The sequence below is a fragment of the Ambystoma mexicanum genome, chromosome 11, assembly GCF_040938575.1.
Source record: "Ambystoma mexicanum isolate Mex_15411 chromosome 11, UKY_AmexF1_1, whole genome shotgun sequence".
In the NCBI taxonomy this organism is placed as follows: domain Eukaryota; kingdom Metazoa; phylum Chordata; class Amphibia; order Caudata; family Ambystomatidae; genus Ambystoma; species Ambystoma mexicanum.
This window is the reverse complement of record NC_090934.1, coordinates 650,491,963-651,068,678: the sequence shown is the minus strand read 5'-3', so window position 1 is coordinate 651,068,678 and position 576,716 is coordinate 650,491,963. Positions and strand designations below refer to the sequence as shown.

The 576,716-nt window shown below is 44.9% G+C and overlaps 1 protein-coding gene across 2 annotated transcripts; it reads left to right on the top strand.

Annotated features, from left to right (window-relative positions):
* Positions 1-139,367: 139,367 nt before the first annotated feature.
* Positions 139,368-561,651, top strand: LGR4 (leucine rich repeat containing G protein-coupled receptor 4). Of its 2 annotated transcripts, XM_069623508.1 has the most exons (18): positions 139,368-141,046; positions 322,309-322,380; positions 444,436-444,507; positions 449,229-449,300; positions 481,037-481,252; positions 510,846-510,917; positions 526,350-526,418; positions 528,739-528,810; positions 528,923-528,994; positions 530,696-530,764; positions 531,884-531,955; positions 532,650-532,715; positions 539,145-539,216; positions 544,976-545,047; positions 550,886-551,011; positions 553,369-553,490; positions 555,926-556,006; positions 558,666-561,651. In XM_069623508.1, exons 1-18 carry the CDS (start codon positions 140,847-140,849, stop codon positions 559,940-559,942), a joined length of 2,874 nt encoding a protein of 957 aa, XP_069479609.1. In that variant the 5' UTR covers positions 139,368-140,846; the 3' UTR covers positions 559,943-561,651. The 2 variants fall into 2 exon arrangements, with proteins under 2 accessions (XP_069479609.1, XP_069479610.1); XM_069623509.1 differs by lacking the exon at positions 449,229-449,300.
* The last annotated feature ends 15,065 nt before the right edge of the window (positions 561,652-576,716 follow it).

Genomic DNA, 576,716 nt, shown 5'->3' with positions numbered 1-576,716 from the left:
GGAATACCGCTCAGTCGCACAATACACAGCCTATGAAAAGTACAGGCAGAACATGCTAAGGTTAGAGGAAGAAAGGAGAGTGCACGAAAGGAAAGTAAAAAAGCAGGAAGATGAGGAAAGTAGAAGGGCAAAGGAACGTAGAAATGAACGGATGAGGGAAGTAGATAAGGCTAGAGAAGAAGCGAAGAAGCGAAAGTTAATAGCTGAGGAAATGGAACGTAAGCGCAGACAGAGGGCACGAGATCTTGAATATTTGGAGCAGGAAGTGATTAAACCCAATCCTACAGTAGAATGGGAAAACGTAGAAGAATTTTTTCCTGCAAGCGATGCGGTACCAGGTACAAGCGGGACAAATATTGAAGATAACTTTGACACCAGAAGCATCGAGGAAACGATTGATAAAATATATGACGAGATGGGGCTGGAACTAATTTCCCAAGGGGGAAGGGAAGATGAGCGCTTAGAGAGCACTCAGCTATATGACAGAGAGGATGTCACCAGAAGTAGTGGGAGCAGGGGACTGTCCCTAGACAGGCTGGAGATTGGGCAGAACGAAGAAGATGCAAGCAGTTGTGTAAACTGGGAGTATTCAGGATCTGACTCTGGTGGGGAAATGGAGGATGTGGCACATGAAGTAGGGAGACGGTGCGAAAAACGGCTCCCAGGGACAGAGGGGTACGATGGTTAGACGCTAGTGAGTCCGTAACGAGGACACCAAAGTCTGCTGGACAGTCCAGCCGACACGAAGAAACACCCCATGGTCAGAGGGGGGCGTCAGCACCAACCTATACAGACAGACTAAGGGCATTGCCAGGTAGACGGCAAGGCGGAAATGCCACCCCGGCGATAGACCGGAGAGCTATGGGGAAAGAGAAGGAGGACTGTGCATTCCAATTCCCGTTGCTAGAAAAGGGGGGATCAAGACCACAATATATTCCATTGCCACACATGGACCGAGAGAACCTTAAAAATAAGCTTCCAATGCTGACATCGGGAGCCGTGGATACATGAGTTAGAGAAAATGACGGGGGGAGTCACCTTAACCATAGGGGACATTAAGGGCCTCCTAATTGCCATACTTGGTGAAAGAGCAGATGATGTATGGAAACGGGCAGGCTATCCTATCCTAACCCTAACTAACACCTCCCATGTTGGAGCGCCATTTAATAACTTTAGGGCAGCAGTGTGGAAAGCGCTGCGAATGCTATATCCAGACACTTCTGATATGGGGGCTATAATGACTCGGAAAATGAATGAGTCAGAGGATCCGTTGATTTATATCCAGAATTTTCAAGACGTGTGGGTGCTCAAAACGCATGAGTCTTGGACGAAATCTATCCCTGTATTCTACCACATATTATGCCAGGGGTTGCCTGAACCGGTGCAGAAGCAGCTCAAACAATTGGTAGGAATAAAAGCAAAACAATGGGCTGAAATACAGTTGACAATTGCACATTACTGTAGATTGTTGCAAGAACAGAATCAGAAAAAGGAGGCAACTCATAAGGGCGAGGAGGTGAAGCTGGTGCAAAAGAAGCTCTCGAAGTATCCTCTCGAGGGAGCCATGCTCACCAGCCCAGCCGAACCAAGTGCACAACAAGCGACCAACCCATCACAAAATAATCATGGTAACGCAGGATTTTACCCAAGAGGAGGAGGTTTTGGAGGAAGAGGATGGCAGAGTAGTCAAGGAGGGTTTCGAGGTAACCAAGGAGGTTTTCAGAATATTCAAGGTGGCTTTCAGAACACGCAGATGGACAGTCCAGCTACGCTAGATGGATAGATAGCCCGACCACCGCCAGTGTGTTGGCTGTGTGGAATGACAGGACATGAGGCGCGCATGTGCAGAAGCCAAGGCATGTGGCAAAATAGCCAAGTGATGGGGGCAGGCATGTGAATCAGCCTGCCGTCCCACAACAGGGCGGTGCACAAAATTACACCGTACAGCAGCAGGCATCAGGCGTGCAACAAGGTGCACAGCAAGTGGTTCAACCACCTAACATGGGAAACTTGCCACAGGGACAATCCCAGCAGGCACCACCGCAAATGTCACAGGGTACTAGCTCCCGAGGGCGAGTTAACCCTGGGGCTGGGGGAAATCAACAAGTGTACAGAGGTTCAAACTTATATATGAAATAGGACAGCTCACGGGGGACTCTGATGTGCTCTATCCTTCAGTGACACCAGACCCTAACAGGGAACATAGGGTGAATGTCGTCATAGGGGATAAAGAATATTCCTACTTAGTTGACACGGGTGCAATGCACTCGTGCATACGAGAGGGCACATTTTCCTTGTCCGGCGAGGCTATAGATACTCAGAGTTTCACCGGAGCTCATAGTAGAGTTCCCTTTACAGACGCACTCCCAGTCTCATTGGGAGAGCGCGAAATGAATGTACCCCTATTATATTCACGTCAGACCCCAGTAAATATTCTGGACCGAGACCTGATGACTAAATTAAACATGACCATCTCGTTTACCGAGAATGGTATAGTGTACTCCACTCCAGGAATGCATTATTCAAACGTGTGCGAAATGATCAGAGCATACTCAGGATATATAGCCATGAGAACTATACCACTAGAGCCAGAAGTCTTCGCATATGGCGCGCGGGTGCTTATGACGGGGCTGCCAGGCCTCACAGACAAAACTATGAGAACCCCTGATGAGTTTTTGTTCAGACCAAGAATACCCATGCACGAAGAGGAGGGACAAGTATTTCCCTTAATGATACAATCTGCCGCAGTGCGAGGGAAAGTGGTATTGGTCGAAGGATATGATGATGAAGCCAGACAATGGTGTGCGATTATCGCCGTCGAAGAAGGGTATCGAGTGACTGACGTCACCGATGACGATCTGTTCGAAGAGCACCCTGACCTAGAGGAGACAAGAGTGGAAGTAAGTCTCACATTTTGGGTCAAAATGATCAAACGGGAGGTGCCACAGAGAATGATGTTGGCGCTGGTACGTCCAGAATTTCATGACGACATGGCCCAAGTGCCTGCCGCAGTATGGACTACAGGGCCCTATGACGTAGGTCTCCTGAAGGGGGCAGGTGAAGTAAAAATTAAACTGAAACCAGGAGCAATTTTACCATGAGCGTGACAATATCCCATGTCCAGAGAGGCAGATGAAGGGATCACGAAGACAATTTCCACCATGATGGAGCAGAACATCCTAGTAACATCAGAATCACCCTGTAATACAGTGATTTACCCTGTCAAAAAATCAAAGGGAGGGTCCTGGCGTTTAATCCAAGATTTAAGAGCATTAAACGATGTTGTTGAAGCCGAGTTCCCTCTAGTCCTTAATCCATCCACAATACTGTGTAACATACCCACTGAGGCAAAATATTTCACGGTGATCGATTTGAAAAACGTGTTTTTCTCAATTCCACTGCACCGTGACTCACAAGACCTGACGTCATTCACTTTCAGACAAATGCGCCTGAAAATTACGAGGTTGCCACAGGGGTATTGCGAGTCCCCGTCTATTTTCAACAGAGTCCTGCAAATGGACCTGAGCAATATTGCGTTGGACAGTGTTGTTTTGCAGTATGTAGATGACATTCTGATCTGCAGCACCACTGAAGAGCAATGCAGGTGCAACTCTGTCCAGCTATTGACTATACTGGCTGAGAAGGGATACAAGGTTGATAAGGAAAAGTTGCAGTACTGTCAACAGGAGGTGTTGTACATAGGGCAACTAATCTCTCATGAGGGAAAAAAGGTAACCCCAGAAAGGGCTGAAGCTATCATGAACACGGCCAAGCCGCGCACGATAAAACAAATGCAGAGCTTCTTAGGCCTGTGCAATTATGTCAGAGCGTGGGTCTTTGACTACAGCTCGTATACCAAGCCCTTGCTTCAGGCTTTGAAGAAAGCCCAGGCAACAAAATGAGAAATTGAATGAACTGAGGCAATGGAGAAAGGGTTTGCAGAACTCAAGGGGGCAATTTGTAAGGCCTCAGTTCTCGGGATTCCTAATTATGCAGAGGACTTCTACCTGTTCTCACATACCGATGGCAATTTTATGACGGCAGTGCTCGCGCAGCGAACCTCGCTGGGGTACAAGCCCCAAGCATATTACAGCGAGAGTCTGGACCCGGGTCATGAATGGCCACTTCCCATGCGAACAGAATCTAGCTGCTGCCGCATTCGCTATCGAAAAAGCGTCAACCATCGTGATGGGGTGCTCCATGACATTGTATGTTGAACATTCGCTCTTCGCCATACTAGAGAAGCCAAAGGGCACACTGACATCTCAGAGAGCATCCGCCTATGAGGTGATTATCTCTAACCCATCGATCAAAATAGTTTGATGTAAAGCTGTAAACCCTGCTACATTCATAGCTGAGCCAGTCGCAGAAGGAGAACCTATACATGACTGTGCGAATTATGAGGAATTCTATGATGAAATCCCCAGGGTAAAGGAAAATGCCCTGGCAGGTGGCGAAATCGAGTTCATTGACGGTTCTTCGAGAATCAACCAAGAAGACGGACAAAGGTATACAGGCATGGCCGTGGTAAAGCACCTAGCGAATGGAGAGTTTTGAGTACTCGTCAGTGCACGAATACCCTCTCACTATTCTGCGCAAGCTGCAGAACTACTGGCACTGATACTCGCCATTGAGAATCATGCAGACCAGGAAGTAACTGTGTACAGTGACTCAGCCTATGTGACGTCCACAGTACATGCAGGTCTAGCACGCTGGTAAAGGAGAGGCTACCTCCGAACAGACGGCACGCCAGTGCAACATGCAGCCTTAATGGACAGGCTGATAAAAGCACTACAGCTCCCAGAGGGCATAGCGGTCGTGAAATGCGCCGCTTATACCAAGGGGACGGATTTCTTGGCACGTGGAAATCATGAAGCAGACACAGAAGCCAAGTGCATGGCATCCAAGAATGAAACAATCATGGACGTGGAGGTGGCACGTACCCATGAGCGGATGATGGTAGCGCAAGCCACACCAGAGGCAATATAGCAATATGGGCAGACTCAGCTAATGGAGCTCCAGGGTGAGGCACCTCAGGAGGAGAAATAATTGTGGAAGCGTTGAGGGTGCTCTTTAAACCCCTCTGATGGGTTGTGGAGGCAAGACAGCACTGATAAACCAGTAATGCCTATTGCCCTTCTAAAAGTAGCATTAGAGCAACTGCACTACCCTATTCACATGTCAAAAGAAAACCTGGCTGCAACTCTCGCAGAAGACTGGTTCACAACGAATTTAGCGGAGCATGTTGCATTTTTTATGGTGAACTGCATAATCTGCCAGCAATTCACCGCTGGGCACACATTAAAAGTAGTGAGAGAGACCATCCACTGACCGAATGGGCCATTCCAGCACTTGCATATCGACTACGTCGACACAATTCAAGTGTGCAACGGGTACAGGTATTTAATTGTGGTGGTGTGTCCATTCTCTAGATGGATAGAAGCAGGTCCCTGTACACACCCAGACGCTACCTGTGCTGCCAAGTTCCTAGTGAGGGAAGTGTTCCCTAGATGGGGTGTGTGCGAAGTAATGAGATCAGATAACGGGGCTCACTTTGTAAATTCAGTTTTCAAACAGATTAGCATGTTGCTTGGTATAAAGAACAAGTTCTCGTCGGCGTATCATCCTGAGGGGAATGGGATATGTGAACGGATCAACGGCTTGCTTAAGGAGGGATAGACCAGTTGAAGCTCACATTAAAGAATGGATGGCTGCACTGTCTACCATTGGCATTGTATGCACTTTGGGACCAACTCGGCTCCGACCATCCTCTCACGCCCACAAGATAGTTACAGGCAGAAGGATGAGGACCCCTCTTACCACTGAGAAAGAGCTAGATGTGATGCCCAGCCAACTAGGGAAGTTCCGGGAACAGAGATGCAGGACTACCTAAGCTGTATGACATCCAGTGCCTCTGTCATTACAGGCCAGCTGCAGCAACGGCGAAAAGGGGACGGCGCAGCACGAGACACAGCAGGAAGTGCTGAAACAGACACCGAGCAAGGTGTACATGCGCCCCTCGTCTTCCCTGGTGTCAGCGTGCTTGTGAAGAACTTTACCAGGAAGAGGTGGGACGAGCCAAGATTTAATGGCCCTTTCATCGTAGAGGACTGCACCCCCTCCGCCGCCAAGCTCCAGGGAAGAAGGGCATGGATCTTCATAAATGACATTAAACCGTATGTAGGGGAGAGCCCTCCTGCTGCATCCAACTGCAAAGAAAACACAGACGTCGGGGAAGAACCTCAGCACGTGCAGACAAGATCCATGGCGAGGAAGAAGGACGCATGAACAGGAAAACCAAGACAAAGAACCCGGATGAAAGTTGTGGCATAAAACTGGACAGGTTCCGCAAGCAAAGGGGGATAAGGACATAATGAACACTCTGTACATCCCAGTTGCAGGGTAAAGAAAAGCACATCCAAAGCCACAACAACATTGATAAAATAAACTTGTGAAAGCACGTCATGCCCAAGTAGTACAAAGAATCAAGACTCTGATAGACTGCAAATAAGACATTGCCTGAGAGTGTAACACAGTATCATGAAGCAATCTGTATCGAGACTTTGTTCACAGAATTTATGGTACATTCCAGCAGAAGTCTCAAGTGGGATGTGTTAACCTATTTCCAACTCGTGGTGTTATCATACCCATCACTCATAGGGAGAGGAGCCAGTGTCACAGACTTTATTCAAGATCCAGCTAACAAAAAATTAATCAGGATGCGGCTGACCGTCATCGCAGAGGTCTTCGCTGAGTTACCAGAGCATAGTGATAAGGACACAAATGCTTCCACCGCCAATAGACATTAATGAACTCACATTTAATTTGTTCTTCCAAATAATCGAGAAATGCCCAGGGCTCGTCGGGAGAACAACTGATACACACACTTATATCAGAGATCCAAGAAACCTAGCTCAACTGAGCCAGCGATGGACTAAATTAAATCATTTGGTGGTAATCCACGCAACGGGAAGGTGCAAAGACTGTGCAAATCAAAAGAAAAGCTTGTGATCAGGACACAGCCAAACAGGGCAAATGTCCCTATCACCCGAGGACATCCACTGGCATAGAACGTCCTGTTTAGATTAGTCACAGACTATCCAGAAATGGTAGGAAGGCCTGCAGATGTTGACGTCATCACCTTCCTTAGAGATCCGGCCAACGCCCCACACATGGGCACACTTCTCCATGGTATAATGCTCCAGGTGGAGCTGTGCAACTTCCAGTGAGAATTCCTAAGGAGATTCCAGTGAGACTTTCCGCCGGGGACAAATCAAGGAGACAAAGACACAGTTCTTAATTCTTCCGCCGAGGACAGATCGAGAAGAGCAGAAACGAGGATTGTTCCTAGTTTATTTTTATTTTTTCTTCTATTTTTCTTATTCTCCTTTTCGTCATCCTTCCGCCGTGGAGCAGATCGAGGAGAGAGACACTGTTCTTCAACTTGTCGCCGAGAGACCGAGTGAAAGGAGCGGGCACAAGAACTTCACTGTCTTATTTTTCCTTTTTCTTCATTTTTCTCATTTTTTCCTATTTTTTCACATGTTCACTTTTATTTTTATTTTATTTTGTTTTTATTTTTACAAACATTCTATTTTGCGTGATTTTTAGCAGTTCCATCTTTTCATTCTTTCGCATTGAGCAGGTTTCAGCATGTCCTCAGGACCAAAGCAAATTCGAGGAGAGCACTGGGACCTCACCTATTATAGATATGCATAATGAATGTGATGTACCAAAGTTGCTAGCCTACCCCTTTTCCAAAGTCTAGCACAGGAACTGTTCTGAATACCCAGAGACTACCATCATCACTCACATGAGGGGGGACATTTGGAGAAGCACTCGTCACTTTAATAGTAATGAACTCCCGAACTACGAGACCAGAGCAAGAGAAGGAATAAATAACTGACTATGAACTCATTCGAAATGGGAGCCCAGAGCAGTAACTTGATTTTGCCCCCAACAGAAGAGCGCCCCCACTTCCCTGGAAGAAAATGCTGCAAATTGTCGTTCTGAATGATTATGTGTATATGTATAGTTATTATTATTGTTTTTCTGTCATTAACAATCAGAACTGCTTTCTTTATTGGTGCACGAGGTGTCCCAAGCTCAGTGCACCCACCAGATAATGAACATCTGGGGCCTACGAAAGCACCCAGACCCTATATAGTCACTCCAGTCGCAAGAAAACTTGATGAAAAAATAACGAACTAAATTTAAATGTAATGAGCAATGATTTAGACACATTTGAGGTAACAAATGAAGAGAAAAGCTGGCGACAGGGTCAGCACGGAATGAATGAAAACGCTGCACTGACCACTGCACGCACCCACACACAGGATGCACACAGACAAGGGCAAGTGTCAATGGCTACAGGGCCTCCAACGAAGGCAGCAGAGAAGGGGAGACTGCCTGCCGAACAATCAGTTCCAGAAAACAGTGGAAGTACCCAAGAGGAGCCAAGTGAAACACTAGAGAGAGAGGGCATAACAAAATCCCTCAAAAGAACAGAAGTGGCCACGGAGGAATTCACAGAGAAAACACAAATGCTGACAGACTATTTGTTCCCTTTCATAGTCAGAGCAAAGAAACTGCACGAGGAGCTGAAAGGCAGGACTATAGAGACTATAAGAGCAAGCACACCTGCTCCAACGCAAGGAATAAGCCTCAGGCCTACAACATGAGCACGCGTGGGGAGGCTGGGGAGCCAATGGCAGTTAGAGGAAGTCTATGACAAAATACAAAAGGGAAAGAAAAGAAACACAAAACCTTCTCCTACCACAGCGATGCGGTCGAGGCAGCCTGCTCCACTGAGATACACAGAGAGGAAAAGCAGCACAGACGCATTTAGAGACATTGTCGTAGCAAACAACAGAAGAACGCTGAGACTCAAGAGAAGCCCACACGAAGATAAAAATGAACTCAACGATTACCTGGACAGCACAGCCCATCTCGGAAACAGCATATCGTACCAGCACATGAAGGAAGTAGGAAGGCAATCAGAAGGAGAATGCTTCGTCTGTGCTCGCCTACCACACAGCATGGGAAAATCCAAGATCTTCGTGGTTGTAGAAATTGATGTCCCTACAGCACACTGTGTGTCACACGTAGCAATGTGCAACACTAGAGGACAATTTATGGGAAGAGACGCGTCACTGATATGGGCCACTGAAAAGGACTACCCTGACGAAGATGGCTACGTCCAGGACATTAGAACAAGAAACAGGGCGCACACCAGGAATCACGTGATCCGATACGAGAATCCTGGTGTCAAAGGAGAAGGGACACGATGGGTAACAAACCCGAGACTGAATATTCATGGACAAACTGCAGAAGAGGCACAAGAACAGAGGCCAAATGCAGATCTGGGGAACAGTGGTTTCCCCAAATAGATGGGAAGAAGGAGTAGTGATCTGCCCAGCGTAGATGGTCCTTGGAGCCTGCAAAGAAGCAATAGAGAATTTGCAGAGGTTATGCAAACCTCTGTGGCCAAGGTTGGTAAAACTGCTAACATGGGTCGAAGATAGAGGAGGACCCCTGCAAATAGTACTACTGGAAAGCCCGAAACTATGCTTCAGAAGTGATGGCACAAGGAAGATGGGAGAGAATGTAAAATGCAGAAGAATCTTTGAAGCCCCAGGAATGACACAAGGTACCACAGTTATCATGGACCATTACTGGGCGTGTGGATCCAAGGCATACATAAGGCTGCCGAAAAACTGGGGAGGCATATGCACACTAGTGAACGTCCACGTTCCTGCGCTAGTGATCCCTAAGAATGACCTGAAGTTGGACAGATTCCCGAAAGCAGGTGCTCATCTAAGAAGAAGGAGATCTGTGGAACTGGTATCCAGGATGAAGAGGGAAAATTACTTTTCTCCCAAATCAGAAGAGGCATTCCATGCAATCCCGTACAAATTTATTATTTATTTTTATTTTTTATTTTTTTTACATTTATAAAGCGCTCACACAGCCCGCAGGCATCGAGGCGCTGTTACAGGAATTGTTGGTTTTTCTTAGTTGTGTAATTGTGTTTTTTCTTTGTCTTAGTTACGTATTTATAACGCGCTTAAACACTCAGAGGTTTCTAAGCGCGGACCCGGGGATCGAACCTGTTGTTGCTTTGTGTCGTCTTGCTTCCAAGACGCGCACGCTGCCGCTGTGCTATCCTCCCGGGACAAACACAAGCTGTTCAGCCTCACCTCAACAGTATTCACAACACTACTCTTGCCCCACATCCAAGTTGGTGTGAATGCTAAATGGTTGCAGATAACCAGATGGGAGTTATTGTAGACCATCAATACCACTATAAAAGGATTCAATGCGATCAAAGAAGAGCTGAGAGCAATCAGACTGATGACCCTTCAAAACAGATATGTGCTTGACATGATCACTGCAATGGATGGAGGTGTTTGTGCAAAAATCAGAGAATCATGTTGCACATTTGTACCGTCACACGATGAAGAAATCAGAACCCTAACAGAGGCCATAAGCATGTTGACAAACCTGAAAAACCAGATGATCGATGAAAGTGATGACGTGGACGATGACAACTGGTTTGTAGACCTATTCTTGTGGGTCCCACAATGGATGGCAGATATATTCAAGTTTCTGGGAACTCTACCAGCAATGGTATTGCTAGGATTCTGTGTTATCAAGATAATCATTACACAGTGCCAGAAAACTGCGAAGAAAGCCATAGGGATGAAAATAATGGTTGATGTCTAGCCAGGGTGGAAGCCCAGAGACCTGACTAATGAAGAAATAAGAGACTTTGTGAAAGCCAGCAAATTTGCACCAGAAGGAACAAGGTTCACATACCCTAAGAAACGAAGAACGTATGAAGGAAAATGGATCTACTGCAGCCCAAAATGGACAATGTCAGCTAATGACATGGAACAAAGACGAACATGTGAAAACAACAGGGAGTTTGAAGGGAGTGATAAAAATATGGAATCCAAAGGCTCACACATTCACACCATCATGTACGAACCCTGAAGACCATGAACATGACACCGAAGAATCAAAAGAAATTAATGCAAAGGAGGTTGCAGAAGTGGTCGATGAACCGACCAGAGGGGGGAGTGTAGAGGAGGTCCCAGACATGGCCTGCACCCCTTCCCCTTATTTCGAGGTATCAGGAGCGTACTCGCCAAGGTATGTGACGTATGAAGAACAAATGAACCTACAAAGAGCTGCACTGGGACTCTGCCCAGTATACATCAGAAGATCCATACCTGTTGAAGCACCCATAACCAGACAACCCTGGGTAGCACGGTACCCTATCAGACAGCCATACCAGCCGCTGATTCAAAATGAGGAGTACCTACATACGGTCCACAAAGAGACCCCAAATGCCTTAATGGAAGGCCAGTGGAAATGACACAAGGGCCTGAACAGACTCGTGAATGAACAAAAGCAGCTATCAAAGATAACACGCCAGTGCAAGGAACTACGAAAATAAATGTAATGGACACAGAGAAGAGACAATGTTAAAACGTAAGGAAACGGTGCTACGAGACAAGATGGAAGCAACCAACCTGTTAAACGTGTGTAAATAGGCTTGAAACGCAAGATGCTAAGAAACGATACTGCTTGCAATGCTTAGTAGAAGATAGAGCGGCACGCGCCAACCATATATCTACCTCAATAAGGCACATTATACAAGTGCGACTCCATTTTGTAATATCAGAAATGTACCCAGGCTGCCAGAGGCCTGACAGGCCAAATTTCATAACCCAGCCAAAGGCAAGAGAAGGAGCGGAATCGAAACTCAACAAAGAGCGGCTCATGCCTAGGAAATCGAGGTCAACCAGAGAAAGGGAGGAGAGCGTCAGCTAACAAGACTCAAACTTCAGAGCATACTAGCCTGCCTCATGAAGGTCAAGATAAGGGGGGCCGTGCAGGTGGCGAGGCTGAAACAGAATAAAATGCACTAAAAGCTGGTAACTGAAGCAGATTCATGGTGAATTAACACGTGACCAGCCAGGCGCGAAGAAGTACCACCGCCTTATGTCATCCAGGACCCGAGGATGCCATAACTTTTCTCTATAAGAGACTACAGTTTCGAGGCCATCCTTTACCAACTAATTGACACATCGCCCTAAAACACTGATTGATGGAAGGGAGGCAGGATGAAACTTGGGACACCAGGCACATGGGTGTCCATTCTGCATGCTGCTAATTAAAACAAGGATTTATTTCTAAGGATATAATCTGCCCATCACTATGGACCAAGTTATCTGGAGTCCTATAGATACTGCAACCAATAAGACGTCGTAGTTGTAGGGACGTCTATCACGCGTGATGTAGAGGGATGGGCGTAGACGCCCACCCGATAAGAGTTATCCAATCCGCATGCCCTATTATCATATTCAGATATAACACCTATACTTAAGTTACCTTTCCTAACTAATTATATTGCATGATAATTTTTTATATAATTAGACGTCAGTGATGACGAGTTTTGCCTATAACAATGACTGTTCGACTGAAGTTTGAGGAAGTCGGAGCGAGACAGGTGATCGCAATGCTGCTGATTTCCATTTGTTTCTCTGTTTGATGTACTTGTCATTAAACAGACTTCCCTTTGCCAACTTACTTTGTCCTCATTATTGAGTCGTGTTGGAGTAAGTGAATCCTGCACCCCCTGTCCTCTCAAGGTGCAACTATCTTGTCTTACAAGTTCTAGAGGGTGAGCGCTGACCTATGGGCCCGTCAGTGAATTCCTCCCCTCCGCAACACCCCCACTCCCCGAAGACCACTCACTCAGGTGATCCTCTCACACTAGTCCACCCCCAGGATCCGGATCCAAAGGTGATGGCTCTGTCCTGGCCCCCTGAGAGAGAGATCCCCAGGGACTAGCGGGTGAGACGCCCTTTGGTTTCTCACATACCCTTCCCATATGTGATGTAGTCGCATGTGTTTCACAGGGAAACCGGGAAATGAAATCTATGATACCCTGTTATTTACCTTTTCAGTGTTGCACAGTGAAACAGTAGGGTTGCAGGTCTAAGAACCATTGCATGACTCAAGGGTTCAAATCTTTTGTTGACTTATCCATACTAAAGGTGAGTGGTCGGTGACAAGTGTGAACTTTCTCCCTAGAAGGTATTACCTTAAATGGACAATTGACCATTTGATGGCAAGGGCCTCTAATTCCAACACAGAGTAGTTCTTCTCACGTGGGAAGAGTTTATGACTAGTGAATAGGATGGGGTGTTCTAATCCATCACATATGTGTGATGAAACTGCTCCTAACCCTGTGAGAGAGGCATCAGTTTGTAACACAAATTCTTTTGAAAAGTCTACTACTTTTAGGATTGAGTTCTGACACAAGGTTTGTTTTAGGTTGTTTTAACATGCATCGTCCTCATCAGTCCAATAAATCTTCTGGGATTCAGCATTTCTTAGGTTGTCTTGTAATCTAGCTGTTCAATCTTAAAAATATGGGATAAACCTACAGTAATAACCAATCAATTGTAGGAATGCCCTGAGGTCTCTCTTGGTCTTGGGTGTAGGGGCATCCGGGACGGCTTTCACTTATTCTTGCCGGGGTTGGACACTGCCATTCCCTAAAAAGAGGCCTAGGTATTTTACAGCTGATTCATCCAGCTTACATTTGGATGCATTGGCAGTTAAGCTGGCCTCTCTGAGGATTCTCATAATAGTAGAAAGATGAAAAAGATGGTCTTCCAAGGTTTTACTATAAATGACTAAATCGTCAATATGGGCCCCACAGAAATCGGAGTAAAGTTGTAATATCCTGTCCATAAGTCGTTGGAAAGTGGCTGTGGCCCCATTCAGTCCAAAAGGCAGGACTTTGAATTGGAATAGTCCCAGAGGAGTCGAGAAAGCTGTCTTTTCCTTATCAGGTCCATGTACTGGGACCTGCCAATTTCCCTTGGTTAAATGTAGCGTTTATCTATTAACTCATCAATGCGTGGCATAGGATAGGCATCAAAGGTGGAGATGAAGTTAACCTGTCTGAAGTCTATGCAAAACCTCTGAGAATAATCAGGTTTAGTTACCAACACAATAGGGGAGGACCATGGACTTGAATATTGTTCAATAATGTTTGCTTTTAGCATTTTTGTAACTTCCTCAACTATTATTTGTTTTCGTGCTTCTGGCAGTCTATCAGGTTTCAAATGGACCACTTTCCCTTCAGTTCTAATATAATGATAGGTACCATGTACTCTCCTGGTTTCTCGCAGAGCACATTGTGGAATGCCATAATAAGCTGGTTCAAATCTTCTTGTTTCTCTTTAGATAGATATTGGGGAATAGGTTCAGAGTTGTCTATCTTCTCAGGTACCAAGGTAAGAAAATGTAGATGGATCCAAAGGCGATGGCTGTGCCCTGGCCACCTGGGAGAGAGATCCCTGGCGACTAGCTGGTGAGACACCCTCTGGTTTCTCACAATGGGTGCTGCCAGCGTAAACATGTTTTTATACTGACATACAGTGTGGGTAAAGGCATCATGAAAATGCATTTTGGAAAAGCGCCTGTGATCTGTTGGTGAGTTGCATCTATTGGATTTTTGGATTAGAGTTACCCTATAAATCAATTGCAGACTGTCTGGCATTTTACTCAATTTCTCACAGAAAATGTGTTGTATAATGCATCATTTAACTAATTATTCAAAAGAAATTCTCAGGGGGAAGGAGGTGGTGGTGGAGGTAGGCAAGCCCCACTCCCTGCCGAACACCCTTTGGTTGGTTTGGTCTTCCTCCCTCAGTCACTCTGGTATATATTTGGGAAATGCTTACACCCCTCCAAATAATAAATGAAACTGCCGCCACAGGATTAGTGGCTGGTGAGGGAATGGGTATGAATGTATGCATGCATGGCTGGGGCCCAAGCAAGGGGCATTGGAGCATGGGTGGTTCCTTACATGTTTTACTGCTATTTTGGGGTAAAACCAACATGATGAATGCTTTGGTTAGATTAAAACCTTTACACTATTGAACATCAGAATATTAAATTTGATGAAATCATACAAAGATTAATATAATCAAAACAATACATCACATAAAAGATTCATACCTATCATTTACATACTAAAAACACAAAAATATTGATACAAAGTGAGCTTTCAACTCATTAATAAATATAGAACCAATACCTGGTCAGATCAATAGTCAAGTATGCACACTACAGCATCCTAAGACTGCGAGCACTATCTAATTGATATTCAGTGTGATGTTCAAAAGCTTAAGAACATGTTTCCAAACCAAATATACTGCATTCAGAGTGACCTTTGATTGGACCGACATTATTCTGGCCCGAAACTGATTGGCAGATATATTGGGTACATTGGGTAATGTAAGGGTGTTGAAGAAGGAAGCTGACACAAAGGAGGAATGTTTGTGGTTAAAGACTTTATCAATGTAAAATAAACCCTCACTATCAGTATTTCTAAGGAAGGGTTTCCTGCCTCAAACAAAATCTCAAGGAACTGTCAGAATGTCCATCCAAATGAAAATCCACCGTCCTATGCCAGAACCTACGTCTAATCCTTACACTACAACTAAAACTAATATTCTCCAGCAGAACTTTTTTTCTTCAGGAGAAGGTCTCCCTTCTCCTGGTGTGTGGGTAGCATTCCCTCAATGTTCTCTTGCAAAGACAATACAAGGGGGAATGACTCCCTTCCCGTGGTCTGCAGCCACATCACAGAAAGTTCTCACGAGGAGAATGACTGCCTTCTCCTGGTGTATGTATGATGTTCCCAAAAATGTCCTCTTGAACACAAATGCCAGGGGCAATGACTCCCTTCTCATGGCTGGTAACTCCAGCACTTTGTACAATCAACTTTTTATACCAGGAGAATGGCTCCATTCTCCTGCTATCGATCAGCACTCTCCAATAGCAGGAGGAATTACTCCCTTCCACTAGTGCCTCTTCAGCATACTTGACTGGCTTTGATTTGCCCACCAGGAGAATTACTCCCTTCTCCTGGTGTTTGAGAGTTATTTTCCCACTTGGGTTTTGCCTTGGCACTTTTTCATAGAATTAACAGAGTTCCAAGTCTTACTTATCTAGGGGTACCAGACCCTTCTGTGGTGGTCTGTGGGCTTACTTCTGCCACTGATACAAGGAAGATGCCCTTGGATGCACTCTTCTCTTTCGTTGGCGTCCCAGACCCTTTGTTGCTCGTTAGTGGATTTATCCCTGCCACTGGTATGAAGACATTTCCTTGGATGCACGCTTCACTTTTATTCAGGTCCCAGACCCTTCTCTGGTGGTCAGTGGTCTTAACCATATCTCTGGTAAGGGGAAGATTCCCGCAAAGGCACTCTTTACTTTTGTTCGGGTCCCAGACCCATGTCTGGTGGTCAGTGGTCTTATCTCAATTCCCTCAGAGGCCCTTTTTACTTTTGTTCAGATCCCTGACCCCTGAAGGAGCACTGCCCTGAAGCTGGGACCTAATAACTTCCCTCTGTACCTGCCGGTCTGCCCGTGCTTTCTGTTACCTTCTGGGACTTTCTCGCACAGTGCCGGTCTCTCAAGGGTCGGTCTCCTTCCCGCTTACTGCAGCTGTCGGCTTCTTCTCTGCTTCTGCAGAATCTCCACATGTTAAGGCTTCTTGCAGTCTCAGCACCATTCAGGGGCCGTGTGGTCCACCTCTTCCTGGAGGTCTTACCACTGCCTAACCTATTTGTATCTGACCTCAGAACTGCTGACACAGGACCCGTCACAGACTCTCAGCTTCCAACTGGCGCCCTCTGCAGAAGCCTTCCCTCGGGTCCACCACGTACTTCGAAACTGCCAGGTTCTATGTCCAGGGAGTAAGTCGAAGACCTCGAGTCCTTCTTCGCTTTCCTTCTTCTGGGGCTTGCTGCACCCCAGCGTAACATCAACACCTGTTGTCAATGGCTCATTGATATTCTTCATACCTCCTGTGAGCCATCTCGTCTCAGTACCTGGAAAGTGAGTAATCCTTATGCTTTCTATGTTCTTTTTCAGGCCTAGTACTTTCTTTCTTAGTTTTATTCCAGGCACTAAAGAAATGCATGTATTTACTTTCAATACAGTGGTTGGCAATTGAGTGGGGGGGATAAGGCATGTCAGGGAGTGATGTTATGTACTGTTGTACCCAAGGTGTTCGTCCTTATCCCCAGAGGGGGAGTCCCTCCCCATGAGTTCCTCTGCCATTATACCACCCCTTGGGGGACTATTGGGTAGCAGCTGCACCTCCCTAGCCTTATGGGAATGGGCTTTCTCTTGGGGAGAAGTGGTGATACCTAGCAAATCGTCACAGTAAGTAAATGCCTAGTGGTCCCCAAATCAGTAAAACAAAGTCTGCATTTTCTTTCCGACTCTGGAATAGATTCCCTGGCAGCAACCACCATGTGGGACAGTAACAGATTAATACGGAATAACATAATACATCTTCTCAGAGTCTGATCTATTGTGTGTAGAATATACTCCATGGGAATCAGATAAGGAAAAAAGAGTGTGGATTAATTAACCAAGGTCTTCATACTAGATAAATAGTCAATGTTATAAACCCTGTCCCAGTAATATGGTTTATTTATCGATTCACACTTAGCGGTTTGGAATTCTATATAGGTGTACATATCCCACCTAATCTTCCATGACTTCCATATGTTCATTAAGGAATGGGGCAAAGAATCGGGCTTTTTGAGCACATCGGCATGCCAACTCAAGAGTGAAACACATGCACAAGCTTCTTTTAATCTTAAGCATGGTATGTAGTGACAACAAACCCAGCTCCATGCAAATGGCTTCAATGGGCAGAGATCGTGGGATGCCCAATTTGCATCTACACACCTTACCCTCCATTTTTTTCAACCAACTAAGTTCTTTATCAGTAAAGATTTCTAATCCATATATGGTTTCAGGGACAATACACAGTTTTTAGATGTCTAGCATGCCTTCCTCAGAAATGCCCCCTTTCACCTGAACAAATTATTTAATTATACCAAATTTGCTCAAGGCTTTGGGGGTGATGTCATATTTGAGTGTCAGGGTAGAAAGAGTGGAAGTAATTAGTATACCAAGATAGCTATATGAGTCCACCACTTGTATGGGCATCCCCTCAACCTTCGAAGTCAAGTTCTGGGAAGGGCGTCTATTACCAACCACTATTATCTTAGTTTTAGCTGGGTGAATGATATTACTTGAAAGAGGGTTTGGGGTAAGGCTTTATAGCATAATGGGGCAGGCAGACTGGACAATTCATTTCTGTGGCATGGCATTTTTTGCTCACATAAGAGGCAAGGCCAATATGCTGAATGTTCTTACATGGAGAGGTTGGGGGCACTTGTGCAGTAAGCAAGTAAATGTTTTCTTACTGTGTCATTCAATGTTTTACTGGTGTTAAGGGCAACGTTAACATGATAAGTGTTCTTACATGGTGGGTGGAGACATTTGTGCAGTCAAACAGAGAAATGTTCCCTTACTGCAGCCTTGCATGTTTAACTGTCCACATGTGCAGCAGCAATTGCATATATGTTTCCTGTGGCAGGACATTTTTTAAACGTTCTTTATGAAAACGTGGTAGCAGATTTTTACTGGCATTGAGGGCAAAACCAATAAGAGAATGTTCGTCCCTTGGCTCAATGCAAACTTTTCCTCCACGGGTAGGCACGATACTCTATCGATCGCACCATGATCGGCCTACAGCATCGATTACTGCCCCCATCTCTTAGTGGGTGCTAAACCACCGAACCGTACATAAATTTAGAATCAAAGTGCTGATAATTGGGGAATAAGCGCAATCAGACCTGTAAGTTTGTGTGGAAAATGGTGGTTGACAACTATGTTTACTTGGGTTTTCTGATCAAATCTAACCCAGAAAAATACTTTTATGATGAATACATCACAGCAGAAATGTGGAAGAGATGGGTGGTAATTAAAAAATGTATCACACAAAAAGGGGCTAATAATATCAAGGGCCTGCTGTCTATATATGGCAGCAGTGTTGTGGCCTTATATGGCCTTGAGAGTTTATCCGAGACATGAGCAATGGCTGGAATGGGTAGAGGGAAACTTTTTGAGCTCAATCTTGGGAGTATCTAAATCAGTCCCGGTAGAGGGAGCCAGAAGCGAGCTGGGAGTATTATCCATCTGCTCTCGCTGGCTTATGCAGCGGTGTAAACTGTTTGGCCAGCTTGTTGCTGTTCCTCTGGGGGATTGATCATTAATGGGACTATTGGCCAGGTGTATTGGGGAGTCCTCCAATGAATTCCCTATGGAGCTTAGGGAATCCGCCACTTTTTCTTGCGACCAACTGCTGTCCCACCCCAATGCTTGGTTTGTTTTGAAAAAGAAAATCGTTGTATTCGGATGTGGTTGGGAACGCACCCAAACTTCAGGGGAAAAAGTGGTACGGCCAATATAGACTACAGAGCTTTCAGCTTGGAATTCCATTTTCGTACCTCACTAAGTTCTGTGATGGGAAATTGAGATGGTTTATAACTGCTCTGTCTCAACATTTTGCACACCAGAGACTACATGGGTAGATGGGTAAAAACGAACACAGCGCAGGGATGCTGTAGACCTTGAAATTGTGCCGAGGAAACATGCTACAGCGTGCCCTGCACTACAATCTACCTACATGAAGGGATACCGGAATATTTTAATAAATATTGATTTTTATCACTTCTGACCAATTTTGGAGCTCCATTTATTCGGCTTCATCTTTGGTCATTACAGCCGCGGCTTTTTACATATGGGACGTATTCTTGGTTTTACCTGTGGTATACTAACAATGCATTGATGACATTTGTAAAATGTGGCATTTATACATTTGCTTTTATGATCATTTTTATTGTATGTTAAAATGTATCTCTTGATATCACTGTATTATTAGGGTGTATGTATTGTGTTATGTTTTCTTCTTTGTGCGTAAGGTTATGATTAACCAGTGCACGGAATAAAACAAATTAAAAAATACATATATATATTTTTCCTGTGGCAGGAGATTTTTTTTGTATTAAAACGTGGTAGCAGATTTTTACTACCATTGAGGGCAAAGCCAGTAAGAGAATATTCGTACATGGGTATACTGGCATATGCTGACAGCGCCAGCATGAACATGTTTTCTGGTGGTATCATTACTGTGCAATATTGCTGGCCATGCACAGAGTTGCCTAGTGCATTTGGGTGTCAGGACTCAGAAGCCAGGCACAGCACCCTTGTTTCTGCACTCGGTGAAAGATTCAAAGTTTGATTAAAACACTTGCATCTTTCACAACGTGCATAATCATAATGAACATTTTGCATGCGCGGTGGTCCCGGCTGGCATGGAGTGTGGCATGCCCCTTGCTTGTGTTGCCGAGTTTGGGGGAATCCCCTTAACCCCTCAGCATGGCTCGCAAGGGGACACACATATTTTGTGCTACACCACTGAGTGAGATTTGAATATGCCATATTTCACTTAAGCAAGAAGAAAAAAATATAAACGAATTACATGGCCACAGTAGTGGCCATGAAGTTATGGTTAAGTTGCTGTTTCCATAGGAAGAGCACTTTTTGGGCAGCATATAACTTCGCTCCCCCTCGACGAATCCTCACCAAAGGGGGGCAAAGTTATAGGGGGGGGTCCCAAAACTTTTTTTTCCCCATAGACTGAATGGGAAAAAAAATGTGCTCGCGCCTACAGCCCAAACCGCTGGACGGATTTTCACCAAATTTGGACCAGGAGCAGCGGCTTGGTCCCGAAAGTGAGCTTTTGCAAATTTGGTGAAAATCCATCCAGTAGTTTTTTTTTTTAAATGACCAAAAAGTAGGTAAAAAAAATTAGTGATATCTGTGTTCGGTCCGCGGACACACTTCCCTGTTCGCTCCGCGGACAGTGTCCTGATTGGCCAATCTGCTTGCGTGATGTCCGCGGACATGCGACGTGTTCGCTGATTGGACGGTGTTAAGCGTGAAGCGCGTCAGATTTTCGGTAGCGCCTGCCATCTTGGATTCACGGACGTCCGCAGACAGCGCGGTGAAAGTTTGTTGTAAATGTGTATTTAGTAGAGTGTGTTGGTGTGTAGGAGTGTTTGGGGAGGATGTAAGGGTATTAGATAGGTTAAATGTTGTGCTTTTTTATGTGGTCGACGTTCTTTTTGTGTTCGATTTGTTTGCGGACATCACGGGTATTCTGAAATGTTCTAAATAAACTGGGGGGTGTTCTGAGGACTCAATATGTGTCCGTTTTGTTCGCAATTAAGCTGAAACTGTTCTAAGAACACTCGCGGTGTCCTGAAATGTTCGCAAATAAACAAAATGGGGGTGTTCTGAGGACGCTGTCCGTATTGTTCTGTGGCAAGTTGAATGTGTTCTAAGAACACTCGGGGAGTCCTGAAATGTTCGTAGGGGGTGTCCTGAAGACGCTGTCCATATTGTTCGATGGCAAGTTGAAAGTGTTCTAAGAACTGTCTCGGTGTCCTGAAATGTTCGTAAATAAACAAAATAGGGGTGTGTTCTAAGAACTCACGCGTTGTCCTGAAATGTTCGTAGGGGTTGTCCTGAAGACGCTGTCCGTATTGTTCGATGGCAAGTTGAAAGTGTTCTAAGAACTGTTTTGGTGTCCTGAAATGTTCGCAACTAAACAAAATGGGGGTGTGTTCTAAGAACACACGCGTTGTCCTGAAATGTTCATAGGGGGTGTCCTGAGGACGCTGTCCGTATTGTTCGTTGTCGAGTTGAAAGTGTTCTAAGAACTCTCGTGGTGTCCTGAAATGTTCGCAGGGGGTGTACTGAAGATGCTGTCCGTATTGTTCGATGGCAAGTTGAAAGTGTTCTAAGAACACTCGGGGTGTCCTGAAATGTTCGCAAATAAACAAAATGGGGGTGTTCTGAGGACGCTGTCCGTATTGTTCGTTGTCAATTTAAAAGTGTTCTAAGAACTCTCGCGTTGTCCTGAAATGTTCGCACATAAACAAAATGGGGGTGTGTTCTAAGAACACACACGTTGTCCTGAAATGTTGGTAGGGGGTGTCCTGAGGACGCTGTCCGTATTGTTCGTTGTCGAGTTGAAAGTGTTCTAAGAACTTTCGTGTTGTCCTGAAATGTTCGTAGGGGGTGTTCTGAAGACGCTGTCCGTATTGTTCGCTGGCAAATTGAAAGTGTTCTAAGAACACTGGTAATGTCCGCGGACATTAAAAGTTTCCATAGGCCATAGTTGAAATGTTTTACTCTATGGGTGTGATATGCTGCGGTGGTTGTGGCCAGGGCATAGAGTGTTGGGTGCATGGCCATTTGGCCATTTGGCCATGCACCCAACACTCTATGCCCTGGTCACAACCACCGCAGCATATCACATTTATAGTTGCTTATAACTTTGGGTCAAAAACAAATTTATAAGGAACAAAGTTATAAGATGCTATGGGTGTGATATGCTGAATTTCATAGGTTTTTAGTAGCACAACTTAACCATAACATCCCTTTAACAAAGTTTTTTCACTGAATTTCATAGGTTTTTAGTAGCGCAACTTAACCATAACGTCCCTTTAACAAAGCTTTTTCACTGAATATAATATATAAAGGAATGCGTTAGCTATCGCAGAGGTATATGACGTTAAGAACACAAATACCAGTGTATCTTTACAATGAATTTGGGTTCTGGTTTATCTAATGGCGGGTGAGGCAATCTGAAAAACAGGTTGGACACGGTTTACTGGCTTTTGTTTAAGATGGCTGATTGAGCTTCCAAACACTAACAAATCTTGATAGTAAATGATTAATTGTATAGCATGTATATCACTGAAATGCCTGCTTCATCGAATGAAGCATGACTGGTGTATTACCTTTGAAATATGCCGTTAGCATAAGAGTGACTACCCACTCGTGTTATGATTGATAAGAACCACTGTAGCAAAGTGACAGCTTGCAACTTGTTCGCACATTAATTATTTTTCATTTTTATTTGAAAGCATGTTAACTTTCGAATCCTGAAAAGGGGAAAGGAAAAAAGTTCAAGTGACAGAGAAAATTCGCATTCACAAAACTTAGAATCTGGATCGTTAAGCCTTTTATTAAAAGTAAATATTTAAATGTGTGTCGTGATGTTTTCTTTGGAACCTGGCGACCTGGTTTCTAATTTTGACCTACGCTCTTGACCAGAAGTGTAATTCACAGCAGATTACTATATTCGCCATTGGCTCAAACTATGTTTACTGTAAATTTATGAAAATAGATGTAGTGTGCTGTCCATCATTGCCCTAATCAGTGACACCCGGTGATCTTTTTAACTGGGGAAGGGGCGTAGAAATATTTCCAGTAAGCAGTGTGAGCAAAGGAGCCTGAAGCAAAAGGGGTCTCGAGTTTAGAGGGCAGGGACTTTATTTTTGGATTGCCAGGGGTTGCAGCTGCGACCCCCCAAGGTCTCCCTTGCTACACCTGTGGTCTCACTTGCTACCCCTGAAACAAAAGCAACAAAAAACACTTCTTTTTAAAAAAAAAAATACAAGCTCCTGGGCTGTGGCCAGCGCATGTGGCTCTTTGTTTCTGGAGTGGCTCGCTTTCTTGTCCAGGCCTCTTTAAAAAAAAATAGGGGGTTCCACAGGTGTAACACTTTGAGCAGTGGGTCTAAATAAGAAAAAATAGGAATAACACATACTTTGTCCTGCAGGAATTCTATACAATAATTGCTGGAATCATTAAGGGTTTATTTCAGTCACACTTCAGGGGGTGAGTCATTGATTTAGTCTGTCCTTAAACACCTGAAATTCACAATGCATACAAAAACTTCCGAAAAGCATTTAGAATAGAATAAGCATCCATCCGGGATGCTGTGTGATTGCACTGCTTTCACTGTGCTACCCTAAATTCTTTAATACACAGTTATGAACCATCCAAATGGTATGCATTTTGCCAACCACTGAAGCCGGAAAAGTAGATCCATGTAGGTTTAACATGTGGCCAATTGTTGCACCAGACCTGCAGATGAACTGGCCTGCTGTTAATCTCAGTTACCAGTTTAATGGTATCCACTACAGAGTGTAATCTGCTTTCTGACTTGGAGAACATTCACATATATAATTGCTAATTTTACTATAGTCAGTAAGAGAGATATAGTCGGTAGGATAGCTCAGTGGGTTTAGCACTCGCTGCTGTAATGTGTGTGTGATCTGCAGGTTTGAATTCCGGCAAGGCCAACTCAGCCTTTCATCCTTCTGAGGTCGATAAGTGAGAATCAACACAGGTTGTGTGATATTGCATGTATATCTTTTCTATATAAAGCGCTTACGCGTATGTGCTATATAATAACACATCATTCTCATTTGGCCTTGGACGTCTGCTTGCATTCACAGTGATTTGCTAATATGGGCTTATACACACTGATATTAATGATACATATGGTGAGCAATGTTTGGCTGAAATGTATATGATAACCATATTTTTCGTAGTGTACTTGGGGAACAATGCTATGTGATGCCACTTCTTGTTTTTTCAAGGGGAAAGGTTGTGTTCCATCACTTCCTGTGATGTCACTTTGGGGAAGGGTCAAATTACATAACTTCCTGTGATGTCATCAGAGGCCAAGGGTCGTGTGGTGTCACTTCTGCTACCCCTGGCATTTTGGTGAAATTATGTCCTTGGGAGAGGGGGCTGCTGCAAATGTTTTCCCATTATAATGCTAGGTCTACAAATCCTAGAAGTTCAAACAAAAAACAGAAGTGGAGAAACATCTCCTATATAGAATATGGCACAAAGGCACCGATGCAATCATTGTTGAGTGGCTGCCAAATATGCCTTCTTTACAGAATACAACTGGAACACCACGGTATTTACTCTGTTCTTTTCCTCTAAGCACTTTTTAGATAAACTCTTTCCTACCTTTAGGAAACATTATTCCAGGTTGCACACCATAGGAGTTGGATTCCCGACAGAGGCTTTTTCTGGGGGCGAGGTCAAGAATACTTGATCAAATGCCCCATCCCAGTTTGGATATGGTCATCCAGTCCTGGAGTTTCCTTTGCATTCTGGGGGGACTTGTGGACTGGCTTTGTAATGAATAAAGTAAAAATACAAGCCCCATAATGCATTAGAAATTCTCACATGAAATAGGGCATGTTAGCATGTATAGAATAGGCTGCCCCGTGCTCTTACGGCTAGCTGTATTTTTGTCCCTCCTTGTTACAGGGGCTAGCCTTGGGAATGGGCACTCTGTGCTGTCTGCATGGTCCCGTGTCGGTGGGGTGCCTGCAGACAGTAACTGCTGATTCTATATTAATTGGTCTCCTGAATGGTTCCTGCTACAAGGCTCTTCTTCTGCCAGCAAGCCCTTGCAGACTCCCCCACCCCTTTTATTAGCCACATGCTGCCTTGCATTCTGGTATTAGTGGTGTGTGTGGGGTACATTTACCAGCCCTAACAGAAATCACCTTCACCACAAACCGCATTTCAACATTTAACCCAAAAACGGCTGTGTTGTGTTCTCCCTGGCACGTGTGTGGCGAGCTTTGAACACTGCCACTCCAGCAAATGGATGCATTTGTTTTGCTTCAAATCAAGCCCAAGAAAATTACCTGCATTCAAGATGGCATTGCAATGTGTTCCTCCTTTCATTTTAAAACACCAAAAAGTTTGGTTCCATTAAACACAGCCCTGTTGTGTATTCCATCTGACTGCCATGAAGTAAGGCAATACAGTCCAGAACGACATTGTTTTCTAAAGTCAACACGTCTATGATTTCCTTTTGAACTAGACCAGCACCCTTAAATGAATGCAAAGGAAAGCATTAGTGCAGCTCTCTCTCTGGTCTCATGTCAATTACAAAGAAACTCTTTGCAGCATCTCTTCGTCCATGGACCTACATTCTATTGAAAAAGACCTCCAGAAGGTAAATCAAAAAGAAACTGTGTGGGGCAGAAACCACATTTTTAACTTGACATCAAAAAAAGAAAAATTGACCTACATGTAAAACAGTGCTTTGTCAATCAGGAGAATGACGTTTGAAAATGAAATGCAATTACAGCCTGCTGTGCGCACACAAACATGGGATTGAATATGTGGGGATCGGGGTTTTGCTATAAAATGTGTATGATATTTATTCCCAAAATGACTTGGTTCCTGTTGAAAGAAAGAAAAAAAACTTTACTATTGGATTTGCGATTGATGTAAAAGGGGGAAAACCAGCAACAGGGGAGGCCGGCACCATGTGGGTGCTCACTCAGGAAACTCTGGCCAATTACCCGATAATTGAAACTACTGAAACCAGAAGGCCTTGGGAAAGGTGAGAAGAGGGGTCAAAGTGGTCATACAGGGGTCTTAAAAAATCCTCTGTACAGTTGAAAGTCTTTGACTGACAGATGATTGTGAAGCTAAGAGAAGTGAGTCCCTGCATCGTGAGAGTTGAATGAGAAAAGGTGCGATTGACAGATTGGCAAATGCGAACGAGGGGTGCCGATAAAGAGGAAACAAAGTCTAAAGTCACAAAATACAGTGTGTTGACAAGAGTGAACCCGGCCAAGGAATGCCCTCAGTGAACTGTACAAAAAAGACATTAAGATTTGCGCAAGTCACCAGATAACTTGCATTGAAAGCCATAGTGAACCCGATCGAGAGAGGTGAACAGTCGAGTTAGATCTGAGCCCGGAAGATGGGGGTCCAAGGGTGAAAAGCCAACACCCACCGACCCGTGAGTGCAACAAATCAAAATATAGAGGAAAAGCCTTTTTGAATGCATGACCTGCCAGAGGGAACCCGACAAAGTGAAGTGATATTCGAGAAGGATCTGAACCTGAAAGAGGGGTAACCCAGGGTTGAAGAACTATTAACTGAATAAAGAGAAGAACTTTTTGTTCAACTTTTGTTATGATACTTTGAACCCGACAGGTCCTCGAAAGCAAGAAAACAGAACTATGCGGGGTCCTGGTATCATTAAGCAACCTTCTTGGGATATACACCCGGAAGAAGGGGACCTAGTTGTGAAAAGCCTCACCCAATGTATATGTGAGAAGGAAATCTTCGTTTGTTATTTTGATACATCAGACCCACAGTGGCAAGAGACTTTTTTCTAGAAAAGAGACTTAACCACTGAAAGCCCTGATTGCTGAACGTGGAACGTGTGCTGGGAAAGCTCAAGCGTGTGCTGTGCTCCAAAGTACCACCTTGTCCAGTGCTGAAAATGTGGGGAAGGAAGACTTCAAGTACCACATCCTGACTTATTATTTGTGAACACTTCCTTCTTTCTTAAGAACATTATCCCACACTTGGCCTGCCTTATTAATATTTGATGGTCGAAGCTTGCTCCCATCTTAGATTTAGGTTTAGATTAGGATTTTTTCCAACCTACCTTTGCAGTTTAATAAACACCCTTGAACTGTGATCACTTGTGCCTGTCTTTACTGTTGCCACCATGAGTTCCTTACACGGGCCATGAGCACAGGACAACATTAAACATAAATACACATGAGGTAATTTCCATTTCCCTCATCTTGCCGCTCTGTTTCCCTACTTAAGGAGTCCTCCAGCTTCTTTTCCTTTGCAGATGGGGAGCAGGTGCAAGTGGATCTAGTTCACCTGGCCTAAGCCCTGCCCACCTGGTGCCTTCCTGCCTGCCGCTCTTTTTCACCACTTAGCAAGCCCCGCCCACCTGGTGCCTTCCTGCTTCCCACTCTTTTTCACCACTTAGCAAGCCACGCCCACCTGGTGCCTACCTGCTTGCCGCTCTGTTTCCCTACTTAAGGAGCCCTCCAGCTTCTTTTCCTTTGCAGATGGGGAGCAGGTGCAAGTGGATCTAGATCATCTGGCCTAAGCCCCGCCCACCTGATGCCTTCCTGCCTCCCGCTCTTTTTCACCACTTAGCAAGCCCCGCCCAACTGGTGTCTTCCTGCTTGCTGCTATTTTTCACCACTTAGCAAGCGCCGCCCACCTTGTGCCTTCCTGCTTCCTTTCACCACTTAGCAAGCCACGCCCACCTGGTGCCTTCATGCTTGCCGCTCTGTTGCCCTATTTAAGGAGCCCTCCAGCTTCTTTTCCTTTGCAGATGGGGAGCAGGTGCAAGTGGATCTAGGTCACCTGGTCTAAGCCCCGCCCACCAGGTATTTTCCTACCTGCTGATCTTTTTCACCACTTAGCAAGCCCCGCCCACCTGGTGCCTTCCTTCACCATCACTGTCTTGTGGCCAATGCTGGATTTGACTTTTATGGACTTCATTCATTCACGGTGCGTCACTCTTTCTCAACTCTCATGCTGGACTTCCTTTGCATCTTGTACTCATGGTGGCCCTGAATCATGCTGTTCCCATCTTCATCTTGTATCCTGGCTTGCAACATTATGTGTTACTACTGACTTCTGCAATTGTATTCGCTCTCCACTCTTGCTTCTCCACTCTTTTTGACTGCTTACTCTCTTTTCTCTCCTCCTTTCCCTTCTCCCTTTTCCTATCTCCTCCCCTTACTTTCTTCTATGCACTTACTCTATCAGAAATGTCCCTGGACCTAATATGGTAGCAACCTCGTCTGTTTCCTCCACCCACCCATTACTATTTTTTTCCTCCCCACTACCTCTCCAGCACTATCTGAAATGTCGTCAGGCTTAGTATGATAGTCACTTGTTTTGTTCCTGCCCTCCCTTTCTGCACCCCTCTCCCTCACCTTTTGTTTTTCTCCGGCTCTACCAGAAATGTCGTCAGGCCTAGTACGGTAGTCGCCTGTCTGTTTCCATTTCCTTCCCACTCTCCCCCTCCCTTCCTTATCTATGTCTTAGCTCTTGCACTATCTGAAATGTCGTCAGGCCGAGTACGATAGTTAATTTCACATCCTTTCTGTTCATGGCCTGTAAGAATGTGGTTGTATTTTCCCTTGTTCCCTCCCCTCCCTTGCCTTGAAGCGCTTTGAAACACATTGTGTATAGGCGCTATATAAATAAACGATCATATCATACGATCATATCTAGCCAATAACCATCTACATATTTCCCAGTCTGTTTTGTAAGGAATGCATGGTATCAAACAGCGAAGACAGACACAAGTGATCACAGTTCAAAGGTGTTTATTGAACTTCAGTGGGTTGGTTGAATGCCTATCTAATCGTAAATCTAAGGATGTGAGTAATCTACAACCATCAAATAATAATAACACAGTCCTAGTGGAGTCTCTGTCAAAATAAAAAGGGCCTATACTAATAGACCTATTGCCAATCCTTACTTCAAAATACAAAAGGTGTGGGACAACAATGTAGACAAAAGAAAAGTGTTCAAGCAATAATATGTGAGGATAGTTGAGCAGTTGGCTTCCCTTCCCCACGTTTTTAGCACGGGACAAGGTGGCACATTGGAGCTTCACACGCACTCTGGCTTCTTGGCCACAAGGAAACAGTTCAAAGCATAGGTATCAGCGCCTACTGCCAAAGTTTCTCTAGAAATGACAGTATATTATTGCAGAGGTCCTGACGTAACAAACAAACACCAAAGTTTCTTTATCAGGATTTTCACATTCACAGGTTGACAATTGGTCTCCCTTGTTTGGGCTTGGACCACGGACCCCCCTCCTTTGGGATCAGTTCTCTTTGTATCAAAAACTGATTACTTTAGCAATAGGTTTTGCTTAAACCATCACAGGACCACTTCGATTCACACCAATTCTTATTCTTTATCTTTTACTTTCGCTTCTGCCACTTCTCTGCTGAATATCTTACAGAGACCTTTGATTGAGCACACTTGCGGTGCCGTACACTCTGTCATGAAAATTGTATCTTCTTTGCTACAGTTCAAACATTCATCACCCGTTAGGCTGTCCTTGCATCTTTCTTAACATGGGTTCAGCAATCTCTATCCTTGCTCTTTGTATACAATGTTGCCGCTTGCAACCTTCACTTCAACACAGATCGGTCTTGCATTGGTTTCCCCAACTCACCGGCAGTGTTGATCTTTCTTTGATCTTGGAGCCAAGGATTGTACCACAGCGGCTGCTGCTTCTCTCCGACTCGATCAGCTGTGCAGGAGGGCCCCGGGTATCTGACACACAATACAGGATTCTTCCCACTGGGATCTTGGCCTTATGCTCTGCAATCCGAAGGTGTCTAGAAAGTAACAGCTTTCTGCCAGAAAGGTGAAGGGAATCTCCCTCCTTGTGCACCCTTCGTGGTTTGCCGTCTTTCTTCCCTCGTTCAGCTGCCGTCTCGGACCTGCTGTTCCTTCGCATGCTTTGCCTCGTGCTCTGCCTTTTAACCAGCTGTTTTCTCCCAGAGCGGGTGTCCCTGTGAAAGTGTTTGTGGAGGAAAAGGGCGCAGGGTTAGAGGTTCCAAATATCCTACTGGGTAGGATGGGGTAAAAGGTGTTACCGGGAAGAGAGGGATACTGCATCTTGCCATCAGGTGTCCCACTCTCACTCCCCAAAGACCCTCACCCAGGCGATCCTCCCGCACTGGTCCACCCCCAGGAACTGGATCCAAAAGCAATTGGCATGTCCTGGCCACCTGGATGACAAATCCCTGAGGACTAACAGGTGAGACACCTTCTGGTTTCTTACAGTTTCCATTCCTGAACCTCTTGCTCAGTGGCCTCAGCCTGAATAGCTTGCACTGTCTCACAAGTATTTATCAAAAATGTTATCTTCTGGCTGCATCATGTGTTTAATGTACATAACAGATACAGGGGACTGTGCAGTTGCCTTTGCAATTTGGTCAGGATAAGCATTACCTTTCCCATGTCATTTATGATGGCCTTGCGTGCACTGTATTTGATGACGGACTTTTTTTTTTTTAAGAGACAATGCATACAATAATTTCAAAATCATGGTACCATGCTGTATTTGTATCCCATCTGAAGTTAAACATCCTCCCTCAGCCCATAAGCGGACAAAGTTGTAAGCTACTCCAAATGTTTATTGGCTGTCAGTAAAATATAAACTACAAGACCAGAACTTAACTCACAAACTCTGGTAAGGGCAATATGTTCAGCTGCTTGGGCTGAATGCTGAGATATCCTACAAGCCTCAACAATGGTTTTCGAACATTGTATGACAATATTTGGAGCCAATAATGTCAGCTCATATCTAGTCTACCTGTTATTTGTCAGGTGCTGCGTTTTAGTTTTATTAAAAAAAAATATCAATTACATGTGGCACAGACAATGTAACTTGGTGTCCCAGTATTATGGAATCGGCTTGCTTCATAGAAATGGCTGTAGCTGCTACACCCCTTAAACAATTTGAAAGTGTTTTTACACCCTTTAAACAATTTGGAAGTGCTTTTTCCCCACTGGGCAAACTGTCTGTTTTCCCCCCTGTTTCATTGAGTTAGTACAGATAACACACAGCCTTGCTTTTTATGCACAAACAACATAAATCAGGCGTGCCTAAAAGCAGGTGAATTACATAAAGCAAATTTTAAAACATCAAAACTCTCTTGCAGAGCAGCATTCCATGGCAAGGGAACTAGGGTGCTAACAATGTATAGGTGCATGCACATGGTTTAACAAATCCATTCCCAACAGATTTAAAGCACATTTATCAGTGACAACAAGATGAGCCATGCAAGATATAGGGCCTATACTGAACTGTAAAGGATCAGATATTGGACTTTGGACAAGCCTTATGATGAGCAGTCTATTGTGCTATAGTTATCTTCATAGTGATTCCTAGCTGAATATTGCTGGCCTTGTCTAGGGTCAAAATAATTATGCTGCTGCTCATTATTCTCTTCTGATGTCCCAGTATTTGTTACTATACTATTCCCCCAGCCGCAGTTCTAAGAAAAGAAATTCCACCTTGTCATTCCTCGCCGATAAGAGCATCCACACCCTTTCTGGCATAAAGGACACTCCCTTATGCAGTGGTCCTCTGCCTTACAAAAATGATACCTAGTGTCTATCATACCTGCTCCATTATTTGGTGGGGCGCTACCACTTCTTAGTCCTCTATACATTCTTCTTTGTCTATACATATTACATCTGCCTCTTTTCTGCAAAAGCCTGTTACATTATTGTTCTGGTTTTTAATTCATTCATTTTCTTTTCCTTCTCCCCTTTATCTTTGGCATGGCGATTGGCATAATACCTAGCCATGGTCAAAATCTGGGCAGCAGATTGAGTCGGCTACGTAGACTCATACGTTTGTATATCATTCTTTAGGTGAGGCAAGAACCCCTCTACAAAGTGTGAACCAAGGGCTTTCTGTCACTCTGGGATAGCCATGTCCATTCCACTAAACGAGGTAAAAGCTTCTTCCTTTCGTGCAAAATATTTTTCAACTGACTCCCCTTCTCCCTGACTGCAAACGGTCAATTAATCCCAATTCATTTTCTTGTGGGGAACCACTTGCTGGATACATGTTATCAGCAGTGCTGGAAGAGCTATTATTTCTTTGGACAATTCCCCAGTCTTCCCCCTTTCATTTGCTGCCTCTGTCAGCACATCCCACTTTAATGACAGGTTCTAAACTGTCTTGCATTCTGATTGGCGCCATATATCTGCTAGCAGAATGCATTAAAACAACTGATCTATATCTCCCAAAGTAAGTGGACTTGTTTTAAGTACCCGGTCTGTCTAGGTGTACCACTGTTCTCGATTTTGTCCAATGTCTGGATAATCTTTAGTAAAAGAGTAATTCTATCCTAGTCCAGGGAATATGAACCTGGTGCATTGGATTATCTGTGTCAAACCCAGACTCCTGTCTCATTGGAAACGCTTCAGTTAACATAGACTTTGATGGGGCATTTATAATCCAAAATAAAAATGGTGACACTATTTCAGGACAGAAGTTTGCATGAAGTTTGTAATCCTTAACTGCTTGCTCTCTGTCCTCATAAACATCTGGCAAGGGATACACATCATCCTTAGAGTTTACCTTTTTATGCAACTCCCACATTTGGTTGAATAGCCTTTGTACTACTGCAAATATAAGCCTATCTCGTTGCTGGGGCACATACAATTTAGCTCTTTTCCACTCCTTCCACCCCATTTTTGATCCATTCCAATACTACCTTTTCTGTGGTTTCTGTGTTGTGGGCTGTTATCCTGCGGACACCAGGTTGCAAGGAGACCATCTTATCACTAGGTACCTGATAGGGGTATGGGGGAGGGCTTTTAACCATTTAACATTCCAATAATGGATCTGCCTCCTCTTCTAAGGTCATTTTTGATTCGGGTATCGGGCTGAGGGGTAAGCCTTGGCTGCAAAGTGTGAGAAACATGAAGGTGTGTCTCACCCACTAGTCCCCGGGGATCTGTCATCCAGGTGGCCAGGGCATGGCCATCGCTATTGGATCTAGTTCCTGGGGGTGGACCAGTGCTGGAGGATCACCTGGATGGGGGGGTCTTTGGGGAGCGGAAGTCGGACACTGATGGGTGAAATGTGGTACGCCCTTCCTTATAACACCTTTCCGCCATCCTACCGTGTAGGATATGTAAAAGCTATAATCCCCCCCCTTTTCCTACATGAACACTTTTTCATACCGTGAAAGACAAAGGACTGACACTAGAGCCGTTTACCTGACATTTCCCAACACCAGGGTCTATCAGAGTCAGGCAATTGCTGATAACTACGCACACCTGCCGTCTCTTTCCCTTCCCCACAGGGATAAAAGGCGGAGCACGAGAGCACACTTGGAGCAAGGCCGAAAACTCCAGGATGGCAGTTCAAATGAAGGAGAAAGGAGTAGGAAACCAAAAGGATGACAAGGAGGCAATTGCCCTTGCCCTTTACAACCCAGACTCGCGAAGCCTTTAATAAAGGAACAGTAAGACTGGGAATTGCAGCTGATGATTGGTGTGGCAGTTGTAAATGGTATGAAGAGGGAAAGTCAGAATATGCCTCCCGTCCCGAAAGACCCTCCAACAGGAGGAAGCACCAGAGACAATATGGCCACCGTTTATATGAACTCAGACCAATTCCCACTGCTCCTATGACGGCACGATAGGTACCCTGTCAGCAGGCCCTACAAACCTGCAGCAGTACGGACCTTACAAAGAGTGGCCGAAGAAGCACAAGACGGAGCTGGAGACAGTTACATGGACAGTATAACTAAAGCACCAAAACACCATTCTGCGAGTCGTTAGAGACATCACAACGACATAGCCTCGTTAGACATGAAGCACATGTGCTACCCTCACACTCTGGACACTCACACACTCAGGACAGTGACATAAACATACTGTCTGCACGTTTATTATTTTGCCATTAGGCTTGCTACAGCATCGCAGTAACGAAAGAAGCAAGAAGGGCGTGTGTAAATGCTTGCAGATGCTTGCATGCAAATAACCCCATGGTACGACAGGAGCACTCAAGGGACCTGTCAGCTATGACGCACTAACCTATGGGCACTATGGAAGACGCATATAGTAGAAGCCAAGCTATGGCTTAAGAACTCTAGTAGGCCACGATGGACCCAGAGAGACCTAGAGCCTCACTGAATGCTATGCAAGCAGAACTACTGTGGCAGGAACTAAGCCACTGCCAAGGTTGCAATGTTTCAAACGATATTCCTCACATTGAATCAAAGTAATACTGGCTGCAGCAGAGGCGCACTCTCCGACAAAATACAGAATAATTCAGAGACCCGAGCTCATAAACGTGGTCTCCAAGCAGGTGATCTGGCCGGGCTGAGGAGCTGCCAAGATTTGGTGGCTGAGAAGAGCAACCTGTCTCACCAATCAGACAATGGCTGCAACAAAGTTGATACATGCACGTCACAGTTCTGCGTTGGCAAACGGAACGCTCTGATGGCAGCTATGGCTCACACACAGTTATGATGCTGGCACATAGTTGCACCTTGCAGACACATAATTACAGATGTACCATTCACAGGTGGCCAGCGGGCTAGGAACAGCAGTTGTCCCAGGCTTGGGGGCTCGTGGTTCAGCCAATCAAACCAAGGACCCCAGGGGTGGATGACGGGGTCACTGGCCAATCATGGGGCCTGCTCACTATAACATTTTCTAAGTAACAGTTTACGGAGCCCCCCCCCCCTAACAAGTTGGAGGCACTGCTGAGATGGTTTGTGATGTTAGCCCAGCCAGAAGCTGCCTCCTTAGCCATCGGACCCAGAAGGCTGCAGGACCCTCATGGGAATTGTGAGCTAAACAGACGGCGCAACCGGAGGTAAGCCGTCTGGAGCCGCCTTGAGAAATCTATCCCGCCCGCAGTCAGCGAGGTGTCGACACAGTGCAGAGGGGCGAGAAGAGCAGTTAACAGGGAGCCAGCAGCAGTGCAGCATTGACAGACGCAGAAGAACATAAGTTGTGGTCCACATAACAGGCAATGTGTTGTGTGCGTGGGTTTAATGTGTACCGGAGGAGGGAGGTGTAATTTGTGATCCATATCGGTATTGAAGTTGTGTTAGCACGCGCACAGTGGCAGGGATGGGAGTGGAGGTATAAGTCCCTTCTCTATGTCTAGAAAGCGTTTGAGTTGCGAGGCATAGGCCTCTGGTGATAAGTAGGGACCATAGACTCAATAGACTTGGACTGTGAGAATATGTATATATGTGGTATTCCCATGAGTTGGACGTTCTAATTCAGAGCATAGATGACGAATTTCCGTAAGGGCTAGCAGGAGCTATCCTAGATTCTGGAAGTGTTTAGCTGGTTAAGCCTCCTGGAGAGAGGTGTATCTCACATCAGGCGATGCGGCGGGAGCAGTTAATCACAAGAATAAGGCGTTTACTCCACTTGGAGAGGTGGGAAGACAGCTGTGGGGATTTTGGATATGTGGGGTTTGGTGTGGGGTTGAAGCAGTGGGTCATTGTTTTGTGCACACAAATTGTCTATTCAACTGTTTGAACTTTAGCTTGGTGACGTCACCCATAGGTTGGGGCATAGGATGGTGTGATGTAACGGTGAGGAGCTAGCATTGTGGAAGTGGGATTGGAGGCAAGGTGAACAAGTGGCAGTGTATGGAAGGTGCCTGCGCAAATTTGAGGTGGTGTGCCAGACAACGGCAGCGCTGGTGCAGGCGAGGCTGTGTGCAAAGCCACTGTGTAGGGTGCAGAGCCGCAGAGGCTCGTTATGAAAGTATAGTGACATAGGATTGTATGAACCTCTTTTCCCTTGACAGCAGAATATCGAAAGCCTCAATTAGAGGTCAGGTAACAGATAAACGTTGCTATGTATTCATACGGCAGGACGGGATCATGTCAAGAGAGTGAACAGACATTGTAGAGAGAGAGAGACAAAGGAGGACAGACAACGGGTGGAGATGGAGAAGTAGAAGGAGGAAATAGAGAAGATGGGAGAAGAGGAAAGGGAGAAATTGTTATTGGAGGCATCACGTACGTATGAAGAAAAGCAGCTGAAGCAGTTGAGGTTGGAAAGATGGAGAAGGGAACAATATTTGGACGGTGAAGAGGCGAAGGCATTGAAACAGGTAAGTGATGCAATAAAAGTGGAATTGGAAAGAAAAAGGTGAGATGAGGAGACACAAAGAGAAAAGAGCGCAGGTGCGCACAAGGGAACGGTACTAGGACAAGGTGCGGCATGCCTGGGAGTATGGGAGAGGAGAATACATGCACATTAACAGACATTGAACTTAATGCATCACATAAACGCAACTTAAGCACATGGAAACTAAGCTTTTCAAATGGGTTCTGTAGTGACATGGACGACGACTCTGATCATGGCGATGGCAATAGTGACAAGGAAAGGGAGGGGCCCAGCAAACTCTACCTACCAAGGTCTGGTGAAGGGACCCCCTAGGAGTGCAGGACATATGAGCAGAGGGTTGGGGGGCACAACGAAAACGAACCAACACAACACCCGGCAGAGGGGGTAGTCCCCCAGACGCCATACAATAGCTGGCTTAGGTAACTGCCAGTGTGCAGGAGGGATGGGGCAGCAATTGCACAATCGAGGGAGCAACTCTTAGGGGCAAAGAACACACCATCACAGACTCACGCAATAGTGCCAATAGACATAGGTGCAGACATTGAAGATGAGAGATGGCCCATTGTCATGGCCACCCAGTCAGGGTCAGCAATGCCCATCCGCCCCTATTCAGGGGACTCCTTGGGGGATTCCAGAATTTCCCATGGAATGCATCATTGAGCCAGGTGGGTGTTGTCCTGGCTCCTCTGAGGCACCAGGCTCATAAGACAGGCCAAACCATGTGGAGTTCTGAGCCTGTTTAACTGCCAAGCTCATGCTGCACGTGCATCGTGCATAGGGTGTGGCAGAGTGTGTCCAGCATCTTCCATCGGGTGTGGCTGGGCGTGTACAGTCAGGCTACCTAAGGGTGGGGCTAAGCAGCTCAAGGCTATTTAAACCCCGCCCTCACATTGATCTGTGCTTCATGTTACTTTACTTGTAACGTAACGATCACTGTGATCCATCTGCAGAAGAAACATCCTCATCCAATAACTCTCACCGTGATCCAGTCTGCAGAAGAAACATCCTCATCCAGTAACTCTCGCCGTGATCCAGTCTCCAGAAGAAACATCCTCATCCACGCAAGAATCTGGCAAACAGCAACTTACCCTTGGAAGCAGAGTCAACCTTACCTGTAGGAGCACAGAATAAACCTGGAACCTGCAAATACTTACCGTTGGACCTGATGCCTCACCGCGACCGCGGCACTGTAAAGAGAAGAAGAGGAGAAAAGTTAGCACATTGAAAACACGTGCAACGCCCAAGTCACCCGCGCTCATGCTTGAATTTACATACCTTCTGCTCATGTCTGCTGCATCCCGCGGCGGGCACATCTGCATACAGCGGTTCCCCTTCTTCTTCACGGCCGCTCCCGCTTACCATGCTACGATCTCAGAGCCGCATCAACACCTGGGGAGATAAAGAAAAACATGCAAGGACAACAATCATTTTAATGAATAACACAAGAGCCGCCACAAAACTTAAAAGAAGGAAAAGGGACCACGTCAACACACGGACAGTAAGAACTGACAACGAACAACACAGAGGAAGACAAGGAGGACATAAATGGGTAAAGACAGATAACGGACTGCTGGAGAAAAGATAAGCGTGAGAATAAAAAATGGGTTGCCCCAAAAAGTGGTATAACTATGGCGGGGGACGAATATAATAAAACATGAAATCCAAAAAGCTGTATAGAATTGCATTCAAGGGGGCGTGGCCAGCATGCGAGCAGGCAGGACGTGAGTCCGTGGAGCTCCAGCGGCCGCTGACAAAATCCTGTTTAAACATCCTTTTCGATGGAACAATTCTGGCTCCAAACGCATCTGTGGCGAAGAGGATAAGGTGCGGCACAGGCACATGGAGCTGGATCGCAGAAAGCCAGCCTTTTACCGAGATATTCGACGATAACGAAACCTGAACGGGCGTGAAGGCATGAAACCAAGATGGCTGCCGCGACTTAGTGGAGCCGCGGGAGAGAGTTGTGGCGTCCACGAAAGGGCTGGGGACATGGCTGTGTTGTCGCCCGGTTAGGGTGCCCAACACCGACAGGCAACCTGTGCGGAGCTACGGTGCAGGACGGAGGGAGAGACGCAGGGAGCAGCGGAAGTAGCAGGTGATAAGCGGAGCGGACGGCACAGTGCTGTGTGTCCCCCCCAGAAAGAAGGTAGGAAGGAACGCTGTTCCGAGAGGGAGCGGACGGATCCCCCCTTATTGGAGTAACAGCTCGCTGTTGGATTGGCGGTGCGGCTAGGACTTCGCTCTGGGGACGGGGCAAGAAACTCAAGTTGGCGTGAAGCGGCCTCCCCCCGTGAGTTTCACTGGCTTTGCGGCTCACGACCGATCCTATCCTCACCTCCCGCCCCCGTGGGGAGAACTGGAGGAAATCTGCTTTCCACAGACTGGGCAGAGAGGCAACAGTAGATCCGGAACCTGCGCCTGCAGGGACACTCCTGAAAGCACTTAAACACAACTCCTACCCCGGCAGTTACGACTGCCACCTTCTACGCTACAAAATGGGGAAAGACAAACCACGGAAATCGAGCATACAAAACAGAATGGACCAATATGATTTCGCCACGACATCTCAACCGACGGATCAAGCACCGCTGGCAAACTCTCCAGACGCGGAGGACACCCTTTCCTTGAAAGATGTAATGGCGGCCATTGCGAGTTCCCGCATCTCCATGGAAATGAAAATGGACAGCATAGCGGCGGATGTGTCCTTCCTCCGCCACGACCTGCAAAAACTCACTTCTCGCATGGGGGAAGCAGAACAACGCATCTCAGGTACAGAGGACAACATTAGCAATATCAACCAACAATTGTCACAGACACTCCACTGGTTGAAGACCCTGGAGGCCAGAGTGGATGAAGGCGAGGGCAGGTCTCACCGCAACAACATGCGTATCCTCGGAATTCCTGCAGGAACGGAGGGACCGAGCATGGAACTGTTCTTGGAACAGTGGCTAGCAGACATCTATGACCCTCATTCCTTTTCCAAATTTTTCTCAATAGAACGCGCTCACAGGATATCTTCTGGCAAGCCCATCCCAGGAATGCCACCCAGGACTGTAATTGCTAAACTCCTTAACTATCGTGATAGGGATGCGCTGCTCCAGATGGCCCGTGCGAAGGGAACGATCACTTATAATGGCTCTCGGATAGCCTTCTTCCCTGATTACACGAAAGAAGTGCAACGTGCAAGACAATCATTCGAACCACTGAAGCGGCAGCTGTCCCTCATGAAAGTGAAATTCGGACTGCTATTTCCAGCTCAGCTAAAGATATATCATAAAGGTACGTCCACACACTTCACTGACCCTCAGGAGGCCTGGAAATGGGCGGAGACCCACATTGAGAGCGACTGGTCGGCGCGACCAACGAGACAGGAAGATAGACGCCGGCCTCGTCCGGACCGCGCCCCCCAGGGGAGACCTCCGATGAACATGGAACCAGTGGCTCTAGAAAAAGCAGTGGAACCCGCCGAGCACCAACCAGGATGATGCACTCTTACTCCGAACCACAAATAACATTACGGAAACAACATAGCAACGGCGGCCGCCCGAGGCCACCTCCCAGGAACTTGAACTTAAATTTAGACTGTGACCACGAACAGTCAGTTTGGCAACAGAACAACCAAAGTAAGACAGTTGGAGATTGGTTGAAGCAGAAGCACAGAGACTTGGGTAATGGTTATTAGTTACATGTCCGTTTGACAGGGTATTTGATAGTTGTATGGGTGCGACAGATGCTTCAGGTTGGATGGAGTATAGGGTGGGGGTGGGAGGGTGTGACTTGTTGTGTTAAAAGTTATACCAAGTTCAAGAAGTATATGCCAATAACTCCCTCGCGTTTGACCCGCACGGAACGAAAGAGCAAACGAGTCCCGACACTGAACCAACAGATGCACGATCCAGCTCAATCCTGATCCGGGTTGGTGGCTCATGTAACACTCTTAGCTATACAATACACTGACACCACACATGCACAAGTCACATGGCGCAGAACACCAACGTAGATAAAAGCAGAGCCATCCGGGTGATGACATGGAACGTTAACTGGCTCGGAAATAGTATTAAAAGACACCTAGTCCTGCAAGCACTGAACCGTCACTTACCGGATGTGGCCTTCTTAACAGAGACACATCTGGCGGGCACAAGATGCACACTGTTTAGTCGCACAAACTACCGACAAGCCTTTCATGCTGGATTCACCATGGGATCATGTGGGGTATTGATCCTAGTACAAAAAAGACTCCCCTATAGCCCCACTGCAGTCACCCAGGACCAGGGAGGTAGATATGTACACACGATAGGAACCCTGTGGGAGCGCACCATCTCTATGATCGCTGTATATGCACCGCCTAACCTCCTAACCCCCCTGAATAACGATATTACACCCCTAATTGTTGACAACACTGAAGGCCTCATGTTGATTGGAGGTGACTTTAACAAAGTCATGAACACAGAGTTGGATAGGACACATGTATGATCCAGAAACCCAGATATATGCACTAAACTTGCCACATTTACCAATGCACTGGGGTTACATGATGCATGGAGATCCCTACATCCCAATACAAGAGAATACTCGTACCACTCCGGTGCACATGCTTCGTTATCCAGGTTGGATTACTTCTTCCTACCAATGTGTAACATTCATGAGGCGTGTGACGCAAAATTGCTCCCAAGAGGTATTTCAGATCATTCCCCACTCATGTTAGCGATTAAGACCAGCAGACCACTCCCCCCGCCGAGTTGTAGACTGAATGGTTATTACCTGGGGTTTCCTGAACTGGTGGAACACATACAAAAAGTTACTGAAACATACTTTGAAATAAATACTGACTCTGTGGACAGCCCAACAACGCTATGGGAGGCACTAAAAGCAGTATTGAGGGGTGAAATCATAGCCTGGACTGCAGCCCACAAGAAAAAACACCTTGAAGCGATACGTGCAGCTGAAGCCAGGGTACGGAATGCAGAATCTGCTCACCTGGTCCATGACCTCCCCGAGACACAAAGCGCACTGCAGTTAGCACAGAAACAGCTACAGCATATAGCCTTGGACAATGCAAAACAAGCACATGCAGCAATGCGAGCGAAAATATATGAAACTGGGGACAAGGCGGGGAAAATTCTAGCGTGGTTGGAGTGCAGGGACTTAGGCCTCACTCAAGTTAGGAAACTAACGACAGAAGAGCCAGACCCACTAGTAACAGACCAGGACATAGCGGAGGGATTCGCTAAATATTACGCTGGACTGTACAGTGCTCCACTTGAACTGCCACCGACCGCTATATTAGAAGAAATCAACCTTCCTAGCCTAGACGAACAACAGGCGGCCCTACTAGAACAAGAAATTACAGAGTAAGAAGAAACCTGTGCAATGTCAGAACTTCAGTTTCCCTGTCGAAATATGGAAGAAAATAGGCGCAAACGTAATCTCTCCACAACTATTGCGCCTCTTTCAACACTCACGCTCGCAGGGTTGCCTCCCCCCAGACCTCAGAAAAGCTACAATAATAGTTTTGCCCAAAGCAGATAAGCCACCGACAAGTGCAGTTCCTATAGGCCCATCTCTCTTATAAACTGCGAGGTCAAAATACTGACGAAAGTACTGGCCAATCGGCTGCAGCGTGTCGTACACACACTAGCGTACCCGGACCAATGCAGCTTTATGCCACAAAGATCCACCAGGCAAAATATATATAGATTACACACAGCACTAGAAAAAACACCTAAGCTACCAAACCCCCTAGCCCTACTGTCCATAGATTTCGAGAAGGCTTTCGACTCTGTGCACTGGGAGGCAATTTGGGAAATTATGCGACGTATAGGCATAGGCCCTTACTTCATGAGTTGGGTTAAACTATTATACCACCTTCCAGTGGCAGTAACAAGAGTGAATGGGTATACTTTCGAACCCTTCCAGCTAGGTAGGGGAACACGACAAGGCTTCCCCCTGTCAGCTTTGATTTTTGCGTTAGCAATCAAACCTTTAGCAATCCTGTTAAGATCCATGCAGACATGGAGTGGCTTCAGGTGGGCGGACGGCTGGGAAGACAGAGTGTCTTTATACGCGGATGATCTGTTAATTTATCTGGCACTGGGATGTGATACTCATTTATTTTAATGAGCGCCATTTGTTCCTACAAAGAGGATTATGCGGTGGTCATAGACATTAGTGACACCAGTACTTAAAACATGGTCTGACGTTACCCCACCTGGTGGCAACTTATGATGTCAATGACTACATGAATGTGGTAACGCACCACACCGAGAAGGTCACGCTTCTGTGTCAAGATGGCCACCGGGAAGACATTGCCTTCGACCTCATTGGGGCCCCTCAGTTCCAGATGATCTTGGGAATGCCCTAGTTGGAGATCGACAACCCTAGAATCAACTGGCGAACAAGAGTTCTGACCTTCTCTAAGCACTGTGCTGACACTTGCTACAACGTGGAATCTCCTTCGGGTGAATCAGGAAAGACAATTCAGAAAGAAAGGATCATGTTAGGTTTAACTGGCTCACTGCCACCGGATTACATGGACTACCTGAATGTTTTCCAGAAGGAACAGGCTAACACGCTGCCCCCACACAGACCGTATGACTGCCAAATTGACCTAGTACCCAGAGCCCAAATCCCCTGTAGTCGAATCTACGCCTTGACTGAGCAAGAGAATCTCCATTTACGAACATACCTCGATCAATATCTGGGAAATGGGTTTATTCGTCCATCCAAGTCACCTGCAGCCTCACCCCTCTTCTTCGTGCCCAAGAAGGAGGGGGATCTAAGGACTTGCATCGACTATCGTTCTCTTAACCAGATAACAGTAATAAATGATATACTTTACCACTCATCCCGGAACTTCTAGACCAAGTTAAGGATGCACCGATCTATACAAAATTGGACCTAAGGGGGCTTATCACCTAGTAAGAGTTAAAAAAGGTGACAAGTGGAAAACTGCTTTTTGCACAAAGTATGGCCTCTTCGAGTACCAGGTCATGCCCTTTGGGCTTTGCAACGCCCCTGCGTCATTTCAGTTCTTCATGAACAACGTCCTCCGAGAACTGCTAGACGTCTGTGCTCTAGTGTATAGTGACGACATCTTGATATATTCAGCCACCAAAAAGGAAGATGTTGCCCATGTCCACGCCATTTTGGAAAAACTTCGGCAACACCCATTATATGCCAAACTGGAAAAATGTTTTTTCCACCTAAAGGAAGTGGCATTCTTAGGTTTTATCCATACGATACAAGGAGTTCGAATGGACACACACAAGGTGGAGGCCATCCTTAACTGGCATTCACCAACATCAGTCAAAGGGGTTCAGAGCATGCTGGGATTTGCTAACTTCTACCATCGATTCATCCCAGGATTCTCCCAAATTGTCGAGCCAATAACGTCTTTATTGTGGAAAACAAGCGATTTAACTGGTCCACCAAAGCAGAAGAAGCCTTTCAGAAGTTAAAATAAGAATTCACCATGGCGCTGATACTACAACACCCCAGGCCAGACCTTCCATATGTGGTTGAAACCGATGCCTCAAACATCGCGATGGGAGCAGTTTTCTCACAAAGCGACCCAGCCACAGGACAATAGGACCCAGTCGCTTTCTGGTCACGTGAGTTCACCCCACCAGAATTGAATTACGCAGTCACCGACAAAGAACTGTTGGCAATCAAGGCAGCATTCAAGGCCTGGAGACACTATTTACTAGGAGCCCGTCATATGGTGACCGTGATAACTGATCATTGCAACCTACAGTACTTAAAAACCGCCAAGGCACAATAATCTCGTCAACTCAGGTGTGCGCTCTTCTTTGCTGAATATGATTTTGTGATCATGTATAGACCAGGGGTGCGTAATGGTAAAGCCAACGACCTATCTCGTATGGGTGAAGAAGAAGATGCTTTCACTACACAAGATCCTGTAGCTATCATCCCAGAGGAAAAAGTTTCAGGAACGATAGCAGCTCCTTCAGCCTTGGACTATCTGAAGAACAAACTTGAAGGTCGTATGAGCAAGGAGATGCAACTACAGTGGATAACAAAAGGAAAGTATCACACCGTTATCGAGGGGTTACCCTATTATCAACAGCGCCTTTACATCCCAAAAAAGCATCTGCAAACTCAAATAATTACCATTCACCACGATTCCCTGGTGGAAGGGCATCCCAGTATATCTAAAACCCTAGCCAAGATAAAGAAAGGGTTCTGGTGGCCGACGACGCAGAGACGTCGTTCAGTTTATCTCAACCTGTGGAGTTTATGCACAGAACAAATCTCTAAAACAAAAACCTCTGGGCCTCCTACACCCGCTAGCAGTACCCCCAACTCCATGGCACACTCTATCGTTAGACTTCATCGCGGATCCCCCATCCTTTAACGGCTACAATACTATGGTAGTAGTGGATCTGTTCTCAAAAGTGGCCCATTTTATTCCACTGAAGGGCGTACCAACTGCCTCCACCCAGGCCAAGGTATTTCTTGAACAAGTCATCAAGTTACATGGATTCCTGTCAGTCCTAGTATCAGATAGAGGGAGAAGTTGCAAACTTGCTAAAATTGACCTACGGCTATCCACAAGTCACCATCCACAAACTGACGGGCAAACTGAAGGAACTAATCAGACACTGGAGCAATACTTGCGATGTATGCTATACCAAACCGAAGACACCTGGAAAGATGTGCTGTGGTTAGCCGAATATGCATATAATAATTCCACCCATACCAGCACCGGACAGAGTCCTTTCTATCTGGTATACAGGAGACACCCATGCACATCTGTTTTTGATTCACTGGAAGCATTAGAAATGCCAGCAGTAGCTAATCTGCTCATGACCATCGCTCGAGTTCTTAAAGAAGCCACAGAACATCTTGCTAAAGCCAAAAACAGACACAAGAAATTGCAGACCAACATCGAAAGGAAGCACCTTCATACAAGATCGGAGATGCAGTATGGTTGGCATCCAAACACGTCCCTATAAAAGGACCCCGAACACTCTGTCCAAGGTACTTAGGTCCATACACCATCAAGGGTGTAGTCAATCCGGTTGACATGAAATTAGACCTACCACCCAATATGCAGATCCATCCAGTGTTCCACGTCTCCCTTCTTAAACCAGTCCGATCCGGCACATGGATTAACATACCACCAAGACCAGTAATCGTAAACAATGAACCAGAATTCAAGGTCAAGGACATTCTTGATTGAAAAGTCATCCGGTCTAAACTATTTTACCTTGTGTACTGGAAGTGGTACGGACTGGGTTAGTCAAGCGATTCCACCACAATCATCCAACCAAACCAGGACCAGAGAAAAGACTACCCTTGAGAGGTGCCTTAAAGGGGAGTGCTGTCATGGCCACCCAGTCAGGGGCAGCAATGCCCATCCGCCCCTATTCAGGAACCTCCTTGGGGGAATCCAGAATTCCCCATGGAGTGCATCATGGAGCCAGGTGGGTGTTGTCCTGGCGCCTCTGGGGCGACAGGCTCATGAGAAAGGCCAAACCATGTGGAGTTCTGAGCCTGTTTAACTGCCAGGCTCGTGATGCACGTGCATCGTGCATAGGATGTGGTAGAGAGTGTCCAGCATCTTCCATCGGGTGTGGCTGGGTGTGTACAGCCATGCTACCTAAGGGCGGGGCTGAGCAGCTCAAGGCTATTTAAACCACGCCCTCGCATTGGTCGGTGCTGAGCGTTGCTTTGCTTGCAACGTAACGCTCACAGTGATCTGTCTGCAGAAGAAACATCCTCATCCAGTAACTCTCACCGTGATCCAGTCTGCAGAAGAAACATCCTCACCCAGTAACTCTCGCTGTAATCCAGTCTCCAGAAGAAACATCCTCATCCACTGAAGGACCTGGCAAACAGCAACTTACCTTTGGATGCAGAGTTGACCGTACCTGTAGGAGCAGAGAACAAACCTGGAACCTGCAAATACTTACCGTTGGACCTGACGCCTCACCGCTGCGCTGTAAAGAGAAGAGGAGGAGAAAGGTTAGCACATTGAAAACATGTGCAGCGCCCAAGTCACTCGCGATTCAGTTTACATACCTTCTACTCGTGTCTGCTGCATCCCGCGGCGGGCACATCTGCATACATCGGTTCCCCTTCTCCTTCACGGCCGCTCCCGCTTACCGTGCTACGATCTCGGAGCCGCATAAACACCTGGGGAGATAAAGAAAAATAGCGTTAATGCAAGAACAACAAGCATTTTAACGAATAACACAAGAGCCGCCACAACACCTAAAAGAAGAAAAAGGGACCACATCAACACGCGGACAGTACGAACTGACAATTAACAACACAGAGGAAGACAAGGAAGACATAAAGGGGAAAAGACAGATAGCGAACTGCTGGAGAAAAGATAAGCAGCAACAGACAGGACTACCACAGCAGGCCTGGGTCAGTCTTCATCGGGAATCAGTGAAGTAACTGGTTCTAGGAAGAATAGCGCCCCTGCAAGAATGGCAGAACGGAGAGTCCATCATTACAAAATATCAGGTGAGCCACCTGGCCTAACCAACCATATTGGTTACGAACTGGAGAGGGGGAAAGGGGGGCTACCACAATCCAAGGGTTGCCCACAACTCATCACCCCTTCGCTATTTTCCATAGGAGCAGATCCCAAGGAGTTTGTCCCAAGCTATCCCGACCAGTGAACCAGGGGAAGATTGTCTATCGCCAAACAGTGCCCTATGCCCCTGCAGAGACCAGGTGAGCGTAACACCCATCCAGATCAGGCAGTACAGAAGGACACCGGAGGAAAGGGCTCTGTATTCACAGATGCCGTTATTGGAAAGGGGAGGGACGAGACCACAGTACGTTCCATTGAAACATACAGATAAGGATAGCATTAAGTGTAGGTTACCCTCACTAAGTGGAGGAGCTGGGAAATGGATTTATGAGATGAAAAAATGAACTGCGGGGCACAGGCTGGCAGTGGATGACGTCAAGGGTTTGCTGGTCTCCATACTGAGTGACGTAGCTGATGACATCTGGAAGAAGGCATGGTTCCCAGGGGTGACTACTCAAAACACAACACACGATGGGTCACCATTTGCAAATTGCACTGCGGACACAATATCCTGACACATCAGACATAGGAGCTATTACGTCACGCAAGATGCGTGACGATGAGGATCCCATCAATTATATTCAAGACATTCAACAGCTCTGGTGCCTTGAAACCTGAGAGCAGCGGGACAAAACAATAGCAATATTTGATCACATTTTGGTGCAAGGGTTGCCCGAGCCAGTACAGAAAAAATTGAAAAACTAGTAGGGATGAAGGCAAAGGCCTGCCCAGAAATACAGCTCAACATAGTGCATCATTGCAGGTTATGGCAAGAGAAGATGAAACAAAAGGTGCAAGAGAGGAAAGCAGATGAAGCAAAGTTAGTTCAAAGGAAACTGACAAAGTACGCACTAGAAGGAGCACTATTAACAAGCCCTGGCCCACAGACACAGACAGTGACTTCTCAGCCTCAGGCCCAACCAAAACAGCAATACAATACTATGTCATCATATACACCACACATGGGAGGAGGATGCATGGGGAGGGGTGGCTACCAGCAGAATTTCTGGGGAAAAGGGGGCTTCCAAAGGGGTGGGGTTTGGGCCACTATCGCACCAACACACAGGGAGATTTTGGGGATACACACAGCAAATGTCACAGGGACCAGGTGAAAGAGCAGGATACCCGTGGCAAGCAAGGGAGCCATCAGAATGCTGGACCTGCGGGCAGCTAGGACATATTTCCTGTGTATGTACGAACAGGGGGGTGCAACAAGGGTGGGGGGAACAGGGGTACCAGGGAGGGCAGAACAACTACTACACTCCAGACATGCAACAAAATGGCCATATGCAGAACACTCAGCAACAGATATCACTGCCCCAACAAGCACTACCTACGACAGTGCCACCCCAAACGACAGTGCCTCAGATGGCAGCACCACTGCCCCAATATGCACCAGCAGCACAACAGCTAATACAAATACCCGCCCAATCCCCAGAACCCATGGATACGACAGCAACAGTACCAGTACAGAGGATGGGACGAGTTACCATAGTGGGGAACAACCCTTACATGGGGAACGGGTTATCCCTGTTTCCCCAATAGGACAGCCCACAAACAAACTTGCTGTGTCCCATCCTATCAGTCACACCTAATCCTGCGGAGGACCCTCGCATAAGGGTGGTGATAGGTGGCAAAACGTTTTCCTTTCTTGTTGACACTGGGCCGACTAGGTCATGCATCCGGGAAGGGACTTTTGCGTTGTCAGGTGATGCCATGAACACTCAAGGATTCTCTGGGACTCAAGAAGTGGTCTCCTTTACTGATAACATCTCCTTATCTATAGGAGATCACAACTTATCTCTACCTCTACTTTACTCTAAACAAGCACCTGTGAACAAATTGGGACGTGACATCATGAGCAAACTGAACATGACCATCTCATTCACAGACAAGGGTATAGTATGCTCCACACCAGGAATATATATGCTCACTGTAAGATAAATTGTTCAGGCATATTGCGGGAAAACAGTACAGAGGGGGGAGCCAACTGACCCAGAGTTGTTCCAGCATGGGACAGACATGTCAGCGATTGTAGGGTAGGTATGGAGGAGACCAGGTGAGTACTTATTCAGACCGGAGACACCATCATATGAGGAAGAAGGAACGGTTGTATAAAGGGGTTGTGGCAAGACAGGATTGGATTGCAGTACATGCAATAAATGACCAAGGGAAAGCATGGAGGGCAATAATTGCAGTAGCAGAAGGGTGCAGATTAACACACGTGACAGATGAGGAACAATTTTACGAAGACAGAGGCTAGGCAGAAATGATGTTGGAAATGAGTGTGCGCTTCTGGCTACACATCACATACAGGGAGGTTGCACAGAAAATGGCAATGGCACTAGAAGCGCCACTGACATTCTGGGAGGAGGACCTGGCCAAGGTACCCGACAATTTATGGACCACAAGTCCCTATAATGTGGGGTGCATAAAAAGCATAGGGGGAGTGAAGATAAAACTGAAACCTGGTGCAATACTACCTTGGGTGAAACAATACCCAGTGACGAAAGAGGCAGATGAGGGCATTTATGAGACAATCCGCGCCCTCATTGAAAGAGGCATTTTGGTACCGTCAGAATCTCCATGCGACACTGCAGTGTACCCTGTACGCAAGGCAGATGGGGGGTCATGGCGTTTTATCCAAGATCTACGCCCTCTTAACCACATTGTTGAAGCAGAATATCCTGTAGCAGCAAACCCCACAACTATCCTATGTGGCATCGCAGCAGAAGCAACTCGTTTCAATGTTATCAACCTCAAAAATGCCTTTTTCTCAGTGCCATTACACCCGTACTCGACCTGCTTCATGTATTGTAACCAGAAATGGAAACACACTAGGTTATTATAAGGGTACTGTGAGTCATCATCCATTTTTAACAGAGTGATACAGATGGACCTAGAAATGTCCAGACAGAGAGCACATCCTTGCAATATGTGGATGACATACTCATCTGTAGTGAGATAGAGGAAGAATGCAGAGAAGATTCAGTGCACATACTCACAGTACTATCAGAAAAAGGGTACACAGTAGACAAGAATACACTCCAGTACTGTCAAAAGGAAGTACTATGCATTGGTCAGTTAATATCAAATGATGGGGGACACATAGCCCCAAAAAGAGCACAGACAATACAGAACACTCCACAGCCAAATAAAGTAAGGGAACTGCAGCAATTCCTCAGATTATGTAATTACTGCAGAGCATGGGTTTCTGACTACAGCTCTTACACATGTCTACTTCTAACAGCTCTTAAGGTAGCACAACAGGGTGCAAACCCACTGGGTTGGATTAGAGAAATGACTGATGCATTCAATGAGCTGAAGGAAGCAATAGGCACAGCCCCAGTGTTAGCAACCCTAGACTGCAAAAAGGAATTCTTCCGGTTTTCACACACCAATGGCGTGGTGATGAATGCAGTACTGATTCAAAAGAAAAGCATGGGCCATAAGCCACTTGCTTATTACAGTGGACAACTTGACACAGTAATGAATGGACACTTTCTGTGCAAACAACACACTTGGCTGCTGCAGCCTTTTCAGTAGGAAGGGCTGCATACATAACAATGGGGTACACAGCAACTCTTTATGTGGAACATTCCCTCTTTGCAATACTGCATAAGCCAAAGAGCACACTGACAACAGAAAGAGCATCAGGGTATGAGATTGTATTATCCAGACCAGAATTAAAGTTAGTAAGATGTGAAAATGTTAACCCAGTACAATTCATAGCAGATGTTCACCAAGCGGGAGAATGGGCTCATAACTGTACAGAAAACATTGAGTTCTTCACTGAAACCCGCAAGGTAGAGGAAGATGTACTTGAGGGGTGATAGGTACTGTACATTGACGGGTCGTCAACTATCGATCAAACTGATGGGACTAGGAGAACTGGAGCAGCTTTAGTAAGATTGAAGGAAGATTGGACAAGTGACATAGTACAAAGTGCTCGGTTACCTCCTCGGTTACCTCCTCATTATTCAGCATAAGCTGCAGAACTAGTGGCACTAATAATGGCACTACAAAATAGTGTAGGGAAGAGGGTGACAATTTACTCAATTAGTGCTTATGTCACCTCCACAGTACATTCGGTGTTGGCAAGATGGCTCAGAAGGGGGTTCAGGAGAGCAAACGGGACCCCAGTGCAGCATGCTCTGCTGCTAGGAGAACTAATAGAAGTAATAACATACCTAAAAGACTTAGCGTTGGTGAAGTGCCAAGCACATACAAATGGGGAAGACCCAATCTCAAGGGGTAATGAGCCGCAGATTATCAGGCAAAAGGTGCATCATATTTTGGAGAATTATGGGACTTGAAGGAGAAGCAAAAGCAAAAGGGAGGGCTGAGACATATGTTGTTAAAGGATGGATACACTCATCTACCATAAACACAGATAATGGAGCTACAGGCAGCTGCACCAAAAGATGAAAAGCAAATTTGGATCAAGAGGGGATGTTCAATGTTCCCTACCAACACCCTATGGCGGCAAAACAATACAGAGAAAGTGGTCATGCCACTTGCGTTACTGAAAACAGCGCTAGAGCAATTGCATTACCACACACACACAGGGAAAGAGGTCATTGCAGCATGCATTGGAGAATCATGGTTCTTTCCCGACCTGAACGCCCAAGTAGCATACTTTATTAGCAACTGTTTGACATGCCAGCGGTTTACTGCTGGCCAAACATTGAGAGTAGTGGCAGGAACCATACCAAGACCTCAAGGCCCATTTCTACACCTCAATATTGACTATGTGGACATGATCCAGGTATGTCAAGGCTACCGCTACATGATTGTAGTGGTATGTCCCTTCTCGAGATGGATAGAGGCTGGACCATGTTCCCATGCTGATGCCCTCTGAGCTGCGAAATTCCTGGTCTGACAAGTATTCCCAAGGTGGGGCATTTATGAGGTCCTGCGGTCTGACAACAGGCCTCACTTTGACAATTAAATGTTCCAGCACATTACTGCCCGGTTATGAATAAAACACAAATGTGCCTGTGTGTACCACCTGCAAGCAAATGGGGTGTGTAAACGCCACAATGGCCTCATGAAGGAGTGCATTACCAAAACTCGGCAGAGCACCAAGAAGAATTGGCTCCACTGCCTGCCCTTTGCCTTGTTCAATTTGCGCAACAAACCTGGGTCTGACCACCATTTAATGCCCAACGAGGTGGTGACTGGACGATGAATGCACCTTCCATTGGCTCCACTCACAAGGGCTTTGGGCGATTGCGAGAACGCAGCAGATGTGTTAGGACAGGAAATGTATGACTACGTACCTTCACTTGTTTGTAGTGCTTCTTTTATCTCTCGCCAAATAGTGCAGACAAAGGGGAGGCCGGAAGACCAAGCACAAGAAGACACCAGCAATCAGGAGGCACTCAAGGAACCACTAATTCAAATAGGGTATTACGTGCTATTGAAACATTTTACTCTGTGCTGGAACGCATCTCATTTTACCGGCCCTCACCTTGTGGAGGCCGTACAGTGAAGCTGCAAGGCAAGTGTGTCTGGAACCACCAGCAGAACGCCAAGCCCTATAAAGCATCGGCCTAACCCCAATGCGCGGCTGCAGAAATCGACAGAGCCAACGTTACATCAACAAGCGATCAACAAGACAGCACAAATGTCCCAAACCCCAATGAACTAGAGACTACTGGCCATCCTATGGTCAGACGCTCCCAAGTCCCTGAAATTCTCACAGCAACACTGGTGCAACTATATCAGTGAAAAATAATTGCCCCTATCCTGCCCTGCCCAAATCACCTCCCCGGATCTGAATCAGTGGATTGTAGCAATATGATTTAACTTGCCACTTGTACTACCGACTACAAGTAACACTGTCTTAACATTTTTACCCTTTTTCGCACATGCATGTTTCTGCGACTGTTGGTGTAAATTGTTAGGAAAAGTGCAAGTGGTAGAGATTCCTTGATGTTGCCCCCAGTTGATCACCCTGGAGAACTCTCCAACCAATGTGTCCATGCTATAAGAAGACCCTATCATTTTAGTGCTCGGTCACCAGAAATGTACTACCTCGGGTTCATAGAATGCATAGCCCAAGTATACCCACAACTTGAGCAGAGTGCATAGCCTATCCTGCGCACACTCTGACATCCCTCTATACAGAAAATTTGGGAACAAATATTTGCCTGGGAACTCAATGATTATTTAGTACGTGGAGCTTGATAATACTTACAAATACTAACAATTTTCAGACAGGCAACTTCATCATCTCATCAGCTGCACAACGGCAGCGTAAGTGCTAATGGCGAACGTAATAGAAATAGAATGTCTACTGTGTGGTTACTGCTATCTACTGGACTCTTAGCCACTGCCCTCTGGCAGCTATGTCTTGCTTTGCATGTCTCCACTGTATCCCACATTAGCACTTCCCCGACCCAAGCTGCACAGACTACTGTGTCAGGTTGTACATATGACACTGCTGAAAAGGTAAGAAGAGGTAAGTGCAGTGTTGGCACAGACATGAAGGGGGTAGCAACATATCTTACAGACACTGCATACATAACAAACCACATCTGGTATAAGCACATGTACAAAATTGGTAGTGACACAACCAGGGAGAGCTGCTATGTCAGCTCATTGATCCCTTATGCCATGAGTGCTTCCAGGACCTTTGTAGCAACAGAAATTCCCACAGCAACAGTTCAATGCCTGATGTATCTAGCAATGTTCCAAACACAGCGAAGATTCCAAGGGAAATCTGCGACCTTAGGATAGATGTCTAAAACAACCTTCCCGTATGAAGACAATTATATTAAAACATTGCCCATGATGAACAACTACTGGCAACTCGCAGAGGGGCTGCTGTACATAACTGAAGGACCTCAGAAAGGAGAAACTAAAACAATAACTTTACAATACCTACCTACCATGCAAGTGGAGAGCAAGAGAAGTTGGAGGAGAACCAGGATGCTGGGAAAGACCACAAATATTGATCTATGGACAAGTATATACAGATGATGGCTGGGTAGATGGAGTAGTGGGAAGCAAAGCAGTAACATTAGCAAAAGCAGCAGTGAATAGGGTACAAGAGGAAAATGACAAATGCCTCAAGGAGTGGGACGGGACAGAAGCGTAAAACTTGGGACATGGGTAGATAACGAAACTGGCCTGCGAGCCAGGGTTCTCTGATAAATACATGACATTTCCTTCATGCATGTGATCCCTGTGGTTTACTGGCTATAATAAACCTCAGTAGTACCTTGCCTCTTGTGTGGATCTGGCGTTCTTGATTGGGCTAAGGGAAGGAGTTAGGCCTTCTATGAGTTCACGCCTGCGGGTTCCCAGCACGGCTCGGCCTGCCTCGGGGGCCCCCCTAACAGGTACACGGGACCCTCCTGCACTGATAGCCAGGGTGGGAAAAAAAACTTGCTGCCGTGGTACCCTCCTTGACTTCAGCTGAAGAAAAGCAAACAAGCTCAACACAGCCGGTGAGTAAGACGAAACTGATGGTAAACCGGACTGTGTTAAGGTCATGGTTGCAGTACCAACATTTGCATAAAGAAAAGAAGATAATAGACAAAGGTCTTTTGTGAACAACAGAGGTATCAGGGTTAGAGTGGTATGGCGCAGCGTGGGAGCTCATTCCAAAGACTCAAACAAATTCTCCACTCCTGAACGAGGAGGATGTGTTGAACTGAGGAAACTACAAGAATCAAGAGGCCAAGGGGAGGCTAGCGAAAGATGTCAAAGTGGTCATGCAAGGCTCGAGTCAAACCCCTTGTACAGTTGAAAGTCTTTGACAGGTAAATTGAAAGCTAAAGTGAACTGCATTGTGGTAATGAATGTGAACCCGACTGACGGATGTCCATCGTGAGTTGTTGGTCTGAGCCCGATTGAGGGAGGCTGACATTGTGAAAGGGATTGGAGCCCGGGTGAGGGGAATCCTCGGGTGAAGAGAAAGTGCCCAACGTGAAAATTAATAGAAGGAACTTTTGTTTGTTGTTTGTGATGCATCAGGCCATCTGAAGCAAGAGACTTTGCATAAAGAGACTTTGGCACAGAAGGCCCTGAACTGTTAAAAAGGAACTGTAAACACAGGCCGGAGAAGCCCAGAAGTGTGCTGTGCTCAAGAGTCCCGCCTTGTCTGTGCTTCAAACGTGGGGAAGGGAGACCCCATCTACAACATCCTGAACTATCATTTGAGAACACTTCTTTCTTTGTGAACATTATCCCACACTATTTTGTATTTAGATTTAAGGATTGGCAATAGTTATTTTTTTAGAATAGGCCCTTTTTATTTGACTAGACCCCACTAGGAGTGTATTATTATTATTTGATGGCTGTAGCTTGCTCCCATCTTCGATTTAGGTCAGATTATGCATTAATCTCACCCATTTTTACAGTTTAATATAAACCCTTGAGCTGGTATCACTTGTATCTGTCTTGCTTTGATACCATGCCTTCCTTACAATACACACCCTTAATCCTCATTGTATCTTCGTGGTTTCCCTCACCACAATCTTTAATTTGTTCATTATAATCATATGTGCGTGCTTTATCCCTCTCAGCTTGTGGTTTTTGTTTTTTATCTGTGCTTCTCTCATAGATTTTTGTATTGCATAATTTCCCCATTGTTTATATGCTTCCCATTGCAGGGGTCTAATGGCCTTATCACCCATATCCGCTAATATTTTCCTTAAATATCCTATGTTTTCTAGGTCGAAAGACCCATTTCCTGGGAATTGTAAATCAAGGTTGTTGGCAGCGTATTCATGCCATTTTTAGAAAAAAAGCCTGTAGTGCGTGTGCGGAAATTGAGCTAAACAAAATGGTGCTGGTGCGCAGCGACTTTGGACATTCACTCACATCACTGCTATGAAAGCCTACGTTTTCGTAGGCTCAGTAAGTAAACATGAATTTTGCAAACGTTTGCAAGCTCAGGATGATCTCAGATGAGCTAGCGGGAAGGAATACTTGTTGTCTCGTCCACTGAAGCATGAGCTGAGGAGGGAGTGGGGCTCTGCAGGTGCAGCGATAAGGGGTGCTGGGAACTTTTATCTGGATTTTTCCTCTCTGTGCTCCCAATGCTTGCTGTCTGCTCTTCGGCCAAGGGCAGATGCAACCATGAGTCTTAGCAGTGCACGGTGGTGGCGCGAGTTATGGTTGCTTAGCTTACCATAACTGGCGAATTTCAAGGGTTTTTCGGTTTTACTTGGAACATAACGTCCCTTTGCCAAAGTTTTTTCACTGAGTTTCATAGGTTTTTAGTAGCGCAACTTAACAATAACGTCCCTTTAACAAAGATTTTTCACTGAATTTCATAGGTTTTTAGGAGCGCAACTTAACCATAACGTCCCTTTAACAAAGTTTTTTCATTGAATTTCGTAGGTTTTTAGTAGTGCAACTTAACAATAATGACTTTCACTTTATATACGTACCATATGGAACTGGCTGAATCTCTTCTACTGTACTTGATGTCCGCAAACTCATTTAATGTTCGCGGACATGTTCGAAGAACAGTACCACTACCTAAAAAAACCCTGGGGGGTATGTTTGATTGTTATATCATAACATAGGAACATTTAACAAATTAAAAAAAAAGCACACAAACACATTATATTTACTAATACATAAGAAATGTAACCCATATATACAACACACTAACCATTCATTTAAATGCACTATGTTCTAAAATGGAATATACCACAAGAAAATAAATTGGCTTCCAACATAATTACCTCACAAACACAACAGAACTGACAACAAGAGCAGACCCACTGAGTACATAGGACATATCTTACCTGAAATAGTAAGTGTACTTAATTGTATTCATATATTTACAAACTTTCTGTATTAGATAAAAAAAATATATTATCTTTTTTTTTTCTCTCACAGAAATGTCTAGTACTCTGGAATGGCTAGAGGAACATTTCCCACATGAAGAAATGTCACAAGATAGTGAAACTAATGATAAACACTTTATAATATAAACCATTTAATTATTATTATTTTGTATACATTTAACATATATATATTTTTTTGTACAGAGCATAACAAAATAGAAACTATCTCTGAAGAAGCTGTTATGGAAAACACGCTTGACAGCATAAAAGAAAAAATTGATGTATTGTTGACCAATTTTAATAATTTGAAAACTTTTGTTGAAGATCATTTTAAAACAAAAACGTCATACCATTGCCCCACATGTACTTGTCCCCCCTCACCATATCCCAGTCAATTATCCCCAAACCCTCTCCATAACCCAAAACGTTTTGATGAGACTTCCATCCCTTCTTCACCTAATAACAATCATGATGAAACCCCTAATTCTCCTGTTTTTGTTTCTGTTTCTGCTTCTGTTTTCTTATTAATATATGTTAAATAAAGTTTAATTTTTATATTGTGTTGTAAATAGTTTCGTTTTTTTTTTTTTTTAAACAATGTAGGTGTCCGCAGACAGTGCAGGTGTTCTAAAATGTTCGTAAATAAACGAAAATGGAGGTGTCCTGAAGAACACTATACCTGTTCGTACTGTTCGCTAGCAAGTTCAAACTGTTCTAAGAAAACATGCGTGTCCTGAATTGTTCGTAATTAAACGAAAATGGAGGTGTCTTAAAGAACACTATACCTGTCCGTACTGTTCGCTAGCAACTTGAAAATGTTCTAAGAACACAATTGGTGTCCTGAAATGTTCGTACATAAACGAAATTGAACGTGTCCTGAAGAACAGTATATCTGTCCTTACTGTTCGCTAGCAAATTTAAACTCTTCTAAGAACACACGCAATGTCCTGAAATATTTGTTTCACGTGTGACACAATTTTAATTAGTTCAATACCCGAACAGTGTCCGTAGAACATCAACGCGCATGCGCTAGCCAATCTCCGTGCATTTGGTGTCCTGCGGACATGCGCTTCCTTCGTGGATTTGTTCGCGAACGGATCATATGACCGCGCCCACGCTGATCGCGTGTTCCGAATGAGGACACTGTTCGGGTCCCCGAACAAATTAAAAGTACATTTTCAATTAATCCATAATATTTTTCAATAAAATCTCACCATGGTACAAGTCCCACATAGTAATCCTGAGTTTCTACATACCTTTTGAAACTTTTCAAACTTTTTTTTGTGTTCGATCTGTCCGCGGACAGCGCGAATGTCCGCGAACTGCGCACAAGCACCCCTATAAAAGACCACGCCCTAGAGCTTATTCTAATTGTGTTTCTGGCTATTCTTCAGAGCACAGCTATTTCTCCAGCAACTTGCTGATTACACCATCGAGATGGCATCCCTGGCTGCAGAACTGCCACCTGGTGCTGCACCTGCTTCAGCACCACCCCCACCCCCTCCACCACCACCACCTCCCCAAGGGCCTGAAGAGGGGAACAGGAGTGAGGATGCGGAGGAGGAAGAAGAGGATGATGAGAATGAGGTAGAGGAAAACCCTACTACCCGCACTAGGCATGAGTCTTGGGTGTGGCGGTTATTTACCATTCATGGTAATGTTCCTAAGGCTCGTGCAAACCGTGTTACCTGCAATGAGTGCAAAATGATACTTAGTCGTGGGAAGCACGGCAAGTAAAGCTTTGGGACCACTACTATGAAGTGACACCTGAGGTCATTTCACTCTGGGGCTATTTGCAGGGTTGTACCTTGCGAAGAACGTAGCAGGTTGATTTCCTCTACTTCATCCTCTGTTTCTGATCCTGTCACCACAAGGACCACCTCAGCATCTTCCTCAAGCTGCCTCACAGGCCATACAGAATGCTGATGACCCTTACCTTTTGAGGGTCACAGTTGTATGTATGTACTGTGACACAGTACTCTGCAGGGGGGAGTGACTTTGTAGTGCTTTTGAGACTATCGTCTCAGAGCACGAGAAAATCTGCTCACTACCCAAATAAAACCCACTCTACATCTTCCTCTTTCAGCTCGCCCTTTCTTATCCCTGTGGGTGGTGTCCCCCCCTTTACCTTCCTTTCCCCTCCTCTCCTAGTGTGTCGTGTATAAAAAACCAAAAAAAAATACAAAATATCAAAAATAAAAAAAAAATAAGTCTCTTTTCAGAGCCGCCTTTCACAGTTAAAAAATAGAAGTGAAAATAAATGAAGCATTGCCCTTTGTATTTTTTAGAAGTCCGCGGACAGTTCGCGAACATTTAAAAAATTGGGTTGCTACCCCATCACAAACATTACAATTTTCTCTGGGAAGAAGTGGTGGCTCTGAAAAGAACCTTTGGGTGGTGTTTGTAAGTCAAAAATTATAAATGCTTAACACCTACATCAAAATGGTTGTTGTAATTCCAAAAAAGGTCGCAATGCATTTTGTACATTTCTCAGAAAAATCTGATTTCCAGCATAAGTAAGATGGACTCCATCTCTGCGAAAAATGTATGTACTACGAAACATAATATTTTCATTGTGAAAAGAGGACATGCCAAAATCTCTTAGAAAGACACAAACAGCCTTATTAACATTGCGCCTTGCTTTTTCCATTTGTGGACCAAATGAAGAAGAACGAAGCCACATTTGTCTCTGCGCAATCCGTGAAAATATCACTTGAGAATTAGGAAACATGTCCATAACCTTCCCAAGTCCTTCTTTCATAGCAAATTGCAAAAAAATTCCAGTCACATGTCCTAAACTGTTCCCTCCACAATGAATTACAATTATGTCTGGATGTTGCTCTGTCTCCAAAGTAGCACAGAGAGGTAGCAAGTCCAAACACTTCATTCCACGTACTCCATGCCAGTGTACTTCCACATGTGGGAATCCAAGATCTACAGCTACTCCACAGCTTTCTGCATGCACCTTCAACCAATGTATCCATGAATCTCCCAAAATCCAAACAATCTGTTTTCTGAAACACACAGCCATAGCTATCTTTTGTTCTCTCAGCAAAAAGAGTATCTGAGAAACACTTTCCTGCCACAACACACCCACTAAACTTTCCTGACCAATCCCTTTCAGTGCTTATTCTCATTTGCATGACTTCTGAACCCAAAAATCCCCAGATGTAACTCCCGATGTCCGCGAACTACCGCCATGTCCGCGGACATATCGTAACATGAACAGCCTTTCAACCATTTCCACTTCACTCTCTCTGCCATTCCCTCATTGGATGTAGCTAAAAAATCACATGACCATGCACCAATCACATTCAAGACCTCTAGATCTAACTGCATCATCATAGATCAGCAATGCAAATGTACTGTGAATCTCTCTGAGTACAAGTGTCATATCATTGGCAAGCTCCATCTACCAGAAATACTGTACAAGTCTCCAAGATTTCTACTTGCAGCTCCATGCATATCCATATGCATGAATACAAACTTCAGGTGTGCATATTTTCTGTACAGTAGATGAACACATTTTCAAACAGACTTTTAGCTTGTGTAATCTGTAAAATGAATTTACTGTATTTTTTTCAATATCCTAAAATCAACTATCACTTATAAACCTTTATACTATTTACTTTCTTTATACACACACACTCAAATCATGTTAAACTAACATTTTTTAAATGAAATATATAGACTACATATATTCAAACAAAATTGCATGCAAGCACAATCTATGTTTAAATCTTTAAAAAAATACTTATACAATTTCATATTTTTTTGTTTTTATTCATTTATTTACTTAATTACTTTAATTTAGACATGACATTGAGGCGCTATTACCTAGAACAGCTTACTTACAGAAATAGTGGTATTCACTGGTATATTATAAATTTCACAAGACATAGTAAAGATATTTTTTTTGCTACAGTTAGTCATTCAGTACGATTTGTTCATTAAGAACGTATCATATGTACTGAACTGATGCAATGTATCTTATGTAAATAAATTAGTTTAATGGTTTTAAAGAAGGCACTGAGGATTTCAATTAAAAAAATCAATATCTAAATTAAAAACAGCGCTATATACAAAGTTACTAATTTGAAGCTTTTACAATTGCAGTGAAGACCAGTCTACTGAAAAGAAGCAGCCAAATTCGAAGAACAAAGAAGAACTAAGAAGTCACCTGTTAATTTAAGAAAAAAAGTAAGTAGAATATCACCATAATGTTTGTATTATTAATCAAACATACTATAACATTAATACAAGCTATTTTGGTGCCTAAAAATAGAGATTGTGTACCATTTTGTCCAAAAATCTCCATGTCTTAAACAGCGATTTACAGCCAGAATGGCCCACAAATTCCTATTTTTGGACACACAAATTACCCAACTGAACCGCTACAATTTTCATATTATAGAACAAACAACTGTTCTAATTGTATACATTAGATTTACTATGTGTACTTTTCTACACCACTAGCTTACTTTTTTTGTCATCTGAACCCCAGTTTAGTAACACATAAATTCAAGAATACCTATCCCTACTAGTTGTAGTTCCCAATGCACAATCACACACCATTACATACATCTTCATCATCTTACTCAAACACTCATGCACACAGCACACATACATTCCAGAACACCCCAACCCATATCTTCTTTATTTTTTTCAACAGACCCTAAAGAATGCCTACCAAAAGTCAAGTCCGTAGAAAGCAACGCAAAAGTAGAGCAAATGAAAATAAAAGTGTCCAACATAAGCATCCATCTCTAGCAGAATATGTAAAAAATGTTGAAACAAAACAGCTAGTACAGTCATTTAGTGAAACACAAGAAGTTTCAAGTACAAAAACTTTGCCTCCTCTATCAAAATGTAAAACAAACCAAAAAACAATTAACAGAAAATCAGCTATCACTACAGATAAAACTACTTCTTCAAATTTTAATATAGTGCAAAGTAAGCATACCAAGAAAAATATTTTAGCCAAAATGTACCGTCACAAAGTCTTTCAAAATCTTATAAAAACAGGAGAGAAATCAGGTTCAATGCTTAAAACCTATTGTAGGAAATTAATCCTAGAAGCGTTGATGGACAGTGTAATTCTTCTGAAAAGAAAGTTATTTATTTTACTGTTAAACAAAATGAAACCACTAACAAAACTAATAACTAAATTACAAAAAAGACTTCTCAATAAGCGAAATGTCAACAGAAAGAACTTCTTATGTATCTGCGGAGGTGAATGGAATCACACTATGAGCACAGAACCATATTTTAATGAAGAAGCGTACAAACAAAAGCAAACAAATACAATTGCCATACATAGCAGTGGTCGAGGTTATGAAAAACTGAATAATACCATAATGGAACAAGAAGTACTCCTTACAAAAATATGCCCTGAAAACTTAGAGTTACCCCTCCATTCAACTGAATCAGAACATCTAGTGTACAAATGGCCATGCACATCAATGTGTAACATTCCCAAACAATGTTTCTAATCTTTACACCAATTCCTGAATAAATATGTAAAAAGCAAAGACAAAATCAAAATTAAATTACTGCAAAATTTGGATACCTGTCCAGTGCGCAAGTACACAGGACTACAAGGACATTCATCGGCCTGCATTACAGGACCTACTTGTAAAACCACTTTCCATAATATCAAAAGGATATCAACACATCATTCAACTATAAGAAATCTAGTCTATAAACTCTACTATGCTAAAAGTCCTGCTTTAGCACTAGCAAAGTTAAATAACATCCTTCTACATGGTACAGCAAAAGACCTACTTGAAGAAATTCACTATATCCAGAAAAAATATTTTGGAAGTGAAAGCCATTTACAGAATGAAATAGCTTTAAACCAATTAAGCAACAATTCTACACATGGCAACTTTTTGCTAAACACATACAAAAAAGAAATACTAAAATTTAAAAGTACATCAGCTGAAGTACCAAACCATGTATGTGTATGATGCCGTAGAACTTTTTATAAAAGTAACACAAAAACTGTAGACCTATCATATAAAATAGAAGACAATGAAGATTCTAAATGGTTTGAATTAGCTCTCTACCTTGTAGCAGAAAACAAATACGAAATAACTGAGCCCTTAATACTTATTATATTGCACTACAAAACCTGACAACAACCAAACTCCTTCACGTGCTATCACAAATAATTTGGAATTATACCCAGTACCAAAACCCTACAACAACTTAATTTATATGAGAGCATCATAATTCAAACAGTACACCCATTTCAAGCAATAATACACCTTCAACCAAAAACAGCAAAATTACCTCCTTCTGAATTGGCAAAAGGCATTTGTGGAAAAGTAGTTTATTTACCATTAGATCTAAAAGAAAATGTGCATACTCTAGAAGTGCAACGTCCAATGCAGCAATCTTTAATTATCTTAGTAAATGGAGTACCTATAAAAGCCAAAAAAATATGGCAACAGCTGGTAGATTTATATAAAGTTAGACAAGCCTTCCAATATCTTAAGGAGAATAATGAATATTACAAAGAAATTAATATTGAAGAAAACTTGAAAGATACAACTGAAATAGTTCAAGAGACACACGAAGCTGGTCAATTTGAGCTACTAGATCCTGCTACAATATCAAATATTTTAGACCATTATACAATTCATCCTTTGCACTGTAATGACACTGTAGAAGATGTACTGGAAATTTACCAAATGCGTCAAACAAAAGGATCGCCAATCAGCATATGGGAAAAAAGTATAGAAGCACATGCTTTCCTCTACTCTTTCCTACTGACAAAGGAGGAAGGTATGATGATAGACCTATTCAAATATCAGCTTCAGAATACCGCTCATTACGGATGTATTCTGAAGATCCCAGATTTAGACAAAATGTGGAATACATATTCCACCTACTCTTTGAAAGTGAACTAGCAACTTTATGTTACAGAGTTGCACACATATTAAAATCAGGATCACACTTTCAAAATATGACAGCTACACAATTATTACAAAAAGTGCAACAAAAGGATGAGGTTTTACAATCAAATATTACAAATCTATTAGCAAATACGCGTGGTACTAAAGAGTACTGGTTTCAATGTCATGGAGATGTACGTTGTATGATCAGAAACCTTGGCCCACCCACTTGGTTTGTTACATTAAGTTGTGCAGAATATGCATGGGAAGATTTACATGATTTCCTACGCATATCAAATAAAAACAAAACAAACATAGATATACTAACACCTGGAGAACTTTGTTCTTTGGATCCTGTTAATGTTTCAAGATATTTTCACCATCGCTTCATTGCTATGCTACATTTTATTTGTAATAAAACTGTTCATCCCCTTGGAGAAGTGCAACACTTCTTTTGGAGAAAAGAATACCAAGCCAGAGGAGCACCACATATCCACATGCTTTTATGGATTAAAGATGCTCCTAAATTTGGTCAAGACAGTGATGCCACTGTTTTACAGTTTATTGAAAAATATGTCACTTGTGAAATTCCATCAGAAGCCACAAATAGTGATCTTCATGCACAAATTTTACAATTTCAAAGACACAAATGTGGAAAATATTGTCATCGCAAATACAAAAACAAAGGGAAATACTACACCAAATGCCGATTTGGTTTCCCTAGACCAGTTACAAATGCAGGTCAAGTGAACAACCTCATGTCTTCAGTTAGACATAGTGTTAAAGGTAAGTCACCTAAAGATACATATTTCATAAAAAGAAAAGAAGAAGAAAAATATATCAATGATTATAATGCAATCATTGCCCACTTATGGAATGCAAACATATATGTGCAGTACATTGCAGACAATTCTACTGCAGTTGCACGATATGTCACAGCATACTTAACTAAAGCAGAAAAGACAGAGCTCCAAGACCTCTGGAATGACCTGTCATCAGATAAAACAGTATCTCAGAAATTATACAGCTTGGGCATAAAAATGCTCACCCATAGAGAATGTGGATCATATGAAGCAGCTGATCGTTTAACTGGTACTGCATTGTATGGTAAATCTGAAAATATAGTATGGCTAAGTCTTGGTCCAGCTGAATCTAGGAAAAGAGTTCTAAAATCATATGAAGATATAGAAACAATGGCCAAACATAATCCCAACAGCCAAGACATTTAAAAAAACAATTTATTGGACACATACTACCCAAACAGAAGTAATACTTTGGAAAACATGTGTCTATACCACATAGCCCAAAACTACACATACAAAAATAATATGAAACCTGATGAAAAAAAAGTAAATATAGAGTAACAAACTGTGAAGGCAGCTTAGTTAAACTCACTAAACCAAATTTAATTAATCATATCAAATTGTCATTAAAGACTCCTCAACATAAAGAAGTATATTACATGTCCCTGCTACAACTCTTCAAACCATGGAGAAAAGTAGAACAATTACTAGATAACTATGACTCATATGAGGATGCTTTCAAAGCAAATGAAAGCACTATAACTGATGTAAACTTTACACAGTACAAAACAATGTTGCACAATGAACAGCAACACGAAGAAGAACTCCAAGCCCAACTAGATAAGGACACTCCTGACAGTAGTCAACCTTCTGTAACAGGAAGCCAAGAACCAATGGGGGAACCGCAATTAATAAATGAGGCAGAATTAGCTATGATAGAAGTAGGAAACATCATGTGTCAGTATGAAGATAAGGAAGACTTAACTATACTACAATCAAAACTAAACAATGAGCAAAGTAGCATTTTTCAAAAAGTAACAAAACAAATTGCACATGGTGTAAAATATGAAAATAAAGAATGTTCCTGCCATAATTATAAACCTATACTACTGTACGTCAGTGGTGAAGCTGGTTCTGGCAAAACATTCCTAATCAAAATCATTAGTAAGTTCCTTCAACAATTGACAAACAACAAACTGTCAGCTATTGTCACTGCCCCCACATGTTTAGCTGCCTACAACATAAGTGGTGTTACATTACACCGATTACCACTATTACCAGTAGAACACCAGAACAAATTAGACTATTACATACTTTCTGCAGAAGCTGCAATGGAATTACACAGAGTATTGAAACAAATGAAAATGCTACTAATAGATGAAGTGAGCATGGTCTCCAACCTGATGTTAGCTTTGATTCACCTCAGATTACAAGAAGTACTCAAAACAGACTATGAAGAGCTCTTTGCAGGAAAACACATTATTGTTTTTGGAGATCTGCTTCAATTAACACCAGTAAAAGGTGAGCCTATTTTTAAAACATTAGGACACAAACTCTGCCGTAAAACTGTTGGCAGCATTGGAAATGTCAACTTTTGGCAACATTTCCAATGCAGAGAATTAACAGAAAACATGCGGAAATCTGCAGATCTTACTTATGCCAACATTTTAAAAAGTATCAGAGTTGGTATACTTTCTAAAGAAGCAGAAGCAATATTGAAAACCCGGCACATTAATGCACTTTATGGCGATAATGCATGTGCTACAGATGTTATGGAACAATTAGCCCACAAAAATGTCAATTGTATGGCCTTAATGCCAACTCTTGCAAGCTGTTTCAAATTCAATGAAATCATGCTAAGTAAAGAAATGCAACCAATCATGGAAATTAGCGCCACAGACAAACTAGATGTACATGGTATGACACTACCCATGTGTGACCAAGCCGCAACAAGACTAAATAGTTTACAAAAATCAATCTCTAACACAGCAGGCTTAGAAAAGATATTAAAATTATCCTTAAATTGCAGAGTAATGCTTAAACATAACCTTGACGTGGACCAAGGACTAGTTAATGGAGCACTGGGTACAGTTGTTGGCTTTCAAACATACCCACGCGACAACAAAATTCAGTTTGTCAATATACTCTTTGACAAACTTTCAGAAGTAAAAAGGATAGGATGCTCAACAGCTAGATTCCTTCTCTTCAAAGATATGTATGTACGCAGAGAAACATTTTCTCTAACTCTTGCATACGCAGTCACGATTCATAAATCACAAGGTTTTACCCTAGACAAAGCAATGATAGATATTGGTAACACAGTCTTTAAAGAAGGCATGAGCTATGTAGCACTATCACGCTTACGTACACTTGACGGTCTATTTCTAATCAACTTTGATGCAAGTAAAATAAACGCTGATATTCCTTGCATTTTAGAATACAATAGACTTCGCTAACTATACACCCCACACCTAAACACATATTCTGTTCCACAAAAAGTAAAACGTTATAAAAGAAAAATAAATCAAACAGAAATGCAACAGGATGTCACTGCAAATCCTCCAAAGAGAGTAAAAGAAACTGATACTTCATCCAGTACCACAAGCAAAAAAGAATCAATTAGGGAAAGTAAACCAAGTACTTCTTTAAAGAAGGAAGACAAACTCCAAAAAAGCAGTTAAATACAGAACTACTGGACCATTTAAATTCTCAAATATAGTTGGTGTAAGTTGCTACGCAAATGTAGCAATGAATATTCTATTTCAATTACCACCAATTGTTGACAACATTTACTTACACAGTACAGACCCATTGTGTTTGCAAATGTTAGTACTTCACAGAAATGCAGCAAACAATCCTGACAACACGTATAGTGTTTTTGGAATAAGACAACAATTGGACTACTATGCTGGAATGGTGAAATTCACTATAAATTCACAGGAAGATCCACAAGAATTTCTAATGTACTTACTACAAGTACTGGAAAACAAAAACATACCTATAAATGAAATCTTTCAGATTTCATACATGTGGAAACATACATGCACTCTCTGCAACAATGTGACACAAGAAGAAATCCCCAATGAACGCTTCATATATATATCAATACCAAATTGTGAATCCATTCCATTTCAGCGACTTGTACAAAATGCAAACCATGGTAGATTATGCTCTACCTGCAATTCAGATAATCGCTCCACGTTAGTAATACAAACACATAGTAAATACAAAATACTAATGCTTCAACGTTACAATGCAGATGGTACCAAAAACAACTGCAAGCTGACTGGATTCACACATGGTCAAATATCACTTGGTAAGAAAACCTTCACAACAATAGGTATAATCTACCACGCAGGAGCCACAACCAATTCAGGGCACTACACTGCATATATAAAAAAGAAATGTGGATGGTTTGAATGTAATGATAGTACCATTACTCTAAAGCAGAGATTACCAGGAAATCTTACAAACGCTTATTTGATGTTCTTAAAACCAAAATTTGATAACTAAACTGCATTAAACCCTAAGTAAACTTGTGTTAAAAAATTATAAACTGTTAGAATACTCCAAAAGCTATCTAACTGCTCAAAGATTCTACAACAACTAATCAGATAAATGAATACCACTAGATTAGACCACAAAATACACATTTAGAATACGCCAATTGGTATCCAACTGTCCCAAAATTTAACAATATCCAAATAAATAAATCAATACCACTAAAATATATCAAAAAAATAGACAGTTAGAATACGCCAGTTGGTATCTAACTGCTCCAAAATTTTATAATATCAAAACAAATAAATAATATGTTACTGCTCCAAAAAAATACAACAAGCCAAAGTATAAAGCATTAACTGTAGCATAACAGAAAAAGGTTTTTTTAATCCAACATGGATTTTTTTTTCTCCCACAGACCCAATGATTTTAGCAACAAATACAGAAACTGAGCAAATTGCACAGTACTCTGATTTGTAATCTACTAAATATGAGGGTCCAAAAAAAAAAAAAGTATATTGATTATACAATGTAATAAGTCATTACAAAATACTAATACTAACATGCTATTTTCTTTTATCACAGAAATTAACAAGAAAAACATGGACTCCCGTTACTAGACCAAACAGTAAGTATATAATAATAAGGAGAACCATAACAGCATAATAAATCCATAGTATCTAATACCTTTGTTCCTTATACATTTGTTTTTCACCCAAAGTTATAAGCAAATATGAATGTGATATGCTGCAGTGGTTGTTGCCAGGGCATACAGTCTTGGGTGCATGGCCAAATGGCCTACTGGACGGATTTTCACCAAATTTGCAAAAGCACGCTTTCCGGACCAAGCCTCTGCTCCTGGTCCAAAAATCCGTCCAGTAGTTTGGGCTGTAGACGCAAGCAAAATTTTTTTCCCATTCAGTCTATGGGAAAAAAAAAGTTTTGGGACCCCCCCTATAACTTTGCCCCCCCTGGACGAATCCTCACCAAACTTTGCAAAAAAAACAGAATGACCCAAATACTTTTTTTGCAAAGTTTGGTGAGGATCCGTCCAGGGAGAGCGAAGTTATAAGCCGCCCAAAAAGTGCTCTTCCTATGGAAACAGCAACTTAACCATAACTACATGGCCACTACCGTGGCCATGTAATATATATATATATATATATATATAAAAACAAAAGAAGGTGTGTGAGGGTTAGGGGGTGTCACCGTAGAGAAAGGCCATGGCCATTTGGCCATGCACCCAAGACTGTATGCCCTGGCAACAACCACTGCAGCATATCACATCCATAGAGTCAAACATTTCAACTATGGTCTATGGAAACTTTTAATGTCCGCGGACATTATGAGTGTTCTTAGAACACTTTCAACTTGCCAGCGAACAATAGGGACAGCGTTTTCAGGACACCCCTTACGAACATTTCAGAACAACGTGATAGTTCTTAGAACACTTTCAACTTGACAACGAACAATACGGACAGTGTCCTCAGGACACCCCCATTTTGTTTATTTGCGAACATTTCAGGACACTGCGAGTGTTCTTAGAACACATTCAACTTGCCAGCGAACAATACGGACTACGCCTTCAGGACACCCCCTACGAACATTCCAGGACACCGCAAGTGTTCTTAGAAACGTCTTCAGAACACCCCCATTTTGTTTATTTGCGAACATTTCAGGACACCGCGAGTGTTCTTAGAACCCATTCAACTTGACAACGAACAATACGGACAGTGTCCTCAGAACACCCCCATTTCGTTTATTTGCGAACATTTCAGGACACCATGAGTGTTCTAAGAACACATTCAACTTGACAGAGAACAATACGGACAGCGTCCTCAGGACACCCCCATTTTGTTTATTTGCGAACATTTCAGGACACTGCGAGTGTTCTTAGAATACATTCAACTTGCCAGCGAACAATACGGACTATGCCTTCAGGACATCCCCTACGAACATTCCAGGACACCGGGAGTGTTCTCAGAAACGTCTTCAGAACACCTCCATTTTGTTTATTTGCGAACATTTCAGGACACCGCGAGTGTTCTTAGGACACATTCAACTTGACAGAGAACAATACGGACAGCGTCCTCAGGACACCCCCTACGAACATTCCCCGGACACCGCAAGTGTTCTTAGAAGCGTCTTCAGAACACCACCATCTTGTTTATTTGCGAACATTTCAGGACACCGTGAGTGTTCTTAAAACACATTCAACTTGACAACGAACAATACGGACAGTGTCCTCAGAACACCCCCATTTCGTTTATTTGCAACATTTCAGGACACCATGAGTGTTCTAAGAACACATTCAACTTGACAGAGAACAATACGGACAGCGTCTTCAGAACACCCCCATTTTGCGTATTTCCGAACAATTCAGGACACCGCAAGTGTTCTTAGAACATATTCAACTTGACAACAAACAATATGGACAGCGTCCTCAGGACACCCCCATTTTTGTTTATTTGTGAACATTTCAGGACACTGCGAGTGTTCTTAGAACAGTTTCAGTTTGCTTGCGAACAAAACGGACACATATTGAGTCCTCAGAACACCCCCCATTCAGTTTATTTAGAACATTTCAGAACACCCGTGATGTCCGCAGATAAATCGAACACAAAAAGAACGTCTAACACATAAAAAACACAACTTTCATCCTATCTCATACACTCCCACCCTCCCTAAACACTCCTACACACCAACACACTCTACTAAATACAAATTTTGAACAAAGTTTCACCGCGCTGTCCGCGGACGACCGCGAATCCAAGATGGCGGGCGCTACCGAAAATCTGACGCGCTTCACGCTCCACGCCGTCCAATCAGCGAACATGTTGCATGTCCGCGAACATCACACAAGCCGATTGGCCAATCAGGACACTGTCCGCGGAGCGAACAGGGAAGTCTGTCCGCGGACCGAACACAGATATCACAAAAAAAATTTGACCTACTTTTTGGTCATTTTAAAAAAAACTACTGGACGGATTTTCACCAAATTTGCAAAAGCACGCTTTCCGGACCAAGCCTCTGCTCCTGGTCCAAAAATCCGTCCAGTAGTTTGGGCTGTAGACGCAAGCAAAATTTTTTTCCCATTCAGTCTATGGGAAAAAAAAAGTTTTGGGACCCCCCCTATAACTTTGCCCCCCCTGGACGAATCCTCACCAAACTTTGCAAAAAAAACAGAATGACCCAAATACTTTTTTTGCAAAGTTTGGTGAGGATCCGTCCAGGGAGAGCGAAGTTATAAGCCGCCCAAAAAGTGCTCTTCCTATGGAAACAGCAACTTAACCATAACTACATGGCCACTACCGTGGCCATGTAATATATATATATATATATATATATATATATATATATATATATATATATATATATATATAAAAACAAAAGAAGGTGTGTGAGGGTTAGGGGGTGTCACCGTAGAGAAAGGCGAAGGGCCAGGCAGGGAGGGTAAATGCTATGCGTGTATGTTGAAGTATGATGAATGTCTGTCGTGTGTTGTGCACATTGTGTGTTTATGGTTTTTTGCATTGATTGTCTCTATACATTAATACTGATTTAAGTGATTTCCTGGTGGTGTCGTCAATGTAAGTGTGACCTGGTAAGATTTGACAAAGAAATGTCTTTGGTTGAGTAAAAGTATAAGTTGATCATTAGAAACTGACAGTGAGTAGAGCCCCACATATACAGCTACACACATATAGTGATAGAGGAGATTGACTCAGGTGAATAGAGTAACACAGGTTTAACAATGGGGGCAGAGACACCCTTAGCACACATTTGTAAAGGTTTACCAGGACACGAGGAAAGAATAACTAAATACCATGACCAGTGGGTCACGGAACTGAAGGGGGAGAGTCTCCCCCAGGACTGGCCACAAGGAGGGTCCTTTGATAAGAGCGTTCTGGATATGGTGGCCACCTGCATATTCCTAAAATATAAAGGAAAACATTTTCATAACAGGAGAGAGATACTAGATCTGTGGCGATTATTCGAGGAAATACCCCCACCGAAGAAAATAGACACCACACTCGATCAACCTCGATGTACCCACTCTTGAATAAGCCTCCACCTGCTGAAGGGTATAGTGATCCCACATACGTGCCCAACAGCACCCCTGCCCCCACTGCACAACCAACAGCACCACCACCATATGATTGCCCCCGAACAAGCGGGCAGGTGAGTGCGCCATCAGTGAACATATGTAAACTAACAGAAGACTTAGATACACGACACTCAATAGCTAGAGAAGAGATATCAAGGATACAAAGCATATGTGAACAAAGTGAGCCAGGCACGACAAGATCAGAGCGAGTGTCCTGTTCAAACGCCCTAGATAAATCAAATGAGGAGGGGTGGAAAAAGGGGGAGATACTGTTCAGGATACAGGAGGAGCCCACAAGGATAGCAGAACTGGGAGCACACAACCTTGGAGGGAGTGAAGATGGGGAAGAAGTGGCAGACGAAGGGAGAGAAGAGCTTTGGTGTGATATAGAAGAAGACGAGCAAGAAGCTGGGTGATTAGGGATGGTCACAGGAGGTGATTTAGTGGAGTTTGGGGAGACACCATTAGGAAGAGCAATGGAACAAGAATGGACAGGGAGATTAAGGAACAGGGTAGGAAGGATGGCCCTGGTGGGAAAGAAAGGGACAAAGGTGAGTATTGGGAAAGGAAGCAAGGGACGCTTACAACTCCCACTGATACACCAGGGGGGGGGCGGAAAGACCAAATGACATACCCTGGGCACAAATGGATAAGGCTAATTTATTAAAATCATTGCCCCCCCTATCCGGAGGAGCCAGTAAGTGGATATATGCCTTCGAGAAGCAAACCGCGGGGGTACCCCTGGCCATAGGAGATGTCAAGAGTTTACTTGTGTCAGCAGTAGGTGACCAATCAGACCGGATATGGGCAAAGGCAGGTTTCCCGGGAATAACATTGGACAGTGACAAACATGACGTCGCTGCTTTCAATACAGTGCGAGCGCGAGTTTGGGACGTGTTGGGGGGAAACCTTCCCGGACACGCCAGATTTACAGTCAGTGATGCAATGCACCAGGAATGATGGGGAAGAGGCCATGGATTACATTTTCAGAGTGCAGGAGATGTGGAGAGCTGAAACGGGTACGCCGTATGACCAATCAACATCCTTATTTTACTTCATAATAAAAAGGGGGCTCTCGAAAGAAGTCCAAAAAGAGCTTCATAAAATAGCAGGAATCGAGGCGAAGCGATGGCCAGAAATACAGAGCATAATAGTTCACCATTGCAAAAGAATCAAAAGAGGTAGAAGGAGGTGATACAAAAAAGGCTGGCAGATGAAGCTAAACTAATACAAACGAAACTAGTAACAGCACTTCCCCACGACAGAGACGCAGAAGAGGAGGAGGGATTGGTAGCGATACAGGGGAGGATGGCTGCAAATTGGGCAGACAACGGGCAAAGACAGTGGAATGGACAGGAGGAATACGGAGGGCAGCAGTGGCAAGTGTGGCACCCCAGCAACAGGGGAGGTGGGTACAGGGGGCGCCGGGGAGGTGGGCAGGGATATGGAGGTAATGGCGGAAATGGGGGACCAGGTCCCAGAGGAGGCCAAGGAAACTGTTGGAATTGCGGGAGGTGGGGACATTTCTCACGCGAGTGTAGAAGCAGACCAAACACAGCTTACCAAGATGATCAGTATTGCGGGCACCCCCATCCAGGGAGCCACTACGGATTGCCCCGGGACGGTGGAAGAGAACAGCAAGAATACAGGGGGCAAGAGCAAAATAGGGAACGACCACATAATGTTCAACAACACCCACAAAGTAGCGAACACCTCCCCTACACACAAAATAACCCCTTCACCACGACACCAAATGGCGCACCCGGCCCATATGGAGGAGTAGCGGTAGTGGCAGGTAATGTCTTCAGTCAAGGGGGAACGACAAGACACCCAGCATAGGACAGCCCACGCGTGTAATGCTAGTGATATATTCGCGAGCAACATGCCCAGAGGTGCGCGGCAAACCGGTGGACCCAGATATGTCCATCCATGGGTTAAAAACATTGGCCCAGGTGGTCGCAGAGTTAAAAAACCTGGAGTGGAGGGTGCCAGCAGAATTTGTTTTCCGTCCAATAGCCAGCCCAGTGATAGTGCCAGGGACAGTCATGACACTGCACATACATGCAGTACAAATCTCAGCCAAGAGAATAGCTGTAATTGCAATGGACATACATGGGTGCGAGTGGCGTACAGTGTTATGCATAAACGCCGACATTGCACTCCAAGATCTGTCAGATGAGGAACTTTTTTCAGATTCAGAGAGTGATGGAGTAATCATAATGGAGATAGCGATCCCTTGTGAAATAATGATACAGCAAAGGCAGGTGCCAGTACAGCTCATGGCGGTAGTGGGGGCCCCACTGTCGTTTTTTAATGACAACATGCAATCAGTCCCCTTCCAGTTATGGACATCAGGGCCCCATGACGTAGGGCTACTACACAGGGTCACTCCAGTGAAAATTAACCTTAAGCCTGGAGCCATACTGCCCCGAGTAAAACAATAGCCCCTGTCCCGGGAAGCAGAAGAAGGGATAAAAGAAACGATCAACGCACTATTGACACAGGGGATAATAGTACCCTCAAACTCCCCATGTAACACATGCATTTACCCCATCAAAAAAGCGAAAGGAGGGGCATGGAGGATGATCCAAGATCTACGCCCACTTGCAGAAATACAAGAACACTGGTTCGTACCTGGGTTGCAAGAACAACTTTCAAAATTGGCGATGGAATGTACAACATGCTAGATATACAATTCAGGCATGACTCTAAGAACATTAAGAGGGACAATACCCAAGCCAATAGGCCCATTCAGAGAGCTGCATATTGACTATGCAGACATGGGGGAAAGGTGCAATGGAGCTAGGTACATGATAGTGGTAGTGTGCCCATTCTCAAGGTGGGTCGAGGCAGGACCATGTGCACGTCCTGATGCGAAGTGCACTGCAAAGTTTCTGGTGAGAGGTATTCCCCCACTGGGGAATTTGCGACATAATTCGCTCAGACAACGGCACTCACTTTGTTAATGACCTCTTTAAAGAAGTGACATTGATGTTGGGCATTAAGCACAAACTGTGCTCGATTTGTCACCTGCAAAGCAACGGCGTGGTGGAAAAAATAAATAGCCTACTTAAAGGAAGACTCTCAAAGCTTTGCTTCACTCTTAAGAAAAATTGGGTGCACTGTCACCCCTTGGCCCTATTCGAGCTGAGAAATCAGCCCAGCAAGGACCACCATCTGTCACCCCATGAGATTGTGAAAGGAAGACGAATGCACACAGCAAACTCACCCCTTCGCAGACATTCCGACGCCCACAGGATCGCAACCATGCTGGGAAAGGAATTTAATGAGTATCTGACAAAACTCACTAAAGCAGCCCACATGATAGCAAGGCAGCTCGCACCGCTATTCACAGGCGAGGGAGAAGCAGACGCATCAAATACAGAAAAAGAAACACCAACAGGGCAGCTAGAGCCAGGAGAAATGGTGTATGTCAGAAGCTTTGTAAGTAGGTGGTATGCCCCAAGATTTCATGGCCCATATGAGGTCATTTATTGCACCCCCACGGCTGTAAAAGCGAAGGGCCTGAGATATTGGATACATTTAACAGACGTAAGGAAAGATTATGACAGTGTGAACACAACTAACAGCAATGAAACGGGTCAGGACACACAAGAGTAGGAGGCCAAAGGCATAACTGCACTAAAGTTCACCAAATAACTGTGTACATAAAAATGAATGCCGATATACGATGACGAAGGTACAAGTGAAAAAAAAAATAGTTGAAAAGAAAATCATAAACAAATATAATGTATAAATATTCTATGTGTGCCAATCATTAATAAGAAAGTGTAAATAAGTGAAATCTCTCTCTCTCTCCCCCTCTCACTCTCTTTCTCTCTCTCTCTCTCTCTCTCTCTCTGCCTATCGTTCACTTCCTACTCACAATGTTGAAAAGTTGAGAAATGTAAGTTTTCTTTATGACAAAATGCTTAATACCCCTTTATGTTTCAATATGTTGGAGAATCCATGGCAACCAACAGGCAGCCTGCTGTCACGCCACTTACCTGGACACTGGGGTTCTCTGCACCTGCTCGCTCTCCTCCCTCTTGGCGGATCTACCCGCGCTTTCGCTTGCGGGGATCCGCCATGGGGAGAGCTTCTAGAGATCCCATCAGGAGTCCTCTGCGCATGCGCGGGGGACCACGGTCTCGGTTCCGCGCATGCGCAGTAGATTGGGCCCTCTCCACGGCGAGAGCTTGCACCTCAAGCCTCGCTTTGGATGCGCCGGCACCAGGGAACGAGACGGTTTGCGTTTCAAGCCTCTCGGGTGCCGGCCATCCCATAAGACGAGCTTCGATCAGGGGCAAGTCGCGTCTGAACGCGGTTGTGCCCTGATCGTGTTCTTCGCTCGTTTGTTGCTCTCCTGTTCCTGCCCTGCTTTTTCGCCCGCTCCAGCCTGAATTCTACCCTGGGTTCTCACCCCTCCTGTGGCTTCTGGTCCTTCCCTGCTTTGGAGTTGCTTGGAGGTCCTTTTGGGTCCCGGGGTTCCCTTTCCTGGGGTTCTGTTCCCTCTCTCCAGGGTTCCCGTTTTCTGTTCCTGCCCAGTCCTGTTCCTGGGTTGGTTTCCCAGTCTAGTTCCTGGGGTTGGTTCCACTGTCCAGTTCCTGGGTTTGGTTCCCACACTCCTGCCTGAGCTGCTACCTGTTTCCTTTGGAACTTTTGAGACTACCAGCTGCTCACCAGTCGGACCATCTACCTGCCTGTCGTTTTTGTCTCACCAGTGGTTTGCGGGTGCCTGGCTCAACCACCTACTTCAGTCTCCCTGTACTCGCTCAGCAGCTATACCAGCATCTCCTCAACGCTCCTCATTACAAGGTCCTTGGGACCTCTTCCTGGAAAGAACTCGGACTCTACAGTCAAAGGACATTCAACATCTGCCTCTCCTGTCAGTGCTTGCACTGTCCTGACGCCACTCTAATCAGGAGAGTGTGTCCCGTGGCGTTGGGAGTCGGTCCATCTTCCACCCTGTTTCAACCTTGGGTGGCGGAGAGGCCGGTACCCTGCGTCATTTACTCATCAGAAGACAGTCGTCAGTCTGGCTGCCACGTCAAGATCTTCTTCCAACTCTACAGGTACGCTTCACTCTCGTGATACTCACCTTAACACCTGCAACGACTAGAGATAGGGAATTTAGGAATGGACATGTAACATTCAATCTGTGTACTTATTCATACAAGTGTGGCTTGAATGTTTGTGCAATTATATTTTTCACACTGATGTTCGGGCTTGTCATTTACTGGGCCGTTGCATTTATCTCCATTGAGATAAATGAGGGGGAGGTAATGGAACCATTATGGAGAATGCAACAAAACCATTTAAGGAGGGCAATTATTTGATATGGGATGGTTTCCAGCTGGTATGGGGGTACGGCCCTCACCCCGACCAGGCTAAGCAGCAAAATGTTACCAGTGACAGCCCAACTACGCTCCCAAAGCCCCAACTCAATTAAAAAATGTTTAGTGTATATGATTTAAATTATCGCAATCCCTCTGCTATATCATGGCTATATGACACCACTGCTACCCTGCCCACCCCAGCAACCAGTCAACCAACCAAACATTTTTACATCACAGATAGAATGAAAGAAAATGCAGAAATGACTAATAACTTCATGACCCTGTATGACGAGTGGGAAAGGGGGGCGGGCGGGGGAAAGGGGATACACTACTACGAGCAGCCAGGAATGTGAAAAAATTCCTTAAAAGCACTAGAAGGAGGAGAGAAGTGGGGAGGAAAAGGTATGATGAATACTCCGGCCTAGGGCTAGATACAATAGAGGACCCCAGACACCCACACCAGTCTAATAAATGGTATGCAGACATGAGCTCCACAGCAAAGCAAACAACAAATGAGAGTTGCTATGTGTGCTCATTGATCCCCCATGCCTCAGGTACACCTAAGGTCTTGCTGCCACAAGAATTGCCTCTCACAGACGCCCAATGTCTCCTTCATCTTACCCTGTGCAGAATTAAGAACACCTTCCAGGCACACACGGTATATTTCGAAATGATGCAAAATGAGAAAACATGCTACTCCAGAGCAAAAGGAGTGGTGTGCATGAAGGAACCTTTTTCATCATAAAAGCAACATTGTTTTCTGAAAACAAATGGAAGGATGACGTGATAACATGCAAGGCAGAAGCGCTGCAAGGATTGCCAACAGAAAAATTACTGTGGATCGAGAAAACATGCACCCCGGTCTGGACCGAACATATCTCTAAGCTAACATGGGTGAGCGCAATTGAAAAACCATTCAAACTGCAAAAAGAATTGAACTATGAACTGTGCTTCCAAGGGGAAGGAAAAATGGACATGGGAAGAAACAAAAACTGCAGTGAAATGCTCACGATTCCTGATATGAGGAAGGGAACGGCAGCACTCATGGACACTTACTGGGTGTGCAGCAAACGAGCATACCTCCACCTCCCGCCATCTTGGAGGGGCACATGCTCTCTTGCAATGCTGCACTCTGCTCTAATGGTAATACCAGAAAGCCACATCGGAGAAGGGCGAATACCAGCAGCTCGAGACACGGAGAGTGTACGGCCAACCGAAGAGCCACCACTGTATGCCCTGTCGAAGGACAACATCCAAGGGGTCGTATCCAGGAAACGAAGGTCGACTAACTACATATCCAAGGCTTCATCCGAGCTACTGGCACGAATCCTAGACCGCTACAGACTGTTCAGCTCTGCCGAAACTTTCTTTACATCCCTTGTCCCAAGCATCCAGGCACGAACAAATGCAAAGTGGCTCCAAATCACACTTTGGGGGCTGATCCAACTAGCCAACGACACTGAAGAAGGGTTCAACGTGATCAAGGTGGAATTAAGGGCTCTGAGGCTAATGACAATGCAGAACAGGTATGTCCTAGATCTGTTGACGGCGATGGATGGAGGTGTTTGCCGAAAAATCGGGAGCGCATATTGCACATTTGTGCCTTCTGAAGTCGCAGATAATGGGACACTATCACATGTTATCACCGCAGTGCACAACTTGAGGGAATGCATGAAGAAAGAAGGCGGCGCGGAGGCAAGCACATGGTTCGACAACATCTTTTCATGGGTGCCTTCCTGGATGGGACTCGCTGTCAAAATGCTGATGCCCCTCATCGTGTTTTTTCTCTTGATTTTTTGTGTGTGCCAGCTGGGTCTTCGCTGCTGCGCAGACGCAGTCCCCAATGGAGCAATGATGATGGTGACAATGGGCAACGCTAGACGAGTGGCACGACTGCAACAGGAGGCACACGTGCAGACTGGTGAGAACTCTGAGCCAAAGTTTAGAATGGTCCCGATGTACTATGATGGAGATATAGTGGATAGGTTAAATCACACTACGATAAAGGAGCCTTTGGAACTAGAATGGTACACGGAGGTATGGGTAGACTTGGAGGGAACAGGGGACTGTATATATATATGACCTGCACGCCAGATGAATACGCTGGAAGGGGGGAAAGCCTCCGGGGAGTCTGCAGAGCCTGGATGCCTATAAAAGGAACACCAGCATGGGAGGAGGCAGTGTTAGATGAGAAGGAACGTGAACTGTTGGGGGAGCTGCGTTATTCATTACTTAAGGAATGAAAGGGGGAGATGTAGGGGAGGATAGGTCATTAGGACCCCCCTCACATACATCTCCGACCCAGGTGGAGACTCATGACTCGTCGGCAGCCCTCTCGCCCTAAGGGCCCAGGAGGCGGGGGGCTGCGGATCGGCACGTGAGGCTGCACGACTACAGTATAAGACATAGCATGGACCCCATTTTGTATTAAGACAACTCCATTTTGTGGAAAAAGGCGATAAAATCCAGTCCATGCAAAGATGCTCGCACACTCACACACACAGAAAGATGCAACCAGACACGAACAAAAAACAAAATAAACACTGTATCACTTGGCCTTCCGCAGTACATCATTTGCCCCAGCCGTGACCGGGCTTGTTAGAAGATAACTGAAACCAGCCCAATCCTGCATGCCCTGACCCTGTACCAAGCCCTTTAAGTTGGACTGTGTGGCGCCCCTCACCCCCACCAACCCCCGAGGCACCTTGCATAACGAAATAAGCATTTGTGTAATATATGTCGTCTTGACTAACGTTTGCTGCTATTCTAGAGACGTGTGATTTAAGAGTAATATGTGATCGCTCCTGTGAATGATGTAACAAAGCGCATTTGTAATGCACGATGATCAGCCAAGACAGTGGAGCCAGATTGTACTGTGATGTAATATGCAGTGCTCTCTCTCTCTTACACACAACCCAACCTAATGCTACCTCATGTTCATATGTCAACTACTGATGTGAAATACTGTGCTACATGGCAAAACCCTCTCCAGCCTGTGTCCCCATATTAATGTAAACATATGTGTATAATACCAGAAGCTCCAAGTGTTGCCACCGACCCTTGCCAATAGTACGGGGAGCTGCCCTGTGCAGGGAAACAGGCCCAGAGCTGCAAGGTCATCTCCCCCATCCTCAATCCCAGGCCCGCCAGGGATAGCTGGTGTTCGAACAGCACAGCCTCGCCTCCCCTCCCAATCTTGCTGGACCCGCTTCAAGCATCCACCTTCCCATGTCAAGAGGCCGCTACAGCCTGACTCTATGAATTACAAGCACCTGTCCTTAATCCCACCATCTCCTGGGCACCGATTACATGCCCCCCACGGCCCATTGGTATCCCCGTTCACCCCAAGTTAATGGCCCTCGAAGGGGGGCGCCCACCCTTGTACTAACAGATCGTAATACCGTCCTTCATTATGGCCACCAGGACAGGGTGATCAAATAACCCCCCCCCCTCTGTACCCCTGGCCCTGCACATGGACTCATGGGACTACCATACTTGAACCCAAATGTCATTACAACAGATGGATAGGAATACCCCCTATCACATATCCATGTCCCTGTCTCCTCCTTGAGCTAAGGTCAATGTATCACAGGATTTACCAGACACCTGACATTGTAGAATGTGAAGAATGATTGCGAATGTGTGGCCACAAAGGCAAGTGTTAGAGCAGCCACCAATCATCAATACAAGTTATGTCCGGCCGGCAGCTCCACCCCGAAGAGCCCAGCTGACCCGTCTACCCTGCGTGGCACGGGACGGAAGTCCGCCAATCCTGGAACAGCAACTGTATACAATGTATATCACCTAGCCTTCACCACCCAATCTCTAAGACTATGTGCCCCCTATAGCTTGTGTCATGCATGACGTTAGTTCTGTAATAAGTAGGACTGTCTTTGCTATTGTCAGACAGAGCGCTCTCGGAGTTTGCAGAGTCCTTTGCATGCCCTATATTGATTTAGATAAACCCTTTTTTGATCTCACCCGCACTTGGTCCTGGTTTCATTCCCCTCCTGAGGTGTATCCTTTATTGCCTCTCACCAAGGGGGGTGCGTTTCTGGGGGACACTCACATTGAATGCATATCCCATGCCTCGTTTAGATGACTTGATAGACAAGCTGGGAAATGCAGTTTTCTTTTCAATATTAGACTTAACAAAGAGATACTGGCAGGTTCCTTTACATGGCCTAGACAAATAAAAAATAGCCTTTTCAACACTGATATAAGGTCCTACCCTTTGGTTTACACAGTGCACCAGCGACTTTCCAAAGATTAATGGATGGGATTTTACAGCCCTATTCTGATTTATGCGGGCGTATATTGATGATATTATTATTTATAGCCCAACATGGCTATAATCATCTCTATACCATTATGAGAGCCCTACAAAAAACCAGTCTGACAGCTAACATTAAAAAATGTAGATAAGCTCAATCGGCTGTAAAATATCTAGGTTTTTTTGTAGGAAATGAAAGTACACAGCCTCAGCAAGAAAAACGTTAAAGCTGTTCTAAATGCACCAACACCTAAGACCAAACGAGACCTTAGAGAATGTTGGGATTTAATTGGATACTATCGCAGATTTGTCCCTAATTGCTCAGAAAATACATCTCGGCTTACTGACAAACTAAAAAACACTGAACCACAAAAGGTTTGTTGGACTGACAAGGATGAAGTCTGTTATAATAACTTAAAACACACTTTATGTCAGAAACCCATATTGAAAGTGGCAGATTTCTCAAAAGACTTTCTACTTCAGACTGATGCTTCTCTGACTGGATTGGGGGCTGCATTATCCCAAGAACAAGACAGCTTAGAACACCCTATATTATTTGCCAGTCGCAAGCTTTTTCCCAAAGAGAGGAACTATTCAGTGTTAGAATTAGACGGGTTAGCTATAAAATGGGATCCCTTTACCTTAAATATAACCTCTTGGGAAGAAAATGTATTCTGGTTACTGATCATTCTCCCCTTGTCTGGGCAAGTCTGAAAATAATCTAACCCCATGTGTTATGCAATGGTTTCTGGACTTACAGCCATACTGTTTCACATTGGAACATCGTAAAGGCAAAGAACAGAGCAATATGGATTTCCTTACACAGTTCCCTGTGAAACAGATTTGTGCACATCAAAAAGGGCAAGGTTATGTGAAAAACCAGAAGGTGTCCCTTACTCAGGTGACCTGGGAAAGGCCATTGCTTTTGGATTCTGACCCTGGGGTTGGACAAGTGAGGGAGAATAACCTGGCTAGGGGATACTGGGGGAGTGAGGAAGAAGCACCCAATGGGGAGACATGGCATCCCCCTTTTTCCATAATCCATCTAACACCTATCACGGCTTATTTTATGAGAAAGTACAACTCCCATAATTCCTCCCCACTTTACCCTGACAAAAGTACTGCACCAAAGTAGATGAGGAATGAGTACTCCACCAAATCAGATGAGGAATGAGGTTAGAACAATTAACTTCCCTGCCTTGCATTGGGCCTACCCTGTAATGAGGCCAGGCAGCGGCAGGCATGTAGCTCTAACAATGTACACCTGCCACTTATTAATACTCCCTGTGAAGAAAAAAGTTGGCGCGCACAGGCACACTTTTAGCGAGGCTGAGAACAAGAAGAAACAGCTCTTCTGAGGCTGATGCGAACCAGGCTGTGGAAGGCCAACAGGCTGATCAACAGTTTAGAGGATAAAGAAAAAGCCAGGCAAGATTGCCATGCTTTTGGGAGGCCATGAGCATTCAAAGAGCAAAGCCGAGCGAGCTGAGGAAAGAAACCTTCAAGTTGCCAGAAAGAGGCACGCAACCCTGCTGGGTGAATGGCAGAGTTGGGGAGGAGCAGAAGAGGCGTTAGTAATGATCTTGAGCTGCAGGAAAGAGATGAAAGAAATCCAATTAACATAGCCGGTGTGCTATTGAGGGAAGCAAAAGTCTGGTTGATGTTAAAGGGAAAGTGACTGCAATTTGAAATTGATAGTTATGCGTGTGCCGATAAAACACGAATAAAGAGAACAATTGTTGAAAGACAAAGATGCAAAATAGCAGAGTGGTCCTGCGAGATGTAGTCACACATTTGAAAGTCTCTGTGAAATGTTATGAATTTTGAAAGGTATTACATGCAGATATCAAAGGAAACCACGATAAGGAAAGAAAGTTGAATAAGAGCAAAGTCACATTTGTGAACTGTGAAATATGCCAAGAGCGCAAAAGTAAAATATAAGAACTTTTGAAAAAGCCCAAGAAGGCAAGTGAAAGAGAAAAAGAACTACAAGTACCAAGAGGGATTGGTGCTGTAAAAGAAGATTGTGAATTGAAGGATTGGTGAAAGAGAGATCGAAGTGGTCATGCAGAGGTCTATGTAAATTCCTTGCAGATTCGAAAGTCTTTGACAGTAAAAAGATCTATGAGATAAAACATAAAAACATGGGGAAGGGAACCCCCAGGACAGAGAGACAGGCTCGAGCATGGCACAGGGAAGCCTGTGCAGAACTGTGAGAAATTGAAAATATAAGAACTGAGTTTTGATGGCAAGTCAGGCGAAGCCTACAAAAGTGATTGAACTACCAGAATTTAAAAGCCTAAGATTGAACTGTTGAATTGTACCAGTAAGCCAAAGCGTGCAAAACTGATAGAACTGTGCCATCCACCCATCCTTTGTTTTTTTAGACACTCTCTCGACCCCGTGGGGTTGAACCTTGGAAAGGGAGTTGGCCTGGAGCCATTCTGACATTTCCTTTTGAGACACAATTTTCCTTTTGTAGTCCCTTAACACATTTGTTATTCTAAGAAGGAGGGCAAGGTTAGGTTTTCGTAGTATAGGTTTTTTTTTATTTTGACCATACTAACTGGGACACATTTGTTAATGTTTAATGGTCAAGGTTACTCCCATTTTAGAGTTAGGGTCATTTAGGAATTCTACCATCCCAACCAAAAATGCAAATAAATGTTTTCAAAATGTATGTCCATTGTGCCTGTGTCTACTGCTTGATCACAGGGCACTTAATAGATTCTAAAAATGTGCTATTTCCTACTGTTATTTAAAATAATAAAAGTTTGTGACAAAAGCGTAAGCCTCCATACTATTCTGTATCATGATCCAAGTGAATGTGTCACCTTTTGCCAGGGTTAACTCAAGTCCAAGGCCCTCTAACTCCAGCTTAAGGAAGCAACTTATTCAACTGGATGATAGACTAGAGACAGTAAAATCAGCATCCACATATAAAAATTACAAAGGCAGCAGTAAGCTACAAAAAGGCACGTAACGAATGATACAAATGCTGACACCTGGAGTATGACTTGGTAGGAGATCCAAATAGCCCTGACACACTTTTGCATTACACAAAATGCTTGCAAAGTAATGTACAAGATTCCATGTGAATACAACGAAAACATTTTTCCAACCCTAAAATAATGAAAAAGACTGTTTTTTTTTAAATTGGGGTCACTCCCCCTCCTGAGTCCCCTGTTTCCTTAGGTCCATAACCCCAACCCAATACCCTGCTGACTCATTTTATTACCATAGCCCACACCCGATATATATTTTAAATAAAATACATTTTATTTTTCGTTATTTTGGGGTCGTTAAAAAGTTGTTTGTTATTCCAAATGAGTTATTATCACCATATACCATGTAAAGTGGTCTTATATAGCGCCATTCTGCCAATAATGTTGGCCTTGCTGCGCATGGTTCTGTAAGAAAGAAGGTGTGACAATTCACAGGATCTCGTTACTTCTCAGAGGGGAACCCTTTCTTGTGAGGCTAGGGAGGTGAGCCCTACACAACACTCCCCATAGGGGTGGTAGTAAGAGGGACCTCCCAGGGAGAGACTCCCCTCTTGGCGACAAGGACTCCAGTTCCGTGAAAGAACTCCATGACACACTTTCCTATGAGCCCCTAGGACAATCAGTACCTCAGAAAACCCAACTTGAACAGACACAGAACTTCCAATACTCAAACAAAACTCAAATCCACTGAGAAGAAGAAGATTGAAGAAAGCATGAAGAGTGCTAAAAGGGTACATACCAAGCTGTTAGTTGAAACAGGTATTCACAGGAACTGCAGGCGCAGAAGCAGGCTGTAAACAAAGAGACAGAGAAAAAGCAAAGACAAGAAGTACACTGGGCAGCACGGATTGATCAGAAATAAGGGTGCACTGGAATATAATATGGGGTCTCCAGGGATTAAGGAAAGCCCTTGGGATCAGTACCAGCAAATTACTCTTAACAACAATCATACAGCAGCGTCATGACTTAGGCGTGCCGAGGAAACTGTTGTACTCAGTGCAAGGGTAAAACTGAAGAGCATATACTGAGGCAGGTACGGCTTCAACGGACTATGCGAAGGCAACAGAAGTCTTTCCCTTATCTGATCTGAACGGAGACCAACCCAGGGTCACACTGTAAAACAGATTCAAGTGGAGGCACCACAGTGGACAAAGATGTAATACAAGTAGAAAGCAGCGTTGAAAGAAATAACCAGGTATAGGACAGGATAGGATACAGACACTAGAACTAAGGACAGAAGTCGGGAAATATCGTAGGTGACAACAAACAGGAAAACTTCAACAGACTGAGTTTGAACAAGGAAGAGAGTAAAGCAAGACAGAAAGATATCAGAAGCTAGAACAGGCGGGTTGCAAGGCAAGGAGCCTGGAGGAACAGGGCAGAAGGCGGAGCAGTGGGGCAGGACTGCCAGGTGGGAGGCCCAGAGGAGCAGGGTGGAAGGCAAGGAAGTGAGGCAGAGCCATCAGGCGGGCGCCCAGAGGAGAAGGGCGGAAGGCAGCAAAGTGCGGAAGAGCCGTCAGGCGGGAGCCCAGAGAAGCAGGGCAGAAGGCAGCAGCAGACTGAAGAGGGGGCGGCAAGAAACAACAGCAATAGGATTCAAAGGCCAAAAGAGGATTTCCAGGAAAGGTCAAAAACTGGTAACAGGAGTACAAGAACAAACTCCCAGGGGAAGCAGTTGAGTGGCAACTGCTTCTGTTCAAAGTGAGCTTATAAAGACCTTCCCAGCCAGCAGGGTGGAGCTGATTGCAGACTCTGGCAGCTGTGTTCAATTAGGCTCAGCCCTGGCTTCAGTAGCCTACAGCATTGGTTTCTAATTAAGGGCTCTCCTCTCCTGCTCTCTGCAGCCTAGCCCGCAGAAGCTTGGAACAGGTGAATGCAATCAGGTCCTCTCCTGCTCTTAGTAGCTTGCTGCAAACACATGTATTTTCTGGTGTGCAGTCAAAATATCGAGAAAAAAAATGTCGAAAGACAAAAAAGTTGAAACAAAAAAGTCGGAAAAAAAAGTTGAATAATTAATTTTTTTATTTATATTGGCTCTCGTATGTAAAACAAATGGTAAAAACAAAAACAAATGAAAAAGGGGGTTGGGGGGAACCCCCACATTTCGATTAAAAAACGTTATTAAAAAATGCGACTTTTTTTCCGACCTTTTTTTTCTCGATATTTTGACTTTTGACCTTTTCTTTTTTGATGTTTTGACTATGAACCGTATTTAGTATGCCTCCTCCAGCCCTCTGCCTTTTGGACAGCATACATGTCCCATAATGCATCTGCTGGTTTAACCCAAAAACCGGAATGGAACATGCAATTAGAATGGTCCAAAACTGCAGCAGTAAAACAAGTAAATAAATGCAGAGGCAGTTTGCAGGTTTTAACTTTGCAAGTGAGTCTCTGAATGTGTGCATGTAGCGGTGTTGGGTGGCAGATGAGTAGGATTGTGACAGTTGATCACTCCTCCATGGAATGTAGACTGTACTGTGAAAAGTGTGAACCAGGGAGTAATAACGAATACTTTGTGGAAAGTGAGGAAGTTCAATGATCCTCCACTGTGAAGGACCCAGCTCAACAACATAAAAGATAAAGAGGTTCTTGCATTAGAGAGTCATCACTGAGAAGGTGCAGCCTGGGAAGTTCAAACCTGGTAGAGAGATGCCAGGAGAATTTGAGTGGTCCTCTGTCGACAGGACATGGAGAACCAAGGAGAAAATCACTCCAGGATCCATCAGGGAGCCAACTTGCATGTATGTAAAGCATTCCAAGGTGGTGGCATGACCTCAAGGAGGTTGACCGTGCAGTCCGCAAAGGGCTCTGCGGAGCTCCACAGAGCGAGAAAGAGCAGATGAAGGAAACGCTAGTCCCAGTAATTGTGAAGTCGGTAAACTAAATAATGAATACCACGGAACTCATCAAACTCATCCCAGTATTTGTGAAACCTGCAAAGATGGTAAAGAATATCAAGAGACTTCTTATACCCATCTCAGTGGTTGGGATTACCAGAAAGCAAGTAAAGAGGGGCATAAGAATTTTCATGTTGGTCCCCATAAGTAGAAGAGCTTATAAGAAAAAGAAGTGGTGAAAGGGACCCGGGATACTGGTCCCAATGGAACGAGAGATTGTTAGAAACACGACAGATGTATTGACGCTAAGGAATGGTTTGAAGTAAAGTCAGCTTTTGAAAGGGAGGAAACGACATTACAAAACACCGAGAGGAGAAGAAGCCAAGAACCTCACATAGGAAAACAAGCAACTGTAAATACAGGGGATACCTAAGGGAATCTGGAAGAGTCCCCTTGAGGAATTAAAGGAAGTGATGAACCATATCACAAGGAACTATCTCAAGATTGACTATTAATGATGAGAAAGCCTGTCCAGGAGAAGGGAGTTATTCCCCTGCAACCCTTTTCGGGTTGGTAAGTACAACACCATTTTGGATTAGTGATAGGGTCAGTGCAGGGTAGTCTTTGGACAGAGGATGGACTATTTGATTTGGACTACATCACTGATGAAGAGCACCATAGTTAGATTTATGTTAAGTAGGGCGAACCCTGTTTTGATAGGGATAGATAGGCCTTTTATTTAATATTTCAATAAATTCATTGTCAAGAATGCCACCACTTTGTCTGCCTCCTTCGAACCTACCAAAGAGGGCAGGGTTAGTTAGTCAGATTGTGGAAAGTGTAAGGGTTCAGTAATGCGAGGCAGACAACTGTTTGATGATTTATCAAAACATGCCATTTTATTCTAAAAGTAAATGTAACAAAATGCCTCACCATCCCTACTCTGATGAGGATTTCCCTGCCTAACCAAAGTAAGTGAAAATACTCTAACACAGGATGAAAATATATGGCAACACAAGATAAAATGAACAACATTTGCAGTTTCTTAATAACCTTCTAATGTCCTGAGTAAATTCCCATCCCCATGATCCAAGGTTCAAACAAAGAAAGAAATGTCTCAATTCAGTTCTTGATGTTTCAAAGTAAAGTTTATTAACCAACGTTCCAATCATGGCAAATCTCTTCTCTTTGGTGAAATATCCACTTTCCACTTCCACCAAATAGCACCAATGGTAACCCCAACCATGATGATGTGTCACCTCTTCAAAAAGATTTGTCAAAGTTCAAAAGAAATGCAATATCCACAACGATCATTGATACACAGTTCTAGGTGAACAATTAGTATTTCCTTAGTTACAGTTTTAGAGTTCACAATTGTAAGTGGCTTCAACCCAGCATTCCACCTAAATCAATGCCTAGTATGGGATGCCCAATGGCAACCCTTATTTATATATTTTTATGTCAAAAGTTCTTTTATTTCTGGATGATGTACCCTTATATAAAACCCCTCTCTTTGAATCCCCTGGTCTCACTGAACCAAGAAGAAGGTTTGTTTTGCAAATTAAAAGGTTTATTTGAGGAATTGAACAATATATATATATCACACTTTTATAAATATGAACAATATCTAAAATCACACTATTATGCATATGAACAATGATCCGCAATGTGTAATATTACAATATCAACAATCTCTTTAATCAATTATGAGTAGGAATAGGAAGAATAATGTAGCAGAGAATAAACTTTGTATGGTTCAAGGAAATGCAATGATAGGAAAGAATGCAACACAGAAATAAGACTTGATATGACTTCAATCAAAATACAATATGATCACTCTTTCTCCCTGTCACTACTCACTCCCCCCAATATGCAATATGCAGATATGGAATGAGGGCACACAGGTTTCAGGAATAACAATCAACAATTGCAATTTCAATCCCGACCCCCCCAGCAAGCTTAGAGAGAACAGTAATGATTTTAAACAGGTCAATTGTTTTGAATTGTGGTTTGAAAATAATGGTAAAATGCTAAAAATTATTTTTAATTTGCTAAATGTGATTCAGAACTAGGGAGAGTTGCTTGGGATTGGTTCAGGGAAACACTAGCAATGATTGTTGAATGATTGGCAGATGGAAAACGAAATTCAGAAGTTGAAAGCAAGAAATAGCTGTTTTTACATGTGGTGAAATTGAGCCAAATGCAAAATCACAGCAACTTTTTTCCGCGTGCAAGAAACGCGATTACTGAACAACTATAAGGAATTGGAATGTTGTTTTGGGTTCGTTTGAAAGCTGAGGATGTTACCTTCAAAATGACATTAAAATTGTCTAGGACGTACGGTTCAAATGTTACAGAGGTTTTAGTGAAGGTCGATTTTTCTCAAAAAGGGTCAAGATTTTACAAATGGGATTGCGCTTTTGAAGATTTACAAACAAGAATGGGCTTATACTAAGGGGCTATGAAGATGCAAGATACTCAACAGCCAGCCACCAGAGCAGCGGTGCCTCCGCTTCGATTTCTGTCCGCCAGGACCCTTGACTTTCTTCAGAAAATATATTTAGCACAAGGATGATTTATCGCTACAGTTATCACAAGACTATATAATGAGAAGGATTCAGGATGGACACAGATTCTATAATGCAGTCTGGATAGGTTGAAATGGATTGAATAGGATTACTTTAAATCAAGAGATGACTATGGACAGTTCTATACTAAATACTCACTACTATGGCTTTGGAATGGAATGGGCCCGTCAAAGATCTGGTCAAGGGTTTGGCTGGGATTCGCTCGCCACCGGACAGGTCTCAGGCGCTTGGTTCTGCTCTCAGCAAGGCACTCTGGTCTGCACGGCCTCTTGGACTGGATCTGACAGGTTCTGGGTTACAGCACTGCTCTACCAATTTGGATCTCTGGGTTCTAGCATGGGTTCTTGGCCAGAAGGAAGCAGCAAAACAGCATAGCCAGGCTGTTGGATTTTGTGGTGCCCCTTGAAAGTTTGGGGTTAGAATCAGGTTGCAAAATATTCTAAAGGTCAGCTGAGAAGGGTTCAGCTTTTTGGATTGGCATTTCTGCTTCAGAGTTCCGGGTTCTGGATTCTGGAGTCTGGTTCTGGAATCTGGATCTAGGTTCTGGAGTCTAGATCTTCCTGCAGGGTGCTTCGCCAGTGGATCAGTTGATGAATGAATGTGTGTCCCCTTTCTGGGTCCTCAACAGTCCCTATTTATCCATCTTCCAAAGGGGTGGGTAGGCTGATTATACAATGCCCAACCCTCTAAGGCTCTGATAGGTCAGACAATTTCCCCTCTCCTGATTTGAGAAGGGAACAGTGTGTCATGATGTGTCATGATGTGTCAGAGTGACATTGTGTTTATGGTCCAAAGAAAAAAAACTCCCCTTTGTGTCTAACCAGAAAATCTACTTTTCATAAAAAAACATATTTCCAATATCACAAACTTGTTGATAATGCATATTTACATTACAGATTACTTAAGGTATGCTTCTGTCACAGTCTCATATTCCTACGAGTTTGGGTTCACGAATGACAATTTTTCACGCTTTGGTTGGTTACACATTTTCGGATCTGTACAATTTTTACACATACATGCACATAACATCTGGGCATACTTCTGTAAATGTTCATCTTCATAGCATAATCACAATAGCTACAATATTAAACTGTTCATAGTTCAGTCTCAGAACATCACACAGATTCCAGATTAGCTTTAAACGTTGAGCGATCTTTTCATTTTAATAACCTCTAAATTCCATATTTTTACCAGTTCAGTACAATTTGTTATAAGTCTTTTCCTTAAACATATATTTACTCCAGTTTCAAATCTACATTTTCAGTCTGGCCCGCCTCCAAGGTCTTGGCTGGGCTAGAGAGTCACATGGGCTTGTCTTCCTGCCAGGGCTGGTTTCTGTTCACACCCGAATTAGCATTCCCATTCAGTTCAAGGAACCCATTGTCTCTTTCCCTGAGCAGCAGAGCAAATCTCCTCCCCTTTTCATTAGCATCCAGCTGAGAGATCCTCTCCTTTTGGCGGGAAGGAACAAGATGGTGTGTTCTCAGTGGGGGAAAACCTCTTTGAAGTTTAGCTGAATCAGGTTACCTACAGTACATTGTGACATTGTTCCTTGTGAAAACCTTAAGTTACAAATTCAAAAATAAGCAAACATATCTTCAATTCCAGTCTTTTCCAACATGAAAATCAATGTGTTGCACCCTATATTGCATTTGATGCAAATCCCTTCTTTGGCATATTTAGCTTTTGAGACACAAGTTTCACCTGACAGATTTAGAGATCGCTAGCGTCTGACAGAGGCGAGTAACGGTATTGCACCCATTTTTTACATATTTCTTTCCAGCAAGCATCTTAAAGGTGGATTTTGTTCTGATAAAATATACTTCTGCTGACATTATATTTATGTGGATTCTTGAAGTAGAATGATGTTGAACACCCCACAAGGAGGTTGGATCTTTTGAGTGGTTTGTGAGCCATGATTTTTGCAAATTTGACAACCAAGAAAAACGGATTTTCAATTAGCTCTGTGTTTCTCTTTGCAATCATTTTGCTCTGTGCGTAGCCAAATGATGGGTTTTGGCAGTGGTCTCCTGTGTTAACACTGACATAGGAAAAAATGTATGGTGGCCTATTTTTCAGACTTTTCCTGTGCACTTCTGGGTGATTTTTAGTGAGCAGAATGCTCTCAGGCAGCCATTCTGATGTTCCTGATGCAAGCAGCACACAGCAATGTTTGTTGCAGGGCCTGGACTAGTGGTGTAAAAACATCCCACAAGCCCCCCTCTTGCGATTTGGCATTGATTGACCATCAATGGGAATTTGCAAGACTGGGATGTCAGTCTTATCGATTTTGGTTCCAAAAATGGCACAGTTCATCATCTTTTCCTCCATCATGGGTGGATCAATCGGTTTTCCTCGCCAGTCCTGATGTGAGTATTGAGTGATACTCCGAGCCCTTCGGATCTTTCCTCCCTGTCCCCAGGTAGTCCTACTTGGTTATGTTCTCGATGGTTTCCAATCAACTATAGGTTATCCTAGGATGACAAAGCAAAAACATATTTGTAGACATTTCCCCACCACTATTAATGTAGTGGGGCGGACACATACATTTTGATAAATCAGGATACATTTTTATATGGTAATCATGCACTATATATGGAGTATTTTATAGTTGGAATTTTATGGCGCTGGAGTGACCCCCCTGGGGTTCCAGAAGACTCCTCCAGTTGCTGCTGAGTGTGCCTAGGATGGCAACACTTTAGTTGCCCTAACTGCCTTCTGGGGATACAGATTTTGTAGGTGACTGGTGAGATTTTGTCTACAATTTCAAAAGGACCCCTCCAGGTTGACAAAAATGTGCGCTGTTTGGCCTGGTTCCTTTGGAAATTGTATAAGTAGACCGTTCTCCTAGATTATATTCTTTTCTGGTAGTCTTCAAGTCATAGTGGGTCTTCATGCTGTCTGCAGATCTCTCTAGATTTCGCTGAGCATAAGCAAAAGCATGTTGAAGGTGTTTTCTTAGATTTTCAACATACTCATGAGTTGTGGAGGCATTGATCAATGTCTGCTCTTGGGTTCTGTAGAGCAGATGCTGGGGAAGCACCATCCTGCATCCAGTCATCAGCTGAAACAGTGACATTTTAGTTGTAGATGAAGGGGTAGATCTGATGGCCATTAGGACAAGAGGTAATCGAATATCCCAACTTGGTCCAGAATCTGCCACAAACTTTTTTAATATGCTCACAATTGTTCTATTATATCTATCTACTGCACCACTAGAAGCTGGCCAGTAAGCAATGTGTAGCTTCCTTTTGACCCCAAGTATCTCCCACATCTTTGTCATTACTTCGCTGGTGAAATGGCTACCTCTGTCTGACTCAATCCTTTAGGGTAGTCCAAAGCACGAAAAGATGTGGTTGATCATCAGGGCAGCTGCTGTTTCTGCCTTGCAGTTTGGGGCCGGGAGACATTCCACCCATTTAGTAAACAAGCATGTCACGGTCAACATGTACTTGTTTCCCTAGAGGAGCGAATCATGGGCCCAATGAAATCGACTTGTAAATCTGACCATGGCAGTGTCATCCCCCTCTTTTGGAGAGGCGCACAGTGTGCGAGGGATGTTTGCTGAAATTGTGCACACACAAGACACCCCTTCAAGTATTGGTCGAGGTCCTGCCCCATGTGTGGCCAGTATGTAAACTCTCTTAAGATTTCAAGTGTTGTATGAAACCCCCTATGACTGGCTGTGGCCACATCATGGGTGTGACTTAACATCAGGCTTCGGAATGAGGTAGGGACCACCCACTGATCATGGCCAGCTAGGGATCTCCTCACCAACAAACTGTCTTGGATTCGGAACATTTTTGGACATTTCATCAACACTCTGAGGTCCTCTTTCCCTATGTAATCGGGATCCGTCAGGGGAAAGTTTTCAGGGTCCTCAATGTGTTGATAAAACTTACCAATTATTGGATCCCCTTTCTGAGCCATAATCAAATCAGCATCTGGGGTCTCCTTACCGCACTGCCTTGAACTTCCATCAACTGTGTTCTAGACAAATTATTAAATCCTTCGTTTACAATCATAATCGTGACAATTTTTTCCTTTACATTTGGAGTATCAAAACTAGAAATATCTGTAGAATATGCAATCCTTTTGGCCTCTACGTCTGTGCTTCATTCCCGCATGAGATAAAATTAGTTCTCTTAGTATGCGCTGTGCATTTAACTATTGTGATGGCTACTGGGAGTTGTAGTGCTTTAATAAGCCTGTCCAATAATGCACCATGTTGCACAGGATTGCTGTCCCTCCTTTTCCAATGTGCTAGCCCTGTGTGCACAGTTGATGTCACATAGGCGGAGTCACTGTACACTGTCACTTCCTGTCCTTCATGTTTCTCGAGCCTTCTATGACGCATTTTGACAATTTCTTCTGTACTAACTCAGCCTCCCCAGGTTTCCTAGCATCCTCCTTCTTATTATTCTCTTGCTGCAGTCAGCAATGATGCACGATAGTCAACTGTATCTCTGCCCATGGCTTTGCTTACATTCCCGCTAGTTTCTTGAGCTTTCTCTGTACTTTTTCTGGCAATCCCTGACGCAGAATGTGGTTAAAATACTGTCACTGATTGCCCCCACCGCTCCCTCGTTTCCAAGGTCCACCATTCCTGAAAACTTTAAATGTAAGCAAGCAGATCTTCGTCATCTTTCATCTTATATGCCATAATTGCACCCATACCTGATGTATCAGGATACTGTACCCTGAGCGCTTTCCAAACAGCCGTCCTACCATCATTAAATGGTGCTCTGCCATGCACTGTGTTCTGTGCCATGACACTTGAATGACCTGCTCTCGTCCAAATGTCATCAGCCCTTTCCCGAAGAATGCCTGCTAGGAGACCCTTAATGTCCCCTATGGCTAAAGTATTTCCTCCTGTCATCTTTCCTAGCTCATAAATCAATTTTCCTGCACCCACTGTTAAATTAGGGAGTTTACATCTTAAATTATCCCTCTCCATCTGAGGCCAAGGGATATACTGTGGTCTGTCCCATCCTTTCTCCAATAAGGGAAACTGCGTGAACCCAAATCCGCAATCGGCTCCCATCGTCTGCCTATCCATAGTGGGGACAATGGTTCCTGATTGCCTTGTACCTGGCAATGACCTCAGCCTGTTCAAATATGGTGGTGATTCCCCTCTCTCACTATGCAATCTCCCTTTAGGTCACTCTGGGTACGCCATGGGGTCTGGCGTCCTATCATTGGGTTGGTCTAAATCCTACCATCTCACTTCCTTGTCTGTCTGCAAACAACTGCATGCACTCTCTCCCTCCTCTCCACAGAAGGTTTCTCTATCTTTGTCTGACATATCTAGTCCCCAACTAGTATGGATTTCATTGTTCTCATCCCTATTTAAAGTCAACCTGTCTAAAGACAAGGCTCTGCTTGAGGCTAAACAGGCTTCCTTCTTTGCTCGTGACTGGGCAACTATATATCGATCTTTTCCCATTCTTCCAGATTCACCTTTTGCCCTCATCGCCTGATAAGCTTATTGATCCTATCTCCGATTCTTCCTATCACAAAATTCTCATCGCGATTTACCCTAGACGGTCCTAGCATTACTCCTTGTGATGGGAGATACTCCTCTATGTCGCCCCATAATATTACTGGGCTTGGTTCCATCAGCTCTTTCTGAAGGCGATCAATGTTCCATGCTCTCTATCTCCTTTTTTGCTCCATTTATTCATCTAATTCCCTCTGCTTATTTGCTTCCCATGTAACTCTTTCTTCCTCCTGTCTTTTCTCTTCCCTTCTTTCGTTTGTCCTACGCACCTCCTTGCTCTTTGTCTTTGCATTCTTTTAACTCGTAATTTCTGTTCTTCTTCCTCTTCTCTCTTTTTTTCTAGCCTGTCTCGTTCTTTGATTGCTCTCTGCCTGTTGTCATACTTCCGTTGCTCCTCTGCTCTTTCTTCCTTTTTTAGCTCCTCTTCCTGATATATTTATTCTTGCCTTTGTCTATCTTTCCTTTTATGTTCATCCTCTTTCAATCGCTTCCCTCGTCCCTGTCTTTTCTGTCTTGGTTGTCTTGATCGCCCCCTTGCCTTACTTCCTCGATACTCTACCCATCGAGTTTGAGCAATATCTGTCCACCCATCCATTCGTTGTGTATGAGCATAACCTCGTCAGCTTTATCCTTTTCTCCTTTCCATCTCTTAATCTCTCATTCTATATATAAGGATATGTTCGGGCATTCACTTTTCTCCTCTTTGTTTTCTAAGACCTTAAAGATCACCTCCTTTCCTTTAGTCCTTTCTGCGCTCTCATCACTGCTATAAGCAGGCGGTTCATGTATCAGATTACTATATCCTGTCGCTGATTTCAGTTCCTTTAATGGATACAATCATTCATCTATTGTACTATCCCCATTTACTTTGGGCGCGGTAGGGGGAGCAGAAGGCTCAATACCTTCGTTCCTACACCGATTAAGCATCCAATCCTCAGGAGGCGGATCTTCTTGTTCCTCCTGGTACATTTTTCAGAGCTCTAAACTTGCTAACCTGTTTTCTCATGTCTTTCTTGTGTACGCAGCGTGCATGTGTTGCAAAACCACATTTGACAGCGATCCCCTTTTGGCCATGGCATGAACATTTTATCTGTGGTACCCTTAACCCATTCCACACCATACTGTTTTAGATTGGGTGCATGTTTTGGCAGTTGCTTGCAAAGATGCATCAGTGGAGTGACATCCCTCATTGTGACGAGTCTCAATTGACGGTCGATACAGTTGATTTACACAAAATACGTTTCAGAAAAATAACAAAAATGAGCGCGCACCAACAGTCGCCACTCAAAGCCTCTACTTCTCAGTTTACCTCTACTTCTCAGTTTACTACAATCTACCTATTTCAGTCAGCGCTGACAATGACTAAAAAGATAGATATTAGCTTTTAATCTCTATACAACACAGCCTATCATTGTCACTCTTCGACACTTAATTATTTCAATACACAAAATACACAAACTAGTCGACTTCAACATATACCTCTTCAGCGCTCTTCGCTGCTATCTCTTGCCCCTAAAATACCCTGATAGGAGTTTGAATCATTCCCTCTCACAGAACTTGTCCGTTTACCACCCAAGTGCCCACTTTGGGTTTTAAAATGACTCCTTCTAGAAGCTCCATGAGCTTAGGATTTTGGGCTCCATATAGATGCTCCTTGTTTAGACGCTCCTCATCATATATTAACCAACCAACCCCCCATTAACTTATACTTTTACAACAATCCCCATTCCCATATTTTGTCATTCCCTCAATCTACTCACCATTCGCCTTTCGGCTCCTGACACTCGGTATCATCTCCTCCTCTAATCGGCCACCATCGCCTTCGGGCCAATCAGCACCTGTGGAAACCAGGAGGGATTTTGTGAAAGAGGGACCTGTCCCACCTGTATCAGTCTTCTTGCAAGATTTTTGTATCGGCCGCTCTCCACAGGAAGCATTGCGATCCTTCAGCTAAATGGCAGAGGACGCCTGATATTCCAAAATTTGAAAAGCCTACTAATCGATGGGTCTTTGAAACCACCCTCTCTCTGCTACAAAGTGAACCTAAGTGGGTCCTTTAAGACAAGGTAACAGCATCCGTGATTGATGGGGATGCAGATCTTACTCATACATTAATAATCAGACTGATTCAGGAAGTTGGCAAACATTATCTGTTTTAATAACAATTTTTTAAAACATGGAGTACAATGGACATCTACGGACGCTGCACAGCTCGCTCAATGAGTTCTCGAAAACATTTCATAAAAAATACAACTTTATAGTAAGATTTTGTCATAAGTGACGTCATACCACGTGGCAAAATCAGAAGACATACTAGGGGATATTATAGGCTTAATAGGAACATCTACATATCCTTTGTATGGGGCATGGGGTTGTGATTGGGTCTCTAAAGTCAGGTGGACAACTAAGCCCACCCCAAGTGCAGGTCATCTTCCGTGTTCGGTTAATACTCAATGTTCAATTGGTTTCACAAACGATCAGGCTCCTTGCTATGTGGCCCTCTACAATTGGTTGGCACGCTTGTACCCTTCTGGAATATTTCACTCGCTAGCAGCACGCAAGCTGGTACCCCAGGTTCTGGAGGGGTTGGCCTGGTCATGCCTCCCCACCCAATTAGCCCAACATACATCATCACTCCTGCGGTCTGCCATTCAATTAATATGTTTGAACTTGTCCTTATGAAGCCTCAATGTGCCTGAGAATAAAAGGTGGTGAAGGCATGACCTTATCTTCTGGTCTCGGTGTAGCTTGCCCCAAAGTCTATTTTTATCTGACCATGTGACTAGAGACCACAGTTTGAGCTCCTTCATTGTATTTAATACTATTAAATGAAAAAACCCTGGCACTTCTAGTGTTTTTCCATTTACACCTCAAACTTAAGCTCAGCTCACGTCTCACGTTATTGTATCTTCTCGAGTAGATAACCAGGCTCTCAGTGGCACCCACGCTTGACACTGAGCCAGGCAAGCCTTCTTGAATCTTCCATCTCCGTCATCTATTCTATTTTGCTGCGCCACACTTCCAGCCCTTTCATTCACGGTGTCCAAGTTGGCTAAAATGCGTTGTGGAACATCCAGATATATACACATTGGTGCATCGCCAGCAATCTATTCACTATGTAGCCAGCCTGATTACTTCATCTACTTGCGTTACTGCGTCTGTACATTTGTAAAATGGATTTGCATTTTCTTCAGTACTTCTCCACATGTTAAATCTTTGTTTCGCTCCCGAAATGTTGCTTAATTCGCGACTTCGTCATCAGATTTTATAAGGTCTATATTCTTCATTGCCATCTCTTCTGGGTGTGTCATTTCTACTTCATGTGACGTCACCAGTCTTCTCTTTCATTCACTTTCACACTTCTTCCAGAACTTCCTCAAGAAGAAGCAGATACATATAGGGTTTTCTGAATGGATACCTTGTTTCAAGGACTCTCTGTGGTATAGGTACCCTTACTGTCCTCGCGCATGTCGCAATTTCTGCCAACCTATAGGCAGTATGAGGGCGGGACTTCCAGTAGGGGCACTTGGCTTCTCCTCTACAGTAATTTTAGACTGGCTTCGACAAGATACACTAAAGTACTTAAACACCTTCAAGTAGGTAAGGCACTTTTCCTCTGAATCTCTCTCTCTTAAAAAAGGGACAGCCGCTTTTCCTCTATTGTCTGTCTGCCACAATAACAATCTGGGCTTGCCTTTAAAACTTACTTCTCTTTGTCTTCCAGAGTCTTTGGCACTATAGGTTGTGTCAACTTCAAAATAGTGTTGGCAAGCAGCCAGTTTCTCTTCCCCAACTTTACCTTCACCTTTCTGCCAGCTATCAGTGCAAGTGATTAGTCATGAGCCTTGGTGCCACTCTCTTAGCTTCAGATTTATTTTAGGGCAGTTAAATTATTCACTTCACAGTAATCATCAGATTGCTTTTTAACACTGAGAAAGGGTGGTTTAACTTTTAAAAAAGGTAGTCTGTTGCGTGGGCAATGCTTGTTCTCTTCTTCAATAGTAGATACACTTCAACTTCTTATATATGAAAAGGTATGCCACATTAAAGTAAAGAATAGAGTTCAGTTTTTCTTTAGGAATCACAATTAGGGACACGCAACCACTTCTTATGGTTATTTTCAAAGGTTAAAGACTTGTTTTGAATTGTATTCCTGTGTGAAAGCAAAGGGTAGAGTTCTGTCTTCCTTTGGGAATCACAATTAGGCACATGTGACCACTCTTTGATATAGTTTTCACAAGTTAAAGACATCAGCATTTTTTTTATCAAGGTTAGGTATTCGGTAATGCCATTCGGAACGTTCACTCCTCTTAATTAGTGACACGCGACCACTCCTTCAGGTAGATACAGTCTGTTAAGTGTTTAACAATGAGTTTAAGCAGTGTTTGCTCTTCACGCGAGTAAAAGGACTTTCCTAATATATGTGAGTGCTACCTTTCCATTGTTCATGTATTATAACTTCAAGGAACAACTTCAGCCCGCTTTTAATCACACACGGGTGAATAGGGAACGTGATACTGTTGCTGGCAATGCTTGCTTAAGGTATTAGAACACCAGGCTTCATTAACACTTGCTCTGTGGGTCGCACTGCTTCCATGACTTCTAACACAACTTCTACTACTTCTGGCTTCTTAGGGACCAACATCCTTTTTCTCTGAAGGTGTCTGTGATCTTGCCACATGTTTATGGAGGCCCTCTCACTCCTGAGACCCACGGTTCGACAATTGCTCCTTGCCTCGGTCTCCAGAATGTTTGCTGCAGGGCAACCACTGCAATCAGGGTCACATGGGAAAAGACAGCTCTTCCTCATGCCTTCCGCTGCACTGCCTCTGCACTTTAGAGTTGGGAACAGGACCCTCTCAGAACAAGCAGGTGAAATTGGTTGTCTCCACGTTCCGGTGTCCTCTTGTTCTCCCACTTCTGCTTGGTTTGCCAGCCTTGTGCTTTCTTCGATCTGCTACTACTGCTACAGCTCACATTCCAGTCACAGTTCCAGCTCCTTCAAATTGCCTGCTCCTGAGGGGGCCTGTTATGCTTGCTAGGTTCTTTCAGGTGTGGGCTGTTAGGCTTAGTTGCCTGAATATTGCTAGAGCATGCCTCTTCAGCTCTCTTACTCATCCAGTACTCATGGGATTATGGGACTTGTCCCCTTCAACAAAGTTCATTCTTTTAACAATTGAGTTAATTTTAAGGGGTGATTTATTTCCCTTAAACTCATTAAAAGATTGACTCTTAGAATTTGTGGTTACAGAGGAAGATATCGGACTTAAGGCATTTTTCCAGATCCCTTTACCTTATACTTTGGGGTGTAAGAAGGGTGTTCATCCTCAAACGCCTTAAAATATCTTTCTGTTAAAAAGGCTTCCTCAGATTTATCAGAACTTGTACCCCACGTCACAGATCTTATATGTGGGTCAGAGACATTAAAATGACAATATGCCATTACCTGTTTTGGCAAGCCAGAAAGGCACTTCCTTTCTAAGGAAAAATACTGTTTCTCATCCGTTGGGATCTCCTCACCACCCTGGGCCCTGTCTCCTCCAAGGTGATCCTCCTGCAGTACACCACCCCCAAGGTCAGGATCAAGAAGTGCCTGCCTTTCCTGGGCCACCTGGGAGGAGACTTTAGGCAGGGTTTCAGTGAATGATCCATAAGATTGTTCACAGAAGTGAGATGGAGAACCCTTTGGTGTTGATGGATGCAGGTCCAAAGTACCTGTTACCTATGTGTCGATATGAACATTCCTAGGTTGTTTGTGGTTGGGGCTCATAAAGCAGGTTAGCCATATGGGCAGCCGCCGGATTGTGACATGCAATCATTAACAGCATGGTTGCTGAAAGTAGATGGATAGGGTCTGAATCTGTTAAGTACACTACAAGTAGGAGGTCATCTGAAGGAGTTTGGGAGGTGTAAGAATGCACGATTTTAGTAGTGAGGAGTTAGTTGATGAATGAGCTCAATTATATGCACCTAGAAGGATTTGATCTACAAGTATCAGACTCAGCAGAATCCTTAGGCTTCACCATTGACAGCAGCCTGTCCTTCCAGAAACACATAGCCAGGAAGGGCCAAATAGCATGGCTCACAATCTCTATGCTTCGAAAGAAATCAAACCTTTCATCCTGCTGCAAGACTTCTGGACAGTAGTGAAGATCCTGGTGGTTTTGCATATCGATGGGTGAAATGCTCTCTTGACAGGGCTCCCAGCTGTTCACTTGGCTCCCCTGGAAGCAGAACCCCACGCTGCAGCGCCTCTTATTACAGGAGCATGGATATTTGACCGAATCCTCCCCATCCTACGCAAACTACAACGGCTTCCACTCCAAGCTCGGATACTGTTCAAGACTGCATGTATCAACTATAAAGCAGTCACGAGTAGCAGGCGGCTAAGATCCACATATCTGTTGGCACAGGCTCCTGATGTAGAAAATCGCCTACCGGCTTGAATCACAACTCGTCCACAAAGAGAGGACCCACAAACAATCCTTCTCTTGTCATGTACCCACCCTATGAAATTCGATCCCGCTGTCAGCTCACAATGCACCCACAATTCACCAATTTCGGTAATCTCTCAGGACATGGCTCTTTCAACAACACCTGACTAAGCACTCATTCCAATGAACGCACATACCAACGCACAGACCTCACAGTACTGCACTACTGTTAAAAGATGCCAATCCAAATGCTGGCTACCCACACTCTGTACATCACTCTGCTGCTCTCGAGCTAGGTCTGCACTTTAAACAATAACATTAAATTAAAATAAATAAAAAAACAAATGAGGGTGTGAATGTGTTGCCAAGTCCCGGTCATGGCTGTAGATTCCACTGAGATTAAGGTGCAGGCGAGTCTCACAGCAGAGGTTCCAAGACTCAAATTGGTTTCCCACAGATGGGAGTTTCAAAAGATTACTTGTTGTAAATTAGCCCAACTTTCTGGTCCAAAGTTTTAGTTGGTTACTATTATTTTCATTTCGTTCAAAGTGGTTGAAAAGCCAAGTCTTGAGCTGTTTCCTAAATGTCAGTTGGTTCTCCTCCAGGCTGAGAGGATTTCGGTACAGGGATAAACGGTTTAATGGCCAGAACTGAAAATGAGGGTACTACTTGCAATGTCTTGTTAGGTTTGTGACTAGTACTAGTGCAGAATTGCTGGTCCTAAGTGTTCTGTAAGGAGTGTAGTGTTGAAACTTACTTCTGAAGGAGGAAGGGTCCCCTCTGTGGTACGAATGGTGGGCGATGCCCAAGGTTTTGAAATGTATTTATTAATAGAGCGCCCAAACCCGGAGGTATCACGACACTTGAACAGAATAAGTTGATGAAGTAACTCTTTTTTTGATGGATAGCATGTGGAGAGTATGTACATGCCAAACCTTACATATCATTTTAGATAAGGTGGACATAAACAAGTCAGTGAAGGAAGGGTCTTTCCCCCACTGGATGGCAGAAGCAAACAACAAATCAACAGGTTCTTGGTCACAACAGTCACCCACTCTGAAACATCTCCATCACAAGGGGGTCAAAACGTGTCCAAGTACACTGAGCATACGTTAGGCCTTGTGGAAAACACACAGGAATCAGAGCATTGCTTGTCAGAGCTGTGCACAGCAGAACCAGTGATCGCAAAAGTGGCCTCACAAAAATATCAGAGAAGAAATATCTGGGATCTAATCAGTGACAAGAGAACATGGAGATTGTGTATTGGGGAAAACCATCATTGGCTGAACCTTACAGAGCTCTAAAAGGCAAGGTATTGGCATAGTCAATATACATGCAGGGCCTGGCAATGGCTAGGTCAACAGAGCTGAAATGACGGAAACAAATCCATGTACAGGAATGGCCATCCTCATAAGACTGTATTGTATGAGGTAGTGTCAGTAGCAAACTGCTGCAAACAGTGTACCTCAACAAAGCCCTGATGAATACCTCTCCTGTAAGAAGGAGGGATTGTGGGGGGAACACCCAAGTGTTTCCCTCCGGGGGGTTTTGGGTGCTGCACATGCTCCCTGGGATATATAGGGGACAGGGAAGGTTCGGGTGTGAACGACGGTTAGGACGTAGCATTTGTCTGGTCACTGCTCCCGAGCCTGCTTTGCTTTGGGCCTGTGTCTGGAGGCATTGGTTATTGGTAGGGGGCTGAGGGTTTGTGGGTGAGGGCACTGGGTTATTGGCTGGGTGGGGGTTTAAAAGAAAGAAATTATATACAGGTTTATTTGTGGTTGCTGTAAATAAAGCACCACTCTTACCTGATAGGAGGGTTGTTGCTGCACCGAGGGGGCGCTCTTCCCCTTTCCCTCCGTTTCCCATTTCCTTGGGGCCTTTTTTGTGCCTGCTCCTACGGGCCTTGTTTTCCAGCTGTCATATCTTGTGGTGTGGGGATTGGGGGGGAGGTGTGGACGCATAGTGCAGCTCTTGCTTCTTCTTGGGTGGCATCCGGGGTTAATTCTGTTGCAGTGGGTCTGGGGGCAGGTTAGAGAAGGGCATCAGGCTGTTGGCCGGTGTAAAGTTCTTCATATGCAGTTAGACTCTGGTGCCAGTTGTGGCCAAAGAGGGCAATGTGGTGCTCACCTATTTGTTTATATGTCCCTATAGCCTAAAGGGAGCATTTTGGCCACTAGGTGGCAGTGCAGCACAGTCGCTTTGATCTTTCTGTCATTTAAGAAAGATTGGGCGCTGCATCACGGGGTCTAAATATATTAATAATAAAGACAAACATTTGAGAAAAAACACATACATTTTTGGGCAAGTGATAATAAGGATTTTGAGGAATAACTCCCTGTTAGGGAGCAATTTTTGTGACAGGATAGTTGTGGTGATAAGGTAGGGGTTTAATAAATACATTTTAAAATTGTTTTAAAAGGAAAGAAAAGTGGGGAGTTTTTTATCAGTGTGAGTGAAGGGTTTTTATTGACAGTGGGTCCAGTTGGGAATGCAGCTGGCAGTCAGGTACAAGGGGTTGTTAAGGATCCCATTGGGGGCACTTATAGGGATAGGGGACACAGATTGTGTAATATATCGAGGTACTGGCTAGTTAATAATATATAGTACATAATCCCAGAGCAGGCAGATCTAGGTATCCTGGTATTTAAGAAAGAAATTTGGGGGGGTGGGGGGGTTTGGTTGAAGGGGTTTCAGTGGCATTAGAGGATCTAGTTTTACGGTGGGCAGGATGACAAGACAGGGTTCTGGGTCAGGGGGTTTGGTGGATGCTCAGTCTTTGTGGGAGGCGCTAAGCATTATTAGCAGGGCATCAAAAGCCTCTCTGGTCGGGTCAGTACTGGACGTTATGGGATAGAAGGGCCCTGGGGAGGGGAGGCCACATCGCACAGCAGCTTCGGACGGGGCCCTCGCAACAGTGGTGGCTTGCAGCCCGTCAGCGGGGAGGAGAGAGGTATGGGACAAAAGGGCCAGAATGAGTAGGAGGGATATATCCAGGAGGGCAAGCAGGAGCGGGGGAGCAGAAGGCGGGGGATAGGTAGCGGGCCGTTGATGGGCCGGGCAAAGCTGCTAATTGAGGAGGAATAGGGGCAGAAGTGGGCGCAGGACAAGTTAGTGAGGATGTTAGGACCGAATTGTACACAAGAGGAATGGCGGTGTAGAGCGGTGGAGGAGGGAAATGCCTGCAGAAGAGTGCAGGTGGGAGGAGGAGGACTCTATCCCTGTTAGATAGTGAGTCAAGGGGAAGGTATGGAGCGACCTCCCTGCAGAATAGGGTTTTACGCAGAGGGAATGGCACGACCCCCATGGTCACAGAGGATGTGGAAGGAGAGGGTTTGAGAGCTGCCCCTCTGGCAGGTGGAAGAAGACAGCCTAGAGGGTGCAGTACGGCTCATATCATGGCAGAGCACAGGGTGGAGGAGGGAACCCCTCACCCGAGAAGAGATGAGCAAGAAGTGGTTGACGCGACCCCGCCGAGCAAACGCCACAGGAGAAGCGGGGTGGACACCCTGTGCTCGCCTGAAGAGGATCTGCCCGACCCGAGCATACGGTCACAACATGAATGGTATTTAACAGGGGAGGATCAAGTGGAGGAGGAGAATGGTGTGCTTTGGGGATAAGGAGCTAGGAGAGTTGCTGGCGGGAGAAAAGGTGTAAAGAGGTCTAAGGTTTGAGGGGGAAGATGGAGCAGTGGGTAGCGGGAGTGCAAGAGGACGGCGGGGAAATTGACCTGTAGTCTCTGCTGATGTTTTTTGTCCATGCAGCATGAGCCCGGTGAGGAAAGAGAGGAGGAATGTTGGTGTGGAGGCCAGGATGACACATATAGGTGACGGCGGGGCAGAAAGAGGAGAGCAAGAAAGGTTGTGGTCGGGGGCATGGGTCAGGCTGGGAATTGGTGGGGTACACACAGTGGAGGGGTTGGGGGCGGGGGAGATGGAGAAGGTGTCTGCAAGGGCATTGGTGAAGGCGAGAGGAAGAAGTGGAAGTACAAATGGACATGGTTGCGGGGCTCGTGGCCCAAGGGATGGTAGAAGTTCCTACCGAGAGGACAGTTGAGAGTACGGAGAAGGCCAAGAAGATGCTTTATATGGGCATTACAAAGTCACTGGGCGCGCATCTAATGGTGGTGACAAAGACAGAATATGGGCAGGGGAGTTTGTGGATGTGTTTAAACTCTTGCACAGGGAGGTGAGAGCGAAAGAAGGGTCCAAGGAGGAAGAGCAGGAGTAGGCCGCAAGACCAAGGGTACCGGTGACAATTGAAAATTGGACATCAGCAATTATTATATATGCAAGTGTTTATTGCAAAAAGTTCCCCGAGAGGTGTGTAGCATTGCTAAAATGCATGGACATATAAAGAAAAGCCTTTACAAGTATTAGGGGATTTGCATGGGTGAGCCACGATGAAGAATTTAGGGCAAGGATGGGTGAGCACAACTAAGCGGTATGGGGAGAGATCGGCATGGACCTATGGCTACAGTGGATGGCGCCTCCGCGTCCAGCACCAACGCTGCATACAGCAAGTGGCTTACCCGTGCCTTACCTTGCCTTTCATAGTCGCCCCGCCTCAGAGGGGGTGGAGGGAGGAGGTAGGGGTCAGTCATCAGCAGGATGCTGGGCATTCAATAAGGAAAGCTGCATGAGAACGGTGTGCAAATTTAGGCATGAGTGTAGCCGATGTGCAGGACGGCATCCGGTTACACAATGTTTTCAAACAGGTGACAGAGGGAGGGGGCATGGGGCAGGGCGAGGGGTTGTGGAAAAAGGCCTATACTCCAGTTAAAGTTGCGGTTCTGGAAGTGTGGCTCCGGTTTTACCCGGATAGATCAAGGTTATTGAGGGAAGGTTTTCGCTGAGGTTTTATGTTGGGTTAATGTTTAAAGATGTAAAGGCAGGCACTCTGTTACCAGTCTTTAGCTTCTCCTCCTAACGCACGTTTTCATGACTTCATCAATCTTCAGGGAGGCTGAGTTTCTTAGTTATTTCAGGTAGGTCTGCATTTCTTTTTCAGGTGTGGCAAGTTAATTAGCTCTGAGGATTCTGGAACTTGCATTTTACGCATTTGATTTTGCTGGCAGGTGACTGCAAACAACTCCCTCTATAGCACAAATCTTCCCCTTGATGAGGGAAGGGGGAAAGCCATGGTTGTGGCTCTCTCTTTTATGTTGGGTTACCAGGGACCGAGGATGCGGCAGTGGGCGGATATTTGAAGTCTGCTCAGGAGAATTTGGAAGTGGTGAGAATGACGCTGCACAAGGAGGTGGCAGCGGGGAGAGCGGTAGGGCCATTTGTGGATTTGTCGAGTGACTTGGTGGTGTCCCCTTTTTGGGTCATGCCTAAGAAGGCAACGTGAGAATTCAGACTAATTCACCATCTATCATGGCTGGAGGGCATGTCAGTGAATTACTTAATTGCAACGGAAGACTGTGGGGTGTCCTATGCCAGTGTAGGCTTAGTGAGGAAAGAAGGTTGTGGGGCGTTCATGGCCAAGTGCGATAACAAGGCAGCGTTTCGTTTGTTACCGTGCATTAGGAAGATTTTTGTCTGCTCGGGATGCAGTTTGAAGGCCAAATTTATGTTGGCAAAGCATTGCTTATGGGCTGTGCAACTTCATGTGCATTGTTTAAGCATTTTAGCTCTTTTTTTGGAGTGGGTTTTTACTTACAGTTCAGTTTGTGAGGCAATGTTGTATTATTTGGAAGATTTTCTTTTCATCAGTGTGGCAGGCAGAGAAGAGGAATGTCAGAGGATGCAAGAGGTCTTTCAGACATTGATGCAGGAACTGGGAGTTAAAACTGAACTGGGAGGATAAAACTGAAGGGCCGGCGGTGGTGTTGACCTGTTAGGGATACCGCTAGATTCTGTGGCCATGACCTCACCCTTGCCACACAACAAGATGAGCAGGCTTGTATGGTTGCTTGAGAAGGCGAAAATGACACTGGTGGGCATGCAGAGGTTAGTGGGGCATCTCAATTTCACGTGTCGGGTAGTGGCCTCGGGTCGCACTTTTTGAAGAAACATGCACGTTATATGGCGGGTGCTAAATACCCACATCGCATGGTGAGGTTGTCAGGAGAGGTCAGGGAGGATTGAAACACTTGGCCAAGATTTCTGGAAGAATTTAATGGGGTGTCAATGTGGCTGTACGGGGGCCGAGTTTCGTGGGAAGTTCAGGCAGGTTCAGGAGGTTTTGGAGTGCCGAAAAGCGGCCTGAGCATTGGCAGAGAGGAGGAAGGAGCACAGTCTTTTTGGAGTTTTTCCCATTATTAGTGGAAATGGAGTTGTGGAGCGGAGAGTTGCAGAATAAGAAAGTACATTTTAACATCGACAAAGTGGTCAATATTGTGAACAGGCAGTCAGCTAGGGACTAGAGGGTAGCCAGGTTAATGAGAGAATTTGTACTGCATTGTATGAAGTTGAATGTGGTGTTTAGAGCAACGCACGTGCCAGGGAAGGATAATGGCATCGCTGATGCATTATCTCGTTTTCAGTGGCAGAGATTCTGTGGAATGGCATCAGAAGCGGACATTGGATCCTGGCGATGCTGTGGCAGCTAGGAAACTGAGAGCCCTGTGCTTAGTAGAGGGTTCGCTAGCCCCGGTGTCTAGGACTGCATACAGGAGGGCATGGTTGGACTTTATAAAAGTGGGAGCACGCAGTAGCAAGGGCATGGAGGATGCAGAGGAGAGAAGAAGGGATGATGTAGTTGATTTTATACTGGGGGGTGTATGGACAAAGGTTGGTCCAGGGCAATGATAGAAGGGAAATTGGTGGGGTTTGCTTTTTACAGGAAATGGTTTTGCGGCATTCAGCCAAGTGGTGGTGAAATGGCACTTAGGCTGTTGGAAGGATGGGCAAGGGAAAAAAGAAAGTGTAAAGCTAGCAGGAGACCAGTTTCAGCTGCCCTGTTATTGAGGTTGTCCAGGGTTTTGCGGGGGTGTGCTGGTCATTAGAGAGGCACTTGTTTTCGACCTGTTTTATTTTGTTCTTTGGGGCATTTAGGGTGCCTAAACTGCTAGCGGGGAGAGGTAGTTGAAGGAGGTCTACGGTGGGAAGATGTTCACTTATTAGAAATAGCCGTAGATATAAAGATCTGCAATCAAAACCGGATCAGAAAGGAAAGGGTGTGTGGGTGCTTCTGGATAGATGTAGTAAAGAGTTGTGTCCAGGGAGGGTGGGAGTATTGTGGTGGGAAACAAGTAAGGGAAGATGGGTTTGGTTTTCCAGCATGAAAATGGGTCTGAGGTGACGGCAGCTCAAGTTCTGGAGGTCATGAGGAGGGCTCTGTTGGCTTTGGGGGAAGATTTTGGTACTCATTCTTTTAGGATGGGGGCAGCATATGAAGAGAAAGTTAAGAATTTGGGGTGATGGAAATTGGCAAAATACAAGCGATACATTAGAGATCTGAGTGATGAAGCTGGTTAGTAAAGGAAAGAGATAAGGGGGCGGGGGTAATGCAGTTGGTAGAGAGAAGACTCACAACATTTTCTTTCTTTTTCAGATGTGGCACAGCGGAGTGGTGAGTTGCCGCAGAACTGGATATGTGGACACTCCATAGTGAAATGTGCAGGGAGAAATGCAGCAAAAATAATTTTCGGGACCCAATTGGGATGTAGCAATAACATTACTTTAGTGAGATCGTTGAGGGTAGGGGGGCTTAGGTGGGACCAACTGCTGCCTATGCTAGCGGGTTTGAGGGAGCATCATGGGGTTCCGGCGGCAATCATTTTACATGCAGGGGAGAACGATCTAGTTAAGGATACGGGGGTTTCACTGCAAAAAAAGATGAAAAGGGACCTGAGTTGGTTAAAGGAGATATGGCCTAAGGTGGGGTTGATTTGGACCAAGTTATTGCCAAGAAGAGTATGGAGGGTGGCTTTGAAGGAATGTGCAGTAGAAAGAACGAGGAAAAAGATTAACAGGCAAATGGTGAAGATTTGCGGATCCTGGTGGGTGCAAACGCTGGTGTACCAAGAGATAATTTATGGGGATTTTGCATTATTTCGGGAGGATGAGTTGCATTTGTCGTTATTGAGGAACATGTATTACCTGGATGATGTTAGGTTGGCTGTGGAGGATATTGTAAAGAGTTGGTGGTAGAGGAGAAGTGGGGTAGGGAAGAAAAAACACCTGAGGGGAGGGTTTTTCTGGTGACATTGACATGGCCCTTTGGAGGAGGGGTGAGGGAAGCACAATGGTGTACTAGCGAGGTAAGGGAGGGGGGTGGTGCTGTTTGCACAAACGGGCTACCCTGGGGGTACAAAGAGGGGGAAGAGGTATTGAAGAAGGAGGGGCATGGCCTCGGGGAGAAGATGGGAGAAAGAGGGAATGTGTTACGCTCACCTGGTATCCACAGGGACGCCACCCAGCCGGGTTACTCGCTGGTATGCTTCTCAGCTTGCCCTGATGTGGTCTGCGGGGAAGGTTCTGCCTTGTGATAGAATTAGGTGTGCTCTCCGCCCTGTCTTATTTGCAGGGGTGCGTTGTCTTTCATGGGCGAGTGCGGTCCAGTTACTTCACTGACGCCGGCCCGTTTGATATTGTTCAGGTAGGTCTTATTGCTGTTCTTTAGTTTTATTGCTATCCTGCATGCCTTTCTTTGTTTCAAATGTCTCTTTTGGGGGACTGCGCATGTGCGCCCGACGTATGCCGAGCTAATCGCACTGGCTCCCAGTGGCCGCTACATATATCCTGATATATCTTCCCCTTTCGCTGAATAAAGGCACCCCAGTGGCGTGTGGGTGGTGGAGGACGTGGCAGGGAGGCACTCGCAGCATCCCCGAAGTGAATCAGAGCCGGGGACACGAAGATCGGGCTGAACCTGCAGGCAGGTGATCCGCGACCATTGTGGAGTGTGTGACGTGACCGCCCACGCCTCTCTCCCCTCCGCAGCACGGCGAACGCTGGGGATCTGAAAAAAAAAAGAGACGAGCTGCAAACACGCTGCCGGGCTGACTGCAAATCCCGGCAGTGACTTACTGACACAACCGCCGAACCAACACCAGAGAAATCTGCAGAGGGCAAAACTCGAGACAGCCGCAACCGCCGCCATCAGCAACGCCACCCTTCTCCGCCCCGACAGTGCTGCAAATAAGCGGGGCCCTGAAGCAAGGAAAGGTGGCGGGTAAAACAACACATCATACTCCCTCTACGAACTTGGACGCCATGCTGCATATTTGCCTGTGGCCGGGGCCCACATTATCTGCCTTCCCCCCCTGGAAATCTCCTCCCCCCATCAGCGAGACTGCAACGCTCGGGGTTGAGCAGCAGCACGACAAGGAGAACCGCGTGCAGCGCTTCCCTGCTGGTGGATGATATGCCGCAAATGGACCCTACAATAACAAGGTACGTGTGTGTGTGAGGTGGGGGACTCTCGCCCTATACCTGCCCCCCACGGCCCCTTATACAACTGGACAGCAGCAAAGCCCACGGAGCCCGCGAAGGCCACTGTATACACAGGGGATGGACATAGAACAGTAATATGGTCCTCCCGACGTGGCATATGCGCAGTGGACCGGAACTGGAAGCGCGGTGGCGGGAGGTACCTCTCCTCACAAGCAACTGAACCAACCCCTGTCCACGGTGGACCCCCAGACTCTCTTCTCCCCTGCGGGCAGCAACCCCCACGGGGCACCACTACCACAGAGGCGAGTTCTTCCCTGCCCGCGCTGCATACTCCCCCCACACGTCAGGCGTCCCTTTCGAGGAGAGGCCCATACCCATAGAGTCTACGCTCCTCTGTCTTTGGCGCAGCCCCCGCACAAACACACAACAGGTACCCTGTGCAGCTTCTACACAGTCATCCGACCTACACAAGATTTCACCCAATCCCACATTCACCCACCTGGGGTGACTACGTGAAGCACTCGGACCTCCCGCCATACCTGGCGGATCAATCGCGACATGGGAAAAGAAAAATCCAAACGGCAAACTCTACAAAGTAAGATGAACCTCTACACAATGGGGGCTCCTCCCCGTCGAGGGACCCAATTTCCAGAAGAGGAAGGGGCCAGAGTAGAGCCCCACGACCCCCCGGTCTCTTTAACAGACCTCATGAAAGCGATTGGGGACTCAAGGACATCATTGGAACTTAAAATAGGAGGCCTATCCACCGAGGTGTCCCTCATATGCCAGGATCTACGCAACCTCTCGGCTAGGGTTGGTGAGGCGGAACAGAGGGTGTCTGCCACAGAAGACATTGTCCATCGGCTGGAACTACAACTTACCACAATCTCCCAAAAAGTTGCCCAATTGGAATATCGCGCTGAGGATAGCGAGGGGAGAGCGCGACGCCACAACCTTAGGATCCTTGGGATACAGGAGAAAGAGGAAGGCCCCAGCGCTGAACTCTTCCTTGAAGATTGGCTTGCTCATGTCTTTGCTCCCAAAAAACTATCCAAATTCTTCTCCATAGAAAGGGCACATAGGGTACCCACAGGCCAACCCACCCCGGGTGCCCCGCCTAGAACAATAATTGCACGACTATTCAACTATCACGACCGCGATGCGATCCTACAAATGGCGAGGGCCTCTGGCCCATTCACATACAATGGATACAGGATCGGGTTCTACCCTGATTACACCAAGGATGTCCAAAAAGTCCACCAGTCATTTGACTCTGTCAAGAGGAAGCTCCAATCGTTATCTGTCAAATATGCCCTGTTCTTCCCGGCACTGCTTAAAGTCCTCTACGAGGGCACCATGCACCTATTGTACAACCCCAAAGATGCATGGGACTGGCTCGAAACACAAGTCCTCACGGACCCTAGAGCACGTCGCACATCGGCTGACCCGCCTACACTGAAACGCTGGTCCGGGCGGCCCTTGCCCTCTCGATCTCCGACCAACACAGATGGTGACACTACGCAACACCTGGCAACGAGCCCCACGGAAAAGGGATAGGACTCCCAAAAAGTGAGGTTTGTTTCCAGTACAGTAACACGGGAAAGTCCACTTAGCGGCTGCCGCCCCTCATGGGGCGCGGGCGTTACCCCAGTCTGGGTCATCCCGAGGGAGTTTACCAAGTTATAAGTTTAAGGAAGTTTACTAAATTCCCCTGCGGAAAAGGGATAAGGTCCACGCAATATGGAGACTAAACTGCAACACAATAACATGGGAGCGCTCACCTAGCGGCCGCCGCCCCTAATGCGGCGCGGGCACTATCACAGTCCGGGTTATCCTGAGGAAGTTTACCAAGTTATAAGTTTAATGTTTGGGCGACAGGTGCTCCCAGTTGGGGTGGGGGGGGGGAGTACAGGGTGGCGGGAGTTTTAGGAATGTAAGGAAACAGAATCACAGGACAAGAAGGCACGATATGGACAACCGCTGGAAAGGAAATCAAGCACTGTCTAGGGGCAAGACCATTGACACAATTATCATCCAGTCAGCAGGCACACCACTGCGAGGCGACCCCTAGACATCTCCCCCGAAAGAACATCGCTGCACACCTCTGGAAAATACGCAACTCCCACTGATCCTTCCAGATGCCCTGATAAGAGACTCACGCAGATAGAATGAACTCCAACAAGGTAACCATACTGTCCTGGAACGTTAACGGCCTCGGCTCCAGCATAAAGCGAATATTGGTGCTACAGTACCTTAACTGGTACTCGCCAGACATTGCTCTCCTAAATGAAACACATTTGATAGGCACGAGCAACAACTTTTTCTAAAGATCCAACTACTTGCACACCTACCATGCCGGATTCATGAAAGGTGCCAGGGGCACGATGATACTCGTCCACAAGCGAGTCCCCCTGCAGGTTAGGAAGGTCAAAACTGACCCCCGGGGCCATTACGTAATGATACTTGCTGACATCTGGGGCAAGAAATGGGGCCTCGCAGCAATCTATGCCCCCCCACACTTACGAAAGAACTGCTCTCTGAACTACGGAGCTTGCTCCTGGAAGAAGAGGCCGATATATGGGTGATTGGTGGGGACTTCAACGAAGTTGATAGGTCTCATAGGAGATCTGGAAACCGCCCGCCTCCACACCAGTCGCCATGTTCGCCGAAGCCCTGGGATTGACAGACGCATGGCGTTCACTTCATAACGACGAGGCTGCCTTTTCTTTTTTTTCTGGCGTCCACAAGTCGCTCTCCAGGATAGATTATGCCTTCATCCCCCGCAGCATAAATCACAGACTCCTTGATGCTGAATTCCTCGCAAGGGGAATTTCAGACCACTCTCCGCTCCTTCTAACTATGAAGAATTCCTGCCGATGTCCGGATCGTAACTGGCACCTGAATACGTACCATCTACGTCTCCCTGAAATTGCGGAGGAACTGGAAAAAAAGACAACAGAATATTTTGAAATCAACGAAGGCTCAGTGGGCTGCCCAATCTCGATCTGGGAGCGTACAAGACCGTCCTCCGGGGGGGAAGTAATCTCGACGGTTTCTGCCCACCAACAACGACAAGTCCAAAGGATCAGAGAAGCAGAAACAGGACTCTTGGGGTGTGAACGGCAAATCCTAGAACACAGCAACCAAGAGGCAAAAGAGGCTCTGTTCATGGCACAAGACGCCCTTAGCAACCTGTCTCTAGATAATGCACGAACAACCCATCAACTAGTCCAGAGCCAAATTTATGAACGGGGCGACAAAGCAAATAAGACCCTGGCCTGGTTGGAGAGACGCGAACAAAGCAGGGGACATGTACGGGCCATTAAATCTCCGGATGGAACATTGCTGACAGATGACTCTGACATTGTTGAAACATTTGCCGCCTACTACAAGAACCACCTTTATACCCCACCCACCGGGAGCTCGCCATCCGAACCCTCATGCTACCTCGACCGGATTGAGATCCTGAAACTCTCACAGCGCCAATCAGAGCTCCTGAATGCTGAAATCACTGACACCGAGGTGCAAGAGGCGTTTGCACAGCTCCAACCCGGGAAAACTCCAGGTCCCAACGGGTTCCCTACAGAGACATGGGAATGCCTCGGAGGTACACTATCTACCCACATGCACCGCATGTTCCTACGCAGCAAAGAACTAGGAGCACTCCCCCCGGACCTCAGGAAGGCATGCATAGTAGTCATACATAAGCCTGGGAAACCCCCGGAGACATGTGCCTCCTATCGTCCCATATCCCTGATCAACGGCGAAGCCAAGGTCCTCGCCAGAACACTTGCTAACAGACTACTGCAGGTGATAGAGACCCTCGTCCACCCAGACCAATGTGGATTCATTCCCAATAAATCCACTCGCATGAACCTACGTAGAGTCCAACTGATGCTGAGTAGAGCCAAAGAAATACCAGCCCCACTAGCCCTCCTGGCGGTGGACTTTGAAAAGGCATTCGACTCTGTGGGGTGGGATGCTCTGTGGGCAATCATGGCTCGGATGAACCTGGGGCAAACATTTATATCATGGGTTAAACTTCTCTATGCATCCCCGGAGGGCACGGTAAAGGTGAACGGCAGGTCCTCTAAATCATTTCCCTTGGGTCGAGGCACGAGGCAGGGATGCCCGCTGTCCCCACTTCTTTTCCTCCTGGCCATCGAACCACTCGCAATTGAGCTTAGAGCTAACACCAACTGGACCAGTTTCGTTTGGCCGGGAAGGGGAGAGGACCGCCTATCACTCTACGGGGATGACCTCCTCATAAACCTCAGTAACCCGAGCACTTCATGCCCAGCTGTCTCCCTCATTCTTAGGGAGTATCAGAACTTTGCGGTCCTAAAGGTCAATGAAGCCAAAACCATTTACTTCCCGATCCAGGGTGGCGAGTCTGCGATCCCTGAGACCTGCCCATACCATGTCTCCATTAGGGAATTTAAATACCTGGGCATACAGCTCGATCCGACACTCGAAGGGTTCCTCCAACTTAACCTACAACCAATAATTGAGCAGTTCAATAGAGATACCTCCCACTGGCAATCACTCCCCCTATCGCTAATGGGTAGAGCCGCGCTATTCAAGATGATGACCCTCCCCAGACTGTTGTATGTTCTCCAAAACACCCCATTTCTCATCCCCCGAGAAACCTTTGCACTTATTGACAGAAACCTTTGCACACTGTTATGGGGTGGGAAACAATCCAGGATTACCCTTGATACGCTCCAGAGATCAGTATGGGAGGGTGGCATTGATTTACCCTGCATACGCACCTAGTACCTTGAGACACAGATCGGGGTAGTAAACGACTGGATACACACAGACTCCACACTACCACACATCCGTATTGAACTAGAGAGCATGGCCCGTTAACTCCGCTGCAGATCCTGTACGCCACTCACAACCAGCTCCTGACGTTGCCCAAAATGACGCACCATATCCGTTGTGCCTGGCGGGATGCACACAAACTAATCGGCTGGAAAGGAAAGCCAACACTATCCCAACCCATATGGCACAACGCGCTCCTCCCGGAAATAGTAAAAATGGGCTCTTTTGGTCACTGGCGCACAAAATGGATACATACACTAGCACATGTGATACAAGGGGGTTACCTCCTGGACTTTGAGACCATGCAAGAGCAATTTGCCCTGGCACCCATGGACTGGTTTCAACATGCACAGCTGGCCCACGCCATCCGCACCCAATTCCCTGACACAACAAACATACCCCCCTGCTCTCCCATTGAGACCAATATCCTCCCGCAATGCATCTCCTCTAAGGTCACCTCCACTCTCTATCAGGCCCTTAACTCCTTCGGGGCTACATAGCTTGATCGGCTCAAAGCAAAATGGGAAAGAGATGTAGGTCAACTGGAACCAGAGGACTGGGTTGATGCATTAATGTCCCCTAGAGAAATTGGTATAGAATCTAAACTCAGACTAATACAATTGAGAATCCTTCACGGCTCATACCACTCACATACTGAAATGGCCAGAGGGGGGGATTAGAAGACGGAACATGCATTAGATTAAAATAGAGCCTGCCACCTTCTACCATATGATATGGGACTGCAGGGTGTTACAGGTATTCTGGGAGAACTGTATTAACACGATCTCTGCTACCCTGGTGACACCAATCCCTAGGGATACCAAAATGGTACTCTTAGGCATCGGGGTGAAGTAGACCTGTCAAAATATGAAAAAATGTTTCTGGCGATCACGTTGGGGGCAGGCAAAAAACTTATTGCGGTTAAATGGGGCTCTGCCGACCCACTGTGCCTGAACCGCAGGAGTAATGAGCTGGACCGAAGGGCAGCCTCAGACGCCGGATCTATAACGCACGGGGCTGCCCCCGCAAATTCGAAAAAATATGGGGCAAATGGCTTGATACACACTGAAATCTGCTGGTGGAAGTAGATCAGTACCACTGCTGTATTGGTCACCTGCCCTGTCTCATAACTGTCTTACAGTCCTCGGCCCCGCGGGGCCCCTCTCGCTTTTGATACTGCCATGTTGTCTTCATCTGATGTATGCCTATGATTCATGTTTGTTTTTACGTTGTGTTGTTAAAACTAAATAAACAGAGTTGTAAAAAAATATTAAAAAATGTCTCTTTTTTCTCCCTTAGGTATGCAGAGCTTCAGCGCAGCGAACTGGCTTGGTTGAGCCCCGCTGGTAAATGATGGCGCATTAAGAGCGCTATGATGCGGTAAGTAAACGCTATGCGCAGCGCTGCGAAGTCTTGCCTTTGCTAACATGTGTTTTCCTTCCTTGTAGGTCGCGGTGTTCTTCAGCGCGAGCGGAATGTCTGGAGTGATTGCAGCCGAGAGGCGACCAGCCAGGTAAGCCTTTTGAGCAGTTCGTAATTTGTAAATGTCTCTACAGCTTTCTTTAATGTTGCCTCTATCTTCTTCTTTCAAGTCGTTCAGTCCGGGAGGCGTGCAGATTCGAGGAAGCCGTTCTCAGTAGCTGCGAGTGTTTAAAGATGAAGACTGCAGGTAAGATGCTGCTGCTAATGATGTTCCTTTTGTCTCCTTGAAGGTTCTGCTTCTCCGAGGTTCGAGGGAATAGCTGGACACGGTGAGCGTCACGTTGCAAGCTGCAAAATAATGCGAAGCGTGTTGTCTTGCTCTGGTGTGGTTTAAATAGTCCCAACAAAATAGTCTAGGTAAAGTAGTCCCTAGGCTACCACACCCAAAACACTAGACCGCATAGCTTGGTTCTTAGGAACCAAGCTATGTGGATGCCTCCATGTTGGCTGACAATACAATAAAGTAGTTCCTAAGCACATTGTTTTTCATGGTGTATGAGCCTGGCGCCATAGGCGCCAAGACTGGCCCCATGAGGGCTTTTGAAGAGGATGCCAGGCTCTAGAGGCCCGAGTCCTGACTCCACCTGGCCAATGGGTTTGCCAGAGGGGGTTTTGGACAAGGGTCGTGACAGAATGAAGGTTGAGTGGAATTTATGAGGAGGCGAGGGAGCAAGGGACAGGAAGATAGGAATGTAAATTCTTTATTTATTTGTCGGGGAAGAGAAATTGTTTGTTTATTTATTTGTTTGGCAATTGTTAGTCTGTAAAACCATGAAGCCAGGTTAGCAGTTTTGTGAGCTGTGGCCTGTCACATTGAAGTGACCTTTTCCACTGAAAAGCGAGTCTGGGTAATGTTCTGCAGTAATCCCAAAATGACTTTGGGCCTTCCCACAAAGAGCTCTCTGACAAAAAGAAAAGCGAAGTCAGTGGAGTTGCCTCACACCCGAGCCCTCCCAGATATAAGGTCCAAATCAGTCAAGGGAGTAAGACCACCTAAGAACACAAACAGTGATGACATCACTGAAGGGGGACAAACAGAAATGAAAAGATACACCCCGCAAGTAACTTAATGTCAAGGGATCCGAAAATGCTACCTTACTTAATCAATGTGCACCCGCACAAACGGAAACTGCTCGTACACACCAAAGAGAGAAATAAATACAAAGGCTACGTTCTTTTATTACCATCTTCTCTACGCCCAAGCAATCTATCAGGACCATCGATGCACACTGCGTTATGCAACTTGTAACGCTTTTTCCATTTTTTTCTTGGGAATGTATTTAATTATTTTCTGTGCTTAATTTAATCTATTATTATTATTTTATGTTTTTAGAAAATATGCATTTTTATTTTTCTATGACGTATAAGGCGTGTTAACCAGCAGTGATTGAACAAACTAAACTAAAATCTTAGAACTGACCAGATTGAAAACAATTGTTCACAAGCCTTAGTGCTGTGCTTCTCGGTTTTAGAATTACCTTTAGAAATGACCATGTTTTCTAGCCCAGACTAATGATTGTGTGATCCTGCCTCTCATGGTTTTCTATGGTTTATAGCAAACTTGTATTTTAATTTTCTAATATATGTGTTTTGCAGGGTGTTTTACACTGTGAGCACACTTTTCTTAGGTTAATTATAGACAGCACTGCGGAGGGGGCCCTAAGCAACGGGGGCCAGTAACCTAGGGGGGAAAAAAGGACAAGAGGGGAGAGGGGCAGATCACAGGCTGGCAAGCCAGCAGCCTGTGGCTCAGGGGAAGCACAACACCTCTCCCCTTCCCCTCCCAGAGACATAGGGCCTCATTACGACCCTGGCGGTAAGGGGTTAGCGCCAGCGTTAGCTGCGCCGACCCCTTACCGCCAATTACGAGTTCCCTTTCCGCCATGGCGGTTTTTACACCTGCTTTTAGCGGGTGTAAAAAACCATGGCGGTAAGGGAACTTGGTGTTAATTACGCCACCGTAATTTACGGTGGCGTAATTAACGCCTTCCCCACTCCCATTATGCCCTATGGGGCAAAAATGGGAATGGGGAAGGGTAAATGGGGATTGGGGATTTACCGCCCCGCCAAGGTCGGAATGGGGCGGTAAATCCCCTTACCGCCATGGTGTTAACGTAGTTAGCACCATGGCGGTAAAGTCACGGCCCTGGCGGTAACTTACCGCCAGGGTCGTAATGAGGCCCATACAGTGCCAGGGAGGACGAGGGACACAATAGGGTACTACAGAACAAGAAAAGATGGCAAGCACCAAAATCAGGAAGCAGGAAACACCCAGGTAGGGAACAAAAGAGCACCACAAGGTATTAAGTGCTTGGCAAAGGCTTGGCAAAGCCCCCACACAAACAGACATAGCCTGGAGCTAGTCATCCCCAATATAAGGTACAATCCTGTTTGGGACTCAGCACGGAGCACCAAACAAGTAGTCTGCCTACGCAGAATACTTTTTCTTTGGAAACATCGACCTGTTTCTACACCGTGAGCTTTGCCTTGCTACGGTGCAACTGCAGGCAATTTTTCAAGACGGCTCAGGAAGTTCACATTGAATGATTCAACCGTCCTATAGCCTGCGAAGGAAGTCAGGAGCTCTGCCTTGTGCAATTCGCCATAGCCCAGGGGCTATACCATTCCTGACGAAAGATGCGGGAAAGAAGCAATGACAGCACCACCAGAGGAAGGGTGCTAGCAGCGGAAGGAGGCAGCCAAGGTACGTGATCAAAAGCAACTCACCTGAGGTTTCCAACAAAGCGATGGATTGCTCCGTGTCCAGCAGAAGCAGAGGAGTCGACCAGGATACTCCGACAAAGATAGAAGCAAGCAGGCTCGCTGTTAGTGTCCTCCAGGCTTCGGGGAAGGGGCCGGAGAGTAGGAAAGGAACCGGCGAGGGGTGCCACAGCAACCGGAAGGCAAAACTGACACGGCTTTCCGACAATCTACACAGCACTTGCAGGGTGCATGTTGTGGCCTAAATAGATGACAGGACGCTGTAGGGTTTCTAACCGTCTTTATTGACTGACAAAAGGGAGAAAGGCTCTAACGTGGCCTGATGGCGCTGGGCGCTTACTTACAGTTCATTGCAATCAAGTCCTGTGCTTTCCCAGTTGATTCACTGTGGAAAGGTTGTGCTCACCGGTGGCACGCTGTAAACTTCTAGGGCCCCCATGTAGCCTCCTGTGGCTGTGGTGTTACGCCCTAGAAGCTGTGGTGTGAGTCCTGTAGCTCACTGCTTCTTCTCTTGTAATCAAGAGCAGCACTCCTCTGTGACCGCTTCAGCTGGCCGAGCGCCAACTCTGAAGCGGGAACGTTTTCCTGCGGAGCGTGGGCTCGCGAGATCCCGTCTCACGAGATCTCGCGAGAACACGCTCCTGCGATCATGTGATGTCCCCACAGTGCAGAAGGGGCATTTTTGTTGATTTTTTTTTAAAGCCCCAATACCACCTAGAGCCAGAATGAAATGCCAGGGCCCAGCATTACAGGGCCTGTGACAGTAAACCCAGGGTTGGAAGGTAGAGTCCCAGCACCCAATAACAGTAGCACGGGCACTGCAGCAACAACTCCACAAGCCCAAAGCAAAGTGGTCACAAACACACTTCTAGTAGAGAAGCTGAAAGCACTACAGAGCGATATTTTGAACTGGTTCAAGAGGTCCTTGGCATGGAACATTGAGCAAGTGGTCAAATAAATTATTTGGAAAAGGGGATATATGGAAATATTTTAATTACTCGAAGCACAGTGAAAGGGATATGATGCTTTTAAGGACCCAAAAAAGATTGAAGGAAAATCCATAATGGCTCCAGTAATCTTGGAAAAAACACCAAGTGAGGGGTGAAAATTAATTGCTTATATGGATGAAATCAGTGAAGTCAAGGAAGCTTTTGGGGGGGATACATGGCTCACCTATGATGAAAGATTTGGGAGAGCCATTTCTGAACACTTGCAGATAGAATGGGACAAAGTCCAGAATTATTTGTATGTGCTAAACTGAAAGGAACCATGTAGCGGGAGAAGAGCCCAGCACAGGTTAAAACAGCACAGATAAGCAGCAATAAAAGTAGCGAGCAGGAAAACAAAAACAAGGACGAACAGCCCTTTTGGAAAAAAACAGCCAAAGGGGGGCTAGGTCCAATACCCGCAGCCAGAGCAACAGCAAGGCACAACATTACCTGTTGGAAATTCGAGAAGGGGTACTGCTCATGTGGCAGGGAGTACAGGTACAAGCACGCATGTACAAAATGTGGGGGAGAACACGCCAGCAGTGGGTGCACCTGATTACTTAACAGGGGGCCCAAGAAAGAGGAGCAATAAGTGTTTAAAAGCCAACGTCAGACTAGCGCCAGGGAAAACGTCACCCTGGCACCAGGGAAAACTCCAATTAACGTTAGAGAATTTGTGTCAATATTGGGAGTTAACCCAGACAAGAACATCAGGCAGAGCATAGAGAAAGGTTTTCTAGAGGGTTTCAGCATCCCATTAGGAGGCAAGGGATCCCGGAAAATACCTACAAATCTAAACTCAGCAAACAAAAACCTAGAGATATTCGGGGGAAAAGATTCTAAAAGAACTACCAATTGGCAGAATTGAGAGACCCTGGAAGGAAATGCCTTTTAGGGAATACATATGTTCCCCACTAGGCCTGGTACCCAAAATTGAAGCAGGGCAAATGAGAATAATACATCATTTATCCTACCCCCAAGGGCAGTCACTAAATGACAGGATTCCTGAAACAGAAACAACGGCGACCTATACCCATTTCCAATAGGCACTCAGAATTGTGAAATGTGGGGAGGGGCATTAATGGTGAAACTAGATATCGAGTCAACTTTTAGACTCCAGCCAGTAAACCCAAAGTCGCAACCCTGGCTGGGTTTCACAGTTGAGGAAAAGTTTTATGTGGACTGATGCCTGCCAATGGGATGCACAATATCATGTGCCCTGTTTGAGCAATTCAGCTCCTTTTTTCAATGGGTAGTCTTACAACAGTTACCAGAGGTACAGGTAGTGCACTACCTGGATGATTTAATGATAGGAGGTCACCCAGGGACAGGGAAATGCCAAAGCACATTGACAAAAATTATCGAAATGGCAGCAGAGTGGGGCATAACATTGGCAAAATAAAATACTAATACTAGATAGATGCAAGAGCAGGGGGATGCAGGATACCAGGCAAAAAGGTAGAAGAGTTACTGCAAAAAATCAGAACCTTGAGGAAAGAACAAAGGCACAGTCAGGGAAATAAAGTCACTAGCAGGGAGCCTACATTTAGCAGCTAGGGTACTCCCACAGGGCAAAACATTTGCAAGAAGTTTGGAACTAAGGACAAAGGGGTTTCAAAAACCCCATTTACATTTAAGACTAAGAGAAGAGGTTAAAAAAGATTTACTGTTATGGGAGGAATTCCTTACAAATTTCAACGGTACAACAATATGGCGCACACCGTTAAACACGGTCAATAAAAGGGTACTTTTCACCGATGCTGCAGACAGTAAAGGCTTTGGGGCAATTATGGGTACGGCATGGTTCACTGATGAATGGCCGGACACTTGGCATGCAGCAGGGTGGACCAGGGATATTACACTACTTGAGATCATATCAATCTGGCTGGCACTACACATCTGGGGTGACCAGCTGCAAAACACAGAGTTAATCGCCTGGTCAGATAACATGGCAGTAGTGGGGATTATTAACAGAAGGACAACCAATCGCCAACTGGTGTTAAAAGTTTTAAGAGCAATGACCAGGATTACTCTGAACAGAAACATAGTGGTAAGATCGAAACACCTTGCCGGGACAGATAATAACATTGTAGATGCATTATCTCGTTTTCAGTGGAGCAAATTTCGCCAAATAGCCCTAAATGCCCAGAGAGATATGATGGAAGTTCCAAAGGACTGTTGGGAAATCCTGGCAGACAGATAAATGCTGCATCAAAACCAACGCTGAACGGCCGGGGCGGGATGCACAGCCAACAACAGCACACACCTCAGACACGGGTGGCAGCAGGTTTTCTCTACCAGCTAAAATCACAGACGCTGCAACGGGGTTGCACTGGACCTGGCCAAGAAGGCATTAGAACCAACACCATCGCCCAATATAGTAAGTGTCTGAAAATGGTACAAAATGTTACAGGTTTAACACATGTGGAGTTATTATCGACAAAAGATATAAACAATTTCCTAGAATGGGCACACAGACAAGGCGTAAAAAAGGAATGGATAAAAAGGCATCTGACAGCAGTAGCATATTTTTCAAAGATCCAGGGTGGAACAGACCCAGCCCACAGCGCATTAATTTCATACGCATTAAAGGGTTGGGGGAAAGTTGAAGGGCCACAAAAAGATAAGAGGTGCCCTTAGGATTTCCAAAAACGAACAACCATAACAAAAACCATAACACAGCTATTAGATGCAATATGCCCCCTCCCATATGAGGCCCAATTGTTTAAAACTGCATTTACTTTAGCATATTTCAGGGCTTTCAGGGTGAGCAAGCTCATAGCGTCAAAAAGCCAGTGATAGTTTAGGGATATTGGATCTAAGGGTAAGAGTGGATAGCATCACCATTGAATTTCAAGAATCCAAGACATGATACAAAAGGGAGATAAATATATTATTGCATAAAAGACGTTACCAACTGCCCGGTGTGCATCACCAACCAATACAACAGCCAACGTCCACTAGTCAGGGTTGTTGCCTGATTCATAGGGACACATCCGCTTTAAGCCAGTTCCAATGTATAGCAGTGCTCATGAAGGCTATAGGGAAGGCCGGGTGGGACACAAAGGAATTTGGCAACCACTCGTTCAGAATAGGTGCAGCAACCTCAGCCTGGCAAGGGGGACTAGGGGCGCAACAATTAGAGGCAATAGGGGGAGGGAAATCAGAATGTTACGAACGGTACATAAGACCAGAGCTAATTTAATTTTTCTCCACGCACCGATCGCAACACCCCCCTCAAATCAGCATGGATAATAGGACACTCTTTTGTGTTCAGCACAGCGAGAGGGTTGGAGGAAACAGAAAAAAAGGACAGCTTTTCAAAACACCATCACATCGTGGTGGGGGTACAGAGGCTTAAATTGGCCACACAGTCACGACAGGCTAGCTGACCTGGTGGCCTTTAGGGGCCCGTGGAATTTCGAATTTTAGATCTGGGGGGGCAATGATTTAGTGGTTATGGGGAGAAAACAACTATTGGCAGAGGTATGCACCTCGCTAGCGGGCGTACCCATAACTGATGAACCCATATGCATGCATCGTTGTAAGCCGAACCACCGACCCTGACACCAAATGATTAGTCTCACAACATTTTGTAAAGTGTTGGCAATAAAAGGCTGTAGGATTTTATTGTACAGATATGGTTATGCAGATAAACAAATAATCACATATCATAATAATATTATACTTTTGGGCACCGGGTCCTGAGGTTACCCCCTCTGGCCCGTGCCACCTTCTCATGTCCCACAACTCGTTGTGGATATCGTACAGTGCCCTGTACTTCTTCCCTTTGTTCTTCTCCCTTATTTGTAGGGTGGGAGGGTTTTGTAGTAAAGAAGCAAAGTGTGGAAGACGCTGAGTGAACAGCGAACCTCCTGTCAGTTTGGGTACCCGTTCAGGATCCACAAACAGATTGTGTTTTCTTAGAGCATTCTGCTCTTATTTATCAGACCCAGGGAAGCCCTGGGTCTTTGATGTGTATAGTGGTGGGGCTGTATGCCAGCCCCCGGCCGGATAGCCGACATGTCTGGCCCCCTGAGGAGGGGACAGGTCTTTGAACCTGGGCCCTGCGTGCCTGTTGGTTTTCCGTCAGTGCTTAGCACCTGGTTGTTTGGAGGAAGGGTGAGGCGTTTGTTCACACCTCACCCTTCCTCGGCTATGTGTGACAGAGACTGCGTGTCTCTGCGCTTGTGGAGGAGAGGAGCAGGCGTGGGGGCGGGAGCTGCCCCTCACCTAGCCTGCCGGATGGTAACATCATTTACTCTGCCTCGCCTTGGGCAGCCCTGCGGCATTGCCCATAACTGATGAACCCATATGCATGCATCGTTGTAAGCCAAACCCCGACCCTCACCCGAAATGATTAGTCTCACAACATTTTGGCAATAAAAGGCCATAGGATTTTATTGTACAGATATGGTTATGCAGATAAACAAATAATCACATATCATAATAATATCATACTTTTGGGCACCGGGTCCTGAGGTTACCCCCTTTGGCCCGTGCCGCCACACACGGGCAGGTTACCGGCTGGCCGTGTTCCCCCGAAAGTATCTCCTAATAACAGTCCCTAGATGCGAGAGTTGCCGAAACTTCCCGAAAGAAATGTTCCATGCCTTGGATTGATAAGTGGGTGCCGTCTTTTTGAAAAAGATCTGGATCACCCAGGGTAATGGCCGGGTGTTTTATGAAACCCAGCCTCTTGCTGCACAGAATTTCTCTATTTCCCTGTTGGATTTTCTTCTAGCAATGTCTACGGATTTGTAACAGTGGGCCCCCAGCCATTTCTTTCTGGGAAGGATGGCTGAAAAATATATTTCCGTTTCCCTCCAGTTGTGGGAAATGCCTGCCAAGGAGGAGCAGATTTCCTCAAATAAGTTTCTTCTTCCTGAGTTCACCAGGTCGTTGCCCCCCAAGTGTATTATGAGAAATTCAGGCGGGTCTCTGTATGCGATCAGCTCTGCTAGTGTTTCGTGGATGTCGGCCCACCGTAGGCCCCTGTAACCCCACCATGAAGTGATGGTACTTTTAAACGGCGAACCTTCTTTGGTCTCTTCCGCCCATCGGCCTGTCCTGAAGACGAATGAGTGGCCAACAATCCATGCTGAGTTGAGCGAGGTCTTCCCGTCGCCTGTGGTTCTGCAGGGGGTGGGGGGAACGAAACGGGGATGACTATATTAGCTTTGGTCTGATGGATCTTTTGTAGCAATCTGACTTCCATCCTCCTATGTTTTTTAGATATGCTAGTGCCAGGCCTCCCTGCCACGCCGAGGTGGCGGCACCTATTCTGAAGGAGTGGGTACCAAAGTCCTTTGGGTCCCATCCCGCATTGCCGATCACTTTCATCAGCACCCCTTTAAATTGGTAGCGGCTTAGTGCGGAGGCATCTCGGTGGATTAAAAACCTCCCCCCAACCTGGGGCCTTTGTGCATATTAAAGGTTGGTGATACATACTGGGCAGTTTGTTGCATCGTCGATACAACAAATGTTAATGGTTCTTTTGGCCCCAGTTTTTGTTTTATGGATTTCTATGTTGACGCTGTGTTGTCTGACCCTGACTTCCATGACGCCTAAACCGTTTGAGGCCTTGGTGCTGGAGGCGATGAGCTCTCCCACCCGGAAGGCCCCGAAGTAGGCCAGAAAAAATGCTGTTTTGAATAGTACGATCTCATATGGGTGCCAGCATATGGCTTCCAACTGGTTTGCTATTTGTACCAGTTTGTGGAAATTGAGGGGGGGGCGGGTGTCTATCTGGAGCCCTTCCACTCTGGCCCATCCTTTCATAGCGTAGGAAATGAGGGCGTTCTGGGTGGGATCTGAGTCACCACGTAATTTTGAGAAATATGATATTGCTACTAGGTGTCTTTTTGCCCAGTCTCTCTTAAAGCCCTGCTCATGCGCCCATTTTAAGAATATTTCCATGTCTTTAATCGTTATTAACTCAACATGGTTTAAACCTGTGGCTCTAAATACCGTTTGTAAGCACTTACTGTACTGAGTTGCAGTAGTGCTTGCTAGTGCTCTCTCTGCCATCTCCATTAAGAAACCTGGGCCAGGATTCAGACTTTCTATGGGTAGGGGATTGTTGGCACCAGTTTTAGAGGTGCCTGTATCATGTTGGACATCCCGGCCTGGGCTCACTGGCGCTGGCGTTGATGTCGGTATTTTGTTGGCACCCGTTTTTGAGATGCCTATTTCTATATGAGCATCCCACCCATTGCTCTTTGGCGCTGGTGTTGACACCCTAATTTTTGAGGTACCTGCTTTATGTTGAGCACCCTGGCCATTGCTCTTTGGTTCCGGCGTAGATGCCCTTATTTTGTTGACACCCATTTTTGAGGTGCCTGATTCTTGATCGGCAACCCGGCCATTGCTCTTTGGCGCTGGCGTTGATGCCGTTATTTTGTTGCCATCCGTTTTTGAGGTGCCTGGTTCTTTTTGAGCACCCCGGCCATTGCTCTTTGGCCCTGGCGTTGATGCCATTATTTTTTTGTTCACATTATTGCCCAGCATTCTGCTGGTATTGGCGTCATCTGTTCCTGGGCGTGTGGCGCTAGCTCCTGGAATCTTGGCCACTGAAAGCGAGATAAAGCATCTGCAATATTATTGTCTGCTCCTGCATGTGCTTTGCTTTGACCACAATGTTTTCTTGAAGTGTGACCGCTGTAATGGATCGTAGGACTTTCAGCACTAAAGGGCATTTAGTGGATCTTTTGTTTATGGAGCCTACCATGGCCATGTTGTCGCACCAGACCAAGAGTTCAGTGTTCGCTAGCTGCCTGCCCCAGATGTGTAAAGTGAGCCAGATGGGAAATATTTCTAGGAGGGTGATGTTTCTTGTCCACCCTGACGATTGCCATGTTATGGGCCAGTGTCCTGCCACCCATTCTGTGTCTAGTATGGCTCCAAACCCCTTGCTCCCGGCTGCATCATTGAAAAGGACCCTTTTTGTCGATGTGTTCAAAGGTGTACGCCAAAGTGTTGTCCCGTTAAAATCTTTAAGGAAATTTCCCCAAATTTCCAGATCTTGTTTCACCTCTACGCCTAGTCGGATGTGTAGGTGGGGTTTGGTGCAAGATTTGATTTTTAGTTCCAGACTTCTGGAGAATACCCTCCCCTGAGGGATAATTCGGGCTGCGAACTTGAGGCTTCCAGCTAGGGACTGGATTTCTTTCACTGTGCCTTTGTCTTTTGTTGTTAAGCTTTGTATTTTTTCCAGAAGTTCTGCTATTTTTGTTTCTGGAATTTTGCATAGGCCCTTTACGGAGTCTATTTCAATGCCTAGAAAGATTTTTTTTTTATTGTGATTTTTTTAGTTTATACAAACTTTTATCACCAAATCTCCATATGTTCACATTCATCTTTACAAAACATATATTTCTACGTTGCCTTTATCAAAGGCTTGCATTCTGTCTATTAAGAGTCATTTAGCATTGCATCTAGAAAGTCAATTGTCGCGCAAGTTATTTTGATATTTTGACCTGAGATCACGCGGGACCCCCATTCCTCAACATTACCGTTTAATGGGAAACAGAACCCCAAAAAAAAGGTCCTTTCGGGTAGGATTGCCCCGCATCCTGTAATCAGGTGATGCAATGATTCTGTCTCTTTTTTACAGTGTCTGCATAAGTTGTTTTGTATATCCGGGTCATTTCTTATCCATCTCATCTCTTTTGTTTGTAGCGCATTTAGCCAGAGCCGAAAAAATTGATCCCGATGATGCCGTGAAGGGCATTTTAAGAGGTATTTCGGTTGTGCATTTAATTTGTTTGTTGTCAACCCTAATGGAAGAGCATTTTTAAAGCGAGTTCTTTTTTTGCTATTCAAGATCCACTCCCACCGTTGGAGACGTTTTTTAACCAGTTGTGGATGGTCTTTGCAAAGAATGTGTATCGATGTCTGCCGCCTCCATAATTTGATCTACTTTCTGTGCCCAGTCATTCATAATGTGAGGAGTTAACTCAGGTTTGTTCTCTTTAAATATTTTGTAGGCTGGTTCGCCAGGATGTTCTCTTATTTTGCGCAACAGTGCACAGGCTTTCCATACTGTATAACTGTATAGAGAGTTAAGTGCGAGTTCATGACGCAACATTGTCATTGGCACATATCGGGGTAATCTTAAGGCTTTGCGCCAAAACAACCCTTCCAATATGTCCCATACTTTATAGTCAAGGTTCCAAGCGCCCTCGGCCCCGAATGAGATGGCAGGTATTACTTTGTTCAGATAGATTGTTAGTAGTCGACGAAATGAGAATTTTCCATATTCGTTATGTAGTTTTAGTCCTTGTAGAGCATATGTTAACATTCTACTTCGCAGGTTTTGATACCAGGGCCATTCGCGAATTGAAGTGCTGAAAATGACTCTGAGGTATCGAATTGATGTCGTTAATTCGAATTCCTCATTTGCCACGTACCATTTGAATTTCTTGTTTTTTTGTTTATTCATATTCGTCATTGATAGTATCTTAGTTTTAGCTGTGTTGATTTCGAGCTTATTCTTCGTTAGATAAATATTTAACTTATTCAGCAAGCGCTGTAGACCTATTGCTGTTTGCTCAACTAGGACAATGTCATCTGCATAGATAATGCAGTTTACGGCTTGGCCATTTATTCTCGGAGGGAAGCATCTTACTTCTTTTAGCTCAGTGCGGCCAATGGGCAACCTTGTTTGACTCCTTTGGAGGTGGGGATTGAATTTGTCAAATCACCAAGCCGGTTAGTGCGAATTAGCACTGAAGTGTCTTCGTGTAGGACTCTGATTGGATCCAATAATTCTGGCGGACAATTCCACTTTATTAGTTTTTGCCAAAGGAGTTTTCGATTTATTTTGTCAAAAGCTTGCTTCATATCCACAAAGGCGAAAAAGAGAGGTTTTCGACCTTTCAGCGAGGCTAATTTCAAGAGATTTAATAGTAATAGGTTTACTTCGGTGCCTATACCTTTTGTAAGGCCTGTTTGATGTCAATCACTAATTCCCGCCTTTGTTACCCAAGCTGACAATTTTTTTTGTAAAAATTAGGCGAATATTTTGCCAATTGTGTCAAGCAAAGCTATGGGACGGTAGTTACCCGGGTCGGATCTTGAGCCCTTTTTGTGGATTGGCACTATTACAGCTGTTCGCCAAGTGGAAGGAATTTGTTGATGAATTGCTATTTTTCTAAATAGCAGTACAATAAACTGTGTCCACCGTTCTACCTCCTTTTTGAGCATCACGTTTGAGATGTTGTCGGGTCCTGCAGCTCTCGAATTTTTCAAATGCTTGATTGCATTCCTAATATCATCGCTAGATTCTACCACCTTCCATTGTTCGGCTGGTATCCTTTGATTAAGCACTTTTTGATCTTCGCTGTCATTAAATAGATTGGAGAAATAGACTTCCCACACTTGCGGTGAAATTTCGTTACTCAGTAGTTCATTACTTTTAGTGTTACCAGTATTCAAGATCGACCAGATTTCTCTCGAGTTATGTTTTTGGAATAACTCTAGCATCGTTTCTGCCTGTTCTTGATTTCGTTGAATCTTAAAAGATTTGACCCAATTTCGATAACGTTGTCGGCGATGACGAACCAGTTCATCTTGATTTCTCATGTTTGATTTCTGAATTATCCTTACATCTTGCAAAAGGCATTTTTTTTTCTATCTTCAGTTGACTACTATATTTATGCTGATGTAGGTGACCTGCTGAGCCTTTTGTGTTTGTCCTCACCAAGAATTTGCTCAACAATGGCATATAGTTTAGATCTTTTGGGACTGTGGTCTGATCGAGTGTGTTGGTTAACTCAGAGATCTGACTCCCGTTAATACGCAGACGATTTCCAGTTGCATTTGAGCAAACAGCATTTATGTATTTTGATGGAGACCTCTGCTTGATCGCCTGCCAGGTTAGCTTCAGTGGGAAATGATCGCTATTAGGCGCAGTTTTCACCTTTAGTTTTGTGACCTTTATGAATAGATTATATGACATCCAAATATAATCTAGCGTTTTCTTGGTCTGATTTTGCTGCCAGGTTATGTTAGCTGGTATATCCCCTTGAACCTGTCCATTCGCCATTACGCAGTTTCGGCTCCTCATTGCCGTTTGCCACAATTTTTCTTCTACTGACAGTTTGTCGAACAATATGGCCTTGTGATTAATTTTGGTATTATCGAGCTCGTACCAGTTACTGTTGAAATCTCCACATATCATAATTTCAATATTTTCACTTAGTGTTAAGTAAGTGTCCATCATTGTTGTTACTGATGTGACAAATTTGTCAGAGGTGATCATTGCCGAGTTCCAATAAATATTTATTAGCAGTATCCAAGATTTTCCAAATGTTAAGTCGCATCGCTGCTCCAAAAGGACTCCTTGTACAAATAAATTTGGAGATAGGACTTCTTTCACTTGCCAGTAAAGAGAGTGTTTTATCATCGCCAATAGGCCTGAGAAAAGCCGTCCATTTTGATTTTTTCCTGCAGGATTCAATAGGATTGTGTAGCCATCTTTTATCGGGCATTCACGCAGCCACGTTTCTTGTAAACATATGGCAAAATTTGCATCAAGATTTACTGGGAAGTTATTAAACAGATGTACGAATCCTCGAGTATTCCAAGAGATTAGATTCTACGCTTGCACTTCCCATTTGGTCCGTGGCTAATTCCTAGTGATATTATGAAATCGCCGCCCTGATACCTGGGATTGTGAAGACATCATCGGTTTGTTTTGCATTAAGCCCGATGAGTTGGGCCTCAGATGTACCCTTCTTTGTTCTAATCGTTTCGTTGGGACAAACTGACCTTTAGGAGCATGATCGTTATTGATTGTTTCCTGTGGTTCAAGAGACAGGTCAAAGCCATATAATAGGAGGTCGTCTTTCGCATCAAACAGTGTTCTCCTAACAGCCATTGAGTTGATGTGCAATAACACTTGATCAGAAGATCATTCAGTGGCATACTCTACGATCTTTATATCCTCAGAAGTTACTGCACGTAACGCTGGAATACACTTAAATAGTTTCATGATGTTTCTTCTGTTCAAATGAACATCAGTGTCGTCTGAGTGAATATTTTGTAGTCAGAGTTTTATTTGTTTCTGCTCGTTGTTTGACTCTCCCTTTTGCAGCGGTTTTGGACTTTTAGTCAATTCTTTCCGTTGTTGCGACTGTGTGAATTTAGGATTCAGTTTGCAAGATCCAAAAGCTTTTTCTTTTGTTCTGTAGCCCACTTTTTGTGACTTCTGGCACAGCAGACCGGCCTGAAACAGTGTCTCTTTGTCCGGGTTTTCTGTCTGTCATCACATTACATATGCTATCTTTTTGAGACAGAATGATTGATGTTTCTGATAGGTATGTTACTTCAGCAATCTGATCGTCAGAATACGTTGATAGGTCACACAATTCAAGTGACAGACCAGCTGACAATGCTGATTGATCTTCAGATTCAACTCTCTGACGTTTATTTGAGTTTTCATTTTTAGATTCCGTTAAATCACCAAGGGTCTTTTCTGGAATGACAATCACTTCTTTGGAACCAACTAGTTTTAATTGTGGTTTCGTGCGATCGAAAAGCGCCAACTTACTTAGAGTCGTCAGATTCCGAATAAAGCTTTTTGCTGTCTGATGCAGAGGTTTTCTGGCGCGAGTTTTGTGCACAGTCGGAGCGATCTTCTTTTTAGAGTTTATAAGCAGGCTCCAGTTTTCTGCTTTGGCCATCCCTGAAAACATTCCAAAAGTAGATACATAATTGGTTTTATCTTTTTCCATTGAAACAGCGTTATCGTTGAGTTTTAACTTCGTTGTTCGGTCTTCCTTAGGTCCAATGTTGTCTCCTTCTGTTTGTGTTTGTAAGGATTTGTCTTGCAAGGGATCGCACAAACCTTTTACGATACGTTGAGTGACGGCTGCTTCCATTGAGCCGGTTGTGTTACTTACTTTAGTTTGTAGTCTGTCATTATTTGCACAGTGTGAGATGTGATTCGTGGTTTTCGCTACAATGGTGACAGCCGGAAATAGGCCTGTTGGCGTACTCTGTATTACATCGTCATTTGCATATATGGCTGTGTCACTTTTTACAGATAAGTAGTGACCTCTGCTGACGCTACTGTAATTCTGACCTGCCTCTTGATTGTCCTTCTTTGCCTCGTTTTGCTGCATCCATTTTATGGATTCAAGTAACGCAGCCATTAGGTCATCTTTAGAGGCTTGATCTTTTGTTAACTGCTCTTTTTGTATATGCTGCCACCGGGTTGTTTGTTCTGCTTCGTAGGCAATCTTCGATTGTAGAAATTTTGTGAAGTCTTCAAGAGTTGTTATTTTCAAGAGCAGATTTGTCATCATGGACGTTTGATTGACTATGGTCTCATTAAGTGACTGATATAAATTGATAAACGGACATAGCGCGGTCGATGAAGCCGCTAACACGCTATTATAAATTTGTATTGCCGCTGCCATTGATATATTTGGTTTAGCTCCAGGCTCCTGAGTAACACTGCTTTCATTATCATGCTTTTTGAATTTCTATTGAGGATAGTTTGGTTCGTCTTCATTTCTCTCAGGCTTCACCTTCGGGACCATCGAAGGAGAGTTTAGCGCCGAATCCCAATGGTCGATGGCTTTTGTCACAGTGTTTTTCGTATCATATGATTTTGATACTGGGGTACTGGTAATGTTTTGATGTCTAGCTTCCAGGCAGTAGGACTTTTTTGTCAGAGCGAGCAGCCTTTTTGCTTCGATCTTTTTTTCTAATTCCGGTTGAAAGCTTGCTGTTAGTTTGGCTTCAACCACAGAGTAGTCAGCCTTTAGTTTTTCGGTCAGGCGGCTCGCTCGAACCTCCAGGATCTTCTGGCTCTGGGGAGATATTTTATTTGTGAGTTCTCCTTTCGTAGTTACCTGGATGGGAGAGCTAAGGCTTTTAGGCTCATGAACAATTTGAGTTTTGGCATGCGTTGCCAAACCATCATCAATATTTAAGTCATTAGTAAGGGGACCCCCAGTTTTTGCTTTATTTTTTGTGCAAGTTTCTGCTCCGAGAACTTGTTCTTCTGAACTCGTTTTGCTGCTTGTGGGTTCGAAACGCATAGTTTTAATGGCAGCTTGCACGTTGTTGATGTTAGAATTAATTTCATTTATCTTGCTAGTTTGACTAGTCACAGACAACAATTCCAAATCAGTGACTTCAAATGGAGATTGGAAAAATATCGCATTGATTTCTACTGTATCTACATTCAGCGGCGAGTCTAGTGTTATGCCGCCGACAGGCATTATTTTTCCAATCTGCGTAGGTAACGTCAGTAGTTTACATCCTTGTTTTATGGCAACTTTATCTGAACGCTTCACCATTTCCTCACGGAGCCCCGAGGCTTTAACTGCTAAGGTGTACAGGGTAGGAACCTGCATATTCGCATTTGGGGGTGAACCGTTAGCAGGATATTCATCAACTTGGGGTACAGTGTAATGTATATCATTGTATATATGATTATCAGGCTCAACCTTGGGTGGCTGGCTTTCCTTTGCTTGACGTCCAAAAGATTTTGCCAGCATCCAGGGATTCAAGAGACGTCTTTGTTGTAATGTCTTTCCTATTGTTTGTGGGCCCAGTTCAGGTAGCTCCAGCACCTGAGGACATGCAAGCTGTCGTGGCTTCATTTTGGAAGAATCAGGCGGCGTCTCACGATGCACAGCAAACAGCCAACAGTCTTTAACTCGCGCCCTTTACTGACGCGGGCTTCACACCACAAGGGCTTCGGGGAGCGAGTTTTGTTGTCTGCCCTGCAAGGGGGCGTGTCCACCTTCAGCGTCGGCTTCCAGTAGGCGAGGCGAGTATTCAGCTGTGATCAGCTGTAGTAACGCTGGCGTGTGATTTCTTCAGAGCACGACGGGGTTTCACAGCGCTCGCTTTCACACGATAAGGCAGGAAGTGAGGCTGCAATCAGTAGAGAGAAAGAACGTTTGTTTATCACCGCACAGCCACAGCCAACAGTCTTTAACTCGCGCCCTTTACTGACGCGGGCTTCACGCCACAAAGGCGTCTGGGATCGAGTTTTGTTGTGTGCCCTGCAAGGGGGCATGTCCACCTTCAGCGCCGGCTTCCAGTAGGCGAGGCGAGTATTCAGCTGTGATCAGCTGTAGTAACGCTGGCGTGTGATTTCTTCAGAGCACGCCGGGGTGTCACAGCGCTCGCTTTCACACGATAAGGCAGGAAGTGAGGCTGCAATCAGTGGAGAGAAAGAACGTTTGTTTATCACCGCACAGCCACAGCCAACAGTCTTTAACTCGCGCCCTTTACTGACGCGGGCTTCACCAGAAAGATTTTGTTGGTGGCTGGTTTGGTCGTTTTTTCGGCTGTCAGGAGGATGCCCCATTGCACAGCCATTTCTTCTAATGTTGCCAGGGCTCTGCTGCATTCTTCAGAGTTTGCTGGCCCCATTACCATGAAATCATTGAAGTAGTGTATTATCATGGACCCTGGTCTCTGTATTTGAAAAGCCCATTGAAAAAAGGAACTGAATTGTTCAAATAATGTGAAAGACACTGCGCATCCCATGGGGAGGCACCTGTCTACATAACATTTGTTTTTAAAAGTGAAACCTAGCCATCGCTGTGAGTCTGGATGAACTAACAGTAATCTGAAAGCGGATTCGATGTCCAGTTTGGCCATCAGGGCATTTGTGCCGCATTCCTGCATGAGTCTTACCGCTTCTTGAAAGTGTGTGTACGATACCACGGATTCCGTGTGCGGAATGCCGTCATTTAGTGATTGACCTTTGGGGTAAAATAGGTGATGAATTAGCCTCATTTTCCCAGGTTCTTTTTTGGGGACCAGACCGAGAGGCGATATTATGTACTCTTTGAGAGGCATGCGGTCCCAGGGACCTGCAATCTTGCCTAGTAGTAATTCCTTCTCGATTTTTCTTTCGACAATTTGTGGGTTATCCCTGGCTGACTTCAGGTTGTTTGGAACATTCGAGGACCCGATGCCCTTGAACGGGATGACAAATCCCTGGGTGAAACCTTGTCGGATTGTTTCGCTGGTTTCTCTATCTGGATAATTCCTGAGGGCCTCTCTAAAATTGTCTGGATTGATGGGTGAGCAGCCTGGGGTTAGACATGGGGTTCGCAGGATGCATCTGATGCTATTCTTTTGTATTTTTAGGTGGTAGTCTGGTGCAGTTACTTGCTGCGTGGTCACTGTTGCAGTTTGTGCACGTGTGTTTGTACCAGCATTCTTTTCCCCATGTGCATTGGTTTTTCCCAAAGTTTTTACAAGGGGTGTTAGCTTTCTGAGAATGTTTTTTGTTCTGCCTGTGGGTATTAGATTTAGCCCCCCATGGCTGGTTCTTCCAAAAGGGCTGCTCCCCTTTTTGTGGTTTTCATTGTCGGAGGGTCTGTGGCCCTGTGAGTTTTTGTTATTTTTGAGGGTTATCTGCGTGGTATCTTCTTCTGAAGGAGGCTCTGCGTTTAACATGTATAAGTCATTTGGACCTTGTCCCATTCTATGGCTGGCCTCTCTGACATGCTTCTCCTGAATCTAATTGGGTATGCTAGCCAGGTTTTTCCTTTCTGAGCGATTTTTACTTCCCTGATTTTGTCCACGTATGCCCATAATTTTTTGCCATCGTGGGGGAATTTTTCTTCATAAATGGTTGCCAAGATGGTGAAAACCTGGAGCCAGTTGTCCCAATTCTGTTCTACCTGGGCATTTCTGGCTATGGCTTTCTCTTCTATATTTTTTGGGTCTCTAAAAGCATCCTTTCCTTTTCGTTGGGCTTCTATCAGTGAAAAGATTTCAATTAACTCTTTTGCCCATATGGCTTCTTTGATTGTTATATCAATGTTCCATGCTAAACACCTTTTGTATCTGTTCAATAGTTCTGCTTGAAAAGATTTAAGTTTTTGGTCTAATTGGGAACTACTAATCATTACTGTGTCTGTAGGGTTGCTGTTGCTCGCTCCTGACTGTCCTGGGGTATTCGTATTGGGGACTGACCATTCTTTTAAAGCCCCCGTTGTGTCAGGAGCTCCCGTTATTGCCGTAGTTACAATTGTGATGGCTGATGTTGGTGTTGTTGGCACCTGTGTTATTGGTGTTGCTGGAACTGGTGCTGCTGTAGTTGTTGCTGCTGGGTGGGGGGGGGGCGGTAACTGTGATGTCCGGTACTAGTGGTAAGGTGGGGTCTGCCTGCCTGGACTCGGCTGTGGGAAGGGTTTGTTTGCCCCTAATTTCTAGCAATAATTGCTGCATCTCACTCATGTTCTCGTACAATTTAGACCGTTTTTTGTTACCTTTTCCCATGCCTTCTACAGACTTCCTTCTCTTTGCTGGTGTTGTCTCGTCCTCATGACTGGTTGGTATGGGGACCCCTTACTTTGGTAAGCCGTACATATTTTCTCTGACCCAGGCCCAGTCGTAGTGCTCTGCTGCCTCCATGGCTGCCAGCAAGTGGGGTGATTTCGGTTTCTGGGATGGTGCTGGAGGTTCCCGTGATTTTCGCTTGGGACCCATGTCTTTGAATGTCTGTCAAGCTGAAATAGACACGGGTGCCTGCGTCGGGCGCTTTGTTTGTTTTTCCTCCACGCTCGTTCGTGCCAGCTTTGGATCTTGCTTCTACACGTGTTCCCCCCGGGGGTGTCTTCTGTTTCAGCGCGGTTTCTCGCTGCTCGCCTGTACTTTGAAGTTTTCCTGAACAGTACAATGTTCAAAGCAGGGGAGAAAAGACGCTGCATAAGCAGTGAACTTTTAAAAGACTGCTAAAGAAGCAAAGTGTGGAAGACGCTGAGTGAACAGTGAACTTCCTGTCAGTTTGGGTCCCAGTTCAGGGTCCACAAACAGATTGTATTCTCTTAGAGTATGCTGCTCTTATTTATAAGACCCAGGGAAGCCCTGGGTCTTTGATGTGTATAGTGGTGGGGGCTGTGCGCCAGCCCCCGGCCGGATAGCCAACATGTCTGGCCCCCTGAGGAGGGGGCAGGTCTTTGAACCTGGGCCCTGGATGCCTGTTGGTCTTCCGTTGGTGCTTATCACCTTGTTGTTTGGAGGAAGGGTGAGGCATTTGTTCGCACCTCACCCTTCCTTGGCTTTGTGTGACAGAGACTGCGTGTCTCTGCGATTGTGGGGGAGAGGAGCAGGCGTGGGGGCGGCAGCTGCCCCTCTCCTAGCCTGCCAGATGGTAACATCATTTACTCTGCCTCGCATTGGGCAGCCCTGCGGCATTGCCCACAACTGGAAGGAGACAGAACTTTTTTATTCAACAATATTGCCCAGAAAAACATGGTTGGGGGCTAACTCATATAAAGTCATTGATGTAACGAGAAAGTAGTTGAACAGAGGGATAGAGAAATTCTGCGAAACCAGCGGGATAGATTTCATTAACCATAGCGCAATATCTTTAGCAAACCCGGAACTTTTCCACAAAGATGGAACCCATCTGTCCGAAAAAGGGATGGAACATGTTTACAGAGAAATAACGTATAACCTGGCGGAAAGAGTATGTATGTAGCATTTTTTGCGGGGGAGGGAGGAGGACCTGGAAGGCCGGCAACCCCTCCAGGTGTGGCAGCACAGGCCGCAATCCTGGACCCCATGCCCAACAGTGTACGTTATGTATTATTATGACTATGATAATTGTGTATTATTACGAGATGTGCAATAAAAACCACAGCCTTTTATTGCCAACACTTACACAATGTTTTTTGGTGGTCTCCGAGGGAATGTTGGGGGACAGTCACTAACCTTTTGGTTACACAGGTTATTGGGTATCTAGCTTGTTTACAGTTTCCTGTCTGTCCGTGAATCCATTCATAACAACAGAGATGAGTTAGCTTCGGGTCATTGATAAAAACTACAAGTGTATTTTTTCATTGTAAATACTTCAAATGCTGGGATTAACCGGGTCGGCTGTAAATAATATTTCGGTTGGGTAGTACCGGGATACGTGCTATTCAGAAAGCAGATGATAATAAAGCATTCTGTTAGCATCATGCGTTGTTGTGTGGACTATTTTCTTGTCTAGCCCATCCGCCTCGTTCGCGGGGGGGCCGGGCTTCGAGCAGGCCTTTCTCTCACAACCTTCGGGCTTTTTTTTCACAGCAGGACTTGGCAACCCTGGCAGTGACTCCCGGACTGGAATGGCTGCGGGTTTCAGTACCCTGCTGCCCCTGAGAGGTGCCCGCCGCTGGCTGGCTGGTCTGGTCCCGGGAGACGAGTAGTATTCCCGGAGCTGGGTAGGCGGCGTCTGCCTGAAGGAAGTCGAGTTTTCCCAGGGTGCAAGCTCTGGCGAATCCCGTCGGACAGGAGAAGAGGCAAAGGGGCTCTGCAGGGCAACGAGGGAGGCGGCGGCTGCTGCTGCTAGCACCGCTGCAGGGTGAGTCCCTCCTACTGTGGAGCGCCCTCGCTACTGGGGCTGTGTCTCCGGCATACCCATGCAGCTGGGTGAGCAGTAAACAGTCTGAGGCTGGAGCAGAAAGACCGGGGAGCCCGAGGCAGGTCAGGCTAGCAGCAGCTGATGTAACAGTATCGCCGGCTTCTGGGGGGGTATCTGAGGGCAGAGGGTTGGGGTCCGAGCCGGACTGCCAAAGTGACCACCTGAATAAGGGCAAAGGGAGCCACTTCTCACCGCACACCCGTGCAGCTGAGCCACTAAGGCTGCGCGCGGCTTCTGTCAGGAAATTAGGTGCAGTGCCGGACGCCCTTGTTGTGTTGGGGAAAGGCGGTGTGCGCCCCGGCGTTGCTGCAGAGAACGGCGCTTGGAAAGGGGGCATTGGAGAAGACCGGGCGGTGCTGCTGGAAAAGAGGAGGCGAGGACTCGGCGGCTCTGCGGTGAAATAATGTGCAGGAGAGTGGCGGGTGCCGCCGCCGCCGCCGCAGGTCCCAGGTCAAGCTTCTAGAAGTCAGTACACTCGGCGCATTCTCGGTGAAAATGACTGTGGCCAAGGCTCAGCCCAGCTGTAAAAACAACCCGGGGCCCCAAATCTGACAACGACTGTTATTTCAGCGCTATATGCGCGGCGTGAGTCTTGCAGGAGCTACTTTGAATCTGAAATAATCGCAAGGGCCGGTTTATCAGGGTAACATTACCCTAGGGGAAAGTGGCGTGCTTGTTCAGTGCCTCCCAGGGATAAAGGGCCATGTGAACTCTTCTGACCCTTGGTTACCTGGCTGCCAGCTGTAGCTGAACGGGTTTCCACAAAACCTACTATTGCTCCCCAGTGGCGCAGCTCTGTTCATTACGAGCGGATCGGACTCTTCGGTACCAAAGGAGAAAGGGGGTGGATTTTGCAAAGTGTTGTACAAGACTAATTCCAATCCGTTTAGAAAGAGGTGACCCCGCCACTGCACTATATTGGAGAAGCCAAGACGGCACAGGGTTGGTGTGTACAGCATCTAAGGAGCCAGAGGCGCCCCCCTGAACGGTACTGTGTACCATGAGGAAAGGACTGCGCGGGTTCAAGGGCGCCTGGGGTGGCCTGTACTGCATCTGAGGAGGCAAGCACCACGACCAAACGCCCTCGGGTGTCTCTGGAGCAGACCTTCGACTGTTGCGCTTTCTCACCTCTGACATGCCCGCTCTGCGATGCTGGCTGCCGCGGTGGCTCGTCACCGTGGCCCTGGTGGCTGCGGTCTGTGCGGCAGGGCCTGGTGGCTCCGCGGCGTCCCTCTGTCCGCTTCCCTGCCGCTGCGACGGGGACGGCGGCGTGGACTGTTCCGGGAGAGGCCTGACGACGGTTCCCGAGGGGCTCGGCGGCTTCACACAAGCTCTGTGAGTTGGGGCACGGGGAAGAGTGAATGTCTGTGTGGGATGTACACTACTAGGTGATTTGCCAATGCGTGCCGTCTCTTCAGTGATGTATCGCTTGCTTGCCCGTTGTTGTGCTGTGGAAGTGCCTAATACGCACACTCGCGACAATGGATGCAAAATGTCTAGCGAGTGCCTGGTGTGATTACACTTAATGATGTTGCAGGTGATTGTGAAACGGAGGAGTACAACTTCAAAATAAGACCATCTGTTTTTGTGGCTAGCGGGAGCAGAACAACAAGAGTACTTATAATGGTGGGGGAGGAGGGAGGGGACTTGTTAACGATTTAACAATAACATGTACTCATTTTAAAAGTGTAATCTGATAATTGTTTGCTTGCATTTACATTCTCCTTCATATCCCATGGGCGGGGGGCAGGGAGAGTGGGCTGCTTGCGCCACATCCGAGAAACGGACCCTCTAACGCAGTAAGTGTTAATGGCATACATGCCTTCTTTCAATAATGTATGTGATAGCGCGCGGGCCATTGGAAGCATGGTGTCGAACGTGCCACCGCACTGGGTAACATTGCACACGAGTGCTGCTGTTGCATCGCCACCACGTGCGGCTCTTATGCGTTCGTGCAGTGCACTGCAACGCGCCGCTTCAGGAGCCCACGGTCTGGTGTCTCGGTGCCACCCACCGAACTGCATGCACCCCATCCCGGAATACTGATCAGCTTGAAACTGAACTGAATTTTAATTTGCTGTGCCTGAAGTCCCCGATAAATGTGTGCCGGGTATCCTCGTGCTGGTGAAACGTGTTATTGTGGGGATTGTAATTGTGTGTTAACGTGTGATGTGTTGCTTGTTCCGGCATGATGAGGATGTTGGCCTGTGCCTATTATTTAGTCGTTTCTTTGTAAAGCACTTCAGACAGAACTTAATTGCTGTTTGGGCTTCCATGTAGCCATCGCTTCTGAACCTAGTACAATGATGGTGACACGTTGTCTGCGTTGAAAGATGTTCCCCTTGTATTGTCATATTTGTGTGAATGTTTTACCCAGGAAAAGCAGGATGGTGAAATCGTGTGCCTACATTATTATATTACAATGATAATTATGTGTGTCTTTCATTGGCAATATTTAGATATTTGTATCACCTATTGTGGCAATGATCATTTGTGCCTGGCTATTTTTTCTATGGTACCATCGCAAAGGTGGCGTTTAGCTCCTGCCAGAACCAGAAGGCTTTTTTGTTATTTGGTGCGTGGTGTCGTTAGACTGCCGATATTACTGGCATCCTCGTGACATGTTCCTGGTATCGTTGCACCTTTTGTCACCAGGGAACCCACCAGATGAACACCCCATAATTCCATACTTCACTGATGTTCCTCTTTCATAAGAGGATGGGTGATGCAGATTTTGGGACCTAGGGCCTCTTGATGAGCTTGCAAAACGGTAGATCTGTCAGTCTATGTTCCCAACCCTTGCACTCTCGCCACATCTCTTACCCAAGACTGAAATCACGCTCTCCGGGGCATTTCCATGATAGAGCAATTCTTCTTTTTGCCAGAACAGAGATTATACAATTTTTCTCCTTGACTAATTCCTTTTCTATCCCTGTAATAACCCCCGAAGGCATACCTCGGGTGTACGTTCATACAACCCATATACCAAAGAATTTATTTTAGTTGGTACCTCTTGCCAGTAAATTTATAATCCTGGGACATTCCTGTATCTTATGTGGGAACCCTGCTGAGGCCCCACCACACCTGGGACAAAAATGTGTTGTTACCTGTTGATTGTGCAACCATGTCGGGGTCATGTATACCCTGTGTACGTAACTGAATTGGATCAAACAAAACCTTGCATTTCTTGATACTTTTTGACCTGTTCCCATATGCGGGTGCATTTCTTCTGATATCTCGAATCCTACATCCCTTTCCCATTTGGCTTTGATGCCCAAATCTCTCTTCTGTTTTTGTCCCTCGGTTCCCATATGCAGTCTTGAAATAGCCTCCTTCCAGCATCAATCTCATCTGCCGTAACGTAATGGGTTTATTTCCGGTTCCTCTGGGATCTCTCCCCATATGTCAGCCAACTTTTTCACTATCCGTGCACGTACTAGGAAGGAACCCTGCTGCATATCGTACTTCCTGCTCCACTGTTCAAAAGCCAATCATTTCCCATCTATGAAGGTCTCCTTTCTTTAAACAGTGTTTATTTTGTAGTTTTCCCAGGTCTAAGCTCTTTAGTATTTCTCTAAGAACGTAATCAAATCCTACCGGATGTTCTGGACTATATATTTCTGCCATATGGAGCTTCCGTGGGAATAGATCTAGGATTCGGGTGCTGCTTTGTGGCTCCATGGGAGAAATTATGGCACTACGCCCTAAGCTTATATTAAGGTCTGGGTCTATTTGACGTAAAACATTTGACCTTATCACATTTGATCGAACATTTATTTGACCTTTTTTTCAGTCTATAATGTGGGGGGAGACCCCCACTTCCCCTGAACCAAATCTATACCCTTACCATATATATGTATATTTAAATTTGACAGAAAAAAAGTGAAAACATTCGGTCAAATGTTTTTTAGGTCGATTATGCGAATACCTATATTAATGGGCCATAAGGGAAAATATTCTCCTCATATTGGTTGCTCACGCTACCTTATGCTGGAATCAACTGGTGCCATACACTATCTGCACAGAACCCTGGATAGCATCTCGCTTTTCATTCAATTTTTGTATTATTTTTAATAGTAGGAACAGACATTTGCTTATACCTTTCTAGTGTGCCAAAAAAGTGTGCCTCCACTTTTTTCACGTGGCAGCACCTTTGCAAGGCAATGTATGTATCACATGGTTGTACAAGTAGTTTATATGTGAGCAAAAAAGACAACTGAACAATCTTGAGATAGCATTTTCACGCTGAGAGTTATTTTCTTGTTTGCATACAGACCAGTGAAAATGAACTTACCCATATCTGCTCATAAGACCGATGTCACCAGCTTGCATGAAATCACACACGCCCTCTGCGTGGCAGCGTTCCCCATTCCTTTTGCAAGTGTTTTATAAAAGCATCGTTCATTAAGCCCAAAGCTGCCTGACGGAGCACACGTTGTACAGATGCTCCCTTGTTAAAGTCTGCACTAGTGTCACGCGCTTTGTCATTTGTATTGGAATGTTATGATATCGAGATGTTTTTTATGCTATGCACACTAGAAATACATCAGCAAATGCCTGTTAAAAACCATGCTGAACTGCGCGAAAGAGAAGAGCTTGTTATCATGTAAAATGCTATGTTTCTATATCGGGTTCCCCTACCTAGAAATGTAGGCCACCCGTCTGCGTGCAGTGAAGGTGAGAGGTCAGAGCGGGCCCCTAACATTAGGCGCCTCACTATGAGCATGCTTGCAAAAGTAACATAAAATGTGGTATTTGAAATGCCTTCCTTTTGTAATACCATGCAGCTATGGTTTTAGGAACACACAGGTTGCTTACTACCTGAGGAAAATATGGCACCATTCACATTAGCGATGCTTTTGATGTACTGACTACGCCATTGGCCTGAAACCTGCATCTTTCCAGATGTTTTATACAATGACCCATCCCCATTGACTATGCTGGGTGGGGCTGACGAGTTGCATTCCCACACAGCTGCATATGTAAAATACCACATTTTTACCATCGCCACCATACTCCTAATGGTGGGGTAACAGGATTGACTTTTTTTTGTATTCGCCTTTCTGCCTCTTGGATGAATTCTATTTCTGGTTAGCGCAAGCTGGAAGGTCTCCCTCCTTTCAAAGGCAAAAGGGCCGCTCTATAATATTCTAGTGGGCGGGGAAACGATATGGGGTGCATACACTATTGTTATGAAGCAAGTGACCTTCAGCGTTAGAACAGTAAGCCCTGCAAGCACGAGGAGTTTCAATGAAAAATGATACCTGTGCAAAAGTAAAGAAACAAGGACGTCTTGTCTTGACCTGTTTCCCCATGACCTGCTGCCGTAAAGAATCGCTTCATAAGCGGTTAGCTGTAGGCACAACAAGCTCCTTCTATTGTTTTAAGAGTCGGGGTGTACTTTGTTTACACTCAGGCTGCTGCTGACTCCCACAGAACGTGACCCTGTTCATCCCCGTTTAACAGCGGTGGAAAACATTGCGTGAACTGTACCACTAACACCAGTGATGTGATCCTCCGTTTCGTTCTAAAAGGAAGTACAACGCACATTGCATGCAATCGCCCGATCCTAGGTGGGTGCTAGTTTTCTATCTTCTTTTAAGTAATACAAATGTAACCTTGGAAGGGTGATACAGTTAATACGCTAACTCATATTGATGTCGTATACAAATAAGACTAATTTGGAGGGCGAACTGAACAGTCTGCCTACCCCCTCAGTTTCTGTAGAAAACGTGAAAACGGGGACAGGGAAAGCCATATTTACTCGGATGTGTGTGTGCAGTTTCCTGCTAAGAAACTTAATGTTGTGCAAATACAAGATTGTTTTCTTGTGGTTTATGCCTGATTCACCCTGCTTCTGTAATGGATGTTATAATTCAATAGTGATTACATTTATCAACCCCAGGGCTGAGTTGGCTCTGCCGGGATTTGAACATGCCCCATGTTGGAGACGAGCATTTAATTCTGGAGCTTTGCACCCGGCTGATGTCCTCTTGTGCCCACCTCCCCCCTTTGCATTACAAATGATAGGCTCCTCTTGCTGGCAAGCGAAATGGCTGGTTGGGCAGAATTCTGCAGCTGTAAAGGAACCGGTTTTCCATCTTGGGAAGGAGTTGTGGGACCGATCTTCATGCTGGCCGATGCTGGTGAATGAGTCCTCTGCCCCTCTTTAGCCAGTTAATGGGGCAACACATATTTGTGTCCATACGCTCTTGTGAACAGAAGCCTTTCTACTATGTCTATTACGGCTGTTGTGGGCTTGCATTTATTGGATTTGTAGAGACCAAGGTTTTGGTGCATGATTGGCTATAAATGTAATCAAGAACTTCACAAATACCAACTATTTGCATTGGCAATGCATGTTCTTGCTAGTATTGGATGTTTGAGAACTCGCAAGACTTGGTCTAGCATGTTGTACAAGACAAACATTATTATTTTTCTGTTTTGTTGACAATGCTTTATCTTCATATGCATCGTTTTTCTAAATGTAGTGTTGTAAAATGTCCTATAAAGGAAAAACCCTATGGCTTGTTAGATTGATCATAAATGATGTCATGATTCACAATGTGTATAGTGTTTGGCACACGAGGTGCTAACGTTTCACGATGGGACCTATTGTTTGGTACCATAGGCTTATGCATCTAAAATTTACACTATTGCCAAATGAGAGTGTTCCCGTTAATCTCTCTGCTGCCTCACTCCTTATGTTTTTATGGCTCAACATATTCATCCAACTGCCTGGTCTTTATGTGCAAATTCTTTACACAGATCTTAAAACTGACACTTTTCTAGCTATTCCTTCAAGCATGCATCGTGGTCAAGACTGCTTGCATCACATACAAAACACTGTGCTGCTTGGTTGAGAAACCTGCCGTCTCCGGAGGCCAGCGCAGCACCAACAGGCACACGGCCAAGCTGGAAAGAAACAACCGCAAGAAGGGGGGGGGAATGGAGAGCGAAGACTTTTCCTGCTACGCACCCCGTCTCTGGAACACGTAACTAACACAGATAAGACTCGCCCCCTTCATCCTACATGTCGGGAAGGACCCGAAGACTCAACTCTTCATGAATTATCTTGGAAATTGATACACAGAACCGCACACTGCACCCCTGGGGTTCTGCCCAAACCCTGCTTCTCCTTCACATCTTGGCTTCTCTGCATCCTATTTTTTTTTTTTTTTAAAACACTTTATTTATGATTTTCAATGAACAGTCAAATCATACAACCAACATTGAGCTTGAATTAAGCACAGTTATAATAACCAATCTATACAATTAAAAACATGAGATCATTACAGTATATTTACTATTGATAACCATAAATAACCAAGCTCAAATACTATTAAAGCACAACCTGACTTAACAAACAGACCAAACAATACAATGAGATAAGACTAGACAAAAGACAACAAACACATACCTCCACCCCTAAATCCCCCACTTATAATACAAATCAAAATTCTTAAAGCACGCCAATGTTAACTTGTCAATTTCCATATAACTCATTAAAGGGACCACAAATGTCCTCATAAACCATTTCCTTGCATTGTTTATAAAGCAAACATTTCTAATTTTTTTGAAAGAATCATCATATCATAGAGCACTCCTCAGCTAGAGGTTTCTTTCTTGTCTTCCAAACTTTCAAGACCTGCCTAATTGCCACAAGCACACCTCTACAAATCCAGATTCTCGTTACATAATCAATATCGCGGCTGCATGTTGTGGATTGCAGGACCACCAACGAAAAGGTTCTTGGAAAGTTAATGCTCCAAACTGCATCAATCCTATCTAACACATCTGTCCAATATTCCTTCATCCTATCACAGTACCATAACGTGTATCGGCGTACCCCTCTCCTTCCGACAGCCCCAACAACGATCACTTCCTACCAGCCCCAAGTCGCACATTCGAAACAGAGTCCAATAAACCCTACCCAAGACTCTCTGATGAATGTTACGTAGGTTCAAGTCAAGTTTTGCATGTACTGGAAATCCTCAAATTTTTTCCCATTTCTTCTCCGAAATCTCCTCCCCAACTCCTCAGACCAAACATTCTGAGTTTCTGCCATGATGCCAGCCAAAGACGTTCCAAAGGCATAAACGTCATGAAACTAGAAACCTTCTGTTGCCCTACAGAGAACAATGTACAAATATCCGGTTTCTGAACTATTCGTGTTCCCATCATCTGTTGTCTACCAGAAGTCAAATCCTGTAAGATTTCATATCTTCTCAACTCCTGCCTATGTAGTCCAAATTTCTCAGCCAGAAATTCAAAGGAAACCATTTCATCATCATTCCAAACATCACCAATCACTAGAATACCGTTGCTACCCGAACTCTTCCAATTCAACATTTTATTATTCAACTGTAGTCCCGGATTCCCCCAGAGCGATGCATCCTTATAAACATATAAACTTTGACCATTACTTGTTATCAATGAAACCAATGCATCCTTCGTGACAACAATAGATTTCAAGTTCATAGCTCGACGTGATAGTTTTCCAATGGAGTACAAACTCTTTACATTATATGGTTCTAACCTTCATTTTCAATTTGTACCCAACAAGGCACCGGATCCCAATCATCATTAGAAAAAACAAACAACTTCTTTAAGAGGAACCCCTTAATAATTCCCTAGGATAGGATAGCCAAATCTACCCTCTTGAACTCCCCGAACCATAACATATCGAGGAATCCTAGCTCTTTTCCCAACACCTCACAAGAATTCCTGAAAAACTTTATCACTTTTTTCTAAAGCCTCTTTCGTAAACTTCAAAGAGATTGATTGTAAAATATATAATACTTTCGGAAGCAACATCATTTTAATTGCGTTAACTTTTGGCCAAATACTCAAAATAATACGCCATTTCCTATTTGTAACCACCTTGGTGCATACTCTTTGCACAGTGCTCCGTTGCTTCCCACCTTGGTTTGCACTTCATAAATTCCATACATACACCTCCTACTTGCCTCACACTGGAGTCTATGCTGGCTGCTGGCTGTCGCCATCTCTCCTCATCACACACAGGTGTAAATAGACTCCTATTGCCGACACACACAACACCTGTGGATGGTCCGGGCCTAGGAAGCAAGCACCATGAAAGCCCCCTCTCCCCGAGACGGTGCACACAGTAACCTAGGTGGCATCCCCAGTGACCAATACAAGTCTGGGAAAGTGGAATAACCCTAGCATCACACAAACCATTTGACTTGTACATGCCACAGCACTGCAGGCATATGGGAGGTTTTGTACAATTGGACCGAAAAGAAAAAAAAAAAAAAGTCAGACCATACAAAATGACTGAAAAATGCTACCACCTGAGGTTCGAACACCTAAAGTCCGAATCTTTGGTGGTAGCATTGCAGGTAAGTTTTTTTTTTTTAAAAAAAGATTGCGGGGTTGTTCCCCGCAACACCCCGCTCACTATACTTTACAGTATACGGAGTGGGGGAAACCCCTTCAGCCCCCGTAGTATGGAAATGTGTTTGCATGAGAAAGGTGCAAACTTTTGGTAGTTCGCACCTTTCTCATGTGAACTTTCCGGCCGCAGCAAAATCACTTAGAATCATATGGGATACCAAATAGCCCACACAACACTCGGTTGGCCAGGTGCACTCAGCTCAGTTGAGAGAGCACTGGGACTTTGTTAGGCCTGGCCACTAGACCCCTCTACAATGTGTGTAGGCCACCACCTCATTGTCCATTTTGCATGAGCTTCCCCTGCATAATTGTAACCTGGTAATCTAGCTTCTTGAGGTAAGCAGTGACATAACATATCTGCTGACAGACTTTAGCAGCATCTATGATCCTGGCAGGTCAGACTCAGCCCTTCATCCTTGAGAGACATATAAAGAGAGTGTCGCCAATATCTATTGTTGTAGTGCTTAGAATTCACAACAAAACCCTTCTTTCTGCTTGCACATGCAGTAGTGTGGATCCCCATTTCACATAAAAAAAGTTTCCATGCACCCCCAGCCCAGACAAATCAATTAGCATATTCTGAAGACCTGCTCATATTATGTTCAACAGTGCTTCTGCAACATTCACAGACCATCCAGCTACCAGTCACACCACATTCTGTTTTATGAATGGGCTAAAAATACCCATCTTGTCTATAACGTGAACACTATCTTAGTTTGCAGACAGAACTGAGGCGTTTGGAACGGTAACAACCATTACTAGAGTTCCTTAAAAATACGTTTGAAAAGACATTTTGGTCTGCTAGGATACCATCTTCTAATGTAAAAAGTTTTAAAAATGAGCTAGCTTTCCATTTGGCGGTGGTGTTAAAAATACAGATTTTGAAAGCAGAATATGGCTACCAAGTAAAAAGGGTTGAAGAGTAGACCAGTGTGACAAATTGACTTTTGCCCTGCAGGTTTACAAGGATGACTAGACACTCTGTGCTCACATGTCTAAAAACCAAGAGCCAACACAATCCTAAAGGTAAAACAGCCACAGTTAAGAGAGATGCCTCCTTCCCCTTTTGTGGTAACGTGGGCAGAGAAAAGGCTATACTCTTGAGGGGTGTAAATGTGGTCTAGTAGCAACAGCCAAGTATAACAGTCCAACAACAGGAATGTCCAATTATGGTTCTATAATATATGCTTTAATCAAACTCACCATGTACAGTAATAATCAACTAGAGAACACTGTAAAAACCCACCCCTGTAGAAAGAACACAGAATATACAAAGATGCAGCACTCTTGGTAACAAGACAATGGGAGAAAAGTTAATAAGACCACAAGGTTCAAAGGATATATTCTTGAGGTTGCAAAAGGGATTAAAAAATTACCTATTCATGTAAACCTCTTTTAGCGAAAGGTTTGTTTCAAGCCAAATGCTTAATAAAATCAAAAAAGGACCTATCCAGTCTCTAGGGCCCAGAGATGGACCAGGGGGATGACACCAGTCAATGATACCTTTGCAAATGTCTTGGTGATTGAATGGCATTGAACTAGGCTTCTTGGCGTCAGTCGAGAGTTCTCTTCTGAGGTTAAAGATGCAGCAGTTGCAATGGTCCAGCAGCATGCTGGTGTCAAGTGAGGGCAAACAGAAGATAGCTACGTTCTCAGTGTCTACGAGCTGTGGGGATCAGGTGTACACCAGGTTCGGATGGTGGTCAAAGTTTGGCGGTGAGCTGGTAATAGAATATGCAGTCGACTCAATGCAGAGGCTTGGAGATCGCTGTTTGGGGGACACCAAGTTTGGATCAATTGACTTGTGGGAGCAGCGATGAAGAAGCTGGTGCTTTGAATGGTGACTCCAGAAATGAAAGGCATCTGTACTTTGTATGTTCGAGCCAAGGCAACAACACACTTCTGCTGTTGCATTGTGGCAGTGATCTGAGTCAAACAGCAAATGGTGGTTCAGAGAGCGATGAATGTCAAAGGCAGCTCCGAAGTTTTCTGGAGGTTCATTCAACATCGAACACATTCGAATCACAGCAGGTCAGCATCAAAAACGCAGGGATTTTGGCTCTCGGTCCCATTGCAGGGTCTCATTTGTAACAGTTTATTGAGCGACCACCGTCAACACGAGGAGTTAATTCCCTACCCACTCAAGGTGTCACTCAACAAACTGTTTAACTTATTTTCTTCAGGCCTCCTTCAGAAGCATATCGTGCTCCTTGGATCCTCCCTCCTCCGCCCTCGAGCTACCAATGAGGTTAGAACCAGGCCAATGTACAGGAAATATTTGTATTTATTTAAATTAAAAGTAATAGAAATCCCACTGAACTACACGTGCCACCTTCTTTATGGCTCACCATTAACTTGTTGTTACTCGAACCAATTACACAAATTAGTTAAAAAAACACATTGCATTCTTTACTGTCTACAAATTTGACTTCAAGAAATAATTTAACTGATTAATAACCAAAAGATTTATAAATGTAGCGTTGTGCAATTTTTATTTTCCTGCGGGCTTAAAAGGCTAGCAGTAGGGTTTCAAGATTGGTACAAATACATATGGCAGTTATGATTTTCACCCACACTTTTGGTTTAAAATAAACACAGGATGATTTAGCGGTTTGTTTTTCAGAACCTCCCACCCCCCAACTTTGATCTGTGATGGGGAAGTCGGACAGAAAAATTGGAATGATTTGGGGAATTTTGGATTTTAGACCCCCCCCCTCCACTAAAAGGCCAGTGTTAGGGGAAGCTGGACAAAAAGATTGGACTTATTTAAGAACAAAGACACCCCTCTTCCTTAAAGAAGTGTGGGTCAACAGGACAAACAGGATTACCCAATTAAATCTTGGGCTATATTTTTTTGCGCACACTGGGAAGTGAGCTTTGTTAAATTTGAATTTTAACAAAAATCACCCTCTAGTGTTCCACCAAATGGTGACTTAATTAAATTAATCATTTTAGTTAAATAGGCTAAGGATCTACACAGTTTTGTCCCCCCCCACCCACTATAAAGGGAAAGGAATTAAGGCACACAGACTCCCCAGGGCACAGTTCTACTTACATAGAAAGCCTCCGTTTAAAGTTCAGGACAGCCAGCTGCATGTCAGGACTAGGATTGGACAAGTTACCCTTCTCTCTCCTCCCAAACCCAGGCTCCCAGTCAGGCTTGGTTTAGGGGTCCCGAACCCCATTTGTTCTTGTGTCAAATTTTTTGCAAACCTCTAGTTATGTGGCAAAACTTTATAATTTTACTAATGACTGCAATAATAATCATATTTTCCGATTACGCTAATCATGGGGGAATTGAATAAGTTGACAGCCAGGTCTGCACTATTTTGCACGGCCGTGTGGCACTTTTCTGCCCTTGTCACAAAAAGTATAACTGTTATGAATATGTACCTTATGACCCATATTCCTAATTGTATCCTCCACCAGTTCACCAACGCTCACATTTGGGACATTTTCAGGTCAGCCAGAAATCTAGTTTAACTGGCCATTACAGTTCCCTCACTCGTAGTTGCATGAATTCTATATCTCCAAAATCACCTGGAAATTGCCTAAAAATGGTACATTCAGGAAGAAAATCCAACTTATGGTTGCTGGGGAAAAAGGCCTATGTCATAATAGTCCTTTTAATTTAAAATCGGTATGTTCAGCAAATGGGAGATTGTCTTCATCCAGCATGACCATCTGTCCCCCTTGGCCAGCCTGTGACCGGAGGTGTTTTTATGAGTCTCTCTGAAGTTGGTAGTTTGCTCTTTGAAGTTGCAGCCCCAGTCTTCACACCTTTTTTAGTCCGGCTCCAGCCAAGGGGAACTTGTCCTGCAGTAACTGCCTTCAGAACCAGCAAGTCTGGGGAATGCTGGGCTTTCCACACCTTTAGCAGGACAGATGTTATTGCAGTTGTAATTAGATGGGGGGGTGTCACTTTCCAGTGGGGGAGTTCATGGTAACATATGTCCGACAGTCAGCAAAAGGGTTTGCCTGGAGACACTTTTTCATGAAAACAAAGTGGCGTTTCAAATGTCACTGGTATCTTGTATGTGAAACATAATATACATTACTTTTTGTAAACGTGCACTGTCTTTTTCCCGGACTTTTTTTCCCTGTTAGCAGTAGTGTATTTTCACATTTAAACTGCAGATACGGCTCGACATGTGTTTTTGGGGTCTGTGTATAAAAATACTTCTTTTAACGTGAAAGGGACTTAGATTTGGGGCCTTTAAATGCACCCCAAAGAAGGGTCAACGTTGGTCCTTTTCTCTGGCTTCCAAACATGGGGGGAGGTTGCCACACACCTTCAGGGGTCCCGCAACACTGCGAGGTCCGGGCAACAAGGTGGCTGGCAGAGATGCGGTCATGGTCCAGCACCAGATTTCACACCAATGGTCCCTGGGGATGGTTAGGGGAGACACCTCACCTCTGCCTTGGAACACCTGCCCTCGCTTCACAACTGGATAACTTCAGGAAGGGCTGCTCTCTCTGCAGGGTCTGGTGAAATCATCTTCCAAGGTTGGATTCCATAGATGATTCAAAGAAGTGGTGGAGGACCCCTTTCTTTTAAAGGTAAACATCCACAGGTGATTGGACTAAAGCTATCCTGGTTTAGTGGTACAATCCCTGTACTTGAAAGGAGTGACCTTTGCCCTTTTGACATCACACCCAAAGTGCTTTGCTTGAGAAGTGTAGGGGACAGGAAGGTGAGAGGCAGTGAGAAACAAAACGTGGTGCAAGTCTTCCTCCACTGTACAGAGCCCTCTGGACTACTCTAACCCCATCCCCTTCCATTCTCACTAGGATCAAAGGCCTTTAGAAATGCAGCACCCTGGTGTGAGGCTACTCCCTTTGAATGGGTGTGCTCCTTTGCTGCCTGGGACACTTTTTTTTTTAATTCCCAGACCCCAAAATAAATATAATTTAAAAAAAGAAAATTTGATATATTTTTTTTCGATATTATGTTTTCGACATTGTCTTTCGATTTTATTTATTTATTTTTTTTATTTATTTTTCCGAAATTATGACTGACCACCGTCTCTGCGGCTGTCATACGGGCCACTGGGGCCTCTGAGCCTGTTCTGTGCCACTGGAAGAGCAGGCACTGAAAATGTGAATACTGATGCAGCAGGATCCAGAGACATCCTATGCTTTTGGCATGGAGCTTATGTTATGAAAGGGGAATCTGATCAGCAGATTGCCCTTTCAGGAATGGAATTACACATGTTGTTTTATTTAATAAAAAAGAAAAAAGAAAGGTTTTCACAACCTTGCCAGATGGCAATTCCTAACAACCAGTGTTTATTATTTACACAAAGGGGTCGGTAGCCCTTTAACTGAAAATGAACATGGCCAAATAACCTGTGCTATGGGAAGGTGCCCACTCAGGAGGTCTACAAGCACGTTTTGGCTCTCTGTACCTTTCACGCAGGATAAATATCCGTTTGCATATCAGTCTGGTCCCACCCAGTTGGGCAGTCTGCCAATGGAATGCTTTACCTCACTGATGAGGCACAGCTAGGCCGAAACACGTGTACGGGGTTGCTGTTTGGTACTCTTGTTCAGAGGTTAATTGCCTAGAATGTCGGTACTGGGCTGCCTAAGTGGGTGGTTCCAGACTGATCTGCAAATGGCTATTTTTCCTCTGACGGCTACAGTGAGCTAACACGTGGTTGTGGGCAGCTTCCCATGGAACAGGTTATTTGACTGTTCGTTTTCGGTAGAGGGGCTTAAAGACCTTTTTTGTGAAGTGTCATTGAGATCTATTCGTGGAGCAGTAACATATTAAAAAAATGAAGTTGGAATCCATGCCGCTTCAGCCAAAGGGCTTTTTTGCTGTTCATTTATCGGGCTTAAATGCCAACATGGTATCTCTAAGTCCTGACTCCCTATTCTGCTGGAACTGCACCAAGAGTGCGCCAACCAGTTGGCTTGCCATAGAACAGACCCTGCAGGACGCACAACGGGTCTTCCAGTAACACGTAACACGCCGTTTTAGCCCCATGCCATTACACCACATTTACAAAAAAGTATTCGGTAATTGGGTTAACATAGATGTTACTAAAGGAAGTTTATTTATTGTGATCTATGCATGCGCCTCACGCAAGCAGGTCGCAACCACCCCAACGCAAACCTCTCCTCCTGCGCAAACACAGTGCATTGCATATCGCCCTGCTTTAAAAAGTTGCAATTCTAAATATACAGTTGGTGGACTACGGCATTTTCCAGTTCCCCTTCAAGAACGCCTGGCCCCAGCCAAATGAAAATCTAAATGAACAGTTCCTGTGCTTACAACCCTTACCATGTAATTAGAGAAGGCTTTTAGGGCTGAAAGCCCTGTAATTATGCAACATTTCCCAGAACTCAAGGTCACTACTGGCTATCTTTACTTTTGAACACGTTCCCTGGTAGGCTCGCATTGAAGCTCCAGACTGTTGGCGTGAGGGGGTGGGGCGGCACCTGGGCACATAGCATTTTTATGCACAGGGGGCGAGACGGGGCACCATGCAATGCTCCCATGTCTACAGAGAGGTGGAATTCACAGGGGGCTTGACATAAATGTTTGTGTGGTAACCACCCGAGTTGAGCAAGAGGTCTCGCAGCACTGGCGAAACACTTATTTCGGCACTTATTTTCTGCTGGTCAAAGAGTGCGATTGAAGGGAGGAGTGTGTATACAGGAATTTCCCAAAAAGTGACAAGCGAAAGCCACTGTCTGGTGTTCGTTGTGTGTGTGAAGCACTAACCATACCGAATGAACGAGTTAACGAATTGAATTTAATGTGGTAGGGCAACTTTTCAAACTGAATCACCTCAAGGAGCAGCCAGACATCGAGCGCCAAAGTAGAGAGCATTGAAAAAAAATGAACCATTCAATGAAAACAGCGCGGCTAGAGTCAATATGGATGGCAGGAAGGCCGAAGTTCCACAGCGAAGGGTGAAACCTCTGCCTCTGTTCGGCAGGACAAAGGAGCCTGCAAAATAAAAACTTTTCTATTTTAAATACAATTCCATTGTAAACTTAAAATAAAAAAGGCTCTGGTAACCAGCCTGGATCTGCACCCTCCGCATGTTCCCTTTGAACATAGGCTCGCTCTCCTTTCGCCTTAAGAGCGTTGTTGGACCATTCTGCAAATAGTGCAAACTAACTTAAAAACAGTTCCCTTGTGATATAGAAACGAGACGTGTTAAAACTTGTGCAACTATAGGAACAGCAAGCACGTGTAAGAAACAAATGAGCTTTTTCCATGGTCACCAAATGTGGCAAGTGGGCCGGAGACGTAAACCACTCCGGTGCCATGACTGACATTAAGTCACTTTCACGCATGGTAAATTGGAAATCCACACCAGCACCTCCTTCCAAATGCCTTTGGTGCTAGGCATATGTCTGTCTGCTCAGGACTCGTAGGAACCTTGCAGAGGGGACGAGTATCCAGTCGGTCAAGTTCAGCGGACATACCGCATTCTAGCATCAGTACTCCACTCCGTGCTCCCATACTTATCTCCCCACCCATAAGACTGACAAAGTGTCGCATACATTTCAAGGTGAAATGTCGCATGAAGGGCTCTAAAAAGCAGTGGCGTCGCCAGAAATCAAATTTAGGAGGGGCACAGAGGGGGCCAAAGACAAAAGTAGGGGGGCACAGACAAAAGTAAGGGGAGAACATGGTCACTGCTCTTCTTAGGTAGGGGGGCACATGGGGGCACATGGTTTCACAGGGGGGGCCTGGCCCCCCCAGCCCCTCCCTAGCGACGCCACTGCTAAAAAGGTATCGTACTGACTGCCTTGAAAAGACCCTTCCATTTAGTTTTATGGGCTAAACAGGTGATGCACTACATCCTACGCTTTTCTTACCCCCACACACTGCAGTCGGGGCTGGGAACACTTCTTGCATAGTTTCGATGTACCCTAATTTCTCAAAGAACTACTTGAACAATAATTTGTGGAAACTGCACTGTAACACATTTTATTTTTCATTTTAATGAAAATATGGCTGCATTTGCATGCTTACAAAAGAATTAACACGTGGCATTCCTTTCTAAAAAAAAATGCTTTTAACAAAGTTTTAGTTTTTAAAAAACGGCAGATTTTTTTCATGTGTTATGCACTGACCAGCGCACAAACGCGTTTCAAAAGAGATTTGGGACGAACATCCAAGTGCTTCGAGCACAACCCATGCCCCAGACATTGGCACCGATTTGATTGCACTGGCTGAACGTTTGTGTTCCCACCGTGGACACCTGGGTGACCTTCACAAACTGTCTCTCACTCAAAGCATTCACAGGAAACGTCTCATGGGAAGGCGCTGAAGAACATCGAAGTAGAGTCCTTGCCACATCCCCAGGACACCGTGCACCTCAAAACGTGGCAAATGATTTCCAGTACAAGGAAAGAAGCCATGCAAGGATTTGTGCTCCTTCTGCGACAAACCACCTCGCCCTTAAGGGAACGACGCGCGCTCACAAACAAGCCACCTTTTCTGAGTATTCTGTGCGCTTCTTCAGCCAGAAAGCAGCACCTCATACGGATTCACTTACAGCACTATTTTTTATTTTTATTGTGTATGGTTACACAATTAACCTTTCACAAACAAACAACATTTTCCAAACAATGAATAAAACCAAGAACAATTTTTATTTATTTCTTTTTTTCCCCTTAAAAATAGATCCAATACTAATAGGCCAGTTTTTCAGCCTTCTACTATTAAAAAGCGATGCGGAAACGCAAAGAAAAGAGGGTAAAAGAAGGAGAAAGAGAAAGAACTTCCCCGAATGGTCATTTGTCCATAATTTTGCCTTCCCACAAAGGAAACGTCTTAGACACCGAGCCCCTAGGGGGGCACTTGCCAGAATTTACAGATCTAACTTGCAGTCCTCCAGCATTTTAAATGCCGCAATCGTCTTTTGATGGGATTGTCCATCAATCAAACTTTCCCAAAAGTGGTTTTGTAGCCAATGTGTTGATTCGGAGACAAACCTGCTGAAGAACTGTTGTTTGGCACCTCTCGTGCCTTTGCACTCCATCAGATGTTTGATTGATTTTCTGGGTTAGGACAGATGTGACACAGATTTGATGCTAGGGCCCCCACCCCTCTTCTCGCTAGGATTTCCCCTGTGTGTAAAATATTTAATATTAATATCAAGAATGTACTCCTTAGTCTCCAGTCTGGGAACTTAAATATTTACTGAGGAAGCCCAGCTTTCTTTTTGACATTTGAAGAGAATTCGGATTCGACCCTGATCTTATTTTTTTCAAGAGTCTGGATCCAATCCATTTCCTCCCCCTTTTTTGTTTTTAATTTGTAATTTTGTTTGCCTTTGTTGGATTTTCCTCCATCAATTTTGTATCTATGTCCACACTCAAAAGCTGCTCCTTCGCCAGCAAGTTTAGCCTGCCCAAATATGGAGATCTACCCGCCTCCAGATGTTTTCTCATGTCTGCATATAGTGAGTGATCTTGGGCTGTGGAGATACGATGTTGCGATACCATCAGTTTCCATCCCACTTGGCATTTTAATGATCTAAGGCCCAGTTCAAATCTTAAATTGTCCATAGAGAGACTCATTGGGAGACCCAAGGCATGCTTCCACAATAGACCTTCCCATGTTTGCCAAGACATATTCCATAGCTGTGGTTTTGGTTCAAGATCATATAACAAAACAGGGATAACTTTAGCCTGGTAAAATTTGATGACTGGTATGACCGAAAATGTGCCATATTTCCAAAGAATTCTTTTCATCTGGGCTGCTAGTATTTTTGCTACGAGGTCCAACTCCACCTTGCAGATCGCTGGAGTAGCATAGATTGTGTACCCCAGATACACCAGGTCCTTCACCCTTGTAATCACCTCGCTCCCCCATTGTCCACCTGGGGAATAGCATTGTTTTTTTGCCTGAAGACCAGGACCCTTGATTTATTGAGTTTACGGAGAGCCCATTTTCCACTGTCAGTCGTTGCAGGCCTGTGGCCGTTTTGTCCAAAACCACCACGTCGTCGGCCTAGGTCAGCCAGTGTATATTCTTTCCATTTAGGGTTGGACTTCCCAATGCGTATGGCCCTAAGCAGCCCCCCCCCATGTCTGCTGTGTACAAATGAAAGAATAGAAGGGCCCCCAGACACCCCTGCCTCACCCCCCCAATTCACTCTCACTGGTTCTGACATGTGGCCCTCTGCATATAATCTCACTCTGATGTCATTTTCTTTGTGAAATTCAACGAGCATCGCCAAGAGCTCCTCTGGAATGCCCTTTGCTCTTAGCTTCAACCAGAGCCTTCCCCTGTCTACCTGATCGAAGGCCCTTGAGAAATCTACCCAGGCACCATACAGTTGTTCTCCCCCCCCTTACCTGTGTTTTTTCGCTCAAGAGGTTTAGCACCATGCCATTCACTGCAGTTGAGAGCCCCCTCCTGATCCCTGTTTGACACTTGGACAACATTCCAACTCTTTAGTTTTTTTTTTTTTTCCCATGCTTCCAGTTCCCCCAACAAGATTTTCATAAAAATCTAAAATCTTGCTGTCAATATCCAAAAGGGCGATGGGGCGATAGTTTTTAGCCGCCTCCCTATCGCCCCCCCCTTGAATAGTGGGATAATCGTAGCAGTGCGCCATGATGACGGCAGTTGTTTCTTCATCAGAATTTCCCTAAAGTGCCAATTGAGCAATTTGGCCCACAGGCCCAGGCTGCCCTTCAGTACCTGATAGGTGAAGGCGTTTGGTCCTGCCGCTTTCGAGGAGGTGCCCTTCAGGATGAGATCTTCGATATCCAAGGCACTGAAATTAAGGCGCCAGTCAGCCTTTATGTTATAGTGGCAAGCTGTTCTTTCAGGCTTTCGAAAGACTGTGATTAGGTTCTTAATCCAGTCACACTCGGAGACCAAATTACAAAGCTGAGTTGTATTCACCCCCTCCATCTCATGCTTTGTGGCCCAAAACCCCTTGGCGTCCCTCTTACCAAGAACATCTAGGATGTGCTCCACATCCTGTTGGAATCTTTTTATATTCGAGCCACTGACCATCGTTTATGAGAGTTTTTTTTAACAATCTTATTTTCATCTCTTGTTCAATCTTGGAGAGAGAGACATCTTTTTTTGTGAGTCTCAGCTTCCTGTTGATCTTTTTTCTTTGCCTTAGTTTCCTCATCATAAACATGCCGGTGGACTTGTTTGGGCATCCCCCATTGAAATTAGGGGGACAAGTTTGCCAAATTTAATAAAGCACGAGGGCGAGCAGTTCTCCTTTTGAATAACTTCTGGCAAGGCTAACAGCCTTTCATTCAAATTTGCACCCCCTGCCTTATATTTAAGTAGGCAAACTTTGCCCTTCCTAGCTACTATCCTCTGGGTATTGAGTAACAGGGTTTCTGATGTTATTTCTGGGAAGAAGAGTTCTAGCTTAAGATGATCACTCCCACCCCCTTCTTTTATATTCCGACTAACTTTGTGTTTAAAAAAGACTACCAGATAAAAAAAGGTAGTCCAATATCGAGGTTGGTGTGCCCTGAGTCCTGGTAGGTGTAGCCGGGATATCTCCCGGCAAACTCCCATTTGACATTTTCAAGTCATGTCGTTTAGGGAATCCACCTACAACTGCCCATTTTTAGTGATTCTTCTCCCAATTGATTTTGTTTGATCTCTTGAGAGTTCAATGCATTGTGCATTCAAGTCACCCCCCAGAATTATGTCAGCCCCTGGAAATGCTAACTTCATGTCCCCTAATGACTTGGCTAACTTATCCAAGAATACACAGAGCTCGATACTTGAGGGATTCCAATAGATATTACAGAAGATCATCACCCAGTCACGCCCCCTATTTCTGAATGTTGCTTTACATATTTGTAAACCCTGTATGTTCACTTCTGCAGAGATGACATCCTCAAATTTAGAATTTTTGAAGGCAACAAGCAGCCCCCCACCACTAGGCCTCCCTCTTGCTTTCTGAGTGGCCCCTTGTACTTTTATAAGGTACCCTTCAACTACTACTGGATTAACTATTGGATTAACCAGCCAAGTCTCCTGTAACATTAGGACATCACCCACCCCAAAAAGATAGTTCTTCATTGCCCTTGATGTACAGTTATTTGGCCCCGTGTATGCCAACAGATGACTTGGAGCAGACTTATTTTGTATATAGTGCTGTTTCTTGTGCATGATGTGATCTTTGAAAAAGTAGAGGGGTATGTATGGTTTGAATCTTTGGTAAGCGAACAGCTACTAAAAGCTTTGAATCGGAAACTGCATTGAAAAAGGAAAATGTTTTGTGGCGGAGGGCAGGAAGACTTGTTTATAGATGTTTCACAAAAAGAACAGTAGCCCAAAGATCAACCGTGGTTTTTCTTCTTTGGGTGTTTATCTTTTTTATTTTTATTTTTTTAAGTTTTTATTTAACCTAGTCATTTACAGATTTGCATAACATTGTACATCTTAATCACCACAAATTACGTCTGCTTGTTCCCTGTTCCCCAACTCCCCCTCCCCTCGGCCTAGATTGCACCCTATGACACAAGCGTCACACAACACATTCCCTTCTGCTTACCCGTGTATTCTACATTGCACCCTTGTAACCCCCTCTTTTAGCCTGTATCCACACACCAAACAGTGGGTATATCCATTAGCATCTGCCTCCAAGTATCCAGTCCCATATTACTCTGTTCCGGGTCGTGGCTGGCTGCTTCTTGCCAAACCACGGTTTCTGCATTCATCCACCTCTGGAGATCTGCTCACCAAGCCCGTATTGGAGGCCCCCTTTGTGCTTTCCATCCCATCGCTATCCTGTGTTTTGCCAGTACATATGCCAAATCTTTCAACTTGTTCAAATGCTTTGCCCTCTTGGGTCTTGCAAAGCTACCCAGCGGGCAGGCCTTGGGGGATCCTGTATCTAAGGTGATACTCGCTATTGCTAACACTCTGGCTATTTTGTCCCAGAATTGTCTAATTTTCCCACAGGCCCAAAACATATGAACCAAATCAGCATTGACTAATCCGCATTTCGGGCAGGATTGTACTGACACTTGGCAAAACTTAGCTATTCTTGCGAGGGTCAGGTAGGCTCTGTGTTTCAGGTACAATTGGCTCTGCTGTAACTTGGCATTCCTGGACACCTTTTTGTGTTAAGCCATCACCCTCCCCCACATTGCACATTTTTTTCCTGCAATTCTGCTTCCCAACTCCATCTGACCTGCTCCAATCCATCTCCGAGTCTGACCATCAACAGGTCATATATCCTCTATCTCCTGCCCTCTCTCTGAAATATCATAAAGCGTCTCCAACTTTTCATCCTCACGTAAACCCCCTTCTACTACCGGCCATTTCAGTTTGCATTACATTAGCAGGTGGGTGTACATAAGGTGTTGTCCCATATGTATCCCCGTATCTGCCGCAATTTCCATGAAGTCTTTGGGCATCCCCTCCCACCATCGCCACGCCTCTGGGTTCCCAATACTTTCTCACATTTAACCTTACTTGCCTATCTCCTCGATGCAGCGTACAGAAGCATGTCATCTGCATGTAGTGAGAGCAGGTGCCTTCCTCCAGGTGTAACAATACCCGCCTTGTTCTGCTTTGAGGAAGACCACCAATAGTTCCAATGCTAAGATAAAAAGCAACGGGGAACATGCACAATCTTGCCTTGTGCCCTGACCTAGCTGCCACTGTTCCAAGATAATTGTACCTGTTTTAACCCTCGCAATTGGGTCATTGTATAACAACTGCACCCATTTAATATAAGTGGGGCACATACCAAACCTCTACAACACTGCTATTAGCCAAGACCACCGGACTGAGTCGAACGCCTTGACCGCATCCAGCGAGGCCACTGCTAGTCGGTGTGTGCTACCTTGGGTATGGTCTATGATGTGGTGCAATCTCCTTAGGTTGCTTGTGATGTTTCTGTGCGGAACATATCATGTTTGGTCTGTGTGTATGAGTTTAGCAATGGTGGTTTAAGCCTGTTAGCCATTACAGCCGTTGGGATCTTCCCATCTTGGTTCAGAAGCGAAAGGGGCCTATTTGAGCCACAGTCTGTTGCTGGCTTGCAGGGTTTCAAAGGTTCCAGCAAAGGGACAACAAAGGGGCAAAGGGGCCGGAGATGGTGCCATGAGTTCCGCCACTCTCATCTGTATGGTCAGGACCACCTGTGCTCAAAAGGGCCCTGCAGTACCGCACAGGGTGCCTCCCCCTCCAAACCTGCCTAAAAAGGGCATTCTTTGGCAAACTAACCTTTTGCTCTGTCTGACTGTACTTCCCTGAGAAGCTAGAGAGAGGAGACTCTTTCCAAGAACTCTTAGCCTATTTCCCATTCAGCAATAAGAGTGGTGGACTCTGTCCCTGACCGCTCTGCCAGACTAGGAGAGAGCACGAGAGGAGGAAAGTGACCTTACTGCACACTCTGAGCAACTAGAATGTTAAACACTGCTTTCATGTCTGCTGGCATGGCCTCGTGAGATGCAGGGAGATGAGCACCCCCTGCCCTCGCTGAGCAGCAAATAAACCGTGCTTTGCCTTTAGCTCATTGTCATGCAAGCCTAGGTATTGGGCCAATACTTTAGTTTCATGACAGTGAGGTGGAGGTAAAGCACAGCTATTTGCTATCAGTTGAGAGCGGGTCGCCCATCCACACACAATACAAGAACAGCAGGGGGGCTCAATTGACACGAACAAACACACTCAGCAACTTAGCTCCCTGCTGTTCTTGTATTGCGTGTTGCCTGGCACACAGCGTGATTCTTTACTAGATGCCTTTAAAGGTGCAGTGAACATTTTCTCCCTCGGTTCACTAATTCACAGTCAATTAGTGAACCGAGGGACATCGAGAGGAGGTGGTTTTTTTTTTTTTTTTTTTTTTTTTTGCGTGGGCCCGCCTCCCCGCGCCCTCCCTGGGGGGAGTTGAGGGGGGACAGGGGTGCACCAAAGAATCTCACACAGGGTATTTTGTCAGGGCTGAGGCAAAGGCAAGTCAGATCCTGAGATCCAGCTTAGAGATCTGATGTGGATCCGGCGAGAGCAGGCCCATTGGCCAGCACTGCTAATACACGTACTTCTGTGGTTTAGTTTGCTTCAAACAACTTTCTAAAGACTGACCTCTAACTATTTCAGTATGGACTTCTTTTTTTGGGAAGACAAGAAAGACACTTGTGATTTCCGCATGCAATGCAGGTTGAGCTCTTCTCCTTCTGAATGTTTTCTATCGGAAGGGCTGCTCTCCTGCCACTCTTGTCTTCCCACTCTTGCATCAACCAAATGCTGAAAATGGCTTTTTCTCACACGTGCTCTTCTTGGGTTTAAACAATGATCGTTTGGTTGTTTCCCCAACTATTGCCCCTTTATTACTCTGCCCATAAGGTTTACAATCTGCTTGCTTGCTTTATCGCCCTCTCTTGGCTTTGGAAATGATTATTCTTGTTAACTGGCTTTAGTATTGCCCTTTCTTGGCTTGTCAGCTTCTTATAATATAATATTGCTCTCTTTTGGTTTTTGGCAATTACTCTGGCTTTTATAAGTATAATTATAATCTTCTTGTCTACTCCCACAGTTCTTATTCTGCCACTTTAACTTCTTATCAGTTCAGTATTCAATACCATGGTTTATGGCTAGTGAGCAATTACGGAGCATTCCGTGGGTCACAAAATAACAGTGAACTCACTGGGTAATGCATACACGTCCACTCGCTCAGCTGCCTCTGTGCCTTCTGCTTATTCCGCTTCAGTCTGCACGGGAAACTGCTTCTCCTCAACTCCCGTTGTCCACGTTGGTTGGGAGTGGTGCTTTGCTTGCTCCACAAACACTCCGATGCTCGCCTGCCAAAGGCGTACGAATTACAAAGGGGAAAGCATTTTAAACTCGTGCTTCCCGCCACGCAATCTCTGCGTGCAAAGTCTTTAAATTAGGAGACTATCGGGACCATCATCCACTCTGGCAATAGCAGTGGCACCGGCGTCTCCGATTTTCTGCTTCCTCTGCTGCCATTGCAACGTCGAGTCGTTGCAGACACTCCACATTCTACTATTCCTAATGGCTTGCACCTGAGGGTGATATGATATGATATGATGGTTTATTTATAGAGCGCCTATACACAATGTGTATCAAAGCGCTTAATGCCCTTTATACTCACCAGACCCTCTCTGGTGTGGGGCATTAGAATCACTAGACTGCACCTTGCAATCCAGTTGCCTCCACACCCCAATACTTTGGGCATTGTGGGACTTGAACGCCCCAATGTTCAAATGTTCTTTCTGCACATTGTTTTTAAATGTACTTCTTGATTATGTTAACACAAGGAAATTTAAAATGAGTCAGTGATTGTTAGATTTATCAAACTTAAGATGGTAATGTTCTAATGTCCACACTTAACATTCTCTTGTTGGCTACAAGAATTTTTACCATTATTTAGGTGGACAACTTTGAGGGGAGCTTTACTCCTAACAAATGATTGATTGGGACAGTTTTTGTAAGCCCCAGGATGAATAGCTTTGGAACAAGAAATCTCACTCTGACAAGAATGCATTACATATTTTGGCATCACTGACATTTCTTCCTCTGCGGAAGATCTATACCGTGCCTCACCCAGCACAGTCCTCTTATTCCCTTGGGCCTTTCCCTCCCGGATGATCCTCCCAGCTATTACCCCCCCAAGGGTTACTGGCTGCCTTCGCCTGGCCACCTGGGAGGAGTCGTTAGGTAGGGTTTTTGTGAGGACTCTGCAGGATTCATTGCAGAGTGCAAAAGAGCCTTGTGCCCTGGCCTCCACCTTGGGGTGAAGAGGGGCACATGTCTACCTAATTTAAAGATCCCAGTGCCTATTGTTTATGAAACATGCAAGGATGCTTTATAGTGCGATGTTGAACAAGTACAGTCTGTTTGGATCAATTCATCCTTCTGCATTCACTGTAGTACACGCAGTGGGACATATTCTCAAACCTTTGTTTAGCACAGGTTTTGAAATGTGCTACTGTATCTCATAACTTGACTCCAAAATGTTCACCCAAATCTTCAAAGGACCTCAGAATGAGTGCACCTTAGATGTGCACGTTCAGATGCCCTTTTCACTTCCTTGTGCGCAAGAAAGAGGGAATTTTTGTCAATTTCGATCCGCACCCTGACTCCCCAATTGGGATGCACTTTGGAATATGCAAACATGAAAGTACTTCCCTTGTGCCTTTTTGGACTAGACTCTGGGGAAGGCCCAATGCACAAACGATTCATTTCTGAACCTTTCATGCGTTTTCTTTGAAGTGGGAGCCCAGCTTTTAACCACTGCTCTCCTAATTGCATTTCTAACCTTCAAACGAGGATAGAAAAATGTATTTTTATTTTTTACTGCATTTCACAGTGGTTGGGCCCTTAAGAGCCTGTCGCTATGAAATGCACTTCAACCATCCACTTGGGTACTGGGAGCACGCTGCAGACACTAATGTGTTTAAGGGGGCTGGGCAGCACTTCTTTGTGCTACTTTGTGCAGCCACCAGTGACATGTGCAGGTCACATTTGAGAATAAGGTGACCTGGGCATTTCGGCAATGAGCATAAATGAAAAAAGTGTATCCTTTGCACTTTTATCATTTGCACTCACATTTAAGAATCTGCCCCAGTTTGTCCGTTCACTATAGCACATCTCCTGTAGCATTCTCACGTTTCTGTGGGAATCACTTGCAATCCTTAAAGTTGAAATGCAAATGAATGAATTTGAGAGCCGTCATTTGTCAGAAGATAGCTCAGTGTGGTAAGCACTCCCGACAGAGATTTGTGTTCATATGCTCGATCACAGTACCAAATTCCAGCAAGGCAAACTCAGCCTTAGCTATGTCTTAAGCAGTGGTCGAAGTGGGCAGGAGCGGTTGGGAGCGGAGCTCCTCTGCCTCTTTTAAAAAAAAACAGTTTACATCTTTTTACTGTTCCTATATTTTAAAAAGAAACCGTTTGCTTGTAAAATAAGAGTAGGAAAAAGTTTAAACATGCACTGAACATTCCCTTAAACAGCATGTGTTTGTTTGGGGATTTTGGATTGCACGTGTGAGGGGGCGTGGTGATGGGGTTTGCGGGGAGCAGGGGGAGGGCAGCAGGGAACATAGTTCCACTACTTCTTTTGATTCAAGATCCTAAGTTCTAGAACCTTGGTTGGCCATTCCTTTTTTTTTTTTTTTGTTTTTGTTTTTGTTTTGTTAACACCATACTATTGTTGTTAGTGGTGCTTTTGTACCAGCTCACACCCCTCCTGAAGAGTGTACAGCCCACAGAACCAAAAAAAGGTGAAGGGGGGGGTATACCTGGCGGGCTGTGCCTCTTTCTCAACTTTGTTGGCTAAGTAGGAACTTTAACCACTGCTCATCTGTGTACTCCCCCCCCCCCCCCCCCCCCAGCCACTCTCCCCAGAGCAGTAGCCCTTTCATCACAGTGGTGAGGAAGGGTGGGTGGGAAGGTTGGATTGGTGGCTGGAAGGTAACCATTGGTGCTTAAAGGTGTATGGGTGGAGTGTTGATGGTGGCTGGAGGGGGGGTAGGTGGCGGCGTGAGGAAGTATGGGTGAGTGTTAGAAATATGTGCAGTCGTATGCGTTTAATAATGCTAGCATATATTGGCCACAGGCAGCATACACTGGTTATGCATGGGTCCATAGGGCTAGATAGATTATGCACAGACAGCACAACTTGTTTTTACAGTGGCACTGCTGGCCTACATTGGGCACACACAGCATAAAATGTCACAAAATGCAGCTGGGTACTGTTAGTGACCTGGCATATATTGGGAATTTTTTCACGTATTTTCCTATAGAACCTCACATAATTGACATGAATTGTAATGCTTAGTGCAATTCGTGCTTTAAAGTGCATCAATGTAACCCATTACTTCAAAAGCTTTGTCAGAAACGCTGAACTATAAAAGATGTGTATTCAGATAGTGTGAACTCTCCAGGTGGCCTAACGTGGATCGGTTGTTTTAAGGCTATAGAAAGGTCATTGTTTTCATAGTTTGTCTATTAGGCTAAGATCGGGCAGTTGCTTGGGCTTTTTGGAGCTGTTGGCCTTTTTTCTAAAATCTTCAGCCTTTTTCTAAAATCTTCAACCTATATAACAATGATTCAATTTGTCATACTCTTCGTAATGTTAGCAAAAAAAAAGGTATGCTCGTGTTTTTGTCGGCTACCCGGGTGGCTCCATGCACACACAGCAGTCAGTCAGAGGCAGCCTCTCGGTGACCTTGTGTACCAGCTTCTGGGTAAACATGTCACCCGTGAAGGCCTTGTATACCTAGCCTGCAGGTGAATGTGTTTCCAAGTGTTCTGCTATAGCTGGGTAAATAGACGCAACTGTAGCTTTCATAATGTGCCTTCAAGGCAAAGAGGGCATGGAAAGCTGCGAGCTGTTGGCTGCGCGGTAACTTGGCTCTACTTGAGGAGGTGTTCCTAAAACGTCCAGCCTGCAAATGTTGTATTTGCACATAATGCGGCATGTGTTTCTTGTTGTGTGCTGTGGTCATTGTTTACCCACACCTAGTAAATCTTAATCGAACCCTGATTCCGCGGTGTACCTTACTAAAAATATTACAAGGTTTTCCAGTGTAAGGTTTTAGTACTTTTTTCTTTATTGGTGTATAGAACGTACGTTTAGATACACTATGCCCCTGCATACACTGTGCAAACCTTTTTGAAGGTCTAAGTTTTTGTGAATACGAAAGCTCGTGCATTGCAATTAGTAGTTGCAAAAATGAAGACCTGATGAGCAACTACTTGCACGCGCCATGGGTTAGTAGCTGGGGAGACCGACACAAACTGCAGCATGGACATGATTTTGGTATTAGAAGGCAATAATGCTCACTCTGTAATATAAAGAAGACAGGAAATGTAGCAAACTTCCTGCGTTACTTTGGGAACCGGTGTCAGTATGATCTAGCGATGCAGTTATGCCCTAGTTGCCAGGCCACAAGCAAGAAATCCTGTGTGTGCGGCCGAACAGAGCGCGTTTGTTTGAGTGTGCTGCAAATGTTTGATGGGAAAGCAAAGGCTAGTAGTGGGAGTCAGCCTTGCACTGCAGCTCTTCCCACGCTACTACTGGCCACAGAGCTCCATTTTGAGCCATTGGTGAGCTGTATCCCCTTTCCTCCATGAATGGGGCCTGGCCTCTGCGAGCAAGATACGCATCTCCCTGTAATGTAGCACCTGATAAGGATCCAGGCCTTCCACTCGGCTCTGCGGCTTGCACTTGCTTGCAGCGAATTCTAGACAAGTGCTGCCCTTCTGACTAGCCCATTGTTTCTGTATTTTATGCTTGAGAGTTAGTCCTGAAGCCTTTTTTGAAGACCTTGTTGTTATTTTATCAATTTGATGGTGCATTTAACCAATAAAAGACCGCAGTCATTCTCAAACCATGTGTTGCATGTTGAACCAAGTGTGCACTGTACTGGGCTTTTAAAAAGTAAGCTTGTCTTTTCACTTTTTCTACCTTTTTAATAGTGGTTTTTTTGTGATTGTTAAACATCGCTGCTGAGAACTAGTATTCTGTAACCTCGAGGAAAGGAATGATTGTCGTCAATGTTTTTGTGATGCTCCTTCCGTCCCCCCCCCACCCCCCTCCCCACAGTAACTCTCTGGGGGGGGGGCGCAACTGAAGTACAGAAAGCGGATTTGAAGCCTATCCAGGAGGCATTTAAAGCATTTTTTTCTGTAAGGGGGGGGGGGTCTAGAAATGCATTCTGACTTGGGAAGACCATGTTATTTGAACGCAATGCCCAAGGTTTAGCTGTGCCGCAGAGCTCCGCCATAATTATGTGGAAGAGGGTAACATAATCCTTTCCTGTACGTTCGACTTTCACCGGCTGAGTAAGGTAGTGTGCACGTTTTTTAAAAAAAAAAAAAAAACTGACGCCATGGAGAAAAAAACACATGGTATGTTACACAGGCACGCCGTGCTGGCCTAACCCACCAAAACCTGCCTACAGCAAGGAGCCAGAGAAGAGACTGCCCCAACCGCTGACTGTATTAACAGGTTTGTTCAAACAAATTGCTCTTCTGGGAGTCTGTATTTAGCCTGTCAATTGAATACATTTCAGTTCTAATGAATTGGGCACCTGGAAGGAGGGGAGATTATGGCTTTCTTTTCACTGAGGCCCCTGCTGTTCATTTTTCCTGTACAAATAAATACACCTGCTTTTGGAAAGTCTGGCAGTATTCTGATCTGGAGACCATGCTCGTGTTTAATCCAGTTTTCGTACCTCATCATCAGTGGTCGAAGTGTACGGAAAGAAGTATGTTCCCTGCTGGCGTGCACCCGCTCCCCACAAACCCCATCGTCATGAGCCCTCCCACACAGAATACACACCACCAAACAGTTGCACCTGCTGTTTAAGGGAACGTTCAGTGCACTGAAAGGGCAAGTTTCAACTTCTTCCTACACTTTTATTTTAAAACGAAACCATTCCGGAACGGTTTCTTTTTAAAATTAAAGTATAGTAGCTGTAAAAGGTCATTTAAAAAAGTAGAGGAGCACCGCTCCCACTCACTTCGACCACTGCAATTACATGATGTTACTAATCAACTTCCGGGGCACCAGTGGTCTTGGGATGAATATCGTTTTCTACCCAATCGAGCCCACACCTCTAGTACACTAGAAGGGATCCGAACAGATTGGAAACACAAGCAAATTATAAACCTCCTTGTCAAATGTTGGTAATGTGGATGGAACGGCAGGCTTATCTCCGAAAGTCATGGATCGTTGGTTAGTTGCAACACAGCAAAAATACAATTATTACCCAATGATAAAAGGGACTGTCCAGTCAAGGTTGTACCCAACTATATACTTTATTATTATCACAAACGACCGTTCTAGCACAATACAAAATACAGCCCACCCTGTAAATAAATGCAGATGACAGACTGTTTCAAAGAAGGGCAGGGGATGCTCTCTGGATACTGACAGGAGGGTAGTCGGTAAAGTAATTAATCTCAATAGTTCAATGATACTTGGTTTCAACACCAAGTGAGGAATGGGTCATAAAATGTCCCTGGGGGCCTTCGGAGAAGGACCAGTGGGACAGAACCACAATGTACCTTGTGTAGAAGTTATTGGTGCTAGACAGTGTAGAATCGGTTTCAGGGTGCTTTGCAGCTTCTGCAACAGAGTTCAAGACGGGAGACAGCTGCGGGTATCTGGCGTCAGGCAGTTCAGCGAGCGAGGCTGGACGGGCGGCTGCAGGCTGGTCTACATGGGGGCTCTGGGTCAGGAGTCATCTCAGTGCTGGTTGGCAGGTCTGAAGCGCTGGTCAAGGCTTCTCGGACGGTGTTAGCGACTACGGCGTAACAGTCAGCAGTGCAGTCGTTTGCAGCTCCAGGGTCTCGACTGGCTCAAATGTTCTTTAAGACAGACGTAGGTGGATGCTTGTCGATGTACTCCTCCTAACTTCTTCACTGGGCTTGTGTTGTCCTTTAAGGCTGATGGTCCAAAGCTGAGGAGAGTGTTGCAGGCATCTGCCTTGTTCTTTGGTTTGGTTCAGAGACTCTCTGGCACTTCCCACCTAGGAAGCTTGCTGCAGAGCCTAGCAGAGCACACTGTGTGCTGGCTGGGTACCGGTTCTGGAGCTGCTGGAGGGTCTTCTGGATTCATTATCTCCCTCTGTTCCCTGGGAGATGGTTAGGGGGCAGGATCTTGCTTCCCTCTTGGAGGTCCTGGCCTTCCTTTACTGGCAGAAGATATAAGGCAGAATGTACCTTCAGCCAGGGTCCAAATGCTGAGTTCCTCTTGTTCCTCCTTGCATTGTCTTCAGATGATGTGCACAAAAGAGGGGCTTGGCCATCTTTTAAAGCCAAATGGACCATAGTGATTGGTGTAGGGTAAGCCTACCTTATGAAACCGATCCGGAGTCCCCACCAACAATTCTGTATGCATGAGGTCATAACCAGAGTGCTTTGCAACAGAAAAGGGAAAGGTGTGAAAACATCCAATGCTAAGTCCCACCCATCTTTCTGTCTGTTGTTAATCAAAGGGTCTCTCTGGTTGAGCTCTCTGTTGTTCCTGATTAAAGGGGCAGGTCTCCCTTCAAGCTGCGGTGAGACCAGATTTTCTGACTGCAAACCACATTCTCGTAACTTCTGAATGGGGTCCCTGTGCAGGGATGACTACTGTAAACGACTGTCCCAGACATGACAGTTCACTACCTTTATTACTAAGACGGGAGCTGGCTTCAGGTTGGCACAGACGCATATCAAAGGTTGCTGGGGTTTCCTGCCTTGTTAGTCCTGCGACCAGGACCCCCCTCTCCCAGGCCCGTTTTGAATTAACTGTGATTAGCATGTAAACCTGCCACCGGCAGAGCTAACAAAGGACAGGACAGATCCATAGACCCTTAGTTAGTTAGTTAGGCTGGCTGTGGCATGAGGAAGGATTTGCCCTCCCCTTCTGAGATGCCTTGATGTACTCTTGGCTGTCATATTCCCAACTAAATATAGGGGTTGGGGGTGGTGTCTGTAGGCTGTGTCCACCCAGAGTACACAGGTCTATGTGTATGTCATGTGGTGAGCATTGGAAAATGTGTTCGGATTAGCCCCACACATTTTCTGGAGGTTCATCTACCATCATTCAATTTCTTTAAAAATTTCAACAATCCCAGTTCCAGGCAAGCGCACATCCACCATGCTGATGGTCGAATTCCTGACACATGATGCATGTGTTTGGTGTCTAATAAATGGTCTTCTCCACGATTGATAATTGATGATCTCTCAGCAAGCCCTGACGTATGCTGAGGCATCGCTGTTGGGAGGTCTGGTGTCGAATGGCATGATGACATCGTAGGGTGCTGATGCTCTAGGTCGGAAGTTCCCTAGGTTAGCAGGGTCTTGGGTGAGGGGAATAGCAGAAACTATAATGGGGGATAGAGAGGCTGTGCTCCCCCAATTAGTTGCAAAGTACTCGAGACATGGTACTTCACAGGGCAGAAAGCACAGCCTGTGATGAATTGCCATCTGGCAAGGGTGTGGAAAACCTACCCCCCCCCTTTTTTTTCATTGAATAATAAATGCGGGTAATTTCTGTCTTTGAAAGGGAAATTTGCTAATCAGATTCCCCTTTCAAGCTCCATGACGTAAGCATAGTGTACAGCTTTGCTCTTTTGACTTATGCAGTGACACCCAGGCCTTGCAGTGCATGGGGGGCTGCATTTAAAATATGCACCCCTGTTACAATAGCTACATAACCCTGATGTTGTCCCGGTGGCACATACAACTGTAAATATTAACCATACCAGAGTTAGGGTATGGTGGCCAGCATCTTCAGAGTTATCCCAGCAACATTAAATTGATTTTAAATGTGTCAGCCCTGTGCCCAATTCAGCTGTGAAATGGTTGTGTATTCCTTCCATACAAGTAGTAGGCCAATGGTGGTTTCTTTTGAGGGGGGGTTGTACGATTTGTTCGTGTTCTTGTTTAAAGTCAGCGATGTGTACCTGAAGCTACTAGGGGCAACGTGTACAACTTAATAGGATACCCTAAGAACAAGCAAGCCCCCAGCCTGCCCTCAATGCAGGTATGTGCTTACGATTGCCATCCACATAACATACTGCTACCCTCCCACACCACACTCAGAAGTTATTTAAATGAACATGAAATATATTTGGAAAATGAAAGGATAAGGGGACCCATAAAAAACAGGTCTGTGTTATAAAAGCGGAATAGTCGTTTCAGTGTGCATCTAGGGCTGACGTTTCAATGACTTTTTTTTAAAGAAGTGGATCGTTCTACCGGGCTGGACATGTTTCACAAGCCCATGCAGAAAAAATGTTGGGTAACTTTTGAATTACTTTAGGTTGAGCAACTATGCAGCGCTTGCAGCTTTACAGCGTTGTCTCCAGCAAACGTATCTGGTTGGCGTTGTCAGCGGAGAAACTCCCTCGGGAGGTAGTCGAAGCTAATATGTGTTGTGCATTTCATTAAGAATATTTCTTGTCATTAAGCGTTACTTCCAGTCCTTGAACAGGGCTGTTTTCTTTGTCTACTTTATACGTCGGTGGGTTTGAAGATTAAGAAAAGCCTTCAGGTGACTGTGTTTCCAGGCGGCAAAGGATGTATGGTGTGGTATTACATTTCTTGCAGGACAAAAGTGTCAAATTCATATTGAATCGTACTGTCAGTAACTGGATGCCAAAACATGTCATCAAAAGTATAAAGGAAGAGAAAACGTGGATTCATGGATGGATTAAGAGCTACAAGTGCTGTCTATAAATACTGTGCGTCGCCTTGTGATGATGGCCCATTTGCACACAGGTAGAGCGAGGTGCGTGTTTCCATCCAGGATTTCAGAATGAAGTAACTTGTCCCCAAGGGCGAGAAGCCTATGTGACCTGGCTGGATGAAGGCGCACCACGGACGAATGTTTGAGACTTGTGGGGGTGTAAGAGCAATGGTGGTCCCAGAACCCAAATACAGAGTCCACCAAGTATCTGCCATTCAAAGCCACATTGCTCCAAAGGGAGGGCCTGGTAAGATGTGTCCACGGTGGCAGGCTGGCCGCCAGAAGCATCATTCAGGACTATTGGATCACCAGAATCCAATCATGAAAAAATGTGGCCTTTGCTTCTTCCACCAGGGCTTTGTAGCCTAATTGCACTGGCATTCATTAGAGTAGATTGCTTTTCAGTGGCTTGGTGGTACAGGTGGATGACTGTAACTGGTGTAAAAAAGTGCAGCAATTGTTAAAAATTAAGCCGGCACATGCTTGTATAAATCCTGATGCTTTTGAGTTTATTGTATTTTAATTTTATTTTGCATTTATTTCAGCGCACCAAACCCTTGGGCATTGGGGGCTCTAGTTACAGGAAGTGCATAGTAAATTAGCAAAATACGTGAGCATGCATAGGGGTTACAGAACAAATGCGCGTATACAAACCTGGCAGAGCCTCACCTCAAGGTACAGGGGCTACATCGGGCGTGCAGACCAGCATATGAGACATAATAGGTGTGTGTATGCAGACTGGCAGAGCCTCACCTCAAGGTACAGGGGCTACATTAGGCATGCAGACCAGCATATGAGACATAATGGGTGTGTGTATGCAGACTGGCAGAGCCTCACCTCAAGGTACAGGGGCTACATCGGGCGTGCAGACCAGCATATGAGACATAATGGGTGTGTGTATGCAGACTGGCAGAGCCTCACCTCAAGGTACAGGGGCTACATCGGGCGTGCAGACCAGCATATGAGACATAATGGGTGTGTGTATGCAGACTGGCAAAGCCTCCTTTCATTGAGCAGGGGGCTACTTCAGGTAAGTGGACAGACAAGATAGGTTACATTAGCAACAGTGCTGCAGAGTCAAATTAGGTAAAGATAGTCGAGATAGGTTTTGTGATGATGCCAGACCAACCAGGAAAAAATAGACCAGATGGGTTGCATGTATCCCTCGATTCTGCAAGGACAATTCAGTTAAAAATAGTCAAGATAGGTGTCGAGAACAGCCCAAGGCTGCCGAGTCGGAGCAAGTGTTTTGCAGTGGTTGCTGATGGTGTTTACGATCTTGATGGAAACGTCATGATGAGGGGAAAGTGGTGATAGTGGCGGTACGGTAAATGGAGATAAAACGCAATGGATTGTTTTATCTGCCATAATGATAGGCGAAATTAACATGTTTACTGGTATGACCAGATTAGGGCTCCAGAGGTTGGACAAGGCCTGAGGGGAGTCCCTTCATGTCTAGACGGGGGTAGAACGCGGTGGATGGCCTTTGGGCTGGGCCTTGGTGAGGGGCCGGTGTCGCCTGCCAGCTCCTGTCTGCAGTGTACATTAAAACAGACATTGGCCAATCAGCGAGGAGCGTGGGAGGGCCTGAAGGCAGGAGACATTAATGATGTGTTGCAGTCCTCATGGCGGTAGCCATATTGAATGTATCCGGCAAGTTGGGGTTTTGTAGTTGGAGCCCCCCAGGGTTTACAAGAACCTCACAGGCACAGGAGACGCAGCGTTCCAAAATCGGAAGAAATGGCTCAAATGGGCTTACCTGAAAAATAGTGATGGCAGTTGTTCCCTGCAGTTTGCAGGAGTATTGTCCTGTAATGCACAGGAGACTTCAGCAGCGTTGCCCAGGCATCCTGTCTAGACCGAGTTGGATTGCCTTGATGCCGGGCCTCCTCTCTGCAGTGTACCTTAAAACAGAAATTAGCCAATCAGCGAGGAGCGTGGGAGGGCCTGAAGGTAGGCCACTCTGATGTTTTGTAGTCCTCATGGCGGCGACCATATTGAAGCTTAGCCTAAGTTTAGCTCGTCTTTTATTACCTCAAATCTGTTCACCAGAAACAGACTTTTGTCATCACTGCTGCAGTGCCAGACTTTCGTGAGAGGCTGAGGAACGGAGATGTGAAGAGCAGTCTTCAGCACTTGGAGACCCTGTGCCTAACACAAGTTGAACAATGTGAGATTAAGAAGAGTAACATGAGTAAAGCTACGCAGAATTTTGAGACTTGGATGTAAAGTCCATGGCGCGTATTACAGCCCAGGTTGAGAAAAGAACTGCTGCTGTATGGAAGTCAGTCCTGATAAAGATTTGAAAGAATTGTTGTACACTGGGACTGGTGGTCCGATTTTAGATGGATAGATTAAAGCGATTACACAAACTCGGTGGGCAAGAATCCGAAATCGATTCGAATTATGGACCAGCAGACAAACACTTTTGTCAGGTAGGAAATGCTCGATTTTACAATCTTATTTGAATAATTCACCATCATGGACACATTCAAATAAATATAAATAACCAACTTTATGAAGTCCTCTTATCGGTTTACTATTGAGGACTTTTCTTGCAGTCAAACCATTGCAGCATTGCTCCTGAGTCCTTTTAAACTGAAATTTGCCAACCAAAATGTTTTTTTTTTTTTTGAAGAGGCTGGTGCTGAACCATTCATCATAAGTGACACTTCATAGAACTAGAAAAGACAGCGGCGCTAGTCTTTGATTGTAGACATCTGCAGGATGCGTACAATGTGCCCTGTTGTGCTATTCCAGAGCATGCTCTGTCATCCTACTCTATTTGGTAGCCCCCTCCCCCACCACTTCCCCTCACAATCTGCTGTCAGTGGCCATGAAAACCTTGCCTGTTTTCAGGGGTGCCTTTTTAAAGTGCTGTGTGGTTCCGGTGCCTGGTGGAAAGTTCAATAGCCAGTGCCCAAGTGTCAAGCTATAATGTTTGCAAAAAAAGGCCTCGTTTTGTTATATAGCTGCCTGATGTCTCTCTCGGTCCCTGGGCGCCATATTCTTTTTGAGGCCCTGCTTGATGCAGCAACTTGCTGTCGATTTGCAGAGTCCCCTGGCGGCATGAAGCCCATACTACTTGACCTTCTATCGTGGTGAATACAAATGTAATACGCTATGTGGAGGGCCCACAACTTAACCACTGAGAGAGATTCTCGACTGCAAACGGTGTTGTGCTGTTGTCTCATTTTTTTATGTACTCGTCCCTTTTGGTCTCTGCTCTGTTGAAATGTTAATTGCTCCTTTTTGCAACCTCCTTCAGCAAAGTGAGCCGCCACCCTCCCCCCACCCCCCAATCTCTTTTTCTCCCCACTGTCGCCATCTGCATGGGTTTGCATGAATGGCGTGACCGAGCTCCCCAGTGGGGTGACTCGTGCAGCTCTGCTTTCAATAGCCCACTTTCTAACAAAGAAGGCATATGGGATATTTCATTGCCTCCTTAACAAGCCCCGTTTGGGGGCAGTGGTGGGCGGCGGGTCTTTTTGTGAAGGCTAACCTTGAGGTTACTTGTAAAGCTGTTCCTTATCGAAAACTTTAAAAAGCAATGCGTCATTCAGCGAGCCAGTTGCTGTCTTAAGCAACTCCAAGACCCCTACGTGTCCAGTCAAAATCATCCGTACTCGAAATATTAACCTGGAGCTCTCCTTGCATTTGAAAAGTTGAACATATTGTCGAGTGCCTCTTTGTTTTTTATGTCAAAATATGGCTGCACATTTGTTTTCGGTGATCTCGAGGGCAATGCAGTCCGTTTTGTGGTGGGGGCAATTTGTTCCTACCAGAAAAGCAGATCCGTCTGCACAGATGGCTGGCCAATACATGGACAGGGCAAATTCGTCGACGTGGATCTTCCAATCGTTTGAGGAGAGCGAGCGTATTCGTTAGTGCTCACACAAAGGGAAGCACGCGCTCTGCACAAGAGTGCTGAGCTATTGCACTGGTTTCAGGATATGGTTTGTTAAAAAAAAAAAACTGTGTGTGAGATACATATATGTATGTGTTTCTATATGTGTATATCTGTATTACATAGTCCACGGCATTGTTGAGGTTAAGACAAAATATCTATGGAGTTTCAGAAAATAACTTTTCTGAATCGCTCTTGAACCGTTCCAAGAAAATAAAATTTGAAAACATTCCACAGTAAAACTTCGAGGGAGATGCCTCTATGCAAATTTTGAGAATTTTTCATGGACGCTTCATATTTTAAAATATGTTGACCCTGACATTTTTTTAGATATTTGGATTTGCTCAGAGAAAAATAAATATTTTTCAGCCCAAATTGGCCACTTCAATTTTTGGCATGTATATTTATCATTAATTGGTGCACTCAAAGAGGTATGCACAGTGTCTACCATGACTACTGTTAGGTGATGAGAAAAATGATGTGTGGGTGAGGGAAGAGGGGGGGGTGGGGGATGGTGGGGGAGGGGGATGGGGGATAGTGGGGGTAGGTGGGTTGGGATAGATTCCAGACATAAGCCTGGATATGAACGTTGTGATTTGGCTGTGAAAGTAGGCATTTTAAATACAGAGGAACCTTCGCTCTGATTGCTATTACAGGCCTTGCAAAGTAATTATTGTCTAAGTAATTTCTGTGGCACAATCAGTTAATGCATGTGACTGTTTCCTGAAAGGTTGGGGGTCCAAGCGCACCCCTGGATGGCAGAGATCTGGCATGAGTGATAATGTAGAATTGCATAACTACTATGTTTATAATTGTTTTGATTAATTGTTATGTTAGTTGGCATTTATATAGCGCTCTATATATCATTGTTATGACCTCAAAGCGCTGGTAGGTTGAACGCCCTCTGGGACCGTAGTCCAGGTCAGTTGAGAAAATAAGGTGTCGTAGGGTGCTTGGGTGCAGCTGGTGTGTTGCAAATGACAATTGCATCAAGATCGCCCTCCATTTCAGCAAAACCAGAAAATGATTTTTTAATAAAAAAAATCTCTCTGTACGGAGAGAGGGGGCCCGATTCATTGTCAGTCCCAGCAAAACTGGGATGTCTGGTCGCCTTGGCCTATGTTAATCCTGGATCAGATTCATACACATTGCTGATTGGCAATATGGTGAGGTTAATGGTGCTCGGTTTGAAAGACTACCCAACAGCCTGATGCAGTGACTCGCAGAAGTCCTTCCTTGCAGTTTTGGTTAATTCTTGAACAGGGTACTTTGAAGCTAAACATCATTTTGCGAAGGGTCCTAATCTGCTAGTTGCAGGGAAGGAAATATAGCGCTTTTCGACTTAGTATAGGGTGGCTTGCCAGTGCCCCTCAAGTGGCATAACCAGACACAGCTGCTTCATGAACTAAGGCAACCTGCCTATGCCACGGAAATTGAAGGTGGCTGTCTTCTATTCATAAGTGTACTAACTGGAGCGTTGATAACATCTCACTTAGTTTAATTCTTTCATAGCAGCATTGTCTGACCACATCAATTCAACCTAAGTATTGAGCCCGAATAGTGTTGCTACTGTCAATTGTTTTTTGAATTTGCAAAAAATATTTGTTCTTAACACCCTCTTTCAAAACATTGCAACATGCATTTTTAACATTTGGTGCAATATCTCTTTGGCAAGATTTCCCTTGCGACAAGCAAGTAGAAATTGCTCTCGTTGATGGTTAATATCTCTGTTCATCATGGCACAAGTCCTCTTGTGCATGGCTATGGATATCGATGTTCCCTTTTCTTGGGTAAACCTGTAAATTAATGAGTGATGCGGGCCACTGAAAATGCACTCACCAATGGGGCCCACACTATCAGGTCCAGCGTAGCCCACATGTTTGATTAGCTGGCGAGTAACTTCATGTCACCTTTGTACATGGGGTGTTTTTATGCATAGTTTGTGGCACATTAGGCCCAAAACTATCAGGTACACAGTGCTCTGATAATAAAATCACACTGGGCCAAATGACCCATAAAACCAGCCCCCACTGGCCTGTCAGGCCGGGTCTTCAAGCATTGTTTTAGAGACCAGTCTGAGCCTGTTTTATTCCATCCGGTACTTACTTCAGTGGGTTGAATCTTAAAAGTGCCGCTGCTTTGAGCAAATTTGAATACCAACGTTTTGCTTGTTTTCCCAATTCTGGAGTTTGAACTACAGAGGTTGAGCGTGTGAAAGGTTAAAGCAAATACACAAGTTCATTCTTCTTTTCCCTTCTACAACCTGAAGTCTTTTCCATCCAGTCATGGGCACAATACAAAAGCTGCACACGCCTTTGCTCCTTGGGACCACTACAGTGGAAACTGTTGCAGAAGTAAGTTAAAGCTGCAATACAATACCACATGCTGCCAACACTGGAGTTGCTCAGAACCCCACAAACCTGGGTAAATAGATTGACAATATATCACCTAGAGAAACCCTGCCAATAGTAACTGCTGATCTGCTCTCGTAGATTGTTAGCATCAGCCCTTTGTCCCGTTTGGTGGCAAAATTCACTGATCTGCAACATGACTAAATTCTTTTCTGGAAATTTAGATCCAAATGTGAATTTTGTGTTCGTTCTGGTCTCTGATATTATGAATGTTTCTGCAGTTCTGCTTATCTAAACTGATTGAACGCAATTGATTACAGAATAATTCAGCATGTTAGGGAGAACTTGACATTCTATTAAACGCATCATTTCGTCTGAAGTATATTTTTCCCTATGTAATCCATCAAGAGACCCAATTACAGTTTCAGTGTGCATCACATTTGCATAGAATACAGCCATGCTTCTGGATTTGCAGTTTCTAAATGCTCGTTCTCTTGTGCTTCTACTCTGTGTGGATGTATACCCAATGGTGGGACTTTGTCTACGTAGTCCAATTAAATTGAGATTTACTTTAGGTATAAAGATCAAAATTATGAATAAATTGCAAAATCCAGAATGTTATATTGTGGAGCTATGCATATCATAAGATCAGCACATCATGTTCTTTAGTTCCCAATTTTGGAAGCCATCAGAAATCGAAGTTTCAATTTAATAAATATGGACAGTAAGTAGCCAGACTAGAATATGCCTAAATGGACCTTAAATGATTGGCTATTCATGTGTTGTTCATTTCAGACAGCACTGCTGTCTTTAAATTCCGGGCAAGCACTATATTACCACTACAGTGATGGTGAGTGCAATATAAATGATTTTTAAAATGACCTATATCCTTATAAGTGGCCACAGTTGTTTTGTGCCTGGACTTTCAATATGACCCATCACCTTACCTTTCCCATCTTCTGACTCGCACATCCTACTGTTTCTGGTCATATATGCCAGAGCTTTCTCCATAGCCTCACACATCCTTATTTCGGCACCCAGTGTATGTTCAAGGGCTATTATTCTGTTTCATGCCTCTCTTGTTAATGAGAAAGTTCATTTGTAGCCCACATTTTCACAAAATCATGAAATTGTGTTTTACCATTAGTTGGAACAGCCAACAAGCTGTTGGAGACGAATGTTTTCTCGAAGCAGTCTTCCACTTTTTCAGGCTTCTAGGCTGTTAGTCTGACACTTCCCCATTCCACGCCTGCTTAGTTACATTGGATGGCTAGATGTAGAAATCTCCCCGGATCCATCGGTTTCTTGCAAAGGGCTCTTCTGCCGTTGGCATGGAAGAGGTTGACCTTGCTGCATACAAATTCCAGGAGGCAATGCCCTTGAGCTTAAGTTTTCTCATGAGATGCTGCAGACAATGTCAGCTCCTCACAATAGAAATGTACACTGACCTTTGACAAGCTGGTTGTTATACATTGACTTTATAAAACATTGTTGTTTGGTAGACATATTTGGTATATTCACACCTAGCATATTGTTGTGTTTTATCCCTCTGGTCTATTACACGTTTACTCATATGTTCAGATCTAATTAAGCTGGGTTTGTTGCCCAAAAACATGCACTCTTCGGTTTATAAACCCAACCTCCTCTGTTTTATCATGAATATCGGTGCCATAGAAATGTCCGAAATGTTTTTTAAAAGGCTGTTTTTTGGTAAATTAATAATTCTACAAATAGGAATGTTGTTGCAATAAAGGTACTTGCACTTTGGAATTTGTGAGACGAAAATCAAACCTACAAGTTGTGGGGTGCATTCAAAGGCCCAAAACTGAAGTCCCTTTAACACGAAAAGCAGGTTGTGTTCAGCACTGACACAAAAACGGCTTTGCCTGAGACTGCAAGTGGAAACCGAAGGCCCCTTTCACCCGAAAAGCAGCATTTTTAAACACTGCTTGGCATGTGTTTGCAGTTTAAATGTGAAAAATGTACAGCTGTTAACAGAAAAATGTCAGGGAAAAGACATTGTGCGTGTTGACAAAATACCAGCAGACATTTGAAAAGCCACTCGATTTCCATGGGAAAAGTTCTGTAGGCTAGAGGCAAACCCTTTTGCTGGCTGTTGAACACATGTCACAAGGAATTACAACACTGTAGTGTTTACAACTGCAATAAAATGTGGCGTGCTCTGGAAGGTGTGGAAAACCAAGTGTTCTTTAGACTGTCTGTCATTGCAGGACCATTTTGCCTGGCTGATGCATGACCAGAATGTAGGCCGTAAGTGTGAAGATGGAGGAGAGGGGGCTACCATTAAGGGAGGCTGAATCTCCAAATTCAATGAGCAAATTCCAACACTAAGACTGATAAAAAAAAAAAAAACTGGTTACAGGTGATCCCAGGAAGACCATGTGGCCTGGAGGCAGGAGAATTGGCATTTGCCCCACATGATGATTTACTTATTAATATAAAGAACTATTATTACTTAGGCCTTTTTCCCAGCAACCGTAAGTCAGATTTTCTTTATTTGTGTCCTTTTTAGTGTAATTTCCAGGCGATTGTGGAGATATAAAGTACATCCACCTGTGCCTCGGGGAACTGTAATGGCTATCAAAGATGTGTTTCTGGCTGATCTGAAATTGTTCCAAATGTGAAAGTTGGTGAATGGCAGAGGGTAAAATTAGGAATATGGGTGATGAATTACATATTCATAACTGTTATGCTTACGGAAACAGTCGAAAATTGCCACATGTCCATACAACATGTGTCATGATGCCTACCCCCAGGCATCCGGACCAAGCCCATCAGCCCCGGGAGCAGGCATCTAGACATTTAGTAAAACCTCAGCAGCCCCGGTTAGGGGCTATCTGGGTTCAGTCCTGGCGCCTTAGGCGCCAGGCTCATAGTAGGAATCAGTCCTGGCGCCTAAGGCGCCAGGCTCATAGTCATTGCTTACCTCAGGCAGACCATGCTGCAAATGACTCCAATCCAACATGAAGCCTGAAAGGGACTATTTTTCTACAGGGACTATTTTTTTTACTCGGGTGTGGTTCTAGGGACTTCTTACCTGGGACTACTTTTGAGGCTATTTAAACCACACCCGACCAGCAACACACGCTTCGCGTTATTCTGCATCCAGCAGCGTAACACTCAACGTGCCTGCAGCCTGCATCCAGTCTTCTGCCACGCCCGCATCGAATCCGGAGCTCCTAAAACAAAGAGGAAAGAAAGGGACAAGGTTAGAAAACAAACTTATTTCTATTCCACACCTGATTCTGGATCCATCTTGTCTCCGGACCTGTAAGGAACATCATTTCTGCACGTGCCGCGACATACTCACCAGTCTTCACAGCATCCTTCGGGTCGGCGCTGCCTCCATCATTTCTTCGCCGAACTTCGGCACCTAGGAGACAAAAGAAAACCATAAGGTGAGATGAGGGAACCAACAAATATAATTCTTACCACCATAGACTTACCTGATTTACCACCGGAGGCTTCCTTTTGTGACTCTCCATATTTTCACGTGCCGCATCTGTAAAGAGAGACAAAACACGTTTTCCTCGTGCAACATTTACCGGACAGCGCCGGTTAATACAGACTCTTACCTGAGCGCCACCAGCTGCCACAAGAGCATCTTTTCACGAGCCAGCTGCAAGACAAGAAAGGAAGGGGGAACAAGAGTGAACATCGGACATATTGAACTCTATGAACTTAATACTTAATGGTCCTCACCAGGAACCTCAGAGTCAATACTCTCCGGAACTCTCCCGAGCCTTCAAACCAGTGAAGTAACTGGAATCGACACGCCCCTGCAAATCCACGCAGGATGGAGAGCTCATCTTTCAAGAATATAAAGTGAGATTACTGTGAGGGCATTTCGGAGGTGATTAGTTGGGGAGGACTGTGGGGGTGCCATCACTTGAATCCACAAGTGGCTAAATCCATCTCTCCACTTGCAGGAGAATATTTCTACGGGTTAAGCCGACAAGATTAGGAAGGCAGATCCATTCAGTCATCGCTGCACTACGCATCATGTGGGGTGAGAACGTAGCTGTCCGGGTCCGACCGACGCCCCTGTGGGAGCCAGGTGAGCGTAACAACATAGTGCGAACAGTCCTGGCCGTCGTCGTAATTGTTTAATTAATTCCCCATGATTAGCTGAATCAGAAAATATCTATATAACGGCAGTCATTAGTAAAATTATGAAGTTTGGCCACATAACTAGTTTTTTCGTAAAAGTTGACATGAGAACAAATGGGGCTTGTAAATTAAGCTTCCATATGTCTGCCCCAGACTCTTAAACCAATCTGTAGTGTTGGGGGTGGACCTCCAGGCAGGCCTAGCTGTGCTAGGAGTCCGTGGATGCCAAACTCATGGAAGGTCTAACGCCTTCCTCTGTCCAACAGAACGTAAGGTCCACACAAGTAACAAGGTGAAACTTAGGTTTATTACAGCCAACAAACCACAGGGATTACAGAGGGAAGTCCAGGCACATCTCACCGTCATCGGGCCCACAGGCCAGTTTTGATGACGAGTGACATTATAATTTGCATCACATTCTAGGCCCTTCTCCAAAACCTAACTCCACTCCGGATAGGTTGCTTATTAGTAGTTCCCATATAAGAGCCTATATAGAAGTTGTATTATTGGACAAGACTGTGTCAGGTGTTAAGCTTGGACCATCCCTGAAAACTGATACTACTTGTTACAGTATGCGGACCCTGTGACTGGTCAGTGACCCCCAGCTACCCACGCCTAGGTCCATGATTTCTGATTGTCTGAGCTGCGGTCCCCCAAGCCTGAGACAACCTTGGTTCCCAGCCCGCTAGACACCTTTTCATGGTGCATGTGCAACTATGTGCTGGAGATGTCCGACAATGTATCTGCGGCATAACTCTGTGTATAAACCATAACTGCCATGAGAACGCTCGATTTCCCAATGCAGAACTGTAGCGTGAGTGTAACAACTTTGTTGCAGTAACTGTCTTATCCTGTGAGACGGTTTGCTCTTCCCAGCCACCAATTCTTGGCTCCTCATCAGCTAGGCCGAATCATGTGCTTGGAGACCACGTTTGTGACCACAGGAGCTCTGAATTAATTTGTCGGAGAGCGTGCCTCTCTTGCAGCCGGTGTCACTTTGGTTCAGGGTGAAGAATGTCATTTGCAACAATGCATCCTTTGCAGTGGCTTCATTCCCGCCACAGTAGTTCTGCTTGCACAGCATTCTGTGAGGCTTGAGGTTTCCCTAAGACGATCGTGGCCTACTAGATTTTCCTATGCCATGATCTGGCTTCTACTATATGCGTCTTCCATAGCTTCCATAGGTTAGTTCGTCATGGCTGTCGGGTCCCTCGACTGCTCCTGCCATACCATGGGGTTATTTGCATGCAAGCATCTGTAAGCATTTACACAAGCCCTCCTTGCTTCTTGCGTTCCTGCGGCAAGCCTAATGGCTAAATAATAAACGTGCAGATAGTATGTATGTCACTGTCATCTAACTCATAGAGCTCTATACCTGTATTCTTCGTGTAGTTGGGTGTGTGAGTGCCCCGACTGTGCGGATGGCAGGTGTGCTTCATGTCTGATGTAGCTCTGTCATTGTGATGTCTATAACGACTTGAGGCATGGTTTCTCTGTGCTTTAGGCGATTCTGTCCATGTAGCAGTTTCCATCTTCTTCTTGTGTATCTTCGTCCACTCTGGGTAGAGTTCGTACTGCTGCAGGTTTGTAGGGCCTGCTGAGAAGGTATATTTCATGATAGGTGTCCATCACAGGAGCAGTGGGAATTGATGTGAGCTCATATGATAGGCGGCCATATTGCATTTGGTGCTTCCGGGTGGAGGGTTTTTTGGGACAGAAGGCATGTTCTGATTTCCCTCTTCAGTCCCCCCTCTGGTTGACTTGTCAACCAGCACCACCTCTTCTATCGTCTATCAAACTCATACCTTAGTTATCCAGGCTAGGTGTCCATAGTAGTTGACATGATCTTCAAATGACTAGTACATGTAGACTCATCCACCTTTCGGTTTTGCAGTACACCCACTTCCATAAAATAAACACAGGGTGATTTAGGGGTTTCTTTTCCAGAGGGGGTGGGGGTGTCTGACAGAAAAATTGGATGGATTTGGAAATTTTGGATTTTAGACCCCCTCCCTCCACTGAAAGGCCTGTGTTGGGGAAGCTGGAAGGTAAACATTGGGATGATTTGATAATTTAGGATTTTCAGCTTCCCACCACCCCCCATTTATAGACCTGTGTTAAGGGAAAAGTTAGACAAAAAGAATGGACTGATTTAAGAACAAAGACTCCTTCCTTTAAAGAAGTTGGGGTCACACAGACAAAAAGGATTAGCCAATTAAATTATAGGCTATCGTTTTTCAGCACGTACTTCTTTGGGTTACGTGGGTTTTCTACCTTCATTCCTGGTGGGAATATGTCAGATTCTGTTATCCTTTGTCTTAGTCTTTCTTTTTCCTTTATGATGTCATCCATTGCCTCCCCCTTCTCCAGCTACATTAGTAGCTGCATTCCAACTACCTCTTCTGCTGTTTTCTGGCATCTTCCAATGCATACCTTTATTCCACACAAGGATTTTGCTGCCAGTGTGGAATAGTACCTTTCAGTGGAGGGGGGGTTTAAAATCCAAAATTTCCAAATCCTTCCAATTTTTCTGTCAGACACCCCCACCCCCTCTGGAAAACAAACCACTAAATCACCCTGTGTTTATTTTATTTTAAACCAAAAGTGGGGTGAAATCATAATTTCCATATGGATTGTAGCAATCTTGAAATCCTACTGCTAGCCTTTTAAGCCCGAAGGAAAATCAAAATTGCACAGCAGTACATCTTGTTTTGGTTATTGATCCGTTTAATTATTTCTTATAGTTACATTTGTAGAAAGTAAAGTATTGTGATTTATGTTTTTTTTAAATGAATAATTTGTATAATCGACTTGAGTAACAAGAAGTTAATGCTGAGCCACAAAGAAGTTGGCACATGTAGATCAGCATGATTTCTATTATTTTTAATTTAAATAAAACCATTAAAAAGAATGTGAATTGAAAGACCAGCTCTGGATGTACTTTTCACACCAGTTAGGGTGCAGCCTGCGATCATTGAAATTCTAGTTTGTCTTGTCCTTTTGTGGAAGTGGGCCCGAGTTATGTATGTATGTATCTCTTCATTGTCCCCTCCTTTATGAGGGCCTAACACCTCATTTGTGCAAACATTCTGGCACATAGGTTTCTATTCATTCACAAATTCTCAGGGTTTCTTGGAAAGTTTGGATACCTGAGTGCTCCTATGAATGGTTATTTTAATCCACTTTGTACTTAACTGCTGGTGCACAGCTTTTGCATCTCTTTAGCCAGACTCGGAAGTGAAAACACAGGTTGTGACATTTTGAGGCAAACTGTGACTGTTGCAGGCACACCTTTGGGGAGAATGAGTGAAATTATGCATTTTAAAGTGCTGCAAGGCCAAAACATTGATCAGCAGAGTCAGCTGTGCATTGTAATAAGTCGTCAAAGTGATCCACTGTGGCCCACAAACCAGCCCTAAAGCATTTCTCTACGGACAAGTCAAAGGGTGAATGTGCCCAGTTGTGGCCATATCATACTTCTTTTACATGTATGAAGCTTCAAGAGTGCTGGTCCTTTTGAACAAATCTTTAATTTGACACATTTTGCTGGTTGATTCTGGGGTTCAAACACCTGTTCAAGACCTGCGTAGACTGTACATTTTGGATGGCCACAAGGAAGGTATCTTTTCCATCTATGACCTTTCCCTGCAGTGTACCTTTTAAATGGCTGCAAAGGTGTATTGATGTGCACTTCCACAGCTATGCCTTGAACATTAGCAGTTTCTTTTTTAAATGACACCAACCATATATATTGGGCAGAGGAAACTTTCTCTCAACATTCTAAGTTGGCTTTGGTAAATGCTTAATATAGAACCCACAGCACAAACCTGATTTTAATGACAATTTGATCTCTTTAAACTCTAAATGAGGTGTATCCTGTAATGAAAAACCTGTCTACAGGCACATTATAAATGACTCCCCATGTAATATCATGACCACACATGAAGGTCTGATTTTCTGTACCAATATTCATTATATTTGAGGTCGCTCAGATCTTGCTCTTTAAGGAGACCATTTTATCAAAGTTGAAGCATCTAGTCATAAGGTGCTGTACATTGAACAGTATTGTATAGAAAACCTGCGCAGGACAAGGCCGCAGTGTTATGCGCCACAGGAGACGCTGGCCGTTTGATACATTGCGCTACGTCCACACAGTCTATCCTTTAAGAACCAAGGATCGGACCTTCTGTGGCAAAGCCTGTGCAGTAAAAGGCTGCAGCATTGTGTGCCACCAGTGTTTGACGAAGTGATAGCCGTGCAGAGTATGAATACGCTGCACAGTTGTCAACTAGCAGTGACCGAAAGGTGCGGGCAGTGGGAGCAGCAACTACTGCTCTCTACTAAACTACCTGGCCTTGCGCGTACTTCTATAAACCACCAGGCTTAACATACTCTGTCTCTGCACAACCTTAGGCTTTCCACTCTTACAGTTAGCTGTACTTTGTGTTTTGTTAGTCCCTGATGTGGCCTGAGGCCGCTGTGCCTTCTCTTGGCAACTGCTGTTCTAGGTCTGTTTTCCCTTTTAGGGTCCTATTCCACTGTGGGTGTCCATTGGTAACTGTGTTTGCTGTGTCCACTAGGCTCTCTCCCACTCCATAGGTTTCCACTCCACTGTGGGTTCAGTGGCTACTGTGTGTGTTGTTGTTCAACTGCTGTGCTTCTTGTTGTGCTCCCACTGTGTGATTTCTCCCCTACCTTTTTTCTGCGCATCTTGCGTTGTGCTGTGCTGGGCTGTGCTCCTCTCCCTCACTTCCTCCAACTTTTTCCTCGCACCCTCTATGGTGCTTTCGATTTCCCCCATCTTCTCGAACTCTAGCTCCTATCCTATCCCTCTAAGTCTGTAAGGAAAAGGTTCAAGTGGGATATCCTGGTCTCGAACCCAGGCCTTCCTATCGCTGATACCTATGTCCGCGATTCCACCAGACAAACCTTCACTGACATCCTCTTTGTTGTTTCCTCCCCAGACCTATGGACCCCTCATATGGTCTTGGTTCTCCCTCATTTCCACTCCTCTCCCATTAATGGTGGTACCTGGTGGGAGGTCCTCTTGACCTCCTTTTCTTTCTTCCAAATCCTTCATCAATGTTTATCCAAATGGGACCATCATGTTCCAGGGCTCTCAGCCTAACCTCTGCCTCCTGGATAGGCGTCTCCCGCATCTTATCCATTTCCTCCCTTCTCCTGCTACTCCTTCTACCACCTCTCTGGTTCCTCTGCCAACTCCTTCCTCTTATTCCACGTCTGTCTACTGTCTTCCACTCCTCTCCCTCTCTGGCCCCTAGGCCAACTCACTGGCCGATCTACCCCTTCCGCTGGGTGTACCTCACTCCTGTACCCCACCCCGGAAGTCTTTCAAATGTGGCAACCTGCTCCACATCGCTTCTCTCAACTCTTGCTCTGCTGTCAAACACTCCTTTGACCTCTGCCACCTCCTCGAAGTCGTTGCCCTGGATGTCTTCGCTCTCACTTAGACTTGGTTCATAGCCAGCTCTGTCATGAGTTTTGACACTCCTCCCTTAGGACTACAAGAGCCTCTCCGAGCCCAGAACCAACCAGCCCGGAGGTGGTGTGGTTCTGATCTTTCCAGACTGGGTTCCTGCTTATACCATTCCTATGAAGGCCTAGTCATCCTTTGACATCCTGTCCTGCTTGCTCTCAATCTCTCCTGGCCTCTCTCTAACTGTGTCCACCATATACAGGCCACCTGGCCAGGTCGCCCTCTTCCTCTCAGAATGGGCTGACATCTTCTCTTCTCTCCTTGCCTCTACCTCTCCTTCTCCTTACAGACCTCAACATCCACCTGGATGCTTTGAGTTACACATCTGGGCTCTTTGCCAACCTTTGCAACACTCTCTCCCTTTCCATTGTACCCTCTGGTGCGACACTCTGCTGGACACACCTTGGATTTTCTCATCTCCTCAGACCTCACCCTCTCTAACCAGCTCACCACTCTATTCTTTTGGAATGACCACTTTCCGCTCTCCTCCCACCTGAATTTCTTGTCCCCCAGGCAAAGCCTACCCCAGCACTGCCACCTTCCTTCTCGGTCATTCGGCCTATGAAGCAAGTGTCAGTGGATGCCTTTCCCTGTACTTTCTCTGCACCTCCTATTGCGGCGGCTGACTCGCACTCTGACACAGCGCCCTCTAACCTGTATCTTCTATCTCCAACACTTTGGACATCCTTGCCCCCGGTCCTGAGAACCTGTGTAAAGCCTACCTCCAAGTGCAACTCTTGGTATGACTCCGACCTCGCCTCCCTGAAACGCAAGTGCAGTTTGGCTGAGAGGAAGTGGAGGGCTTCAGGCGCATCCTCTGACAAACTGGCCTGCCACCTGCTCTAAAGGCAATACAGTCTCTCCAAGAAGAGGGTCCCTTTTCAAACCCACGTCTCTGCGGCCTCTAACAACATGACCAAACTCTTTCAAATCTGCAAGGAGCTGGCCAAACACACTGCAGTCTCTGCCTCATCTGTTCCCTCCCAGGCCCTCTGTACGGCTCTGGCCTCTCATTTCACCACTAAAACTCAGGACATCTTCTCCTCGCTTTCATCTTGTTCACCCTCTACCTCTCTCAGGCCCCACTTTGGCCACCTCTCCCTCTCGTCTTCCTTTTTTCCTCATTCTCTCTGATAACACCTACCAATTTTTCTAGACCAGTCCGATCTATGAAAGTGTCATTCAAACAGGTGCTCCTCTGCTCTTCCAGAACCATCAAGGACAACATTGCCACCCTCGCTCCAGCCTTGGCCCATTTCTGCAATCACTCTTTTGCCACTGGAGCAGCCCCTCTCTCCTTAAGTACTCCCTTGAGCTCCTCCTCCTAAAAAAAAAGCCTTCTGCCGATCCTACCTGTCCGGCTAACTATCACCTGATTTTTATCACTCCTTTCCTGGGCAAGTTCCTGGAAAACCTGGCCATATCCACCTGGTTTACTCTCCACACTGAATCTGTTGGTTGTCTATATGATCATCAGCCTGGCTTCAGAGCAGCCAGAGGCATGGAAACTGCTCCCCTGAACACCTGTGAAGATCTGCTCTGTAATCTTGACTCCAGTTCTCCCGATGTCCTCATCCTCCTCGACCTTTCCTCTCCTTTCAACGTGGTCAATCACGTCACCCTGATCAATCGTTTCTGCTAGAACCTGGGCATCACGGGTCAGGCACTGGCATGGCTGACCTCCTTCCTCCTGCACCAAAAGTCCCAGGTCAAAATGTGGGTCCTTTTGCTCCACCACCTCTCTCTCCACATGTGGTTTCCCCAGGGCTCTATCCTCTCACCCTGGCTCTTCAATGTCTATCTGGCCCCTTTGGCCCACCTGATCTCCACTTTCTCTTCTAACTTTCAGTGTTATGTGGATGACACGCAGCTCGGGCTTCTCAGGCTTCCCTCAGCCCCCCCCCCCTCATTCTTTCCTGACTGTCTATCCATGATTCAGGATTCGTGCGCCTCCAATAATCTGTCATGATGCCTACCTCCAAGTAGCCAGGTCCGACCCAGCGACCCCAGAGGCAGGCATCATTTCCTCCAGGGGAGTGCCAGCGGGCCCAAGCTGGGGCCCTTTGGACGCAGTCCTGGCGCCTTAGGCGCCAGGCTCATGTTGGACCTCTGTCCTGGCGCCTTAGGCGCCAGGCTCATAAAGCTAGACATGTGTTCAAGTGTTTTAATGTGCACTTACTTGATGCAGACCATGCTGCCTCATCCAGGCCCTCTTGAGGCCTGAATGGAACTACTTTACCTGTGGGACTACTTTCCACCCGGGTGTGGTCGGGGAAGGATACATACCTGATCGGAGGAAGGATACACACTTGGGACTTCTTCCAAAGCTATTTAAACCACACCCGATCAGCAACTCACGCTTTGCGTTGTTCTGCTCCTCGCAGCTGGACGCTCACCGTGTCAGCTCCTGCATCTGGACTTCAGCCACGCCTGTCAGCATCCTGGGTCACCTGCAAAGGGAGACGAGACCTTACCAGCTAAATCTGCACCACGGAGACATCACCGACGATCCTGAAAGGGAAGACATTATTTTTAAAAGCATTTCGTTACGATCGCTGCAGCGCTGCATTTCACTCGCCTTTCCTGGGTTCCTCCATCTTCAGCAGCGATCATCCGGATACACATCCACTTCCCAGAGCCTAGAGAAAAAGACAAGAATAAGAGGTGAGAGAAGGAAGGGAATAAGACTTACCTGTTGGGTCTTTCCCATTTCATTTCGGGTCTTGCCGCTTCCAGGCATTTTCCGGACCCCGGCCCCTATGGGGAAAAAAGACAAAGACATTGAATGAGCGTATGCAAAGTCAGTTCCCGAGCGCTCAGCCAGAACTAACCTGCCATTTACTGGAACTGGAACTGCACGTTTCACTTCGGCATTCCGAACCCCGGCCCCTAAGGGGAAAAAAGACATAAGCATTAGCGCTTGATGCAAAAAGACAATGAACATTATTATTAAGCTTGGACTTTTGAACTTACAACAGAACTTTTACAGAGCCTTACCTGAATAGTCAAGCTTACCTGAACTCCCATCAATCCTCAATCCAGTGAAGTAACTGGGTTTCAACGCGCCCCTGCATCAGAAGCAGGATCCTTCCTGACCCTAAGGTGAGACTTCACAGGGAATCGTGGAAGGGTATCGTGGAGGGTTGGAAGAGAGTGGGAGGCTTGAGCATACCTCATTCAGTAGGTAATACTCCCTTTTCACGCACAGGGGAATATTCCTGCGAGCCGGAGAAGCCAGAGTAGAGGGCCCTTGCTGTCCATCTTCAAAGTCTTGCGCTTCACCATTGAAGAAGCATCAGCACTCGAAGCCAGACCTGCGCCTCCGTGGGAATCAGGTGAGCGTTACATAATCTCTGCCTTAATGCCAGTAAGACAGAGATCCTTCGCATTGGTACCCCTGCTCCCACTTTCCCTCACTCTGGCTTCCCTTCTTAGGCCCTCTACCCTCGCCTTCCTGTGAGGCAAAAAACATTGGTGCCATCTTCAACCCCATGATCTCATTCTCTCCTCACATCAGACCTTGCCAAGAAGGCCCACTTCCAGCTTCACAGAGGTATTCTACCTTTTCTCACTTTCTCCCAGAAGCTCACTGTCTCCAGAGCCCTAGTTCTCTCCAGGCTGGACTATTGCAACAACGTGTTTCTCAATCTGCCGAACTGTACTTTTTGCCCCCTGCAACTAATCCAGAACAGGACTGCAAGACCTATCCTTGGCCTCAAGCCCAGGATCTGTATCTCTCCAGCCCTGAAATCTCTCCACTGGCTCCCAATGGTTGCAAGGATCAAGTTGAAGACCCTCTGCATCGTCCATAAGGCTTTCTGGGGTCGGGGCCCACACTAAATACAACTCTCTCTCTCTCTCCCCCAAAATACCTTCCTTCTAGAGCCCTTCTCTCAGCTACCTCCAACTCCCTGAGCGCCAGACGCTTCTCCAAGCAGAGAGTGGGGGGGGTAGATCTCTCTGCTCTGCAGGCTCCTCCCTCTGGAACGACCTCCCTGCCCCTCTGAGACTCGAGCCGGACCACCTGAAGTTCCCGAAGCGGCACAAGACTTTGCTTTTCTCCTCTGCCATCTCTCTCTCGCTTCCTTGCTAACATACCTGTTTGCTGTGTCGACTGGTTGCTTGGTGCCCTCGGAGTCTCACTGGGTACCAGGCTCCTGCATGACCAGTCCTCCTTGCACTGCCTCCTGCGCACTTGGGGGCTGTAACTGCAACCCCTACAGCCTCCCCTGCCTCCTTGCACTTAGCCAGAGCTGCCCTGCACTGGCTGCACTTACTCTTAGCCTGTTGACATGGTCGCACCCCCTTACCCGCTCCCTTGCACTCCTTGTGTCGCACTTGTACAATCTGAATGACACAAGGCCTAGTAATATAGTTTGTCTTGTCTTGCCCAAACAGCTTCTGTGAAGAGCTTGCTTGCTGGAAAGAAGCATTACTCGACCTCACAAAGCATCAAAGCGAGGCAGCCCCAATGACTGCAGTCCTGCTGGTTGCAGCAAAAATGGCTATTCTGGGGGATTATACACCGCCTGTCCCCAGCTAGCCTGGGCTCAGTTTGACACATATATGATACTGATCGGATGTGGGTTTAATAATTGAGAAATACTAGCCACCATGCCCTAAATGCAGATATGATATTTTGAGTTTTACAGCTGTCACCAAGATAGTAACTATCATAATTTTGTGACTTCATCAAGGAGGTGCAGCTCTCTGCAGTGACTTGGCAATCGCAGCAGCTGTCAAAAAGGGTACCTGTGACCTCTGAACCTGTTCTGTGCCACTGAAGAGGGTGGTGGGCAGGTGCTGCAGATCCAGAGACTGATGCATCCAGGGCATATGTGTCACTGTACTTTGGGCATGGAGGTTTATGAAACAGATGGTTAGCAGGCTGCCCGATCTGAAATGGAATTACCTGAATCATTTTATTAGTTAACAAAAAATAAGAAAAAGCCAGCAGTGCTTCTACTCCCTTGCCAGATATCAATTCCTCAAAGATATGTTCTTACAGAGAGCCTGCTACTGCTGGGCAGTACTACTGGGCTTGTCCCTATTGATCAATGCCATCTTGGCTTCTACCGCTCCATCACCACCATCCCGTTCCTTTTTAATTTCTTGGACCGCGCAGCCTACATCCAGATTCAGCTTTACCTGGAATGTAATAACTTTCTGGGCCTGCACCAATCTGGATTCCACATGGATCATGGCTTCAAATCTGCCCTGCTCGATCTAAAGAACCAATTGAATGCAATCGAAGATGCTGGCACTCAGCTCTTCTACTGCTGCTACACTTGTCTGCCGCTTCGATTTTGTGGACCACTAAACACTGTGTCGACACCTGCCTTCGGCTGTCCACTTCTCCCCGGAAAGCTATTGCGTGGATATCCTCCTTTCTATCAGGAAGGACCATGAGTCTTGTCTGTGCATTAGCCTCCCCCAGCTGCGGTTACCTGGGGTGTCCCGCAAGGCTCTCGCATGTCCCACACCCTATACAGCATATTTACAAAGCCCCTATTCGACCGACTTGATGACAAAGGTATTTCCTACACCAACTATGCGAATGACACGCAGACCATTCTCCTTCTTAATGGGAACTATACTACAGACACAAGCAATCTACATTCAGTCTCATGTCATCCAGGCCTGGATGGCGTACCGCCATCTATCTAAATGACGAAAAGACTGAAATTCTGTTGGTTGGAACCTAGAACACACTTATTAAACCCAACCAATCATTCACCATAGATGGAATCTCTTTCCAAGACTCTAGTGACATCAAGACCGTGGGCATCTACCTCCGTGTCACCATCTCCTTATCAAGGCAGGTCAACATGATTGCCTCATCTGCTGTGCACACTTCCAAAATAATCGATGCCTGCAGACCCTTCATAACCACGGAAATCTGCGTCCCCATTGCAAGAGCTCTCATAGGCTTGAGACTTGATTATTGTAATGCCCTATTCCCAGCATTGTTCTCGTGTAACATTAACAAGCTTCAAATCATACAAAATAATGCCCTCAGGGCCGCCCTCAACATCTCAAAGAGGGAACACATTTCTGCAGCAAGAACGAGAGCAAGAACGAGAGTACACTGGCTACCAATCTGTGAGTGCATCATCTTTGAATCTTTAGTTATCATGCATAAATGCCTCACCAACTCGGCACTGAGGTGGATCTCTCAGAAATTATCAAAAACACAGTCCTCCCATGTTTTCCCAATATTTGGTCATGGTTGTACTCACTGTTACTAACATCACGTAACCTAACAATGCTTATGAATTATTTTTGCAGTTGTTAAACAGCTATAAGGGTGGATTGTACATCATGTTTCCCATACCACTTCTGGAATTATTACCGCATACACTGGTTGTTTTATATGTTTTTTTATATTTGATGAAAACAAACTGTCTTGTGATATATAAATTAAAATATGTTTTGTTAAATACCACGTTCTTGCTGCACATGTAATTGGAAGATATAAAATATCTCCTTCTGAGCAGATTCCCCTACAACTATAGTGTGGTAGAGGTGGGTAGCTAGTGCTGTCTCTTTGTTGTTCTCAATAGTTATTCCTCCAACACCACAGCCCCCTTTACAAAAAAGAGGAAGCTCCTATTTGCTCAAATCACTTTTCTACCCCCGAGGCTAAAATCTGAGATCTGAGACAGGCTCTTTTTCTAAATAAAAATGCTCTACTTCCTACTACATATGAAGAAAAGGGTATGCAAATTAGAATGTTAAGCATGTGGGAAATGTTGCTAATCACAGATGAAAACTTGGTTTGCATTTTTGAAAGGTACTGCAAATGTAATTGCACTTGTAAAATGAACCCTCTCGTCATTGTATAAACTTGCATATGATTCAAATGCAGCGCTTTTTTTCTTAAGCAAGAAGAAATGGAGAAAGCCAAATTGTGTAATTTGCAATGTGCTGTTTCGTAAGGATATGTTGAACATAAAAGAGCAAAATCAATATACGGTGTTTATAAAAATGGCTTGTGTATAGTCGATCCTACAGAAGTATAGACATCACTTGATCTGATGTGAATTTGGCAATGCTGGTTTCACTGCTATTTCCTGGAATCTTGCAACAAGCTCAGCTCTGTTTAGGCCTGCATAGATTGTTGAATGTGGGTAGGGTTGATATCGCAGGAGATTAGCTTGGTCAGGAGAAAACAGACCTATACAATTAAAGCCATACAAGAAACCAATGACTTTCCTTACAATACAGAGTATGCATAATGAGATTTCCCCCCCCCCACCCCACCCACATGGGCTCATCCCAAGAGAAATGGTGTCAGAAAAATACATCTTTACGTTCTAGCAGAGCCAGGTCCACGGTCCGCACAGAAAATAGACCTCTAAACTAAGCTTATGATATGGAGCTATATTTTGCAGGCCAAGCACTTCAAAGAGTGAAATGCACTTAAAGATTTCACCTCTTGAACTAGGCATCCAATTAAATCTATCATCTACCATCTGCAAAGCCATGAAAGCATGTCCATCATCCCTGTTAATCACTAACTGAAGGTTTTACGAAGGTTTTACGAAGGGGACTATGAGAGCTGTTTGCATGGTTGAATTTGCCGACAAATAGAAATGTAAATGACCATTTGAATGAGTATTATTCATGTATAAAACTGTTGTGGCTCTAACCCCACAAATATATGAACTAGAGACAAACGGGAAGGGGGTTGGAAACCAAAGGATTCTGCTCTACAAAATGAATTTAAACAATATTGATATGACAGCATTATATTAATACCCAAGTCCTATTTGCACATGCTCATAGTGGTTTGTCCATGAATTCCATATTTCATCACTGTCATGTTGCTGTGGTGAGATACAGACCACATATAGATGGTCAGATATAGACCACAAACTGATCAGATAGCACAGTGAGTAGAGTGCACGCTTTGACATCCGTGCAAAGGGTGCTGCCGCAGGTTCGAATCCCGGTATGGCCAAACTCAGCCTTTCATCCTTCTGAGGTTGATAAGTGAGCACCACACCATGGGTAATAATAAGCAGCGCTCAGATGCCAGAGAGTTTGTAGTGCTATATAAATGCAAATTATTATTGTATGATTTGGAGGTCAGAATTGAGCTCAAAATTGTCCAATATGTACGACTCTTAAGCTATCACATTTTCCAAAATATTACCAACCTATGAAAATTAGGAGGTGTATTTGCTGGGAGTGTCAGCCTGTTAAGCAAACCAATGGGACGATTCCAGGTGCAAAATATGAAGTGATTGGATACACTGACTGATAAGCGGCAATGTAATTGTGGACTTGGATTATGGTGTTAAGAAATCAGACTATCCTATAGAGAGATTTAGACATATGATATCCAATTGATGGAACGACTGCATGTGTGCAGAGTAACTTAGTCAGATTTGCACAGTCGGGCCAATTCTTATTTCTGTAAACCAGTTACCGATGTATGTTATTTACTGTAGTGATTTCCTCAGCATAAAGATTGGTGAACACCTTCAATTTTCTTTTGTTATATCTCTAAATAAAGCTGGTTTCTTGTCTCAGAGTTGTGGTGTGTGTAACAAATCTATGGTATTCGTCCCTACTCCCCAGGGGGTAGCCACCCCCTTTGAGACTAGGTAGGTGAGCCTGCCAAACAAGACCCTCTCTAGAGGTCTGGGCAAGTGGGACCTCACTGGAAGTAACTCCCCTCTTGGGGACAAGGAGTTGCATTCCTACGAGTAAGTCCCTGTGAGAGAAACACTATCCGCTTATATGGGAATTATTATGCCTGCACTTACTCGCTTCAACAGCTAGTACTACATTTCCCATCTCGTTGCCTTTAGGAAATGCTGGATTTTGCATAACCAACAGAGAAACAAAGAATTCCCCTTTAAGAGTCGGCGGCAAACTTGGAGACGAAGAACTAAACGAGAGGCAGAGAGAACTTTGGTTAGAGGAGAGCCTCTAACCAAGGAACACCCTGGAGGGGTGGCGTGCTGCTGGGCTGTGGAGCCAGCAGCAGCATAAGAGAATCGAAGGAGCAGAGATGCAAGCCAGTAGGCCGGCAAAGAGAGCAGTGGAGCAACTACTGCAGGGATCAGATCGTGAAGAGCACACTGCATGGTGGCGTGACCACAAGGTTCCCGTGGTGGGCTTGGAGCCCACTAACAAACGCTGATACCAAGCACATCGGGAGACACAAGTCCTCTGCTCCGCCTTTGTGCATGGACTCTGTTAATGTCAGCAGATTGAGAAACCGAGACCCCGAGAGACCGGAGATCCAAGCCAAGGTAAACTGCTCCGATGAAACACCAAACCATGGGAACCAGCCCAATGCTGAAGAAGGTAGTAGGGTGGTTCAGGGAAGGGTGAGGCAACTGGAAAAAAGTGAGGTAACTGTGAATGTGAGTTACAAGAGGAAACATTGCTGAGCCATGAGTGTTGTCAAGTATAAGGAATCACCAGGGCTGTAGAGCCATATGAGAGACACTGTGAAAATAATTATCAAAAAAGAACTTGGAAGGTTCAAGTTATGAAGTGATAACGTACAAGAAGAATATAAGAGGGGAGGTTGGAAACAGATTTGAACCCCAATAGACTGTAAAAGAAAAGCATAGAAGGGATGCAGAAGTGTCCCACCTATTAAAGGAAGGACAAAAGTGGTTGAGGGAAGGATATAATAAGGATCCATGCGGAACCACAAGAAAAGCATACAAGAAATTGGGGAAAGGATGCCTGTGTGTAAAGATGTTAAGACTTTAAATGTATTCCATGAATTACAGAGTGTGCAAAGAGGATTAAGAAACTTTCTTTACTGACTTGAAATAAAACCTTTTATTTTTTCGTTTAAACTAAGAACTACCCTGAGAAGAGGTTCGGGCAAGGGAAATGTTTTAAGCAGAAGCACAGTGCTGTGGTCTTTAGGTTCTTTTTCTATATTGGTGGAGCCAGATAGAATTAGGTTTTGGACGAAAGACATTTTGTTTTGTTTCTTTGGACGACTGACGAGCACTTGTCGTTTAGTTTCTTAGGCATGGAAAATCCCCTTAGCGATGGGGATAGATGGACCTTTTCATATTTGATTTACTAAAGAACCATTTGAAATTGTCCTTGGGGTGCGTGACACCTTCTTCTGGTTTGCCACAGGGGATGCACCTTAGAAATATCTATAATTGGACCTACAAGACATCAGACAGCTCTGCATGCATGTACGCTTTCTAGGTTTAAAATGTAGGAGGCATTGAGGACTTTCCGTCCAGAACGGCAGATTTGTGGGTCTTTTTGGGGTGTGTTTTGCCCAGGAGCAGAGTATGTTTGCTCTAGCTAGAGGTGCAACTTTGAGATGTTCAAAGTGTGAGGAGAGGGTCTTTTTTAAATGCTGTTTGTGAGTGGCTAGTTTGCATATATGTGTGTGATGAGTAAGGTGGAGAGGGATTGACGGTTATTCAAAAGGTGGTGAGTGTTCTTACGGCTTCTGTATGGCTTTCACATTGTTGGTCTTGCTGTTAATTGTGTTATGGTGGGAGGTGTTATGCTTTGGTGGGTGATGTGTAAAGCTGTACTCTGCTCAAGATCAGATATTTCTTGAGACTGAGAAGGCATTCTTTTAGGGTTTTGGTGGTGCCTTGATGTGATGTCTTCTAAGTGTTCTTTCTTGAGTGCCCTCCATTGCGTTCTAGGAGGCCGCTCGGGAGCCGGCATTGCGTGCCCTTTGGTTATAACTGCATGTTAATGTGTTATTTCCTTTGCTTGCTGGATGGGTTTAGGGTACACTTTCTGCCTTTTTAATCATTGAAGATCCAGGTGTTAAGACTTTTCCTGAATTTCAGGTGGTCTTGTAGGGTGCATGTTTTTTCTTGGTAGTATCTAGTGCGTGACCGCCATAGCAGAAAAGGCTCTGTTTTTCTCGGCAAAATTTCCTGACTTCTATTAGCAGGTCCTTTATCGATCTTAAGTCTCTAGTTGGTTGTTACAGTCAAAGTTGGTTTTGGACACATTGTGTTCCTTGACCTTGAAGTGCTCTGTGGGAAATGCAGAGGGACTTGAACTGTATTCCTTTTTTTGAATGGTAGCCATCAGAGTGCTCATAAAGCTTGTGTTATGTGTTCCCTTTTGTTGAGTCCGAGCAGTAGTCTAGCTGCTTTGATTCGTTTGAGATTACATTTTTTATGCAGTAGTCTGGCATGCCTAGGTAAATGCTTTTTGTATAGTTGATTCCTGAAAGAATCGGGGAGATGATGGCTGGTGCTGTTTGTGTGAAGGAGAGGTAGCGCATAATCGGTCATAGTGCCAATGGTAGAAACACATTTTGGCTATTGCTTGCACTTCGGGTTTCAGCACAAGCCCATTGTCCATTAATATGCAGATTTTTGGAAGTTGGCAAGAGGCTTGATCCCTTGGGAACTATGCAGGTAATGAGTTGTGGGTTCTAATTGAAAGGGTGAGACAAGTGATTTCTGTCCTGTCCATTTGGAACAATATCTTCAATTGTAGATTTGTGCTATCGTCTAGTTTATTCAAGCCTTCTAATTGGAGTACTGTTGTTAACCATGTAGAAGGCCGCTTGAGATGTAGGAGTTGGAGTACCGATGTGATGTTATAGTCTGGTTAGATTTAGAGGTCATTCCAAATGGAAAATAGTACGGATTTGGTGCCTTTCATAAGTCTAAACCTGTTTTTGTGAGCATTCTAGTAAGCCTTTACAATCTATATGCTCAGGGTCTCCACTTTTTTCATTTTACTTTAAGAAGTGGTTTACTGTAGCATGTCTTAAAGCTTTTGGTAAAATTCCACATTTGAGTGAGCAGTTCGATAATTTTTGAGTGTAGAGAGCTAGTGCTTCGTTTATGATCTCTTTGAAGAGGTCCGAGGCAGGATCAAATCCGAGAGATGTAACTGTTAGGTTTCACCATTTTGTTCTCTGGTTCGGGTAAATTGGTTTAAAACTGTACATCAGTCGGGTTGTAGGCTGAATATCCTTGCCTGGGGTTTGATAGTTGCTTCCAGTTCCATTCCTTACTACAGCATTAATGGCTTGCCCTATGTTTAATACTTTCCTTCGGAAGTGGTTGGTGATATCATCAGAGTGTTCTTGGGTAGGCAAAGGTACGTTGCTGCAGGACGCAGGGTTCCTCATCTCTTTAATGATTTGGTAAAGTAATTTCTTTGGATGGAGGTGCATTGCTGATTTGTGTGGAATAGTAACATTTCATTGATTTAAGGATGTTATGCCTTCTAATGGCAGTTCTGTCTTTGGTAGGTGACCTTTTCTTGTAGGTTGTAGTGTTTCCACCATCGTTTTTCCAAGTATTTAATTTATTTTTTAAGTCGTTTTTTTTTCTGAGAGGGTGGTGCACTTTATTTAGAAGGGTGATGGTGCCTAGTGCTTTTGGAAGTGCAGTCTTCCAGTGTAGTTAAAGTTCCTTTCAGTGTTAAGAGTTCCCATCGGTTGGGGTGGTCTGTTTTTAAAGACTTCTTAGTTCCACTAGGTTTAGAGTTTTCCAGGTGGTGGTTGTTTGCCCGTTGTGAGTCGGCAATTTACGCAATTGAATGTTGATATTAAAATTAATCTGTAATCGCACCTTATCACCAAAATGGGGAGAGGTGGTTTTATGGCCTTTACAAAAGATTGCATTAAGGGAGTGGCCTGCTGCATGTGCCACTCCTTTGACCTAAATCTAGCAATGAAGGGGTGCTGATACGGTTTGCACTTCAAACAAAATCTTTAAGTCTCTGAGGACCGGTGGATATTTGTGTTGTATCTCTAGATTAGCAATTACTTCTGCAAAGTTTTCTGTAAAGGTTGGGTTGTATGATGGTCTGTAAATAAGTAGGAAGGAATGGTTGGTTTGGTGCTTGAGTGTCAGGTGGATCTGGAGTCGAAGTCCATGTGGTGTGAATTCAAGATTTTGAGGCGTTACTTGTATGTACATGCAATACTGCCTCCTCCTTTGCCTGTCAGATTGACTTCCATGAGTTTACATTTGGTGGGGATGGATACACGTGCTGCTAACTTGTAGTCGTCTGAAAACCGTTTTTCCGTTCTAAAGAGCATGTTTGTTAGTCCTTTTCATGGAGTTTCATGAATCTCCATACTGTGTTTTGCAATGGAGTGGGCATTGAAAAGGCTGCAGTGTATCATGTGTCAGTGTGATTGGATGCTATGTGTTTGTGCCATGTTCTGTGTGCGAGTTGGGGTCTATGTTTATAGCTGGTTGGTTGTGGGGGTTGTCTGTGATTGTATTGCAATAGGATATCGAAAACAATGTTGTGTGTGCAAGGCCTTCCTGGCAGGGCAAAAGAAATGATCTACATGGACACTGTCGTTTATTGGAGATTTCTGCCTCTTGTTTGCTGTCGTGTGTTTGTGTTTCAAATAATAGCCTGTAAAACTGCATATTTTGCTTGTTGTCATTCATATATAAAGCCATTAAAAAGTATTGAGAAATATGTGCATGGCTGCATTTTGTGAATGTGAGAAAGTGACTTTGCACTGCCTTTATTTTCAAAGCTGGCCTTCACATGAATACCACTTTTGTTTTTTTTGTTTTTTTTTGTTTCCGCCCATGTGACAATCCTAAATAATGAACCATGTTACATTTGAAAGCAAAGCCCAGACGTGGAGCATTTATTTCCCATTTGTTATGCCTTGTGAGCACAAAACAAAATGGTAAAATATGCAAGCGCTATTGCCACATTATGAGAAACCTTATTTAATTTCATGGAATAGAGGTGTTTCTTGAGACCTAAAAAGAGCTGAAATATAAGGTAAAACTGAAATCACAATGAAAAGTTACATTTCTGATCTGTTTTACATGCTAAACGGGGGACAGAAACAATTTGTAGTTGTATTTCCAGGCCTACTTAGCGTAGGAATTAAAAATGATACACATAGACTCGCAGCACATGAAGCACAAAGGTCTTCTGTCTGCTGGGGGCCTGTTAGAAGATTATTGTAGTTAATAGTCAGGCACTTATGGTTTTTAGCCCACCCTGATCTGCTGATCTGTTGTATAGAAGGAGTGTTTCTGAAAGAGATGAGCCCTATAAACCTTTTACAGAACTCACTAATGGAAAAGCGAACCTCTCACCTAGGCTCTTAAAATTGCATTAGCTCAAGAGGACGAGGAGGAAGGTGACTGAACTCTAGGCGCACTGCAAACAGACATTCGAGGGGATTGGGTCCTCCAAAGTATTCCATATCTATGACAGGTAATCACCACAGCTGTGCTGCTTCGGAAAATGTTCGGCTCCTGCGTCGATGACGTCGATACCCTGTCCTCGAGGGCCTCCTTCAAGCCGATTTCACCGGATGTTATAAGTAGGACGCACGACGCCCCGTAGCCTCAATTCAATTTTTTCCTGCGAACGTGTTCGCTTCGGAGATCTTGGCGTGCCTCGGGTCTTCCGAGTTGTTCTATCGGTTCTTTGAACCAGTTTGTTTGTGAAAGATTTTCATGATGTCTTCGTCTTCTTCTACCCCGCGGCCGGGTTTCAAGGAGTGTCGGGAATGTGGTTCCAAGATGTCGCTGACGGACCCGCACAACGCCTGCCTCTGGTGCCTCGGTGAGGACCACGCCACGGACGATTGTGACGATTGCCAGTCGTTAACTTCGAAGGCCTTGCGAACTTCGAAGGCCTTGCGGGAGCATAAGAAGAAGCTTTCTGTCGGTAATCTGTCCAAGCCCCGGAAGTCGAAATCCAGTGGGCTTTCGACTGACGATTCGAGGGGCGACTCTCTGCATCGTCGGCGTAAATCCAGGGGGGGTCTCGATCCCGCAGTGGGTCCCGCCATTCCTCTGACTCTTCGAGGCACTCAGGGAAGCACTGTCATCGGTCACCTTCCCCGTCCGAGGACTCTGCCCGTCGGTGGGTTGCTTGTCCCATCAAGCATTCCACTCCTGCAGAATGGGATTCATTCCATAAAGAGATGATGGCAATTTTTCAGTCACAGGGCTCCGTTCCGTTCGTGCCGTCGAAAGACGCCGGCAGGGAAGGTGCTAGAGACACTGTTCACATGCCTACGGGCTCGAACGGTCATCGTGATCACCGGGAACCTTCGAGGTCCCGGTCGGACAAGGTGGATCGCTCTAGCCATGCCCTCTTCAGGTCCCGGTCCTCGACGCCATCAAGACTGTCGGAGCCTGTGAGGTCTTCGAAGAAGACGTCACGCCTTCGGCGCCGAGACCGTCGAAGGACAGGCGCGGGGCTCCGCCCTCGAGGCCTGTGTCGAAGCCATCGGCGCCATGCTCGATGCCAATTCCGTTGATGCCTTTCGAGGAGGATTTCTTTGAGGTGCCCCGGAGACCGGTGGAAAGCCCGAGGAAAGCTCTGGCCAAGTCCAAACGCATGCCCTCATCCAGGGATTTATTCCAGCCTCTTGACTATATTTCTGATGTGGATGAAGGGTCTGATGATGGTATGGTTCCTGAGGAGGTTCCTGATGACCTATTATCTGGTCATAGCCAGTTAGAAGACCTGCGTCAGTCTTTGCATGACGCCACTGGTCTGGACACCCCCCGGAGGTTGAGTTTGGCAGGCCTGAGCCGGGTACGCATGCTGAATCCTCGTACCGGCGCCTCATGTCGAGAGTCACAGAATACTTGGGGTGGTCTGCACCACCAGGAGATTTTCTGCAGGATGACCTGACAGACATCTTGGACCAAGGGCCACCAACTGACCCGGTACTGCCATTCCATATGGCCTTGCAAAGAAGGGTGGCTGCGGCTTGGACTGCTCCAGAGAGTCTCCCGACGGTGGGCAAATCTTTGCCGACAAAATACAGTCCTGCAAGTAGCGACCCCAGCTACTTGACTATGCACCCCACTCCGGAGAGTTTGGTGGTGCAGGCAGCTACGGCCCTGGCAAAACAGGCGTCGTACCCTACCATCCCTCCTGATGGGGACGACAAGCATTTTGATGGCTGGGTGAAGAAGTGTTTTCTTCAGGGGGTATGGCTTTACAGGCAGCCAACTCCGTGTGTGCCTTAGCATGTTTCACTCATAGTCTGTGGAATTGTCTCTTTGGCGGCTGAACGTATTCCCAAAGGGGAGAAACGGGATGGCTTTCTTGCTCTTGTTCAGGATGGCAAGGATGTCATGTGTGAATCTGTTCAGTCGGGTCTGGACGTGGCAGATTGTGTCAGCCGGTCCATGGCGGCGAGCACTGTAATGCGCAGATTTGCGTGGTTGAGGAAGTCTGGGTTTGCTCCTGACGTGCAGGCCCAGCTTCTCAACATGCCCTTTGATGGTGAACATCTTTTTGGCAGCAAGGCTGACGAGAGCCTTGAGAGGTTGCAGACCTCCAAAGCTGCAGCAAAGTCATTGAGCGCTGCAGTTTGCCACCCTCCGCCTTTGGAGGGGAGGTTCCTTTCGGTATTACTCTTCCTTTGGTAGATCGAGAGGGGCTGCAAGTCAAAGGGGCCACCATAGGAGTGCCAGAGGTGGAAAACAAGGTACTCGAGGTGCCAGAGCCGCTCAGGCAGTTGCCTCTTTACCCTTAGGCACTGCCGCAGCCGCTTCAGCTCAGTCATGAGGCCATGTCCCATGGTTAGCCGGTTGGGGGAAGGCTGGCGCAGCATCTTGTAGAATGGCATGCCATTACTTCAGATGTGTGGGTTCTGGATATCATAGCCCATGGCTATTGTCTTCCTTTCAGGCAGAGGCCTCATGACAATCCACCAGTGAATCTCTCTTTGAAGAGTCCGGATTCGCTCCTTGCGCAGGATATCAAATCCGTGCTGGAGAAAGGCACCATAGAACTGGTGCCTGTAGCGGAGAGGAACAAGGGATGGTATTCTGCTTATTTCTTGATTTCAAAGAAAGACGGGGGGATTGAGACCCATCATGGACTTGCGTGATTTGAACAAGCTCCTCAGGAAGGGCAAGTTCAAGATGGTTACTCTCTCTCAAGTCCTCAAGGCCCTTCAACTTCAGGACTGGTTGGTGTCTCTCGACCTCAAGGATGCTTACTTTCATGTGCCGATCCATCCCAAGCACAAGAAGTACCTGAGGATCGCGGTTGGCGACTCGCACTTTCAGTTTTGGGACCTGCTGTTCGGATTGACCTCCGCCCCGAGGGTTTTCACCAAGCTTATGCTGGTGGTGGCAGCGTATCTCAGGACAGGGGGGGGGATTCACGTCTACCCCTACCTGGACGATTGGTTGATCAGGGCGCGCTCTCCCGAGCAAGTCCTGGATCATCAGCTTCTCCCTCAACTTAAAGAAGTCCCACTTGATGCCAACTCAGCAGCTCCAGTGCATCGGAGCAGTGCTCGACACGTCCCTGGGGCAGTGTTTCCCTCCCCAGGTGAGGGCTCATCACATTCTGCAGATGCTGCACAAGTTTTAACTTGCCCAGAGTCTCCCGGCTTTCGAGTTCTTGAGGTTGCTCGGTCTCATGGCATCCTGCATTCTTCTGGTGCCAGAGGCCAGGTTGCGGATGAGATCTCTGCAATGGGCCCTCAAGATGCAGTGGTCACAGTCCTCCGGCAGGATTTCGGACCCTGTTCAGGTGCCGCCCTCGGTCGCCCAGGACCTTCTGTGGTGGGCCGTCGAAGGCAATCTGATGAAGGGGGCTCTGTTTTGGCTACCCTGGCCGGAGGTGATGATTGTGATGGACGCATCCCTCACGGGATGGGGAGCTCATGCCAACGAGTTGACAGTCGGCAGTCGTTGGTCTCCGTCGGAGTCCAGACTCCATATCAATCTGTTGGAGCTGAGGGCCATCAGCTTGCCCTGAAGGCTTTTCTGCCGACTGTGCGAGGGAAGAATGCCCTGATTCTGATGGACAACACAGTGGCCATGCACTACCTCAACAAAAAGGGGGGGGGGCAGGGTCACTTCCTCTGTGCAGGGAGGCGATGCAGCTCTGGTTCTGGGCCATCCAGCAGGAAATTTCGATCTCGGCAGTTCATCTGGCCGGAGACGAAAACGAGACGGTGGGCGCTCTGAGCAGGCAGAGCGCGATCTCTCACGAGTGGGCACGATCTCTCACGAGTGGGAGTTGGCTCAGGAGATTCTCCTGGAGATCTTCGCCCTTTGGGGGACCCCACAAGTGGATCTCTTCGCCTCCAGTGTCAACCAGAAGTAGGAAAGGTTTTGCTCGTGGGAATTTCCTCCAAGATGAGCCTTAGGGGACGCGTTCGTGGTGGAGTGGTCCTTCCCACTGCTGTACATGTTTCCTCCAGTCCCCGTCATCCCCGCAAGTGCTGCGGAGGTTACGGAGGTTCGGTTCCTGGATGATCCTCATTGCTCCAGCATGGGCCCAGATAATGTGGTACCCGGACCTTCTCGACTTGTCCATCTGCCCTCCACGCCGTCTTCCCTACCGAGACAATCTGCTCTCACGGGAGGGGGGTCTGGTTCTCCATCCAGAGGTCAGATCCCTCAACCTTCATGCTTGGCTTGTGAAAGGTTGAGGTATAAGGATTGGGACCTCCCTGAAGACATGATGGAGGTGTTGCTTTCGGCCAGACGGCTTGCAACAAAGTCCCTGTACTGTTGCCGTTGGAGAAAGTTCTGCGCCTGGTGCAGGATTAAGAATGTGGATCCTTTTGTGACATTCCTGTGGTTCTGTCTTTTTTGCTTTCTTTAGCCCACAAGCACCTGCAAGTAGGTACCATTAAAGGTTACCTGTCAGCGCTGTCCATATTTAAGTGCTCGTCTGAGAAGTGCACTTATTTCAAAATTCCTTTAATTTCTCAGTTTCCGAAAGGGCTCACTAATCTGTTTCCACGGTCACCTTTCCAGGTGCCCGGTTGGGATTTGAACCTTGTTCCAAAATTCCTTATGGGTGCTCCATTTGAGCCTTTACATTCTTGTCCTTTGAGACTGTTAACCCTTAAAACTGTATTTTTAGTTGCGGTTACTTCTGCTCGCAGAGTGAGTTGCAGGCACTTTGTTATGCCACCCTTCACGGTGTTTCATAAGGACAGGGTTGTCCTTAGGGTTTGTCCTTCCTTTCTTCTGAAAGTGGTGTCAGAATTTCATTAAAGCCAGAAGGTCATTCTTCCGGCATTTTATCCTCCTCCGCATCCTGTTAAGGAAGAGGAGAGGCTTTAAGTGTCTACATTTCACGCATGTCCCGGGTCAGAGTGAACAATCAGCTCTTTATAGGTTACACTGGAAGGCGTTTGGGACAAGCTGTTACTAAGTAGACTTTGTCTTGATGGATTATCTTGGCAATTTCTGAATGTTACCGCTTGGCGGGTAAGGACCCTCCGGTAGGCTTACGTGCCCATTCTACTAGGGGTATGGCTGCCTCTACTGCCCTGCAGAGGGGTGTTCCTATTCATAAAATCTGTGAAGCAGCCAGATGGGCTTCAGTCCTTACTTTTGTAAGACACTACTCCCTAGATTCTATCCCTGGGCAGGATCTGGCCTTTGGCAAGGCAGTCCTTTACTCTGCAATTGAATTGGGCATTCTAAATTTCTATATTCTATTCCCTCCTCCATACGTTGGTACTGCTTTGGGAGTCTGTCATAGATATGGAATACGTCAGAGGACCCAATCCCCTCGAAGCACAAGTTACTTTCTTACCTGGTAACGTTCTTTCGATGGGATGGTCGGATGACTTATTCCTTATCGCTCCCTCCCTACCTGCCCCGCTACAGAATTTCTTAAGCAATTGCAGCTTACGTTTCCTCAAGGCCTTCTGTGGTCATACTGGCAGAATATTGGTGCCACACGTTCTGGGAAAAAACTATAACTGAGGCTATGGGCGTCGTGCGTCCTACTTACAACATCCGGTGACATCGGCTCGTAAGTAAGAAAGTAACTTGTTATTCTGCTCTAAAGACTTAAAATAAAAATGTATAGAATATCTGTCCATAGACACTTGATATGGATACAGGGATGGCATACAAGAGGGAGTATCGCATCTCGGCTCTATATGGTCACTGCCATTTGGTGAACAGCTAGATAATCTGATGCATTTACATGAGGAAACCTCACATTAAAGTTTGTAATCAAAAAATTAAATGTAACATCATAATGTATCCTCCAACTGACTTGACATTTTGATATGTTGTTGGTGGAGGTAGTTGTTGGAGGTCTCATCTATCAGATTATGTAATGCAAAATGGGGTCACCACATTTGTGAATTGGCCAAAAATTGTACAAACTTCTGAAATTGCATAATGTTCTTAAACTCTCTAAATGGTTTCCCCAGCATGCAGCATCTGGAAATAAGTCTCATTAAACTCGCATGGCCACAACCAAATTTATATAAACAAGAAAATATGTATGTTTTTAGAAAGGAGCAGTGTCACCTCCCATGTTTGTGGCTGGGGAATCACAGCTCTGTGACAAGGCAGCGATGGAGTAAAGGGCAATAACAATGGCGCGTGCGTACGTACACACACACACACACACACACACACACACACACGTACACACACACGTACACACACACGTACACACACACGTACACACACACGTACACACACACGTACACACACACGTACGTACACACACGTACACACACACGTACACACACACACGTACACACACACACGTACACACACACACGTACACACACACTTACACACATACGTTTATGAAGAGATGAAGATTAGGGAGCCAACTGGACCTGGTGAGCTGACACCATAGGGGAGGAATGACCCGTGCAGAGAAGAGAACAAGCCCATAGAAGGAAGACCAGTCTGCGCTTCCAAATAAGCCACCTGTACTGAAGTTTTGCTGAAGGCATGATATCCAGCTGACTGGGTTGCTTGCTGGTTCTCCCAAAATCAGAAGTTGCATCATCAAAGGTAAATTAATTTTTAAAAAACTACCAATCCTCAAACTGTCCAAATAGATATGGGTAACATCTGGGAAGATAAAAGGACTGAGAATGCAGGGTGATGCAATCTGAAAATTGGGTCATGCGCTGTGGTAATATGACAATGTTCTGTGTTGCTCATCTATATTGAATACAAGTTGAGATGGCGTTCTTTAAACCCAAATCCACTTTGCACTAAATGCGAAATACAAAACTGAACACATATGGGACCCCATATGTCCCTGTAATGTAGGATTGGCAATTGTAGAGTTAAATATTGTTTGAATTAAATAAGCGATGTAGAGTCCCTTGGGTCGTGGTATCATTGCAACATACCATCCCAGAGTGATGATATACATTTAAAGCAGCCGGGTAAAGTCCTAGTTCTAGACCTGATGTTTGTGCAACGAAATGCATGCTGAAATAATTCTATTGATTAAGAACTGTGCAAAGTGCAATTCTTTGCGTTCCCTTGTCTTTTAATGCAGAGAGTCTGGTGTAATGCAAGAGGGAAAGGGGGTCTTCAACTAAGTTTCTGTTATGGGGAAATTGTACATCTCACACCCAGAAATATAAAGAGACTGAAAGCATTACACACAGGCCTCTAACATGCATCTAACGAAAGCCACATTCACATGCCTATAGAGAAGTGGTCTCCAACCTTTACACTAGCAAGAGCTGCATGTAGTTAATGGCCAATAAATAGGAGCTACTTGCAAGAGCTACAGGGAGCGGGAGCAGAAAGGGGGGTGATGTGCATGGGGATGTACCACGATTGTTTGTAGTGTATTTGCTCTTTATATAACAAAGGAATAGCGTATGCATTTACGATGATATTAATGTCAAAAACCTCTTTCATTATTATTTATTAGTAGCTGTCTCCTTAAAATTGTCAAACATCAGAATGTAGGTAACCAACTGAGCATTCAACGTGACGGCTGATGCTGCATGCTATTCATCAGTGCTCCGTAATCTGGTGTGTAGCTTCAAACGGCAACAACACTCAGATGCTGCCAGAAAGGACCAGTTTTTTTTTTATTTGAGGAGGTTCATGTCTGAAATATTCAGATTTGCAGAGATAGGCAATCACATTGGCATATACCCATATCAACATAGTGTTTGCATCTAACTTAACACCCAACATGGCAGACATATATTCAAGAGTTTTTAAAATCTCTCACAAAACACTCAGCCCTGGGACTCATTGCACCCTCTACAACTGTACCATCTGTAAAAGTAAATTTATTTTTCATCAAATAATTTGCAACTTTGAAGGATGACTCTTAACAGCTTCTCACACAGATTTATGCACCTCTTCCCTTTCTAATCAGCCACCATTTGCTCCTCTTGGATAACAAACCACACATTTGCCAGTTCACTTTTGTTATTGATTGTTAGCCCCTTGTTGGAACACTAGCCCGAGCCCTTAAAGCTCAGATTCAGCCCCTCCTGTCACTGTACACGTTGCTTTTGACTGTTTGTTTGTTTTGCAGGAAGAGGAGAGGGAAGGGTAGGGGAAGAGACCCGGGGACTTCAGACACCAAAATAAACACACTACTCATTCTGGTGTCTGATTCAAGGAGCTACTGGGAAGCCTCGGGAGAGATTCCAGTGGCTCTCGATCTACTAGTTGGTGAACCTGGCTATAGAGTTGCACCCAAACATTCAGTGAACTAGGGAAACCTGTTACTTCAGAACAGAATATATAGATTCCAGAGAACACAACTTGTGAATTCAAACTTTCATGAGCCAATGCAAACAAGTCACCTGTTACATGTACATGGCTTAACACACAGTCCCATGCTAGCCGGTCATTGTCTACATGTCAAGTGGCCATTACATAACTAGGATATTCACTGTCTCACACCTGTACATCGGAGTTGGTGTACAGATCTATTTTTAATGTTAATTGATGCAATTCTTCTCAGGGTACCATTCTTATCGCTGGAGGAAAAACCAGTATTCTGAAAACTAGTTTGTAATCTTTTACATAAGTGCATGCATGTATTTTCCTTATGTTGACAGATCTTAAGTTATGTGATCGGAGGAAGGCAATGTAAAGTAGAAATGTTGGAATGCCTACTGTCTTTTAAAATACTGTTATATTTAGAGGAAGACTGCATGATGGAAAGTGGATGCTTTTGTGGACTTAAAATAGGGAGATTCATGTAGGGAGTAGTTTTGGATCGATAACTGTTGTAGCCATCTCCAGCTTGAAGTTGGAGAACGACTTGGTTTAAATGGCATTGTTCTTTTCAATACATTTAATTTTTTGACTCCCTTGTTGTCTGATCCTTGCCCAGAATTGTGGGGGTGGAATTGTGTAAATGGGATCATGGGATTGGTATGTCAAATCTACATGAGCCAATGACCAAACATAAAAATAATATACTGGGTGGGCAACTGCAAGAGTATGATGTTTCACTGTTAAACGGGTGCAGTAGGTTATTGGATGGCCTGTTTTTATTTTGTCCTATTCTAGCAGGAATGTGGAGGTTGGGTGGTCCGTGGTGATGGAAACAGTGCAGGTTCTTCTTGAAGACATCTGGTGTCTGGCATCTGTGATGTGATGAGTGGGCCAAGATTCCAAAGTAGTGTTCTAAAATTGTATTTTTGAGTTGGTCGTGTGTAAAACGCTCTGTGGGGCTTCTCTAGGGTCCATGTTATCCTCGTCTTCATGTATTTGTTTTACTGAGTGGCTTCTCATGGTGTGCTCGGGGAATGGCAGAGGGTGTCTCAGTAGGTGGAGAGGTATCCTGAAACTAAGTGGATTTTGGATCTGCCTTTTAGCCTTTCTTTCCCAGGAGTTGTGAAGGCATCATGAAGCAAGACACAGACAAAAGATTCAAATGTTCAAATAAAATACTTTGGGCCTCATTACACGGTAGGCGGTAAGGGTTTACCGGTATCGGTAAGGGCACTGGTACCGGTAAACCCTTACCGCCTTACTACGAGGTCCCTTTGCGGGACCCAACCTTAACGGCTGGTTTTACCAGCTGTTAAGGAACGGGCAGGCCCGCTAAGGGAACTTGGTACTAATTACGGTACCGCAATTTGCGGTACCGTAATTAGCGGCTTCCCCATTCCCATTGAGCCCTCTGGGGGCAAAAATGGGAATGGGGAAGTGCCTTGGTGAATGGGGAATTACCACCCCCGATCACCTTGGAGTAGGGCAGTAATTCCGCCATCCACCAAGTAGGGGTGTCACGGAATTAGTTTTATGACGGTACGATAACGTTCTTGCCAAATGACGGTATGTCATGGTTATCGCGGTATAGCAGGTGGTGTTAACTAATCTTAACAAATATATTTTTTAAAAGGTCATAAATTGTCAGATTTATCATCACAAACAAAACCAGGCACCCAGGGCCAGAATTGGGCTTTTCAACATACTTTCCACTGAAATGCCACCCCTTGCTTCCACCAAACACACGTGTGAAGAGGAGGGGGGAGGGGCCTGCTGCGACTGGCAAAGCAAACTGAATAGCTTTTCTTAAGTGGTCATTTAGGCTTTTAGCTCCCCCACTGGCTACTGGTGAAGATGAACATGTTGCCATCTTGATAGATCAATGGAGGCTGATGGTAGTATACGTTTGTGCGCATACACACACACACACACACACACACACACTCTTTACGTTACAGCCTTTAGTTTACTTGCGGGCCAAAAGGTGTTCAGTAATCACGGACATGTTACCCTTTGGTATGGCAGCAGGGAATACCCACAGAGCTGAGTGAATTTTGCAGTGTGGCCCTCATTACGAGTTCGGCGGTAGCCATGCCGCTATTGGCGGCATGGCTGCCGCCGAAATCGCGTCCGGGTCTGGGTCCTCAGAATGAGGAATAACCGGGCCATTCCGAGTTCGGAAGGCCCGGTAATTCCTCCCTCCAAGGACCCGGACCTGGTCCTTCCCCATTCCCATTTCAGCCCCCCATAGGGCTGAATGGGAATGGGAGAGGGAGCAAACAACGGGCCATTACGAGTTGGCCGTTGTTTGCTCCCTCTTCCCCTCGCGGGACCCGGTAAGTACGCCTGGTTTGACCAGGCGTTGCTTCCTGGGTCCCGCGAGGGGACCGCGTAACGAGGTCGGTACGGGGTAAACAGCGCCGGCACCTTTTACGGCACCGTTTACCCCATACCTCCAGAGTCGTAATGAGGCCCTGTGACTTATTTTATGTAAATTCAATGATGGAACCGGGGAAATCCCCCATTGTCATATGTTTAGCAAACCTTATCCATTATAAATATATAAACCCCAAAGACGCCATCCCAAAGTAAACCCTTTTCCTTCTTGGCACTGTATTTATTCTTCTTATTGCTAACATATTGATTTTATGTCAGGCATGTGTGGTTTATGGAATGGCATTAAAAACTGCTCCAACTGAAACTACTTGGCAGACGGCACATCCAACAGTACAAGACCAAGACTGCGCAGCACCTGCTTACTGCAGCCTTTCCAATTCAGATTGAAAAGCACACTTAACGGTATAAACAGTATACCGGTATAAACAATGTGACGGTTATTGTTCAATTAAGTGGATCACGGTATCTTTAACGGTATACCGTTATACCGTTACAACCCTACCACCAAGGCGGACATGGTAAAATACCGGCGGCAACCATGGCACTAATGGCGCCATGGTTACCGCCTACCGTGTAATGAGGCCCTTTGATTTACTGTGGTGTAAGGCCTAGCTTGCTTTATGCTAAGGTGGGATTTCTCTACCTAAAGAAACTAAGGATAGTCTGAGTCAGTAAGTTCAACAAAGGTATGTCTGTGTCCAAAACCTGTACTTGCCCTCACAACTTAAGCTAAACAATGTGAAGGGATGTCGGCAACAAAAGAAATAGTGTTCCAAATAAAATTCTGAGCTTCTTCCAGCTCTTGGCTTAATTTCCAGCTTCCCTTCCCCAAGTTCAAAGCAGTTCCAAGAAGACTCGGGGATTCTTTCCCCAAGAAGACACCACAGTTCCAAAAAGGCCTCTGGGTTCCCTTCCCCACAGTGACAAGACAGTTCACAAAGTCTCGGGTTTCCCTTACCCAAGACGTCCGCTGTTTTCAGCAATTCTATTCACAAGTGGAGATTCTTTATCTTTACTTTCCTTGTCTTTTCCAAGCGGGGAATCCTCAGTCTAGGCGCAGTTGTCGGACCACATGGTCCACTCATTACAGGTCAGGCAACCGATAACCCATGGCCCTCTATTCATCTGTAGCCTTTGGTATTCTTTAGGCTATCTTGCCATCACAGGTTTCTCTCGCTGCACCTGTGCTTTAGTTTACATTCACTTTGGATTCTCCTTGTCAGTCTCTTGGCTTTGCCACAGTGTGTTCTTCCACACAGCTCACTCGGTGATGCTCAGTCTTTTCCGCCACCTTTTTTTCACAACCTTCATAAGTGCTCTGTACGTGCTTCTTCACTTTATTCAGAAAGATTCATCATTTGTCTTTAAATGTTCATCACAGGCTTGTTCACATTGTTAAAAAATGTTTACTTCATAAATGTTCATTACATGTGACTTGCTTTCATTCCATGTGTAGGCTCATCAAAGCTTTCCTTTAATTTGGCATTCAATAACACTTGCTTCACATTCAATTTCATTTACTTATAGTTCGCAGCCTGCTTGATATTCAAAGCCCCTGACTTTGGGTTCGAAATCAATTGCCACACGTTCCAGTTCATCTGGCATTACCATATGCCTAGTTGTAGCCCCAGAAGTAACCCAGTATGAGTGTTCCCTTCAATTCACTCACCGGTCCTCGACCGCTTCTCCGGGCATCGTCTCCCTTCTTTGATCCAGCGTCATTCAGCTCTACGTACACTTTTCGGGAGCTTTGCTCTTCCCTTGCGGATGCTATCGGTGGCCTGCAGTACTCGGGAGTCTTCTGTGCCCCAAAGCTCCAGTTGTATGCACAAGGAAAAGGAGACTCTAGTGGTCTCGACCCTCTCATGGCCCTCTCAGGCCTCGGCATCACCTTCTCTCCTCTGCAGTAGCCAGCGTCCTAGCCACCAGACAGGACCGTCCTCTGCAACTTACTCCTGGGAAGGATTCCTCCCCTCTCAGGCCCGTCTCTCCCAGAATTGTCTCTCCCAGGCCGGTTTCTCTGCTTGCTGGTGGCTCCACCATGTACCTGTGACCTTTTTTAACCGGTTGCAGGCACAAATGCCTGCCCCCCGCAATAGTTTTCAAGCCTCTTCCTCGTCTCAATACCAGAGTGGCGTGACTGAGGGGAAATAAAAGCAAATGGCTGGCAATAACCTATGAAGGCAGGTGTAGGGTAGGGTTTATTATCACAAGGGAAAGGGTGGAGGAATCCTCTCCCCAGGGTCCCTCCACCCAGGTGATCCTCCCTTGCGTCTCCAACCCCTGGGTAGGGATCATAAAGTGATGGCCTTTCCATAGCCAGAAGAGGATCCAAGGGGAGTAGGTGTGGGATGCCCTCAGGTTCCACACAGAGTACCTGGGTCATTGTTGCTCTGTGTTTTATTTGTAAGCCAGTCCATGGGTGGATACTGGTTACCGTGGACATGTATTGTCGGTGCCGATATCCCGAAAATGTTAGAAAATGCTCCTGCACCCGTTTGGTCACCCTGCCACTATTGGATTTTTCTTATGTGCATACCAGATGGCAAATTGTGTGGCTTTTTACCTAATTTTTCACTTCGAGTGTGCTGATAATTTTACAATTTTGTCTCATTATTTAAATAAAATTCTGGGGGGGCTCACCAATTTCCCCCACCCCAGCCCTCAACATTCCTTTAGATTTTCTCGCTGTTGGTCACTCATGCTCATTAATGGGGAAATATTTACACCCCCATTTAAATAAATTAACCACAGCCGCCCCTGATCAGAACAGAAGAAAACGCTGAGAGCAGATGGCTTTTTTTAATAAAGCAATATAGAGAACCTGGGATCCATAATAATGTGTAACATTTTGCAACATGGAGAGCAACAGGTTTCAAGTTTCATTGAGTACTGAAGATGATGATGGGTTTAGCAGTGCCACCGCGGCTGGCGCCTTTTTCTTCAGATTCCATACTGATTGCAGTTAAATGTGCTTGTTGAGAGATTCGGTTGGGCGCGAGAGTGTGCGTTTGTCTTTGTCTGTAGAAGCTATGCAGCAGGAAATTACGCTATACCACACACTTGGCTCTTGAGAGCAATGAGGATGACCTCGTCCAGGCAGGAGGCTTTGGTGTACTTTGTTGCCAACCACCCTGACGCGCATTAGAACACATGCTTAATTATTGAGCTCTGGCCTTGCAAGATCTTTCCTTCCCATGATTACCTTTCCTGCCCTCTGCCCTATTGAGCATTTCGTCTGTTTGCAGGAACGTTGTTGCTCAGTAAGCAATTTCAAACAAGTCCGTTGCCTGAAGCTGTCTCGTAAATACCTTTGACACAGTGCACTAGGCCGGCAAGGATGCTTGATGCATTGCTGCACGGAGCCAGCAGTACCCAGCGTTCCTGCGTGAGCTGACTAAATAAAGGCCTGCCAATTAGTTGGAAGCCTTAATCTAGAAACAGTCAACGACGTGATTATGACAAGAAAATACGCAGATTTTCCGGGTTGCTGACTGTCTCGACTCCGAACAGGGGATTGCTTGAGTAAGTTTAAGGTCACGTAAAAGTGCTCGGCCACCATGTTCTACAGAATGTCAAGTTGGTAAATGGCGATAACGTTGCTGCCCCATTGTTTTTCATAGCTGATCTAACTACGCATGTTCACTGTGACCCATTCAGTCAGTCTTGGCTTTTTAGAGAACAGTCATTCTGTAACTTATGATTCTTTAACTTGTACTTTTTATTATGATTATTCTCCTACAATTGGCAGGAGAATATGACGTGTACATATGTGGTGTTGGCTGTTTAGTTTTATCAGTGCTGTTTAATTGTGTACCATTTAAACAACTTTTTATCGACTTGGTAAGAATAAAAAGGTCGAGTCTGCCCAGCGGGGATTGGAACCATGTGGCTGGGGGGGGGGAGGGGAATAAATCACAGAAACACACTGTTAATTCACTGATCCATCTAAAAATGTAATGGTGAATAGGTGACACAAACCAATGAAGTGACTACGTAACAGAGTGAACTAAGACAATATCTTGACAAAGTTAGACAATTTCATTTTCTGTATTTAGTAGAGGATTGGTGAGTTTTCTGTCTGATGGGAAGAGTGAACAGCAGACATTTCTGCCACAACACAAGGTGGCCGACACACACATTTGCAGTTCAAATGTTTATTTGATGACTCTGACTTTGAGGTGCCATTTTGGTTATGCCTCAGTGCTGTGTCATAGTGAGTGGGTGGCTGCTGCGCAGGGAACTGTTTTTTACTCCCCAGGAGTTCTTACCTGCATGCTTTAATGATACTGAGAAAGCATTCTGATCACAGGTGCAGTCATGAGGAATACAAATGCACTATGCCTGCTCAAAGCAACATGAATCTGTGTCTTTGCATATTGTTGATATCTCTAGCATGTGCTACTTCCCCGGCTGTATGGGGGCCGTTCCCAGAGGCGTTGCTAGGAGGGAGGGGTTCGGGGGGCTAAGGGTGCTATAGCACCAGGCAGGGGTGTTACTAGGTCTGGAAAAGACCCGGGGCTATGCTGATGTCAGAACTGTCGGGACTGGGGGCTAGCTAGCCTTTTGGCTGTAGCTCCTGAGATTCTATCCGGGGCTACAACCAAAAGACCAGGGGCTGTAGCCCCCTTAGCAACGTCTCTGGCCCCAGGTCCTTTGGTTGTAGCCCGGATAGAAGCTCAAGTGCTACAACCAAAATGCTAACGAGTCCCGCCAGTCCCGACATTAGCTTAGCCCCTGATCTTTTCCAGACCTAGCAACACCCCTGGCCGTTCCTGAAGGCCTGGCTGATTGTTGGGAGATATGAGTACAGTGCCAGCCATGCAGCTGTCTAGCAGACCAACAGCTCCTTCTCCGGATGTGACTGGGTGGGCTCTGTGCCTGGTGGACATGTCTTTGCCAGCACCCTATTCGTTTCCCAACTCGCATCATCTTGCAATGAACAACTATGCTGTCCTTGGGAAAGATAAAACGTTGAGTGTGACCTGCTACGATTGGACGATTCGAGAGTTAGACATTCTTGTTCATTGAAACAAGACTTCAAGCATCATAGTAATGAATTATACTATACAATTGGTAATACGTGTCTACCCATGCAGGGTAATAAAACCAGCCAAAATCAATTGTGATTTGTGACCTGAGAAATACAAATAAAATTCCATCTTATACATTTGTCTGTCTGGCTACATTTTGTCCAATTGGTAACAACATTAAGGAGATTATTACAAAACCTTTATTTGCCTTCAAAAAGAGCTATCATTTATGACAAAAGCTGGTCAATACATGTACAGTAATACACAAGGATTGACCTATCATGTCTCCATGGGCATAATCGTGTGTGAGAGACCACCATAACTTTGGAAATTGTGTGGCCTATCAGTTCACTGAAACTACCAAACAATTTGAGTACTTTGGTGGCACATGGACTTTGAATGGTCATACCCAATTGCACAAGTACGTTTGCCATTTATACTATTAAAGGTCTATGTGAACTACTGTATGTGTGAAAAACAACCAGACAAATTACTGCATCTAGAAACATAGGTCTTGCATTCGCATTAGAGTGATGGACACACAATTGGTTAAGCATTTTGATCAATTATCACACAATGAAAATGAGCTAATATTGTTTGTTATACAACAGGTTTCTCCACATCTAACAGGTGGGAGTTTGGATGCTTGCCTCATAAACTATGATCCGAAATGGTTGCATCATTTGGACTCTGTTAACTGTGGTGTAAACGTTTCTATCTAGTGGAACCCAATGGTCTCAATTGATGATGAACTTGGTGCAGTTTGACAATAACATGTAATGTTCTTTGAAGTGCCTTTTGCTTTTAAATGCACATGAACTTAGTTTTGTTGTAATATGAAAAAGGAAATGTCCAATAAATCTGTTGGATGCATAACAAAAATAACACCATTGCTGGCATTCATTTTTCGATTTAAGAAGGCACACAGAGTTGTTTCCGAGAGTTGTTTTCTGTTCTTGATGTTGCAACCTTTTTGTTTTCCTGTACAGGATAATTGTGCATAAATGACTCTTGAATATGATTGTAAGGTTATGAAGGATCAGTTTGAATAGTTCACCTGAATATGTGTGTTATAGATTGGATCTTTTGGAAATTGACATCTGCATATGCAGAATAACAGTCTATCGCTGGGCAGCCATTTCTCCATTCAAGATGGATCCAATAGTTATTTTTTAGTCTTGTTTTAGCTAAAATGCTGGCGAGTTAATAAAAAAGAAGCTGTTGGTGCAGACGTAGCATTTTCGTTGATGGCGCACGCCCAGATGGCTAGGTGAAATCGTGTCATGAGCAAAAGCGAGTTGGTTCCTTAGTGAGAATTTGCACAGCCCACTCTAAAATTCTGGTGACTTTTTTCGCATACCGGATTAAGAAATATCATGGTTGGAATATGATGCGAGACCATTTGAGCTTTTTCATACATTTTGGAACCATTGTGCTTCTCTTTATGACTCACCTCAGAGTACATTTGATATAAATCTTCGGATGTGAAGTGTAGCCCAGAATACATAAGAAAATATTAGTAAAATTAGTAATGCACTTTATATTGACAGTATTAAGGGGTTAATATGTTTGGTATCGTAGTTTTTATATTGTTTCAGGAGTAATTTTACCTAATGAGGTTAATGGGTTGTGCATTAGATGCATCAGAAAGAGTTTTTAAGAAATGCATTGAATGCTGACAGGTGTGATTACTACAAATAGAGATAAAAACAAGTTTTCATAATGTAATTACCATGGGTTACTCATGGAGTTAAATAAGTAGTGCATATATTTGTATATATGACGGATGTTAATGTGAAGTTAAAGATTGTGGGGATTAATTTGTTGTCACCAAATAATTTGTCTTGATGAAGGTCGGATTTCCAAGTATGGAGCAGGATCTGACCTAGCTCGGTTCTATTGCAGACGCAGTGTCAACAGTTTTTTGATTTTATTTGTTTTTATCAATTAGTTCGGGTATGAGGTACAAATCATTTGGATGTGTTTTTTATTCATGACATCAAGACTATACGAGTACTGTGTTGCATGCGTCTACGGAGATATATTTTATAATGCTGTAAATAAGTACCCATACGTTGTCAATGCTCCATGTTTTTAAAAAAAAAATACTTTTCAGTATGCTGTGGCATTCATGGAATACATTCATTTTGTAAAGATATATATTGAATAATGATGTACGTGAGGTGAGGAACTTGTCATATGCAATTAGTACCATTAATCCTATTTTCTTGTAATCTTATGATGCATATTTACGAATCAAGACAAATCAAATGAAATATGAGTTGTAGAAAATTAAATGCATCAGGTTTTGGTCTATCATACGACCAACATTGTGTTTGACCAGGCTCCTCGCGTATAGGTTTTATTTAATCCTGGGTTCCCAGAACTGTGCACTTAAGTTTTATAGAACAGTTCAGGGCAGTCCAGGGCAGAAATAGATTGTGCCATAAACAGAAATATGATGTTGACTTTAGTGATTGTTTATAGAGAAGAGAACGCGTGTTTTATGGGAAAATGGAAGCAACGTATCAAAGACTACTGTGCATCTGAGTTGATTGGCTTCAAACTACTTGGCAACTGAGTGTGGGTGGAGTTCTGACTGGCAAGTACCATCCTCTATGTGCCAGTCATTTTAATTGAGGGGACTATGACACTACTTGATATGTGGTGGGTTTCTTATCTACAGCAGTGTCTACATGTAATGTAGAACTGGCACAGTGAGTTGCTAGCGGCAATGTAATATGAAAATGCCAGAGGGCCGATTTCTACTACTATATTGAGCACTGCGTCGTTGATGTCACTCGCACATTTGTCTGTGCATCTAAATATTCTGTAGGGTGGTCAGTCCTTGATATGTACTTACATGGTTTGCAGCTGCAGACAAAATGCTCCTGTGTAGTGTGACAGAATACCTCCCGTTTGTCCAACCGGTCGTACCTTTACATCCTATAGTGATTGTTTTTTTCTCCACATTTCATTTTTTTTTTTTAGGAGGGATGTGCTATGAAATGCACATTTGTTCTTGGAAGAATAACTTGCACATTCTACTGCAGGAGAGGGCTTGATCGCTTTGCCCACTCAGGGCATTAATTCATCATGTGCTACTGCACCTTAAGATACTGTGTCTTCTGGACTTCCCTGGATAATTTGCTCTGTATGCATCCTGCAACATCAAAGCTATTATTGCATTCATAATGTTTGATGTCCAATTTACAAGAAGGATCTTAATAAATATTGTGTTTGTTAAAAGAATAAAAAATTGCACCTCCATTTGTTATCCCAAAATTCACACATTTAATGAATTCACTTGGACCTAGACAATATACAAAGGGGACCTTGTGCGCAAGAGATTGATGCAGACCAGAAACAGCACTGGCTTTGCTTTATTTTGAAACACTTGTGAATAGGTGTGTTATACATGACACATGATATCATACTCCCAGGGATCGAAATTAGGATTTGTTGACCAGGAGCAAAAAGCATCTCTTGGATATTAGGCATTACTGGTTAGGCAAGCGCGATGTCTGGTGTACCAGGAGCTAGTACAGTGTGTAGCAAATTTAATTTGTGACTAAGGTGCACACTCAGCCTTTTGTCCATTGTATATCATCCGATATGCTTTAAATGTCTCTTATGCGTGTCCTTGATTCTCTTTTATGCACATTGTTTGTTTATTTGTATAACGCTCCTGACCCAGGGGTATATGGGCGCTTAAACATAAGGTTACAGGCAAAGGTAGGGAACAATTATACAGTAGTGAAGCATATGTATAGTTGACAAGAAAGCAGTTAGTGCATAGATAATAGGCAGACATAGTAAAGGATATATTCGTACATTAGGTATGCATGCATACATGGTTGGTTATTTGTTGAGTAACCAAGTGATGACCTTAGTTCCGAAAGGTTGGAAGGTGGGTGTGGATTTGATATCCAGTGGAATGGTGTTCCATAGTTGTGAGGCTAGAGCTGGGAAGCTGGATCCACCAGCTCTTTTGAGGGAATATTTGGGCACCGTCAGTTGTAGTGTATTAGAGGATCTAGTGGTTCTGGTATTCTGTCTTAATGGAAATTTGTTAGTTATATAGGGCGGGGCTAGGTAGTTAAGAGCTTTGAAGGCATTCCCAAACCTATCTATTTGTAGGGCATCTCTTGCCTGCAGAGTCAAAAGTAGCTCCTGGTGTCTGTTGGTTTCAAGCTAACTAGGCTTCCCTTGGGGATAACCAGGAGCCAAATAGTTTCCAGTTCCTGGCAATTTCGACCCCTGTAGTTTGGTAGTGTTTGCAATTAGCATTTGGATTTTGTGTTGAATAAATAACCCATTTGAAATGGTTACTCCTACAGCATAGATTCTGCTTTGACACTGGAAGATGCTAAGTGTTAGAATTTTGTGGCTTTTGAATATTCCACCTGTTGATAAATCTATCTAACCCCGTGTTCTAATAGCGAGCCATATCTGCTTGCCCGATCAGTCTCCCGAATGGTCAGATTCAATCTCTTGACAGTGATGGACTAACTCCCTCAGGGCTGCAGAGCTCCCTTTTCAAGGGAGCTTTCACAAGTGGAGTGCACGGAAGCACACTGAGAACAGGTTCCCATTTGAAACGTTCTCACGCTGAGCTACATACCAGTGTCATTTGAGGTGAGCATACCCCTGTGAAAGACTAGAAGTAAGTTTAAGGAACTAAAATAAAATACCTATTTTACATGGCCCTATATACAGAGACTGAACTTTATTTTCACAAATGAAGTACACATTTCAGACTAGGTTTCACCTTCATTATGTTCTCAGGAGCCAGGCACAGCCTGAGTCCTGATCACTGGTGGACTGGGAACCAAAAGAGGCCCTGTAAATAATGTTCTAAGTGGGCCCATATTACACATTTTCAGCAAGCCCAACCCTTTTCCTATGGGAACATTTCGAAATACTGCACAAAAGAGGGCCAGGGTGCATAGGCCTACCAGGAAATCTCCAGGGCTCCCTATATACCAGTCCACCCCTGGACATGTTTAACCCCGGACATTTGTAGAGATTAACATGTGCATTGAAGAACGTTTTATTGTGTTGCTTTTTCAAGAATGCCTCTGTGCCAATTGTGTAGTCAAAAGGCACTTCTAACATTTTTTAAACACAATTTGACATGCAATTTTATTCATGTTAAGTTTTGAATCTTCCAATTTATCTAAAAATGTTAGGCACATGGAGTTCAATTTCAGCGGATGGTAGTTTTGTTTTTTAAATTATAAAATGGAATTCAAATGCGTATGGGCACAGTGGCTAGAGTCTGAGAGCTCTTTTACCAGAATAGGGCAACATGCCTACATTCAGATGGTTATTATTTTGGATATGCCGATTAGCTGATTGATTGATTGTTTTCAGATGTGTATAATTGATGATGTATTTGGTTGTAAATTAATTTGTACCCATCTGGACACACAATTCTAAATACTATCAAAATAAATGCTAGGTTATGTTTTACATTTTTAAAGCACCTATTGCCATTGTTAATGCCTCACGCGCTGCTGCGTCCTCGTCTCGCTAGCATCAACCTATCCAACTCCAGCTTCAGCCTCTGAAGCTATTAAAGATGCAGGCTTCGTGGATCCCCTCCCAACCATGGTGCTCTGTATAGCTCTGTTAAGCTGGTAATAAAACGCCATCATCCTTAAGTACTTCCAGGAAGTATGACTACCAAAAATACAAGCATTAACAACTTATAAAAAAAAAAGTTCTCTGCCACCAGATTGACCCAAGACCTATTTCCCTCTCTCCAACATGCTTTGCCAGATCAAGGTTATGGCAAAACAGATCACTGAACCACATATTTATAATGACCACATGTAAGGGGAAGTGGCCACTGCTTCCCTGTCCAAGCGGCAATTGCTTGGAACAGCTCACCTGTTGATCTGCAGAAGGAGAGGAACCTGCTCACCTTTCGCAAACATTTGAAGACGACGTTGTTTGATTAAATTGGTTTGCTCCTTATGAATCCCTGTCCTGTTTTTCTTGATTTAATTGGTTTGCTCCTTATGAATCCCTGTCCTGTTTTTCTTGATTTGTCCTTGTGGCGAGTTGCACCCTAATGCCTGCGTGCTTTGGTGCATAAGAGACAAATGTGCCCACTCGCTAACCTCGTTGCTGTTTCTGCCACCTGAACTTCCAAAAATGCTTAATTGGTTATGCACTATGTTCCCGCCCCTCCAATCAGCCTACTTGCATCCTCCCTTGTTCATGTCCAAAGCTATACCCAATTGCCTCTGACATCTAGTGCTGACTGAAAATGTATAAATTGACATTAAACAGCGACCGGTCTAAAATCTTCATCCTAGTTTCTCAAAACTCAACACTCCCATCCATCTGCTCCAGGGCTCTTGGATCCTTGCCCATACCTACAACTGATGCCAGAAATCCTGCAGTCCTGTGACAAGAAGCTCTCGCCTGCCCGCCAAGTCAACTCAGTGATCAGTCGTTGCAAGCACCACCTCTCAAAAAATATCACGCTAGTCCTGGCAACCCATGAACTCACTAATCTGAGCCACCATTTTTTCAAATCTTGATCTTGTCAATGCTGTCTATATCTGCCTCTTCCAAATCTTCTGGACAAACTCCAAATAATCCAAGCCCATCACCAGGCTCATTTTCCTTCTAAAACCCCATGACCTCATCGTAACCGTGAAGCATTAACACTGGCTTCCAGTTTCTTCCTGCATACTCCTTACAAGTATATGCATTGCCCACAAATCCATGGATGATGACCCCACTGCCCTGAAGGGTGGTTTCATGAAATGCAGCCCAGTCAGGCCTGTTTTCCCCCACATACTTCCCTGCTCCTAGACCACTTTTCAAAAGTGGAGGCCATTAATCACAGTTGCAGAATAAGCCCCAAAGTTGTGGGGTTTAGGTGGCAACTGTCCAAATGGCAACCCTGTGCATTTTTGCAAATGCATTACATTTTCCTTCACCCTTGCTTGACTAACGCTCCTTTCTGCAAACAATCCTATAACATTTCCCGTTCTTATGTCCTTGCACACTAAAACAGACTTGATTAAGTGCAAAACAAATAGCAATAATCAAATAATACTCATTTTTACGCTTACAATATTTTGAAGCCGATCTACCCCATTCAAAAACATCTAATTGTATTTCTGTTCATTAAAACATAATTCAAACCCAGCCCTCTATACCGTATGAAAGAGAAGCTTGTTAAGTATATTCTATGCGTAATTTTTCACATAGTAGGTCTTTTAGACGATTTTGAATCTTTGATGACAGGTTATCATAGATGCATATAGTCTGGTAAATTTAAGTAATTCATTTTATTCCATAGAGGCAATTCCCCTCTACGGGCAATTAGGTTCTTATTTATTGTTTTGTTTATTTATATGGTGCCAACTGTGGTCAAAGCCACCTCATACAACAAGACAATTGTTGTTTAACATGCTTTGGAAAAATTCAGATCAGCAAGTGCCAAGGGAAGGGGCGGGGGGGAAAAAGCTCAAGCAAGAGGCACATGTAGAAATGCAAGTGCCTGTGGCAGCACAGGTGTGCCTAATGGTAAGTGCAATGCATAACTGGTTGTTTAGGAACAACTGATATATTTCCCATAAGGTCCAAAGGAGATTTCGGATTCTTAAGGGATCACAGGACTGTTATTTTAGATAAGGTCTGTAGTTGACACTGAAACAGCTGTGCTCCGCTTAAGCTTGAGACTTTTGTATATTGCTTATTAGCACATGGAAATCGTTTTTGATCCCCTCTCAGCCAATCAGAATATTTTGAGTGCAGTCAACAGCTACTGGAATTGACTATATTCTGAACATTTATTCTTTAGAAGTAGACTGGGAAAGAACAATACAATTTTTCAGGCAATATTTTGTTTCAACACACACTCTCTGGAAGGACCTTTTTTTAAATTTTATTTTTCTGCAGCCTCCTATTTAACGCACAAAAGAGAAAGATGCATTGGATAATGCTATACTTTTCATATAGAGAAACCGTTTTATTTACCGCTAATGCATGCTCATGTTTAACCTGTTCCAGTTCAACCAAGTTTCAATTAAAATGATTAACTTGGGAAGACAACCATGTTATTTAAATACTACAAAATTAATTGATAGTATTTTACTTAAGTCACTATTGGAACACCATTTTTTACTTCACCACGAAAACTCAAAAAAATGTATTGTTACTACCACCATGTGCTAATAGCCTTATAGACCTCGGGAGGTGTCATTATCGCTTGGGATAATGACCCTTCCGCAACATATGGCCTTTGGCTTCACCTCGGGCCATAACTTGATGGCTGGTCATTATCGTGCAATAACGACCCCTTCCTCAGGCTAGAAGGCTATAGTATTGGCCTACTTGTCTCTAGCCCGTTATCCTGCTGGGTTACCCCGTATCTTGATGATACCGTGCAGAAATAGTCACATGTTCATTTTTTCTTAGTCTTGAACATTCACTGAATAGGGTTCTTCTCTCATCTGGGCATTTGAATGCTGTTCCACAGGCTAAGGCCTGTTTTGAGTAATTTGTCATCAACTTTGGAAAGTCTCGCAACCAAGGAAGTATTAATTAATCTAGTCTATGGCGGCATAGTGTAGGAACATTTTGTGGAGTATCAGTTATGTGTTTATACTTGCATGTGAGTTGATAAGTTCAATTTCCTGTAAGGGTCTAGAAAGAGAGAGCTGAGACACAGGTGGCATATTTGCTTGGGCTAAAAACCTTTATCAAAAGAAAGGAAAAGGGGTTTGGGAAAGGCCCAACCCATCCCTAACCACTAAGAGGGATTTCCCTGCCTCAACAAAAGAATACTAAGGACCTGGTCAGGCTGTCAATCAAACAATGTCCACCGTCCTGTGTCTAAACCTTTTTCCACCCCTTACACGTTCAACCTAAGTAAAGAAAAAGTGGGTGTCTCCTTAATTCCAGAAGGATGTCTCCTGTTCTGGATGAGGACACCAAAGTGCAGTGCCTATGCAAAAGAATATATATATAGTTCAGTGTTCACTGTTCACAAGTTCAACCAAACTAAAGATAACCCAGTTCCCTGCCCTCCTGGGGGGAAACCTCTTCCTGGGTTCCTGGTTCCACTTATCCACAAAACAAAAGTTCCTCAGAATCCTCTGGGGAATTCCCCTTCTCCAGTCTTTTGCACAAATTGATAGTCTCCAGTCTCTTGTCAGGTCTGGTTCACGAACCTGCCAGACATCACCATAGACTTTTCCAACAGTAGAGACTTGATTTTCACTCATTTCAGTTCCAAAGCGATTTGTGTTTTGGGCTCCAGCCCACTGTTTATTCTTCCTGTGTTGAGATGGGTCATTGACCCTTATGTATTACACTTGTGACCTTTGCCTGTTTTCATCTGGGTCCCAAACCCTGTTTCTTTTGTCTTGGCGGGATCCTTGTCCCTTCATTCCTTAAAGTCCACTTGGACAGACCTGGTATACTCCCCAGCCAGATCCGGTTCCACCTACGTGCACTCTCAATGTTCAGATCTGACTATACCTATTCTGTTATTTCCTTGTGCCCCTCTGGGCATATTTACCTGCTTCACACAGTTCGCATTATATGGCATCTTCTCCTTCTCACCCCCTTGTGCTCTTCAGGATGTTCTCGTTAGGTTTATAAAGTTTGTATCTGCTTGTATGCTTCCTTTTTCATCCCCTTGTAATCTTTTCAGTGCTTTTATATAAGGTTTGCAAAGTTTGTATTGCATTGTATAGAATCCCTTTCACCCCCTTGGGCTCTTCAGGTTGTTCTCATGAGGTTTCTCAACTCCCTGAATGCCCCCTGACTGGTCCATCCCTTTCCCAACCTTGGGGAACTCTCGGGTGGTTTGTGGTCTCTTCTGGAAGGTGGAACAAAGCTTCTCTGTTCCTGCCACGCTCAGCGTTCTCCTTCTTGCGGCTCTGCAGCTCGCTCTCGCTCTCCCTCTCGCTCTCCCTCTCCCTCTCGCTCTCGCTCTCCCTCTCCCTCTCGCTCTCCCTCCCTCTCGCTCTCCCTCCCTCTCGCTCTCCCTCCCTCTCGCTCTCCCTCCCTCTCGCTCTCCCTCTCTTTCTCTCTCTTTCTCTCTCTTTCTCTCTCTTTCTCTCTCTTTCTCTCTTTCTCTCTCTTTCTCTCTCTTTCTCTCTCTTTCTCTCTCTTTCTCTCTCTTTCTCTCTCTTTCTCTCTCTTTCTCTCTCTTTCTCTCTCTTTCTCTCCTCTTCTGCTGCACATGTCGTTGTTCCTGCTTGTTGTTTGCTAGCCTGGCTTCCTGTGTCTCAGCCCCTGTCAGGTTCACATTTATTAGGACCTCTCCGGTACCTTTTACTGTCCGCGTCCCGATTTCCAGTCATCTGTTGCCAGTTTGGACAATGTAATAGACTTTATTTATTTTTTGCTTGAAATGTTTACAATTACGGATAAATGTTTCTGTGCATATTGCACCATACATCAACACAACCTTCAGTAAAGGTTTTCTAATGGCAGCGCACAACCATTGTGTAAATGACCAGCTTCTTGTTCGCAGCCTTTTCTCATGCCTAATGCTGGTCTGTGCTTGGGCATTGTGGCGCGGACACAGACAACTGAATAAGGTTTGGGCTATAAACTTTTACTAAAGGAAAATGAGGGTTCGAAGAAAGGCCTAACTGTCCTATGCTCAGGAGGAATTTCCCTACCTAACAAACAAATGGCTGTGTCAGGAAGTCCAAAGCAAATGTCTGTCTGTGTCCAAAACCTATACTTGCCCTCACATCTAATTGTTTACAATGTTTAGGGATGTCTGCATCAAAACTAGAAGCGTTTAAATAAAAGTTCATAGCTTCTTCTAGCTCCTGGTTGGAAAAGGGTTTTCCCTTCCCCAGGATTCAAGATGGTTCACGTTCCAAAAGAGGGGTACCCATCCCCAAGCTTTCAAGTCCCTCAAGGTTCCCAAAACACAATTACCCGGCTTCCCAGCTCTTCTGGCTTGCTTGCTTTTCATCAGTATCGTAACGTTCAGTTGCTTGATTTCAAATCATACAAGTTTTCCTTTATGTTCAATCACAGGGGCTTTCACTTGGATGGGTGTACTGGGTGCTTTTCCTTGGGTGGGTGTACTCGGTCTAGGTGCAGTTGTCAGACCACATAGTTGCATGTTCTGTAATGGGTGGACCAACACACTTTACTTGCTTCTTATTCACAGGCACACAGCCACTGTTTCAGCTTCACTGTGCAACTTGACTTATTCTTATTTCACAACCTTTGTATGCTTTACTACTTGTTTTGCCACCATTGATGTGTTGATCTTTCGGACTCTTCTCAGGGCTTTTATCACTGCCATTGCTTTCAAGATACAGTTCCTTAAATATGTATGGCCCTTGCCAATGCTTGTTCTCTACAGTTATGCAGTTGCTTTTTATCAGGGAGCTGCCCAAAACTGTTTCTATCCAATTTGGTATTCAACCACACTTGCTTTCTTTCGGATCTTTCTTCAAAAAGGATTCCTTTCATTCAAATCAGTCGAATTGAATAAACCAACAAATTCCCAGTTTACTCTCCTGCTGTGAACTTGTACCCTCTTCACAGCTGTGTTCACAAGTACAAATATTATTGTTTCCCTGGCCCTCTCTTAGCCTTATCAATTTCACTTACTTTACAGTTTGGTATTCACTGTGAGAAAACTGTGGTCATCCTCATTTCCTTCTCCCCTTCATCCTCTGCTCAGGAGGCCAGGGAAAGGCCATCGCGTTTGGATCCCGGCCTTGGGGGTGGATATGCGATGGAGGATAACCTGGGTGGAGGAGATTTGGGGAGTGGACGGAGGATGTCCTTATGTGAGACACAGTATCTCCCATACCCATTTCACAATGAACCTTCAATCCCAGAAGTCAAACCCCTCCTTTTCTTCCTTTCAAAATTGACCCTCGGAAATACCATCAGTATAGAGGGACAAGGAAGAGGTCAATTAGGAGGACACCTCCTTGTGTGGGCAGGTTAAACCCACATCAACCTCCTTGTTAATACAGAAAAATGTCAGAGCCATAACAAGATAGGGAAGAAACTAGGAATTATGCTCCCTTCCATTCAGTCTTCCCCTCTTTCGTACATACAAACTGTCCCACATTCATATTCCTTTACAACTGGGACGAGGAGGAGGCAACTGGGAGTTATGCATACTTCCATTCGTGCACACCACTTTGGTACTGAGATGAGGAAAATGACTATGGAGCACTACTACAATGGCCAGGCATGTCCCACTAATGAAGTTAACTATGGTCAGACAAAGGACTTGCACCTGCAGCCAATTGAGAGGCTACAGGTGCATAAATGGGGAGACGGGTGAGAGTTGGGTAGAAAATCTGCCTGGGTAGAAGGACGCAGCAACCCGACATGGAGCAGGCTGGAGAGAGGCAGACAAAAAGGACACCATATGTTGCAGAGGAGTGAGGGAGACGCCAGTGCCATAACGGGCTGCAAGAGGGTTGAGAGATCTACAGTCCCCTGTGCTGCGTGTTCACAGCTGGAGCTGTGGGGCACAGAAGACTCCAGTGTGCTGCCGAGGCGAGCGCATCTCGCTAGAGCTTCCGACAAGCACACGGGGGAGCAAGAGAAAGCCGGAGCACGGAATGAAGATACCCGGATCAGCTGCTGGACACCAGTGAGTGAAAGAAAGGGTACACTCGGGGACTGGAATTGGGCAGATGGAAATGCTGATTGAATAGAAACCTATACTGAATGGGTTTGAAGATTGAAAAGAAGCATTTTGAATACCGAACAAGCTGCAAAGTACTTTTTGAATTATTGGATACTGAACTAAGGAAAAGACATGTAAAGAATATGAAAATACTGACCGAGTGAAACGAAAGTGATGTGCATTGACGAGCACAGTGAAAACTAGTAATGAGCATTGATGGACAATGTGAAAGTATGGACTGGGTGAAAACCAATTTTTAACACTTACGAACTAAGTGGAAATGCAATTCATGACAGAAGGACAATGTGAAAACAAGGTCGTGACAAGGAATAAACGCCACAAAGTGAGTTAGGTGAAAGTCGCGAAGTGGCATGGTCAAGAGACTGCCAAAGAGAAGCAGAATTTTATGTGGACTAATAAAACGGGTTCAGGGAGAAAACCTGTTTTGACAAGAAGGCCTGAAGGATTGTATGAGATATACGTTGTGGCAAGAATAATCTGAATTAAATGAGTGCAGAAATACCTAAGATATTGAAAGCACAGTATGGCAAAGCCAAGAGACGGTGAAGCAGAATTGAATGTTGAACAAGGATACAGGTTCATAAGAGATGAACCATAAGGGTGGTAACCAAGTACCAAGGGTTATCTATTGCACTACCTGTAATGGGAGGACTGTGTGGCCCGACTGTTGGGGAGAATTCTCAAGAATGTGCTAATTTCCCTTACTTTCTGAGACCCCCTGCAACTTTGCTGGATTTCTAGGATTTTATTTTTTACCTGGGAAGAGTGTGAGCCTTTTTTCCCCACTCTTCCATGTATTTTGATGTGTGTTTTACCTTTGTGTTCTTTGGATATGGAGTTTTAAAGCAACTCCATAGGCATCTGTTTCTGTGTCGCACAACACTCAGTGCAGTGACACAGGGGGTGTCTTTCAGACTCCCCAAGGTTTAAATACATTCTCTGGGACTGCCAGAGCATGTAAAGTTAAATTGACTTTACTAGTCTTTAACTTTACAGATCCAGCACGCCCTGTCTTCCTATAGAGTGCTGGAGGGGTTGCCTAGCTTCCCTCGAGTCTAAACACTCATGTAACAGTCTAATGTTACCCTTTCCCACTTGAAATGGATTGTGGCAGTGGTTTTAAACAAACTACCATGATTTTTCCCGACCGCGAACACCAGTAGCTAAAAATAGGGCCAGCTATGTTTTCCAATATGGTGACCAAGACCTAGCTGTAAAAACAGACACCGGTCAACTTTTTTTGCCATTTCTTTTCTTTTTGGAAAGGTCCTTCTTGTGTTTTGTCTCTGCGCGCCAAACCAGGTTTGGTCCCTTTCTTCGTTGGCCTTTGGCGGGCTTCATTGCTGAAGACCTCCTCTTGCGCCTGAGTGTCTGGGGTGAACAGCATCTGAGGGAGGTGCCAGCCAGGCTGGAATGAATTGGGGAAAACTGTTTAAAAGCAGGTCTCTGGGACTTGGAAAGCAGAGTCGACCAGTGGAACAAAAGAACCGAAGACGAGCTGAAGGAAGACGACTGCTGCAACTCCTGGTCCACCCATGAAGCCCTGCTGCAGGTCCTAATTGCCTGAAACTCCATCGACAGAGAAGCCCTTCAAGGTTAACTTCTTCCCTTGAGTTTGGTGGGAACAACCAACTCGTAAGCCACCCGGACACCATCCCCAACCTGGTCGAATTTTCTTCAGAGTGCTGTTCAAAACCGGATAGCCAGGGGGAAGGAAACCAGCTTGTGGACTTTACTCACACCTTAAACCAACGTTTGCCAAGCTTGTGGCCTCTTCCCTGGGCAGTGCAGGAACCTCATGACGTTGTCCTTGTGCCCACGACTGAAGCTCAGGAACAGCGAAATCTGCAGGAACTGCCAGGAACAACTGCCTCAGCTACAGTTTTTCTTCACTTAAAAGGTACTGTGCAAGTGCGGTGCAGAGCTGTTCAGCCCCGGTGAAAGTTTGTGAAACCAACATCTAACTTTTCATCTGACCAAATTCTTCTAAGATCCATGGCAAAGACTTAACCACTTACTACCAGAACTGTGCTCTCCTATACAAGACTCTGAACCATTGACTTTGGCCCAGGCCTATTGAATTGAATTGCTGGTTGTAGTGAACTGAAACCCTTTGACCTGCCAATGAAAGTATTTGTGCTGTTGATTCTTATAACCTTGTCTTTTTACACCTTTTTAAAGTAACTGAAGTGCCATTTTGCTCCCACTTCAGGGGAGCTGAACTTGTTCAGAAGCTGATTGGTTGTGTATTGTAGTATATTAGGTTGTGATATTGAGCTGCTTTTACTAGTGGAATGTTTTCCAAATGACTGTGTAAATGTATATTCTTTTACCAAGAAACCTTGAGTAAGTGTTTGAATCACTGTATTTGTTGGTCCTTTTGTGTGACCTGTTGTACTGCTCACTTTACTCTTGAGATCAGTTTGGCTGCTCAGCCACTGCTATCACATTACTGTGTGGTACAGGCTTAGTCAAAAGGTGAAATTGAACTTTAAACTTGTAGTATTTCCAAAGTGTACTGCATATGATTTTGCCTAACACAGACAACTGCACCTAGACCAAGTAACCCCTGCTTGGAAAGAACCAAGGAAAGTCAAGATACAGTGTTAAATAATACGTGCTGAAGTGATTGAAGAAAGGAGCAATCTACCTGAACTGAAAAGCCTGAGGGGTTATAAAGTTGATTTGGAATCATAATTGAAAGCGAAGAGATTTGAACTAACTGTGGTTTTTGAAGCTGGAAGAGCTGCATTCTTGGGGTATGGAACCCCAGACTTTGTGCATTGTATTGACCTTGGGGAAGGGCACCCCAGGCCTTTTGGAACTTGTTGATCTTGGGGAAGGGGAATCTGAAAAGCAAGCCAAGAGTTGGAAGAAGCTTGAAACTTTATGTTGGAGCACTGTTTGTTTTATTGCTAACATCCCTTCACATTGTATCTCTTTAGTTATAAGGGCAAGTATAGGTTTTGGACACAGGCGTTTGACTTGAACTTAATGACACAGACTATCCTTAGTTTCTTTAGGAAGGGAAATCCCACCTTAGCATAGAGCAAATTACATGCAAGAGAAATAAATAATTTTGTAGAAAAGTGAATCTGTTGTCTGTGTCTTACTTCATGATGCCTTCACATCACACAAAAACCTTTCCTTCAGTTAACGTGCTTATCAAAAGTATTTGGTTCAATCTTGTTTGGCATTCATATTGCCTAAATGGTCCCTTGCCTTTGAGCGACCAGACCTGCAGCAACCATGCGCTCCACACCTCAGCATCCCGGAGTCATTCAGGCTTCTTTGACTCCTCGGGTACGACGTCTTCAGGTGATGTTCTCTGTGGCAGCAGGCTTGCTGTGACTGTCACTGCACCTGGCTTGTCGCGCCTCTCCTCCAGGATCTCCGATGCCTGAGTTGTATAGAGAGGGAGTCTCTCTGCCTCCAGGAGGTATGCAGACCAGCTCTGCTACCGAGACCTTCCAAGTGCTCTTGCCACAACCCGCTTCTGCTGCAACGACTGTGCAGCTCGTAGGCGCTTTGTGCACTCGTCTGCCTGGTTCCACCTCCAGCGTTTTCTGCCACGTTCCACAGGCGAACTTCGTATCCATAACCTCACCTCAGCGTGTCATTTATACCGTCGCCTTGGCCTCTGGTATGGGCAATAGTCGTCGGCTACACAACGGTTCTGGCACTCGGCATCCCTCTTCCTCATCCCAGTACCTGACTGGTGTGTATTGGGAGATGGTGTACTGGAAAAATAGGGAATGGACTGATAATACCCTAGAAAGGCCTGGCAGATGTCTGACTCCTTATCAAAGGAAAATGGGGGGGATTCTGCATCTCACTCAAGGGTGCCTCATCCCACGTCCCCAAGTCTCCTCCACGCAGGTGATCCTCCCTCACGTATCCGCTCACAGAGTCGGGACCTAATAGCGATGGCCGTCCCCTGGCCTCCTGGGAGGAGGATATATTGGCGAAAGAAGTGAGGACGCCCTCGGATTCTTCACAACACTCTTTCAGTCATGCTTTTCATGACCCTCTACTTCTAGAAATGCTATACTTTTTAGGATAGGCTACGTTAGAATGTACAGCGTGCTGTTTGCATGTTATCAGGCACTTTGGTGGATCTGGAAGAGTGTGTGTGGGTTTGGTTAGTTGGGAGGAGAGGGCAAGGCAAGACTGAGGTGCTTTGTGATGAGTTTGTAGATCGGAAGTACCTTGAGCTCGGCATGCCTATAGCCTTTCTAGGTGAGCAGTGTAGGAGGCATTACAGGCTTTATGCCCGAAAGGACTACCTTGCACTTATAGAGTGAGTGTGTATGTTGGCCTGGGCCCGAGTATGTTTGTGATGTTCAAAGTTTGGGTACAGTCCTTTTTTTTTATTTTTTGTTGTTGGTTTGAAAAAACTGTGTGCAAAAGGCTGTTTTGTGTTTGTGTATGATGAGTGAGGTGGAGAGGAATTAAGTTGGTGAAACGGCGGGGAGTGTTCTTGGGGTTTCCGTACTGCTCTACTATCGTTCTTGTCAGTTGCATTATGCGGAGTTGTTTGGGTTTAGTGGTTGATGTGTGTAGATATCCTGTAGTAAGATGTGGACCTTTCACAGGATAGGGAAGGCGCTCTCTTATGTTTTTGGCAGTGCCTTGATGTGAGGTCTCCTTGTCGTTCTAGCTTTTTGAGTGTTGTGCACTGTGTTCCAGGTGGATGGTCAGGAGCTGCTATGGCGTTCCCTTAGATTGTATTGTCGTTTCTGCTGATTGATGGGTGTCAGTTAAACGTTCTGTCTGTTAATCTTTGAAGAATCTGGCTGCTGTTTTTTGGTTCTGTTTTGGTTCTGTGAAATATTTGTGCAGTAGTCCGGCATACATAGGTAAATACTGCTTGCCTAGTTTATGATGAAAAAGATTAGGAAGAAGGCAACACTGTGTGTGCATAGGAGATGGGCATTCGCTGTCAGAGTGGAGATGGTACAGGCACTTTCTGACCATCATGTTGACTTTGGGTTCCAGCACAAGCCCATTGTCTATTAGTATGCCTAGGTTTTTATGGCAGTTTCGGATTTCTAAATGGCCATGCTAAAGGTGTTATGCGTGTGGAGAGACTATATCCGTTTTGTCTGGGTTGAGTTTTAGGTAGTTGGGCATCCACTTGTGGGAGGCAATTGCCGAGCAAGGTGCTAGATTTTTGCCATCAGTCATTTTTTATGTGATTCATGTGCACCATGGGTAATAATGCTGTGCGTCCAGATACCCTGCTTTCACCTGCCACCCCCCCCAGCTACCCATTCGCGAGGCGTTGTCTCTCGTTAGGGGGCGTGGCCTAAGTGCATCCATACTTAGGCCACGCTCCCTCATGAGAGCCCCCCCCACGATTTAGCATTCCACTTAATCCCCTGGTTCTGTGAAACTATGGGGCAGTGTGAAAAGCATATGCTTTGTTGGTGCACGTTCAGGGGCCCAGCTCTTTCTAAACAAGGCCAGGGGCTCATTCCCCCTTTGCACGCACACACACACAAGTCTGAGTTCTTCCTGTCAGTCAAGGCGTCGGGCCTCATTATGAAGCCGGTGTTAATGATTTTACACCCCTCGTGTAAGCATCCTAATGACAGGAAAATGAGGCCCAGCCCCGTCCTTCACAAAGAAGGCAATAAAGCGCGCGTCTGTTATGCGATTTATGTCTCGGCTCATCGGTGTCTTGTTGCTTGTCTCCTAGTGCTGGGGCGGGGAGGAGGGGGAGGGGGGACCCATGACTTCACATCACGTGTGGTGTGCAGATATGATTTCTGTATGGAAACTTGTTTGCGCTAGGTTATCCATACTGCCATGTACCCTCAGAGGGGTATGTTTGTATACATCTGAAAACGTTGAACAATGTCGCCATTTCTTTGCCGACCTCGTATAAACGATTTGCAGTGACAGCGGGTAAACGACGCCAGGCTGGTCTCGTTTTAGGTTATTTTATAGATTTTTTTTTTCTTCTTTGGGCCAATCTTGGATACAAGCGGCGTTCACTTACACGTCGCTGTCGCAGACCGCGGGACAAGGTTGCATTTTGACTGCTACAGTTAACTTGAGGGTAACGAGCTAGTATCTGGGCTGGTTAATAAACGTGACTGGACGTGCTTGTCACATAGATACCACGTGGCGCCATGCGTGACAGCCAGCCCTGGCTTTTCAGTCACCCCCACTTTGCACACTTCTACTTGCAGGCCCGTAAGGACTGGCGGAAGGAGTCCGATTTGGCAGGGCCAGTTGATTTGATTTACGGTCATGTAAACGTGACACTGTGTGCAAGGCAGGTTTTTTAATGGTCGGTTTATTCCGACATGGGTTATGTCTCTAAGGTAAGTAGTCCCAAACGCATGCTTTCATGTTATTGTTGCTTTTTGGGTAAACATACTTGGGACTTAAAATCCAAATCCATTTTGGCAATCCTTTCGTAATGCAAAGTCAGTTTATTATAATTTGCATTTTCAATGTTGTAATCCAATTGAGGACAATTTGCAGATACGCCTTTTTAAGTTGACTACGCTCAATCGTGAACATATTACGTGATGATATGTCAGTCGTTCTACGTAAAATATACAATTATCTGAAAAGATACAAGAAGTTTCAAAAACACTGTTGTATAAAAACCTCAAAACCTGGCTCTTCACCCAAGACCTAAAGTAATTGAGCTCGCGCAACTCTATATACACGCGGCAATTGCTACTGGCACCGAGACCAGGAACCCGGATCTGTGCACCGTGTATGTACCACCGCTGTTTGTAACCTTTTGTAACCACGACTTTCATGTAAACCAGTGCCCAGATGCTCCCCCCAACCCCACGTGTTCGGTGCACTTTATAAATGTCTAAATAAAAACATTGTCATATCAAAGTAAACATTCGATGGTCCGATACGCTTTGAATGACCTTATAGGAAACAATGTAGTTGTAATTCTTCATTAAGGCCCCTGAAATGTACTGTACTCATTTTGTGGATCCAAAATGCTTCTTCTTGGAGGAGTGATCTATCTACATCTACACCCCTAGTTTAGTGGTTTAAGGACTTCCAGGATAACAAATCTCATTTGAGAGATATTATGTTTGTAATACCTTAAACGTCTCATTATGGGTGATTTTACATTGCCTGTCCTAATATTTAATGTGTGCTCTGTGCAAGGAGTTTTTGTTTTTCTTGTGGTTTTATCTATGTAATACAAGCCGCACAGACATTTAATAGCATACATTAATTAGTCATACCACTTCACTCTCCAAAAAATGCTAGCGCATTAACTAATGTCCCATTTTGTATTACATTCTTCACAAGGATGCCCTTGTTAATTGCAGACCCCATAGATGAACATAAGCTCTTGCAAGATTGCCAGACTGATTTTAGGCCGCATATAGACACTTTGATGGTACTTCTAGATGCAAGAGGAAATCTGCTAAATGTTTTGGATACGGGTCGTGCCCGATTGCTAAAGCTGCTAGATTTGTCTACTGTCATCCACACACATTGGGAGCACGGTTGCCAGCCCATGGAGAGTTCTTGAGGGGGGAGGATCCAGCGCCGGGCAGTGTAATGACATCATCACTGGGCACAGCCACTAGCCTCAGAAGTACTCGGGCATCCAGGGTCTCGGCACGCTATAAGAGGGGGATGAAGTGTTATTCCCAATCCCTCTTTCTTTCAAAAAAGGTAGCAGGCGCTCCTCTCCAGAAAGAATATGGCATGATAACCTCTTCTGAGATGAGTTTGCAGCACACGCTTTTTGCTCACTGTACATTTCACAGATGGGAAATATCCATTTGCATATCCGTCTTTGTTCCGCCCACATGGCCAGGCCAGCACTGAAATGCTATGGCAATTCCTCTCTGAACAAGAGTACCAACAGCAACCCCATGTACGTGTTTCAGCCTTGTTGGGCCTCATCAGTGAGGTGAAGCTGTGCCTCTCTGAGCACAGTGAGCAGGGAGTCCGCGTCTGGTTGCCCTCAGGTAACTCAGGGTGATCAACCCCAAGTTTCTTGCAAATATTTCAAAAAAGGTAGCAGGCGCTCCTCTCCAGAAAGAACATGGCATGATAACCTCTTCTGAGATGAGTTTGCAGCGCATGCTTTTTGCTCACTGTACCGTTCACAGATGGGAAATATCCATTTGCAAATCAGCCTTTGTCCCACCCACATGGGCAGTCCAACCCCTCTTTCTATAGCGTGTCCGAGACCCAGCGCAAGGGCAAAAAGCAAAAAGTGTCTAAACTTGAAGACACTCCCGCCCCCTGCACACCTTACATGCTGAAATAAAGCGCAAGGGGGCTGCATCCGGGATAGCTATTTTCCTGCCTGCTGTCCCCTAATTCAGGGTTTGGAGATGTGTAGTTGGGGTCAGGTTATGCACAGTAGATTTAGCATTTTGCATTGAATTTATATTGCTCCCAAACATTTGGGATACTGATGGAGATTTTCCTGCTGCTTGGGGGGTCAAGGCTCGGGGCCTTGCAGTGAAACGGTCATGGCCAGCCCTCAAAGAATGGTGCTTGCCTGGTAGTTGCACAGAGGCGAAGAAAACGGGACTGGGTGTTTTGGTCGGGTCCCAGGGGTGTCCTCATTTCCCCAGGACTGTTCTTTGGGCGTGGGGGAGATGGGCAGAGCCACGCACTCCCCCATGTGTAAGTAAGGGATGAACTTGGGTTGGCTCGGGGAATGTTCAATGTGTTTGAATGACCTGCATTGACTTTTATGGAATTTTGTAAATGAATTAATAAATTCCTTCCAAAATGGTTACTGTGTCTGGTCTCTCCTTGGCTTTGCTGCATGTGCCGCTCGTGACCAGCTTATCTTGCTAACACACTTGGGTAAGTTACGGAGGGGTTGAAAGGAGGTGCTGAGCTGGAGCCACTTATTCTTTTATGCTTGGCAAGCCACAGCTAACAACGCTTGTGTGTCGTGCCGGCTTAGGATTGATTGCATTGTGCTACAGTGCTCCTGTGTATCCCGATCATGCTTAGTATATATGTTGAACTGTTGCATTACTTATTTCATCAGGAGTGAGCCCGCTTGCACAACTGCGTTCATCATACTCAGATTGTCTTTGATCTCAAGGTATAGCGGGGAAGTTGCAACAAAACAAAATGCCTATTGGATACACTCGTGAGATGTATGCAGGATAATTGATTTAGCCTTAATCAGTCAAAGACTGGGCTGTTGCTACAAGCCACTGCTTCATAAAGCTACAATATACTCCTTATCATTTAAAGTCCCTTCACTGATTCACCCATGCTTATTTCTCTTCACCGTCTATGACTCAGCAAGCAGCAGCGATACTTCTATCTTCCAGCTAATACCTTATGTTACTCTGTCAAATTAGACGATTTTTGCCCCGCGACCATGGTGCCATCATTGCTCTCACAATTAATGGCACCGGCATTGACTATTGCATGTCTTGTTTTTGGGTACTTTTCAAAAGGTCCTTCAGAAGCTTTGTATGATCCTGAATGCAGCAGCAAAAGTGGTGACTAATACTCCTTGATGTGACCACACCACTAAACTACTCTGAGAATATGCTGGCTCACATTAGATGCCAGAGGAAAATGTAAGGCACTTGGATTGATATCAACATTACTTTATGGACCAGTCCATGACTATTTTAGGAATACATGTGCATAGTACGCTCCTACTTGCTTTCTATTGCTCGCAGAACAAACCTCTTACATTTATCGCTCCTTTATTGCTGAGCAAGCAAAGGGATGCTCTTTCAAGTTACCAGCAGTAAGCTGTGGAAGTCCTTCACTGAGGAGATTGTTGCAATGTCTTTTAGATGCAGAGTTAAGAGGCGTCTTTTAAAATAGGGTGTGAGTTCTTTTTTTTCTGCCCTTGATGGATAGTGCTTAGTAGCCACCTGGGTTTTTTGTGCTTTGTAACTAACCATACATAGATTGGTCGGTAAGTCTCGCAAAACAGCTGATTATGATTGAGTTTTGCATAGGTTCCACACAGTACTGCTTGCCTGTTCTTCTTCCGTATGTCAGCTGGAGGACCGGAATTACCGCAGGTTCTGTGGCGTTTTATATGTTGGGTGTAATGAACCAACACCTTGAATTGTTGACACGTGAACAAAATGAGCCAAATAAATCTATCTATTCTTTCTTGAATCAATGTACTTTCTGTAACCATGACTCATTACCTGACACTTGACTGATTATCCTACAAAAGTGGTACTTGTGTCGGCCTCTCCCTGGACAAACCTCGGCCCCAGGCTGGCGACTGGCATAGTATAAAAACGCACACGATTTGTCATTTACCATTTCCTAAAAAAATAATTCATTGCCACTCCATTTAATGTGCCCTCCTTACAAAAATGACCTACTTTTTAAATTCAAGTATTCCAAGGACTTGCAACTAACTGCCTGGCTGTGATTTGAGAATAACATGCACATTTGTCTGGAGGAGCCATGTTTGTTTCTAGAAGGAAAATGTTTTGCCTATTTCCGTGATATAGGATAGTAGTGTATGTGTTTTCTATTATGTAAGAACTTTTAGGGTACACGTCCAATCTGCCACACACTAATTACTTCATGTGCTGAAATTGTTAATCATCCATTTTGAATACACTGGATTGGCATGAGGCGATGGGGCTCTCTGAGAGGGTAAAGGACAGTTTAGGGCAAAGGGAGTTTAGAACATAAAGTATGATTATAATAAATTATTGTTCATTTATAACGTGCTTAGCACCAGGAGTGGTTTCTAAGCGGGGGATCGGGATTTCAATCTGTGTTGCACTGCATTGCCTTGCTTCCAAGACAAACTCGTTGCCCCTGAGCTATCCTTCCTCCCCGATTTCCACTATCCCACCAGGAAGGGGCAGGGTGGTGAGGGAGAGACAGAATTCATCCGCTGTGCACTCGCCGGCACATGGGACTTGTCAACGTTCGCTCCACCTTTTTTGTCCACTTCCACCATGCTACGGGGTCTTGGAAGCGGACAAGTAGTCTCTCTATTGAAAGTGTTTTGTACGTCATTGCACGATTCAATCTTTATATGCAATTCAAGATGATGGGAGAAAGTTCTTGTTTATGTTCAATTTGTTGGTTTAATTTAATTAATTGTTTTTGTACGTCTATTTAGTGAAAGGCTGAAGTACACCACCTTCTATGGTTTTGACCCAGCCCTCTGGAAAAATATAGTGGATGAGTATTCACAGGTTTGCGTTCCTACTCTTCGGGATTAAAATAGCGGCTTGTTTTCCTGTCACTATGTTCTTGGGGGGCTTTGATAATGTGCCGAAATGGGGCAAATGATTGCAGACAGAGGTTTCTTTGCATTCTCACCAATAAGGAATGTGTGTTTTCTGAAGAAAAAGTGGGGTAAGAGTCCCTCCGATCCCCCCTTTTAACCATGACTGCTGGATTTTGTGAAAGGTATTTTGTGAAGAAAATTGCACTGGAAGTGCCCGGCTGATGAAAATTGATGTTCCATTATGTTCGGCAGAGCTGGAACGGCAGACCTGACTGGAATGCTAATGGCTCATACTCCCTGTGACTGAAATTGTTCTCGTAGAGGAAAATTGGCAAAATAACTGGGGACCCACTGATCACATTTCATCCCGAAGGGTGTCGTTTTTCACACCAAATGGCTCCACAATCAAGGTTTATGGATATTAGTTCTTAGGTGGTCTTGAAATGGAACCAATTAGAAGCAGACAATACCCGACCATTACTGCAATCAACGTTAAATGCAGCAGAACAATAGGTACCCTAGAAATACATTTGGAATTTTGTATAATGGGATATGTATTCATCTAATTAGAGGACCAGCTGAGTTTTTAAGCAAGTCTGCTTAAAATGTGCCCGAGGCAGATTCAGAAAGAGCTGCTTTAAACCATAATGAAGAGGCATTTCCATTCAGGAATTTAGCTTCAATACTCTGCTTTGTTCTACCTGTTCGTGGTTTGGAACTACATCCAGTCCTCTGCTTTGTGATGTCAATTTTATATTTTTATATATACTCTTGACATAATCGCGGATCTGATTGTTGCTTATGATCTGACTTGATCTGAAAGTCTGCCCAAGATAGTCGAGACTGAATGAAAAATGCACTTTTCACATTGTTGGTGGTTGTGGGTAGAAATCCTACAGGAAGGCTAAGGAGGGGAAGCCTACTGCACTCCGAAAGATCTTTGTTGTAATTCTGCTCCCTCAATATTGACCTTATTTTGTTGGAGCTTCTTTCCTTCTTTAAAACTCTCCTTATCATTTGTCTCGGGAGGATAGTTCAGAGGCAACTTGCTCACCTTGGAAGCAAGACGACATGGAGCAACACATGTTCGATCCCCGGGTCCGCACTTAGAAACCTCTGGGTAGGTATTAAGCGTGTTATAAATAACCTATCATATTAATCATATCCCTCCCACAGACCACAGCCTGGTTTCATCCTGGACGGGTCACAACGCTCCTTTGTTGGTACAATGCTTGGCGCCATTGGACCACTGTGATGGTCTTGTGCACCAGTGCAACTCACCCTTTGAGATAGTAGCATTCCGTTTTCAGCTGTGGACTGCGGTTCCTTCTAGGAAGTTATGCCAAGATGTTTTTTCTGCCTAATTACATTTTCTAGACGTGTAGCTTCCATTTTGTATGTTGCAGGTGGCTTTTTTCTCTGGTTGTTCCCAATGTATGGGTGCTTATATAAATCTTATTTGCTCCCGCCAGTGAGCTAGACAAAAATGCAGAGAATGTTATTTGTCCCCCTTCACTTCACATTAAAATGTGACGTCTCCCAATTGTGGATTAACCGGGACTGTGTATACTACCTAATGTGTTTCAGAAATGCCTGTTACTTTTTCTCTTTTAAAAAAAGGAAAACAGGCGTGTAATGCTTCACTGAAGAAAGCCGATGGGGGTGCTTTGTGCAGGTCTTAATTAAGGATTTTGAAAGGTCAAACAAAAGGGGGGGGGGAAGAAAAATGCTACAGGGGTATTGTTCTTCCGCCCCATTGGTTCAGGGCTCTGACCAGCCATTGGTGTGCTGGGCCCATTTTGAAGAAGCTGAATGGCACTTTTGTTCGTGATTAACAGAGGTGAAAGAAGCCAATTACGGGCCGTCTTTTGCACGGGGCAGCTGCAAACAGACTGAACTGCGGGCAAATATGGGCTGCTTACTACAGGGATGTTGTGATGACAGTTGCCTTTGTGAAGCCGTATGAAAAGAAAGCGGATTTCTGCGGCAACTGTTACAGATGTGCATTAAAAGCTGCTAAGAACATGTTCGATTGGAATGCAATCCTATTTAAACGGTGCCTTGTCTGTGTTCTGTATGCGCCAGATTCCTCGTTCCTATTGTCGTTCTTGGATTTTCTCTGAGAAAGTTCCGTGTAAGAGACATTTTCATTCTCCAAGATCCCATCCGAAATGTTCATAACACGCCGTTCACTTTCCATGGGAAAAGTCTCAAGTTAAATGGACGATCCAAAATGTAAGAACAACCTAAGTTCGACGGTTATATTTAGGCAAGTAACCGTAGCTCATGACTTCACACAGGATATCAGTTTACGTAATCCATGACCTCACTATTTCCAGGCACTGCATGTTTTGTGCACAGGGCACGCCCTGCATGCTGCTTCTGTGTGCAGAACCCCTGATCACAGTAACCATAGGATATGACCTTGGGCTAAGAGTGTGGCTACTGTACATAGCTTTGCCCAGGCCGCAAGTGCATTACTTTGCAAACAGTACCCACACGGCTTGACCGCGTGTAATCTGTGCAGTGCCTACAGGGACTGGCCTGTGACTATAATTTATGCATATAACCACTCTCCACAGGCCATAGCCCAAGCTCAGTCCCCCTGTCCACAGTACCAAATAGAAATGGTCAGAGGTACTGACTGCCCTCTGGGAGCTGCACACAGGTCTGACCCCTGAGTGCAGTACCTGCTATCCAGCTATGACAATGACACCTTGCACCCATCATAAGTCATGGCCTACAGACATGCTATGGGCATTGCACTGTGGGCATGGCTGTTGGCACGCTGCCTGTACAGTACCAGGGTCCCCATTACTCACAGTACTCATCATATATTACCAGGGTGCAAAATGTGCACTCTGTTGGCCAATGAGTAGATGTATAGAATTGTGTTGGCAAGTGACTTTTGTATGGCTGGTTAGTAGCTTGCAACTTGAATTTTTGCCCCCTGCTTATGACAATAACAGTACGATTTTCTGATGCTCTCTATGATGTCATGGTTGAGGATATGAGCAGTTGGTGTCTGTCTGACCCTTTGAAGGTAATGTTTTGCATAATGCCCTTCCATCTGAGGATTGTGTATGTTTTCCCTTTTTATTACCCTAATAGTATGGGATTTCTGAGGGTCATAATATCCATAAGAATTTTTTTTTTTTAAGTCTTATTTGTTTGGTTTTAGGAACTATGCACAGGGCAAGGACTTTTGCATTTCGCAAGGCAAAGTGCCCTGGATGCAGGGATTACATGACACTTATTAGATTATGCTTTTCAGGCATTTTGCCTCAATTGGGCACGAGAGAGCTAGGTTTAGGGCACATTCACTTTCACTTTAAAACTGTATTTCTCCTCTAAAGCAATCCTGTCCTCTGGGTCACACTGACCCCATCCATTGACAATCCTCTCCCTAAGCTCCACCCCTGGTGGCCATCAACAGATTTTTCTGCATGCTTCAGTGTTGGGAGTCCTCTCTGAGCAATTGTTGTGCTATTTCAAATTTTTTCCATAAAACGTTTCAGAACTTTGCCCGATTTTATTTTGCTTGATCGTCTTTGATGAAGGACAGACACCGGCAGTGTGGATCCGCTGCGGGCAAAGATCTTCATTCACCATTGGATCGTCATCGAAGTTTCGAGAAGGCCCTGCTTTGGGCCTACTTTGCACCTTTCAGCCATGGCTGAGAAGGAAAGCAAAAGCCTTGTCAAACTCTGCACGAATTGTGGCATCAGGAATGTATTCGTGGAGGATCGGCATCTTAAATGCTTATATTGCCTGCATCCAGACCACAGTGAGGAGGGAAGCAAGGTGTGCTGTGGTTTCTCGTAGAAAACCAAAAAGGTCGCTACAGCAGATTGTCAGCGTGGCTCAAGTTGAGCAAAGCTGCTGACTCAGCCTCCGGTCAGGCCTCATCTAGGACCGGCCGGTCCGAGGAGCGAACTCCCTCTAGGAGGAGGTCGAGATCCTTTGAGGAAGCCCCGCTCGCAGTGGTCCAAGAGAAGGCCAAGCTGTGCAAAGCTGGCTCTGCTAGGTTTGCCCCTGATGCGGGTCCCGAGTCCAGCAGAAAGCGCTCACTGTCCACTTCCACAGTGAGCCTGTCGAAGAAAGGGGCTTCTTCTAAGAGAAAGTCCCTAACCCCATTCAAACTCTGTGTGTCAGTGGATAAACCAACGAGGGACAAGTCTGGGGAGAGAACTTGTCAAAGCTAACTAAGACATTGCAGCCTGCCGTCAACAAGTGCCTCGATTTAGCAAATCATCAACAAGGTTGACGATACCCACCACGACAGCGTTGAAGGAGTGTGGATTTGCAAAGGAAGTGTCTGCCATGACCACCCCACGAGTGTCCTTTACCCGAGATGAAATACAGCTGCATATGCAGCGACTAAGGCAGCAGCCACTCCGTGGTCGGTGAAAGATCTGGCGACCACATCGGCCCAGCAGCCTCTGGAGAGGGAGAAGGCCCCCCGGTGGAACCGCTTTGGTACGTGAACCCAGGGGCTGCTCCAGATACACAGGAGCAGATTTACTCAAGTTCCGACGAGTGAGATGATAATCTGCCCGAAGATTACTGCACAGATCACAAAGGTGGAGGATCTGGGGGAAGTGGCCCGTCCTATGCACGCATCATCCCACACCCTATGCCACTGGCTTCTTTCACCATTAGACTAAGGGACGTGTCACTTGATAACGAGACTGCACACACAGTGGTCATGGAAATCCAGCAGAGGATGCACCCGGCACCTACGCCTCCACAGGACCCTCCAGAGCTGCCATGATTGAGCCCGCACCATAGAAGAAAAAGTCTAAGGGGTGCACTGGTCCTCGGCTTCATCCAACCCCTCCTCCTCCACCATTGCGCCGTGACACGACCCCATCCAGAGTCTCGGCTCCACACACGGACACAGGCACGCACACAGCTATGGGCACCAACAATGACTTTGTCCCGGCTGATGCATAAACATCACACGTGGACAAGCCCCATAGGACCTCCCCACTGGACGAAGTTGGATCTTTCCATTCCATGATATCAAGGGCCTCTGAGGTTTCCGAGGAGACTAATAAAGAGGTGTGCAGTAGGGACCCCAGCCAGCCCATCGGACTGGGGGTTTCCCAAACAGCACTTAAAGATGAGTAGCAGCACCCGTGAGATGGATGGGGATGCAGATTAATACTCTCGCATCAAAACAATAATGACAACTTAATAGTTTGGCAAAGGGAGCCCGTTTAATGACAAGTACAAAGAAAGGGGAGTTCATGAATTTCAGCAATCGCTCGATCTTCCTTCTCGCTTCAACTTCAATTAATTTTAGAAAAACCATAGTATTTATAACAAAACCTCGTCATCACTGACGTGTAACTCTTAAAATTTTAGCATGCACTCTATTGGCTATAGGAAGGTAACTTTAATATAGGCACTATATCTGTATATGGTAACGGGGCGAGGAGATTCGATAAACAATGTCAGGGGGGCATCTGAGCCCTTCCTTCAAAATGTCTACTGTAAACCTCACTAAAAGTATGACGTCTCATTGGTTCTACTAACTATAGGACCCTAGATTACTTGGTACACTATGATTGTGTTGTCAACAACCCCACTCATGCTTTTCCACTTGCTTAGCAGCGTGCAGAATAGCCGGCCAGGTGCAGAGAGTTTCGTCTGCACCCCCAGCTTCCCTCCAATTACTGTTGCAATCAATCATCACCTCAGTGGTCGTGTCAATTATTTCTTTGTGGTTAGCCTTGAGACTGCTTCTTGGTCTGGAAAAGTTAAGGCATCTGTGCCTAGCACAGGTCCATGCGTAGGTGTGAAAGTTTCATCCTTTCTTGCTCATCTGGTCATGTGATTTTGACACCGTGAAATTGTCTTATTCTTCATGCAATTCCTGTATTTGATTTCATTTTGCCAACCATCTGCCAGCTGTGGATTACCTTCACCTTTCTGCACAGGATACTCTGTTCCTCTTCTCATTAAATGTTTCCACTGTTGGTCTATTTCAGCCGATACGACCTTGGCTTCTTGGCACGATTTACCTTCCTCCGAGTGTCTCTCCGTCTTTAATTCTCGATTTGTTTGCTGCAAAGCTCTCCTCTTGAGACCTTTTAGCAACCTTTGGTTGATTCTGCTCTTGTCTTGTGCATAGTGGAAGTATACTTATATAAAGTGCTCCTTTTGAGGTAGATATGTATAGGTGGCACTTGCCGCAATCTTTTTTACTACTAAGCATAAGCAAGCCTCACGATTTCTTGCTTCTTGCGGTTCCTTGCACATCTACACGTTTAAACTAACTGAATATCTTCATCGTGCATGTGGCATTATTTCTGACATCTTGACCGCAATTATTTCACTTTAAGCTCATGTCACTTATCCATGGTGTTTCACCTCTTTTCATCATTCACAGGTCATAATATCTTCTATATGTGAGTCAGTCCGGGTTCTTGTGACGTCACCATCCGTCCTCCTTCAGTATCTTTTTAGCTTCTTCAGGGATTACATTCTGACAATCGTCATTCTGTCTCATGTGTTGATATGGTTTTCTCAATGGGTACCTTACTGTCCAGGTTTTCTTAGGTGTCGGTACTTCAATAGGTGCTGTGCTTCAATAGGTGCTGTGCTTCGGATAGGTACTGGACAGAGCCTGGACAGAGGCCAACTGCAGCTCTCTGCTGGTTTATTTGTTTATCATACATCTGGTAATTCGGCATGAACGTTCCTGGTACTTCAAAATGGGTGGTTGGTGTGTGAATCGAGCTTGGCACCTCCTCTACAGAGGTGTCCCTGTACCAGCAGCGGAAGTCGAGAAGAAATACCATCATGTCCGTTCCCTTCCTGGACGATATCTGGGAGGAAGGCGTGGTGCTAATGAAGAACCCAAGTATGGCCCCGCCCAAGCGTGACAGATTTGAGAAAAAGTCCAGGGTACCAGGTTCAGCGCCCAGGTGCTTAAGGTCTCAGCCCTCGCCAGACTCTGTGGTCTCGGCCACAGCCAGGAAGCGCTCAGCGAATCCATAGTCTGCTGCCATGGTACCTCCCAATCAGGAGGGGAAGACGCTGGATGCAACGGGCAAGAGGATCATTTATACAGCAGCCTCTTTCATCAAGGCAGTTAACGCCCAAGCCATTTTGTCCCAATATTTATTTATGTATTTGTAGTGCGCCAAAGCCCGCAGGCATCAGGGTGCAACATATAGACCGTAGACAAACGTAAAGTAGTAACGGGACACAATGGACCCAAGGAGCTTAAACTCCTGCTGGAGACTACCTGATAATATTTTTTAAAAGGGTGGACTTCAGAACCTTATGGAAGGTCCTGCTATTACGTTCTAGTTTAATAGCTACTGGAAAGTCATTCCATGTTTTAGCTGCCCTTAACGGGAAAGATCTACCCAGCCCAGCCCAATATGATCGGGGAACTATGGTACAAGCTGGGTCCTATGAGGCAGTGGAACTTTTTCAAGAAGGGGAAGTGGCCTATGACCACTCCGTCAGTGGCGGTGGACGTCGTGGACACAGGTTTCAGCCAGATGGGAAAAGCGGTGTCCCTGTGTCTGCAAGGATGGTTGAAGGCAAAAAACATCCACTAGGGCGTTTAGGCTAAGGTGCTGGATATGCTGTTTGACGGGGAAAACCTCTTCGGTAAGGCAGCTGGTGAGTCTCTGCAAGCAATAAAAGCTAACGGAGACAGCACGGCCCCAGGGAACTTTACAGCCGTGCCGGCTGTCGTCCTTCGGCTCATCCAGAGGAAAACCCGGATGATCTTCCAAGGGTTATACTACCCCGTACTGGCTGTATTCACACTCCTTCATGCAAGAAGCATACAGGGGTTGCTCTCAAGCAGACCTGAACGGCCATGACCTTGGGCCCCCACTTATGCATCCCAGTGGGAGGGCAGCTGATGAAGTTTGTCAGCGTATTGGAAAAGATCACCATGGACAGATGGGTGCTGGATGCTTTCGGACAGGGGTGCGCCTTGGAGTTCCAAAGCTGGTGTTCTCATATTCTGCCGATACTGCAACAAGAACTACATGGCCCACAGCTCTTGCAGGAGGAGCGGGCCATGTTATAGAAGGGGGCAATAGAACCTGTTCCCCCAGCGTCTCCGTAGTATATTCCAGATACTTTCTGGTCTGAAAGAATACTGGAGGGTTGGAGACCGATCCTGAATCTGTGTCTCAACAAGTACTTAAAGTCCCAAAGGTTCTGGATGGTCAGGTTGCAGCATGTGCTCGGCCAACTGGAGGAAGGGGATTTTCTGACGTTGTTTGATCTGGATGACGCCTACTTCCACATCCCCATTCACAAGAAACACTGCAAGTTCCTACGAGTCGTGATTCAGGGTCAGCACTACCAGTTCAAGGCTCTGCCCTTCGGCCTGAAGCTGACCCGCGGGTCTTTGCGAAGTGCCTGGCCCCGGTGGCGGTGCATCTTTGTCTACAGGGCATCCACGTATACCCTTACCTGGACGACTGGCTGGTGTGTGCCCGCTCACACACTCTGGCAGGCGAGCACACATTGAGGATCATATGTCTGCTGATAGAGTTGGGGTTCTTCATAAACTAGCAAAGTCCTGCTTCACACCATCTCAGGACACGCTGTTCATAGGTGCCCGACTCAACACGGTGACGTGTTTGGCATCTCCCTCAGAGGAGAGGGTGAGAGCCATACAAGGCAAAGTGCAGTGCTTTTCATCAGCAGAAATGGCAAGGGTGCAGGACATTAAATCGCTGATGGACATGTCCTCCTGCATCGGCTTCATCCGCCACTGCAGACTTCACATGCAACCTCTCCAGGAGTTCCTGGATTCGAAGTGGATGCAGGTATTGGGGATCTTTGCGGACAAGATATTCCTCAACGAGGAGTTAGGTAAGGTGATACAGTGATGGGGTGTAAAACTGCAACATGGGACTCCGTTTCAAGTTTCGCTTTAACAGGAGGCAGTCACCATGAATGCCTCTCTAGAAGGTTGGGCAGCCCACACCGGACAGTTGCACTCCAGAGGCCTCTGGCAACCAGAGGAAAAGGGCCTCCATATCAACGTCCTGGAGCTTTGGGCTGTATTCTGGGCCCTCAAGTCTTGTCTGCCGTCGCTGATGGGCAAGGTGGTTAGGATCTTCACAGACAACACCACCACCATGTTTTATATCCGAAAGCAAGGGGGGAACCTGCTCACCAGCGCTCTCAAGGAAGCCCAACATATGTGGCTCGGCAGGGCATGTTCCTCGTCCCTTTTCACCTGGCGGGTGTCAAGAACACCATTGTGGACTCACTCAGCACAAAGTTGCGTTCATGCTACAAATGGGAGCTTCGCCAGGACCAGGTGGACCTAAAAACACTATCTTGAGCTCTTCACACACAGAGGTGAACACTAAGTTCCAGAATTTCGGCAGCAGGTTCCCTCAGCTGAGGTGCATGGGGGGGGGGGCACATTTTCGTTCCCATTAGAGGGACGGTTCCTGTACGCTTTTCCTCCATTTCCACTCGTACTACGTGTGATGAACACATTCACATTCAGACATTACCACTTCAAAATAATACTTGTCGCTTCAACGTGGCAGAGGCAGATCTGGTACCCGGACCTGCCGTCTCAGAGGCCCCGTCCATCAGGCTACCGCTGTTCCCGGACCTTCTCACCAGAGAGGGACTGGCGATTCTGCACCATAACCCAGGGTCACTGAACCGGAGGGCATGGCTCCTACAGCCCTAGAGTTTGGGCGTTATGCTTTACCAGCAGAATGTAAGGCAATCCCAGCCAGAGCCTCGTCTGCGTTTTAAAATGCTACAGCCATAAATGGAAGCGCTTCTCCGTGTGGTGCCGGACTCAGAAGATTCCCCCTCTGCGGATCAGACCCCCTCAATTTCTACCCGGTTTACTTTCCTTGGCTAAGGCGGGATTGGCACAAGCATCTATCAAGGTGCACCTCGCTGCCATATCCCGGTACACCAGATCTCCAGGTAGACCCTCCATGTGGTTGCACAGATTTGTCAGAGAGTTCCTCAAGGGGCTCTTCAGGACTTTTCCGCCTGTGAAGTCCAGTTCCAGCTTCGGAACTCAATGTAGTACTGACTAAGCTCATGGGAGCTCCTTTGATCCTATACATCAAGTCCCACTCAAGTTCCCCTTGTGGAAGATGGCTGCCTTGTGGCTCTAACATCAGTCAGGAGGACCTGGGAGATCCTGACCCTGTCGTGCAAGCAGCCGTACATGTCTGTCCATGCCAAAGGTTCCATCGGAATTCCACCTCAACAAACCTTTGGTGTTAACCCTCTTCTTCCTGAATTCCTCTTCGCCAGCGGAGAGGGCCTTGCTTTCACTAAATGTGATTCTTGCTTTGAAGTTCTATGTGGCACGTATGAAGAATTTTCTGTAGACTTCTTAGTTGTTCGCCCACTTTGGGCCTGTAAATCATGTTAATCCTTATCGCAGGCTTCCATCTCCAGATGGCTCTCCGGCTGCATCATGCACCTCCATCTACTGGCGAGCAGGCCGCTGCCAGGCCGGCTGAGAGCCCCCTCCACCAGAGCCATTGCAGCACTGACAGCGTTTCTCTCTGGTGTGCCCCTGCTTGACATTTTCAGGGCTGCTACGTGGAGGTCCATGCACTCCTTCTCAAGGTTCTACAGTGTTGACAGGGATTCCAGGGAGGAATCAAGAGTTGGCCAAGTGGTGCGATGCAACATGTTCACTTGAGGTTAGTCTGTGCCAGAGGTGTGTTATTGCTTCTGTTGATCTTTTCCACCTCCCGTGGTTGTGTATATGTACTGCTGTGTAATCGTTATTCATGAGCAGATTCATGAGCATGTGAATCCATGCCAGACACCATGCTGGAGAAAGTTTAAGTTACTTACTTGTAACTATTGTTCTCCAGCTTAGGTCTGGCATGGATTAACATGCAAATCCTCCCTCCTTCCCCTCTGTGGCATTTCTTGCCACTTTACATGCTTACCAAATCTGAAGATGGCCACCAGGGTTGGAACTTGGGAAGAGAATTGTCATTGGATGGGGACAGTATGACCCAGAGGACAGTGATTGGTTTAGAGGAGAAATGCAGTTTTAAAGTGAAAGTGAAACTGTGTTTTCTGTTAGAGGATTCCCAGCCTGATGATAGACCCATGCTGGAGAACAATAGTTACAGGAAAGTAACTTAAACCTTTTAGTGTTAAGCGACTTCAATTCAGTACTCCAACTAAGTCGGCGCCTAGTCTGGGATGCCCAATGAGAATGCCCTTATTTATATATTTTTATGACAAGTTCATGAATCTGGATGATAAACCCTTTTAGAACGCCCCTCTCTTTGAATCCCCTGACCTCACTGAGCCAAGAAGTAGGTTTGTTTTGCAAATTAAAAGATTTATTGAAAAATTAAATAAGATACTTTTATGAATAAATTAATATTTGATAGCACACTTATGAATATGACAGCGATCAACAATGGATAATATTACACTAGGACACATTTTTAATTACTTAGGGGTTGGTATAGAGAGGATAAAAGTAGCTGAGAATGCTTTTATGGGTTTATGGGTTCAAGGAAATGCAATGATGGAAAAGAATGCAGCACAGAAATAACTGAGATGGTTTCCACAAGAGATAATATGATCACTTTTTCTTTTGACAATTCATTCCCCCCCCCCCCTATGCAATATAAGGAGATGGAAGGAGAGCACACAATTTTCAGGAATACAATCAAATGCAATACCAATTCAGCCCCCCCCCCCCCCAGCAAGCTTAGAGCAACAGGGATGATTTTAAAACACAGGCAAAAATACTTTAAATGTGATTTGCAAAGAAGTGAAAATATGCTAAAAATGATTTTAATTCCCTATAGGAGATTCAGGGTAGGTGATAGTATTGACCTGAACCAATCTTAAGTAGCTATCAGTGATTCATGAGGGATTATCAGGTTGAAAACGGATTTCAGCAGTTGCAAGCAAAAGACAGTGATTTTGACAGGTGGAGGAATTTGATTCAAATTGCAATTCGCGGCACTTTTCCGAGTGCGGCGAGTGCTATTACGGAAAAACTATAATGATCTTAGGGCTTGTTGGAAAGCTGAGGATCTTCGCTTTAAAATGAAAGTTAAATCTCGTTACTAGCACGTGCGGTTCAAAAGATACGGACAATTTAGTGGAGGTAGATTCTCAAAATTAAAGTAAAGCTCAGAATGACAAATGACACTTTCACAGATTCAAAATCACAGAATGGGCACACGATTTCTATGCAGTTCTAAATAGGCGGAAATGGTTTGAATTAGATTATTTTAAACTAAGAGACTGGTTTTGCACAGCTCTGGCTGGATACGCGCTCCTAATTTTGGAAGGAATGGGCCTCGTCACAGATCTGGTCAACGGGTTTAGCTGCGGTTCTCTCTGTTCCACCGGTCTGGATCTCTGGTTCTGGCAAAAGTTCTGGCACTGCACGGCGGTCTGGATACAGCTCTGCTTTCTGGGTTCTGGCACAGGGTTCTAGCCAGAATCAAACAGCTCGCCCGACTGTTGAATATCAGGTTGCAAAAGATTTTGAGGCCTGCTGAAAAGGATTCAGCTTGTGGACAAGGCCTTTCTGCTACAAAGTTCTGGAGTCTGGTTTTCTAAGTTCTGGTCTCTGAATATTGTCTGGATTTGAAGTCGTCCGACAAAGTGCTTCGCAAGAAAGTGGAAAGAGCCGTCACTACCTGGGTCTCAGTGGCTCTTTTTATGTCTTTTGAAAGTGGGTGGGAAGGCTGACTTTCTATGCCCAACCCTCTGAGGATCCTGATAGGCTATAGGATTTTCTGTCGCCTGACTGGGGAACTGAATTGTGAGTCATCCGGCATCCTTTTTATGGCATACAGAAAGAACACTCCCCTTGCAACTTGGCACACAAATCTATTTTTGACTTAAATGAATATTTATGTACAATTTTTCTAATATTATATGTCTAGTTAACATATTGTCTGTAGCGCCAAACCATCCGATCCCTGTCTTTGTAAGATGTTGTGTTCACTTCTGACAGAATTCTGCCCTTTTCATCCAGAACACAACCTCTAAACTTTTCCAGAATGTACACAAATGTGCGCAAGGAATATGGGCATCAGATGAAGTGTCAGATTTTTTACATACAGACATTTGGAGTAATACCCTATTTTCCGCTTCTACCCCCCAGAACATACCACAGAGTCCTAACACCTCTTAAAATGTGCACAGAAAAATCACAGGAATCATGATATTATTGATATCATTTTGACAATTATGTACTATGAATTATCCATCTTTCTAAAATTATGCTCTGGCCCAGAGGGGTGTGGTTTCCCAAAGCACATGGGGGAATTTCTGGTTTGTCCACTTCCTCCAAGCTCAGCTGGCTCACAGAGGCAGTGCCCCTCCCATTTCCTTCCAAGAGGAAGCCATTTACGACCCCCTGATTTAGCATTTGTCGGAGCCAAGGAAAGTTCATTGTTCTGTTTACTGCAGTCCCAGGTATTCCTTCCCTGATTCAATCATAGAGGTGTGATCTCCTTTTGGTGGGGGCAGCAGAATGCAGCCAGACCTGTGAATGCAGTTGCTGGGCAAGTTTCAACTCCTGTCGGGGAGTAGCTGCCAGGCAGAATTCAATCCCTTTAAGCCAGGCTTCAGCCAAATGTCACTTTTGTTCCCATTTTTCTTCATTCAAATCAAACTTACAATTTTGACACATGCAGCTGGAACGCTGATTCTAAGTTCAAAACTATGACATTTAAACAGTTGCAACCTATGTGACACTCAAAAGTAGGTCACTAATTTATTTTAAACATTTCGATTTTAGTGGCTTTAAGTCCAATTTCACTTAAGCTGCTGACATCCACAGCTCAGCCAGTTTTGTTATGAACATTGTTTTAGGTTCTTCATCTTTCCAGATTTTGTATGCACACAAGACTTCATTCTACCAGATGTCTGCTAGTGTTCAGTAAGATTTTTGAATATCTTGCAATGTTTGAAGTAGGCATTTTGAGCTTGCATTTCAGAGAAACAAATGTGATTTCAAAGCGCTTTTTGAGCTAACGGGCACTGCTGCTTTTCCTTTGGCACCACGTTTCACTCATGGCGCTTCTGGCCCCTCACACTCGCACTGGTGGGTGGCAGGTCAGGCAACCATTTTGGTGTGCGCAAAAACTGCACGGTTTTCCTGGATTCTGGCGCAAGTGTGGGCTTTTTGGCCATCTTGGATTTTCTAAACTCACAGCACCAAATGTTGTAGCATAATAATTCAAACGTGGGTCAAGACACCTGACAGTAGTTCCTGTCTTATGTTCTGCCTAGAAGAAGCTGCATTCTAGTGGGCTTCGACCAGGGTAAGTTGATGGCAGAGTCAAACGTGCCATGGCACTTGTTACCACTGCTCTTAAACTTCTCTTGCTCAATTGAGGGAAGGGAATAGAAGAGATGGGGAAGGGGCAGAAAAGCCAATTGTGAGTGAAACCCATTTTCTCCATGGATTGAGTGCTATTCATCTAGGTGGTGAGCATGCTTCTAAGAAAACCAGTGAGCAGGCATACCTCTTTTCACGCACCCTGTGATTATGAATGAGTACAGTTTTAAATATAAACATAATTAAGCTCTGCACACATTTAAGACAATAGAAATATTTTGTAATTCTGTAGCAAGAACCTCGAATTGGTTCCTCGCCAATGTCTCTCACTCCCTCATCCCTTTACACTTCTGCCTCTCTGCCTCCCTTCCTCTCTCACTCCTTGATCAATTACGAGATGGCACTTGTGGTCAAATGCCTTATTTACAAAGGATCTCTCAAATAGTAGGGTGAACATTTGAAATCTCCTAGCCCGTGGGGGTTCCAGATCTTGTGTGCATGCGATTTCTGTTATTTGTGAGAGTACAGTAGGTCCTGACCCCCAGCTTCCCAAGTAGCCTACGACTGGCTTCGCTGCAGGTAGAGAAAGAAGGGGATTCCCTCTGTTGCTCAACTTCAGGATGTAGAGGTGACAGCAACAGAGGATACTGCATAGAAGCATGTAGGGCAAAGCACTGGGATTGTTTTGCTTCTCTGTGCTTTTCTGACCCCCACCTTTGCACCAGACAAAAGCTGTAATCTTAAATATTGTAACATTTGGGATGCATCACCAAGCCAAGTGGGCCTGAAGAGGGAGTTGGTGAAGTAAGGAGAGCAGCACCATGGTACATGTAGTCACAGAATATACGGGAGCACCCTAATCATCTTAAGCATCAGTGGCAGGAACCTCCCTTTGTCCCCATAAAGATATTTACAGTTTTAGGTTTCTGAGGTTGCATCATAATCGAGGCTGTAGGAAACGATGTTGCTGGAGATGAAACACCATTGACTTTTACGTAATTTGTAGGAATTGCCCTCTTCTTAATGCGGTGATATTGACCAGTATCAAGGGCTCCACATCGATGTTGTATTGTTCGAAAGTTGATTGAGTCCTGAGGCACACAGTTCAGGTTGATTGACTTTTTCATGGATCTCAAATGTGTTCAGAATTGCCTGCAAATGTATTCTTGACAATTTCTTCCGAAAAATGTGCTGTAAAGTGCACTGTTTTGACCAATTGTCTAAAGCCAAAACTTTGTTGTGGGGACCTCCCAAACACACTAGGAAGTGCTTGGGTTCCCATTATTCTCTTACTCATAATTTGTGTGGGCAGGAGGAATGTATGCTCCCGTAGGGGAAACGCACACAATCGGCAGCATTCCTGCATACAAGCAGGCATTCTGGGTTGCCCCCGTTACAGTGAGTGGCAATTTGATCAGTACCTTACCAGATCATTATAGAATGTTTATTTGGCATGTGTAGAGGCAACATTTTGGCCATACTTCAGCGTCTCTGTTTATGAAGTTGCACAATTGCTTAAGTGCCCACTCTGCATATTAAAAAGCACCGTAGCTTATTGTGCAGCCTTGTGACCGATTATGCAGTGCCCGCATGTGATGGGGAAACTAATGTTACAGGTGCCACATTGGGAATCAGCCTGCTGTTGCTGGCAGCACCCTGGCACGTTGAGCATTACTTTGATGTGTTTGACAGCACCCACGAATGTTTAGGCAGTACCCTATCATTACTGATAGCCTACCCAGTGTATTGTTTTCATATTTTTTATAGCACACGGAAGGATTCATCAGCACCCAGATTAATGTTAGTAAAACCCTAGCATGATGGCAGCAATTTCAAGGTTCTGTATGGTTTGTCCACAGGCAATCTTTTGGTGTGTTCACTGGCACGGCAACAGTTGAACTTGTGTTCTATCTCGCATGCCGTTTACATTGGGGAGATTCCCGTCATGGGATTAATCGTATATTATTCTTGCCAGAGCATAATGTATTAGACATGATTTCTCCCCTGGAAAAGGCAGGGTTCTGCTCTTCGTGCAGTGTTTCTATCTTACTTTAGCCTAATGGCCATGGGTCCGAGGGGGATAGCTCATGCGTTTAGTGCTCACCTACAGGGGATTGAGTCCTAAAAACAATTTTTAGAAAGTGGGGGGGACAGGGATTTATTAACATGCAAATTGAATGTTGCGATACCAGAAATTAGCATATCACAGTGCCTTCTGAAAAAAGTGGGCGGACTCCATTCACCCGTGTGTACCAGCGACTTGGGCCGTGCTCACCTTTCACATGGGGCAAGCCCACATGCACAGCAGTTTCACATCTTGTGCAAGGCAGACTCAGCCGTCCATCCTGCGGAAGTCCACCCATTGAGCACCATTGAATTGGGTATTAACACCCAGTGTTAAAGCAGAATCCTGCATGAAACTCCATATAAGAACAGATATTGTTATTACTGTGGCTGGTAGACCTTAACAGGTTTGACTTTATCGAAAATGTCTCTAAAGCATACAGCTTTTTCGCAAATACCTTTGGACAAATGGGCAGTAAAGTGTCTTGCTTTGCCCCATTTTTTTCCCGAATGATTTTTTGGAACTTTTTATACACTAGCCACAGTGTGGTAAGAGCTTGCTCCTTTGAAACCCTCACTGGCTTGGTGGTAAGGGAACTGGCGATTTGCACCTATTATGAATTTGATGAAATGACTTTTATGAGTAAGCTATGTTACATCGCCAGTAAGGCAGTGGTGTTGGGCCCGACTCCCTATCTGGGAAAGAAGCTGGGCCTTTGCGAGGGTTCGGGGAAGGCCGTAAGCTTAGATATTTGGCACTTGGAAGTATTTCGCACCAAACATGCTCGTTTCTTAGCATGGAAGTTTTCATGTGTCGCTCCTTGTGCCTGGAGTACTCTTCCTCTCTGTTCTTGCCCAGGCGTCGTTCCCTCTTAGATTTTAGAAAGGTTCTTAGAACGTGCTCATTTTATAATGATTTGTGGTTCTTGCTCAGCTTGGTTGTCTGGACGTGTGATTTAAGTTATTTGTCTTTTTCGCTGTGTTGTTTCTAGGTGTATGTTTTTCCATATTGGGTTTTATTTTACAGCACTTTGCGGCCTTCAGGCCAGGATGATTGTGCTTCATACATTTCCCATGCATTTTAAATAAATCAACAGATCGAAAGCTCCGGCATTTAAAATGCCTTGAAGATGAACCTGGGCCAAGTTTGAAGACAATAGCAATACGTTGATGTAACATGCAAGTTCTCCTCTCTGCTCAAATACATACTTGAGGGCGAGAGAGTGCATAACCTTAAGAGAAGTGAAATCTACCTAGGTTTGTATTTTGACCGTTATTGAGGTGTGTTCATGTTAACAATTCTAATATAGAGTGGAACGTCGATTTTTTGCAAGGCATTGTTTCACTAAAACTGCAATTTTCACAACATTAAAGCAACGTCGCGCACACAAAAAAGCTGTATCAGTTTGAAATGGTTCACATGTTTACCGTGTATGTGCATATTTTTTCTGGCCTAGAACCATAGGTAGTTGCGAAAAAAAACAAATTCTTTCCTCTTCCGCTTGTAGGGAACCTCACACGGCTTATCTGACCGTTCTGAACATGTGGTAAATAAGAAGCAAATGAGTAACCAGAGGAATGTATTCCACATATCCACTTGCCAGTAGTTACGCTTCGTTTTAAAGTTTGTTACCACAATTCAATATTCAAACGGCGGACAACATTGCGTTTTAAGTTCCCATACCCTTAGTTCAAATAATCGAAAATGATCTGCTAAAAACCTAAATATATGCCTTGCATAAAAAAGGCCTCTTTCCATTAATCTTTGTACATAAAAATCGACCTCAGTTTGGGCTGTTAAGATGGTTGCCTCAGCATGAGCTGTCACTTCTTTCGGCCGAGCCTGCAATCTGGCGTTCCTATGCCAGCGACTCAATTCAACTCTTCGCTCCTAATGTGCTATGCCGTTTATGGATTTCATAAGCCTCATTTCAAAATCCTACCGCCAGTCTGGCGTTTGACTTCATGGATATGACTTTGAGACCAGTTTTACCCCTGCCCCTTGTAAAGCGTGATTCCGTGTGAAGAAGGTATGGCCAAATCTGTGGGTGTCACCATTGATAATGATATTATGGATAAATGTGCCTAGTGTTGTAGGTTTTCTAGTACCCATTCCTCACTTTCTACTGCACGCTCCACAAGTTCGTACAAACTCTCACACAAAACCTCCTGAAACATTTAGAAAACTCTCACAACTCATGTAGGCCTTGCCAGATTTGTTATGACTTCAAATACAGATGAGTGAGACTCTTATCCAAATCAGCTTGCATCCTCCGACTTTGGTCAAAGTTTCAGTACATACTTTTTCATTTAATTAAACATTCATAGTTAGTTGTTCCTATTGGTCTTCAACATTTATAAGAAATTCAGAGCTTGATTGGAAAGTAACATGTCAAGTTATTAAGCCCTGCGGATAGGTTGCCAATCCTGTGTGTTGTTGCCCTTATGCCAGACGATCAATGCAATTGTTTCAGATACCCTTTTCTGCGATTCAATAACTTTACGCAAATGAAAGGTACTTGGTGTCTCCAAATTTTGACTGTGTAATCCACACAACCTCTCCTCTGTGCCAAACTATTGCTCCAGTCAGCACTGTGTTCGGGTAGTGGGCTTGGGCAGTGACTGTCCACCAGTATAAGCTCACCACCAAATATGGTAATTAATGTTCTTGGCATCCCCCCATGTTGCCCCGGGGTTCCTTATAGTGGAGAGTGCGCCTTTTTATGGTTTGGTGGGAGCCAGGACACAAGCAGTGACAAGAAGATGGCAATCCTGAAATAGAATCTGAGGATCTTTGTAGAGCCCCTCTTGTATTTCTGTGGAGAAAGGAGGCAGAGCCAGAGGGTATGGGGGGCAGTAGAGAAGGGAGGCAGCAGGGTGGGGTGGAGATCAGTGCAAGGTTAGAAGGCTCTTGTGTGGTAGGATAGGAGATGCAAACGGGAGGCAAGGTGCAATAAGGACATGGAGCTAGGTGTAAGGCAAAGTAGTTAGACCTGTCTGGAAGTTTGCTGCCACCCGGCCAGAGTGGACACGGGTAACCACACCCGATTGCAGCCTGCAGTCCACTGCACCTGATTGACTGGCACAATGAAGCTGGCTGTTAATCCATTATACCACTCCCTGTAAGATAAGCAGTTGCACTAATCAAAATTTAGGGAAGGAGTACAGTGCCTGAGTCGAGTATTGCTTGACTTTATTTACTCGGATTATTCTTCACTGTACAGTTCAGATTCATCAAACAACAAAAGTGGACCCTTGGATAGAGGATGACTGTACTGAGAGGATCTATATTTTTTTGTTTATATATAAAATTGTGGATTGTGACCTAAAAGATTAGGTTATTTTGTACTGGTGCGAGTGATTGTATGAGAAAGTGAATGCATGGAATGTAGGGGTGAATGTTTTGTGGATCTGAAGTAAATATAAAATGTTTTTTATGGTTTGAAATATTTTTCATTGAAGTGTTGAAATTTATTTTAAAAAGATTGATATGAAAGGAATCATTTGTCGACATTCATAAAAAATGATAAATGAATATGTTGTCATCCTCTATCCAAGGGTCCACTTTTGTTTGATAAATATTTAGCCCGAAGGACCTGGGATATTATCGGGCAATCACCTTTATTTTTGCAGTTCAGATTCATGTCAGGTGTACTATGTTATGCTTTTCCTTGTGCAGACTTGCACATTTGCTATTTGAAAATAGCATCTGATTGCAACTAGCTTTTATGTTAAATTCTTCTAATGTTTTTTGTTGACCAAATACAAGAGTGAGGATTTACTTGACACAAAGTGTCCCTCAAGGACCTCTAGACAAATCTACTGAGAGATTCCACACGAGCCTAGGCAAGAATGGATCGTATACCTTTCACGGCTGTAGCGAAGACCGCTCCAATCTCCTCTCCTGACCAACTGCCTGAATTGACATTGGTTTATGCAGCCCTAATTGCCAGTCTCCAACAGCCCTCCTCAAGTTGGTACACATTTTAGTTTTAGTTGGTCAAAGTACAGTCCGCATCAAGCATTACTACACATAACTCCTTCGCAGTGGCAGTGAGTGACTTATGGTACTGGCTTCCTAATGACTGGTAGTAAAGGGATGAGTGGTTCTACTTCCGGCTGGCTTTGCAGCACCCGCACTTGGCTTTGTATTTGTTCAAAGGCTTTGAAAGCGATCAAATACCATTCATGTTCTCTCCTTGACTATGCAACAACCAGCATTCTAAAAATATACATTATTTCTGTGTAATTTCAGATCCAGGGGCCTTTGCCATTATGCGAATGCACACAGGTCTTTTAGAAAAAAATGGCTTTTTTTAAATCCAGTTATACATTTGCCTCAATTTCCTCTGGCCGCCAGCATTGGCTACTGACTGCTGACACATGGCGACTTAGAAATGAGTGCTGTGTTTATGTGGAGAATTGAGAAGATGAGTTACTGTTTATGCCTGGCTAATTGCTTGCACTTGTCATTTTTACACATCCATTTGGTGAATCCGAGTTTCTGGAGTCTGTGAATATGTTTATTTCGAATTCCAAACACAATCCCAGAAACGTGTACAGCAACGGCAAAAAAAGAAAATAATATTTTCTCGCCTGGCTGACCTCTTTCCTCTCTGATCGACCCTCCCAGGTCCAACTGGGGTCTTTCCTATCATCTATCTTCCTCTCCACCTGTGGGGTTCCCCAGGGGGTCTAACCTCTCACCCTGGCTTTTCAACCAATACCTGGCTCACTACATTGCCATTTTCTGCTCAAATTTCCAGTGCTACGCTGATGACACTCAACTAATTTTCCGGCTGCCCTCGGCCACCTCCTCTCCCACTCTCATCTCTGACTGCCTAACTGCCATTCAAGATTGGTGTGCCGCCAATGATCTTTGTCTGAATGCCAGCAAGACGGAGATCCTCCTCATCGGCACACCATCTCCATCCTTTTCCCTCACTCTCTGGCCGGCCTCCCTTGGCCCCCCTCCTATCCCTACCTGCGAGGCTAAGAACCTTGGCGTCATCTTTGACTCCACACTTTCCTTCTCGTCCCATATCTCTGATATCTCTAATAAGTCAAACTTCCGACTGCACCTCCTCAGAGGTATTCTGCCTTCCCTCTCCTTCCCCCAGAAGCTCATGGTATCCCAAGCTCTGGTTCTCTCTAGCTTGGAGTATTGTAACGGCCTCTTTCTAAATCTACCTGCCTCTACTCTCCGCCCTCTACAACTTATCCAGAACAGGACTGCAAGACTTGTCCTTGGCCTCAAGCCCTGGTATCATATCTCCCCAGTGGATGCAAGGATTAAATTCAAAACCCTCTGCATTGTCCACAAGGCTTTCTGGGGCCTGGGTCCAAAATACCTTCAGCTATCCCTCTGCAAATACCTCCCCTCTCAAGCTCTTCGCTCCTCTACCTCCTCAGGGTCAGTCGTTTTTCAAAGAAACGAGCTGGGGGTCGATCTCTATCTTCGGCTGGGGCCTCCCTTTGGAACAGCCTCCCTGCCACTCTAAAACTTGAGGAGGACCATCTCCGGTTCCGGAAGCACCTCAAAACCTTCCTCTTTGCTTCTGCCTTCGCTCCCCTTCTCCCCTGCTGATCTGCTCTCTTGGCACTGTGCATCTGGCCACCCTGTGTCCCCTGGCCCAGGTACCTGCTCACCCTGCCACCTTCCTGCACTGCCTCCTGGCCACCCCTTGCACTGGGGACTGTATGTGTACCCATTCAGCCACCCCACCCCCATTTTTCTTTTTTCTGCACTTATTCAGACTTACCCAGTCTGCTGCCTTAAACACAGCACTTGCCACTTGCTGGCTGCACTACCACAGTTTGCCTCAATTTTCTATTTATTTTATTTATCTGCGCTCCTCGGCTTCTGTACTTTCCACTCTCCCCCTTCCATGCACTTTTTCCCTTTTCCCTTTCCCATGCACTTGCGCGTTCTCAATGTCACTGGGCCTAGTAAGATCGTTTTTATGTTGTGCTGTGTTCGCCCTTGTTCCCCTCCCTTGCCTAGTCGCACTCTGAAACACTTGTGTGCGAGCGCGATACAAATAAAATATCATATCATAAATGGACACAATTGAAAATAAAGTTCCTTAATAATCCAAATTGATGTGTTGGGAACACACAACCCACACCCAATACATAATGCTTCATAATAATGCCACAGATGATTCAATCAGTAAGTACATCAAAGCCTTGCAGTGCCCGCAATGCATCCCAACATCCTCATAGCTAGTTGCACTTGGGTTGTCGTTGCCTTTTTCAGCACACCTTTAAAAAGTAATTCTGCAATACCCAAGTCGCTGCCTATTTGGGGCCTGGAGCAGATTCAAGAATGCTCGCCTTCACTGGCTGAACTCTGTCAATCTAAGAATCTGAATGATAGAGCAAAGACTAACCTCCTTTTTATAGGCTGGGAAAACAATCAATAAATAACGTGGAGCAGTGTCATCTCCATGGGCCAGAAATGACACGGGCATCGGAAAGATCCATGCCCATGCATATTTGAACAGCAGCAGAAAAACATTGAAAGTCTGGCCATTTGTGCCCAAATTGACCGGGCCTTCAAAAAGCAAATTTCATGTTTGATAAGTCCAACTCTCAACTAGCCAGTCTTGCATTGAATACATTTAGAAGTAAAGGAACCAACAGGTCCAAGTTGTATTTAAACACGGTCAATAGGGATGGAATCTGGACCTGGTCGCTTGTTTGGTTTCTGCAGAGTCTGCCCTTATAAGCTTAATGCAACCTGTTGATCCTTCCTGGTACTCAGAGAAATAATAGGCAAGAGAAGAAAGGATTGCTTCAGGGCTCTATTCATATTCTTGGATCACGAAGGATCCCATGGAGCATTTTTTATTTGCCTGCACTGCTTATTGAACCACTGCTTGATCTTAAATTCCCCCCTTTCATGCTATTCTGAGATGAAGGATTAACCTAATTGTCCTTACTTCACGAAGTTGGCTACAAGAGATGTTGGGTCGCAAGTCTATATCAAAGTACGTATTTATTTCCGCATTGGCATCCTAAAAAAAGAGATTCTGTATATGCTCCCGACTGATGGTTTCCCATCTAATGGTTTGTTGTTTGACTACTAATTATCCTTCTCTAAATGCACGCCAATTCTTCACGCATTAAGATGATTAACAACTCTTAAGTGATTGTGGTCACGCTCTATACACACCACAATCTTCATATCATCTAAAAAAAATGTAAAAATAATTGAGCCACCCCTATTATCTCTAACGTTCTCATACATTACGTTGTCTGAGTAGGACCCAATTATTTGCTGCTTTCAGTGTGTTAGCCAAGAGGAAAACATTAAAAGACAATTCATGATGGTAAAGTGGGGGGAGGGTGTATCCAAAATGCCTGCTTATGCAAGCAGATATGTTACATAGCCAGCCCTTCAGAATTTCGTCTACTCTTCTTTTGAATAGCCGTGATATATTTCCACTGGCTTTCGGTGGCTGCAAGGATCAAATTCAAGACCCTCTGCATCATCCACAATGCTTTCTGGGGTTTTGAACTGCGCTATAGCCAACTTTCCCTCTCGAAATTCCTCCTTTCTATAGTCATTCAGTCCTCTAGCTCTAATTCTCTGCAGGTCAAACGCTTCTCCAAGCAAAGGATGGGGAGCCAATCTCTTTCCTCAGTAAGAGCCTCCCTCTGGAATGGCCTCACTGCCACACTCAGACTTGAGCTGGATCTCCTGAAGTTCTGGAAACTCCTTAAAACCTTCCTTTTCTCCTCCTTCCATCTTACCCTCCCCTGCTAACTCCCCCCTGCTACTTCGACTGATGGTGTGGTCTCTTCCAAGTCCTACAGGGGCCTGGCTCCCCCCCATAGCAGTCTTACACAGTTCGCCACTACCAGCCCTTGCCTTTGGGCACCTTCCCTAGACTAGCCTACTAAGACTGGTCCACCCCAGCTCCTCGCACTTCCCCTTACCCCTGTCTCCCTTCACACTTGCCCTCCATGGGCTCCCCTAACACTTGTCCTGCCTCAGCCCTGCCCCCCCATCCCCTCACTGCACTTAATGTCACATGGCCTAGTAGGATCGTTTATTGTTTATTCTCCCCTGCTCCCCTTGTTGGGTGGCGCCTGGAAACACTTTGTAAAAATGTCCAATAAATAACATAAAAAGATTAAATGAGTCAACCTCCTAGAGTAAAATCATCTAGACTAAAGAGACTTGGCACATGTTTCTTGAAAGAAATTCCTGACCTAAGCAGATAAGAACCCTATCCTCAAGATTAGGAACCAGAGAGTCCCCTTGTTGGTTATCCACAACCTAGAATTCCAGGTGTATATGGTTCTTGGTCCTGAGTTGTAACCTGGAAAAAAGGTTTTACAATTTCTATTCTATTCATCATTCCCATTATAAGATAATCATGTCTATCTCATTGGCAAACATTATTTGGGAGTAGTATTCAGTGCCAAATACGTTTTGTGTTCCAAATGTATTTATTTATTGTGAACTGGTAAGTACCCTTTGCAGGACGTGTAGCTTCTTAGTCATGACGGAAGAGGAATGGAGGAGAGGTAAAGAACAACTTGTTTACAGATAGATAAATGAGAGAAAACTGCGTGGGCACTAGAAACTGAATCCCAGGCGCGCATAAAATGAAATATTGAAAAAGCTTGCTGCATGTATCAGTGAATAAAAGAGATCTGGTGTCCAACCAGACTTGAGGACAATAAGTATACAAATAGAATCACTGTCTCACTGCGTTGGCATTTTTAATACACTGGTATATATTCGAAAGGCAACACAGCCGACGCATGTTTCGACCGGCTGATTCTTTTTCTGGGCTGTACATACATTACACACATCATAGTGGGGCATAAAAAACCGCCAACATGAACACATCAAAAATTTAAAATACAGAACATCACATCTTGATTGTAACAAAAAGAATGTGGAGAGATAATTGAGAAAAAACGACACATTATGATCAAAACACCATAGGCACATGATGCTACAAAAACATTGTTAAAAGAGGATACCGGAAAATAGGGAAAACCAAATGACAAAATAAACACACATTAGTCTAACTCTTGCAAAAACAGCAGAGCAACTCAAAAGCAATAAATGGGGCGAAGCAATAGCCCAATGTAGTCAATGAGAAAGGGACCGCAAGTCTACAAGCCAATTGGCATGAGCATGGAAAAGTGCCACAAAAGCAGGTTATAGATGGCAACTGGCATGAAAACCAATGGAACCAAGTGCATGGCGGGGAACATGGTAATCCACCTCTAGTGTAAATTTAAACCAGAATGGAGATCAATGTGACCAATACATACCAAGGTAATTCCCAATCAATAAAGTAGCAAAATTGCAGCAAATAAGTCACAACCTCAATGGATCTGTGTCCTAAATTCAAAACCAGAGAAGAACCTCAATGAGACGCAATGAAAACTGCATTGAAACTTCAAAAATGCTGAGACGTGTAATGAGTAACATACCTCCGTACAGTTTCAATCCAAACAATTGGGTAGCTTAACAGCTGCATCAGAGTCCAAGGTTTATCAGATGCGTCCTGATCAGACCTAGAAGTGAAACTATATCAAGTACAGCTGAAAAATGTGTGCATTTCCCCTTGCAACCCAAGTGAAATATGAGGCAGTGTTACCTGTATGACTCACAAAAAGGGAACCTGCCGACTATTCGGAAAAGCACCTGAAAAATTATAAATCAAAATCTATGTAATGAACGTGAGACACCAGGCAATAAGCAAAAGAATAATACCCAAACGGGGTACTTACGGTTCGCAGTATCCAGCTACCACAAACACCCTTTTGGCAAGAGCAAATGCTGAACGGCTGAGTGACGTCCCCAGCTGATATATCACATGGGTACAGAAACATCCGTAAGCTTCAGTGCTTAGCCAGTATCATGTCAAAGGCCACCATATTGGAACGATTAATATCGAACATTGATGGCAACAAAAGCAAGCAAAGCTGGGCCCTGCAAGGTTATAAGATGCACTTGAAACTGAAAAAGAATAACATTTTTTGTGCCAAATAAACTAGAATGCTTCATAGGGTACAAAACAGAAAAATGGCTACCTATGCAGTGTTGAGGCAAGGTGATAAAGGTTGCTGCCATGCTAATTACCACATAGCAAATCCTCCCCTGTTGAAGTGAAAATGTAAACGTGGACTAACTTCCACAAAAATCTAATTGAGGTGGGTGATACCACTGCCTGAATCATGAACTATCAACGCTGATGCTTGCAAAGTAAGCCTGACCAATCACAAGGAATAAAACTAATAGCAACAGGCCTAAGCAATAGGCAACTAAAGACCCCAGAAGTGAATGGTAGTATCAATTGGGTGACCCAGAAAATCAAGTTATGTGAACAATCTGAACCACAGGTGAATCCAAACTAAGTACAGTGACCACAAGCACTACCTCGAAAGGGCTATAGCAAGGGGCAAGTATACAATCCTGAACCAATTGACTTGTGCCAAGTGCTGCCCTCTGGAAATCCACTGGATGAATAGAGTGATCCTTTGAACACATCGAGAACAGGGGGACCAATCTCAATTAGACTAAAGTCATACAAGTTTATAAAATGTAGTGCCTGAGATGTTAAAGGAACACATCAAACTGATGGAATAAATCGGCTGGGATATTAAAGAAACACATCAAACCCATGATCTGAATTCAATCCACGAGTAACACATCTGTATTGACAGATTAGATTATCCTCTAGCTGCGTGAGTTTTTATTTTTCTCGATCTCCACTCATTTTGCCTAATGCCACAGTCAATTCATAGGATCACTTTTTATTTTTTGTTTTTTTATCCCACTGATGTTTTGCTTGCCAATGGGTATTTGGCACCGTGACTTCCGATAGTGCTAAAGTGTTTACAAATCCTGGTTTTGAGTGCTCTCTTGGTGCTTTCCATATATGTGAGTCGGCAGGCACATACAATAAAATAAATGACAAACTTGGTTTGACAGTTTATAAACTGTTGCATTCAATGGCACCTCAATGTACCAAACTCAACCTTGTTAGTATTCATGACATGGGGACAAACTGAACAAAAGCCACATTTGTGGAATCCCCCTGGTCTGCCTGTAACCAGCATGGCTTCTCTAGAGATCTCTCTGTCATGAAAGATGAAAATAATAAAGATCTAAATGTGGGTGCCTTTTATATATGACCTACTGGGTGCTAAAGTTCCTGGTCATCTACCCACTGACTGAGCTCTTTATCAGTTTGCACTATGGGCCAATGTTTCTTTAGTAAGGCAAAAACACTGTGATTGTCCAAATTGAATCTGGTGATAAATTTTAGCTTGACGTTTTGCCGGTTGAACTGCAGATTTTGGGAGTAAGTAAATCCGTTCTCTTCAATTTTGACACATCTTGTTCTGCAGTGTCCAGGGTTGTAGCTATTTTGATTTACCCTGGACAGAAATCTGTCTCTCAAGGAATGGCATTCTTGAAGATGAGTGGAATGGTCTGTACGATTATGGGGGGCTCTAATGAATTTACCCTTGGCAGGGGCGTTGCTAAGGGGGCTATAGCCCCTGAACTTTTGGTTTTAGCCCCGGATAGAATCTCAGGAGCTACAGCCAAAAGACTAGGTAGCCCCCAGTCCCAACAGTTCCGACATCAGCTTAGCCCCGGGTCTTTTCCAGACCTAGCAACTCCCCTGACCCTTGGAAATATTCGGAATTACGTTTTTATGGCAACTGGTGGCATGTAAAAAGGAATTGACAACTGCCCCTTTTCTGTGCGTAGGGGCATGCAGATCCTTTTCATTGATATAGATATCCAGAAAATCAATGTGAGATCTTCTGGAGGTACAAGTAAGAGATAGCTTGGTCATAAGCATTTAGGTAATCCAAGTATGGAGAGTGTGTGTCATCAGAACTTGCCATATCAAGCGAACCTAGTCAGTGTTATGTCACCAAAGAATAACTTGAGAGATGAATTAATGATCAGCAAGAGCATAAGTCTTCTCCAATGTGTTCATAATTAAGTTAGCCAGCACTGCGGCATAGCTGGCACCCATCGCAATACCAATAATGTGTCTGAAATATTGCCCATTAAATAAAAATACAATATTAATTGGGGGAAAAATCCCCAAACACTTTCGTCATTTGAATGCGTGAATAAAAAGAGGCAGACTCGTGTTGAAAAGTGAAGTCCATGCTCTCAATGGCCAGATCATGCTTGGTAAAAGTATACAAAGCTTTAACATCTAACATGACTAGTGTATAGTCGGGCTGCCAGTGTATAGTGTCAATTTGTAGAATATGCATTGTCACAAATTTTAACGACCTCTTTGTGTATGACATTGTTGATGTAGCAAGCCAAAGGCTTGGTTACCCATCCCATGCCACTTACGATGAGCCAGCCTTCCGGGTTTCTTTCTAATGTTTTGTACACATTTGGTAAGAAATAGATTGTGGGCATCCTGGGATGTTCAAAAATTAAAAATGACTTATTTTTCTATCAATAGACACTTCCTGTACCATTTTATGAATGAGATTGTGCTTCATATGTGCTTCATATGTGATGGCATTTGAACGATTGGCAGATAATTTAGCATAACATCCTGGAATGTCTAAATGGTTGAATATAATATATATGAACCACTCTATTACCGGGGCTGTCTGCTTCCCTTATCACAATAAAAGGTTTTATAATTTAGTTCTGTAGTGCTTGTGTTTACAACTTGGTGAAATTGTGTATACGTTTGTGTCTGTTGGTCATGGCCATGTCCTAAAGTCTATGGATATTGAGAGTAACTACTTAATTGAAGATCTTAATTGCATTCTCTCCCTGAAAACTGGGAGTGAATTTGGATTTTTGGGCTAATTCCGGAATGTGGACTTGTGCTCCCTTTCTCAGCAATTCCATTGCACCATGAGGCTTTTGTTTGCAGATATATCGCAAGCCATTTTTTGTGACCTTTCACCAAGGAGGTAGGGGAATAGAGGTCATAGATTACAGTAAATTAGGTTTAGGAGGGGAAATCCACAATGCTTGCTAATACAAGTGTACATTCACAAGGTGACATATGCAGTTTTTACAGGTCTTTTCCTGCAAGACAGTTCGGGATAATGTTTCTTCTACAATCTGTGGACCTGGTGATTCTTTGAAAGATCACTTTGGTGACTCCGTTGCATGTGTCCTGCAGAGAGCCTGCTAGGTCCTCAACTGGAAATGTTCAAAATTCCATTGCACTAACTGGAAGCATTCAATTGGCTAACATGGCGGTTTTGACCGAACACCTACTGAAAAATTGGGCTCATTCCGTGAAATATGTGGGTGATGATGGGTGTGCCAGTCTGAAATGCTCACTTGGCAGATTTGTAGGTCCTCCTTAAATGTTTAGTATCAAGGCTGTTGTCCTAATCTCCAATTCTAGGTAACACATAGCCAAAGGCCCTGTGACTTGAGTGTTAAATACCCATGTATCTGTCATATTTTGCAAAATACACAAAACAAGCAAATTTTTACTTTTCTTCCTCTGTAATGAATGATAGCTGGTGATTTCTTTTAAACTGGAGGTTTCTAAATATTTCCAACTAATGAGCGTGAGACGGAGTGCAACAAAGGAGCCCCAATCAACTGAAAGGGATTCAGGGGGTAAGGAGACTCACCAATAAAGCCCCAGAAAAATGTATTAAATCATTGGTTATGATACATTGTACAACACGCTTTTTGCAACCAATTTACATTTGGTTCTGTAGGTTAACATGAAAAACATCCAATTGATGTCTGGTCCCCAATAGTACACAGAAGCATTTTACAGCACATTTTCAGGATTCCTGTGCCCACATTATTGACCGGTATCTGGTCACTGTAATGAGGCATTTTCATGTTGGTTTTGTCTACATATGCAGTATTGCCACTATAAAAACACACGTTAGCTGTTCCCAATAACGCAAGTATTGCCACTGTAAGAAGTAATATTCATGCATGCAGGCTGTGATAAATGTATGCCTGTATTGCCCTGTAGCCTCGTCGTAAAGGCAGTGTCCAAATTATGTCAGGATTGCCATTTATCAGCACGTTACCAGCACCTACAGTTATTTTTTGTTTGTGTGTTTATTTTTTAATGTAACTTTCTCTGCCGGTCCCAGGTCTGGTCACTCGCTCTGTTGGATAACCCTTTCCAAGTCCCTGCACAGCAACAGGAATCTAGGCAGGGAAGTTTATTGACACTTCCCTCCCTTTCTGCCTTCAAACAGCACCCAGGAAAACCTACAATTGTCTAAATAGGCAGCCCCGTAGCTACCTATAAACCGTGCTCCCCATACTGCTTTTAGGAACCAAGGACTTGCAGGCCTCCACTTGGGTTAGTCCCCTCAATGTATGGGCCCCTTTCTCTTCAGGAAGTTGGTGATTATTCCTGCATTCCAAGCACTCTCCCAAAAGGAGTGCTGTGCATGACGGAATAAGTGACGGCCTGTGCATAATGGGTGGCACTGCACCCCAAATCCCAATATGCAGCGGTCACTGACAATGACTCAGTAGTTGTATGCTCCTATTGGGTGAACACTAATATAAGGTGCTTCTAAGAGGCCAATCTTAAGTGTCAATAGCACACTCCTAACTTAAACAAGTTAGAATTTAACAATTTGTCTGGAAATAAATTGCCATAAAACCATGCAAAGCTTTTTCACTTCATGTCCTCAGTTTTGTTAATGAAGTCCGCTCGTTTCTGCTTGTGTACGTATCGGTAAGCACACTTCCTACAGATATGCCCTTTGTAAAGCATATACAAATGTAAACGAGTTTAAACAGGCCATGTCCATCATCTGTTAGATATCCTACATAACAGTGACACTTGTCCATGGCCTGTTTGGGAAGGCAACATATCTGCCGCCAAGCATCACAATAAACTGCAACATGCGTTCTCCTAACACAGGCCTTTCTCACTCTGCGCCTGCAGTTATGCGGCCTGCCCAGTTCACGAATCAATGGCCCTGCTCAGAGTTTTTGGTTTAAGGAACCTCCAGCGGTCTCCGGCTCAGGAAGCTGAGCTTGTAAACCTTAACATTCAATCTTTTCATGCATGATTTATGGACTGTGTTCAGGGTGACTAGGCCCATTCATCGTGGTCACGAGCAGATACATAAGTAAACGTAAAATGTCCACAGACGACTTAAACAGCTTGAAATTTAAATGGAGGATTTGTGGATTAAGAGTTCAAGATGGCGTGAATACAGTCCGGGCAGGGTGTGTGGTGTCACAACGGGCGCCGTGGTGATGGGACTACACCTTACCCTCCCCCTGAGACAGCAAATCTCTGCCCTTCATGCTAGCTGGTCCCACTAGTGGAGCCTGAAAGAGCCGCTTCCCCTCCCATGGAGCCCTCCTCCCTCTAGAAACCATGCCCTGCGAGCCCGGTACACAACTACCCTGCTAAGGGGAACGTTATCAGCAGAACATTTAAATTAGTAGCTCTTTATTAGAACCCTTTTATTGGAATAACCATTGTTTCGGACAAGATCCTGATATGTTTTGATATTTAGGTGAAAGGAATTGCTTGGTGCATTTTTTTCGTTATAGCACACCACAGACCCAGCTAGCTATCCAAATCAAAGCCTCTTTCAGTTCAGTTAAAATGTTACACAAAAAGCCATTTTTAAACTCCCTACTTTATTTTCATTGATTCTTATTTGACTCGCAAAGAAGGGTTGGCTTCACATTTTTCCGCACCTCATTGATTGCACCCGCGTCAAACCGTGACTGCAAGCCAGTGACCTATTACACAGTGTCTTTATGACAGATAGTTTTACACAACCCAGTGGACATTGGTTAGCCTCACATTACTTTGCAATCTGGTGCCTGTATTTTCCGATTCAAGATGGGGGGGGATGGGAACGAAGCTAAGATCATGCTTTTTTTGCTAAGCATTTTCCTATCAGGTAAAATACCCCAAACTAATAATTTCCATATGCTCTTTTAACCTATTCAAAGGTTTATCTAAAAGATGGTTTTATGGGAATGTTGGGTTCAAGAAGGCCATGAGTGAATGAGCTGCGAGAGGAGAAATCCATACACTAAAAAAAAAAGTCACAAGCAGTACGTTGATTATCCATAGGCCAGTGGTATTCAAGGTTTTATTTTTAATACTGAACGCCCCGCCCCCTTGAGAAAAAATATTATTTTAAGTCCCTATAATTGCTTACATCTTCTATTAAAAGCAGTCCCCGTAATCCGTTTTGAAAGCGCATTGCTCTCCCCCTGACATCCGTTCGCCAGCCCCACAGTTTGAAGACCACTGAGTCTGTATGCAATTGTCTGGTTGGTTTATTAGGATGTGTGAACTTTTTAAGGGCCTCTTTGTAAAATTCTTAAACCACACAATACCTACTTTTTCAAAATGGAGCTGGAAAGGCCATGTCCCCTGACTCCTTATTATCACCATCGTGACTTATAAGCCCCCCATCTGTAACTTTTACTTCAAGAACTTAACTTTGAACTTGCACATTGTTCCGAATTATCGAACGCCTCTGCTCATCTACCTAGAGTGCCCTTTTACAAACTTCTGTTACTAGAAAATCCCACCTCTCTATAAAGTCTTTTCTGATTAGTTGTTTGCATTGTATTGTTTGATTAAAAGTCAATATTTTCATAGAAAATTGTGCCCCTTGATTGGGCTTTCTTTTATTTTTTGAACCCATAGTACTTAGGTTGTATAGGTTTCTACTGCTGTCACCTAGCACCCCTCGGCTGCGCTACCGGAAAAAAGGCAAACGGGGTATACCTTTTGCCTTGTGTCTGTTTCACTTATAAGATTGGGATTACCGCGGATTTAGTATGGGCTGAGCAGGCTGTTAAGTCACTACTAATTCCTTTACTCCTGGGGAGTAGTACTCATTTCGGCACAATAGCAACATGTCAACTTGGCTACGGCAGAAAAAAGATTCTTGGGTGTCCCTGTTCCTCTGCATTCTTGCGTTGCGTTCGTTTTTGTTTACTGTTGAGGAGAAGAAGAATGTTGAAACCTCTTGCTGAGCGCGGTCGCGACCTCGCACCTGTTACCTTGACTAACCCAGGTGACCCACCGGAGTCATTTGTCTGAAAGAGGCCTGTTTGCCCAGAGGGTGCGTCTATTGGCTCTTGGGTAATCTGAGCCCTGTCCTAAATGCATTGACCCTTGCATCCATTAGGCCGCCATCTGATTGACACGGCACACTGGCTCTCGGGTTCCTGTTGCTCTTTTCAAAAAGGATTTTCCACAATCGCCAAAGAGTTGGTAAAACTCCTGCGAAGTTGTTTCATTGAATGGACGTCTTATCACAGAGATGACTTGTTAACTAAACCTCTCCTAAAATCTTGCAAACTTCCTGTTTGTTGCAGACTCTTAAAGCCTGAAAGTGTTTTTTGTATATGTTGCTATTAACCTCAAATATGTGGGGGCTCTTAGTGACACGATTTGAAAAGGAAGAAAGTTTTCCTTCAAAAGGATTATTCTTTCAAACGTGCATTGCAAGACCGTTTTGCGTGGTTTGAGCGGATTAGCTGTGTCGTGTTTGCTGGGGTTAGCACGATTTAGGGCGGCTTTAAAATTGTAGGCAGCGAGCAGGACAGATCCCGAGCAGGGAGTATTTTTGCCGATAAAGGTATTTTAAAAGAATTCATTATTTTTGTCGAATTGAAGATAGACGTTTATCGCCACCCGTGGCCGTCTTGCATTAGATTAGCGAAGTTTGCTTTAGCTGCAGTGGCTTCAGTTTGGAAAGGTGCTTTAAAACATGCCCTCTCCTTTTCTGGATAGACCTCTCTTTCCAAAATACTTAACGGGAGTGATTCTCACGAGCTAGAGAGACCTCGCCTGTGACGTGGGATGTGGCCTGCGTCCTGCGTGTATTGCGCCAACAGGCCTTGTCTAACTGATTGCATGCCCCACTAATAGGCCAGACCGTGTCTTGACCCAGACACCTACCCCTAAAATACCGACATTGATCAAGTTACTTCATATATTTCCATGGATTAATTTTACTGAAAAAACAATGCAATGGTTTGTAATTTAATATAATGGGAGATGTAATGCGAGATGCAAGAATACAGAGCAAGCAATCGGTGAGAAGAAAGAGATGTTAAATCGCAATTAATATCCCAGACTGAAAATAAGTGCTAATAACAGAGAAAACCTACCTAAATGTGCTTTGAAAGTAATAAAACAGTATAAATAAAGACATTTTCAATGACGAAAGTAAAGATAACTAAATGTATTTTACATTTTGTTTATTAAAAAGCTAATTTATTGCAAATATGTTACTTTCAAAACTCGTTTTTTGATTTCTGCTTCCAGCTTTGAAGGTTTACTTCTGTGGCGAATCAACTTCGAGGGCACCAGTGTTCTAGGGAGGAATATCGGTTTCTAAACCATCAATCAGACCCACACCTCTAATACTCCAGAAGGTATCCAAACACATTGGACTTTCAAGCAAATTATGAACTTTATTGTCCAAGTTTGATAACGTGGCCGTAACGGTAGGCTTATCTCAGTAAGGTCGTGGATCGTGGTTAGTTGCAATACAGCTAAAATAAAATTATTACCCAATGAGAAATGGGATTGTCCAGCTAAGGTTGTATATAAATATCTACTTTATTATTATCAGAAACCGACAGTCTAACAAACACTACTAAATCACAACCTACCCTGTAAAGCAATGCAGATGACAGACCGTTTCTTACAAAGGAAAAGGGATGCACTCTGAATACTCGCAGGGGGTAGTTGGCATGGTTAATAACCACAACAGTTTAATGGTTTCTAGGCTTCAGCACAGTCTTAACATTTCTCTAGGGGCCTTCTCACAAGGACTAGGGGGACAGAACCACAAAGTACCTTTTGCTGTAGGTGTTCTTGGTGCTTGACAGGGTCAAGTCAGCTTCAGGGCACTTTGCAGGCTTCTGTGATGGAGTTCGAGATGGGAGTCAGTTGCAGGTATTGGGCGGCAAGACCGTTTGGCAAGCAAAGCTAGATGATCGGGTGCAGGCTGGCCTACATGACGAGGGGTCGCAAATCATTCTGTGCTGATCGGTGGTTCTGAAGCACTGGTCGAGACATCTCCGATGTCTTTAAGAAACGGCAGCTTGACAACGGTCAGCGTTGCAGTTGGTTGTGGATTGAGGAACTAGACTGGCTCGACAATGTCCTTCAAGGCTGTCGGTGGTAGATGCTCATCGAGGCACTTCTCCCAGCTTCTTCAATGGGCTGTGTCGTCCTTTAAGGCATGTGGCCCAAAGCTCTCGAGTATGTTGCAGGCAGCTGCCTTGTCCATGTTTGTAGGTTCAGAGACCCTCTGGCACTCCCTATCCAGGAAGCTTTCTGCAGGGCCTAGCAGTGTGTGTTGGCTGGGTACCGGTTCTAGAGTGAGTGGAGGGTCTTCAGAGTTCTGTTTCTCCCTCTATTCCCTGGGAGAACTTAAGGGGAGGGATCTTCCTTCCCTCTTTGGATATCCTTGCCTTCCTTCACTGGTGTAAGCTGTAAGGCAGACTGTACCTTCAGCCAGGCTCCAAGGTTGAGTTCTTCTATCTTACTTCTTGTGAAGTCTTCAGATCTGCCAAAAGAGGGGCTCTATTCCTTCTTTTAAAGCCAAGTGGGCCACTGTAAATGGTTTAGGCTAAGCCTACCTTAATGAAATAATCCTGGGTACCTACCAACAATCTCCTGTATGCCTAAGGCCAAAACAAGTGTGCTTTGCAACAGCAGCGATAAAGCGGTGAAACAGTAACACAGTGTGCCATAGAACTAATATGGCAGGACCTTTCTCTGAACAGAAAGAGCTCTGGGCTTACTCCCTTGTGCTACTTAGTCCCACCCATCTTCCTGTCTGTTGTGTTCAAAGTGTCTCTCTGGTTAATAGACCACCCTGTGTGGCCCGTGTTAGAGATACAGGTCCACCATTAACAAAACTCAAATCCTGCCACCCACATGGACTCATTCGATCATAGTCCCTATTTATAAAAAAGGCGACAGGAAACACTCTTCGAGTTACAGGCAAATTGCGCTATTGGATGCGCCAGCAAAAATCTTTTCTTGCCTAATCCTAAGGGAGATGAATAGGTGGACTGTGCAAAGCCACCTTAACGATCCCTTGCAAGCAGGCTTTGTTGCCGGTCTGGGCACTATACCTAACATCATATCCTTGCATATGCTTCAGGCTGATTACGCAGCCGGAAAACAGAACTTGTATCTAGCCTTTGTAGACTTTAGAGTCGCTTTTGATTCAATTAACCGGCTGCTACTGTACAACAAATTACTTAAATACAAATGCCTCTCATCTTTAGTGGCTCTAATTGTTCTGTTACATATCAACACTTCCATGCAGGTCAGACTATCTACAGAGGGTGCAATGACTGCAAAATTTAACACGTTTAGAGGTTTAAAACAGGGGTGCATTCTTGCATCGACAATTTTTAACCTATTTGTTTATGATTTAGGAGTGGCCCTAAGCATCATCCAGAGCGACGCACCATCTTTGGGTTCACATAAAATTGCATATCTGTTGTATGCTGATGATCTCGTGCTCCTCTCTCAAACTCCGATAGGCCTGCAGCACCTATTAAATGGCCTAGAAACATACATAAACGAGAATCATCTCGTCATAAACATAAATAAAACTCAAACATTGATTTCCAAATGGCACTCTAGTGCGAAGGTTAAATCATATAAATGGAAATTACACAAGGTTGCGCTTGATAAAGTGTGAAATAAAAGTACCTACGTGTAATATTCTCAGCTTCCTCATCAAATCCTTACAACAAATCAAACTTGCGAGGTAAACTTCGCTCCCTAATTTCCCAAGCTAAAATTCTCATGGGAAAATTTGGCAAATTCACCATAAAACATGTTTTATCTTTTTACCATCAAAGGTCATCCCGATTCTGACTTATGGTGCAGAATCAACGCTTCCGAGAAATGCGTCATGATGGGATAAACTGGAAGCTCTATTCTGGAAACGAGGGTTGCATCTTCCTGGCTGCACTCCCCTCCCTCTAATCCGCTTTGAGTTAGGCTCTCTTTCAATGCATTCACATGTCATCTGGAAATGTTGTGCTTTTTTGCGAAAATGCTTGTTATCTATATCCCAACCGAATATTTTGGGCAAGGTGGCTGTCCACCTTTTGTCCCGACAGTCCATGTTCTCAAAAAGTTGGTGTAATTACACTCTAGGTGCCATGGTGGATGCCTCAATAGATCTTTAATTGCTATTAACCAAACAAACTTGTGCTAAAATCAAGACCCACCAACATGACTGGTGCACTAATCAATCTAACTGTTTGAGGTATAAAGATTTTGATCGCAGGACATTTGGTCATAAGACTTACAGATCCACGGCGGATTACTTGATTAAATTTCCTTCATCCACTTTTCGCAACAAGCTCCTCCGCTTAAGATTAAATCTATGGCCAACCTTGGATGTCTTGGCCAGGAGGAAACTAATTGCAAAGGATGAAAATATCTGTCGCTTTTGTAAAACTCCTAACCAAAGGGAAACTTTGGAGCACTGCCTGGTCTATTGCCCTTATCTAGACTCTCTATGCAAAATCCATTTTGGATTTTTTTTTGATGACTTAAATCCGCTTTGTGAGTGTGATATATGGCCTCAAATTTTTCTGCGACTGTTCATTTTCTGGATGCGATCCTCCCCCAAACATAGTCTGTCCAGAATTCTTTATCTTCCTACTGATGTAAGAAAGTACTAAACACTTTCTACAAGTCCAATTAATTGTTATCCTAATTTTGGTTAGATTATATTTATTCTCTTTGTTGCATGTCGTTAAGTTATGTACATTTTTCTTAACTATGTTGTCTGTTGAAAAAAAAAAAGTTTTCATGTTGGATGTTAAGTATTCTTTTTTCTCCTTTAGTTTTCATACTCCTTTTAACAATTTAATTGGTTTTTATATTTGTGAAAGGCTGTTTTAAATTTGTTTTCAATGTTGACTGAAGTTGTTTTTCCTTGAAATTAATTGTAATATTTTGTAAATTTGAAATGTTGATATCAACTAAACAAAAAAAATACAGTACAGGTCTGCCTTGAGGCTGCTGTGAGACCAGACTCTTTGGCTCCTGCAAACCACATTCTCATACCTTATGAATGGGGACCCGCTACTGTAAACCAACCCAGACATGACAGTTCACTTGTCATTGATACTGAAGACAGGAGCTGGATTCAGGTTGACACAGTTGCATATGAAAGGTTTTGTGGTTTCCTGTGTTGGGTGTCCTGACCCACGTTTAAGCTATCATGCCGCAACATTTGGTGCTGTGGGCTTAGAAAATTCAAGATGGCGGAAAACCCACATGTGCGCCGAAATCCAGGAAAGCTGCGCAGTTTGTGCGCACACCGAAATGGTTGCCTCACTTGCCACCCACCAGTGCGAGAATGAAAGGCCGGGTTGCCATGAGGGAAATGGGTTGCCAAAGGAAAAACAGTAGCGCCGGTTAGCTTCAAAGCGCTTTAAAACCACCATTGGACTACCCGCACAGTAGTCTGAAACCATTGGGAATGGCAATGCTGATTGCCAAATGCAACCTAGAATGGTGGGGAATTCATTTCTTAAATCTCAAAAATGGGTGCAGTACCAGTACTCACCACTATCCAAAAGCCGGCATTTTAAAACCACACCAGATTTTACTTTTTTGTGTAAAACTGAATGAACCCAAAGCAGGCTAAAGAAAGACTTACTGAGAGGTGGATACAATGTAAAGTGATATTCTGAAGTGACTTGAAGGTTTATAACAAGACTGGCTGAGCTGTGGATTGCGGCAGTTTAAGTTGCACTGGATTTGAAGACACTAAAATCGAAAATGTTTAGATTAAATGAGTGACCTATGTTTGGTGTCACATGCCTTTGTAACTGTTGAAATGTCATAGTTTTGTACTTAGAATCAGCATTCTAGCTGCATGTGTAAAATTGCAAGTTAATTTAAAAAGCAACAAAAAAAAAACATGACAGTTAGCTGAAGGTCTGGTTTAAGGAACTTGATTTTGCTTGACAGCTACCCCCATCAGGAGTGAAACTTGAGTCACAACTGTGTTCCCAGGCTATCTGCCTTTTGCTGGCAACACTAAGGATATGCCATCTATCTGATAATTGAATTACCTGTGCTCTACAGGAGCTCTGAACAAAGCCTGTTCTGACTCAGGCAAAGGTTTTATTACAGCAGTCGTAAAATGTAGCTTCCTCTTGGCAGAAGCTGGGAGGGGCACTGCCTGTGAGAGCAAGCTGGCTTGGCAGAACTGGATAAACCAGTATTTCTACCTTGTGCTGAGAGGAAACCACACCCCTTTGGAGCCAGAACATAACTTTAAAAAGATGGATCATTCATAGAGCGGACATGTGAAAATTTTATAAATGATACCATAATTCTTGTGATTTTTCTGCCCACAGTTTAAGAGGTTTTTAGAACCGGTGGTATGTTCAGGGGGGTTTTAGCGGAAAAGTGGATATTACTCTAAATGTATGCATGTTAAAAATCTGAAACTTCATCAGTTAATGTCCATACTCCCCGCGCACATGTATGTAAAGTTGGGTCAATGTCAGAAATTGAAAAATCAGTTAAAAAGTCAATTATGTGCCATTTCTGAATGCAAGCTCTTAGAAACAGCAGATTTGGACAGAGACATGGCTAAATTCAGCCACACCATGTATATGTAATTTCAAGCAACTGTGTAACTGTGAAATATGTCTTTTATTATCAAATATAGAATGTGTGCAATCTGACAGAGGAGTGTCCTATCTGCAAGCCATAAAATGACATCCCTCTGACTCACAGTTCATTCCCCAATCAAGTGGGGAATGGAAATTTGACCAATGACAAGTGAGAGGGGCGAGTTTAGTTATGACCAAACACACACACCCACATTCTAAACACATAAAAGCAGAGAGTCAGGACAGATAGGGACTTTCAAATCCATCTGCCGCTGGAAGCTCTGCCGGAAAAATCCATACTTTACCTCCATCAACCTTCAGAGAGCAGACATAGAGACTTCCATCTATCCAGAACTAGAGACCCAGACCAGAGATCCAGAAAGAGAGACCCAGATCACTGTGAAGTGCAGAGACCAGAGTCGAGTTTAAAACCTGACCAGATCCATGGCGAGGCCCATTTCACTCAAGAATATAGTGTGAGTACCTAGAAAACTGTGCAGATCCAATCTCCTAGTTAAAATAATATAATTCAATCCTATTTTAATCTAAGTAGAACTGTCTCCTAACTGTCACCTGTCATTTGTAAAGCTGTCACTTGTCATTTTCTAGTTGCAAGCTGCACATGTCATTTTGAGCTTTTAAAATTTCAAATCTGAAAAACGACCTTCACAAAATCGCTCATATCTCCGCAACCGTTTGTGCTAGAGACTTGCAATAACTTTCATCTGAAAGGTTAGAATCGTGGCTTTCCTACAAACCTAGAACCGCATTCCTACCCCTTATAGTTTTACCGCAATCGCGGAACACGCATTCGCGAATTTTACCGCGATTTGCAAATTTCTTCACATGTAAAAACTGCTGCTGCTTGCCTTCCATTTGCCAGAAATTCGTTTAACCTGCTAACTATCCCTGCCTCATTGCTAGTGTGAGCCTGGACTAATATTAACTAGATACCACTCACCCTGAACCTCTGAAAGGGAATTAAAAGCATTTCCAGCATATTTCTCATCCATTGCTAGCACATATCAAAGCATTTTGCCTGTGTTTTCAAAACTCCTATCTGTTTTCTGTAGTGTAAGCTTGCTGGGGTGAACTGATTTACATTGATTGCATTTCTGAGAACTGTGTGTTTTCCTTCCATTTCCTTGCCTTGCATCAAGGGGGGGAGGGGATTGCCAGAGAAAAGTGATTACATTGTTTGGTTGAAATCATATTGAGTATTTTCTGTACTGCATTCATTGAATATTGCATCCACCTGAGCTTACATAAAGCATCCTCTACCACATTATACTTTTGTTCCTATTTACCAGTGTGCTACCTTATCCATTTCATGTCAACTCATTAGTGATTATAAGAAGTGTGCTAGTGCCAGATTCTCCGTTGTTGATCTTTATCATATCAGATTAAGTGTGCTATTCAATTATTAATTTATTATAAAGTGTGATATATATATATTTTAAATTATCAAATAAACCTTTTAAACTTGCAAAACAGAACTACTTCTTGGCTCAGTGGGGTCAGGGGGATTCCAAGAGAGGGGTGTTATATAGGGGTAGTCATCCAGAACGCATGAACTGGACATAAAGATATATCAATAAGGGTTTTCATTCAGTATTCTAGACTAGGCGTTAACTTAGCCGTAGTGCTGAATTGAATCCTCTTACAAAATGGGGGCTCGAGCCGGACGTTTGGGTTAGAATACCACTTGTGCAGCTTAATACAGTGTGCTAACTGACGGGATACATACATCCGGTCGGATCACCACGCTGCATTACGCTGTGAAGCATTCCTAAAAAGGGACACTCCAAGAAAAGTTCTGTTCTGCAAAAATAAAATACTAACTTCTGTAAGTCAGGACAGAGACCAATCTCTAGAATGACGACCTTAGTAGACATGAAAATAGCCAGAGAGCACCTCTTGCATAAGCTATTTGTGAGAGGTGAATGGACCGAACAGGGCCAGGATGCCTGGTTGCAGGCCATCACGCGACAGGTCACTGAAACAGGGTCAGACTTATGGAGAGATCAGGGTCCATTACATGTGGCCCTGAGTGAACTATATATGGCTCCTAAAGCCAAAGAGGAACACAATAAGATTGCCAGGATAGCAGCATACCTGTACCTATATATGGGAGACATGCAGGATAGATGTGCTGAAAGCCAAAATCTGGCAAATAGGCAACAGATGGTGTTAGAGAAGGCCCAATCTGACCTGGTCTCTTCTGAGCAGAGGCTGCAGAGGAGCCAGGAGTCAGAAGATGATAGTAGGCAGCACATCATTAAAATAAAGAAGGATATGGATGTGCTGCAACAGGAAAAGGTAGAACAGGATACTAGATTTCTGGCCCTGCAGAAGGAGCACCAAGACAGTTTGGACTCCTTACTGCAGAGCCAGAAAAAGCTGGAGCAACAATTAGACTTTAACAGGGCATGCACGGAGCAGGTAGCCACCCTGCAAAGTCATCTAGATAGAGTGAAGGTAGAGAGCAACAAGCTGATCTTGAAAGACCTGGATACCCAGGCAGAGTTTGATGAAGAACGCCAGAAAGCTGGTGCCTTTCAAAGGCAGAGGGACGACCTGGCGGCACAAATGCAGGCTCTTAGTCAGGAAAGAGACCCTTAGGCCAGGAAGTCTGCCATTTAAAAAGGAAAATGGAAGAAAATCACCTGGCCCACCAGGGACTGGGTGCCCTCCAAAAAGAACACCAGAACTTGTTAGAGCACACCAGGAGGGTGGAGGATGCTCTAGCAAGAAAGGAGCAGGCCAATAGGGACACAGCTCAGGAGGTAACCCTCCTGCAACAAAGACTGGCCCAGTTCTCCAGGACCAACCAGGAAGCACAGAGGGAAAATGAGGCTCTCTGCCAGCACAATGAGAGGCTCCAGCAACAGGTAGCGATGCAGGAGAAACTGATAGAGTCGAGTAAGGCCTTAACAGAGGAACTGAAAGCACAAATGCAGGCTCTTGCATTGCAACAGGGAGCAGGGGCGGATAGAGATGAGGTCCGCTGGGAAAGAGAGACTCCTGACCATAACCGCAGGAGCCCTAACACCAGGGGCCTTCATCTCCCCCAGTCCCTGGACTCTACCACCCCCATGTCCCCTGGCGCACATGAGCACAGGGCTGCAGGGATGGCAGATTACTATCCAGCTAAGAGTATGGGGCTCATAGGCCAGTACCACTCAGGAATGGAGGGGTGGGCATCCGGTTATGGGCACCCAAGTACAGTACAGTTCGATGGGGAACCCCAGGAGAGTAGGCCCATTAAGGGCATCCTGAAAACCTCTGCCCAGTTAGGTCAGTGGAGGGGGTACCCATCAAATCCTGGCAGCAAGGAGGAATCTGAAGACTCCTCTGAACTGCGCAGGACACAGGAGACCAGGTCCCCACATTCTGCCAGCCATTCCCAGGCTCGCAGAATCCGGGAAAACCTGGAAGAACAGACGGCAACCTCTGGGAGCAGTGCCTCTGAGTCCGAGGACGAATGGACAAGGGTTACCCGAACCAAAAAGGCCAATAAGGCAAAAAGGGCCTTGCTTAAGGACCCCTTAAGGCAGATTAAGGCGATCAGGAGCGTCATCACGCCTTACCATAAGAACGCTAAGTATTCTGTTTGGGAGCACTTAGAGTTGTTTGAACAAATGATGGAGACTTTCCATTGGAAGGACAGCCAAAGCTGTATTCAATATGTAAAGTGGACCTTCTCCCCGGAATACTCCAGTTTCTTTGCGGGGCTGGAGGACCAAAATCATTTAAGATGGTCCACCTATAAGGCGGCCATCTTGAAACATTTTTCTGTTCACAGAAATCCTCAAGAGGCTCGCAAGGCAGCCTACAATTTGCAATATGGGGAGGATCAGGCCCCACAAGAATTTGTGCAGGAGTTAAAGCGTGCTTTTGCACAGACCACAAGAAGGGTGCGCACGGATAGCAGAGAATTTATTAATACGTTTTTCCATGTCTTGCCCAAATATATCATGACCCAGCTCGTGAGGGATTTTCACGAGAAAAGATCTTTAGACTGGGTCATTGAACAGGCTACCCGGATCTATGAGGTGCAGAAACCGGTAGATAGCAAAAGTAATGCCCAGAAAAACCCCAAAGCCAACAGCACCCCTGCTGCTGCCAAGGTGGCAGAGGTAAAGGTCACCCCCGTTTTGGATTTGGAGATGGGGGGGGCCTAAAAACCTACCTGCACCTAATAATGCTAGGCCCAGAAGGTCCTCGGGCCAGTCACAGACAGGGAGCCAGGGAGGCAGCCCCACAAATGGGGTCCCTCGCTCTCCTGATTATGTAAGTCCCCGTTACAAGGGAAATCGACCCATCCTGGGTTATGTGTGGACTCCTCCAGCCCAAGGGGGGGGATCCGGCCAAGCACCTAACCCAGGGAACTTCCCTCCAAACTTCTCACAGGAGGGCAGAAATTTACCAAACCCTGGGCAGAACTTTTTCCCCAGATATCCTCCCGACTTTCAGCCCCAAAACCATCCATCCTTCTTTCCCCAATTCCCTGAGCCCAGACCACTGAATCCGGGAGAGGGGAGGCCAAGGGTGGAGGGGTACCCAAATCTTCCCAACCCGGGGTATTACCAGAGGAGGGACAGCTACCCTTCCCGGGATCAGCCCAGGGGAGAAAACAGGGCCCCGTATCAGCCTGAGCGGGTTTCCCAGTTAGAGCGCCAGGTTCAAAACATGGCGCGGGATCTGGGTCACATACTGAGGGCTCAGCAGAACCCTCAGATGGGCGTGCCGGCGCAGAACGTACCCAACTCTGGACCTGGTGCTCCAGAACAATGACGGGGGCAGCACCCCGATAACTCACCGGTTCCCAGGGAGGAGGCACAAGGGGAAGGGGGGTGTAAAGCCTTGGAGGAAGCTTCCTTCCTCACTTGTAAACAGCCCCTGGAAACCCAGGAACCGGAAACAAAATCTCTTGCCCCTGAAAGTCTGCCTCCTAAGGAGCAGAGGGGGGTAGGAGAAACAAAAGACCCAAACAGACTCAGTTTGAGGAGGAGGTACAGATCTTCCAATTTGAGGGAGAGGGATCCTCAGAGGATCCTGGGAAAAGGATCTTCTCCTTCAGAGAGGGGGGAACTCCTCCCAAAGAAAAATGGGTTCCTAGGGATGCAAATACAGACTGGGGAGATGTGGAGACTGAGCTACCGCCGCCCGCCATCTCATCCCAGAACCAACAGCAAGAAAACCCCCTGGTTCAAACCCATCCTGGTGACTGCCTCCAAAAAGTGGGGGGCGGCCCAGAACCGGAACCAGGGGAACCCACAATGGCTCTGATCTCCAGTTGCCAACTTTTTCTTTCAGATTCCCAAGGCTCTCCACAGAATTCTGCCCAAATCTCTTCTCTCGCCATGTCCAAAACCAGAAAATTAGCCCACCAGTTGTCCAAAAATGTACATTATCTGTGCCCCCTTGAGGAGAAGGAGGGAAGATATTCTGCCCCGGTACAAGTACAGGGGCAGGGTACAATCTCGGCACTGGTGGACACTGGATCTCAAGCTACCCTTCTGTCCAGAAGGGCCTTTGACGAACTGAATGCAGGAAGGGGAGGGAATTACCAAATTCCTCTCACCTCTCTTCCTGGACAACTGCAGAACTTTGACAGGAAGGAAATTCCCGTCGAGGGGACGGCAGACTTGGACATTAAAATTGGGTGACATAAGTTGAAACACCCGGTCATAGTTGTGACCCCAGAGGGCACCCCTTGTTTACTAGGGAATGACCTCCTGAGAAGGTTGTCACCCCTAATAGATTGTGTAAACAAGGTCCTCTGGACCCAGACTAGCCGACCAATAAAATTAAAACAGAGTGTCAACCATGTTAGTTTAAACGGCACCTGCCACATGGTTGAACAAAAATCTGACCAAGTAGAATTTCACTTCCAGAATAGCCAAATTCCAGACGTGACAGTAATAGCAGTAGGACAAGAGACTGGTGGTGGAGGGTCCTCTCTATTTCTGAAAATCAACCTTCCTTCCAGTCTAAAGTGGTACTCCACGCTGGAAGGAAACACTCTGAAATTCTATACTAATCCACAATCAGGAACTCCCACTCCTATAGTCCAGAAAGATGTGAAATCAGCTGAAAGCCTGGCTGATATTCAGCAAATTGGAGAGCAGTTGTTCATCCCTGTTCAGTTAAATGATGGGAAGGACTCTGTTCTCGCTCGAGTGTGCGTGAACAACGGTAAGAGCTTCATCAGCGAAGCCATGTTCCGCCAACTCCCAAAAGATCCAGCCATTCCCACATTCAAACTGATAGACAAATGGGAAATGGACCTGGAAGCACCTAATTCCAAACATCTCCTGCCAAGCAGGTGTATGCTCAAAATCTCCATTGGCAACAAGAGCATAGTCCATAATTGTTGGGTCGAGCGAGACTTCCCTGCCGCCTTTTACGTAGGCAGTGACATTCTCAATCGCTTTGCCATTAGTTTGGACCTAATAAACTTCAAAGCTTGGTCCCGATTAGCGGATAATCCCATGGGCTTTGATGATCCAGAAAAAGCATTTAGGTCAGCTCAATTGCTACCTTATGCAGTTGAAATTCAGATTAAAGAGGAAGTCACCATCCCAGAAAGGACCCGACAATTCTCCCTGGAAGTGAAAGTTAAAAGGGGACAAGAGTTGAAAAACCCTGATGCTTACATACATCTAAATGCTTCTTTCCAACAGCAAGGGTTGGGGGTAAACCCAACTCCATTAGTCAACATAGAACATGACACCATTCTAATAGAGGTGGATAACAGCGACTTAAAGAGTATTACTCTAGCCGCAGGCACCATTATTGGAATGGCAGTTGATGACCGACATTTCTCCATTGATCTTGTAAATGAACTGTTAGGACCAATCCCCAAGGACTGTGTTGACAGTGACAGTGAGGACAATACAACACCAGACAGGATTTTCACCCGGCATGGGGGGAACTTCCTGGTGTACACTTCCTGCCCCTATGGTAAGGAAGATGTGACGTGGGACTTCAGGAGGGATGAGGTGATTTTCCAGGTACATGAGGGCTGCCTTTCCCACCTGAAGCCTCCGGTCCAAATCAGCACTCTGACCAGGGACTTCTCCACCCAGCTGGAGGAGGCCGCGGAAATAGCCAAACCAGAAGTCTTTCCAGGCTTCAGGCAGATGGTGGAAGAGAGAGTCAACCTAGCTGATGCCTGTGTGACTCTGGAACAAAAGCAAAAGTTGAAACAAGTTTGCACTGACATCCACACAACAACAATCCCCACGGACCCTGGCATGACTCCTGTGTTTGTGAAGCAATATCGCTTGCCTCTCGCATCAATGGAGTCCCTTACCGAAATAATTAAGAACCTTTAGTCCCGGGGAATAATCCGTCCCGTCCACAGCACCTTCAATAATCCGGTGCTGGGAATATTGAAGCCAAACGGCCAGTGGAGACTCTGTGCTGACCTTAGGGAGCTCAACAAACGGGTCCATACTTCCCGATGGCCTCTGCCCTACATTGACCAAGGGCTGGCCCAGATCCAGGGGTCACAGGTATTCACTGCAATAGACCTGACCAATGGATACTGGACTGTGCCTGTCAGCAGGGAGGACCAATACAAACTGGCTTTTACCTTTGGGGGCCAGCAGTATACATGGACCCGGACTCCCTTCGGATACCTCAACTCCGGCAATGAATTCAACATTTTTCTACACAAGGCCATGCCCGACTTGGGTGCGAGGGGTAACCTGGCTTATGTAGATGATGTCCTCATCAAAAGCTCAACTGTGGAGGAACACATAGCGGAGATCCGTTATGTTCTGACACAGTTGAGGGCCGCCGGAGCAAAACTTTCCTTTCAGAAAGCACAGTGGTGTAGAACCCGTGTTAATTTCTTGGGGCATGAGATTACTCCTCAGGGCCTCTGTCCCCAGGAAAAGAAAGTGGAAGCACTTCAGAAACTGAAAGACCCCACAACTCTGCGGGAACTAAGGAGCCTCCTTGGACTGACTAATTACAGCAGAAAGTTCATTGAGGGCTACGCAGAGATCACCAGACCCCTGATTCATCTCCTGAAGGGGGGGGTCAAGTGGGAATGGGGTCCAGAACAAGCCGAGACAGTAAAACAACTCAAAAGAAGCCTCTCACAAGCGCCTTGCCTAGCTTACCCTGTCAGAAACAAGGAGTTCTTCCTGGAGACAGGGTTCTCTAATACGTGCTTGACGGCCGTATTATACCAAAAGCATGACAAGGTCAATAAAGTAATCTCCTATGCGAGCAAAACTTTATCCTCTGTGGAGGAAAAATTCAACGATTGTGAGAAGGCACTCCTGGCAACGGTGTGGGCATTGAAGAATTACCGCCCGTTTATCCAGGGGGAACACATCATAGTGGAGACTCCACACCAGCCTCTGCAATATCTCCAAAGTGACAGAATCCGGGCCGGAAATGTGAGTAACTCCCGAATTACTTCCTGGATTCTGTCAATGCAAGGCTTTCCTGTGGAGGTCCGATATGGCCAAAACAAGAAGAGTCCCCTCGCGCAAGGTCTGGCTGACTTGCATGATTGTGCCAGAGAAAACTGTCTCGGGGACGAAAGTCTAAAAATAAAGGACAACATGGAGGCATACCTTAATTCCCCCCACAAAGTCTTTGAAGAGGACAAGTGTGAGGGAATGCCCACTGTGTATGTGGATGGATGCTCTTACCATGTTGACGACGGGGAGAAAGAACTGGTGGCCGGCGTAGGGAATGCATGGGTGAATGAGTCCCCAGAACCCTCCGCTGGATACAAAATTGGTCCCCGAAGTAGTCAGGTGGCAGAATTGATGGCTGTGCATCAGGCCATCCTCGCTGCTGTCCAGCATCAACTCCACGAACTGGTCATAATCACAGATTCGGATTATGTACGGAACGGGTTCGTGGAGCACCTGGATAATTGGAAAACCAGAGGCATGTTATGTGCTAACAACAAACCCTTGAAACATGGGAAGTTGATCCAAAACATTGATGATCTGGTCACCTCGAATGAGAGGACCATCTATTGGAAAAAGATCAAGGGTCATTCCAAAGTAGAGGGACCAGACAAAACTGGAAATGACTTAGCTGATCAGCTGGCCAAAACCGGGGCCATTCAAGCAAGGGGATCTAATTGAGATTGAGTCCCTGTTGGGGGAAATCCAGGTCACCGCTATCACTAGGTCCCAGACAAATGCTCACAACGACCTTTCAATTGTACAATGGAGTAAAGAGACCCCTGATGCTGATTTGATTACTGCTCAGAAGGGGGATCCAATAATTGGTAAATTTTACCGGCACCTTGAGGACCCCGAGAACTTTCCCCTGACGGATACCGATTACATTGGGAAAGAGGACCTAAGAGTGTTGATGAAATGTCCAAAAATGTTCCGGATCCAAGACGGTTTGCTGGTAAGGAAATCCAAAGCTGGCCACGATCAGTCGGTGGTTCCTACCTCATTCCGAAGCCTGATGTTAAGTCACGCCCATGATGCGGCCACCGCCGGTCATAGGGGGTTTCACACAACACTGGAAATCTTAAGAGAGGTTGCATACTGGCCACACATGGGCCAGGACCTCAACCAATATTTGAAGGGTTGTCTTGTGTGTGCACAATTTCAGCCGACATCCCTCACACACCGGGCTCCTTTACAAAAGAGGGGGATGACCCTGCCATGGTCAGATTTACAAATCGACTTTGTAGGCCCTGTGATTCGCTCGGCTAGGGGGAATAAGTACATGTTGACTGTGACATGCTTGTTTACCAAGTGGGTGGAATGTCTCCCAGCCCCAAATTGCAAGGCGGAAACTGCAGCTGCCTTGATGATCAACCACATCTTTTCCCGTTTTGGTCTACCTCAAAGGATTGAGTCAGACAGAGGTAGCCACTTCACCAGTGAAGTAATGACAAAGATGTGGGAGATATTGGGGGTCAAGAGAAAGCTGCATATTGCTTATAGACCAGCTTCTTCTGGGGCAGTAGAGAGATATAACCGGACAATTGTGAGCATATTAAAGAAGTTTGTGGCAGATTCTGGGCCAAGTTGGGATATCCGATTACCTCTGGTCCTAATGGCTATCAGATCTACCCCTTCATCTGCAACCAAAATGTCACCATTTGAGTTGATGACTGGGCGCAAGATGGTGCTTCCCCAGCATTTGCTCTACAGGACCCAAGAGCAGACACTGATAAATGCCTCCACAACTCATGAGTATGTGGAGAATTTAAGGAAACACCTTCAACATGCTTTTGCTTATGCTCAGCAGAATCTAGAAAGATCAGCTGATAGCATGAAGACCCATTATGACCTGAAAACTTCCAGGAAGGAATATCAGGTGGGAGACCGGGTCTATCTATACAACTTCCAAAGGAACCAGGCCAAGCAGCACAAATTTTTGCCTACATGGAAGGGACCCTTTGAGATCATCGACAAAATCTCCCCTGTGGCCTACAAAATCCACATCCCCAAAGGTCCTTTGGCAGCGGGAGAAGACAAGTGGGTACACCTAAACCAGTTGAAGTGTTGCCATCCCTGGCACACTCTGCAACAACTGGAGGAATCCTCTGGAATCCTAGCGGGTACTGTCTCAGACTAATTCAGTTCCAACCATAAAACATACCACATCTAGTCTCTAAAATATTGTGATTGCATGAAACTGTCTCTTAGTTATATTGTTTTTTTTTTTTTCAAAATAAGAATGTAATGTTTTGTTATGATGAAATGCATATGCTGCCCCACTATCTCAACAGTGGTGGAAAAAGTCTATGAGTAGGTATTGCCGCTCTTCCTTTGTCGTCCTAGGAGAAAGAAAACCTGAAGACGGGCCAAGGAGGATGATACGGAGACCGGGAACGAAGATCCAATGGGCCCAGTGGACCGCCCAATATTCCCATCAGGACCGGCGAGGAGAACTGATCGATCAGTACCGGATGGAGAAGAAGATGCTGAACTATGCCATCTACAGAAGAGGAAGAAGATTATGCGGACAGACCGGTGCGTGGGTCAAAACCCTTGGGCACGCGACTCCCCATCGACTCAAATTCAAAGTGCAGTCGCGTGGGGGGGCTTGTTGGGTGTCCTGACCCACGTTTAAGCTATCATGCCGCAACATTTGGTGCTGTGGGCTTAGAAAATTCAAGATGGCGGAAAACCCACATGTGCGCCGAAATCCAGGGAAGCTGCGCAGTTTGTGCGCACACCGAAATGGTTGCCTCACTTGCCACCCACCAGTGCGAGAATGAAAGGCCGGGTTGCCATGAGGGAAATGGGTTGCCAAAGGAAAAACAGTAGCGCTGGTTAGCTTCAAAGCGCTTTAAAACCACCATTGGACTACCCGCACAGTAGTCTGAAACCATTGGGAATGGCAATGCTGATTGCCAAATGCAACCTAGAATGGTGGGGAATTCATTTCTTAAATCTCAAAAATGGGTGCAGTACCAGTACTCACCACTATCCAAAAGCCGGCATTTTAAAACCACACCAGATTTTACTTTTTTGTGTAAAACTGAATGAACCCAAAGCAGGCTAAAGAAAGACTTACTGAGAGGTGGATACAATGTAAAGTGATATTCTGAAGTGACTTGAAGGTTTATAACAAGACTGGCTGAGCTGTGGATTGCGGCAGTTTAAGTTGCACTGGATTTAAAGACACTAAAATCGAAAATGTTTAGATTAAATGAGTGACCTATGTTTGGTGTCACATGCCTTTGTAACTGTTGAAATGTCATAGTTTTGTACTTAGAATCAGCATTCTAGCTGCATGTGTAAAATTGCAAGTTAATTTAAAAAGCAACAAAAAAAAAACATGACAGTTAGCTGAAAGTCTGGTTTAAGGAACTTGATTTTGCTTGACAGCTACCCCCATCAGGAGTGAAACTTGAGTCACAACTGTGTTCCCAGGCTATCTGCCTTTTGCTGGCAACACTAAGGATATGCCATCTATCTGATAATTGAATTACCTGTGCTCTACAGGAGCTCTGAACAAAGCCTGTTCTGACTCAGGCAAAGGTTTTATTACAGCAGTCGTAAAATGTAGCTTCCTCTTGGCAGAAGCTGGGAGGGGCACTGCCTGTGAGAGCAAGCTGGCTTGGCAGAACTGGATAAACCAGTATTTCTACCTTGTGCTGAGAGGAAACCACACCCCTTTGGAGCCAGAACATAACTTTAAAAAGATGGATCATTCATAGAGCGGACATGTGAAAATTTTATAAATGATACCATAATTCTTGTGATTTTTCTGCCCACAGTTTAAGAGGTTTTTAGAACCGGTGGTATGTTCAGGGGGGTTTTAGCGGAAAAGTGGATATTACTCTAAATGTATGCATGTTAAAAATCTGAAACTTCATCAGTTAATGTCCATACTCCCCGCGCACATGTATGTAAAGTTGGGTCAATGTCAGAAATTGAAAAATCAGTTAAAAAGTCAATTATGTGCCATTTCTGAATGCAAGCTCTTAGAAACTGCAGATTTGGACAGAGACATGGCTAAATTCAGCCACACCATGTATATGTAATTTCAAGCAACTGTGTAACTGTGAAATATGTCTTTTATTATCAAATATAGAATGTGTGCAATCTGACAGAGGAGTGTCCTATCTGCAAGCCATAAAATGACATCCCTCTGACTCACAGTTCATTCCCCAATCAAGTGGGGAATGGAAATTTGACCAATGACAAGTGAGAGGGGCGAGTTTAGTTATGACCAAACACACACACCCACATTCTAAACACATAAAAGCAGAGAGTCAGGACAGATAGGGACTTTCAAATCCATCTGCCGCTGGAAGCTCTGCCGGAAAAATCCATACTTTACCTCCATCAACCTTCAGAGAGCAGACATAGAGACTTCCATCTATCCAGAACTATAGACCCAGACCAGAGATCCAGAAAGAGAGACCCAGATCACTGTGAAGTGCAGAGACCAGAGGCGAGTTTAAAACCTGACCAGATCCATGGCGAGGCCCATTTCACTCAAGAATATAGTGTGAGTACCTAGAAAACTGTGCAGATCCAATCTCCTAGTTAAAATAATATAATTCAATCCTATTTTAATCTAAGTAGAACTGTCTCCTAACTGTCACCTGTCATTTGTAAAGCTGTCACTTGTCATTTTCTAGTTGCAAGCTGCACGTGTCATTTTGAGCTTTTAAAATTTCAAATCTGAAAAACGACCTTCACAAAATCGCTCATATCTCCGCAACCGTTTGTGCTAGAGACTTGCAATAACTTTCATCTGAAAGGTTAGAATCGTGGCTTTCCTACAAACCTAGAACCGCATTCCTACCCCTTATAGTTTTACCGCAATCGCGGAACACGCATTCGCGAATTTTACCGCGATTTGCAAATTTCTTCACATGTAAAAACTGCTGCTGCTTGCCTTCCATTTGCCAGAAATTCGTTTAACCTGCTAACTATCCCTGCCTCATTGCTAGTGTGAGCCTGGACTAATATTAACTAGATACCACTCACCCTGAACCTCTGAAAGGGAATTAAAAGCATTTCCAGCATATTTCTCATCCATTGCTAGCACATATCAAAGCATTTTGCCTGTGTTTTCAAAACTCCTATCTGTTTTCTGTAGTGTAAGCTTGCTGGGGTGAACTGATTTACATTGATTGCATTTCTGAGAACTGTGTGTTTTCCTTCCATTTCCTTGCCTTGCATCAAGGGGGGGAGGGGATTGCCAGAGAAAAGTGATTACATTGTTTGGTTGAAATCATATTGAGTATTTTCTGTACTGCATTCATTGAATATTGCATCCACCTGAGCTTACATAAAGCATCCTCTACCACATTATACTTTTGTTCCTATTTACCAGTGTGCTACCTTATCCATTTCATGTCAACTCATTAGTGATTATAAGAAGTGTGCTAGTGCCAGATTCTCCGTTGTTGATCTTTATCATATCAGATTAAGTGTGCTATTCAATTATTAATTTATTATAAAGTGTGATATATATATATTTTAAATTATCAAACCTTTTAAACTTGCAAAACAGAACTACTTCTTGGCTCAGTGGGGTCAGGGGGATTCCAAGAGAGGGGTGTTATATAGGGGTAGTCATCCAGAACGCATGAACTGGACATAAAGATATATCAATAAGGGTTTTCATTCAGTATTCTAGACTAGGCGTTAACTTAGCCGTAGTGCTGAATTGAATCCTCTTACACCTGTCTCCATTGTTATGCTCTGCTCAGGGAGGTCTTTTTGAGGTACCCTCGGTTGGTATTTTAATCGCTGCCACCAGCTGCAGGGCCTAACAAATCCTGCTGACCATGGCAGGGGGACGGTTGGTCCTTTCCCTTCCTGGAGATGGCATTGTGTGCTCTTCGGTTGTCACATTACAACTAAATATGACATGGGTGGTCGGTGCCTGTAGACGTTGTACAGCATGGAGTATGCAGGTTTATTCTTTTGCCGTTGTGTGAGCATAGGAAAATGTGTGGATTAGCCCCACACATTTTCCTGTGGTTGGGCTACCATCATTCCATTTGATTAAAAATATTTAAAAAAAGCCTAGGCGAGAGCACGCCCACCCTCCAGATTGCCGAATTACTCACAACTTCACAAAAGGGGGGTGAGTGTTGTCCCCCAAAAGCTAAACACCATTTCACACACTTCTCCTCGACTGCTCTGACCTATACTGATCACAGCCAGAAGCCTCTTCCTTTTTTGTTTAATCTAGTTCGTTTCTTTAAATTAAATATCAAAGTTGGGATGTTTTTGCTGTTTTCATTTTTATCAGTTATTTTTAGTAAAATGTTTTCATCTCTATTTTCAGTATTAGTTTTTCCAGGGCTGTGTGCATTAACACACTTTTAAAATTGATGATCGCATAAACCAGTTTTGGACCTTTCCTATGCTTGGAAATTGAAGAAAAGGAATAAAATTAAACACTATTTAGATCCTACTCTTTCTCTAGAATGACCTTGCTGACTTCAGTGTTGCCGTTGCAGGCTTTATGTAGGGATGTACGGCTGGGCAGAGTAAGGACAAAGATAAAGTTGTAGAGATTAATTAACGCAACATATCGACAGAGAGATGAGACAGCCTTGTCATGCTGAAACTAGATCAATGTAAGGAAGACATTTTGTCTAAATATTGAAGACCCACAGAATGAGTGTGCATTTTCTTGAGACAACAATGCTAACCACCAACCCTACTAAAACCTCACCCCTCTTCACACACCTCTCAAACCCGAACTAAACACAACCATATCTCTTAAACCACAGCAACCCGCACGCACTTCACCACACAGCAACAACACACCACACAGAGCCTCACACAACAGCACACGACTGACTCTGACCGGAAATCACACCAAAAAGCTCAACGAACAGTGTTAACCGAACTGAAGCTGCCAACAGCCCATCACAGCTCCCTTGCGCTGTCTCCTAACTTTGTCCAACTAATGCGCCCTAACCTACCTCCCTTTCTTTCAGATCCTCCAGAGCGCCAAGGGACCACTACGGTGGTGATAGTGCGCGGTATAATTATCCTTTGCCATTAACGTTAACATATTGTGGGGTAGCTCTGTTATGCTACAGAGAATTTTCTGATTTGACTTGCTGCCTCAGGTAGACCCACCAAAAAATGATTATGTTGAACTTACTGTTTTATAGTTGAATAGACACATTTACTCTAGTGAATTTGTAGTGTAGCTAAGGCCAAGCTTTGGCGGTTGCATTACCTAATCTGGCGTAAATTCGAACCCTGTTTCTGTTTAATAACAATATATGTTTATGGGCATCAGTTAATGACTCATGCAATGTAAATACATTTCTAAATGCATGAAACGCCCACAAATGTGATGGGGCAAATAAAGAGGGACAACCACAAAAAATAATCTATCTCGCATTGTATCATATTGTGATGAAAACCGGTACTCAATGGATTGGTCTGCAAGACATCACAGCACTCTTATTATATTCAACAATTGGATGGACTGCTCTTGGTAACAGGTGGAATATGATATGAGTTGGCATTCATAATGTGGATGCGCAAGTGTTTCAAGGCGTGACTGGGTAGATGGTTGGGATAAGAAACAACATTCTTCCTTTAAATCCCTAATTTCCAGCCTGTGAAAATATTCCAGAGAACCCACTATCCAAGTGTTGTAGAGTGTGAGAGGACTAACCATTGCCCTGCACATATGATTGCCAGGCAGCTGTGTCCTGGATGCTGTCTAAAAGGCTTTGGTCTATGCTGCTCCCTTGAAGACAGCAGACATGGATCACCAAGAGAGGGATTTCTTTTAAATCTGGTGCAGCTTGTAGTGGGCCAATTCACTGCAGCCATTTTCCTGCATTTTATTTTGCAGTATTTAAGGGGGGGTCAAGCACCCAATACCCTCCATCTATACCCACTACTCCCCTACCACTCACCCCCATTTTCCAACTACTCTTAAATATCAAAACAATTCCATAACCTTACACCCCCCCCCCATAAAAATGCAGTGGAAAAATGCAGTGCGAACGGGCATTTAAAAAATGTGGGGAAACGGCTGCAGTGAGTTGGACTGGTAACTTTTTTCATGGGCTTTTGGAACTGCATGGGGTCATTTTTTATATAAGACTAAGACCATTTCGACAAGGCTTGCATTTGGGCTACTTTGCATACCCACAATGCCATTCTGATGTGGCTCGGAACAGGAGTTGAACTTCCAGCGATGGCTACTAGGTGGCGTTGCAGAATGCGTGACTTGGCTCAAATGTACTAGTTTACTTTCACATTTAAGGTGAACGTTTTTTTTTTTCAATCCTTTTTAAACCCACCATAACTTTCTTGGATTTGAAGACATAGATTCAGGTATGGCTCTCATGACCCCCACACGACTCAGCCCGAAGACATAGACACAACAGATGCACCTCACTCTTGGGCCCTTCACCGCCATCATTGATGTATCGCAGATGTGAGAAACATTACTCTAACAGCCATTCAGGCCATACCTAATCGATGATCTGGAGGAGATATCAATTGAACAAGTCGACTGACTTCAGATCAAGAAATCAATTACGTCCTCCCTTACATAACGACGTAGCCGCGCTTAGACATGTAGTACATAGCCATCCATTCACGAAGTTGCACGAACATGCATTATTTTGTTTGTGCAGGTGGATGACAGACGCACATACATATCTCCCTATATATATATATATATATATATATATATATATATATATATATATATATATATATAGCCACATTATTTCCCAACGCTGAACCGCAGATGCCAAAGTATGCGTACCTAGCTTGCACATGCTTGACTGCCACTAACATGGAAAGCCATAAAAGACAAATATGGAAGCTATAGGCCAACTGAAGTGAATGAGGAAGGGGAGACAGGCTTTGAGTATATTGAAGGGCTTGCATGATGGCTGCAGCCAGAGGCAAGAAGAACGATGCACCCAGCTAAGGACGAGTGGAGATGGGAAAGTTCCTGGTTACCAAGACGATCATCCACCTGCAAGAAATACGGGCTAAAATCCTCATACTTGCAGGCAAGAGAGCTCTATTCCGTGGTCTAAACACACTTGTCCCAGCAGAGCAAGACTGTTCCCATTCAATCAAGGTATACGGAGAAAAACTGTTCCCATCGAATCAGAGGTGGATAGATACAAGTGTTGCTTACAAATTAACAACTGAATGCACTCTCCCAGGCTTAGGTGATCAGAGATGGCAACATTAAGGAACACACAGCCCCTCCATGTTCTTTCAAATTGCCTTGAGAAGGTACACTCCACCTGGTAACCGTACAGGTCCTAGGGCTGGGAGAACCCACTGCGTCCAATCCAGATTCACCTTTCATATGAAGGTAAAATACATTGTAGGAGCCGATGGTTTCCTCACTGTTTTGCAACATTGTAGGTTGATGCATTTATAGGTGGTCCCAGGAGAAGCTTCCAGAAATGGCTACCCAATAGTAGAATTAACCCTTACAGAATACATGCATAGTTCGCCTAAACTGACCAATGTGAACACCTGATAGGTTTCGGGGACGGAACTTGGTTTTGTGATGTCACACTTGGATAAAACCATGTGTGACATGCTCAGAAGATAACACTGGAGAATTAATGCTTTTCAAGGTTGCTACTTGTTGTCTTGTTAGCTAATGAAGACATTAAACTTTGCCCCATGGCTGAGTCTTCCGTTCTTGAGGTGTAGAGTTTTTTGATGGGCCCGAGTGTCTCTCTCTTGGTAATTGTGGTGACTGCTATAGGGCCCCTGCCGCTCCTTGACAGTGTTTTCAAAGCGTGGGCCAATGCTCCAATCACAAGGATGTCAGGATTATTCTGCACTGACGAGCTCTAATAAGGGTGAAACAAAGGTATGCAGTTGTACTGACAGCCTTGCAAAATGTCTGTCTTGTATTGATTAAGCTATGTATAAAGTAGCACAGCCCTCTAAGACCAAGACAATTTCCTGAAGAAAAGTTTGCATTTGGGCTAATTTGCATGCCCAAAAATACTTTTAAATGCTATCTGGTGCATAATTAATTCTTCAGAAAATGTTTAACTAGTCCTGGCACATCGCTCTACAATGTATGGATGAAAATATAGGATTCTAATATTTTTGTTGCAAAACCTCACCTGCTGCCTGTAATCTTAATTTGTATGGATGCAGCATAAGGGCATAATAAGGCACATATATTTGTTTGTGTAGTAAGACTTTGAGAGGCCAGACATGACATTATGGATGGTTGTACCTTTTAAGCAGATTTAAAACCACTTTTAAAACTTACTGACAACACAATACGATTCAGTTTTGTTTTCTCAATTCAATATGGACTTGTATGTCACTGAGATTTCTCTCCAGCAAATGCAGTTGAACAGATATATTTGCTTTTAGCGTAGAGATTTTCTACAGATTTTTTAAAACGTGAACATTGCTTTCCCCCTGAAGCACACATTTAATGTTTCTGTGCATATTAGACGGCCTGTATCTGAAGCTTCATTATTTAAACTCCCTGCATTCCTATGAACATTTAGTATATAATCTACAATTGTGAGTCCTTTCTACATTTATCTTTATTTCATTAATTATTTGTATGTTCTGTGTAGCAAACACTCTAAAATCCCAACAGCTCAATGTACAGATGCAATTAGACAAGAGTATTGAGGCTTGTGGGACGCTGGAGGTGATGACTGGGTGGCAGCCTGACCTGAAGATTCCAATCTGGATGGCTTGATGCCAGTACAGGGCATGAGATGTGTACCAGTTGAGAACTGTGCCCGGGCAGCCCATTCTATTCGTGAGTAAGGTGGTCCGTGTGAGTTGGCTGACTGCATTGAATTTGTTGCTGGTTATGCGTGTCGTGCTCTCTTCTGTGTTTTGGATTTCATTTTGATGTGTTATTTCAGACATCTGGAATGTAATAACTTGTCTAGCTGACAAAGACACTCGACCTTTCTAGGCTCTTGAAAATCTGTTTCCCCATCCACCATTCCTTTCCACATTCCACACTCGTTGTTGTTTTGTGCGAATTCGAGAGGTCGAAGTGGGGGGGAGCGGTCAGGAGCGGTGCTCCTATACTTTTTATTTTTAAGGGTCACCGTTCCTATGCTTTTATTTTAAAAAGAAACCGTTCTGGGACGGTTTACTTTTAAAATAAACGTGTATAAAGAAGTTGAAGCTTAGACTTCAGTGCACTGCACTGAACATTCCCTTAAATAACAGGTGTGTCTCTTTGGGGGTTTGGATTGTGTATGGGAGGGGGCGCAGTGATGGGGGGGGGGGGGGGTTTGTGGAGACCGGGGCAGACTGGCAGGGAACATAGGCCCTCTACTTCTTTTTGTACACTTCGACCAGAATGAGAGTCTCAGATGTTTGAAATGGCAACTAACAACGCTTGTGCCATGAATTTGGAGGTGGGCTGATCTGTGGTACTCTGCAAGAACAACCATTGAGACCCTGCTTTTTTAAAATAGATTTTGGCCAATCAAGAGTGTAGTATTGTATGTCTGGATTTCCTGGTTTGGATCTGTAGAGGGGCAGTGCAGTCCAGTGATCCACTTCCTCTGCCCCGCTGCATAACCAGGCACACACCCCACAATTCCATCCGTATTCATTTTTTTTTTTTTTTGGCTCCCCCATTTGGTAGGTGCCATGCATGAGGCAGTTTACAGTGCCAATACTAGTATATATCTGACCATAAGCAGCATGAAACTGTTTTACAGGGCAAAGTTGACATATATTGTAGACTGAGGCATCATAAAAATGTTCTTCATAGTGGTATTGCTTGAATATATGTTGGGTAACACCATGAAAGTGTTTTACAGTGACAATGTTGACATATTTCTGCAGAGGCTACATTCAAAACTGTTTTACAGCACCATGCTGGGATATATTTTAGGGCAAGTAAGTGTAAACAATGGCTCTACAGTAGCAGTCCTGGTATATATTGTGGGAACAGCGATTATGAAAATGTTTTACAATGCTTTTGTGTACTGCTGCTCACCTGATATCGATATATTGGGTTTCTGGATTTCTCTCTAGTGTTGCCATTCTTCTTCCACCACTATGCCCCGCCCACCCCCTAGCCCTGGTGCTGCCATTCCTCCACCTTACACAGTGTAATCATCCCTTCACGTCTCGGTGCTGTCATTCTGTCATCCCTGCCCCTAGTGCTCTCATTACACCTCCCCCAGCACTGTCATTCCCGTGTTCTTTCCTGTAAATGTGAAATGGAATAAACAACACAAATGGCAAAACTATTGGCATTGCCAATGCTTATTATTTTAGGCTATGTGACATGGCTCAGTTAACGTACTCCTTTTGGAAGTCTAAAGCAAGTGTAATTCATGGTGCTTTTTGACAGCCTATTTATTTGTATTTATTTACAAAGATCAAACCTTGTATGCAAGGCTGACTGCAGGCAGTGTACATCCACTGCTATGTTGTGTACAATAATATGGGGTGTGTGAAAGGGGATTAATGAAACATGAACCTGGTTTGGATGGGCAAGTGTGGGGACGTCTCTGATGCACAGATATCATTCTTCATTTACAGTTAAGGGCGTTTTTGAGTTGTGAACTCTGGTATTTCCGTCCCCACATAAAACTATTGCTTTTTGATTGGTCAACTGTATGAGCTGCTATGGTGGCCTATAATAGGAGTGACCTGGGCCGGTGTTTCGGTGGGCAAGGCCTTTACAGCTTTAAGTCATGCATGCCAGCAGAGGTAGGCGAGAATAATCTTTCTTTTCTAGTTATTATATTCTGTCAACAATACAGTCTTGAAAAAACTGTGGTCGTGGAAGAACAGGTCTGTTAAGCGGATTTTGTTGCTCGGTATTCCTCGTGTTTATATTTGCTTTTGACTCCGACAGGTGCGTACAGCATACTCTTACAGTCTTCCTCACCGAGACCTCTCTGGAGGGCTCTTTTTTGTTTTTTTGTTACACCCTGTTGAGTTTTTAAATGCACTTTAACTGCGCGTCATTATGGGCCACCACGCATAGGGAATGAAGACTCTCCACTCTGCATGAACATGCCAGGCTGAAGAGCAACAATACATTATTCACCACCTGTGAGGGCAGCAAAAGAAGATGTACCAAATGAAATGTTTGACATCTCCCGTGTGCTTACACCTTTGTTGTAATTTGTCTCGTTGATGAAATTTCTTAGAGATGGACTGTATTACATGATGAACAGAGCATTATTCGACATGCCCTGTAGCTGTAAACAATTAGTCAAACCATAAATATATTACAAATACAAACAAGTGCACTAATAACTCAAGTGCACATGTTAAAAATATGACACTGCAGATGAGATAAACACACATTATTAGCACAACAAGAATTCAGCCCTCTTGACCACTTTCTATCAACCTTCAAACTCCCTTCCTTTTAGCCAGGCCCTATAGATATACTTTTAGTCGGCACACATCACCATGTTCTCTTTCGTTGATCTACACATTGCCTTGGCATTTAATACTCTGTATACATGATAACTCTGTAGCATGGCTTTTAGGTAACGTTCGCGAAGTGCTGTATAACTGGAGCAAAAGAAATGCAATGTAGTTTCGCCCCTTTTGCTCACATTTAAGGCAGATATCTTGATTTCATAAATTCCAGGAGTTTTTAAAAGGTACTTAGTGTAAAACACTAAAGCAAAATCAAATATTCAAAGAAGGAGCCCAGGGGAAGGGTTTGACGAAATCTTAGGATTCTTCATAACCAACCTCCCCCTTGCTTATCCAATATTCACAGCCTCAGGTGGAACGTACACAATTTACTTTCATTTAATCGAATGCAAGCATATTATGTGCCCTCTTCAATATAGCTTTGGACTGAGTGGTGATACAGTGTGGATTTCACCATAAATGGGGGAGATCTAGGAAAGTTGACATCCTTTTTAAATGCCGGCACCAAAGGAGAACTAAATCGCCCTCCTGGGACAGTAGGTCCTTTAGTGCCACTTTATTTTTTGCATGAGTAGGGGATGCCCACACCCGATGCCAACAGAATACAGCTTGTTTTTTTTAACGTGTATTGGCTATTTTTCAGAGCACAACAGGAAATCAAATAATACAGTTGTCGAACCTACAAATAAATCAGATCCTTCAAGCAAATTCTCAGTATAGACAACCTATTCATAGGCTCTGTTGCAGGATTTCAATACAACCTCATGAATGTAATGCGTATCAAGCAGTTTACAGTCTGGGTATAACTCTTGGGGTCCTTTGTCATCTGCTCTCCCACATCTCAAAGCAAATTTGTAATTGCCTTTCCCAAAAAGAAATAGAATGCAACTGTGTAAACCTCCATGTTATGTCCTCCTCCCCATCCTGAGCTGATTTCCAATCCCTCTAGTCACTCTCTGTAAAAGCTTGGCCTTAAGTATCACATCCCGACCTACTTTAAGAGTTTCCTGTGGTTGTTCACCACCCCCCACATCTGATTTGACCTTTTTCTCCCAGTGTAGGTAATCCTAAAATAGCCTACAACCTCACTAAAGTTTGTCATGCAGCGAGGATATCAATGTGTTTAGCCACTTTCCCCATTCCATTTCAATCTCCCTTCCCTCCCCCCTCACAATTTGGTTCCAATAGAATGTTTCATCCAGTCTGTTCAGGATTAAGTTCATGAATGTACACTGCTTCTCCACGCGCTTTGCCACTTCCCGACTGGATTACCTTTTGTACTCAGACGTAGCATTGTTCGATTTTACTCCAGTTGGATTACAACACAAACTGGAGGCACTTGATGTCTGTGCTGGTTGGAATAAACTAATAATTAACACACCAAAATCTAAGGTTCTCCTCTTAAGACTTGGGATGAAGCAGCGGTAAAGACATGACTAAGTTGTCCAGACTCATTGCCCCTTGCCCTCCTATATGAGAGGTATGCCCAGCTGCTTTGCTGGACTCTCTCCACTTGGGATCCTGAAGGCAAGACCAATGCCCCTGCTGGCTGCAGCTCCTCGCTCTGTGAACAGGTTGCCTTTGCCACTGACTACTGATTCATTTCTGGCTTATTTAAAACACCTTACTTCTGTCATGAGACAGATCTACCGGCACGTGGTTGGCACCTGGAGACCTCTTCTGGATCTGCTGCAGTTAGGCATACAAGCAGCCTCCCGAACTCTAGAGTGGCAGCTGTTCCCTGGGCCACGTGGTGCTCGACATCAGGGTCTCCAAAGAACGACCTCCCGGCAAGATCTGAATTGCCTGTGACCTACAACAAGCCCATGACACAGTGAACACCTACACTCTTCTGACAGATGCACAGCCATATGGCACTGCATTAATACCCCAGAAGGGTGTCGAGAGTAGGTTGGGCTATGTATTGGTTGCAGGCAATTCTAGAGGTGGTGGTGAATGAAACTATCTCACTACAAAGAGAGGGAGTTGAGAAAACTGGCTCTCCAAAACCGTATGACCCTCTGCATGATCTTGGCTTCCCATAGTGGTGTGTATGCATTTATTGGATCAGAGTGTTGTGCATTTGTTCCAGACTCCCCTAATAAAATCTTTGTTCACGTCGCCTCTCTTGGGGTCACTACCAAGGATACATCCAAAGACTTACTGGATGGAAAAAAAACCTAGTTCTGCACCTTCTGGGGGAAAACTGTTTTCTTAAGTCCTGTACATGGTTGTGGGGTTACTTGCACTAATTATCATCTGCAAGCTACTCTGGTGTCTCATATCAAAATGTTACCAAACCTCTGAACCCTACTTAACCATGGCTCATATCCCACCTCACATCCTGGAACCCAGACTCCCTGAAACAAGAACTTTACAGACTGGCCTGGATTGAGGTGTGACTTTGGGGTGGGCTGTGGAAATGAGTTTCCATAGGTGGACCATGGGTGGCCCCCTAACGACCTTTACCTGTGTTTCACATATGTCCCTTGTTGCATTTTAATATATTGCATGTCAATTGTTGCATTTTAATGTATTGCATGACTTTTCCATATTACACTGCATGTGACTGCCCTGCCCCAGACACGGGAGATCCAAAACCTGCCGTCCACCCAAGAACTCCCAGCCCAGGAGACAGCTGCAAGCTTTAACTGCAACCCGGAGGCTGCCCCCTCCATCCCCTTTTTGGGATGTTTGCCCACTTGCCTCCCCCTTACACTTTACAGCCAGTGTAAAATCTGCAGCATGGGAAGTTGGCTGTCTATCCCCTGCCCATCTGTGTTGCCCTGCCCCTTCCTGTCGCCGTACTCCACGAACCATTGTGTCGATCATGAGGGTGTGTGAGGGCGGTCTCTGGAGGCTCTGGGGGAGCAACAGTTGGTGGAGGAGGGACCTGTCACTGCATGTGCCATCCCATCCCACTGCTGCTGATCCTTGCCCCCTTCCTCCTTGGATCCTGTGGGCAGGCTCAGGAGGGGCAGAGCAAGGGCCTTATAAGATGCAGAGTATCGGGGCTCACTCTCTTTTTGGTGGCAGTGGTGTGCTGGATGGGTCAGTGGGGTTGAACGAGCTATAGAGGCTCTTAGCAGGTACACTTCTCCCATTCTGCCCTTCTCCCCTTTACCTGCCCCTGTGCCCTTTTCTCCCCAACCTGCTCTCCCCTGCCCCTGTCCTTCTCTCTTTCTCTGTCTCTGTCTCCCTCTTTCTTTTTCCCCTCTCCCTCTCTCTCTGGGCTGCTCTCCCTCTCTCTCTCTGGGCTGCTCTCTCCCTCTCTCTCTCTCTGGGCTGCTCTCTCCCTCTCTCTCTCTCTCTCTCTCTGGGCTGCTCTCTCTCTCTCTCTCTCTCTCTCTCTCTCTCTCTCTCTCTGGGCTGCTCTCTCCCTCTCTCTCTCTCTGGGCTGCTCTCTCCCTCTCTCTCTCTCTGGGCTGCTCTCTCCCTCTCTCTCTCTCTCTCTCTCTCTCTCTCTCTGGGCTGCTCTCTCCCTCTCTCTCTCTCTCTCTCTCTGGGCTGCTCTCTCCCTCTCTCTCTCTCTCTCTCTCTCTCTCTCTCTCTCTCTCTCTGGGCTGCTCTCCCTCTCTCTCTCTCTCTCTGGGCTGCTCTCCCTCTCTCTCTGTTGTGCTGCTCCCCCTCTCTCTCGCTCTGTGGTGCTTCTCTCTCTCTCTCTCTCTCTCTCTCTCTGTGCTTCTCTCTCTCTCTCTCTCTGTGCTGCGCTCTCTCTCTCTCTCTCTCTGTGCTGCGCTCGCTCTCTCTCTGTGCTGCGCTCGCTCTCTCTCTGTGCTGCGCTCTCTCTCTGTGCTGCGCTCTCTCTCTGTGCTGCGCTCTCTCTCTGTGCTGCGCTCTCTCTCTGTGCTGCGCTCTCTCTCTGTGCTGCTCTCTCTCTGTGCTGCTCTCTCTCTCGTGCTGCTCTCTCCCTCCCTCTCTCTCGCTCTCTCTGTGCTGCTCTCTCTCGCTCTCTCTGTGCTGCTCTCTCTCGCTCTCTCTGTGCTGCTCTCTCTCGCTCTCTCTCTGTGCTGCTCTCTCTCTCTGTGCTGCTCTCTCTCTCTGTGCTGCTCTCTCTCTCTCTGTGCTGCTCTCTCTCTCTGTGCTGCTCTCTCTCTCTGTGCTGCTCTCTCTCTCTGTGCTGCTCTCTCTCTCTGTGCCGCTCTCTCTCTCTGTGCCGCTCTCTCTCTGTGCTGCTCTCTCTCTCTCTGTGCTGCTCTCTCTCTGTGCTGCTCTCTCTCTCTCTGCTGCTCTCTCTGCTGCTCTCTCTCTCTCTCTGTGCTGCTCTCTCTCTCTCTTTCTCTCTCTCTCTGTGCTGCTCTCTCTCTCTCTCTCTTTCTCTCTCTCTCTGTGCTGCTCTCTCTCACATATAAATTGATGCCCCGCCTTATGCCCTCAGCCCGGTGTAGACAATTATCCATACATTTCAATTTACCTCTGTTGATTGCATGATCAGAACATTATGCAATCTATAGCCATATACATGGCGATTTTGGGTTTGGTTACACGAGTTGGGGTGGCTTATTGTATTATGAAGGTTTGTATTGCTCAGCAAGGGATACATGTGCCACTCATGTATTGCAGGACATGCGTTAAAAAAATAGATACTTTTTATTGGCATTTCAACAAACCAACAGGCATGCCCGTGATGCTGGGGGTCCGCGAAATAGGAGGGCCTAATTCGCTGCCCAGAACAGAGGACCCAGTCAGGTGTCAAATTAAAATTGCGGTTTATTGCAACCAAAACCAACCGGGATCGATCACCGCATGGGATTGGACGTCAGGAGAATAACCTATATGGACACATACACATGTGATTCTACTGGATTTTGCATGTGAGGTGGCTGGCCTGTCCCTTACTCAATTTACTAGTACATTCTTGCAGAGTAGTGGACATAGCATTGCTTCTTGTCCATTGCTACCAACCCCTAGAGTGCTAAACTATGATTGGCTACATCCAACGTCCACAGGCCTGGGACCTGAAACAGTTCTCATCTCACTGTGCACGTTTTCAAGGTGATGTGAATGACTGTGTCTGAATTGTAACTTGTGTGCGCCACCTTTGCCTATGAAGCTATGTCCTGCTCATCACAATCCTTTGTTGCACATTTGTTGTAGCCTGCGTCTGGTGGACTGGCATCAGTTTTCCTTTCTCACCACTGATCACTGTTGAGTCTGCTTCAGCTGCATCAGGTGTCTGGGGACTACAAAATTGAGCTCTGCAGCTCTGAATTATGAGGATGTATTCCCTTTTCCCGCAGCTGGTCCCTTTGTCCTTGGCTATGGGCCTTGTCTCACATGTCTTGCTCACTGTGCAGCCTGAATCGGCTCAGCTAGTCTCCTGCTCAATGATTTGAGGCCTACCGTAACTCTCCTAAACCTTATAAAGTGGTTTCTACATTGTCCAACTTATGCTACATTCTTCATAGGTTAGTCACACTTGGATCTGTCAGGTCCTATAGGTGGTGCTGTGGTTCCATAGTTATTTGCGTTTAAGCGGCTGCAAGCTTTTGCTCAGGATCTCTTGTGCCTTGCTGTTTCTGCATTGCTGCATTTGGCTAATGGCAAAAATAATAAAAGCAATGACAGTATGTATGTTACCTGTCCTCTAACTATAGAACTGTATGCTTGAGTTCATGTATTTGCGTGTGTTTGTGTCGCGCAGTGCGGATTGCACATGTGCTTCATGTCTAATGCTGCTTCGTCGGGGTGTCTCTAGTGACATCAGCAGCATTGCTTCTTGGTGCTTAGTTCCAGGCTGTCCATGTAGGTGTCTCTGACCATAGTCTTTGGCTCTGTTTGGCTGGCTGAGGGGGTACCTCTCTGTGCATTTGGGATTTGTCCGAAATAGAATGGGGGATTGCAGTATTTTCTGGCCTTTAGTCTCGTCATGAACTTAGTCAGAGGGTCCAGGGTGGTGGCAAGATCCTGACTCCCTCTTCAAGCCCGAGCAAGCATGCCTCAGGTGGCCATTCGAGCAGGACTATCCCTCCCTTCAAGACTCTGTCTGTGATGCCATGGCAGAACCTCCTAATCTCTGGACATGACCAGAACATATGCAGCATGTCCGCGGATTCACTTGCACATCTGGGGTATCTCTATTGTCCCGCCCTGGGAACCGTGAAATTGCGCGTGGGTTCATATGTGCTCTGTGTGGAACCTGTAGCTTTATATGTTTAAAGATGCCGTTCCTGCACACCTTTCAGCACAAACGGCAACACTCATTCCCCAATCTGTGAAGGTTTGCCCTAAATCCTTCTCCCATGTAGCTCTCACTCTATGTTCTGGCCTACTGAGTGAATCCAATATTAGCTCATAGGCATTGGTTTGGAAAGAGAACATGTATCCCTAGTCTCATGTGACTTTGAGGCAGAGAATTAAATGGGTTTGCATGACAGATTTTCAGCTCAAAACGCAGCCTTCTTAGAGAGTCAGGATGATGATGATAGAATGGCATTGAACACACATGTGTTTAAGCACACACTTTCAAACCAAGGTGCCCCTTACATTCATGTATGGAAAGGTTAATGGTATCTTTCTGCGTGACAGATGTTAGTTTCTATACCACACCTGCACAAAATGTTGACTGCAAGACTGTTTTGCTGTTGCTGTACATATTGAGGACAATAGCAGTCTTCAACTGAAATCCACTGAATGGAAGTTTAGGAAATATGTTTTGATAGCCATCTATAAGTAGAAAGGTTGAGGGGGCTCTCAGGATTTACAATGTGTAGGAAGTGACAATGGGCCTCATTCCGAGGCTGGCGCTATCCATGGAGTAAATAGCACCATGGTAAGCAACCATGGAGCTATTTACTCCATGGAAATCCGGCATGGTGAATGGAGTAATTACCGGTCCATTCCAAGGTTGGAGGGACCGGTAATTCCCCATTCACCATACCGGTTCCCCATCCCCATTCCTGCCCCCATAGGGCTCAATGGGAATGGCGAAGGAGTAAATTATGGCACCGTAAATTACGGTGCCGTAATTTACTCCAAGGTCCCTTTGCGGGTTGGATTTTTAGCGCCTGCTAAAAGCAGGCGTTAAATGCCAACCCGCAAAAGGGAACTCTGAATATGGTGGTAAGTGTTAACGGTCACCGTTGCCATTAACGGTGACCGTTAACCCTTACCGCCAGCCTCGGAATGAGGCCCAATGTTTTGAAGGGTAATATAGCAGCCATGTATCCTGTGCACATTATGGATGAACGGTGGCACAGGGTGGCTAGAGCTATCCTTGCACCCATAGACTATTTTATTTTACTGAGCATTTGTTAGGCGCTTATACAGCTGGAAAGTGTTTCAAAGTGCCACAAGGGTAAATGGGAAGGGAACAGGAGAGAAAATAACAATGGCAAAAACGGTGAAATACAATCATGATCCTACTAAGCCTTGTGGCATTCAGACGTGCAAGTGAAGTGAGGAGAAGTGCAGGAGATGAGGGGAGAGGGGGGGGGGCAGAGGAGTTGGTGTGTTCTTTTGGAGGGCCCGCGAGGGAAGTGCTAATGGAAGCCAAGGAGGAGAACCTCAGGTTAAGTGCTAGTGCAGGCAACTCCCAAGAGTGGGATGCAGAGCCGCCAAGCAGGGACTTGCAAGGTCAGTGCAGTGGGAGCGGGGTTGGGGTGCTAGTATCGACTGGGAAGAAAGACTTGGAATCTTGTGAGATTCAAGAGGATCAGGCCACCAGTCACAGCAGCAGTGGAGTGATTAGCAGGTAAGGGAAAGAGGTAGGGAATATAAGAGTTTTTAGCAGTTTCTGGAACTTGAGGAAGTCCGGCTGAAGTCTGAGAGGGGCATGAGGCTGTTCCAAAGGGTGGCGCCAGCCGAGGAGAGAGACCTGCCTCCCACTCTCTGCTTCAAGAAGCATTTGACAAAGAGTTGCAGTTAGAGGCGCTTAGCACTCTAGCAGAGGAGTATTTAGGGAGGGAAAGTTGAAGGTGGTGCCTTGTGGATCATGCACAGGGTCTTGAATTTGATCCATGCATCCTCCCGGGAGCCAGTGAAGAGGAGATTTTAGGGCTAGAGAGATATGGTCCCCGGGGCTTGAGGCCAAGGATAAGTCTTGCACCCCTATTCTGGATTAGCTGCAGGGGATGCAGGGAGGAAAGCGGGAGATTGAGAAAGAGGCTGTTGCCGTAGTCCAGCCTGGAGAAGTCCAAGCTCTGGAGACATTGAGCTTCTGTGGGGAAGTTTTGGAAAGGAAGAATGCCTCTAAGGAGGTAGAGCTGGAAGTGGGACTTACTAATAAGTCCATGATGTGAGGGATGAAGGAGAGGGTGAAATTGGAGATGACCCCAAGGTTTTTGGCCTCACAAGATGATAGGGGTAGAGGGCCCAACGTGGGTGGCCAGAGGGTAGGAGGAAAAGAGGGTGCAGTTGTCTCAATCAGAAGTATTTCTGTCTTGCTGGCTTTAAGGCAAAGATTGTTCGCTGCACACCATGCTTGAGAGGGGGCAGAGGAGTGTGCGTGTACCAGGGCAGTTTGTCAGAGGGTGAGCCCAAGGTCTGCCACCTCCGTTCAGCAACTCTTCATTTCAGAGATGCTAAATCGGAATCATACTAGCTGTTCTTGGAGGCAGGTTTTAGGGGGATCCTCATGACTGGGGCAAGGATGTCAAGGCTGTAAGAGATGGAGAGGTCCAGGTTAGCAAGGACAGGGTCGGGGAGAGTAAGAGGTGAGGGTGTGGGGGATGACTGTGGAGGCGAAAGCAGCGTCTGACACTCGCTTCATAGGTCAGACGACAGCGAAGGAGGCTGGCAGTGCTGGGGGTGGCTCAGATAGAAGGCCAAGGGGTCCCAAGTGGGAGGAGAAGAGAGAGTGGTCAGACCAACAGAGGGGAGTGATGACCTGGTTAGAGATGGGGATGTTGCCAGAAGTTAGGGCATCCAGGGTGTGACTAGCAGAGTGGATCGGGCCGGAAAGGAGAATGGAGACCAAGAGGGAATCCAAGAGGACACATAACTGCGAGTTGGATGGTTCAAAGGAGTCGAGGTGGATGTTGAAGTCACCAAGGAGGAGTTTGGGAGAAGAGGTTAAAAGGCAGGAGGCAAGGTTGGCCCATTCAGTGAGGAAGAGAGAGATAGGGCCAGGGGGCCTGTAGATGGTGGCAAGGTTGAGGGAGAGAGTGGGTGAGACCCCAAGCTTGCAGATGAGGCATTCCAGAGGAGTAGTATTGAGTTGAGGAGGTATGATGGAGGCAGGGACCCACTCGGGGAAGATCAGGCCACTCCACCTCAAGGCCTGTCGGGTCTGGGTTTGGAGAGGAGAGGATTTTGTAGCCCTCAGGAAGGAGAGTGTCGAGAGCAGTGAGTAAGATGGCATTGAACCACGTCTCTGTAAAAGAGAGGACGTCAAAGTCTTTGAGAAGGAGACCGATGTCAGAGGAGTGTTTGACAGCAGAGCGAGAATTCAGAGTAGCTAAGTGAAGCTGGCTACCATCTTTGAAGATTTTCGGTGTGGGGGGGTACAGGAGCGTGGTACTCCTGTTGGTAGTGGAGAGGTGAGAGGAAGGAGTGGCAGGAGAAGGGAAGAAGTTAATGAGATAGGGCAGGCAATGGTCGAGAAGAAGAGTAGGTTGAGAACCTTGGACAATGATGGTGCCATTGTCACAGACATTAATAATACACCTAGAGTATGAGAAGTGTGCCAGGAATACTTCCCACCTAGTGCCACCATTAATGCGTGAGGAGGTGAATGGGTATAGAGTTGAGACCAGATTGGGGGTGGTCCATGGGTCAGGAGAGGGGACAGAGAAGGGGATGTCCTAATAGTTTGCCTGGAAGTGGCATTGACGTAGGTGTCAGCAATGGGTAGGCCTGGATTAGAAGCAAGGAGGGCATTATTCTGATTTTTCTATTCCAGACTTCGTGAGAAAAAGGATAGGTGATAGAATAGCATTTGGAATAGATAGGAGAGATGGAGGGGGATAAACGGCGGAGAGGCACAGTGCACTGGAACTCACCAAGTGGCCTAGCAGCCAGGAAGGCACAGAAGGAGGAGGTGTGCAATGGAAGACCATCAGTGCACAGATTTGAAAAGCACACCTAAATTCGAATATCCCAAAAGGTACTACAAACAGCACTACAGTAAACTAGTAAGGTAGCTAGAAAGCAGGATAATAGCCTTAATGGGGAAAATTGAAGTAGATTCAAGGCCAAGACGTTACAATGTGCCAGGATAGTAGGGAATGAAACTGTTCGCATAGGATACACATAGAAATAACAGTATGTTTGTGCCACCAGGGAGGAACTGTAAAGCGCAACGCGGCATATGGGTGAGTAGTTGTGTACACCCTCAGTGAGGGTAAAAGCCAAATGAACTACATAGTGCGCTAAACATTGTGTAATCAGCAGTGGGAAGAAAGTAAGTCTGTTGCACTCTTAGGTGTGCTGGTGATCATGGAAGAGGTTCAGAAGTCTGAGGGAGCATGAAAGTCTGTTTGATCCCTAAGTACATCAGGGAGACTTGGAGGCTGGGAGTATAAGGTGACAGTAACGGGTGGGAGCGACCACAGTGCAGGATGTTGATTGCTTACCGCTGGGTATGGGGCAAACACTGTGGCAGGATGGCAATCTGGGTAGTGGTAGGCATAGGTGCCCTCCCAGGCACGGACAGGGAGGGACCTGTCCCTTAGATGAGTTCCTTTCAGGGGGCTGGCGATTGCCTGCCGTCTCGGGGGGCTTCACCAAAACGAAATGGCCAATCAATCGGGCAGGGCCGGGAGAGGCTGCAAAGATCAGCTGTTGAATCCACTCAGATGGCGGCCATGATGGAAGGCCCTTGCAACCTGCAGTGAAAAGACAAACTGCTTCCTGCTCTTGGTGAGGGGCAGATGGCCGGCAGTGATATTTATAGGTGTACCAACTAGTGTGTAGTGACAGACTTCAAACCGTTTTTAGTAGAGTTTGAGTGAGCCACATCATTGTATCCATTGTATGAGCCCCAAGGAAAAAGAAATCCAACTATGCTTTGAGTCAGTCCAATTGCGCAGGTAATTTGGCTGCCAGTAGGAAGAATATGTTCTGCTGTGGAGCATGCTACCTCTGCCATGTCATCCTAAATCACAGAATGTTTCCATATTCACCATGACCATGAAAGCGGTGGAAGAGCATGGCTAATTTCTGATTGCACAAAATAGAAATAGATGGCGTAGACTTGCCAAATACAACCAGCACTCTGTTTGCTTTTGACGCCCTTTCTGTTGTCTGTAAAAGCCTCTATTTTGTGGTTGCTCGGAGGCAGAACCTGGCTAACATTGAATATACAATCCAGGGGACAGTAGATCATCAGCCTTATGGAGGTGAGCTCTCCCCTGTGCTCATGAAGGATTACCTCTTCCCTTTGTGAGTGCAGCTACGTTCAACTGAGACCTCCTTGCAATTCTTCTTTATTTGGCAGGTGTCGCTACCACAGAATGGCCATCTTGTTAAATTTGTTTATAATATACCACAACACCAAAGCTTTGTATTAACTAAAAGTTCATACAAAATGATATCCTATGTGACTGATGTATCGAAAATGTATGTAAAATTAGGAGGAAGGATTTTTTTGGATAATACAATATTCAAAGGGGTGCTTAACTAGCTGTTAATATAGGCGTAGCTATTTTGTACACGGTGTGCTGTACATGCAATGTGGTGGAGGTAATTGTGGCGCAACCTTTTTCTTTTTTTCTTCATAATTTCTCCTGAAAATTGTAAACTTTTAAAATAATAACTAAAGAATGAAAGAGCAGGGGTATTAACATGTAGCGCAAGTTCATTTTTCTCGTATGTTTGACAAGCTCTCTGGGATTTGTTTTGATTTAGTTTTCAAGGTTAGCAGTGTTAAATTGTGTGTTCTCATCTAGACATTGATGTCCTGACCAGTGCTTTGGCATCAAACGCTGAGTGACTGAGTGTTCTAAGAGTGTCAGTTTAAAGGTGGCTGGCTGGGAATGGATGCACTAATTGGTTGCCTCTAGTGTCCAGTTAAGCATAAGCCCTGGGATGCCGAGTTAGGTAAAGCCCTGGGCCCATTGTTACAAGCCCGGGCAGAGAGAGGGCCTTAACAAAGGCCCCAGGGCTTTACCAGACTCGTTAATGCCCTTGCATTGAGGGGCTTATTGCTATTAGTACCCCAGCCCGCAAGACCGGGATATTAAGAGCATTGTTTTTCTGTTCTGAAACGCTCCGGCGGCCTTTTCGAAATGAATGGAAAAAGGTAAACAAATAAAATGGCCACCATGGAAAGGGAGAAGGGACTACACGGAGTCCCTTCTCCCTTTCCATGACAGCCATTCAAAAAATTGGAAAAATGTAAATAAAGAAAATGGCTGCCATGGAAAGGAGAGAAGGGGCATGTAGTCCCTTCTTCCTTTCCATGAAGGCCTGTCACGAATCAGGAGTGGACGCACTGGGGACAGAAGTGTACCCAGCGCGTCTGCTCCTGAAATGAACCAAAAAGAAGGTAAGTGGGGTTAGGAGGGCAGGAGGGGATTGTTTTGATTGAGGGGGCACAGGGGGAACGCAGGGTGAGCAAAAACACTTACCTGAATCCCCGGCGGGGGAAGATGGCAGCCTCCAGCTGTGTGGCGGTTCAGAGCAGGGATTTCCCCATTCCGAGCCTCCTCATTGGCTGAGGGGCTGCCACCCCCCCCAAAACCTCCTTGGGGACAAAGTAAAGGAACATCAGGAGAGGGATTACCGGTCGGGTAAAGCCCTGGTGAGGGCCAATCAGATTGTTACAATCCGACCCTCGTCGGGTACTAATGTTACATCTGAAACAAAGGTTTTTCGCAGTGCCCCGGGATACTGTAGCTTGTGTTATCTAACTTCTGTCCTTGATGGTGTCTTCCTTTGCTAGTAGATGGACTATACATCTGTGAATGTGGTGATTGGACAAGACACTGTGGCTTCTTCCGGAATTTCTTTCATTTTTTATTTAAGCCGAGGCAGAAGTTGAAGGAGCTTTCTGTGATTAGTAATGCAAATTAAGGCATTTTAATATGGACAACAAGAAATAAACATGAAAACACTACTTGTCTCAATTCTTGGAAGTCGTCATCTGTTACAGAGGAATTCTGTAAATAAAGTTGAAACCTCAAGCTCGACACTACTGGTTTTTATTTTACCATTGGGGAACATTGAAAGACTGAGCTGTTGGGATGTAAAGGGACCTTGAGTGTTGTAAATAATCCGTGCCTTCGCGCAGCTGCTGATTTAGCGTGCCACTCGCTCTTGGTCTGCAAGCGAAAGGCTGGATTCATCAGAATACCTTTTCGTGTAGGCACTTGTTTTGTGCACCCTTGTCTTGTGCAGCCTGTCTGCATCTGTTCATCGGCAAAACAACAGAATCCACTTAGTGCCAGAACCCCAAGGATTTTCATTGGCTTTGTAAAAAGAACTGTGACTGCGGTAGATCTCGGGCATGTTGCTGCTATTTCTGTCTGCTGCTCCAAATGCCATGTTTGCCTCAAGGTGTGTATTTCAGCATGTCTCGTTTTTCCTTTCTTTTAAAGTCAACGTGTGAGTGTTGAGTGAGTGCTGGGTGGTCAAATTATGGAGTACTTGTTTAGATGCCAGTACAGCCAAGTATCCATCCTGTCGACCCATTCAGCGTGCCAGGGAATGGTGGCAATCACTCCAGAGGGGTTGTTTTGGGCCATGTTCGGCACTGCACAGTCTCAATCGTGTGAGCATCTTCCAAACCGATCCATTTATCCTCCCTGGGTTCAGTTCTGAGCTAGATGTAGGTGCACCATCTGAAAAGTTGCCAGCCATTCAAAACTAAAAATGTTGTGGTGGGAGGCTGTGCAGGACTTCCCGCCATATGCTTTGCTTTTGCTCTCTGCATAGCCAACTCTCCTGCTATGTTGGTGGCTGGCACCCGCCCTGAAATCCCACACCCGGCACGCCTAGTCCATGGACTTCATTGGGCTCTAACCCACCAAAAACATTGTTATTCACTTGGGTTAGTGCCCCTATATGTTAAGAGGTATGTGCTATACGCCTTTTTTTTCAGTTTTGGTCTTTGGAGTTGCACATCCGGGGCGGGTGCCATTTCGAGGTACAGGTCGCTGATTGGGGATTTGTAGCCCTCACTGGTTGCCACAGCTGTAATGAGAGTATGTCACTGATAGGGAGACTATCGGGCATTGCTACCCCAGGAAATTCAGCAGGGTCTTTAAATAGGGCTTTGCAATCTGGTGATTTTGCATTATTACTCAAATGTTATTGTTCCAACATTTATCATTGCTGTACGTTCTTCAGGAGTATGTTAGCTTAACTTTCAGTAATGGAACCTCACTAGCGTGTCTTCGACCACTAGTATATCGTTCAGTCTGTGAATGACTTCCCAAAAAGTAGGTTTATTTTAGTCAAATATTGACACCATACATTTTTGTTTTGCATGCTGGAAACATTTATTTTTTTCTGAAAATAACAATCTTCTATATATAAAAGTAATAGGTAAATAAAGATCCAGTTCTCCATACTTGATTCATAGACTGGAGGGAAGAAAACTCTTGGAGGTCCATCCAACCTGTTAACTTTATCTTGCAATGCAACTTCCCATGATGCCCTTTCAATATGGAAGACTGATGTTTCCTGTGATGCCACTTTCTATGACATCACTTCCGTCAGTATGCAAACTGGAGCACATCACTTGTGTTTGCCACTGGGGCCATGCAAGTCTGAGAACCAATTTACCCCGCATATAGCCATAAAGGCGTGACTCACCTGCCTCATAGTCTTAGCCTGGTAAGTAACGGTGTGAACATTTTTTGGAGGGGCGTTTTCCAAAGTGATCCAGCAATCCTAGCTAAATCGTTGCAAATCGGTCTGGATGGAGAGGTGATGTTTCTGTAGGTTCTAATTTGGGAATCCCAGATTGAGAATTTCTATTAACAAAAAAAATACTGTCTTTGCTCACAAATCAATTTAATTTCTTCCCAACTCGATGGTTATTGTCACATCAATTTGTTTTTTATTCATTTTTTCGGAGAATTAGTTTTGTAAACTTGTGAACGGGAGAAACTGAAAACATTCAAATTGGTCAAAATTTGTCATTTTAAACCACTGGTAGGAAATGTAATTTAGATATATTTTTTGAACAGCTGCCTGTTTAACACCCACAAATGAGAAACCTTTTCTGCACGTGGCTGCGTTTGATCCTTTGCGATTTGGCTGATCTACTTCAGTTATTGGCTGTTTTATCGTCCCCGCTCGGCTTGTCGACCCAATGAAAAGTAAAACCCATTCTGCTTTCATAAACAAAATGTATTCGAAAATGTTTATTTCATGACTTTCAATGGGGAGTATTTGCATATTGATTTGATATTAAACCATTCAGAAAATCCGGTTTTACTATTCGTTGGTTTGACCTAATTGCCAACTATAGAGCCTTCCATGAAAAGTAATATTGCTCTCCTGTATGTTTTTCATATGTAAGGTGGATGCGTGAGGATTAACCCGAGGAATGACGTTTGAGAGGGCTGTGACCAGTTGAGTCATTTTGCATTAGTCCAGTTTGGATAATACAAGCGCTTGTATGGAGCACACAAGGGCCTGGTTCACAGAGCATTTTCCTCTGGGATTGCGCCATTATAAAAACGCTTCCGTGAATCAGGCCCGAAGTGTAAAGCGTCATTCTTCGTGTACTGTATGTCACTAACTGACTCGGTTTTAAAACAACTGAACACATTTCTGGATAGACTGTTCAAAGCTGTGAAGTATGGCGTCGGAATGCAATTGTAACTGCACACCGTGTTTGCCTTTTTAAAGCGTGTGTTCCCTTAATCGCAACACAGCTCTGTTCCTGTATGATAGCTTTACCCGCGATGTCAGCTGGCCGCCTCTGCCAAGTTCACACAGCAGCCCCCAGCCCATGCCTTGTGAGCATGTTCAGCTGCCTGTCTCTCCATCCTTGATGGCATTTCCGGGAGTGGGAGGAGAGCACAAGTCAACAGAGTGAGGGATGCAGAACTGACCCTACGCCCACATATAATTTTTAGTGGCTGAACTGTGGTGCAACAAAGGCTTGCCTGCAGTCCCTTCAGGGGTAGTGTTGGCTGGCCCAGGCTCTCGTGAGCCACATCACGCTAAATAGGTGGCCACTTGTTAAACAGGACTGTGTTGTATGGGGGTAGGGGTAATCTTACACATGAAATGCTATCAGAGTTCATTCTTAAAGCAGACGCAACGTAGGGCTTCTTAATCCTGTGTTGATGAAATATAATAGTGCGGATATTTTCCCATGCATAGACCTCCTATGCAAAGGAAACGTCCTCTCAGCCGTATGCATGCATCTTCACCTCCGGAATGGCGCAGGATTCCAGGCAAGCAGCCTGTCCACCCTTGTCTAGTGTCGTGGTCTCGCCATTGAATGTGATTCTGAACATAGCTGTGTTAGCTTTACCGCTGTCTTAATGGAATTATTTTGTCTTGCATCGGAATTCTCACTTTGTGCTGACGCGTTTTTTTCACTTTTTACACCCTAGGGATATCAGCATGAATAACATCACAAGGTTACCAGAGAATGCATTCAAGGGCTTTCCTTATCTTGAAGAGTTGTAAGTATTTCCCAAGTTAATTGGAAACATGTACTAATTGGCATGACTCGTTTCCCTTCACAATGAAAGGCGGTTCTTGGGGAGGAAACCTGAGTCTCAAAACGGCCACGGCATGTCTGAAGGGGGAAGGAAACCCAGTCCGATGTGAATCTGCATGATCCGCATTTGCCAGAGCGCCAGGTGCTGCCTTATTGCCAATCACCTCTCCAGGACATGCCTTTTCTTCTTCTAATCCACGTGCAACACAATGTAAATAAAATGTAAAGCCACTCTAAAAACGTTTTGCAGGACTGCACGTTAGCCTTAATAATCAGCTGAAGCACCGCCCCGCACCAGCCTTCATGTGCCTGTGCGGCTCTTGCTCACCAGGATGCATGACACCAGACTACATGCATATCACATGATATTGACAAATCCTGAAAGAAGGCAAAGCGCTATAGACTTTCTTTTAATTCTATGTGCATACAACATTAAAACATCGGCTGTTATTATACAATTGCCTCTTAATCAGTTTGATATTCAAAGCTACTTGAACACGAGTGTGTTTCCATCCTTTTACTTTTTCACATTTGGCTTCACTTGGAATTAGGGCACAAGGCGCGGGACCGGGCATAGATAGACAACCGGTCTGAACCCCCCCCCCCATTTGCTCCCAGACAGCCTATCTAACACAACTGTAGGATTTAGCCCCCCCCATCCACTCCCGCGGCACGCTACATGCACATGTATCCTGACAAACCTCTGTATAGGAGTTGCTAGATATGATGCATATTCAACGTAATGCCTGTTTACCTCTCCATCCCCCTGTGTGTTTGCGGAATAAAAAAACCCATTACCAATTAGTTGTACCCACTGGCCGCAAGCTCACATACGTCGCGTATCACAGCACAATAACCTGTCTCATATTGACATCCTGCTATAGAGGACATGTTTTGTTATAGATCCTTACATCTAAATGGTACCTACCTTTTTATATTCAATAGGCAAAGAAATGGGTGGGGGGCTGTTCCCTTTTTTGGTAAACAACAAAGGTCGTAAACACTTTTGTGGAACTGCAAATGTTATTCACGTTCTGCGTAGCAAAGCTTGCCCTCGTCAAACAATGACAACTAGCTGTGCCTTCATTATCAAGGCCTTCTGGAATGTCTCTAAGATTTGAAACCGCTACAGCCCATTGGCACCTAGTTGTGCTGTGCAAGGTCGTAAAATGATTAACCGGTCTTGGCTTTTAGGCGTGCATCCTATACCATTCGTATTACTGTATTTTCATTTCCCAGGAATGCAAACTTACATGTCCTAATCATGCCAGGACTTGCAGGACAAGATCTGGGAGCTTTGTTTCAACATATTTGTATTAATTAAGAGTGTGATTGCAGAAGTTGGGTGAGAACTTGGAAGTCCTTTGTTTGCATTGCTACATTTAGAATGTTCACACTCTACAATTGTTTTCGTGCGGATTACAAGCAACGACACGAAGTACAAAGTACAAAAAAGGAGAGATGATGACTTAGACAACCAGGGAAGGGGGAGGCCATCAAAGAGGGTCCATCGCATGGGGTTACAATGTTTGTAGACCCTGCATGTGTGGCCCTGTCTGCCTTTCATCCTTATGCAGTGGGGTTGTACTATACACTGGCTTTTTGAACGTGACGGGTAGCAGAAGCTCAGACTGCAGGAAATCAAAACATTTAGTGATGGCTGCTAAATGGTTTAGCATTACTGGCCTCCGTGTGGCTTCAGACAAATTATACAATGAGATATGTTCATTGGAAGGAAATGGGCATATAGCATGCACTTTACACAGTATTGAAGGGCTCTGGGTCGTGTCATAGTATTTTGGTTCTCTAGTGATACCGGTCGCCACTTTATAGCCTATTTTCAAAGGCGTGAACTCGTTGCCATAATAATAATGCATTACGCCTAACACATAGTAATGCAAAATTTACTTTCTGAAATAAATTCAAAGAGGCACTACGGTTTGTTAGGGGGGTCGCCCAAAGTTGTAGGGAACAGGTGGGCAAAAGGATCACACTGCGGGTAGAATGAGAGGGGTGGGGCTCAGACACAATTTATGTGACAGGCCAAAAGTCAGTGGCTACAGACACGTAGATTGGGGACTGGTTGTGGTTGGGCACAGATGCCACAGTATGGGGACAAAGTGGCGAAGGTGGGCACAAAAGTACATTGTGGGACTTCAAAGGTGGGAGAGTCGGGTGGCCCAGGTATGCTGTAGACAGTGGCATGGCAAGCCACCAGCCTGAGGGACTGAATCCATCCCAAATTATTGAAGAAGTTGCAGGAAAAAGGTAGCACACTGCAGTGACCGTGTTTGCAAACATGAACAGGCAATAGCGATCAATGTACGGTGGCAAAGGACAGGACCCTGCCCATTTCCATGCACCCCCTATGGTGAAGCCCACCATGTAACTACTCTGCTCGCCATCTTTATGGCTCACACCACCCAATGCTTAGCTTCTCCTTGTGAAACGAAATAGCCTCCAAATTGGGGTGAAAGGATGTGATGTGCCAAAGGAATGCATAATAGAGTGACGAAAGAAGCAAAGAAAATGTTGCACTTCCTTGTCCCACAGGAAGACCCGCTTTTCATGGGTCCGTCTGAGGTTTAAAACCTGATGAAACGCCAAATGGCCTAATGCACCCCCACAGTGATCTGTATATTCCGCAGACCAGACATCTAGTTCCTGGTGAAATTATCTTGTTTACTTGCTATGCTGGGACCTGTAGTCACTGTTTAATCCCAGCGCCAGAAACTGATGCGCCCTAGGATTAACTTTTTTTCCTGAGATCATTGGGAGCAGAGAGAACACTTGCGCATGTTGAGGGTTACTGAGGCCAGATTGCAGAAAGTAAAGGCAACTGATTTTGGGCATGATGGCACTTGGGTGATTAGTCATTGCCCCACTTGTTTTTTACAACTCTCTTCCAGCACCCCAACATTTTTGGGGCTCGCTCCACCCCTGACATTGGCGGGTACGGCAACAAAAAACAAAACAGAGGTCGCAAGCACAGGGACATGAAGCTGTTATGTGGAACACGGAATGTGTATGGAGTGATTAGGACCATGCACAGGCACTGATGCTCGGATATTGGAGTGGGCGAGTGTAGGGAGATCGAGCAATGACTGGAAGGGTGTGGAAGGGGGTCATTGACACAAAGGTGGCATGTTTTTGGCTATAGACTTCTACTATATATTTAAGAAAGGAAGTCCTCACTATTCCTAATGTCTAGGAGGGATTTCCCTGCATCAAAACTAATACTAAAAGGGTCTGTCAGTATGTCCATCAAAGAATAAACCACTGTCCTGTGTCAAAACCTACTTGGATTATGAAGATTAAAATCCAAAAGCTAACTCTTATGTTTGGGTTCTGATTGTTCCATTTACTTTGCTACTTGTATTTACAATTTATTCTTAACACTGCTAAATTGTGTAATCACATTTGCTTTTGTAAACTAAAGAAAGTTAAGCTGTGTCTGCACACCGAAAAATTCACGCCTCTCTGGCTCCAAATGTTTAAGTTAATTTTGATTCAAAATAGAGGGATGATATGTCCCTATTGAGTGCATCTGGGCTTGCTGTGTAGCAATACACAGCTTTGGATTTGTTTAAAACCTACTTCTATCCCTCACACTATAAATGTAATCAGTAAACGAACACATAGTTCCTTATTTTAGGAGAGTTGCTCCTTTCTCCCGTTTCTGGGTTGTTACTTAACCAAAATATTAATTCAAACAAAAGAACCAGGGGGAATTACTCTCATGCCCTGATTTGCAGGTTTCAAAGCAGTCTTTATACAATGTTCCCTCCAGGAGAATGGCTCCCCCCTGGTGTGATTCTGTACAAGTCCGAAAAGAACCGGAGGGAATGACTCTTCCGCTGGTATGCCTTGATCTCAGGACCAAGAGAATGCCTATCTTCTCTTGGTCTGCTCTTGATAAACCAAAGCTAAGGGGTATGATTCCCATCCCCTGGTGTCTATCTGCTACTATTATGTTAAAAGGAGAATGACTCCCTTCTCTTGGTATCCATTCGTAGTTGGAGCTTTCAGTTTTATTAAATATATATATATATATTGCCTTGGTAACTTGCTTTAATGTCTTTTTCTGGGATCACAGACCTGTCTTTTATCATCAGTGGTGTCCTCTTCTGCACTGATCGAAATGGACAGGGTCCCAGACCTTTCATTGATAGCCAGTCGATGCATCTCTGCGACTATCTTGAGGGCAACTCCCTCTTATGCTCACTTGGTTTTGCTTCGTGTGCCAAACCACTTCGCTTGTTTGGGTTCCAAACCCTTTCTCTTCCCCTGCCCCCTTTCGCTGGGCCCCCTTGGTTCACTCTCCTGCCAAGTACTGCCACGAAGAGGATTACTCTTATCATAAAGTTCAGTTAACTTGCACTCAGTGTTTCAAATTAACTTGTGTTTGCTCTCCTGTTTTATGCCTCTGTCACAGTGGTCTTCAAATCTTTTTGGCCTGGGTCCCCCCAATAGAAGGATTTGAGCAGGCCAGGCCCCCCCCCAAAAAATGGCAAATGGACAGTTATGTACAAATGGCTATGAACTATTGCGTGCTGTCACTGCACCCTTCTCCCAGTATAGTCCCTGGGCTCCCCCACCTGCTCCCATCACAGTCGCTGGGCTCCCTCAGCCCACTCTCCCCACCCCATCAGACCCTGGGCTCTCCCCACCACTATCCCAATGCTCCCGCCCATCCTGCTCACAGCACAGTCCCTGGGTTCCCTATACCCCGTTCCAACACAGTCCGAGGGACAGTGGGATCTGGTGAATTTTTGAAGTGGAGGGGCATACATCTTTCCCACAAAAATGCCATAGTGACTGAGCACAGTAAGGGAGCCCGAAGCAATCAAAATGGGTTCGGGGGGGGGCGCAGAGGTTTCACCGGTCTATACACGACCTTAGGATTCAGTATTCACATTGACCGGTCTCTCCAGAACCTGGCTGATCAGGGTTTCACTTACTAGCTTTCCTTCTGAAACTGGGGGTGGTTTAGTATCCTTGTGCAGAATTACCAGCTTCCTCCATGTGGCGGTCTCCCTGCTTGTTGTGGGATGTTTTTACCCATGCATCCAAGCCCTACCAAAAAAAACTGTGCATTACTGGCATTGAAAACATCATGATGGCCAGAGCTTCCCAGACCCAGAAAATGCACAGGGAAATGCATGAAGAATAGGCTGCCACCCATTTTTGCCGATGTTATGGGCACAGAAGGGCACTGCCTAAAACCACCATTCGGCTACCCACACAGTAGCCTGAAACCATTGGGAATGGCAACGCTGATTGCCAAAAGCTACCTAGAACTGTGGGGAATTCATTTTCTTAAATCCCAAAAATGGTTGCATTACCAGTACTCACCACTATCAGAAAGCCGGCGTTTTAAAACCACCAGACTTTTGTGTAAAACTGAATAAATGAAACAAAACCAGACCAAGGAAAGACTTGCTAAGAGGTGGATACAATGTAAAACTATATTCTGAAATGACTTGAAGGAAGTAATTATTTAATGTGTATGTAAAAATCGTAAGTGATTTAAACTGGGGGACAAAAAGTGACATTTTATCTGAAACCTGGCTTAATGAAACTGAATTCTGCCTGACATCTTCCCCCACAGGAGTTAAAACCTGCCCAGCTACTCTTCCCCTTGCCAAAAGTGGTTGTCACCTCTCTGATAGATTAGGGATGGAGCAGCTACAGGGAGTTGAACAAAGGCCTGTCCTGGGCCCAGGCAGATGGTTTATTAGGGTGGTCGTATATGGCTTCCTTTTGAACAAAGCCCTTCCTTGACTCAGGAAGATGGTTTATAGGGGAGGTCGTAAAGTGGCTTCCTCTTGGCAGAAACGGGGAGGGGCAACCCCTCTGAGGACAGGCTGAGCTTAAAGAAAGTGGATAGACTGGTTTCTCCACCATGTGACCTGGGAAGACACACCCCTGTTGGCCAGAATATGATTTTAAGAAAGATGTATAACTCATGGTGCGGACTTGTCAAAATTATCTAAATGATACCATAATTCTTGTGATTTTTCTGCCTACATTTTAAGAGGTTTTAGGACCTGGTGGTATGATCTGGGGGGTTGCTAGCGGAAAATAGGGTCTCACTCCAAATGTCTGCATGTTAAAAATCTGACACTTCAACAATTAATGTCCATACTCCTTGAGCACATGTGTGTAAATTTGGGTTAATGTCCGATATTGCAAAACCAGTTAAAAAGCGCAAAATGTTGCCATTTCTGAATGCAAGCCCCCAGGAAGAGCAGAGTTTGAATAGAGTATACCTCATGTGATATGTGATGGGTGCATGTAATTTTAAACAACTGTATATCTGTGCAATATGTATTTGAATCAAATATAGATTTGTGGGCAAACTGACCAGGGGAGGATCCTCTGACCCCTAAAACCTACAGCATCACTCTGACTCACATTTCCTTCCCCCAATCATGGGAGAGGGGAGAATTGGGCCAATGACAAGTAGAAAGGGGAGGCTTAGCTAGGCCCAGGCACACACCCACTTTCAAAACACATAAAAAGAGACTGCTGGGGCAGGTAGAGACATTCAATTCCATTTGCTGCGGAGCATGCTGACGGACCACACAACATCCAGAAAATACCAGATCCAACACTTAGACTTTAAAACTCCAAAGAACTTGATTCAGAACTCAAAGCAAGGGCCTAAACCCACAAACTGAGAAATCTTCTCAGCGCAGGCCTCCGCATCCAGCAAACCTAACAGCGGTAGCAGCATCCAGGAGCCGTGCAGATTAGCGCTGTGTCCAGAGAAAGCCGTGCAGAAAGATCCAGGAGCTGTGCACAGACGCTGTACCCAGAGATCCAGGAGCCGGGCCAGGAGCAGTGCCAGACCAGCAGAGCAGAGACCAGACGCTGTGCGCAGACACCGTCCGGGGCGAAACCAGAACCGAAGCCATCTTGACCCGATCCGTGAGACCTAGACCTTCCAAATACATTGTGAGTACAGCTAGGACGGTGTGAAACCAAATCTTAGTTTCCAGTGATATAATTCAATCTATTTAATCTAAGTAGAACTGCCTCCAAACTGTCACTTGTCAATTCTGCAGCCGCATAGCTGTCACTTGTCATTTTTAAAAGCTGTCACCTGTCAATTTGAGTTACTTTAAATTCGAAAAACGACCTTTACAAAATCGTTCATATCTTTGGAACTGTTTGGGCTAGAAACTTGGTTTAACTTTCGTCTAAAAGCTTAGAATCTTAGCTTTTCAACGAACCGAGAAACGTCTTGCTACTCCTTATACTTTTGCCGTAATCGTGATTCACACATTCGCAAATTTTGCCGCGATTCGCGATTTGGTTAAAAATCCAGCCACGTGTGAAAACAGCAGCTTCCTTGCTTTCCTTTGCCAAAAATTCGTTTAACCTGCTAGTTACTCCTAGAGCTTTGTTAAAGGGAGCCTGAGCTCATCCCAAGTATCTTTCACTCACCCTGAACCTCCTAAAGGGAATTAAAACCATTTTCAGGATATTCCTCACTTCATTGCCAGCACATATAAAAGCATTTTGGGCCTGTGTTTCAACTTCTATCCGTAGTCTAAGCTTGCTGGGGTGAACTGAATTACATTTGATTGCATGTCTGAGAACCGTGTCCTACTCTTCATTTCCTTACATTGCATAAGGGGGGGGGGAGTGGATTGCCAGAGAAAAGTGATTACATTGTTTTGTTGAAATCATATTGAGTATTTTATGTACTGCATTTTCATTCAACATTGCATCCATCTGAACTTATATAAAGCATTCTCTACCACCTTATTCTTCTGTTCCTATTCACAAGTGTGCTACCTCATCCTTCTACTACTCCTGGGTAACCAAATCAGTTTACTAGTAGGACATTATTCTCTGTTGATCACTGCTCATGTTTTAAGTGTGATATTAATTATTAATTCATTATAAAAGTGTGATATATATATATATATATATATATATATATATATATATATATATACTGTTAATTTTTTTTCAAATAAACCTTTTAAACTTGCAAAACAGAACTACTTCTTGGCTCAGTGGGGTCAGGGGGTTTCTAAGAGAGGGGTGTTATATAGGGGTAGTCATCCAGAACTCATGAACTGGACATAAAGATATATCAATAAGGGTTTGCATTCAGTATCCCAGACTAGGCATTGACTTAGCTGTAGTGTTGAATTGAATCTTCTTACAAAGTGGGGACTCGAGCCGGACGTCTGGGTTAGTACTATCACTTGTGCAGCTTAATACAGTGTGCTAACTGACGGTATACATACATCCGGTCGGATCACCACGCTGTTTTACGCTGTAAAGCACTCTTCAAAGGGACACTCTAAGGAAAAGGTCTCTTTTGCAAAAATAAAATACTAATTTCTATAAGTCAGGACAGAGATCAATCTCTAGAATGACGACCTTGGTAGACATGAAAATAGCAAGGTAGCACCTCTTACATAAGATATTTGTGAGAGGTGAGTGGACTCACCAGGACCAAACGGTCTGGTTGCAGGCCATCGCGTAACAGGTCACTGAAACAGGGTCAGATATATGGAGAGATCAGGGTCCATTACATGTGGCCCTGAGTGAACTATATATGGCTCCTAAAGCCAAAGATGAACACATTAAGATTGCCAGGATAGCGGCATACCTGTACCTATATATGGGAGACATGCAGGATAAATGTACTGAAAGCCAGGATCTGGCAAATAGGCGACAGATGGCCTTAGAGAAGGTCCAATCTGACCTGGTCTCTTCTGAGCAGAGGCTGCAGAGGAGCCAGGAGTTAGAAAATGACAGCAGACGGTACATCACTAAAATAAAGGAGGACATGGATGTGCTGCAACAGGAAAAGGCTGACCAGGATACCAGATTTCTGGCCTTGCAGAAGGAGTACCAAGAAGGTTAGGACTCCCTACTGCAGAGCCAGAAAAAGCTGGAGCAACAATTAGATTTCAATAGGGCATGTGCCGAGCAGGTAGTCACCCTGCAAAGCCACCTAGATAGGGAGAATCAGACAGCAATAAACTGATTTTGAAAGACCTGGATACCCAGGCAGAGTTTGACCAGGAGCGCCAGAAAGCTGGTGCCTTCCAAAGGCAAAGGGACGACCTGGCGGCACAGATCCAGGCTCTTAGTCAGGAAAGGGATACCTTAGGCCAGGAAGTCTGCCACTTAAAAAGGAAAATGGAAGAAAATCACCTGGCCCTCAAGGGACTGGGTGACCTCCAAAAAGAACACCAGAACTTGTTAGAGCACACCAGGAGGGTGGAGGATGCTCTGGCAAGAAAGGAGCAGGCCAGTAGGGATGGGACTCAGGAGGTAACCCTCCTGCAGCAAAGACTGGCCCAGTACTCCAGGACCAATCAGGAGGCACAGAGAGAAAATGAGGCTCTCTGTCAGCACAATGATAGGCTCCAACAACAGGTAGCGATGCAGGAGAGACTGATAGTCTAGTAAGGCCTTAACTGAGGAATTGAAAGCGCAGGCTCTTGCATTGCAACAGGGAGCAGGGGCGGCTAGAGACCAGGTTCGCTGGGAGAGGGGGACTTAACAAACCCCCGTGAGGTGTGTGTTGTGTATACAGACTGGGTCGTGTGTCTGCGGGCACCATGAGGGGCATTGATTGATTGATTATTTGTATAGCGCATATACACAATGTGTGTCAGAGGGCTCCAAGGCAAGGGAGGGAGCAAGGGAAAATACAATGACCATCTTACAAGGCCTCGAGACGGTAAGAATGTGAAAAATTACTATCATACTAGGCCTGACGACATTTCAGATGGTGCAAGAGCTATGACAATGATGAGGAAGGGGGGGGGGCTGAGACAGACGAGCAACTATCATGCTAGGCCTGACGACATTTCTGGTAGAGCTGGAGAGTTGACAAGAGGTGTGGTGAGAGGGGAGCAGGGAGTAGGAGAGGAACAAAACAAGCGACTATCGTTCTAGGCCTGACACCATTTCAGGTAGTGCTTGAGTGGGGGAACAAACCAGCTACTATCGTACTAGGTCAGAGGACATTTCGGATATAGTAAGTGCAAAGAAAATAGTACGGGGGAAGGAGGAGAGGGAAAGAACATAGGGAGTGGAAGAGAAGACTGGGAAATGGTGGGTGTGGTGACAGAGGAGAGGCAAGTGGGGGGCGCGAAGTACAAAAGGCAGGCAAACGGGCAGGGAGACCGGTTATAAGCATAAAGCAGGGGGGAGCATAGAGTAGCGGGCAGGAAAGCCGCCATAACATACATGAAGCAGGATGGGGGGGCCTGGGCAAATGGCACAGCAAGTTTGCATAAATGCAGCCAGATTTGAAATGTAAGTTAAATGCATAACACAGAGAGAGCAAATACAGTTGAAGAAGTTAGTAATAAACACATAATGTTGCAAGAGAACAGCAAGCGCAAGCCAGGGTTTAGGATGGAGATGGGCACAGCGTGCTTCAGGGCCATCATGAGTAAATGATATAGGGGAAATCCAGCATGAGGGTTGAGATGGGTGAAGCAACCATGAGTCAAATGAGTCCCAAAAAGTCCAATCCCAGCATTAGCAACAAGACGGTGATGGTAAAATCATAATGTGTCAAGACCAACTCGTGCAATGGTATGATGTAGGAGAGGGCTAACAAGGGTGGAGGGGAAATCAAACAGGCACCCAGAGGGGGTGGGGGCAAGGAACAACACACAGGCAACCAGAGGATTGATGAGAGGAATAATGTATACGCACATCCAGAAGGATAGTAGGGTGGGCGGGTGAGTGACAGAGTGAGGGGCACACAGAGAGTGAGAGGCACAGATGGAGGGAGAGCTAGACGGAGAGAGACGGAGAGGCAGAGGGACTGGGGCAGAGGCGCACAAGGGGATGGAAAGTGAGTAAACCAATTTGGAAGAAGTGTACCTGCTTGGGTCTCTGTAGCTTCCCTGACCCCACCTACGCATTTAGTACTGCAGCCAAGAAAGAGACCAACCATGGTTCTCTGTCCACTTATAAGGCTATTGCTCCACCCCTGCAGAGCCCACCCACAGGGTCCAAGGCGGAAGGGGCGGGATTATGACCAGGTGTAGGATGCCACATTCAGGCACAGGTCCCCCTCCACAGCATCACCCCCCGTCCCCCATCCCTCCATAGGGGAGGAGAAGGTGACAGGAAAGGGTAGAGATTCACAGGGTGGGAGGCTGACACATGTAGGCACAGCTCCCCACCTTAACAGCTGTCCGAGGAAGGGGGATGAAGGGACCAATGAAGAAGGGGTGGGCAGGGACATGACAGGTGGGCAAACATTATAGGACAACAGCAAGGGAAGAAGATGGAAGGGGTCTCCTCACCCACTGCTGTGGTGACCACAGCTGTTATGAGTCCAGGGAGGAAGGGGCAGGAAATGGAGTGTCGCATAGGCAGGCGCCCTTGGGGAGCAGGAAAGTCCTTGTGACATAAGGGGGAGGGAGAGGTCACAGGATGGGGGCAGCTTGGTACACATGCAGGGACTGGGGAGGGGAAGAGTTATTCAGAAAGAGGTGATTTACTGGTCATAAAAGTGGGAGCTGCAAGCTACGCCTGGGGTGGGAAGCATTGAATGTTGAAATGCAGCAATTGTAATACATTTGTGGAAATGAAGATATGCGATACATTAAAATGCAACAAGTACCATATATCAAACAACAAAGGCATCCACCCTCTGAGACTGCTATTTCCACAGTTCCATAACTGATTTTTTAAAAGCATTCAATTTTGCTTCTTCACACACTTAATTGTCAAGGTGTCCTCGCTCCCCTGTACTGTCTGTGACTTTATATACTGCATGCAACGTCACCACCATCTTGGAAGCTCTTGCGTGCATGCTAGGCTGCCTCCAGCATTCCGTTGTTGCAGGAGAATAGTCTGCGGCTATCTGTGGCATCTGCGCCTGATTAATTGGGTTTGGGTTTCTTGGTTCCCTTGCATTGGGTGCTAGTTAAATTTGGTTATTTTCATCCTTTCCCTTTGTGAACTTGCATTGGTGTTTGCACATATAGGTGTTTAAATTTGCATTTTAACAATTTGGGGCATGGTAGACTTTATGCTGAACATCTTGTTTCAGTGGTTCACCGCCCCATATGTGTACTGTATAGGATTTAGAGAATATTAATTGTAGAATTTGAAAACTTGCAGAGATGTCATATTCGTGGACCCCGATAGTGCGCTCTGAAATAGTGCCTTAGCACGATGATGGGAATCTCACTTCTTGCATCCTTTGGGAGGGACATTGGGTAGCAGGCAGACCTGCCATTCTGTATGGGCTCGCCCCTCACATGACAAGGTTGGGAGTCCATCCAACTCCCCACACAATCCACCAACAAAGGGAATGCCTACCTCAACCTTTTGAGGCACCAGGACAGGTGAAAACATTGGTTTTATTTTTTTTGATGGGTGAACGTCCATTGAGGTCTGTGTACGGGTAAGGGGCTTGGCTAGTGAGTGAACTGACTCCATAGCGGGTGACACTCGCCAGGAGTGTGAGTTTAGAGGTATGGGAATGAGGCAGGAGAGAGGCATAGAACAGTTTGGTGACAAAATATTTAATTCTGCTGCTCAACTATCTAGTGGTGAGTTAGGGGAGAAGAGTGGAGCAAAGAAAAAGGTCTCGTAGGATAGGGGTGTCTAATGAGTAACACTGAAACATCAGCATGGTAAAACAGTCAATGTTAATTGCTAATTAAAAGGAAAAGAAAATAGCAATAGAAGAAATGGCAAGATATTTACTATAAACAATCCCACAAAATCCTGTTTTTCAAATCGTGCGTTGATGACAGCAAGTATGCCAACCATACAGCTATCGAGCTTCTTGGCTAGTCTGCATTCCAGAACCGCAAGCCTAGCAGTCATGTTTATTCTGGAAGTGTTCAAATGTTTACGATCAATTTAATATTTAACCTTTGCATGGTATCGTTGACGAGGTTATTCCAGCGCCACAGGATGTGCGCATAAATGCCCCAACCCCTGCACCCCCACCACCCTCACCACCTCTCTTCCGAGCCTGTCTGCTCAGAGAGGAAGTTGTTGAAGGACTTTGATCGATGACAGATTGCAAGGGCGATGGACAAAATATGTATTGACAGCCACTACTGGTGAAATGTACTTTTGAGCACTGTCTCTTATGATACACGTTCATAACCCGTGCATCTGTTCATTTGAACTCACAATACAGTACATGCTCATTCCTCTGTTCCCCCAGTAACGTGCAGAATGAGTTTTGTTTTGTTTTTTGGCATAAAAAGGCTGCAGATTTATTTCCACAATATCATAAAAACCACACTGCACACATTAGTGGAAAATAGCTCTGAAGATGCGGCGAATACTCCGTGTCCAACAACCTGCTTCCCCCTTTCCTTCCAAAAGTCCACTGTAGGCCCAACTCTCCCAACCCTTTGCACCTAAGCCTCGCCTGGGTGGGGAGAGCGCCGTTTCTTTGGGGGAAGCTAAGCCCTTATTGTTACCACCAGACGCCCCTGCCAGTTAGGCTCCCAAGAGGCTCTGGTCTGAGAAGAGCGAAGACCCTTCCGGCTTTTTTCTGGTTCATCCGGAGTCTGTCTCTTGTGCTTGGTCGCCCAAACACTGCCACGCCACAGTTGGGTTACCGTCCACCGTGGCTCCCCCCCTTACTTATGTTACATTTCCAGGAGTTTAGTGCAGATATTCCAATAAAAGAGATCCATCCCCATCGCCGACAAATGTACACCATCCTTAAGGTGGGGATTTCAAGTTAATCAGGCCGTGCCTGATCTGTGGGAAGCCTCTGCCCCTGCAGAATTTAGACATTGCACAATTCAATTTTCTTCTCGATTTTTCCACTGCTGAGTGGCTCTCTGCACCCCTCCACTCCTGTCTCGGGATTATTTCTGACCAGATGATTTTCGTCTCTCCCAATTGCGCCGCCAGCTCCTGTAACGAGAACATCATATCCCTCATCAAAGCCCCCCTCCCCAAGCTTGTCAAATCATTACCCCCAGGTGTATGACCAAAATGTCCAGTTTTTGCTGCTTCCCCAGCAATTTGCGCAGGTGCCCCTGCAACTGCACCTATTTCATCCCTGGCACCCCGTGTCACTAGATCCTGAATTGGCCGGCAGTCAACTCTTCTGCTCCGCCGTCCAGCTCGCCCCTTCCCTTGACACAAATGAGTGTCCTATCACCCAGACGGATCTCCTTCTATTCTGAGCCGCCACTAGTGGGATGAAAAGGCATCATGTTAACCCTACAGTTTCTCTGGTTTGATGCATCTCTTAAAACACCCTGATCTCCATCGCCTGAAATGCTTGAGGTCCTCTGCCTCCAGCCCCCCGGCTGCTGTGGCCACCACTATCCTAAAGGAATGGGTCCCGAACACCCCTTCTGTTTCCCCAATTTTCCTCAGTGTCATGTCCATGACCCTTCTAAACTGGAAGCGGCTCAATGCGGACCCTTCCCTGTGTATAAGAAGACAACACCCCCCCCCCCGTCAGTGGCCTCTGCTGGATAAAGGCAGTCAGTGCCCTGGCTGGGCATATTATGTTTCCTTCGATGGGTTGAAGAGACGCTGTACACCCTTTCCCCTCCTGGTTGGTTTTGGACCTCTTTAGTAATGTACTTACCCGGCCATCTGTCACGTGCACATACCCCCTTTGTAGAAACCCCGTTCCCTTGGCACCCCTGTTCTCTGGGACCAGTTCGCTCACTCTAAATGCCCCAAAGAAAGCTAGTGAGAAGGCTGCCTTGAACAAAACCCTCTCATGTTCGTTGTGGCATACTTCCCCTAGGCATTTGACCAATCTATGCAGTATTACGATGTCGATGGGCCGCCTTTCATCAGGTTTCTTCACCACCTGCTTTGCCCAGCCCCTCATGGCCATTATAACGTAATGCTCCTTTGTGGGGTCACTTTTGCGCTCCAATTTAAAATAATGTGCTATTGGCGCCAAGTGATAGGCCATTCATGCTCTGGTCTTCCCTGAACACCGGCACCAGCCCACAAAGGCCCTTATGGGCTGCTCCCTCTGCCCTTCACACAAAGCCTCCTCTTGGAAGGCCAAGAACCGTTCCCAGCATGCCTTGTATATTCTTGCCGTGCCTGGTGCTAGCGCCGTGTGAATCAGAGAACTCAGATCGCCCCAATCATGCCCCACCACTGAGTTTTGAACGGGGTCCTCACCTCACTTGCTTCTGGACAATTCCCTCGGAACCTTTCCCATTGTAAACGAGAGAGAGACTCGGCGGCTATGGTTTTGACCGAAGGAATATGTCGTGCTCCCACCTCAATGTTTAAGGCAAGCATGCTTTTGTTGAGTTCTCTAAGCAATCTTAAAACCCTTGTATTGCTAGATGACCCCTGGTTTATGATCTGGACAACTGCCAGGTTGTCTGACCAAAGCAACACCTTTCTGTCCTTCAACCGCTTACCCCCCATTTTAAAGGCTACAACAATCGGGAACAGCTCGAGCAACGTGATGTCCCTAGTGATCCCCTGTTGATGCCACTCCGCAGGCCATGCTATACCACACCAATTGTCCAGAATTGCCCCCAAACCCAGGGAACCCGATGAATTTGTGAATAGCCTGAGCCTGTCCCTGCTGGTCCAATCCTCCCTCCATAGCAGTACTCCATTGAATTCCTCCCAAAATTTCTCCCACATCTCGAGGTCCTCCCTCACTTTGGATCGCAGCCTGATATGTTGGCTGGCATGTTGCAACCCCACTGTTTTGAGCTTGACACTTCTTGCAAACACTTTACCTACCGGGATGACTTTCCCCGCAAAATTGAGATTGCCTGCCAGCAATTGGAGCTCCTTCAGGGTCGCCTTACTCTTCCCCCCCCCTTCAAGCCCTTGATGGTCTCCTTCAATTTCATCACCTTGTCCTGTGGGAGCCTGCACTCACCCTTGACCGAGTGAATTTCTATCCCTAGGAATGTCAAGCAGGTAACCGGCCCCACCGTTTTCCCTTTGGCTAGCAGGACCCCATCCCCTTCATCAACCCCTGGAATGTACTCATGAGTGACCCAAACTCCCCGGTCCCTTGTTTGCCGATGAACAAAAAATCATCGAGGTAATGCAATTTTCCCCCCTCCTGGAACTCTTGCTTCACTGCGAACTCCAAGAAGGTGCTAAAAGACTCAAAATATGCATTTGATATGGCACAACCCATAGGCAAACATTTATCTTAAAAATACTGTTTGTGCACGTTGAAACCCAACAAGTGCTGACTTTTTGTGAATAGGCAGCAACCGGAATGCAGACTCAATGTCGGCATTCCCCCATTAGGTCCCCCCTGCCGGCTGCCTTTACCATTTCCACTGCATCATCAAACGAGGAGTAATGCACTCAACGCAACTCTTCGGCTATGCCATCATTAACTGAGTCACCTTCAGGAAAGGAGAGGTGATGGATTAAGCGATATTGCCCCCCCTCCTTATTGGGGACCAAACCCAACGTAGACACCACCAAATTCTCCATTGGCGGACAAGTGAATGGACCAGCCACTCTACCCAGCTTGATTTCCTTGTCCACTTTAAGAGCCACCATGTCTGGCATCCCAAATGCTGACCGTGAATTGAGTGCCTCCTTACCCCTCTTAACCCCTGTGCATGGAATTTTGAAACCTTCCCATAGCAGTTTCGCATCCATACTGTTGTCGTATCTATTTAAAAAGGGAGTCATTGCCTGGAGGTTAACCGGTGTGAGCAAACACATTTTAATCACAATCTGAGACACCCAAGGGTATTTACACTTTAACATGAGAGCTTTTCCTTCATTCCCTCTTTCCTTTCTCCTTTGTTTTGGGGCTGCTCCTCCGCTTCCCTTCACTGACAGCGGAGCTACGATCCCCTGTGCTCTTGCCCCGCGTATGGCTGAATCGACCTATTTTGCCAAAGGGGCAACCCCCCTCAGTATTAACCCTCCAGCATTCTGCTTGCTCCCTCTGGTAGCTGGCTCGGCTGTTCCTGGAGGGGTGCTAATGAAAGGATGCCCTACCCCGTTGCGAATAACCCCCTCTGCCCCTCCAGACTTGTGGCTTTTCCCCTTGGGCCTCGTTTCCCCCCCCCATCACTTGCGGGCACCATTTTATCTATGAACCCCCCAATGTCCATCTCATCCCATGACATCCCTGGCCATTTTTAGCCAAAAGCCCCGGCCACACTGCAACCAACCTTCTCCCTCATGCTTCAAATAAAGATTGTGGATACACTGTTCATAAGTGATCATTGACAATGCATCCTGTGGGTATCTCTCTAGCATCTCTAGCATAATTGACATATACATTTTGAATGCCTTCAGCCAGTTGTGGATAGTTGGCTCCACCTTGGGTTTCTCCCTGTCCCTCTTTTCTTTCTCTTTTTCGGACAGATCATTTATACCTTCACCTAAGGGTTCCATTCCCACCAAGTCTGAGATTCCAATAAATTCCTTTCTCTACAATTTCCCCTTCGTAGCCCATGGTATGTGCCATACCAAGAAGCTTACTGACACCCGGACCGGAGCGAAGCCTGGCATTGGTCTCCCGTATTGAGTAACATTGACCCACATTCCCCCTTGTATGCCATTGGTTTCCCTGGCAGTCTGGGCCCTTTGATTCCCGCCATTAACAGCGTTTACCCCTGGCCCCGACAACCCTTGCCCCCACCAGGCTGGACCCTGATGTGCCCCTGCCAGCGCTGTACCGTCCTGTGGCACTGTATTATCCCCCCTAAGGAGTTTGTTAGTAAAAGCTGTAGCCTGATACCCTTGGGGCAACTGGACTACCCCCTCCCCCCCGGAAATTCAGTATTGAGTGGAATACCTGCATTATAGCCCCCTGGGCCTAGCCCCCCCTGGCCCCCGTCACACCACACTGTTGTACCACTGCAGCCTCACATGCAATTTGATTGAAAGCATTCACATTACCACTTAATAAATGCCTTTGCCTCCATTGCCCCAAGCCTTCATACATTGCATAATCATACCTTTCACTGCCTCCAAGGATGTGGGCCCCTCATCAGTCGCTACCACCGGTCTGGATACAGGAGTGCTGGGTGGACCGCGGTTCCCTGGAGCCTCCACAGGTGTAGGTGCCAGTACGGCTACAACCTCCTTTGCCCTTCCTTTCCCTCTCACCCCGGTCGCTCTGGGTTTTTTGCCGTTCCCGGCTTGTTCCTTGCTTGCTCTGGCCTTCTATGTCATGGTTCTTTTTCATTTCATGGCCGGCTCCTCTTCTTCCTCGCCGTGTCCCTCCACCTCATCTTCTCCCTCTAGTCCTTGTAATTCTCTAAAAACTTCTTTGTTGTCGGGAACATTAGGGGGGAATCCGCCCTCTGGCTGGGCCCCGCCTGTTCCTCCCTTGGCTGTGGGATCATTGCCTCCATCCAAATGGGACTGGGTTTTGCAGCCGGCATCCTGGACATTGCCATAAATGCTTCCAGATCCATTGTTTCAATAGTTACACAGTTCTTTGCTGGTTTCTAGTAAAACGTTTTGGTTAAAACTATAACAAGTCTCTTTCCTTCTTAGCAAGGCACTTGCTCCCGTAGCTCTGCAAAAAGAGGGCCTCACAATGCCCACTCGCTCCATGTGAACCTGCCAGCTCGGTCTGCAACGCAGTGAAGATCACGTTTGGCCACCTTTAGTCCAATGCCAGTTGCGACCCACAATGCCTCCACCTGTTTACCCTCTCTGTGCCTCGTTATCCCGCTTCCTTAAATTGTCCTTTCTTCAAGTGTCCCCCACATTTCAGTATTAAAATGAGCCCAGACCCCTCGCTTTCTTTTTTGAAATGGCCCGGCTCCCCAGGCTGGCAGGCACTGCGCCTTCTCGCTGTTGAGCGCTTGCCTTACCTGCAGGCTGTGCCCTCTTGTGTTGTTTCCGGCTCCGCACGGCGGTGTCCTCTTCCCGGCGATGCTCCGTTCCGCCCCACTGTGCCTCTGCCCGTTCGACGCCTCAGCCCATCACGGCGCTTCTGCTGCAGAGCCCTGGATCAGCCTTCCCGATCTCGACCTGGCGCCGGCTGCTGTGCTCCCGGGCTCCTGCCCTCGATTACTCAGATCAGTTGCTGGTCCCACGGCTCCTCAGCCTGTCACGGCGCCTCCGCTGCTCCCACCACGGTGTTCCACGATGGGTGCAGCCCTCGTCCCGCCAACGGTCTCGCTCCGATGCTGGCTGCTGTGGTCCCGGGCTCCTGCCCTTGATTACTCCGCCTTGACCGCTACGGCTGGTGTAGCGACCCTCCTTCCTCGCACCTGCTGCTCCGTGTTCGAGCAGCACTTCCAGCTGAAAACGAAAAGACAACCAAATGAAATCCTTCCATGAAGTTCGGGTGGGCGTCCTTCTGCAGGGGCTGGATGCTTCCTGCAGTAAGGAGCCTGCCCGTTATGAAGGGGCAACCCCGACCCCTCTCCTTTGTTGCCCTTTGCAAGCTTTTTGGCATTTTTGCTGCGCTTTGATCAGCCCCTCCCCCTTACCGAGGGGTGAGGGAGAAGGAGGAGGACCCTGCACCGGTTATGGGGGTGCCTCCTCCATTTCCTTTGTCCTTCCATCGTCACTGGCAGTACGGGAGCTAGGCGCGCAGCTTGAGAAGCCTGCAGGATACTAGACATGTAATTTATCAAACATGTTGGCTCTTCGGCATGACCTCACAAGGTCTCTACTGTGCTGCAAACCTGTGCTGCAAACCTGTACTTGTGACATCACCACGGCCCCCTGTGTGTACTACAAACATGTTGGTGAATACAGACAGAGGGCATCCGCCGTTCTGAGGATTATCGTCATGGGGTTAAGATCTGTCCGATAGCAGCATTTCTTCTAAACACTGTAGCATCGAACTAACTTCAGGGCACACATTGAATAGAACACCCATGTCCTTATCTATTCCATCAAATGCATTTGCAAGGATAAAACGTGCCACCTGCAAGTTTCATTTGCGTCTTAAGTACTCGGTGTGCAGTATTTTACATTAGAACCCCGGGTGGGGGAGCCAGCCAATCGGGTGGCTAGGCATGCGGGCTTGAACCGCCAGTACAAGCCCACGTTCCAAGCCACCTGACGGGCGGCATTCCCCCGCCGCCATCTTCCCCCACCTTCCGTCCCCGTTTTTTTTCTTTATTAACCCCCTTGCACCTCCCTTACCTTATTTCGTGCTGAACTCTCCTCAGAGTCAAACAGCCGCTATGGAAAGGGAAGAGGGGCTCCGTACTGAACCCCTCCTTCCCTTGCCATAGCGGCTATGTTGGTAAAGGATTTTGCTTCCTACAATGGGATGTGCGTGGCATCCTGTTGTAGGAAGGAAAATCCTTTATTTTTTTAGCATCCCAGGTTGCCGCATTGGTTACCCGGGGTGCTAATGGCATTAAATACCCATTCCATGGGCAACACCGGGGGGGGGCTTGTGTAACGGCCCATGGCCCAACTGGGGCCGCGCCCATTACCCCCCCGTTTCTCGTGGATGGTACATAACGCCACGTAATTCAGAGGTGACTTAATATCCGTAAAATGCACTGGGTGAGAATACATTTTTCTGCATAAATGGTATACAGCAGTTACATTTTCACCTTATTTATTTCTCAAGATTCTCAAGTACAGCATAGACTAAACAGTACACAATAAAGATATGTGCAGCCAGACTTCTCCTCAAGCTACCCAGAAGAGAACACATCACACCCGCGCTAAAAATACTACACTGGCTACCGCTGAAACAGCGAATAAAGTTCAAAGCCATGTGCATCACGCACAGAGCAATACACAAACAAGGCGCAGAATTCCTAAGCGCAAAACTGCGCCTTCATCAACCGACAAGAACACTAAGATCAAGCACAGACATACGCCTGGAACCAAAACCCTACAACAGGAAAAAATTCTGAAGATCGTCTTTCTCTCACCAGGCACCCAAAACTTGGAACGACCTACCTAACTACCTAAGAATATACGGAATACAACAAACCACCTAGCATTCAGGAAACTCCTCAAATCATGGCTCTTCAAAGCGTAACCACCACGGAGATGCACCGGAATGCCCATACACTAAATCAATGATGAAAATAACCCCAACTTCGGCCACTCTCAAATTGAACAAACGCTCAAGCCAAAGAACCAACCACTCGACAGAGCATAAGACATCATGGAAGACAGCCGCAAAGGAAGGCTACAGAGACTGACCACCTAACTAGACCCAGACGAAACCTAGACCTACACTCTCCCGCTCTTACGCACCAGACGAACACAGCCAGACTGGCAGACGCATCTAGATAGACGTTGGCCTGCGTCGCATGTGGATAGGACTGTTCAAAGGATAACACGCCCGCGCCTAGGAAACGTGAATGCTAGCTTATGCCACAATCAAAGCCGTGAACACCAACCTGCGTGGCGTTCGGATGGAGTTGTGAACGCTAGCTTGCCCACTCCTGGACCGATCTCTAAACACTAGCCTGCGCCGCGACCAGATAAAAGTGTGAATGTTGGCATGATCACACCAGTATGGAGCCCCAATCATTGGCCTGCGCCGCGCCTAGATGGGAATGCGAGGGCCAACAAGTGCCACTCTCCCCAGAACCGCGAGTACTAGCATTGGTAAAGGTCAGGTAACCCACTAACCAATAAGCTCAAACTCTGCATACTTATCTCACTCAAAAACTCACACAACCATCTCTCCCACAACAAACCGCACGACACTGCAACAACACATAAACCGGAACAACAGCACACGTGGACTGACTCCAATCCGATACCTGCACCAAAGCTCAGCACCCGGTGTATACTGAGTTGAAGCTGCCAACAGCACACCACTTCTCTCACTATCCTACTCCCTTCTTCAACCTACTAACCCATCCCACCTTTATCGTTTGCAGATCCGCCTGAGCGCATAGGGACCAATTCCGTTGGTGACGGTGCGCGGTACAAATACCTTTAACATTTAACATATCCAATATTGTGGATCTGAACTAGAAGGCCAAAGTCACTAGTCAAAATATAAACTTCGAACCGCTGATTTAGAAGTTAATTGCTTTTTTACATGTTTTTTTTTTAAAATGGTGCCCCCCGCATAGGTATTTCTTAGACGAAAAGTTCAAATGCTTAAAGGAATTGGTAGTTTTGAGAGCTTATTTTCGTATCCTCATGCACACACTGTTTGGCCCCTATCTGGAGCCTGAGATCTGACCGTGGCTGGGCTTGTTGATCTGAGAAACCGAGGAGCGCCTTCAGAATTCACACAAAGGACGCGTAACTCTATCCACCGACCAGAGAGGCACAGCCACATTTTTTCACTAAACCCCTTTAAACTCTGCCTTCAATCTCTCTAATGGTTTTCATGCTCTTTGTTGTACAAGTTTGCTAGCGTGGTTAGCTCTGTGCGCCTCAACCAGTGTCCAGAGAACAGTTCTTGAGACAACTGCATGCTTGCTCAGCACTGATATACAAAATAATGCAGCCCCTTCCCAACTGTGCATGAGAAGAAACCTATAAATCACTGAAGATCGCTGTCGTATTGTGCCGAGTAACGGGTGTACAGGTTTTATTAAGGCACAGAGCCAATTTGATATTTTACAGCTTTAAGATGTGCCTTTTAGGGGACATTATTCTGTTTAGTACAAGATGGGTATGTTTTGTTCGTTCCAATTTTTTTTTTAAACTTGGATTTTTTAACTTGAATATAGAGTTAACTACCCATTCACAGGCAATGCTGGGGTTCCCCCCCTCCCCCCCCCCCCCGTGTAGCACATGCAACGGGTAGTTGACGCTATTAGCACGCTGGGTTGCCGATGCGGGAACCTGGGTGGTTAAAAAAACAAAACAAAAAAAAGTATGCTTGCGGCATCCCGTTCATTTAATGAAAATACTGTGACAAGATGGGCGCCATGAATGTGGAAGTCGCAGCTCCATAAAGAGCCCCTCTTTTCCTTGATGGCCAGCAAAGCGAGGTGGAGGGAAGCTGCGGTGGCAGTGGGCTGCGCGACTGCCGCAGTTGTGTAAGTGGGGCTGTGTAGGTGGATTAGATAAAGGGTGGGAAGAAGATGGAGGTGTGGTGCAGGGCGCAGGAAGCAGCAATCGGGTTCCGTAGAATGCGAGCTGAGAACAGGAGTATCGGCACACAATTAGAGGAACCTGATTGGCTGCGCCCCCCAACCCCAGGTGCTAATTAATATTTTGTCTGGCTAACCAACAATTCTGGATTTCTGCATCAACCATCACTCTTTTTGACTGGCACTCCTCCATGGACACCCCTCCTCAGCCAGTCAGTGCAGTCCATCACATGGGCATTTTCTTTCTTTTATCCAAATGCTTTGCTTTTTCTTCTCATTAGATGGTTCTCATCTTTTCTGTCATTGCTTTCCTATCCGCATCTATGGCGGTCCTCGGATGAAAATGATGTACAAGCTAACGTGTTGAAATGGGTTCCGTCTGCCCACATCTTCACTGGACTGATGGGACGGTTCCGACAGCCTGCGGAGCCGAGGATTGCATTCAAAGCCTTCCGTCTTGTTCTTGAGGCACCATATGCTCCTGCATAGGTTCCTCTAGCTAAATACATGCTCCATTAATGCCCAAATGAATTACAAATGTGTGCCACCCAAAACAAACATTCAGTACCCACCTACATTTTAGGTGTGTGAAAACTGCACTCGAAAAGAACTACTCTTTGAAACTCTATACTGCATTCCGTCCATCTTGAGGCTACTTTCAGGAAGTCCTGAAAGGACTCGAAACACACAATTTCTGAAACAGTTGAGGGTGAACCCTTCCAACCACCCCCCCAACCCTGCCACCGCTCCCTCGAGGCTGCCCACCAACCTTTCACCCTTTACACTTCCCTATGCTAAACACACTATTTAATGGTACAGTGCATAGTAATACAAAATAGTGTATCACTATGTGAGACAGATGAACAGTAGAACTGGTTTAAAAACTAAAAAAACATCCACACAGTTTCTTTCACATGTGAGAATTTGATTAAGAAAACTCATGTTTTGGGCTGTAATCTTCCAGAACTATATGGGTCATTGGCCTATGCGAAGTGCCAGAGGAATTGTCTTCAAATCTAGCAGCCAATCAAGTGTAATCAATATCTTCAACAATTGGAGCTCACTTTCCATGCAACACTCACAATCTCTGCCTCCGCGGAAATGTCCTTGCAATTGTGAACTCATGGTCACATCTATGCATAGCCCCAACACAGTAAGCCTATACAATAATAATAAAATCATTTTCTTAGGCAACCATGAATACCTTGAAGCGATCATCCTAAAATTCCATTTGCGAAAAGTAGCAACAAACATCAAAAACCACTTCCCATAGAGCCCTATATCCAGATGTGATTAACACATCTTACTCCCTTTGTGCATACATAGAACAAGTTACATCAACAACAGATCAATGTTGCCCAGGCATCTAGAGCCCCATCCTATTACGTCCCATTGAACCAACACACACCTTCAGTTTCAAATCAGTGACTTACTCAAACCTTACTACCTACCCACCCCCAAAGTAGATGACCCCCATGCCAACCTAGGGTGTAAACTAATCCACCTTTTATTCCTTTGACTATTCCCAAGTCCAGACACGGCTCTGACACCTGAAATACCAGTTGTACTTCAGTGATCACAGGTAAATGCACATTCCACAAAGAAGGTCCTAACCATGCCCACTGAAGGGCCACCAGCATGTCCTCTGATCAGCAGAACAGCCACCCTGAAAAGACAAATCCACAAAGGCTTACTTCAATGCTTTATCTGCTGTCAAGAATGCCTCTGATAATTATTTGATTTCCGACAACTCACTGAATATCCTGATAGTTAAAGAGCTTCACAAAGGAGAAAGCATTGTTCTGAAGGACCTACTAACTACGCTATTCTCTGTAGAAACAAAGAATACAGCAAAGCTGGTTGAGGGACACTTAGCTTCTCAGACAATTACTCTAGGCTAATTTCGGTTTGTTTGACTATCGTCTATTAAAATGCTTTTCTAGCTGGCCCTAACACCCCCATCATCAGTCCAGATCTAGCACCCACCGATTGCGAATTGCAGTTTTGCCTCACATCGGAGGCTGAAGTCCACTAATTGAATACCATTCAATTGGGTAATGATAGACCATATTATTATAGCACCTGAAAGCAGGAGGAATCTGGCATCAGGTGCTATATAAAGACCTGATCCTAATTTTATTACTCAAAAGGGCGCCGTTCATTCTCTACTGATAATCACACCCAAGGAATCCTGGTAGGTCTAGTCCAACTAGCCGATTAAACCAACTTGCAACATCTTGGAGTGAACCATCAATATTAACTTCTCATCCTTCAGATTGGCTGTTACCTACCTCTACCATTGTCTGATCATGTCCTCATCAATGTCAGCTGCTAAGGTGAACCCCCTAGTATGCTCAATAACCACTACCACATGTGCATCTCCTCTCTACCAATACGTCTGTTTCCCTCCTAGCACCTTCAAGAGCACTAATCCAGCATATTCAGATTTCCCCCAAATAGTAATTCTACTGCACTCCTAGGAATCATTGACGGAGATCATATTTTCCTTGACCAGGTAACACTTTTTAAACTATGGAAGTCAAGATTAGCCAATTCATTCACCAACACCTTGTACACAAAGTCTGCCGTAAGCAAAATCATGTGGTAGACGACGTGAAAGACAGTGTTGGAAGCACTAGCTTCCGGCAGAGGTGATGCACCACCTTATATATTACCATGAATAGAAAATCGTCTTGTTTGCTGCAAATAAGAACATTATCAGGCCCTGAATTCTGGAGCAGCAGACACCACAAAAAATTGCTTCAGATCTAGAGGGTAAACACAGTGGCACCACATAACTGCACTAGTGGGTAAATAGATATGTGAAGCTCTCTTGTCCCATTAAAACGGAAAATTGACCCTCTTCGATAAACCCAAAAGGAAAGACTAAGACTAAGATGAAGAATTCGCCATCCCACAACCCTGTCATCAACTACGATGCAATTCATACAAGTTGAGAAACAAGGTTGTTAAAATCTTGACCACACTTACACACTCCTCTGCCCCCTCAGAAGTGCAATGCTAATTAATTAACCATCTCCTTTCTTCAGCCCTGACCACTCCACTAATTCCTCATTCATGTCTGGCATTATCCTGCAAGGCTTGTACACTCCATTGTGATGGTCATTGTGAAAAAGCCAGGGCCAACTCAGACACACTACATTAATTGACCTGCCTCTGGCTACCCAGCATTGCCAAATGGCTCACTGCATATTAGGAATATAACAACCTCTTGCATGACATCCAATGTAGTTTTTGCTCCTTCCTTCCCAACTCACCCCTATGGAAATGAAATAATCCTGTTGAGCATTCATGATGATATACTCAATTCCTGGAAACAGGCCTACCTCTCATATTACAAGACCGATCAGCCGCCTTCAATATCATTAATCACAAGACGCACAATGACTTGCCTTTGTTAGCTGGAATCTGAGGGGTAACCCTCAAACGGTTTGCATCCTTTCTTGACAAATGAACCAATTGGTCAAGCTCAACTCCCTACTCTGTCCACAATCTTAAATGTGGCATACCGCAAGGAACTGCACTAACCCCTGTTCTTTTCAACCTTTACATGCCCCCGATGGCTAACATCAATTTCATATTGGATACCACATCTACGCTGATGCTACTCAGATACTTTGAAAGTTTAACGATGGGCCAAATGACAGAGCAGGTTGAGACTTTCCCGACTTGTGTGCAAGAGTAGATGAAGCAAAACGTTCTCTGCCTAAATCCTACCTTGGGCAGCCATTCCCAACCTCCCTTCCAGTTGGGCAGATTACATGGGTTCTACGGCCCAGTTTTTGTGATGGGTGCAGAATCTAGGTGATCACAGAATGCGACTCTTGTTCCTACATAACTGTTTTTCAGAGTCTTCTGTACACCCTTTACGTCAGCTATGCAAATCCTTCCACTGTAAATAATTCCTCACAAGATCACCTTGGTCCCTATGACTGGAATATTGTAATGCCTTCCACACTGGGCTCCTTGTTATTGACTACAACCTCTGAGTGCAGAACTGTGTGGCGTAAATCATTCCTGGACTAGAGAGCAAAACTGTTCACCCGAGGATTGAAAATCCTGGTCTGTCTTCTGATCATGAAATTATCGCAGTTTAAGACACTGTTCCTTGTTCACAAGACACTACATGGACAACCACTTGCATATCTTTGCAGGTTCTTCCTCTCTTGCTAGCTGGCCAAAAACCTAAGCTCTTCCTCCCTGAGTGTGCTTGTTGTCTATCCGGCTAGATTAAACTCTTAAAGAGATCACTCTTGCAAGGCTCAACCCTTTAAATTCACCTTAGACATGAAAAAGACTTACTATGTTCCAATAGTGGTACAGAATCACTTCGATCTGCAGGTGCTTTTTGACCACTGACTAACTCTGACAATTGGCCTGTACTGTCCCGCTGATCTTCGGGTTGAGTCCACAGGTTCTTTGAATACTAAGCTATGCTGAACTGTCTCACATGGCCAACCACGTCTTGTCTTATTGTTCAACCTGTGATTGTGTGCTATTATTGTTTAGTGCAGCACCCACCTTCATGCACTCAAACCACTCTCAATTAGCATGAGCTCTGTCCAAAAAGCCAACTAAACCTATGTGGGCCTGAAAGCTAGCAAGCAATAATACTGGAAATACTAATAATGGTGAGATTCCTGCGGGATCTTCTATTTGTGGTTTAAACAAGCTGTGCTTTACAACACCAGTTCAAGTTTCATCAGTGTAATTGTACTGAATACATATTTTGGGGATTATAAAAAAAATGAATTTTGTCCATTTAAAGTTTAGAATCTTGATTAGGCCGTATAATGATTCTTATTTTAAACCTATGAGGATTGTTAAGGCTTTGGAGCATTTACTTTGCCATGAGCGTAGAGGTCTATAACTTCTATATCCTTGTTCTCTGGTTAGGGAATTGGAACACAGATCCATTTTTGCGTTGACCACTGTGTTAGGCAGAATCCTATGGAGTGCACTTAGGGGCCACTGCACACAATTAAGATTACAAGTAGCAGTACAATTTCACCTTTGGTACAAGCCTGTACTACACAGAAAGAGTGGGAGCAATGGCTGAGCAGCCAGACCTATATCAAGAGCAAATGAACAGTAGTTAGAGATTACACAAAGGACTTCAATTACTGTGATTCAAGGAAACACTGACTCAAGGTTTCTAGTTAAAAAATATAAGTACATTTATTTTTAAACCATCTGTTCACAAAACACTTCACTTCTAGTACCATAAAACCACACTTCGAATATACTACACACAACCAATTCCCCTTGTGCAGAACAATTCAAGGTAAGTACCTTCGGATTTGACAGACCAGTGTTTTGAAACAAAGACATTACCGGGGTTCCTACGCGAACACGTTTTGACAGTAATGACAGCTCGGTCTTATGAAATATAAGCCTACCCGCGGGAAGAAATGTAACCGAAGTCAAACACACTTAGCACATGAATTAACACACGAGAATTGGGGATAAAATTCATAAGCAATACTTTTGTCAAGGCATATAGAATCAGAGGACACTTTCTAGCAAGTAGATAAAAGTCAATAGGTCTGCGCCGGTGTCCAGTGGAACAGGGGTCCTGTTGCCGAGTATCACACGGTTGGAACAGTTCACGATTTGAGATTGCCAGGAGTACTTAGTTATTGTCACAAAGGGAAGCAAAAGTTATAAGAGGGAAGGAAGGTAAGGACAAGCCTTTGGTGAGGAAGAAGGGTTCACCCCAATTCCTCGAATGTCGGACACAGTACCTTATTCGTTGAAGAAAGCTGGTGCCACAGCAGTTGTTCCTGGTAGTTCCTGCAGACTCACGGTTCCTGGTGCTTCAGTCGTGGGGAGAAGAAGGACGACGTCTGGAGCGATCTGCACTACCCAGGGATGAGGCCAGCAGCAGCGAAGCAACGGTGAATAAAAGGTGCGCTCCTTTAAAACAGGAGAGGCTCTTCAGATGGCTATCCAGGCCACTACAGCTGTGTGCAGCTATTTCAACCAAGAAGAGGATCCTCTGGCTGTGGAAGAGGAGCTGGTTGATCCCGCCAGGCTCAAGGGAAGAAGCCTCCCGACTGGATCTTCTCTGTCTTTGAAGGGTAGATGGCTCAGGACTGCAGCAGGGCTTCACCGGAACTCGGGAGTTGCAGCAGCCGTCTTCTTCTCTGCTTCTCTTTGGTTCTTGCAGTTCCAGTGGCGACTCTGACTTCCAGCCGAAGAGTCCTGCCTTTTATGCCAAAATCCTCCATTCACACAGCCGGGCTGTCAATCACTCAGCAGGGGGGTTGTCCGGCCCAGACAACCACCTCAGCCAATCGACACAAAGTGCGACTTGGGTCTCCAAGGAGACCCTGTGCAGGGGGTAACTAAACCCAACCCCTCACATTCAGCCCACCTAGACACCCACACGCCAAAGGAGGGCTTCTGGACAGAAGCCCGCCAAAGGTTGGCGAACAAAGAAGGCAAACCTGGTTTGGCGCGAAAAGTAAAACACAAGAAGGGCTTTAACAAAAAGAAATGGCGACTAAACCATACCGGAGCCAAAATAAAAAGTATTTGGTCAAGCGGGTTTATGTTTGAGGCTAATATAATAGCCAAAAACAGTACCACGTTTATATACTAAAATCGCGGTAGAAAAGTAAGGGTAGATACCGCTGCCACCAGGCAAGTCTTAATGTTAAGAGAGCAAAACAAAGCTCAAAAGAGGCACAGACAAAAAGGGGTAGGAATTAACCTTTTCCAATACTCCATGTAAGATGGGGTGTACTGGGTCTGTAGTTTAAAGTGACTATATAAAGTTAATGGCAACTTTACATGTTTCTGGGGGACAGTAGTCCACCCCAGAAAAATTGAGTCAGTGGGAAGTCTCAAAAGACAAACCTGTGGCACTGCACTGAAGGTGCTGTGTAACACACAAAAAAGTGGGGCTCATGGAGAGGTGTGGCTCCAGAGCCCAAGAGCACACAAAGTAGAAATACACATGGCAAAACGCATGTAAGAGTGGGAAAAAGGCTCACACTCTTACCCGGTGGAAAAAAATAAACCCCAGAAATCCAGCAAAGATGCTGAGGGACTCAATAGGAGGGAAATTAGCCATAAGAATTGGGGGTCGAGGAGGTAAACCTCGGTTTCCCAGGGCTCCTGCTCTAAGCCCCACTTCCTTTTGGAAGGCTGTTTTGTGAACGGGGCTGCTCATGTTTTTTCACGGGTTTTGCATAGAACCACAATTGCTAACAGTGTCCTGCTCGCCCTGTAATAATCCGCAAGCGTTTCCCTTTTTCATGGCCCATTACTATTGCCTTCTCCCAGCTGAATGCATCCTCTTTCCAAGTCTTTCCCATGACATTTAGTGCCAGAAATATGTGCACCCTTGTAAAGAATTATGGAGTTTGCAATTCATCCTCCACTTAAACCTCGTATTTAACAATCGTATCTTTCTTTTTCGTTTTTAGTTGCTTATATAGTGATTAGTTCTAATGTGGCTTCGGAGAGCTGGGGTGGAAGAGGACATTAAGTGAGGTGTAGAGACGTAAGGGGCGAGCTTGATGCCATTTCATGTGGGTTGCTTGTATCTTGTATTGGGCATATCTGGTCACCTTTCCTCTGAGCGCTGAAGGGGACGGTGTCAAAGGTGAGAGGGAAGGGGATTGTATGACCTGGTATATTACTGGCTCATGTAATAGTGTTTTGGTAGTTCCTCTTTTGAGTGTCTACAATTGTGATGAAATGACTTCTGCTCTGATAAACGCCTACGTAGCCCCCACACTAATACAAATCAACAGTGAGGCCAATCACAAAGGTAAAACGGGCATAGCTCAGATATAGATCTCCTTCGGCTTTTGTGTTAACGTAGGCAGAGGGAAGGCTATACTCTCAGAGGGTGTGAATGTGAGACAGTATCAACTCAAAAAAGCGATAGTACGCAGTTCCAAAATAAGATTGTCCGTTCAAGCTTCTATGAAATATATACTTTAAATAAATCCTAAAACATACTATAAAAACACTATTTAAAAAACAAACAAAAAACCTGTCAATGAAGACCGAAGATGCAGAACAGAAATGCATTTGTACTCTGGATACTTTTGTCAGTGGAGAAAACCAGCAAGAAGGGCACCAATGTAATTAAAAAAGGTATGTCTTTGGTGGAAAAGGATGCAAAAGGGACTTGACCAGTGTCTAGGGCACCAAAAGGTGAACCAGAAGGAAGGGTCACTTGCAAGTGCCTGATACCAATGTTGGGCCGATGATCGGTGGTGTTGAACCAGGGTTTGAGAACTTGTGCTTGCTGGTCGAATCGTGTTCGAAGGCCTTCAGCCGAGTTGGTCCCAGGCAGCCAGTTTGCATTGAGTCAGATTTGAGCGGGTGCTCTGTGCTATTTGTGGTGACATCGAGTGATGCAGGTCTAATGGATTGCCAGGAGCAGTTTCATAACCAATTGTGTTTGAAGACGATTGGAAACCGCTGGTTCCAGTTGACACGATGATCCAGCGGGGAGATCTAAGCTCTGGCAAGGTTGACATTAACTTCACTGAGTGAGTTAATAAAGCAGTGCATCATGTCCTTTTCTTTTCCCATTCACTGCAATCCCATAGCTGTGTGAGTTTGAGACTGACATGCTATGAATCAGATGCAGCTGTAATCGTTCTGTGACCTACCAACCACCCAACCAAAATAGGTATGGCTTAGAGTTTCAGATTATCCTGCCACATGCTGGCTAGTTTATCATAATTATGATGGTTTTGGAACAGATCAGTAGACTTAAATGCACCCACTGGCTGCATTGACCTGGCTGGGCAAGGGTTGCAGCTCATTACACTGAGACAGCTGTGCACTCTGCTTTCGGCATGAGTGAAAGGGGGTCCTGGTTAGCAGACCACCCTTTAGGAGTTGGATGACCTGCATCTTTTTATTAATGAAAGCCAGAAAAGCTAGGGCTTTCAGACCCTTGCCAAATATCAATCCTTCACAATAAATCTCTCCTGTCAATAGTAGTGCAAAGTTAAATTCAAAGAGGTTTTCATAGACTAAACAGTTCACTTTGTTCCTAAATTCCTACATTAAGGAAGGACCTGAAGGCTTTACTCTTCAAAGAACATCTTTTCGCTGATTGCTTGGCTCAATCCTACTTCTCATCTGGAGCACCTTAGCGCTTGCTCCCCCTGCCCTTCGCAGCAATCTCTGCTATCCCCACACTGTCACTAACCCACTCTGTGCGTCCCCTTCGTACAGTGCGCTGACCGAATGTTTAGTACCCTGGGAGCATTGGTGACATTGGAAACTGCTATTTCAGCCCTCAGTTGGTTAACTGAGTCATGCCTGGCCTAGCTTCAAGCACTCTGACCTTCTTTCCGGGGTGCATAGCCGGTGCCAGCATTCCTCTCTCATTCCTCGCCTCCGTATTTTCTCTCAACCCGTCCATGCTTTCCCATCTCCCTTTCTCTGACTGGCTCTAGGAGGCTGGTGTGTGACTTGGGAGGCAGCCACTTTCTTTATAGTACACAAGGTCGGCCTTTTTCCACACATAGGTATGTACTGTTTTTATTATAGTTTAGGTATTTGATGCAGCAGTGTCCTGCTTTAAAGGAGCCTCTCAGCACTTTACAGAGCACATGTATTGCAGCTGGAGCTTCTGCGTTGCATAGGACATCATGGTGTATGCGGCACTGGTTTCGGCAGCTTTACAGAAAGCTGGATGAGATGGGTAGAGGTCCCGAGCATATCATTGGTGCAGCTCTAGAAGCCACACCCAAGTCTCTGTTTTTAATATATTCACGTTGCCTTAAACGTGTTTAAAATGTGGGGCAGGGAGGGAGAGATGGTGGTTTGCTTTGAAACCCATAATATGTTGGTCCAGTGAGAGATGCTGGATTCCCGCATGTATCCACAGCACCACACCCATTAGCAATGTCCTGATGCTGGCCTACGTGACGTGCACGTGATGTGGCCAGCCACCGCTGACGTCTTGATGGCGTGCTTTCCCGCTCATTCGGCTACTGGTTCGTTCACTCCCTGCAAGAGATATTGCACCTTGGAGAGGCAATCCTAGAATTTTAGAAACACGGGAATTCTGATTTGGTTTTGCTTGGGCCGATCTGTCACCTTTTGAAAACACTTGTGTGAAACAATGTGAGAGAGAGATACACAACGGAAATGGCATCAACCATTTGGGGCGAGGGGCTCAGATGTGCTAGGGCCAGTGGCGTGTCTGGATTATATTGACTGGGGTGGCCCAGATCGGGCACTGATATGGAATGGTGGCATTAAGTACGAGCGGACACTCACATAATGATCATAGTTTAGGATAATGGGGTGGCCAATCAGATTCCAAAGTAGCACGTGTCACCCCAGGCCCCTCCCTGGACACGCTAGTGGCTAGGGCCGGGTTATGTGGCTTACACACTGGACATTAACTGGGGTGAAGCTTATTGGATGCAGGATCTCCGCCCCTGTTGTGGACTTGTTTGTTTGTCAAACGATAATCCGAAATGGGAAATTGGGCAGTACAAAATTAGAGGGTGTGAGGAGATCTTGTGCAACACCACAAACCCAGGGTGTGCCCTGAGTACGTTGGCGGTTACAGTGTGTTCACTGCATTCCATGGAGCTTTATTGCAATTATCACATGACTCATAAGGAGTGAGACCATAACGTGTGGCATTGCAGGGCCATTCGCCCCAAGTGCACTGGGCAAAATGCGGGTCTTTAGTTCTCCTGTGGTGCACGCAGTAGCACACCCAAGCGAGCATGGAGGAAATGCGCTGGTGTTCGCCAACCTCCCACAGCAGTGGGATGGTAAATGCCCGCCCGCTCTCCTTTTACTTTCAGAGCTCAGCACCAGCACCCGTGCCAGCAGCCAAGTGCCCGGACTTGCTGCTCCTGCATAAATCAACTGAAGGCGCTTATTAAGAACTACTTTATACCTGCCCCAGAAATATGCTGGTACATTTCAGGATCAGATTGTACAGCGCTGCCACTCGAAGCCTTCGTGGCGTTTTGATTTGAAAGCGGCAGCTCTGCTGGCGAACATCCCACCTTCATGCACGCCCATGGGCCATCATTTAGCAAAGGACTATAGCATATACTCCACTTCTCAAATACGAATTGGCAGGCACATTCAAAGCTTGCGTCACAGCGGAAGGTTCTCATTTCAGCTAATTGACAAAAGGAAACGTCAAATACTGTTAAGGCAGAAACATGTGCAGTTGCACAACAGATTGTGCGCCACGAGACTAATCTACATGTATGTGCACCAGATTAGAAGAAAATTAGGGGCATAATCGAGCCATAGAACGATGGATTTGGGCATGACCATAATACAATACTGATCTATCTGGTTGCCTAAATTACATTAATGAGCCACGGTGTGTGTGTGTGTATATATATATATATATATATATATATATATATATATATATATATATATATGATCCATTAAAATCAAGACAAAAACAAATCTGTTAAGTATAATTTTTATTTTATTTCTGCATTTTTAAAGCGCTCACACAGTCCGCAGGCATCGAGTTGCCGTTACAGGAATCGTTTTTTTTTGTGGTTTTTAGTGGGTTTTTTTTCTTAGTTGGGTATTTATAACACGCTTAAATACCCAGAGGTTTCCAAGCGCGGACCCGGGGAACGAATCTGTGTTGCTTCGTGTCGGCGAGCATGTTGCCGCTGAGCTATCCTCCCGGGATAATGTTGGGGTAAACAAAAATGGCACGCCATCATTTAATTTCACTGTCCAGGACCCAATTCACTTAATAAAATCTTGGATGGATCGAAAGGGTTCCTCCTAGCAAAATACATGTTCACCTCGTGGGAGATGCTTCTCGGAGGAGACAAACTGGTCTTTTTTTTCAAATGGGTATTACAGTATTCAGTGTTAACCAAATTAACCTGCTTTCATGGGGAAGTCTACCTTGAACATACTTATTCATTCTTAAATGGAAACTGGCTGAAATCCTATACTTCCCTGTACAATAATAGGCCCGCATGGCCCCCTTTGTCATGGTAATTTAGCCACAACATTTCGGTTACCCTCAATACTTCCCACATCATTGACCAATACCAGTTGAAGCTGCCACGCTTGGTTTCTGAGTAAGCATACTATGATTACCTGAGACGTGTTGTGGAACTGATTGCAACAGTTGCCTTGAGTTGTATGTTTTAACCACAAACGCGTGCTTGGGATAAATAGCGCAACTGTTCAATGCCAAAGAGTATTTTTCTAATCCATTGGGACTTTTAGCAGATAACTTTCTTATCTGAATTGTGGGATGTATTTACCCATGCATCCGAGCCCTACCTCAAAACTGTGCAGTACTGACATGAAAACATCATGATGGCCAGAGCTTCCCAGAAAATGCACAGGGAAATGCAGGAAGAATAGGCTGCCACTCATTTTTTCCGATGTTATGGGCACAGAAGTACACTGCCTAAAACCACCATTGGACTACCCGCACAGTAGTCTGAAACCATTGGGAATGGCAATGCTGATTGCCAAATGCAACCTAGAATTGTGGGGAATTCATTTCTTAAATCCCAAAAATGGGTGCAGTACCAGTACTCACCACTATCCAAAAGCCGGCGTTTTAAAACCACTCTGTTTCCCTGAAGGCAAGTCAAAATGCCTAGTTTCAAACATTGCAATATGTGCAAAATATTTACTGAACACCAGCAGACATTTGGCAGAATGGAGTTTTGTGTGCCTACAAAATCTGGGAAATGAAGTTCATAAGACAAGGTTTATAACAAGACTGGCTGCGCTGTGGATTTCAGCAGTTTAAGTTGCACTGGATTTAAAGACACTAAAATCGAAAATGTTTAAATTGACTGAGTGACCTACTTTTGAGTATCACATAGGTTGCAATTGTTTAAATGTCATAGTTTTAAACTTAGAATCAGCCTTCTAGCTGCATATGTGAAAATGTTTAGTTTTATTTGAATGCAGGAACTGGGGAACAAAAAATGACATTTTATCTGAAACCTGGCTTAAGGAAACTTGAGTCACAGCTGTGTTCCCAGGCCAACCTTCCTTTTGCTGCCCACACTAAGGATATGCCATCTATCTGATAATTGAATTATCTGTGCTCTGCAAGAGAGTGAACAAAGCCCTCTTCACTCAGGCAAAGGTTTTTATTACCGCAGTCGTAAATTGTAGCTTCCTCTTGGCAGGAGCTGGGAGGAGCACTGCCTGTGAGAGCAAGCTGGCTTGGCAGAACTGGATTAACCAGAAATTCAACCTTGTGCTGAGGGTAAACCACACCCCTTTGGAGCCAGAACATAACTTTAAAAAGATGAATAACTCATAGAGCGGACATGTGAAAATTTTATAAATGATACCATAATTCTTGTGATTTTTCTGCCCACATTTTAAGAGGTTTTTCGACCCGGTGGCATGTTCAGGGGGGTGTCAGCGGAAAAGTGGATATTACTCTAAATGTATGCATGTTAAAAATCTGAAACTTCATCAGTTAATGTCCCTACTCCCTGCACACATGTATGTAAAGTTGGGTCCATGTCAGAAATTGCAAAATCAGTTAAAAAGTGAAATATGTGCCAGTTCTGAATGCAAGCTCCCAGGAAGAGCAGAGTTTGAACAGGGTATACCTCCTGTAATGCATGATGGGTGCATATGATTTTAAAACAATATGTACCTCTGCAAATATGTATTTGTTTCAAATCTAGATTTGTGTGTAAGTTGACAGGAGGAGTGGACTTTCTGCAGGCTGTAAAATGACATCACTCTGACTCACAGTTCATTCCCCAATCAAATGATAAATGGAAGTTTGACCAATTAGAAGCTGAGAGAGAGGTAGGGTCAGTAATGCTAGAACACACCCACATTCTAAACACATAAAAGCAGACAGACAGGACAGATAGGGACCTTCCAAATTCCATCTGCAGCGGGACGCTCTGCCGGAAAAATCCATACTTACCTCCATCAACCTCCAGAAAGCCAAACTAGAGACTTCAATCTATCCAGAACTAAGAGACCAGACCAGAGAGAAAGCAGTGCTGTACCCAGAGAGACCCAGACCAGCAGAGAGAGCTGACCCAGATCACTGTGAAGTGCAGAGGCCAGACCAGACCAGACCCCAGTCCAAAACCCTGACCAGATCCATGGCGAGGCCCATTTCACTCAAGAATATAGTGTGAGTACCTAGAAAACTGTGCAGAACCAATCTCTTAGTTAAATAATATAATTCAATCTATTTAATCTAAGTAGAACTGCCTCCTAACTGTCACCTGTCATTTGCAAAGCTGTCACTTGTCATTTCTAGTTGCAAGCTGCACTTGTCATTTTGAGCTTTTGAAATTTGCAAACCCAAAAACGACCTTTATTAAATCGCTCATATCTCCGCGACCGTTTGGGCTAGAGACTTGCAGTAACTTTCCTCTGATAGCTTAGAATCGTAGCTTTGAATCGCACCTAGAACCGCATTCCTACCCCTTATAGTTTTACCGCAATCGCGGAACACGCATCCGCGAATTTTACCGCGATTTGCAATTTCTTCACATGTAAAAACTGCTGCTGTTTGCTTTCCATTTGCCAGAAATTCGTTTAACCTGCTAACTATCCCTGCATCATTGCTAGTGTGAGCCTGGACTAATATTAACTAGATACCACTCACCCTGAACCTCTGAAAGGGAATTAAAAAGCATTTCCAGCATATTTCTAATTCATTGCCAGCACATATCAAAGCAATTTGGGCCTGTGATTTCAAAACTCCTATCTGTGTTCGGTTGTCTAAGCTTGCTGGATTGAACTGATTACATTGATTGCATTTCTGAGAACGGCGTGCTTTCCTCCCATTCCCTTGCATTGCATAAAGAGGGGGGGAGGGAATCGCCAGAGAAAAGTGATTACATTGTTTTGTTGAAATCATATTGAGTATTTTCTATACTGCATTTCATTCATTCAACCTTGCATTTCCTTGAACCCTATAAAGCATTTTCTACCACATTATACTTCTGTACCTATTTACCAGTGTGCTACCTTATCCATTTCATCTCAACTCCTTAGTAATTATAAAGAAGTGTGCTAGTGCCAGATTCTCCGTTGTTGATCTTTATCATATCAGATTAAGTGTGCTATTCAATTATTAATTTATTATAAAGTGTGATATATATATCTCTTGTTTAAATTATCAAATAAACCTTTTAACTTACAAAACAGAACTACTTCTTGGCTCAGTGGGGTCAGGGGGATTCCAAGAGAGGGGTGTTATATAGGGGTAGTCATCCAGAACGCATGAACTGGACCTAAAGATATATCCATAAGGGTTTTCATTCAGTATTCTAGACTAGGCGTTAACTTAGCTGTAGTGCTGAATTGAATCCTCTTACAGAATTCTCCTTGTCCCCCTTGTCTGCCTAATCAATTCCCGTACCCTCTGATTCTCCTTTATGTTCTGCACGCCTTTGCCCCTGCACAAAACTTTGTTTCAATGTAATGTTGTGCGTTTTTTAAGCAAAGTATGCCCTATGCGTGGTCGCTTAGCATACCAGCCATGACCTATTATTTCAATGTCAGTCTTATTGTGTGTGTGCGCTCGTGCCTTAATTCCCTATATAGCCTTTTCTTTGTAGGCCTCTTGTATTTTCTTTAGGTCTTGTGCTCAGACTGTTGGTCCTAATGCCTGAAGTCCCTATAGTCCCTCAAACGGCTTCCAAAATATCCTCTGCTAGCCATATGTGCAGCTACCACAAACCGTGCCGGATAGATCCTTCGTCTCCAGAGCCTCTGTGTATCTACTGTGCCCCCTAATCGCACTGCCTCCAGGCCCATCCTACCTCATCCCTGGTCTCCAATTCTCTGGCTAATGCTCTCCCACCGTCTCTGTCCAGTGCTCACTTAGTCAGTCGGCCAACATGTGTCTCAAACCTCTTCCATCTCCTTGTGGTACATGTATTCCTTTTATGTCCACAGACAGATGTATCATGTATGTGCATGATGAACCCGACTCCCATAGGTGTTGCGGTTCTGATTGCCCCAACAGCTGTGTGTGCATGCAGAACACCAGAGAAATCCTGCTGCAAATCTCCACAAACACTGATGTCTCTAATCCCTGCCGACTCCATATACCCCTTACTTGTGTCCCCAATCCTCCTCAAGAACGCACTGCTTGTTTGCCTTATTGCCTACATAACCAGAATTCTCAGAGAGCCTTGGTGCTCCTAGCTTGGCTTCCTCAAAGCATCTCTCCTACCACCCACACGTTTTGCTTTTCAGCCCGACACTGTGCAGGCCTCAGAGAAATAGGCTAATGTAAAAAAAAGACCCCTCCTGTAGCAGTGCTGTATTTATTCAATATATACATACTTTTAGTGTGCAGTACTTAATCTGCGCTACAATTAAATACAAAATGGTAACGAAAACACATGATAAATATTATGGAATATAGTAACATATAACTGGCATAGGATATCAACCATAGGTAAAAGACATGTAGAGCTTTAGAGGCCTGCCTTGGGGTTTCTCGCATCTTGTCATTGCCTTTTACAGGATGGGTATAGGCTACTTTCTAGCAGCGCAGGGAGACTTGATTACCCGGGTCTTCAGGCTAGGAGGCATTTTGTCATTGATTTTTATTTATCTAGTGTTTTGTAATATGCAGCGTTGGACTGGGCCATAACATTATCTCGGGCGCCAATGAAAAAGTGGCCCCACGGTTGCAAAGGACTATTCATGCCTTTGGTGACACTGTTTGAATAGTAACCAATGGGGAGTTTTTTGATTAAGTGTGAAGCAAATTGTGCATTTTAAAGAATATTTTTTCAGCAACATTGAACAAAACTATAACTGCAGAGGCAATGAAATAATCAAATTGGCCAAAAATGTGTCCCATTTTGACCCAAATAACTGGGCCACACTAGTATTTTGTGTGTTTGGTTCGCCATGGGCCTAATGCCTTATAGACCAGTCCAAGCCTGGAACATGCCATGCATGCAAGGTGCTTCAGAGCATGCAGAGCAAAAGGGATGGGAGTAGAGGGGGAAGCAGCAGGGTTCCGAACAGGCAGGTTCGTCAAGGGTAAGATTATTAAACACGCTGTTTGAGCAGCGCATTCCAGCCTTTGTAGAAAACCTTTTTTCAATGGGTGACGTGTATGAGTGCATCAGGAGTAAGTTAGATCAGGGTTCTTGGTCATTGCTGGTGTACAGCCTTCCAAGGGAGAAGGTTTTAAAGAGTTTCCTGAACTTCTGAATAAGCTTCAGGCACAGGGTGTTGGCAAGTCCTTTTTTCCTTCGAGTTTTATCAGTCTGTAGATATCAAGTCCTAAAAAAAAAGTGGGGTACTCATTTTATGTGATGCAATGTGACGTCACTGGGAATTAGCATATCACAGTGAAATATGCATATTTCATTCAATTGGCTTTGTATAACCATACAAATTGCACAGGACAAATTGGCATTTACCTCTCCTAAAATCAACATACACAAAATACTAAGGGAAGATATTTTCTTACAATAGGGTTTGAAAATGTTAAAAAGAGTCCACGTTTTAAACCCAGAAAATCAGTGCCAATATTTTCCCTGGAGAGTGCAGTCTCGAAATGTGACATTTCACCTTTTTGGTAGTTGTTTTTCACCAGGTTATATGGTGTAGTGCCAGACCTGTGAACTTTCCAACCTCTGTCCGAATCCCCAGGTGGTGCTTAAATCATGATTTCGAAAAAGACAGTCATTGTCTTGTTTTACACATGGCCACATGGCCTATAAAATACCTGGGGCATGTTGTCTGCCCTCCAAAAAAACAAACAAAAATGGAGGTGGTCCGGGGGGGGGGGGTTGAGGGCACCGTCCACCTATGTGTACCTTCAATTTGAACCATGCTGTAGGTTGGTTGGATACATCTGTTGGCATCACTGGATTGTCCAGAGCTGGAAGGCCTGTATTTCTTGTGAAGGTGACACATGTAAGACGGGCCCAAGTTCCACACTGCTTTCCTTGTGGTGCATAGAACCTTGATTTCAGTGCAGTATTTCACGGGTAGGCAGTCACGGTCCTGTAGTACTTCTAGGGTGTGGTCTTGTTCTCTCACGCAGATGATTGCGTGTGCTTCCATGTGCAAAGTGGTGTATAGTTTGAAAATCTTTTCATAGGTAGGACAGGTTTGCTGTTTAATTGACCAGTATTAAGAGGACCAGTACCAGACTTACCGTCATTTTCTGTTGAAAAAGATTAAGGATCCATCTAGGAGCATGTTTTTATAATTAACAGGTGCTGGACATAGTTTCTATTTGCTGGTTGTACTGGGGCCACTGATTGAACAGGACGCCCAGTTTTCAAGCTCTAGGCAACTGAAGTGGAGGTCGGCATATGGGAGGGGCCCAGAATCTTGTATTGCAGCAGAGTCGTTTTTCCATTTTTGGAAGGATTTAGACTGGGTTTGCTCTCATTCATCTATTATGGTTGGCTGCCAGCACTGCTGAGATGTTAACGAGCCAAGTGGACTTGTCCTCGAGGTGGAGTCTGAATGGGGTGTCTTCAGCTAAGATCTAGAAAGGCCGGATGTATATATGGAGTACCACTGGTATGAGTAGGAGCACTACAGTGCCTGAAGTTTTGGGCTATCACTTGGAGGACAAAAAGCCCCTTCACATGAGCAGTGCAATCCTTTGGGAGCGAAGTGACCACATTCAGGCTATGCCTCCTCTGCCAGTGAATTATTTTAGGTAGTTAAGAACAGTGGAATGGTCTATGTTGTACGCAGCTTAGAGGTCCACGAGAATTATGCTGTGGGTCAGTTGTCTTAGCTATTTTTCAAAATTCTGTTAGGGTGTCGAAGGAAGAGACAGACACACAGTTGGCATGGTGGGTGGTTGCTATAGACTTTTATTCAGCAAGAAAGTAAAGAGAACTTAACTTTCCCTACTTCTGAGAGTGTTTCCCTGCCTCAACTAAAATGCTAAAGTGGGATGTCAGAATGTCCTTGTAAACTAAGGAGTCCACCATCCTGTGGAAAATCTTGAATTCTGTCCCTTACACTTATAACTTAAACTAGAAGGTTGTGTCAATGTTCTTGATCCAGGAGAATGACTCCCTTCTCCTGGACTGGGTGGCACAGTTCTGGTTGCAGATTCTTAACCAGGGAGAATGACTCCCTTCCCCTGGTCAAAATTGTCCTCTAACACAAAAGACAAAGTTCCAGCCCTTCTCTTTGGCAACCCCACTGCTTATCTTTTAACACTTTGTATCAGAAAGTCCTTTCAGCTTTGGTTACCAGGAGAATGACTCCCTTCTCCTGATATCTTGATTTTACAGTTCAACACCACCAGGTGGAATGACTCCCTTCCCCTGGCCTCTTTTTAACTTTTGTTAAAAGGGAACTTTTTTGGTCTTTTAGTTTGAGGCTCCCGGACCCAGGCTTCTCCATCTCCAGACTTGGGAAAACTTGGTTCACTCTCATGCCAAGTACTGCCACAAAGAAGATTACTTGTATTACTCTTTTCTTCTGGGTTCATGTCCCAGAGCCTTATCTCTCTACTATGGTGATCTGGCAGACCTGGTTCACTCTCCTCCCAAATACTGTCACAAAGAAGATGACATGGAACTTCTTCTTGCGTCTCTTTTGAAAAGCTAGTGGCTTGATGATGACCCTAACTGGGAAATCCTCCCCTTTATGGCTCTCGGAGTTTCTTTTTATGCAAGTTGGTCTTTTACTCCCCTAGCTCATGTGATTTTTTTTCCCCTCTGTTACTTACCTGATCTTCCTGGTGGAATTGTTTTGCCCTGGGGTCTGAGTTTAGGTTGCTTGCGTCTTCTGGTCCCTTTGGCTCTGCTGTGGGGGCTCCGCAGCCTCTGGTCCGTGGTCCGCCCTCTTCCTTCTGTTTTGCTAGTTTCTGGAGGAGTCCTTCAGCGTCGGACTCCTTTGAGACGTTGCGGTTCTCCTAACTGCGTCTTGCTCTGCCGCCTCTTCATGCTCTCATGCCGAACCGCTTCCCCACTCGCCTGCTCCTCCAGGGTTGGCTCAACTCCATATTGAGTCCTTCTTCCCTTTTTGTCAAAATCTTTCAAATTCTTTCTATGTTTACTAGAACGCTCACCTCTGTTTCATGGGGCATTCTTCATTGCTCCGCATCTCTTCCTCATCTCAGTACTTATCAGACAAGTCTTCCTAAGGTAGTCTGTTATTCTTCGTCTCAGAGTTTAATTCTATAACCATACACATGTACATGGGTTGGTTAGGGATCATATTTGGGTGCACAGGGTAGGGGGTTTAGGAGAGGTTGGATTATGGTGAACATACTGCATTCTCCCTAGATGTTCGGCCCTGGCCCCAGAGGGGGAGTCTCTCCACATGAGAACCCTGCGCTATGCACCACTGCCAGGGGGACCATTGGATAGCGACCTCACCACCCTGGCCTCATGGGAAGGGGCTCATCTTCGGGGAGAAGTGACGGCCTATCAGAATTCTTCACATTTCCTTCTCGGATGTCCTGGAGTGATGGAATTAGGAAGCCCAACTGCTGGTCCTGAACAAATGACTGGTGCCATTACTGTAAAGTGGTTTGGTGACATGTCTTCTGTATTGATTTTTTTGCTGCAAAGGGGATGTTGGATATTGATGGGTCTTTGTTGGGCTTTTTTATGGAGGGGAGTGATCAGTGCAGATTTAAGTGCTTCTAGGAGAAACCATAAGCTCAAAGATTCCTTGCAGAGGTCTGTAAGAGAGTACCTAAGGGATTTTGCAAGATATAGGATCAACAATGGAGACCTATAGCTGAAGGAGACATGGAGGGAAAACTAGTAAGAAAAGCCAGTGAGGAGTGTGCGGGATGTGAAGGAAAGGGAGTGATTCTTAAATATCAACATGGATAAAGGCTGTGCATACCTGGGCTTCTTCAGAAGCTAGGGGCTGCTAATTCTATACCCGTGTAGGGTTTTAAGTGTGTTGCTGCAGAGTGGTTATTGTAGTATGGAGCTGAGAAAAGGGCATTGGTGCAAAAGCATGTACAGGTCAGTGATTTGGGATGCCCATTTAGATGTTTACAGAAGGCAATCCAGTTAGTGGCACTATATGCCGTGGTGCGTGGGTGTGATAGAAAATGTTTAGTCTACTCCGTGGGGCAGGTTTATGCTGGCCCACGCCATGCTCATTGAGTACTCTGAAATAGCAGCTGTTCTGGAACAGAATGGGTTCCAGGGCTCGACTTGGCCCACATGGGAATTTACTGCACATTCTGAAAAGGCCCTCGGGAAGTATTTGTTATATGTTCCTTTTTGAAGTTGAGTATTAGCCTACCACCCACTCTCCCACATTGCCAAATGGTACTCTGTGTGTCCTTTGCTCTTACCTGTTCTTTTTTTCAGTTGCAATCCCTTCTTGTACGCTCAGACTCCAGCTGTTTGCCCGGTCTCATTCCCTCACTTCACTTTTCCAAGTGGTACTCGCACAGAAATGTAAATTCTTTTTGATGTTCTTCCGTTCGGGAAAAATACGCACTTTGCAATCGGCAAGTGTGGGGGCAAGTATTTATTTTACCCACGGCCGTGGCTATACCAGCTTACAGTGCTGCAGCCTATTGCACCGACACCATTCTTGTGCAAATGACCTTGCTCACCGGTGCATTTGCAACTGAAGAACAATTCATTCTATTTGGGCATGTACATGGCCCATTCGAGAATCCGAGCCTGAACAGCCGTGGTGGCTGTACACCAGCGTCCCCCTGCTCTAGTCGGCTGCTTTCCGCATGTTCGATAATCCATTTGCACCACAGTAGTATGCTTTTTATGTGATGGATTTCGAGGTTTGTGAAGCTACCGGCCATCCTTTCCATTGACTGATACATGACTAATGGATTGCAGACGTGACTCTTGCACTTGCCTTGCTCCCCTTTTTTCCGCTGCATTTGTCACGGGTGTAGTTGGGGGACCTCTAGAGCAAGATGGCAAAAAGAAAAGATATCTCTATTTTCTTAGCCTGCATCCTCCTTCGGACGCACTGACTGTTTACCTTCCGGTCCTGTGGGAAGAGCTGCTCCTAACAGGGAGTTTCTCTGGGCCCTGGAGCAGTCTGTACAATAGAGGTGCCCCGGGCCCCGCGTGTGTCACTTCCTTGCTTGTGCACTGCGAACGAACATGGGACGTTATAGAGAAATGTGTTTTCTTTCACTCTAAGAATACACCCTGTGTAGTTGCTCTTTAGTTCTGAAACATAGAGGGATGTCATTTCACCAAAATGCCATGAGTAGCGCAAGTGACCACACAACCCTTGACCCCTGACGACATCACAGGAAGTGATGTCTTTTGACCCCACCCTGAAGTGATATCGCGTGCAGCGATGGAACACCTTTCACCCATTGACAAAACAGGAAGTGGCATCACATAGCATTGTACACTACGAAAAATATGGTTACGATATCACTATAATGTGATGTTCATTTCATACAAGAATGGATCACCGTATGTATCATTAAGATCAGTGTGTATAGGCCCATATTACCAAATTACTGTGAATGCAAGCAGACGTCCATGACCAAATGCTAATGATGTGTTATTATACAGCACTTATGCATAAGCGCTTTATATAGAGAAAATATACGTCCAATATAACCCAACCTGTGTTGGTGCTCATTTATCGACCTCCGAAGGATGAAAGGCTGAGTTGATGCGTTTAAGAACAGACTAAATCAGTGACTCACCCCTTGAAGTGTGCCTGAAATAAACCTTGAATGAGTCTAGCAATTATTGTATAGAATTCCAGAAAGACACATTATTTGGTATTCCTATTCTTTCTTATTTAGAGTATGTAATGAAAGTGTTAGACTTGTGGCACTCCTGTTCTTATTCTTTTTTTTAAGGGGTCTGAACAAGAACGCCAGCCACTCCAGACGTAAAGAGCCACATGGTGCGGGCCACAGCCCAGGAGCTTCGATTACAAAAAAAAGTGGTTGCAAGGGAGACCTCGGAGGTCGCAGTTGCGACCTCTGGCGACCCCTAAATGACGTCCCTGGAAACATGAGCTAATACTTGACTGCTAAAAGGAGAATAAAGCAGCTCACATCTGGTCATTGACCAATGCTTCTCCTGCCCTGGTAATGGGTCTGAAAGTGACTACAGCTCAGATGAATTGGAATGAGGCAGCCCCCTGACACCTCATGTTTAATGCCTCTGACTCTAGACTCCCCTTACACTTATTGATTTATTACATATCTAATATATGAACTCTGTAATGCTAATGTTAATATCACATCTTTATATAGTGATTGCTCTGCTTCTGGAATCTTTGAGGGGAGCTATTATTACCCAATGAAATGATTCAAACCTTTGACTGCAGATTGCACACAGTTCTTGAAACTAGACGCTAATTCAGTCTTTTATCCTTCCAGTTGTAAGTGCATCACACATGTTACGCTATCTTTCTATTCATTTGTACTTTGCCAAACCACCACCAGCAGTTTCAATGTGCGACCCTTTTCCATGTAGTGTAGTCCCCCCGAAACATGGAAACTCGGATGCTGGGAAGGAAAACAAGAGTGTAGTGAGAGAGGGGTCCGGAAGCGGATAAAGGGGATGATGACGCATGCAGGGTGCCTGGCAGGTCCAGTAAAAAACAAAGTGAAAAATGTGGGCCTCATTACAAGCTTGCCACCAACCCCGTAACACTGAATCCGGCACCTGAGTTCCGGGTGCACCGGGTCATTAAAAGGCCCGGCAGAGCCGGAAGTCGGGCACCGGATTTTGGAAGTCCCCATTCCCATAGTATGGGAGTGGAGAGACAGAAGCGCCGGCACCATGGCTAATGGTGCTGGTGCTTCCGTGACGGCTCTGACTACTGTGGCCGCTGCGCCCAGCAGGGTCAGGCCGGTCAGGCGCAGCAGCCCCTGCAGGCAGACTAGTAGTGTGGCGGTCCGGAAGGAAGGGTTCCAGTGAGGGTTCCAGTGAGCTTACCGCACCCTTGTTTCCGGACCACCACACTTGTAATGAGACCCATTGAATGATAGTATCACCTGCTCGATGAATACTGCAGTTCTGATGGAAGACACAGCATCAAAAAGAAAGGACATCAATGCAAATGGGTAGTCCGTATCTTATAGAAATTCTTGTTTTCGTTCTACAGTACTGTTGGCCATCTAAATGGTTTCTTGGTGCTGTAATGCTGAATACATTTTGTAGTCTGTGCGGGAGTGGGGAGTGTTGGTGTGGGCAGGAACACACATTGTATTACTTGCATTTGAGTAGCTGAGGCCTACTTTCCCAAAAGAAGAGTATTAATGGCATTCGAAGAGGAGATGGTCACTAGTGGCACAAATGAAAACTGTGAATTTCTTGCAGTGTTGCTTGCACTGAAAGCCGACATCCTTAACAAACTCATCTGAATTTAGGATTCTGCATCAGTAGAGCTTCCTAGCAATGGAGAGATGTGGTAGGGAAGTATTGTAGGATTTTTATTTGAAGGGAATACCGCTTGGTATCATACAATTATATTACAACAGGTCTCTGCAAATCTTTACGCTGTCATTGAGGCAGTGTTCACCTCGGTAGCGGACTGACCCTGCCGGTAACAGCGCATGTTTGGGGGGGGGGGGGCAAATCAAGGGTCCCTTAATGGGGATGTCGCCATTAGTATCCACAAAGATCACACAAGGGTGCTAAAGGCTTGGTTGAATTTTAATAAAATGGAGAAATCTTACTTCGTGCTGCATGGAGCAGTGCTTTACTTCAAAAGTCTGTTTTCCTTGTTGATGACCATGACAACATCAACAAGGAAAAGGGACTTCAGGAGTCTGGCATGGCTTCAGCGATCCGCGTTTCCGTTTTGTTTTTACTCAAACCCTAAGTGGGAGCAGCCAAGGGGTTCAGGGGAGAGAGTGGCTCAAGGGGCGCGTGCCAAACAGCATGCAGGATGCTTGTAACACAGGCTTATGGCAGTGAATACAGCCCACTTTCCGAGTTTCCTGATGGGGTAGCGCCCCCTCCCAGAATGCTAATGTATGTGGCAAGGAGCCATGGGAAGGGCGAATAGTTATTGGCCTGGAAGCAGACATTTATGCCAAAAATGTCCATCTCCACTTTGCCAGAGTAGAGTGGCAAAGTTTAGTCTATGTTCTTTTAGCAGTAAAACAATGAGCAATGCTGAGGTGTAGTTGGGGCTCTCCTTGCAACACCAGCAGGCACTGGTCCCAACGTGGAACAATAGTCTCGTGGCATTCCAACATTATTATTTCATTGTTTCTTTGATAGTAAACCTAGTCCCTTGAGGCATTCGGGCGCTATAAATGGCCTCCGAGCCTCGCTTTGTCTTGCTTTGTGGTACGTGCGAAGCACGCAAGGCAGCAGCAGCGGGCATAGCGGGATTACAGAGCACAATGCGGAGAAATATGAGCACAGGCGCCTTGCGCAATGTCCATGCGCCTCACTTAGGGCTTTAGATCAAAGGATGCCACCATTCTGGCGGGCAGCAGGCCTTTCAAGATTAAACCGTGCTTTGCACAGGCGCACCAGCACAGTAAATCTTATGAAGCTAGGGCTCGATCACACAAGTGAGCGTGTGCAAAGAGCCAGGCACATCATCGTCATCATTCACGGAGGCGCAGGTGCGCAGAAGCACTAGCATGCAATATATTGCAGGAGACTTACTGTGGGGAGGGGTGGGGGGGGGGACCTTGCACAATTAGCACATATGTTGCGAAAGTATTTATTGGTGGCGGGCCTGGTCAACTTCGGTATCCGGCACCAATGTATATGTGACGTTGATGTGGGTAGGCATAGAGTGTGGTAATTTTTGCAGGTAATGTAGAGAAGGAAATCGAGATCCTGCGTACCGCCCGCTAAGCGCGCGTTCCTGGCGCGTTTTATCTGGCCTGCTGTCTGCAGAATATGCACAGCTATTTGTTGCTCACATTTCCTAGCATAAGAACATGGGTTTATACTACTTGCATGAAATTAAATGTCCAGCTACTAAACCCCCTGATTGGTGGATGCACGCAGAGGCGTTGCTAGGGGGTGGCTGAGGGGGCTATAGCCCCGGGTCTTTTGGTTGTAGCCCCGAAACCCGACAGTCCCAATATCAGTTTAGCCCCGCCCCTGGATGCACCTGAACCACGTGATTTATGTGCATAGATTGAATGTGTTTACCTAAAGCGCTTTACAATGTGTGATTAAGCATTACACGAGAACAGTTCATCGAACTCGAGGGTGGGACGATTCTGTGAGCAAATCGATTTTAATCGGCTTTATTGCACACGGTCAAAGAAGGTGAGGAATATATGCCCACAAGAGGAATGGTCCAAAGTCTTGGCGTGAGCAATGAAAAGGACATTGTGATGGCTCCCGAGGGTTTAAATGTAGAGGGCTCGGAGGAATACAGAATAAGGCTGCACAGATGATCGGCAGCGATAGACCAGGGGCCAGATTACAGAAACTTTGCCCCGGTGGAAGTGCCATTGGTTACAGTATTTGCCCTAGTGGGAAAACATTTGGGCTACATTAGAAAACCTTTGCAATGTTACAAGTGCAATATCGAATGGTATAAGCACTGTGCCAAAAACTGCACTAGTGCAAAAAGCATATACTTTTAATGCGTTTTTGGCGCCAGTGCAAAGTTTACCCAAGTACTAATTAGGAATGGTATTAGCATTACGGCAAAGTTGGCCCTGGTGCAAACATGCATTGAAAGTGTATGCTTTCTGCTCTAGAGCTAGTGCTAATACCGTGCAAATTGCACTTTCACTGGTGCAACATTTCTGTAATCTGGCCCCAGACAGCTAGTGATGGAGGTGGGACCTTTGGAAACATTCACTTGAGATCGTATTCGTACTGTCTGTGGAGTTAAGAAGTGTAGGTAGGTCCTACAAGCGTTACAATGTCTGCATCTAGGACGGTCTTACCACTATGGAGCAGGAGGGGCTCTTTGCAAAGCGTGCACTGGATCGGGGGGGGGGGGCAATTTCAGATACTGTTCGTGTACCATTATGGCACCTGAGATTGGCATACAGAAACCAAGATATTAACGGAAGGGAGATTACAATAGTTACATTACCTGACATCATGGTATATGTTTTAATTTTTATGTTACCATTGCTACCAAGTGGCCCCATGCCATGCATACCATGAGCAATTTCGAGCTTTTCACTTTTCATTTTGGGATTTGTAGGCACCCATTTATCACGGGAAAACCAAAGCTACCACGTTGCAGCAGGCAAAGTGGAAACCTAAGACAGTCGGTGTTGCACGACTTGGGCCACTTGTTAGCAGTGAATTACGCAGTACAGTTTGGGGCACGGGGAAATGACTGCCTTTGGCCGGGATTTTAGGTGTTTAAGTACGGAAGCTGTGATTAGAAACTCCAGGTTCAAATGTAGGCGACTCGCCCTTTGATCTTGTCCTACCCTTTAAGGAAATCAATAACTATCGCCCACGGATAACTCAAAAGCAATTGATGACCTGTTAAACTCGGTTCGCTTGTGAAGACAGACTTGTTACAGCTCCATGAAACTTTACTGTTGACTACATTTGTGTTGGTTATCCCGTAAGGGAAGAAAAAGTGGACGTACTTACTATGTGGGCTGTGCTATAAGTATCCCACACTTGGCCAAATGGTATGCGTGCTGTCTTTTTAATGACTTGAAGGACACGCGCTGAGCGTGCTTCTATAGCGTGCACTTTATAATAGCTGGAGATTCTTGCTCCATCCCATCATCTGACAATTCTCTATAAATACATGCCAGGCGGGGCTACAAAATGGCGGCCAGATGCTCGTGCCATTTTAGTTTTCTGATCCAATGTTCAGGGAGTCTTTGGTGCGGTCAGACTGTCAGTGCACTGTTCACCTGTTTAGCTGCTGCAGAGAAACTCTTTGCGGGGTCCGTGTGTCTTTTTTTGACCGTTGCAGATTGCTTCCAGATGAAGATCCAGTACCCCGTGATGGAGTACTATGGGCAATTATTCTCCTGAACTCAAACACATTGTGGGGATCCGAGCGGCATTGTTGAATCCAACATTGAGTTATGTCGCGTGATTCATCCTGAGGGTAAAGTGCAGTAAAACCCACATAAAACGTACATTTCTGGCCTGCTCTGCCATTTAGATTCATTTCTATCGCGCTGGAGACCCTGGGGCTAGAGTTACAATGCTCTTTTCTGCAAAGACGATTTTAAATATATTGCTTTTAGTGAAAGGTTTTTATTGAGTTCATATGCAAAGAAAAGTGTGCCTGCCTTATGGGGTCTAACTCACTTTTGCGTTACTGCCATGAAGTGATCGCAGTTAGAACAAACATGTTTAAGCGATCATTCAATATAGACATAACAGTGTTAAACACTTTGTTTAGCCCGCGGAGCACATGGGTAAAGTGGCAGCAGCAATACACAATGCGGGTTAGCTGGTGAAAGTGGCAAACCATGGTACACAGTCTTAATGTAGTTCATCTTATTTGGTTCTTTGCACTTCCAAGCATTGTAATATTATGCATATGTATGAAAAGGAAATGGGAGGTGCTCACAACTCCAAAATATCTCACTGGCTGCCTCTCGGGAAATGACCCAAGAGGGAGCCAGCAAAATGCGGTTTCTGGTTAAGGAGCCCATTACCTTATCCACATCAGCCAAAATAATAATGAAGAAAGCTTGATTTCCATTGGCATACATTGGTGGTTTTAATGTGTCAATTGTGTGTTGAGAAGCCATGTTGAGTGGCATCTCCTCTATTTAAGACTCAATGAGTCAAGGCTGTGGGGGGAGTGGAGAGGAATGACGACAATTTAGTTGCAAAGCACCAAATACAAATTAGCAAGAGAATTAAGGAGGGTGCATTGTCTTGTAGAGATGGGAAATTCATGATCTCACTGGAGAGGCCCCAAACCTCTCTTGACCAAAGAACGCGGCTGTTATTAGTAGAGGTGTTTATCAAACCCCTTTGAGGATTGCAGGCAGGAGTTGAAGGGTGTTCAATGTGGAAATGGGCAAAGCCAGTTTCTGTGTTGCAACGGTAATACGCAGCATATAGCTTCACAAGGAGATGGAGTGTTCAGGTGGGTTAGGGAAGAGAGTGTTATCCGTATTGTCATCATTGGTCATGTTGTGTTCTTTGAAGAGCACCGTCTTCAGTTCCTTCTCAAAGTTAATAAGTGGGGGTATCCCAATGTTAATGGGTACGCTGTTCCCAAGTGTGGAACCATAGCAGAGAAATGCAAGCTTTCTGCTCTTCTCCTTCTTGTACTTCTTGGTTTTGTGTCCAGCGATGTCTTGGCTCCTGCCATTGTGTTGTGCTCCTGTGATGTTGCTTTTGCTTTTGGATATCAGTGATTTGTGGGTAATGCATGCAGCCCTGAAGGTGTACAGGCTTGGAGAGATAGCAAGGGAAGTTCCTTAATTGTGATGTTAAATTTATTCAATTATTCACTGAGGTTGGCCACATAGTACAGCGGATCTTTCAGTGGGCTTGGTCTTCTGAATGGGACACCTGGAAGAGGCAAGCACCAATGCTCACAGGACCGTTCTGAAGTCTGAATTGTGGATGAAAATCTTGATTCGGCAGAGGGGTGGAGGGGATATTAGACTTTCTGGGACTTCGTTGTGATGTGTGTTTTGAAGTTGAGGTCTCGGTTCACTATGAAGGTGTAGAAAGTTGCGGGAAGAAGCTATCGAGACCCATCTCTGTCAGCCAGTTAACTTGGGTGTGTTTGGTGGCACCCCAGAGGAAGGTGACTTTTGTCTTGATTGGCAGGAGTTTTAGGTAGACACTTGACAACCAGGCTTCAGTGACATAAAGACAAGGTTTAATTTGGAAACTGTCCCCAAACAGTATACTGATAAACTTTGATTTTGATGTCAGCCAGGAATTACTCGGGTGGCTGCATATAGAGGTTGAAGAGCATTAGGGAGGGGATGCATCTTTTTAGAAGTCTCCAAATTTCAAATCCTTCCAGCGATTCACCTGTTTAGGTCACTCCTTGGTGATGCATTCCCACTCGCTGGAAGTCTACATAGCAGAGCTGGTTGCAGAAAATTGGTCGAAAAGCAATGTCCTCGGACTTGATCATTCAGGTTTCATTAAGCTGGCGGTACAAGTATGATGAGCGCAATCTGTACTTTGATATGTCACATCTACATGGGTAAGTAGATGTAAATAAAAGCCATGCACTATGCAGTGAGGTCATACTGTGATGTATCGAGGGATCTCAGTGCTTTGTAATTTACACTTGATGCGATTCTGTGTTTGTGCCATTAAAAAGGTCTGTCATTTTACCAATTGATGCCTTTTTTATTCTCCTACAGTACCAAGAGAGAATTCTGTTTGCATTTCCCACTATACAAATAAAAAGGATGGCGATCAATGTATCGAAGATTACCATCTCAATGTGCATAGTTTTCCCCCAAAGGGATTAACCGATGTGCAAAAGCAGGCACAGCATTGTTTTAATAAAGCTCAGACTGAGGCAAACTTGGCATCAAACTATAGAGGCTGTCCCCTCTTGTTGCTGATTTCGCCTGGTGCATGCGCAGGCCAAAGTGACGTCAAGCAGAGCCGGGTGTGTGCCGCCCGCTGGAGTGACGTGGCCTGTGGGTGCCGCGGTTTACTGGAATTGCACAACTCTCATCCTTGCGTTCTCGGGCAAACGGACAAACCGTTCTAGCTTGGGGGCGGGTGGGTGTAGACGTGGGGATAGTTGGGTGGCGGCCGGGAGCCATTTTGTTTTTAAATTGGAGATTCTGACCTCAGCCACTATAGCTTTTTTCCAAATTCACACTTAAGAATGAGATGCACCCCGCCTCCTTTCACAAGTGAGCCCAATGAAAATATAATTGGTACAAAAAATAGTGTGCGTTTTTGGCTGATTGCACGTTCAGACCTTTGTGTTTACAATCGTATCCAGGGACCACCTGGCAGGGGAACGTTCTTAAATGTTAAAACCGTATCGTTGCCTGACGTTTATTTATAGATATGCATCTTAAATTTGGAAAATGTTGTTATTGTTTATTGCACACGCACTGAAACATGAAAAATCTAACTGGAAGACAAAACACTTGGTAATGTTTTAAAGAAGGCATTTTTCTTGCCAAGCAGTGGGAAGCATCACTTGGCGTAAGCCAACATGTCAAAACAGTGCCTGTGTGTGGTCGACATTCAGAACTAATCAAACCAACATTTTCATTCCCAAATAGTCTCCTTTTAAAAAAGGCAGGCTCAGATTGTTCACTTGATAGTCACGGTAAACTGTCTTTCGCTTTGGACAACGCCTCTTTCCATTCTGGGAATGCGAACTCGTGCACATGCTATTACAATTATTCCTGTTGTCAAGGGTCGGCTATTATATGGGATATTTGTAAAGCACCACAGAGGTTCACTGTCGCCAGATGTTCTGACATGGCTAGGAATGATGCATTTGAGGATGATTTGTCTGCTCTATACGTACAGTGGTTTAGTCAGAATTTAAATATAGGGTGGGCCTGCAACATATACTCGTGGATACAGGGCCCAGGTCTCCCATAAACTAAGGGAGGAATATTACATTAATTGCAGTGTAGCCTTTTCGTTTTCATGCTTCTGTGACCAGAGCGAATATTCAGCTTGTATATGCTATCTTTTTTGCATTGTAAATGCCATATGCTGCTCACCATCTTGATGGTGCTCCTTTTATCTGCTGTGTAAGGCTGAAAGCCGCCGGATAGGGTACGGGCAGAGTTCCACCATGTGCCTCCAGGTTCCACAAAGATCCCTGGAGATCCAACTATGATCTGGCCCCTTGAGGTGAGCATTTTCCATTGGCCTCCGTCCCGTTGCTCTCGCTAGTGTCCCCCTTGTTTGTACCGTGCTCCATTTCTTGGTTGCTAGGTTTGCATTATATAAATCTCATACCTACCTACATTTATATTCTGCCGCCCCAGTGTCTGCTGCTTTGAAACAACTGTTGTGTGTAAACATTCTAGTGCTGGTATTGCAGACAAACCACTGCCCCTTTATCTGATCCAACTACTTCATTCTCACTCTTGTTTCGTTAAAACACTTGTAGGGAGAGTCAAGTTTTAGACAGTAGGCTTCCCATGCGGCAAACGTATATCCAACCGCCGCCGTTTTGGAAGTTATGCCCAGCAAGGCCAGGACACAGTACTAGAGAATAATAAATGTAGGCCTCCGCAGGAATACTAACCTCCACCCTTCTCCCATCCAAGGCTATAGACCAGAAGGTCATTCTATCGATTAAGACAGAGCCCTTTTTTGGTTCACCCTTCAGGCCCATGTAATCTGAAAGGAATGTGAGCAGTGAAGCATGGGTAGGATTGCCAGTGGTTCTGAAGGACGGTCTCGCAGGAGTCAGGGCAGAGGTATGGAGCTGCCAAAACATGTATGCCAGATTTAGAGCACCCATGCCCCCAAACCCTCAGCCAATCTATTTGTACTATGAGAGGCCCACTATCCACACTCCTAAATCCCTCAGCGATCGATTTAGTGTGTTCTCAAAGGACAGTCCAGGGGGGCGGGGGAGTGGGATGATTGTAAGGAATTTGATCAACCGCAGAGTGGGTGTGCGCACACCTGGGCTTTTTAGACATTTTATATGAACTGATGGTAGATCAACCTCCGGAGAATGTGTAGGGCTAATCCGCACACATTTTCCTATGCTCACCGCACAACATACACATATATCCATATACCTGGGGTGGACACAGCCTACAGGTGCAGTCCCCCCTGTCATGTTTAGTTGTGATCTGACAGGTGGAGTAAACAATGCATCTTAGAAGGGGGAGTGCCAAAACCTTCCTCCTACAATAGGCAGCCTAATGAACTAACAAAGGCTCCATGGATCCATTGTGTCCTTTTTGTTTAGCCCTGCAGAAGTTGGCAGCAATTAAACATAATTAACATGCAAATAGAGTGTACTTCAAACAGGCCCACATGGGGCTGCAGAGCTTCACAAAGGAGACGGGAAACCGCAGCAACCTATGATATGCACTGTGTCAACCTGAAGCCAGCTCCCGCCCTTAGTATCAAATGACAGTTAAATGTCATGTCAGGAACTGCATGTATTACAGTAGTGATCCCCACAGGAGGACCCCATTCAGAAGGTACGAGTATGTGGATTGATGGCGCCAGAAAGTTTGGTCTCACCACAGCTTCAAGGGAGACCTGCCGCTTTAATCGGGTACCGCAGAGAGCTCCTTTGACCAGAGAGACCCTTTGATCCGTGACAGACAGGAAGATGGGTGGGACTGCGGCCATCCGTCCAGCCTCTCTCGCTGAACTGCCTGCTACTTGATACTTGCAGTTGTCTCCCGTCTTGAACTCTATCAGCAAAGCTTCAAAGTGCCCTGAAACAGACTCAACCTGTCCAGCACCAAGAACATCCATAGCACAAGATACATTGTGGTTCTGTCCCCCTGGTACTTCTCCAATGGCCCCTAGTGACCTAGTACGACCCATTGCTCCCTTTGTGTTGTAAGAGGATTCAATTCAACACTACAGCTAAGTCAACGCCTAGTCTATAATACTGAATGAAAACCCTTATTGATATATCTTTATGTCCAGTTCATGCGTTCTGGATGACTACCCCTATATAACACCCCTCTCTTGGAATCCTCCTGACCCCACTGAGCCAAGAAGTAGTTCTGTTTTGCAAATTAAAAGGTTTATTTGAGAAGTAAAGCAATATATATCTATCACACTTTATAATAAATTAATAATTGAATATCACACTTAATCTGATATGATAAAGATTAACAACGGAGAATCTGGCACTAGCACACTTCTTTATAATCACTAAGGAGTTGACATGAAATGGATAAGATAGCACACTGGTAAATAGGGACAGAAGAATAATGTGGAAGAGAATGTTTTATAGGGTTCAAGGAAATGCAAGGTTGAATGAATGAAATGCAGTATAGAAAATACTCAATATGATTTCAACAAAACAATGTAATCACTTTTCTCTGGCAATTCACCCCCCCTTTTATGCAATGCAGGGAAATGGAGGGAAGGCACACAATTCTCAGAAATGCAATTCAAATGTAATTCAGTTCACCCAGCAACTTAGACTACAGAAGTTGAAAACACAGGCAAAATGCTTTTAAATGTGCTGGAAATGAAGAAAAAAATATACTAAAATGCTTTTAATTCCCTCTAGAGGTTCAGGGTGAGTGAAATCAAGTTAATATTAGTCCAGGCTCACTCTAGCAGTGATGCAGGGATGGTTTTTATGAGGCAAACGATTTTTTTCAGAGGAAAGCAAAAGCAGCTTTCTTTTTGCAAGTGGAGAAATTTTCAAATCGTGGCAAAATTCGCGGATGCGTCTGGCGCGATTACAGAGGAACTACAGGGACTATCACTATCGTTTTGGGGTCCTAGGAAAGCCTAGGATCTCAGCTTCCAGATGAAAGTTACTGCAAGTCTCTAGCACAAACGGTCACGGAGATATGAGCGATTAAATAAAGGTCGTTTTTCAGATTTGAAATTTTAAAGTTCAAAAAAGACAAGTGCAGCTTGCAACTAGAAAATGACAAGTGACAGCTTTACAAATGACAGGTGACAATTAGGAGACAGTTCTATTTAGATTAAAATAGCTTGGATTATATTATTTTAACTAAGAGATTGGTTCTGCACAGTTTTCTAGGTACTCGCACTATATTCTTGAGTTAAAGGGACCTCGCCACGGATCTGGTCAGGTTTTAAACTGGACTCTGGTCTCTGCACTTCAGTGATCTGCGTCTGCTCTCTCTCTGGATTCTGAAGATTGAGGGATTTAAACTCTGGATCTTTCTGCACAGCTTTCTCTGGAGATTGATGGAGGTAAAGTATGGATTTTCCCGGCAGAGCTTCCAGCTGCAAATGGATTTGAAAAAGTCCCTATCTGTCCTGTCTCTCTGTTTTTATGTGTTTTTAAAATGGGTGTGTGTGAGCAGCATCACTAGCCAGCCCCTCTCCACTTATCATTGGCCAAGCTTCCATTTCTCCCTTGATTGGGGAAGGAAGTGTGTGTCAGCGTGATGTCATTTTATGGCTTGCAGAGAGGACACTCCCCAGTCAAATTGCACACATTCTAGATTTGATAACAAAAGACATATTTGCACAGGTAAACATTGGTTTAAAATTACATGCACACATCACATATCACAGGAGATATACCCTGTCCAAACTTTGCTCTTCCTGGGGGCTTGCATTCAGAAATGGCACATATTTCACTTTTTAACTGATTTTGCAATTCCGGACATTGACCCAAATTTACACACATGTGCGCAAGGAGTATGGACATTAGTTGATGAAGTGTCAGATTTTTCACATGCACACATTTTGAGTAATATCCTCTTTTCCGCTAAAACCCCCCTGAACATACCACCGGGTCCTAGCACATCTTAAAATGTGGGCAGAAAAATCACAAGAATTATGGTATCATTTATACAATTTTCACATGTCCGCTCTGAGTTATTCATCTTTTTCTAAAACCATATTCTGGCTATAGAGGTGTGTCTTTTCATGTCACATGGTACAGAAACCAGTCTTTCCAGTTTCTGGCAAGCTCAGAGACCCTGCCCCTCCCAGCTTCTGCCAAGAGGAAGCTCCATTTACGACTCCCGCCAATAAAACATTTGCCTGAGTCAGGACAGGGCTTTGTTCAATTTCCTGCAGAGCCCAGGTAATTCAATCAGGGAAGTGTCATATCCCTTTTTGGTGTGAGCAGCAAAAGGGCAGCTAGGCCTGGGAACACAGCTGTGACTCAAGTTTCACTCCTGATGGGGGTAGTTGCCAGGCAGAATTCATTTCCTTAAGCCAGGTTTCAGATAAAATGTCACTTTTTGTTTCCCAGTTTAAGTCAAGACAATTTTTTTACATATGCAGCTAGAATGCTGATTCTAAGTTCAAAACTATGACATTTAAACAATTGCAACCTATGTGACACTCAAAGTAGGTCACTCATTTCTCTTAAACCTTGAGATTTTTAATGTCTTTCAGTCCAAATTTACTTAAACTGCTGAAATCCCCAGCTCAGCCAGTCTTGTTATAAACCTTCAAGCCACTTCAGAATATAACTTTACATTGGATCCACCTCTCAGTAAGTCTTTCTTTGGCCTGTTTTGGGTTCATTTATTCAGTTTTCTACAAAAAAGTAAAATCTGGTGGTTTTAAAACGCCGGCCTTTGGATAGTGGTGAGTACTGGTACTGCACCCCTTTTTGGGATTTAAGAAAATGAATTCTCCACAGTTATGGGTTTGCTTTTGGCAATCAGCATTGCCATTCCCAATGGTTTCAGACTACTGTGTGGGTAGTCCAATGGTGGTTTTAGGCAGTGTCCTTCTGTGCCCATAACATCGGCAAAAATGAGTGGCAGCCTATTCTTCATGCATTTCCCTGTGCATTTTCTGGGAAGCTCTGGCCATCATGATGTTTTCCATGTCAGTACTGCACAGTTTTGAGGTATGGCTCGGATGCATGGGTAAATACATCCCACAAGCGTTGAAACCAAGTTTCCTTGAACTATTACTATTAATTACCATACCGACTACCCTCCTTTCAGTATCCAAAGTGCATCCCTTTTCCTTCTTTGAAACTGTCCATCTTCTGCATTCCTTAACATGGTGGGTTGTATTTTGCAGTGTGCTAGAACTGTCTGTTGTGAAAATAATAGAGTAGATATTTGTATACAGCCTTGACTGGACAGTCCCTTTCAGTATTGTGTAATTATTGTGTTTTTGCTGTGTTGCAACTAGCCAGTGATCCATAACCTTGCGGAGAGAAGCCTGCCATTCAGTCCATGTTAGCAAAATTGGACAAGGAGGTTTATAATTGAACTGTTTCCCATCCGTTCAGATCCCTTTTGGCATATGAGAGGTGTGGGGCTGATTGATGGTTTAGAAACTGATAGTCATCCCTGGACCACTGACGCCCTGGAAGTTGATTCGTCACAGGGACAGACCCCAAGGTGGGGGGAGCACAAATACAATGCCCTTTGATTTGTAGCGCGAGGTGCGCGGGTGTGGATAGCACATTTAGGTCAACGGCATAGAGGCATGATGGGGTTGGGGGGGTGCCTGTGTCTGGGATCAAACGAAGCTCATAGCTTTCCTGAGAGCTATTGTAATTGTTTATTCATTTGTATAGCACACCTGGTCCGTGGGCAGCTGGGCGCATGTAAGGTTACAGGTTACATATGGCAGGGCCCCAATTGAGGAATATACAGAATGCAGATAAATACAAATACAGAATATATACAATAGAGTGAGGCTAAAAATTGGGCATATATATATACAGTGAACTGGGATCCTAAATTGCTGTTTCATATTTACTCTGAGTTTTTCAGAGAGGGGTACCAGGTGAGCGGACAGGGGGGTCATTGATCTAGGCAGTGGAGCCATTTTTTGGCGGTAGACTTAAAGCAGTGGAAGGGGTATATGGCTTAGTGAATCTGGGATGGAGTTCCACAGTTGCGCAGCCAGGACTGGGAAGCTGGAGCCTCCAGTTCTTTTTAGCTTGAACTTGGGTATTCTGAGACTTTTGGATTGTGCTGCTCTGATAGGTCGTGTGGAGGTATATGGTTGGTGAATCTGATAGAGAGCAAATGCCACTGGTGGAAACTTCAGCGTATTTGGGCAGATCGGTCTCCGACCATTCCCCACTGATCATGCAATGGCAGCTTAAAGGACCCAGACCCCCCCATCCCTATGTGGAGGATGCCTGTTGCGGCCCTCGAAGACTCAGAGTTCAGAGAGGACCTCACCGAAAAACTTGAAGAATACATCGACATCAACAAGGGCTCAGTATCCTCCTGGAGCACGCTGTGGGAGGCCATGAAGGTGGTGGCCAGAGGTGAAATAATATCGAAAGCTGGCGGTACCCGCAGGCAACTAAAGGCGTCCCTTGAGGCACAGGAACTGGAGAGAACACGCCTGGAATCTTCCTCTAACATCACTCCAGAAGTTGAGATGAAATTGAAAGAGCTCCGCGAGAATTGCCAATCCTCCTGGGACAGATTAGAGAAATTCGACTATGCAACGTACGCTACGAGATCCCACAAAGAATCGGATAAACCTGGTAGGCTGTTGGCTTGGCTGTGCAGGAAAGAGCACCCTAAGCATCTCCCCACGGAGATACTAGACGAAGATGGGACATCTCACAGGACGCAGATAGGAGTTAACAAGGCATTCGCCAAATTCTACTCCAGGTTGTACACCCACGATACACAAATTCCCAGCGACGAAATCGATACACTGGAAGAGATAGGCCTCCCCAAGATAACCAACGAACAGAGAGACGAACTGGAGAAGGAGATCACGGCCGAGGACGTGAAAGGAGCAATCAGATCGCTCGCCACCAGCAAGGCCCCCGGAAGTGACGGCCTCCCGTCTGAGTTCTATAAAACATATGAATCCACCCTCACCCCAATCCTGCACGAAGTGTATCAAGAGGCCTACGCAAACGGGGTCCTGCCCAACACAATGAAGGAGACAATCATTCCCATGCTCAAGCCACACAAAACACCCACTGATTGTGACTCCTATCGCCCCCTGGCCATGCTAAATTATGAAAGCAAGATCCTCACCACCATACTAGCTGGTAGACTCGCCAGAGTGCTGGGGTCCATAATCCACGAAGACCAAAACGGGTTTGTTCCCGGTCGCAACACCATAGCTAACCTGAGAAGGCTTCAACACATTATGGCGAAACTTATGAAAAGGATGAGGACCTAGCGGTACTTTCACTTGACGCTATCAAGGCCTTCTACTCCATCTACTGGGAGTGGCTTATGGAGGTACTGAGAGGATTTGGGTTTGGCGAGGGCTTCATTAGATGGATCATGGTATTATATAACACCCCAACCGCAAGAGTAAAGACAGGCAGAACTGTGTCAGAACCTTGGCAAATACAGAGGGGCACAAGACAGGGATGCCCACTCTCGCCTATGCTATATATACTGGGCCTAGAGCCGATTGCCATATACTTCAGGCAACAATTTTTCGACGCTGGCATCAAGGTGGGCAATGCCTACAACATAATTTCCCTATACGCTGATGACGTCCTATTGTACTTAAGAGACCCCAAGGTCAATGCACCGATCACACTGGAGGTATTAGACAATTACGCGAAATATTCTGGAATACAATTTAGCAGACACAAATCTTCAGCATTCCCCCTGGCTGGCTTGAGAGGCCTAGCAGAGGCTGATCTCCCAGCTATAGGAATAAAGTGGCAACTCGATAAGTTCCGGTACCTAGGAATTAACGTGAGCCACACTCCAATGCTCACACACGAACACAACACGGAAGCTGCTATACATGGTTGGTAGAGCGGCGATTGTCAAGATGATAATTCTCCCTCGGTTCCTGTATTTTTTCGTGAATATATGCTTCTACGTAAGACCACCCTTCTTCAGGAAACTAGAGGCGCTTATAAGAGACTTTCTGTGGGGTCCCAACAGGCACAAACTGTCTTTGGCTACACTATCTCTCCCACACAAGGAGGGAGGAATAAAACTACCGGACCTTCAGCTATATTACCTAGCGGCGCAGCTTAGTCACATCACAAAGTGGCTCTCGGATGAACCGTCCGCTGAACTGGGACTCCTGAGACAATTCTCTACCAAATTAACACCCAGGGAAACCCTATGGAACCCCCTACAACAATCCCCCGACGCCCCCTTGTTCATTGGTCTTGGCAGGCAGGTATGGGCCAGAACCTGCTACATCAGGCAGGTGAAACATCCGTACTCCCCAGACAACCCCATCTTGGTGGAAGTGTGCAAATCAGAGACCGACCTATCCACAGCAAGAAGATGGGAAGAGGCAGGCATCTACACATGGGGAGATATGTTCGAGTAGGGAGAATTGAGAGAACTCGAGTCACTGCAGACCAAAGAAGGGCTATCAAGTGGTCAGTTTCTCTGGTACCAACGCATCAAACAAACCACCAAGAAACACTGGAGCGGCTGGCCAGAGGAACCCACCCCGGACCCGCTGCTACAGGAAATGCACGATCTGGAGGACGGCTGGAGACCGATCTCCAGGCTCTACAACAGACTCGCTGATAAACCCAACCCCAAAGGTGAGGCATTGAAGGCGAGATGGGAAGCAGATATCAGAACCACGCTCACAGACAGGGAATGGGAAAGAGCATTAATGTATCCTAAGAAAGTGTCTAGGAACTCTAGATTTGGACAGATCCAGCTGAACGTCCTTTACCGAATGTACATGACTCCCCACAGGGTGGCTTCCTTCAACAAACGAGCCTCCCCAGCATGCCCAAGGTATGGGAACAACGGAGCGGACCTGATTCATATGTTCTGGACATGTACTAAAGCGATGGAACTGTGGTCCAAAGTCAAACAGACCTGCACAGACGGTGGAATGGAAAGATATAATTGGACACCGGGAGAATGTTTACTGGGGACCTACCCCAGACCAACCAAACTCAAACATCTTGTAAAAATGATGGACATTTCATGCATCCTAGCAAAAAGAACCATAGCCATAGCATGGAAGAAACCAGACGGCCCCAGACACGAACACTGGTTGAAAGAGATGGAGAGATGGACAGCAGCTGAAATCAGGGCCTGGCAAGATGGAGCCAACTCCACTGGAGACATTGCGAGTGGCACCTTAGGCTCCTGGAAGGCCCTACTAAGACATATCCTTCAGCGCAGACCACAAGCCCCCTTGTCAATCCCCAACATCCTGTTACAACTGAGCGGTTGCGCTATCGTTGAGATGATGATCCCTACTTGAGACTCCACCAGTTTCCCGAGACATCCAAACTCTCTTCCCTTACACCCACCCGAGAGACATGCACCATACTTTATGAAGACTGTCGTTTTTGTTTTTGTTCATTGTTTTTAGTTTATATGTTTGTTTTTGTATGCACTTAATACAAAACACCAATAAAATACGTTTAAAAAAAAATATATATGGTTGGTGAATCTGTCTGTGATGTACAGGGGAACCTTGTTGTCCAAGCATTTGTGTGAGGTTTAGTGTTTTGAGCTTGATTCTGTCGGTAATGCAGAGCCAGTTAATGTTGCGTCTTACGTGAGATATGTGTTGGGTTTTGGTGATGCCTAGTGCCGCTCTTAGGGCATCGTTTTGTATTGTTTGTAGTTTGGTGGTGTTGCGTTTGCTCGTGCCTAGGTAAAGGGCATTGCAGTAGTCCACCTTAGATAGGTTTAAGGCTCTTGCAATAGTGATGCAGCCTGTTGTGGACAGGAATGATTTACAAGCAAAGATCAGTTTGCAGGTGTAGTTGGTGGCAGAGGCTGTTGCGTTCATTTTTTTGTTGAGGTTGAGAGCCGAGTCGGGGTAAAAGCCTAGGGTCTTAACCTCCTTGGATAATTTGATCTTCATTCCATCAATGCGGATTGATTTGTATAGGGTAGAAAGTTTATTCAGTCTGTTAGGGGACACAACAATTAAGAGTTAAGTTTTGTCATCGTTGAGACATAGGCCGTTGGTGGCCATTCAGGTTTGTATGATTGAGTAGATTTTGTTGATCATGGCTACGTCTTTGTCATAGTCACCTAGGATAGGGATGAGAATCTGGGTGTCGTCAGCATAATTGGAATATGAGACACCCAGATTGTCTAGTATGTCAAATAGGGGCTTTGTAAATATGTTATACAGGGGAGGGGATGCGCAGGAACCTTGTGGTACTCCGTAGGTAATGGGTAGTGGGTCCGCTGCGGATGAGGATGAGAATACTCTCATGGATCTGTTATCCAGGAAAGAGCTTATCCAGGTGGTGGCCTCTTTGGAAAAGTGGGCTGCCGTTTTGAGGTGGTTGCACAGGACAGTATGGTCGACGAGGCCGAATGCGGCGGATAGGTCTAGCAGGAGAAGGATAGATGCTTCTCCTTTGTCTTTCCGGGCGTCTAGTTGATTCTTCAGGTCAACGAGGGCCGTCTTGGTCCCGTGTCTGGGCCTGAAGCCAGATTGGCGAGAGCCTAAAAGGTTGTTGATCTCCAGATAGGCTTGAATCTGGAGATAGGCGGCCTTATCGAGGATTTTGAGTAGGAAAGGTACGGTTGTTATTAGCCTGTAGTTGGTGGGGATGTTGGGATTTAGATTAGGTTTTTTCAAAAGTGGGAGTACCAAAGCATCCTTAAGATTAGTGGGTACTGAACAGGATTTGAAGGAGGACTTAATTAACGTGGAGATGAATGGAGCCAGATTTTTAGCGGCTTCTTTGATCACAGTTGCCGGACATCTATAGCTATCTTGACCTTGAGAGTATCCACTGAAATAATGTCTTATTACCAGGTGCACGCGATGTGACCCAAACGCATAAATAAAGGACTTTTCATATAAGGAACCAATTGTGTTGCTAGGGTGTGAACCTAACGTGGCAAAGGACCTCATGAAAGAAGATCGACACAAGCAACTACCGCTGATCTGGTGGTCAATAAGGGGCTGACGACATGCATATAGAGGCAACACCAATGTGAATGAGATGATACTGTTTGCGTCATGAGTGACGTTGCTGTTCCTTAAAATGCTTTGTTTGCCTTGAACTAACCAGTGCGCTCTGTGGCAGTAGGGTTTGAATGCCCCTGTTGACATGGATTTTTCTTTTTGGAAGTGAAATCTGTTATCCTTGCAAAAGGTGTTCTGAGCTTTTTTCCACTAGAGGGTTGTATGTATTCTGTATCTGGTTGTCAGGACGTCTGCCTTACAACAGCCTTGCTTTGCCAGCATATGTCATTTTGCATTCCTGTACAGTATATCAATACAGGCCTACAGCTACCGTAATGCGATAGGATAATCTAAAAGCCAAGGTTGGTTATTTCACACCTGGCATGGGACAACTTCAGATCCTGCTTATTGAGTATACTTGGACACACCCAGCAGAGTGAATTGCATACTGCTCGGGTCAGTCTCTTTATCAACTTTGACTGGAACTTGGCATTAAATTCTCATAATGAAATGGGCCTCCTTGTAATCGGTTTCTTAGCTACGCCTGGGAGCTTGACCTTCTGCTCCCAGTTGCAATAGTTCTTATCAGAATGCTATTTGTCATCGCTCAAGGAACATTTTCCTTCAAGTTCCAATAGGCATTTTCCTTCGCTCTGTGAACCTTTCATCCCAGCTCTAGCATGCACTTCTTCCCCTCCCACCTCTAGTTTCTGTGGTACTAGGAACCTTTCTTCAAAGTTCCTGCCTTCAGTGATTGCCCCTTATCAATGGTATTTTTAGTGTGTGTTTGGGTGTAGCAACCTACCTGTTAAGTGTTTCCTCCTCAATTCTCCACCCTCCGCCTGGTGAGTGTCCACAAGCCTTTCTGCAGTCTTGGGCCCACGCGTTCAGTCAGTCCAGTCTCTTGCCAATATCTCTCCAGTCTCCCTCCTGGGTTAGGAATGCACTGGTATGTTTTCATGGTTTTCCACCAGAGTATCTCCTCTGCCTCTTGCTTCCAGACCCTCTTGTTGGTACTTCACTCTGCGGAACGCAAGGTGCTTTTCTCCTCCCATCGTTGTTACAGTTCTTGGTCAGGGTCTCCGATGTCTGTTGCTATGCTTCTCCTATGAGTGGATTTCACACCACCTTCAAATGTCCAACAACGTTGCTGATCTGGCAGGACATACCCTCTCATCCTTATAAATCTCCTCCTCCTTTGCCTTTCTCACTGCATTTTCTCCCCTCCCTCTCTTGTTATGCCAAAACTGAAAAGGCAAAACCGACTACTGATGTGGTTCTTTCTTTTGCCTGGTGGAGGTGACATCACCACAATATTCATGTTTTGCTTACCCAGCAGTGTTGAAGTTCCTGCAGGACTGCAAAATATATGAACCGATTGAGCAAATGCTGTTTGTAAAAGTAGACTACCAACGTGTTCAAGGGCATATCGAAAGTGATAAATAAGTGCAACTTGCAGAGAGCTTCATTATCGAAGGTTCCAGAATAACAGAAACCGTATCTACCATGTGACGCCACTTCATGTCCATAAGGCAATCATTTTTCTAGGAGGAGGTGGGGGATCCGGTTTTAAGGTGTCTGCATACAGCTATTACTTTCTGCCTGTAAAAATGCCAAGGGATACGAGTGGACCAGAGCTCGTGTGGTCACGAATAGATTTGTTGACAAGACCTGAGGCCACAGGGTTGATTTGATTTACATTTTTCTAACTCGCTACATCGCCCGTAGGCCTCAAAGCACACACAGACGGAGACAAGACACACAACACAAGATATGGTTCCAGGCCATATCTTCCGACGGGATCTTGTTCTTAATTCTGGGGTACATTATTACATGTCAATACAGTAAAATATATTAGTGGAGCTCGCAAAACATAGTCAGAAAATACAACATATTAAAAAAAAAAATGCTATTTTACAGAGTATTTTCGGCTATTCCTTCAAAATCCAGGTCCTAAAAGGCAGTTATCCTAGTGCCGAAAGGGGGAGCAGGTTGGCACTGGAGATGATTTACCATTAATTTCTACAGTGGCCCCAATGCAAGGGGTCCATAATGACACATGTTCTTGCAGTTGCTCCCATCCTTCTTGTGTTGGAAGGGACTCTGTGTGTATATTCCCCCTCGGTGGTGGTCTTTGGTAGTAGATTTGAAGCTATAGGTAGAACAGATATTCCTGTTTTGGTGATTCGTAGTGTAGCATCATAAGCAATTGATTAAGCACATTTATCATTTTATATTCATTTAATTTCATTTTGATCAAAAACAAATTAATTGGGAGTTCACAATGCGGTTTAGTGGCATGATGATAAATGATTAAGGGTTCCAGCGATCTTGCCACTCAGAAAATGCAGATCTACTTTATTCTAGCTTGGGAGCACTAGTGACCAGTTTTCCACTTTTGTCTATTTTAACGAAATATTGATGCATTCATTTGCTGGCTACCGTTTCCATGTTCACTGTTTTTCGAGCCCTCTTGCTCATTGCACCTTCCACCACTGTTCCCACCAACCCCCTATAAGAATACCTGTTTGTGGTGCTTATTGGGGCAACGCTGCCAAAGTTGTTGTCGCCAGAAAAGTTTTAAGGCTGCAGTATATTCGCTAACCTGTATGTTCTTTTGACATACCCCTGGCAACATATCCATCCAGTAAGTGATGAAGATGAGACTGTGTGAACACAGCCCAGTGCGGCATTATAAGCAAACATTTGAAGTGATTAGGGAGGGCATGGAGGGGATGAAATAAACTTCAAATGCGAGCCACCAAGGAATGTGGAGTGGATAAGGTTGTTGGGGGTGGAGGGATGCAGGTGAGGAAGGAGTTGTGAAACCGTAGAATGTCAGTATGAGATGAGTGGAGCAGGATTCGATCCGTGACATGTGGAAAGGCCAATCGGATGAGTAGGCACAGAGAGGGAACCGAGATGGTGAGTGGGCAATGCGGACTAGCAGAAACTGGATGCAGGCTTGAGATGAGAGGAGGAAAGGGAGTTGAGGGGCCACAGCTAGGTCATCCCCGTCAGGGTTCCTGACCTAAGATAACAAATCTTCCATTTTAGATAATTCTGGTTCCGAAGAAAAGAAAACATTGTCTTCTCTCGGGCAATGTGATTCTACTTTAAGGTGAATTTTAAAATCATGATAGTGACGTCAAGGATTTCACAAACAGTGGAGGTTGCAAAAATGTTTTCTTACATCGTGAAAAATATATACACATTTGATCTCCGCCTAATGTTTGTATAGTGCAGTAAATCTGTAAATCGTTAAACTTTTTGAAGTTGTCTACTGTAATGACATTTGTTCGTAAGAGTGTGGAGACTTGTGGTATGGTAGTGACTCTCAGAACACACATGGTGGAATTACACTAGCAATTTCTTGTTTTGGCCCATCACAGCAAGCTGACAGAAATGTGTGTGGTGTGCTCTCTAGGTCTGTTTTGGGGTTTGAGGAGGATTTGGTGTCTACTTGACAAGAGAAAATTCCAAAGGTCTACTTACTTGGTCAGCCGATAAATAGGATACCAGATATGCTTTCACATTTCTGTTGTGGTTTGCCAGCATTAAGAGCATGGTGGTTGTTAGTCTATATGTGGGGGTGAGCGTAGAGCTATGATGGAGTTTACATTATGGGCATTGCAATCGGAACCGAGCTGTGACATTAAGTGGATGTCTTAGTGGAAGAGTTCACAATCCAGTGAATTCAGGATAGCGGTGATGATACAGCTCTTCATAGAATATCCCAGTGGTTGGTGATCTGAGAAAGAGGGGGTCCTCCTTACCCTCTAACCTATATCTCAGGCTTGGAAGCATCTTTATCCACTCTCAGCATATCGTTTCTGCTGTACTGTTATTATTGTAGCCTAAAACTACATGCCCTTGCAGTGCATGTCTTTGTTGCTTCTCGTCCAGGTTCGCACTATACGCAGTTGTTCATAGAAGGGGACACACCGGGCCCTAGAGGCAACAGCATCACCCAACAAACTGGCGGGGGAGCTAGCAAGCGGGTGCGCAGCAGAAGTATTAATTGTATTACAATCAGGGGAAAAAGAGAAAAAATTGAAACCAAATCAGGAATCAAATGACCGTGAATGAGATAATCCACAAAGATGTTGACGTCACCTGGCGAGTTTGCGATTTGTAATTGGAAAAAGATGTTCAGTTCACTTACCAGTGAATATGGAGATGGCCAATTTGCAGCCGTTAAATGGAATAGTTTTCCAAAACAAAGAGAATCACCCGAAACATTCATCTTTCATGGCACAGAGGTTACTTGGTAGCTAAGGTCTGAAAAGAAATGTGGAGGCCACCTGATGACCTTGTGGTATATATTTCAGCTAATGTTAGCACAGTCCTAGGTTCGTTGATTGTTTGCAAACTTTGTGTCACTTCCATGAATCGTTAGGCTCACAAAGGTTGATTAGTTCCAATATTCATCTCTGGGTACACATGTATTTCTTTAGTACCCACCTCTTTAATCTTCATTTAGACATTCTGAATTAAACAACACACCAAATCATTTGGATGCCATGGAATACGAGAGACGAATTGACTTGGGCTATGGGGCATGAACAGCTGCTTGCTAACCTTAGCATTGACCCAATAGGTCCTACTTTGACATCTCTTAATTACCAATATTTATGGATCCTGGATCTAGCAAATGGGTAAGGGAGCTGGACAGATGAGCCAGATGCCGGAGAGAAAAGCAGGAAAAGTTGTAAAGGGCTAGATTGCATACTGCTGCACCACTTGTGTTATGGCGGTGTCTAATGTTGGGCAATCCATGCCATACTCATGAAACTAAGTGTTTGCAACTTTGACCTGTCTCTTTCCATACATGCTCCAGGAGGCTTGCAGCCTCGGCCCTGTGAAGGAGAGGTGGTGTAAGGCTTGCTGCCATGTGCCACGCCGTAAGTCACCTGGCGCAAAGCAGTTCCAAAATGGTCAAAAAGAACTTGCATATAAAGTTGCCTTCATAAAAGCAGTTGCTTATATTAGAAGAGTAAGTGAATTACAGGTACTTCCATTTACAGAACCCTTTTTGTGCCTATGAATGGATACAGTTTTCTTAAGAACACATTGTCGATTTTCACCAAATTTATATTTCAAATGTTCATGTCTATCAATGCATTGAACTAAATTGTTTCTTCCCTAATTCTCAGAGTACAGTGGGACGAGTGTTACATATCCTAGATATACGTAAAGTGGGAATGTTCTGCCTTCACAAAAATAAACAAATAAGGCAAACCAGTCCATACTTTGTGCCATTTGTGGTGGGGAGACAGGGGAGATCTGTAACTAAGGGCACCATTTCAAGATGGATTGTAAAATGCATCCAATTGTACTGTTCTTCAGCATGTACAGCTTTGCCATTTATACCAAGTGCTCACCCGACACGTAACATTGGGGCAGCATTAGCTTTTATTGCTAATGTCTCTCTGGAGTAGATATGCAAGGCTGAGACCTGGAGCTCAGTACATACGTTTACACAAAATGAATGTACGGACACTCGGGTAAGAGCAGATTCACAGGTGGGCCAAGCAATTATTAATCATCTAGTTTCATCGGTTCCTGCGTCCCTCCCAGCATCTGCTTCAGGTGCTGTTTGTTAATCTGCACCTGACATGTGAATCAAAGCAGATTCACAAGCCCCAAAACACAAATATTACTTAACCAGTAGTTGTCATTCAGTGGCTTGTATCTGCTTAGAATCGCATGTGCCCGCCCAACCTCGTCTCAAGGGGAGCAGCAGAAAAGTATAAAACAGCCTACACTTAGTAACAGAACCAGAGCAAGGTTAAGTGCAGGAAAAAACAGTACGTGGACAACAAAATTTGAAGGATTGTTGATCCCTGTACACATAGATCGATAGTGTGACAGGAACACCCCTGTCAACACCCTGTTTTTCGAATTTGATCAAATATATAATACTCAAAGCCAACAACTAGATGGCAGACTATGCATAGCATGCGATTCTAAGCAGATGCTAGCCACAGAAAGACCATTGGAGTGTAAGTAATATTTGTCATATATATGATATTTATACATCCGTCAAAACGATTGGCTTTGTCAATACTTGTTTTCTGTCAGAGGAATTTGATTTAATTTTACGTTTCACTTAAAATAATGATGCGGTACCAGGCTGTTTTTAAACATGGCAGTGCACGTGATTGTGAGATTATCAAAAGTATTAAGTATCTGAGGCTGGAAAAGTAGGACTATGTCATGGGGACGTAGAAAGGAGTAATAATAGTAATCCTGCTATTTTATATAGCCGGTGGTCACTGGGAATCCAGATGTCGAGCGCTTGGTAACTGATGTTACCTGTTACGACATTATTAACCACAACGTGTGGTTCTCAATTGATCACTTGACGGATGTGCGGGGAGGGTGTGAATGATGGTCAGAGTCGATATGGCTTGGTTATAGAACCCATGATGTACGGCACCATCCTGTTCTAAAGGCTAGTGTGTTGCACTTTAGTTATCCTCATGCCTGCATCACGGGAAGTGCATTACAGGCATAAAAAGTATTTTTTTCCATGATGACTACCAAGTAAGAATCCCTCCATAGAATCTATGTTTGCAGGCTTTTTTTCTGTACTTTCGTTGTGGCAAGTATGTGAGGGTTGGTTATTCAAGTGCGTGCAGTGTGCTGCCGTAGTTACAACTAAAACATATTAAAGACTTCAACAAAGCGCAATATTTTCTTACATGCGAGTTGCGGTTTTGTGCAGCAGGTTATCTGACTGAACCTTTCTCACAACTTGCTCTGACAAATCGAATTGTGCAATTACTGCCCAACCGTGTGCCAAACTTTTTTTTTATGTACCTATAAACTCAAGTAAGAGCTACGTAAAGGTAAATCTGCATTGCCTGATATTTTTTATAAATATCTTGTATAACTGGCATGTCGCATAAAATTAAACCCTTTATCCAGTGTGAAATGCTAGTGTTAGAATTTAAACCTCTATAAAAGTGTGCACGTGCACAACTTCCCCATGGCTGTTAAACCTTTAGTGCTTGTGTGTAAGAACCAGAGATCAATATTGACCAGTTGTAGCCACTCCCCGGGTTTCTATACATTTCCCCCTATTGAGTATTATGGCACTTGACATAAGGAAGCCTTGTGAAACTGTCATTATAGCTAATGTTCACAAATTCCCTGAAGGCGCATCTCGCAGGAGAATCTCATAGGCTAGACATGCTTTAAACAATGGTAGCACGGCTGAGAAGTTAAGCCATTGGATCGACTGCTGAGGTAGTTGTACGGCCCGAGCAAGGAAAGGCTGCTTTTTATCCCACCGACATAGGTAATGTTTGCAATTGTTACATCCACAGCATCACTACGAAACGTTACATCTGTGGTAGCAAATGCTGTATAAAATGAACTTCAGTACTCTAGACATCTTTGTAGCTTTGAAGCTCTATATAATGGCATTATAGCCAGAAAATAGATTTTCAGGTCGCAGTAGTTTACACACTTCTTTCTGGAAGTCTGTTTGTTTCTTTTATTTGTAATGCGTGCCAGACCCGAAGTTATCAGGGGGCAGAGCTACAAGAATGCTCAACGCTTAGGTTACAAGAAAAGTAAAAGTCAGTATATACAGTTACAAGGTAAAGGAAGAGTCAAGGCATAAATATATAAGCAGATAAAGTAGCATAGAATATAAGACAGGAATATACATGCAGGTTATAATTATATACAATACAAGTATACATGGTATGTACAATGCACATACAAAGCGGTTAGTGCCAAGGACACAGGGCAGGTGGTTAGGGGGTTTACTGTAGTCCAAAGTTGCAGTACCGACTAGGGGGAGACATTACTGGTCCATGTGTTTGAACCATTTGATAAGATTCTGTATAAAGTTGATGTAGGTTTGGTCATCTCGCAAGTGAGAGGGTGGGGAGTTCCAAAGCAATGCTGCCTTGACTGGGAAACTGCTACCTCTGATTTTGGCAAGTTTGAATCTAGGCACGGTTAGGCAGTTGGTGTTGGCTGTTCTAGAGGGCCTACTTGAGGATTTTCAATTGTCTCTGGGTAAGGTAGCAAGGTGCAGCATTATTTAAGCATTTATGTGTGAGAGAGGCCATTTTCATCCGGATTTTGTCGCTAGTTGATAGCTAGTTGTGTTGCCTTCTCAACAGTGAGATGTTTTATTTTTTTGATATATTTAGGGCTGCTCTGAGAGCGTTATTTTAGAGTGTCTTTATCTTCTGGATGATGTTTTTATTGGCACCGATGTACAGGGAGTTACAATAATCCAATTTGAATAGGATTAAGGCTCTGGCCAGAATGATACAACTGTTTATGAATAAGAAGGGTTTACCCGCTCTGATAAGTTTACATGTATAAGCAGTGGCGGAAGCCATGCTGTTTACTTGTTTAGTAAATGTAAGGGTGGAGTTACCTCTTTGACTACTTTGATGAGGTTCTCATCGATGTTGAAGGACGTGTAATCTGGGCTGAGTTTTTTAAGGCTAGATGTAGTGCCCAGGATAATGAGCTCTGTTTTATCACCGTTCAGGCAGAGACCGTGCGTGGCCATCCATGCCTGAAAGATGGTGTAAACTCTCTTCACCAAAGCCGAATCCTTATCATAATCCCCTGAAAGTGGTAGGAGAATCTGAGTATCATCTGCATAGTTGGTGTAGGTGATACCAAGAAGGTCCAGATCATCGAATAGGTTTGGTGAACATGTTATACAATGTGGGTGAGACACTGAACCCTGAGGCACTCCATTTGTGATGGGGTCAGCCGCAGCTGAGGGAGAGAAGACTCGTCGACCTTTTACTGAGGAATGATTGAATCTAGACTATGGCCTCCTGTGAGAAGTGTGCTGATGAATCCAGGTGGTTGCATAAGACCTTGTGATCCACCAGGTCAAATGCAACTGAGAGGTCAAGGATGAGTAGGGCTACTTTTCCCTTGTACCTAAGATCATCAATTTGGGCTTTAAGATCAATGAGTGTCGTTTCAGTGCCATGTTGTGGCCGGAAGCCTGATTGCCGAGCTCCACAGAGGAGGTTAGCTTCCAGATACTTCTGTATCTGGAGGTACGCCAACTTGTCTAAGATTTTTAAGGAGGAATAGCACAGTGGTGATAGGCCTACAGTTGGTCAGTATCGATGGGTCTAGGGTCTGTTTTTTAAGGTGAGAGAGTACCCAGGACTCCTTGAGGTTATTAGGGATGGTACCTGAGGAGGAGGCGGCGTTGATAAGTTTGGAAATAAATGGGGATAGGTCACGTGCTGCATCCTTGATGAGTTGGGCGAGGCATTGGTCACCTTGACAGTTGGATGGTTTGAGAGGGAATGACTTTTTCAACATCAATAATGTAGATTTTGGAGAAGCTGAAGCGGTCTGAAGGTTTCTGAGGAGGTGAAGACTTGTATGCACGTGCAGTAGTCCTGGTGATTAATAATGCTTTTCTTTTTAGCTATCTTGTCCTGAAGGGTAGAGACTTTGTTGGATAGTGCGTCCTGAATATTAGAGCACCAGGATTTATCTTTAATGCAGTTGTCTTGAACATGAATAGGGGCTTCTAGCGCTTTAAGAATTACAAATAGTTTTCGTGCTGGAATTGGCTTGCAGGATTCTATTGTTGTAAGTTTTTTGTTTTGCTAGAAGTATACCTCTTTTATATTGGGAAGATATAGTAGTTGGGTTAGTTTCGCATTTTCTCTTTTCATTTCTAAGGTTTTTCAGATGTGGGGTAAACCAGAAATTGAGGTGGCGGATAGGCTTAGACTGGCTCAATTTTAGTGGGGCAATAGTGTCAAGGCTAGCGGTCATGATTTTATTGTATTCGTCTACGAGCAAGTTGGGGTTCAGGTTGTCCTGAAGTGAATTGAGAGTCGGTAAGATGAGGGGTAGGAGTTTGTCGACAGTAATATTCTTTTTTTTTAAATCCTAGTTAATGATGGTGGTGCAGTTGGAGATAACGTAGCAGTGGGTCTTTTAGTTGCTAGTGTAAATGGTGCTGATCTGTCCAGATCTGAGGGGTGATGGCAGAGATCATGGCATTGCAGTTATGGTCTGCCACCCAATCAAGTATTCTCCCTTTATTGTGAGTAGGTGAGTTCACTCTCTGGGTGAAACTGAGGTCTGCCAGGGTATTGGCCACAGAAGTTGCATGCTGGTCTTTGAGGTCGTTGAAACCTAGGTTAAGATCCCCAAGTAGTAGGACTTGTCACAAACTTTTTAGATTATTCGATAAGATAAAAGTGGGAGGTAAAGTAGTTCTCATTGTCATTATTTAAGGGAAGTAAATATACATTTTCGCTTTAAAAGAATAACTATTTTTGTTTCAATGCACCCTTTATATGTGACCACTACTTGCCACAAATGAAAGCATGTCTGAATGACTGACCTGTCCTTGTCCTCTTACCTAGTTATAGCCCAGATTCACTGATGAGGGCCAATAAGCAGGGGAAGTGCGTGTGGGCCCACACTTTTTTTCCAGTTAAACCAGAACAAATAATTTTCTGCATCAGAAAATCCATTTATGATCTCGTCAGTTCTAATCCAGACCTACGTTTAATATGTCCAAAATTCTCAACATTGCCAAGCCTACCATCAATCAATCCCGACCTATTCGAGGACTGCATTCAGCTGCTATTGCAACTCCAGACCTGGCCTATTTGAAGGCAGGTAGGTGCATGTTGGCCTGGCTCTGTGGAGTGCATGTCCTGACATTTTGCTTAGGAGATTACAATCTAGCAATTGTTTGTCATAGGGGTAGAGTTTTGAGTTTAATTCTCACTGGATGCTGAATAAAATAAACATTTCAAAACATTTTTGACTTTGTGTCGATAGCTAAGCAGTCTCATATGAGTGTTTCAGAGAGAGGAGGAACTACTACCCTAATTGCACAACTTCATGATTGTTTATGTATGCCCAAATCCAATGTATTCTGTCTGGAATGAGCTTATGCCCCGGTGTCGTTGCATCTGTTCAAGGCATGCACATTTTCATCTTGGAGATGAATGCTCTGGACCAAAATCTATGCTCGTTTGATGCCTTAAACAAGTCAATAGCCTCAATGCCACTATGCTGTTTGGTGAACCAGGAGGAGGACTGGAACTAATGTATGACAGGTTTCAGACGTTTTAATTAAATAAATAGAAAAATACCCATCTAATCCTACTACTATGAGGGAAGTTCCCTGCCTAACAAACTAAAAAGTAAGGGTGCTCCTCAAAGTCCAAAGAAAAAGGCCTTATTCCAGATCCTATTAGCTAACTAGTCCCTACCACCTTAGACGAAAGATTAACAGAAGGAAGGAGTTTTGAGCAATGGGCTTCTGGACTTCTGCCTGGCCTAATCATTTGGACCGCTTTTCAATCGTTTTTTAAACATTTGTACATTTCTCGTAACACGGTTCACAACCTTTCTGCAGATTCTATATTCGAAATCTCAATTCCATATGCTTCTCTCTCTCCTGGAAGAAAGGGTTTCCTTAATCCAATTAGGTTTTTAAAACTTCGTCAGTGTCTCACAACACACTTTACAAACTCTGTAGGATCTGTATGCCAAGTTTTACTTCCATCCGAATCTGTGATGAATGAGTAATCATCCCATCTCATATGAGGCTAAGGAGGTGAGCCCGCTTAGCAAGACCCTCCCTAGGGATCTGGGCAACTGGGACCTGACTGGAAGTGACTCCCCTCTAGGGGACAAGAACTCTCATTCCCACATAGTGCTGCTTGCATAGGGTGTTCCATCAGCTTACATGGGGATTGCTTGTAAAAACAAGTGATGTGCCTTCCTCTCCATTGGCTTCAGGTAATGCTAGATCAAATGACACCTGAAGGAAAACAGAATGCCCCTCTGAACACTGACATGTATGTAACCTTGATGAACCAATCGAGAATGGAGAGTGAGAGCCGTACGCCTGAGAAGCCCTCTGACGTGGTCATGTCTTGGACGGGCAGAGCAGTGCGGAGCATGCTGCAACCCACAAAGGAGAGAACGCCAGCGGTCCGGCATAACAAACAGTGAGGAAACCGCTGTCAGGAATGAGTCCTGGAGACCATCCTACATGTTGGCGTGACCAGAGCAAAGACGTGGTTAGCACGGGGCACATCAACCACAATGAAATCAGAAGGCATTTGAGGGACAACACCTCCCATCAGCACATATAAGACGCTGAGAGCGACTCTGCGCTGGATCTGGGAAAGCGGCGACAGACTAGAGGAAGCAAATCCATCCCGACGGCAAGCTGCATGAGTCCACCCATATCACGGGAAGGTACCAGGGTGGCTAAGCAGAGGGGAGGCGACAGGGACTATATGTATTTCATGAAGGGATCTGCAATATGGACACTGGGTCATGGAGAAAGCACAAACCTATATATTGTGAAGCACCAAGAAAGTTGGCAAGTATACCTGGTGGTGGACACTGGAATCAATTAAGAGACTTTGAGAACCCCTCCGAATTAAGTGCAAATCTCTGCAAAAGAAAGGGGAAACCAGGGGAGAGGCCACTGGAGTGATGTACTACCCTTTATGAATACTGAAATATATTACTAAGAGACTTTGTGAAACCCTCTGAATTAAACAGAAGTACCAATCCCATGGAAAGCAAGTGGACAACAGGGGTACGCCCCAAGAGTAGTGGTACTACATCTTATGAACACGGGAATCTATTTCGGAAAGACATTTGAGAAACTCTCTGAAATTGAGCAAAAGAAGCAATCCCAGATAAAGTAAAGGGAAAACCTACATGTAAGGCCCCTTGAGTGGCGGTGCTACACCTTTAACAAGGGTATTCTGAACCCCAACAGAGAGAATCGAGTGGAAAGACTCTGAAGGATCCCAAATAAAAGGAAGAAGTGTAAAAGAATGCATACAGAAAGACTGTCAGAAGGATATTGAGGCTATTGATAGGTCTCACAATCGCCAGGATATCCGAACTAGGAATATGTGCCACAAGCTGCAAAAAGGTCATGAAAGAGAATTTGCAAACCCGGATACATATACGCTATGGAGTTGGTTGAATTTCCAGAACTGGTTGCAATTGGTATATCCCTGAAATGAAGCCCAAGAAACCCAGATAAAAGGAAGATGTCAGAAGATAAATATTCCGGCCATCTTTAGTTAGTTCTAGTGGTAGAGTCGGGTAGAAGTAGACTCTGGACATTTGATCTGGACTTTTGATGACAGACTAGCACCCTTAGTGCACTTTAGTTTAGCTAGGTAGGGATCATTCCCTTAACGATAGGGCAAGTTGTTTTTCAGTTAATTCAATAAAAAGCCCAAGAAATGTCCAACGTGTGTTTGACGACTCCTGGTCCACCACAGTTCCCTCTTTCCAGGCAGAAAGGTTTTCTTAATACGAAAACCCCATTTCCAATTTGGTGTTTGACAATGTTCTGATTTGATGCTTAATGTCTGTACCCTGCAGGTTCTCGCTTTCCCCAGCTCGGATTGTCTGTTTCTCAGGGCTCCCCAAAACCTCCTTGCCCTCTGCTAGGTTTGCTTTATTCATTTAGTAAATTTATAGTAAGCGCACCAAGCCAGAGGGCACCTAGGCGCTGGTTTGGTAAGATAGGCCGTCTGCCTGCTCAGGTTTGTAAGGCTCCTGTAACACTTGTGGCTTTCCCAGCCTCGACTGTTACTGTCTCTCGGTTTCTGATATGATTGTTTTAGTTTGATTTTGGTAGGTCGTCTTCCCCCTTTTAGGTTAATCTTGCTCCGGTAACATTTTTTGGTTTTTCTATTCTCGAATATCAATGTTCACTCATCTCAACTTGTTTCCCTCCTTGGGAGTCTTTGCTTCCCTTCCGCTGCTCAGCTTGGCAGCTAATGCTCTTTTTCATGCAGCGCTCAAGGTTCTGGTCTCTCTGCTGCCGCCTGGTCTCGGCATCTGTTAACAAGCCAGAGGCCTACCACGGGTTCCACGTGGTCACAGCACCAGATAAATTGTTGCTTTACCGTCCCCATCTCCTTCTTGACTCGGGCTTCTTAGCCAGTCAGGACGCCAGCCTTTTCGCATCTTGTGAGCATCTCGATCGCTCTCAATGCTACTGCTGGTTCCGTGGTCTAGCGTTGCTATGCCCCTCCAGGATGTCTCTCCGTCAGAATCTCATCTGTGTAGGATTCACTCTTTCTTCTTTGACTCTCTCGTTCAGGCAGTGACCAGCATCATCTGAAGTCAAAGAGACTAAAGAAACGTCACTATTCGGGAAAATCCAAAACCGGGTTAACAGTCTTTCCAATTCCCATGTAGGCAGATTGCGGTTTCCTTGCAGGAATCGGGCTCCTTGTCCCCAGGCGGGGGAGTCACTCCCGGTGAGGTCCTACTTGCCCAGACCCCTAACGAAGGTCTTGCTGAGTGGACTCACCTCCTTAGCCTCAAAGGAGGTGACCCTCCCATAGGGAGAAGGGACAAATTGCCCAGATTTGTCACAACTGCTTTTCTAAATGCAATCTCTACAATCAAGTGCACTAAGCCAACCACCAATGTAGCCAGACTGGTATGGACAGGACCGGAAGTCAGTCTCACTCAAAATACTGGCTCAAGAACTTAATACATTAATCCCAATATAAAATAGATATGAACACAATATCGCATTACTCTGATTTACTTTGTATTGAATGACATAGAGCACATATGTTGTATTACTTTCTCACTGATGAGCCACACCCTGCTCTGCTTTATACCAGAACCAGTAGGATAACAACAACTGCGTTTAAGTAGAACATGTTTAGTCACCGCTCTCTAGTTCGCCGTGGACATTCTGGAAGTTCATTGGGAGTTTGGGAGGAATAGAGGTCCCTGATTGGTCAAACAAAATCACACATGTTCTCAATAAAAATCTACATCTTTTAATTATAAAACACGTATTTAAGAACTGGAAGGCTTCTAGGCTGCCATGTAGCTCCTGCCTTTGCAACATATCTTAGGTTAGTCATGGGAAAAACGAAATTCTCAGAGTGCCGAGTAGTCTCACTGAGCATTTCACCAATATCAATTGGCTATGCCCAGAAAGAGATTCTGTACGCAAGGAATAATTTAAGTTATTTTTGAACAGATTAGGGTCACAATTGAAGGTCACTGTGGTAAATTAGAATCAGGAGACTGACCCTGTTATTTTCCTAAGGATTCTTTATTAAGTGTTACAAACCCTGCTCTGTCCCAGATGTGTGGAGCCCTACCCTAAAGAAAAAGGTTTAAATGGTGCTCATCAGTCTTTCCTTCAAAGAAATGATATCCAGAAAACCTATTGTGCTGTGGATTCTGTCCCAACCACTTTGAACACGAGAGAATCTATCCAGACACAATAAGGGTTTTTCCCAATTAGTGAATGGTGACTGACTTGTGACCCCCTAGTTATAGAGAGGTTGGGCTCTTGGCCCTTTTTTAGAGTTCAGGTTCAAGTCAATGCAACAGGTTTCTCTCTTCCTTCTCTCCATCTTCAGGCTGTATCGTAGTATCTCAGTTTGTGAATAGTCTCTACCATACTGATTTTTCATAGATAGTTTGTATCAGTCTCCGGCTGACATACCAGCCAGAGCTGTTTTTGATTCACCAGTCCATACCAGGTATTTTCACTGGGTTCCCCACCCAGGAGTCTTGTTCAAATCTCTCCAGTGATAGTTACGCGTTTCTGGTATCTCGTCTTGGGATTGGGTTGTTCTCACACTGCCTTATTATTTGATGCCTCATACCCTGCCCTGGAGTTTGGTTTAGCGATCACTGCTTTGGTGTATCATCGCCCTTACCCCTCCCTGGGATATGGTTTCTGCCCCACTGCCCCTTTGGAGGTTTGGTTTCCTTTACCCCCCCACCCCACCCTTGAGCAATGGCATCTATGGTCCCATCGCAGGTATGATCATTCTTGCCCTGCTCTGTGGTATGTTTTATAGCACCCCAACTTGGGATATAGTTTCTTGTGGCACACCGCCATTGGGTATGGTTTCTTGTGGCCTGCCCTGGGCTATACTTTCTTTTGCTCGTCTTGGGGTATGATCCTTTTCACTCCGATATGGGGTATGTTTTCCTGCCCAGTCTTTGGCTGTAGTTTCTTATAGCACATTGTGGGCTATCGCCCTCCTCCCCCCGCCTGCACGGGGTATGTCTGCTGATACCCTGCCTTGGAATATCATTGGCCTTCTTCACCCATGTCTCCCGGAGCCACCATGTACTTTGTTCTCCATTGAAGTCCAAATTGGGCAGACAGGAAGCTTCAGGTCTGGTGTCCTTGGTGGCTTCCCTCACCTCCACAATGGTTAGCGTTGGGGTCTCCCTCTTGTGCCCCTTGCATTTTGGTGTTTCTCATATGTCGTCCCACCATCTGCCTCTTGGCTCGAGACCCACAGGGTGTTCCCGGGCTGCTTCTTCCATCGGAGTCTAAGCGTGCCACGGACTGCTCTGCACGGTTGAACGCCACGCCAGGCGTCGGTCTGCCTCTTCTGGACACACCTCGCAAGAGGCGGTCTTCCTGCCTTGCTGCTCCGCAGGCAACTTGTTTCCCTTCCGTCAGTGTGGATCATATGATTGTTCCACCCCCTATAAGGGGCGGGTTTGCTCTCTGCATTCCCATTTCAGACATGGATGTTGTCTGAAAGGGGCCAGAAGACAAGTTAACCATTCTTGTATGAAGTTGTGAGTCAATGCACCATTCAATTCCCATATACCCATCAAAACGTATCTTTTATGGATAATGGAGATAACAAATATCCCTACCTTGGGATTGCCCGTCCTCTAAGGGGGTTGGTGGACGCAACCCTAGTGAAGGTCCGCTTGCCCTGTCCCCTAGGGGTGTTAAGCTTAGCAGGCTCATCTCCCTAGCCCCAAAGGGGGTCTCTCCTTCAGGGAGAATGGACGTAATCGCTGGATTCATATCACTATGGATACATTGCTTGTTATGAGCAGCTACTCGGTCACACCATTTATTTTATTTGAAAGGCAAATGCCACAACATTTCAAATGTGTATAATACCTGCAATTAGACAGCAACACCACCTCTCAACAAGGGTGGAATGTTTTGAATTGAATGTTTTTCTGAATTGTAGACATAGGGGCGATACCTTAAGGTAGAGAGAGTACGGCCACTTCTCTGTTGTGGTGCAGTACTGTTATGGGACCTGTACTAACACCTCAACTCCTTCTCTGCAGTTATGGAGTCCTGTCAACAAGACCACACTGCCACCTCTCAGCAGGGCTGCAACAATTCAAGTGGGAGAATAGTGCCACATGTTTCTGAAGGTTCAGTACATTTATTGGTGCAGCACCAACAGTCCTCAAGTTGCAGGTTCCCTGGGGCAGGAAGCACCTGAACGTAGTTGCATGTGGAACTCTTGAACAAACTAAAGACGGGGCAAGTCATGGGAATCCGTAACACTGTTTATATATTGGGATTATACCAAATGTGAAAAATATTGTTTCTTTTAAGAGTATCTATTATTTGAAAAGTTCCCCTTTGACATGATCTGTTTATAAAAAAAAAAAAATTTACACATACTGGGTTGTGCATTGCAGGAGAGATCGGCGCCCTCGGGAGCATTAGTAATACGCCCTCTGAACATGCCCAGGTCCGCCTAATTGCACAACACCACAGCACAAGTTGAGGAGTGTTCTCTTGTGATGATAGAAAATATTAGCTTGGCAGCGTTTATGCCTTCTAACTGCTAAACCACAGTTGCTTCAGTTAAATTGAGGGCAGCCTCTTTGTGATGTCTTCAAGTGATGTTAACACTGCACTCTGTTTGGCTGGAGCTCAAAACAAGCATTATGTGTTTGGTGAGCAGCACGTTTTATCACCCCCCCCCCCCCAACCGTGCGCACACACACACACACACACCCCTTATGAAATCGAACTGAAATTCTATTGTTTTGCTTTCACTCACTTTCTAATTGGGCAAGCAAAAAACGAAACGGGTGCGATATGTTTTCTTTGCATGTTCATTTTTTTAAAAACAAACCTATTCTGTTCCATGGGAAATATATCCACACAGTGCTACATTTAGTGGTGAATGGTATGAGTGTTTAATATCCAATCAAGCATGAAAAACAAAGAAATGTAGAAAGAGTTTCAGCCAGCAGACCCTACTTAATTAGTTTATCCGAGTACAAAAGCCAAATCTGGTCCAAATAGTCTGTTGCACAGCACATTTGCCAAGGCAGTTCCATGAACAATTATTACACGAGCAAAGCGTGTACTCCTTTCATCAGCCTCAGAATTATGAAAAGTTGAATTGATGCTTTTGAGATTCGAGCATGTGACCTGCAGACCCAACCAAATCTCAGGAGCACGAGCGTAACCCACTGAGGTGCATTACTAGCTAGCTCATAGATCATCCTTTCCTGTAAAAAGAAAAAATAATAGTTTTGATGTAATATCTACAGGAAGTCTTGGGCCTCCCACTCTGTTAATAATGTTGTCCTGAATCTAGCACAGGCAGCATGGTCTCTGCGGAACCTGGGCTGGTGTTGTAGCAGTACTTCTCAGACCGCTCTGCCATTGTTCCTCATCGCACCTTTTTCCTACACCTTCCAAACCTATGCCAATGAGATAGATTACATTCGTGCTGGGAGGCGACCTCCCTCCTGTGATCTTTGACAACTACTTGTGCCTCATTGCAGCCAACGCTCAGATCATTTCCATGGCTCCACTATCCGCCTCGACCCCCTTTCTCCTGCTCCACGTCTATGGGCACCCCTATTGCGTTGTCCCCTGTGGTTAGACCTCTGGGCATTCTGTGATGACTTGCACTGCTGCCACCTGTCCAATAACAAGCTTAAGAAATCGCACTTGCATCTACACTTGCTCCAGCACAATATCCCCTTTCTAAATGTTCCCTGCAAGGTGGAAGTTGTGGGCCCCCACCTTGGTTCTTTCTAGGAGTAACTACTGCAGTAGTCTCTACTTTGTCCCGGTCCATTATCTACTTCACCAGATGCAGGACGGGAAAAAAGGGCTGCTAGCCATATCCATGAGTTAAAAACTAGAGAATGCTTTACACCTGCCTGGAAAATGCTCAACACTATCCCAGTGACTAAATGGATCCCATACAAAGTAATTTACATCCATCACCAGGCATACTGGGGCACTGGGCCTAGATCCATCACCCAGTGCAAAGTGACCAAGTGTTTCCCTTCAAGCTCTTCAAATCCTTGTCTTCAGGGTGCCTGTCATCTGACGGACAACCACAAAGGAGACGGCCGCAGGACTCTTGGCATCACTGGAGTGATCTCCATATGTCCTTCAGATTGGCAAAAAGCCACCTACATTTCAGAAAAGCTCTAAATCGTGTTTATTTAAAAAGACTTTGACCTATAATGATGTGCGCCTTCTCAGTCCACAGATATATTTAGGATGCGTATATGTATCCTCAGGGTTGTAGAGAGCTTAATGTGCATCCCTTTTAGAAAGGAAATCCATCTATAGGACTATAATGTGGCCTTCTCGCTCCCATCTATCCTTGATGTTCATGCTCTTGGTAGCTGACATTTTTGTAAGATCCTCTATGCAAAGAGTCTAAAAGGTGGACTTAATAGCATTTGTGTCTGACAAATTTATCGGAATGCCCTTAGACGATGAGTATCCTTGATGTAATATTGCTTATGCCTAGAACAGTGCATGCAGAATTTCAGAATGTTTAACATGCCTAATAAAATCCATCGGTGCTCCACTGTAGAGCACATTCAATGCAGGAAAGACTTGAGCGGTAATCCGTTTTCAGTGTTTATTCTTCAACACTGAAAACGGCCTTCCTCACACACACCCGGTGTTGCACGACTGACTGAAGGTACTTGTTGTTATTTTTTTCCATTAGCACCCACGTATCCTTTCTCGGGGTTGTTAATGCCGATAAACACCCTGGTGTTTGGATGACCCTGCCGGTGACTGCACTGCCAACCACATTAAGAGACCCTTGCTTCGTTTGGCCCTTAACCTGAGTGGTCGGCTGTTAGCAGCAGGATCGACCTGCAGCCTCAGTGTATGTTGCCTCAGCTATGTATCCATTGCGCGGTGACATGCAGAAACAGTTGAAGTTGCAATGGTAGGATAAAGGAATCCAAACCACTTTACTGTTTCATCAACATGAGCGTAAGGGAGATGTTTTGGGATGTTGGGACAGAACATTGTCAAACCGTGAAAGGGTAGTCGGCCAGGGTGAGCAGCAATAATCGCCAACCAAGTCTCTTCTTTGCATGACTGTAGATATCAGCCATTTATTTGCACATTGCTTGCATTATACTTTGTGCTTTATAAAGTGTGGCCCTCTTAATAGAATGTTACAATTATAGACTAGGCAACTATATTTGAAATCGTTTCCCTTAATGCTCAATCTTTGAGAGGTTTATGCATAACAATAAAAAAGAATGTGTGAAAAGACCCTGGCTGTTGTCAAAGAGCAACTTCTTTTCAAGCGTCTTGGAATGCATGTTGTTTATGTCAATCGTTCCTCATCAACGGCAGCATTATGTTGAGATTGTAACACTTCTTATGTTCTGCTCAATGCTCTTCCATGCACTATTTTATACAACAATGGTCAACCTTACAGGGCTTGCAAAATCTACTAGCCCACTAGCATTGACGAGTAGTTTTTATGAAGGGCGAGTACCATTTGCACAATACTCGACCTTGATGGCGAGTATGAGGATGTTGGAAACCTATTTTTCATTTGCTGCAAACCCACTTTGTAGTAAATGGCAAATGCAAGTTTTGCAGTGCATACTTGACAGCATTGCACCAAATATGAAGTGTCATTATGGTGATGTACACCATTTTACAAAAAGCACTGGTAAATATGTTGTCACCAGTCCCCTTGGGGCAAGTGCATTTCTCACACGTTGAGTATGTATACTAAGGCACTCGCCCTGCAGGTCTAGTGGTATTTTTAAGAATTTGCAAGACCTGCCTTAATTATCGTAGAATTAATAACCTAAGCTCCAAAAACATTGAATCTGGACTTGCGACTCGTATTATTCACATTGCTGTAACTTTCTACCACTTCTTCTTTCCTTGGAGTCATTTGTGGCTCTTCCAGGCCTGCCATTTTGCAAGATAGTTAAAATACGACGTCATCTAATCTTCAAATTCGCAGTTCACTGCTCTCTGTGGTAAGCTCAGGAAAGGATACCCAAACATTATGAATTCTGTATAAACAGAAATTCGCCTACATTTAGTTGTTTCTCAAACATTTTAATGACGGTCACCAAATTAATGCTTGTCTAATTGTTTGTGGCTCTGATGGCTAATTATTGATGGAGTCATTGTAGTGCACTGATAAAATATGTAGCATTGAGACCACCAGTGGTTGCGGGGGAAGCATGGCTGCGTGAGAGTCAGCTCCAGCACCCCACGACACAGAGATGAAGACAAGCTGATCCAGTGCACCCCAGTGTTACGTGGTGGTGGGGTACCAGACCCCCAGGAGCAAGCTCATGATCTGGACCTGAGCAGGAGCAGTGTTGGGGGAGCAGGCCTGCCCGAATCCGACCAATTGTGCAGTCTGTTGCAGAGGCCCATCCTTGTGTCGCCAGAGCTGAAGTGCTACAGCAGGCAACGGGGCCAGAGTCCGTCAGAAGTGCCTGACTGACTGGGAGAGCAGTTCCGGAGGAGTGTGTGCCCCGATGGTGCAGGTGCTGGCCAGGAGAGGGTGAGCACACCCCCCGGGAGACTCGTGGAGATGGGGTGAGGGCGTCTGTCTCGTTGCATCGCTGTGGCAGCTGGGTATTCTAGAGGCACATCCGGTTTGGCGCACAGCAACGGAGGTCCTCCCTGGTGCACATTGCAGAGCCCGGCAGGCGGCAGTGAATCAGCATAAGGCCAAGGCAGTTTGCAGCCCAGTGCCCGCGGTGGTGACTGGAAATCAGAAAGCGGGCCCAGGGAGATCTGCACTCGCGCAGAGGCCTCCCTAAGGCGCTGTATGTGTCAAACAGGGGAAGACCGGTGAGCGTGGAGTAACAGCTGCCCCGAATAAATTAAATGGTTACTGCCCTGTGAAGGAGTGTGTCGAGGGGCAGCCATTAGCACCCACATGGACAAGGCAAGGCACTTTTTGTGGGGAATAATCCCATCACCACCATCAGTGTGGACCCCAGTGCGGGCATCAGAAAATGTTAGCACTCTTCACACAAAGGGGTCTGGGCCAAGTGCTGTAATAAGAGGAGTTGGAGACACCCCTGGTGGACTGCCCTAAGAACCGGGGGCCAAGAAGTGGTGTGGCTGTTGTTACCGGCCCCGGCAAAGTAGAGGCTTGAGTTATGAAGCAGGGATAGGGCCACCCTTGGCTTGTTGTGTGGGGGCTTCCTCTGACGTAAAGGAAGTAGCAGGACTTTGGTGCTGGGAGTCTGGGGGAGGAGGGCCCTGGCCTGCGGGGAGGGACCTTGTGCTGCCAAGGAGAATCTTGCTGAGTCTGCCACTATTACCATGGGCCTGGATGCAGGTGGGCAAAGGGGACGATCGGGCACCGAAGAGAAGGCTTCTGGGCCACATTTGGGCCTTCCTTTAAGTCCGCAGGGAGCCCGCCGCAGGGGTGAGAATTTGCGCAGGCTGCCCGTCCCATGCTGGGAGACGTTGTGGGCAGTGAATGTGGGTGCCAAAGTGAAAACAAACTGGGTGACTTGGCAAAGAGCTCTTGGGAAGACAGTGCTGTGAGAGCATGGCACTGTGGGTGAGGAAGGGCATTGCAGCCGAGAGGGATCTCAGCCGAAAAGCCTGGCGGTTATGTGGGGTGACCGCAGGAAGGGAAATTGCTGGCGGGGGTGGATGTATCGACTTTTGCCACAAAAGATGACATTGGAAGTATTTTGGTTAAAATCAAGGCACTTGGGGGAGACTTGCAGGCATCCCTCATAGGCATCCCTCGCAGACCTAATAGGGAGGGTGAGCACGGTGAAATGCACGATCGAGGGCCTGGAACATAACCAACCGTGGATTTGGTTGAAATGCGCCTGGATGCCCAAATAACAGAGTTGGAGCTATGTGAGGAAGAACTTACTCTGAAAATGGATGACTTGGAGAACAGGGAGAGGAGGAACAACATAAAAATACTGGGGCTGAAGGAAGCGGGCGGGGGAAACCCCAGCCAAGTGGAGAGCAAAGTTCAAGACATTGTTAATCTGTTATTTGAGTTGGAAGGGGGCAAGGAGGTGCAATTGGAGAGGGCGCACAAAAGGCGGTAAGCCGTATTGAGCGGGTCAATGATCCATCATGGCCAGATTCTCAAGGTATAAGGACAAGGCGGATGTGTTGGCGAGAGCACGTGTGAGGCATGATTTGGAGCACGTTGTCTCGTAGGAGGGACTGCCGGCAAGTGGCTGAACTAAAAAAGGTATTAGGTACAGGTGGGCTTTCCCGTTTGCCCTGCAATTCGAGTCGGATGGAATTGACTCTCGAATAACATCAGCAGAGGAAGCTGAGCAAGCACTTAGCCACCTGACAGCAGACAATAAGGCATAGCAATATCAACAGGTGGACCCGGCGAAGAAGAAGGGGAAACAGGTAGTGCAGAAGCGTCTCCTTAGATGCAGGAAAGGGTGTAGCAGGCATAAATACATGTGCCTAAATGGCTGTCCCCCCGAAAGACTTCCTGAGTGCTACTATGAAGGAGAGGTGGAGATGGTTATGTGCCGCCGCCGGGACAAGGCTGCATGGGGGGCAGTTTGGGTGGGCTCAATGTTTTTGTTAGAGGCTGGGGGGCGGTTGACGCTCTCTCTTGGTTGGCCCTCAGTGGGACGGAGGGCGTCTCTGAAGTATTCACTCCAGTTTGCAGGTTATGCCATTTTTACAGTTAAGGATTTGGGGGTATGGTGTGGTTTTTGTGGCAGCAAGGGTAGGCAAGGAATATTATTGAGGGAGGCACCACGTCTCAGTGGCAAAGCAAGGGGGAGCACTAACTATGTGCATGGGATGGTTGGGGCAGGTTGGAAGACACCTTGATGGGGAGGGCGGAGTCTGACTGTGCGAACCTGTATTGTTAAAGGGCTGAACTCACCCACAAAAAGGTCTCTGGTAGCGAGTGAGTTCTGGAACGCAGCCCTAGATGTGCTGTTTTTTCGAGAAACCCGACTGGTGGAGGGGGAGGAGAGGCGGCTGCAGGGTTTTGGTATTGGACAGATGTGTTGGGCATCCGGGACAGAGTGTACGGAGGCGGGAGGGGGTGAGAGGAATATCTCCAAGTTGTGGACTTGGAGGGGCTCGCTAGCACAGAGGTCGAACTCCTGGAGTGCCACATAGCAGCAGAGGATGTGTTGTAGGTCATCCAGCGACTCCCCAGTAGTAAGGCCCCAGGCAGCCGGTTATACGATGGATTTTTATAAATGGTTCTCCAGACTTCTTGTGGCACACATGACAAAGTTGTATAATATACTTGACACCAGTGTGGCATCTTTTAGTAATGCACTAATTATGGTGATACATAAGAAGGGGCGGGACTCAGAGGTTCTTCCTCCTACCATCCAATATCGGTGCTTAATGTTGATGAAAAAATATTTACACTCATACTGACCACCCATTTAGAAGGAATGATGCCATGGCTCATACACTTGCACCAGGTAGGTTTTATAGTGGGAAGGCAGGGGACAGATGCAGTTAGGAAAACTCTGTACCTCATGGAACATGTTTCTGCAGAGCTTCAAGGATTTGCACTACTAAGCCAGGACGCATAGAAGGCATTTGATCAGGTGGAATGGGGAATTCTGTTTGCAGTAGTTTGCAAGATAGGACAAGGGGAGAACATGCAGGATGCAATCGGGATCATACATGCAATGCCAAATGCGCGGGTGGTAGTAAATGGGCGGGCCTCCAGGACCGTTCCCTTTGGAAGAGGCATGAGAAAGGGATGTCCCCTCTGCGTTATCCATAGAACAGCTTAGCATAAAGATAAAGCATGATGAGCAGGTGGCCAGCAGTAGAGTGGGGGGCACAGAGTATAAGATTAGTCTCTATGCGGATGATATCCTTCTCCATATCTGAGATGGCTGCCTCAATCTGAAGTGCCTTCCGGCTGCTGGCAGAGTATGGACAGGTATCAGGGTTCAAAGTTAACATGGACAAATTGGTTCTTTACCCACTGGGAATGGGGGTGCGGGAGGAGGGAGATGACCCATTTGACCTTGGCATACCAATTACCAAAGATAGTATAAAGTATCTGGGGGATACGGATTCCCAAGGATCTCAATGATCTTTGAGGTTAATTACCCTCCGCTGCTACGCATGCTCTTTGAGGACTTGGCAAGATGGTCTAGGCGGTCCCTGTCGTGGTTGGGCAGGTTAAATGCCGTGAAAATGACGTTCCTTCCCAAGGTGTTATATTTTATCAAGCTCTGCCTATTGCAATGCCAGAGATTCACTTTATGGAAATTAGGCGCCGGATTGTGACGTTTATACGTCCGCGACAGAAGCAGAGGATGCCCTACAGGGTGTAGATACACCCAAAGGGGAAGGGGGGGGCGGGGGCAGGGGAGGGGTTTTGCAGGGTTACTGGATATGCGCCTATGCTATAGAGCAGCACAGTTTCGGACGCTGATTCCGCACCGGAGATGGATAAGCAGAGATGATTGGTGCACATTGAGAACCACCTGCTGAGGCCAGTCACAATGGAAGAACTGCTGTGGGCACCCTTGAAGGCGATCCCACAGAAAGTACCCGGGATTATGACGTGGCCTTCACGGCTGAGCCACATGTGGACACCCCCTATACAAGATAGTATCCCAGACCACGAAGGACTGGAAAGGGTTGGGCAGGTTGTGAAGGGAGAAGTTGTCAGCCTGCCTGTGCTGGATGAAGATTTGGGTATAGGTTCTTTATTAGCATTCAAATACCTTCAGTTGAAGGGGACATTAATGAGCTCAGAACGGAAGAGGGCCCTACAGAGCGACTTAACGGCCACCGAAGAGATACTGGGGACATAGGTCTCCATGAAGGGCTTGGTCTCCAAGTTGTATCAAGTGTTCCTGACAGCCCAGGGGGGAGACCTAGAGATGCACAAAAGAAGGTCGGAGAGGGACATGGGGTTTGAGCTGCGGGTGGAGCAGTGGGGAATGTTATGTAGGAATGTGCACAGTACCTTGATGTCCTGCCAATCCAAATTGCATGGCATTAAGTTATTATAAAGATGGCAGTGGGAGCTGGTAAGGTTGTCTAAAATGTATGCAGGAATAGATCCCAAGTGCTGGAGGGGTTGTGACCAGAGGGTGGATTATTGCCATATGTGGTGGGGGACGCACAGTGGTACAGAATTATTGGAAGGAGGTCTTGGGGTGGATACAATCTCTGGATGGAGTAGAGAGATCGTTTGTCACCATGGTGATGCTTGGTGTTGAGGAGCAGGTGGGGGAGTGGAGGCGGCTTACGCATATGGTTCATTTTCTTTTGCTAGCCACTCGGGCGTGCCTGGCTGAAGGATGGAAGAGGGCTTCGCTCCCCATGGAGCAACATTGGGCCTTGAAAGCCCGAGAGATCTATGAGATTGAGCTACTGACAGGGCAGCTACTTCACCAGAGGCCAACGCGCGCACTGGCGTGGGTGCCCTTTCTTGAAAAGTATGGCCCGCACAAAGGACCGTCTGGATGAATCTGAAGATGGTTGGGGAGATGGGAAGAGCTGCCTCGGCATCTAAGGGGAGGGGGGGGGGAATAGAGGTTGGAGGTTATCGGAGCTTCTAGCGGGATGCCGCATCCACTGTGCAGACCCCATGGCGAAGAGGATGAGGCAGTTGCTGTGGTGTGCTGAATCTAAGATTATTATAACCCACTTTCTTATGCTGCTCCGAGGGGGGGGGGGGCTGTGTAGGAGGTGGGGCTTGTTTGTTTTTGTAGGGGGAAGAAAAAGTGAAAAAGGCTATTTGGCAGAATATGAAACGGTGCGTTTTTGACATTTGTATTCTGTGACAACTGCCAATAAAAATAGCATTAAAAAAAAGGTGGAGCTTTAATTATTTTTTTATTGCATACATTGCCCAAACATGTTAATTCTAAGTGGATATTGTATACATGTTCAGACCATACTCTGGGCCTGCAGTGATTTGCTTCGGTTTTTAGGAGTAGTTTCTACTAGCATGAGTGAATGCACTCAACATGCGTTTTTCGCAAATATGATCGAATCTGTGCCTCAATAGCAGGCAAAGCGTTGTCATGTTATACTGCTGTTAGCGCCCTACCACCCAAAAGCTGATGGCATTATGGTGGACTCTGAGAAAATGCACCATAAAGGTACAACTGGTCAAGGTAGCTTAATGCATGCTAAACAAATGTTACTGCGCCATGATGAGATCTTAAAAATGATCTGTTAATGGTCACGAAAAATAGATCAGGGTGTTGGAGATCTTCAATGCGAGGTTCAAATGCAGTGTCCACAGTTCTCTACAGCAGGGACGTCATTTCACCAAAATGCCAGGGGTAGCGGTAGTGACATCACATGACATTTGACCTCTGACCTCTGATGACATGACAGGAAGTGGTGTCATTTGACCACCCACCTCGAAGTTAAATCACGGGAAGAAATGGAACACAACCTTTCACCCCTTAACAAAGCAGGAAGGGACATCACATACTGTTCCTAAGTACACTACGAAAAATATGGGTGTGATATCACTATAATGTTATATACATTTCATACAAGAATGGATCACCATATGTATCATTAATATCAGTGTGTATAGGCATATATTACCAAATTACTGTGAATGCAAGCAGACGTCCAAGGCCAAATGAGAATGATATGTTATTATATAGCACTTAAGCTTAAGTGCTTTACATAGAACAAATACACATACAATATTTATAGAACAAATACGCATACAATATTACCCAACCTGTGTTGGTACTCATGTATCAACCTCAGAAAGGTGAAAGGCTAAGTTGAGGTATTTAAGAACAGGCTAATCATTGACTCACCACCTGAAGTGTGCTTGGAAATAAACCTCTGAGTCTATCAATTATTGGATAGAATTCCAGAAAGACAAATTATAATTCCTATTCTTTCTTATTTACCGTCACTGCTCAGAGTGATACACTTGTGGAACCCCGTTTTTTTTAAAAGGCCTGGACAAGAAAGTCAGTCAGTCCAAAAATAAAGAGCCACATGACACTGGCCACAGCACAGGAGCTAACATAAAAAACAAAAAAGAAATCATTTTATTTTCTAGGGGTAGCAAGGGAGACCCCAGGGGTAGCAAGGGAGACCTCAGGGGTCGCAACTGCGACCCCTGGCGACCCCCAAATGACGTCCCTGCTCTACAGCACTCTGCTGCCAGTGAGCGAGAACTGTTCAGAAAAAGCATGCCCTCAGTTAACCTTGTTGTTTAGAAACCTGGCAAATGACACCGTGCACTTTATTATGTGACACACTGCTTGATTGATGCACCAGGTGTTGCACCACTGTTTGTACTGCGAGAGCATCTGCACATTGGTTCTTTTTCCTAAAGGAGCAGTGGATGTGTGCCAAGTTCCAGTGAACCTCCAGCCCCAACAGCACGGGCGAATATCTAGGGCGATCGCTCCACGTTGCCATTGCTCCTGAAACAGGAGTTGTCTTTTTATGAAGCAATGTGTGGCCATACACTCTACAGAACCATCTTCTGGTTGTGGGCAGCATAAATAATCCCTCGAAGTTAAGATTTGCAGTATGGATCTCACCAGGTGCATGTTATTCTTCATTCCTTGTACATGTTAAACTGTGGCTGTTCTCATGGGACAAAATAAATCATCCTTGGGTTCAAGGGGTTACTCACTGATGGATGCTGGTCAACTGCATAACTTCTACAATTCTGCTCAAGTTTGGGGGTCTTCCATTTTCACGTCCACTACTTGATCAGTAAACCATTTGTTCTTTGTTTTCATGGTGGATTGAGATTGTTTTGTTGTGGAAAGAAAGATCTAGTCCAACACTGTGGTGTTAACTTTGTGGAATGAGGTCAGTAGTATTTCGGGGTTGAAATGATGTTGCAGTTCATGAGGTGGGTGACAATTGTGTGAGTACAGTTCCCAGCTAATATTTTCTTTGTATCTAAAGGAGATTGAGGGGTGAAACTGTGAGCAAGGTTTCAGTTGACCCCTGGTCAAAGTATCCTTGGAGCCTTGGATGAGGTACTAGATCATAAGAATAGAGATGGTGATATTTGTGATGGTGCAGTTGCACAGAAAAAGAACATGAAGTGTATGCTGGATATGTGGTTTTGGCCCTGGATTGGTTGCATGAAGTAGGGTGCAGGAATGATACCCATGAGTTCTATCGCCAGGCCATTAATAGGGTCATCCAGCCCACCCATTTATGTATTAGACTAGCATGATCTTGTCTGAGGCATTGATTCTGAAATCATGTTGATTCATTCCAGGGTGAAATTAGGGACATGGGCTGGGGACGGTATTCTGAGATGAACAGGAAACCGATTTTCACATTGAGGCATTTTACCATCAGGTGTTCAAAAATGGGTACCTGCCACTGTCAGTGGCTGAGAACTTACGTTTCATCTGATGGATCCATGCTTAACCAGTTCCTGCTTTATGGTTGCACATCATTAGTAGTATTTCAAAAACTTCTTAGTGCTAAGAGGGTCCAGTAAAGTGGAGGAGTCAGATGAAATCCACTTTTCTGTGATGACTAGACATTCTAGTTTTGTCATTCCAATAGGTATTTAATATTGGGGGTATTTTGGTATGTCTATTTTATGTAGCTGGATGTGAAGGAGGTCGAGGTGAATTGATGTAGCTGAAAGGGAACGAGGGACCAGGGTGGGTGTATGGACTTTGTCTGTGATCAGGGACTCGTCTCTGAATAATGAGCGTTCAACGATGGAAGGCAAAAATGCAGTCTGGTTTCAAAATGCATCATATGGCGCCTGTAGGCCAAAGTGGCCTCCACAAAAGCAGGTCTGCAGTAAACTGTTTGCCGTCCCTAAGGGTACTCCCAATTGAGGTAGGTTGCCATTGCTAAGTGTAAGAGAGGGGGCGGGTATGTTCATGCCACATTGAGGAATTGGATTCAGGTTAGGCAGCGCATTGTGCTGTTAAGCAAAATAAAACCAAGGATCTTAGCTTTAGCTTAATTCATAAACGGGCTATCGTCACAACAACTAATAGTATATCTGATTGGGCTGTTAGCCTGTTCCTTGCTAGTCAGACCAATATCCCCATTTATCTGGCCATCGGTACAATGTTAAGTGGCTACCGAAGTAGGTATTCTGACCTTTAGTACCAGTGCCTGTAGACTTAATTAAGAGGCCATCTCCCAAATCCTACCAATGGAATACAAATTCAAGAAGTCAAACTTAATTTCAGCATTGCCTTTTCTCCTCCGTTCAATATAATTGTCACTTGCTTCTTCCACTTAATTTTGAAGGCATTTGGTTGCCACACTGAACAGCTATGAGGATTGCCCTCACCTCCTCGAGACTGGACCTTTGCAATAGCCTACAATTCGGTCTTGCGCTTTCCTAGATTCACAACCTTCAGACTCCAAAATATGGATTGCACATCTTACTGCAACTGAACACTCCAGCACGGGCATTCCTTTACATTCCACATGCATCAACGGCTCTGCTTTTCTGCTGTAGAATTTCCTAAGAATAGCTCCCTATTTTGATCTGCCACCTCAACGCTGCTTTGTTCCTGTAAATTCTTATATTTCCCACAGGATGGGCTACAAAGGTTTGAGTGGTTGTTGGTGTGAAACTAAACATGGTCATTTTTTTTCCAGAAATAGTTTTATGAATGCAATTTGTTTTAGTATGCTACACTAACAGAAATACAACCAGCTGCTTAAAAAAAGTGATTCATGACACATCCCTCCCCGAGAAGCTACGTAAAAATGGAAGAATATGGCACTATCTTATAGAAATACTAATCTGAAAGCAAACCTATTCACACATAATATAATGCACAGACCCATTCACTATAATTCATAATTACATTAGAATCTGCAATTCGAATTTGTACCATAAAAAAGAAACCCAAAATGCTCTCCGTTTAATATGCTGCAGTGATTAACTCACTGTTTTGTTATGTGCCATAGTTCAAATTTATCAAATGCAAAAAAGCACACTAAATGGAAACCTTAAAACCAAGATGAATTCACTATAATGTATTGTTACATGCCACTGCTCAAAGTTGTCACACAGAAGGAAATCGTAAAACTACAAGGAAACACTGTCATGGAACTGACATACATGCAGTGTCCCAGCCAGCATTTCAAATGAGCTATGCAAGGCTGGCGAAGCAAAACGCCCCAGTGTTGCATGGCTCAGTGATCATGTGCGGCTGGGGAGCTGAACTGTCAAAGGTAAACAGTGTTTCCCTTTGACAGTTCAGCCAGCCCAGGAGCACTCCCTCAGCCGGAGAAAGCAGCTGAGGGAGTGTTCAGTGTTTCACTGGGCTGGCTCCTCGGCTCCTGCATAATGGGTGAGGGGGCCAGTGGGTGGACGCCGCCTCACTCATTATCGATGAGCCACTGTAAAGACTGGTAGGGGGTGTCTGTACTTCTCCTCTCTATATGGTACAGGAGAGGCACAGAGGACCCCAGCCAAGATTCTCTATTGTGGTAGCAATGGACGAGCAATCAAGGCCTAGCTTCTCAGGAGGTGATGTGGGCTGGTTCTTAAGTACAGTGTAGTCCCCCAACCCCCACAAAGGAATGTCCACACACTGTATTACTGAAAACAGTCTTTATATAATTAATATTAAAAGGTATGTACACGGACACAATAACGCACTTTGTACTCGGAAGTCAATAATGATAAATATATACAATTCTAAAGTGGTACCACTAATGTTATCCAATCTCATTAAAATGCATCAACTGTACGGTTAAAATGTCACACAGATTAATAACGAGGAAACCAGCAATAGAGATAGGCAGGAACGTAAGATGGTTGAAACAATAGGCAGAATGCTGGCCCATTACCTAGACACAGTTCTGTGTGGAGACCCCCCCCCCCACCTTGGCAACCTGTAAAATAAGATATATATCGCACAAGCCCAGTCCATATGTTCAATAGTCTCACTTCTTCCTATTAAGGTTTTACCCCACCAATGTACCTGGTGGAGTAGAGTTCTCCGACGATGCGTCGACCGATCCTTCTTGAGTGCCTCCCTTTCAGGCGGGAGCCACGGATCGTCGAGAGGTGTCGGGGAACTTGGCATTCGGTGTCGGGGAATCGACGGCCCTTCTTGAGTGCCCTCCCTTTAAGGCAGGAGTCGAGGGTCGTCGAACATCCGACGGTGAACAGGGTGAACTACGGCAGGAAAGTGGAAGCTTCGTTCCTAGCGGTGCTCGTTGACGACAGAGCATTGGCGTCCTGCAAGGAAGAGGCGTGCGGGGAACCTCGGTGACGATAGTTCTGGACCGCAAAGAGATGATGAAGAACTGTGGCCCAACAAGGGCATCGAGTCGTCGGCGTCTCTGTGGTCCTTAGGTGGCGGGAAACCCACCGGTAGATGTTCCTCGGCACGTCAACGGTCGGGCCTTCTCCAGCGGGAGACAAGCTGATGACGATGCAGGTGAGAGCGTTCGATGATCAATGGAAGTTCTTAGGCAAACGGGAGCACAGCGGCTCTGGTCGGCGATGGCGGTCGTCGACAGTGGCGGACAGCAGTCCGAGTGCTTCTCCTTGGAGTTCCGCAGCAGTCCCCGTATCGGGTCGGCAGCCTGTCGAAGGTCTGTCTACCAGGGAGCGTTGGCAAAGATCAGATGTGCACAATGGTCCCTCGTAGCTCTGGAAGAGGGCACCTTACCAGGTCCTCTCTGGGTCAGTCCTTGGAAGCACAACAGCTTTCAGATTGTGAAGGAGAGCAACAGCAATTCTTCATGTCCAGCAGGGCTTCAAGGTCAAGCGTCAGTTACTCCAGTTACTCGTCGTAGTGGACTTCAGCTTCTAAACACAAGTCCTAGCAGTGAGAGGTCCCCAGATATACTGTTGATCTCCCATTCATTCCGCTGGGTCACACTCAAGCATCCAATCACTACTACGGGCATTCATTCATGCAGGCAGGCAGCCAATCAGGCACACGAGGTATTCAGGTCATTCACTTCTCTCCAGACACTCACAACAAGTTATGTGTATTGGGACAAGTACCGAGCCATTCAACACTCCAAGCTGCATTCACACCGGTTTCGGGCAGGGTTGTCTCAGTCATTGTGTCAACCACCAGATACTAGACACCCACAACACAGAATGCATATTCGTCACACACTCTATTCACCCAGGTCCTACCCAGAGGAGGTACCCACAACATACATCAACGGGAAGGCTCCAGCTAGTCTGGCTGGGCCTTCACAACCACACCCTATATGGCACTTCCATCCAACAGCCAGTCCGGGGGAAGGGATAGAGTCAGGACTTCCCAGGACTTTGGAAAAACAAGGTAATGGGTAATAGAAAGCAAGAGGCCACAGGGGCCATCTTGTTTTCCATCAGGAATCAACTGATCCCAATGGCAGGGCCGGGGGAACCCAAAATGGAGGATACTCCGCGCACCTGTCGATTTCAGCATGGAGCTGCCACCAGCCCATACTATGCTCTGTGGGCCACCCACAGGTGCCCAAAAACATACACTAGGGGCACAGGGTTGTACCCCCACCCATGGGTGCCATAAGGGTTTCCCACTGGTCCATTCACCAAACCAAAAGAGAGAGAGCTGCACCGCCAGGAGTCCCACATGAACTCCTGTGCGGAAAAACACGACAGAACACACAATAAAAAGCAGTAAAGGACAAGGATACGGAGGCCCTGTCCCTCCGATGCATTTCCAGCATCACAGCCACCGGGCTTGGACTGGCCTATAGGGCAATGACCGTACCAAAAATGCAAAATGCTAGTGTAGGCCAGTCAAAATGGGTCACCTTTTTGGCCAATGTGGGCCAGTTTGAGGAGTTACTTCACTATGCAGCTAGTAGTTTTGACCATTTTTGCTGAATACATATTCTTTAAATATCACAATTTGTTTACATTTTAACAAAACACACCTCCTTGGGTACTATTCAAACAGTCTGTGACTAAAGGACTGAGTATCCATTTGCAACTGCTGCACACTTTTTCATTGGTGCCTAAGGCCGTTTTATGGTCCAGTCTTACCATGTGAGCCGCCCCTACCCATTTCCTCCAATTTAAAACATTTCATGCTGGGCTGTCGAGCCCCCCCACCCCCTGGGCGGCGGAGGGGGGCGCCCCACAGTTTGAAGACCTAGATTTTCCAAAAAGTACTTAACAGTATATTTTGGGGAATCTCACATCGGGCAGTTCATAGAACGGCCGAGAACGGAGGCATCGGTTTGTCCACATATATTTCCACTATTAAAAAATTTAGTTATAGTGAATTATATTTGTCTGTTATTCTGATAGCCAGAGCTCAAACCCTCATTCAAAACCTGTATTCCCCAAGGCTGGCATGTGAGTGATATATGTGCGTAGGGCAACCTGATTAGCAAAGCCTTAGCACACTTGTCTAGTTGTATCCTGTTTCCTGGAAGGATGCCAGAGTCAAGAGAATCGGAAATGCCATGGCTTGCTGTTGGCTGTTGGTTGTGGAAGGCTGAATAAACAGGAGTTGCCTTGAGGTAGGTGAAATATTCCTATGTTAAGTCACGCAAAGCTACCTTCACTGAGTCGGATCGGGTTGCGACTGCGCATTAGATTACACCTATAAAACATCATTTCAAAGTGTTTTTTTTCTTTTTGGCTGTGCTGGATTACACGCGTGTGTGCGTACATATATATAATCATAGGACCGTGGAAGCCACCCTAAAGGCCAGGGGAAACCTATAAACGGATCCATTGACTTTTACATTATTTTTATTGCTAAACAACCTTTAACTGCTTGGACTTATGTTGATGATTTTACCTGGCATGGGCCCCTTGAAATTGAAAATGTTTAGGCAATTTCGTCCAACATGGTAGAAATTATTAAGTGATGAAAATGAAGTTGGTATTTTTTTTTTTTTTTAAATTTCGCAGAGGAGGTGCCCCAGCCAAAAAAGTATTTGTATACTGCATTTGCCATTATTGCCTTGAAGCATCGTAAGCTTTTCAGGAATGAAAAGCAGACCTCTATTTTTCATCAATGTGAGCCTTTCATACTGTCATTTTACGTTAAAATCATGGAAGAAAAAATGGGGGTGTCATAAGCTATTTTCAAGATGTATACTAAATAAAATAAGGGGGTTATTTACAAAATATTCATTGCGTGCAGGGGACTGCCAACATTGGCACTAACCCAACGTGCAATTTTGAGCATTTACAAAACGGAGTTAAAAGGTAGAGAAAAAAAACGACCTTTACTCTTTACTTTTACTCTGTTTTGTAAAAAATGTGCACGCCACCTAAAAGTATCCTTTGCAGACTGCAATTACAGCGGAGTCCTGTGGAAGCTACATGCTTTCATCAGGTGTTGATAATACTGAATGACACTGGTGATGATACGAAAAGAAAAAAACTAGCAACACACGTGGTGTGAGATATAGTTAGGAAAACCCTTGAAATTCAGTAACAAATCAGTGTGCTCATGGGCTACGCAACAGGGGGTTTAAAGTAGAGGTGGCATGGCCTCCAACACTTGCCGAATGTGATGGGTTTTGTTGCATTAAACCACCACCTGAACATCACTTTAACTAAAGTTTTTTCACACTTAAAATGTATATTATGCGACATGTTGCCGCACTATAGTTAAGGTGAGCAACAAGTTCCATAGGAAACCCGAACAATGAATTGCTACTTTTGACTTGCATGATGAATTTGGCTGATATTTTGCGAGCAAAATGTTAGTGATATCCCAATACACCCAGGGATTGGAAATTATGGCAGAGTCGTTAAAAAATGAAAAAGTTGTAAAAAGCAAAAAAGCACTGTTTTCGGCCTACTCCCATTCACTTGTCCAAAGAGAAAAAGTCCACATTTCTGTGCAGCGCAGGGCAAAAAACGCTGGATGGAATTGACCCAGGTATGAAACAACTTGGGCAGGAAGCGTTGACTCTATTTCAGGAAGGGTCTGCGTTTTTTTAATCCAGTAGTTGTTCAAATAGTTTATGCAGAAGGGGGTCCAAAATTATAGCTATATCACCCAGTGCACCAGAAAGGCTGAGAAGATTTTCAGAAATGAAAAAGCAGCAATTATTCCCAAAAATTATATTGTTAATAACTTTTGACTTCCTCGATGGAAATTTCAAAACAAAAGTTTGCCAAGGACCTGCACCCACATGAGGATCAAATAAGAGGGTCTCGGACACTATGAGAAACTATCCTGAAGGAAATATGTTTTTCAACAAAATAAATAAACATTTTGTGATACAGCTTTGCAAGTCTGAGTCTCGCACGGATATGAAGACCTGAGAATAAGAAGGTCTGAAAACATAAGGGTAGAAAAGATTGTTCACTACTGTAGAAGAGGAGATAAGCTCCTAATCAGAACCCGTTAGAAGCCAGGTGAAAGGTGCCAAACTTTGGTCATTGGAATATTGTTTGTCAAGGAACTGAACATTTTGTTTTCCTTTGAACTCTTTGAGAAATTTGTGCCAAGAACTGTCACCATTAGTTTACTTTCGAGGTCTGGAGTCCTTGCACATTAGTCATTAGTTAATAGTGTTGGGGTAAGACGTAGGGTTTTGCAACATAACAGTGGCAGACTATTTTTATTTGGACATTCTTACAGTTCCCCTTTTTCTTAGAGGCAGGGCAATGCCTCTTAGTTTTAGGGATTGAAAAGGCCTTTCTCCAACCTCTTTGTTTTGGTTATAAATAGTCATAAAAATGTCACACTTGTGTCCGAGCCTTACTCCTGCCCCCTCACGATAGCAATAGAAATTACATCAGGCTAGAAGGCAAGAGTGGGAAAGAAGACATGTGAAATTGGGGGTGGGTTGGGGACACCGTTACGGGTAGAAAAGGTTGTTTATCAGCAGAACACCACTTGAATCTCACAAGATTACAGCAGCAATGCTGCAAGATGCGCTCATAAGTCACACAAAGCGATAAGTGGTAGGGTTAGTGGTAGAGGGTTAGGGAGGGAAAAGGCAATTGAGTGGAGTGATGGGACCGGCAAAAACGAAGTGGTACACATGTTGAGTGCCTATGAGGAAGTGAAAGACTTTTTAATTCTGAGCAGTTTTTTGGTTCATGGTGGGAATCTGAACTGCTAATATACTGCAGGAATATCTGTTATTGGAAATAAGTACTGTGAAATTATTTAGAAAAAAAGGTTTACCATCTACAGTGCTTAAATTACTGGTCACGTGGCAATGGGAGTTTGATAACAAATTAATAGTGTGACATTGCCAGTGGCCATGGCTAGTAGGCCCAAAAGAAAGATATTGGCGGAACACATACAGAGGCTGCGTCCAAAGGCCATAACTATGCAACATATTCGTCCATGGCTGAAGTCCATGGCTAGTGGGCCCTGAGGAAAGTAAGGTATAGCAAAACACTTTAAATTAAGTGAAAGGACATTTGGTAGTTCAATTCCACTGTATTGCTAGTTCGTTGGGAATATCGGTGGAATCACATGGTAATGGGGAGAGTGTGAAATGAAAATTAATTTGACACCTGCAGTGATCACATCTCCTAAGCTTTCCTGATGTCAAGTACGATGTAATCAGTGATGTCATCTGTGAAATCATCACTGTGGTCATATGCTGCGCAACAGGGGGCGCATAGTTAAGGTGGACTTACTCAAAAGTAGATTGCTGAATTTCAGGGGTTTTGGTGCATTACATCTGATCACATTAACTCTCTCTTAACCAAGTTTATTTTTCACTGAATAATTGTTTGTGTGTGTATGTATATATATATATTTCTGAGGCTTGTGGAATCTGCTTAGATCACATGCTGTGCATAGGCCGACATCTAGTGGAAGCTGCGGAGTATTACAGTTTGTTTTTCGAAATCGAAAATGGGCGTCGACACAGGCGTGCCAGTAATACTATCCCTAGTGTGACGTCCACTGTACCCAAGATCCCTCACGCGTCTAGGATCCTCAGATTGTTTTTTTCCGCCATACTGGTCAGAAGCATCTTGCGGAGTTCCCTGGCCTTAGCCATACTTTTGCTGTTATTATAATTATAATTCTTATTCATTCCCTTCCCCACCCCAACGTCGACCCTCGACCTCGACGATGGCTGGAGAAGTCATCGACCGTCGACTGCTGCACGACGGATCTGGGCCTCGGAAGGCCGCTGGCCTCGGCCCGGGCCTAGTAGGCCGCTGGCCTCGGCCCTTACAAGTAGGGAGAGTGGGGGGTGGTACATACTCTTCACTCTTGATATATAGTTACATTTTATATATTCCTACACTTAGCAGCCCGCTGCCTTAAGGTGCGTATGGAGGGTACCCCTTTTCAATTCTGCCCCAAGTGCAATCGCAAATACCCTTGGGTCGACAGGCACGCCACGTGCAATCTCTGCTTGCCGAGGGATCACCCCGAAGCGAACTGCAGAGCGTGTAGTAGGTTTAAACCTAAGACACTTAAGGACCGTTCGACAAAGCGTTGGGCCCACCACGCCAGGCAGGAGGCCATGGCAGCGGAGGGCGCCTTCAGCGATGGCAGCGACGCCGTACTTTCGGACGGCGAGGGCATTACGGCGTCGAAAGACTGCCGGCGAGCGCAGGTCCCCGACCTCGGAAGGTCGTCCGGCAGGGCGGCTATGGGGAAGACCCCCGGCGACGCAAGCGCTACACAACTAACACACACTAAACACACTAAGACCAACCGGACCTCGACGACGTCGACTTCCCGGAAAGAGGCACAAAAAGAACGGTCCGACTCGGTGTCCTCTGGGCGCTCTCGATCGAGATCACCTCACGACGCAAGGCAATCATCCACTCTTGCCAAGAGTGCCTCGCTACACACATTAACGGAAGTTCGATCGTCGGGAGACGAAGACGACTTCCACCCCCAGGCCGCGCTCCAAGATACCGAGACCGCGGTTAACACCAGTGAGGCCCCACGAAAGCACACAGATACCTCTCCAGACCCTCGGCGCCAGGCGTCGAAAGTCTCTGGGGCCTCCAAGGGACAGGGAAAACATTTTTCCACGCACGGGGAGGGGGGGAAACAGAGGAAAGCACAGCCTTCCACTCCTGTAAAGCCATCCTCTCACCCTAGGCAGACAAGCAAACACAAGTCTACCCTTGAAAAGTCCCATAAATCATCACCTACTAAAGTAATACCCTGTTCCAGGGAATGGTCCAGTGAAGACATAGACAGGGTTATGTCTAGGATGTCTTCCTTGGCTGATTTTTATGATAAGAACCCAGAACATTTTCTTTCATATAACCCTCAAGGGGCCACACCCTCAGGCTCCTCCGATCCTATCCCGCTAAGTAAAAAGCCCCGGTTCGAAAGACCTGAACCCTTCGAGGTTCAGCCTTACTCCATTCCATATTCTACTCCACTCCCCAGTTACCAGGGACAAGTTTTCCCTGAAGAGGACCAGGAGTTTGAATTTATGGAAGAACAAACCGGGACAGATTACCTTGCAGAGGATGAGGACCTGGAGGAGGGAGAAAATGAGCAGGACATTTACAGAGTAGATTCCCCAGTACAAAGCGAAGCCCCAGTTACCGACTCTCCAGTTGATAACCAGCCCCTCCTCAACGAGGTTCTCGCTCGAGCAGCGGAACATTTCCACATCGACACCCACGGTGTACAGGAGGAAAGGGACTTCGCGGAGGAGTTTGTAGGAGAAAGGAGACCGGTCGCTCAGACCATCCCTATCCTCAAGTCCATCCAACGAAGAATAGATCCTTCCCTGGTGAATCCTAACCTCACCAGAGCTGTCAACCCCAGAATTGAAAAGATTTTCCGGGCAGCCCAGTCTGACCCTCTGTATATAAGGGGACATCTTAAACCAGATTCCCTAGTGGTTACCAACACTAGAAAAAGGGCGGGCACGCCCTTATCTTCATCAGAAGCTCCTCCCGACAAGGAGAGCAAAAAACTTTACGGGTTTGGCAGGAAGGTAGCCTCAACGTCCGCCTACCAAGCAAGGATTGCGAATTCCACCACCCTGTTGGCTAGTTACAATTGCCATCAATGGGAAGAAGTTGCGGCGCTCATTGCCTCTGCTCCAGAACCGTTAAAGGGCCAGCTGGCTCGGATCTCGGCAGAGGGGAGAGCCGTGTCTGGTTGCATTTTAAAAGCAACTTTCGACGCCGCTGACAACGCAGGGAGATTGATAGCAGAAGGTACTGTTATCAAGAGACATGCGTGGTTACGGCAGTCGGGATTCAAGACAGAAACCCAGGCTTCTTTAATAGACAAGCCAGTGGAACCCGACCTATTGTTTGGGAAAGCGGTCGAAGACGCACTTAAAAATGCCAAAGATGAATATGAGACTCTCAAATCCCTTGGCCAGCTTACCAACAAACCCCCTAACCAGAGGGGGAACAGTAATTTTCGTCGCCCACGCGGCCAAAATTCACAAAGAGGCAACTATGCCCAGGGACAGGGTACACAATGGAATAACAACCAGCAGTCTACCCAGAGTTACGGCAGGGGTAACAAGAGAGGTCGTGGAAGAGGCAGAGGCAGCCCCAACAAGGGAGGTGGCACGCCTCCACCAAAACAGTGACGCTCAGTTCAGGGTCCCTTGTCACGCAACCCCAGTAGGGGGACGCATTTCCACCTTCACCCAAGCTTGGGAAGGGATCACCTCAGACAGATGGGTGCTGTCAACAGTATCCGCAGGATATTGTATAGAACTACTGCAGCGTCCCCGGAACCATCCTCCACGACAAAGAGTGCACTCCCTAGAGCATCAAAGGATCCTTCTCGAGGAGATCGCCATTCTGCTAGAAAAGGACGCGATAGAACTGGTCCCAGGACACCAGGTAAACAAGGGTATCTATTCAACTTACTTCCTTGTGCCAAAGAAAGATTTGACAATGCGCCCAGTATTGGACTTGCGGCCTGCCAACAAGTATGTCAAGCCCCAAAAATTCCGTATGACCACGCTACAAGAGGTAATCCCCCTCCTGAAAAAGGGGGATTACATGGCAACCTTGGATATGAAAGATGCTTATTTTCATATTTCCATGCTCCCAGCGCACAGAAAGTACTTGCGCTTCAAGGTGGACAGTCGCCACTACCAATTCAAGGTACTGCCCTTCGGGATAGCTTCAGCACCAAGGGTATTCACCAAGGTACTGGCGGTGGCAGCTACACCCCTTCGCAGGGAGGCAATCCCGGTGTACCCTTATCTGGACGACTGGCTCATAACGGGGGAAACCCCAGGAATTTGCAGGTCAAACATTCAGAGGACTATCGACCTCCTCCACGAATTAGGCTTCTCTATCAACGAGAAAAAGTCAAGTCTGGTGCCAAGCACCTCAAAACAGTTTCTAGGAGCTATCCTAGATACTCAGAAAGGATTGACCTTCCCTTCGGAAGAGAGAATTCGGAATATACTTCGGCAAATTCCGCATTATCAGTCAGGTCAACAGATAACAGTACGCAAAGCTATGCGGTTACTGGGCATGATGGCGTCATGCATTTACCTGGTCCCCCACGCGCGTCTGCGCATGCGTCCCATGCAAGAATGGTTGGCGAAACAGTGGTCTCAGGCAAGTGGTCAGTGGGACGATCTAGTGGTCGTTTCGCCAACACTCGTACAGAACCTACACTGGTGGACAAGAGAAAATCTCGCAAAGGGGAAACCCTTTTACGATCCCGAAGTACAAGCCGTGGTGACTACAGATGCATGCCTGACTGGGTGGGGAGCTCACCATCTCCACCACACAGCTCAGGGTCTCTGGTCTCACTCAGTAGCCAAGAACCACATCAATCTGCTAGAGCTTCTGGCAGTATTCCGAGCACTAAAGGCGTTCGAGCCCCATCTACTGAACTTGTCGGTGCAGATCAGGACGGACAGCACGACAGCCATGTTCTATCTGAACAAGCAAGGGGGGACTTGTTCGCCAAATCTGTCCAAGCTTGCCCAGAAAATATGGATATGGGCACTCAGACGGAACATCTTCCTGTCATCACAACATGTTCCAGGGGAGCTCAATTCCCTAGCGGATGCTCTAGCAGAGACTCCCTCCCAGAAGAACACGAATGGGTCCTTCACAGAAACGTAGTAGAAGATCTCTTCTCTCGGTGGGGTTTCCCCACTATAGACCTATTCGCCACAAGCGAAAACAAACAATGCCCAGGATTTGCATCCAGGTTCCCCCAGCCAGACTCCCAAGGGAATGCCCTGTGGATGAACTGGTCAGGGATGTTTGCGTACGCTTTTCCACCAACTCCTCTCATCAGGAAAGTGGTGTACAAAATGAACAAGGAATCGATGACGCTCATCCTAGTTGCTCCCATGTGGGCGAGACAACCATGGTTTCCACACCTACGCAGGATGGCGGTGTGCGAGCCCATCAGACTCCCAGCCTGGTACAACCTACTGTCCCAGCAACAGGGTCAAACAGTGCATCAGGAACCCAACTCTATGAACCTAGCAGCATGGCTCCTGAAGTCATAGAGTTTGGACATCTCAAATTACCACAGAGGTGTATGGACATTCTAAAAGAGTCCAGGAAACCAAATACAAGGCACTGTTACTTTGATAAGTGGAAAAGATTCGTTATCTGGTGCCAGAATAAACAAATCAACCCGGTTGATTGCACTCCTTCCAACGTTGTGACATACATGCTCCACCTGCTGGATGCAGGGTTGGTTTTTAACTCGCTGAAAGTACACCTGGCAGCCCTCTCGGCTTACACCACATCCCATAACAAGGTCTCGTGGTGGAAAGTACCAGTGGTTAAAGCCTTCATGGAAGGAGTAAAGAGACTTCACCCTCCTATTTCGAACCCACCGCCAGGATGGGACCTCAACGTGGTGCTAGCTAAGCTCATGGGACCCCCATTCGAACCCATGCATAAAAGTAGTCTCAAACACCTGACTTATAAGACGGCCTTCTTAGTAGCCATTACCTCCATAAGAAGGGTCAGTGAAATTCAGGCTCTGTCAGTGCAGGATCCTTTCTTTACTATCCACAAGGACAAACTGGTTTTACGCACACACCCTAGGTTCTCACCTAAATTCATATCCAAGTTCCATGTAAACCAGTCCATCGAGCTTCCGGCTTTCTTCCAAAACCCGCAAAGCTCGGCTGAGGTGAAACTACACACCCTAGATGTGCGTAGGGCGGTCCTATACTATGTAAATAAAACCAGACCGCTAAGGAAAACAGATCAACTGTTTGTCACCGTAGCTACAGGCAGAGAGGGGGATCGCGTCTCTAAGGGCGCTATCTCGAAGTGGATTATCAACTGTATACAGCTGTGTTACTCTCTTTCTGAAAAGACTCTGCCTTTTACGCCAAGGGCCCACTCTACTAGAGGCATTGGTGCCACTCTGGCTTTCATTGCAAATGTTCCCCTCGACACCATTTGCAAAGCAGCTACTTGGAGCTCTATTCACACTTTTACTCAGCATTACTGCATTGACACTCATTCCAAGACAGATACACAAGTGGGACAAGCGGTTCTAAGACACCTGTTTGCTCATGACCCTTCTCACATCCCACCTCCTTCTTCTGGTACTGCTCGCTAATCTATGCACAGCATGTGATCTAAGCAGATTCCACAAGCCTCAGAAGGGATACATTACTCACCGTAATCGTATTTCTGATGCTTGTATCTGCTTAGATTCACATGCGACCCACCCTTCCTCCCCTCCGAGAGAAGGCGCATGATTGCTTGTAGTCTTACCTTTCTGTCTATCTGCTTGGATTATCTGTACTCACGCTACTCCTCATGCTTCCTCATGTCAGAAAAAATACAATCTGAGGATCCTAGACGCGTGAGGGATCTTGGGTACAGTGGACGTCACACTAGGGATAGTATTACTGGCACGCCTGTGTCGACGCCCATTTTCGATTTCGAAAAACAAACTGTAATACTCCGCAGCTTCCACTAGATGTCGGCCTATGCACAGCATGTGAATCTAAGCAGATACAAGCATCAGAAATACGATTACGGTGAGTAATGTATCCCATATCATAAACCGCTTCAAACGGTTACCCAGACTACTTAAGCCGCAGGTGCTCAGACTGTGGGAAAGCTAGTCCAGTAATGTGAAAAACGTTCTACACCGGAGCATCAAACATACAGATAGACGCTGCTGATTTAAGAAAAATTGCACCGAGCACTGGAACTTGGAAAAAGTGGAAAAATTCAGATGTTTTCTTAGTTCATATATTCCAATATCACATAATCACATAATAACGCACTAACTTAATGCTGCCACGTGTTCCACCCCCACACTGCGGCTTCGTCAGGCAAGAGTTTAGAACAATAAAACCAGGTCTGAGTTGAAAATGACTCTTATGACGGCAAGAGTCATTTTAAACTCTACGCTGTTTGCTGGTTTTGTTGTTGTAAACTTTGCCTGACTAAGGCCCAGTGTGGGGGTGGAACCCATGGCAGTATGAAGTCGCTGGGAGCAATGCAAGTGCTCTAGTGCTGTTTAATTCTGTGATGATGATAAAACTTTAATGGCATCCAAGCCTTATATTGTGAACATTGTCTTGCCTGAGTTTAGAGGTGCTTCCTCATCTTTGTCCTGTTTGCAGATATGCGGAGATAAATTTATTTAATTTGATTTTTTGAATGAAATCATTAACGTCAATGCGCATTGAAGTAGTCAAAATGATTAATCGGATAAACGTTTATACCTTTCCGTAAAAGATTAATTTCATCTTCTGAAATCCTGGCTTTTGATAGGTTAATGACTTGTGTTGTCATGTATGTCTTGTTGTTCCGTATCCTTTGCTTCCCAGTGCTCATTGATCGAATCTGTGTTATCGATTTCCTCTTGTTTGTACCTCCTTATTTTCTCGTTTGCCTCTGCGAGTCTTGAATTGTCATTCCTTCCCCTTGAGCCTCCTCTTCCCTTCAAAGTTTGTTTGCCATCTTGGTGCAGAAGACGCATCTCTGCTAAAAAAAATATTCTACCTTATTGGTGCCCTCTCATCTTCACTGCTTGAGGTGTCTGTGACTGATGAGGTTTCATATGTTGCTTCATACTCGGATATTTCCTTTTACATATTAGTCGATAGATTTTTCTTCCGCTGGTCAAACCTTCTTGCGAAGCTATACATTCTACCATTTTCATAGTCCTCCTTATCTCTTATGAGTTTCCTTAGTTTGCATTAATATTTTTCCTTAATGTTTGGGTTTCTTCCGAGTCCTTTCCAAGTTGGATTGTGTCCCCAAATGTCTTTATTTGAGAAATAATGTTCACTTTTGGCATAATTAACCAGAACGGCCAGGAGTTTAAATGAACACTCCTTTGTCGCAGCTCCCACCTCATTCAGCATATCTGGATCTTAGTCCTCAAACGTGGGAACAGTTAAAATGCGTAAGCCTGTTGGTATCTGGCAGACATCAATATCATTCTGTAAGGATGTCTCTTACCACCACTTACTGATGTCCCGTTTAAGTAGAGTTTCAAGATTTTTCAACATTTGCACCAATGTTTCTTTTTCATTGCCAAAGTCAGTTTTCTTTGGTTTGATCAGAAATTACCATTTCATCAAATAGCACAGTGACTTCAACTTCGAGTAGGCCTCTCTCTCTTTCTCTCTCTCTCTCTCACTTGCTCACACGACTTCTACACTTTCTGAGGTTGTATTGAGCTTTTATTTCCTCACATCTCAACTCTTAAAGCACGAGTTCTACCTAGAGCAAATGTCTATTGTCATTAAATAATGGCCATAAAGTTTTAGTTTTCATGTTCAAGAAAAGTGATGAGGTTTATTTTGTGTTCTAGTACTCGAGCCTTTACGAATCACGTTTTTGTTATCCCTTCCCTTCTACCAGCTGCAGCTTTGTTCCTTATTTAATTTCCCGCTCCTAAAATAGAAAGCCAGTGAAGGCAAAGCTACCCATCAAAAGGGAATTAATTCTTCATGACTGCTCAGTGAGGACAAAAAAATCTACAAAGGGAATAGATGTCTAAAGGCAGCTGTGGTAGCCTAAGCAAACTATCAAGAGTTTACAGACAGGTGGTTGGTTCGGTGAAGACTAAGCTAGCAACAAATGGGGGATTAATGTGTGTAAAATTGCCATCATGTTCTAAGTAAGCTACAGAGCGAAAAACAGACAGCCTAGACTGGAGCCTAATACAGCCACCAGAAGGCGCTAAGGCCACTATTTAGAGAATGGCCTCTTCCCTGCTTCAATGTCTTCCCATTCTTGCCACTATGAACTGGTCAACAGAAACTGAGGCTACATTCAGAGGTGAGCTGATGGTCCGGGAAGTTGGGGGAGGTTAGTCAGCACCCCACAATATCTGGGGAGGTCCCCTCAAAACACCATTGCAACCAGTATCCTTGCATGTTCCACAGCCCATTGAAAAGGGGTGTAGAATGATACTGTCCTCAGCAGTTGCAAGAGGCTCTCTGCCTCCACATGCAGCGGCAGGAGGTCCTTTGGGAACACTTTGTAGTTTCTTTATATTACCTGTGCAATAATTCCTTTTATAGATCCTCGTCCCGAAATTACGTTTGACATCACAACCATAGCCAGTGTTTCTCTTCTTGGTCTGGGACTGACACGCGTGTGCTCAGTTACCCTCTTGCTTGCCAGGAAGTCCCAAGGCTCTTCATTTAAAGCACACTGTTCATACCATTAGTTAAATATGTGCAAGCATCAATGCAGAAACTGGGGAAGCCAGCCACAATGGATAACAGTATGCAGAGATAATATTAGGAGCAAATTAACCCATAGTAAGTAAATTGATGACTACAGACCGCCTGGACCAATCTCAGGAAAGTATAGATCACGGTCTTAAGGGCACGATTCACAACGTTTTTTTACGTTTTTTGGTATATCTGGTCTGTTGCACTTTTCCCTGGTGCATACATTACACCAATTTGTGGACAGACGTATGCTGGATTAACAATAACATGTAGATGTTTTCTGGGAGTGTATGTCTTAATTCTGCCATATCGCTGGTCAGAGAAGAACATTTGACCATGTAAATATAGTGCAACTTGCCTGGCATGGGCATGTCAAGGGGCGCATTACTCATTTCATGGGAGTGTTATAGGGTGTGAGCAGGAATTTAAAAACGTTTAATTTACATTGGTGCAAATCTCGTGTTGCTTGGCTTATCTCATACCGAGCAGTTTATAGTGGAGCATGGTTTGCAGATTGTAAAAGTAGAAACTGGAAATTAATAGGATGGGCTAGAGGTAGTGAAAATGAATAGAAGAACATGTTTGTTGCGAGAAAGTATTTTGGTACTTTTTAATGCTTACATTTGATGCATGCTTCACGGTTCCCAGGCATAAGTATATGCTCGTTGGTGAATCATGTAGAACTTGGGCCTTGTTTGTTTTCTGCCAGCATACATTACATCAGGAACCTCTCGGGTGCTTAGTGAATCCTGTTTTCGGTCATAAATTACACCACACATCTCAGCCGTAACTTAAACCAAAAGCTAGTTTCTTATTGATTCGCCCACTAAATGTTGAGATGCCCCCGAAGGGATAGAACTTGTATAGATTACTGAGTATATTTGGATCCGCATTCCTTGTGCCAAGGTTCTGAGAAAGTGCTTAGTTTTGATAGGCCTGATGGTAGGACAAGATCAATAGACATTGTGTTTGGTTCGTGAAGACCCTAATGCCATGGGCCTTTTGCTCTTATGCAGTTTACTTCGGTTTTGTTAGTTTTTGAATCCACACGTTGCTTTCCTAATTTGGTCAACAATTATGTGTGCATGGTGGGATCTGGAAGAAGCTCTGATACCATGTTACATTTTGTTTCCTGTGGGGGTTGTAGTGGTGTATCACATTGGTCATTCCAAGTGCATGATGTTGCTAAGGATGCCCTCTTTGGATTGCGATTGACGAATTGCCATCTGGCAGGGGTGTAAAAGCACTGATATTTAATTTTTTTGTTTTTGTTTTCTTTTTTTCAATCAATGATGGGGGTAATTCCATCTCCGAACCGGGAAATCTGCTAATTGGATTCCTCTTTCATAAGCTCCATGCCAAAAGCATAGTGTGCACATTTATCCTGATTCGCAGCACCTGCTCTCCTAGTGGCTAGAGAGCAGGTTCATGGGTCACAGGTGCCCTCTTGATAGCTGAAGTGGCATCTGACATCCAAGTCTTTGCAGCTCCGGGGCTGCATTTAAGATATGCACCCCTATTCCAAAAACTGCATAACTCAGGATCTTGTCCTGGTGCTGTGCGAAACTGTACAAATAAACCATATCTGAGTTAGGGTATAGTGGCCAGCATCTCTGAGTTATCCCAGCCATGTTAAATTGATATTGCACATGTGTGAGCCTTGTGGGCCCAGTTCAGCTGTGGAAAGGTTATGTGTATTCCCCCATACAGGTTAGACCCTGCCCTGCTGGCATGAATGTAGTCTGGTAGGATTGCCTCATCATTTCTTTGTAAGGGCAGGTTACACCCTTCTCCCAGGGTCAGCCACTTAACCGGACGTTGGCCTGGGAACAGAAATCGGAGGGCCACACCCATTCACAAAATGCCAGGCCTCACACCAGGGGGCTGCATTTCTAAAGGCCTTTGTTCTTAGAAGGGATGCCATCAATACATGGTGCAGATAGGTGGCCACAGGCCCAGTCCATTCTTCTTGACATAATTTACCAATGGCTGTCTCAAAGACAGTGACGCTTAAAGACCGTGGTGCAAATTCTTGAAGGACTGGCCAATGGACATCCATTCTGCCATTCACTTACTGGAGCACCCCGACAGTTGTGCAGGTTGCTCAGCAGACCCATTAAGAGTGGAACTTGACCCATTCAAAGGCCCAAACCAGGGTTGACAGTAACCCCTACCAACGGGGCAGGTCCACTCTGGCATAACACATACTCATGGCCAGAGAGCAAGAATAGCTAAACAAGAGTATTCTGTATTGAATTCCAGTCCTCCTTCAAATATGTGGTCTGATTCTAACTATTGGACAAGCTGATGAGAAACCGCATCAACTCGCAGCTGTTGGCCCTATTAATTACAGTATGACTGTGTATTCTAGGTCACACAAAATTGCAAATCAGTGGGGACACAGATATTTTGTGTAGACACTGTACATAGGAACCTGGGGTCTACTAGCACCACTCCCTGTTAGCAGGAACATAGCTGGTCTACTAGAGACATGGCCAGACAGAGCTGGTTCTCCTAGAAATTATATACGCAGTTGAGAACATGATCCTGGACGGGACATCAACAGAGCTACAGAGATGGTATACAAGCTGAATGAGCATATCATGAGTAATGCAAATGCCATTTACATGAACAAGAATATTATTGATGTATTTGGAGACCAAAGTAGCAAATAGAGCTCGACCCTGACATGGAGTGAAAGTTGGTCTATAACAGGGCCTGGGCCTATTGTTCACCCACTGGTTAATCTGGAGAGGACATCAAAGCCACCAGTCTTTGAAGAGTATGGCAGCAATTTTATGAGGCGTTTACAACAGAGAGTGCAGTGTTCATGAGGGTTTGTGCCAGAAACTGGGAATGGTCAATCTAGAACCATTTGAAAGCATAGAAGTAAGCTATCCATGTGTAGCAGGGGTTTGTCCGCATTTATCAGTGACCGTATGGCAAATCTAGATGATGCAGACCCCGATGAGAAAGAAAATAAGCTACAGTATTCACAAGCACAATACCAAAGCATGGAGAGGGCGTGAGACACTATGCACCCTAAGATCAGGTGCAGTTTGTGCCAATGTTGATAACTACACAAAATAGGCTACTTGAATAACCCCAAAGTGGTACAAAATGCCAACTGATTGCATTACAGTTCACCAATTTGGCGTTTGCTGGGGGTGAGGAACACTCAATGTGCTAATCACAATAGGGGTCTGAAAAAACTTTGCATGCAGCCGACAGGAACCTATCCCCTTAACTTTGTTGCACATGATCAAGCCAAGAGAGCTGACACTGTGAAAGAAATTAGGCTTAATTTGGGCAAATGATTGTCACCATTGGACAAGATGCCTTGATAGCACCCCATGTGAAGTCCAAGTGTGCCTGGGTTATCAAACCAGTGCTCAAACAATGGCCAGTTTCCTGATCTTCTGTGCCCTGTACCAAGAGAACATTGCCTTAGATCAATAACTGATTGATAATGAAATACTAAATTTAGCACCAGTATAGGACATGGGACATAACTCATAAAAGGGAATCCTGCACGCCGCAACCACATACTTCGGGAAGATATCACAAATGTTAGTGAAGCATAAACAGAAGACAGCCAAGGGTAGGGCTCAAACCACTCTGGCACAGACTAAGGACCTAAATTAAAACTAAAAAGTGATGGATGGAGCGTTTTGACTTTGTCATTTTTTAATGTTTTTTTATTTATTGGGCATTTATAATGCGCTTATACAGCAAGTGGTGTTTCAAGGTGCAACAAGGCAAAAAAGGGGGGGACAAGGATAATAACCAAAAAACGGTCCTACTAGGCCTTTTGTGCTTCGGTTTGTGCAAGTGCAGTTTGAAGAAGTGCAGGGGAGTGGGAAGGTGAGTGCTAAGGGGAGCCCAGGGGAAGACAGAGTGCAGGGGCGTAACACACCACATGTTAAGTGCGAGGACAGGACTGGATGGGCTAGGGGTGCAGGCCCAGCCATCGTAGTGCAGGGGGAGGGAGCCAGGTACGGAAAGTACAGGTTAGCGGGGCGGTCAGGGGAGACCACAGTGTTGAGGCAGACTGGGCAAGGGGGGGAAGCCTGGTGCCCCGTAAGAATAAGAAGTTACCAGACAGCCAGTCAACGCGGCACAGGGGGACATTAGCAGGGGAAAGGGGAGAGGGAAGGAAGAAAAGAAAATGAGGGTCTAGAGAAGGTTCCGGGACTTAAGGAGATCCGGCTCAAGTCTAAGAGGTAGGCCATTCCAGAGAAGAGATTTTAGGGCTTGGGAGAGGCGGTCTCTGGGCTTGAGGCCCAAGGATAAGTCTTGCAGTCTTATTCTGGGGGACAAAGGGAGGATTTTGGCATAATGAGGAAGAGGCTGTTCCAGTAGTCCAGCCTAGAGAGGACCAGAGCACTGGAGGCAGTTTCTGGGGGAAGGTGAGGAAAGGGAGAATACCTTTGAGGAGGTGCAGCTGAAAGTGGGCCTTCATGGCAAGGTCCGTGATGTGAGGAGAGAGAGAGGAGTCTAAGATGACCCCAAGGTTTTTTGCCTCACAAGAGGGTGAGGGGAGGGGGTCCAAGGAGGGCATCCAGAGAGTATGACTGAGCTTGGGTCCCAATGAGAAGGGTCTCGGTCTTAATGGCATTAAGTCAGAGATAGTTGGCAGCCTACCATGCCTGAATAGCAGTCAATCGGGAATGAGAGAGGAATAAGAGGAGGCAGTGGAGGGAAGATTGAAGGAGAGCTGTGTGTCGGCCACATAACACTGGAAGTGAGGAGAGGAAGCAGAGATCAAATGAGCAAGGTAGAGGTTTAAGAGCCACGGTGAGAGGGACACCGCAGGTGGAGAGTTTGATGGAGGAGAGAAAAGGGCCCAGTTGAATCGGGGATGGTTGGTCAGAGAGGAAGCAGGTCAACCAGTTTAGTGCCAGGTCTGTGATGCCAAGGGTATCACAGAGCCGGTTTATAATGGTGGTATGATTGACTGTATCAAAGGCGGAGGAAAGGTCAAAAAGGATGAGAACGGAAGGAGAGTTGGAATTGAGATTTCAGAGTCTTCACGGATGTTCGGGAGTGCAATTTAAGTGCCTCTGGTTGCTCTGAAGCCAGACTGGTGGTCGTGGAGACAACCAACAGATTCATTGTGGTTGATCAGCTGGGAGATGACCAGCTTCTCCAAGACTTTGCCCAGGAAGGGTATAATGGAGAACGGACGGTAGTTAGCCAGACAGGAGGTGTCGGCAAAAGGCTTTTTGAGGAGAGGGTGCACAAGGCAGTGTTTGAGGAAAACTGGGAAGGAGCCAGTGGCAAAAGTGCGATTGCAGAAGTCAGCCAAGGCTGGAGCAAGGGAGGCAACGTTGTCCTTATAGTTTTGGAGGAGCAGGGGAGCACCTGTTTTGAGGAGACTTTCATAGAGAGGACTTGTCTAGAGACCTCATCAGGTGATATGGGTGAGAAAGAGAAGAGTGGGAGGGAAGGGGGGAGGGGAAGGGGGTAAGGGAGGCCTGAGAGCGGGTGAAGAAGGGAGGAGAGTGAGGACATGATGTGCTGAGTTTTGGTTATGAAGTGAGAGGCCAGTGCAGTGCAGAGGGTATTGGATGGCAGTGAAGTGGAGACTGCAGCAGGATTGGTGAGTTCCTTGCAGATTTTGAACAGCTGAGCCATGTTGTTAGTGGCCCCGGAGATGCAGGCTTGTATATAGGCATTCTTCCAGTTGATGGAGAGTATATATTGCCTTTGGAGAAGGTGGCAGGCCAGTCTGTCAGAGGATGTGCTTGAAGCCTGCCACTTCCGCTCAGCAGCTATGCACTTGCGTTTGAGAGAGGCTAGGTCAGAATCATACCAGGTGTTGCGCTTGGAGGCAGGCTTCATGCAGATCCTCATGACCGGGGCAAGGATGTCCAGAGTGTTGGGGATGGAGAGGTGAAGGTTAGCAAGGGCGGTGTCCAAGTGAGTCGGTGGCCGGAATGGGAGGGGGGATGAAAGCGACAAAAGCAGCAACTGACACTCACTTAATCGGTGGATTGACAGTGGAGACTGGCAATGCGGGCAGAGACTTCGCCGGGGGATCCAGGTGAGAATACAGAGCATGATCGGACAAGGAGAGGGGTGTAGTGAGAGGGTTGGAGATGGGGATGTCTGCTGAGATGAGAGCATCCATGGTGTGTCCGGCTGAGTGCGTTGGGCACGAGGGAGGGAGGGAGGGAAGGATGGTGAGAGAGAGTCACAGAGGCTGCGTGAAGGGAGTCGAGGTGAATATTGAATTCTCTGAGGCAGAGAAGCTTGGAGGTGGAGGCCAGGAGAGAAGAGGTGAAATCAGACCACTCTGAGAGGAAGAGGGAGACCGGGCCAGGGGTCCTGTGGCTGGTGACACGAGCAAGGCATAAATTAGATTTCACAAATGGATTAGCAGAGTTTGCTAATTAAATTAATTTTGATTAGCAAACCGGCTCATTTGATTAGCAATGTTGTACTAAGATTGTTAATGTCACCGGAAGTTATTTGTACCCAAGACATTAAATGAGCATAAATACAACAGTTTTGTGCACCGCTGAAATAAGATATTAGTGAAAGGAGTCGGGCCTTGCAAATTCTTTAAACTTCAACTAGACCTACAGGTCGGGTAACTTGGTTTACTTATTGAACCCAAGAGAAATGCACTTGACACATAACAACGGAGGACAACAAATTTAAAATGTAATTGTCTTAAAATGCTTCATGTCCCTACAAACACACTTTGTTTGGCACACTGCCACCCAGAGGGCAGCCATGCACAGTGAAACTTCTATTTGACATTTTTCTGCAAAGTAATTGTTAAATAAGTTTTCAAACATCTCTTGCAAATGCTACTCGCCCTTTATACAATCTTCTTGACTATGCGAGTGGGCAAAAAGTCTTTCCGAGCCATAGATGAGTGTCTGTAAAATGTAAAAGGTTAGCTGCATGAATGGACAAAAAATAAATAGATATTATAAAGGCTCTGAAAACAGGTTAGCCAGCTGTCTCCTGCAGATGGTACATATAATACGATCATAAAGCAAAGCTTATTCTGGAGGCCAACTACAGTGTTTGGTATTGCAGCAGATCTGGAGATGTACTGACTGGATGGAACTATTGATCACTACTTTGCATAAGCATCTAGTTCGCTTTGTGTATTCATTATGTAAGAGGTAAGAAAGAGTCTAAGCAGAGTGGATTGTCTAGCAGCCATAGAACTGGGCACACTAGGTGGAGTATTGTAGTTTGTAGTTATCTCTCTTTCAGGGTACCTGGTATAAAGTAATGATCCAGAATTTCAAGGAATATGGGTTTGCTCATGGGTAGAACACCGGTTGCAAGATGTTTGCAGCCTACAGGTTACAGAACTGGGTTTGCCATCAAAAGCATTTGATCATTTACATTTTCAGAAGTGTTCACTTGTAAATATGATGCATCTTTCCGAACAAAATGAAATACAGTGGACACTATGAAATTTAGGTACACTAACCAAAACTTTACTGTAACGCATGGAGATGATGCAGGGTGTTACAGTAGCAATACTGTAATTATTCATTATGTAACAACTTACATTTTAGGAATGGAATTGCATGACTTTTTTTATATAAATATAAAGTTGGGACATACTAGTTTTTGCCAGACAGGATCTAGAAAGCTTAATGAAAGTATCATCCCGATTACTGGTTTGCAATTATTTGAGAAATAAAATTCTTGCCTTGCACTCCACACATGCCTTTTGCACTTAAAGTGGAGGAGATGATTACTGCTGCACTTTCTCTCCATTAGCACTTGAAGTGAACAGAAAGGAGGGTGCGTAGAGCACCATGGGCTAGAAAGGAATGCAGGGCGAGCTGTGCGTTCATTGAAGAGATTAACTTAAATAGCTAACTTTGCTACACAAGTGTCCATTTGATTAGCAAACCTACAGAATTGCATAGCAAATTGCTATGCGACACTGCTTATTTTATGCCTTGAAGAGTCAGCAAAGGATTGGAGAGACACCAAGCCTGCAGAAGAGGCATTCGAAGGAAGAGTAGGACTGAGTGGGTATGATAGTAGCAGGGACCCATTCAGGGAAGATCAGGGCCACTATGCCCCAAGGCCCATTAGGACTGGACTTAGAGAGGATCATGTAGCCCTACGGGAGGAGTGTGTCAAAATAGTGATGGAGCTGAACGTGAACCACATGTGAGAGCGAGGACGTCAAAGTCGAGGTCTTCAAGGGGGTGGCAGTTGTCAGAGGCGTGTTTAACTGCAGAGCAAGAATTGAGGGTAGCTAAGCGAAGCTGGTTGCCACGTTTGAGGGTCTTCTGAGGAGGGGGTAAAGGAATGTGGTATGCCCATCAGTGGTGGCAAAGGGGCCAGAGGGGTGGCAGAATAGTGGCAGGAGAAGGGAGGAAGTTGATGAGCGATGGAAGACGCCTATCAAGAAGGAAGAGGTTGGGCTGAGCGCCCTGGACCTTGAGTGCCATTCTGGTAGACATTAATGATGCCCCTAGAGGATGGGAAATGTGCCAGGAGTACTTCCCATCGGGTTCCACCAATAATGGGTGAGGAAGAGAAAGGGGAGAGCACTGAGACCATATGGGGAATCCAAAGGTCCGGAGAGGTAACGACAAAGAGGATGTCAGTGACAGTCTGCCTGGGAGCAACATTGGCATAATAGGTGTCTGCGATGGGCAGGCCTGGATTGGAGACCAGGAGATCTCAATGTTTTCCTTCCAGTCTTCAAAATAGAGATGGGATAGTTGATAGAGTAGCAGTTAGAGCAGATGGGGGAGATGGGAAAGCACCATGGAGTAAGAGAGCAGAGAGCTGGAAGGGAAGGTGAAGAGAGGGAGGGAGAGATTGCACAATGCACAACAAACTCGGGCAGCTTAACAGCAAGCCAGGCAAAACACAAGGCAAATGCAAAACACCTACATTCGAGTTTCCTGGATAGATGGGGGGAAAAAAGCCTACATTTCAGAACACAACAGCAAATGCAAGATACCTAGATGCGTGATTCTCTGGTCAACTTGCCTATCAATCTGTCATAACAGTAAAGCTAGGCTTACACGGATGGAGTAGCAAGGAGTTGAACAGAATAGAAACCCCCAACAAACATTAGCAAAGCCAACAGTTTTACTATTTCGATAGGTAGACATATCCCCTTTTCAGATATCTTTAATATTGCAGGTTTGTGTACATTACAATCTTCTACAAATGATTCTAATAAAATGGAGAGGATGTTATAACCGATCTTTACATTTTCTTTACAAAGCAAAATAGTATATCAATGCTTGTCTTGACACGTTCTGTGCAGAAAAAAACCAAATGAGACCAGCTACTAAGTACTTTTAGGACTATGGGCGAAGGTGTTGTATTACTGCGAAATCAAGAGGCTGCATGGTTGGCTATGAAATTTTTTTGCACCAGAAACTTCTTCATTGCCGCCTTTGGACATTTACATTTCAGACAGATAATTTCCATGCACAAATTTGCCAGAAGAGTTTAGGCAACTCAGATAAATTGCTGCTGGTCATGATATTGGTCGTAGCATAAGCATACCTCCTCTTAAATGCCAGAAAAAAGTGCAGTCCCACATATATTTTTATACACGGAAGTTTTTCTCCTAGAGTGGACTATGCTTCAAAACTAAAAGGCTGTACGCAAACAAAACAGTTGACGTCAGGGCCTGCTAAACAAAGTAGCCACCATTCCACGTAAGCCGTGCTGCTGGATTGCCAGAAATGTACAACCTTTTCAATCTAATCATTTAACAGAAGGCAGAGGATGTGGACAATAAAAAGTTTGAATGTAATTGTGTGTGTAAAATGTTTCCCCGCTGATACAACTAGGAAAATTATAAAAACTGTGTTGCTGGATAAAAGGGTCTTTAGTGAAAAAGTTCATGACCTGTAAGTCAGCACTGTTTGTTCTCATTTACATTAAAGGACATTTTTCCTAGTGTGCTAGTGAATTAACAATGTGTTTTTGGTATCCATTGGCCTTAGAATTTTGATATTTTGATATCGCGTTTTTATTAATTGCGTTTTAACTTAATGGGAGGTAATTTGGATTTCACAAACAATTAGTTGTGCCTTTTGAATGCGTTAATTGTTTCTGCTATTGTTGAAGGTTCCTTTTTAAAAGTCTAAATTATTATTTCAATTTCTTTCCAGGCGGCTGGCTGGCAATGACCTCGCTTTCATTCATCCGAATGCTCTGTCGGGCTTGAAAGAACTCAAAGTCCTGTAAGTAATGGTAATTTGCAGGCTCCCAGTTTACTGTACACCATCTGCATAGTCAGCATTTCTCCTCTGTGTTAAGCAGGTGCTTTGTTCGGGCAGTACTGCAATATGAAAATCCGGTTTTATTTTACATAAATCGGGCTAAGATCGCGTGAGAGCATATGCGTTGATCAAACATAACTTATCGCTGACCAAGCTGTAATTCTATGTAAAATGCACTTTCGGGTTACATGCTACCTACCCCAAAAGTCCTCTGAGTATATTACGCACAATTGTCAAAACCAATGTTTTTTAGGACTATTTGTCCTTTGCTTCGTTGCCCCACGCACAGTTGCTGATCCACACCTGCTGCATATGGTAGTGAACCCTGTTGCAGTACTTGTCCGACTACAACCCCTCTTTTTACTAGAACACAGCTTGGCGACAATGAAAGGGACACAATCCACTCGAGTCCCTTGAGGCGTGGAACTCTCCCAGCCAGCATCATTTCCAATAGGTCTCCAACATGCTAGAGCCAAGTGTAATCAAGTGATATACTTAATAGTGCCCTATGGGCACCACCCTCTCGTGCACAAAAGCAGTTTGGGCCGGCTTCCTAAATGCCCAACAGTTTATACAACTGATTTCCCCATTATTCTTTGCCTCAGAATAATTTACCAGATAGTATGAATTCATGCTGTTACAGTTTTACAAAACGTTAAAAGGAACTAGGGTGGAGGGTGGAGTGGCGGGGGGTGAGTGGGTGGTTGGTTGTGTGTGTGTGTGTAAAAACAATCTGGTCTTACACCATCTCTTCCTATATGAATTCTTTGAGACATTTAATGTCCCAGGGAAACCTTACGAATTGCTAGTGACCGCCTACCCGCAACTTTCCTCAGGCAATATGTGACTTCCACTTATGTAGTGGTCAACTGCCCTCATCACTAAGGTTTCCACGGGCACAATGTGGCAAAAGTGCTGACTGGTACAACTTTTGAATGCCTCCTCTTACATGTGGTGACTTCTAGGTGGTGGTCTTGGACAACTTATTGGGTGTTTCTCCTAGAATCCCCACAACTTCATAAATATGGTACTGGCTATGGTCAGGTTGAAGATTACATTCTCTGTTCAGTCTAGAGTTTCTCTTGGAGAGGGCACCCACAAAGGAAGTTACTTCAATATAAACTAGTAAGAAGTGCCATCCATGCACTCTATTTGGTGCATGTACAACATCTCTTACACTAAATGTAATGCTTACGTGTACATCGGCAAAACTAGATAGTTAACCTAAACATGATTTAGCTGTATTAGCGGGGGCAGGGGGGGGTTAAACTTGTTGCGACTTTTGGTCCATGTGACACTTCAGAGCAACCACAAAGGCACTATAGAGAGCTAATGTACCTTTTTGATCGTTCACCCTCCACCATTGTAGGCCCTCAATGTTGAGGTCGGGGGTCCACTGGGATTCAGGAAACTCCACCATGGTTCCTAAATGTTGAGCTCAGGGGTCCTCTGGGATTCAGGAAGCTCGCTTTTCTAGAGCATATAAATGCATTCTTGGGGGACCCAAAGGGAGATTAGAAGGAAAAGGCCCAGAATCGAGTGTGAGATGATCTTAGTTCAGCTGTTTCCTGTGGCGAATCACAGTCTAAGAACTTCTAACATATGGATGTGTTGGATACACTGCAAGGGCACTGATCTGTCTTCTATGCTTTACCCATAGTCTCAGCATTTCTTCCTCGCTGTACTCGGGTGAGACGAAAGTGCCTGACCTTGGCCAGAGTGTTCTTGCCCAGCATTGAAAATCCAATTTTACAGCATAGGTCCACTGCATTTGTTGTGAATAGAAGGTTTATTTTGTAAAGGAAAATGCTACAGGTTATTCCCGTACACACAGAGGCACAAAAACCTATACATCAGTGAACTATCTTTCGGACTGGTAATCTTGCAGAGTTTTTTGGGAACCAACTACTTAGTCAAGTACTTTAATGGGAAACGGGGGTCTGATTTTCCAGTTATTCAGACTGGTGTTTTTCTAAAGTAGGCACTATAAAGCAGTGGTTCTAATTGGTAAATATACCTGATTTAATATTTCAGGATCATTTTGTTCAACCAACACTGACCGGAAAACAAAACTCTGTACAATAGATGGTCCTTACTTCTGTGTAAATGTCTTATCTGAGAGAATTTGGATCGCCCATGATTAGTTTCAATATCTACATACTGGTAACCTGGCCTACTTATGACCTAGTCCAGCACGATAGACCAGACAGTTTCTTGCAATTCAGTCCATTTGTCAGGAGCATGACCTTGCCTCTGCTTTTTTTATTCTCGTTTAAGATGGACTTGGGTCCACGGATTAACATGAAATGATCGAATGGAGAAATGACCATCTATTTTTAAAAAAAATAATGCGGGGGGACACCATGTGCCCCCTACCTTAACTATTGCCCTTACCTCAGACCTATTTTCTAGTAAAAAGTCCCAAAATTTCTAAATAAATAGGTAAAAAAATCAACCTGGATCTCTATGAAGTGGGCAGCCTGAGTAACCCTGTTAATGCTTGTGTATGATTCTATAATGCTGGCTCATTCAGAGAGGCTCATGTATGTGTTTATTTAGCGTATTAGAAAGTAGCAATATTTCCATGGGAACCAGACAAACAAATTGTACACGTTTGGAATAGCGAATACTGTTTGGAGATTGTTCCAATGAGTGACTATTAGGGGATTCCTCTCCATGAATTCTCATTGGTCCCACATAGAGAATAGTAATCAATCCCTTTCCATTGCTAATGCTGCTATATCCAAATGTAATGGAAAACTTGGAGACTCATTTCATCTCCACGGCTATTGAGAAGCATTCAGCCATTATCCTGTATCGTTCATATTCTATGCTGTTCAAGTCTGGGAAGAGGTCTCGATTGCTCAGCTGATATCTTTAGAGAATAGATGACTAAACCATTAAACAACTGCTCGTGCTTTATTAACTACAGTAAAATGGGCGCTAGCGTATGGAACAATTGCAATGTAAGAAAGTATTACTTTTGTGGGATTCAGCACACACACAAGAACAAGATTATAAGACTATTCTGAATTAAATTATTTTGAAGATATGTCATTTAAAATTATTAATTATTTGGAAACAAAATATTTTAAACCAGTTTCATTATATTTTCAATCTGAAATACTAGCCATGCATTGTGTCAGGTTATTTTGTGATTTGAGGTTGTTAAATCCTGTGATTAGGCACAGTGCGAAGGGAAAACTACCAAGTAGCCACTTGACCAAAGATGCCCTGTGTTTTAATAGCTACTCACGGGAGAAGGAACTGCATGATATGATATGGCATTTGTAACGCACCTATACACAAGTGTTTCAAGGCGCGACGAGGCGGTGGGGGGGGGGACGAAGGGAGACAGAACGATCCTACTAGGCCAGGTGTCATTCAGATCACGCAAGTGCAAGGGTAGGGGGACTGGGAAAAAGTGCAGGGGAAGGGGAGAGGGGAAGTGCAGTACATGGTTAGTAGAATACAAGATAAACAATAGGGCCAGCTGGTGGCAAGTGCAAGGAAAGTGTGGTACATGGTTAATAGAATACGAGATAAATAAAGGGGCCAGCTGGTGGCAAGTGCAAAGGTAAGTGCCGGGAGAAGGGGCTGTAGGATACAGAGACAGTCCCGTAGTGCATGTAGGCAGTGCAAGGAAGAGTGGCTGGACCAGGAAATGAGATCGGTGAGTGGCCTAGTTGCAGATTTAGTGCAGGTTCAGTGATTTTAGCAGGGGAGAGAGGGAAAAGAGGAGGCAAAGAGGAAGGCTTTGAGGTGCTTCCGGAACCGGAGATGGTTCTCCTCAAGTTTCAGGGAGGCAGGAAGGCTGTTCCAGAGGGAGGCCCCTGCTGCGGCGAGAGAACTGCTAATCAAGGATGATGTGTTGATTGAACACTGTTCTAGATTGGGACATGTACTGAGGAGGTGCTGTAATGTCCAACATTATCATAGAATTGAAGAAAATGTAGAATAGCTGATGCCTTCCAATTTGAAATCATGGAAATGGAAGGCAAACTGATTACTTTTCCGGTTTGTATTTCAGTCTGTTTCCACGAAAAGTGTTATTATATTAACAGAAATCAGGGACAATTCAGGGTGAGGCTCTGTATAGTTTTCAGTCTTTATTAATGTATGTACATACTGCCAGTTACTGATTTTGTGTATGTTTGTGCGCCCACACATTAGCTATCTGAAATCTCCTCACTCAATCTCGTTCACTGGCCTTTGTTTGGCAAAACCTAATTTATAACAATACAACCACATTTCACAATATGGTTGTCTGTCATAGGCATGACCTATTCTAAAACCTGTTCACATTTTTCATAGAACCGCTATCCTACTTGCGGTGATTTATTTTTTACTGATGGTCCAGCATGGGCTTCCAAATCATCCTTTGCTCTTTTATTGGCATACGAGTAAAATGTTTTAAAGATTTTTATTTTGTGCTTCCTGGGGGTCACCTCACTCCCTCTTCCCTTATGTTTATTCTCCCATTAGTTGTTTTTGTAAGTCATATTTCCGCCTTCTAAACGTTACCCATGTTCAATAATAAGGACTTCCTATCCCATCGTTCCAAAATGACGTCACAAAAATAGCCGATGGTTGAAATACGAAGTGCAATGGGAGAAACTGAGGTTTTGTATTTTATATACCATCCTAGACTGATTACATTTCCTGAAAACATCTTGTTACAGAACCCTTCAGAACAATCAGTTGAAAACTGTTCCAAGTGAAGCTCTGAAAGGACTAAATGCATTGCAGTCCCTGTAAGTGATCTCTTTTTTCACTGTTTTTTTGGGTGTATGTTGTGTGCTTTTGTGAAAGTTTGTAATTGATACTTAAAGAGGGAAGAACGTCTAAATGCTTTACAAGTTTTAGTAAGTCTAGCATATGTATGCATGTTTGCAAACCTAGCTGTGCATCCATTGAGCGCTGTACAAAGGGACACACCGAGGACGACCATAAACTATTTGCTCCACAGAAGAGTGGGCATTGCCGTTGGCAGAAGATTCTTTTCAATTGTGCATAGACCTAACCTAACCCTGGAGTCCTCTTAATGAGGGGCAATGAAGTTCATAGTCATTGAGCCAGATGTTAGAAGGAACAAAAGTAAGACGTGGCACTCTGAGGCCCACTCCCAATGGTAAGAGTGCTATAGAAATAAATATAAATGTAAAACCAATAGTTAAAACTGTGTGTTGCAGAGTGGAGAGTCCACGGGAGGAAGCGACTAGAGATTTTTGCTAGGTGAGAGTACAACCGTAATGTAGAAGGAATTGGGTGTAAAGGGGAGTTGTAGAAAAGAAAGTAGTATCAAATATTAAGTAGTGTATCTGTAAAGAATCTTGTTTTGTGATGGATTAAGACATGGAGCCTTACAAAGCCTTTGTAGTTTTACAGGAACAAGATAAGGAGACATTTTGTGGTCAGGCAAATGAGAAATAAATGTATCCATCTACCTTGAACTGTTAATAAAAAGTGAAAGAGAGTTGTAGTTGAAAGCTCTGGTGACGTGAGGACAAGGAATGAATAGAAGGTTCACCATTTCACATGAAATTGTAATGGACAACGAGGTATGAGAAGAACCAGCACCGGACAGGTCCAGAACCTGGCTGAAACCTTTTGATGCAATTGGCAAGGACAAAGGTATTAACCTTCCCAGAGGCCACAGTAACAGCCAAAATCAAAAGTACAGAATGGATAACTGACGCAGACCAACATTGGTGAAAAGTGTTGGCTTGCTTGTTCATTTGGGTAGCTCCAGAACCATTTCCTTCATGATCTTCAACTGGTGTGCATGATATCCTGCACAGTGAACTGTAACAAGGCTCACACTGGAAATTGTGAGCTTAAGTTCTAAAATGACTCTTGTAGGGGTGCAGAAAGAGGGGACTGGCACACAGGTGGCATAGTGAATGCTCTAAGCTTTTATTTGAGATGGAAATAAAGAGAAAACCTACCTCTCCCTAAATCTGAGTTGTTTCCATGCCTCAACTAACGTGATAATGGCTCTGTCAAGAGATCCACCGTTCTGTGTCAAAATGCCCCCATCTCTGTCCCTTACACTTATAAATAAACATTTGTACCAAAGAGCTTTATCCAGGAGAAGGACTCCCTCCTCTTGGACTAGATGGCACAGTTCTGGTTGAAGTTCTCCACCAGGGGAAATGACTCCCTTCCCCTGGGTTTAGTACTTCAAAAATAAACAAAAAGGGTTGCTAGTCCTCTAACACTTTCCATCAGAAAGTTCAATACGTTGTATCCCAGGGGGAATGACTCCCTTTCCATGGATCACTGGTTATGATCCTCCTTGTGGGTTTATGTTCCAGGATAATGACTCCCTTCTCCAGCTTTGTTTTTCCAGTTCAGAACACCAGAAGGAATGCCTCCCTGCCACTGGTCTGTCTCAGGCTTTGTATTACAGTTCACAAAACCAGCGGGAATGACTCCCTTCTATTGGCGTTTCTCAGGCTCTACTTTACAGTTCACAACATCAGGGGGAATGACTCCCTTCCCCAGGCATTTCTCAGGCTCCATTTTACAGTTCACAACACCAGGAACACATTACTCCCTACACTCGGAGCCGAACCATCCTACCATGTGTTTAAGAATAAAGTCAAATCTTGGCTCACAAAGCAGGAACACGCCACTTCTCTTATGCACCTACATAATCTTCTCTTTACTTCTTGTAAATATACTACTGTGCCTACTCTGCAACTATGTAACCCATTCTAACTATATTGCCTCTTTGTAATTATGTATTCACTGTTGCACTCTGCTATTGTTGTAAATCACTGTTATGTTATGTACCCTTGTTACCTTCCTCTGTAACTATTTGTGCCTCTCCTTAAGAAATGCGCCCAGATGCCCCCTGGCCAGGTGCGCAATGCAAATAAAATAAATACAAATACAAAATGCAAATACAGGAGAATGCCTCTCTTCCGCTGGCATTCCAGTTCTTTACAGAACTTCTTTACAGTTCACAACACCAGGTGGAAGGACTCCCTTCCCCTGGCCTTTCTCATAAAGCAAAGATTATTTTGTGGTGATCGTCCCAGGTTTCTCTTCTTCCCCAGTAGTACTTGGTACAATGTCCTGCCAAGTACTACGATGCAGGGAATGGTTCGCAATCGCCTTTTCTTGTGGGTGTGGGTCACAGACCCGTATGTCTGTGACTTGGTTTTGCAGACCTGGTTCACTCTCCTGCCAGGCACTGCCTCAAGAAAAATGACTTGCAATATACTGTTGTAATGATACCCCGGTGTGCCAGAGGTCATCTAGGGGTCCATCCGACTCCCAAGGGCCCAACACCCTTCCCCATAATAAACGGAGGACTCCACCAACGGCAGGTTAGTACTGTGGTTTATTACAAAAACCAGCACGGATTATACAAGACAATCAGGATTCTCCTGTACATCTCAACTTTACAATGTGTGCTCCCTGATTCTGTTGTGGTTTGTCATCACCAGGGCCCTTTCCAAAAAAATCTATCCCCGGTACTGATTGGGTGCTGAGAGTGGTAATCTGTATAGACATACCCTATAGAGGTTATTCTACTGGTCCTCACATGTCGGGTGGCGGACCTGCCCCATCCCCAGGAAACTATCCATTACATTGTTGCAGAGTAGTGGGCTTACCCTTGCCATCCACCCCTGGATTTCTGTCACATGATTGGCTGGAGCTGTTCTCCCCAGGCCTGGGACCCAGTTCGATTCTCAGCACTCTGTGTACCTCTTCAAGGATATGTGAAATGACTGTGTCCGAATTGTATCTGGTAGTGTACTACCTTTGCCTATGAGAATGTGTCTCAACATTGCAGCACTTGCTTCACTCTTCGTCTGGGTTGCTGGGATCGGCTCTGCTTCCCACCACGGGTGAATGCCCTTTGTCTAGGTTCAGCTGCATATCGTCCACGTGGACCACAAATTCAAGCTCTTGGGTCTGCATTTATGAAGATTTATTCCATTTTCCTGCAGCTGGTCCCCTTAACTGGAGTTTGGAATTTGACTGTTTAACTCTGACCTTGGCTGTTGGCTCGATCTGCATTTCGTGCAGCCTGATCCAGCTCCTCTCCTTTCCTCTCCTCCCCTCTCATGTTCTGTGGCTTGATGCCGTCTGTAATTTTCCTTACACTTCTAATATGATTTCTATTTGCTCTTACTGTGCTATGTAACCTATGTTAGTCATACGTGGTCCTACCAGGCTCCATATATACTCCTGTAGTCCCATATATTTATTTGCCATAAGCATCTGCAAGCTTGCTCAGGATCTCTTGTTGTCTTGCTTTTCTGCGTTACTGCATTTGGCTAATAAGAAAAATAACGCCTTGACAATATGTATATGTATCTGTCCTCTAGCTATAGAACTGTGTAAGCATGTTCTTCATGTATGCGAATGTGGGTTTGTGTAAGGCGGTGCAGGGCTGAGCGTGTGCTTCACTAACGCTGCTATGTCGAGGTGTCACTAATTACGTCATCATAGAGGCTTCTTGGTGCTTAATCGAGGCTGTCCATTAGGGTGTTTCCATCCACAATCTGAGTCCCCTGTTTCTGAAAGGCTTTGCACTGGATTAGGTCTGAATGGCTGATTTAGGGGATACCTTTCTGTGTACGTGTCTGCCAGTTGTGAGCTTGGGGTGCGTGCGAAATAGGATGGGTGACTTCGAGCTTTCCTGGTTCTTCGGCCTGTCCTGTTCATGGGGGTGAGGAGCAGCATCCCGGGGACCCTCTCTTCAATACTTTATCTTACTGTCTTCTACAACAGTGGTTTGCCATCAACCAATGCGCCGAGGAGGATGACTCCTGAGGCACTCTGTAATATGGTTATCTTCAGTAGTGGTATGCGACCAACCACTGTGCCAAGGGAAATGACTCCTGAGGCACTTTCTTGCTTTCACTAATTCTGTCTCACCCAGTCCCCACCCAGACTTCCTCGTCCTCCTGTTGCCTCCTTCTTGGGAGCTCTTTGCTGGTTCGTGATGGGTCTGCTGGTCTTGATTTGCTCTGCCTCTTTCCTTTCAGTGTGCTCCTGTGCGGCTCTACTGCACGATGTTGCTTGCAGTCACAGCATTGTTCTGTGACCATTCGGCCCACCCGCTTCGGGTTACGTCTCCACCTTCCTTCTCCTAACTGTGCTTTGAACTCGTTCCTCACCAGCGGACCAAAGATTACCCTCTCCAGCCTCTGGACATGTGCAGCGGGTTGCTTGCGGCTTCCTTGGCGTCCTCTCGTTGAACTTCCTGGGCTGGACTGCCTCTCCTGCTGCTTGGCTGGCTCACTTCATGTAGTAATTTGTCTATTTTTATATTGGCTGGTTGGCAATGGTTGCCATTATCTTTTAAGTCCCTTTTCAACGTCTTAGGCCCTCTTTTGCGCCTCTTCCTCGTTCCACTACTTCTATCATCACTCTCCCTTGGGTAGTCCATGTTCTTCCTCATTTCACTAGAAGTCGTATCTATGGACCTACATAGGTGCTGAAACTGAAACTGCCCTGGTTACCCGGCCGCCTTCTGGTCTCGGGCCCAGGTCCCCTCCCCCACCAGTCACACACCTGCACTGCCTTCCTGACAACCCCTGTACTTGGACTGTTTCTGTATCCCTACAGTCCCACTACCAGCGCTTGACACCTGATGTCTGCACTTACCCTTGTACTTGCCAGCTGCTGGGTAGAATAGAGAGCAGAGTCAAAGGCGACACTTGTCATTGACGCACTGGAGGGCGCCCTTTGTTGGCAGGGCAGCTAGATTAATATTTACTAGCTAGTAGAGATCACCAAAAGCAGACATATCTTAAAACAAAGTTTAATTTCTTCCATTGACATACATTTAAGAATACAAGTGTGCCATTAGTTGGCACGTGAGGTATGCCTAACACAAAATGAGATATATATAATATATATATTAGTAGACAAGGTAAAAAGTGAATGTCATTTCATGCACTGCTGCGTTAGCTAACGATGTGCAGTTATTGTCGACACACCGAATTTTTGGTGTTTCTAGTTTGGTGAGGATTGGAACTGTAGCAGTGGCTGCATCGGTTGAACAGCGCTGTTATGTCACCAAACTGTTGTCAGGACAATATAAGACAAAGTATGACGTGCACCAAAATTTAGTATGCAGGCATCATGATGTGGAGACAATTCGCGGCGCGGGAGCACACTGGCTGTTATTGCTGCAAGACACGTGGATTTGGTCTGTCACATCAGACTTTGAGATCTGGGACCTGATGATTAAAGTTCCAGGTCAGGTAAGTCGCATGGAAGATGTGGCTGGGTCTTCCAGGGTTTGTTGTTGTGGTCGGCCAGGGGCGCAATTTAACGCTACCCGTGGCAGACAAGACACTGTGTGCTTTGCGTCCAGAGACACCGATATAGCTCTCACCACTCATACTTATTGTTTCTTATTCTATTATCCCATGTAATGCACTGTCCCCTCCCCCTTCCCTCCCGCACTTTGAACTTGCGCGATCTGAATGACACCTGGCCTAGTAGGATCGTTGTCTATCTTCCCTCTGTTCTCCCTCCCTTGCCTCGTCGCACCTTGAAAAACATGTGTATAGGCGCGTTATGCCATATATAACATATCATATCCTGGGTTAAGTATATGACTGGGGTTTACAAAGTGGGGAGGTGTATTGGGTATATCGTATCTCCCTTAGATGTTCGTCCTTGTCCCTAGGGGGGGGGGGTCTCTCCCCAAGAGATCCTCCCATAGAGTACCACCCTCAGGGGGACAATCTGGTATCGGCCTCACCTCCCTGGCTTCATGGGAAAGGGATCCTCCTCAGGGAGAAGTGACGACATCTAAGGATTCATCACACTCTGCTTGACTACCCAAAGATTAAGGTTCTACTGTAAGATCAGCAACCACCCTTTGTTTTCTCCATCTGCTCAAGCATTAACCTCATAGCTTTTCGAATATGTCAGTATTATGCAAGTTTGTTGCAATAATTTTGCATGACTTCAATACGCCACATGCATACATTCCTGACGTTCTTGCATCTTATTTCAAATTTTTGGAAAGAAAAAGCTTCTATCTGATAAATTGTTGCGCTTTTTCTGTGTTGTAACATTCTGACCCATTTCTTCTTCAGCACTCTGGGCTCTCTTATTCCAGAGAACAATTGCTGAAAAGATTGGTCAAGTCGGGACTGAATTAAACTAGATCTGTTGCAGGCAAGGTTAGTTTGACATCACTTTAACCACGGCTCAGAATTTTCCACTGGTGTCATTTTACCAAAATCATGATAATTACAAAAAGCAAGTTAATTAAAATGAAGGAAGCAACCTTTTTTTACAAAGGTTTGTGTCGGCGAACACTGATGGTGGGGTGGTGATAAAACTATGTGGGAAAACCAGGTCAAATATTGTCTTTTGAAGCATTGAATGCCCCATAGAAGAAATGCTACTTTGTCTGGGTTGTACCCTAACCATGTGACTACTAGCACATTGGTGGCAGTCTAGTATGTTCTACTTTAGGGAGATGAAGAGTCCTCTGTGGGGAAAAATGCCTGACATCTCAGTGGCATTTGATGCTGTGCATCATGGACCCCTCCCATCACCCCTTCTTACCATCACTCGAGTCTCTAATTGGCCATAGAGTTGTTTTAGTTCATTTTTGGCAAATAAGGAGCAGAGGGTGGCATTTGGGAGGTTTTTTTTTTTTGCCTGAGTCTATAGGAAATCTGGCATTCCTTTAACATCTACATAGACTTTGTAGCCCTTCTTAGGGATTGTGAACTGCTCCACCATTCCTATGGGAGTCATGCCTGGATTCTTATCTATGTGTAAGCAGCCACTAGGAGATTTATTTTGTTCTACAACATTGAACTGTCTACCAGAGGGTTGGAGATTGTGTGAGAGCTAGTGACCTGAAACTTAAAATGAGACTCAATATTTTGGGTCCCAGTTATTTGTTGGGAATTGGGGCACTGGTCCGCCACCCTTAAACTGTCTGGATTAGAAGCTACTGGACTACAACAGTGATGAGTCTGTGTTTTGGGACACCGCCTTGGGGGTGAAAATACTGATTGGTTCGGTTCAGAAGAGGGCTTTCTAAGGCTGTCAATATTGCCATATCTTGCCTTTTTCTCGCAAAGGAGGATCGCGAGTGGTGGGTGCTATTGTCAGCTTCAGTTGGGACTATGCCAAAGCCCTAGATGCTGGGCAAGCAGCAGCTTCTGCATTACAGGGAGCCCAGAATGTTCTTGATTCATTGTATTTAGCCTGCCCAGAAGAAGGCCAGTTTAACTACAATATACTCCCCATTGGCTGCTGGTTGACAGCTATGGATCCGCTTCCTGCTCCCTGCCTAAATTGTTGGCACATTGCTGTACTGTGCATTCGGGAATCTCTGAACTAGTCACAAAGATTTCATTCGGAAGCATTGGGCTCAGTTTGACCTCTCACAGATGTCACTACTTCACCTCCGAAAAGGTGCTCCTTTTTGCCAGTGGTGGATGGCGTGCACACAAGGCCCTCTATCCTCATGCCTGTGTGGCATAGGACTCCAGGAATGGCTCATCTGAAAGCTGGACAATCCAGTATTGAAAATGTCGTCACATGGGTCAGTAAAAAGAGAATCTAGGACAGGGGTCTGCACCCTTTGGCTCTCCAGAGGTTTTGAACTACAGCTATCATAAGCACCAGCCAGCATAGTCAATGGTGAGGGATCATGGGAGTATTAGTCCAGAACCTCCAGGCAGCTGCAGGTTGCAGACTCGGGAGTATAGCATGTTGTTTTTTTAATCGCTCCCTTTCAGCTGAACTGTATTTGTATAGACATACATTTTATGAAAACTAGGGACAGTTATATTATGAAATATTTGAACTGTAAATATCATCTACTTCGTTGATATTGGCTTTTATCAGTGGCATAAGGAAGCATGAATTCGTTTTACGACAACGATTTAGTTAACTGTCTTTAATTAAACAGCACTCCTCTCTTCTATTACATGGTGAGACAAATAAAATGGCCCACTGCAGTAACGCACAATGAACCTAAAGCTGTGGCAGGGTGGGATGTGGAGGAACTGATGGGAGGCTTCTGCAATATCCTCTTTATCAGTGACACTTAGGCTATTTCGGTCTATCCGAGCTCACGTGCCCTTGTGTGGGAAAACACATCTATGGATGTTCATGTTTACATCTCCCTATTGCCAAATGGTGTATTACTAGTTATTTGACTTTCCAGCCCATTGTTCAGTTTGTTTATAGAATGGGAATCACCAGGCCGGCATCGGAGGAGACCCCGGTTAGCCCTCATGTCACCTGCTACTGGTTTGTCATCCAAACTTGATTTTGGCGATCTGCACTCTCCCTATCCATCATCAATGATTAAGGGTCCACCAATTTGAATAGCTTTTTCTGTTACAGGCTATAATGCATACCACGCTTTCATGTAGCATAGTGCTGGATGCCATCAGGTTGCCAATTTTATCAACATTGTAGAAGGAATTGGCCTTAAATAACACTGGCCCCATATAATCCAGCCCTGTTTCTAACATCTCAACTCCTGCAAAGGGCTGTCTTACAAAAGGTTAAAGGATATATGTGTTGGAATCACCTATTGAATCCACTTCAGGGAAGGATTCTATTTCGATCAGTGAACAGAGACTGGGGACCATATAGGATGTAATCTGTGAAAAAATTTCTTTTGCGTGCACCATCCACCATAATCTGTTCCTGCAACGTCCTGTTGCGCAGCGTTTTATTTCCGAATATTGATTGGCCGGCATTCCTATTGTCCGCTAAACTGCTCAGCTGCGGTGTGCTGCACAGTATTGTGCTTTTGCCTTTACTCATTAAAAAGTACTGCCTGCTCTGGCAATGGGGACCTGCACTGCAGCTCTGCTTTTATCATGTATGGCATTGGCGCACAGTTTCAGCTGCCGCTAGGTGGCGATGCTAGGGCGGTTCATTTGCCTTCGCTTTCAGCGTGCCTTCAGCACACTGGCTGTTGGATGCACGCCTACTAGCTGAGGATGGAGGTTTTTACATGTTGATCAAATGTAAATGCCCGTCTTAGTTTTCTGATTTTTGGCCCCAAGTTGCAGGTCATCCACAAGAACCTGCTCTCTGGTTCAGCCAACCATGCTTCCTGATTGATGAAATTCTTTTGGGCACCTCAAGTTGGATGTGGCGTCTCCTCCCACTGCTATCATTTTCCCCTCCTTCAGAGCATTTAACTGTTCCTGGGATTCCCCCAAAACTTAGTGCCTTGAATTCTGCCATTTCTTTTTCTTTTGGGAATTACCTTCCCCTTGGTTTTCCATAATGGTGTAGAAGTAGCTGCTCGCCTCCTCTGTCATTTGACATGGGCGCGAGCCGGTTACTCTGCATATCTTCTCACTGCGGAGGAAAGGATCTGCTTAAAGGCAATCTCCAGAGTGTACTGGGCATCCTGGGAGTCACATTAGTTCTGCGCGTACTAAAGAGGCAGCTATGCCCTGTTCAGTATTGCTCCAGCATGGGATCTGGCATGGATTCACATGCTCATGAATATTCCCTGTCGTCAGGCTGGAAATCCTTGGTAAAGAAAAAATCAGTATCAGTTTCGTTTCTGAACTGTCTGTCTTAGTAGTAACCAATCACTGGTCTCTGGGTCATACTGTCCTCATCCAATGACTGCCCTCTCCCTAAGCCCCTCCCCTGGCAGCCATCCTCAGATTTTTACCGCGCGTTCAAGTGTTGGGAGTCCTCGTGCTATAGCTCTCAAGCTTTTACTGCATTTTCGTGCTTTTTTCAAAGAGATGTTCAAATTTTTCAGTTAAGTCGAGCCTCAAGCTCCAACGTTCAACTTCCGATCAACGGGGACCAGTTTTGGAATTTTCTACGCCCCTCAAGGGTGAAGGTTTCGGCGAGTTACGCTTCTTGGAGGATTCCAGAAGATCTGAGGCCTACCATGGACATGGCCCAGGACAAGGGAAGCTCGACGCCCGGATCCAAGCTGTTCAGGAACTGCCCTGGATGCGGGTTACATAATGTTTTCAAGGAGGACGAGCATTCGAGATGTCTCTACTGCCTTCATGAGGACAAGACGCACGTGGAGACGGACTGTGCGTTCTGCAAGAACCTATCGGAACGGACCATGAGTGATTGTCGTACGCGCCTCGCCAGATGGCTGGAGAAGGGCCCAGCAGGTGAGAAGAAGAAAATCTCTGAGCGGTCTTCTAATGCCTGTGAGGGCGCCCCTGCGACGGGGGCCTAACAGAAGGCTAAGCACCGCAAGTCTGCAGGCACCGGGAGCGCCGAACGGTCGGGCTCTTTGGCTGCCAGGTAGGGCTTGCCTTCTCCGGCACCATGAACCACGAGCCAACGCTCTGGTTCGGGGAAGAGGAAATCCGAGAACCCGGGTAAGCTTCTGGAGAGGCCCCGGTCGATCTCGAAGGATTCAGCCGAGGGGAAGCGAGGCGGTGACCCTCCCCCCCAAGGTGAAGGGCTCAAGCGCGCCCAAGATGGTGAAGGCCTTGATTCACCCGGCTAAGGCCTCTATTGAGGGAGTCGCGGTGACCCTGGCGAAGCCTGTGGAGGCTACACCAGTGGAGGCGACCTCTGGGCCCAGAGTGAATCCAGCCCATCGACATGACCCCCGTGAAGACCCGGTGGAAAAAGAGGGGGGGGCGGTGGGCATTACAGGCACAGATTCAGCCTCTGAGGAGATGGTGGAAACCGTGAAGAACTTCAACGAGAGGTTCGAGAAGGTACGATCCCATGGGAGGGTTCCCAAAGAAGTGGTCGAAGAAAGCGACGGTGGTGCCGACGAGGCCCCAGTGGAGGAGCAGCCTTCCCTCCCATCGCAGCCATTGCCCGAGCCTCGGGGCAACTCGGCGTCCATTTTGATGGCAATCCAAACCTTATGCACGGCGAGATTACCACGAACCCCGGTGGAAGATCCAGCACCGGGCCCGTCGGGAAGCCCTCCGAACAAACGGAGGAGAGTTCATCCCTCCCCGCCCTTCATGCCCCCACGACCCCTGGAGCTCTCATCCCCCTCACCGGACCCCAGGGATGACACGCCGACGGATACGACGACGGGGGACGGATGACAACAGTGGTGATGATGGGACGGACCTTCCATCACCACTCACTCGGGCTTCCCCGCCCGACGAAATTGTCTCCTTTCACGCCATGATCGCCAGGGCATCCGAGCTCTTCCAGCTCTGCCCCGAGGAACAGAAGGAGGGTTTCCTCTACAAACGGCGAGAGGCCAAGAGAAAGACAGTCCTCGCAGTACTGTTCCTCGACGATATCTGGGATGAAGGACTTGCGATCCTGAAGATCCCGTCCACAAGGCCTGCCAAGAGGGACAGGTACGAGAAGCAGTACCGGGACCCCAACACCACCCCTTTGTGCTTCGGGGCTCAACCTACGCCGGATTCAGTCACCTCAGCGGCGGCCAAGAAGAAGGCAGCGAGTGCAACAGCCACAACCTCAACCTCTACTTCCCCACCTGACGGCGAGGGTAAGAAATTGGACGCCATGGGGCAATGGGTCATCTCGTCGGCGGCAACTACAATTAAGACGGCCAATGCCTTAGCGATTGTGGCCCATTACGACAGGGAGCTATGGTACAAGATAGCTCCCCTACTGGACTTCCTACAAGAGGGTGGAGGCCCTGGAGATTCTGCAGGAAGGTGAGGTGGCGTCGGACCATGCCATATCGGTGGCAACGGACATTGCTGACACCGGGTTTCGCCAGTTAGGCAACAGTGTTTGCCTTCGATGACGTGGCTGGCTCAAGGCTACAGACTTCCGTCAGGACGTACAGACCAGGGTTTTGGACATGCCGTTCAACGGCAACAACCTGTTTGGGAAAACGGTGGATGAGTCGCTGCAGGCCATCAAGGCTGACACAGACGGCCCGAGCCCTGAGAGGCCTTCAGCAATGACGGCCCTTTCGGAGCGCTGGAGGCAGACAGGGGGCCTCCAAGGGATCAGGCGGTGGCTCCTCTATGTACCGCCAGGCGGCCCGCTCCTCGTCCCAAGAGGCTTACAGAGGTCGCGGCAAGCGAGGAGGAACTCGGCGTCATCGCCAAGGAGGCCAAGGCGGCAAGGCCGCCTCCAAGCAAGATTGAACCGGCTGTAGCGTTGGGCCCCCACTGAAGCACCCCGGTGGGAGGCCGGCTGGCAAAGTTCTTCAACATGTGGGAGTCCATCTCCACCGACCATTGGGTGCTGGATGCCCTGGCCCACGGGCACACTCTCGAATTCCAAAAGAAGTGTCCTCGCATTCCTCCCGTGGCCAGGAAGGAAAATCACGTCCTTCAACTGTTGTTGGAGGTAAAGGCGATGCTCAAGAAAGGTGCCATCGAGCTCGTCCCCAAGAGGCTCCGGGGCTCAGGAGTATACTCAAGATTCTTCCTCGTCAGAAAGAAGACAGACGGTTGGCGCCCCATCCTGGACCTACGTCGGTTGAACAAATACATCAAGGCACAGAAGTTCAGGATGGTCACTCTCCAGCACGTGCTGGGACAGCTGGAGGAGGGAGACTTCCTATCGTCGTTGGACTTGGAGGATGCTTACTTCCACATCCCCATCCTAAAAGGACACCGAAAGGTCCTCAGATTCGTAGTCCAAGGACGCCACTACCAATTCAGAGCTCTGCCTTTCGAATTGAAGTCGGCACCCAGGGTGTTCACCAAGTGCCTAGCACCAGTGGCGGCGCGGCTGCTCCTGCAGGGGATTCACGTCTACCCCTACCTGGACGACTGACTAATCCGTGCAAGGACAAGAGAACTCGCAGTCGAGCACATGGCGGAGACCGTCCGCTTACTCACGGAGCTGGGTTTCTCCATCAACTACCCGAAATCCCATTTGGTTCCGTCGCAGGTGGCACTGTTTCTGGGAGCGAAGCTCGATACAGTGGAACGATTGGCGTCTCCGGAGGAAAGGACGAAGGCCATCTTAGGCAAGGTGCAGCGCCTGCTAGCAATGGACGTGGCCAGGGTGAGATTCATCAAGTCCCTCCTCGGTATGATGTCCTCATGCATCTATCTAGTGCGCCTGTGCAGGCTATGGATGCGTCCTCTACAGGAGTTCCTCGACGCCCGCTGGATGCAAGCGGCGGGCAGCTTCGAAGACAAGATCCCGCGCAACAAGGTTTTCCGTCGGGTGATTCAGTGGTGCGGCACCCGTGCACACCTCACGGCGGGCACGAACTTCCAGACCCCCGGCACATCAGGAGATGGTGACGATGGACGCCTCCCTGGAGGGATGGGGTGCACACACCGGAGATCTCCACGCAAGAGGCCTTTGGCTCCCGGAGGAGAGGTCTCTCCACATCAACATCTTGGAGCTCCGGGCCGTGTTCTGGGCGCTCAAGTCGTTCCTCCCATCCCTCAAGGGCAAGGTCGTGAGGATCTTCATCGACAACACCACCACGATGTTCTACATCCAGAAGCAGGGAGGAACAAGATCCCCAGCCCTATCCAAGGAGGCCCAGGATCTGTGGCACTGGGCCGTCGCCCAGGGGATGTTTCTGGTTCCCTTCCATCTGGCAGGAATAAAAAACACCATCGCCGACTCAATCAGCATGGAGCTGCGCTCGTGCCATGAGTGGGAACTATGCCAGGATCAAGTGGATCGGCTCTTCCAACGATGGGGCAAACCCCAGATCGACCTGTTCGCGACGGCGACGAACTCCAAGTGCCAGAGGTTTACCAGCAGGTTCCCCCAGCCGAGGAGCATGGGTGATGCATTCTCGTTCCCCTGGGACGGCCTGTTCCTGTATGCGTTTCCTCCGTTGCCGCTGCTGCGACTCATCAGCCAGCTCAAGAGGTCCCAGTGCAGGATGATCCTCGTTGCACCGGCGTGGCCGAGGCAGATCTGGTTCCCGGACCTTCTGGACCTCTCAGCGTCCCCACCAGTCAAGCTGTCGACGGATGCAGATTTTCTCTCCAGAGAGGGAGGCGCCATTCTTCATCACGACCCGGAGTCGCTGAACTTGCAGGCCTGGCTCCTGCAGCACTAGAATTTGGAGGGTACGATATCCTGGCTGACTGCAGAGAGGTTCTTGCAAAGGCCAGGGCGTCCTCAACTCTCAAGTGCTACGGACATAAGTGGAAGAGGTTCTCTGTCTGGTGCTGTGCACAGAAGATAAACCCTCTACGGATTACGGCACCTCAAGTGCTACCATACCTACTGTCGCTGGCCAAAGCTGGACTAGCTCACGCTTCCATCAAGATACATCTGGCAGCGATCTCCCGATACACCAGAACTGCAGGATGGCCGTCCTTGTGGTCTCATCGACTGGTGAAGGAATTTATGAAGGGACTGTTCTGATCGTTCCCACCGGTGAAGGCTCCAGCCCCGGCGTGGGAGCTCAATGTGGTGCTGACCAGGCTCATGGGGCCACCATTCGAGCCTTTGCATTCGGCTCCATTGAAGTTCCTGTCGTGGAAGACAGCGTTCCTTGTGGCCATCACCTCCGCACGACGCGTGGGAGAGAGTCGGGCCCTATCCTGCAAGCCTCCATACTTGACTTTTCACGATATGAGGGTGGTGCTGAGGACGCACCCCTCTTTAATGCATGAGGTCCTGTCGGACTTACATCTTGACGAGCCCTTGGTGTTGCCAGTTTTCTTTCCGTTGCCTTCATCACCGGCCGAGAGGACTTTGCACTCACTGGATGTAGCTAGAGCGCTTAAGTTCTACATGGACCGAACGAAGAGTTTTCGGAAGACATCACAGCTGTTTGTGAACTTTGGACCTGTGAACCAAGGGAAGGCTCTCTCAAAGGCTTCCATTTCCAGATGGCTCTCTGGCTGCATCATGCACTGTCATTGGTTGGCCAACCGACCGTTGCCTAGCTGTCCGAGAGCCCATTCAACCAGAGCAATCGCTGCTACTACGGCGTTCTTGTTTGGTGTGCCCCTGCTGGACATCTGCAGGGCTGCTACGTGGAGGTCGACGCACACCTTCACGAGATTGTACTGCGTCGACTGGGATTCTAGGGAGGAGTCCAGAGTTGGCCAAGCAGTGCTGCGCAACCTGTTCGCCTGAAGGTGGGCCTGGTGAGGAGGTAAGAGTTGCTTAATGTTGAGTTTATGTAATGCTTAATGTTGAGCCTTTTGCCACCTCCCGTGGTTGTGCATGTGTGTACTGCTATGGATTCTTATATTCATGAGCATGTGAATCCATGCCAGACCCCATGCCGGAGAAGGAACAAGTTACTTACCTGTAACTGTTGTTCTCCAGCATGGGTCTGGCATGGATTCACATGCGAACCCTCCCTCCTTCCCCTCTGCGGCTCTTCACTTGGTCATACTGCCACTTTACGTGCTACCACATCTGAGGATGGCACCCAGGGGAGGGGCTTAGGGAGAGGGCAGTCATTGGCTGGGGGCAGTATGACCCAGAGACCAGTGATTGGTTACTACTAAGAAAGACAGTTCAGAAACGAAACTGATACTGATTTTTTTTCTTTACCGAGAATTCCCAGCCTGACGACGGGAACTATTCATGAGCATGTGAATCCATGCCAGACCCATGCTGGAGAACAGTTACAGGTAAGTAACTTGTTCCTTATTTTATTTTGGGTGTTTATTGAAGTGTAAACATACCCTCCGGAAGGAAGAGAGGACTCTACTTCAGTAGGAGGTATGGCTACAGGGGAGGTAAACCCTTACAACATAGCATTTACCACCAGCTTACCATTCGGGGTAGTAGGAATGGTTAACATTTACTGTTGTTGGGGAACAGGTACTGAGTGGGCTGATCGGGTGGGTAATTATGTTACGCTTATAACACGCAGTATCCCGCAGGCATCATGTCGTACATATAACAAAAGACAACAGACAGACCATGCTAACAAACCATGTACAGGGGAGAGGATAGCGAATATGAAGGGTGCATAAATATTCATGGGGAGGAAGAAAGTCTATTTATTGTGGTAGTTGATTGCTGACCACGTGTGAAGAAGCTGCTCCTTTAAGTTGAGGTTGTTTTTTTTTTCTTGAATTGCACGAGGCTAGGAGCGAGTCTGATGTTGATGGGTATAAGTTACCACATTCTCGTTCTGTAAATCCGTGTTTCATTGTTTGGTTGCATTTCTTCTGTTGGTTCAGGTTTGGTCCTGATTTTTGATGGTTCGCTGACTGAGAGATGGTGACAGTTTTGTAAAGGACGCAGCTGGCTTTTATGGTGATGTGTGCTTTCAGGAGTAGGCACTGAAGTGTGGTGTGTATGGGCACTGTGTGGTCATATTAGGATAGGCGCTTCATGAGGCAGGCAGGAGCATGAAGGGTGCTTCTCGTTGGTGCCAGGGTAGTTGTGTATAGACAGGTATGCAGGGCGTTTCCTCCATCAACCTATCCGCTTGATATAGGCGTGCCACCATAGTTCTGCAGCGTTAGGCTTTCTTTGACTCTGCTACAAAATTGATGAATTCACGAACACTCTGAGTTCATGGAATGCACAAACCTTTGAAGGTTATAGAGGAATTAAAGATGTCACGTTCACAGAAATGGACAGCTTACACTGCCACCTTTTGACATATCTGCCAACTGGCCTAATACCCAATAGCAGTCTTTCATTTCCAGTTCTGTCTTCTTAACTAACAGGGTGTCTGTTGAATGTATGGACGTGTAGGCCCATAATGATGGTAGAAAAATGCCTAGAGACCCAAGCTACACCTAACGGAGGACCCCCAATGAGGCCAAAAATGTGTCTGGGATTGCTTGTGGTCGGGCTTCACTGCCCCCTTTGGTTTGGGACCAATCCTGATTTGCATGTTTTTCCCTTTTCTGTAGTTTCTTGGCAGATGAATAACGATGGCCTGGAGAGTTGCCAAGAGCGATGCCAGTGGTTAAGATTAGTTCAAAAGGTGGTTAACTTCCAGCTATCACCACCTTTTTGTTTTGTAGAAAATAAAGACCTACAAGTCTCTGAAAGCATAGTTGAATATGTGAAAAAAACAGGGCAGGAAGGGCACGTAGTGATATGGGGTCAGCTAGCCGCTGTTTTACTGTGGGTTACTATGTCTTGAGGTTCCCTGATGCCACTTGGTGCAAAACAAAAGCCACCATAGCTATGTAAGCTGCTAGTGACGTGCACTTTGCTCTGTTGATATGTGGCCTTGCTTTTACAGAAATGCCAACATTCCTGATGCCAGTCTGGAGATGCTACTCTAGTCCTGGTTTTAGCTTTGCAATCTGGGACCTGTAGTCCTGGGTTTATAGTAGGGAAATTGGGGACTACATCTCCCAACTAGAAAGAAGCTTGTTGGGTTGTATGCTTTTAAACCCATCATTGCCTCTAAAATCTGATCTTGTAGCATCCTAGTCACATCCTGCTGGTCTTTGCCATCTGCCTGCACTTTCCTCCCCTAATGTTCATTACGCTTTACACCCCTGTTCTTGGCTGGTCTCCATCAAAGGGTAAATACCTGCACTTCAGGCTCTGCTGCGTCTCCAGGCATCTGATGTTTAGTTGTGCTCTGATACATTAGTTTGGAATCGTACCAAAATGTCGCCCTCACAATTGCGACGGCCGAAAATGGCGACTTTATTTTTTTTATATGTGGTGTAAAGGGGTTAAAAAAAAAAGTCGGCATTTTCGGCCGTCGCAATAATCACATAGATCCTCTTGCACAACCACGTCTTAAAAGCATTATGCGGTCTCTGTCTCGTGGATATGGAGACGGTCTCTTCATTTTAGGATTGCCGCCCCATCACAAACTGTATAAGCAGAATAGGTGATCTTTCAGTCTTTTGTATAATGTTTCTTACATTGAAATGTGTGTAGTTGTGCTCATTATTTAACCGGTTTCAGAAGCTACTTTGCATTATTAGCGTTGAAATTCCAGAAACCCATAAGCACTGACTGCTATGCCCGGAATGTGCCTCTAAATGTCACACAGTACTCCTTACACTGAAGTGCTAGCCATGCAGCTGCATTACCAGAAACTGACATTTTGCACCGGGTGACCGGCTTTGTGATGAATATGTGAGTACATGTGGGTGTGATGGTTTTCCCAAAATAGACGGTTCATTGCATTATGAGTTTTAGAACACAAATGTCAGTTTGCTAAAACCTGTAATCCCACTGAAGCTTAGGACCACAAGTTTCAACATCACTAATCTGGTTGTTTGGCAGTCCCCCAGCTTTCTGTGATCTGAAAGATTGTTTGCTTCATGACTGGGCTCTCTTAGAATGTGCTTGTGTTACGGCATTACTGATTGTGGTTACTGCACATCCATGCAAAGGAAATTAACTGACTCCTGTCTTAGTGTTGCAAATTAGTATGGTCCCATAGTGGGTCCAAAAGTGCTCCATGGCAAAGCCCTTTGACTAGTTACAGCTTTCCCCTGTAGACCCTGTTTCCAAAGTTTCGATCGAGTGGCTTAATAAGCATCTCTGAAGGCCATTCGGCTCAGGATCCTCCACTTTTCAGGGGCCACCACATCTGTCTACAAAAAGTGTATGCGCCTGGTTGTCCGGACTCTTGAGGTGCCACATTTTGTAGGGGGCCTCCTTCGTTTTGTGTTAAACCATTAATTCAAGCAAGCTCTTTTAAAGATCAACTAGTTTTTCATTACTATAGATAAAGGATTATATTGGGTACTTGGTAAATTGACCCTCATTGTAGAGATGTTTGTGTATTTTTGCCAGTGGCACTTTTTCTTCTAAATGTGTTATTTCCACTGTGTTGCAGATATTTACTGCGATATATTGTTTTGTTTCACCAAGTGTGCACCCCTGATTTAATGTACCTTGACATACAATCACACCTCACAATTGTGGGGTGGAGGGGGGTGTTCATTGAGGAATCAAATATTTTTTATTAAAGTAAAAATGACAAATGCAAAGGTGGTCCCCCAAGCATTAGGTAGAGGAGATCACCACAGTATTACACAATCGCAGGCAGCTTGTCTAAAAAAGCGCAACCTGCCTGCATACATCTCACTATTTCCTGCACACGTGCAACCATTTAAATAATCAAACTTCTATTCTAAGTCATGACCAGCTTAACGTGGCCCCTTCGCGTTGTTATCCCCCCATAATGCCATTTTGCATGTCATTGGGAATCACTTCTCTCATAAAATGTATGTGGTCATGGGCTTTGCGACAGGAACGCACTGAGGTAAGCTGGTCACGAATTACCATATCCGCTGAATTGAAGGGTTTTGTTGTGTTAAATCTGCACAATTTAACTTCACTATAACTACATTTTCTCCGTGAAATGTCAAGGGATTTGTTATACCATAGTTTAGTTTTCTTTTAAATCACTACCTTTCTTTCCCGCTCACTAGCCATGCCCTTTGCCCATGACCATTGGCCGCAGCCTTTGGCTGTGTCCCCTTTACCTGTTGCCCGAATAGCTTTCTTCCAGTCCCACTTGCCATGGCCAGTTCCCACAGCCTTCAGCCATGGCCACTCCTACATATTGCTCCAATATGTTTCCTCAACTGGCCCTGCCATGGTCCCTTGACATGTTGCCCCAATACATGTCATTAGGGCCCACTAGCCACGGCCTTTAAACCTGTCCACTTTCCATATTGCACCAATTGGTTCCTTAAAGTAACCCGGAGTCTCTGGCCACATCAATTACCCCTCATCTCACTGTAGCTGTAACATTCCACTATTTTTTTTGTATTGGAATGAGGATAGCACAGGGGTCATACGCTGGTCTTGGAAGCAACAATATGCAGAGCAACAGAGGTTGGACTCCTGGATCCGCGCTTAGAAACCAAACTCAATTTAAGTATTAGGCGTGTTATTAAAAAAATAATGAAATGTTAAACCCATTTTTGTAACTTTTCTTATTTTAAATGTTTTCCCATAATCACGGTTAGTATGACCCCGATCATAGTAATGTCCTACAAATAACCACTGTAATCCATAAACTAACCCCGGTTATTCATAAAATAACCCTGGTTATTCCTGTTATGCACTTTTATTCCTGATCTCATTTTAAAATATAATCCCGGTTATGCGAAAACCTTAAAGCTTTGAACTTGGTTGCCATCTGCCAACCCCCAAAATCCCCCAATTTCACATGTTATCCTTCACCCCTCCCCATCTCTAGCCTGATTCTATTTAATAATTTTTCCTCCTCCAAATGACACTTTCTCCACTTATTGTTTTCAGCTAACCCTGGTTATTCCTGTAATTACCCCGTTTGTCTCTCACATTGAGCAACAAAAAAATGAAGCCGTTCTCATTTCTGAAAAGCCTCTGCTGCAAAGCACCGTAGGAGATAATAGCTATTAGTTTGGGAGAAGGGGGCACCCCCTTCTCCATCATATATTTTAACTACTACTGGACGGAATAACCACAGACCCCTCCCAGAAATCGAGTCAGTGCTTTGTGCACAAGTTGTTACAGACCTGGTCCAATTCCAACCAGTGGTTTTTGCTGTGTGCTGCACATACATTTAAACTTTTTCTCTGTGGGGGAAATGAATGGCAGTAGGACGGAAACAGCATTTTTTGCTTTCTTAATAACATCTTTTTTACTAATCTTTTCCACCCGTGACAAACCTTTTTTGTTTGTAAAATATCAGCAAAATACACCATGCAAACCAAAAGTTATTAGCATTGAAACTATAGTGTGGCGACCGCTGCAGTATAATATGCTTAACTATGAATAACAATAGACCATTTTGTCATAAGGATGTGGATTGTTGATTACTCTATCAAACTCTCTTGACTTCAAAACATTTCTAAATTACATATACATTACATAACAAATTATTGAAAGAACTTTGCTTTTCCCAATAACACCAACAAGTGATGGAATCGTAGAACGGTTGCATACATCACATTTCCCATGTTAATATGGTACTGTGGGTTTCTAGTTTATTTGTGCAATTTCAAGTAAGTATACACTGAGATCGGAATTATGAATGCAGTGTTATTGATTCAGACCACACAGAATTTTGGTTCAACCACCCAACCCAGGAGAATAATGTTAAGTATGAGTGTTCCTCCCCTTTTATTTCAGATTGAGTCCCACTGGTGCCAGACTCTTTTCCTATGCTAATTAAAGTTAAGAGTGAGGGGTTGCATGGGATTTATATTCACATATTTTTACATGGGAGTAAGAAAATGTCCTAATTAAGCTTGCTCTCATTCCTGAATTCACTTTATAGCTATGGCCTTCTCAGATTGCACATTATCGAGCAAATATTCATTAGGCTATGGTACGGGAGTGGGAGTGGAGGGTGGGGTGTGTGTGTGTGTTTTTATCTCTTCCTTCCTGATCATTGACATTCCTATGTGCCGGCAGCACCTACAGGGATGCCGTTGTCGTTATGAAACAAGGGAGGGCCCTTCCCTGATTAACGTGCAAAGGAACCCATCGCTGAGTGTTTTGTCAGGATTTGACAGTTAAGGCTCAGAGAAGCTTTCTGGCAGAGAGGGAGGATGAGATGTTAACTGCAGCCTAGTGTGGTTACAGGCTCTGGTAAAAAGTGCAACAACTATGTCCAAGGAGTAGGAGCTTTTCATTTCATAACTCCTGTGTCTCCCTCCCTGTTGCTCGAGAGCTGGGGAGAGCCTTTCGCCATTCAACTACAGTTTCCTTATACAGTTATGTATACACCGCAGTGATGTGACTAGCATAATTCTCACTGTCCCGTTATCGAAGGGCACCATACTACTTTCATATGCGCTGTGCGTATTTTCCGCTGTGTTGCGTGCCATTCTCCAGGTCACCAGACAGGTTGGCGTCATCCTATCCCCTCTCTTCAAGGAGGGGCTTTCAAAGAGTTAAGAGGCTTGGAAATATAAATAAAGATGGAGGAGTTAATTCATTGCAAACGGCCATGACTGGCAGATAGTGGAACCATAATGAGCAAGCACTTCTGGAAACATTAGTGAGCAATAACATAGGTATAACAAATACATGTAAGTAAAAGTGGAAGAATTGAGCACAAGAAATGGCGTAATGACATAATAAAGAATGCAAGCAATTCTTGAAGCACAATATTGATCTTTTATTTGTATGCGCACGTACACAAGTATTTCAGAGCGAGGCAAGGGAGGGACACAAGGGAGAAACAAACAACAATCTTGCTAGGCCCAGTGACATTGAGAACATGCAAGTGCATGGGAGAGGGAAAGGGGACAGTGCATTGGAGGGGGGGAGAAGTGAAAAGTGCTGAGCAAAGGAATAAAAATAAATAAAAAAAAGATCCTAAATAAGTAAATAAATAATAAAAAGCAACGGTGGTAGTGCAGCCAGCAAGTGGCAAGTGCTAGGTTTAAGGCAACAGACAGGGTGTGTCTGTTAAGTGAAGAAAGAAAAAAGCGGGGGTGGCTGTAGGGTTACAGATACAGAGTTTACCAGGAGGCAGTGCGGGTGGTTGAGCAGGTGCCTGGGCCCGAAAGCCAGAGGGTGCCAAGGTGCACGATGCCGAGACGGAACAGATCAGCCAGGGAGAGGGGGAGCAAAGGCAGAAGCAAAGAGTAAGGTTTTGATGTGCTTCCGGAACCTAAGATGGTTCTTCTCAAGTTTGACTCTCAGGGAGGCTGTTCGAGACAGAGGCCCCAGCCGAAGACTGAGATCTACCCCCAGCTTGTTTCTTTGAAAAAAGACTGATCCTGAGGGAGTTAGATATGAAGGAGTGAAGAGCTCGGGAGGGAAGGTATTTACAGAGGGACAACTGAAGGTATTTTGGACCCAGGCCACTGAAAGCCTTGTGGACAATGCAAAGGTCTTGAAATGAGGCAAGAGCTGTCAGAGTTACGCTCTGGTTCACATGCACCAATTGGCCTAGACAGAATGGAGTGCTCCAAGGGCATGCAAAGAAGCTGAGCATTATATATAAGAATGCAAATGCAATCCATGCTCAATCTTGAGAGTACACATAAGACCCAAATGCACCAGTTTGGAGGATTTAGAAGCAGATAAGCGTAGCCTGGACCAAATTGCTGTGCGTGAGTAGTTAAGAAGAGTGGTACTCGTGGATTTGACAAAAGAGCTGCTGCTTCTCGATTGCAGATGTCTTTTGTATACAGGGACAACATTAGGTGTTGACAAGGGTCTCAACTTCGACCCCTGTCTGGTCTCCCTTGCTACCCCCAGGGTCTCTCTTGCTACCCCTTATTAAGGCTCCTGGGCTGTGGCCATCAGCAAGGGGCTCCTTGTTTCTGCAGTGGCTGGTTTTCTGATCGCTATAGCCGGTAAATTCGTTTTCCGTAGTATAATCAGAAGCAATGCTATGTGATGCCACTTACTGTTTTTATCAAGGGGTGAAAGATCGTGTTAATCGCTTCCCGTGATGTCACTTCAGGGTGGGGGTCAAGAAGTCAAATGTTATGTAACGTCACTTCCGCTACCCCTGGCATTTTGGTGAAATTACGTCCCTGTTTGTATATTTGATGGCCAAACAATATTTTGCATTCTAGGCCTTTGGTGCTCATATTTGTAATGGGCACATCGGAGCTACAAGTTCCACTGTGCAAACTGCTGTTGCCTAGAAAACCATGGACAACCAAAGGGTCCACACTTGCCAGCTATGAGCATAGCCTTTTAAAATACATGCAAGGGCAAAATGCTAATTTTACCATCTATATGGAGACAGATTAACAGTGGTCTCAAACCCTCTGTGCTGGAGAGCATATTTACCCGCGTGCCCGTTTTTAAATAATGAAGACACTTAAGTTATTACATATTTACGGCACTATGGGTACCCCTGGTGCTGGCACAATGAGAGCTTTCCAGTTAACGTAGCATTGCGTGAGAATGCAATCGAGTCCTGCTTTTGCCGCCTGAAATTTTGGGACTTGTCGTTTTCCTAGCGTTTAAACGGGGAAAGAAAAGACTACAAGTCCCAGAAGCCAGTATGGCGGGGCTGCATGGCTGTGCTTTCTCAAGAGTGGCGACATAAACGTGCATAATATATTGCGAGGTCACTCACGGGGTTAATGTTGCAGTGTTTAGTATAACTGTAATCCTTGTTTGAATCTGTGTTTGGGCGTTGCAAGCAAGCCTCACCGGTAAGAGGCATTCCTCGGACCCTCCTCGTATCTCAGTAACCGTAGTAGCCGCACCTTCTGAAGCCAGTCAGGTGAAAGTTACTGTTCACCTTGTTAACACAGTGGGTGGAGCCGCCGGACGGGATAAGATTGCAGTTCTCTCACGGAGTTGAATGGCTTTATCAGCGGTTCGTGTTTTATAATCTGATCCCTGCACCTGGAGTATTTGACTATGATTTCTTTGTGGTTTGGAAGTGCCACTTAAGAAGGAACAAAGTTCGTTGCAGATTGCCTCTGACAATAGTGGTTTCATATCAATGTACACTGGCATTTATCTCTGCGCATTTCACTTTTACAGTTGAAATGGTATTCGAAATGTTTCTTTATCCAGGTGGAGCATTCCATCTGTAGGCCTTCTAGGGGACGAGGAGTGTTTTTATAATAGGAGCCGAGTAGCGGGGTGTGGTTACCCACAGCACTCAAAGACCCCCGTCTCATCCAGGAGATATTTGGTACATTTTTGTGAAAATGTTTCCCTAGTTTGATGTCTGTGGTTTAATGTGTCCCGAGCATTACAAACAGAATAAAGAAAAACCTATAGGCCATAGGAAACTGAGTCCCCTCCCACCCCCAAATAGTTTGTTAATCTAAAAAAATAGGATGCCCGACCAAACTCGGTTTTTAAACTTCTAGTCGGGGTGAGGAACCCCTACAGGAAAAGCTTACCCCAATGAAGAGACTCCAACTCATTACAACTACGTTTTGTTGGGATTCAAACAAACTATTTTTAGCCATAACCCTATTGCTGCTGTAAATGTTGCTAACACTTTGACATTCTTTTCACCTTCAACTTTAGAGTAATTCGAGAAGGTGGTAAATCCTTGGGCTCTTCTTTGGACCCTTGTCCTGAAAATATTGTTGCTACTTGCAACTCAGCCAGTAGCAACTATTTTAGACCGTATATGTGCCAAAGTGATCCCTCTGTTAAGGAGAAAAAAACCAACGTTTTCGAACTAATTCTATATTGCTAAACTGTAATAGCCCAACTTCAAGCCTTCGTAAAAGAGTTGTCTGCCCTGTGTAGGACATGGAATCGGTTGCAGTAGCTATGTTGGATGATCTTTGGATCCAGATGGACGGTGGCGGTATCAGGTGCTGATATGTCTGATTCTGTGTGCAGGTTTCGCCACGATAGAACAGGTCCTCCTGCGGAGCAGGCTAGAACAGACTGGCATTGAAGGCAAAGTTTTGGGATGGCTCTGCTCTTATTCATGCAGTAGAGTGCAAATACACTCGGATCATCAATATACTTCTTTCTTCAGAAAAATTGTTTATGGAGTCCCTCAGGGGTCATCAATGTCCCCACGTTTGTTTAATATATCCAACCAATAACGAATCTTCCTCCAAGTTAGCTTGACAACTGGATAGGAACTCAAGCTGATTGCCTCAAAAGCAGATATTAAGAGTGTGGGGTCACCCGCAGACACCTCATTCTGACCTGCTGAATTATAGCCAAAAGACTGGCCCCTAACTCTGAGCCAGTACACAAAGTGACAAATCTTGGGACCATGATGATGCACTTTCCCTAACCCCTCAGGTCGTGGCAGTTACAAGGTCGGGGTGTGTGCCCTTCACAAAGGATGGTTCCATGTCTGTCTTCCTTCCAATAAGTGCTGATAATTCCTGTGCTTTTACGTCTAAGATGGACTAAGTCATCTGTGCCTCAGCATTCTCAAACAAACATTTATAGAAGTTGCAATGACTGCATAATACAGCCACTTAAACTGTATGCCTGTGGGGTTACAACCACTTTACTCCCTACACAAGGGCCCCATTATTTTAGAGGATTAACTCTGAATATAAAACATGCTCTGTGCTTCATCAAAAAAGCTTCTATGCATTCAGGAAACATAACTGGGGGTGCCCGTTTTTTCAGCCAAACCATGGAACAGCCTAAACACTGAGGTACGCACAATTGGGGAATATGAGTTTTAGGAAGGCATTGAAGACCTCTTTGTTCTCTGGATTGCATTAGGTTTTTGCTATCAGGAGAAACATGGTTTGACTTTTATTGACCTAGCTTTCTAGCACCAGTAAGTCCTACTATGCATTCCAAAAGAACACATTGGCCTAATGGAATTTCTCAGGCCACCTTTTAATAACACCATAATAAACAGATATAGTAAACCCATTGTGGTTCACTCCCAAATGTGCTTCCAGATTGCCTTAAATAAAAATGAGAGCCCATCTAGTGAGGACGAACGCACTTAAATGGCGTGTTTTTTCAGAGGGTGCCCACTCAGCAGGATCTACTACCACATTTAGCCCACTGTGCATTACCAGAGTAGAAATACCATATGCATATCAGTCTGGTCCCACCCACAAGGAGATGCTAGGCAATTCTCCTCTGAACAAGAATATGACTAGAAACCCCCAGAAACTTGTTTCTGCCTTGGCCGTCCTTCGTGAGGTGAAACCTTGTCAGGGAGGCACAGAGAGCCAGGGGCCCAGGTCTTTATTACCCTTACCTTTCAAAATTAGATGTGGCCTCCCCTCTACTGAGGATGAACACTGTTTAAATAGTCTCGCCTGTGGAAACGTGTCCACTCGGCAAGGTCTACAATCACATTTTAGGTTACTGTGCCTAATCCAGAGGAGAATTGCCTAGCATTTCGTTGTTGCACTGTCTTTGTGGGCAGGACCAAATTGACATGTAAATGGATGTTTCTGTTCTGTGAAAGTCACAGTGAGCTAAAATGTAGCTGTATACGCTCCTGTGAGGAAACCATCCCTGAGAAGAGGTTATTTGACTGTTCGCCCTCGACAGAGAGGCTCAAACAACTTTGGCACATTTTTATATAATGTAGGCAGGAAGGTAAACTTACACATGGCAGTCTCTGCTGCCATGCCTGGAAAAGGTACATTATTCTGGTTTCTGACCTAATGACCTATTTATTCTGAACCATACTTGTATACCCTTGTCTAACCTGAAAGCACCTTGAGAAAATTCCAATCCTCAGCCAGATCTAGTAGTCCTCCGGACATTCAGTCATTCTTTAAAGATGAACTCTCATTGACAATGTAGCAAGATCTGTCACAATTCTGTTCCATTTCTCGAAGGTTTTGGATATATACCTTAACAACATTTTCAAGTGTTGTCTACAGAGCACCTTGAATGTTTTTTTTTTGGATTGATATTTTATTTCTATCGCGCTCGTACACAAGTGTTTCAGAGCGCGGCAAGGCAGGTGAACAGGGGAGAACAAAACAGCGATCCTACTAGGTAAGGGTACACAATTAATGGAGGGCAATGGACCAGTCTTTCCTTGTTGTTTGTAAGGGTCACTGGAGTTTCTAAACCATGGTCTACATTTCTACACAAGTGGCTTCCCAGCTTTATCTACTGTGTCAAAGAAAATGTTAGTGTTCAGGCAGGTGGGGAGCACTCTACTTATCTTGATGTACTTTAGTGTATGGGTAGAGTTTCACTGTCTGCGGTAGATGGAGAGTTTACTACTTTCAAATTTACAAAAGAAATCAAACCTTATTTTCCTTAAGTACTCAATATGCTGTAATTTACCCAAAAGGGGCATGTATAATTGGTGTTTTACAGAACAACTTCCAACTAGACTTAATTGTTGGTATTCAGTCTTTGAACACAGATGTTTTTTGCTACATTCAATCCAACTAATGAATAGTCAAGAGTTCAGTTGAGAGCAGTTATTTCCCATAAATGGATGCAATTTTAAAAATATAGATCCAGCCTTATTGTTTTTTTTCCGGCTCTCATTACCATTGGTCATGGAAATCTCAATTATTTTTCTACAAATCACGTAACTACTGTAGAATTATTTAACAAGTCCTTCACCTTGAACTGATTTTGAAGTAGTCTCTCTAGCTTTCAGCTAGCCTTCCCACTCTGTTACAAATATGGTATTATTCTAATAAAATATCTATTTTTGCTAATGTGGTCCTCCTTATTTTCTGTGCCACTGAGGTTAAATGGAATAACATAGTACTGTCCACTAATATCTGCAGCTGTATTAAAATAAGTATAATATTATATTGGTCTACGACCAGGGTCTTCAACTATTGAGTCTCACATCAACTCTAGAAGGCATAGTCAATGGTGATGAACCATGGACATTGTAGTTTAAAGCATCTGGAGAGCTGCAGGTTACAGAACCTTCTTCAATGAGAACATCTGTCTCACTACCCTCCCCCCTAATTGTTCATTCAAGTTAGTGGAAAAAGAAAGTCGGTGGGTCCTGTTTCCCTCTTAAACGAGTTGTAATTTAAATGTCATAATACATTATAATTATGTTGGTCTTCCCCACAATATCTAACCAATCAAGAAGTGCCATATAACGTGAATGGTGGGAAAAAGGGGGGTGAGGTGAGGTATTAACTTTATTTATTTTAAATCGTAGGCAGGAGTTCCCCTTTCAGACCGATATAGTGTATCCAAGATTTATTTGTGTGCCGATTACATTTGTTTGTTTGGTATTAGGAAAATGCACGTTATTTAGTACTACAATGTTTATTGACATCCACTGCAACGTTGACCAGTAGGAAAGGGGGAATAAACTTAATCCACAATCTTGGGTTTAAAAAAGGTACATTTTTAATTTCTCGATTGTATTGTTCGTACCTGGCATACATTTTTAAATCGGAACTTCCCAGTTGAATTTGAATTAACCGGTTCCCATTCTCTACATCACAGTTCATGATTGCCCATCCTGTAGCTTGTGGCAATGCTAAAACTGCACAACAACCTGCACGTCTCCCCTCGGCTTGGAATGTAACGATCTGTAATGTGCACTTATCTGGTTCCTTAACATTGAACCTCAGAGTGCAAACAAAATTGTTGACGAAAGTTAGGAACATTGATTAGATAATGTAGACATGTCAGTCTGTCCCTGAACCCCGAGGACCTCTGACTTCTAGTACCTGTGCCTTTCCCTCGATTCAAAGGTTCAGGTTTCTCATACTGTGGCCAGTACATTGAATGTGCAACGAGATTTCACTGCAGGAAAATATCGTAGGTTGAATTTGTGCATGCTTTGATGCGATTCGTGCCTTTAAGAAGTTTCTGGTGCTGTCCTAAAGTAGAGTGGGTCAAGTAGGTGATTAGGGATCATGGCTGGTGTTGGGGGAGTGATCCGGGAAGGGCGGCGAGCGTGGGGGCGTGCTTTGGTTTGAGTGTCTTTCAGATAATGAAGAAGCTGCACACATTGCAGGTGCTGCAGATCTGTCAAGATGCGCTCGCTGATGTAATGGAGACTTTTGTTGACATTGTCTGCATCGTTTTTCACTGGGAATAGTTACTTTGATGATAAAGGGGCAATGTGAAGGAGAACAAACAAAGTGGGTTTTCGTTGATTTTCTAAAGAAGCCACAGTCTCATGTCATCCACAGATACTTTATTGATCTGTGTTAACATGTCCTGGTTTCCCTGTATTCTCAAACTGTTCAAGTATGGCACGTGAGGCCATCCAGGTAACTCTAGTAGGCAGTGATAGTTCTTAAGAAGCTGTAACGTTGAGAACAGAAGCTCAAATAACTTTAAAAAAATATGAAAGTAAAGCTGTGATCGGCTGCAATGAGAATCCCTTACTTTGTGGACATAATGTATCAATTTGCTGATTTGGAGTAGTTTTTCTCTGCTCTGTAACCAATATTGTTAAATAATTACACTGATAAAGACAAATGTTTTACAGGCTTTTATAAAGATGAAATTGGAAGGTTTATTAAAAAATAATACAAAGTTACACAGAGTGCTTTTGAAAATCCAATGTTCAAATTCCATTAGTTTGGTATAGTGTGTGTTATCCCGTAAACATGGCTCTATTCATGGACAGTAAAGAAAGTGTTCAGCGTTGTGAGATGTTGAGAATGTGTCTGCTTTTCTAAAGGAATGCTTTGTAAAACTGTCGGGGAGGGTGTCCATTCTGATAGCCTGTGTGTAACGTTTATCTGCAGTATGACACATTAACTGTTGGGATACCTATTCTTAACTGTAGGGTATTTGTTTCTTAGCCATTGGAGGAATGTAATAATTGGATTGGGTCATGGTACTACAAAGTAAACCCAAAGGGCATGTAGCCTTAAGAAAGGAATATTGAAACAATCAGGATTAGCTTGGGGTCGGAGCCCCAGTTGACCAGTTAAAAATAGCTTCCATCCCATAACATACATATTTTTCTGGACAAAGGAATGTCTATGTCCAGCAGAAACGAGCAAGGGCAGTTCTACCTTTTAAATGAAAATATGAACTAAGTTCAGTAAGACACCAACAACCAGCTCAATGATGCAGTTATCAGTGACAATATCCCCATAGAAATTCAATTAATTAATGGAAAGAAAATCCTTCTATCAAGAGGATTGTCACCCGGAACAAGAATCATGCTGGTAACATTACTTATGTAATGAAAACACATGCACCTTTTATCCTAAACTATCCTCTTTAATTAATAATCCTTAGTTTAGGCCATGCATATGTCATTAGATTTACCGTTTTAGCGCTATCACAGCACACCCATAACAAACATCTTAACATTAAAAAAAAAAACTTCTGTTCAATTTTTCTGATTGTCCTGCAGCCTGGTTAAAAACATTTACAGACATACCAGGGGGCCAATAATTTACTTCCAGAAATCCTGAATTGCCAGAAAAGTCTTGTTCAAAGCTCGCAATCAATTCCATTTCTGTTTACTGTGGTGTTTTGGAAGCATGTGCGGTGTTCAGCTCAGGCGGATTATGTGTCTATAGGCTAATAATTTGATTTGAGTGTTAGCCTATACTGTATTGATTTCTCTGATTTCCATGCTTTTATTTCAGGGCTTTACTTTTCGAGTTTGTGCATCAATCTATGTATATAGAATATGTAACTATTTGTTTATTGTTGTTTACAAAGAATATATGAGTCACACAAATGCTAAGGATTCGGCACACAGTGTTTTATAGCTCCTTTAATCTGAGAACCTATACCAGCACATAACATCACATGTTAATTACTAACACAGGTTTCTAGCTCTTTCTTGAGAGTGTACATGAGGACACAATACGTTGTGTAAGTTATGAACACAGCGCATGGATTGTCCCCCTTCCGCAGCCATTCATTGAGACAGTCTACAGTGACTCATTCCACTGTTATACTACACACCCTTTCCTGTCGGGACAATCCCTCTTTTGTTCTATAGGCAGAGGAACCCTGCACAGATTTTGAGCAAAAATGTAAATGCTGATAAAACAATCAGAGGTTCTTTTCCTCTCCTGAAGTTTACTCTTTAAAAAATTCAGGGGAGTGTGCGGTTCATTTAAGGGACATTTTCGGTACATATTAAGATCAAATTGGTATCTTACTACGGGCTCCTTTACAAGTTCATAGAGACTTGCGCTCTCTGGGTTGATGTTTTTGAAAAACATGTAGTTGTGCAAATAGGTACAGTTTTAAGTGTATTGTTTTTTTAATTTGTTTTTTTAATGGAATTGCACAATGGAATTTGAGGTGATCCTATTTGTTTTAAAAGTCACAAGAATTTCTCAAATTAAGGAAGCTTCTTTCTTTTCTTTTCTGGTAGGAGGCTGGACGCAAACCATATCATTACAGTGCCGGAAGACAGTTTTGAGGGTCTTGTTCACTTGCGACACTTGTGGTTGGACGATAACAGTTTAATGGAAGTCCCCATTCGCCCACTTGGCAATCTTCCAGCCCTGCAGGCCTTAACACTGGCCCTCAACAAAATCTCACACATACCGGACTTTGCCTTTGCCAACCTTTCGAGCCTTGTTGTCCTGTAAGTGTTAAACCTGCTTTCTTTCCATATTGTCTGTGTGCTGCACATGGATACCATCTTCTCGCGATGCTTAAGTTTTCCAATTCATCTCTTGTACTGTACTGTGTGGAAAAAAAATAGATGTTCTGGTATCTTGCCTTCTAAAGTTCTCAATTACTGTATTACTTTCTGCCAGCATTTCCTTTCTCGGTTTGATTTGTGCAGAAACGAGGGATGCTAGCAGTCTAAGAAACCAATCCTAACATATTAAATTGGCGTTGTAATCCAGAACCTGTCTGCTTTGTCCTAAAATGACAATAATTGCCTAAAGAAACTTGTGAATACCTGTGAAGTAACTTAATTGGGTAAAATCTCCCACCTCCTCAAACTCTGGTTTGTCATTTTCACTTTGCCCTTTTCACTGCCATGTTCTATTATCCCTTCCTGGTAGTCTCTAAGAGTAATCCACACAAGCATTGATGTGCTGTGATGACGGGAAATGGAGGACTGTCACACCTTCCAACCTGCCTGCTTTCAGGAGGGGGCCTGTTCCGTGTTTTTATTTAAAAAAAAAAAAAAAAAAAGAATTTAAGACCAATAGCACACCACATGCTGGGTAGCATATGGCCATAAACATAATGTCAAAGGAGAACCTACAAATGTTACGTTATAAGGCTTTTATACTGCACCAAATCACCACTGTAGTAGTTTTAGGGCACTGCTTCTTGTCCATGGAATGGCATACTGTGCCCCCTTCTATGGTATCCAGACTTTGGTCTGCTGGAGAAAAGAAAATTCGCAAGTGAAGGATAAGAGGATTGAAAAGCAGCAAATGGATGATGCAAACAAAGCAATGGGGGAATGCAGCGGGGGAAGAATAGTTTACGATCACATGGGTGCATGTCTGTCCCATTAGGTGGACCAGAGTTCTGCAAACCAAAAGCGGAAGATGTGTTGGTAAGTATTGCAATGATTGGGCTTTATTTCTAAAGAAGTCCAACTTCGGGGGTGGGAGGGTCGGTGGTGGTGGGTGTCTGTTTGGGTGTGTGTCTGGGTGATTTCACCTACCTAAAAGATGAACATCTCTGAATATACAATCCCAGAATCCAAACTAGGTTAATAAATATTAAGCATGACTGGAAAGTAGTGACTGTCATGAGAAGGCATGTATGCTGGTTTTAAGCGATGTTCTCCCCGATATCCACTTCATTATGGATGTACCATCGCTTAAAACATATAAATAAGAATAATGACATTGATGTGAGGGTCTAGGAGTAAGAGGCAGATGCAAGGGTGGCATATTGATTGGCAAAGACTTTTATTAACAACTAAAATGGGGGAGGCTGAAGGAAATCCCAACCAGCCTTATCGCTAATCTAAGAAGGGGTTGCCCGCCTCAACAAAACTAGCAAATGAAAGTGTCTCAGAATGTCTTAAGTAAAGTCTGCCCTCCTGTGTCCAAATCCTAACTAACCCTCACAAACTAAACTTGATATAATGTGACAAGGGAAACATGTTTTGGCTACTGACCTGTAGCCCTGTGTTGCAGTTCAAAACAAAAGTTCCAAAAAGATGGAGAAAAGCAAGCACAAGTTCCACAATACTCATGGGGTTGCTTGCCTTTGTCCAGAGTCTTTCCAGCTTTATCCAAAGTGATTTATGTCTCTTCAATGTTCAACACATGTCCTTATCTACGTTTGGCAGACCTGCCTACCCTAGGCCCTTTGAGCAGACCCGGTTCCCAGGGTACTGAGACGAGGAAGAATAGCCTGGTTCTTTCTCCCAGACTGTGCTGATGTCCCTGAACTGGTTTTCTCAGTACCCCCCTTCTTGGTACACTCTCCTGCCAAGTGGGGGGGATATTCAATAACCTTGTACTCACCAGCCTTCTCTCTGGTTTCAGTCCACCCACAACCTTGGTTAACTGTCCTGCCTAGGTCTCGGAGCGTCACTTGTGGGTGTAAACTTTGTATTTCTCTGTAACTGGTCGGGGTGTACCTCCCCAGCAAGGGTCCCAGACCCATTTTCTTGGTCGCACTTGCTGTTCATTATCTGATGTTTCTTAATGCCACAGCCTTGGTTTACTCCCCTGCCAATGTATGTGAATGTCAATTGTAAGTGCAAAGTTTGTATTTCCTCTTAATGCTCTTTGCGTTGTGTTTTCCCAATATGGGCCCCAGGCACCTTTTACTGTATTGCGGTGTCTGTAAATGTTTGTAAATGTTAGTCCTTATTTCGTTTGGTGTTTCTCGCATTCTCTGGGTCTGCCCAACTCCAGCCTCAGCTACCCTGGTACCTCCTGGGAGCTGGCCGCCGCACTCCGGTTGGGTTTGGATTTCCCATGGTCATCTGTGGCTTCTCCAGCTACACAGAGCCTTATCCAGTGTCCCGTGAGCCTCTCCAGCAGCCCACCGGTGGGTTTCATGCGCTGTCAGTCTGTGCTCCTGGTACGAGCATTTCCCCCTCTGCAGGAATCTTCCTTCTTCGTGGGACCCTTGTGGACATGCTGCTTTCCCCGACTCAGTCTCCTTCTTTGGTCTGACCTCCTTCGCGTAGCCTGCCAAGCTCCCAGTCCATGCCAAGAGGTAGAATGCACCATTGTTCCGTTTCTTCTCCTGTTATGAATGGCAGCGGACCAGCCAGTCGATTCAAACAACTAGAACATGTGTCTTGATTTCTCAGCATTGATCTTCATTGCTCCTGTCCTCTTTCTCATCTCGGTACTGCCATTAGATACCTTATGCATGTTTTCCTTACCAGAGGTTTCCACCTGAGATATATAGCAAAAGTGCAGGAATGGGGGGTGTAAGAGAACAGTGTTGAGGGAGGGTGCGAGGGGATATAGTGTTCTCTCCTGAAGGTCGTCCCTAATCCCACAGGGGGACCTCCCACCCATGTGATCCTACCGCTGAGTATCACCACCAGGACGACCATCGGGTAGCGGTCTCCCCTCCCTGGTCACATGGGAAGGTGCTCCACCTAGGGAAGAAGGGACGACATCCGAAGATTCGTCACACTGCCTAAACAGAGTTGAACATGAAACCCACCACTGCACACTTCCCTAAAAGTCACATGCTCTGTTTTATCTACTTGAAAAGGAGGAATGTGAATGACTCTGGTGAACAGAAATTGAAAAAAAGTAATAAAAACCATGAGGACGCACTAACTCCTCTTAGAATACAAAAGGTACCAAGTGGAACAACGAAGCCTTAAGAGAAATTTGTCAATGTTTTAGGAAGCATGTGCCAATGAGAATGTGGAATAGCACCTCCAAAGCATAATAAACTGGCTTTCCATTGAATGTCCGCTTGTGTTTTCCTCTCTGACGAAGCACAATGCCGGAGCTGGGACCCACTGTGTAAAGTGAATGTAATTACTAGCCTAATGCTCCTATTCCTAACAGCATGTTCTTTCCCGGTGCTTGGTTGGGCCGACGGTGCGAATATTTGCTTTGGAAATTTTCACTTGGTGAGTATTTGTTCAGGTACGCGGACAGTCACCTCTGCGTCTAAGACTCTTGGATGTTCCTAACTGGAAAAACCAGACCCGATCATTGTGGCTAGGGCAAGAGGGACATCCAAGAAGTGCATTTTTAATACATGTTGATATTCCAGAAAGGGCCTACCTTTGCCCCATCCCTACTATATCGGGCAAGGAAGCATGTCTGGCGAGACGTTATCTGTGCTTAAATCCAATCGGGCATCCAAAGAGCGCAGAAGCAATCCGTTTAATTTATCAAAATGTGACCAGGAGGCCCACTGCTTTAAACTCTAGCTTCAGTTGGCTTTTTTCATTCTAGTCAGTTTGCTTTTTAGTTACTGTGCCACGCCAACATGTTCAAGTTAATTTTACGAGGCTTCTAAGGCGAATGAATGTCAAATGAAGAGTGTCTGTTTGCTTGTACACAAGTGTACTTGCATGGGCCTGCACCCATTGGCATGCAGCAGGCGTACTGTGCCCTGCAGGAAGATTGATGAGCCGCATCTATTGACCTTGAGTACACTTGCGTTCTTCCCAGAACCACAGCTTCCAATTTTTCGTGCAGCATAGGACGAAAAATAGCAATCATGGCTTTTTAATGATCTTTTCCTCTGTGGAAAGTAGGCGATCTGCTAAGGGTCATTGCTGTGGAATGTAGCCGTGGCCAGCGCACATTAATGCCGTTCGTCACACTTACCACTCCATGTCAATGAGGGCTTTGTACCCAATGGGCCTACAATGGAAAGGGTGGGTGGGTGAGATCAAGCAGACTGCACAAGATTTTTTTTTTTTTTTAAGTGAGAAAATCAGATTGTACAGAAATTGAATGTGTAGACTATTAATTGCTGGAGCTTTCTGGTACATGAACCTGTCATACGACATGTGAATTATAGACACTCTTCACCGTCCACTCTTTCTTGATTTATAATTATGGAAGGTTTTAAAAATGTTTTGGTAGGACCGTCATTTGAAATTGTAAATGCAAGACTGAAACTTGAAAGATATCCATAAAGATGATTGTGTCCAAGTTGACAAACGATGCTCCCATGAGACACATTCTTCATAAGGAAATGTTTGATCGCATGATACAAATATGTGCTTTTGATACATTAATGAGTGGTAATCATATATGATACAAACATTTGATACGATTACCTTAATACATACTCGCGACGAGTCTAATTTGAGAGGCATATCCTTTGGAATACATTTTACTCCTAATTGCACACAGATCATTTTCACATTGATGATTCATTATGTAGTCTTTTGATCCACTGATTTGGATCTACATTTAATGGTGATTACAATATCGTTCCCCATTATTATTTTATTATGGATTGGCTTTGTAAATCACTCGATGACGTGTATAGTTGCATCAGAGCACTGGAAGGGGACGGTGAGTGCAAAGACGGTAAGGGCCTTAAGAGAACAAAACTGTTAATGTGTCTCCGGGTGGGGTCTGTCCTTTATGGTGAGGGCACCTTTTGAGTGGACATAGAGAACAACGTTAAAGTCGTGGTGTATAGATTTCTTTCCAAGCGTTGAAGCTGGTCTTCTACATCGTACCCATATGGTGCATTTTCACATGAGGAAGGGTGCAGGCATTGCACCAAGTGTGTATGAAGTCATGGCGTGCAGATATTCCACCATATCCCTCCGGAATTTGAGAAATGTCTACTTGACCTGTAGATGGGCTGAAAAAGTGTCCAAGAAGGTGAATCCAGAGGACATGCTGTGTGGCACCGCCTAACCTTTCTATTTGTTTTGAGAGATTTTAAGACTGCTAGTTTGCGGATCTCAGGTGCTTGGGGTGGTGGCATGAAAGACAAAGACTGGGGAGGTAGTTGTAGAATGGTCATGTATAGATTCGTGGGCAAAGGGCACAGTTTTAAATGTGACCATTTCTTTTATCAGTGGGTGAGTGGCTTTCAGTGCCCTCACATTTTTCATACATAGGTTTATTTTACAGTCATGGCTGCATCTTATCAAGTAGTATTGTGTACATAATGCAACTGCATACAATGCATACATAGAGAATATAAAGACTTGTTATAATATGGCGCATATTAAAGCATAATCGTGGCTAGATATATTAAACAATGACGTGTGAGAACCTCTGTTAAATGATTTTTCTCTGGCTTGAGCTTTGTCCTATTTAAGCTGTTGGTGGTGGAACGTGTATCCCAAGCTCTAATTTCTTTCACTTGATCATATTGTGTGATCCTGAGCAAGTCACATAATCTCCATGTTTTAAGCACCCTTATCTCTAAATAGTGTCAGCAGATATAAACAGACGACCCCCATTCAACCATGCACTCGGATGGCTGCTGTATAAGCTTAATATGCATTTATTTCAGGTATTTCCAACACAGTGGTCTCCCCACAGGTGTGTTCCTTGCAGTGCAATTAGTTTATTTAAAATATGTTAACTTGGGATAGATGCATGGTGCCCCCTACACTGTTCTATTCCTTTATTCTCATGATGACCAATTTAAAGTTAACACTGTGGTGTCACTGGCATCCTGTCAATGATCTTGAGAGGCAGGATAGCTCAGGGGCAACGCATTTGTCCTGGAAACAAGACAAAGCGGCGCAGCATAGGCTCGACTCCCGATCCAATGCTTAGAAACCACTCTCTGATATTAAGAGCGTTATAAATGAAAAATAAAATAAACGTATACATAATTGCTGGCTGTTCCTTGGGCAATATATTCTTGGGTTTTGTGGCGTTTGTCACATGGTGTCACATTGTTGTGTGCTAAGGGCACCTACAGGTGAACTGGGCCATAAAGTACCATCTTAAACCATGCTGTTCGTCAAATAGGTTGAAAATAATCTGTGATCTTTCCAATGTTATATGATGTGGCATTTATAACGTGCCTGTACATTAGTGTTTCTAGGTGCTACAGGATAAGGGGGGGGGGGGCAAAAAGGGAGGACAAAATAACAATCTTACTAGGCCTTGTGTGATTCAGATCGCGCAGGTGCAGGGAAGAGGGAAGGGGAGAAGTGCAGTTAAGTCACAAGTGCAGTCAGCGGGTGACTCATAAGTGCAGAGAGAATGGACTGTAGGTTTGCAGATACACACCCTCAAATGCTGGGGAGCCCGGATGCAGTGCGAGGGCAACTGGATATGCAGGAGCCTGGGGCTGAGTTCAGAGAGTGACCAGGTGACCAGTGCATGGAGCAGTCAGGTGCATCAGCAGAGGAGAGGAAGAGAGTCTGCAGAAGGGAAAAGGAAGGTCTTGAGTTGCTTCCGGAACCGGAGGTGGTACTGCTCAAGTTTGAGAAAGGCAGGGAGGCTGTTCCAGAGGGAGGCCCGAGACTAGGAGCTAGATCTGCCCCCAACTCTCTGCTTGGAGAAGGGCCTGACCCTCAGAGAGTTGAAGGTGGATGAGGAGAGAGCTCTGGAAGGAAGATGTTTTAGAAGAGAAAGTTGGAGGTAGAGTGGTCTGAAGCCCCAGAAAGCCTTGTGGATGAAGCAGAGGGTCTTGCATTGATCCTTGCAGCAACGGGGAGCCAGTGAAGAGATTTTAGAGCTGGAGGGATACGATCCCTGGGCTTGAGGCCAAGGACAAGTCTCGCAGTCCTGTTCTGGATAAGTTGAAAAGGTTGAAGAGTAGAGGCAGGAAGATTTAGAAAGAGGGTGTTACAATAGTCCAGCTTAGAGAGGGCCAGAGCTCTGGAGACAGTGACCTTCTGGGAGAAAGTGAGAAAAGGAAGGATACCTCTGAGGCGGTGCAGCTGATAGTTTGACTTCTTCGAGACATCAGAGATGTCAGGAGAGGAGGACACAGTGGTGTCGATGACACCAAGGTTCTTGGCCTCACAGGAAGGAGCAGGAAGAGGGCCCAGAGTGAGCAGCCAGAGAGGGAGAGGAAAGGAGGGAGCGGGTGTCCCAATGAGGAGCATCTCATTCTTACTGGCATTAAGCAGATGTTCACTTCTATTGTTATTAACTATCAGCTTTTATACACATATGGCCAGTATTTGTGTGTGTGCACACATGCGAGTACAAACTTGGGGACTCCATCCATCTGTGTTTATATGGTGGGGATGGGCGGAGTCCACAGTGATTACCGATTAGAGCCAGAGGGCCTTCAAAGTGTCTGTCTGCATTCCTTCCCCGCTCCCTATAGTAAAGCTGCTGGTGTGCTAATGTTACTTTCTTCTCCTTTTACATAAAACTGCTAGGAAAACTCCCACCAATCCTGATATCAAAATCCGACCATATACTCCGTTATATCCAAGTATCAAATCTGCATATCTACTCTAACATTGCCTCTCCTTCCAGCAAACACGGATGCCAAGTGCCTACTTCAAATTAAACCACAGCAAAAACAGAATTCATCCTGCTTGCAAATCATGCCAGTTGCACACAAGTAAAGAGACAAAACCTGATGGATGCACACCTCTACGCACACACTACACAAAAGCCCTTTGATTTCCCATTGAGAGTGAGCTTCCATGCAAGACTTGCAACACCAAGAAAATTCGGAATGACATAAATTAGCCCATCCCTGGAAAAATAAAGCCTTTTCTCCCAAGAGATGCCTTCATAACTGCTCAAGTCCTGGTCCTGCCTCACTTGGACAGTTTAACACCCTCCTTGCAGGTACTCTGGCCCATGTGAAAGCTGTCCAATCACTACGCAGCACTCTTCATTATATACACAAAGGCAGAGGTCACTTCCGAGATGTGCAAAAGAATGTTATTTACATAGAAATGTGACCACGACACCCCTTTCCTCGACAACTGCTCCGACATCCCTTACATGTCTACATCCCTTCGGTCTGCATTGCCTTCAAAGCATTATCTACGAGCACCCGTCCCCACAGAGAGGAAAAAGTCAAGGGATCTGGAGGCCAGTGTACAATGTAAGGCCGAGTCATTTGCAGGTTGGAAACAAAAGAAATGGTCAAAAGTCAAGAAAACAGCATAGTAGCCGCCTCGTGCTATGATGCACTCATACTGTGGAACAAACTATCAACCTGCATCATGCATATTCCATGTTTTTGGAACAATCCTAAAGGAACACTTCTCTGTAAACTTAAATTCCTTTTACATCAACCTATCTTTGTTCCCCAATGGTATAGCAGTCAATACATCCAAACGAGAGCAGAGGTCTGCTGGCATGATAGTGCAACCCTTGGTGCTATATAGTATACACTATGTGGATACCTAGCGGTAAGGTGGCTTAGTGTACTTTCCTGAACATGTGTGGTTGGGAACCTGCAAGAACAATGGTGGAACGGGCTTACAGATGCAGAGTGTGACCGCAACCTGCAAAATGGACAAAGTGGCAGCAGAGTGGTCTCGCCACTCATTGGGCACTCCAAACTTTCTCTGCGAGAATTAAGGGGCCAAGTGGTTGTTGAACATGCAAGGGCCACGCATGTGCTCTGTTCATGAAATGACTGTAATGTTGCTCCACCTCGAGTGGGATATGGAGCAAATTCCAGAATCCTTCCTTTTTACCTGCAACTCAAATGCAGCACATACGTAATGCAAGGACAGATGAGTAAAATGGCAACTCCAATGAAAAACGTAATACACAAAGCAAACTGAGTGATTTAAAACTCCTTTAGACAGTATACATGTATTTTCTGGATATTATAAACCACTAAGTGGCTTGTGAAGAGTGCACGTTCACTCTCCTGAATGGTAAAGACACAACTAGGTTAGAACAATGGTGCTAGCTAGGACAAAACACCTTTTCATAGCACAAATCAGTTGTGCAAAGTGATCAAAAAATGTGCTGTGCTAGTAGAATTACATTTGCTGATATCTAATAAATACCCCTTGCCAGAGACTATATGGTTTTAACACTAGTAGTTCACACACAAATATTTAAGGTTTTAAATAATTCTATAGATTACATTTTTATAACACTTATTTTGTTTAATTGTGTTTCAATTTACAAATAAACTTTTCCATGAAGGGGGTGGGTTAATGGGCAGCCCAGTCCATAATCCCCGAGAGTGTATGAACATGTAAGGAAATTGGTATCAATGCCTGCAAACCTCTTTTCTGGACAAATTGAATCTTTTTCATAACTGCAAGACATCGGAATACACCTGGACGCAACAGGGAAAAACCCACCCCTGGCCCAGAGAAATGGTATCATGACTGGCGTAAGAATGGACTTGAATTTTAATTCCCGAATAGAAGGTAATACCCAATAACAAACCTACGAACCCCAGGGGAATGGGAGGAAAACCAAACCAGGACTGTACGTGAAAACAGATTGCAGTTGAACCAGGAGGACCTGGAGATGGCTCCCAAACCCAGTTGGAAGAAAATTACACCAATGCTGGAAGGGTTCCACAAGAGAAGTGAGAAGCCTGTGGAAATGGCTGTTTAAAGGTTTCCATGGGAAGTCCCAACAGATGGATAGCTTAGCTAGAGATTGACCATTGGGACCATGTGACATGGAGGACCAATGGATGAGGTAGGTTGTTATAAAATTCCATCAAGTTCAAAAGCAGATTAAAGATATTCAGGTGAGATCAAGAGCAGTGGTCCAAGAGACCAACGAGGAGGGAGCAGAAGGTAAGGAAGAGTTCTGAGGAGACTATGGTTGTGGTGTGAGAGAGTGAAGGTAAGATGCTGGGTGGCAGAGTGGTACCAATTGAGTTGTTTGTGAGTGAGTGACTGCAGGATGTTAGAGTGAAAAGGGTGAAGTTAAGAGAAGGTTGTGAGAGGGAAGGGAAGCTGAGAGTAGAGGAGAGAGAGAAGAGAGAGTGGAGTGTTTGGGAGCGGGAGAGTTGGCAGGCAGAGACAGGAGTAGAGAGTTTTGTAAGAACAGGACACAGGGTGAGGAGAGAGAGAGAGAGAGAGAGGGGGAGAGAGACACACAGTGAGAGTGAGTGGAAAACTGGGATCAGACAATAAGGAGCAGGGTAGAGGTGATTTGGATGGCCAAGGTAGGAGCAGTGGGAGTGACCAGTAACTGTGTAGAGAATGTGGTAAGGAGGGGGGATGGGTGTGAGAGACCAAAGGAGACTGGTAGGTGAGTGAATCTGTGGATTTGATCATTAAAGTGGATGATCCAGGAAAACCTTGAGGTCCCTTAGGTTCCAGATGGAAATTGATAGAAAAGGCCACAACCTGTTGGCCACGTTGGAGAAAAAGGATAAAGATACTGAGTTAGCTGCCATTCGTTTTACTGGCATTTGAGTGAGAATCACCGAGGGTGGGGGGCTTTATTGGGAAGCCTGGTTTCGAGTGGAGGGAGGCAAAGCAGAGGTGTAGGTGACCAGTGGAGACGACACTTATCTGAGAGTCCCAATTAATTATCGGGATACACATTTATGTTCAAATAAAACTTCAAAAATCTCACCACAATGAATAGGTTTTGAAGTAGGGGTGACCACAAATTAAATGGTTAATTTCCTTTTATCCTTATTTATCTCTTTATTCATCATTCAATACAAATCATTTACATAAGTACATATGTTATATAAAATCGCACATTTCCATTATATCCTTTTGACCTGTGTTAAACACTCATTACTTTTGTGCCAAACCTGCACTGCTTTCGACATTAACCAGGTTTGGTAGCCATTTAAACAGCGTGTCCAAAATCGCTTTTAATAAAGACCTTCTGATGAACAACTTGCACAAACTCCTCATACTTAATTGGTTTTGTATAACACTGTGTACAAATGTTTTAGAGTTTTAAGGTGTTAATTCTATTACACAATCTGCAATTTAAGATCCAATGTATGCACTTTCTGAAACTTCTCTCAGTCCTGTGGCTCCTAGAGGACATGTAAATTGAGTACCTTAACTTGTATTACCCCCAACTCAGAATCTTGATCCTAGTGAATTCACATGCAGTATCCAAGCTAGGTTTTAGGCTGATATGGGTGATGTCCTCAAGAACCGTGTCATCCATAAAGGTCAGTTTATATGCAGACTTTAGGGAGGTATATGGATATATTTTGTAAAATGAGCTGCTTAAGATAATTTGTGCATATTTTAGTTGGAAATGTCCACCATCAGCTTGCTTGATCTAGTGCCATTCTCTTTATGCCGAAGTGTTATTAATGGCAAAAGGTGATTATCCAGGCAACTTCTTCAGCCCAAAGGTGGGAGCAATCGATGCTGTTAAAGGCAGCTACAAACTCTAGGAATGCAACAAACGGAGCGGCTTTCCCTCTAGTTGTGTCCTCCTCTTTCAACATGTTTCTTAAGACATTCACAGTACAAAAACCTATTTGGTGGTTCTAGGGAATGTTCTATTTCTCTGCCCACTTAGTCCGCTCTGGTAAATGTAGTGCTACAAATATCTTGCACTGAGAGTTGCTCTTTCACCATACCTTATACCTAGGAGTCTTTTCTAGCTAATGACCGCTTCAGACTGTCAAAAATGAAACCATAAAGAAACGGAAATCCCCCAGCAGGCTTAGTGTCCTCTGCAAGACATGCCAGAGGGGTTGGAGCTACCTCTGTCTGCTGGGGCTGCAGGCTAATTAAGTTTGCTTTTGGGCAATGAAAACTTTGGTGCCCTTCGTAATGCTGGCACCACTAATTTTCGTGGGCCAAGACTCGGCAATATCAATCCTGGGGAATGTATATATATATATATATATATATATATATATATATATATAGCTCTCTAGGTTAGATTCACTGTGGCCTTGTGTATATATAGCATGAGAATCCTGGCGCAATGTGTTTTCTTTTTTACTTGGTTGGCCAGTAAGCCGCTGATGCGAAGGGGTGACCTGGATCCCAGGCCATCCTTACTTGGTGTTTATAATGTGCAGGAGTTCCTTAGAGTAGATTGCTGAGCCCATGAATGAATTGGACCCGTGCTGCTTTCTTTCTTGCAAGAGAGCGTTATACTGGGTGGCCTGGGTAGTCTTTAAATTTTTTTACTTTTACACAGACGCTGGGCCTTCTATTTCTTTCTGTCCGCTCCACTGCATGGAAGGTTAAAGGGGGCAGAAGTGTTTCCTCACCTGAACTGTGGCAGTAAGTTGGAGGGTTATTTTGTTAAAATGTTTTATGAATGAGCCAGAAGCTCTGATAAGGCACCTTGCAGGCCGACTGAGACAAAGGTGGAACACAGTGTTCCCCGTGCTTGCATTACCATGGAGGGAGTGGCCAGACAAGCAGGCTACCTTTTTATCCTTTCCAGAAAGGCACTGGAGCTCATATGCAGAAGCAGGTTCTTTTTGTTCTGTACTGTAAACTGCTGCAGAGGTTGTTCCTGGGCTGAGGGCAGAGTGATAATTTTGAAGACCAGGTCCCTGCAGATATGGTTTGGTGGCACTTATATTTAGACGGGAACATAGAACCCTGTATGCAGCAGGCCAGTTTACTTCTGGCTCCTCATGAGCACCACACAGGGAACCGCACAAAATGGGGGTTTTGCTTTTTCTTTTCTTTAAGTGTTCTTGACCTGATACAGGAGTGGGATACCTGAATGGCGTGTTGTCTCTTCCTGACTGGGTGCACGGGCTCAAAGAAGTGCAAGCGGGAGAGCAGGCGGTTCTTTTTACGTTCTGCTAGTGGAAGCAGCGTGGCCCTACGCTATGAACAGATTGGTGCTTGGGGCTCCAGTTCCTTCAGTGTTTGTTTTCTTCTGTTCCTACTCATGCCAGTGAGCAGCAATCGGCGAAGGACTAGTGGCAACTCACATTCTTTTACCTTTTTTTGTGTGCATACAGGTAGGGCACCTCAAATCCCCTTGGTGCCAAGAGGTTCCATGCGGTCAGCAGCCTAGGGTACAATACAATACTTAACAATACTATACAGGACTCTCGGACTTGGGTGTTTTTTCTCCTGTTTTTAATAATTACAGTGTGAAAGTAGTGACGTTCTGTGGCTTCGCCCCCTAGCAAAGCACTCCTCTAGCAAACCTTTCTACCATTATCTAAGCGCCTATCGACGTGTCCAATTTTCAACTTGTCTCCTCTCTCTCTCTTCACTCCTCCCCCTACCTACTCTATGGTGCTCTCTCCTATCTTCTCTAACTGCTTCTCTATCGACTATTCTGCTCTCCTCACTAAATCTGGTAGGCCTCCCCATCGCTGACACCTATACCAGTGCCTCCTCCAGGCAAACCTTTACTGACATCCTCTTTGTCGTTCCCTCGCTAGACCTATGGACTCTACATATGGTCTCTGTGCTCTCTCCCTTCTCTTCCTCTCCCATTGATGGTGACACCCGGTGGAAGGCCCTCCTGGCCGCCTTCCACTCTTCTATGGTCATCATTAATGTTTACTTGAATGTTTACTTGAATGGTACCGTCTTGGTCCAAGGCCCTCAAGCCAACCTTCCCCCCTTTGATAGATGCTTCCCGCGCCTCAATTTCTTTTCTTCTCCTGCTGTCCCCTCTCTCCCCTCCACAGCTTCTTCACCTACCCCTGCAGTCTCCTCCTTGGCTCACTTGGCCTCTTCTGCCCCCATCGGGCTGCTTCTACACCTCTGTACGGCGTGCCTCTGATTTGCACCCCTCCCCAGAAGTCTTTCAAAGACCACAACCTTCTCCATATTGCCGCTCTAAACTCTCGCTCAGCTGTCAAACACTCCTCTGACATCTGCCACCTCCTGGAGGAACTTGACCTCGATGTCCTCGGTCTCACAGAGACATGGATCATGGCCAGCTCTGTCACAAGCTTTGACACTCTCATTCCTGATGGCTACAAGATCCTATCCGTGCCCAGATCCAACAGTTCTGGAGGGGGTGTAGCCCTGATCTTCCCTGAGTGGATTCCTGCCTCTGTCATTCCTATGCAGGCCTTCTCTTTCGAATGCCTCGTCTGCAGGCTCTTGCTTTCCTGGCCGTTCCCTTACTGTGGCTACCATCTATCGGCCACCTGGTCAGATCTCTGGTCAGATCTCCTCCTTCCTTATCTGAGCGGGTGGACCTCTCCTCTTCCCTCCTGGTCTCAACCACTCAACTGCTCCTTCTTGGAGACTTCAACATCCACCTGATGCTTCCTGTCCTTCCACTGGACTCTTTCCTGACCTCTGCGACTCTCGCTCTATTCTCCCCTCTGGCCCGACTCACTCTGCAGGGCACACTCTGTATGTTGCAATCTCTTCAGACCTCCCCCTTTCAATCCCTCTCACCACTCCTCTCTCCTAGAGTGATCACTTTCTCCTTTCCTCCCATCTCACCCTCTCTACCCCTCAGGCCAAGCCAACTCCAGCACTGCCACCTACCTTCTCAGTTATCCGACCCATGAAGAGTATGTCAGTAGAGGCTTTTGCCACCACTTTCTTGCCCCCCCCCTTACCCTTTGGCTGACTCACACCCTGACACAGCCTTTTCCATGCTCCACTCTGCTATAGCTGATACTCTCGATGTTCTTGCCCCTGTCATGAGGATTCACTTGAAGCCCAAAGCCAAGTGCAACTCTTTGTACAACTCAGACCTTGTCACCCTTAAATGCAAATGCAGGGTGGCTGAGCGGAAATAGGTGCCCTTTGTAACATCCTCTGACAAACTGGCTGGCCGCCTGCTCCAAAGGCCATACCGGCTCTCCGTCCGCACCAAGAAGGGAGCCCACATACAAACCCATGTCTCCGCGGGATTTAACAACTCGGCCGAACTCTTTAAAATCTGCAAGGAGCTGGCCAATCCTGCTGCAGTCTCTACCTCTCCTGTCCCCTCCCAGGCCCTCTGCACAGCCCTGGCTTCTCATTTTATCTCTAAAACTCAGGCAATCCTGTCCTCTTGTCTTCCTCTTCTCCCGCTCCTCTCTCTAATCCCTGCTGTTCCTCTGGCCCTTCTTCAACCACCTCTCCTCCCTCCTTCTCTGCCTTTCCCCTGTTCTCCACAGACAAGGTTCCTAGCCAAGTCCGATCTATGAAAGTCTTGTCAAAACAGGTTTACCCCTGTTCCTCCAAAACCATTAAGGACCACATTGACACCCTGGCTCCTGCTCTGGCTGACTTCTGCAACCACTCCTTCACCACTGTAGTCTTCCCCTCCCCCCTAAAAAAGTCCTTTGTGCACTCTCTTCTTAGGAAACCCTCTGCCGACCCTTCCTGCCCGGCTAACTTTCGTCCAATCTCCATCACTCCTTTCCTAGGCAAACTCCTGGAAAAGCTGGCCATCTCCCAGCTCAGTCTGCACTCTGCATCTGTTGATTGTCTCCATGACCAACAGTCTGGCTTCGGAGCTGCCAGAAGCACGAAAACTGCTCTCCTGAACATCCGTGAAGACCTGCTCTCCAACCTTGATTCCAACACCCCCTGTATCCTCATCTTACTTGAGCTCTGTTTTGCCTTCGACACGGTCAACCATGCCATTCTGCTCAACCGTCTCCGTGATAACCTGGGTATCACCGATCAGGCCCTGGCTTGGCTGACCTCATTCCTCTCCGATCAACCCTCCCAGGTCCAACTTGGGTCCTTCCTCTCCTCTATCTCTACCTCTGGTGTTCCGCAGGGTTCTAACCTATCTCCCTAGCCGTTTAACCAATACCTGGCACTTCTTGCCCATCGCATTGCCGCTCTCTGCCCTAACTTTCAGTGCTATGCAAATGACACTCGACTCCTTTTCAGGCTCCCTTCTGCCATCTCTCTCCTTCTCTCATCTGATTGTCTGACATCCAGGAGTGGTGTGCCACCAATGATCTCTGCCTTAATGCCAGTAAGACCGATATTCTCCTCATTGGCACACCTGCTCTCTCCTTTCCTGTCTCTCTGGACAGCTTCTCTTGGCCCTCTTCCTGCTCCCACTTGTGAGGCTAAAAACCTCGGGGTCATTTTAGACTCCACACTTTCCTTCTTTCCTCACATCTCTGACGTCTCTAAGAAGTCACACTATCAGCTGAACCACCTCAGAGGTATTCTTCCTTTCCTCTCCTTCCCCTAGAAGCTCACTGTCTCCAGAGCTCTGGTTCTCTCTAGGCTGGACTACTACATCAGCCTCTTTCTAAATCTGCCTGCCTCTACTCTCCGCCTTCTGAAACTCATCCAAAACAGGACTGCAAGACTTGTCCTTGGCCTCAAGCCCAGGGATCGTATCGCTCCAGGACTGAAATCGCTGCACTGGCTTTCTGTGGCGGCGTGGATTAAGTTCAAAACACTCTGCATTGTCCACAAGGCCTTCTGGGATCTCAATACCTTCAACTCTCTCTTGCTAAATATCTTCGCTCATCTGACTCCAACTCCCTCAGGGTTAGTCACTTCTCCAAGCAGCAAGTTGGCGGTAGATCTTTCTTCTGCTGAGGCCTCCCTCCGGAACAGCCTCCCTGCCTCTCTGAAACTTGAGGAGAACCATCTCCGGTTCCGGAAGCACCTCAAGTCCTTCCTTTTCACTTCTGCTTTCTCTCCTCCTCTCCCCTGCCGATCTCCTGGCTGAAGCTGAAACTGCACTGGTTACCTGGCTACCCTCTGATCTCGGGCCCAGGTCCCCTCCCTGCCAGTTGCACACCTGCACTGCCCCCCTGGCAACACTTGCGCTCGGGACTGTTTCTGTATCCCTACAGCCCCTAATAGCACTTGACACCCGATGTCTTCATTTACCCTTGCACTTGCCACAAGCTGGCCGCACTTTTATTTATCATTTATTGTCTTGATTTATTTTACTGTTATCCTATGTACTGCACTGCCTCCTCCCCTTTGCCCCTGCACTTTTACCCTTCCCCCTCCCTCCCCTGCACTTGCGTGATCTCAATGTCACCTGGCCTAGCAGGATCACTTTCTCTGTCTTCTCTCTGCTTCCCCTCCCTTGCCTCGTCGCACCTTGAAACAGTTGTGTATAGGCACGTTATAAATGCCATATCATATTTTGGTGATCGTCCACCATAAAAGCAGCACATTATACAACATTCATGATTTCAACCATATAAAATGTAAGGGAATTGAAAACCATAAAAACAAAGCTTATTAAAGAAAAACAAAATGCCCCCAAAAAAAGTCGAACTCTCACAACCTGCATTGTCAATTAAGAAAAGTAAAACATCGCAATAGGCTGTGAAAAGGGGCAATATTAAAACGAAACCCCTAAAATCCAATTCAGTGGTTTGTCAGCTAGGGAATGGCCTTACAAATGTGAGCACTGTATACAAATGATGTTTTTGTTCAAATTCGTAAGATAAGTAGAGGCCATCTTCAAATGTCTAATGCCCTTTATCTCCAGTTATTGGTAGGATCCACTTTCTCCTTAAAACATTTTGCAGCAGGCAGAACAGAAGAAAGTGCAAAGTGTCGTCCCTATGTCCTAATATACAGAAGCAATGCTCAGGTTGCTACTCATTCAGGCTCCATTTCACCAAATTGCATCTTAAAGGGAGCATACCCAACCTTACTCTCATAGAATTCTGTTTGTTTCTCTAGTAATTATGTCCAAGTAAACAGTAGGGCTCTCCAGCAATGTATGTGCCATAAATGCTGTTAACATGTTTGAAAATTAATTCTGCCCGCCATTAGACATGTGTTTTGTAAATTAAATTTGATTCATTTCAAGAAAACATTGAAAGGTACAAGACAACTGGAGAGCACCTGCCATCTGTAAATGCTTCTAACACTGAATCTTTAATTTGTTCTCATTTCCCCCTTCCCCTCCCACCAATCGTCCAACAAACCTCTCAACTTATACCTGAATTTTCGGTCTCAAAAGAAACGACTCACACGCATAGTGGTCGAGCAAACTCTACTAGAACTCAATTTATGTCCTGTGACTGCTCCTGTCTCTGCTGAGACCCAGCACGAAAGTCTTAGTTGTGCACATGACCCCTTATTCCTACCCAAAGCTTTTACAGAATTGATCCCCTTCACATCTACACTTCCTCCATGGATCGCTGGCGTGATATTTTCCATGAGATAGATATCCATTGCTGTGTCAGACCATTCCTTTAAACTTGAAGTCTCCTTCTCTTCCAATATCTTGCGCGGCACGCTCTTGCCGCTAGTAAAAGGAAATGAACCATGGAGGGTAGGGTGTGCCATTGTCCCTCTTGTTTGTCCAAACTAAAAAGTACTAACCTAGGTTCCATCACCCATTTGCTCCCTTCTGCATCTTTGATCCACCCCAGGACCTCAGCCGAATACACCTGGACCTTTGGGCAACTCCACCACATGTGCCAACAGTCGACTTTGTCCCCGCAGCCATGCAAGCACGGATGATTCACTGTAGGGGACATCCTAGACAGCCTTACTGGGTCAAATGGCCACTGGTGCAGTAGCTTCAAACCATGGAGTTTGTACTGACAGGATATTGATGTTTTGAAGCACCTCCTACACATAAGCTGCCAGAGGTGGTCGTTCAAGTCCAGGCCCAGAAACCCTTCCCACCTCTGCCGGAGTCCCTCCAGTGCGCTGGCCGATGTTCCAGCAAGGCTCTATTGAGTAGCGAAATGAGACCCTTCATCTCCGTGGGTCCATCGAGAACCTTCTCCACGGGGGTGTGAGGTTTCTTTGGATCCTTTCCTCCCAGTTTGCTGTGGTAAAGACTCCTTTTCACTGGAGGTAGAGAAGCACGGACAGGCTTCCAATGCCCAAACTGGCTCCCAGCTCCTACAGCCCTATGAATTTCCCTTTCTCCCATAGTTGACCGACTCTGGAGAGTCCTGCCTCAAATAATATCTGGTACCTCTCTGGTTCGGGTATCTCTCCGGTACATGGGGGGCAAATATGACTCATCACAGAGGGTCATGTGGTAATTCCTCGCACCCTGGCTCCCTTACTCAACACGTCTAGATGGACCCCCAGATATGGGTGTTCCCTATTTCTCCTCAGGACCCAGAGCCATTTCCCCACCATTGCAGGGCGCATATGGTAATTTCCCAGAAAAACCCAGTGTCTGTCAGGGTCCTCTGTCAGGTGTGGGACCATTGCTCTGAGCTGTGCGGCCGTATAATATAATATCGGGTCTGGGAGTCTCACTCTACGTAGGTCTTTGGGCAATATCAATGTGTCATAACCCACCCTGGGTTTCTGGTTCTGCCCAAAGAATTGCATCATTAGGGCCTTGGCCTCCCTCAGAAGGGCCACCGGGAGGATCCTTCCCCAAGTCCAAGATGTTGTTGAACAGTTTAGCCATGTGCTGGTCCAGGCAGCCCAAGAATGCCTTATCAAACCCTGCCGTATACCAGTCATTCCCAGGGGCCTTGCCCAGCTTTAATCAACTAATCGCTCTCAATACCGCCTCCTGGGTGATCAGCCTTTCTAAGTCTGTGGCCTCACTTTCGTGGAGAGTTGGCAGGGACATGCCCTCTATCGAGCCCCCCCCTTTCTTTTCCGTACAATTGTTCATAAAATGTGGCAAATTCCTCGACGACTTCCTCCTATGGTGGAGTGTAGTTGCCCCCCAGAGTCCTTAATTTTGGACACCCACCTGTCTGCCCTCTGCCCCCAGAGCCTTGATGCCAACAAAGCATTTGCCTTGTCTCCCTTCTCATAATCTCCGTTGAGGAACTGTAGGCCAGAGACCATCTTCCCCACCTCCAGTTCCTTCCACTCCCGTCGTTTTTCCCCCTGCCATTTGTAGTTTGTCCTCGTCTTTCTTACCCCCCGTCAAATTCCCTGGCTTCCAATCCGCAGATCTCACTCCTCAACTTCTCCATCTGGTGGGCCCTAACCCTCTTCTTGGCAGCGCCCGCTCTTATCAGGTCCAAGTGGCTTTGAGTGCCTCCCAGACCATTCCCAGGTCCAGGTCATCCTCCCCATTGTTGTTGAAGCTAAAGTAGTCGTCTATCGCCTCCTTGGTCTTTTAAAAAAAAAAAAAGCCACATCCTTTAGTAGCATGTCATTGCAGCACCACAAGGTCTGAGGCCTGTCCATAGTATGCCCATATCAACCATGTCATGGTCTGACCAACTGATGGGAATACATTCATTGGCGGTGACACTCTGAACATGCGACTGATGCATGCACCAGTATTCGATCCTTGTTTTGGACCCATGGACTGGGGAGAAGAAAGTGAAGCCCCTGACTCTCAGGTGGCAATCCCTCCAAACATCAGTTGGACCCTGATCGGTCATGTACCTGAGAAGGACCCCCCCTCTGGCCAAGTATCTCCAACTCCTGGTTGGCCAAGACCACCACTGTGATCCATGGATCCATGGACATTAAAATCCCTGCCACCCCCAGCAAGAGTAAACCCGCCACACGGGTGTCTCTCCCATAACTTCCTGTAGGAACTGGGACTGTCCCGTGTTCAGACAATATATTGTGGCAAGGGTCACTTGAACTCCCTCAAGGGTCCCAGAGACCATGAGGGCCCTCCCATCAGCCATTTTTCAGACCCATGGTTCACCTATGCAGATTCTCCAATTAAGGAGGGTGAAGACTCCAGCCTGCTTAGTGGGCCCCAACACCCAAAATTCCTGTCCAATTTGAGCCCATGGGATGCGCCTTTCTTCCCCCTCAAGCCAACCTTGTTTCCTGTTCCATCAATATATCCAGCACCTTGTTATGAAATTCCATTCCAAGTAAAGATCGCTTAGTGGGTGAATTCAAGCCCTTGACATTTAAGGTCCCTGTCTTAAGTGCTTTGGCCCCGGCCCCCTGTATCAATGTGCACCATTCAGGGCATTGAACAAATGTCCCGACCACTCTATTCCGACTAAGGCCCAGAAATTCTATTGCTCCTGGACTGTCCACCCCACCCCAATACCCCAAAAACCCTCCCCACCCCCTTGCCCCCTTATAGCTCCCGTGGGGCTCGTAAGTTGTTCCATGCGAGCACATATGCCCTATCCTTCTGACTGACATTCCCCCCTGTTCCCTTCCCCTCTCTCTTCTCCCCCATCTGCCTCTCGCCCCCCGATCCCTCTCACACTGGGACCCCCTCCTTCCCTGCAGGCCACCAACTTGTGATGGGCCACCAAAGGCCAATATGCTTCGCTCACCATCTCACATATTGTCTCCCTTCCCCATTTAAATATAAACATTGCAGGCCACCTAGGGCCTGTATTTACATCAGTCTGCACTCCTTAACTAGAGTAACAACCTTATTTCGCCATTGGAGTGTTCAGCTTCTTGTATTTTCTGCCCCACGGCATTCTTCTCTTTACACTTCGATTACCCTTCTGACTCAGTTCCATCACTACCCCACTGGCGTCTTCTCCAGGGCCTTCATTGGAAATGACCTCCAAGACATGCAAAACCTGTTGCGCCTCCTGGCCACTGGTGATTTAGTAGTCCACCTCTCCTCTTTTCAAAGTTAGTGCAAAGGGTAAGCACCAGCGATATCTAATGCCCTTCTCCGTGAGCCATTGGGTCAGGGGGCAGCAATCTCTACACCGGGACATGGTAAGACCTGATAAGTCATGGAATACCTTGACTGTGTCTTTCTCGTATTGAACACTGCCCAGGCGCTTGGCTTGTTTGAACACATCCATCTTTTCCCTGTATCTCAGGAAAGGGACCACTATTGAACTCGGGCCCCTACCTCCTCTGACGCCCCCTCTGTGGGCCCTCTCCAGCTGGACATCCCCACCCCCCTATCTGCCATGAAGATGGAATTATTCGAACCTTGCACCTTCCTACCAACATCTGCAGCTGTCTCGCCCATGTTTTTTTATCCCAAGAATACATAAGTTGTTGCAACGCGCCCTGTTTTCGAGGTAATCAAGTTTCAGCAACATGTCCTCTTCACGAGGTCTGCCAGCCGCGCTTCATTCTTCATGTTTAGGAGGTCGAACTGTAGATGATTGTTTTTCATTCCTTGATTTCCTGGAAAATGTCTTTTAAGTCGTTAAGAAACGATGTAGGGACACTATCCCTGACCCGGGACCCCTCTGCTGTGAGGCCAGGCCCTGGGATCTGTCCAGTGTGTAAGGTTGCAAAGGGGCTGTCCTGTGTCGGTTCCATTGCCCGTCCCTGATGTGCCTTGTTGGCCCAGGCCCTGTGTAGCCTCCTCCTTCCCTGTGGTATATCCCAGCACAAGGAGCCTGTGTCTCGCTGGTGATAGCCCCTCCTGCTGGGCCTACTGAGCCTGTTCGTGCCTCCTTGCTGCTGTATTTTTTGGGGGACACAATTGCTCCGGTCCGTGGGCTATGTTACCCCAACCTCTCTGTCTGGGGGGGACGGGCGGTCCTCCACCCTCCGGTGCTCCAACTCCCTGCAGCCCGACCCTGCCCTCTGTTGGCCTGTCAGACTTATAGTACCACGCCACTGGATCTGTGGTCGGGGGGGGGGTGGTGGTGAGGGGCACCCTTTCCCCCCCTTCCTAGTTGATCTCATCAGCGGGCCTGCTGCCCCTCCTGGGTGACATCCAGTCTGGGAGGTGGGCTGCTTTCGGCTTCTAACTGGCTCCTCTCCCCTACTGTTCTCGGAGGCTGACTACGCCTCTGTTCTATCACCACAGTGGCTGGGGCCCGGTTTCTGGCCAATTTCACCTCCCGGGCCCGGGCTGCTCCTCACCTCACTAGCTCTGCATGGCCCGGTGCAGAATTGGTCGCTTGCAGCTCTGCTGCAGTCCCCCTTCTGGATCTCCTCTTGGCCCGCTGTTTTTAGGATTTCGGGCTCCACAGTCACTTTCCCCTGGGTGCTCCCACAAGCCTGGGACACCCGCTACACAGCTGGCTCTACTGGGCCTGGCCTGCCACCGGGGGACACGTTCCAAGTCTCCGCTCGACTCTGGGGGTGTGCCGCCGATCTCTGCTGCCCATAAAACATTAAAGGACACTTCTCTTGCAGCCGGGGGAAAGCCAGTATCCCTCTCATGCGATGGTGTATTGCAGAGGTCTTGCTCCAAGTGGCCACCTTGGTCCGTGCCCCCCTGGTGGTCTCAAGTAGACCTGTTTTAAAGTGCCAGCTGTAACACCAAGCTAGCCTCTGCCGGAATCATGCCAGACTCACAGGCCTAATTCTGTCAGAGCTTTTTGCATGTTTTTAGCCAGTTTATGACCAACAGCTAGTGCATGCAATTCTCTGTTAATGCATGGCATGGTGTGCTTACGTGCTTGAGCCACAATTTGGACAAAAACTCGGTGCTCATTATAATCTTCAAAGCAATGCCAAGGTCCCAGTGGACTATTTCATTTTAAAAAGTCAAAATTCTTCCTACCCCAAAGTTGCCATACTGAGCATTTGGGCTTTATATATACCTAAAGCTGAGCATACCAAGGCCGCTCACAGCTTTAGGGTACGCCTGAGGCGTCACTGACAAAGCTACCCATTATTGGTAGTCCAGCCCCTGTCACAGGGTTCCCTTAGCCCCTTCACTCAGTTTTGGTATCGGTAGTCAAAAGTTTTCTTAGCTAGGACGCAGTACCATTACTATAGTACACGAGATCGGCGGTTATTCATTTTTTTTAGGTTAACTCCAGTAAGGTCCAGTGTCTAACTGCTGAGACACTACCAAGGTCAGCCACTTGGTGAAGTGGGGATCTGTAAGTAGGACGTTTTGAAATGGTGTCATGAAATGGGACCAAGTGCTGTACATTGCAGTATTGCCCACTATAAAGAGGTCATGTATGTGCTGTTACACCAGTCTTACATTTTCTGTGCTGGCATGCTTGTTTATTATTCTGTGGTTCAGGCATTCTGGAATGCTTGTTTTTCTGCTTCTCTAGCTCGGTGCTCTTGTCGTGTTGTACTTTGTTTCTATTTATGGTTTAGGACGGCTGGCGTATTTGTTTCTGGGGTTAAGGGTTGATAGTTTCAGGAATTTATACTTTTGTTATGTGGTTTGCAACTAATGGGCACAGGCTTTTAAACACTTTGTTGCTATGTCCTGTGACAAATCCTTGGAGGTCGTCACTTTTGCCCGAGGGGGAGCCCCTTCCCATGAGTTCAGGGAGGTGAGGCCACTATCCAATAGTCCCCCTGGTGGTGGTATTCAGCGGGAGGATCTCATGGGGAGAGACTCCCACTCCAGCAACAAGGACAAGCATCTGAAGGAGATGTGGTATAATACCCCTCATCCAACACCTTCTACACCTCCCAACTTTGTAAATCCCAGTCCTATGCCAATTCAAGCCAGATATTTATATAGGGTCAGAGACGTGACTTCTACTGAGGCGAAGAAGAACATGGACTACCCAACAGAGAGTAATAGAAGTACTGGGACGAGGAGGGGGCTCACAGGAATAACGATCAAAAGGCCTTCGAGACTGAAAAAGGACTTTGTATATTATGCCAGCCTGCCAGTCATTGCCAACCAGCTGATATAAAAATAGATGAAGCACTCGATGAAGCGAGCCAGCCAACCAGCAGGAGAGGCATTCCAGCCCAGGAAGTTCAATGAGGACACCAAGGAAGCGATGAGCAACCCACTCCCCAAGGCTGGGAAGGGGAACCCTTTTCCTGGTGGCCTGTGGCCACTCAAAGGCAGAGCTGGGGGCTGGAGGGCGGCAGCATGCCTGAAACGGTTGAACCAGGTGTCCAGGGAACAACGCTGGGGCTGCCGGCAATATCCTGCAGCAGAGCCCAACAGATCAAGCAGAGGAGAGCAGCGTGAAGCATGACCCTCTGCCCCCTCAGAGATCCGGAATAGAACTCCCGGGAAATGGGTAACGGGAGAGAAAGGAAGTCCAGATGGGGACTGGGTGTGAGAGCCATAGTGAAGAGTGAGAAAGAGTGCAATGGAAGTCCTCTTCCTCGGCACAGTGATTGGTCGCAGACCACTATTGAGAGCAAGAGTGAGAAAAGAGTGCATCAGGGATCATCTCGGCACACTGGTTGGTCGCAAACTACTCTCAAAGTAAATGGTGAAAAAAAACATTGGAAGTGGTTTTATCCAGTAACTGGCAGGAGATCTGCCAAAAACAAACCTTAAAGAAGTACGGGTCTGGGAGCCGCACCCACAAGAGAAGGTTACAGCTCCCTTTTTGCATCGCAGTACTTGGCAAAGAGGGCACCAAGTACACCGGGAGAAAGAAGAGAAACCAGGGCCGAAGACCCTGATCACAATTGGGTCTTTGTGAGAAAAGGCCAGGGCAAGGGAGTCATTCCCCGATGTGTTGTGAACTGGGAAAGCAAATCTGAAGAAAGCCTGGAGAAGGAAGTAATTTGCCTGGCAGACCTGCCCACAATGAGGATCAAACCAAGAATCCCCCTTCAGATATAAAGTATTGAACATTGTGATGCAGAGCGTTGGAGGACCTACATCCTTTTTGTTTTTGTAAAGTGATAGAATCAGGAGAAGGGAGCTATTCCCCCTTCTGGAGAAGTTTCATCCAGAACTGTATCACCTAGTCCAGGAGACGGAGTCATTCTCCTGGACCAAGAACTTTGGTACAACTGTTTAGTGTAGTTACACATGTAAAGGACAGAGATGGGGACATTTTGACACAGGACGGTGGACTATGTGACGAATCTCAGGATGTTGTTCCTTCTCCCCTAGGGAGAGAGCTTTCCCATGGGGCCAGGGCGCAGCGACCACAGTACAATAGTCCCCCTGGGATTGGTGCACCGAGGGAGGAGCACATGGGGGAGCAATCTCCTTCTGGGATTAGGGATGGTCATGTTCTGAGAACTTGGTATGCCCCCTCGTTAGTACACCAAAACTCTTCTCCAATGTTCAGTCCTCCCCTCCCTTCTTTTGGTAAGGCCAATATCTGTCATTGCCAAGTTAGTCAACCTAATATACTTGACAAAATTCAAACCTTAGAAAATGCAAAGTATGTTACATCTGACTCTATGCCATGTACTAAAAAGAAAATGATGAGCAGGAGTCCTGGATCACTTTGGAGAAGCAAAGGGAGCGCTCTTGCTTCTCAATGAACGTGATTGGCCTAAATCAACTCCCTTTTTCAACGCAGGTGTTTAAACATCCCATAGATGAGATGCATCAGGGGAGCGATCCTCCAAGGAGGAATCCAGTGAACTGTAAAGAGGCGAAATGGACAAGAGCAGCAGGTCAGAAGGCAAGAACGAAGGAGGAGAACGCGAGCGAGGTCCCAGAAGCAAGGACTGCATCCAAGAGAAAGGTCTCACTGCTCTGGAGAAGCAGACATCAGGAAAGCCGCAGCTTACCGCGAAGAAGCCCTGAACATGACTGGAGCTTCTAGAGATGCCGCAGCTGCTGTGGAAACGCTGGTATCTACCAGAAGGTAGGCAACTGATATGTAGGTTACCTGGGTGCTGCTGCAGATCCGGAGGAGCAAGCAGGTGAAGGCAGAAGCTGGATTAAGAGGGTCTGAGACCCTGGGAATGAATTCCAAGTCTGGGATCTGCACCCAAAAAGAGAGTCCATGTTGGGACTGTTGCTTGGCAGGAAAGTAAACCAAGCCACTGTGAATGTTAGGAGTCTGGGACTTGCACCCAAAGAGGGATATTCCATGAGAAGACAAAGGCCTGGAAGGATAAGGAGTATATTGTTGTGAACTACCTATTGACATTTGGTTAAGCAAGTACAGGCCTGAGAGGCCCCTAAAGCAAAGTGCAGCCCTGAGAGGACCCAAAAGGAGAGAACTAGTATAGGAAGGATTCTAGGGATAAGGATTACAACCTTGGAGTCCTACAGTTTTGAGAATTTTTTTTTTTTGTCACTTGTGATTACCCAAGAAACTGGGAGCGTTTGTGTTGGTTGGATCTTTGGATCTACAAAGAACCCTTTACTTTAGGACAAGGTCATCCCCGCTCAATAGTGTTAGGGACAGACGTAGGCTTTTTGAGACAGTGACAGACTTTGATTTGGACATTCAGACAATTTAATTTTCTTAGAAGCAGGGAAATCCCTTTCAGTTGAAGGTATGAAGGCATTTTTACAACCCTTTTTCCTATAATAAGTCTCTAACCAAAAACATGGCATTATTGTGTCTGAGACTTACTTCTGCACCCTCACAACTCTTTAAGTTACTAAGACATCTTGACAGATCCATTAGCCCTTTAGTTGAGGCAGAGAAACCCCTCTTAGAATTAGCAAAATTAGGTTTTCTCTTTATTTTTATTTAAAATATAAGTCTAGCAACCACCATGCCACCTGTGTTGTCAGTACCCTCCTTTTGCACCCTTACATCCTGCATGATTTTCATGTGTGTTAATCCTGTAAACATAAAGAAAAGACCAGTCTTAATATCTTTTTATGGGTTGAGCACGAAGATGTATTGCAGAAAGTCTTGCAAGACACAGTGCATCCCAGCCCCTTCTAAAATGATGAGCTTCTTTATTACTTTGACTTTGAAAGGTATTTACCAGGCCTTCTGGTCCACTATTCACGCCTTATCTAAATCAGTTGGTTGCTTTGACTCTAGGGATTGGTCCCTTATTTCTGTCCAATGGATATCACCTGACTAACTAGTTCCGGGTAAAATATGGCGGTTATGGCATCTTTCTGGTGACGTCCTCCTCGGGTGTGGGGCGTCGGACCCCGTCACCATTTTGATTTTCGATGAAGATGAATGCTACCTTTTTAAAAATGGTTTAGACCAGTGATATCGATTGGGATCAAGCCGACGGCTTGCTCCAGTAACCTGGAGTTGGCGAAATGTCAGGTGTCAGCACTTATCAGTGCATCTGTACCACCCAACGTAGTGGCAACCAGTGTTACCTGGTGCCAATAGAAACTGGATACCCTGACCAGAGCCCACTAGGATTTTATGGAAAATAAATACTAGGGGTATCACCTTCCTTTTTTTCTTTGGTCGAAGAAGTTGTTCTTAGACCCATCCTGTTCCCAGATCATGAACCCTCCCATAACCCGGATTCATCATTTTCCTTATTATTTTCTCACTTATTTTACTACTTGTGTTTGGCTGGGTGTCTGCACCCTTCCAGTCTTATGCCAATGCCCAGAGTTTGCATAATGTGCCCTTCTCCTGTTTCTTAGATGCAACAGAAATGGCAAGGTCTATTGTGCTCTTTGCATTGTGGAGCATGGAAATGCGTTGGGCTGAGTAGGGAACTAAGAAGCAGAAGAGCTTGTGAACTTTGGTCAAATGTTACAGTATAACTAATGTTGAAAGGCACGATGGCAGCAGTCACTCTACCTTCTGGTATCTTGATGGTCTGTGGGCCTACCTGTCTCAGGCTGCGCTACTACTTCTTACTCCAGCCTTATGCTTAGGTTAATATGACTGAAGTGATATCTACGAACTGCTATGCATTCTTGATTGCTGTATAAAAACATGTGTATTGCAGATTTAAAATTGTGTTGAAGTAATTCTCTCTCCCCATCATCTGCCTGTAATTCCTGACATTTAAGCATTGCTCTGTCCTTCTGGAGAGCCCTGTTCTTTTTTTTTTTTTCTTTTTTTTTGCCTGTTCTTTTTAGTAACTTTTATGTTATGAAATTTGTTAAGCACTCGGTCACCCAGGGGTATCATGGCACTGGAGAGAGAGAGAGAGAGAGAGAGAGAGAAAGGTCAGTGATCCATAAGCCGTCAGGTAAATCAACTAGAACAGATACGTTTTTAACGCCTTTCTGGACGCCAGGTGATTTGACAAGTTTTCCAAGGTCAATGGAAGGTTATATCTCCTTAATGTTATATTGAGTGCGTATACAGCTAGCTCTTATTCCAGACCAATTCCAAGCTGTGACTATGGAGGATGATGGATGAAGGCAGGAGAAAGAAAATGAGGAAAACGTGCTTAAACATATATGTTCAAAAGGGTGCTTCAGAGCACTGACTGCTGAGCACTGACTGCTGAATGTGTTGTGACGATATTGAACACTGGGAGAAGCCTCCTGCCCTCAGTGCCTGATCTCCCCACATCTAGTAGTTTCTTGTTTTCCTTTTCTGCAAACGGTTACGACAAGAATTGTCTCAAGAAGGCTCCTTCTGGGACCACTAGAATAGCCCAAAAGTAAGCATATTTTTTTCATATTTCCAGTAATATGCATAAGGTGAAATCTGAAAAGTTGTTTTTTATAGTACTGGATGCAGCTGTAATTCTGAGTAGGTTTTATCAATGCACAGGGGACTAGCCGGGCAACTGACAGTCATGCAGAGTTGTTTGACAACAAGCACATTTCTATATTTGAAGGTTCATTCTCTGATTTCCCAGCTGTTTACTTGGTGTTTTAGCCAATGAAAGATCTCCTTTTAAAATGGTGGGTGCCCAGTTAAAACTCGCCAAGGAAGCACCGTTGAGGCTTAAATCGTCCATCTACAGGTTGTGCGACTAGACCAGAGAGCGTCCTGGTACCTTGGTACCCTCGCTAATATGTAAAAAGGCTCTATGGATTAAGGGAATCAACATTATTTTTAATGTTAATAAGAACATCTTTAACACGACCTGGAGTGTTAATGCATTTTTGTTTACATTTTAGGCATCTCCACAACAATAAAATAAGAGCTATGGGGCAGCACTGCTTTGATGGCTTGGACAATCTGGAAACTTTGTAAGTACTTGCTTTTGGGCTTGTCTGGCCTTTGTTTTTCTTTAAAGGTGCTTTACAACCTGTTCTATAGTTATAACACTTTGCAATTATTCAGCAACTGCATTAATGTGTTAAGCATGGTAGAATTACAAGGAACGTAAGTCCAAGAAGAATGCACCACAAAAGGGTTACAGTGCCCAATTACCGGTGACCGTAGGTGACCGTAGGTGTAATATTTCAGGTGTCCACTAATGTACTCGCAAAATACGAAAACCACCACATTAACAAATCATAGCACCACGTCATTATTATCAAAAATAGGATTGTTCTTTTAATGTTTTGTTTTTTATTCCTAATACATAATGTTATGTGTTCATGTTGGTTTTCTCCTGACAACAGGCACGTGCACCTGAGCCTGTATTTGCTAACCAGCAAAGTGACGTATTGGTGTAATACAGAACACATGAACATAGATTAGAAGCCTAAGAATACATAACCCTCCAGTTTACTTACTGTAAGGTGCACACCCCCATATAGTCAGTCATTTCCGAAGTGACTATTGTGGCATGGTCATGGAGGCGATGCCGTGAATTATTTAGTCGTTTGTGTTTGGAGATGTGCGTTTGGGGGAAGAGAGACGTGGAAAGAGAGAGCGAGCGAGCCAGAGACCCAGAAGCATCCATTTTGGTTCAACGTGTAAGGGTCCTTGGCTCTTTCTGTGAAGGTCTCGCACGTGCACAGTAAACCTGCTCCTCGAAATAAGCGAAATCCCTTTCAGTTCCAAATAATGATAGTCAGAACAAGTAACAGCACTTGGCCATACCACATCTGGCTTCTCTTGCTTATAGCTGCACCACAACATCCTACAGTAGTTGAGAATCGTAAGGTGCTGCTGGGTGACACTCGCATTGGCTCAACAAAATCTGGAAGTGGGTCAGGAAAGGGCTTTTTTTAACCATAAGACCGTAAAGAGCATTTTTCCTTTCTTATTCTTAAATGACAGGGTCTGCCTGGTTATTTCAGTTGGATCTGGACTATAAAAACTGCATCATCCTAGAGTCATTGCAAGTATCAGTTGGACAAACGGTGGTAACTACATAATGCGCCTTCAGATCTCCTCTGCCTCACGAAATGTGACCACCTCTTGTATGTACAGTGGTCTTTAAATTGACCTGCCACGAGAGTGGGAGTCAAACTTAAAGCTCTATGCAAGGTCCACGAAGCCCTGAAGTGACAGGGCCCTGAATTCCTCCGAGACAGGTTACACTGTTATCTCCCAGCTCGCAATGTGTTTGTAGGATCTCTTCTCCACTTCACATACAGGAAACCAAGAGATGCAGATCCAGTAAAATGTTGAAAACTGTCCCTTACCTTAATAACTTCCAAACCTCAAAATATCACTCAGCCTCTCACTATTACCCTGCAGCTTCTCAGTGACCAGAGGCCACCAAGGTGGTGAGAGTAGTGCTTTGCAAGAATTGCAACATAAACCTAACAAGATGCAGCAGGTCTTTTCTTTTTCTGTCACTTAGTGGGAATGTGCCTGGCTGCATTTTTATCAGAACACACTGCACAGTCCAGCTTTCCTAAACAAAGATTCCATGCATGAGGTAACTGTCAGACATTCACCTGCTCCGGCCAGAGACCATTGTTCAGGTTTGGGTATCGGCTCACACTGCATTTGGATAAGGCACGCTCACTCCTCATGCTCTGATTTTAATTTGCCTTCCCCTCCAGGCCATCAACATTATCACTCAATTGAGTCACTGGGTCAGAGGTGAATTTTCTGACCATCATGATGTACATTAGTTGACCCATCTGTCTCACACTCTGTCTTTTGTGATATAAATTATTAGTTATTTCACAGTTTTGTCCCACAGGGATGTGACGTGAAATTGAAGGAGCACATGGAGTCTGTACTACTTCCTGATTGGACTGAGAAACTGGGGAGGCCTTTGGCCATTTTAGAGTGGAATACCGTAGAAGCTTAACTTCCTGAAAATACAAAATCACTGGTTTTATCTGTTCCTCTTTAACTCCATTTTATCTAGTTAATGTAATGTTTAGAATGGAATAACGTATGCACTTCAGACTGCAAAATATTCAGTGTTAAAATATCTCAATCACAACTAAAGACTGATGAAGACATCGCTTCTGAATGAATACATTTCTCACTGATAACCATTTTCATCCTCCTAGTAATTTGATTGATTATAAATAAAGATAAAACATAAGGATTATGTAACTCGCTCAAAAGTATTTTCTCTTCTTAAAATGAAATAACGTAATTATCATTCATTGTAAAAGATTTGTTTTATAACCGACAGTAAATGCCTTTTAGCTAAATTAATCTTTTGGAAAATAAAACCACTCAAACAAATTGTACAATGGATAGGTCATTGAAAAGGAAATAGCCACTGCTCATTTATGATAAAAGATCTTTGAAACATTTTTTTATTTTAATGATTGTGCTTTGGTTATTATGTAAAACCTTTTACGATAGCTTTGTTAGAATAGAGAAAGAAAAATCGAAAAAACTATGATAATAAAGAAGAAAAATGATAACCAAGGAAAAAAGAAACCTAAAAACAAATTCCCAACAGTCATGAGTAAACAATTAACCTTCGGTGTCCCCCTAACAGCAGCAATAGTTAGAGATATTATAACTAATAGCAACATGTTTCCAAAGGTCATCCTTAATTAGCATATCAGTAGATCCTACGAAAGAGTTCAAGTGCAGGGGATGCACAGATAAAGCACCAAAGCAGTCCGTAAAAAGATGTTTCCATTATTCTACCTGTCCCATGGTTTGACAGAATATACAGTTAGAAACCAAAGGCTTTGGGCAAGGTCGACTATTTAAAATGTCTGTGTCATCAAGGTGTTGAATCTAAATCTCAAAAAGGTGTAACGATACACTGGAGATGGAAATGTTAATGAGCACGTGGGAGAGAGCCCAGTCTTTTGTGCTCCATGCTCGGTTCAGCATACAAGGAATATTTGAGAATCTGTTGAGGATTGTCAATCCAATCAAATTCCCAAACTTCCCGTTTACCTTCATAGGACTATACATTAGTAAATCTATGCTAGTATCCAAAGTATGTAAGATTACAATACTGTTTCTAGCTAAAACATTCAACATTTGAATGTTTCCTATTTGCAATGAACCAGATAAAGTTTCAAACATAGAGCCCTTCACAGGAAGAAGGATTTTCCGAAACAGACACTGCATATTCCATTGAATACGGGACTTGAGAGAATTAAGACCTCATTTGCATCTAATGATGGATACCTCTGGCGAATTTGGTAGGTGCAAAGCCTTTCTCGAAAGGAGGCCAACTAATCGAGAGAGAAGATAAACTCTTTATTTGTACCCTCATTATTTTGAATACTCTTGTGATTTCTTCCTGCGCAAATGCTTTATTTAATGTTTACAAAGGTGTGACGTGGCATTTCTTTTTTCAAAATCTGTTAATGTTCCAGTAGCGACAGAATACTTTCTATTTTTGTTCTAAGAATAGATTCAATTTTATAAATAACTACTGCTTTTGTCTATAATTAAATGTTACAATGTTGAAGTTATGGCTTCACTCAAAACAAGAATGTGTATTTTTTGGTATTTAAGGTTAAACCCACAGAGAAGGATTGTTTGAATTTTGTAATGTGTTCCACGACAAGCAGTCATTCCTTGGTCACCTAGCCCCACTTTGTAGTGATCAGTTGACATTTAGCATTTTGAAAACCTATTTACAGGAGACTATCCATTCAGTGTGTTTTGGAAAAAGGAATCGAAAATGTTCATAGTATGCCTTCGGAGGCATTTAGTTGAACTATACTAGCAAAGGCAGGAACGATCTGTAGCTGGGTACACTTACGCCTTCCAACCACATACACTCAAATGTGTGTATTTGTAACATGTCGGTATCCAATACTTGATATTGTTTGGGCTGGATTGCAGCCTGCTATGGGCTGGAGTGGGGTATTTCACAAAGGACCCCTCTTGAGGTTGTGTTCACTCTCGGGTCAACAGTCCATTTTATAAAGATCTTGCAGTGAAAGATTTGTAGCAGAGGCACAACTGAAGCAGTCTGTTTTTCTTACAGTAAGCCATACTCCAGGGAAATGGTCACAGCAGTGAAAACAATGTCGGCAAACACTGCTAGGGACATGATGTTCCTGCCACTTTTGGTTATTGCATGACACTATTTACTGCGTGAGAAAAGAAGCTGTAAACCTCTCCCAGAGCCCAACCCTGTTCAGAGTCTGTCGTGCCCTTGGACGCACTTGGCTGGGTGCAAATAGTCATCTTCTAGAAGCATTTGTACAAGAAGCTGTGGGGCAGACCTCGTCCATTGACTGTTTATGCCATTCCGCCTTCACACTTGTGACACACACCTCATCCTGCCTTAACACAGTACAGCGCCACTGAGCCTCTAATCGGAGGCAGAGCCAAGTCGGCAGTGGGGACATGTCTGTGGCTATGTGGTTACGCATAAATAATAGATTAAGAAAATGGGAACAGCATGACCTAAAGCAGTATCAAGAGAGCCATGGGGACAGGCTCTAGTGCTGGAACAAATAGAAACATCCCAAAATAGTCCACATGCTCTTTGTCACTCATTGTCGTGCAGTAAATGTGGGGCAGCTTGATCCCATGCTTAAGCCTTTCCTGTCGCACCAGAGCCTCCACCTGCTGCTTCCGTGCAGACGCTGATTGGCGGCTGCACTAGTCATGGACTCTGCCATGGGCAGCTGTGGCAGCCACAGGGGCGACAGTGCATCTTGAGCATTGATGTGGACTTCTTGGATCCTGTCCTTTAGTAAGTAACTACCCCAAATTGTCAGTAGTATGCATGCCACTGCTCCCACTTCTCCCCTAATACTTCCACTTCAGTGTGCACACATGTGCATGTGCCTGGATACTTAATAAAGAGCCTTTTGGCGAGGGCCCTCAAAGGTTTTTGCCCCCAGGCTCTTATTTAATAGGTTACCATTTCAAATGTGAATTCACGAAAAAATGTGAAGCATGGCCTTCTTTATGTTCCGCAGTGTTAGGCAGAATCATGTGCAGTACCCTTTGGGAACACTACACACAATTAAGACCACAAGTATAAGTACAATTTCACCTACACAGTAAAGTGGTAGCGATGGCTAAGCAGCCAGACTTATCTCAAGAGTAAAGTGAGCAGTAGAACAAGTTACACAAAGTGCCAACAATTACAGCCATTCAAACAAACACTTACTCAAGGTTTCCTGGTAAAAGAAATATACATTTATTTGCACAGTCAGTTTGAAAACGTTACACTAGCAAGAGCAGCTGAATATCGCACACTAATAAACCACAAATACACAACCGGTAAGTAAATGAACAAGTTCAGCTCCCCTGAAGTGGGAGCAAAATGGCACTTCAGATACTTTTAAAAGGGGTAAAAAGACAAGGTTATAAGAAAAGACAGCACAAATACTTGCATAGGCAGGGGAAAGGGTTTCAGTTAACTACAACCAGCAATTCTTCTCAATAGGCCTGGTCAAAGTCAATGGTTCAGAGTCTTTGAATAGGATAGCACAGTTCTGGTAGATACCGGTTAAGTCTTTGCCACGGAGTTTAGAAGAATTTGGCTAGGCGAAAAGTTTGACGAATGTTTAGGGAAGGACAAGCCTTCGAAGTTGAGAAAGTTTCCATGAACTTTCGCGATGGCCGAAAAGATTTCCGGACCGCGTTTGCACAGTAACATTTGTATTGAAGAAGAGCTGTAGCTGAGGCTGTTGTTCCTGGCAATTCGAGCAGATCTCGCTGTTCCTGAACTTCAGTCGTGGGGACAAGGAGGACGTCGGGAGGTTCCTGCACTGCCCAGGAATGAGGCCAAAATCTTAGCAAGCCGTCATTTTAAGGTGCGAGTGCCTTAAAGTCCACGAGCTGGTTTCCTTCCCTCTGGCTATCCGGTTTTCAACAGCACTCTGATGAAATTCGACCAGATGGGGACGGTGTCCCGGTGGCTTGCGAGTTGGTGGTTCTCACCAAACTCAAGGGAAGAAGTTAACCTTGAGGGGCTTCTGTCGAGGGAGTTTCAGGCACTTCGGACCTGCAGAAGGGCTTTACCGGTCGTCCAGGAGTTGCAGCAGTCCTCTTCCTTCAGCTCGTCTTCGGTTCTTTTGTTCCAGTGGTCAACTCTGCTTTCCAAGTCTCAGATAACTGCTTTTAAACAGTTTTCCCCCATTAATTCCCTCCTGGCTGTCAATCACAAGGCAGGGTGGCTGTCCTTGGCGGACAGCCAGCTGGCCAATCACACCAGAGTGCATTCAGGTCTCCTAGGAGACTAAGCAGAGGGAGTTTCGGGCACCTCCCTCACATCCTGTCCACCTCAGACATTCAGGCGCCAGAGGAGGGCTTGAGCACTGAAGCCCGCCAAAGGCCAACGAACAAAGGGACCAAACCTGGTTTGGCGCGCAGAGACAAATGCAAGAAGGACCTTTCCTAAAAGAAATGGCGAAAAAAGTCGACCGGAGTCTGTTTTTACAGATAGGTCTTGGGCACCATATTGAAAAACATGGCTGACCAGATTTTTAGCTACCGCTGTTCGCGGTCGGGAAAAATCATGGTAGTTTGATCTAAACCACTGCCACCAGCCATTTAAAGTAGGAAAGGGTAACATTTGACTGTTACATGAGTGTTTTGACTCTGGGGAAGCTAGGCAACCCCTCCAGCACTCCATAGTAAGATAGTGTGTGCTGGGTCTGTAATTTTAAAGAGACTAGTAAAGTCAATTTAACTTTACATGCTCTGAGAGACAGTAGTCAGTCCCAGAGAAGGTATTTAAACCGTGGGAAGTCTGAAAGACATCCCTGTGCCAGAACACTGAAGGTGCTGTATGACACACAAGAAAAAGATGCCTATGGAGTTGTGTTAAAACTCCATAACCAAAGAACACAAAAGTAAAACGCACATCAAAATGAAAAGTTCAAAGTCCCAAAAATAATGCTATGTTGTTTCAAATACCATGAATTTAAATGTGGGTGGCAGGATTGTGTGTTTGTGAATATGGAACTAATTGAAATCCGTCAGCTCTAATGCTTTTGTGCTTTATCGTCCAGATCCTAGACCCCAGTGCGTTAGGATGGTTTTTCCGGGATCATCCCCTTATGTTAGTCAGAGTCTTAAAACTCTACATGGGAACATAACTTTGCAGCCACAGGAGACCGCTCATCACCAGGGGCTGATACAATGGATTATCTGGCTCCTCTCTAGTCTAAAAAATAAAACGTGCTAGTCGGGGCTGACAGTGGCTAATGTAAACCAAGTAGCAAGAAGGAGATACATGATGGAGTCATGGTGCTGAAGCAGCATTCTTTTGGAGCAATAAAAGTCCAAGTTACATTCCTGGGAAAGTGTGGGAACACTGGGGTGATGGTTGGAGAATGTCTGTGATCAGGAAAGAGAAGTAAAGATCCGTGCAAAATAAGTATTATTTTTTTTTTAAGTCACCTTTTCACAAAGTACATTAGCACCCTGGGAGGCGACATGAACCAATGAAAATGCTCAAAATGTGGGCTGTATTTACTAAGGAAAGCTTGTGTTCCAAGAATTTTCATTGGGGTTGGGCGCTTCCCTTCCCCGCTCCCTCTTCACCTTAGCACCCTTGTAGCTCACTACACAGGTACCCATTTTTTTTTTTTAAAGTTAAGAAAAATCTACTTTTGTTTTGCGACCCGGCGACACACGGTGCTACTATCCGCAAAGTACATTTTCATGTTGATGACCATCAAAAATGGACTTCAGGAACAGCAGCACTGCTGGCACCGTGACGTGCAAGAAAGGTAGTTTTTGTTTTTTTGAACACCATTTGCCCCCTTGTAGGGATCTACATGGGTGCAAATGGCTGCGCTCAGGCCCTTAGCTTGGGTGGCAGGCGGTTACGTACAGGGTCGGCCCACCACTTCGGGGCATATCACCTCAGTATGAAATTAAACTAAGAAAAAATTCAGGTTCCAAGATAAGTCTCCTGCCAAGTGCAGTCACATGCATCTGTTTGATTACAAGCAATAGACCGCCCTGTAGGTCATACATTATTCACTTATGTGGAGCTGGAATTTGTCCGCGAGTCCACGTCAGTATGTGGGCAGAGCCCAAGTTGGGCTCCCGCACGCCGAGGACTGGAGGATATGACGTTGGGGTTAGGGAGGGGCAGGTACGTGTTTCCGGCAGTTGCTGGTTGTATTAAATACAGTTAAGTTGCATCTCACATCGGCTCCGCGTGTTTGTGCAAGCCGCCCGCCCGCACCGCGTTAGCCCTCAACAATGGCGACGAGGGGTGCCCGACCCACTCGTGCCTAAGGGAGAGGCCTGCCGTCGGGCAGTACAGCGCGTCGGCGCGCCTCCCCTGCCCGAGTGGATTACAACGGAAGCCGGCCCTAATAAGCAGACACGGCAGGGACGCGTGTCATCAGAGGAGCACATGCACCGGTACACGCAGGAGACACACAGTGGCCGTTACACGTGAAAAACGCCTCGCTCATTCCAGACACGGAAACCAACACCAGCACGGGGGCCCCTCATCACGAGGAGAACCTCCCGTGAGTGTATGCAGAAAGAGGACCCGACACGCTACCACACCCACCAGTTGCTACATGCACTTCGGTCCCTGCAGGGGCGTGAAGCCAGTGTCTTCACAAGGCTAGCAGAAGAAAGTTTGGAGGGCAAGCGACCCCAGGAAGACTCCTACAGGGACAAGGTCAAGGAGATGCAAGGAACATCCCCACATAAGGAACCCCACTGGCAGTAAGGCCATTGTAGGTACCACGAATTACAACACAAAGCATAAACCAACAATGTCAGACACAGCCCAAGCCAATGCATCATCATCGGGGAGTGCCGACAGTGCACAAGGAGAAGGGCAACCGACACAGGCGGCAGGGGGCACAGCACAAATCATGCACATGCCGAGCACTTTCGAAAAATAAGAGACACATCAAATCTAGGACCCCGCTGGACAGGGATATGCCCTGCAGACTTAATGTTCAGAAGACCAATTAAGACGAGACCAGAAGATCCCAGAACACCAGAAATGACAGCGCTGGAACAAGAAGCCAAGAATAACGATGACACAGCCAAGGAAAAGATGAAAGTGGCCGCTGACCACAAGAGACGGCCGAGGAAGCACCAGTGCAGTTGGGAGATGAAGTGTGGTTTCGGCAACCAAAAATGAGAGAAGGCGCCACCTTTGCACCTACCCCACTCATCGTGACCCACAAGAAAGGCACGATGGTTACAGCACAAGGAAAGGACTGCTCTTCAATAACGAGAAATATATCATACTTCAAGCGGGTAGCTCCCACCGCAAGAGGGGCAGTAGAAAGGAACAGTGAAAGTGAAGAAAAAAGAATGTAGAATGAACCATACCAAGGAGATGGTGAAGAATCCGAAGGAGAGCAGAACACTGAATGACCGGCCCAGGGGTGGACAACACCCTGAAGCTCAAGGCGTCCACAGAGGAGCCGCATGAAGCTCCTCCGCCTCACAGAAGAAATGGGGTAAGGATGCTGATGCTAAAAATGGGGGAGATGTCCGCGAATCCACGTCAGTATGTGGGCGGAGCCTAAATTGGGCTCCTGCGCGCGGAGGACTAGAAGATATGACGTTGAGGTTAGGAAGGGGCGGGTACGTGTTTCCGGCAGTTGCCGGTTGTATTAAATAAAGTTAAGTTGCATCTCACATCGGCTCCGCGTGTTTATGTGCGAGCCGCCCGCCCGCACTTCGTTAGCCCTCAACAGAATGCTCCTCCAGGACGCTGTGAGGACTGCAGATAATGGGGCTCGGGATCTGCCATATTCAGACACGTCTTATTTATAAAGATGACTGCTAAGCTATACTGGCACAGGCAGTCGCATTGGCGCAGAGGGCTCTGGCTGGCTCCGGCCGAGACACTCATGTTAAAGGTGAGGACGTTTAAAAAGGCTAAAGTGGATGGTGGGCGTTGGATTGGAATGTTCCTTACAACAAACCCTTTCCCCCGGGCTGGGAGGAAGTGACACTCCTCTACATTGTGTGGAGCTTTTACAAAAGAAGTCAAGCGTGTGGGATCGGTCGCAGAGCAGAAACATGTTTGGATTATCTCGGGGCCCTGCATTCTTTGCAAAGTAGGCTTTCACCAGCTTCACGTGCTCCCTATTCCCACCTACAATCTGAAGTTCTATTTGCACAGCAGCCTGCCTTGGCGGGGCTTGCTTCTGTAATAGCTCTCGACTGCAAATCCATTATATATGGAAACGTTGTTGAGGGATTCCTGCAACAGCCACTGGGTTAATCCCCTGTGAATGTTGGGAGGCACTCATGGGAAATGTGTTTTCTTACATGGTATCATTTTTTTCTTGCTTCTTTATAAATGCCACGTCTTCAGTAATGCTAGCACAAACACAACGTGTGGGTGTCTATCCTCCCTGCCACCTTGTGCACGTTCGCTGTACTAGGAGTTCACTATTGGGATTTCTGGAACAGCCGCTCCTAATGAATGAATCTAAATCGTCCCACTGAACTGCCAAAGAGAAAAACGCTTTGGATTTGATTTTTTTGGGGGGGAGGAATGAAAGACTGTTGCATTGTGTATCGCCAGAAACTTCACATGTGAGAAAGCAAAGTGTTTTCAGTGTTGGAAGATGCTGTGCAGTGATGCAGTTTGTGCCATATTGGGCATGGGCGAGGTTTAGGGCAGGAAATGAATGGCACTAGTCCTACATCAATACCCATCTAGGGAGATCCTTACTGACTGCGTAATATTACTGCTGTGAAATGGTGGGTTATGACGCTAACCGGTTACGTGGTCACTGATCTCTTTGAGGTACCAAGTGACCACCATACCGATACGCAAAGCAACCACATCTTCCATTTTACCCGCGACTGACCTACAGTAGGCTAAGTCCCATTTCCGGTCTCCATATACCAATAACACAGCAATCTGAATACCTGGAGTCAGAGGAATATGGCAGTTAATGCACAGACACACACCCCTACAAATTTACACAGTTGGGAATATTTAGCTTCAACAGCCAGTCAGTATGCAGGCTCTGGTTCGATACAATGAGCCACTTTGCACTGTTTTGTAGTTTACTGTATCCCTGCTTTTAGACTGCAGATTATGAGGCATCATTGAGTGGCATTCAGTGCAGGAAATGTTTCGGAACAAGATGGTGACGCTCCGGCAAGACAAGTCTTGCCGGAGTGCCGTTCCATCCCCAGACCGAGGGGCTTGCCCACGACACTTGGAGATCGGCTCACAGATCTGCTCGTTGAAGCACGGGTTGCTTGTACATGTGATAACTCTACTTCAGAACAGGATCCTTCCTGAAAGACGATTTTATCACATGCACGAGCAGCCCACGTTTCAACAGACACTTTCAGTAGACTGCGCACGGGAAACTGAATACAGACACAGCCAAAGCCTCACTTAATTGCAGCAAATGTCCAAACTGGTATATATGTCCTGCAATATACAGATTTCTTTTTCTTAGGGTGGGTAATGTGACCAATCAAAACTGCAGAGCCCAACTTTCATTATTCTTTCAGAAGGGTTTCTTACTGAATCACTTATAAGACATCAAAATTAAAAATTGTTGACATTTTTATGATCTCATAATGCTCTTTGCTTTTATGCATATCGCCAGGATTGGGTTCTATGTATTGTGACTTAGCCTGGCGGCCACAACATTTGGCCCCACCCCCTCTTCCCTGCCACCCAAACATGAGAGTTCCCCCAGCACATTGTTTCCATTTCCAGCACTGGTGGCCTTCTCGGAGCAACGGACCGCTAAATACAACTATAGATGGATATATTAAAATATAATGCACATCAACAAGAAGTATTACCTGAATAGCGTCACATGTACCATTTTTAATGTTGGTTCTTGCAAAGTGGCAAACCGTACTGGCATAGAAGTTTTGCACTTTGGTTTGCAGAAAATTAGTGTGGCATCTTTATGCAGATGAATGTCTATCCATACACATGAATATAAATTGTATTTCAAGTTTCAATTTAATACATAAAAAACTGTCCTCATACTCTACCAGCTGTATGCTATCTAAAATAACAGACACCGTACTCTATTCATACTTCACATTTGACAACTCTGCATCGAGTGATACGAGGCACCTATTTTCCGTTCCCCCATGAACACAAGACAAAAACAATATACATTGGAAAAAATCACAAATTGCATCACTCTAAAGCCCAATGAATATCTCAAACCACATACATCAGTGTTGTCACACCTATGCCTATTTAAGAGTCTGTATATTTCTTTTATCATAAGGTCGACACGTGTTTCAGCTGGTTAATGAGCCATTCTGCTGTGTCACGCCTGTTGCTGCGCCACTCCTTTTATGATCCTGTGTTCGCTTGTCTATGAAAAAGCATACATACACATTTTAGTTCGTCTGTCATAACCTATTATTTCAAATTCAGAACTAATAGTGCTACATTTCCTTTCTTTTTTAATTAATGTGAGAAAATGTGTAACTATTTCATACACGCCACCAAGCTTTTCCACAAGTTGAAGAGGATGGCGGAACCACGTCTTATCTTACGTGGAGAGCCTAGTAAAAGACACAAGAGCAAAGAGGCTTAATATTGAGTTTTAAATCCTGCAAGAGTGTCTCAAAATCACCATAGTCAGTCCCACTGTTGGATATCTCCTGATCCAAATGCAGGCGTATAACTTCAATTGTCCCTATTGTCAATTTCACCCATGGTGCTTGAATCTAAGGATTAACAAGGTGTACATATCTCCCTCTCTGTATTCGTTTATAAAGTCCAATGAAACACTGGACAATGAGATTATTGTTCCATGGTGCACCCCACAAAAAATGTGAATTGCCAAACAAGTAACATTGGGGTGGACTGTACCGCCTGTCTATTGTGGTGCTTAACTTGAAATTTGCTCTGCTATATCTTGTTAGAATGCCCCATGCAACATACACTGTATGGTGGGCATAATAGAACCAGTTGTGCGGGCTGATTACGGTCAGCCTGCATCGGTGTCTAAACTAGGTCAACATTAAACAACAACCTCCCTGCAGAATTTTTTACAGGGGGGCCCCTGATCTAAATCCTACGAGCACTCTGTGAATGTGCACAGCGGGACCCTTGGAGCAGTGCATAATGACCCCCCTGCCCCCAGTTCTCCCAGTGTGACCACACAATGGGTGGCACCTGAATAGTGAGTGCTGTTTGTACGATTTTTCTACCGTCTCTTGGTTGTGGGCATCGGAAGGCTACCCCTGAGTCATAGTCTCTTCTTATGCCGGGTAGTCCGTCGTCCTAGAAATAAAAATGGACCAAACACACCGGCACTAGTTTCAATTAAGTAAACGGGTATCCTAATTCAATAGACTTCAGTAGTGTTCGCTTCCAGCACCTCCTATGCTCATCAGACCACACTCTGTTAGATACATAGGCTCCTACGAGTCCTCCGATGACTATTGCTATGCATGTAATTTACTTTCAGAACCATATAGATGTATAAATGGTCTAATCTTGACAGATGAGACTGGCAATTATGCAAAGATGATTCCATTTCACAGAGATATTGAGGCTGTGATTTACTGTGTCCAAACAGTAAATCCATTTTGGTTCAAGTTTATGCAGTCGAGTACTGATGTCACCTCCACAGGGTTTGCCTTCATTGTTTGTAATATAAACCAATGAATTTCCCACTCTGTGTGCCCTGCACTCATGTAATGGTTCACAAGGGGTTTATCACAGATTTTATTACGAATACAGGATCTGTGTTCTGAGATCCTTTGTTTGATGGGGCGGGTGGTCCTCCCCACATATAACAATTTGCATAGACGTTCAGTAATGTAAATTAGATTCTTGCTCTGACAGTTAGTATGGGCTGTCAACTCCCATTTAATCCGTTCATATTCAAATGTATGTTTAGTGTCAGTGAATTGGCACGCCACGCAGTTCCCACATTTGTGGTGACCTGTGACTGGAAGAAGTCCCCACATGGATAACAATGTCTGTTCTTCGTTTTTATTCTTGTTAATATGCTCTAGTTTTTGTCTGAGGTTGAAGATCTTCGTACACGCGAGCAGCGGTCTTTTGTCTAGTGTGACCTGATTTTTCACAAGATGCCAATTCTCATGGACTATCTTCTTCATCAGATTGCTCACCGGGCAGTACGTGGTCACACAGATTTATGTATCGTGCATTCCTTTGGCGCTTCTACAGTAAGTCTGTTTCAAAGCGCCCTAAGCCTGTCTATTGATGGTTTTAAAAGCAGGCGGCGTGCCATGACGCCCCTGCTCTTGCTCTGCCCCATTCACTTCACTGGCACACTTTCCTGGTCTCACGGTGAAGCCCTGCCTTGTCTGAAAGTGTGACAATCCAAGGTAAGGGAAGACGAGTGGTAGCATGCGTGCCTGCAGCATAAAGATTCAGGAATGGGACAATACATTCTTGTTGCCCCGATGTGGTCTCCGTGGCTTATAGCTGACGTTCCCGCCTGCCTCTATTGTCGTACTGTCCATTACGGCACGGACGAGAAATCGGGTGGGATATAGAGAATGAATTCAATGCTGCACTATAGGTTTCCAGCCCCCTCACTGCACTTTGCACATCCTTCGGTGCATGAACTTGCCCGTAGCACTGCTCCTTCAGCCTCGAAGCTTCCCTCCAACACCGTCGGGAAAAGCCAAAACGGTGGGCTTTGTCACTGCTCATTTTCCTTCTGCAAGGAAGAACACGCCTCTTAAAAACTAAAACCTCAGGACGGATGAGCTTTTGATAATGAATGCAGATGCCTTGCAGACTTGCTTCCATGCCTGAAGCAATTAGAAAATGGTGCTTTTGCTGACAAAATGAAGTGCGATGATCAATATCCAATCACCCCAATTTTGTGACATACCGAAGCTGGAACGTGGAAGGTAGCACCTTGTTAAAGGTTTATATATGTATACTTTACTTTTGAACCACTTCATGAGTTTTCTCCAAAATGTCCCGTTCTGATGGTCTCGTGGCAAGAATTTGTCTTGGAAAACTTCATCCAAATATATCCAGCCAGATTAATGTTATTAGCAATTGAATGTTGTGTCTGCGTGTGTGCGTGTGTGTGTGAGGGAGGGATTGGAAGGGCGGGTATTTTTGTAGGGAGGCTGGCAAAATCTTCTATAACGCGATGAATGTCATGGAGTGATGTTATGAACAGGCTTGCGTCTCCATTTTATGTCGCACACGTGCAGAGCGAGAAGTACTGAACGCCATTTTAACATTTGCGGCGCTATGCTTCACGTCTAGCTTTTGATTTAGAAGGACAGGGCCAGGGAGCTATCACTCATCTTTTCTGTTGCGTTGTAAATGTGTTCTTTTTTTATGTTTCAATTTGTAGTTCGATTTGAAAAATGGTAGGACATATGTCATGTTGCTGTTGAATATTTCATAACGCTCTCGCTTCTCCTTCCAGAGACCTAAATTACAATAGCCTGGCGGAATTCCCCGAAGCGATCAAAGCCCTTTCCAATTTAAAAGAGCTGTGAGTAGAAATGCATCGCTTCTTTCCATCTCCCTTACCCTCGCATTTTTAATGCATTTATAATTTTGGTGCATTCAGCGCTGCGATAGGTTCACTACAAAAATGAAATGCCCAGCAGTTTTTTACCCAATCACAGTGGCAGCGTTTTTAATCAAAAAATTGCAGTGTGCCCAATCTATACCATACATGTCTGTTTTTGCGTGTGTGCTGTTAAGAAAAGGAATTTACATTAAATGGTTTCTCAATGATATCGCTAACTGGTGGGGGTCCATTCAGCAAAGTCAAAAGGTCTGCATATCTTGCAGAATAATGCCTTTCCCTTGACCCCATGCAAAGCCCGCATGTATGTTTTCCATCACGCTGAAACGAGGCATGCGTTTTTGCACAATGCATCACCTGACAATATCATGATTTGTGATTTTATGCGGCATTTAGACATGATTTAAATTAACTGACGAGGTTAAAAAGTGTACTTAATATCATGTTTCCATGTTCAGTCCAAACCCCAAACATCTGAAAATGGAGGCTTGTGGCGTGTGCGGGGAATGCCACTAACATTAATAACAGGGGGTTAAGTCTGCGTCTGATGAAGAGATTCCAGGCATCTTTTGGTTTGAACTCTCAGGTGGTTTGGGAGTCGCAGCATGCATTTGAGATCCTGAATTGCTTTGGATGGGGGTGCAAGTACTAAGTTTTTGAAGACATAATTGCTCCGGAAAACAGAGTGAATCTAGAGGATGGATTAGACGGTGGTGCTACCACCGTAACAAAGCAAACGCACCCAGCATTTGATTTGCAAAATGTTTGGCCTGATTTCATGTGCCCTGCAAGTAAGTAATACACCCCATTTCTGCGGCAGGGCTGAACAATGCACATACTGGGGTACAACGGGGATACCTTTTGAGCTGTGATAGCTCTGGGACTCTCCTCTGTGGATGGTCTGCCCTCTTGAAGACCAGGTGCAGTGTGATGTGCAGTACTGCCAGGGGTCTGAAAAGAGCCCTGGAATAGAAACACTCGTGCTTTGCATGACAATTTGCTTTGGTTTTCTTTTTTGTCTTTTTCGGCTAAAAAAAATATAGGAAATGCATTTGTTCTTTAAGGCCTGCCACTTCCAATGCACTTACTGACCACACTTAGATTTGGGGTGGGCTCAGGCATCTAGTAAAATAATGTGTATATCCGTTTGGCATCAACTTCGGCTCCACTTTTTCAGAACTGTTTTGGCAAGAGTGTTGCCCCATGTGAGGAACATCAGCGTCAGTCAGTAACGAAAGCCTGCTTTGTTATGAATTACGTCATTGAAGGTCAATAAGCACCTAACGATTCTCTTAAGGCCTGAGTGTAACAGAATCGTAGATATTCTCCTTGTAAGAGGGGAACAGAATCGCTTTTCACCCGCATAACTTTACAACCTGAAATGCCACATGCCTGCTACATGTCCTGGGCAATCCTGGACCAGTGCCGCGGACTCCCATGACTACTGTGTTTTTGGTGCCATGTTTTTGTTACTCTCTGACCCGTCGGTTCTCCAGTGCTTACTTTGGTTGAATAGCGATGTACTCTTGGAGGAGTATGTGAAATCAACAAATTCACAAAAATAGCTTTTTTTTCTTTTTTGTTGAATATTTTTCTCTCATTGCCAGGGGCAAGTGAAATTTTTGCTTGAGTGCTTGGGCCTAAGATAAGTTTCATGAGAACCAGTTCTTAAGCAAAGCAATTCTAGGCGGTGCCCTTAGTTGCCACTGATAGGGGTGACTGTGGTGACATCTGAAAGGCCCTTACAAATCGAAAATGCGGCCCCAGTACAAGGGAGGACTTGAAGGTATTTTTCGAGAGGTACGTGAATTCTTTCACACACCCAAGAGCCAGGTTCTTCCCATAATGGGCCTATTGATGCCAGTTGCTTTCCCCTCGGATCTGCACTTCCAGTGGGCAAGAGGTGGTGCGCTCAGGGGGGGGGTAATGCAGTGGTGTCGGGGGTTATGTCTCTTACGGTCTCTGACTCTTCACTATGTTCTGCAAGCCCACTGAAAATGGAGCGTCACGTTTCCCTATGTTTAAATTGTATGTTAACCTATTTTTTTAATTCTTTTTTATATGGCCACAGTTTAGATAACCGCTCCCATTGCTTGCTTGTTTGGTTTTGCTGAACCCCTCATTCTGTGTGCCGGATCAAACCCACATTCGGTTGACTTTGAACAGAAGCTCCCTGCACGTGTTTCCACACTGTCATTAAACTGCAGAGTTTTAGGAATAGTGACCACAGGAAAAACGCTTAATACATCCTATATGTTTCTTTTTCAAATGATCTTTTCAGCGGATTCCACAGCAATGACATCTCCATCATCCCCGACGGCGCATTTGACGGCACTCCACTTTTAAGGACTATGTGAGTTAAACGCACGTTTGGGATCAGATAATTTTGATTGTATTAGACGCACTACTTTTATGATTAGATGAGCAGCTGGGTGACCTTCATTTTCTCTGTTCCCATTTTCTAGACACCTTTATGATAACCCGCTGTCGTTTGTGGGGAATTCGGCATTCCAGAACCTATCGGAGCTCCACTCCCTGTAAGTAATAAAACAACGTTTCCAGGAGCAAGACATGCGTGCTGTCCGCAGAGGCGTTGCTGGGGTGACAGTGGGGGTGGCACCAGGGCTCAAGTCGCAGGTACACGCGGGGGACGTAGTCCCCCACTTTATTCAGAGGGTGGACTCAGCCCCCCCCCCAGCTAAAAGGGAAACATTGGGTGTCCTCTTTGAATTTATGAATTAAAGCAGTACTCGGGGATCAAGTTGTCAGGTTTGTAGCCGGACACTTCACCACTGCACTATATAACCTGATCAAAAATAACAAACAACTAAAGGTGAAATATCCCATTTCGGTACTGCAAGTCCCAGGGAAAACATTTGTATTGGTTCTTGGAGTTTATAACATGCACACATTTTAATGCTTTCAAAAACATTATTAGAAGAAAATAACCTGTCTTGGTTTTGTGTGTGTTGATTGTATGAAAGGCAAATGACCTTTGTCCTGCTCATTATGGGTGGTTATGCAAAGTCAATGTAACGAAATGTGCATATTTCACCTTTATATGCTAATTCCTGGCAACGTCACATCCCATTGCATTTGTTGATGAGTCCCGCCACTTAAATGTTTAGGACTTGACCCCCTGGGGGGGCGCTATATCTACGGCTCCTGGTGCTGTGCCTGTTAACCTCAGTGAATCGAGTAGTGGGGACCTCCGACTTTCTCCTGCTGCTTTTATTGTAGCCTAAAGCACTTGGGCAATGCAGTGATTGAGTTTCCAATCAATTGAAACTATTATCGTATCAGAGCTTGCATTTAAAAGCACGCCATTGTTGCCTTTGTAAAAGTTTGAATCTGTTGGGAAGATTTTCCCAAGCTCTATGTGTAGGGCAAAGCAAGATGGACCCGCACCTAGGTTGCATGACTCCTCTATAGATGCCTTACTCTCCCAGCCGTAACAAGTGGCAGAGAATTCGAGGGTTCACACTTTGGAAGGATGGAGGGTGATTACAAGGTACATACAGTCAAACACAGAATTTAAACACAATAGGGGAATAGCTGCACAATATATTTGTAAAAATATACTCTTCTTGTAGAAAGGATGCAGGAAGGAATCTGCATTATATAAAATGCAAGTACCTTTTAGGTATTGCGTTTAGGGCAGACGTCCCTCAAATGTTGAAGGTTTCTCTTCTCGAGTCTCGGAACAGGGCTACAAATACGGGTTTCCTAACGGATGCGACATGTGCTACACAGTCATCCCCTTTATGGTAGCCATCGTCCTAGCTAAGAAGAACCCTGATATTTCCAGGGGGTGAAACAGAGGGAACATGCAAGAATAGCCTATTGCTCAGGAAGTTTTCAAACTTCTCCTCCCTAGCCATAATGTAATTTGGTTTTGTTTTGGGATTACTTTGCATTAAACTGGTCTCACATATCCTAGTGTGTGCAGGATTCAGGTTGACTTGTTTGTCAGTTTTGCTTCTGGAAAATGTTGCTTCCACACGAATACACGATATTGCTTCTTTTGTGGAGTTTGCAAGGTGGCGTTTTCTCATTGTGAGAGGAGCCCTAGGAGAGTGGCCTTGATAGGGGCCGCAGAAGGCTTTAGGGGAGAGTGTCATGGAAGGAAGCCCAGTGAAACATGCAGTGCCATCTCTGAATAGAATATATGCATTTTTATTTCGCTTTTTATGGTATGTGTTTATATAATGTATTTACTCATACATCTTCTCCCACAGGGTGATTCGAGGAGCAAGCAGGGTCCAGTGGTTTCCCAATTTAACTGGAACTGTTAATCTAGAAAGTCTGTAAGTAAAATATAGCATATGGTGAGATGTACAAAGTCATATACAACTGTAACACTGTGACCCTATTTCTTTCAATTATGTTTCGTTGTCACTTAAAATGAAATATCACTTTACGATTGTAAACACTGTTAAGTTAGGAAGAAGATTACATTTTCCATTGGGGCTTTGTGGCATCTTGTTGTGTGTGTGAAATACAAAGCAAGTGTATGAGAGTTGGAGCTTTGGTATCCACTATGCTTTTTTTTTCTGTGTGGTAACCTTTTATTTGGAGCACAGGATTGTTTCAGGAACATTTCTGCACAGGGAAGCTTTAATAGTTCTGGGTTTTGCTGCTGGAAACCTAATCATATGCAGTGTTCACAGTTGAAGTTTACACTGGAAGTATGTCCAATATCTGGCCTCCAAAGCATCCTGTTTCTTCGTGCTTTTGCCTGTGTCTCCCTTGTTTTTGTCCTTTTTAGTGCCATGCACTGTGTGGGATTCCTGCGTGTATGTAGTTCATGTAGGGCTCACATAACTAATGCAAAGCCGTCTTCAGTTCTGCATGGAGCTAAAGATTACTCAGTCCATAAGTATGCTTTGAGCAGACTGTAGTGGAAACGCTAGCATTAGTTTGGTACGAATACTTATTTGGAGTTTGTGCCCTTTCTTTGATGGCTGGCTCACACTTTCCTAAGATCCCCCATCCTATGAGTCGTCAAAATAAAAACGGGATCTTGTATCCCATGTGGGATACATAAGTCAGTAGGTGGACGTGGTTAGAGGCATTCTGGCTGTGCTTTCTTCAAAAAACCACCGGCCAGAAATACATTTGTTCATACAGTACATTTGTTGGAGTTGAATTATTTTTTAGAATAATGAGATGACGTATGTGGTGGAAAATTTGGTTGGAGGTTTGAAAGATGCAAAAAGTAGCTCATTGGCATTATGAGAAGTGCTAAGTACACATGGAGCCTGGACATGACTATAGGCATTTCTGCTTTTGGGCTAAGCGAGTGCTCACCAGGATATCCCACGGGTAGCCTCAATATTGCATGATAGTTGCTAATAATAAACCCATCATTATCAAGTCATTGGTGTGTGTTGTATGGTCTCTTAACGCTTTTGTTTGTTAAATAGAATCTTTACAGGCACCAAGATCAGCAGTGTTCCTGTCAACCTGTGTCATGAACAGAAGATGCTCCGAACACTGTAAGTCTGCTCTTTTAAGTTCTACAACTGGTATGTTGAGGATAAATTGATTGTATACATTAAAATTGTCTCTGAACGACTCGAGTATTGAAAATGCAGAGGTAAAAGGTATGTTAATTGAAAACAATCTGAACATGATGAAATAATGAAAAGAAAAAAACTCTCTGCCCAGGAGTAGTATGGTTTAGAACAGGTGAGATGGGTTAAATGGTTAAGTGATAAACTAGAGATGTTAGATTGAGGTGTACAATGGGTGACCCCCTTCCCCACACACACCCTCGTTAGTCCTATATCGACCCGAAAACAAACCTGTATAAAATAATTATGTATATTTAGACCACATTTCCGTTTTTCGAAAAAAAACATAAAATATACTTTGTGATTTTTACTGTCTTCACTGAAGTCTTTATTTAGAACCAATTTGGCAGAGCAAATATATTTGAAAAGACTATTCATCCCTGCTGCCTTACGGCACTGTAAGGTATTTACTAGCTGTTGTGCTTTAAACGTAAAAACGTAGTTGCCTGGCAACAAGTCAGTCTTAGGTGCTATGTAATATTTCATCATTCTGCAGGGGCAGGGCACTGTTAGCGTTCCGAGTTCAGCTTGTTGGATAACACTATCAGGTCTTAGGAGGTCCTATTCAAAATGGATATTACTTTATTATACTGACTTTTTTATTTTTCTCTCAAAGGGATTTGTCCTACAATGTCATAGAAGACCTGTCCACATTTAAGGCCTGCAGTACGTTGGAAGAAATGTAAGTGTTTTCAAAACTGGCAGGTCTTTCTCAGTACCCCATATATGAAAAAATGAGAATAATGGACTTTTAGAGTAGTGTTTTTAAGCTAAGGCCGTGGTCTTCCACGCTTTATAAATGCTAAATTGAGTTTGTCATTATTATTATACCAAAAAACACTGCAACTGCATCAGGTATTTGTTCTTTAAATTGACCATTTGTTATATGGAGGCCACTATGTTTTTAAACTGAGTTTACTTATTCGACATATGCATCTTTTGAAAATAAAAATGTTTTCCATTTTCTTGAGAATTTATGAAATGCACATGTGGAGAATTCTATCTATCTGTACTTTATTTATATTGTGCCTCACACCCAAAGACCTTGGGGTGCTCACAAGACAGAGACAACAAGAAACAAATGATAGCATACCAATCAAAGGTCTAGAATCAATCTACACTTTTTGATAAAAGTGTTTTTAGAAATGTTTTAAATTGTGCTATTGATGGAGTTGTTTTAAGTGAAAGAGGAAGAGCATTCCAGTAAGCAGGAGCCCATGCATCAAAACTAGAACCTCCACATTTTTTCAAGGCAACATGTGGTTGAAACAGAGAGCATTTTTGTTTGAGTGTCAAGTACGTCTTGTAGGCATCTTCTTAATTTGCAAGCAGACGGAAGCGGGAGCATCGCCAGCCAAGCATTTGTACACCATGGTAACTGCCTTAAATTGTAGTCTTTGGTTTCCCGGGAGCCAATGCAGCTTCCGGCAGGCCTCAGACACATGGGACCGACATCCCTTTCCACAGACTGCATGTACTGCCCCATTTCGAGTGACCTGCAACCTTTTTATATTAGCTTGAGTATTGCCTATAAGAAGGCTATTACAGTAATCCAATGTTGTATTTATAATGGCTGCTGGGATCAGAGCCCCATTAGTCTCAGAAAGATGAGGGCAAATTTGCCATAGCAGATGTATCAAGTAAGAACAGGAAGAGTTTATGTGGGATACATGTTTCTTAAAGGTTAGTTGGGAGTCAAAATGGATCCACAACAGAGTATTTACAGAACCGGAGACTTGAATGATGATGCCTGAGATCATGAAGTTACTGTATTGCGAGGCCAGTTTTTCCAACTTGGAGCAAGTCCTGAGATCGAGCAGCAGCTCATTAGCAGCTCATTATTCAGAGCAAGTAAATTCACTGCCACCCATGTTTGTATGGCCCTAAAAATGTAATTCACCCTCTCCAAGTCTTTGGTGTATGAACCGGACAACTCTAGCAGCATCTGGGTGTCATCTGAATAATTTGTAAACTGCATACGCAGACCAACCAGGATATCACACAATGGTCTGGGGGTATACATTAAACAGTAGTGTTGAGAGACTCGAGCCCTGCGCTACACTACAAGTTAGGGGCATTGTTTGAAATTGTATGTCATTTTTAACCACTTTCGCCATCCTTGGGCCAAGAAAAGATTTAAACCAACTGGCACACCGCTAGAACACTTAACAACCCTAACCGATCTGTCCGCCAGGAGTTCATGATCCACTAAATCAAAGGTGGCAAAGAGCTCTAATAGCAACAATAGTGCTACACCAACTCTGTCAATGATTGTTGCTCTATTTGATTAAAAATCTAGTAGGGCTGTCTCGGTCCTGTGATTTTTGCGAAAACCAGGCTGTTCAGGAGCAGGAATTCCATGTTGTTGCACGAATAATTGATATTGCCAACATGCAACTTTATCGAGGACTTTCAGCAGAAATGGCACATTTGTTATAGGTGTATATGGTAGGTTGTGCCCACAAGAACATTTTTGTTATTGTGGGGACTTTGTTATAAAAGGACAAATCTTATATGAAGTAAGGAGTGAAACTCCGACTACCCCTGCCTCCTGTTTATCAATCTGTAAGCCACAAGCTCTCTAACATATATTCTTATGTCATTCTCTAATTACTCTGAACCTCCCCGACTCAAAGTTTCTACTCGTGTATCAGATATAAATGATTTATTTTCTCACATTGATTTTTCTTTATATTAACATTTTATACAAAAGCATCACATAAATAACATAACTAAAAAATCTTGATTTCAAGGGTACCTCTAGACATAATTTGTCTTCATCTAGTCACAGTTTCACATTTATTTTTGCAAAGTTGTTTAAATGCAAGCAAGTTGTTTCTCAAATTAATAGATCTGCGGGATGTAATATCAACGCGTTTCGGCCTATCACCGTAGAATAACCCCCATCCTAGAAAATGTTTTTCCGAAGGTCTTCATCAGACAGATGATTAGCTTCAGGTCGCTAAAGGATCTTCTAACCCTTATTTCTTCCTAATCTAAAATAAGAAACTGGGTCAGTGGGGTGGACAGTTTAAATTAAAAACTGCTAATGTTGGGCATGATGCTTGTCTACTGACCTTATTGTAGTAGAATTGCAACAGGGACATCTTTCTGGGGGTTCATTTTACTGGAGCCACATATTTTTTCTGTTGGATAAACATACAGGGTGTCTATTATAGACAAATACACTTTTAATTGGAAAGTATTTTTATTCATCATTTTATAATTTACCAAAAAAGGTAAGTGATACACCTACCTGACATTCACAATATGTCTTATTTGTGTTGGGGCCTCTCGCAGGTTTAACTCCCAATAAATTCCTATAAACAAGAAAAGAGACTTCTTTAATATAGCAACCTGGCGAGATCTAGCTGTTAGGCATAGATCAAGTTCTAGAGCGTGCATGCACCCTATTAATTCCCAAAGTGCACAAACTTTAGTTATAGATACCCATATTAATTTTTGTTTAAGAGAGTCACTCTCCCATTTTTCCAATAATTTACACAAAGCTCATATCCTTCCTATGTATCACTGTTATCATTGCATAGTCATAGTTGTTACTACATCGGGTGATGTCACATGTAGCAAGACCCGTGTTTTTTAATTTGGAAATCACTGGATGCGTGTCTACTTGTGCTTCAGTGGCCACTTCAACTACTTGTATCAACATGTTTATAGAATAAAACTCATGACGCGTAGCTTGCCTGTACTGAGGTGCATGCCTCTCCCTCGTGGGCTTACGCAAGCAACCAATGTCCTACCTTATATCTGGTCGTGTATTCTAAACCTCCACTTCATGCAGGCATAGTGTCTCCTGGCGTGCGGAAAGCTGAATGATTTAAAGCTGGCGTCTCATTAACTCGAAACCACATCAGGATGCCATTTGTTTGCACATGACATTTTAGGTATAGAGCTAGACAGATGGCTTGTCCGATGGTGTCAATTTGCCTAATTACCACAATGTATTGCCTCAGTTCTGTATGGTTAAAACTAATCCAAAATGTGATTAGTGAAATTATGATGAATGTCCAAACCTATTTCTGAATTTTAGAGTTTCACTAGATTTGTATACATTGACTAATAGTCATGGAAAAAAGTCTAGAGCGAGAAGCCGTTCTTAATTAGCGCTAGCCCCTCAGTTGTAAACAGAAAAGGCTTATAAAACAAAGCCATTTATTCAAAGATGATGCCCCTAGCCTATTGATTTGAGTGAACATCTTGATTGTACAAAGCATATGTCTTTCAAATATACATTTCTGATATCGATTCTTATATACAAGATGTACGTTAATTTATGTGCACTGGTTGTTCGCTTTCATATCAGGTTTGTCTTTTTCTTGTTGTATTACAATATTCATAATATGTTTCACAAAATGGGGACGTCTCTTGTTACCAAAGCAGATTACATATCATTTATGTGTGAATCAAGTTTGATGTTGTACTTCAAACATTCATAATTTATATCACAGACAAATACCATCTCTTATCTTTGGAAAAAAAGGATATTCCATATATTTAGGGACATCTTGAATTGCGTGCATCCAGATCGATATATGAACTTAATGCATACCTTGGGTCCCCATATTTTGCACTGTCAATTCTCTTATTGGTATTTCATCACATGTTTATCGTGTCCCCTTAGTGTTGTATGGGGGTAGCTAACTTTGTCTACGGGTCACAGGTGATGTTGCTATTAGAATAAGCTCAATTCTATAGCTGAATTTAAACCATTCTTGACACTATCCAACTGCTGGATCCATTTTTGTTCAAGTTTTTTCAATTCTAAATCTGTCGCCCCCTCTGACTTTGGCTTTTACAGTTTGAATTACATACCATTTAAACTCAGTGTATTTATGCTTTTTCTGTGAGTAATGCTCCACAAGAGGTTTCTCTGTTACACTCTTTTTTAAACATGAAAGATGCTCGCAAATGTGTTGTCGTACCAGTCTTTTTGTTTTGCATATATACGATAGATTGCAAGGGCATCTAATGCCATAAATTGCCCATGCTGTTTTGCAATTAGTAAATTAATTTAGTTTCCACTCAATATGGTATAGGCTGATAGTTTTAGTATTAGTTGATCGCATACAGAGCATTGTCCACATTTATAATGGCCCACAACGGGCGGTAGTGCCCACAGTGTAGTTTGTTCCATTTTTGGTTTCTGTTCCTCTTTGTATGTATGTACCAGTAAATGTTGTAGGTTATTGGTCTTCTTAAACGCAAATCTTGGTTTTAGCGGATGAAAGTCAGGGGTGTGTACCAGGACCAGTGTTTCAATATACTTTTTTTGATGGCCGAACTTATCGGGCTACATGTCCTCACACAAGTTATTTGTTCTTCTATGGTTCTGGCATGTTTGGTTAGACATATTTCTCTTCTGATGTTTCTCGCTCTCTTTTTTGCATTCTTAATGCATTTATTTGGGTAGCCTTGTTGTTTTAAGCGAGTTGTTAGATCAGATGCATGTTCATCGAATTGTCGGATGTCAGTACAATTCCTCTTATCCTGAGAAATTGGCCGAACGGTAAGTTTGATTTTAAATGACTTGGGTGATAGCTTCCAAAGTGAAGTAGTGTATTCTTATCCGTCGGTTTCCGAAATAACGTTGTTTCTAACTTTCCTTCCTTTGTTTTTTTGATCATGAGATCAAGAAAAGGGAACATGTGTGGATCAGCCACAATTGTAAATTTGAGAAATGGATCGTGTGTGTTTAACCATACTTTGAAAAGATCTAATTCCTGTCTTGTGCCAGTCCATATACAGAACATAGTCTACGTAACGATTCCAATTTCTCATGTGATTTTGAAATGGATTCCGGTAGTTGGAATTGAACGTTTTTTCAAGTGTCCATGTATAAATTCACAATGTCAGGTGCGAAAGTCGCCCCCATGCTTGTTCCATGGATCTGTTGGTATATTTTTGTCTTGAACAGGAAAAAATTCTCTGAGGGCTAATCTTGTGCATTACAGGACAAATGCTGAATGAACTCAGCCTTTTGGGTCCGATCTTCAGTCCAGATAATTTTTTAATGAACAACTTTGCAAAAACAAATGTGAAACTGTGACTAGCTGAAGAAAAAATATGTCTAGCGATAACCCTTGAAATCAAGATTTTTTAGTTATGGTATTTGTGATGCTTTTGTATAAAATGTCAATATAAAGAAAAATCAATGTGTTAAAATAAATCATTTATATATGATACATGAGTGGGAACTTTGAGTCGGGGAGGTTCAGAGTAATTAGAGAATGACATAAGAATATACATCCGAGAGCGTGTGGCTTACAGATTGGTGAACAAACAGGAGGCAGGGGTATTCTGTTTGTTGCTTTCTTCACATGGACAATATTGCCATTCCTATACTTTCTGAAATGAGAATGCTGTAGCATTAGTTTATGTATCAATGATGTCAACTGGGTAAGAAGGAAGCATTGCTGTGCCTATAAAGAATTCTCTTGACATTATTCATTGGTGGACACTATATTCAGACACACAGGAGTATCATCGCTCTGGGGCCATCTTGGATAGAAAATAGGACCTTGAGTCCCGGACACGGCAACACTTTAGGTGAAGATACCTTTTCCAACCAGCCAACCCACCACAGCACCCAAACATGCATGTCTCTTGTTAGCTGCCCCTTTCGCACCGTATATAACAGGGAGGCTGGCTTCTACATGCTCAATTATTAATTTAAGTAGGCGAGTGGGTGGAATATGAGAAATGGTCCAAGTGGCATGAGACGCACTTGGAAGGAGGACGTGACAAGCAGTCCCCAGTGTTCTAGAGTCTGCTGCTTCATGTTTTCATGTTCTATAGTGCCAATAATTAGAAGCTGAATAATAAAATATACAGACAGCATTTTGTCACACACCTACACCTAAAAAGCAGTTTAGCAGTTGTTGATTTCGTTTTATAGATTACATGTTGGGTGTGAATATTGTGTATTTTTACTGTGAATTTAAGACTGAGGTTTGAACATTTCAAATTAAGTTCAAGATCTGTTACTGGGGAAATCTGTACAAAAATTGAGTTTCTTTTTTCTGAAGATAAGCCATTTTACATAGGATTTCACTAGCCCTCCAGTGAATAGTTTGTTTTGCTTTTTATCCAGTTACCTGCAGCACAATCGCATCAAAGAAATCCCAGAAGACGCTTTTCAGGGCTTGGCGGTGCTGCGCTCGCTGTAAGTAGTTTCAAAGTTTTAAATGAATATATATATATATATATATATATTTGTTTGGTAATGGTACTAGATGTGAGATATATTTATGAGATCACTTGTAATGTCGGTAGTACTCCCCCCCCCCCCCCCCACCCCTGACTCCCTCCCCACCCCTGACTCCCTCCCCCCTCCCCAATCAACAGCACCACACAAATATACCTTACTATTCTATCTAGCCCGGTCTATGGCTCATCTAGAACCAATTAATTTCTCCCCCTTAAGCCAAGAACCAGGCCGGTGTACAGAAAGAACATGTATTTATCAAATAATAGGTTCAATTATTGGTACGACTTTTTTACATTGCCAAGTTTTTTTCGTGGAACTTTCTACTGAAAATGTTCAGCCGAAAATACTCATTGAAAAATATGGGGCAGAGAGCTGGATATGGAGATACAAAGAGCAGGGGTGTGTGGGGGAATAGGGGCTAGATAATAGCTAAAGGGGGGAAGCCCCCCAAATATAAGTTTTTTCGTGTGACATTTTTTGGCAAAAAACTCAGCGCAAAAAGAAAACCTGCCGATGTAGAAACATAGATCCCAATTAATATTATGCACACACCACATTTTCTGTGGCACAACACAAGCTTTAATACAAAGACTCACTTTTTGGGAATAAACATCAAGAAAAAAACTATACCCCATGTGTGTTTTCTCTTTTGGACCTCATGGAAATAGACCACAGGTCAAATAAACAGTTCAAACTTATCACACCCAAATCCCTTAATCTCAACATTAGACAGTACCTTGGAACATTACAAGAGCATTAGCATTCCTTGATTAGGTTTAGATTGAAATCGTCTGCAACCTTTCCCTATTTGCAGGTGGTTTTTGCCGCGAGAGTCCACGAACAGTTCAGATTGGGGGTCGTTTTTGGATGACATATAACTTTGGCAGCACTCAATAAAACTCCATGAAATTTAGCAATTGTATTCCCGTCCTGATTCCAAATGTGTTTGCAATGTTTGGTGGGATTCTGTCAAGAGGAGGCAAAATTAGAGGAGGGGGTCTCAAAATAATGTTAAGGCTTATAAATGAGGTGCCATTTGACAAATGTACACTTAATTCGGCAAACTGATAATAGATCTAGATATAAATGTTTTTTTGAAGTTTGGTGGGATTTTGTCAAGGGGTGGCAAAATTAGAGGGGGTCCCAAAATATTGTAAAGGCTTATAAATGTGGTGCCATTTGACAAATCTACACAAAGATTTGCAAAAAGAGTATAGATCTAGACAAATGTTTTTTGTAAAGTCTGAATAGATTTTGTTTTTTGACAAGTGTCATAATGTAGGTACAAAAAATAGTGATTTACCTTTGGTGACTGAGGTGTAGCCTGTGGCCATGGGCAGTGGCCATATTGTCCGGGTCATGGAATAAGGTCATGATCCCGACAATCTGGCGTCTGGCCATGACCACGAGGGACAACACATGGGGTTAAAGTGGCCATGTCCACCTGGGACTGGCTTTGTGGTAAAGTTATTCCAAATTGGGATAGGTTTGAAAGGGAAGAAAAATGTGCTCGTGGTAATATGGTCATGGGGTTCTCTTTTTGCCTTCTGCAGGCTGCCATGTAAAGCGAAGAGGGGCCCTGTACGGAACCCCGCCGTCCCTTTCCATGGTGGCCATCTTGGAAAAGGATTTTCCTTCTACACCAGGACGCCACAGACATCCCAGTGTAGGAAGAAAAATCCTTTTTTTAGCGCCCCAGGTGCCCACTTTGGGAACCTAGGGTGCTAATGGCCTTCATCCCCCATTACAGGGGCTGGAATGGGGGGATAATGGTCCGGAGACCTCGTTATCCACCCTCGCTTCTCTTGGGCTGATAACCTGGGCTGCCAGGCCAGTATCCACTGTTCCATCCCTGCAATGGGGGATAAACGCCACAATATCGTCATTGGCATAACACAAAATGCAAATGCAATGGAAATGTTGGAAAATCTTATTGAGTCTATGTACTTTACTGAGAAATATAAAGTAGATGGAGTCTATTTTTTTCAGTTCTACGTTTTAACTGTGAAAGGTGGTTCCTGAAGGAACATTTCTTTTATTGTTTTTGGATGCATTTTTTTTTTGTTGGCAGGAGAGTTTAGAACGAAAGGTGGGGAGGGAAATGAGGGAAGAGGCACTAAACACTAATATGGAGGAGCAGGTGTATAGGGGAAAATGTTGAGCATGTGTTATTTCTAAGGTAGGAGGCAATGTTTCTCATGCTCCTTGATTACAGCAGTGGTGGTGTCTCTAGGGGAGGAGGGATGGCATTAGCTGATTCTATTTTAAGATAAATAGCAGTTTTGCTAACAGTATGTACTGTGTACTAGATTGTTAATGGATGAATAGGAATAAGTGTTGGAGCTATGAAAGGGAAATTTGAAAGTTCCTAGATCAGTAGAAAATGAAGTTCAATGGTCCGCGAAGCACGGCTCTTATCGTAAAGTGCAGATGGGTTCTCGGTCACATCATCATGCCGTGCGCCAGCATATGGTCATGTGGCCGGAAGGTCCGCAATTAAGTCAGATGTTCGTAGATGTTATGGTTAAGTTACACTAATAAAAACCTATGAAATTCCACGAAAAAACGTTGTTAAAGGGACGTTATGGTCACAAGTAAAACCAAAAACCCCCTGAAATTTGCCTGTTATGGTAAGCTAAGCAACCATAACTCGTGCCACCACAGTGCACGGCTAAGAATAACACCTATGACATCACAAATATAATTGATGACATCACTGATGACATCACATGTCTTGTCTAGCCCCATCTTTTTCTGTTCACTGACATATCTATACCAGGTGAGTTTATTCACCGACAGTCAAAAACTTAAAATTCAAAAGCTATTACATTTGTAGACGTTGCCATTCTCACTTGTTCTTACAGTACTTTCCTTAGAATTCATTTGCATCTTATATTATGTTATTTTGCACTTATATAGCGCCTTATATACCATTGGTATGGTCTGAAGGTGCTGGTAGGTTGAACGCCCTTGGGAACCGAAGTTCAGGTCAGTAGAGAGAGTAGGGAGATTCAACGGCGCGTGTGCGCACCGGTTGTGTGCAGCTGGTGTGGTATTCGTGTAATAGCTGCTTCTTAGCGGTAGGTGTGGTAGTTGAGATCAGGGGTATGTGTCCTTTCTTGCAGGATTTATCCAGACCGACTGTGGCTGCGTTAGTGCCTGAGGAGAACGCCTGGCTGGGGGGGTGTGTAACCAGCAGTGTTTACTTAGAAAGATGGGGAGTGAGCGGGAGATGTTGGTATGAGAACAGTTATACGGAATGGTGTCATAGTATCTGTGTTCTAGTTGAGTGGTGGTGTAAAGAAGAAAGTAAGCGTGGGGTGTGATATGATGGGTTACATGCTCTTTCAAACGTTCCCTGCATTCCAGACCATACTATTTACGTTGCGCAGTTCTATGTGCTCAGTCCGTTCTATGGACTTTTATTTATTCCATGCGACCCCGTCTGCTACACACTCCGGTCTGCTCGACGCACTCATGCACTCCACATCTGCCCCTGTATTTCGCATTCACCCACCTTACGCAGTCACCAGTTCCCCGCACTCATCCGCTCCCCGCACTCATCCGCTCTATATACTCATCTGCTCTATGCACTCGTGCTTTCCACGCATTCAACTCATCCGCTCCCCACACTCATTTGCTCGCTTCACTCATCAGTTCCCCGTACTCATCCGCTCTCCGCACTCATCCACTCCCCGCACTCATCCGCTCTATGCATTCGCGCTTTCCCCGCATTTAACATTAATATGCACATTAATATCAGGCCCTTAGAGTAATTCGCTAATACGCAGTAATCCTGTTCTATAAATTAATTTGCTCTCTACACTCGTCCGCTCTATACACTCGTCCGCTCTATACACTCATCCGCACTTCCATTCTCATCCGCTCTACATACTCATCCGCTCTACACGCTCATACGTTCTGTGCATTCATCAGTTCTACACGCTCCTGCGTTCTATTCGCTTCTCTGTATTTATGCACTCATCTGCCATACACGCTTGTCCGTTATACACACTTAACCACTCTATAAGCTCATCCGCATAACATGTTCATCCATTCTATACCCTCATCCGATCTGCATACTCAATCGATTTACACACTCATTCGATCTATGTAGTCATCTGTTCTTCCACTCATGCATTCTTTCACTCAGTGCATTCATCTGTTCAACATGCTTCATCCATTCTAACTATTTCATCCACGCCATTCACTTCGTTCCCCCCTCATGCATTATGTGCCTTTCAGCAGTTTACATCTCCTTACTGTTTCCCTATGATTTATTCTTATTATCCACTTCACTATTTTGATCTACTTTACTCGTTTAATTCTATTTATCTTTCTAGTGTATATATTCTTACAGTACTTTCCTTAGAATTAATTTGCATCTTATGATGCACATACATAGGGGAAGAAGCAGTCCTGAAACACAGCAATCATTTCCATGTGTAAAGATAATCATGTTGGTTATACGCAGTGACTCATGATACTGCCTCTTGTTTACTTACTTTACTCTCCCTGTATAAGACCCATATTTGTATACATTGTGGTCTCTTAATGTTGTGTGTAGTAGTACAAGCATGTAGTAAGTGATGCATTATTACCTACTTAGCATATGGTTCACAGTATGCAAAAGTGTGATACAGAAGCATTCACTGTTTTACTATCAAACATGGGTAAATAGGAAATATTACATCTCTATGGTGCAGCCAATGCCTATGTTTCTGTATGAATAGGTTCCTGTTCTACAAACAACACTGCAATGGAATGTTCTTTGGAGAAATACATTGCATAATCAAGTATGTAGTTCATCACACATCTCCAGATGACCCCTGACACTCTTTTGCCAACATTACATTCACAACCCCTTGTAGGGACTTCGTATGAAAATTAAATGCACATGTGATGTCATCAGTGATGTCATCTTTGATGTCATGGGTGTTATTCTTAGCAGTGCACAGTGATGGCACGAGTTATGGTTGCTTAGCTTACCATAACTGGTGAATTTCATCGGGTTTTCGGTTTTACTTGTAACTATAACGTCCCTTTTAACAAAGTTTTTTCACTTAAATATATATAATATGTATATGCACAATAAATAGATCGACATCACCCAAAGTGATGATTTGTTATTTCCTAGGGCATCTTTTGACAATATGCTAAAGCTAAAAAATCATCGGATGTTATGTGTCAAATTCAGACTAGTTAGCTGAGTGGTAAACAGCATGTTTATAATTGATTTGAATTATACTATATTGACGCTGTATTATGGTGATGGTGTAACAAATTCTTATATTGGTTGATATCAATCTTTTTATTGTACTGACAAATATATTTAGATGTTGATGAACAAAAGAAAGTATTATATATTTTTAAAAATGTATTTTGAGTGACGAGCGACCCCTACAAGATCAAAGTGGTCTCTTTGTTTCTTATGATGGGGAAAGTTAGGCCATATAGTTTTACTTTAATAAAATATCAAGAAATATAGTGGTTGCGTCCTTCTCCTGACTCGCCTCAGTTAGCATGCGTGTTTCAAAGTATCTGTAAACTCAGCGGTGCACAATTACTGCCCTTTGAGTTGTCTGATTTATCTTTTGTCAATCTGGACCTAAAAGCTGTGTATGTAACTGCTGTGCTATCTTACTCCTGGCATTCTGTAGTAAGTAAGCTAGTGAAAATGCAGTCTTTCTAATATTTCATTTGAATATTCACAGAGATCTTAGCAGGAACATGATCCAGAAAGTTCACAGTGAAGCATTCAGCACCTTGGGTTCGTTAACAAGCCTGTAAGTAAACGGTTATGCTTGTGAATGTGCAAGTTAAACTCAATAATCAATGTTGATTACTCTTAACATGAAACTATAACACTTTTTGAGGGGGTTTGTGTGCAACTTGCAGATTATCACTTTACATTTTCTGGTGAAAAAATGTCCATGAATGATGCATTCTTCCCATATGAGTTTTGCTACTTTCTTTCCAAAGTAGTTTGGCAGATTACTGTTTTTCTGTGTGGTTGCAAAAGGAATCTCAGAGTATGTGACCGAGGCACCCAGTGGAAAGGCACAACAATAAGAGTAGACTGCCTGGCACATGCAACATCCATCTCACTGTACAGCATTAGAATTGGCTCAGTTTGGGTGACATGGATTCATCACACAGGAGCCAAAGCTATAACATATGAAAAGGTGTTGTACTTCCACCAATCCCTTCCAATAATCCTAGATCTCCTCGTCGCTTTGAGGCTGTACCAATGGCAGTTAAGCACTATACAGATGCCACATAAACAATACAAGAGATTGCCTTCTGGAAATCGAGCAGTCAGCTTGTTTAAAAGAGACCTGTAAGAACCACATGTATCGACCGGATGCATCATTTACCAAACGCATACTCCTCGAGAAGCAAACCAGACCAGGACAAGTTGAGTCTGAATGGGGGACTAAGTAAGGAAGGCTGTAGAATTGGAATTAATACCGCGATCTGATTCAGATTGAGTTTAAGACCCATTCAAGCTAAATCAGACCTCAGGCCACAGGGGAAGCTAGCAAAAGGTTGATGTCGGGCAAGCTGAATGTCCTAGGAAAGTAGGGTGCAAGATCAGGCATGATGACGCAAGTAGCTTTCTGGCCACAAGCAATTTAGTGAGCACCTGCTACAATGGGAGATGTGACTTTGACAGATCAGTACAAGACAGTCAAACTGGCTAAGGAGCACAGGAGCAGAGATAAGTGATCAAACTGTGTGACACAAGGCATGAATAGAATCACTGGAAAATGAGGATGAGAAGTGCAGGGTAAATCTGCGGGGGGCAAACAACTGTTAAAGGAGCTCTGGAATAAAATCACATTATTCTGAGGCTAGACACTGCATGAAAAACCTGGAGTCATCCGAGAGCTGTACGAGATGCAGATGGACAGATGCATATGGAACTCCACTGTATACAGCAAGACGTTGTGCCCAGAGCTTTTGGGGCTACAGGCAGTGGGCTTTGAAGATCAGACTGGGGACATCCAAGGCAGGGCAGGGAAAATAAATTCAGAATAAGCTCTGATTGGAAACTGTCACCTGGAAATAACCAACATCAAGACTATGTGGGATGGAAGGTTTTCATGCACAAGTAGAATCCAGTATAGGCGAGAAACGGATAGCTCAGAAATGCTTAAAGATTTTCACTCTTCTGCTTGCGATCAGTTCCTGGCCGCAGCACACCAGGAGAGACTGGCCAAGAAAAGTTGGTGCAAGTTTCTTTCGCCACATAAAGCATTGGGGAGAGGAGCTAGGCCTTTGATTCTTGCAAGTGCAATTTGGCAATTGTAGTGAATAGAAAAAAAACACTTATGTCTGTGTTTCGGTCAATGTTGATGATTGCAAGCAGTGGCCAGATAAGATTCCAGATATGGCAAAACCAAACACCAGCCTTCATCTACTGGAGGTACATTTATGAAAATCTTGCAGTCCTTGAATTCTTTTTATAAACGAATATTCCATTACACGTTTGTATTTGCTAAATTTGTATCTTTTGTCTTCCTCCAATTTCTTTCTGATTTTCAATGTACCACTGTTATTCATAATTTATCTTTTTCAGATCCAACACTTTTGCATTTTATTGTTACAAAATATTGTACATTAATTCCGCAATGTCATACATCTCCTTGCCCTAGTCCACTATGGAAGCTTCCTTTCTACCTTGTACATGCTACGTTAATGTGTTAACTCATGTTCGTCTTCTGTGGACTTCCAGGATAACACAATGATCATTGCTCAAGGGCTCTTCCCTGTCATACAAAGGGCGTGTTACTCGTTGCCTACATTTTTATAAACTGTACGAGTAAGAGACACTTAAGCTATGATGCTACTCATTGTTGCTATACACCCTCTCCTTTTGTATTATTTACTTAAGTAATTAACATTACAGAGAAGTGAACGAGAGCATAACAAAAAGCTTAAGTACAAGCTTAAGTATGTGCAAATGGAGCATACATTAAATACCCAAGGATTGAAGTAAGCAACGTACTCACCCAGCTCTCTACATAATGAGTAAACATTGATCAAGAGGAGTAGAAAGAGAAGGAAAGGTGGGGTTAAATAAACACAGCAAAAGCAAAGTGATGCAAGGAAGACAATACTCAGAAAAATCACCAGGCAACCCATGGGCAGAATTCTTGGCACATCTCCCATAATTCAGATAATGTGTTTTGGGATTTCAAGGATTGCACTTCATGAGAATCTACAATTGGCAGTGAGGGCAGTGGATTATTTGTCATGTGCCCTGGCAGCAAATCTAATGGACTCTGACTTGTGATATTAAGTACTGAACATTCGATAATTCTCCGCTAGTTGTAGGAACTCTGGACGCCAAATGAAACCTGAGATAATGTGTTTCAAAGCAGCACGATCTTTGTGTGTTAATGTGTTTTAATATTCTTGTGACCTGTGTTCCCACCCAATGAGGCACTTTAAGAACCATGTTGGAACAAACACATTTGTAAAGTCTTTTGAATCATCCTGAAATAGTCACCCCATTTTGCCCATTCCCTTACTGTACAATGCTAGTAGCGCAGTCACTTGCAGTGTTATTTCCTCTTCCAAAAATAAGTATGTTGTTTTGGACTTAGCTATAGCATAAAGGTATTGAAAAATATTCGTATCCCAAGTTTGCCCAGAGAATCTTCTAACGTGGATCCGAGGGAGGCTCCCTCAAGGGCTGTGCCTCATCTAAAGGAATCTCCAATTGTCACTGAGGCACATCATCTGAACAGCAGAATGTACACAATGAATGAAATGGGTATACTACAGTGACCTCAAGGAATATTTGAAGGACAGAAACACACATAGTCTCATGAGTAATATATATTAATTCAATATCATATTGTAATGCTTTCATTATGAATCTCTCTCTAACCAATTTTGCTTTCACAAAGACGGGTGGCAGGGTTGCATGTAACTAGCAAAAACGCCAGCCACAATGTTGAGCCACTACAATCGGAATTAATGAATGGAAGCTCTGCTTGTGTGGAGGTTTGAAAATGGTCCCTTCTCCCAACAAACCATTTATCCAGCTGCATTTGAAAGATCTTCCCCGTCTGATGAATCCTGCATTGATTTGGAAATTCGTCTGTGAGATGACCGTACCTTGTCAGAGTGTATATGGGCTTCTTTATTTATGTGCAAAAGCTGATGGCATGTCGGATTTGTCTGTGGTATCCCTACACATACTGTGAAGGCCAAATGTAAGGGGAGTTTGTATAATCCAGTCTTGAGAGAATGTTAGCGCTGAAAAGTGATGAACTGTGTACAGGGCAAATGTAAGCCATAATGTTGTGGTCCGTTTAAGTGTGATAGTTGGGCTTGTTAGCCTGATTCTGCAGACTGAGCTTGTTGTTGCAGAGCACCTTCAGATTGTGGACTGTTTGCGGAACTAGAGTAAGGGGGTCTTCAGGGTAGGGGCAATCCAAGCGTGATATGATATGATATATATTATTTATCACGCGCTTCATACCCAGAGGTTTCTCAGCGCGGACCCGGGGATCAAACCTGTGGTGCTCCGTGTCGTCTTGTTTCCAAGGTGGGCTTGTTGCCCCTGAGCTATCCTCCCGAGACAAGATGAGTATTTCCAATTTCATGCCATTAATAGTTGGTGTTCTGTAAACAGTGCTTTAAATGGGTTGGTACTTGCCGACCCCCGAGTACCTGCACTTCTTTCATTTACAAGGCATAGTACAGGCACTTCTCAGCAGAGGAAGCCTATGCTTTAAGTGGGTGAGTACCGGCACTTTTCAACTATAAGCAGGTACTCTGCTATAGTTCTATAGTGAGTACCTGCACTTCTGAGTTTCCATTTCAAGCACTGGCTGTAAAGCATCCATCCATAGATTCATTTGAAGCAGGCGTTAAGAGATTCGTGAACAGACATTGACTTGCTTATTTGATTATTCTAAGCTTAACAGGCTTGCACCACACGCAGAGTACAATTTGCATACAAGTTAATCTCCAAGTTAAAGGACCAAGTGGTCTCCACAAGTGGACATGTATATGTTAAAAAGGGGAGGGGTCAGCAATGCATTCCTCAATAAAATGAATGGCTAGGGGAGACATGGACCGAGTTTAACTTGCCGCATGTCTGTTGGCAAGGAAGGCTCTAACAGGGCAGTTTCAGAGCAAATGAAAATCCAGTACTGAAGACGTTTTAGATGTACCTCATGGTCCATGGCTTTAAACACCACCAATTATTCTTGGAGGACGTGTGACAGGAATATTCACTTACAGTGAGGTGGGTGGAACCAATGCCACATGATAGTCTAAAGCCCAGCTGCAAAAGCTCTAAGCAGGTTAGACTCATGAACTAGCTATTTGTGGTTTACAGACAGTTGCTTCATAACCTTGCCAAGGTGTTGGGTGGGGGGGTTGTGGGAGGGGGTCCCCAAATAAGATGGTAGTTGGACGGCCTGGATGGGTATAGGGAAAGTCACAATGCCTTTGGATGTCCCTCTCAGGAATGATTTGTTAATGCTAAAGCTCAGTTGGAGGAGATACGCTTCTGGTCCATAAGGGGACTGTGGATATGCTAGAGTTGTCTGCTATTTTGATGGACTTCCAGATGTTGATAATCGTATGCTGACCAAAGCTGGAGAATGTGGATGGTGGGTGAGTCGAGGGAACACAGTGGCATTTATGGTGCATCTTTACTATCTGGAGTTTCAGGCTAGTGGATTTTGAAGGTGACTAATTTTTGGAGTTGGTTAAATAGGCAAGGCAAAGTAGGAATTTGTTGACTGGTACAATTACAATTGATCAGATAATGGTAAATGTCATAGGGTGGCCAAGAGTTATCTGCTTTATCAATAATGTCTGCGAAGTAGGTTTTTTGGCTCTAGAGATACCTGTTCAGTAAATTAGCCTTTCTCATTTTAGAGCGACTTTATAGTAAACAAACGCTATTATGGTGACAAATGCTGAGTGAGTAAAACGCTCTCGATGGATAACAATGTGCCATCCAGTGCCATGGATTTGAATCCTGGCAGGTGCAATGCTGACTTTAATATTTTTGATGCTGATAAAAATGAGTGTACCATCGGGCAATTACACCTTTTACAGTGTTTAGAAGCATGACGAATCTGGCAGGATCCGATCTTAAGAATGGGATATTAACATAACATAACATTTTCTGAAACTGCACAAGGATTCCCATTTTTTATGATCATTGAGAAGCCACTGTTTTCCATAGTTTCTCCATGGACGGCAATGGATAACCCTGGTTTGTCCATGATTTTTATCATTTTTCCATGGTGATGGCATTGCCCTTTCAAGAAAGCACTGACTCAAGAGAACATCTTGAGTTACAGGAAATTAATTCTGTACTAGTTCAAAGAATGAGTCGCTTCTTTGGTGTCTTTTCAAAGTTGGCCAATTGTGCCGTGGCCAGACGGGTTCAGCTGAATTTAAAATGTCTTTTAAAGGGTCTGATTTTTGTATAGGCGGTATGTTTCTCGTGCTGCTATAGTCTTGTTTCTTTGAATGATTCAGATAATATGCCTGAGAATGTGTTATACTTGCTTTTAGAAGTAGTGCACTTTTAAATGAAGTGCAGAGTGAAATGACCTTGGTAACATCATTTTTGTTTATTTCAGAGATTTAAGTTTTAATGAACTGACTTCATTCCCAACTGGAGGACTGAATGGCCTAAACCAACTAAAACTTACGGGCAATCCTAAACTGAGAGAATCACTCACAGCAAAGGATCTGTTTAAACTACGGTAATTTTGCTATATTTCTACCCTGTAATTGAAGATCAGATGAAATGTCATGTAGTAATGGTTAAATATTTATAAAGCTGCTTGTTAAAAAACGAACGCTGCAATGCAGTAGCTTGATGTACAAGTCAGTCGCAGTTTCTTTAGACAAAATGTATGCATACCATCCATGGAAACAGCAGATCTCCTTCCGCCAGTCCTTTGCTGCTACAGTTAAAATGAAGGCGATAAGGCGGGATATACTATCTTGCACCATTCCAAAATGATGACAGCTTTTCAAAAGCCTTAATGTACCCAATGTCACCTTCTACTTCATGCTTAGCTGGTAGCATTTGTTCAGTTTTCGGTGTATCCCAAATTTCCTTTTAAAATGCTATAGAAAGCAGAAATTAAAGCGGGTGCACCTTTTCTTTGTTTTATTAGCACCATCTGTAGAACATGTGTGCATCTTGCCACTTGTTGCAAAATGAATGGGAGACAAAGGAACAAGGGTTATGGGAAATCAGTTGCAAAACCCAGTTTTTCTGAGATGAATGGCAGGGATGTGCAGAGTTGAATAAAACCTCAGGAAGAAACTTTGTAACAAAAGAGGTTTTTGATCCGTTTGAAAGCCACAGTTTAAACTGCATTTATGGGTGCAGGGGAGTAGCCAGTAGCATTGGGCCACACATGAGGCCGTAGAGGTAGTCCTTTCCCCACCAGTTTAACCTCCGTCTCTATGATGTGAGGATTGGGGATGTTGGTGTTTCTCAATTCTAAAATTGCTCTCATACATTAAAAGTGTCACCACTCCACAGTTGCAATAAATGTCCAAGTAGCTTGGGTGTGGTTTGTCATTGTGATGTTTATAACAAATACAATCTAAAAACTTGAGTGGGCGAGCATGAAAGGTTAAGGAGGAAAAGAAAGGATCCCACGAAGGTGGAAGGTGCTGGCAAGTAGAGGGAGAAAGAGGTGACACTTCTGACCCATCAGAAAGGAAAGTGCAAGGCCAATGAAGCACTTTGTCACAGACACTATGGGAGGCGGTTGATAAGAATGGCGGATTGCGTTGAACACCACTAACCATCACTTACAGTCCAGCAGTACCGACTTCTCCGTCTCCTGATGGAGATAATCAACAGCAGCCACCAGCACAGTCTCCATGCTGCCGCCAATGTGGAAACCAGGCTGAAGCACAGACTTGTGCTCAGCAAAGGTGCATATATGAGTGTGTGGAAACCTATTCCTCTAGCATTATAGATTTGCATGGAGAAGAGAAATTGGCCTAACATATGCTCAAATGGAGGGAAGAGGAGATGTTTGTTTAGAAAATGTGAATACATGGCAGATTTAAAAGGCCTTGGATCCGCTCCTATTAGCAGTGGGATGATCAGGAGTTTGAGCCAAACTGGTCCTATCGATCTAGTAAAGAGTCAAAATATTTGTACAGAGCAGATGTCTAGAGGACAACTAGATTGAGAGCCAAGAAGGCTACACAATTGGTAAGAATGAATAAGAGGAAAGTGACATACTAGCATTCCTTGGAAAAGTAATGGCGGTAGGAGGAGGGTAAGGAACATCAATTAAATAAATGACTAGAAATAAGTGCAACTGCCACGGAGAGCAGCACATAGTGGGAGAAGAATCTCTGGCTGTGTCCCTAACTGTACTGCGCTACTGTATAAAATGCCAAGACCAATGCTGGCACCCATCTGCCGTATAGCACTGCGCTGTTCTCAAGCTTGGGTCCACGCTATAACCAATAAAATAAATAGAAGAGCGATCAGGGGTGATGATGTCTGAACAGCATGACTACGGCAAAACCCCCTAAATAGCAGAATCGAGACAGGTGGGTGCAGTTCTGAATCTATAAAATGAAGAACAGTGAGTTCTTAATGCGACCCAATGTGGTGTGTTGTGTCCTGTCATGTAGATCTCAGCTTAGAATGGAAAATGTTCAAGTAGAGGAACTCAGAATGGGTGAAAAATAAATCTGAGTGACAATATTTTGCGTAATGTCGGAGCATGTATCTAGATCTGTGCACCCTGAGTGGGTGCTTGGGGTGGGTGTGGTCCACTCATATCGCTTGTGGGCATGCATGTGAAACTCAACTAAATATTTTAGATGGAAAGTCTAGACTGAGGGATCATTTTAAGGGTGAAGGGAAACGTGTGGCTAGGTGATTACCCTAGACACTTGCAGTAGAAATCATGTTTATCCTTAATGTATTGAAAAATCCAAGGAGAGTACCACAGAAGAGCTGGAAACCACTTCTGATCTGTCATGAGGGGAGGGATGTCGCCCTAAAAGTGTTATGGTTGTAATCCTATTGCCACAGTTTGGAGCTCTATAACCTTGGTTTTCTTTTCGATTTCAGTTCTGTGTCTGTTCCTTATGCATACCAGTGTTGTGCTTTCTCGGCGTGTGACTCTTATGTAACCTCGACTACAGAAGACGCTGAACACAAAGGTACAGGACTATCTCTGGATCATGAAAAAGGTATGTGCAAAGGGACCAATTCAAATAAAAACAGCTCTTGCATGTCTATACAGTAATATATTTAAGTCTTAAAGTATTTTTCTGCAATTGTGACATCTCATCTAAATATATAGCATTGAGAGTCAAACGCAGCAATGAAATTGCTTGACAATAATGCTGTTCTGATCTTTCACATAAAAAACAGACCATTTGAATTCCCACAACCATTTCAATGTCAAAATGCAACCTAATGAGGTATAAAAAGGCTTGCAAACTGGTAGAGGGGCCAATGCAGGGCAGCAAAGCAGTTGAAAGAGTTAAGCACTTGTTTTAGAGATATGCTTGCGACCTCCAAGTCACAAGTTCCCATTTTGGAATGGACCACTCGGCCGCCTCATTCCGTAGTTGGTAAACTGAGTTCCTTTAAATTGGGTAATAACTGCTTTAGACAAAAAAAGAGAGCAGCCTGCATTATACTAAGTTATATGGCGCAACAAAACTGTAAAATGAACATAACCGAGCCCCGTCAGTAAAGGCGAGTGCCTAATCCTAGGTATAGTAGAAGAATTTCTATTCCTCGAGTTCCTAAAGAAATGACTGAAGTAAATACAGAGGTATTCATGGTACAAAAATGCATATACAGTGTGTGATTAAAAACAGTTTAATGTTTTAAACAGCCAAAGTGACCATGTGCAGTTTATAGGAACAAAAGTTAGACAAATAACGCTATTATACATGCTACACAGTACAAAAATACAGATTCAATGTGACAGTCAAAAAACATTTTATCAAAACACCACAATAACCATTGAGTTAGAGAACACCTTGGTTCTAAGTACTAGAAGACGGGTCAGCAAGAATACCTTGTGTAGTGTTCATATTAATGGACCCTTAAACGATCGGGCATGTTTCGATCTCACAAGAAGCTGATGGAATGTTCCTCAGGGGCATCAGCAGTTGTGTGTAATACCTATAAAGCAGTTGTTCAAGGAGTACAGTTAAGTATGGTCAGGAATCTCACCAACTAATTTGTGTCCTCTCAGGTTCACTAACGGCCACAAAATGTTTTGGGGATCTCTTTAAATTAGGGTGTTCCATTATGCAAGTGATAATGTAATTGTTATGCACTTTTGGCCAACAAACTCAGGCCCACAACGAAAACCTAAAATGTAGGTAGTCCACCTGGGTAGAGAACAGAGAAAGAAACGAGCAAAAAAGCTTGTTTTAATGTCCAAGTAGAAAATGGTCAAACACCGGAATTGGAATAGACTAAGTCACCCAAGTCATTCACTGAACAAGGGTATTGTAGGCGCACATGCAAGATGTATTGTACACCATATGACTTGTGTTGAAGCACTATGGAAGGAAAAAAACAGTGTGTTTCAACACAGATAGAATTGTGTGCTACTAGTGTGTTGCACATGTAATCCAAACAAATTCAAAGCACTTACTTATACGTGGTAATTCTGAGCATGCTAGTGTCTCCCTGTAGTCCACTGCAGTGGGGGGGGGGGGGGGACAAGCGTACTAGAATGGGTCTGTATATGCGCGCAAAGCCTCTCAATGTTAAAGGGTAAAATCGCAGCGTAGATCATTGTGCATTCATTTTAATGATTTAATATGGCCTAATGCACAATCAAACTGTACTAAATTAACCCATGAAAAGCTCACTCCTTTGTCGGTCCAAGTTGTAAAAATTGTCCTCCAACATGGGGAAAATGGCATGTAATTATCATTATCCTCCCAGGTAATGGCCCAAGAGCAATGGCCTCTCTTTAACCGTTTCCCCTACTTCGAAATCCTCTACATAAGCACTCTGAAGTGATTGGTAAGTGATTCATAGCACATTGAAAAAACAAACTAAAATCGATAGAGGGAGCAATTTCTTTTATAGAGACATCTAAAGCCTTACACCCTATGAGAGGTACGTTCTTGCCGGTTTGAATAGTGGATGTTCACTGTTAATACCCATACCCACAAATAAGACATCTGGGTCAACATAAACAGGTTTCCGGGTTTATTCCCTTTACAAAAATGCTGATTGTGGTACTGGCTTCCTCTAATTTAATCTTCCCTTACCATAGTTACTACTGGTAACTTTTTTGTGAATCGTGTAGACTCTTTCCGGGAGTACATCAAAAGTGAGCAGAGTTGTCCATTTTCCCGATGTATGTTGGAGAAGGTCATCCAGTCCTTTTTCTAAATATGGAATTCTAGGATTTGTTGTTTTCTTTTCCATTTTAAATATAAGATTGCAATTCCAAGAAAAACACACCTGGATAACATCCTCACACCTGGCTTGTGGAAACTTGCACGCTATGGATTAAGTCTGTGTTGCTCCCAGTAAACTCTTTGTGATCATTCCTTGAAAAAACATAGCAACTGAAATTCTGAGCACCTTTTTGATGAGCTAGAGTAATTGATAACTGATATATGCATTTCTGTTTTTTGCTCAGTCACAGCTGATGGAGAGGAGCTGGTGAATGACGACGATAAGGAACCAATTCAGACACTCGTTCACTGTAACCCTTCAACAGGCAAGTAAACACCCATTTCTAATGTACGAATGCATTGCCATTAGAAGGTACTTTCTTTCAAAAGAGGCCTTAAGTACCCCATTGGTTATATATTTATAGGACATAACCTATACCAGTCAAAGGACCTTCTCCGATTGGAACTACTAAATTCCATGTGCATTCACTGCCATCAAAATGTAATGGAGGGTAGTTACATTTGATGTTGCAGAAGCATTATAGGCCCCATTGACAGAAAATGTGCACTGTTCAAAGCCTCCTGTAAAGTGGGTGATTTTGGCACCTGCCACATGTGTGGGGCTGTAAACCACATGACTCCATTTTCTCATCACATTTGGTGAGGTGTTGGAGGCAGATGTATACGTTGGTACCAGGTGAAGCCCTCATTGTGACTGGTCGAAACTTTGGTGTTTCTGCCCACTCTTCTAGTACTGCAATGCTGCTTTTAAGTTGCCAAGCTATGAAGACTGTCTCCAATAATTCTCATTTTATGCAGTCATTTAAGTGCCAGAATATATTCCGCACAGTCCTATGCACAGCTACCAGCCTCTAGGCACCGGGCTGTTGCTACCATGGTATGGAAACACGAGTGCTGAGGAAAGAAGGCAGGCTGCCCTTTAGAATCAACCCACTCGATCGCTTTGAACGCACTTGCTGAGCAAAGTCAGGGTTGTCCTCCAGTGCAGGACAGGTAGGAGGCCAACAAGTCAAAAGAAGGTGCTTTCAGCATGCTTAGGTTCATATGTGCCCCCGTGCTACTTGGATTTCATTGTCTGCCAATAGAAAACATAAAGGGTTTACACTTCAGTTCCTTTACAACCTCCATTGTGAGTTTCCAATCGCCTACTTTTAGACACAGGCAAAAAGACGTTTTACACGCAATCGTTTAGCCCCAAGAACCACCTAGGACGTAGCAGGATGCGTTACAAAATTAACTAACATAACGTATGCATGAGTGTATTTTAAGGGTGCATAGGTCATGCAGAGTAGGCCGTCATCCATGCATGTTTTGCAGACTGCCACCGCTCATCAACCACTCGTTAATTGCGGGTGCTGGAAGGGTAACTGGCACAGAGGTCGTTTTAATCCGTTTGCTGTGTTTAGCTCCATATATGGGTTTACTAAGAACCAAAAAAAAGGCCTTGGAAATCATTTTCAAAGTGGCAGCAAATTACACATTTTCAGCATGCACAACGCTTTTCCCATGGGAACATTTGGAAATAAAATGGGTTACCACACAAGAGGCCCAGGGGTGTAGAGGCTTACTGGGAAATCCCCAGAGTTCCCTATAGGCCAGTCACCCCCCCCCTCTGCCTCCATAGTTCACAAATAAGGTGTGGTGAAGAAGTGCCGCACAACGTTACCACCCTTTCCATCTTTTGAAAAGGTTTCTTCTGAATGGCTCTGCTTCTGCAGATTGCATGCGAGTAAGTAGGGACCATTGACTGTTGTGTATAATGATGGTACCGGGTGCAGACTGCATTCAGGCCACCAATGACATTATATATGGGAGATGTTAGAAGAAGTCAAAGCTCTGTAAAGAAATTAAAATATACCTAATAAACCCTACTGCTTTGCTTTGATTGTATAGGGTCGCAAACGCTCTAAAGTAGATTGTGCAACATTTAACGTAATATAAGAGACAAGATTTTCCTTGCATGTTGTGTTGCACTGTGGTCGGGTAGGAATCCTACACTGCACTACATCTAGCTTTACCTCTTCAAATTGCCTCTAAGTGGGCACGGCTAGAAGGCAGCATCTATTATTGTAATTGCAATGGGTTATTTTTGCCCCTCAGCTGACCCAGAATGTGCCTCGTCGCGACCCCCACGCGTGTGCGACTCTTTTCAGATCTTGCTCTTCCATGCCACTTCGTTTTCCTAATCTTGCACACTCTAAACCGTTTCTCTTTTGCATGCTACATATGTATACTGGAAGGAGCACCAAGACAACATCTTCATTCCATGGAATGTCTCTAGTTATAGGCCGCCTGATCCCAAATTCTTTTGCTTGTAATGAAAGGTTTTTCTCCTGCAAGGGAAGAACTATCCAAATAAGTGTACAGCAGTACAGGATAAACATTATCCGTCCAGTAGGATAGAATCTCCCCAAATATATTCTTTTTTTTCTGGATTAACTAGCGGCCAATAGCCTCCTTTATGTCCAGCATTGCATGATACCCAGCAGTGGACCATCTACTGCATGATCTTTGATAAAGGATCTCTCTGGCAATTACAAAAGTCATACGTCGCTAGCATGTTCTTCTCCTAAACCCTACAGATCCTGGAATGTAAATATACAGTACGTTCTCGAAGGATTTTTTTTTCACATTTACTTGCCTTCTTGGGCTTTTTGGGGTCTATCCACTGACACCCTATTTGTAATGTCAAGTTAGGGCTTTGTTTCATGTGGAACACAAGGTGCATTGGGCTTGCAGAAAATAGAGCATACGTATACTGGGGCTTCACGGACGCGCGCACTATGAAAGTGTACAAATAAATTGGATGATGGTCTGACAAGAAGGTTACCCTTAATGTTATTGAAGTCTTGAAAGTAATTTTATCATTTGTTCGCTCAATGGCAACCATAGAAACTGTACTTTTTTAATGAAATTGTAAACTTAATTTCTAATGTTTCTTTTTAATTGTGTTTCTCTCTTCAGGTGCTTTTAAGCCATGTGAATATTTACTGGGCAGCTGGATGATTCGTCTCACCGTCTGGTTCATTTTCTTAGTTGCGCTGGTCTTCAATCTGATTGTCATTTTAACTATATTTGCATCCTGTTCTCCAGTGTCTTCCTCCAAACTTTTCATAGGTCTGATTTCTGCTTCTAACCTATTCATGGGCATTTACACTGGCATTTTAACTGTCCTTGATGCTGTGTCTTGGGGACGGTTTGCTGAATTTGGTGTATGGTGGGAGACTGGCACCGGCTGTAAAGTTGCTGGGTTCCTTGCAATATTCTCATCGGAAAGCGCCATTTTTTTCCTGATGCTAGCAGCTATTGAGCGAAGCTTCTATGCAAGGGACATCATAAAGAAAGAAAAGAGTAACCACCAGAGACAGTTCCAGATTGCGGCAGGCTTTGCCTTTCTTCTTGCACTAGTGGCAGGATGCCTTCCGCTTTTTCATGTGGGGGAATTCTCTGCTTCCCCCCTGTGCTTGCCTTTCCCCACTGGAGAAACCCCTTCATTAGGTTTTACGGTGACGTTAGTCCTGCTGAACTCCTTGGCCTTTTTACTGATGGCTGTGATCTACACTAAACTTTACTGTGATCTCGAGAAAGAGGATCTCTCTGAGAACTCCCAGTCTGGCATGATTAAGCATGTTGCTTGGCTTATTTTCACCAACTGCATCTTTTTCTGTCCTGTGGCCTTTTTCTCGTTTGCCCCCTTGATCACCGCCATTTCTATTAGCCCTGAAATCATGAAATCTGTCACTTTAATATTTTTCCCTCTACCTGCTTGCCTGAATCCAGTCCTGTACATTTTCTTCAACCCCAAATTCAAGGAGGACTGGAAGCGTCTGAGGAATCATCTCACCCGAAAGAACGGAACAGCAATGGCGGCTGTAAATGCCCAAAGCGGGTGCGCAACACAGGACTTCTACTATGACTGCAGCATGTATTCCCATTTACAGGGCAACCTTCCTGTGTGCGACTGTTGTGAATCTTTCCTTTTAACAAAGCCTTTGCCATGTAAACACTTGATAAAGTCACACAGTTGTCCCACACTGGCAGTGGTGCCTTGCCACAGATCTGACGGCTATTGGTCTGACTGTGGCACTCAGTCTGCCCACTCCGATTATGCCGATGAGGAGGATTCCTTTGTGTCAGACAGTTCAGACCAAGTGGAGGCTTGCGGCCGGGCCTGTTTCTATAAGAGTCGAGGATTTCCTCTTGTTAGGTATGCCTATAACATACCAAGAATGAAAGACTGAAATGGTGAGCTCAACGTATCCCTGAGCCAACATAGCAAGGCTGGTGCTGCAGACCAGTTCTAACCTTTCATCCAGGAAGCACTTTTATATACATTGTTCAGTATCATTTGCAATAAGGGAAGGGGTTTCTTCAACCACACGCTTGTGTTAAGTATCAGTTGGCAAGACTGTAAATAATTTGCAAACCAAAATATGAACCCCAATATTTTTACTGGCTGGAAATAGTACATCCTCTAAAGTATGTGTACAATGCGCCTCTTTTGTTATTTGTATGTTGTGGGTTGAGTATTGTGATGTGATATGCAAGTTGAACCGATGTGTATCAATTTACACCAAGTACAATATAGGAAGATTGTTGATCCTTTTTATCAGATTACATTTTTCATAACGCTTGCTGTATTTTTTTTCAATCTTTTTTTTTATTTTTTTTTATTTTTTAGAGTTACTCTCAGGACAATTTCTTTTCAGGGCCAAAAAGGGGACTGATTCTCCCAAATTTTACACTGTGAGAATGACATGGGTATGACATATTTATGGGGAGTTTGTTTTCTAACGTAATTGGCACATGATGAAAGCTGTGGAAATAATTGCAGTATGTTGAATTTACCGTTTTATCAACCGTGAGACTTGCAGACAATACCGGTCTGCATTCTTCTCTGAGGATTATTGCGATGTTTCAGTGTTATCTAACTAACTTCCAAAAAAGAAAAATGACCAAGTGCTTGGCAGAGATCCATCCGCAGTGGTGTTACTGTAGGCGAACAGCACGAGCATCATTGTCTAAGTTGTAGAACAAGAATTTGTTTGAGATGCCGGGTGGGTGAACTTGATATATTGTAATCTAACCGTGATATTTCATCCTCCTCCACCAATCCATTGCTGGCATCTTTGATCTCAGCTTTTAACATTTCTGAGGCCATGTTGATATTTTATACTCCACGGTGACCATAAAAGGCTTCAATTCCATAGTAGCTGTTTACCACCATTATGATTATTTATACTGATCAGAAATCACGGTATGGTTCCATTAGTTGAATTGCATGTGTTGCCCACGTTTGTCAGGCCAGACAAGGTTAAAGCATGGTTCAGTATTCAAACTCGAATGTCTAAGGATTGATCAACACAGATAACCTGGGTGATCGATCCCTCGTGTTGCACATTTCTAACACTGTGCTAAATATACAGCCAATCCACTGCCTTGCTAGTTTTCCTGGAAACATTCCTGATAGATGAAAGAATCAAACTATTTCAATGTTCAGATCAAGGGGAAGTAACGAGGGTTCCAGTATGTGACTGTGCATTGACCACCGTTCCTTGCCGGAGCGGAACATTGCACAAGAACGGCCATTTTAAGCTATGCTCTCATATTAACATGTAAAGTGTACATATTGTGCATATGAGGAATTTTTATTGTTGAAATGTAAATTATTTGATACAGCATATGATGGGATACGTGGCTTCAGTTTTTGTTGTCGATTCAAGCTACCTCCTAAACTAGAGCGGCGTCTGCCAGTAGCAGAATGTTAAATTTGTGGTTTATATACTTCTTTGCGATGTAAATAGACATGGTTGTACATTGTCACTGTAATTAAGCAGAATCTTTGTATTTCAAATTCATGTAGTTTGAACAAGATATGGACAGGATTCCTTTCCTGTCTACTGTAAGTTTTATATGCCAAACTGTTCACAAGTAAAGACAAAACCTATAACGTGTTCCCTTGTCTTCTTTAATGCAATTATCAGGGTAAGGACGGAACGATTGCATGTGGGCCTGCACATCGCCCTGAGAGATGGAAGAAAACTCTGGCAAATAGTCTTTCAATGATTTCTGTATGTGGATGTAAGGGCAAAGATTGTTTAATTCGTTTAATTTTCCTCTGTTATGGAATGTCAATAATCAAAGGGCTATAAAATAGTACACAAGCAGTTCCTAAATAATGAAAAAAATTAACTTATGTGTGTGGAGAGCTGAAAGCCATGGCACTATGCTTCATGTTTGGTCTCGAGCGCCAGGACCCTCACCATCAGGGCTATGAAGACACTTCAGAACGCCCAATAAAACATTACTCGCAGTCAACCACAGCCACATTGTTATTACCTCTCTAGTGTAGTCCCACTGTAGCCGACGACCAGACTCTGAAGGTCAGCTTTCCAAACTTGCTGGCCTCTATGATGTAGGCCAGAGGCTTTCCCTTCAGGGCCCCTTGCATTAGACACCACATCTTTTCAACCTGTGCATGGGACTGGGTCTCATGAAGTTCAGAAGATCACTAAAAACCCCACCTGCTACCCTGCCTTCACAACTAGTGCAGCGGTGTTCTAAATCAACACAGAACTGTTTCCCTACTCAATTGCACCCAGCAAAAGTAATGCTGACTTTGTTTTACAGGAATAGGATTTTACCCTGGGGCTACAGGATTCACTGAGATGTCAGCAGTGACTGCTTGCCTTTACTGAACTATATGACCATGCGCATGACTCATATTGTAAACTGAGTCTTTAGATCGATACATAAAGACTGATCTACTTGTTGAACCACACCTTAAGTGTGGCATAACAACCGATTAATCAAGTGAGAACACGTTTTCCTTCAAAAATGATCACCCGCAATTTACATGTTTTTCTAAACCTGGCAGCACATTAAAAAGCAAAAACACAATACTCGGTCTTGGATGTGCAATGCGTGCAAATACTGTACCCAAGAAAGTTCAGCATACGCAGTCATTCAGGGGGTACACTTGAGCTACAACTATACCAGTAATAGTTTAGAATGTAAATATGCTATGCACGTTCATTGTGTAGTGCAAAGGTCTGATGAGATGGTTCCAAGATATATTGACTTTTACTGATGACCTAGGAATTGTCATTCCAGAAAAGATATTACCCGGAACCAGAAGGGTGTTCAGTGTTTGTCTGTGACATCCCTCGTTCCTGAATTCAACCCCCCTTTTTGTTGGCACCAGTCAAGTAAAGCCTTTCCTGCTCTCGCGTAGTGCCTGACGTATAAGGGGTTTCTGGTATGTGCTGCATCCTACCCACGGACTGATTGCCTTTGTGGATTTCTAGCCTTATCTTTATGTTCCCCTTCCACGAGCTGCAGTGTACTCGTGGATTGTACAGTGGTTCCATACTCCTGGTTAATGCTGGCATTCCTTCAGCGAGATGAAAAGCCTTGCATTCCCCAGCTCACTGGAAAGCAGAGTGTCGGCAGATTCTCCTGTGGGCGAAGGATGCAATGTGGTATCTGTAGTCTTCTGATACACAGCTAGTTAAGATAGCCATGCCCAAAAATCTGGCTGGGAACCCAGAAAGAAAGGATATAAGTTGTGATGGCTCCAGGGCCCCTCAACAATGTATGAAAGGAGTGGCTACATATCTTGATCACAAACTCACAGGGCTTATCAAAGACCTATCACTGTAGGTGAACCTGGCATTGATAGGAAAACGTATTCAGAGTGACTTCTTCACCAGTGTGTCGGTATGGAAGAAAAAGGGGAGTCATCTTCATGGAATAGAATATCCAAACCAGAACATTGAGCATGTTAATTGTAAATGAATACTCTGTGAAGACAATGGATGAGACAGTAGACACTAAACATAGAGACGCACAGATAGATTAAAAATCTCTAGGAAGACATCAACCATAGCTTGGATGAGAATACTAGTTTTTAAAATCTTAAACTCCTCCCTTCACATTGACGGTAGGGTCTTAGACTTAGTCTTCATTTCGGCTGACTGCTCAGTCATTGGTCCTATCGAACTTCACATTCTCCCTGCAGCCTGCCATATCCTGATTTCCTTCTCCTTCCTCTTACCGCCCCGTCCCCCTCCTTCTGTCCCCGGTTCACTAACCAAAGCATCTTTTCTTCGCCACAACATTAAGAACCTCAACCATCTAGCTCCAAAATGATTCAATTTCTTCACAGTTGTCTATTTCCACTTATCCTCTTTCTTTTAACATTGACAATGATTTTATCAACTTCCATTCTGCTCTGTCTAATTCTGTGGATTAAGTATTTACTCCGAGGGGCAAACTGCCTCGCCCTCGGCTTTCTCATTTTGTTAAACTGCTGTGCACTCGGCTCCGATGTGCTGAAGGGAAAGGATACAAAATGTGTACTACTTTTACCTACTTGTCTTTTTCCCTTCTTTTTCATTCTTTTTTCCCTTTAACTTGAGCGAACCAAAGCTACTTATTATTATCTCTTATATGTGAACCCATTTATGCTTTTAGTGTAGTTTTTTTATGTGCATTTTGGTTCTTATTCCTTATAATGGTTTTATGATGTGTAGTGTGTTTCTGGACTTTTGTGTTGTGTATTGTGTTGGTCTCAAAAACTTGTAGGTGTATTGTGATATTTGAAAAAGGTGTCATGTGACAGCTAAAACAAATAAATAAAAAAGCTACTTATTTTCATGCATGTATTCAATCTCAGAGCTCCTCTCCTAAACTTCTTCACACCACCATGATATAATGCATCATTCATAACGCGCCTGTACACAAGTGTTTCTAGGCGCAACAATGCAAGGTAGAAGGCCATAGGGAGGACGAACAAACTATTTTACTAGGCCTTGTGTCATTCAGATCGTGCAAGTGCAGGGGAGAGGAGAAGTGCCAGGGGGAGGGGAAAAGGGTGTGTGCGATCAGGGCATCATTGCTCTGAGTAAGTGCAGCCGGGGGAGTTGGCTCTGGGTAGTTCAAGGAAGCAGAGGACTGTACCGTTACAGATACAGCCCCTAAGTGCGCAGAGGCCCGGAGGCAGTGCAGGTGCTTACAGGTCATGGAGGAGCAGAGAGTAGAGGAAGGCATGTTGAGAAAGAGGCTGTTGCAGTTGTCCAGCCTAGAGAGAACCAGGGCTCCGGAGACGGTGAGCTTCTGGGGGAAAGTGAGAAAAGGAAGAATACCTCTGAGAAGGTGCAGCTGTCAGTTGGACTCATTAGAGAGGTATGTGATGTGAGGAGAGGAGGAAAGAGTGGAGTCGAAGATAACCCCAAGGTTTTTTGACTTCCAGGAAGGTGCTATGAGATGGCCCAAGGAGGGCAACCAGAGTGACAGCTGGAAAGCGTGAGCAGACATCCAATGAGGAAGATCTCAGTCTTGCTGGCATTGAGGCAGATATCATTGCAGGCACACCATTTCTGAATCGCAGATAGACAGACCGGATTGAGCGAGAGAGCAGGGGACCCTGAAGGAGAGCGGAGCATCATCCGCATAACACTGAAAGTTCGAGGAGAAGGTAGAGATGAGGTGGGCCAAAGGTGCCAGATAGAGGTTGAAAAGCCAGGGTAAGTGGTTGGAGCCCTGGAGAACACTACATGTGGAGAGTAAGGACCCTAGTTGGACCTGAGGGGCAGACCAGGAAGATCATCAGCCATGCGTGTGTGGACGTGATACAAATAAAATATCATATCATATAACGTGAGGGTCTGATCGGCGATGCCCAGGTTCACCCCGAGACGGTTGATCAGGATGGCATGATTGACCATGTCGAAAGCAGAGGAAAGATAAAGGAGGATGAGGACAGAAGGGAGGCTAGAGTCGAGATTAGTGAGCAGATCTTTGCATGTGTTCAGGAGAGCAGTTTCTGTGCCTCCGGCTGTTCTGAGGCCAGACTGATGGTCATTGAGACAACCAACAGATTCAGTGTGGAGAGTAAGCTGGGAGATGGCCAGCTTTTCCAAGAGTTTTCCCAGGAAAGGAGTGATAGAGATCAGGCATGAATACTCCATCTTCCTTCTCTTCCAATCCCTCTGCCGGCTCTCCATTCTCATCTAATGACTTTGCTAACTTCTTTCTCTCAAAAATGTGGACTATCCGACAGTCCCCCCACCCTCTACCTCTTCTCCCCACACCTTTTCTACTGGTTTCTTTGTTTCCACTTCTGATCTGCCTTGTTAAACTTTTAGCCCTCTTTCTGAGACTGATATTACTACTATTTATCTGTCCCATCCTACTGCTGCTCCCTCTGATCACTTACCCGCTTCTGAACCTATTTTTCCTGACTTTGCTCAAACTCTGTCCACTATCTTTCCTTATCAATATGTCAATTAACATCTACATTTAAAATTACAACGTCCATTCATCTTCTCAAAAGGCCTTCTTTAAACCCTGAGCTGCCTTCTAATTTTCGACCCATCTCACTACTCCCGTATTTATCTAAATTACTTCAGCGTCTTGTCCACTTCCAACTTAGTTCTTACTTAGATCGGTTCAATCTTCTTCCCGCACATAAGTCCAGCTTCCCCACTGAAACCGCTCTACTCTCTTTTCTTAACTATTTTGCACACCCGTAACGCTAACCACTCCTCTCCTTGTCTTAAATGATCTTAGTACCGTATTTGACACTGTTGTTCACCCTACTCTTCTTTCTACACTCTCTGCCCTTAGATTTTCAGACTCTGCTATTCAGTGGTTCTCCTCCTTATCTATTCACTCCTTTGGCGCCTCCTGGAAATGGTCTACCGCGGAGTCTCGCCCCCTTCCATTTGGTGTTCCCCAGGGTTCTAGGCTCCGCCCCTCTTATTTTCATTCTATACTTCTCCTCTGGCTACAATAATACTTGACCACGCGTTCCACGTACATTTATATGCTGATGATACCCAAATCTATATTTCTTGTTCATCTGTCACTGATTCTATTCACCAGCAACTCTTTCTTGTCTTTCCACAGTTAAATCTTGGATGGCCTCCCGGTTTCTATGCTTAATTCCCAACATGACTGACATTCTTTTCTTCCCTGCGTCTTCTTCAATCTCCCCGTCCCCCTCTAATCCTCTCGCCCCTCTCCTTCTGTCTTCCGGTAAATCACTAAGCATGTAATCTAGGATTTATTGTGATTCCTCCCCCTCTTCAGCAACAAATTGCCACCATAGTTTGTTCTCGTCAGTTCCATCATTTCAATAAAAGAATATCTGATCTTTTCTTCTGCAAGGACACTGCTACAATTCATAGTTCTTTACCGTCTTAATTACTATTGCTTCTTGGATGTTGGCCTTCCTAACTACTCTATTTTACCACTTCGTTCAATCCTACACTCTTCAGCCCATACTTTTTTTTTTTTGCCTCATCTACCTCTTCACTTTCTTCTTCTCTTCTGCATCTCCACTGGCTTCCTATGAAACTGAGATGGGAGTTTCAGTTTCTAAGTTAGCACTTGGATGCTAACTTAGAAGCCTAGGTGCCTCTGGGTTAAGAGCGCTTTACAAATACAAAAAGTAAATAAGTCTAATTTTCAAGAGCATTCATGCTCTTGCTACCCCTATCTGTTTCTTGGTTACCTTGAATCATCCCTGTCGTGATCTATGTTTTAACTCTCAATTTCTTCTGCCTGTCCCCTGCCATCCTTGTGCATCTTCAAGGTTTTGTTCTTTTCAACTTTTATCTCCTATGGTTTGGAACTCTCTCCGCCTGGATCTTCGTTCTTGTGCCTCTCCACCTCTTTAAGAAATGTCTTAAATCCCACTTTCTTCATTCTTTGTTTTCCTAAACCGGTTATAATTTCATTGTGCACGGTTTTCCTTGGTTCACCTTGTCAATACACGTTTGTAGTGCTGTATCTTTTTCTGTTTGTTCAGCACTTTCGAATAAAAGTGTGATATTAGCTTGGATGAGAGGAGAGACTGCATAAGCACATTAGAAGGCAATAAAGCAGCATGAGTGACATGGCCAGACAAAAGTAAGATCTGAAAGCAGCAAACACTTGGGATAACTGAAACAAGTGTTTTCACGGGATAGCAGGGGTGGCATCACAGCAGGCTTTCTTCAGTGTGCGCCAACCCACTGAAGATTGGCCTAATGATTGTGTGTTTTTTGGGTGGCAGGAATCGCAGGAACTCCCTCACTACATGATGCCGGCTGTCCTTTTAATTTTGTGTTCCATCACACAGTAGCGCAGAAGAAAATATGTATTCCTGAAAATTAAATCGCTCTAAAGCTGCTACAGGAAGAAGCCCAGCTCCCACAAACATCCAAAGACTGTCCAAAATGAATTTGCGAAGTAAAGCAAAATGGGCGAACCAACGTTGCTTTCTTAAAGCGTGCTTTCTTAGACATATACAAGCGCGCATGTATTTCAGGGAGTGAGACTGTTGCTTTGCAGTTTACAAAATATTATTCCAGGCTGATTTTCTCAGACCGTCAAAAGGCGAAGAAAATGATGTTTAAAGGTTTCTTTTCATTGAATAGGAGAGGTGTTCCCTGGGTGAATGTACGAATTAAAAATATTGTTTTGCTCAGCAGACATAGCAGTATCATAGCGCTTAGATCTCTCTACAAACATGTATAATTTGGTCACACCGAAATAAACATTCGTTCAGCTAGAGATTCGACACAGGTTTGACGGGACACAACGGACGACAGGGCAGTGCAAGTCACTGGACGAACAAAGGCTATGCGGACACTTGCATATACAAATCGTTGTAAACATTAGACATGCGATTCCTGCATTTCTCTCCTCCTGAGAGATAACTTGTCTTGTAGCTAGTTGTTGTACATGGGGATCTGGCCTGCTTCCTGGCTCTGATCAAGGCACGATAGATCCTCTTTTTCCTTCTTCCCAAAATATGTTCATCTGGGGCTCAGTATGGAGTTTTGGGTAACTCTGAATAAGCAACCGACTCCGTGCATTGTGCAGTTTAGGATCATAAGTGGACCAATTTGCTGTGTTCCAGAATATCTTCAGATCAGCGGCCACATTGTCTTTACAATACCATGTCTATAGTCACTGCTCTCAGTATGACTGGCGGCCCGTAGAGGAGACAATCAATCTCCAGTTAGATCCACCTTCGCAGTAAAAGGGACAGCTTACACGTTATTCATTTTCACACCAGGCATCTGGTGGCCAAGTTCAGTAATCCAACCCAGCAGTCAAGGGTTCAACTTCTGTGGAGGTTAGTATTTTGTAAAAGGCAGAGGATGACAGCTGGACCATCTGTCATTTTGCAAAAAAATTGCAGGAAGGTATTTGGAGCTGACGAATTCCAGATATCATATATATATATTATTGGACATTTGTATGGCGCCTATTGCACAAGTGTTTCCAGGCGCTACAAGACAAATAGTAGCAGGCATAGGAAAAACAGTAATGGTCTTGCTAGGCTTTGTGACATTCTTACTGTGCAAGTGCAGAGACAAAGTGCAGGGGAGGTTGGAATTAGAGGGCAAGGCTGGGATGGGGGAAGAATGGGGAGGCGATGAAGTGCAGGAGTCGAGGGGCTGGGGGGGGGCCCAGGGGGTTGAGAAAGTGCTGAGGTGAGCCACGAAGGGCAAGTGCCGGGAAAAGTTGGGAAAGGGAAACTGGTGCGATGGACGTGGTGGACCAGATTCAGGCTAGTCCGGGAAGGGGGACAGAGGGCAGGTGCTGGTTAGAGATGCTGGAGGAGACTGGACAAGGAGGGCCTGGCCCCCTGTAAGACTCATAAGGGACCAGGCACCAGTCGCAGCAGCAGAGGGACATTAGCACAGGACAGGGAGAGGGAGGGAAGGAGGAGGATAAAAGGAAAGTCTTGAGAAGTTTCCAGAACTTAAGGAGATCTGGGTCAAGTCTAAGGGGGTAGGGAGGCCATTTCAGAGGGAGGCCCCTGCCGAGGAAAGGGATCTACCTCCCACTCTCTGGTGAAACGTCTGACCTACAAAGAGTTGGAGCTAGAGGACCGAAGAACTCTAGCAGGGAGGTATTTGGGGAGCGAAAGTTTAATGTAGAGAGGTCCCAGGCCCCAGACAGCCTTGTGGATGATGCAAAGAGTCTTGAATCTGATCCTTGCGGTCGCAGGGAGCCAGTGGGAGATTTTAGGGTTGGAGAGATGCGGTCCCTGGGCTTGAGGCCATGGATAAGTCTTGCAGCCCTATTCTGTATTAGTTGAAGAGGGCAAAGGGAGGAAAGAGGCAGAATGAGGCTCTGGGTAAGTGCAAGGAGGCAGGGGATTGTTGGGTTACAGTTTCAGCCCCCAAGTGTGTGGCAGGCCCAGAGACTGTGCAGGGGAGACTGATTATGGAGGAGCCTGGTACCCTGTGAGATTCTGAAGGTAGCCAAGCAACCAGTCGTCAGCACAGCAGACAGGTAGGTCAGCAGGGGAGAGAGACAAATCAGGGGAGAAACGGAAGGTCTGAGATTCTTCAGGAACTTCAGGTGGTGCGGCTCAGGTTTGAGAGGGGCAGGGAGGCCATTCCAGAGGGAGGCATCTGCAGAGGAGAGAGATCTACCCTCACTCTGCCTGGTGACGCATCTGACCCTCAGTTTGACGTAGCTGACCAAAGGGCCCGAGATGGAAGGTATTTTGGAAGAGAGCTGGATGTAGTGTGGGCCCCAGCCCCAGAAGGCCTTGTGGACGATGCAGAGGGCCTTGAACTTTATCCTTGCAGGCACCGGGAGCCAGTGGAGAGATTTCAGGGCTGGAGAGATGCAGTCCCTCGGCTTGAGGCCAAGGACAAGTCTTTCAGTCCTGTTCTGAATTATTTGCAGAGGGCGAAGAGTAGAGGAGGGCATATTTAGAAGGAGGCTGTTACAGTAGTCCAGCCTAGAGAGCTCCAGAGCTCTGGAGACATTGAGCTTCTGGGGGAAGATGAAGAAAGGAAGAATGCCTCTGAGGAGGTTGAGCTGAAAGTTGGTCTTCTTGGCAAGGTCTGTGATAGGCAGAGAGGAGGAGAGCTAGCAGTCAAAGATGACCCAAAGGTTTTTATCCTCACAGGGAGTTGAGGTGAGGGGACCCATGGGGGTGGCCAGAGAGTGGGGGGAAACGGGGAGCAGGCATCCTAGGGAGAAGGATCTCAGTCTTACAGGCATTAAGGCCGAGAGCGTTAGCAGAGCACCATGCCTGAGTAGCAGTCAGTTGGGTATGAGAGAGGAAGAAGACTAGGTAGCGGATGGAAGCTTAAATGAGAGCTGTGTGTTGTCAGCATAACACTGAAGTGAGGCGAGAAGGTGGAGATCAAGTGGGCCCGAGGGGCAAGGTAGATTTTGAAGAGCCATGGCGATAGGATAGAGCCCTGGTGGACGCCACAGGTTGAGAGTGAGGTGGAGGAGAGGAAAGGGCCCAATTGCACTTGGGAGGGTAGGTTTGAAAGGAAGGAGGTCAGGCACACCAGCGCCCAGTCCTTGATTCCTAGGGTAAACGAGACAATTCATGAGGATGGCATGATTGACCACGTCAGCTGCAGAGGAAAGATTGCAAAGGATCAGAACAGAGGGAGAGTTTGAATGCAGGTTACAGATCAGATCTTAACTGGTGTTCAGGAGAGCAGTTTCTGTGCCTCTGGATGCTCTAAAGCCAGACTGGTGGTAGTGGAGGCAGCCAGTCAATTCATTGTGGTGGGTCAGTTGGGGGATGACCAAATTCTCCATGAGTTTGCCCAAGAAAGGGGTGATGGAGATATAGTGATAGCCGGGCATGAAGGTTCTGCAGATGCCTTTTTTAGGAGAGGATGCACAAGAGTGCTTGAGAGATTGTGGGAAAGGGCCAGTGGCAAAGGAGTGGTTACGGAGGTCAGCCAAGGAAGGGGTGAGAGATGCTGTCCTTGATAGTTCTGGAAGTGCTAGGGAAGCAACTGTTTGGAGGCGACTTGCATAGAGCGGGGTATTCTAGAGACCTCATCCAGTGCAATGGGAGAGTAGGAGGGGAAGGAGGAGGGGAAAGGTAGACAAGAGAAGAGGCGGGTGTGGAGAGGAGTAGGTGACAGCGCGGACAGGATGTCCAGAGTGTGGGGTAAAATATAGCCCCTGAATGTCGAAAATAAAGACCAGACCAGTATTTAAGAGTGAAGCTGACTGGTGCTACTGGAAAAGGCAGGCCAATCCCAAAACACTTCTGTTCCTAACTCGAGGCCTTGGACATGATCAGGAATGGGCCGCTTTCAATTTAACAGAACGAACAGGCTCTCAAGTAAAGGAAAATGTGCCTGGAAACTTAAGTGCTGGATGTGGCCAATGCATGGCAAAAGCCATATGTGGCTGAAGATGCCGATTTCCTAAATATATGGCAAGCTACACTTTCTAATTAAAGAGACAGATGGCAGCCTGTACATTAACTTCAATGCTGCATAATACTGTGATCCAGAAATGTAAAGTGAAGCCAAGCACTCTGCATTCATCATGAATAAAAACACTTACTTTTCAACATTAAAATTACATAATTTAAAAGTAGATGTCTAATTGTGGTAGAAGTGAACACTGGAGCGCTCTGTTCTCTTGCCTATTTGGTGAAATTCTGAATATACCTCTGGGTTAATATTGTGGAAGCAAAAACTATGTTATGAACAACAGGTTTAAATGTAATTTATGTTCACAATACAAAGGGATAATTAGTGGTGTACCATCATTTGTACACATGACAAAGAAGACACCATCCATTCATTGCATGGATAGAGTTAGCAAAGAGAAAAGAATAACAACCAACCATTGTATGCAGCAATTCGTAAATGGAATGACGGCAAAGGATATTGTGGTACAAACAAATAAGAAAAGGAAGAGAAGAGAAAATAAAATTAATGTTAGAAGGCTCCTAAGGTGGTTCAACATGTGCACTCGCACCAGATGCACGAAAGCCATACTAAAGTATGTGTACATATGGTACGCCATGGCCAATGGCCTACAACTCGCTACCTGTGTACTCTTGGTTTGGTTGGATTGTATCACATTGTCTATTATTTGTGTTTGAATAATGGTAATTGATGTATATGTGCTTTCAGCCTCAGAGGAAGAGCTTTACTGCTCGAAACACGCGTCAGGCTGTTTCTGTAATCAAATAAACTTATGCAACTCATGCAGTGATACATTTTTGGATTAAGTGTGGAAGCAACCCTCCCTTTTTGGAATTTCAATTGTGACTATGGGGAGTTTGGCAGGCAACCCACGCTCTGCTTTCATCAGCTGCAAATCAACAACTAAAATAATTGGGACAAGCTCTTTAATCTCAATCTGTCTTTCTGCTACTCCTCTTTATAAATTAAATGTAACTTCCTACACAAATGGTTAAACATAATGCTGTGCAAAATGTCAAAAGGTAAAAACCTTTGGTTGATCTAAAGCTGTACTTTGAGAAGCATAGATGCAGAGGGGCATTTCCACTGAAATGAAACTGTGACTCGTGACCTGTTGGTTTGGGCTCTCTAGGAGAAAGATGTCTGGTTGTCAATTAGTTGCTGATAACATGTCTTTCAGAAGTGATCTAGCATCAGGTCTTTCCATAAAATGCGCATTAAGCCTGAAACAGAGTCCTTTGAAGCTCTTGAGAGCTAGAATCAACATGGACTAAAAGCCACATGCCCTGTAAGTGTATTTGGAAATCAAAACTTAAGGAAAAGGTGGGGGCTAGGAAAGTGAGTGTGGCTTGTGAGGCAGGGGTTTAATTATTAGATGAATGCATTTTGTTGCATAAAGAGTGCATCGTAGATGCCACACAGCATGTTTCAAACTTTTATTAAAGGTGACCAATCTCCTTTGAACCATGCTTATGCAATTTTTGTGTGATAAACATAACAGAAGTTATTCAGAAAAATTTGATTTGGGCCTTTCCATGATTCTGAGAGATTTGAAAGTTGGTGCGAGGGTGAAGGACAAAATTAACATTTGTATGATGAAGTATCATATTTTTCACTAGTATGGCCTGAGGAAATGAAGAAACATGGTAACTGGTGAGGTAGAATTAGTATGGTCTAATGCACTGTAAAATATAGAACATATATAATCATGAGGTTATTTGAAAGACTCAGTTATTACAGTATGAGATTTTTCAGAACAAAAGATGCAGGAATCCTTGTCAATTTGAAATGGTATATCTATTCCCCTCCCTCAGCCTACATCATACATATCTCTCAACTGCTGGTCCGATCAGCAGGCAGGGGATGTGGTGGGGGGAGGTGAAGGGAACAAGGTAGCCAATCCTGACCGCGGGAACCATGACAAGGTTGCTGTGTCACTAGCCATAGAAAAGGACCAGTTTGCTTCAGAATTGGGCTTTTGGTGAATTATACTGGGAGAGAGCTGCTGCTGGACTCATGCGAGGAACAACTAGCAAAGAGGCCTCAATCCTTGCATTTGAGACAGTGGCTGGGACATAGAGAAGCCAGTGGGCACCCAAACCAGAGGAGCAGGAGGAGTCTGGGTGCAGGAGAAAATTCCTGACCGAAAGCCCTTGACTAGACCTGTGCGGTCCTCAAGGGAGCCCTGCTGTTTTCTCTGACCAAAGCCTTCCATGCAAGTAGATAGCCCAATGCCATCAATTGTGTGGGGAGCCACCTGCCTTTATCCCTTTCCAGTAGTGGGTAGAGGGGGGTGAAACGGAGTAGGCCCTTCGCACAATTTATTACGTCTTACTCAAACTCATTTACCCATTAGAAGACAACCCCTCTGTTGAAATTGTGTTGGGAGCAGCCATCCTTAAACATTTCCATGAAAGTGTGGGAAGGGTGGAAACTGTGTGGATCCTTAGCACATTTGAATAAAGTAAATCAATTAATTCACACATAGAAAATCACAGGTTAAGGGTTGTTAGAATTTGAAACTAACAATAGCTCATGCCAAGTGTGTTAGAGCTGGTATAGCCCATAAAGACCTGATTGACTGTCTCTGAAATCTTTGACTTCCACACAAACAGGGGGGCCCATAATTAAAAAAAAAGAAGTAATCGCTAAAATACCACCTTTCAAGTCGGTGTGAACGGTGTAAAATGAAATTCCCCATTCCTTTTAAACCAGAATAACCAAGTATTGTATCCCTTCTGCATGTGTGGTGCAAAACGAAATTATTTTTTTAATTTTTCTCTGACCCCAAACAAGTCCTGCCTTTTATTTTCAATTGTGTTGAAAATCGAATTCCTTTGCGTTCCCTTTTCCCCAACGTTGCCTTTCAAATAACAAGCCCAAAACTATTTTTCTCATTGAATTCCTTTCCCAAACCATGCCTTTTTAAATCAGCAGCAACATTTTTTTCCATTGTTTCTTCACTCCCTGCATCTCGCCTTTCAAGCAAAGTGGTCATATTAAATTAAGGCCTGGAGGGGGGGGGGGTTGCTGTGGGAAAAGTATTGTTTCAAAGTAAGTCATTCCTGTGGACCCTGTATTAGATTGTGAATGTTGTCTGTCGGTTAAATTGAAATTAAATCTGTGTAAATTGTTGTTGCATGTTCCAAAATTTCACCTGTGTTTTATATGACTAGGTCATAGTTGCGATTGTGGCTGTTGCCACAGCATTGGTAGGTGATGTTAGTCTGTCAAATCTTCATTCAATAAATTAATAAATATATATGCTTACTACACACCGGCCTGGTTCCTAGTCCATTGGTGATAGTGGGTATTTGTTGGGGTTGGGTGTGAGACGGGTTGGAGGCCTCACCAAACTGAACGTGAATAAACAGTGCTTTGTGTGCCAACTTGCTTGGGGGGGGAAACACCCTGGTTGAGTGTGACAACATAACCTGTGACATGAGTTTTGATGGAGAAGTGGAAGGCCAGTGCAGTGCAGAGTGCCTGAGAGGGAAGAGGAGAGGGTGAGACTGCAGTAGGATTGGCAAGTTACTTGCAGATTTTGAAAAGTTCAGCTGTGTATTGGTTGCCCCATTGATGCGGGCTTGGACACGAGTCCTCTTCTTGGAGCGGACGGCGAGACGATAATGCTTTTGGAACAGATGGCAGGCCAGTTTGTCTGGGGATGTACTTGGGGCCTGCACCACTCAGCAGCTTTGCACTGGAGTTTCAAAGCTGCCAAGTCAGAGTCATATCTAGAGTATCTGGGTTATCCAAGGCAGAGGAAGGCAGAGACAGGAGAGAATGAAAAGGGAGGAAGGAAGAGTTGCCATAAGTCCCTATGAGGGTCAGGGATACCCGTAAAACGAGAAAGAACCAAGGGATTACGGGAGCCCAAGAAACCCAAGGATTGTAATCCACCAGACAGCTCAGAGAAACTCCCAAGAGATAAGCAAGCCACATAATGAGAGGGGTTACCAATACCCTAGAGAGACATCTGGACAGAGGAACACAAGGGGGCTAGAGAGGCCCAATAAACACAGTGCAGTGAAGAATAAATACTCCCAAGAGACTCCCAAGAAGTGAAGCAAGTGGGGAAAGATGTAGAGAGCGACCAGGGACATATCCCTGCACCTAAAGAAATGGAGACCTTTTGTTTTGTTAGGGACTTAAAACTTTCTTTACAGAACTTAAAGTAACTTTGAGAGACTGACTTCTTAAAAAGAAACAAGTGTTTTCTACAGACACTTATTGAACCCATTGGGTCCTGAGAAGTCAGAGGAAGATCAGGAGAAATCATGGTGAGTGCTGGCCACTCTGCCTAGTTTTTCTTTTATATTTTTCGAAGCAATAGGGCCAGTTTAGCAGATAGGTTTGGACAGAGGACTATTTTTATTGTCTCAACTTAGTTATAGTTTTGATATTAAGGGAACCACCTTTTAGCAATAGGGCTGGAAAGGAGTTTTCTTCTTAGGTTAAATAAAGTATCTTGAAAACAAATGTGTGTGCCCTTGCTAGTGAACAATACTCAAGGCGGTTGTTTAGTTGGACCGATTCAGGTGTTTAAGCCGGTCCACAGTTTAGGCGAAGGGTTGGTCTGCTAAGTTGTAGATCCAAGCAAGAGGTCAAAAAAATGTACAAACCGCTCACTGTGTTCAAAAATACTGAAATTCGAAAGCAATAATTTATTTGCTAATACAAACAAACATAAAGTGCATGGATTTTAAAACCATGCTGAAGAATGCAACATACATATGAAAAAACAATAACAATTCATAATGACATCAAATAACAAAAGAAAAGTGTAGTATATTCAACA

Bases quoted from the DNA above. Each gene is read 5' to 3' on its own strand.
- LGR4 (XM_069623508.1), top strand. From the start codon at position 140,847: ATGCCCGCTCTGCGATGCTGGCTGCCGCGGTGGCTCGTCACCGTGGCC. The intron at 539,217-544,975 runs GTAAGTAGTTTC...GAATATTCACAG, and splicing joins TTGGCGGTGCTGCGCTCGCT to AGATCTTAGCAGGAACATGA. The intron at 556,007-558,665 runs GCAAGTAAACAC...TTCTCTCTTCAG, and splicing joins TCACTGTAACCCTTCAACAG to GTGCTTTTAAGCCATGTGAA.